Source organism: Rhopalosiphum padi, chromosome 1 (assembly GCF_020882245.1).
Source record: "Rhopalosiphum padi isolate XX-2018 chromosome 1, ASM2088224v1, whole genome shotgun sequence".
NCBI classification, from domain to species: Eukaryota; Metazoa; Arthropoda; class Insecta; order Hemiptera; family Aphididae; genus Rhopalosiphum; species Rhopalosiphum padi.
The window spans coordinates 17,067,037-17,643,752 of NC_083597.1; the positions used below are offsets into that span (position 1 = coordinate 17,067,037).

General features: G+C 28.2%; 43 protein-coding genes and 1 long non-coding RNA gene across 65 annotated transcripts in view; 18 read left to right on the forward strand and 26 right to left on the reverse strand.

Moving 5' to 3' along the window:
- Positions 1–3,453: 3,453 nt before the first annotated feature.
- Positions 3,454–7,803, reverse strand: LOC132918217 (major facilitator superfamily domain-containing protein 6-B-like). The gene is made up of 7 exons (XM_060979351.1): positions 7,601–7,803; positions 7,042–7,407; positions 6,623–6,810; positions 4,443–4,582; positions 4,260–4,381; positions 3,916–4,158; positions 3,454–3,833 (listed from the first exon to the last, which is right to left on the reverse strand). The coding sequence occupies exons 1-7, from the start codon at positions 7,665–7,667 to the stop codon at positions 3,655–3,657; spliced, it is 1,305 nt and encodes a 434-aa protein (XP_060835334.1). The 5' UTR covers positions 7,668–7,803; the 3' UTR covers positions 3,454–3,654.
- Positions 7,804–9,422: 1,619 nt separating this feature from the next.
- On the reverse strand, positions 9,423–17,401 carry LOC132931758 (major facilitator superfamily domain-containing protein 6-like). The gene is made up of 7 exons (XM_060997737.1): positions 17,083–17,401; positions 15,001–15,363; positions 14,683–14,870; positions 13,936–14,072; positions 13,742–13,863; positions 11,785–12,027; positions 9,423–9,860 (listed from the first exon to the last, which is right to left on the reverse strand). Exons 1-7 carry the CDS (start codon positions 17,150–17,152, stop codon positions 9,595–9,597), a joined length of 1,389 nt encoding a protein of 462 aa, XP_060853720.1. The 5' UTR covers positions 17,153–17,401; the 3' UTR covers positions 9,423–9,594.
- Positions 17,402–19,670: 2,269 nt separating this feature from the next.
- On the reverse strand, positions 19,671–26,720 carry LOC132917766 (putative nucleoside transporter YegT). Its single transcript, XM_060978655.1, has 7 exons — positions 26,579–26,720; positions 24,162–24,527; positions 23,420–23,607; positions 22,584–22,723; positions 21,736–21,857; positions 20,501–20,743; positions 19,671–20,217 (listed from the first exon to the last, which is right to left on the reverse strand). Exons 1-7 carry the CDS (start codon positions 26,643–26,645, stop codon positions 20,060–20,062), a joined length of 1,284 nt encoding a protein of 427 aa, XP_060834638.1. The 5' UTR covers positions 26,646–26,720; the 3' UTR covers positions 19,671–20,059.
- Positions 26,721–26,747: 27 nt separating this feature from the next.
- LOC132917765 (major facilitator superfamily domain-containing protein 6-A-like) lies at positions 26,748–30,464 on the reverse strand. Its single transcript, XM_060978653.1, has 7 exons — positions 30,248–30,464; positions 29,223–29,585; positions 28,827–29,014; positions 27,753–27,889; positions 27,517–27,638; positions 27,191–27,433; positions 26,748–27,119 (listed from the first exon to the last, which is right to left on the reverse strand). Exons 1-7 carry the CDS (start codon positions 30,312–30,314, stop codon positions 26,944–26,946), a joined length of 1,296 nt encoding a protein of 431 aa, XP_060834636.1. The 5' UTR covers positions 30,315–30,464; the 3' UTR covers positions 26,748–26,943.
- Positions 30,465–30,777: 313 nt separating this feature from the next.
- Positions 30,778–32,629, forward strand: LOC132917836 (uncharacterized). Its single transcript, XR_009660343.1, has 2 exons — positions 30,778–31,371; positions 32,058–32,629. It is a non-coding gene; the product is annotated as an uncharacterized LOC132917836 (long non-coding RNA).
- On the reverse strand, positions 31,629–35,412 carry LOC132917835 (major facilitator superfamily domain-containing protein 6-A-like). The gene is made up of 7 exons (XM_060978776.1): positions 35,174–35,412; positions 34,134–34,496; positions 33,372–33,559; positions 32,922–33,058; positions 32,507–32,628; positions 32,199–32,441; positions 31,629–31,941 (listed from the first exon to the last, which is right to left on the reverse strand). Exons 1-7 carry the CDS (start codon positions 35,250–35,252, stop codon positions 31,718–31,720), a joined length of 1,356 nt encoding a protein of 451 aa, XP_060834759.1. The 5' UTR covers positions 35,253–35,412; the 3' UTR covers positions 31,629–31,717.
- A 7,595-nt stretch (positions 35,413–43,007) lies between these two features.
- LOC132918520 (actin-42A-like) lies at positions 43,008–45,463 on the forward strand. The gene is made up of 5 exons (XM_060979781.1): positions 43,008–43,164; positions 43,302–43,444; positions 43,548–43,787; positions 44,410–44,784; positions 44,893–45,463. Exons 2-5 carry the CDS (start codon positions 43,319–43,321, stop codon positions 45,280–45,282), a joined length of 1,131 nt encoding a protein of 376 aa, XP_060835764.1. The 5' UTR covers positions 43,008–43,164; positions 43,302–43,318; the 3' UTR covers positions 45,283–45,463.
- On the reverse strand, positions 43,633–49,728 carry LOC132918519 (male-specific lethal 1-like 1). 2 transcript variants are annotated; one of them, XM_060979779.1, is made up of 7 exons: positions 49,033–49,728; positions 48,640–48,916; positions 48,448–48,572; positions 48,242–48,366; positions 47,950–48,162; positions 47,627–47,734; positions 43,633–43,903 (listed from the first exon to the last, which is right to left on the reverse strand). In XM_060979779.1, the coding sequence occupies exons 1-7, from the start codon at positions 49,390–49,392 to the stop codon at positions 43,876–43,878; spliced, it is 1,236 nt and encodes a 411-aa protein (XP_060835762.1). In that variant the 5' UTR covers positions 49,393–49,728; the 3' UTR covers positions 43,633–43,875. The 2 variants fall into 2 exon arrangements, with proteins under 2 accessions (XP_060835762.1, XP_060835763.1); XM_060979780.1 differs by lacking the exon at positions 43,633–43,903 and adding an exon at positions 45,900–46,259.
- Positions 49,729–49,864: 136 nt separating this feature from the next.
- Positions 49,865–53,196, forward strand: LOC132918521 (uncharacterized). Its single transcript, XM_060979782.1, has 7 exons — positions 49,865–50,266; positions 50,876–50,958; positions 51,021–51,387; positions 51,454–51,578; positions 51,640–51,814; positions 51,882–52,111; positions 52,219–53,196. The coding sequence occupies exons 2-7, from the start codon at positions 50,896–50,898 to the stop codon at positions 52,363–52,365; spliced, it is 1,107 nt and encodes a 368-aa protein (XP_060835765.1). The 5' UTR covers positions 49,865–50,266; positions 50,876–50,895; the 3' UTR covers positions 52,366–53,196.
- A 1,413-nt stretch (positions 53,197–54,609) lies between these two features.
- On the reverse strand, positions 54,610–75,767 carry LOC132918834 (protein cueball). The gene is made up of 7 exons (XM_060980187.1): positions 75,142–75,767; positions 64,407–64,622; positions 64,123–64,315; positions 62,118–62,571; positions 59,917–60,353; positions 56,473–56,785; positions 54,610–55,788 (listed from the first exon to the last, which is right to left on the reverse strand). The coding sequence occupies exons 1-7, from the start codon at positions 75,209–75,211 to the stop codon at positions 55,654–55,656; spliced, it is 1,818 nt and encodes a 605-aa protein (XP_060836170.1). The 5' UTR covers positions 75,212–75,767; the 3' UTR covers positions 54,610–55,653.
- Positions 75,768–75,995: 228 nt separating this feature from the next.
- LOC132918850 (uncharacterized) lies at positions 75,996–84,050 on the forward strand. Of its 4 annotated transcripts, none has more exons than XM_060980201.1 (10): positions 75,996–76,426; positions 79,792–79,883; positions 81,080–81,252; positions 81,315–81,391; positions 81,446–81,623; positions 81,940–82,152; positions 82,246–82,393; positions 82,469–82,713; positions 82,784–82,912; positions 83,745–84,050. In XM_060980201.1, exons 3-10 carry the CDS (start codon positions 81,088–81,090, stop codon positions 84,000–84,002), a joined length of 1,413 nt encoding a protein of 470 aa, XP_060836184.1. In that variant the 5' UTR covers positions 75,996–76,426; positions 79,792–79,883; positions 81,080–81,087; the 3' UTR covers positions 84,003–84,050. The 4 variants fall into 4 exon arrangements, with proteins under 4 accessions (XP_060836184.1, XP_060836176.1, XP_060836192.1 ...); XM_060980209.1 differs by lacking the exon at positions 75,996–76,426 and adding an exon at positions 78,805–79,060; XM_060980193.1 differs by lacking the exon at positions 79,792–79,883.
- A 32,316-nt stretch (positions 84,051–116,366) lies between these two features.
- LOC132918105 (probable Golgi SNAP receptor complex member 2) lies at positions 116,367–117,714 on the reverse strand. The gene is made up of 4 exons (XM_060979198.1): positions 117,337–117,714; positions 117,155–117,260; positions 116,931–117,086; positions 116,367–116,872 (listed from the first exon to the last, which is right to left on the reverse strand). Exons 1-4 carry the CDS (start codon positions 117,462–117,464, stop codon positions 116,627–116,629), a joined length of 636 nt encoding a protein of 211 aa, XP_060835181.1. The 5' UTR covers positions 117,465–117,714; the 3' UTR covers positions 116,367–116,626.
- A 1,361-nt stretch (positions 117,715–119,075) lies between these two features.
- On the reverse strand, positions 119,076–124,146 carry LOC132917895 (transcription initiation factor TFIID subunit 13). Its single transcript, XM_060978881.1, has 4 exons — positions 123,891–124,146; positions 121,777–121,950; positions 120,773–120,938; positions 119,076–119,306 (listed from the first exon to the last, which is right to left on the reverse strand). The coding sequence occupies exons 1-4, from the start codon at positions 123,915–123,917 to the stop codon at positions 119,263–119,265; spliced, it is 411 nt and encodes a 136-aa protein (XP_060834864.1). The 5' UTR covers positions 123,918–124,146; the 3' UTR covers positions 119,076–119,262.
- LOC132917894 (33 kDa inner dynein arm light chain, axonemal) lies at positions 122,638–123,900 on the forward strand. Its single transcript, XM_060978880.1, has 3 exons — positions 122,638–122,845; positions 122,906–123,175; positions 123,250–123,900. The coding sequence occupies exons 1-3, from the start codon at positions 122,753–122,755 to the stop codon at positions 123,610–123,612; spliced, it is 726 nt and encodes a 241-aa protein (XP_060834863.1). The 5' UTR covers positions 122,638–122,752; the 3' UTR covers positions 123,613–123,900.
- A 1,225-nt stretch (positions 124,147–125,371) lies between the features above and the next one.
- LOC132918222 (dynein axonemal heavy chain 2-like) lies at positions 125,372–143,604 on the reverse strand. The gene is made up of 50 exons (XM_060979357.1): positions 143,498–143,604; positions 143,226–143,426; positions 143,030–143,157; positions 142,593–142,826; positions 142,165–142,298; positions 141,705–142,003; positions 141,506–141,629; positions 141,277–141,428; positions 141,099–141,210; positions 140,874–141,012; positions 140,568–140,782; positions 140,378–140,495; positions 140,160–140,287; positions 139,878–140,097; positions 139,455–139,796; positions 138,895–139,367; positions 138,472–138,816; positions 137,849–137,966; positions 137,502–137,638; positions 136,754–136,909; positions 136,484–136,695; positions 136,147–136,338; positions 135,792–136,069; positions 135,377–135,706; positions 135,180–135,289; positions 135,001–135,116; positions 134,614–134,924; positions 134,281–134,549; positions 134,075–134,214; positions 133,714–133,858; positions 132,755–132,787; positions 132,535–132,680; positions 132,145–132,472; positions 131,907–132,071; positions 131,657–131,826; positions 131,415–131,586; positions 130,474–131,053; positions 129,984–130,411; positions 129,384–129,759; positions 129,170–129,316; positions 128,792–129,098; positions 128,503–128,719; positions 128,157–128,348; positions 127,758–127,942; positions 127,319–127,661; positions 126,597–126,747; positions 126,236–126,390; positions 126,060–126,155; positions 125,835–125,982; positions 125,372–125,758 (listed from the first exon to the last, which is right to left on the reverse strand). Exons 1-50 carry the CDS (start codon positions 143,572–143,574, stop codon positions 125,604–125,606), a joined length of 10,449 nt encoding a protein of 3,482 aa, XP_060835340.1. The 5' UTR covers positions 143,575–143,604; the 3' UTR covers positions 125,372–125,603.
- A 3,075-nt stretch (positions 143,605–146,679) lies between these two features.
- LOC132916899 (uncharacterized) lies at positions 146,680–152,363 on the reverse strand. The gene is made up of 11 exons (XM_060977335.1): positions 152,194–152,363; positions 151,195–151,534; positions 150,870–151,034; positions 149,986–150,108; positions 149,268–149,392; positions 148,490–148,656; positions 148,259–148,424; positions 148,066–148,190; positions 147,681–147,857; positions 147,277–147,589; positions 146,680–146,901 (listed from the first exon to the last, which is right to left on the reverse strand). The coding sequence occupies exons 1-11, from the start codon at positions 152,242–152,244 to the stop codon at positions 146,680–146,682; spliced, it is 1,974 nt and encodes a 657-aa protein (XP_060833318.1). The 5' UTR covers positions 152,245–152,363.
- A 3,527-nt stretch (positions 152,364–155,890) lies between these two features.
- Positions 155,891–358,760, reverse strand: LOC132920369 (uncharacterized). The gene is given in 10 exon segments (XM_060982710.1): positions 155,891–158,291; positions 159,600–159,765; positions 159,890–160,072; positions 176,268–176,473; positions 230,413–231,038; positions 231,040–231,165; positions 231,167–231,452; positions 249,980–250,593; positions 303,482–303,557; positions 358,236–358,760. Coding segments are annotated over 8 exon segments (2,688 nt in total). The 5' UTR covers positions 250,498–250,593; positions 303,482–303,557; positions 358,236–358,760; the 3' UTR covers positions 155,891–157,714.
- Positions 278,888–282,293, forward strand: LOC132932375 (uncharacterized). 2 transcript variants are annotated; one of them, XM_060998730.1, is made up of 11 exons: positions 278,888–279,376; positions 279,519–279,635; positions 279,777–279,842; positions 279,917–279,979; positions 280,088–280,150; positions 280,271–280,459; positions 280,555–280,623; positions 280,694–280,834; positions 280,907–281,163; positions 281,250–281,409; positions 282,112–282,293. In XM_060998730.1, exons 1-11 carry the CDS (start codon positions 279,184–279,186, stop codon positions 282,219–282,221), a joined length of 1,428 nt encoding a protein of 475 aa, XP_060854713.1. In that variant the 5' UTR covers positions 278,888–279,183; the 3' UTR covers positions 282,222–282,293. The 2 variants fall into 2 exon arrangements, with proteins under 2 accessions (XP_060854713.1, XP_060854712.1); XM_060998729.1 differs by having other exon boundaries at positions 278,889–279,376; positions 280,265–280,459.
- On the forward strand, positions 292,972–308,702 carry LOC132920374 (facilitated trehalose transporter Tret1-like). Its single transcript, XM_060982723.1, has 2 exons — positions 292,972–293,518; positions 306,191–308,702. Exons 1-2 carry the CDS (start codon positions 293,461–293,463, stop codon positions 307,573–307,575), a joined length of 1,443 nt encoding a protein of 480 aa, XP_060838706.1. The 5' UTR covers positions 292,972–293,460; the 3' UTR covers positions 307,576–308,702.
- On the forward strand, positions 309,773–325,076 carry LOC132920398 (uncharacterized). The gene is made up of 4 exons (XM_060982767.1): positions 309,773–310,188; positions 315,391–315,647; positions 319,256–319,644; positions 322,483–325,076. Exons 1-4 carry the CDS (start codon positions 310,131–310,133, stop codon positions 323,177–323,179), a joined length of 1,401 nt encoding a protein of 466 aa, XP_060838750.1. The 5' UTR covers positions 309,773–310,130; the 3' UTR covers positions 323,180–325,076.
- Positions 332,365–337,975, forward strand: LOC132920382 (solute carrier family 2, facilitated glucose transporter member 8-like). Of its 3 annotated transcripts, XM_060982745.1 has the most exons (5): positions 332,498–332,516; positions 332,597–332,805; positions 332,949–333,205; positions 333,554–333,939; positions 336,014–337,975. In XM_060982745.1, exons 2-5 carry the CDS (start codon positions 332,754–332,756, stop codon positions 336,717–336,719), a joined length of 1,401 nt encoding a protein of 466 aa, XP_060838728.1. In that variant the 5' UTR covers positions 332,498–332,516; positions 332,597–332,753; the 3' UTR covers positions 336,720–337,975. The 3 variants fall into 3 exon arrangements, with proteins under 3 accessions (XP_060838737.1, XP_060838720.1, XP_060838728.1); XM_060982754.1 differs by having other exon boundaries at positions 332,365–332,816; XM_060982737.1 differs by having other exon boundaries at positions 332,372–332,805.
- Positions 358,761–366,430: 7,670 nt separating the features above from the next.
- On the forward strand, positions 366,431–368,949 carry LOC132929440 (exosome complex component CSL4). The gene is made up of 6 exons (XM_060994789.1): positions 366,431–366,615; positions 367,925–368,043; positions 368,104–368,175; positions 368,244–368,417; positions 368,486–368,567; positions 368,630–368,949. The coding sequence occupies exons 1-6, from the start codon at positions 366,588–366,590 to the stop codon at positions 368,740–368,742; spliced, it is 588 nt and encodes a 195-aa protein (XP_060850772.1). The 5' UTR covers positions 366,431–366,587; the 3' UTR covers positions 368,743–368,949.
- LOC132929427 (uncharacterized) lies at positions 368,847–375,721 on the reverse strand. Of its 2 annotated transcripts, XM_060994768.1 has the most exons (13): positions 374,942–375,721; positions 374,599–374,797; positions 374,480–374,540; positions 374,348–374,406; positions 373,187–373,281; positions 371,313–373,127; positions 371,017–371,250; positions 370,017–370,073; positions 369,820–369,952; positions 369,598–369,726; positions 369,389–369,514; positions 369,159–369,307; positions 368,847–369,090 (listed from the first exon to the last, which is right to left on the reverse strand). In XM_060994768.1, the coding sequence occupies exons 2-13, from the start codon at positions 374,616–374,618 to the stop codon at positions 368,927–368,929; spliced, it is 3,042 nt and encodes a 1,013-aa protein (XP_060850751.1). In that variant the 5' UTR covers positions 374,619–374,797; positions 374,942–375,721; the 3' UTR covers positions 368,847–368,926. The 2 variants fall into 2 exon arrangements, with proteins under 2 accessions (XP_060850751.1, XP_060850759.1); XM_060994776.1 differs by lacking the exon at positions 374,599–374,797 and having other exon boundaries at positions 374,942–375,720.
- A 2,546-nt stretch (positions 375,722–378,267) lies between these two features.
- Positions 378,268–384,467, reverse strand: LOC132932062 (uncharacterized). Of its 4 annotated transcripts, none has more exons than XM_060998257.1 (18): positions 384,306–384,463; positions 384,084–384,201; positions 383,680–383,911; positions 383,432–383,600; positions 382,844–383,051; positions 382,480–382,729; positions 382,038–382,406; positions 381,666–381,978; positions 381,343–381,590; positions 380,437–380,608; positions 380,123–380,364; positions 379,921–380,032; positions 379,767–379,853; positions 379,561–379,695; positions 379,303–379,435; positions 378,928–379,191; positions 378,607–378,765; positions 378,268–378,541 (listed from the first exon to the last, which is right to left on the reverse strand). In XM_060998257.1, the coding sequence occupies exons 2-18, from the start codon at positions 384,151–384,153 to the stop codon at positions 378,462–378,464; spliced, it is 3,243 nt and encodes a 1,080-aa protein (XP_060854240.1). In that variant the 5' UTR covers positions 384,154–384,201; positions 384,306–384,463; the 3' UTR covers positions 378,268–378,461. The 4 variants fall into 4 exon arrangements, with proteins under 4 accessions (XP_060854240.1, XP_060854238.1, XP_060854239.1 ...); XM_060998255.1 differs by having other exon boundaries at positions 384,084–384,246; XM_060998256.1 differs by having other exon boundaries at positions 384,084–384,463.
- Positions 384,468–384,708: 241 nt separating this feature from the next.
- Positions 384,709–393,182, forward strand: LOC132932064 (ciliary microtubule inner protein 2B-like). Its single transcript, XM_060998259.1, has 7 exons — positions 384,709–384,858; positions 384,924–385,011; positions 390,389–390,464; positions 390,586–390,757; positions 390,840–391,055; positions 392,057–392,190; positions 392,869–393,182. Exons 2-7 carry the CDS (start codon positions 384,941–384,943, stop codon positions 392,902–392,904), a joined length of 705 nt encoding a protein of 234 aa, XP_060854242.1. The 5' UTR covers positions 384,709–384,858; positions 384,924–384,940; the 3' UTR covers positions 392,905–393,182.
- Positions 393,183–395,199: 2,017 nt separating this feature from the next.
- On the reverse strand, positions 395,200–398,166 carry LOC132920919 (myosin regulatory light chain 2). The gene is made up of 5 exons (XM_060983658.1): positions 398,009–398,166; positions 395,993–396,220; positions 395,716–395,899; positions 395,552–395,627; positions 395,200–395,489 (listed from the first exon to the last, which is right to left on the reverse strand). The coding sequence occupies exons 1-5, from the start codon at positions 398,009–398,011 to the stop codon at positions 395,342–395,344; spliced, it is 639 nt and encodes a 212-aa protein (XP_060839641.1). The 5' UTR covers positions 398,012–398,166; the 3' UTR covers positions 395,200–395,341.
- Positions 398,167–400,840: 2,674 nt separating this feature from the next.
- Positions 400,841–405,860, forward strand: LOC132920911 (mini-chromosome maintenance complex-binding protein). The gene is made up of 13 exons (XM_060983646.1): positions 400,841–400,901; positions 401,635–401,722; positions 402,410–402,586; positions 402,656–402,783; positions 402,856–402,928; positions 402,997–403,195; positions 403,276–403,396; positions 403,496–403,675; positions 403,924–404,033; positions 404,622–404,755; positions 404,823–404,993; positions 405,062–405,150; positions 405,220–405,860. Exons 2-13 carry the CDS (start codon positions 401,639–401,641, stop codon positions 405,314–405,316), a joined length of 1,563 nt encoding a protein of 520 aa, XP_060839629.1. The 5' UTR covers positions 400,841–400,901; positions 401,635–401,638; the 3' UTR covers positions 405,317–405,860.
- A 541-nt stretch (positions 405,861–406,401) lies between these two features.
- LOC132920901 (uncharacterized protein C2orf42) lies at positions 406,402–412,793 on the reverse strand. The gene is made up of 10 exons (XM_060983632.1): positions 412,352–412,793; positions 412,124–412,285; positions 410,910–411,050; positions 408,922–409,101; positions 408,676–408,841; positions 407,965–408,104; positions 407,725–407,773; positions 407,510–407,652; positions 407,055–407,373; positions 406,402–406,959 (listed from the first exon to the last, which is right to left on the reverse strand). The coding sequence occupies exons 1-10, from the start codon at positions 412,553–412,555 to the stop codon at positions 406,820–406,822; spliced, it is 1,644 nt and encodes a 547-aa protein (XP_060839615.1). The 5' UTR covers positions 412,556–412,793; the 3' UTR covers positions 406,402–406,819.
- A 96-nt stretch (positions 412,794–412,889) lies between these two features.
- LOC132931783 (DNA oxidative demethylase ALKBH2-like) lies at positions 412,890–413,993 on the forward strand. Its single transcript, XM_060997785.1, has 2 exons — positions 412,890–413,392; positions 413,459–413,993. The coding sequence occupies exons 1-2, from the start codon at positions 413,019–413,021 to the stop codon at positions 413,745–413,747; spliced, it is 663 nt and encodes a 220-aa protein (XP_060853768.1). The 5' UTR covers positions 412,890–413,018; the 3' UTR covers positions 413,748–413,993.
- A 664-nt stretch (positions 413,994–414,657) lies between these two features.
- On the reverse strand, positions 414,658–419,547 carry LOC132918066 (rac GTPase-activating protein 1-like). 3 transcript variants are annotated; one of them, XM_060979136.1, is made up of 12 exons: positions 419,375–419,547; positions 418,280–418,384; positions 417,377–417,579; positions 417,138–417,264; positions 416,710–416,855; positions 416,421–416,562; positions 416,215–416,356; positions 416,003–416,123; positions 415,580–415,941; positions 415,381–415,507; positions 415,120–415,268; positions 414,658–415,052 (listed from the first exon to the last, which is right to left on the reverse strand). In XM_060979136.1, exons 2-12 carry the CDS (start codon positions 418,365–418,367, stop codon positions 414,989–414,991), a joined length of 1,671 nt encoding a protein of 556 aa, XP_060835119.1. In that variant the 5' UTR covers positions 418,368–418,384; positions 419,375–419,547; the 3' UTR covers positions 414,658–414,988. The 3 variants fall into 3 exon arrangements, with proteins under 3 accessions (XP_060835119.1, XP_060835118.1, XP_060835117.1); XM_060979135.1 differs by having other exon boundaries at positions 418,280–418,464; positions 419,375–419,546; XM_060979134.1 differs by lacking the exon at positions 419,375–419,547 and having other exon boundaries at positions 418,280–418,639.
- A 2,405-nt stretch (positions 419,548–421,952) lies between these two features.
- Positions 421,953–435,559, reverse strand: LOC132932383 (cholesterol transporter ABCA5-like). Of its 2 annotated transcripts, XM_060998740.1 has the most exons (20): positions 434,670–435,559; positions 432,892–433,033; positions 432,648–432,809; positions 432,332–432,501; positions 431,676–431,980; positions 431,256–431,596; positions 430,404–430,914; positions 429,937–430,193; positions 429,552–429,791; positions 429,345–429,484; positions 428,719–429,042; positions 428,086–428,318; positions 427,396–427,648; positions 426,876–427,026; positions 425,841–426,527; positions 425,550–425,771; positions 425,294–425,454; positions 424,866–425,165; positions 424,579–424,799; positions 421,953–422,238 (listed from the first exon to the last, which is right to left on the reverse strand). In XM_060998740.1, exons 2-20 carry the CDS (start codon positions 432,988–432,990, stop codon positions 422,123–422,125), a joined length of 4,893 nt encoding a protein of 1,630 aa, XP_060854723.1. In that variant the 5' UTR covers positions 432,991–433,033; positions 434,670–435,559; the 3' UTR covers positions 421,953–422,122. The 2 variants fall into 2 exon arrangements, with proteins under 2 accessions (XP_060854723.1, XP_060854724.1); XM_060998741.1 differs by lacking the exons at positions 421,953–422,238; positions 424,579–424,799; positions 424,866–425,165; positions 425,294–425,454 and having other exon boundaries at positions 425,560–425,771; positions 425,834–426,527.
- A 933-nt stretch (positions 435,560–436,492) lies between these two features.
- On the reverse strand, positions 436,493–442,768 carry LOC132932384 (nucleoredoxin-like). The gene is made up of 7 exons (XM_060998743.1): positions 442,629–442,768; positions 441,330–441,677; positions 438,530–438,763; positions 438,372–438,469; positions 437,213–437,408; positions 436,936–437,145; positions 436,493–436,744 (listed from the first exon to the last, which is right to left on the reverse strand). The coding sequence occupies exons 2-7, from the start codon at positions 441,651–441,653 to the stop codon at positions 436,553–436,555; spliced, it is 1,254 nt and encodes a 417-aa protein (XP_060854726.1). The 5' UTR covers positions 441,654–441,677; positions 442,629–442,768; the 3' UTR covers positions 436,493–436,552.
- Positions 442,769–446,768: 4,000 nt separating this feature from the next.
- On the forward strand, positions 446,769–449,456 carry LOC132917833 (small ribosomal subunit protein uS3-like). 2 transcript variants are annotated; one of them, XM_060978777.1, is made up of 4 exons: positions 446,769–446,922; positions 446,998–447,035; positions 448,643–449,150; positions 449,219–449,456. In XM_060978777.1, the coding sequence occupies exons 2-4, from the start codon at positions 447,003–447,005 to the stop codon at positions 449,413–449,415; spliced, it is 738 nt and encodes a 245-aa protein (XP_060834760.1). In that variant the 5' UTR covers positions 446,769–446,922; positions 446,998–447,002; the 3' UTR covers positions 449,416–449,456. The 2 variants fall into 2 exon arrangements, with proteins under 2 accessions (XP_060834760.1, XP_060834769.1); XM_060978786.1 differs by having other exon boundaries at positions 446,806–446,922; positions 447,003–447,035.
- A 2,521-nt stretch (positions 449,457–451,977) lies between these two features.
- On the reverse strand, positions 451,978–454,892 carry LOC132917825 (RNA-binding protein 25-like). The gene is made up of 2 exons (XM_060978765.1): positions 454,696–454,892; positions 451,978–454,612 (listed from the first exon to the last, which is right to left on the reverse strand). The coding sequence occupies exon 2, from the start codon at positions 454,590–454,592 to the stop codon at positions 452,370–452,372; it is 2,223 nt and encodes a 740-aa protein (XP_060834748.1). The 5' UTR covers positions 454,593–454,612; positions 454,696–454,892; the 3' UTR covers positions 451,978–452,369.
- A 717-nt stretch (positions 454,893–455,609) lies between these two features.
- On the reverse strand, positions 455,610–456,012 carry LOC132931675 (chorion class high-cysteine HCB protein 13-like). Its single transcript, XM_060997588.1, has 2 exons — positions 455,950–456,012; positions 455,610–455,852 (listed from the first exon to the last, which is right to left on the reverse strand). The coding sequence occupies exons 1-2, from the start codon at positions 456,010–456,012 to the stop codon at positions 455,610–455,612; spliced, it is 306 nt and encodes a 101-aa protein (XP_060853571.1).
- A 7,115-nt stretch (positions 456,013–463,127) lies between these two features.
- On the reverse strand, positions 463,128–465,086 carry LOC132917781 (uncharacterized). Its single transcript, XM_060978676.1, has 6 exons — positions 464,816–465,086; positions 464,647–464,673; positions 463,939–464,037; positions 463,688–463,863; positions 463,403–463,577; positions 463,128–463,287 (listed from the first exon to the last, which is right to left on the reverse strand). The coding sequence occupies exons 1-6, from the start codon at positions 464,870–464,872 to the stop codon at positions 463,279–463,281; spliced, it is 543 nt and encodes a 180-aa protein (XP_060834659.1). The 5' UTR covers positions 464,873–465,086; the 3' UTR covers positions 463,128–463,278.
- A 170-nt stretch (positions 465,087–465,256) lies between these two features.
- Positions 465,257–467,075, forward strand: LOC132917738 (uncharacterized). The gene is made up of 3 exons (XM_060978619.1): positions 465,257–465,411; positions 465,543–465,659; positions 466,123–467,075. The coding sequence occupies exons 1-3, from the start codon at positions 465,286–465,288 to the stop codon at positions 466,933–466,935; spliced, it is 1,056 nt and encodes a 351-aa protein (XP_060834602.1). The 5' UTR covers positions 465,257–465,285; the 3' UTR covers positions 466,936–467,075.
- Positions 467,076–470,781: 3,706 nt separating this feature from the next.
- LOC132917680 (uncharacterized) lies at positions 470,782–476,396 on the forward strand. The gene is made up of 5 exons (XM_060978532.1): positions 470,782–471,911; positions 475,125–475,247; positions 475,359–475,563; positions 475,706–475,946; positions 476,046–476,396. Exons 1-5 carry the CDS (start codon positions 470,795–470,797, stop codon positions 476,211–476,213), a joined length of 1,854 nt encoding a protein of 617 aa, XP_060834515.1. The 5' UTR covers positions 470,782–470,794; the 3' UTR covers positions 476,214–476,396.
- A 3,457-nt stretch (positions 476,397–479,853) lies between these two features.
- Positions 479,854–481,773, forward strand: LOC132917080 (uncharacterized). Its single transcript, XM_060977624.1, has one exon. The coding sequence runs from the start codon at positions 480,120–480,122 to the stop codon at positions 481,323–481,325; it is 1,206 nt and encodes a 401-aa protein (XP_060833607.1). The 5' UTR covers positions 479,854–480,119; the 3' UTR covers positions 481,326–481,773.
- Positions 481,774–486,022: 4,249 nt separating this feature from the next.
- LOC132917284 (GATOR complex protein WDR59) lies at positions 486,023–490,634 on the reverse strand. The gene is made up of 3 exons (XM_060977956.1): positions 490,385–490,634; positions 489,106–489,229; positions 486,023–489,016 (listed from the first exon to the last, which is right to left on the reverse strand). The coding sequence occupies exon 3, from the start codon at positions 489,006–489,008 to the stop codon at positions 486,249–486,251; it is 2,760 nt and encodes a 919-aa protein (XP_060833939.1). The 5' UTR covers positions 489,009–489,016; positions 489,106–489,229; positions 490,385–490,634; the 3' UTR covers positions 486,023–486,248.
- A 2,593-nt stretch (positions 490,635–493,227) lies between these two features.
- On the reverse strand, positions 493,228–499,378 carry LOC132932014 (serine/threonine-protein kinase polo-like). The gene is made up of 9 exons (XM_060998177.1): positions 498,676–499,378; positions 497,063–497,307; positions 495,004–495,201; positions 494,846–494,941; positions 494,475–494,776; positions 494,191–494,400; positions 493,972–494,125; positions 493,662–493,908; positions 493,228–493,576 (listed from the first exon to the last, which is right to left on the reverse strand). The coding sequence occupies exons 1-9, from the start codon at positions 498,772–498,774 to the stop codon at positions 493,385–493,387; spliced, it is 1,743 nt and encodes a 580-aa protein (XP_060854160.1). The 5' UTR covers positions 498,775–499,378; the 3' UTR covers positions 493,228–493,384.
- Positions 499,379–505,098: 5,720 nt separating this feature from the next.
- Positions 505,099–510,362, reverse strand: LOC132930262 (eukaryotic translation initiation factor 3 subunit C). Of its 2 annotated transcripts, XM_060996032.1 has the most exons (15): positions 510,236–510,362; positions 510,050–510,163; positions 508,872–509,004; positions 508,438–508,814; positions 508,235–508,359; positions 508,016–508,154; positions 507,677–507,939; positions 507,390–507,602; positions 507,172–507,325; positions 506,683–506,898; positions 506,449–506,589; positions 506,235–506,373; positions 505,954–506,147; positions 505,554–505,896; positions 505,099–505,474 (listed from the first exon to the last, which is right to left on the reverse strand). In XM_060996032.1, exons 2-15 carry the CDS (start codon positions 510,140–510,142, stop codon positions 505,290–505,292), a joined length of 2,715 nt encoding a protein of 904 aa, XP_060852015.1. In that variant the 5' UTR covers positions 510,143–510,163; positions 510,236–510,362; the 3' UTR covers positions 505,099–505,289. The 2 variants fall into 2 exon arrangements, with proteins under 2 accessions (XP_060852015.1, XP_060852024.1); XM_060996041.1 differs by lacking the exon at positions 510,236–510,362 and having other exon boundaries at positions 510,050–510,229.
- A 4,354-nt stretch (positions 510,363–514,716) lies between these two features.
- LOC132924990 (exosome complex component RRP41) lies at positions 514,717–517,100 on the forward strand. The gene is made up of 4 exons (XM_060989429.1): positions 514,717–515,050; positions 515,234–515,437; positions 516,484–516,693; positions 516,760–517,100. Exons 1-4 carry the CDS (start codon positions 514,889–514,891, stop codon positions 516,931–516,933), a joined length of 750 nt encoding a protein of 249 aa, XP_060845412.1. The 5' UTR covers positions 514,717–514,888; the 3' UTR covers positions 516,934–517,100.
- Positions 517,101–521,577: 4,477 nt separating this feature from the next.
- Positions 521,578–576,716, reverse strand: part of LOC132924951 (insulin gene enhancer protein ISL-2B-like) — a 110,327-nt gene continuing 55,188 nt past the window's right edge. For 4 of the 6 annotated variants that reach the window (XM_060989408.1, XM_060989395.1, XM_060989402.1 and 1 more), the window contains 5 exons: positions 543,658–543,759; positions 530,284–530,554; positions 527,441–527,566; positions 527,008–527,152; positions 521,578–523,874 (listed from right to left, as the gene is read on the reverse strand). In XM_060989408.1, coding sequence (XP_060845391.1) covers positions 523,359–523,874; positions 527,008–527,152; positions 527,441–527,566; positions 530,284–530,554; positions 543,658–543,730 — 1,131 coding nt within the window. In that variant the 5' untranslated portion in view covers positions 543,731–543,759 and the 3' untranslated portion in view covers positions 521,578–523,358. The remainder of the gene's footprint in view (positions 523,875–527,007; positions 527,153–527,440; positions 527,567–530,283; positions 530,555–543,657; positions 543,760–576,716) is intronic. The other 2 variants (XM_060989420.1, XM_060989415.1) reach the window with 2 other exon arrangements.

Sequence of the window (576,716 nt, forward strand, 5' to 3'; positions counted from 1 at the left end):
TATCATTGATTAAGGATACTTGATAAATTACTATAATATACCATATACCTAACTATTCGTTCGGTATACTTCCGTCAGATATTTTGCAAAGACGCATAAACCTTAGATTAGATGAACACAATTAATTACACGTAAGCATTTTTTTATATTATTTACGTTCATTAATAGTACCACTGTTAATGTAATGAAATATATGTTATTTCAAATGCATAAAACCTCACCTTGTGTTACACTTGTATTTGTTTTTCAAACATCAACTACGTCCATAGTAGATATATTTGCTAAAACCAAATCGTCCAAGGTCCAAATCCACACTGTTTATACCTTATAATCATTTGTCGTGTCGTTTCCAAAAGTTAAGCTCAACATAATTGGAATTTTCTGTACTTAGATCATGGTTAGTGATATAGTAAATGATACCATGATTACTATGGTCAATTAAAATACTGCAAGAAAAGACACATGGCACGAAAGACAGACTGTGAACACGAATTTAGTCTACATTGCAATGAGTTAAAAATAAGGTATAAGGTTCTGATTTAATATTAGTATACAAATTAATATAAAGTATTGATATTCTTAGCTCATTACTTTATAAATATGTAATCTTAATTTGGATTTCGGGGTGTAAGAGAGTTTCCATTAATGTAAAAAATGTGTATATATGACTGTGCGTGATGTATATGTTGAATATATATATATATATATATATATATAAATATAAATATTATCTTAACGCTTACGAAACTTGTTGTTTGAAATGATCTTGAGCTTTGAATGGATTAGGAATTAATGAAATACAAAAGTAATTTACGAACAGTGGCGGGGCGAGGTAACATTTATATGTGGGCGAAGTACACTTAAAGAAGACCTTTTTAAATTTTTTTAGTAAACATTTTTTTAAGTAACAACAGTTGTTTGATAAATATTAAGATTTAGAATTTTTTTAAACAATAAACTTTTGTATAGACACTTCTCCCATATTTCTCTATGGTTAATTATAAAGCCCTTTAGAACGCGAGGCCCTTTGAGGTGCGAGGCCGTGGGCAATGGCCCACATCGCCCGCGCCTAGCGCCACCACTGTTTATGAACAATATTTTAATTTAACAAACTAATAACAATAATAACATGATATTATTATTGAATATTGATATTACATGAACAGTGACAAGATATTGACCGGGTGTGCGACTGGGCGCCTTACTGAGTATTTCTTGTGCTTTTATAGAAAATGTTGTGGGATGCTATTTATGCTATTAATCAGGTCATAGATTGCAGCATCTCGCAAAGCACCTATATACCTATTGTGTACCTGACATTTTGATAATAAGTTATTTTTTTAATTTATCTACTTAATTCTAAATGTTAAAATTAACTAAGTCTAATTAATAAATTAATAATGATATATTATATATATATATATATCATTACAATACTGATCATATCTTATAACCAAAATAATAAATTAATAAAAACAAATGACCAACGATTATAGACAAGATTATTTCGAATAAACTGAAAAATAAAATAAAAACTTGTAACAGAGTTTTGAAAAAGATTGTTCTGTGTATTTTAACTTGACTAATCAAATCCGTATTAGTTATAGCAACTTATATAATTTATATTATAATTTCTATAAGTTTCTTTAAAATTCAAAACTTTTTAGAAGAACCCTGACAGTTTTGGTTTAGATTTTAAAATTTGTCCCAAGTTTACATACATGTTTATTTTTAGATACAATTAACGATTATAAATTATTTTTAATGAATTATGTTTCAGGTAAAAATTTGTGATACACATAATTTATGATTGGCAAATATTATAGGTACTGTACTAATGTACTATATCAATTATAAACATTTATCATTTTTATGGTTTTTAAATTAATTTACGATTGAATATATCATTACATTTTAATGATTTAAATTTGTATTAAACATATTATACTATTGATTCATAACATTACACACGTTGACATACGTGATACGTATGGACGTATTTTTTCAAAATACTATCGAATTACATATTATAATTTATAATCTATAAAGTAAATATATATATATTAAATAGATAAATAATAATACGTGTAACAAAACAAACGTAAGTTGCCTACACAAAGCGCCGTCTAAAACACAGTGTTAGTCGAAAAATAATATATAAAGTAATTTATTATATTATAATATTATATGGAAATATCATCATAATATACACACAATATATGATACAAGGGCTTAACTTAGCGAATCTTTTCATTACAGATTAGTACACATAATGTTATATCGTCATATCTAATGCAAAATTACGTGATAAATGACAACTGATCACGTCAACAACTACACCTACGTATTATAGTTTATAAAACATAAATACATTTTTAATTGGAATAGAGATTTAAATACAATTTTTACAAAGTATCTATAATACCTACCTATATGTTTTTAGTATGAGTAATTATTTTAATAATAAATACTAATAAAATAGTATTTATTAATCGTACTTTAAAATTTTAATATTATTTTTTTTTTTTAAACATTTTCGAGTAAAAATAGTATAGGAAATAGTATATCGCTCTGCTGTACATAGGTATTGAGTGGTATTTCACTGTTATGAGTGTGTTAAATTTTAATTCAATGTGATATATCATTATATACGAAAAACAATTTTAAGCGGAAAAGGTTTGTCAGCTTATATAGTTATATCACCAAGGGATATATTTTTTTGATAAAGCTAATAAAATAATTTATTTTACTTTTATAGTATTACAGTAGGTTCCCATAATTTTTGTAATTTTTTAAATATTATATTATTGTCATCGAGTTAAAAATTAATAACATTATTTGTAATTACCACAAAACGGTGAAAATAAGTTCATATAGTATAAAAAAATATAATATCTTAAAATAAATCAACATATTTCGAAACTGTTATTATGTATAGTAAAATTTATAATTATAATATATTTTATATTATGTAAATGTTTTAAATCTCCGTGAATAATGTTTTTGATTCATAACAAAATAATTAACTTTGCTTATATTATTAAAAAACATAATTTCGTCGAAATTTGAGTTACAAATTTATAAAATAAATAATTGTGTTTGTGTATTTGTAAGAATTTTTAGTCTGCTAGTTATAAACGTATCTTTTATAATAATATATTTAATAATATTTTAATAACATTTGATAGATTTATTTAATATATATACACAGTTTAATAATTGTATGCACAATTATAATCAATATTTTTTTTTTACAGTTTCTTAAATTTGTTAAGAGGTTTTTATTATCTCTAACTAATGTATAACAGCCAACAGGCATCAACAGCAAATTTTACGTTCAGAATAATCCATTTTACTCGGTTATTTTTAATATTGTGAAATTATTTGAGAATGATCAAGTGCATTGACGTATTATCAAACTAAAAGGTAGGTAAGAATAATATTATTTAGAACTTGATGTAAGTAAAATTATAATTTTTTATACATTTTGCACATTATTTGCTTCAAAATTTAAATTTAAAAAAATTTACTTCAAATGTTTTAAGTAATTAAAAACAATAGAGTAAAATATATAATTCAAATTCACTGTTCTGCGTTTGTATGACAACCTTAAAGATAACACATATGTGTATGACAACCTCTTAAAGTTTCACTTTAGGCTTCGGTATTGATATTACTATTTTCTTGTGATTTCGTTGTTTTAACCATAATCCGGATCGTGATAGTCTGTATACAACAAATGACTAATGCTAATATGCTCAAAACGAGATATGTATTACTGCTCCCTATTTCGTTGAAGAGGTACCCTGTTATAAAACTTCCAAGACCCACACCTAAACAGAATATAAATTAAGCTATAATTTATTTGTATTATGTAATGCACGTGCAATTAAAAAATATATTTTAAATACTCGCCTACTCCTTGAAATATTGTGCTAAATAACCCTTGAACGGTACTTTTAAGTCCTTCTGGTGCTAAAATCGATCCATAAGATGTCATTGCCGAATATGGTAACGCAAAACCTAGACCACTAAGCAACTCCACGGGCACTATCCACATTGGATCTTTGATAATAAAGTAAAGAAAAAATCTCAAAGATATTGTAGCAAGACCAATTGCTATCGAATTCAGATGACCAACTTTTTTAATTATTTTACCTGTTATTTAGTAAATATTTAATCAAATGTAAACGTTAAATAGTTTAATAAAATAATATAGTATTGTAAATAAGTACCTAAGTTAGTTATACATAACATACCAGATAAAAAGAAAAATGGCATTTCACCTCCAAAACATTTCACAGCAAACAGTATTCCTTCAATTGTTTTTATTGAAGAATATTTTTCCGGGTGATACTTTGTAACTAGTTCTTCCATATGCCTTTATAAAGTGTTTTTAATATTTTTACACATGAAATATAAATAAATAAAGTTATACGTACCACAACAAATAAAGTGAAATACTTCCATAAAAAATTCCAAAAAAAACTACCCAAATGAGAAAACTTACAACTTTAATATTATTGAACACTTTTCTGAGATCTTTGAAAATATGTTTTGATACAACATCACTTTGACAATCCTTTAAAAAATAAATCTTTATCAATTTAATAGATTAGATTGAATATTTACTTTTATAATTTTTAATACTTTTAAACGTGGGTACTTAACATGTAGGTACTGTTATAATAAAGCAATTTTTTTTTAAGTTAAGTATTTTTAATTGAAGTTAATTTAATTATTTGTAAACTTACATGTTTACAACTAAGTATAGATGTTATAAATTGTAGGGTATATACTATATATTTCTAATATGTATATATTGATTTTTTTTAAATTGTATTTAATGTTGTTGTTAGTGTTATTATTATATTTATTGATAATTTTATTATTATTATTATTTTCTCTTTTCGGTTTTCCTTAATATTATTAAACAATTATAATTCATATGTATTAAGTATTACTATATTCTATCGTATTATTGTAAGTTGGAAAGTGTTTAAAAGTTATATAAAGATTATAGGTTATAATGTTTAAATTGATGTATTGATTAAGACTAACTTCAATATAAATTATACATACGAAAATACTACATTTCCTATATGTATTAGTGTATAACTATCTTGACCCCCGGTGTTGGAGAGTGGGTATAAGTCAAAAAGTAGAAAAATTCTAATATTCTATAAATTTTCTGTGAAAAACAGAGGGGGAAAACAGATATAATTAAACTGAAAATTGAAGTGTGTACAAAATAATTAATATACTTGAAAAGTTACAAATTTCCACGAAACAAATTTTTAAATAATCAATATATAATTTCGTCCAAATTTAAACTTTAAGTTTATATAAAAAAAATTATATTTAAAAATATTTTAGATTTTTTAATATAAAATACTTATGAGGAACCTTGTTTTACATTTTTAATTCGTATATTTTAATATTGAACATTTTATACATTTTTAAGTACCTACAACATTAGATATTTTATATTTTCATATCAGAGATAAGATATCAAATTAAAAATCAAATAATTTATTCTCTTATAAATCGTGTAAGCACTCGGAGAGATGGTAAACTATGACAAAATTACAGCTTTCTTAAAAGTCGACATGTAAACGGCAAAAAAAAAATTAACATTATACAAACTGCGACAATTTATTTTATATATATGTAGATAGATACTATGTACATAACCGATACGATAACAATATACATTCATCATTTAATTAGATATATATGTTATGGTATAGCTATAGATTATGTACCAAAAATGATTTTTCTTGTAGAGTAATATTTTCGTTGTTTAAGACCAATTTGGCTTTGCATGTTTTCTTTGAGGATTGAGCAAATCCATGTTGAATAACCACTTATTTTGGGATTATATTTAAATTTAAAATTATTTAGCACCAATAATTGTTTGCCGATTTTGCTAAACATTTTTGAACGTTCCATTTTAAATACAATATTACATGACACGCAGCACGCACTAACCTAATTTGTGATAATCTTGTACTTGTGAAGGAGCTAATATTTAGAATATTGTGTTAAAACTTAAAAATAAATTTTGATTTTCCTTACACATTTGTCTCCAACATAACATATTAATTAAATTATATATGTACATTGTACATAATAACACATAGGTATATATGATGCATGTACCTATATATGTTATTATTGTATCGGTATGTACATAGTATCTATTTATTAAAGTATATTTATAAAGTAAATTGTCGCAGTTTGTATAATGTATCTTATCGGTTTTGTCGTAGATTGTATAATGTTAATTTATCACAGTTTACATACAGCCAGCACACGCACTCACACATTCACAAAATAACACAATACTGTACATTTAATATATTTACCGGTCCGCTTAGAATCTAAAATTTTATTATTTGGACTGTAAATCTAAAATCTTAAAAATTCATTAAAATTCCAAAAAATTCAAATTTTAAGTTAAAAAAATATATTCTTTAACAGAAAAAACTATATTTAAAATTATTTTAATAAATGTACAACATTTTTCAAAGACATATCTTATTGATGAATATGATTTAGAATATGATACATATATATATGAGTATAGACTATAGAGTCATAAAAAAGTATGTATATTTACGTTAATTTTAGAAGCAACTAGTAGGTCTGCCAACAAGAAAACGGTTGATACGATAATTCCAGGTGTGTAGTCTTTGATCGAACTTCCACTACTGTACCAGTCGATCAACCAACCCACTATAATAGACACCAAACCCCAACCAACACAGCCCCACAATCTTTGTTGTCCAAATTTGTGCGTGTCTTTACCTGAAGTACATAATGAATAATATATAGGTATTATAATATTTTTTAAATTTTAATTGAAATTCAAACTAGTATTTATAGATTTAAGGACTCAACCTATATTGTTTGTAAAAATACGATTGTCATAATATTCTCTTAACTTATGAGTTATGACCACCAATTTGTCATCCACGTCCTTTTAGATCAAGATGAACAATACTACAAGAAATTTATTATATTATTTCTCAAACCTACCCAAGTTTTGCAAGCACATGGTTTCCGATAAAGTTGTGACGATGCTGATTGTTACATATCTGGCCATCAAGAAAGCGCAAAATAACCAGAACTGGTGAGTGGTCAACGCTGTTTCATCCCGCCCGTTGTCAACGTCCGCCGGTGAGTCGGGTAGGAGTTCGTAGGAAGTGGTTATCAAAGTGACTACGACTATGAAGCACAGGAACATGGCCTTTTGGCATCGGAAGTGATCGGCCACAGCACCAAAAAGAGGACGAGCAAACACTGCGGCGAGGGGTAGCACTGAGAAAACAGCGCCCACTAGCCGGGCAGAGTAGCCGCGTTGTTTTGCTATGGTGGTCAGGTATGGTGTTAGCGGCGTGGTGCCTACGACGATTCACACAAGTATACGACATAAGGAAAAATATAGTTATGCTTATGAAGAAGTAATTATCGACAAAAATCGATGATGTAACCTAACAATGTGATTAATAATATGATACACTATGAAATCTTGTACTCGGTCACGAGTTCAACATGATCTGCCGATTGGAGCAAGTGCAATCACGATGGGTCTTACCGCCATTCATGAGGAAAAAATGCGCTTTGAAAGGCAACAGTTTTAGGTTCACGTTGGGTAAACGCATTTTGGAGTTTGCAGTTGGACCTTGTAGTTTGATACACTCGCGGGTAGAATTCGTGGGATTATCTTATAAAATAAATATAATCCGTGTCAATGGAAATCGTGTTGACAGATCATTTGCTTAGAGCATACTACTGATGTACATTTTCGCTGACGCTCGAGAAATAATTTTTATCGTTCTTGCGATAATATAATCATATGAAATGTTTTCATATTTTTAGTGTTTTTAAATCTATGACGAACATGTGGGTTAAGTACATTGAAACATTTGAAACACTTTTCGAATAATTATTATATATTATCATATTATATTTATATAGATATTAATGTATTATATTGTTTATAATGATTTAATGTATTGTTCAATAATGCATATTTGTTAACAAACACTTGAGAAAATAATTGTGGCTTCTATAGATACACCGTTAATAGAAATTGTATTCAGCTTTATTTTTTTTTTATCAGTAATGATCAAAGTATTAGACATCTATGAACAAGTATGAGCTTATTGTCACGATATAAGCATAAGTTATATTATTTTATGAGTGATTCATTCAGTATTTTAAAAATCAATATCTCGCTTAGTGGTTACTATGAACTTAACTCTAGGGCTCAGATTCCATACTTAAAATATATTACAGAATCCGATATATTTTTATACTTCTATTTTGACATTATGTAATAAAAAAAAATGTTCGTTCATAATATTGTAGTTCGCTTTGTATTTTTTACTCTTTTTGTGCTATATATTGTATAGACATATACAATAGGTATACAATGGGTTAATCTAATCATATATAATTATACACAATCAAAAAATAAACTTAAAAACAGCTTACAAGAGTAGAAACATGAGATTTTTTTATATAGTTTAAATAAATTATTATTTTTTTTTATTTAAAATGTTATTTTTAACTTATAAATTATAATGGTCAAAATATTCCTGACTTATATAGTTTTTGTCAAATTTTTACCTACACGAAAGTCGAAAATTTGAAATCATATTGTTTTCAAGTACTACCTAGTACATATATGTTTTTTAGCATCAAGTGTAGTACAAGTACAATACTATAAAACCATTTGCATGCATAACCATATTCCAATATTATATTATACGTCAGTGACAGTCTTGTTTAGATCTTTGTGCAACAGAAGATGATGAATTAATATTAATTTTTATTATTTTGGCCGTAAACATGATTTCTCTATTATAAAAACCATATAGCTGCCAATCGTTTCAACAATATAAATATATAATATACGTGTTAATGTGTTATATATTATGAATATAATATAATGTCAATCACGTGTAATAATTATCAATGTTTACAAAGTATTAAGTTTCTGAGGACATTTAAGCGGTGTCTGTCTGTACAGTAGGGAATGTAAAAAAATCAAATTGTTATTCAAAGTTTTTATGATATAAACATAATGCTCAGCTCAATGATAACACTGCGCTGTCTGCACTGTACGTCTATACCTAATCAGTATGATTTGCGTAGAAATCACTTACAAATTCGAATTATTAAATTCGAAAAAAATTATAGTTTCACGTGACTCAACTTTTACATCTTGCACGACCAGTTCTTAATTTATAATAAATATACTTAATATCTAGAATAATGAATTTCTGATAAAATAGTCATTAATATTATCCGTACATATTGACATATTGATATTATATTTAAGTGTTTAAGTAACACAATAAAATTGGATTTTTATCGTCTGCAAGTGTTATTAATATTTTTTGTTAACGATGAATAACAACTATCATCTTTTGTTATTATTAAAAATTAATGTTTTATTTAGGTACAATTTGTTTTCAACATATTATAGTCAATTAATGATCAAATTAAATTATTACAAAATAATAAATTACATTTTTGTCATTTAATTATAAAAACTACCAGAGAGATTCAAAGTTGTTTCCGTTAACTAAAGGAATCGGTAGATGTAACTGGTATTGGGTTCGTGAAACCCAAGCCAAGTGAGTTTTCCGGACAAGTGGCGATTTCTTTTGTTGTACGCTCGTCCGAGGTACCGTTTTCTGTGGGTCTACTCATTCGCATTATTAGTTGGCTGACGAATAGTTGGACTAGAAACGTAATAAACGCCACGTAACTTAATAGTCTGAAAGAAGCCGAGCTACCTATATGCTCGAACGTGTAACCTGCAGTGAACGAACCAAATGATATACCTGGAACGAAAATTTTTTCAGACAAGTATTATTATCAAATCAAGTTATTGATTAATAGTTTATTATAAAGTTATTATTATACTACACTAATTAGTCGCCACTCTCATACACCACCACTATACCGATGAATCGTACTTAGGACTACTTAATAAAATAATTATACAAATGGATATTTTTTTAAATTTTAGCGAATTTTTTTTAATAAAGCTCGTATTTTAATAGCTAAACTAATTCACATTACCTTGTTAATGTTTTAAATATTTTTTTCTTTTACTTAGATTATATTTAACACAAATATTTTTGAGATAATAACAAATAGAGATTTTTTTTTAGTTTTCATAAATGTTTTTATTTCCGTTTAAACTACAAACTTTTGTGGGATCTTATATTAAATTTTCAAGAATTTTAATGCAGCAAATAATTTTTGATCGACATTTAAAAAAAAATAGAATGAGTTGAACATTTCTCATTTCTATGTACAACTTAAAAATAGTTTTAAAAAAAAGTATTGTAAATGGAAAAAAATAATATAAACATTCGGTGAAGATTTCAAGTTTCTATGATTATTCATTTTTGAGTTACATTAAAAAAACATAATCGATTTTGTCAAAAATTGAATTTGGATAAAAATTCTTGTTTTTCCTTAATATTTTGTGTATTTTTCCCAATATATAAAAATAAGTATGGGGAATTTCTAAGTTTTGACCTTTCCAAAATAAAAACTAGATCCAGTTTGATATCAAACAAATCCCAATTTTTGAAATTCAAAGTGTATTATCGGCAACTTATCGTGCACTCGTACACACTAACACACTAAAATAAAACACATCATGATAAAATCAATATATTCATTGTTCCGCACAGAATCTAAAAGATTTGGAGGCTTTTTTTTTTTTTTTATTAACTTTTAGTCAAATACTATTACAGCTCAACAATTATATGTAATATATAAAATTATAGATTAAATATTGTACATTATATATTGTACATTATATATATAGAAACACCGATTAAGAGTCTTGTAAGGTTTCGGCACAGCATACGCCGTGGCCAATACAATAGAGATAAAATAGCAATTAAGTTTGTTAGACATATACAATTTAGGCATAGAACAAAATACATTACTGTTATGTTAGATACAGAAAAATTTTTACAGAAATAGCTATGGAGATAAGGAAGTTTTGGAAATTAATGAGTGTAGGACTGAAGAGAGGAGAGTAATTAGAGGACTGATTAGAGAGTTGAGGTTAGTTATAAAGTTAGATAGTAGGACGGGGAAATTATCTGTGGAAAAATCTTTGGTCCGGGTAGCTTCAGCGTATGATTTTGGTCTGGAATGAGGATTTAGCGCCGATTTGGAGGCTTAAGAATCATTTTAGTGGGTTTTCATCACGGCCAATGAATATTAGGTATAGTGTTACGATTCGAATTATGAAAACCTAGAAGGAATAAAACTCACAATATCATAATAATATATTTATTGACGATTACACAATTTTTCTAATTTTATACTTTACATTATTAAGTGAAACCTTCAAAATACGCCATTGGAATACATGCAATGACGTAATAATAATATAAAAGTATACTTATATATTTTTACACAATTTCTTATCTAAACATTGAAGATTTTAAATTTATATTGTCGTATAATATAGTGTATCTATGTATCATAAATATAGTGTATCTATGTATTACTACGAATTTTTTTTCCTATAGATTCTGTGAACACAGCAGCATACATTTTAATTGGTTAATAATATATAATATTCCGTATACTGAATATGCCAATTCTAACTTCTTTGAGACATTTCTCATTTTCATCTGGTTTTCAAGGTTTTACCCACCCCGATGATCAATTATTATAACAATCATCATTTATTTTTGTACCATAAAATTAATAATTTATTTTTATAGTGCTCACCTATTCCATGAAAAGCCATGCCGAATAGGCCTTGTAGAGTACCTGCGCTGCCACTAGGCGCTACTTCGGCCGCGTACGAAATACCAGCCACAAAAGCCAAGGCAAACGTTATACCATTGATCAGCTCTACTGGCAATACCCAAAGTGGATCTTTAATAATTGAATACAGGAAAAATTTTATCGAAAACATTGCAAATGCTACTGAAAAAGCTGTCATATGTCCAATGCGTTTCAGTATGTATCCTGCAATATAATAATATAATATTAATATGACAATTACACATAATTAAAACATGATGGAATGATTGTATATCATTTTTCGCTAAATTTATACATTTTTCTACTGTTACAGATCAATAAAAACACCGTATTCACATAACCCTATGACCCTATAGGGTATAGTGTAAAAATAATTATGTATATTATGGTGTTAAAATACATTATTAAATTAGAAATTGCCTATTTAAAACCCCTTTAGAAATTAAGTACATGCGATGATTTCGTTTTGCTACAATACATAAACAAAACGTATTCACGCAACATCGAATTTTTTTAGAGAAATCATAGAGTAAAATAATATATTACAAAAATTATGGTGATCGAGGGGGAATAATATTTTGAAGGTATACGTCTTATCGTTTTAAAATTTTATTTATTATTAGACTTATTTTTTTTTAAATTTAAATTGATATTACATTTTTTTTAAATTCTAATGATATGTCAAACCCTTAAAAATATTAGTCTTTATAATACTTTAAGATTATTCAAAAACCATAAAGTATGATTTTACGTGAATACGCTATCTACATTGTGCGTAGCCGCAGGTTAGGTATAAAATACATATTATAATGTAACAGATGTAACAAATTTAACATCCTAATAATATTCGGGTTTTAATCACTAAATAGACAACTGACAAGTATCATCAATTATAAATATGTATTAAATGTATATTATATATATGCATAAGATAAACAAATATAATGATTATATAATTGTAATAGTTTTTATTTATTGTATGATAATTTATAAACGATATTAAGATTAATTGTAATGTTTTATCGTTGAATAATAATGATAATAATAAAGGGCTTTTCTAACGAAAAACATTCAAATAATTTTAATATACACTTATGCACTATAATATAATTAAATTCCATTTAATACTCGTTTATATATATATATATACATGTATACATTGATAAATTATGGATAGTTTTCTTTTAATAGTATGCACGTTTCAAGAATACACTGTTTATGAGTAATATTATTCATTTAAATAAAATATTTTTCTTAATACTAATTATTAGTTGTTGGGTCTTATAAAATCATTAGCTGTTGAATAATAAAATTAAGTTACACAATATAGGAAATTAGGAACTGATAGCATGTGTTAATAGTGTTATAACATAATTTAATAAATATCTAATTAAAATATAAATTAAATGATTTTTTAAAAGTTTTTAGATTCATCATAAATGGACTAGAAACTAGAACAAAATTACTTGGTTATTCATTTAAGAGGGCGTCACACCCGTATGTTTTGTCTCTATCTTACAAGCACGTAACATATCAAATTTACGCTCAGTAGATCACGTTTAGCTCCGTCAGTTTAAAAATTAGAGTACCTATTATGAAACTTAATGTTAAGAAAATTATCTATGTTTGTATGTTGTTTTTTTACGATAGTTAAATTTTTTAACAAGTTATGCGTATAAACATAGCGTAAATTAAAAATGCTCATAACTCACTTGAAAACTTAATAATCGTAAAAAACCAACATACACACAGAGATAATGTTCTTACCATCAAGTTTCATAATAGGTCGATTCACTCCAATTTTTAAACTAACGAAGCTAAACGTGATCTGCTGAACATAAATTTGCTATGTTACGTACTTGTAAGACGGAGACAACACAGCGGGTGTTACGGCCTCTTAAAATTATATTTTACTTACCTGACATGATATAAATTGGAATTTCCCCTATACAACATTGTACTGTTACTGAGAAACCTTGTATAGTCTTGATCCACGGTAATCGTTCTTGATGATAAATGTTTGCTAAGTCTTCAATGTACCTATTGAAAAAAATAGAGGTAAATATTTTATAATTTATAGTTAACACTTTATGATAATAGAAAAATATTTACAGAAATAAATAAAACCAAATGTATGCTGTGAAAATGCCAGCAAACACAGCCCACACAAGGTATGAATAGACTTTAACATCACATAATATTTTTAAGACATCATTATTCATGCTTTTAGATGTACAAGTTTGATTTTTCTGAAAAATGAATAAATACAGTGATATCTCTCATTAGTGGAAACTTTTCAATAACCAATGGGTTTTGGGAATGGTGAAATATTAATACTATTATTCATAAAAAAACATCTAAATAGTAGAAATTTATACAACTCTTAATTGTAAAATAATGGCAAATTGGCATCAGCAAAACGAACTCGCATTAAATAAATTATGATAATAAACTGGTCAGGTGCGTGACAACCATATAATAAAACCCAAATAATCCATTCCAATATGCATTAACACGTTGAGGTTTTGCCACAGTATTTATGACGAGTACATAATCATTCTTGAAACTACACGAACTTGAGGAAGTAAAATCAAAATTAAAATCAGAAAAGAAGACATTTCAAGTATTACTTTTCAATACAGCCAACACTGGCCAAATAGCATCACAATTATTTACAAGTGACATTAAAAAACTTGTTTTTACAAACTTATATGTGGTACAAACACTAACCACAATGATGTTGAATGTTGATATATAACTTTTGTTTTATCTATACATATAATGATTGAAGTATATTGATTACAGTATTGACGTATCTTTAAATGTTCGTATGATTCATAGACATTTTGTTTAACTTACGTCAAGCTGAGATGCAACAATAAAATGACAGATAAGGAATATCATAGCGATCAAATACGCTGGCAAGTAGTTTTTGTGTTCTGCGTCAACGCTGTACCAATCCACACACGCGCCGACCAATAGTGTAGAAATTCCCCAGCCAATCGCTCCCCAGACCCGTTGTCTTCCATAACTCTTTTTGTTGTCACCTGGAATGTGTTGATATTTTTAGTTTTAAGCCAATTACCATAATATCTTGGAGTTTAGCTTTATAATATAGAAATATAGAAATAAGTATATGGTAAGCGGTAACTATATTATAATATCTACAGTGTATACCCAACATTTCCAAACAGATCGTATCTTGAAGAACATCTCCCACCATCCAAAGCAACATCCTCGCTATAATGGTGGTAAAAAAAATCCAAAATTTCCAATGCGTCATGATGTCCAAGTTTTCGGCATATCTATAATCGGTAAAGTCGGGCGTGAAGTGTATCAGAGGAGTGATAAAAGCATTCAACAGTGAAGCGCCCAAAAATACTTGTTTACGACAGTGCCAACGATCGGTAATATATCCAGCTATTGGTCTTGTAACTATATTGAAAATAGGCATAATCGTAAAGATTATTCCAATGACGAATACAGGGATTCCTCGTTGTCTAGCTAAAGTCGGTAAAAATGGATTTATCGGAGCAATTCCTGAAATAATAGTTTATATTTTACTGTTGAAAAAGAATATTAAAATATTTAAAAAACAATACAAATTATACTCATAAGAAATTTTCCCGAAGATACGAAGAGTGTTATTTAATGTTTTACAATATTATTTTACATAATATTAATGAATAAAATAAATATAAAAATAATAATATTTATAATTATGTAATATAATACGTTGTTATACAATTTTACCTATAAAAGTGATGGTATAACTTTATTAATTTATAATTATCCTCAAAAATGTGTTATAATTATTTTATTTTATTACAATAGCAAATGTCGGAGAGGGATTATCAGTTTTCAGAAAATATTGTTCTAAATAAATTAACAAAAAATTGTATATGACTAGCGTTATTGTCTATCTATCTATTTACTGTATCGAGTTGTGTAATCTATTTACATCAATTACTCATATGATATTATAATTATTCAAGTTTATAGTTAAGTTACGTTATACTTTTTAAATCAGAACAGATAACTTAAGCACCAAATTTCCTTGCCAATGTCCATGGTGAATAATGTACGGCACCATAGCACAATAAAACATTATTATACATGAGTAATACGTCATGAAACTGTTTTACATTTTTATTATTAAACATAATTTGACTCAAAATATACAAAAAATATTATATATAATATTTATATAGGTAAATGAACGTTTATCAGAACTAATTAATAAATTATTTTAAATAATTAAGATTAAAATGTTGTAAGCATATTCTTTTTTTATATATACAGCCATAATATATACCTAATTTAAATTTGGTTTAAATGTGTAGCAAAAAATAACATATTTTACCTTTCCCTTTGACCCTTTCTATAATACCCGTTTCCTCCAAACGATATTTTGACCGACTCCACATTTTTATTAAAACAATCTTGATAGTATTAATGAATTTATTATATTGAATACTTTTTTATTTTAAAATAATGATGTTTATTTTAGATTTTGAGAAAACTTTATGGGGAAAAAAAAAGTAAAAGCTGTTATACAGTAAGTTTATTTTTACACATTTTACACAAATACAAAATAAAATTTAAATAATTTTTATATTATAAGAATAATTCAGCAATAATAATAACTCCCATAAATTGGCTGGATAAATAGTATAATATTTAAAAAATATATATTTACGCTCAAAATCAAAGATCAGCGTATCATTTTTTTATTATTATACAACTACAACGTTAAAAATTTCTCTTATTCCTCGGGAAAATGTTCTCTAAAATGAATATAAGCGCATAATTAAAAAAAAAAAAATCATAATAAATGTATAGTACTTATAATTTATGTAGTTGCCCAACGTATAATATATTTTGACGAAAATGTCGTAATTGTTGAGCTGTAAAAGTTTTTTTACTAGAATTTAATAAAAAAAAAAAGTATTTTTAGTAATAATTTTAGTGAAAAATGGAAAGGTATGTATACAATTTTGGTGGAAAAATGCAGTGTCGTAAAATAAACATTTTAGGAATAACAAAAATATAACATTGCAGATAACATAGTTTACGCGTTTGGTATATTAAAAATACTACATCATTTACTATCTCCGATTTTTATAGACCACATAATTATACTAAAACATTTGTGTTATTGCTGAGTACAAAAATATAGTTTTTAATAATTAATAATAAATATTAAAAACATTAGTTCATGTATACGTCATTATCTTGTATTATATTATATATACTTACCACAATCGTAGAAAAAAAAACTCAGTTTTATGAGTAAAAGTTTTTTATTTATATTGAATTTGTAAAACATTTCGAACGAGACTAACTTTAACTTTTCTAAATTTTATTATAGAATATAGATTATATTATATTTTAAGAGAAAATTTTATGGCCGGTTTTCTAATAAAACCACAGTATAAATTTGCACTATAATAATTATCAATTATAATATAAAGTGACAAAAAAAACACCCTGGCTTGAGCAATTGATATGTTGCGCTGGCGTAGCAATCAGAGAATATATTATTGTCTTGCCGAAAAACGTTACGACGGAAGAGATAATCGTCAAGCGGCAGGCGATTTTTAAAAACGTGTTATGGTTGGTTCATTTAAATAGTTGCCACTCCACTACCACAATAGATGCATTCTTATACCGTATTATTATCACGGTATAATCATTATATGGTCAATTTCTTTACATTTTGGTGGCTCAGCATGATGTTATAACCGTAAAAATAAAAATACATTATAACTGTTATGACTTCTTTCTGTGATATTCGTAATATAGATAATTATTAATTTTAATTTTTAAAAATGCTAACTTACTAATTACTACTTAATAACGTATACGTATTGCATACTTAAAATCTGTTTATAAATAATATTTTAAGATTTCTTTATTGAAATAACATAGGTATATAATTCACTTTGAAATAGCTAAAAGAATTATTTTAACTATGTGCAAAATCTATGCAGACACCACAGTATGGACTTAAAATCATGTGCTCAATAAATATCCACAAATATACGTGAAGCAATTTAATTCAAATAACTCAAGAGATTGATAATATTTGGAATCTATTGGTAATGAACACATATTTTTAATTACTAACTATATATTACATACATATATACTGCACATCATGTTTATTGTTATTTGTTAAAGATGATTAGATATTAAATTTGATGTATTTAATGTAAAAGTAAATAAAAGTTTAAACGTACATATAATTTTATTAAAAACATTCATATAACAATTGTACACGTTTTAAAATTTTGTTTTTAGTGTTATACCTATAAAGATAAATATTGAATGATTATGATTGCTCATTATAAATATTATAATATAATATAGTGTTTCATTTTAATATTGCTATTATTGTTTTCATGATATATTGCACTTAAAAATAAAAAGGCGCAATAGCGATTCGAAATACGAGTATATAAACTATTATAAAGCCACAATACATTGAAATATTTATTGGAGACAACTATTACAGTTATATGTTATAGATCTGCAAACCATTTTAAAATGAAATAAAAAAAAACTTGTTTTGAAAAAGTCAAAGTACTTATCATATTTACATATTAATATATTAAATCAAATTAAATTAAATATAACCACTCTTGCCAATATTAATATTTGTTTTCAAATCATAATCACGACTGGATCGAAAAAAAATAGAATAAAAAGAAATAGAATTTAGAACTTTTCTATGTATACAAGTACACTATAACTATATTAAAATACAACTCGGAATTTTAAGAAATTCAAAATTCAGTTAATTTTTTACATTGAACTATGAACATAATATTATAGTCTATAGCAGAGACCTTCAACTGTTTTGTTTGAGTGCTATAAAAAAAAAATTAAAATCTCTTAGTTGGCTATGATGATTTAAACACATACATCATCCGATTTTTTTTAAAGTAGAGATATTTTAGCAGTGAATATTTATTATTGATTAATATAATTTAAATGTCTAACAAGAGTTATAAAAAAAAATTGTTTGTCTTTCTTCCTCCCTACTCATAATTTATTTTTATTTACGGAATTGGTTTGGAAACCCCAGTTTAATAGATAAACGCCATGTTCAAATCCTTTATGCGATTCAGTAAATTAACAACTAGACGTAAAAAGTCGTTAAAGTTATTGATTATTAAAAACAATAATTTTACAAACATTTAATTTAATTTAGTTATTATCGGTGATGACCATTGTTATATGTGATTTATTGATGTACCTATAAAAAGTAATCACTATACTTTAAAAACATTGAACAAATCTGTTTTGTAATATCTATATTTAATTCTATACCAATTATTATTTTAGAAATAAATTAAATATATCTCTGTAACCTCAAGAGATTATTTTTGTATCAGAACATTATGAATGAACCGAAGCTTTGTTAGGATATTAACACAAATAACGATGTATTAAATATTGAACATTTTGATGTAAAGACTAGTGTAATTATTTTCTACAGGTATATAGGTATATGAATAATAATTTATGATGTTATTTTCCGTTATCGAAATCATATTTCCCGTCGACCGTCTGTGGTGATAATACTATTAGTAGGTAATTGATATACTTAAAGTATATCATGGATAAACATGTCCACATTTGACGAACAAGAAATGATGATATTCGACAATTTGGGTTTATTTATTGTTATTTATTTGACATTATTTTAGTAAGGCACTGCTTTAAACAACTGTTTTCAACAGTTTTACGTTTAATCTATGTTGAATCTTGATCTTGATGAATTATACCGATATTAGGTATATATTTATGTTTTATGTAATATGAAATGCAAATTCACAATGTAATTTTTGGTTTAAATATAATAATACGTATACATTTTTTACCCAGTTATTATTATTTATTATTTTAATTGTACAATTATAATTTTAAATTTTATAAATATAACCCACTAATCATGCAATAATCAAATCGGCGGACAACTATTAGTTAGAATAGTTAGATCGTCAGAAAAAACTCCGACCTCTGACATCAATAACATAATTATATTATTGTTGTTATACACAAAATGTATATACAAAATAACGATTACATCAAATATATTATAATATAAATTATATTAATAATATATATTTAAAAATGTATAATTACATAATATATTTTATAAGTGTCTGACAGTGTAGGTACAAAATAATGAATATATAATTCTAATCCTCTTTCATTTGAAGTCTATTTACTTATCGATTAATTTGCTATTTTTATTCATAAAGTGATTAACGACTATTTGAATGACACACAAAATAAGGGCAGACAAACCGATAAGTCGAAAACCCATTACACTGCCTAAATGTGTGAATGTGTAACCAGCTAATGTTGCTCCCAACGAAGCTCCTGTGAAAGCAATACATACGATATCAATACATTATATTGTATATATAATATAAAAAGATGATACATTTATACGTTTTCACTCACTATTTCAAAAAGTTTTTTGAAAATATTATTTTTACATGGTTTGAATTTTGAAGTCATTCCAAAAAAATGCATTTATATTAATTTCAATCGTTTTAACTCAATAAATTTAAAACTTTTCGAAATAATGAAAGGTAAACACTGGATAACCTTGCTTGAGTAATTGTAATTAGAAACTAAAATTAGTATGAAAGTGACAAACCGAATCCTTGGAACGCCATCGAAAACAACCCTTGAACTGTACCTTCGCTACCAACAGGGGCAATTTTTGCTGAATATGATATTCCGGCAATGTAGCTCAATCCAAACGTTATACCATTTAACAATTCTACAGGCAGTACCCACAGTGGATCTCGGATGACCGAATACAAAAGAAATCTTAGTGCAAACATGGCGAATGATATGGAAAAAGCCGTCATATGCCCGGTACGCTTGATCAGGTGGCCTAGAATTTAAATACATAGAAAAAAATTCTTAATGTTATGTAATTCATCGATATAAATATATAATTGATATAGATTACAGAGCCGTATTTATGAGCCTTTGATGAAAAAATATATTGGCGCCCTTTTTCCCCCCTAAAAATACTTAAACCCTAAAAAGTAAAAATTTAACTTCTAGCGTGGCGTCCCTTTAAGAGATTTAAAATTTGGCGCCTGAGGCGATTGCCCATTTTCGCTCCCCCCCCCCCCTTAAATACGCCTCAGATAGATTACAATACATTTTATATTCTGAGCAGAACAATTATTATGTGTTATTTGTGTTTGTGTACACGAAAATAAGAAGTCGGAAAAATGCATTGATGTTAAACTTTGAGGTTAATTTCTGATAGAACATTAGATCTAGTTTGTACTTTAGTCAAAATTAGAAATTTTCAGTATTTTTCAAAATAATCAGATATAACAAATAAAAAAAATAAGAAAAATGAGAATTTTTATGCAAAACTAATTTTTAATAAAACCGATTTTATTTTTAGATTTAACTTAAAAACAAATAACCTTAGATACTAGAAATTTTCACAGAATTTTCACAAAACAACGGTACTAACTTCCCTATCATTTTTATGAAATATATTATTATTTTTTTTTAAAAATAAGAACGACTGAAATATTGTAATCATAATTTCAAATTGAAAATAAGCAATAGCTAGGTACCTTTTTTTTAAACATATTTTTATAGTTTATTAAAAATGTTTGTATTCTATAAATATTTTTTCTACGAATACGATTAAATTTATAACCAAAATGCCATTAAAATAAGAAATGCTTAAAAAATGTAAATGCAAAATACAAAATAAAAGTTTTGTTTTGTAATTGTTCAATAAAAAGAAAATACGTTTATTATTACCACACCTAAAGCAATATGTTTTGTGTTCAAGTCCGTTACCTGTTTGTAAGGCATAACTACTACGACTAGTAAGACTACACTTAGACTTACCTGATAAGTAGAAAAAGGGAACTTCCCCACCTAAACATTCGATTGTAAGAGAAAATCCTTCGATTGAGCTTAACATCGATTTTCGTTCAGGGTGATAAATGGTTGCCAAATCATCGAGATACCTATAAAAAAGAATACAAACAAAACGAACAATATTGTCTTAAAATACATATAATTTTTAAAAACAATTGGTTGAGCAAAACGCCAATTTTGTTCTTAATTTCTAAATATTTTTTTAACCTAAAAAAATTTGTATGGTGTCATGTTTGAAATTGTTAGTATTAAAAGGCATTATTATTTTTACTCGGAAATTGAACAGTATTGTTTTATAACTTTTTAAGATAATAATAACACTAACAATATTTTATTCTATATTACTTATTAAATTTATCTAGAATTTTTCATTTCTTCTATTCGCCTCTAACCACATCATTTTTATATTGCAGGTTTAACATTTTAAATGTATTACACACCAATGTATAATTTATACTATATTAATTAATATTGTATAATGTATATACTTACCTAGTTTAGGATACCTACTAATTTGTATAAACTTTGTAGTAGGTAATTTAATAATTTTTATATTATACATTATTGTAAATGAATATGATAGTGTGTATTGCCAATATTTGGGATAGTAGATACGGAACGATTAACTTTTAACATCTAAGTAGTTATAAGAATAATATAATACAAAACTTCGACATGATCGTCATATAACAGTTATTCATGACGTGCTTTAGATTAAAGGAAATGGTTCCGGATGCAGCGTTTAAGTTTGATTAAAGTATATCGGTGAGTTTACGATACTACGACATAATATTACAGTGTATGGTAATATTTACCAGATAAAATAAAACCAAATGTACGCCGTAAAAATTCCTCCAATAATTGCCCAAATAAGGAAAACGCATACCTTAGCGTTTTTCATCACTTTTTTCACATCCTTGAGTATATTTGTTGTCGGCCCGTCAGTCTCAGGTACCTATATATTATCGAAAACAATGAAAATGATGTATACGTCGCATAAACGGAAATCTTGGGCATCATGGATATTGTCGAATTGAATGCGAATCATAGAAAGTCAATTATAATAGATTATTGAAGTAAAACCTACTTACTACAGTCTTTATTTTTGTTGATATAACATATTTTAGAGAAAAGGTTATTTATAAATAAAATTTTAAAAAAAAACGTGAACTACTCTGAATGATAGTATATACTATATATGAATATGATAACATAATACGTAAATAGTTTATTATAAGAGTTACTATCGTTAAAATTGTACAGAATTTATTATCAAATACCGTATTATGTATTTTTAATAGTTTAATATTATAGTACACCAAGGCCGGGCTAGCGATATTTCAAATTTTACCTATATCAACAATTCAACAGAATACGTTTATAAGGGTAAACCTAGAAAATAAAAATGTTTTCCTATCGAATTAAACCAGGTTATTCGATTATAAAATATTAGATACACGTCTTATTATATATGTAGTACGAGTATGTACTAGCTTAAGACCAACTCGTGGGCTATATAATGTGGATTAATAATCTATAATGATTTGACTATAAGCCTGTAAAACTTGACTTTAGAATCTTTAGATTATCTGAAATTCAGTGTAAATTTAACTATTACTCTTATGTTATGAGATTGTATATTTCATCTCACCTTTAAGTTGAATGCTACTACAAAATCTACGAAAAACGAAATTGCCGAAAGCAAATATCCGGGTAAATGATCCTTCTGTGCTAGGCCACTGCTGTACCAGTCAATGGCACCCCCCACCACTATGGACATTATACCCCATCCAGCCGCACCCCATAGTCGTTGCATTCCGAACTTGACGGTGTCTCCGCCTAAAATAAAATATCAATAAATATCAATACTGCATTCTACATTGTTCCGTATGTCCGAACTATGGAATTAGTTTATTTAAAATATCAACAATGATATACCACATAATATAAAATTATTGTCAAAGAAATCTAAATCATAGTGTGTTCATATAGTAAAACACATGATCACATTCATAACGCTGGATATGGACAGTAAGCACATACAATTGTTATCCATATATATGGTATAAGTTGTTTAGGTAAAATAAAGCTGAAGATTTTAATCGGAGTGAATAAAAAATATTATAGGACTACAGGTAAAGTGATTGACGTGTATTAAAAATATATTTTAAGTACAAAATCGCGTAAATATTATGAGTAAATATTTTAAATACCGGTTTATAAAAATATAACATGCAATTTTTATAAATAAATTACACCTAAAATCTATGATAGATAAAAATAATACGTCATAATCTTTTAATTTCGCAACTCCGTAACATATCCCACCTAAATCCTTCTTGATACCACACATTTGTAATTATAAATTATTATATTATTAATAGTGGACCTACCAAGGATTCCCATGCAGATAGTCTCCTGCAGGACTTCACCGACCATAAACAATACCATCCTCAGCGTGATAACGGCCGCGAACCACCAGAATTGCAACGAAGCAAAGGTTTCGGCGTCGGACATCTCACCAGTCGACGAAGTGGCACCCGGCACGAAGTACAGCGTGGGCGTTATCAGACCGTTGAGAAGGATCGCTCCTAAAAACACGGTCCGTCGGCACTTCCATCTGTCAGTGATATAGCCAGTCAGTGGTTTGACTACGATGTTGAGCAGCAATATGAACGTGAAAATGTTGCCAAACGCCGACGACGAATAGCCCCGCTGTTTGGCAAACGTCGACAGAAATGGGTTTATGGGCGAATTTCCTGGAAAATCCAACGTATTCGTGAATACAATACAATATTCATTTTAAATAAATATTTCGTCGCTTTTTAGCTCAATAGAACATTCATATTCTTCAATGATAAAATATTATTTAGTTTTAGACGAATATCAAACCATATACTGATTGTAACTGATTATATAATAAGTATACATATATAAATATATCATTGATTTCCGGTGAAATAAACAGGTTTCATTTTTTTTTTTAAATAATGGGATATTATAATATACCTAGTATTGATTTATAATATTATTTATTTTAAAGCTTAATTTATTTATTTTTATTCATACAATTTATTTTCAATTTATTTCTAATCAAATTATATTTATATTTTAACTAAGACTGTAATGTGCCAACAAAATTGTTCATTTCAATATGTGTATTTGTATAATTATTATGACTACAATTCAATTTATTTTAATTATTTGGATTTATTTATTACATATGATTTATGAAAATCATTACATTTTCAATTATAAAATATTTTTTATACAATTCTATTGTTCAGCATGTTGATGCGCATTTTATGTATGATAATTTGGTGCAGGTAAAACGGGCAATGCGCAAATGATATACGGCCAAAATAATACAATAAACATTTTATATCGTTCAAACCTTAATATATATCATACATTAACATTATGTTAATTAAATAGAAAGTCACTATAGGTACTGCCTTTTAAAAAAAAATTCAAGAGTTTTTTTTTATTTACCTATATCATGGTAATCATGGTATCATAGTATGTAATGGTATAAGTGGGAGGGTAAATTATAGTATTATACATAAGTTATACTCTTAGAAATTTTGAAAAACTGAAATAAAATATTTACACCACATCATAGATTACCGACTTTTCAATTAATTTATAAGATGCTACATACCCTGCACGTGTTGTCACCGTTGTACAACATAGACAATTTGTGCTCAATAGAACCCATAATGTATTGTTAGCTTTAATATTAGAGTGAATTAACTTATTAAATGTTTTACAATTGTCAGTAATAAAGTGTTGGATTTTTTGAATATTTTAATTTTTAAGTTAGATGTGAGCTTTTTAATTTGTAATTTTTTACATACTCATATCGTATTTAAAAATTAAAATATTGGAAAAACTCAAATGTATATTATTGATAATTTTCTAACTTTTAACTTTGATTGTAAGTAAAATTATTCTAGTATTAAAGCTAACAATACATTATGGGTTCTACTAAACGCAAATTTGCTGTGTTATATGTATGTAAGACGGAGACAACACGTGGGCGCATGGCGTCCTATCAACATAGGCACTGTATAAAGTATTTGTGTTAAGTACTGTATTAAGTGTTATTCATATATTATTTTGAATTTTAGGTTATACATTTAATACTTAAGTACTGAATTCATATTCTATAGTATGGTCTATATTATTTGAATAATATCAAAATCGGCTCTATAACAGTATTTATAACTTTACAAGCAATAAACCATAATATTCAACGCATTTTATTGATTCAAAAACTGGCGAGTAAACAAAGCTCCGGAGACGCGTTAAAATTGTAACTTAAAATAATTTAACATTGAAATACGTAGAGCTACTGATATAGTGTTGGTCAAAGTATTATTAGTGAGGTGTAAAGAGAACATAATATTAGTGTATGTAGAGTATGAACTGAAATAAGAACAAATACTACAGCTACTTTATTATACTGTAAAAATATATCAATATATAAATATATACTATATGAATATTATGAGGTATAAAGGTAAAATACTTTTTTTTAAGTAAACAGCATAATAAACCAACATAAATTTACTATAATATAAAAACAGCATATTACGAGCACACACCTATTTTGTGGAAGTTAGAAACGCGAGAATTATACCAAATATGGAATCCAGTTGCGCGTGTCACCTGCACCAGAGTTAAAAAAAATCTCTTTCTATAATAATAATGTATTTATGAATTCGCAGTTATGGCTATAGTTTTAATCTTTGTATCGTGATTTCAAATCGAAATTAATTTGTCTGCGTAATTTATAAATATTACCTACCTGCATCGAAAAGAAAATAATGCACCTTTATGGGCAACAGATCGGTGTTTATGTTTAAAAAACTCATTGCAACCGATCTTTTCTATCTGTATAGACGATCACAGTACGTCGAACCAACAGTGATTTCGCGACGTTCTGACACATTAAATTTAAGTAATCAAAATACGTATGCGTTGTACGTTATTAGTATATATTATTTACAAACAAGATAGTACACACACTTCAATTCAATCGATAATCCATAAAAAAAAAATATCAGTAAAATCCTATAAAATGATAGTGTATAGGATTAATCCACTACTATTTATTGGTATAGTAATATTAGAAACATATAATTAATCGTTAATTAATACTAATTACTAATACTAATTAGACTCTACTCTTTTAACACTGTCATTTTTTAAAATTCGATTTATCAATTGATTTGCAATTGTTTGAATTATACATATTGCTAACGCAACACCACTTAACAATTTGAACGAAGTAATACTTCCGAAACGATTAAAGAGATAACCACCACTCAAAGAACCGATGGGTGCTCCTGAAACCAAATATATTATTTATTGTTTAAAAATATAAATTGTTTATTGTATACAATTAAATATCGCATACCTATACCCATCGCTGCCATTCCGGCCATCCCTTGAAGTGTTCCTTTGGCGTTGTCTGGAGCCAAGTCCCCTGCATAAGTTATAGCTGCCGAGTACGTCAATGCAAACGTTATACCATTCAACAATTCGACTGGTAAAACCCAAACGGGATTTGTGATTATAGAATATAAGTAGAATCTGAAAGCGAACGTTAAGAACATCAAAGAGAACACGTTCATATGACCCATGCGTTTAATGATAAATTCTGTAACAGTGATTAATAGTAAGTTAGTATACTAACAGTCCAGTGTATGTTGTGAGAGATAACATAATGTATAATATATTTACTTGACAGAAAGAAAAATGGAACTTCTCCACCGAAACATTGGATTGTCAACGATAATCCTTGAAGAGTCTTTATATAAGGTTTCGTTTCAGGATGGTAAATGTTCGACAAGTCTTCCAGATACCTACAACATTAGCATAAAGAACAACCGATTCACGTTTTGTTATAACTATTTGGCCTTTTAGTTTTATCTGCGCAAATTGTCTCGATGGATACATTATATATTTATATTACTCACAAAAATACAAAATACCATATAAATGAAAGTAGCATTCCATGTGCTACAACCCATAAAAGAAATGATATTACTTTAATATTAGTCAATAGTTTTTTAATATCAGATCCAATTTGACTTTCGCTGTTTTGAACGTTCGTCTGTAAAAAATATTACAGACTGCAGTTTATTTGTGAGGTGAATTTCTTCAACATGTCTTATAAAAATATATTATGATGAAAATAATATGAAGATACTAATACGTGTAATACGTAATATACTAAAAAATATATAAAACTTAAAAATAAAAGATTATTAAACCTAACAGTATACATTTTATATAATATAAAATAATAATTTTCTACATTAAATAATAGTTTGGAATGCATAGTCTGTCAAAAAATGTATAAAACTTAAAAATAAGAATAATAATTGTCTGAACAAATAATGACACACATTTTATTGTAATATGTGTTACACAATCACGTCTAATAATCATATTAAATAATCGTAATAGGTAATCATAAAATATGTACGTATATTATGTTAAACTAATATAAATTTTAACAATTTTGATGTATATCATTACAACAGATGTCAACGTATTTAATGTAGGAAGGTCTTAACATTGGCGGAGTTTCCTTGTAGGTACCCATTACAAATAATATAATAAAGCTAGCGGAGTTTATATTATACCTTTTCATTACATTTTTATCTAATCGGTATTCTGGTTGAGTATTGATACTCGAAACCTATCGTACAACAGAGTGTTTACCTATTTCCCACCTTATTTATAGTTAAAAATGAATTGTTAGTTATAAAAAAATTCTGTGCCACGAGACAACGACCGTAAAAACTAGTCGGACGCTGTGCATCGGTATTCGGTACCCTTTCCATGTACCAAATCATATAGATCGACCATCGTCGCGATCATCGAGGAGCATCGTTGACATTTGTCTATATAGTCTATACACAGCGGCAACAGTAATAGACTAATAGCTATTGTAAAATATGTTTCTCGTGGAACCGAATTTTTTTATAGAATTATAAAACATTCTATATTTACCTCATAGAGTAATAAGCCTATGATTTACCTACCGTAATTCTTGACACCACATATATATCTAAAAGATAACATATCAACGAAATAATGAAACCCGGTGTATGGTTTTTGTATTCTAGTCCTTTACTGAACCAGTCTACACACACACCAGACACAATAGACATGGTACCCCAACCAATTGCGCCCCACATCCTCTGAAGGCCGTATTTAGTTTTGTCCTCATCTAAATAGAATAAAATAATAAAAACAATGAAAAGAACATCAGGCTTTCTCTATAATGTTGTATTAAGAGAAGCTCGTAAATTATTATGTCAATTTTATGATTTATCCATCAGGTGATTTATAAATTAAATGGTTTAAACATCATAATTCCCCCCCAACAAAAAATGTTTTTATATTCGGTATTAGCCGAGCGTACAAAATATTTTTACCTAATAAATTAATGCATATCGTGTCTTCCAAATTAGTTCTTGCACTGACACCTGCATTGAGTAAGATTATTGTGCTGAAAAATAACCAAAACAGCGGTGATTTGATCACATTCTCGTCGTCGATTTCTGTTTTGACGACCGAGCCAGGTATGAACATCAACATACTTATAAATATACTCATGACTACAATATTCAAAATAATCGCTGACTTGTAGCATTTGTATTTATCAGTAATTACACCGATAACCGGTCGTACCAATAAGGCTGGTAGAGGAAGAATTGTGAAGATTAAACCGACAATGACTGTAGAATAGCCTCTTTGCCTTGACATTGTTGACAAGAATGGTATTATTGGAGCTAATCCTGTGAATTATGTGTACAATTTTACATATTATAGTAAATTATAAACGTAAAACTATAAAGTAAGTATAACATTTGTACATTATATTATATCGTGTGTCCGCGTAAACAGGGTACACTTTATCACTCATTATAGTCATTATCCTGTAAATATTTTTCAATTTTGTTTTGGGGGACGTCAAATTAGACTATTGGATCATAAATTCCTATGACTTACAATTTTTTTAACTCGTGTATTTTGCGATACTCAACATAATTTCATTTTTTTTTAATGGCAACCCCTATTTTGAATATTAGTTTTGAATTAAGCAACTTTTTAAGTAATTTTATATATCAACAGTATCAATTTGTATTCTACACCAAAATTGACGAAATTAGAACTGGGTATAATTAAAAAAAAAAAATTTACTCAATTCGATTTTTTTTTAGTTATACGTATTTATTTTATATAAATGTATTATGTATAACGTATCATAATATGGTGTTTAGAATAAAAATGAAACATTTGGTATTATTTAAAAAAATTAACTATATTTTCTATTTATTATATTTATTGCTATTTTACATATAAAAAAAAAACTATGTATTAATTATTAATATGTAGAACACATAGGTATATGAAATATGTTTATTACTTCATTATTAAATATTAAGTTTATTCTTACCAGCCATGGCTAAAAAATAATGCATTTTCATTGGCAATAATTTCTTGTTGATCTGGAAATGATACATTTTTTATGTATAAATATTTTTGTTTCATTCAACAATTTTATATTCACAAATCACAATATGTTATTATATAATCGTTTGCTAGAAATAACTGAAACATATTGACGCTTTAATATAAATTAATAACTATTAAATACTAATCATATTATCAATCCATCAACACTAAACATTAGTCTACCGTTATAATACCATCGTATAAATTTATTTTCTATTAATTCCAAAACCTATTGAGTACCAATGTGATGTTCAACATACACTAGGTATTATAGGATTCGTAAATAATTGAGTATTTTGTTAATAGGCCTTTGACAAAAAACATAAAAATCGTGAAACATAATACACTGAAATAAATCTTATAAATTCAGAAAAAAATGTATAGGAATCTATCATAAGAATCAATGCTTATCGGAAAATAAAAATTAAAAAATATACTGCAGGTATTTTATATCACACAAAGCAAACACAGGAAAATATCACAGTTCACTCTGTATATAGTGTATACATTCTACTGGTACTTTTAAATATCGATAAAAGCGTGTAGAATATATTATGGTTATAAAGATTATCGTTGATTTTTTTTTTATATCGTTCAATATCAGGATTTAATTAAAGTGGCATTCATTGCAGGTACGATATTTTCATTCTATATTGTTCATCGGAATGTCTGCCATCGCCTATTAGAACTAAATCACGTTGCGTACACGTTTCTATTAATTTGTTTATTAACAATATTAACCTAATAACTGATCAGTGCTCGCCCAGTCATACTAAAAGGGTATAACACCTCGTTTTACATGATCGAAAACCAATAGCTGCAGTCTGTAAGACAATTAATTGTAATCGAACCGTCGGAACTATATGCATGTTAAATCAAGTATCGACTGCCATATAGACAACTTTGATTTCACGGCTATACTGAGTATCCTAATAAAACCTGTGCCGTTTGTAGAATGGCGTGCACTGTGAATCGTCACCGAAGAAACATTATATTGTGTTATTTCATCGCCACTATGTATTAAGATACGTATTTTGTGAAAATAAACCAAATGGAACGAAATATGTGAGTGCTTACTTATTTATGTTTTTACTTCGTTGACATTATTAAAGCCGTCCGTCGTATTTATTAATCCGTAAACAAAATATAAAAAAATAATATGCATATTACATTTTTTCTTATAACGTCTATAAATAACCAGATTACCTTATAAGTTTATTTGCGTTTATAATATATATGTATTGCTTATCCAATAATAATATTTTTTTATTGTATTTTTTTTACAACTTAAATATTTACATTAATATGTACAAATTACAATATTATTCTCATTTTAGTAATTTTATATTCATTAAAATTTATATTTATTGTATATTTATATAATACAAAATATTTGCTAAAATAATAAAAACTAAGTAGCTAAATTGTCATTAACAACGCCTACAACAGTAAGATCAACGGTACGAGACGTATTTTCTTTAAAATTCTTGTCTTTGTAATGTCGATTCATTAATTGATTTACGATAAATTGAGTAATGCATATTGCTAATGCAATAACACTTAAAATTTCAAACGATTTAATACTTCCGATACGATCAAAAATATAACCACCAACAAAACTTCCGATGGGTACTCCTAAAACAGAAAATATATAATATATAAATTATAATATATGTATGTATGTTATTTCTAAAAACTAAATGAACATGTGAATAATTATTAATTTGAGTAAATTAATATATTTTTTGCAGTTAAGTGCGACCTACCAATGTTTTTTTAGGTAAAGTGCGTAAATATGACCTACAAAGAGATTTAAGACCATTGACTACATGATTACATGACTACAGCAGCCTAAATATCTTTTTGTCGGAAATGAATTATAAATGACATACCTATTCCATGCAAAGCTGTTCCGACAATGCCTTGAAGCGTTCCTTCAGCACCAGCAGGAGCTAACTTCGCTGCGTATGAAGTCGCTGCCGAGTAAGCCAACGCGAACGTTAAACCATTGAGCAATTCGACTGGTAATACCCAAACCGGATTTTTAATTAATGAATACAGGAAGAATCTAATTGCAAACCCAAAATACATCAAAGAAAACACTTTCATGTTATCCACTCGTTTGAGAATATAGCCTAAAAACGGTGGTAATATTATAACATGTAATTATGTAAATGTAAGTGAATTATGCTGTATTTACTGGACAAGAAGAAAAACGGAACTTCTCCACCGAAACATTGAATTGTCTGAGTCAACCCTTCGAGCGTCTTTATGTACGATATCGTTTCGGGATGGTACGTTTTTGATAGATCTTCTAGATACCTATTGGGTTATTACATAAGAAATATATTATTAATTATCGTTCACATCATTAGATAAACTACCGGTTTTTTATGTTTTTAATCTGTGTAGAAAATAATAATTTTTATCTTAAGGCATTGATTAAATATACTATGTTGTATATTTAATTAATGCTCAACATTTAGTTTTTTTGTCAATTAATAAGCTTGTTAATGTAATTATTCAGTTTTTGTTTAGATTTAATGATTTTTTTTATAAATATTTATTAATTTACAATCAAAAAGAGTATCAAGTATATAAGACGTATTGCTCACCAAAATAAATAATACCATATAAAGGCATTGAAAAATCCAAGAGCGACAACCCAAAAAAGAAATGATAGTACTCTTATTTTAGTCAATAATTGTTTAATATCAGCTGCTTCAATTTTAGTATCACTATTCTCAACAACCTTAAACAATAACATGTATATTTATATTTGTATTTTATAACTTACTTTTGTATTTTCATTAAAGACACGAACATTTTTGTTCAAAATAACTATATGATTTAATAATACATTTTATAAAAGTTTCAGATTATATTGCGTAACAAGTAAAGGAAAACGCACTGTTTGTTTTTATGTTTTGAATAAATAATCACTATTCAGTAATTTTTCGTATTTTAATTATTATAAGTACGAGTACATTAACATTTAATTATTTATAATATAAATTCTGAAGTGTTAAAATATCATAAAACATGTACAGTTAATTTATATTTACCTCAATTTTTGATGCAACAAATATATCTAAAATGCAAACCACCAATGCAATTATTATACCAGGAGTATAGTTTTTGTAATCTTCATCTCTACTGAACCAGTCTATAACCATGCCAGATAATAAAGATGCGGTGCCCCAACCAACTGCTCCCCAAACTCTCTGTTCACCATATTTATACTTATTTTCACCTTAATGGAAAGAATAAAATTAATTAGAATTAAAGAAAATTTAAAAACGAACGTAAGGTATAGTAGGTATACTGTTATTAGGACTGAACCCATTATAATGAATTTAACATATTCACAACACAATTCAATACAATTGTACACATTCAACTACTAATAAATTAAATAAGTAATAAAAAAATCCATTCAAACACTTTCTTAATAGTTATTAGTTTTCAATGATTTTCATAACTCACCAGCGAGCAGAATAAGTCAATATTAATCACTGTAGTACAGTATTACTCTGAATTAGTACTTTTAAATTTAAATGTATATCCTAATGTACTTATAATATATGACTAATCTTCTTTTAAATATCGTCATGTGTGTGCCAAATTCAAATTGAACAAATGTTTATAAAATTATGAATAAAACAAAATTTATACACGACATTTATTTCTTCAACTGTAAAATTTGTAAAAACTACTTAGATTAACTTAGTGTATATTATTTTTTATATTCAATAAATACACAAGTCATTATTTAAATACTAACTAATAAATAATAATAATGATGTTTTAAAAAACTATACGTTTACCTAATAGACCTATGCATATTGTGTTCTCCATAACGGATCTCGCCGTGACACCCGAATTCAATATGGCTAATGTGCTGAAAAAAAACCAAAACAACGGTGATTTGATCACATCGACGTCATCTATTTCTGTTTTAACATTCGTGCCTGGTATAAACATCAGTACACATAGAAATAGGCTGTTGATTACTATGAGTGAAATTAATGCGGTCTTGCGGCATTTGTATTTGTCGGTTATAGCACCAATGGCAGGTCTTATTAATAAGGCTGGAAACGGAAGTAATGTGAAGATTAAACCAACGATGACAGACGAATAGCCCCGTTGCATCGACATCGTCGACAAAAATGGAATTATTGGAGCAGAACCTGAATTATAAACATAAATAAAACGTTATTATCTATTATGAATATAATAATATAATTATACAAACGATTTGAAAGGACTACGCCGATACATATTAATTTGTTTTTCACACAAAAAGTTGTATACATACTTGATGTACGTTTCACATAATTACCAATATAGTTTTAGTATATTATTGATATGAAAGTACTTTTGCTTTTTATCAAACTTAAATACTAAGCTGATATAGTAAAACAATTTCAAAATTCTTACATATTTCCATTTAAAATTAAAATTTCAAAATAACAAATAACAAAAAAAGCTTATTGTCAAATTTGTTTATAGCTAAATTATTCTGATATACAAAACTATAAAAATACCTGTGTGAAACATTTATATGTTATCTTAGAAAATAAATACGTATGTTTTATAGAATGCTATAATTCCTCAATGTTTTTATTCAAAAATTGTAATAAACGCCACAAACATAATTATTTATCATAAAGGTACTTGGCAATAAAATATTATGTCGTTAAAATTGCATATTATAAATAATAAAGCACGTTTATAATAATTATACCAAAATAGAACAAGTAAAAAAAAAGATACTTATATAATATCCTCTAATGTTAATTTATAGTAAATACGTAAAGTCGTAAAGTGTATAAAAATGAATGTAATAATTAAAATGTTTTCTTACTGGCGATTGCCAAAAAAAAATGAATTTTCATCGCCAAAAGTTTCTTGTCAATCTGGAATGTATACATGTTTATTTTCATTTTATTAAAAGTGAATAGTTATTTCCCTATTAATTAAATAAATATTTGATTGAATTTAAAATATTTCATAGTAAAACATAGAATATCAACGTGTTGATGTAACACAAGTACAAAAATTAAAATACAATTTACAACTTTTATGATCGAAACGTCATACTTATATACCTAAATGATTCCTCCTTATTTTAAAATATAAATATCACTTAGATACATGACAGATAATAATTTTACCATTTCCTATTCACCCAAAAAGATTATGTCAATTCATTATTCAACGATAAAAAAAATAATAAATAAATATTACGTATTAGCAATAAATAAATGTTATCTATTAGGAAAAAAATTTCAAATATTATGAAAGTTTTTTTATATTAATATTTAAACAGTTTTTTTTTTATATATGTATCCTATTAAACAGATAGATACATAAACAGGAAACATGACATAATTAATCAATAATTAGAAGCGTGTTTAATGTAAATTAAATGAATATGATGAATAGTTGAGTCTTAAGTAGTACATTAACCGCTAATAATAATATTAAATCAATCAGATATCTTAAGTGATTTCACTATTAAAATAATAAAGTACAAAATAGAAACCAACAGACAGTTGGTGTAACAAAAGTTTAACGAACTACATGTATTTTTACTTTATTCTAAGTAGGTACTTATTATTTATATTTTTTATGCATTTTAATGATAAAATTATGACCAAACGGCGTGTTGAATATGCAATTTAGGTACACCATTGTAGCACTGTCAAGTGTATTCACTATCATGTAATACTAAGGCTGTATCAGCGGAAATACCAAGTAAATTAGAAACAACTTACAAGACATATTTTAAAATAAAATAATGTATAAATAAGCAACAAGTGTAAATTAATATAATAATAACAACTATCAATATGGGCGGCATTAATTATTGAATATTAATCGAAAATAATATTAAACAAACAACCATAGATTGACAGTATAATATTATAATATGTTGATAATTATTATAAACATATACAACTTTTGTTAACATCATACAATATATTAATCGATTATCGAATGTAGTATAAAGTGTATTAAAATACAATTTTAACATAATTATAATTGGTCATAAATCAAATTTAACGCAAAGATTAAAGACAGTTACTCTCAATTTACAAAAATAAATATCAATTCAGTTAAGGCTTGGTTTAACAAAAATATATGCTACATTACTGAGCATTAAATTAATGTTTTCGACATTTTATGCTTAAATTTATTTAGAATTAAAACTTTATATGGATTTTGAGTATACCTACTCTCCCTTTGAATTTTCACCTAAATAAACACTTATTATAATAGTACACACAGTACAAGAAGTTCAAGTATCATATTTACATATTTACCCATTATCATTCTTAATATCTAATATTTATAATTTATAATATGTTAAAAAAAAAATATAATAATAAATGTGAGTACTTCTAACACGATACAGAATGATTACTTTAATAGTAAACACCTAAATAATATATAATCTCAAAACTAGTATGATTTGGTTAAGTTAGAAAATATTTTTTGTACAGTTTGAAATCGAGAAATTAATCAGTAATCTAACTGATTAAATTAGTAGGTCTCTAGGCCAGGTCCATTTTAGATGTCTGAGGGTTATAAGATTTTTAATGAAATTAAATGTATAGAAGGATTTTATTAATTGAGTTAGCATTGGAATTTTTTAGCAGTTGTTTAAATTATTATTTTTGTATACATATTGGCTATGCTAATATTTAGCTAATCGAGTAACAGCGGAAAAAATATCATACATTTTTTAATTTTGTATTTACTATAGCTATTAACACGATAACCCAGTTCTAAAGAAACTATCTTATTGTATACTTATTTACTATTAATTTTATTCTACTTTGATCGATAGTGACGAGTATTTTATTTAGTGTGCTCATAATATTTTATCGGTAATTATAAATAATAGGTAAAATTGTCTAATTAGGCTTAAATAGTAAATAAGATAAAAATAATAGTAGTACTGTGAAAAATAATGTTATACGTTTGTTTATTTGAACGTGCTCGTGAAGGAAGCAGATCCCTTAATATCAATAAGACTCAAGAAGTTGCCTCTCCCCCTCCTCATTGGCCGATCTTAAATTACACGTCTGATACGATCGCGATAAAAAAAACAATATAATGTATACCCAATGATCCCAATGTTCCGGTTAATTTCGCTAATGTAGTTTTGCGATGTATATTATTATATATACGATTATCATACCTTTGTTATCTAATGCAATATCACAGGGACGTGAAAAAAATATACATAAACATACTAATACATAACTATATAGGTAATGAATAATAATACTATACCCACAATAATATGTTATACCTACATGTGTATTATTTAATACACCACAAATATACCACTTGTACAGCACATTTATGACCTAAAAATACTATTGTCCCGTTGAACTCCTTAAAAAAGGTCTAATCACCTCAAATCCTTTATTTGAGCATCTATATAATAATACATTCCGTGTAATTAAAAAATAAAATTATCACCTACATGTAAAATATATTATAACGTATACGATATATGTATACATAATAAAATATAATTGTTTTAATATGTATATCTATTTAAACAGGAAATGAAGTGAGTAAATGTATTTCTATTCATTATTATTATATCCGTAAAAGGATTTAACGGACACATTCGACACTATCGAGAAGATCTTGTCATTGAACGTTTACGCGCTAGCTGGTACTACAGACCTATTCATCCTTGAGTTAATATATTTTTACGATTTAAAAAAAAAATTCATTCGGTGCAATGTTTATAAACAATTCATTAAATTAATTACACTTGATTTATTTATATATATGTTTATAATTTTATAATTATAAAGGTTAATTTTTAAATATAACTCAGTACGATCTTTTTTATTATTAACATAATTTCATAAAAATATGTATCGATATCGATATCATATCGAATAGGTACCAATATCCTAATATCGAGAATCAATTTATTGTCAATTTTTTTATCTATTATACTCATATAATAAAACGTATTTACGAGTAAATACTTATTATATTTTATATTACCTGTACCTATACAGTATGTGACACGATAAAATATATATTTAATAAATTAAATAATTTAAATAATATTATTGACTATATAAGTACTTATGTTTCCTATTTATAGTATAGATGATGATATCTAATTAATGATCTGAATTCTTTTTTCCGAGTGCGTGTTAACTATTACAATTAATAAAGACTAACCACTAACTATAACCATAGGATTATATTATACAGGTATAATTGAGTGTCTGTGTGAGTGTATGCCTATATAAAAAAATGATTTTGTTCGAGAATTAAAAAACCAAACCCTACGTTGATCGTATTTATTCGAAAATCGATGATTGACAATAGTTTAGCAAATATGATGAATATTAGAATACACCTAATGGTCCTAATGGATTTCAGAATTCAATACTATTAATATTACGATACTGTATACATTTAAAATACCTACACAGTTTACCTAAGTGTATAACATATTCTCAGTGAAATGACGAATATTCCTAAAAACATCGACCTACTCACGGTAAGATAATCGCTGCATGCATATTTACCCAATACAAGACTGAAGACACAAGTTAGAGGTAGGTACTTAAGACCTAATAGTATGATAATAACCTATGTATACGATACCTATATGATTATGCGTATATTATATTGGTAATAGGTGTAAAGTTAGTGGGTGGAACCCATTACAAATAAAGATGATATACACGCAACGGACAAGCAACGAGTAGGTATTGAAATTTTATTTGTAGCGACAGTGCGATTACACAGTATTTTACCATGTGTCCGTGTTATATGTATATATATATATATATCGTTATTCGTTACATTGATAGTACCCATTATGATATTATGTTAATATAACATTATATTATACTTCATTTTATACATAGCAACGAAATAACGTCATGATATCAACACGCGCGTTAACTTATAATAAACTATAAAGCACAATACTGTGTGCGTTGCACTTATTTATAATTTATGATTACCTCTGCGGTCCGCGAACAGGTTTCGCGCGAGCGACGACAGGCCCATTTATGGACGTACCGATACACTTCCATATTTGTCGAGATTCGCCGTCGATGTCATTAATAAATTTCGTATGTACATAGCATATAGGATGATTATTTTAAATGTTAACTCTTATTTAAGAAATTTTTTTTAGAAAAAAAAAACAGTTACAAACTTACAAATAACACATTAAAAAAAAATGTTTATTATTTTTAAATTTTTTGAATGAGTTTACGGTTAACAGCGATAATGATAAAAAATAATATTTTCGATTAACTTCAAACTATCTAACAAATATTTATAAAATCGTTAAAACATTTCGAGAAAACAAGTTATTTCCTTTAAAAGAATCACTCTGTATATAAATCCAATAAATCCAATAAATAAATATATGTATATATATTTATATACCTATATTTGTATATATGTACACTATGGCGGCGCACATGCGTAATAATATTATTATTCGGACGCGCAGAAAGGGAAACCATATATAGTGACTATATATTATGTATTATAGGTACGCGTTATTTCCTCCATCGCAAAATAACGCGGTCGCCGTTAAAATATTTCTGTTTACCTTAGGATAATGGCCTATTGGTTATTATACACCATTATAATTTAAAATAAAAAGATTAAAATATATACTTGTATCTGACCATGGACGTAAAATTGGGATGGGGTAGACTTAGTCATAGAGCCTACTTTCTTAAGGGTGGGGGCTTAGCCTGTCCTTAGGCCTTAGCTGAGTTAAGCACACGAAGAATTTTATTCAATAAAGTAAATATTAATTTAATTAATATTTGATAATAACAACTTAATTTTTTTTATTATCAGTTTTCAAAATGTTAATATTAATCATAGTATAAAGTACTCTATGTAATTTGCTATTTTTGATATATTATAATATTATCATTGATTTTGTATGTTGTGTATAATGTGAATTATAAACACGTGGGTGATAACTACGTGAATCTTTAATACACCCCTCCCCCCATAATTTGTTTTCTTGAAATAAAAAAGTTCTATAATAGAACGAAATTTAATACTTGTAGTCAATAATTAAATTTTAGAAACATTTTAGATTTTCAACATTTTATATGCATTAAAAAATAAACAAATATAGTTTATCTAAATATCTAATGAACAATTTTAAATTTTAATAATAATGCAATACATAAATATTATTTATAACTATAGGTATATTAACTTATAATATTATACATTTATTATTTTATTAATAATTATAAATTATACAAATAAAGATTCGTTTATAAAAATTTTGTTTTTTTTTGTTATAATATTATATTTGTTTATAATCAATATATAATTATAGCTATATAACAGAAAATTTCAAATGACATTTATTAAAAAATATAGATATATTAACTATTATATTATATACTTTTATAAACTCTCGCTATGCAATGTACCTACAAGCTCAATTTCCCAATATTATAGGTAAATATTATAACATTTTTAGAAAATTCAAAATATAATTATAACACTTTAAATTAGATTAACGTGCGTGATGCGAAGAAATCCAAATTTAATACTAGAATCTTGTTAAAAGTTGATACTTTTTATTTCTAATTTAATTAACAACTATTACTCCATTTCTAGTACAGCTTGTTTAATTTAATTTTTATACGTCCAAGGCACAGCTATATATGCGATCTGTTCATTATTGCGTACGACATACACGATATGCCTATTAAAGTAAATAAATACTAGTAACTGGAAATTACATTTTAAAACATTATTGGTCGATTCACAATACCATTTTAAGTTCTACCAATCGAATTTATGTTTAAGTTTGTTGATACATGTCAAAACAGCTTATGTCATCCACTCGTGAATCACGTGATTCCATATTTTAAAATTATTTTTATTGTTAAATATTATAACATGTTAAACTAAGAGCTTGATACGTTAAAAAACTGAGTAATATATAAATAGACTAATAGAAAATAATAATTATAATTATTAAAATAAGCTTAAAAATCCCAAATGTTTAAAAACGCAATTTAAAATTTGAAACATGTAAACAAATTTACAAAAAATACTTATCACTTTTTTATGTTCACTCGTTAATGGTATTAGGTATTTGTTAATATTTTTATCATTCATGTTTAAAAGATTGTAATATATTTTTATACAAATAAAATTATAAATACCCTACTAATCAAGTATGATTTATTTATTTGTATATAAAATAAAATTGTAACAATTACAATAGGTATAACCTATATAAAAATTGAATTTTGATTGAGCCCCTTGTTAATTAATTATAACTTTATAAGTAATTTAAATAATATCTTGTTTAAGGAACAGAAGTAAAAGGTTTTATCTATTATACTTAACTTATAATTAACTTACAATATTATTTTTAATTGCATAATAAATAAAAATAACATAGCTAGTCGTTAAAAAAATATTTTAAATTTATAACATGTAATTTAATATAATATAGTAATATTATGAATTACACGCATCGTCAATTACTCATGTATGATCGAATATAGATCATGTACGTGAACTTACCTTATGTGTACATGTGGGTAGGTATATAAAAGGCGCGGTTATATGCGCGTCTTATATGTCAATTGAAGATTTGTATAATATAATACATACCTATATGATATATTATTTTTCACAAAACATGTTCACCCTCTTTTATCACTTAATAATGCATTTATTCGAAAAATATTATTCATGAATCATGATGATCAAAGCATCAAAACTTTTAAGCCTGATATTGTGGATTATTGTCATGATCCCTTCATACTTAAGTTTAAATAGCTCAGAAACTATGACCTAACTCGTCTGAATTTTGAATTAGAATATATGCATCAACAGTACAATAAAATAGGTTGAATTTCATTTGAAAATAAAAGTTTGTATCGCCACGTATCGCGGAGCACACCTTCAATAGTATTAAAAAACCCCCAAATTTCAACGTATTTAAAAAAAGGTACTGAATTATAGGTATATACTCAAAAATTTCAAAAATTAGAATTGGAATAAACTCGTTATTAAAGAAAAATGGGGGTGAGCATGCTTGGTAATTCACTCTGTATACATTTCATGTGTATGAATAGATACGTTTAGATAATTATAAAATCGGATTTTCGCAATTAACCATTGAAAGTGATGCCTGCGGTTTTGTAGAACGCAAGTCCCGATTAAAACCCACCTAAAAAAAATCCATTTTTACGCGGAAACACCTCCATTTTCGAAGAGTATCATATATGATATATAGTTAGGTATATATCACGCTTGCAAGTTGCAACTATCAAACGACCAAACCTTATATGATCCCGCGAGAACCGAACAAATTATTAACGTATAGGTACTTCGAGAGGGGGCTAATAGAGACGAACGCACTTATTTATAATAAATATATTATTGGCGCGTTAATACATGGCTATATAGGAACCTACATATATGAGTAGTAAATATAGGTATACGCGTTATCGTACGCTCGTCCGACCGACAGCCTCTGAAAAAGGAATTATATTAACTGCAGCGTGATTGACCGCGTCACATATGGTCATAAACTCGCGCGTATTGTGTTCGCGTCGCCGACGATGACGGACAGACGACCTTTACCGTCGTCGGGCCCGTTGCTGCACAACGCGAACCCTACCACCGCGGATTTTCACTTTCGACCGCCGAACGGTGTCGTACCTATATAAATTGACGCGAGCCCGCCATCGCAGTGTACACACATTCGCCGCTCTCCGATCGCATCGCGCAAACGTCGTTCCGTTTGCACATTTATTTATTTATTTATTTACCGCTGTTCGGAAGGTAAAAATTTGTTCAAAAAAATCGTTTTTTATCGGCAAGACGGCGGATTTATTTCTTTTTATAGATTTTTGGTCGTTTGTCTCGCCGATGTCGTCGTAGTCGACAATAAGTCTTATTTTTAATTTTTTTATTTCTAGAAAATTAAACCGAAATCATGTGCGACGAAGATGTGGCAGCTCTGGTGGTGGACAACGGTTCCGGTATGTGCAAGGCCGGATTCGCTGGTGACGATGCACCCAGAGCCGTATTCCCGTCGATTGTCGGACGTCCGCGGTACCAAGTAAATAACAGCAAATATTTATATTAACGATTATGATTTCTGATTATTAATTACCCGCGACATATTTCGATATATTATACTATCACTGGTCGCATGTCTGTAGGGCATCATGGTGGGCATGGGACAAAAGGACAGCTACGTCGGTGACGAAGCGCAGTCCAAGAGGGGCGTACTGACAGTCAAGTATCCCATCGAACACGGTATCGTCACTAACTGGGACGACATGGAAAAGGTATGGCACCATACGTTCTACAACGAGCTCCGTGTAGCCCCCGAAGAACACCCTGTGTTGCTGACCGAAGCACCGCTCAATCCGAAGGCCAACCGTGAGAAAATGACACAGGTAAGCAACGATGCTGTGAAACTTCTAGACTTCGTCCGCCAGAAAAATTGTTCAATACGTTCTTGTCCTATATACTTATATTCGCGTTTTACTGGTTGATCGATTGGTCAAAAAATCTGCAATTGAAGTTAATTATTAATTATTGTATACCTACCTAATTCAGGGCAGGCGTGGGTCTATAAAATATACTTAGAACGCATTTTGATGCCGTTATATTTTAACAAAATACAAATATACCAATTATTATAATCGACCTATACAATGGTATTACAAGCCCCAATAATGTCAGTCTTATGATAATTAAGTTTTTTACACGTTACACATAATATAGACAAGTATAAATATAAAACATAACAAATCGATATTTCGAAAGTCCAGACTTCCGTGATTAAACCAACAAACACTTGGGTAAACGGTAGGAAAGGGGGGCGTTAATAATTCTGATACAGGATTAGACACCATACGCGAAAACATAGTCACCATTTACGATCAAAACCAAAAATCACGAATTTAACGTTTCTATAGAGAAGCTGCAATGAAGATCAATGCAGCAGTTATCAATCGTACCATTTATCTACCATGCGTTTTATACGACGAATATAATACATCTATTTATTTTCAGATCATGTTCGAAACGTTCAACACCCCGGCAATGTACGTGGCCATCCAAGCCGTACTCTCCTTGTACGCTTCCGGTCGGACGACTGGTATAGTTTTGGACTCGGGTGACGGCGTGTCCCACACAGTGCCCATCTACGAAGGTTACGCCCTACCGCACGCTATACTCCGTCTGGACTTGGCCGGCCGTGATCTCACAGACTACCTAATGAAGATCCTCACCGAAAGGGGTTACAGCTTCACAACTACCGCCGAACGAGAAATTGTTCGCGACATCAAGGAAAAGCTGTGTTACGTGGCGCTCGACTTCGAGCAGGAGATGCAGACAGCTGCGTCGTCCAGCGCTCTGGAGAAGTCGTACGAACTCCCAGACGGACAGGTGAGTGTAATGACCGACGAGTGATGCTTCAACCCCACGACTCGGAAGTCGTTAATACATAAGTACTTGATATAAAATATTATTTTATAATCGTTCCTCGCTCTTCAGGTAATCACTATCGGAAACGAACGTTTCCGGTGCCCGGAATCGTTGTTCCAACCGTCATTCTTGGGAATGGAATCGGCCGGTATTCACGAGACCACGTACAACTCTATCATGAAATGTGACGTGGACATCAGGAAGGACCTGTACGCCAATACGGTACTGTCCGGCGGCACTACCATGTACCCGGGCATCGCAGACCGGATGCAAAAGGAAATCACATCACTCGCCCCTTCCACAATGAAAATCAAAACGATCGCACCACCCGAACGCAAGTACTCCGTATGGATCGGTGGCTCCATCTTGGCGTCCCTGTCTACTTTCCAACAAATGTGGATTTCGAAGACCGAATACGACGAGAGCGGTCCGTCCATTGTTCACAGAAAATGCTTCTAATGTGCAGGACTACGGTTATAGCAGTTATACACACTCACACTCACATAATATACAATATATAATATATATATACATTTTACATATATTATATTGATGTACACATATAACTATTTATATATTTAATTTATTAAGTTATTTGGAAGTATAAACAGATTGAAATATATATAAATACCTGATTGTATTATAGAACTATATAATTATACCTAACATAATATATAGTATATTGGTACCTACATAAATACTAGTACAGTAGTACCTAATTATCACAACATTAATTAATTTATGAGTGTGTTACCTTACAGACTGTATACAAATTATCTATTTTAAATATTTGACAAGCTATAGAAATGATCATAATAGTGTTGAACTATTGAAGTAAAATACTCGATTTTTCTCATTAAATAAAAAAAACATGTCAAAACTCAGACAAAACTATCAAAACAAATACAAATTTTTATAACTTCACTCAGAAACTATCATTTTAACACATATTTTTGTATTGATCAGTGCAAAATCGCATACATTTTTAACACTGGATAGATGTTACCACTAAAAATGTGTAAAACATTTTAAAATTTTAATATGTTTTAATATTTTAAATCAAAGGTAACAAAAAAAAAACTTGAAATTTAATTTATTAATCATATAAAAATCAAAATATCAAAAATGTTTACAAATATTATAAATTTAAGGTTCAATAATACATCATTTTACCATATAAACATTATAACAATTTTAAGTAATAATAGGTAGTAGAACTTTATAAAGACAGTAGATTCATATTAAAATAGGTTACATATTTTGGTTGATGTGATTTTTGCAACCTTACTAGTTACTTCAACATTTAACAAAATCCTATAATTATGGATAACTACTTTACCTTGTTACCTACTAGCTTCAAGTAATATTATTTCATTAGTCATTGTATGCCAGAATACAATTTAAACTGTATTTATATCATTGTTAATCATTGTTCACTGAAAAAAATAAGATAGAAATACATACAGAAAAAAATATTTCCTTGATTATACTTAAGCAACATATGTCAATTTATTTTTCAACTTTTATAATTCTATTAAATTTATAATTATGGTTATTGTTTTTTAATCGCCTAAGAGGATTTGTTTAAACAATTATAAATATACAATATTCTATAGCAAGCTTATTTGTACATAAAATTTAACAGTTATTAAAAATATTGACTTGCAAAAAACTTGTTTAATATCTACATTTGGCACTAAGTCTTAATTAAAATGTCTTGATATTAAACTATACACTCTACGTCATGACACCACTTTACTCAGTTGTTTCTACAACCAATAAAATTCATAAAAACTTATATCAAATTAATAGTTCTATTTTCAAGACAAGTATTATATGGGAAAACAAATTAAAATAAATTACATTAAGAGTAAGCATTTCATATTAATATTTATATCGATATCCCAGGATATTAATAGATATTGTACCCATAGTATTTAAGACTTCAAAGTCAAATGCCTACAAACTAAAAATGTAAATTGACACTGTGTTTACATGAATTAGGATTTAATTATTAGTTTGATCAACTTACAAGTGTACTAAGTGTTTAAAAAATAGCTATTTGATTATGGTATTTTTTTTAAGTAATAGTATAATAGTAATTAATATTTAATCCTACCAGAAATCATATTAGCAATAGTGGGTCACAGATTTGAAACATATTTTATGAATCAGTGAATTAGATTTTGCTTAACATTTGACAAATTTGGTTATTTCAAAGTATGCTACACCACTCGCATAATAGCATAGTATCTGTAGATGTTTCATATATTATATCCAAAAAAGTTCTTACTAAAAAATTGTCAACTCCAACCACTGTGAAATAAAATACAACGGGTTATGTCGAGGGATTTCTTAATACATAAACAACTTGTTCATTGTACACAGGAAAATGCTTTAAAAAACATGGATATTAAAGTGATATGGTGACATAGTCATGTTAAAATCATAGATACAGTATATAGTATATACAATATATTAATAACTAATTAAATTATTTTAACAGATTGAAAATACTATTTTATAGGACTTTAGCAGGGTACTATATTTATTATTTGCAACACTTGAATATAAATAAAATTTCAAAGAAAAATAAAATTGATAATAGAATAATAGTACAAAAAAATAAAGTAAAATGTCCTAAATACTAGATAAATATCACAACAATTGTTAATCTTTGTGGTTGTAAATTATACATACAAGATTTTTTTATACATTATATAACAAATAATTAAATGGTTTAAGCGGAAGAGTCCAGATCTGTTATTTTTGTCACAAAAATTACATGAAAGTAATAACTTACATGGTATCATAAAACTGGCTACAACCAGAAGAACGAAGTTCACGCATGTTACATTCTTTTGGTGCTTGAGACCCGTCATTACACCATTGACTATGACAAAATTTATATCTGTAAAACAATTAAGATAGTGTTTTGTTAAATGTTCATAATTTAAATACATTAGTAACTGATGCTCAGTAAAATTCAAACTAACAAAATAGACAGAATATAATTTAAAAATAAATTAAAAATTAATAAAACAGTATAACAAAATATATAACTAACATAATGTTATGAATTAAATTACATAAGATTTTTGATAAATAATATAAGTAGATACTAACATTTCAAGTTTCTTTTTAATATGTAAGTTGCTACCAAATGCAGACACAGGTAATTTATCTGTGATTTCGATTGCTTTGATATTTGATGGACTGGGCAATAAAGTTGTCAATTCTTCCTTATTATTGTCATTAGATTTTTGTAAATTGTGTTTATTACGACCTTCCTTCAAATATTCTACGCGTTTTAACTCTCTAATTCGTTGCAAATCCCATCTGAAAAGACAATATAAAAATGTTAACAATACATAATATATGTATACCAAAAAACAAAAAAAATCTTTAATAGCAATACCTTTTTCGTTTTTGTTCACATTGTTCAAGTCTATAGTGTCTGCTTTCAAAGATATCATCAGACATATTTTCAGTGCCTTCCATTGAATACCAACTAGAATATGTTTTAACCCTCCAACTTGGTATCTACAAAATAATAAATTTTAATGTAATAAAAAGATTACTAAATACTTAAAAATAAAAACATCTATTAAATAAAATACTTACTTCTAAATTACTACTACTATTTTCAGAAACTGGTTCATCTTTTATAGGATCATAATTTCCCAGACAAGTGTAATATGCACTATCTGCTGTGATCAAAGACAATTCTTGCATTTTACCTATTTTAGCTTCACAGAAAATACAGTAAATAAAAATTATATACTGTCAAGAAAATTTTATTTTTAAAATGCCAACCTGATTTAGCTCGTGTAATCCTAGTTCTGGGGCGTTTTGTTGGGTTGGATTCTAATGGATCTGGGTTTGGCTGTTTTGTAGCAGCTTGACGAATTCTACGCTTCTTAGGTTTATTGTCTTGTTGTTCCTGCTGATCATGTAGTTCAGCCGAACTCAAATCTCCCATACCAGATGAGCATGTTGAAGAAACTGGTGTGAATGGCAAAACATCCAAGTTTTCTTCTATAGCACTTAAATCAGCTATTTTTTGATTAGCTTCCGCTAACTTTTGTTGGAGCTGTACAACAAATAATCAAAATTTTAATGAAAACTATGTACTTTAAATTACATTTTGAAATTATAATATAAACTTTTACATCCCTAAATTACTATAATTGTTAAATGGTCACTCACATATTCCACTTTTTTTGTCAACTCTGAAATTTCTTCGTTTTTTTGGGAAAGATTACTTGAGCACTCTCCTAACATCATGAGATTTCCAAGCGCCAAGTCCTTGAGTCTATTCAGCTCATTGGACGACGGCGGGTATACGCGGTGGTTGATAGAGGCCACTGCCTGATCACTGCCAGCGGCCACGGTTATCTTAGACGCGGCCATCACCATTTCATTTTGGTCATCGAGCACCTGCTCACAATGGTTCACGTATCCACCAGCCACGACGCCGCCACCGCCGTTCACAATCCGACACTCTTTGGACATCGCCGAGACACGACCGCTACCACCGCTGTTACATCTCCCCGCCGCGCTTATCATCTAACAGAATTGATTTACGTATCTAACAATGACCGTCAACGCACCAGAGCGATTTGGGGAGAATCGCGCGCACATACACTTTCGGTGGTGAACTGGTGAAAAAATTTAGACAAGAACTGATTTGTGAAGCATAAATGTCGAGAAATGTCGACGAAGAACGAATTGAACGTCAAAACGCTGAAACCGGTAGTACGTCGTATAACGTGCGCAATGCGGTTTAGTTTGTCCGTTTGTCTGCCGTCAGCCGTCGCGTTTCGGTGGGTAATAATAACAATAAATGATTGATCAACGAACGCGGTTCGCAATTACGGTAACACAATAATATTCAAAACACAAACAAACGCGTTATCAGCGCGCAAGGACGACAGTGTGAGAGTGAGCGACACATCAAACGAGCGAGACAGACATCTAGTGGACAGGTTAGCCAACGTTACATCAGTCCTTTTTCCCTCGTCACGCGTACTCCCGGAGGATACCGCAAGTCTGTCAGGTTAAAACCATACAGTCGGTGGTGCTTATTATTACGAACGAAATTTCACGTCTTCTCAATCTTCTCATACTATATTAGACGATAATATGTAGCCAAATATACCAGTTATTACCTCTGAATTTGTGTTATTTTAAGTTTACGCCAATATCTCTTGTTGCGAATTCCGATCGAGTTTTTCTTCATTTTTTAATTCAAACACTTTTCTAATATTTTTTTTCTCGTATTACTGTTGTATAATACAACTGTCGTTTGCATCATAATATTAAATGTAATAGAACAACTACATATCTATATATATATATATATATTATATTAATAAAAAACATTTCTCAACACCGTCACTTCTTTTTTTGAAACAATACGACGATTTTATTGACGTTTAAAGTAAGTGAACCGTAAATAATTTGTATTTTATAAATTATTATGTGCTGATTAATGTAGAAACTAATTATTAGGTACTATACATAAAACAATATTTTTAATTAGTTATTAAATACAAATGTATTACCTGAAATATATGAAACAACTTGACTAAAATATTTATTGATAAATACTAAAATTACCAATTGATATACTTATATACAATATCATAAGAAATTATTATACTATTATGATTGGTAAAACTTAGTTGATATAACAAGTCTTAAGTTTTTTAATCAAATAATTATTGTATTCATGAAAAAAAAAAATTATAAATTACATGTATTCTTATTTTTAAATACATTTAATCTAATTTACGGCCTTTCAAATTTTATATTATTGTATGTTTTATAAAAAAAATAATATGTTATAATGTTATACATTACTTAACACATAAAAAGTAATGTATATTATAATGATCTTATAAAACAATGGAATACAATTATATTTTAAATAGTAAAATAATATTTTAGTAGGTACTTATAGTTATTTAAAACTTTATATATAAATGTTTACCTACTTTGTATCTGTCCTATAAGTAATATATTTATTTTAATCATTTTTTTTTTTAAGGTGTCTTTCCATTTATAACAATGCCTAAGAAGAAGATAATTGTACACGATGAACCTGTACCAGCAAGACCTCATAGAAACATGGTAAGTATTGATTTACTAAATTATGTGACATTACTTTCAATTGGTTTCTTTTTTAAATATAGAAAGCCAAAGTTGTATTTGATCCATCTGATAATCATATACCGAAGAAGAGAGCTAAATATTCTTATAAGAATGAAAAACCTACAGAAGCCACTACTGTAAAAAAAACTACAAATGATAGAAGAAAAAAACGAGATACTACTTCTAAGTCAAAAAGTCTTCCAGTAAATCCGGTTACTGAATTAGCAGATTGTTCGTTAACTGAAGTCAATTCTATATCTCCAGTACATTCACCAATAAATTCTTCAGTAAAGACAGTAAAGAGTGCTACTGCTGAAGTAACTCAGAATTTATCAAAAATGTGTTATGTGTGTTCAAAAATTTCAGAAGATAAAGAATTAATTGATTGTCCAATTTGTTTGATTAAAGGTAAAAATAATTATAGTACACTTTTTTCTTTTTTTTTTTCTTTAAATTGTTAATTCATTTTTTTAGCTCACAAAGACTGTATAATAGTGGATGAGCCTGTGTGGAAGTTCAAATTAAATTTTAGTCCTTGGCTCTGTAAACAATGCAGAAGACTAAATTGCAGTAATTGTCTCGAAGATAAAAAGCAGAAGGTAAGTTCATTAAAAATATTAATATTTATTAACTAAATACTTAATTACTTAATTTTTTTAGAAAGAAATGCATCACTGTGTCTCTTGTGATGTTGGTTTACATAGCATTTGTTTTGAATCATATGACATTAAACCTTTGCATAAAGTAGAACCTGATATGTATGTATGTATCCCTTGCATGACTTTGGCTACTCAAATAAACACAGAAGAAGTAGAAGAAGTATTTGAAATTAAAGGTAATATTAGACAATTTTAATTTATTATAATTATTAACTTTATAAATTAAAATAAATTTGTGTTTAGATGATATTGAATCAAACATATCCAGACCATCCAGTGTTATGTCTATATCATCTAACGAAAATGACACCGGTTCTAAAAGTAGTTCATCAGATAGTTCAACAGACTATGATCAATATGAGGATTACCATAATACTGAAATACCAAATGTATCGAAATGGAGTAAAGAAGAACTAATTGAATATTTATCAAAACGTTTACCTCAAGAAATTGTTGATCATCTATCTCATTTTGTAAGATAACATTAATTAATAAAAATAATATTTTATATAGTTATGCTGTGCATAATTTATAATGATAAATTGTTAAATTTGTACTCAGAAGTATTTTATAATTTTAGGATATTGATGGTCGCTCTATACAATTACTTCAACGGAGTGATATTGTAACAAACATGGGTTTGAAACTTGGACTTGCATTGAAATTTTATAAACAAGTGCGGATGTTACAGTCACAAAGTACATATGATCGCTTATTCTGGGAATAATAATTATTATACCTAACATCTATTTATCATCGAATGATATTAAATTGTGTTCATGTTTTTTTTTTTTATATATATATATAAATTATTATTTTTGTAGTAAGTTTAAAAACCGTCCTTTCAAAACTTGAAATCAAATGCAATTATCTGTTTTTTAATTTCTCCATGTTTACAAATAGTGAAATAAATTTTTGAGCTATTTTTCTATAGAAATACATTATTGTTTTAGCTTAATTGTATATAAAGACTAATCAAATTTATATTCTGTATTATTTAATGATGGCAGTTACTAGTAATAAAAACCCCTTAGAACACGCTGCTACTTTGGCAATAATAGATAGGGCCATGACCTTGGCTATAAGCATAATAATTTGATCATGTTTCTTAAGCTAATAAAAAACTTATAATTTTTAATAATTCACCATAGGTACACGAAAATATGTAATGAACAATAATATTCTACTATATTCTAAATAATAATACTACCTCTAACCTACTTGTATTTACATCCAATAATGGCTTTTTGTATTATATATGTATAGAATATTGTCATATTGATTTTTATTTTATATATGTAAAATATATACACTATTTTTTAAATTCATTTCATTTTTATTAATATTATATATTAATATATTATTTACTTGTGCAGTTGTGCGTTGAAGAAATGTCAATGAGTTTTATTGCCAGTAATCTGTATTATATTTTTCATACCTTGTGCTATTCAATCTCTACTTAATACTGTTTATCATAGAATACATGTATTTTTATTTTACCTTAAATAGTATAACCAATTTCTTGATTGAATCAAAAAAAGTAATCATCTCATATTAATTATTTTTGTTTTTTTTCTTCAGGGCTGTAATCTCATTTTTCCATGACCAGGTTACATGACCTTATAATTGGCCTCCTATTGTCCTATTGCCTTACTTAGAGATAAATTCTAGCGCCATCACTGACACACTAACTCTGACAATTGTGGTTAGACGTTTCTTCAAATATTTTATTATTTTATTACTTCAGTGCCACTGGATATTTAAAATTATTGATAAATATTTCTTTACTATTTTATTCACGAGCCTTTCAAAACCAACTTCCAAAGCTGCGTGAGAGGTATATTTTTTATTAATTAGTAGCTTCTTCGTTTTATTACATTCATGAAAGAAACTCATAAACATAATGTCTAAATATTTGAGCATTAAAAAAATAGAAATCAAAAACACTTGTTTACGTTGATTGCGGAATGATATCCGGGAAGTAATTTTATTATAAATTTATAAATATGCCACATTTGAGAAGGCTGAGAAATGACATGCTCTAAAAAATCAACTGGCTTGAAGGCTATATATATCCTTGTTCACTGGAGAATGATACATCAACAACAGAAAATATATAAGCCCTCAAATATACTAATGAATATTTCTTAAATTAGTTAGATTTAAACATCTATTTTAAAGAATGTTCCTGTTAGTTGTAAATAAACAATTACATAAAATACAATTTATTAAATAGAAATATTATTTCGTAAGCATTGTGAATTTTTAAAAAAATATTAATTTATAAGCTAGTGTACAACTGATCTTACTACCCAATTATACTTATCTTTTTTTGTCTTGCTTCTACAACATCTCTGCCCCTATATTTTTGGGTTTAAAATACCACGAATGAAAAACAAGTTATAATTGCTTTAATTTTTTTTTTCAATCGACATTTGTACATTAACATCAGTGGATGTTAGAAACATTAATTTCATTCAAATCATAAAAATTATAATTCATTAAAAAAAAAAAAATCTATTAAAATAATTATTTTCAATTTTAAGTAAAACATTGAAAATATGAATTGAGTAATAAATTATTTTTTGTTCTACCTGGACACCGTAGGCTTTGTGTACACCCTCCAAAAACACGTCACTGGTCGTGATCTATTCGATCACGAATGGTCTTCATACGGCTCTTCATTAGTTATGTGCGTACAGTCATATTGAAAATGGAAATGTGTATAATTTTGTAAAAACAATATTATGCATTTTTGCCTCGGCGTTCCTTAGGTACCCCTTCACCCCTTCAGGAACGTATTAAATTCACTATACAAAAGCCGACGACCAACCGACCTCCTCCTAATCACTATTAATTATACCCATATAAATCTAAGTAATTTTCAATGAAATAATCGACCGGAAATTGCCAATTATAAATCTTGTACAGCTATTAATCTGTATCTGACATAAATCATAATAATAAATTGAAAAAAAAATTCAATTTAATATAATTCTGAAAAATCAATACTCTACAATAATGTAAGAACAAATATAATGTTGTGGGAGGACTTTACCCCCAAAAAAAAACTTACCTTGGGTGTAACTTTTTTTAGTATAAATTTAGGGGTTGTCACAGCGGATTAAACTTAAGTCTTTACTAAAGCGAGAATTGAACATAATATGGCTTGCTGTTAAAAATAAAATAAATAGAGGTAGGTAGGTTATAATATAATTCGAACGTATATAAAAAAAAAGTTTTTTAAGATTTAAATAATAATACGTATATTATATTACTATGCGACGTTTTACAAAAAAATTCGCAAATACTTATCAGTATGTAGGTATAATATAATACATAACAATATTATATAGCATACATATCTTAAATGTATGATTTTATTTTTAAAGATAAATATTTAATTTACAAAATATAGTAAATACAAATACTTATTGTAACGACAATACACTAATTTCACTAGTTTTAACAATAAAACGAAAAAAAAAATACTTAAGATACAAATTTCCAGTCTTGTATTAAAAACAGCTCATTAAAAAAAAAAAAAAATAATAATAATAATAAAATAATATAATAATATCAATAGAATTATATGGATTTGTGGGAGGGGGGGCTGCACGATTGGAAAGAATAAAAGCGGCACATGCATTCAGAGTCAAACATATCGTACGTGTGGAACCACATAAACCGTATTTGCGGTAGGTACATAGTTTTAGCAAACACACGATACGTTTCAATAAAACATATTAGGCATATATAAATCGAGCTTTTCGTGTAAGTGTTTTTCTACAAATAAATAATAGTAATGCTCTAATCGATACTCTCTTCGGCAGTTTAAATCGTAAAAAAATTGGAAACCGAATGGCTTGGAACGATATAGAATATCACAAATTCGTCCAGCTACAACAACAACGACAACAACAATGCACAACGTGTTACACCCATACAGCCCCTTAAGTAAAAACATTGGTAAAAACGAATAAGTTACATTTCAGTTTTACACCAGACTATTACATCAATACAACGGTTTTTCGTCTTCGCTCGACATGTCCGTATTGCTCAACAAGTTCGCTTTGTCTTCTTTTTTCGACTTGCTCAACGACAACAGACCTCCCATCTTGGACGACCGAAAATCTGGTTCGAAACATGGCTAAAAACAAAAATATAATTTTAGCATAATGATTTTTAATTATTAATAACAATAAGCAATATATTCTAACTGTAAAGCCCATTTTTTAACATGTTAAATATATTATATGCACACGAAATATTAAAAATATGCAAAGAGTATACACCAACAATGAATGAATATGCGTATAAGCACTTTATCCATAAAAATACTCGGACAATTATATGGCATTTAAATAATATGTACAAATTAATTGTACGGTGCTATTTTAAATCATCTATTTCAATTTAGTATTATATAAAATATTTAATAAACGATAAATTTATCCAGCCAGTCGTTCAAGATAATCTTATGCTCGAAATAGCTTTATAACCCGTTGGTCGTTACAATAAAACATTTTAATGAAAATAAAAAATAAAAAAATTAAATTATTTTATTTAATATTAATAAAATATTCAAATTTTATATAATTTCTTAACAATGTGTAACTTATACTAATCTTTACTTGAATTCACAAAAAACCGTTAAAAAGCTAAAATCAACCACAGAATCTATACATTACAGAACTTCGACATTTATATTTAATCAGTTATTGTAAATTAAGTGTATACGAGTAATATGAATTTGCATACAAATCGGGGACCCATAATAAATTATAACAAATCATTTTTAAGTCTTATGACACCAACTGCGCGATTAACTTACCGTTTCGCAAATGTTCATGTTGCAACAGTTCTCGATAGTTATCTCGCACTGTTGATTTTCCTGTTGCGGAGGGCGGCACGTCAACGGCGTGATGCTTTTGTTCACAACAATGCGCTTCTTGATCCTGGGTCGGCGGCCCAGCAACCGCACTTTCCTGGCCAGCACTATGGTAACGGTGCAAAGGCAGACGACGAACACCGTGAGTATGGCGATTACGGCCGCCATGCTCTTGCTGAGTCTGCACGGTGAAAGGTCCGAATGATTGAGCATAGCCATTTCCGAGTAATCGAATTGCTGTCTGTATTCTTCGCACCTGAAAAAAAAAATTGTTATCATTATCATCGGATGACAAAACCCGTTACGGTCTAATATTGACAAGTTGGATATGTTATGCGCCTAATGGGGTATGGAGCGATATTATTATAATATATCTAAGGCCTATTTTTTGTAATTCGTATTATCAACACGTATGTTAGTATAGCAAACAAACACGTATGTGGGGGAGAGTTCGTCTTTCTTATTTAAATAAAAATTATCATACATATGTTTTTTAACGTAGACTTGTTTAAATGCTTAAATATATAATACCATATATTATATAATAGTTAAAAAAATTATCGTATAACTGACGGTCTAAATCAAATCCATAACTGATAAATTATTGCCAACGATAAAACATCAAATAGTGTGATGTGATCAGATTAAATACTGTCGCAAATTACATAGTCGTTACAGGCGCCTAATAATTTCGCGCTATACCTATATACACTACTACACCTAACGAATTTCGTATTACACACAAAAATAAGCCACGGATAAATCCTGGTTTTGGCATATCCCCCTATAAATATATGAAATGTTTAAATACAATAAATAAATTTAATAAAACAGATATAAATAAATACATAAATACTAAGCCATTAACAGTAGGTAGTGCAATCGTACAATAGTGCATAATGTTTAACAAATGTTTGACTGCTTATTATTACCAATTATCACTATAAAATCGTTTAAGCAAGAATTCAGAATCAATTATGATGATGCTATCTGCACACACACACACACACACACACACACACACAAACAGGATTTAATGTTCATTAAAATAAATTATATAAAGTTTGAAACTATATTATAGTATTCAATAGTTCAATGCATGTGTCTACAGAGGAATTAAATATTATATAAAAATCGACTAAATTGCATCGTCGGGTCAAGAAAAACAGCGCAATCGTAACGCACATACAATATTATAGGTTCAACAGGTTACAAATTTAGAATACATAATACATAATATGTACACACATTGCGCAAGTGCTGTTTAAACCACTGGTTTAATATGTTATTCAAATGTACATTGAACATACATCACATATACACGATACGTGCAAGGGTCCGGGGCAAACGACCATACTACACTGTGTATATACTTCAGTACTTGGCCTTATATATATATATACTTAGAGATACATTCAGTATAGTTCCATTCACTTGTGAGAGCGGTGTTGGCGTTGTTTTTTAAAATAATTGAAAACATACACCAAATGGATTTATAATATAGAAGGTAAAGGTAGTAGGCATATCTACATCGTTTGAATATTTCCGAATGATCCGTAACAAAAATACTCGCGGTGGCGAAGGTATTGCAAGACCAATTATATATTTAAATCATGAACAAATACATTTGTAAGGTGACTAATACATATTATATACATACATTTATTTAGTTATTATAATTATTACATTTAGCGTAATTATATAGTCATTATATTCCTTGTTTATTGCTTCGGAATTTAAACACCACAGGTACAACTATGTGAAATAATGTATGGGAATGGGAAAACCCTGCAACGCAATAGAATATATAATGTTCCGCATATTACCTAGTTCTAGTATTTACGAATAAGAGAAATTATATGATTCCTAAATGTTTATATTAATCGTATAATGCATTATAACATTAAACATATATGTATACGTTTTCAGTGTGTTCCTCGTGATGTTTAATATCTTATTAATCTTAAGGGCCTTAAGTTAAGGCTAATGTATCGTTTTATAAAAACGGTATAACCGTTACCAAATAATTCACGAATAGCCAAGACCGTTGAAAAACTTAGATGACGGATGTATCATAATATATTTAATATATAAATAAAGGTGAATGGATACTATAGACGATCGTATATATTTCTTATTATACGAAACTACGATTTTGCGGATTTCAAGGCGGTCGCTGTCACAACAATATCGTGAAAGTGTAGCATGTTATAAATCTATATACTATACTCTATAATATTATAATATATAATGTATGCGGTACTAGACGCACTGAAATAACGAATCGAGGCCCCTCGGCGACGTCAATTCAGGTGGCGTTCTAAAGCAGAATAAGTATATTTAGTTAATGTACTTTCCGGGTATACGTATACAGCATATTTTGCATTGATAATCAATTAATGTTCTTCAAAATCTCGCATGGAAACGATACAGAATTATCACTACTGCGCCACTTGTACGTCGATTCGTCGTGTATAACAAACACATGTATACTGCATAATATGTGTATCGTAAATTCGTATAATAGTTATTAAACATAGGTAAACCATGGTTATCAACAGTTCCGCTAGACACTATATACCACCCTATAGATGACCTCATATACGAATCTAACTCGCAAACATTATACGACAAAGACATTAATGCGTATGTATGTTTATGTTTTCGGACAAAGTGGAGCGAAATAAATTAATAAATACACGTTAACAGTGATTTTGCATGTAATATTTTTAAAGCTACTACAAACTATACTATATATGTATCGTGCATGTGTTAATCAAATATTTTAACGTGAACCATAATCGTGATTTCGATAAAATGTTTGTAGACTGTAAAAACTTTTCTCCTCGTACTTTGAGGTAATAGGCGTAATACACAATTCTTAAGTCCAAAAATATATTTTGAAGAACTTTTGTTTTAAGTCCCGTATAACCGGAAACAGAATTATTTTCTGAAAATGCTGAATTAATAGTTTTTACACTACTTCGTCGTAGTGTTACATAATTAACGAGATTAAAAGTATAAATTGTCATTGAAAAAATATCGAAAAAAACCTAAAACTAAAATCAAAATCATGAAATTAGACTTTTATTCAAAATCGCAGTAAAACCATTGCTCATGTCAATGATATGTAAATATGATTATAATTTTCCTCGAAAATCAAAAACCGACCGAAACACGATGATGAACAACCGCCGATTGGCGTTAAAAGCACAAAAATGTATGTAAACAATATACACGCCTAAGCATCGCATCATATACCAATAATAATTTTTCGCAAATCCGTCAACATGCGGTGCGGTCGCGAGAGTGTTCGAATGCCTAGTTTTTGTCCAATCGTCAATGTATCAATTTACTATAATAATATAATTGTAATATTTATCTCACCTGCAGACGGACGACTGTTGTTGTTTGGACATGACGTGCTGGCAGTACACCGTGCACACCTCGTTCAGCCAGGACGCTTTGTACTCGCACGCTTCGCCCGCGTACCCGACCGGACACTCGCAATGCGGATTGCCCGCTCCGTCCATCGTGCAATCGCCACCGTTCTGGCACCTGCCCGCGCACAGCTGCTTATCGCACCGTTCGCCGTAGCTGGTGTCCGAGCACTGGCAAGTCGGCTGTCCCGCGTCCGACAACGTGCACGTCCCGTACACGCAGTAACCGTCGCACACGCCCGTCTGGCAGTATTCGCCCTCGAAACCCGGGGCGCACGTGCACGTCCCGTTGGCGTGCAACACGCCCTTGTTCTTGCAAATGTTCTTCAGCACCTCGTACGGGATCAGTTCCGGTGTCAGTTCTGTTGTCGTCACCGCGATGTCCTGCGCAAACCAAAGACAATATTATTATTATTGCGTGACTGGGGGGCTGGCGAAATGTACAATTGAATTGTGTTGTTATCGCAGTATAATAATAATGCCATATCCACAATATTAAATGAGTGCATTAGCAAATGAGAATATTAATACTGAGCCACCCGAGCGTAGAATATTTTTTCATGTATTTTTATTTTAAACGAGTACCTAATTTAAATTTGAAAAAAAAATTATTTGAATATAGAACTATTCGCGAGCCATTAAAAAAAAAAAAACATGAAATAAACTCTATGCTTGGGCTCAATTATTATATAATATTATATCTTCTACAAATTCAGTAATATTTAAATTTCCTCAATAATTTGACTATAAATAAACTTTAGTAAGAATCCTATACGTAAATTGTCCATGCTACTTGCGAGCTGCGTGTAAGATAAAGACAACACGTGCTAGTGCAGCGTCCTTTTTAAAAGTATAATAATATAGTACACTTGGCGTCTTTGCGCGGTGACATAGAGCCGACACAACTGGTTACACGCAAAATATATACGCTACTGGCGAGCCCCGATTACCAATTCGTTTAATGTCTTATTAAATGCTATTATGAGGTAATCCAAAACAGACACTTTAAAATAAATACATGTAATCTGTCAACGGTAGGTACCTACAAAACCACGAACATAATTTCGCTTGACAAACTACGCTATGAAACAGAACATTTATAAAATAACAATAATAAAAACTGTACTTTTTATTATATAAATTAAAATAATTTATGAAATTTAAAATACTTAAAACATTCAAATTTATTTAATTGCACACGTTTATAAAATTAATTTACATTTATAGTGCGGTTATAGTCCATATTGTTTATCAAAACTCAAAATGGTGGCAATTTTAACATCACTAAAAAAACATGGAAATTGGTCTCAATGACCATGCATAGTTTGGTCCTACTAATTTTATAAAACTGTTATATTTAATGTGTACAAATAACTGCAAAACATATTTAAAGTCTTTAATGTCATTAAAGTAAATATAGGCACCTATTTTTAATTATTTTTTTAAAGTGTCATGTTTGTGATAATAAACCTTGAAAACTTATATAAACATAAAAATACCGAGTTAAAAAATAAAATTCCCGGAAAATTGATATACCGTATTCACAGTTGTAAACGACCAAAGTCCAGAAGACTGAAAAAGAAGTACCTATACATTAAAATAATTTGTTTCACTGTTTTCAACTCTAATTATTAAAAGATATAAACTATAAATATTATAGGTAAAGAAAACATGTCGAACTAAATACATTTAAAAAGATAAATAATATTTGACAACTAACGATAATAATTGCATATATTACCTATACCTATATAAAACATTAATGTTCAATTGGGAATATATACATTCAAACGCGTACAGAAAGGTCACTTTGTATATATATTAAATTATACGCGATCGTGCATATATTATAAGTTATATAAGTTATTATACCTAGTACTACCTACTCACTCACTAATGTCACCAAACTAATACTTATCATGGCCGATTGATCTAAAGTATTGAACAATCTAATCTCATCTTTCAGAATATATCTCTCAGTTTATTTTCACCTTACAAAGTTTTGGTGATCGTTTATTATCAATTTATTTTACACATAGTCTGTTTGAAGACATCATCAAAGGGCACATTTCTGCTGAGGGAACGAGTTCGACTAGCGAGTGGGAAAACTGAGGGCGAGAATGGATAGAAAATTGGTGTGAAACGTACTTTTGACCTGTGCATCGCGCAATACGTGCTGTTGATCATGGTAGTGTTGCCGGTGGGCGTTATCAATCCCATGGGCGTGCTGATCATCTCGTATTTGGCGACCAACGACGGTTGCACGCCGCCCTGGAACGAGTCCTTGGGCATTGTCCACACGGCGTTGTTGATCCAATCGCTCCAGTAGATGTCCTGGTCGTCTACCGCAATGGAGAACGGCTGGTGGTGCGTACCGTGGATGAGCGTCCTCCTGGAACCGCCATCCGGGTTGCTGCTCTCGATGCTGTAGTATAGACCCTCGTGTTCGTCGCTCCAGTAGATCAAGTTGCGTTCTACGTCTACGGCGATGCCCAACGGCTGGAATAGGTTTTCGTGCACTATGATTTGACGATCAGAACCGTTCAGGCGCGACCGTTCGATGGTCGCGTTTAAATGGTTACAGTTTGTCCAGTACAAATACCTGAAACACGAAAACGCATAAGTATTGCTTATTATAATATTTTTAAAACGGTCTTGTGAGATTTCACTTTTTGTGGAGGGGGTGATGATTATTCGAGCAGACTAAACTTGCACCGCCAAAGAGTGTGGATTCGAGTTTAGCTTCTTAATTTGGTTGCTAATGAGATAAACCGCGAATCATTATCGTATATAAGTCATTTGCTAAGTAAAACGCTGATTATGCGATTCGTGTCAATAAAAATGAGCATTAATCTGTTAACAAGTTCAGATAACGTATGCCGCAGTGACGTAGGGTCAAATTCAACAATCTGGTATATGTCCAAACATACATAATTTACTATATAACTATATTGTTTTTATTTAAAATTATGTTAATTATTGATTGTCAAAAAACTTTAAGGTAGTTTCATTAATTTAAAAGAAGAAGAACGTTTGTGCTAAAAACATAAGGATAGTTCATATTTTATTCTATTGAATATATTGACTTTAAGAAGTTTTTAAGTAATTTGAATACATATTATCAATATATCAGATGAATGCTACATCTATTTGATGTAATTTATCACAAATATCAATCATTTAAAATATTTTATGAAATTTGGACTATTGCGTCAAAAATATATTAATAAATAATCGAGATTCGAGATCAAAAATTCACTTAAATCATCGTAGGTTTTTTTTTATATATACTAAAATGATTTAACTTTGTAAAACAATAAGTTACTTCCTTAAAAACAAAATAGAACACTTCAATAAAATTAAAAATATTGAACATTTCAGTATCGTATATTTGTAATCTTATAAAGTCCATAATATATTTATGTATAATCCGCTCGCTAAAGTAATAATACGTCGTCACTGGCTAGCGTGAAGGTTATCAAAGTAATGTGATCAATACTGCTCATTAACATTATAGTGACCTATCTGTATTTTCATTCAATCTCTTATTATTAAATTATATACCATTCATTTAAATTATATTTCAGTAATTCAGTTAAAGCTATACTATTCAATATTCATGTTTTAAATCAAAGTTGATAATTATTTAGTTCAAATTAATAAAATGTCATCAGTGTAAGAAGAAAATAATAATATTTATGGTACCTACATTGTACAATATAAATTAGGCTATAAAAAACAAAGGTACTAAAAACTGTAGGGAATCATTTACACAATAAATGTATATTAAATTAGAATAAAAATGAATATATAATATTATAATGACATTTTCATTTTTGGATAATTTATATTGACAACAAAAAATAACCTTCGATATAAAAACGCTTTAGTGTAGAATTAATTTCTTATATGAAACCGTAGTAACTTTTCTTAAACGATAGTTAAATTAATCTAAATCATATGTATAAATATAATATATTTATATTATGTTTACAAAACACTCTTTTTTTTATTTATTTATTTATTTTAAGATTTAAAATGTTTTGACACACTTGGTGCTATTACATGTATTTCCAAAACAGACTAAAATCAATCAAATATACCAATTTGTATATTATTATAACTCTGAAGCAACCGATAAAAATCAACTCACCCTCGACACGTGTCGATCGCTATTCCCTGGGGTATTGCATCCTTGAACCTGAACAGGACGTGTCCTATGAGCGGAACCTTGGTCGAATTTTCTGGTACGTGAACGTAGTTGATGGTCAGTCCGTTGCCGGTAGTCCAGTACAACGTGGACGTACGCTCGTCGAACACCATACCAAGTACGGTAACATTTTGTTCTTTGAAAAAAAAAATCAGAACATTAATGCATTACTTGGCGAAAGTAAACATTTTGGTAGCTGCGACAGACGAAGTCCAAAATATACTTACTGGCTACGATAGGTTCGATGGTGGTGTACGCTGTATCACCGGTAGTCTTTAACCGGAATATACTTCCGACTTTTTGATTGGCGTCACTGACGTATACGTCTTTTTTAATAGGATCATACGCAATGGCACCCATGTTTTTCAACTTATCGGCCGCTGTATTCTCCACGACATTTTTTGTAAGGAACTGAATCTGAGCTGGAGTTACCACGCTTAAATCTATAAACCAATACACAAAAATAATTACACAACTAAAATAACAATACACTTAAAACAATATTATTTAATTAAGATTTCATATTATAAGAATTAAGTAAATATTTTTGATTTACTATAATCATACTACGCAGTATAAATTATAAGAGTAAAATCTATATAAAACACGTGAGTATGTATATATGTAATAAATTCCGGTATATTAAGATACACGCTATAGCTTCATTCCATATAGCTTTCACTATAGAAAGAAAAATATATTCTTCTTTTACGATTACATAATTATGTTTTACTTTTTTTTTCCTCCGATAAAGTATAATACACGCACATCTTTAGTTGAATCTTTAGTAGATTCTATTCTTATTTTGCATTACTTAATTAAATATGGTCAAATATAAAAATTAATATAAATAATTATAGAACACATATTAATAGTATATAACGTATACATATTAACGTTGAACAACAACGTCATAAACTGAACGATGTATCACGTAATGAAATAATTAAAAGAAACAAATACGTTCGACTTCCGCTTAATTTTAAATAAAAACCTTTTTGAATTTAAATTAGCTAAAAATTATATCTTCAAGGATTATAGAAATGCAATGTAATTTTATACGAGTTTGAACTAATTTTTATTCAAATTTTACTTTGAATAATAGTTTATATAAGGTAGTTATTCAATTAGTCAATGAATTAGAACCTAATTATCTGCATACATTTATCGATGTCATATCTAATGTGTAAATAGATACTTATTTATACCTGTTTTAAAAGAAACAAACTCTTATATCAGTTATATCATCCCTTTTGTGCTTGCGAAGATAAGAAACATATATTTAGCCATTTAGGTAGATAATGTATCTACATTTTTCATACAGATTCTATGTCAACATTGACCTCAATTTTAATTACAAGGTTATCTACATGAAACAAGGTGAAAAAAAACCGATATACAATAATTAAAATGACAAGTTCGAAGATACAACTCCGGTTTTTAAACTGTTTGGTTCGGGAATTAATTATATTTTATACATCATCTATATATCTATAATCAGATGTGGAGGAGATACAATTGACCCAAGGGCAGACTATCCATATCATTAGTCTTAAAGCTTATTTCCTGGAATGTGAACTGAAAGTACCAGAAATTACTATTTTCAATTGTTGCGAATTGAAGATAATATCATTTCCCATCATATATATCAATTTATTTGAATACCTGCAGATATTTCACCTTGAACTTGTCCATTGATTTCCTCTATTACTCAAATAACAGTCTAAACATTCGATGTGAAAACAATAAACGAAAAGACAAATTGTATAGCACAAAAAAAAGTTTTAAACGTAATTGACTGAAATCGATTTATTATAATATGGTTATAACTTGAATATTGTCATACTTAATATTGTACATCATATTAAATAAAAGTTTATACGACTTATAAATATAACACGTGTTAACAGTTATTTAAAATGTTATTTGAAATTTAAAAAATATTAATACAATCTCTGAGTAGTTTATTATGGTGTGAATGAAGATTGCTATCTCAATATATCAATGTATCATCGTTTTTTTTAATTATTAATTATTATATAAATTGTCAATAGAATTTTCATAACATGGGCGAGTATGAAAAATGAACAATTTCCGATTATAAAGTTTAATGTGTATTTATCACCAATTTTTGGTTAATAAACAAAATTACTTTTAAAGTATTTTATAATTGTTTAATAATTGTATACACACGTGGATACCATTCATTATTATATGATTTTATACGAAGCAAATATACTGATTTCCATATTAAAATTGATGTGTACGAGTCCTACACATTACCACTTACCAGTATCTAAGTTTTATTTAACTCGTATAACTTTGTTTTTATAATTGCATTATAATTTGCAACAAACTGATATACGTATGTAATTGAAATAAATTATAATAAAAAGGTAAATATCTAACTACTGTATATTGCAGGAACAGTGGAAGGTTACACTTGCTACTTTACATACGCTTTTATTTATAAAATAATAACAGAATTATATTGTAGTTGAATATTCAATAGTAATAGTATAGAGTAAAGTAGTACAGAATAAAAACTAAAAGTTCACATTCCCCTCCAATAAAAATACTATAATATAGATACGTATTAAAAATTACGATAAGGTAACTCAACGAAAATGTAAGACGATAAATTGCATTTCGACGTTCGGTACTTTTAACGTATTAAGTAACTGACACAATAAATAATTTCATCATATTAATGTGCATAAAGAATTCAAATCAATTTGATATTATAAATAATTGTTATTTGATCAATAAAATTTATTTATACCTATCTTCTATCAATGTCAACATTTATGATATACCTACTTATTTCCTATAGAAAAAAAGTTAAATAAATGCATTGCTCGAGTAAACAATTATTTTCGAAACAATAAGAACGAATAAATTCCAGATTAGAAGAAAAACCCTTGCGATAAAAAAAAAGCTTACTGCAGAGATAATATTGTTAATATATCTATGACAAAATATATATCAATTATTAATTCAGTAGGTAAACACTTACTAAACGCCTACAAAGATAACATTTTAGTTATTTATATTTACATATATTACTAAATAGAATTAATTATGATAGACAACCGAGTGTTGTCATAAAATTTCTAAAGTTTGTTTATAGTTCTATAAAAAAATTAAAGAATTGTATTATATTAATACAAATCGAATAATTCATATTTAATATAATCATATTTTAATTGGACGTTACATATAAACACAAATATAGAAATCAACTTAAATATATTTAGAAAAAATATGTTGTACTTGTACATATTATATTATTTATTATTTAATATATTTTTTTTATTATTATTATATAAAATGTAAAGTGTCTTATTATTAATAATAATATAAAGTAGGTATATTAACATATATTATCATCTAAATTAATAACGTCTAATTTTATAATTGGCGATCACCTAGCTATATAATTAAGAATATCGGATTGATTGTATTTATTTAAGCGCCATAAAAAATAACGTCAAAACAAAATTAATTGAAATATTTAAAAGTTAGATACGTGGAAAGTCTATATCAACCATCATTTGATTCAATTCGACAGTTAAATTATATCATTTTATATTTGTTAACATTATTAATATAATAATTAAGACCATCATACTATTATTAATATACATATTATTTTACGCAATATTAATATAAAATAAAAGTTTTTAAATACTATTTTTATTTATTTTTAGGTATTTGACCTTCTCGTGATATATGACTTATGAGTTTATGACTATTAGTAGTCAAATTATGTATTATAGTTATCGAATCCCAAAAATCATAATGAAAAACATTTGAATATTTTATAACACTTAATCATATAAAATGATGAACTATTTAATATTTGAAAAATGGTTATTTAATTTTCATTAGGTCTTCTGAATTCAAATTTACATAATTTTTTTTAGACTATGAATGTGTTATACCTGTGTCAGCCAAAAATGTACAGCTCAAAACAATCCCACCTATCAAGCGACAGTAAATACAAGGCAGTACACTACAGTAGCCAACCATTATCTATTTTTAACGTCAATACCGAATACTCTAAATAGTGTAGCTAGAGCTAAGCTCTTCGATTAACACCTGAATATTCAATCACGACAATCACGTGTCATAGTGACAAATTATATTATATTATGGTACTAAGGTATCGATAACAAAATAAAAGCAATACAATTATCATTAACCAACAAATCTAACGATGTTCAGATCTGAAAATAAAGTATATTCTCAACACAGTACACCGTATAATCATGTCATTATGCAAACAGTAATAAAAAACAATACAAAAAAAAACACTATGAAGTAAACATGCACACGTCACTCTAATAACCTAATTTACCAATGTTAATATAAATCTCAATTACTATTTTAATAATAATAACAATAATAATAATAAAGAAGCTATTGATTATTATTTATTGTTATAATATTTGTTTAACTGATTATTAAAAAAGGCCATACTGTATAGCCTATACAGATAATTCAAAAATTAAGAAATTTAAAAGAATACTATATTTTCTCTTATATAATGTACATGTATATGTACCTATTACCATTGATTATAAATATTTATTTTATAAGATATTAAAAATGTTTAACGCTTGTTAACTACTTCGAAAACATTATAAATGAAATTGATTAAATATATTACATTCATAAATTTAATTAATCAATTCTGTTTATACAACATCGTGTATTGTGTATAATATATTTGATTTAAATTGTGATTATTCAAATATTTAAAAACTGTTGTACTACGTAACCTAAAGTTCATAATCTACTATTAATATTACACACATTACAATAGATTGATAGATACGTGCTGTATTATTATAGTAATAATATTCATTAATGCATTTATGAATTGTTTTTTTATTAAATCATAATGTATCAATAAAAATATGTACTAGCTATATATCAACAACAAAAGTTTCAAAATTATTCCTATTTAGTATTAAATGGAAAAAATTAGACCGTTTACAATATGAAGAAATAATATATCTGTACAACTTGCCTGGGTGTCAGACTCAGTATGTGTGTAAGGATAATTATATCTCCCTATTAAAAAAATTATACAATCTATAAATTTAAAGTATTTTTAATTATCTCTGTGACTAAAATATCATATGCAATCCAGCAATACGAAATTAAATTAGATAGCAACGACACGTAGACACAAGAAACATTGCAACGTTAAACGTCTTGTATAGTAGTTTGCAAATGGATGACCCCCTCCCCCTCCTTTGGATTAAATAACAATTATCTCGGTAACGATTAACAACTCAGTTAAAATAAAATATGTCCATAAAAATGTCAATATTTTAATTTTTTGCCAAGTATTAACATAAACCTCATTTACGGTTTTCTTTACAATTAACATTATTTCAAAGAATTTAAATAGATAATACGGTACTTAGTAAAAATGTCTGGGATATAAATAAGTATAAAAAACCAATTATTAAGTATAATGATTGCCATTGCATAAAACACTAACTGATTAATTTAATATTATGCAAATTTTGAATTGAATCATTATTTATAATATAATATTTAGATTATTATTATATCCGTTCAATACTTTTACATTGTTCTAGTTCAATACCTGACTGCCAATGCCAATTGCCAATACTGGGTACCTAACTGTAAAGTACTTCAAAATTCTATGAATTACTCGTATTTCCTTAAATATAATACTAATACTACTGAAACTAAAATAATCAACAGTTTGAATAATGATAAATATACGAAAACCCATATAATTTAGGTACCTTGAAATTTAATTATTGATTGAAAAATATTTTGATACGCATAATGTGTACAAAACCGGTATTAATATTCATGGCGAATTGCTTTATAATATGATAGTTTGGTATTTATCAAGTTTTACTAAATAAGCACATAAGAAGACCGTAAAAATACTAAAAATATGAATTGGAAAAATCAAACTATTATATAATCTATATAATAACATTCGAACGATTTGTAATAAATAATAATATAAGGAAATACATGGATATTGTACGTTGTTTCAGCGTAATGGAATAATTTTTATTTTTTTAAATATTATTTAACGTAACCTAATCTATAACTATAAAAAATAATAATATACTTTCTACAATATTTTTAAGATCTTACAATGGACAAAATTAAATGCTTGTTAAAATATAGTAAATTAAAGCTAATTAAACCACCAATTAGAATCCTAACGTTCAAACTATTTATGTAACCGTGTCTATTAAAAATATTTCGTAGTTAGTTAAAAATAAAATCATTTTATACTGCAAATAAATGATACGGATTAAATTTAAATAATTAACAGCTTAACTTAACATTTTCAAAATATTATTTAATTATTAAAAAAAAATGAACAAATAACATTGGTGGCCTTGATTGAAATAAGTATCCATTACTTATTAGTGGCATATTATTAAGCTTGTTAAATCTCAATCCTGTACTTCATTAGAAACTGAATAAATAAGACAGTTTGTTTTCAAGTAACCATTTGTCTATTGGTTTTGAATTGAATAAATGTCAATCCTTTTTCGATTTCCCGAGGAATTCCTATAAATATCCTATTATTAATTACACGTTTCTTAAATCACGGCAGTTACTTGTAATATCACAAGAGGTTAGAATAATTTATTATACACTCAATTGTTTATTGTAACAATTAAAAAAAAAACTGTTAGATATGATAATGAATTATAATAATATATATTATATTATTATTAACTTGTCTTAAAGTGTTTTGTTTATACTACAATTTTCTAGTGAGTAGGTATATATTATGATAAGCGAGCGTTCAGTTTAACAAATTATAGTAAAATATACTAAATAGGTAATTCATTACCACCTCCGCGGACAAGATAAGTTATTCATTTAATATTATTATTTCTTTAGTTATTAAAAAACATAAATTTATTATCAATGATTATTTGTATTTAATTGTATCAGTAGACTTAAAAAAAAGTGAAAATATTAAAAATATAAGGGTATAATAATAATTTTTCTATGAACAATGTATTATATATGTAGGTAATCTGTTATCATTAAAACAAAATGCTTTTAATTACTTACTATAATATTAAACAACAATTAAATTTACATTTCAAATTTCTATAAATAAATTATACAATGATGGCATTTAAAAGTTCATTGATCTTTTTACTAGTAACTGAATAATTTTATTTTCTGGTACCTGTCTATGATTTTTTCGAAATTTCATGAACTATGTAGATATTGGATTAATTGCTACACTAGGTACATTATGCAATATTTTATTACCTTGGCAAATAGTATATCTAATCATAACTGTTCTATATCAAGATACAAGAATTTAATATATTATCTATATTAATACACAATATATAAAAGCCATTAAAGGATAATTAAAAATATTTTATTTTGACCTGCCCAAAGTAGGTCACCATTAAATAAAAAACAAATGGTTTTTTATAACACAGTTTTATTAATACTGAAAACACCTTTAGTATTCATAGAATAATAATTCAATTAGACAAAAAGATATTTTTAACTAGTTTTACATTACAAATAAATTGTTGTTTGAATTAAGATCACTCCAGTTACACGACAAATTAAATGAGGAACATCCCCTCGTTCAAAAGTAATCAACTAGTTCTAAGTAATAACTAGTATGCCAAAAACCAATTACAACAATATCAAAATGTAATTCGTGAATAGTTGATTCTAAAGTTTCAAAAAAAAAAATATTTTGATAATCCTGAATTTCTACTCAACCACGTAAATTACGCTAGGAATACTGGGCTCTTGCGCACAAGGCACTACATTCCGCACGTTAATGTAATACGTGTAATTCTAGCTTTCTAGAATAATAGAAATTATGTGGAACCATATTCGTAAATTATGTTTAAGTAATAGCAGATGAAATCAGACTATCAGAGACCGACACTATTTCACGATAACATAGTAATATAGCACCAGTTACGATGATTAATGAACGATCAACCAATGTCTGCGCCACCGTTATATAAAATATGTCCACGGAATAAATATTACATAATACATCATGTACATAATATTCAGTGTTTTAACTTTGTGTAGCAAAAAGAATAGCGTAGGTACTCGAGATCCGAATTTACGCGATTAATTTTTACATCAGCTCAAAGCTGGACTAGAAAAAAGTCAAACGGCTCAAATGCCGGCCATGTATATTCAATGTGATACAAAATATTTCTAGATTGTTGATATAACGTTTGTTTTACATATGATATTTCAAAAATTCGTAAAATATAATAATTAAAGTTTGATAAAAGCGTATTCAAAACTAATTACAAGATTTTTGACTCGATTTTTAATAAGATGAATATTGAAATATTTTATGAATACAAAATATGTGCGGAAATACTTGTGAATTATGGGAAATTTTATTTTCATTATAGTGAAGTAACAACATTACAACAATAATATAAATTAATTTGTCAGCAGTAAGAAAAATTAAAATTTAATCGAACTGTTTATTGCTTTACAACGTATTTACATAATGATATTTAAACTAACGATTTAGCTTTAGACAGTTACTGTAATAACTTAAATAGGTTTCACGTGTTGACAAATGACAATATATAGAAAGTAGACGTACTACGTAATTTACGCTTTTGTTAAAACACTTTAAAACTGATACTAACAATGTGAGCAAATATGGTAAATAATATTATAAATTTATAAACATATGACTAAACGCATATACTTTAGACTTTTGTAGTTAGTATTTTATAACATTATATTATATAATATAAATTAAATAAATGATAATTAATACATTAATTTATTATTATTTATAATTATAATAAAATAACTTGAAAAGAAAAAATATTAAATTGTTAAGTCATACACAGACTTGTTTTCTTATATTTTTTTTTTTTTGACAGCAACTAGTTTTTGTATTAGTATGCTAGTATTAATAAAATATAATACCTATAGATTTGATTCAACAAATTTGTTCTACATAACGACCTTCAAAATATCCTAGTAATTAAGCATTTAATTAATAATGCAATAACTATTAATAGTAGTAATAGTACTTATTTATTATACATCAACGAACAATTTAAAAAAATACCAATAAGTATAAAACAAGAAATATATCTTATATCAATCATTAAGCTAACATTAAGCTTTCGTTTTTTTTTTTAGTAGTTGTATTGCAATTGGAAAATCGTAATATTTATCAACCACAAGTCCACAAACGATTATTTTAATTAATTTTATGACATTTGGCTGAAGGGTATAAGCTACCTAATATACTAACACTTTATTTTTGTCAGATGGACAATACTGTCTTTGCTATACAAACACTTTTCTATAACAGTCTTATTATACTCCTATAACTACTTATCCAACGAATACCTCAAAAACGAGTATATTGGACAGAACGCAAAAAACCACAAATTTTCCACAAATAACTGCGAATTATCGAAGACACCTAACATAAAAAAAAATACGTCACTGACGATTTACACAAAGTCGTCATATATTTCGGCCACCGAAATATAAGTATACTGTATAGTGCTAAACTTAGGTTATTATAGTAGCGCGATTGCCAAACGCTAAAATCAAGCAGAAAACAAGCGCCGTGAATATGATGTTATCGTCCAACCTAATCTTACCACCGAACGGCATATTAAAACATTATTTACTGCAGGGAATCGATATGGTAAATAAATAAACGAGTTTCGACAGAAACCGATTGAAAACGGGAGTAGGGGTAAAACGTCATTCGTAAAACTTTTGGTGCGTTGTTGCGAAATGTAAAAATAATGTCAGGCATAATATAAACAAATTAACTCGTTTTTTAACATAACAAACGCGTCCGTTATTCTCTGTGAAATTAAAACAACGCGACGACGGAAAAAAACCAATAATAATAATACAAGTATAGGTTACCATCATCGATTATCGTTATTAAATAATATAATATTGTAAAAAACCACATATCTTAATGATCCGGATGTTATGTTTTCAGCTCGATATATAACAAATATATTATGCAGAGTAAAATTTTCAAAACATTTTTTTTTTTTTTTTATTAATAATATGCGTCACGATCAGCGGGTAGTTATTGCGCAATAATATATTATTATTCATGTCGATAAATACTAATCTGAAGAGTGCGCGGGGTCGACGGCGGCGATCGTACGCGACGTTTATTGTTCCAGAGGGTGGGAGCAGCAGTCTGGTAGGGGGTGGAGGGTGCGGGGTGAGTGAAAAACCGTGTGGTGTACGTGCAGTTCGTCACGTACGCCACTCGGCGGCGAACGGTACGGGCGTACGCGCGCGGGGCGGAGGGAGGAAGCAGAAGAAGTAACCGAAGAAGAAGAAGAAGCGAAGTGAAAAAGAATCCGGCAGCCGCCGCGGTCGGGAAATAGGGAAAGGTCATGTGCGCCGGCAGTGTGGCGTACGTGACGACCGGCGTTCGGTCTATGGCCGATCACGTGCGAAAAAAAACAATTCTGTAGGCAAAAATAATTTACGCATACATTATCCACACGCGCGTACGGCCTAGACGGTCGTGTATGCGTGTGCGTCACTGCTATACGACTACAGTACGAATGTATATAGTACGCACATGTTAATTGTAATCGTTATGCTTGTTAATGATTTAATGATCGTTATATATATAGGATACTACACCGTGCAACGTATACGCGATACTACAACAAGTCAATAACGATAATAATATCGTAGTATATTGTTATTATGCAATAATACGATGACATGCCACCGACCAAGCACGAGATGCACGACGTTATCATCATTGATTATAAAGTTATACAAATACTACTACTACTATTACTACTACAATATTACTACTATATAGTAGTAGTAGTAGTAGTACTATTTATTATCAATGATAGCTGATATTTAAGTAATAATTGTAATAATATTATTGTAACGACTTACCCCACGCTCGAACCGTGCCTGTGGCCAAAACGACCGAAACCAATGCGAATGTAAACTTTAGGAAACTCATCGCGTATACGTATGACAAATTATACAATATTTGGTTATACAATAATGTATTATCGGCGAAATGCTTTTCGGAGTATTAAATTAATGACGATATTACGTGTATAATTAGTCTCGGTGGTAAAAAGTTGATTATTACAATTTGATACAATAGTAACAATAAAAATATCAATAGTGCATCCGAAATACAAAAAATATGGACTATAAATAACCGTCGTGGACGCGGTGTCGCGTTAAACTTGACGGGGAAGAGCTTGGAAAAAATTACGGAACATTTGAAATTGCCGCGTGCGGTCGACACGCGCTCCTCCGGGATGCGGCGGACGACGGCGGCGGTATAACTGAGCGAGGAGCGACTGAGCACGGTGCCACGGTCTGATCGGCGGCGGTCGGTAGTGCCGTCGAGTTATTAATATTTTCGGCTCTCCGTCGGCGTGCGTGTAGCGAGCGAGTGTGGAGCGATTACGTCTGCGCGCGCGCGCGTACAGTAGTGCGATTCTCGGCGACTGGTGTGAGCGTGAGTGCGTACGACCGGGCGAGACGGATAGACGGTGCCGAGTGACCGAACCTCGCGACGCGACTCTGGTCAGGCGGCGCCACGGCGACTTGACGTGCGCGCGCCGAACGAGTTTCTTATCAACCGTCGGCTGCCGATTGTTTTTCGAATAATTTTATCAATATTGGTGTAATTAAGCGTGCGCTCTATAATCGTCTGTCCCGTAACGCACGACCAACCCTTCGTCACAACTTTACCGGCCGCCCACCGGAGCTTTTTCAAAAATCCTACGACAACACGTCCGCAACCTCTGCAGTGCTCCCCCCGCCGCTTGTTTCGCAAACTCGCGATATCTTACCGCACCGCCGCCACCGCCGCCGCCTTCACGGGTCCCCCTCCTCCGCCAGACGGTCAACCCGTTCGCGGGTTTTTTACAGCGACGGTCAACGACACGCGCGTTGCCGCCGGTGACTGGCGCACGTGTGCTTTCCGTGTACGCGCCGTTTCGAAACACATTATAATATACGTACACGAACATTATAGAATATTGTGTGTGCGAGCGCTGAAATTTTTGGGATATTTGAATAAAATTATTAAAACTATTATTACTGCTATCGCTTAGATTGCGGTGCCGAGCTACTAAATTATGTTAATATTCGATCAAAAATGCGACGATAACGTTACAGGTTTTTGTATTCGGTAATGGTAAATCCCGATTATATGGTAGGTATTTAATATTATCATCAAACCTACGTGTTTAGTATTATCTCGCACAGTCGTACTTATTTGTTGGGTAAATTTTGCATTTTTTCGTTTAGTATTTCCTTTTTTTGTTTTTGTCATGTTTTTAAAAGATAGTCATTACTCACTAATTAAAAATATTGGTATTCCTCGACCGTATTTTTCTGCTATAAATCAGCATTCGGTTTTATCTCTGTCGATACTCGGTAATTGTTAAATATAAATTTACAACAAGTTCATACTTGTATAGAAAACATTTTTAACGGATGCAGGCAAGTGAACGATTTACTTTTTAATTACAAAAAATTCTTATAAAATCACAGCGATTTACTAAAGCGTTAACATGAAATGTGCCTGAACCGATAGGATGTTTTCACTATATGGCTCGATATCCCGACATCGATTAAATATACAATCATATTTAATCAATAATTCCGTTGTGATACATAATTTAACACCGGTTTGGACTTTAAATCTAGATTTTGTTACAAATTGTTACGTGTTTATATTAGTTTTTTAAAAAAATTGAAAATATTCTTGATGATGAGAAGATTAATGGCTACTTCTATTATTTTTATGAATTGAGTATTTTGGGTTATAGTAAATTATTTAATGATGAGTTAAATTATAACTTGTAAAGGGTTGCACTTGCACGTATCACATGGTAGTTTGAATTTCTTGCTAATCAAATATAAGTAAGACTCGCACTCAAGTGTCTTATTCTGGATCTACTTATGATTATTATTCTCTGCTAGTCGAATAGACTATATAGATTACCATTAGGTAATTGTTTTTTTTATACAGTTTTTATTACATTTTTATTTCTGATAGGTATTAATTCAGCTATTAACTTCAATGGTTTTGCCATAATTTTGTTTTTTATTTTTGTGCTTCGTTTATTATGTATTTACTTGGAATTCTATTTATGGTGGTGCAACTACGTTAGTCGTTGCCCGTTAGGGATGAGATCATTGAGACCGCTTCGCTAGCCATTGTGTCTCCCTTTTCGTTTTCTAGGTGCCTACGTGATATGGAATTATGGAAGCCACATGAAAATGATTTTTATTTTTATAAAAAAAATTGTGTTTTAAGATGAGCTGTAGTAGTTCGCTTTTAAAGTATTGATTTTGAAGTGAAATTAAAATTAAAACACTGAATATGTCGCTCATTATTAAAATAGATTTGTTGTCTGTATAGGATCGTGTGTCCGTGTGTGGTACTATAGCTGTGATATTAGGGGTCTATTCATTTATGAAAACGAGAGCAAATAATTAAGTTTTCCGTGTTTTTACTTTTTACTGTACCTTTTTTTATTATATACAGTGTATTCTCGATTATCCGTTATCTTCTGCGGAATCATCTACATACCTATATGACATATGTAAACAAAAAAAAATATATATATTTACATTATACATCATTATTGATTTAATTTGGTTGTGATAGCCGATTACTCGATAACGACTAAACGACGTAAAATACAATACGCTTGTTAAATATATATATATACTAATACTTTTTGGTAATTGTTGATACCTAAGTTTAAATCGTTTAATGAAAAAATAAGTCCATCCAGTATCATTGGAGATACGTCGTTCTATTACCTAATAATCAAAATATCGCAACTTTGGTTGTTAAATTTCAATTTCCAATTTATTTTTTATTATAAAATTTAAAATATTTTTGTAATTTTAATTTTTTGGATTATCCGTGGATGCCTTACCACCCTATTCCGCAGATAATCGAGAATACATATAAGCTTAAGAATTTTTGTGCTTCCTAGGTTAGGTAAGTTAGTATCTATATCCGTGGCCTAAACCGGTTTACTCCTATTTTTGTTAATTATATTTTTAAACAGAGTAAAAAGTAAATAAATATTACCTATAGTTAATAAAATATTAAAATTTGGTTAAAACAGTGACGACTTGTGACGTAGCTAGTTAGCATAATCGTAATCCGCATCATAATAGGTATACACAATTTCATTTATATATAAGATAATGATATAGGTACCAGAAATCACGATCTGACGATCTTAGAAGATCCTTATAAATAAATATACTATTATTCATTAGTCATTTTATTATTGTAATTATATTATGTATATTACCTATTTATTATTTAATATAACTTTAGTGGCTTAGATTTTTGAAAAAAAAATCTTGTAAAAAATGGATAGGACATGGCTCACGCGGCACTCGATTTGGTAATTTGACAGTTGCGCGCTTTTTTATCTTGTGTCAGCCGTTTGCCTGTTTAGTTTTAAAAAGATAAGATATGTGTTATCATTTCTACTATTCTACATTCTGTTACTATTTAAATTTTTAAAGATTGATAAAGTATGTTTTTAATGTTTTTATTTACTTTTTTTTGTATATAACGAAAGGAAAACGTTGACATTTATTTTATTTTAATTTTATTAGTAATTAGTAAATAATTTTAATATTGCATCATGATTGTTTTTAACTTTTACCACATGATAAATGTCAATTATTCTTTCAATAATTTTATAAAAATACTTCATAGTGGTTAACTTTATCTTAATTATTAGAATTTCCAATTTAATAAAAAAATACTGACAGATTTTTTCGAAATTTCTTGGCGAAGTTATCAAAGGTATTTTATTATTTTGATTTTTGAGCATATAAAGACCTGTGATTTAGCAAAATAATAATCAAATTTTAAAGTTTAAATGGTAAGGAGATATGTATTAAGAAGACATCTTGTGTTGTCTTATTCTACAAATAAACAGCATAGCATATTTGGGTTTACCAGTATCAATTTTATATTATTAGTTTTAATATGTATTAACGTGAATTGACCTATTAAAAAAATGTGATTTCAGTGTTTGCCCAACATTTACTTGCACTCAATAAGACCAGACATTCAGTCGACAAATAAAATTTAGCCAATATTGTTATAAACTTATAAATAATATAAATATTATAAATTTATATCATATTGAGGTAAACATTAACTAGACTACTAGAGTAAAAAATTAATAAGTTAGGTTAGTTTGTCATGGTTGTTCAATATTCATATTAAAATCAAATGCTAACTTTTTTTGATGTTTTTGCTGTTTCTTGTTAAAATTTCATAAAAACAATTATTTAGATAATAGCTAGTATAGATTTAAAGAATTACTAATTACTCAATATTTACAAAATTATAATTTAATCACACAATTAAAAATAATTTACCTACAAAATAAGATAGGTACTTAAATTGCTCTTTATCTGAAACTAGAAATATTAACTTATAATAGCACTAGTTATTATTAAGATATATTAATATATATAAAAAAAAAATTGCACTTATCTCATAATTAATTTAAACAATAATTTTAGTAAATAAAATTACACCTACAAAATACTATCATAAGTGAAAGTAAAATCAGAAACAGAAAAGTATATCTAGTAAAGCTCACAAAAGACACTAGGTAATATATATTTATAATACAATGTAAATAAAATTAAAATTTATACACATTACATAGATGACCTAGAAAGTTTATATGTATTCATTTCTAAACTAAATAAAAATTAACTTAGTGTTGATTTATAATTATTAAAACTTGTAGCTAATATTTTTTATAATATTTGTATTTATAATATTGATTAAGTGTTCAATAATATTATTTTCAGTATGGTTCTAAATTAATAATTCAAACACTGTAGTAGATGTCTTTATGCATTACTAATATTAGATAATACACATGTATTTCATCATTAGTATTTAATACTACTCAATAATTAAAATAGTTTTAAATGAACAATACTGATGTTATAATATTAATTTTTATAGACTTCTAATGTGCATTTATATATTATATTTAACTTCAATTCATCTTATTTGTTGATATGGCACACAGAGTTGATAGTTCAAACATGCATCTTATTATTATTTCATCAAACATTATTAAAAATTTTCTTAGAATAATGCAATGTGTCTTAATTGTCTAAATGTATCTAATTTACTTATGATGTCGTCATATTTATTGATATTATAAGTACATATAGATGTATTAATAACTAAATAAAAATATAGGTATCATAATTTTTTTACTTAACTAACATACAAGATACAACCACCAAATAGATTAAATTTAATCTATTCTGTGATACAACTAGCGAGTATAATAAACTTGATTAAATATCATTCTTGACTATTTATTTTTAATCAGCTATTAACATGTTTTTCAAGGGTTTCAGTATTAAGCATTAGAACTTAGATGCCTAGAAATTACTCTTGACTGTTGTTAATTTAAAATGCATTTATCATTTGTATTATTCAATAATTCTGTTTTAGTAATAATAATCAATACATTTCACTCAATTAAATGTGTATCAAATAATTAAAGAAAATTGTATTTAATTTAACCTTTAAATCCTATAATTATTATTTTTAATTAAAACTAGATTTATTTAAATTTGTAAACATGATTTTTGAAATTAAAGACACTAGCTTATAATTTATACTAATTAGTATATGTATGGAAAAAAAATATCTTTTTGATTGGTTTTAATAAATTAAATTAACAAAAATATTTTTCATACTTTAATACTGATCTATGTTTTAATGTATCAATTAGAATTATATTATATTATTAATATTATCGATCAACACTTATTTTAGGTGCCAATATGTTTTTATTTAAGAATGTAGAAGAATTAAATGAACTATTTATAAGAAACAAAGATATGAGTATGTTGTTGGATGAAAAAGATAGAGGTACTTTAGATAATTTGATCATTGAATTTTCTAAAGATACTAATTCAAATTTACTAAAGACTATTTTGGGGCTTCAGGTACACAATATTCTATTTTAAAATTTTAAATTATTATAAAATCTTTAATATTATTATTTCAGGAGAATAAATATTCCATTGAAATAATTTGGCAACTACATACAAAACAAATTGTTGACTTTACAGAATTTATCACATGGTCAGTAGAATATTTAATAAATATTTTTACTTGTATTATATAAACTTGTTTCAGTTATAAGTGGGATCTTGATCATATTGTTAAAACACTTCTTTGTATGTCTGAATCAAAGGAAAAGCTATGTCAAGAAATTTTGACAGACTTATTGGGCAGTCTATTAATTTTATTGTCTGGGGAACCTAACCATAAATTTGATCGACACATACAAATTATTCAACAGTTTTTAACTCAAGTACTGATTTAGTGTACAATGTACATTAATACAAGGCCATATCTAAACTTTTTTTGGAGAGAGGGAGTCTAAACAGTATATTTCATACAATACCATACATTGCATATCATATATTATATTTGTATAATTGTATGTGATTAGTGATTACTTTTTATTATTAATTTATACGCGTTTTAACATTTTTCTCATAACGAATAAAAATGATTCTGTATTTAAAAATTTTTGGGGGAGGCAAAGTTTCTAGATGCAGCCTTGTATCGATGTGTAATAATATTGTTAATTCGAATTTATAGATTTATTTCTACATTTTTAACAGTCAAGCTTAATACTCGTAAGAAATCATGATGGATGGGTCTATTTGAAAAATCTCAAATGTTCATCTTATTTAACAAAATTGTCAACTCAAAAAATATTCAAAATTATATTAAAAAACATGCTTATAGCTGATGTTAATTTCCATTTGAATATTGCATATGAACAGTATAGATTATATAAAACTCCAGATTCTGTTCATAACATGCTCAAAATGGTACTTTTTCATTGTTTTACAACTTACATTAAAACGAATAACTTAAGTAATATATTAAATATTAATTAATGTTTGTAATTTAAATTATTTCAGTTTTTAGATGAAATTGATGAAGATGTTATATATACATTAATTCAAAATGTCCTAACTCAGCATTCAGAAAAAGCCAATTGGAAATTGTTGCTGTCTTTAATTTCTACTTTTGTAAAAACTAAATCTCATCTATGTCATATGTTAAAATGTATTTATTTATCTGTTATATATTTTTAGTGTAATATGAATATTATTATTAATAAATATTTTACTTATTTAACAGTAAAACTAGAAGAATTTTTTAATCAAACATTGTCCAAATCGACTACAGAAAAAAGTTTCTTAGTGCAAAAAGCTGCTTTATTAATTTTTCGTCATTGTTGTTTGGAAATTGGTCTTTGGTCAGAATACAACAGATGGTACAGTTCATATAAACCAAATGTAGATACTGCTAAAGTATTCTACTCTTTGCTCACTGAACTATTGACAATTGATTTACCTGCCGCTTTAGCAGCCCATATTAATACTGTAATTACACAAATATTTCACAAGTTTGGTTATTTGAGTGTATTTATATTAATTTGTTATAATTTTCCAGCAACCTAAACTTACAGAATCTTGTGGAGATGTACAGTCAGATTATGTCAAAAAAGCCCAAGCCCAACTAATAAAAATAAACCATGGAGAAGATTACATGGGTTTGTTTAAAAATTACGACGATTGTCAGGTAAAAAAAAATCAAGCTTATTATTTATTTAATACTATATAAAGAACAATATAACTTAATTTTAATTCAATATCAATAATAACTTTAAAGCAATATTAATTATCTAAATATTTATATTTGTACCAATAACTTACTGATTCTGTAAGTTGAGTTTAGGTTTAAAAAAATTCTATGTAATAAAATTGCAAACTCTTTTGCTAAATGATTAAACTAATTTGTCTAATAAAAGCTATAGTTCTATACTTCTATATTGATAAATTATTTAATTTACATTGAAATAAATAATATTTAGTTAACTATATTGCTTTTACCTTTTAACTAATTTAATTTATTATTGAACTAGGTAGGTAATACATTATTAAAAATATCTTAGCTTTACTTATTATCTTAATTCTATAATAGAATTACATGGTAAAATATATTTCCATATTTTATTACAAATATATAATTTCAGTAAATGGTTACTGTTTCTTTGTAATAGTTGACAAATGTATTAATTATGGGTTCAAGTTCAATACCAGAGCCATTTCTACTATCAAATTTAAGATTAAGTAGAACATTATCTGTATTCTTTCATTAATTTGTTGTCATCATATTAAAAATATTTGAATGAGTAGTATTTTTTAAACTATGTTCAAAATATTTTACACTATGACTACATGTCAATTATATTAATGTACAAGAATTCTCTAATCTATATGATATTGAAATTAAAGTTTTGATTATATGTTTCAATGATTTTCAATGTATATTATAGTTGTACATATTAACAGATTTTTTTTTGTGTTAATGTACTAAATAATAATATTGAATTTATTTTATTATATTTCAGAACCGTCATGAATCAGACATTGTCAAGGTGCTCGAATCTTTCAAATCAACTGGTCAAGTAATGCGAGTTGTCTTAGAAGCATGTGTTTTTAGAAATAAATATTTTACTGGTACCTTCCTTAAGACTTTAATGAATACACAATTGGTAGATAATGAATTACGAAACAGTTTTATTGAAAAATTAAATAGTATGAATAAAATTCCTAAAAATATGTACACCAAATGGAAACAAGAACAACATAGCATCTATTTTTCATAAATCAAATATTTCTTGTAATTGCTCAATAAAAATTAAATTGTTTCATAATATTATTCCATTTTATTAATTTTAACTTATTTTTATTATTAACTAACTATAGGGATTTCTTTCCCTTTGTTTTGCAAGCTTATGCAAATAAGCTATATATTATAGATTGTTCTTTTCCTATAATATTCATTCTCCGTCTGTTATTTGAAACCTTTCTGTATCCATCTTAAAAATACAATTTGGGTAAAGGTTGTACAACTAAATGTATTGAATAATACAACCTTTAACTAATCCATCTATTCAGATCTACAGTATCTACACATAAAAATAATCACCAGCTAAACCCACCCATATTCTCAACAAAAAATTGTATTTATTCCTTTCAAACTACCCCAATCCCACTAATCAATAGACTTATATAAGTATGTAATTAAACATTACAAAAACAATTAAGTTAGTTTTTTTTTTTTTAGTCATTATTCAGCTAAATACGTTTAGGACTCTAGGTAGTATTTAAATCTTATTAATATAAAACTTTTAAACCAATTAATAAAATATCAATTGTAAAATTAAAAATGAATATTACTCCTGACTATTGGTAACACAAACTATTACATTTTTTAGACACATTTTTTTTATACCAACCTTATGATGAGACTAAAATAATTATATGTAAAAAACTTAATAAACATTTTATTACCGCTTTTGTGGGCACCTACATATCTAATCAGTAATCACCTAATACCCATCCTACTGGCTACTATAAGTCCTGAGGGGCATGGACCAATCGCGCCTAAAACAAAATTTTTATACTAGGGTCAATATACCAATTGCGCTGCATATATTTTAGGGTCAGTGTACCAATTGCGCCAATTATATTTTTCAGTTAGTGTACCAATTGCGTTTGTATTCAAATATTATTATTCTAATTGCCATGCTCAAATTATTATTTAAAAAAATATTATTATTCTTAAAACGTACAAAATACAAACATCATGATTACCTTAAACTCAAAATCGTATTATTATAATTATATCTTTATGATTTAACCACCTAGTCTCTTATTATTATTAATATTATTTTATTTTAATTTTCATTAACTAAACTGTATAAAGCCTATACGTTTCACCGACTTGGAAGACTTTTACTTTTAACTCGCAAAAAAATCGGTTATTAAGTTTTCCGTAGGTAATGTAAAATGTATTGAGCGCAATTGGTCTATCGACCCTAAAATGTTTCGAGCGCAATAATTGGTATATTAAAAGGTAATTTTAAGCGCAATTGATAAACTCCCGTCCTGAGTTCCGTTATTTCTCTTTACCATAAAGTGTTGCTATTGAGTGCCTTATTTAATTTAAGTAACTCTAGGCAGGTTCGATCACCTTAACATACATTATTTATTGTAAGTTTATTTATATAGATAACGTCATATTTTCAAATAAATGTTACAAAATACAAAAAGGTTATTCACCATGGAAAATAAACCAAATGCTCCATGAGGAATGTTCTATTCATATCAATGACTATAAAATTCTTTGCATTTCAGAATGCCAATGGATATACTTATCATGAATAGTATTTTAATGGTTAGGTACTTTAGATTAAAAATACCTAAAACAAATGAAAAATAAAAAGTTGGGAAAGTAGATACCTCTCTGCTTTGTAGTAAGTGTTGAGTGGGATTACTGTTATGTACCATATACATACATGATAAATTTGAATTAAATGATATATTTTTGTGTATTATGAAAAACGATTCTGAGCGGAAACATTCTCTATCAACCTTTATCATTCAGTAAATTTTTTGGTATTGCTTATAAAGTAAATTATTTAACTATTATTAAAACAGTAAATTGAATTAATTTTTGCTAAAAGAATTACACAAGTATGTATAAAATATCAAAATATGTGTTAAAGACTAAAGTTGTATATATCCCACCCACGGATATTTTTAAATTGTAACACAATAATGAATAATATCGTTATTTTTAGTTGAAATACCTACGTAATTTCATCATTCGCTCAATATCTAAAATTATATAAAATTTGATTTTTGGTGTAGGTGTGTTTTCGTACCTATTCATCTTATTTTATAGATTAAATACTTACATGTTACATATAAACAGTGGCGTAATTGTGGGGGGCAAGAGGGGGCACTTGCCGCCCCTGACAATTTTTTGAAAGCTAAAGGTATATATTTTAACCAGGGGGGAGGGGTGTCAGGGTTTTGATAAAAATAAATATATTACATTCATTATACATTGCTCCCGCTAGATTTTTTCCCAGTCACGCCACTGCATATAAATATATAATAAATCATAAAATATCTGTAATAGGTACTTATTTTATCATTCTCAAACAAAATTGGTAATTTATAGTAATAGATATTATTATAATCAGACAACGCAAGCTGCGGCGCGCAGCACAGTAACCTGTGACTAGTTGAAAAAAAAATTATTGAGCATTTATTGTTGGCTATTGTTTGAACTTTTAAGTTGATCAATTATTAGTTAATACTAATTAAGAATTATGATAAAATATAAGTTGTGTTGTATGATATAGTTTGGTTATCTAGGTAGTAGGTACAAGGTACCTAATAATTGACTAGATCAAATTGTTTACCTAGTTATTCACAATCCACTATTCATATTCAATGATGGACATAGAATCACACTATCGTCTGCCACTGAGACTCCAAAGTATCGCCTAAACACGTCACTGAATAGATCCTATAAAAACATTTAGCACGCATAACCCCTGATATTCACTAAGCCAGTTTTAGTTATAATTTAGTTGGTTGTAGTGCACCCTAGGATTATTGATTTTAAAAACTACTCTTAAAATCCTAAATTAGGTAACATTGTTTTTAAACATAACCCATAATACTAGAAGATTTCTATATATTTTAAACACATAGACTTTAATATATCTAATGCAGTTATGCGCAAAATTATTATTATTCTCAATTTAAGTTAATCACTTGTAATTGGTTAAATAAATAATAGCCAAACCTTTTCACTATATCCCTATTCCCTACTGTTGGGATGGAATAACATTATTTTTTAATTTTATTACGATAATGTAAATCATAAACGTCGAACATTAATCAATAAAATATTATTAACAAACAATCTCAAGAATATTCGGAATAATGACTATAAAATATAGAATAATTTCTGATGGATGTTAATATGTTATAAGTATAACTACCAATTCTAATCATTACGCCCGAAAACGACGCAATCCAATGTACACGTATGTTGTGTAGTCTACATCGTAGCAATTCGGGAACAGATTACACGATGTCACGAGACCTATTATAATGATTTTTATTAAACGGAGATTTTTTGTTGTTCTAAAAATGTGTCATTAAATTACGTTCGTATGCATATATATAAGTATACATAAACAATATTGACTGGAAAAAATGCGAATTTTACGAAAGGTTGCGATATTTGGTCGGTAACGTTTACAAGTTCACTCGATCGTCGAATTGTGTGACCCCACGAAGACATTAAAATGGAATTTATTTTTGTGGCACACCGACCAGTGCTGCATCGGACTATTTAACAAATAAAAATAATAACAATGTATGATACTATGATAAATAATGTACACAATCATTGGTTATTGCAACACGTAAATATTACGGATCGATCGTTGTTTGAAAATCAAAAAAAGAAACAACACATTCACCGACTCATCGCTTACAAGCCACGGAGACAATTTATTATAATAATATATGCCTATAGTGCCTACAAAATAACGATGACTTGACGTCACTGTTTATAGAAATCCAAACGGAACTGGTAAGTCGTGTTCGCCGTTCGGTTCACGTATTCGTGTCGTGCGCCAATCGCGTTGCTCATTATATAACAAACTATTAGTCTAGTCACCAAAGCCGTTCATGTTGACCACGTGAAGTTAGTATAGGGTCGTCCTTTGGATAGGGCCTTTGCCCAGGACCTCGCGCTTTTTGACATACATTATTATACATAATATGCTATGTACAAACTACAAAAACTAATTTACAACTGTGTATTCTTTAAATAATTATTGCAAATTATATAAATACTAACTTGTGATAGTTCAACATTTACAAAATCACAACCGTTAAATTATTTGATATTCAAATGTTATTTTGGTTATCCTACGGTCAATAAATAAACCGCCATGAATCCTCGTGTGTTATCCGTTTAATTATTACATAATACGGTAAATTTTAGGTTCAGAATAATCTATTTTATTCTGTTAATTTTTTATACACTAAAATGAATTGACCTAATGACCTATTATCAAATTTTAAGGTAATAATATCATAACTTATAAGAAGCCCACGTAAGATTTTTAGGGTTCCAGGAAGGCAGGAAACCCCTCTTCTCCTCGAAAAAACCTCATTACCCGTTTTTTGCTAACGATAATAGGCAGCCGATTATCCTTGGACCTTATATAATATTATATATCAACTTGAAAATCGCTAGAGGATGAAGACGAAGAAGTTTCTCATCGTTTGCATGCGCACAGACACAATGACGTATAATAAGTATAAATGTATAATGTAATTATACCGAACTTATACACCGGATATATCCGTAGGTTGGTATAATATAGGTGTACACATAACGCGGCTCTAGCCGTGCGATTATAGTTTTCTCCACGGGTGGGAATGCGAAAATAAAATAAAAATTCTCTATTTACCTCACTCTCTCTCTTTCTCTCTTTGTATCATGTTTATTTATTATATTAGGTACCTATATATAATATATACATGTGCGGCTATATGGAATTCCGCAAACCGGGTCAGTGGTCATCGTTCAAGATGCAATTCCTCGAGCTCAACGTGGTCTTACGTAATAGAATAACACTATAATAATAAAATATAGGTAGGTATATTAATACCAAAAAACAATATATTATATAGACAGCCATCCTGCGTGTATACCTATGTATGGGTGACGGACATATTATGATGGTTACCCGTGTGGCGGTGTTACCGCGTTGTTGGCTGAGAATCTCGCGTGAACAGAAAACACGAGTCGAGGGTTGGATAATATATTGGTTGGTTCATAATAATATAGCATAATACAATTTTATATGTCATACCTAACCGGGGGAGGGCGAAAAAAATAACCACCGCGGACAATAGAAAATTGAAAAACCGTAATAATACGAATAAAACTTGCATCATAAACACCGTATGAATACAATATATTAAATTTATAAATTTGCACATAACATTATTATTAAGTTTAAGTATCTACAGTTGTTTTGACGGAGTCGTATGGTGCGATTGGTGGGGCACCTCGCCGCCCTCTTCTTGTGTGCCTATTGCCTATATGTACCTATTATGCACTTACTCGTGCGACGTGCGAGGAGAAACAAACCATTGCAAAATAACGAACTTTATTGTTATTATATTGTGTAAAATGTGAATATGTTGAACGAGGATTTTTTATACACGGAATCGCTTGGTGGACAGACGATATTTCAAAATGAGTTCACGTTACAAGACCCGAATTTCGTGAAAACGTTTGTCGGGAATACCGCAAATACATTTACTGGTATACGATGTAAGTCGTGTCAAGTTACGACCCACGAGCTCTGTGTCTCAATATATTCACCGAGTCAGGGCTTCAAAGTACAAACCCTACGATCGTCGTGCGAACCAAATATTATTATTGTTATTTATAGATCAATATATTTTGATCCGTATACGGAGGTTATGCGTATTCGATTTTGGCACGATCCCTACAAGCGGGCGTTGTTTTCACTGTAAGTGCACACTGCACCCGGACAATGAGGGACCCACATCGTGATCGCATAGTAATAATTGTTAATTATGTATACTAAACGTATTTTAAAGCACGCGAGTATAATATGATGTACACGCGTGCAATACTTCTTTCTGAGGGACTGTTCATTCACACGCCCGCTCCGTCCCTTTGGGAAAATTTCCGACTGGCGATATAAGCTTAGATTTTTCCACTTTTAAGTCGGTATATTCATGAAAGTTTTCGTAGATAAATACAAATGCGTACATAATATAATATTTTATAGACTGTACTACTGAGGTCGTTTTTGTAACATTAATTATGTAACGATACATTATCACTGTTTTTTTTGTATTAATTAACGAGATTAAACGCTAGAGAAATGTACGATTTCAAAATAATTACCCACAATACTTCTAACGGTATCGATTATTTAAATGATTTAATAGCAATATAGCTGTATAGTTAGTATACGCGCATTCATAAGTAGGCATACTATAAAATATGTCTATTATACTCTTACTACTCTATAAGTGGTTAATATACGTTGTAGGTATGAAGTACCTATCTATAGCTATGGTTTTATATTTAATATGTTGATAAATCTTTTAGTTTAATATTTAAAAAAAATTACTTAATTTGCACCAATTGAGCATCTTAACTTAGAATATATAATAATTATATGTATATCTATGCATTTTATATATTAACACTATATATTAATATTATCCAATAAACTTCTTAAAATAAAAATTTAAAAATCTAATTCTCTGTGACAACGGGTAAATGGATAATATATCATACATTATACAATATATAATACAGTAAATAATTTGATATAATATGGTATGTATTGTATGTTTTTATCAGGATAAAATAATGAATCGTTTTAAGCGTCAAACTATTATTTTTTTAAATATATAAATGTGTTAATCGCCGCTATTAACACATTATAAATTATGTTATATTATTAACCAGCGCAAAAAGATTTAATTTAATTATATATGGAACCGGAATTTTTATGAATTTGTTTATGTATTTTGATATAAATTCTAAAACCATTTAAATAAAATAAATCTGTAATCAAAAGTATTGGTAGCATACATGTGGTTATAAGAACGGTTAAATACAATTTTAAGCATTAAATAGTAAATCAATCATTATTGTAATAGTGTAATACTTTGTAAATATCGTTAACTATTTATAGACATATAGTATACATTTTATGTTTATACATTTTCTAACAAAAGTAAAATTATAGGTATAAATTAAATAATTTTAAATAAATAATCTAAGTTCTAAAAATGTTAACAAAGTTAACGAGAAATTAATACTTTAATGATGTGTTTTTAAAACATTTTTAATTTTAAGTACCTATTTAAATTTAAATTAACCGTGTATCCGTGTATCATTTTTATATATAAACATTCTTACTGTTAATCGAGTGGAAATTATAAATAATATAAATGAAAATGTGAAATTGTTAATAGATTTTAGGTAAATACGTACTTCAATTAACCATGGCTAATGCCAAAATATTTATCCATGGATAAAACTTCAGGCGTCTGCACTCTGCAACATTATTAGTTTTCTGAAAAAAAAATCTATTTAATAAAAATTATAAATAAAAAATATCAGAATAAGTATTTAGTATGCGCTATATATCACATTAATATCCATACCTACTTTTTTCTTCGCAGTTTTGTAATTGTTTTAGACAGTGGCGCCGAAGCTTTTTTTAAATGTGATCGGGCAATTTCAAAACTTAGCGGTCCAATATCCATTGGCGTAAAAAAAATATTCAATTGGGGAACGGAATGTAAAAACATACATTTACTCATAATAATGTGGCCTACCGGCTAAAGCAGTGTTCAGAATGTTTTAGTTTTTGATTTTGTTTGTACGGCTGTACATTTTATTATAGTACCAATATGATGTACAAAATACAAATCTTTATTAAAATACATAACAAACAGAAAATAATATTTTGTATTTATATCTATTATATTATCACTAAAGGTCAGAGGCAAACTATTTACAAAACCGGAATAAGATTCCACATATCTCGTTAAACAATGTGGATGTTCTATAAAAACATAATTTAAATTATTCACATCAGGTAATTTAAATTAAAAATACTAAGTTATTCATATTCAAACGAGAAAACTTTGGAAGGCTTGAAAATTTGATCCTATAAACCATATAAACCATTTTTAAATATCCGCGGTAGTATAATTATATTTTAATGTATTAGTTTAACAGATAGATATTAAATTTTTAGAGTGTGTTGGTTCTGCTAGGCGTAGTTTTTATGATATAATTAGTTCAAAAAATGTCAAGATAGAATTTTACCTACATCACGTAATTAGTAATAAGTACTAATAACTAATAAGTTTTCAAAAAATATATTTGTATGCAAAACCACAAAACGATAACCACTATTATCCTTGAACAAAAATATAATTGCTAGTAATTTTGTATGATTATATATATTCATTCTGAATCTAAAATAACAACACAGTAAGTAGTCAATGGTTTTAAAAATAATTGAATAAAATACATGGAAATTATAAACAATATTATATAAGACGAAAAACAATTGAAACTATTGCATTTATTCAGTTATTCTTCTCTAATCCCTAGTATCAATTTAGTTCAATTTTTATAAATAAACTCGATGGTTTTAAATTGAAAAAATCAATAGTTCAAGTAACTAATACATCTTGTATCGCTGTATCTATTTATATTTAGGTGCTTTAATATGTACTTCGATGTTAAACATTTTAATCAACACGATGATCGACTATAGTGTCACACTCTTCATATTACCAATAGTAAAAAAGTTAACAATGTATATAATATAAACTAAAAAGTATTTTCATATAGGTACCACGGACGCACAACGCAGTCAATAAATTCCTTAAATTTTCAATTAGTGTGACTTTTGCAGTAAAATTTTTTGTCAACATATCAAACACAGTGTAGTGTAGCGTTTTACTGTGTAAGTATTTTAAACAATATTATAGTTTATAACAATCTTAAAGGAATAATTATAATTTATAAGAGACAATTATCACCGATCGAATGACACCATAAATTCTCCGAGCAAAACGACTCATTTCGGTCAAAAGTGTGTAGTTCAATAATACTAATTCTATTTACATAATATTACATACGATTTAATAATGTCGTAACAATGACGCTGACACATATTGGCATAATGACACCAATGAAAACTATATATAATGTTATAAGTAAGTACCTATGTTATTGTATTTATTAGCATTCGCGAAGGCATGGCCGGTGGACTCGTTATTTGCCGGTAAATCATAATAAATGAATACTCGTAAATAATAAATTAATAACTATGCCGACGTGGCGACGTATATAAAACAAAATAATGGCAATATAATATAGGCATTAGGTACGGTGTATAATATAAGTATATCCATGTATAGGAAATATTATTTTTGTTTTTAGCAGTATATATGTCTTGGCTGTTAGTCGAAATGTCATTAAATTTACATTATTTGTAGACTGGGACACTAGATTTATATTTTATTCGTCCATTTCCTATTAATCGTCATTCGTCCACTACCGTTTCAATGTCATAATAAAAATTTATTTATTGAATCGATTGTATGTCAGTAAAAGCACACGATAGACGATAGTCAATAGTTATAACTATAACTTATAAGTTATAATTTATTAATATGGTATTATAGTATATTGAGTGGTAGATATAAGTATCTACATCACCAGCTGGCAGTTGACAGTAGCAGTACACTCGCTCACAAAATCTGGATATTATATTATAGCAGTTTAGTGACCAGAAAATGTATTCAGAGTACGGCCTTATCGGGTCTTGTGTTACTTTTTAGTATTTTATATACATTTGGTGTGATAGACATGGGATCATTCGCGTAGGTATAGTTAAATTATTATTAATTAACGTAGTTGTATATTTTATTTTATACTATTAAAAAATAATATTAATCAAGTCTATACTGCGAAATTTTCTACCGAGTGAATGTTTAGAATTTCTTTTTTCATATGTGCTGTAATAACGCCGATAGCATTACGAAATTATTTCGTTGTATTATATTATAAATTTATAATAAAATATTATTATAAATAAATCGCGTGCGTCGTCGCGATTCAACTATATACAAACATTATCGCGCGTGTTAGTCACATTTTTTTTTTCGCTTATACGCCAAATTATATACTGCAATGCAAATGTACATAACATATTTCACGCGCGTGATTTGAAGATCCGTTTTGATTTTTTTCTGTTTGGATCAATGCCGCGACGCAGCACAGACCGAGAAACCGTGCCGTAGGCGTTGTGCTGTATGTTCGCGCTAGTTGCTTGTGTATACATAATAATATAATACAATATATATGTAATATATATAATGTCATATAGATAATAATAAAATTCAAATAATAATAAATAATCATAATACAATGCTTACAATGGCGTTCGTTTATTTCCGAGTGTCTGGATTGTTAATTGTTTTTTTTGTACACACAACACATACAATATAATACAAAAATATATATACTCGTAAGTATTATGTATAATGTATATGGTACGTTATTATATATATTATTATATTATATGTTAACAACGACACGAGTCACAGACCACTGTCACAATATATATATAATATGTTAGTATACCAAGGGGTCAATAATTTAAATTTGTTTTCATACATTGTCCATGAGTTTGAGAGTTATTTGTTGTTGTATAAATTAGATGATGTATCTCCAATTTTGTCCTTACAGTGAAATTTATTGATCAAGTCAAAACTTAAAATGGTAGTTTGTAGTTCTTGTTTAATCGTAAGCAATCAATTATTTACAATATACACGGGTTTAATATTAAAACACCCGATTTCATTTGAAATACATTTATTTTGTGTTATTTACTCATACTACTTATGCTATATATGTATATAAAATGTAGAGTTTATATTATATCTCGCTACTCGCAGAATAATTAGTAGACAAAACAAAAATATTTGAATATTTAATTAATTGAATTATCATAGTTTCGTACATAATTCGTGTTGGTTCGAATTGATAAGAAATTAGTTTAACATAAACTATTCTATAATTTTCCATTATTTAACTTATAAGTTATAAGTTATAATATCATATTATGATATATCATCAAAAGATCAGGGTATCAAGATTCTGAAATACATTTAAAAAATAACATGAATCACGAATCGAACTATAGAGAAATATATTAAATTACTGTTTTCATAAAGTTTATGAATAATAAATATAATATGAACAAAGTGTGATGTACGATGTGTCGATGTACTGTAAATCAGTACAACTTCAAGTAAAGTACTTCTGTTATCATTCTATTTATTAATAAACTATAAAATATAACATTTTATACATTTTAAATTTTAATACAATAATATTATATTATCTCAAACTAAAGTTAAAATTAATCAAGAATTCGTTTAGAAATGATCAGTAAAAGTAAAGAATACAGTTTATATACATTTTTATTTTTCATAAATTATTTGACAATAAAAAATTTAATAAATCCTTATAGTTAATTATGGACCACACTACCACAGTACCATACGCAGTTCACTAACAACTAAATTCCATAATAATAATAAATTATTATTTATTATTTATTTGTACCTGGTTTACCTACTACTATGTATAAATACAAATAAACAATGTACTATACTATAGTATACTAGTTACTATACTATATTATGTCTGTCGTATGACTATATGCCAAAAAATATACAACTATACATGCCTAATATTTGCGATACAAAATGATCAATTTTACTATTTAGGTAAAAGGTAAGTATTATATTTTATGATATACATTTTAAATGAATACCTACCTAATGATAATTGTTACTGAAATTGCAGCATTAACACGTTTATTATGTCAGGAATTGGCTCAAAATAGTTAAGTTGTACAATATTCTTTGTAAGTGTAATGTATACGTATACCTATATATTTAGAAAACTATTCACAGCAAGAATTTTCAACAAAATAACGTTTTTCCATTTTTAAATTCATGCAATAGAAATTACTAATGAGTATACTCGTATATAGGTAATTTCTACATAATATAATACGACAATTAGGTATATTATTATCGTATAATACTATTGATATTATTATAGTTAACTTGTTACATATTATATGCGATATGTATAACAAGTTTACAATGTATAATGATATTGTTAAATGTTATAAAATATTTAATATATAATGTATGTAGATAATACAGGGGCGGCTTGATATAAGAATACTAGAGTAACTGCTCCTGCTCTGAAAATGGGGGAAAAAATTGTTTTAAGTATTAAGTTAAACAGGTTTAATCATAATCCATAACAGAAGATTGATAATTTAAGTAAAATATAAAAAATAAGCGTACCTATATCATAAATTGTAAAAGTACATAAAAAATTTAACTTAAGAAGAACCTAACAATATTACATTGGTCCTAGTAAATTTAGTTTGTGAGTGGGTGGGACGGGTGAGTGGATTGTTTTGAAACTTGATCCTTAAGTTTTGAAGACTCAAGTCACCACTGATGTAATACCTTTAACATTGTTGCGTGCAAATAACCACCGTTACTCATATTACCTTAATTAAGTAACTTAACATTAAGATGAATACGATTTTTTCGGTTTTTTTAAATTTAAGACATTTGTGTGTAATTTTTTTAATAATATTCAACAAAAGGACATAATTTTTTATGAAAAGTATTAAGTATTAACCATAAATCTATACGTATTACTTAAGGAATCTTTGGTAGTTTGGTGACTTGTGGTTCGTGATTTTCAACAGTGTAATGGTTCTATAGTCACGTTTAGTGACTAGATTATAACTAGTATAGTTGCTAAGTATGTCATATAATAGGAATAGGAGTATGTATTTAAAAAATATAGTTACATTAAATGTCGAGATCTAAAATGCATCGTTAGGAAACAATGGACAAAATCTTGAGTCACGAATATATTTTATGCTGTGGTCAAATTGTGAAATATGATATTGTTATTTAAAACCCTGGTAGTATACATTTATATTGACTAACAATTTATAACGTATTCAGCATACACTATATACAGTAGCTAATTATACATGGTATATTATACAATATGCATGGTACATAATCTTACTTACATAAACAATATATTTAATATCATTATTTTTAAATATAAATTAATGGACTAAAAAAAATTTAGTTTTTACCTATACTTAAACTTATTATACATATGTATATAGTTACTGCACTACTGCGTGAACAATTCATAGGAAGTCACTTTTTTTTAGACGGATATTCGCTCTAAAACCGAATATATATTATATGATGGGTAATATTAAACAGATAAAACTAACTCTGTTATTTTTTTACAAATTAGTTATATAAATGACATAATAGCGCTAAGACTTTAAGGTAGTTTTATATAAAATTTGAATATTCAAGTAAAACGAATTTTATATTTTTAATAATCTATAAGAAATTATAGTATTTTATAGAATACAATACTAATATATTGATTTTAGTATTTTTTTTAATTATTAGTAAGAAATGTTGTAATTACTTATATAATTTTATAAGTTATAATAATTTATTTTATTTGTACACTAGTGTCATTCCTATTTATTTATATGAAAATTATGTAAAAAATGTTTTACTTATGCATTAATATGATTATAAAAAACTCTTAATAACATAATATTTATTTTGAAACATATACGCAACGACATAATATTATCAGTTTAATAATGTACACTAACTACTATAAGTAAAATAAATTTATTTTCAATTTATTGCAAGTCTATAAAAATAATATATATTTAAGGGTGTGGAATGTGGATGTCATATAATTATTTTAGGCGGTAACTATAAAACCCGAAAATAAATTCTATGTTCATCCTACAGTATTATAAAACTCTAAAAATAGATTTTCGTATGGTTTCAATTGATCTATATATAATCTATTTTCTTTGTGAATTTTTTTTAAAATATTCGTTGAAAACATTATTATGAAATTACGACAGTATACATGTACTGTACATAGAACCTATTTCACAAATATCTACCATATATCGAACTAAAATTTATTTAAAATACTATTATGAATTTAACTTATCTAACAAATTGTCTCGCAAGACCGTTTATAAAGACTTTTATACTCATAATTATTATTAACTACAAATCCAAAATTTGATTTCTATAATTGACTGAAACCAAAAATGTGTTCATGCGTTCATGCTATGAATTAATTCATTTTTATCTTTGTTCTATTTAATTATAACATGCAAAATTATATCAATTCGTTTTGTATATTATATTCTGATTATTATTTATTATATTAAATAATACCTGTCGGCTATTGTATAGTAGCGAGTAGGTATCGTAAATATAGCATAAAAAAATAAAATAACTTTTTTAAATTTACTGTTTTTTTAACACTATAAAAATATTCACTCAAGTATGAATTCTGTCGGATAAACATTTAAGGATGATATTTTCAAAATTGTGTGTACTGTGTTCAGAACACTGACTCATTTGGGTTAATACAAATCGTTCAAAATTAAACAAAGCAGGCGTAATTGTTTTTAGTTTAAAGTTGTCCAAAAAATCAAGTATGTAGATATAATTGTAATAATAAATATTATCATAAATATATATTATGTTGAGTACCTACTTAAAAATAATATTATATTGAAAATGGGAAAATTATGTTTATTCATAGAAACATCAAGCACCAGAGTTCATTTCTTGAAGTATATTATTATGTTATAATATCTTTTAAATTTCGACGGCCAAAGTATTAAAACCTAAAGACAAACATATAATATTTATTAGGTTGGCAGAATTGTAGGTATTTTTCAGTAGGTTCTTAGGTCCAGGTAGACAATGTGCTCGTACGTATATAGTAAAAGGAAACCGATATATAAGAACCCTCGTCAAATCAGCCGGTTCTGGGTTACAACCCCTCCCCCAACTGTGAAACACGGGTTTGAGAAGAAAGAAATGAAGAGAAAAAAAATAGTTTCTTTATTATTATTATTATACAACCACCAAAAGGGAAACTCGACAACCCTCCGTCGAATAAAAGACAGCTGCAAATAACATTCTTTCGTCCTACAGCCAAGACCGTTGCCATATAAATGGTATACAATATTATATTATATAAATATACTACACACACAGACATACATACGCATGCACACCTTCGGGGCCACACATACACATATACACACACATTATATATATATACACGCTTCGTCTCCGTACCAGTATAATGAAATATTTAGATATGTGTAGGTACATATATAATATTATATACCTACTTCACTTGTATATAGTACGTATATATCATTATAGACTATGGAGTAAAGCATCGAAGACAATAATAGTATTACAAGAGATGGGCGATCAGTCAAAAACAATCTTGAACCAATATCGATGGACGACGAGCGATATTATTATTATGTTCTTTTAGACACAGCACACAGAACCCTATCACCTTTATGATTTAATTGGTTTTTGTATTTTGTAAATTATAAACAGTATATACGCGATGACAATTATATTATTATAATAATATGTATGTACGAGCTGAAAAAAATTATATGAAAGTATACAATTTGTGCTTAGGGCATAGAACATTATTAAATTTTCCTTCATTGATAACCAATCAATTAAATAAATATTACGTATAATATATAAACAATTTAGTATTCACCTGTAAGTTAAATGACAAATGTATCTATTATACATTTATACATATTCAAATAACACAATGATTACTAGACAATTATAAAATTAATAAAATATATATTAAAATATTATAAAAATATAAATGGCCGTAGGTCGGTAGGTACTCGATAAAATAAGCCCCAAGAAAAAAAAACCCATTACAAAAATAACATTTGTATAACATTAATTTTTTAATATTGATATTTGATATTATCAATTTCAAAGGAAAAACTAAACTTTTTTGGAAGGATATTCGTATAATGTATACATGCATATTAAAACAAGAAGGATAGTAAGGGTACATTAAACTTATTTAGTGATGATCATTAAAATAATTTAATTTTAAGAATTATGTTAAAATAAAATCATTATTAATTATGTACCTAATATTAATTATTATTATTTATTATTAACTTTTTTTTGACAAATATTAATTTTTTTAGTCAAAAATATGAAATTTTTGTTTACTTTATTTGTATAATTAAATGTTATGTCTGTCAATACTTAAATAGTTACTTACAAAAATACAAACTATCGACATTTTATGTTTTAGATGTACATACATTGACCAAAAAAATAACTTGAATATTTATTTGAAGGGGCTTAGCCTCCCCTTATTTACGTCATGTCACTTTGGATTAAAATGTAATATGTATTAATGAGTCTACGAACAAATCGTTTTATAATTGGTTGAATAATAATGGTAATGTACAAGCGAGTGTATGACTAATTATTTCATCAACCGCTATATTTAAATGATTATCTATTAATTTTTAATAATTTTATCATAATTCATGCTACGAAAATTATAACAAAGTAATATACATCTACATCAACTGCATAGACCCAACAAATTTAAAACAAAATTTGCTTACACCTGTATAATTTATGTTCTTAAAATCTCAAACAAATTATAAATGTATTTGAAAGTTTACAAAACAATAATAGAATGATAAGTAATAATTGTTATTTGTTAATAAAAGTGTGGTATAAGTTATAAGTTGAGTTACTGACAACTGACAAGCGGCAACTGACTATGCGGTAGGTGATAACGTGGTGACGTGTTATGATTATTTTGAAGAATTAAAGAATTAAAATTTATTTTTATTTTTATTATGCAAAATGATACATCAAAAAAATATTGACCTTTTTTAAACACTAGTTACAGTGTTGCTTTTGATTTAAGCATAAATGAACATATTTTTAATATTCTCGATAAGAACAGACATTATGATTTACAATAATAAACATACCTTAGCCTTGCTACAATGCTACAAGAAACTTATAAATTATGGATTTTAATCAATTGTTTATCTAAATAAATAGTATATTTTAAAATATTATGATATAAAAAAAAGTTTTGGTTGTGGTTGTTAATCGTTAATGCGTTAAGACGATAAGTGAAAAAAAATCACTGCTTAAACAAAAGTTTGTATACCAAAAAGAATTACGAAATTATATTATCTAAGAGCTTAGATTAATTGACATTCAATTAATTTTTTGTAATCAATCAATTATTTTATATAATATTTGTGTAATTGTGTATTAGTACAGTAATGTTTAATAGGATTCTAGTGTTTAAAAATAAAGTGTATATATATAAAAATTATATTTTTAAACATATATGAAATATAAAAATATACGAACATGTTCAGGCGCATTATTTTCTTGAAGAATAAAATAATATACATTTATATTTACTGAAATACTTTTTAACTTCATTTATGTACCAACCAAGTATCTACTCGTACATAGTATGTGATCTAAACATTTTAAGATTTTTTGAATAACCACCAAATATCAATAGACTGTATTATAGTTAAATATAATTAATAGGACCTATGGGCTATGGGCTATGAGCTATTGTAGTATTGTCCATAATAAATAAACTGTTAACCAAATAGATAACATATTAACATAATGATTATATTTTATAGAGATACATATTTCATAGAATGTATATGCAAAATAAAAAAATGATAATTATTTAATTATAAATAACATTTGTTATACTGTACGTTTTAAGTTTATTACTTTTCTAATAATTTACAGGACGTACCTATACGTATACATATTACATATATAATTATGTAAATAAAATATAAATACACTTTGGTAGCTTATCTGCTTATATTATGTATTAGTATATGTATATTTGTATATTAATATAAACTATAATTAATAAGTAATACATGTAACATGTTATTAGTTTATTACTTTTAAAGCTCATTTAGCTTAGTATATTTAGGTACTTGCAGCGTGGACACAATATGATGAGTATCTCCGCGATGTACGCAATATTCTCGCGCCCGTAGATACTTAATGATCGACAAATTTAGGGAATATACCTAACACAACCTATCTATAACACAATTTCATTGTAAAATATTATTAAATTGTATATAAGTTTAATTAATAACTTTTGATTCATATAATTATTAAAGCGAAGAATAAAATGTCAATCCTAAAATTGACCATCGAAGGTAAAGTCGTAAGGTTGAATTTCTAAGATTGCTCTTAAATGTTAATAATATTTAAATTTACCAATAAATAGTTAATTATAATAACAACATCACTTGCGGGGACCTATACTAACAATACTGTCATTACTATAAGCGCAGTATAAGGTAATGTGGAATACTTAGTAATGGTTTTTTATGCTGATATCTATATAATAATAAATAATAATAATAAACAATCGTTTATTTTCCTTGTTATACATTTGATAAATTTAAAACATTGCCTTCGCAAAACCATCAAAATAATTAAATATCATTTACATACGCTAATTTTTAAAAACTAATTATAACTACCACGAAGTAATTAAAAATATATTGCATTTGATATATTTATACATATGCCATGTTAGTTATTTTAATACAAATAGGTTATTAGAACAAATACTAAAAAGACAAATAATAGAAATATCTGTTGTCTATAATAGTAATATATAGCGTTACTTCCCTTGTGTTTACGTGATTATCAAAATTAAATTTACGATAAACATAATATCTACAAGATTGTTCAAACATTTACTTAACAGTTTTTATCTATGTGTAAACCAAATGTTTATAAAATACATATATGAATTATGATTGAAATAACTAATGCAATTTATTTTAATGAATAGAAAAATAGTATTTAGCAACGGGTCAAAAATATTTATTCGATAATTTTATCCTAGTAATATTATCTACTAAATTTTAAATTATATTAAAAAACGAGTAGATATGGCTATTTTCAGTATGGCAATGAAATAGTTCATTTATTGTGAAAAATAAGTACCTATTTACTTGTTAGGTATTTCTATGTTGTTTGAAAAATTATTTTAGATCAAATTTTGAATATGAAGTAGGGATTATCATTTAATTGAAGATAAAATGTTTATTATTAGTTAAACAGAGTTCGGACTTTCTGAGAATGCATAAATAATCTGTAAATAGTTTATTGTCATATTAATTATATCAATCATAATTCATAGGAAGTTAAAAAAAATTAAATACATAATACACACGAATATACCCTTTATTCAGCTTCGGATTAAGGGCAATAGGGAAGGCATGTTATGTAAAAATCTCATAGTATTATCAGCTTTAAGTTGTATAATGTGATAATTTATACACTTTATAGTGTTCATCAATATAAAAATGTTACAAGACAAACTAAAGAAAAAAAATATACTAATATAATTATTAATTGGTAACATAATATTACCGTTTTCTGAATCTTTTCTTATATTTTATAACGATGTTAGCTATTAATACCTTTATGTCAATAGTTGTAATTATCTATGTATATATTATAATATATGTACTAAGTACAATAAAAGGGTTTAATCCGTTTATATTATAAAATAAAACAGAATCAACTAGTGTTATAACTTTATAAGTAGTCTCACAAAACTTAATACACTTAAAAAGTACTAAATATGCTTTTAAAATATGCTCCAACTTTTTACACAAATATTTTATAATACAATAAACTGTTAATATTCTTGAATATGTTAAATAAATAGTTATACTTAGTACTTAAAATTACACAAATGATAAAATAAATTCCTATACTTCAATATTTGTAAATTTTTAAGTCCTAATATCTTAAGTAACTATAATAATAAATAAATATAGCTTTAACATTTTTCTCGAATAACATTCTTCTTATTACTATAATATTAGACAAATTGGAGATGGAAAAAATAGCATAAACAAAAAGGGTAGTATATAAATGTTGTTTTTTTATACCAATTAGATGTTTAAAAAACATAATACAATATAAGCTGAAAACTGTAATCTCTCAAAATTATTGTATATTGCATAATAAGGAAATCTGTTTTTTAAAACCAAAGAATCATAAAATATGCAAAAATATTCACTCTATATATATTTTAAATATGTTTTTCGTCGTTTTGAAACGAATTTCTAGCATACTTAGCAATCAATCTAATAATATTAGCTCTCAATAAATATGTAAATGCAACAACTTCAGAGCCTTAATTATAAATTATAAGTTATAATAATAAATAATAGTAAATCAAGTTACCACTTGACACAGCATCGGTAGAAACGTTTGAAGAGCAAGCGATAAAGTTTCGTGGAAGGAGACGACGCGGCAGCAGACACCCACCGTTATGTTTAAAAAATAGGTTTAATAATAATAGTAAAATAATGATTGTAAGGGAAAAACGTCCGGGAAGAAAAACGCCACTAAAAAAGTAAAAACACGTAAAACCCGTATTTTACTATTTTCTATACTACACACGAGCAAGAGTAAACAGTATTATACTTATATAAGTATAATAGACTTCAAGACTTGGAAAAATAATTATACATAATATTCTATAATGTCATCGCATTTCATTCGTCGTCTCATCGTTTCACCACATTACCACAGGTATGATATTATTACGATTTTTACCGGGCCCGTGTAATAATAATGAAACAGACAGGTAGGACCGTACAAGAAAATATACTCGTAACATTATATTATCGGTGCTTGCGAGCATAATAATATAATATTTTAACGTACGAGGGAGTCGCGCGGCTCCCGTAATAATTATTATTGTTACGCTATACCATCGACGTGATATTCTCTTCTTGGTCTCGGACAATGTATGATTTTGTATTTTATTATTACATATTTTTTTTTTATATATTCTGATGCGACGCTAGCTGGGCCAACGGAGGCGAATAAGTTGTCTGGGTCAGCTCCCCCCTTCTCCGCCGCCCAGAAACAAGAAGGCGCACACACACGTCCAGGTGGCGGCCGAGTAAATTGTGTGCGCGCGCGTATGTACCTACGGAAAACCGGTTTTCGCCCTACCGCTCTCTGCGGCCCGAACGACGATTTCGGTTGTCTAAAATCGCAGCCGCCGCCGCCGTCTTTTTCCCCCCTTTCGACATCGCTGCGCGCGGGGTCGTCTCCATCATACCCAAGTCCACCGCCTCTTTTCTCTTTCGCTCGTGTTTACCATGTTTACGTGCGTCTTTTCTACGTCGCCGATGGTCGTCTCACAACCGAAAACAAACACGCACGCTGAAAAAAGTAGAGAGAGAGTGAAAGAGCGAGAAAACAAAAACGCCCTTTGTAACCGTCGCTACTAATGATATTATGTGTGTACCACGACTACCACCGCTCCATCGACGCCATGGGTAACCTAACCAAGCCAACGGTCGACGAAAAACTTCTCATCTCGCTTGGAGGATTTCCTAGTCTCCGTGCCACGGCACCATTCAAAATGGCTCCCCCGCGTCGACGATAAAATATTTTATCGTACACAAAACACCGTCGTACCTAAATTTTTTTGTCTTCTGACAGGAGACGAATGCGATAATGGTATATAAGACAACACAAGCAAAACGCGAATCATAATTTAATTTAGAACAAAATAATACATATTATTTAAATTTGAGAACCTATTTATAAAGGGAGTGATCAATAATCAAATAATCAATAATTACGAAATTGTTTACTTAAACCATATTATATAGGTATTAAGCATTATGTTTAAGTACATGCTGTTAATAAATGTTACCACCTATCTTTTTTTTTAATACATAAAAAATATACTTGATGCTTTCGAAAACATTTCTATTCGTATAAGTAGTCCTCCAAAATTATTTTTTATATTATACATATTTACAAATTGTTATTTATATCAACCTCCTTAAGAGTTAAGAGCACAATACTTGGTAACCCATCTGGGCGTCATTGGTATCAAGAAATTAAAATATTAACATTTAAAATAAAATTGTCATCCATTCCATAGCACCGTAGATGTCGATAAATTTATCTAATAAATAATAAAAATGCATAGACAAAATTAAACGAGAAACAGTTTTAAAAAAAGACAGGCGTTAAAAAATAGATTACATCAATAACAATAAAACAGATATTACTAATTACTTTTTAAATGCCAACTTGATCATCAAACACAATATCGTATAATAGAGTTATCACATTAATGCCTAATGGTAAAAAAAAATATTCTTGGCATACGTGCAAAAAAACTGCTAGTATCTCGTATGATTATTAAATACTAAATAGTACTTGGAATACCTACTATATTATATTTTTTTAACCCACGTCAAATAAAATACCTACATATTATTAACATTATCCGAATTTTAATCAATTCTTCGACCATACTGAGTAATGACGATTAATGGGATATAAAAGCAAATCGAATGTGTGACGAGCACTATTTTTTATTTTTTTAGAGGATTTTTATTCTCATGCGGGTGACGATAATTATTTATTGTTTAGCAAGGGGAAAACGTAGCTATGCATTTTTCCGATGCGGGTGTACGACACCAGATTACGTGAATCGAGTACCAACCAGTTAGTCAAGCCGCTAGTAAACACCTCCCTTACTGTCATTGCATCAACATTGGGAACCGTTGGTGTGTATCGCCCGCATATTGATGAAAAATAATCAACCATCCCTATTATGAGACAAACATTAACCCCAATTGACCCTAGAGACGAGTACACGACCAATGGTTTTTAGACGTAAAAATTGGACGCAGTCGTTTAGACATAAGTACATACGTATAATAATTTCATGGGAATAACAAATTGTAATTATAGTACTTATTATAAATTAAAAGAATATTTGGTTATGTATGTTATTGGTGATGTGATTTGCTCATTGATAAATATAAATATCCGAAATATGAATAATATATTATTATGTTTTTGTAATAATGAAACACGACATCCATGATAAGAAATTTGTATCGTTTTTACGTTAGAAAAACTGTTTAATATTGTCTGATATAAAAATCACAAGGAGTAGAAACAAATAAGTTATAGGATCATCAGACAGACTGATCCATTAATAGGAAACCTTGAAAAATAAACAAAAATAGGTTGATGCTCAAGACTCAAGAGTATAATATATTTATTGATATTTGTATTATTCACTAACAATAAAATTAGTTTCTAATTCAACTGTGAAATAATGACATAACAACTAGTATTTAAGGATTTTGTATACATTTAAAAAATAAAGATTTACAATCATTGAATCATATAGATATTTTTAAATATATTCAGATATTTATATAGTATTTTTTTTAACTACTTCTCTAGATACTTAAATTGATATGTATAATTTTAGGGTAAATATTTTCATATTTCATTCTTCCACATTACTTGAGTATATGTTAGTTAGTGATTACAATTATTTATGTTGAATTAAAATGTTGTTGATCTACTTAAAATAAAGTGTTGAAAGAATGAACTATTATTTAAAGGTAAAAACATAAAAGAAACACCTTGAAAATGTATCAAAAAATGTTAATAACATGTTTAATTTGTTACAAGTTTACTACACCAAGCTTAATATTTAAAAGCTGATAATCAAATATATATATATAGGTTAGAGGCCCATTTTTAGGATTCCAATACCAACATTATTCTAATGGCAATGCAGTATTATTATTGAATTATATACTTAAGATTTGAATGAATATAATATAACATAATATTTAAAGAGATCTAAACTCTAAATTATGATAATTGAACTATTGTTTTAAATTCCAACAACTAATTTATTTTAATAATTTAAGCAATCAACAAAATTTTTAGTTAATGGTAATTTGTGTAACAGAAACAGTAATTATTTTAAATAATATATTATATGTATAAAAAAAGTTTACATCAATAAAAACTTCTTTTATACAATTTTATTATTCATTCAATAAAAATAATAAAAAAATTTTATCAGTAAATATTAAATGATAATAATATCATTATCACTATATTATAGAGAAAATTAAAAAAATTGTCATGCATAGAAAATAAACATGTATAAAATGTTCCTAATTTAGTTGTCAACAACTCACATAGCATTAGTTGATATCTACCTCTTAACTGTTTTTTGGAAAAACTACATTACTAATAAACATTATATTTTATAATTAGGGGGCCTTGATTTAAATGCCCTAAATCTATCAAAATAATATGCACTAAAAATATCCTTAAAATTGTTAATAGGCACATAACTATGCAATCAATAGGAAAATTACAGTTTAACTTTTGAAATTTTCAATATTCTATATTAACTAAATAATAATATAACAAAAAAATAAAAATAAAATTAGGCATGCACAATAATAACAGTTTACCTACAACAAATAAATGTGACAGTGATACTGATGTAATTTCCAACTGACCAATTAATATTTGTTATTTAATTTTACGATGCTAAATATATAAAAACTATTAAATACAATTTTATGAAAATAATATTCCTTAATATATTTTCAATTTACACTAAATGCATGTAAAATGTATTTAAATAAATTCATTAAAAACAAATAATATGACCTGAAAATGCTAAAAGTTATTTAAAAAATGGAAAATAAGTTCTATATTCAGTAGTAAGTATCAGTCACATGAAATAATTAATTATATTTTTGAAATGTAGTTCTAGAACACAGCATAATAATGCACAAAATGCAGGCTCTATTTACACAGATAAGTCAATTTGTTCATAGAAATTATACAAATACAAGATATCATTTAAATTAATGATACATATCAACATATCATTAACTCATTTTTTTGGAATCCACTATGCATAAATAACCTTTTAGGAATAATAGGACTACTACCTAATGAATTTATTTCCAACTCTGGATGCATGAAAACAGTCCTCAATTAAATTAAAGACCAATAGATATAGTTATTCAGATACTGTTTGTCGAATAATATCAGTTCTTGATAATATTATTACACTAGAGTATTTTTAAGTCATTAAAGTAATGATAACACTGATCAATTTAACCACCACCAATTGTAATTTTTTCGATAACTCATAATAATGATTTGGGACGAGGATCGTATAAAAATAATTACAATCATAATATAATCAGATAATCCCTAAAACGGATAAAACAATGAGTTAAATGAAAATTAGCTGATAGGTAAATAAATATATTTATTTGCACCGAGGGTAACAACATCAAGAGAGTTGGTTAAAAACCGATCCAAACCGATTGCCGACTTATTAGGGTTGTCCACGCTAATCTAGACTTACCCCTCGAGCAGCCGATGTAACAGCGACAGCGACGGCTGCGGGCTGGTGTAAAAACATGCCACCTTGAGTGCGCGCGCACGTCCCTTTGTCACGTTGCACACTTGTTGCGCGCCAAAAAAACCGATTTTGGATTGCGGCTCTTATCGTTGTCTACCGTTTTGTCCGTTTATAACCGTCGAACAGGCCCGGGAACATGGATGAGTGTGGATCTAGTCATGTCTGTCAAATATAAAACGCATGTCACTAGACACACACCCATCAACAATCCCGTCCGTGACGGAGCGGAGGCGGTGGTGGCATAGTCGTCATCGTTGCCGAATCGCTATCCCAGCGTGCGTGACCTCTGATCGATTGCACGGGAAACGGTGGAGACGAATAATAATAAAATCATTTATAAGACGATAAAATACGTACCAACCCAACCGCCGTCATGTAGGTAAAATGGTACTGACGGTACCGCATACAGCCGTCGTCGGAATGAGCGCAAACATTAATTAATTAACAAAAATAAAATTTCGCAAAAAAAAAAAATAATAATAATAATAACTAATAAGTAATAACAATAACGATAAAAAAAAAAAAAAAATAAGGAACGTGCGCGCGAAAGAAAAAAAAGGTTGACGTTTTCTCCGCCGGTACCAATTTCGTGTAACAGGCCGTGGTGGGGGTAAAGATCGTTGTGTTTTTCGACAACAGACGTACCCACACCGCGGTCATGGTAGTGGTGGTAACGACAACAGCGCACGCAAACGAGTAACCGCGACGAGACGACGACTAAGACACGGACGTGATAAACGAGCGAATGACGGCGGCCGAGTGACGACGTAACGCAGCGCGCCGGTAGTCGGATACTCGATGACTGCGAAACGGTTCGCCCTGGCGGGCATTTCAGGAAACGTGAATTTTAACCGCGAGACCTACACCGGTTTCTAAAGCGCGAGTTGTGTTGCGTTTTTGTTGATTTTCGGGCTCCTCTTCATTAGAGTTTTGATGATCCACATTATACCAAGTTAATTAAAAAGTAAAAACGTGTTCAATGAGTCGTTCATAATTTATTAATTTTACATTATTGTCCGCAACAATACTAACACGCACGTAATAAGTTCAACGGATGACTGAAGGTTGTATACTTGTATAACTTCTGTTGTGAAGTCGTAACTTCATTTGTTCTCAAATTATAAATGAAAAAAATGAATGTGTTTATAATATATATACTACACATACATTATCAGACAAAAATTTAATTACGCATAGGGCATAAAAAATTGAAATTTAATGTTTTATGTTTAAAAAAATAAATTAATAAAATATTATATTAGATATAATTTTTTCTCCTTTCCTACTGTGGCTCCCTTTATTAAAATTTGCTTGGCTCTTTAATTATTATTCTGCATCGCCGCGAAGCACAGTTCCTATAAATCGGTTATTTAGAATCTAAATGATCCTAATCTGTAAAATACGAAGTAGTTTAGTGATATACCTAGGATTTTCGTATAGCGAATTAATTATCAAACTTTAAATTATGACTTTACTCGAGTATAGCATCATTCAATGATAATCATTGCATTAGTAATTATCTATAACAGAGGTTCTCAACATTTTTTGACTCACGAAACCTTATTATAGTAGTAAATCGAGTAGGTATTTATATTTATGTGTTATAACTTGTATAATTTGTGTTATTACATAAAACACATATTCTATATTATCATTTATAAAATTACTTTTTTTGTAAATTATGAAAAAAATGAATTTTTAAATCAAAAATGATAAAATTATTATGAAAATTGTCAGATATTGTATTTAAATTAAAATATTTGAATTTGTTTCACAATTATTTCAGCATTGTTACTATTAATAAATTATTGTATTATAAAAGTTATAACTTATAACGTAACTATTTCACCCATACGTATATTATATAGAATATTAACATATAATCAATTAATTAATATCATACGCTGGTCTACTGACAAGATTTTTCCTATTTATTAAATATTTGAAGTAAATTCGACGTGGCAAGTGAGTCAAGTAATGGTTTCACAGATCCGATGATGAGATCAAGAAACCATGTCTTTCTCTCGATGGTTCATAACGAAGGCAAAATACTTGACTGTTTATACAAGACATAAAAAGTTATGGTTTCGAATGTTTCGATGATCCGCTAACGAGACTTTACACTTCGATGTCGGATATAAAAAAATGTGTCGACATCTTAAGTTAAAATCAGAAAGCCTTGCGTGTCTATGGTTTTAAACTTTAAACAGAGATAAATATACCTCGATCAATCTTGACGTCGTCCCAAAAGAAGAAATTTGACGTAAGTTTTGCTGCGCATGGTTAATCTGAACGATTGCTGTTGTCATCGTGTATTATTAAATAAATATTGTGTACATCACTGCATAGTATCAGTGCCGTAGCTAGGGGGAGATTCCGGGCTCAACCCCCCCCCCCCCACAAATATCAGATGAAAATAATTTTATTAATTTTATTACTGTTTGTGGCGATAAAGCAACGCTCTTATCATACTTACTTGATCTTGATTTGATAATATGTATAATTATATGAATTATATATTGTCAGAAATACGGTGAAAACTCAATTTATCGTCATAATCATCAAAAATTAACCCCCCTCCCGAAAAAAATCCTGGCTACGGCACTGTTTTTTAGTATTATTACCTATAGTCTATACTGTATCGCGTGTTAAATTTGATGCACTCAAAGCTGCTAACATGGAAAATAATCAAAATCATCATAGTTATTATTGAATCTAAATCACTGTCCACTTATTATACTAATCAGCAAAAAAAAAAAAAAAATAAACAGCCTTGCTTTTAACTTTTATTTTGATAACGAATTTAAACTTCGTTGTTTGTGTGTATGTTTTGAATAAATAATAACCACAATGGTAAGACTTAATTTTAAAATTCTATAATAAGTAATAACTGTTCTTTTCTATATTATATTTTTTTTCTTTGTATTTTGTATTATTTTATGTACTCTCTGCCCGAATGGCCGATAATCAATCAACTAATTAAATAATTAAAAATATGTTGTTATTGGCTTATTGCTATATTGTCAAAATGTCAACCATATAGTGTTGAAATATAAAATATCCGTCGTGTACCTAATAGATATCTAATTGCAGTTGATTTTCGGTATTGTTTCAAAGAGCACACTTCGAATAATTCTTTAGAGAGTAAATTCGCTTCTCTTGACGTTATAATCTTTCATTAATATTATACGCGTATTCGAAATAAATCATGCAAGATAATAATGATATTACGATCGATTGCAAAAATCACACCGGCTTCGATGGGAACCATTGTGAAAAAATCGCAAAACGCTCATACCACGAAGATTTCTGAAAGCACGGAATTCTCGGGTTTAATCGCTAAACCATACTTTAGATCGATGCCGAACATACAAATAATATTAATAATAACGTCTAGCGGCTTTAGCGATTCCGATGAACCGCGACAGAATCCTGACGGGCCACTCGAATATCGTCCATCGCCAATCCTGCTGGCCAATTACGCAGGACCGCAGATGCGGCGAATGATCGTGATCGTAAACGCTGCTGTGATGGCGCCAACCGTAGAAACTAAATCGCAATCGTTACGCCATCATTCCGATGATGGTACCTCATAACGAAAGCCCGTCGGATGTGGTGAGCCCTGTTGAAGTCACTGGTCCGCCAGCGAGGTGATCTGTTTCATTGCCGAATATTTCAATAAGCGTGACGCTTATCGAAATAGAAAAGCAAATCTCGGCCGACAATTCGTATAACGCGGTATCAATAATCGTTAAAAATAAACGCGGATCTTTTTGGAAACGGACAAAAAGGTTTTTCCGACGTTTGATTTGTTGCTGCGCTTAATAAATATACGGCGTAGCATAGAATGTTATATTTGTACTTATTTTCATTATATAGCTTATACAGCTATAACCAGTGTACTAAAAACTATGTTTGACGTGAATAAAGTTTTTTGTTAAGTTATTTAATTAATAATTATTTATTATTTTATTGTAAAATTAGTTTATGTACGGTTTGTGAAAATTGTGAATAATATATAGTAGATAAATACTTATGTATTTTTTTTTTGTATCTAACTGGTGTAAAACTTAAACTAAAACTAACCTGCAGATGGTTTATGACGACAGACATGGTAACGCTCTTGGGCTCTCCGTATAGGGTGTAGCATACATTTATAGAATGACCCCAGCCATAAGACATATACATTATACATATCAAGGCACGAGTGATAGAGTAATGACTAATGACATTTAAATTACAATTAAAAACCAAGTTTGTGGGTTTCTTAGAAAAAGCAATAGTATTAATAAATGTATTAATATTTAAGGAAACGCCGTTTTGTAAGCACCAGTAAGTTGTTAAAGCTTATTAGAGCTTAATAAATTGTATACTAAGATCCAGGAATGAGTAAATATAACTAATTTAATTTTAGAATATATTTAGTTGTTAATTGTTATAGAAATATAGACATACAAAGTAACTTCTTGTGATAGTATTATATTAATATATTATGTATTTATGTGTATTATAAAATATAAATGCTATACTTATTATTATAATACATTTATTGTAATTTGAAAATACCACTTAATGCACATTGGAATATTTGGTGCAAATTACTAGTCTCTATTATCTATACTTATTTAATTTTGAAGTACAAAAAAAAAATTGATTTTGTCAAAAACGGGTATAATAGAACAGAGTGAACAGACTGTATTTTTTTAAATTTTAATACAATATTACAATGTACATAGACTATAGAGTCGTAGGTAGTAGCGGTACAAAATAAAAATGACGAATCAACACTAAATCTATTGTACCTGTACCACTTTATACCGGCATACCGTATAGTAATATAATAGTAATCTGATTATTAATTATCGCATGTCACAGTCACGTATTGGTAAACTAGTCTAGTTGACCCCCGCAACTTATATCTCTCGTTGATGTTCTAATAATTTTTTATTAAATGTAAAAAATAAAAAAAGGTACGAAACTATATGCGTTAGGTATAGGTGTGAAATTCATGTATTGGATATTTTCAGAATAATATATTGTAAAATACGTATAATAAAATTAATGATATAACGATATCAGATAGGGATAACAAAGAGTACCGACGGAATCGTTTATAATATTATGGAGTACCTATATCTTAGTTATCCAGTCGTCATCAGTCATCACTGAAATACTCAAATGCATATTATATAAGTTACTTAAGATACCGTAGTAGGTACAAATGGTACAATCTATTTTTATTTTAAATGTATAATTTATAAATACAGTATACAAATTACAAATTTTATAATAGATGATTAGAACGTGAACTTTTTTAAAACCATTATCATTTATCATACGTCAGACTATATGAAAATAGTATTCCTCCCATTACGATTTACGGGCATCGGCAGGCCCTAGGCAAAGCCGTAACCGGAGTAAGGTCCAGGGGTCCGGACCCCCCAAGATTTTTTTAAAAATAGAAATATTTTATAGTTATGAATAAAGTTAATTGACCATAAATTTTCAGTATTCATGTTTAAAAAAAATGTTGAACTCCCCCTCCAAAATTTTTTTCAGTTACAGTCTTGGCCCTAGGCACAGTGCTTTTAATTCCTATGCGCTTATAAAGCACTGCGGTGTTCAGTATTTAAATGGGTATAAAACCTTCTGTTTAGGTGAGGAAGTGTTGAATTTTGATGTTAATCCTTTAAAAACAAAAAAAATCAAATCTTAACTTTTATATGATAATAATTTTAATATATCTTAAAAAAAATTAATTTTACTCAGTCTACAAATATATAGAAAATTAAATTGTTAAAACCATAAAAAAAAAAAATATTTTACACCAATTTGAATATTTCTTTATCCCTCGTATTTAAGTATTAAACAAGATAATTTTAACAAAAAAAATAGTAGCCATACATTTTATTTTTGTAGGCCCCAAACATTTTCGTAGGCTCTAGGCATAGTGCCTATGCGCTAATACGGCCCTGGGCATCGGGCAGTTGGATATATTCATAGCACGGACAACAGACCACGATTAAAGATCTTTAATCGTGCAACAGACTAAGATAGTAAGATATCTTAGTCCGTGATTCATAATCAGTATTATTATCTTTGATTATACAATATACATAATATGTATAAATATCAAGTCCATTATGTAACTTCAGTAAAAAATAATATATGATACTGAACGGAGATAAATGTAATGACTTTACAATGTGTGTTTTTTTTTTGTCTGTCATCACGTTTTGGAGTAGTAATAGACAGTAATAGTGCTTTGATTTTTGACTTTAGCCACTCTTTGAAAAGGAAATTGAATCTAGTTGGTACTTTGGGGGGTCAAAAGTAAAAAATTGCCAGTAGAAAAAGCGCCACGAAAAACGAATCATTGTAAATACTTGAAATTTTCACCAAATGTTTATATTAGCGTTATCTATTGACGATTAAATTTTCAAAATATTTAGAATTTTTTTAAACTATTTATAGACCATTGAAATTTTCGATTTTTCTAAATTTTTTTTCTTGAAATGCCGATAAAAAAATTTGTCTTTCCAAAAAATCTTTAAAATTGAATAGGTACAAGGTTTATTATAAGTTGTACTTATCGTAGTAAAAAAAAAAAAATCAAAAATCGTTAGTTATAATTTTTGTTTATAAGCATTTAAAGTTCAAATGTTTACGAAATATATCAAAATCGCGAAAATTTGCAAGGAATTTTGAAGTTGAAAATTCATAAAATTTTTGAGATTTATACCTAAGGTTAAAAATCCCAGTACAAGGTTATTCATAAATTTTCCATCAAATATGTGTAAAAAAAAATTCAAGCGTCAATATAGAACTTACGAAATGAAAATTTTTTCGAAATCAAGTAAAATAACGATATATTACAATTTAAATATAGGTAATAATATAATACATCCTACTAATTATCATTGATTGACAAATCATCTCCGTTCAGAATCGTTTTTCATATAAAATGATACCTGTCATATTCCTGTCAATTCTACAAATGTTTGTTATGAATTATAGAAAAAAGACCAAAATGGATATTGTTAAAGCTGGTTTTGCATAAAAGTATTTGTTTTTCTCTGATCATTGAGAATGCTATAAAAATGTCCATTTTTGACCTCCAATTAGATTCAACTTTCAACTAAAAACTACCCACACACACATACAAAGTAACATCATTGTAAAATTAATTCAATTATTTGATTTGTTCAGAATTTAAAAATAATATGTTTGACAATAATTGTATGGAATTATTTAATAAATATATTAACAATAAAAATTAATAAACAAACATTAAATTTTTCTTACTAATAAATATAAATAAACTAACTGTTTAAAAACATTTTAGTCATGTACAAAAATAATTTTGTAAATAGTAACAATTAACATTAAAATATATATTACATATAACATAATATACACTGTAAAGGTTACAGTATTATAATTTATGGTATAAATCACCAAAGTATTAACTTAACTTGATCAATGATCAGCTGATCAACTGAAATATATCATTACTATAATTATAATGAGAATTGTGATGGCCATGCCTCCATATAGTATATATCTATCTTCTTTTAATCTTTTTTCAATGTATTTCATAGTTGTATTTGAAAGTCTAAGCGAACCAAAAATTCCAGTTAAACGATTTCGGGTGCTAGTAAGTCGATCACGTTGTTCACGCAAACTTTGTAGTATACTGACACCAGATCCCAATAAATCATCAACCCCTCGATTTGCTCCCTAAAATAAATAATTTGGTTAATTAAAATGTTTAAGTTGAATTATAATATAAAAGTACCTGTAGTGAATTTTGATGTTGTATGGAACTATCGATTAATATTGTTGTATCATTCATGTCTGAATTTCTAGTAAACCGGCGATTTAACAGTTCTTCACGTTCCTGCTCAGCTCTTAATCTCCTTAGCTGATTTTGTTGATGCGTTCTTAACGCTGACTAATAAATATTTATACATTTTAAATTTGATAGAAATTAATATTTGTTTTATACAAAAAAGCGCTTACCTGCAAGTGCTGGTAATCATATTTGAGTTGATCTACACGTAACTTGGCATTGTTACGCCTGGAAACTGGTTCTTTATGTACAAGTATATCTAGGTGTTCACAGTTTCTAAACAAAATGTTCAATTAACAAACATTTTTTATAGAACAAAAACAATTATATTAGACAAAAATGTATTCATTACTGTGAAATGGTTAATATTCTTGATTGTACATCTGCTTCGACCAGTTCAGATTTCGAACTCTCCAATCTGTGGAATAATTCTTGGGTTTCTAATATCAATCTATTTGTCTGGTGGTATAAATTTTCCATTGTGTACCGTATGTTTATATTAGGTTTACACTATTTTTGAAATTAAGACCAACATGTATTATATTCACAATATCTTTAGAAGATATTATGAAATCAATCAGTTTACGTGTTTCAAACTACTGGAAAGAAGAGTAGATATTGCTGAAAGTACGCTGACTAGCGTAGTACCGTAGTGCCGTCTGCTCATTGCCACTGCCCACTGGATGAATTTTTTTTAAATTTTGATAACAGACACGTATACGACGGACCACATTATAAAACAGTTTTGGAATGACTAAAATATAGATAAGCCAGTGCTGACAAGTGAGTAAATTTAAGAATACGTACAATAATAAAATTATTGTATAAGTAAAATTAACACAATATTATATTATTGCAACACGATGTAGAGAAGAGAAATTCTCTTCATCGTGGTCTTGGTGTGTATCATACTATCATGCTATCTTTAATCATGGTCTGTATATAAAGTCAATATCATCTATTTTATTTAAAACTTAAAAGGCACTTTTACTTAATACTTTTACCAATTTAATGGGCACCTATCATTTTGTTTTGAATCTTATTTTATGTATTTTCTTAGAACGTATCATAATTATTGATTTTATGAATATACACTCATTTTATCAAATCAAGTTATAAGAATTTTAAAATAATCACGTTACAAAATAAATCAATAATATCCTCAAAAATACCCTAGATAATAACTTTAATTTTAATTTGTATAACAAGGTTAATTCACTCTATAGTTTTGAAAATAACAGAGCATATTGGATTATTGTAAATGTAAAATTTGTTGTGTTGTACATTTGTAAGAGTGTAAGACAATACACAAAGGCGCGATGTCTTAAAAAAACCCAAAAGAAATCATAGATATACGGTATAATTGGTATAAAGAAGTAAAGCTAATAAGATATTATAATAAATTTATTATACCCAATTCATATAAAATAAAAAAAAAATGATCCTTATGATCCATTTTTTTTCAAAAACTAAAATAAAAAACATATCATTATGTTTAGCTTAAATAAAATGTATTATAATTTATAATACAGTCTATCATAAATACTTACATTAGTACATAACCAAATTATATTATAAGTAATTCTATTCTATTTAGAGATATAGAGTAAAGTGAATAACAATAGATGACTGAAACCAAAAGAATTAATTTCTAATTTAACCTGTAATGGTTGTAATCGTACATAATAAGAGTTTCAGAGTTTATTTCTCAGTTATCTTATTATCTAATTGATGATGCGAGTCATGAGACTCCTTAAATCTTATCAGTTGCTACCCCAGAAAAGAAAATTATAAGTTTTTTTTATATTAATAAATATATTCATGTGTATTGTGTGTGAGTGCTTATTATTTTCAAAGTTCAAAGAATTAACAATATTAAATTATTGATAATAATAACTAGTTTTATACTATAAAACCATTACATTATATTAATATGCAACAATTTAAAAATCAAGTCTTTAATGTGCTTAGTGTTGACTAATTTATTTTTATACAAGTTATTATATTATTGATGAATTTCAATAAGTAAAGAACTGTTATAAATTAAACAAGTTGTATTAAAATGGTGATGTCTTATATAAAAACTCAATGTTTTGTAGTATTTAAGTATATTATCTCGAATAAGTCATTATTATACCCAAAGAATATATAATTAAAAAAAAGACATAAATGTTATAATGCTTAAAAGTTATTTATAAAAGTAAAGCGTTTAATGTTACTTAATACAAAAGTACATATTAAATTAAATAAACATAAATTGAACAAAAAGCCTTGTTCATTATTTAGTGATACTAGTATTACCGTTGTTTGGTACTTCATTACCTGTAACAATAAAATAATAATTATTTAGCATAATTAACAATGTACAATTTATGAACACTAGATCAAGTTATTAAAAATATCTAATTATAAATTTATTTTAAAAAAAATGTAAAATTAAATAATTTTGTAATGTAGAAATCAGGCACGTAACCAGGAATAGGGTGTTATTTAAAATTAATTGACAAAATTTTACACATAAAATTAATAACTTTATGTATACTTTATTGTACAAACACATAACAAGTATCTCCAGTGGTCGGCAACCGGCGGCCCGCGGGCCGCATCCGGCCCGCGAGTCTATTAAATACGGCCCGCTTTAAATTCTATAACAACGAAATTTAATTGAATATCATATAAAAAAAAATCACGTTGTATAAATATAGTTGAACGTTTCTATCAGTCATATTTTATAATAGTGGATATACCTTGACACTTTGACAGTTACCGATAAGATAGAGTAGATACGACGAGTGTATTTGGGTTATAATATTAATTTTCGATTGTGCTCAGTAACATTGCGTTTTTCATTTTCCGAATTGTAAAAAACTTTTTGAATCGTCAGAATTTTCATTATCAAGAGTTAAATTTGTTGAAGCTATTTCGATACTTCAACAAGAATTTAATAATCGATTTCAAGATTTCAAACGACATTCTCAATATTTTCAACTACTCGCCAATCCGTTTAATATTGATGTTGAAGATATACCTGTTGAGCTTCAAATGGAAATAATAGATTTGCAGCCACAAGATATCTTAAAAGACTCATTCAAAGCATCGCCTTTACTTTTTTTCGCTGAACTTCCTGCATCATTTTCAAAAATTAAAAATATAGCTGCGAAATACTTCAGTATGTTTGGATCCAATTACGTATGTGAACAGGCATTTTCTCATATGAAAAAAATTAAAAACCCATACCGTTCACGCTTAACTGATGATCATCTCCACCATGTACTTAGAGCCAGCACAAGTAATTTTAATGTGGAAATTGAAAACATAATAAACAATATCCAACAACAAAAATCACATTAAGCCTATTAAGTAGTTGTAATTTCCATACTTTTATATTATAATAATATTATTAAAAACTGTAATTTTTATGTTCTATTAATCTAATATTTTAAAGTTTTAAACAGTTATTTTTTTTCTTAGTAAATAATTTGGAATATAAAATTTTAATTTTTGTCTGGCCCGCGAACTCTTTTTAATTTATGAATGTGGCCCGGGAGTCTAAAAAGGTTGCCGACCACTGGAATAGATAATGGCTTATGAGAAAAAATTTAATTATTATTATTATTAATAAAAAAATGTAAATCTATGAGTATACCATGCACCTGGTAGAAATATATGTTATTTATTTAGCAAATTGATATGAGTAAATACAATTTTAATAAAAATATTTTTGAGGCTTATACTAAAAAAAATATAACAGGAACCAATATTTTCGAATGAAATAAGTGTATTTTTACCAGCAAATTTTCCTTCATCGAATGCTTTCCGTGCTTTTTTCAATTCTTCATTCATCATTAATAATTCTTTGACTCTAGCATACTTTTTTGCATCTTTTCTTACTAAAAATACAATATCTTCTACTTGAACTCGCCCAGACCGTCCAATTTCCATAGCATTATGAGTCTAAAATGAAAATATAATTTGTTAATTTATGACAGTAAAATATACACATAGTTATTAATAGTAATTAATTTTATCATAAAACACTCATTATTTTAAAAAATGTTGACTTTTTTTAATTTTTTTTTCTTCAAAATTTTTAGTTTCATGCTTTTATAAAACTATATAACATTTTTATTTTTTTCATCCTTGTATTTATTAGTGAAATCACTTTTGATATTCAAATGGCAACCTATATATAAAATGTCATATAACAATAGGGGGTTTTTTTTTTATGAATTTTAATGTTAAATATATTATTTTTCATTTAACCATTAATGAGTTATAGCTGCTCAAAGTTGGGTGGTTTGAGGTATTTTGGTGTTCGTCCTACAGGTTATTACGACTGTGAGGCGTTAGTAACTACAAGTATAAAGTTTATCATTGCGTCAATAGTTGATAACGAGTTTATTACATATGAAAATAATAAGTACCTCTCATTATTATCTGTTACCCATGTGACTATTGGTCTTCAGAAACAAGAAGTTTTATAAAAACTGAAAACGGCAAAACTTTGAAAAGCTATAACCTGCTAAAAAATTAATGAAAAATAATAATTTGAACGTTAAAATTCACAAAAAAAATAGCCCTATTAATTCAGTACATTTTAAATATAGGTTGCTATTTGAAAATCAAAAGTTTATAGAGGTTTCACTATTAAATAAAAGAGTGAAAAAAATTACAATTTCATACAGTTTGAGAAAAGTATGAAAAAAAAAATGAAAAAAGTCAATACTTGACGAAATAATGAATGTTTAATGATAAAATAATCACCCTGTATAATAATAACATTTTATATTACCATTTCTGTGATAAACTCAATTACTAGATCTTCAAGTATGTCAACACTTTCAGTATATGGATTTTCATCATCACCAAAACCATACATCATACAACGCAATTCCTTTGAGAAAAGTCGCTTTCGACCAGCTTTTGTAAATGACTGACTTTCTACTTGTTGTTCTTCTTCATCAAACTAAAAAATCAAAGTATTTTAAATCATGAGTTATAGATAAAAATGATAAATATAGGGTGATCAATAAAGCACTAGGTTTACCGTCATTTTTTTCTTCAATTATTTATTAAAATTTTGATTTTTAGAATTTTTAAGTATAAATAAAGACCAAATTATCAATAACTTAGATTTGTTGTTGTTATTATTATTATTTTTTTTAAAACATTTAAAGTATCTAAATTTGAATAAGCAGTTTTGCAGTTTTTAAACTGATTACTAAGGATAATAACTCATGATAATAGGATTGAAAAAATATATGCGCTATGATGATTTTAAGTTTTTTTAATTAATAGGTATAATTAGTAATATACTAAAAATATTACATGTATTATTTATAATCATTATTAAGGAATGTATTTTGTAGATACATTTAAATAACTAGGAAACTGTTTATTCTGATATTGATTTAGATACATTCATATTTTCAAAAAAATCATCACCTTAACAATTTACAGTAAAATACTAAAATGAGTGGAAAAAATTTTTTATTGCCATTTGCCATAGGATACAACTTAAATGGTTGTCTAACTATTTAAAAATATGATCCTTAAGTATATTTGTTAAATTTAATAGTTCATAGTCTCATAGATAAACATTTTAACTTTTATTATAATAATTATTGATGCTTATAAAATGTTAATCAATAACTTTACCATGACAACTGATATAACATATATAAAGGTTTTTTTAACAAGTTTTCTTTTTATAACTTTTTTAAAGTTATATTAATTTTTATGGTTTTTTTGTAAATTAATCTACGACAATGGGAGAAAAAATAGTACCTCTGGAGATGAATTTAGTACGCTACAGTAATCCAGTAGCAGTCACAGAACGCGAAGAAAAATCGAAAAACAAGGTTTATTATTATTTAAATTTAATGGGCCGTAAATAAAATTAGTTATTTTATAATTAACAGAAACTTGATGAAAATGATGGTCTAATATCAAATGAAAAAATTAAAGAATGCGATGAAATTCTAAATTGTATTTTGCCACCAAGAGAATGGGAAGAAAATGGAAAACAGTGGAGACAAAAAGTTTCAAATCAACCTGCTACTAGAATGGATGTAATCAAGTTGACAGAAATGTTAGATATGAGTTTGCAGCATTTACAGGCACGAGAAACTGGTATATGTCCAATTCGGAGAGCTCTTTATTCTCAGTGTTTTGATGAAATAATTCGACAGGTAGAAATAATATTAATTAATAACTAATATGAAACAACCTTTGCTATAATCTCCATGTATTAATTAATTTTAAGGTCACTATTAACTGTGCAGAACGAGGACTTTTGTTACTAAAAGTTCGTGATGAACTTAAAATGACAATGGATGCTTACCGGTCATTATATGAAAGTAGTATTGCTTTTGGTATAAGGAAGTCATTGTCTGCAGAACATAATAAGCTTGACATGCAAGATCGATTAACTGAATTGGAAGTTGAAAAACAGAAAATCAAGGATGACTTAGCAACAGCAATTGCAAAATATGAAATGGCTCAAAGACAAGGAACTGAACAACGTATTGCTGAACAACAAAGACACAATGAAGAAATTAATTTTTTGAAAAGATCCAATCAACAGTTAAAAGCTCAACTCGAAGGAATTATAGCACCAAAGAAATAATTTTTAAATAATTGAGCCACTTAGCTACCATACTTAAATAAAATATGTGTAGTTTTTATGATTTTTTTATTTTTGTGCTTAAAAAGTGAGATTATGTTGAAATTATTAATACCTAAACTATGATTTTTAAATTTTTTGGTATTAGGTATATATTTTACAAAACATTAGACCTTATTGTTGAAATTAAAATTTAAATAAGATCTACTCATGTAATTAAAATTTTTGAAGATATGTAATTTTCATTGTTTACATGTTTACTGATAAATGTTGACTATTACCTGATCAAATGCATCTTCTGTAGCCATTTCAAGAACAACACACAAAATTTCTAAAAATTTAACAACATTCAAATCAAAATATTTAATAGTGTTGTTTTAATATTAACTTCGTTTGATATGTAATCGTTTACTTTTAGACAAGAATGAATGAGATAATTATTCACTAAAATACTAAATAATTAATTAAATATTGAAAAATTTAAGATTATCATGGTAAATTTGTGAAATTTTATTACAAAATGACATATTAAACATTGATAGTTATTACGATTCATGATAAACCTAATATTTGTATCCGTGATAATAATATGATAAGGTGTGTTTACATCACGGATTAAGATATAATAAAATTATATCTTTAATCGTGGTTTACATTGAGTTATATCGTGGAAGGGATGTGGAAATATAATATTACTACATTAATACCAACATAATTCAATAATTCATTAAAAAATAATATGAATGTACTTTTATTAATTTGTTCTTGTAGGTCTAACCATGAACCACGATTAAAGATATAATCGTGCCATGAACTAAGATAATATACCTAGGTATGTGTCAGCCATATATATTCTATTATGTCTATGGTGTCAGCCTATAAATCACTAAGTATATTGAATATATTTTCATGTAGCTATTAGTCATAAATTAAAATAATTAATACATTTCTACAAATAATAAAATGTGGATAACTGATAGAATAAAAAAATTAAAAACAATTATTAGAAAGTTGGCGCCCTCATATTTTTTAAATATTAAAATAAATTATATACATGAAAGTACAGCAAGTCGGAATTGTGTAAAACGGTATAATATGTATGTATAAATATGATTTTTATTTTTTATATACAGTTGATTTTATTGCTTTTTTGATTCGACAACTTTGGCTATTTTGACTAGGAAAAGATTAAATTTGATAAGGTTTAAAGTAACTATAGTTAAAAAACAATTACCTATTATAATAATATTGGATTTGCGTAAAAATTCTTGATTTCCTTAATCTTTTGTTTTTGTTTTCCCTACTATACTGTTTATACTTAAAATGATTATGATAACTTATGAAAAATTTTGTACTCAATTTTCAAGCTAGTTGACCAAGAAACAATTTGTTATCTTTATTTAAATAAATACATTTAAAAAGAGTCAAAATATTTAGATAATTTATTTGATGATCAAAGCATTTTTTTCACAAGGAAAAGTGTTTTGAGACATAAAAAATACATTTCGTTGTAAACTCAATACATTCATCACTTTGAGAATCTAAAAAATCATACATATAATACCTATATTGGTGTATTGTATATTCAAATTAGTTCTTTCGCTGAATTTACTAAAATAAATTGTTTACTTACAATATTACTACTAAGTCCTAAAATAATTTCGTAATAAAAATTAAGCTACATAATATTTTCAAAGTACCTATGGGCAATGAAAATATAAATTATATTATTAATTATTTTAACATTAAATAAACACGAGAATCGAGGGTGATATACATTTATGTGATATTAAATATCTTTAATGGTTTTAACATTAACTATAATATTTATTTTTACTTATTTTAATTAAAAATGAAGTACAAATTTGTAGTTTAGTCAGTTTAGGTATGTATATATATTATATACCTAGACTTAATGTGACTACATAGTTTTAATGAATGTGTATAAACTATTACTAGTTATGCAGTTTAGAGCTTTAATATTATTTAGTAATTTAATTTCCCAAATTTAATAATACTGCTGTAGATCGTTTAATCCAATGATCTGGATGCTGTGACCCACTTTTTAAGTTTAATATAACTGCACACGAATAGGTTTCATGAGTTCCACTTCGTTTCGGACAATAATATACTGGACTTTGGTAAAAATCTAAAATTAAAAAGTTATATAGGTACCATACAAACTCTTAATATTAGTTTAAAAAATAAATTTAAGATTTTAAAACCTAGAAGACTCCTTTTGCCTTCAACGGGTAAAAAATGTATGATGGGTAGTTTAGTTATTAATTCTAATGGCAAGGGTTCACGTAAGCACAAATGTTCGTTATCCCAACCAGCACCTTCCAAATATAGGTTATGTATATATACTCCTTTCTAAATAAAAATAATAAAATATTAATACACATAAATTGCAAATTGCAATCAAAATCAAAAATTGATTATAAATATACGTCTGGTGGTTTTATTAAGTCATTCACTGATGTTTGCATAGGTATAAATTCCCAACTAAGTAAATCTATTTGCACTGAAGATTCTTTTGATTCATTCTGTAAGGTTAAAAAGGTTAAATAAATTAAAATAAATTACTTGAGATAATATAATAATAAATGCATTAATATTGTTGTACCAAGAGTATACAAGTTAAGAAACTAGCAGGAGATGTAAAAGCTCCTAACCAAATTGATACAGGTTGTTGACTTGTGTTTATCAAAGTTGTAAAATATTTTACTCGTTCAATTAAATTTTGCATCCACGCACCCAAATTCATTAAAGACGGATAAGCTAAAATTAATATACTAATTATTGATATGCTATAAGATAAGCTAAAATATGTAATTCAAAAATATATATCTAGTATTCTAGCAATAGAATAGACAATTTTGAGCACCTGCTATAGTCTATAAATTTAATAAAACTAATGACTTATCTAATCTGCACTAATATTATATATGTGTATTGTGTAATAATATAGATATTTATAATATTACTTTTTAGCCATTGATCTGGTACTTTGCCTTCGTATAATTTTTCAAACATATTTTCAATATCTGGAGGTATAATCATTAGGCTTGTGATTCCTTTTTCTAATGTCATCAATGTTATTTCCATATTCTTAAGTAAATTATTATAACACTTTGCCTAAAATTCGTATAGTATATTTTAAAATTCGATTAATACCATTAAATTTAAAACTATTTTGATATATTAACATTTCAATCGTTTATTAAACGAAAATTCTGTGATGTTTAAAAAATAAGTTGGTCTCATTATCATCTAAAATGATCATAACTTGCATTAGTATTAAAAAAAGGGACAACGAAAATATATTGTTGTATTATACTAATGGTAATAAATGATACCTAAATAAATAAGAATGATCAAAGATTTAGAAAAATTTTTTATGCAGTCTAAATTTGATATAGTTTTTCACAAAATTTAAATTTATGAGTAGATACCTGCCTGTTAACTATTTATCATAAATTCATATTTAACTATAACAGATTTTGTATGTTTTCTTTAAAATATAATATTTTTTTACTATAATTTAAGTCAACAACTATTAAGTATGTAATATAATTATTATTTCATTAAAAATAGTCTCATTTAGTACTTTTAGAACTGACAGTAATAATGTTTCTACATTTTCTACTTATAGATTTACTTAATGATATATTTAATTGGGGTATAATTTAAATTAAGTAAAAAATACCTCTTGAAAAATTACAGCATTCAATATACTTCTTTTTATGTTAATGTTTTCAGCAATAATTTCGTAATTAATTAATGAAGGAATATTTTGAAATATTTGAGATATTTGAAATAGCACTTTTTTTTCTTTATCGTTATCGACTGATGAACCATTAAATTGTTCTTGTAAAGATGTTAGTGTTTCACATAATAAATAGTTATCTCTTGTTAAATAAATCATATCGCCGTTCGAATGCTGCCCAAATGTCTCAGCTACATCTTCACAAGGTAATGTTTTTATGAAGTCTTTGAAGAATTGTAAAGTACCATTTTCTGGGACAATACAATTGATCAGTGACGATGACCTTTAAAAAGTAAAATATGAATTGGTTATTAATTGGTGCATATACTATTTAATGTGTTAAAAACGCAATTATAATGACATAACATTATAGGTATACTTGTAAAAATGAGTTGTAATAGAATTTTCATTGAAAAATTGGTTTATATATGTGTCCAAAAGTCTTTTATCCCAAATATCAGTTATGTTTCCACCATAAATAACATTTCCTAATAAATATTTTAATGCAGTCCAGGGCGTTTCTTCGTACTCGTTGAGACAATTGAATAAAATGTTTTCTGATACCTGAGATAATAAATCGTAATGATGTATTGATTATTTTTGAATGCAATACAATAATGTTTTTATGGATAATTTATTCACTTTGTAGTTTGTATCCTTTAGAGAAATGTATGAATAAATTGTATGCAAATTATAAATATTTTAATTTGTTTATAATATATTATACTTATATATGTATAACATAAATATTCAATGAATTGTTATTAAAATATTTTACCTCGAAATCGAAATCACTAAAGTCATATATTTTACTCCATCCCAGGCTTAAAAATTTTTTTCTAACGGTTAGTATAGAATGAAAAAAACACAAGTTGAATAGTATTTTTTTGTATTTGATTGATGCGGGATTTTGAGAATATTGCTCTTCGTTTATATTTTGATATAAATGCAATAAACTGGACTTTATGTTCTATAAGAATAATAAAAATATCAATAAATATATAATACAATTTTAGGTAAATTCGTAGTTTTGCATGTTACTCATATAGGTATATACTATATATATAGATATTAGATATTTAATAAATCATTATAATTTATTATGATTTAAAATTAAAATTGACCTTGGGTTGTTCAGTCGATATTTTTATAGCGGTTTGTAGTAAATTTATTGGAAATTTCGAATGTGGTTTAGAGCTTAACCATAACTTGAAGTCCGGATGGGCTTTACCGTCTTGCATATTTTCAATTACTTTTTCTAACTGTGGCATCCATGATAATAGGAGGTGACAATTCGCAAGAAATATCCAATGACCTTCTTTTTGTCCGATTTTTATTAAGCTATTTATATAGTATAAAATATATAATTAAATATAATAATAATAATTATTAATTAAAAATAATGAAAATTACTCGGTGGCGATTGATTCTTGACCATTGCCTAAGGATAGAGATTGAAATTGTCCTTTTTTATTGTAATTTCTATTCATGTATGTTAATATATTTGTTGGATCAGAACCAGAGGACAAAATAAAAATCAAACAATTTGTGTTATTAAGATTATTTAAAGTATGTTTTAAATCTAAGACCGGAGTCTCGGAAAATTGACGTCCAAGATTTCGTGATACAAAATGTTTGATAGAAAATGATAATCGATCTAATCGCAAACTTCTTATAATTAGCATGCGCTGAAATAAATTACATTTATTTTCCCATGGACCTAATAACACAAAGTAATTATGAGCAAATTTGTTTATAAATGTCAAATTTTTTTAAAGCTTTAAAACTTGCCAACTAGTTTTAGATTTTCTGGCTCCGGGGATAAGTACCACTTATACCATTCAGTTGAGCATTTTTCAAATGATTTTTCTACATCATAAAAACTAGGCAAGTTACATAACGCTAAAATGTTATCCCAACATGTTGCAGGTAACCAGTCTAAAAAAAAAGTTAATATTATTTCTGCACAGTGGTCATTTATATTATTATATTATAAAAGATATACCCGGACACTTTGTGGTAATAAGTTGTTTTATTTCTTTTTCATTTGTTTTAATTCCACCGTTAAATAAAAATTCTAACTCATCTTTATTTATTTTATTTTCTATGATCAATATTTTAGTACATATTTGAAACAAGAAAAGTAATTTATGGCGTTCGAACAATCCTCGACAGACGTTTTCATAAACTGCATATGTGTGATATTCATTTAAATTGTCAATTCTTTCGTTGAGCTGTTCTGCTGCATTGCTCTTTTTAATTGAATTTTTAAACAACTCAGTATAAAAATCCAACGAAAACTGATACATTGGATTCACTCTATCCAGGTCATTGATAATAAAATACAAAATGGCAGCACGTTTGGCACACGGTCTATAGCCCTAAAATATATATTTATTATGGATAATGACTATATATTTATTTATGTAAATACAATTGAAGTTAATATTTTAAGGGTTTAAATTTCCATTTATTCGCGACAACTTGCGTTTTAATATAAATACACTATTGCTTGGGTCACAGTAGTAAAGATTATTTTTGTTTAATTTTATTATTGAAGTATTTTAGAATATTGAAGTGTTCAAATAAATAGAATAATACTTACTTCTCGAGCTATGAAGATTTCCGCTTGACTAGTTAAAGAGCTTTGAAGACGTTCTTTAATTATGTTAAATGTTGCTTTCGAAGATTTTAATGTTAAGAGAAGTTGTTCGTTTTCTAATAACGAGCATTCGTTGTTATCCAATAACTTAAGCAATTCATCTTGTACGTCAACTAGAGATTTTTTATCTTTTTCAATATTGATGATCGTATTATCTCTAAACTCTTCTAAACCAGGGTTTTCTACATTAACTAACGTTTTTAGTAATTGTTCTTCAAGACCTTCTTCTGTAGTAGCAAAATCAATTACTGTTGTACGTGTTATTATTTCAGATAAATGATAATAATTTTTTATTTTTGTTGTAATGTAAAGTCTAAAACGTTCATTGTAGGCTAATAGCTTATTACCTATTCGTATAAAAAGTTTATTTCCTATAACAAAATAAACGTATTTATTGTAAATGTCTTAATTTAAATGGTTTTTTTTAACTCACTTTGTTTTATAATAGATCTAGATAATATAGAGATTATAAGTGGATCAATATTTTCAAAATCAATTTGTACCAAAGTTGGGTACCCATTTTGTAATGCAATTTCTAAATTTTGCATATTATTTGTTGATCTATAATCAATAATTTTCAATCCATTATTCAATTCAATATTTTTGATCCATCTCCATGCTTGACTTTGTGGATCTATTATGAATGGATATCGATAACTTTGGCTAACGATAATACCATTTTCCAAACTGAATCTATCATTGGATAATCCATGGTTGTTCCAGTTTCTGATTGTTGTCGGATTTGTTAGAAATAAAGTAACTTCAAAGTTAGGGTTGTTAAGAGTTCCATGTTCTTTTATAAGATTTAACCATAAAGTCATAATTATTTCTCGAGACTTAAACCTAAACGGTCCCATGTATGATATAAATGCAGTACTTAGAATACAATCTCCTGGTAAATAATCAAATTCCTTGTCGATTTGATTTAATGTTTTATTCCACTTCATTCTTTCTTTGGACAATCCATCAATTAGTTTTGTAGCTTTTTCCAAATTGTTTTTTAATTCTTCAGCCTATTTTAATTAAATGTAATCAAAATAAATTGCAAAGTTATTTAATTAAATGCATTTTATCATTGCGAATTTAATTGAGGTTTTTTCCTACTTTGTTTTCATGTAACATATTCTATAGATAAGAATTTTTTTAACAACATAGACGAAATAATATTATATAATTTATCTATATAATATGATGGATAAGATAATATTAATGTATATAGTTCATATATTTATATTATTTTAGTTAATAGTAATAATATATATTATGGTATCTATAAGTAGTATGTAGTAGTAGTTATGTATAAAAATAACTTATAAATAATATTAATAGTAATAATAATGAGAAATAGTTATTTATAATAATAATAGAACTTACTTTAGTAATAAGTTGTTCTTTTTTAATAATATTTTCATCGTAATCCAGTTTTTGTTGTTCAAGTAGACTTTGTTTTTTTGTCAGATTTTCTTCTAAATCTTTAAGGGAAGTTTGTTCTTCTTTAACTTTTGCCATTGCTAAATCTGCAGCCACTCTTTTAGGTGTTATAGTTCTATTTTAAAATATTCTCGCTGATAAAAGTTTTCATAAAATAATTTATTGTTCATAATTCATATCCTTACTTGTTGTACATTTTAACATATTTTTCAATAGCAACAACCCACATGCCTAAAGACTTAGCAGCTGTTGACTGAAGACCGATTTTTTCTAATTCAAATTCTGGATTTTTTATAAATACATCGATTTTTTTAATGACATTGTCGGTTACGTGATTTTTGTCAAAATCTTTTAACTATGACATTAATTATATTTATTAATTTAGTTTAATTTATTGTTAGTAGGTATTAAAATTAATCATATAATGATTTTTACCTGCTGTAAAAAATTAGGATCATTTAGTTGTCTTTTAGCTTCTGCCCAACTAGGATCAGCTTGTTTTAATGTCATAATGGCTCCTAAAACTAATTTCACACCTTCTGGTGGTACGGAGAAGCATTTCATTTCCGAGAGATCCTTTTTACTAAGAGCATATACTTTCTGTGAATCAAATAACAGGTAAGTAAATTAATAAATTACAATTTTTTATAAAAGTTAATTTATTTCATAATACATTTGTAGCTTCTTCTAGCTCCGGAATCATAAGTTTTAATTCCGCTAAAGCTATATTGTACATTTCTTGGCATTTTAATTCATCTTCTTTTATATTTTTAGAAATTATGTAGATTTCTTTTTTTTCATTATCAATTTCTTTAATATATTTAGAAATAATTGTAAACATTTCTTCACATATTTTAGTGTGCTTCGTTATTAGCTCTGTGACTTTTCCTAATTCCATTGTCATATCATTTATTTTATGATTAATGCCATTAATCGTTTGTAAACCATTTCTCAATTTAATTGACATATTTTGTTTTTCAATACGTTTTTCGTGAAGAATTCTGTGAAATTTAATTTTGTCATGATTGCATTTGAAAATAGTTTTATTAAATCATAAACTTACTTTTTGTATCTAAATATCATTTCTAAATAAACAGCCGGTGTTACATTATTTGTACAATTCAATTCAACTTTATTATGGTTGGAATATTCTATTACAGAATTGTGGATAGAAGAAAAAATAGAGGATAACGAACTTTTTAATTTATCCTTTAAAATTGAATTAAATCCGTTAATATTAATCAATAATAATATATTTTTTTAAATATTAATAAGCAATTTACCCGAGCTATTGTTTCATTTTCTTCTTCATGTACCTGCAAAAATATTATTAAAATAATATATGAAAATAATAATTGTTGTTTACAATAAAAGAATAATATATTAAATACTTATAAGCATTAGATTTTAATCACCGATTCGCATGGTATATGCTGTTGATAAAATGTGTTCCTCAAAAATATAAATGTCCCCCAAAAAATGCTCATATTTATATTGTCTTAATAATTAATATAGTTTATTGAATATGATATAGTTTTATAATTATACAATTAATACAGTAAACATAGATCAATGAACATACACATTTTGTTATTTTTTCTATCTAAATAGTTTTATATTGGTATTTAATTAATATTATATCTTCTAAATAGTGTCTGCCCTAACTCACAGATTATGCAAACCGCATCGCATACTCTGTACGCCTATGCTTAATGCTTATAAGTAGTTACCCGTATAAATAATATATTTACATTAATATTAATAAATATGTAGGAACTATAGTTAATATTATGTACACACTCCACAGTTTTTGAAATGCATGGTATAGTACATTAATACCATGGAATCTAATGCATTTTTTAACTTCTAATGTTTTATAATTTAAATATATGTATCTCTATTTAAAATAATGTTATTTTTATTATTTAAAACGTGAATTGTAATCGGATAATCAGTCGATAGCTAGTGATTACTAAGTTCAGGACTGTTGATTCAGATTTATAAATTTAAAAAAAATGTGTTGATTTGAAGAAATTTTAATTTGTTAAAATAGAATATTTCTTTGTTGTGCAATTTTTAAATAAATTAAAAGAACACCAATAAGATCTAACATAATTATTCAAAGATAAATAAAAAAATATATTAACTGTCGTAAATTTGTATCATTATTAATATAAATATTATAATATATGGTTAGTGAAAATTTTTAATTTATTTATATAGTTGGTATTGAAACATTTACTCTTTTTTCTCCAGTAATTGTTGCTAAAATATCAAGACCATCGAGAGAAGTTGATGCCACTTCCAATAAAGCTTCTTTTGGCCAATCCAAAAACCAATCAATTGTAGTACAATTTAATAACGCGGGATATTGCTTCAATCGTATTCTGTTATATAGGATAATAAATAAAAAAAGTATCAAATATTTAAAATACTTGATATATATTATTATATAATATTATAGGTATAGTATACAATATACAAAATATTGAATATATTATAATAAATGGTAGTTACTAATTATTTAATGATGTGTATAATAAATTAAAATTTTGTTGATACATATAATTTTAAAAATATGAAACAACCTAGTGTTTACTTACCTAAATGATTTTTCTATAGGACTAAAAGATAAAATAAAGTGTAGGTTTTTTTTAACTCGGTCTATAAAAATTGAATAAACAGTTCCGGCTGATTCTATTTCGTCTGCATTTTTAATATTATTTGATAATGCATTTTTGATCTAAAATAGGTACATAAGTGAAATTCATGATATTATTAATAATATTCTGTTAAATGACTATTTTACTTCTTCTAATTCATTTTCATTGAATAACCGTGTTACTTCTCCAGTACTTAAAATACTGTTAATAATTTTCAAAAAAGAATCATCAACTATTTGTGTATCATTAAACACGAATGATGTTGGTTGATTTTTTATTCCCGTTTCGGAATAAATTAATTTTAAGTCTTCTTTAAATTCCGATGTTCCGTATGATTTGGACAATTCAATCGTAAAAATACTGTATTTGCACAACCACGAGGCTATTTTTGCTAGAGTTGATCTACCTGACCCACCTAAGAATACATTTATATTTTATTTATTCGTAAGTTATATGTTAAAAAATCTGTTCAAATATACCAATGCCTATGAGAAGTATGTGACCCATGGGTTGTGATATAACTCTAACAATACGACAAATATGTTCTATATAATCCCTGAATAACAAAATGTCTACTGGCATAAATTCTGAGTTAGAATTATATTCTTTTATGCTACATTTGATAAACTGTTTCAAGTCCTCTTCATCTACGATTTCCTCGTACAGCATTTCTTCATTTAGAAAACTAAAAAATATTGGATTTTTTTTTGATGCAAACAAATCTTGGTATGTCAAATGGTAAGTATTTTCAAGAAGGTGATTTATTTGATTTAAGAACCATTTTTGATCGCTGAAATAGTTAGTAGGTAAAAAAGTTATATTTATAAATTATATTAGATAGCTAAAAATGAAGATAAATGGTTTACCTTGTATCAACTAAACGGTCATAGAAAACACGAAATACTTCATGACACCAAAGCCGCAACATAGGCACTTTAAAATTTTGATACTTGACATTACTAAGTAGTAAACCTTGAAATACCTTAAAAGTAAAAAATATTCATAGTATTACTCAGCCATGAAAATAATTTAGGGATATTGTTACTTTTGAAACATCTTTCAAGTTAAATAAATAATGCATTTTTGATGGAGTTGGAGTCATGCTAATCACTAAATGTTTATAAAGGCTTATCGTCATCGAAGTCAATCCATTACCTACGATGATTAAATAAATTATATGATATGGTATTGAGAAAACTCTAAACTAGAAGTATTCTATATTGATGTAGAGTTCGACTGTACCTATTTCTGACACAGTTTCATCAAAATCGTTTAAATGATGATTGAGTATTGAATTGTATATTTTATATATATCGTTTTCTTCGAGTGATGGTATATTGACCACACTAAAACGATTTAATATTCGATTGCTAATAAAGTGCTTTATTTTATCAAATTGAGTCATAGCACAAATGAGTAGCATATTTTTAACATATTTTGGACATTGTTTTTTTGTATCATACCAAAATCCATAATCGATCCAATGTCTAATCAATTCCAAGGAAGGCTGTACTCCACAAGGTTCTTTTATAGGCATATGCATATCATCCAAAAATACAACCATTGTTTTTCCTAAAACAGTATTAGGTAAATGTTTAGAAATTATGAAATCAAAAAACATTATATATATATCAAATAATAATAATAATAATAATACCAGTTAGTGGAATATACAGTTCTTTGGTGCGTTTTTCTAATTTATCTTCAATCGTTTCTTTAACGTCATTAGATGAAGTCGTAGATGTCATATTAATCTTTAAAAAAGAATATTCAGTTTTATTCATAGTTTCAAATGAATTTTTAACGTTCAATGTTTTGCCACATCCACTTGGTCCAACTAATAAAACTGGTTGTTTTTTACTTAAATATGACTGTATTAAATAATCATGACGAATGGTATCTACCGTTGGAATAATTATTTTTGAAAATTGTACTCTGTAAATAAAATACTTATTATACTTATTAATAAGATATTTTTAATACATTTTGCGTGTTCAAAGTTATAGTTATACTCTCTATCATATTTCCATGGTGTGTTAATTGAGAGTTTTTGTTCCCAATGTTGAAATTTACAGTAATTTGTATCGACGAAATAATGATAAACTGTATCTCTTATAGGAAACACACCTTCTAGTTTTCTTATATATATATCAATTTTCTTTTTTCCGTCCTCATTCACACAACCACATATTGACCAAATCATACTGTTTAAGAAATAATAAATTTTATTTGTAATTTATAAAATTATATAAATATAAATTGTTTTATTTTATTCATGGTAAAATTATTAAATAATTGTTCATTGTTATATCTTGACAATAAATTACTAGCATAATTAATAATACGTACCAAAAAATAAACCAAATCTTAATTAAAAATTTGTACTGGTCATCATTTAATTCATTAGGAATTTTATCAGCTAAATCGTGAAAGGTGCAACTTTCTAATAACTTACACATAGATATTATACAATTTTGGTCCGTTAAAGTAATTATTTCAATACAGTTTAACTTTTTGAACATAAGTAAATCATCGATGTAGTGTTCAAAATTAAATTTTATCTAAAAGTAAAATTTTTTTAGAAAAAAAACTTACAACTATCAATATATATGAATCAACCTCATCTTTAAACAGCTTAAATTTGCAATTATTTAACCACGAGTCGACGTATAATCGCCATCCATAATCGTTATGGTTGTTATGAATTATACCACATCTCGAAATAATTGCAGGGGATGCAACTTTTAAATCCTCTACTTCAAATATAAAAGATACCTAGGATAATTTAAACATATTTTATAAGTAAAGAAAATCGGTATAACGTGTAAAATGTTTATAGGTAAATCTTCCTTTTTATACATGATTCTTCTATCTACGCGTTAGTAATCTACAATTTTCGTAGATTGTAATATTATAATTGCATTGGTATGTATTGAAAACCTCAATATATATAAAAAGGAATATTATTTGTAAATTATTTATGTGTACCTAATAAAAATTAAAAAAAGATGTAGATATATTCAAAAATACTGAATTTAAAAAATAAAATAAAAATGTGAAATGTTTAAATAGTACCAAGTATTATAGATGTTATAATTATTAAAAAATACAAAATGTATTAAAAGGTATAGGCTATAAATTAGAGACAAGATAAACGCGTTTACAAGTTACACATTAATCAATTTATTATCGGTACTTATCCAGTAAAAATATAAAAATAATATTAAACCATAATTATATAAACGTAGTATTTAATATTTAATTTTAGTGGACTTTGTGGTAAATTTTTATCAATGATAAAATGTATTTAAATATTGATAATTCTAATTTCTAAGTGGTATAATATATCATTACGTGATGTGATTACTTGTTTTGGTATTAAAATGCGTTCTCCGTTTTCTAAAATTAAAATTTTAGTATCATCCATTATAGAACTCATATTTTCAATCCAATAGCTGTCGATTGGTCCATCTAGTATCACCCACTTTTGTTCTAATCCATTATCTATTTGAAATATTTACAACTATAATTTAATATCTTATCAGCATTTATGTACATATTATAATGTTATATACTTATATATGATTATACTAAGAACAAACTGTAAAAAATCTTATTTTTAGAATTTTTTCTATCAAATAGGTCTTTAATTGTATTCATTACATTTATAAATATCACTATATTTAACAATATATTATAGCTTATAATATTTACCAGAACAAATTTTTCGTGTAATCGATGAAAAAATTCCATCCACCCATTCATGTGAAGTATGATCATATGTGCCATATAGTTCTTTTATAGTTAATGTTATTGGATTTAAAACATAATCCTAAATGATTGTTACATGGTGTTATTATTCAAATTTTAAACTTTAAATTATATTTAAATACAATTAGGAATTAGGATATTATCAGTCTTATAAAGAATATATTATACATATATAATAACTATAAGTATATGTATATTGTTATGAATATTTTAATCAAAATATTCATTCAAACAATCATCAGCATAAAATAAAGTACTCAAAATAAATAAACAAATTCTTTATAAAAAAAATATTTGAAGAATAGATATTATAGCAATGACTAATAATTATACCTCGGGTATCTATTGTAAAATAAATTTAATGAGTAAGCATATAGATTATAGATTGATTGATAATTTTAAATATTAAAATTACTTTTTAATTTATTTGATTTGTATTACATATTAGTTTGATGTAGATATTGATTTTATGATAATCTGCAATTATATATTTATTGGTATTTGGTTTCATAAAAAGATTTATATTTATTAATACTTATAATATATAATATTACTATATTACTTACAATAACTGTTTCGAATGAATTGATTTGTTCACTTTTCAGTAAAATGAATGTATCTCTTAGTATTTTCCAAGTGGTGCTTTTAGCTGCTCCAGAATTTCCTATTATTATAACAGAAGATCTATAAGATTTAATTTCGTATAATTGAACTATTTTTAAAACAGCAGAATCGGTTGGTTGGAGATTGTTTTTTAACATGCTACGTTTTATTGCATCTATTAAAACTTCATATTTTATTTCAGGCGGAGTTATGTCAGGAAATAAATTATTTATCATATCCGTAAATATTGGTAAATATTCTTCATTTATACTTGTCAAAATCGTTTTATGGATTGCTAGTAAGATAATCTAAAAGTAATATGTTATTAAAATATACCTAATTTATATTAATATTATATTGTTGTATACACAGCGTGTAATATAAACCTCATTATCTGGTACTTCCGCGTTTGTCCGCTTATAATTTCCAGCATACTTTATTAATACAATTAAACTCCGAAGTCCGTATTCATAATAGTTTTGTTTGTTTAGCATTTGTTTGCAGAGTGAATATAGAACAAATATTTTGTTACCTAGTGTCTTAGCGTCTTTAAATCCTCCACTAAAAAGAATTGTTTCGACGATTAGCTTACTGTCTGGGACTATCATAGACACAGAGCGAAACATCGATTTAAAGTTGTCTGGTAAGTACGAATAGTTTTCATGATTTGGGAACGTTGTGGTAAATATACCACAAGTTGGCACTAAAGTAACAATTTTGTTTTCAATAACCAATGTTTTTAAATCTGCCGCCAAAGCTGAAAATATAGTCGATATTTGCTGTGTTATAGAAGACAACACTTCGATTTGTATTCGTTGAATTTCATCAAAACAACCCCAAGCTCCCTGTTGCACAAGTCCTTTAATGGGGAAAAAATAGAATATAAATTATGTTGAGAATGGTTTAAATGAACAGAATAATATGCATTTATAAAATTAATATTCACCTAAGAAAATGCGACACAGACTCTTGTAGTCTAGACTTTTAGAACAGTTTACTACTATAACAAATTGGGCTAAATGTTTCCCTAAATCTTTTATAGTTTCGGTTTTACCCGTATATGTTGAACCATTAAGGTTTCCACCAAGATGCATATGCACAGCTGTAGTCAAAGTTAAGTAACATCTATCAGTTAAAGGGGTGATAACTAATCTTCCGGAGTTTCCTAAGTATTCGTATCCATATAGTTGTTTGGTGTTAGTTTGTCTTATAACAATATCGTTTGATTTTTTATCGCAGTAAAATCGTAATTGACACATCCATTCAAATGCAGACATATCCATACAATCTAGAAAATGTTTTATTTGCATATCGAATGACAATTATTATTGTTAACTAATAATTTTAATAATATTTCAATATGGCATACTTGATCTGTACATATATTCAATTACATCTCTACCGTGTATCTCTATAATGATTAAAGCCACGACTTTTAATCTTTCAGTACTGGTTAAATCACTTCGGATCACTTTGGAGAGCTTTGTCAATATATTTTTTTGTTTTTTATACATTTTTTTTAAAGGATATTTGTGTTTTAAATGTCTGGATTGCACTAATGCTCGGGTACAATCGGCGGTCCACTGAATCTAAATTATATTTTACATTTGAATAATGATTTTTTTGTGCTTACTTTATTCATTTAATTTACTTGAGATGCTACAATACATAATTGTCCTGGCCATTCCAATATCCACTTGTCACGAGTTTTTAGATTTTTTGTTAATGCCAATTTTACTTGCTTTAATATTTGTTTTAGGCAATTGCGCATTGCATCTTCTATAATGTTGTAAGACATATTATGTTTTTGTACCTACCCATGTATATCATAAAATTTTTTTTCGAATATATTATATTTTATTTATTTACCTATTGAATTTAGCCAAATTTCTGCTGGTCCATCACATATCACTGATTGGTTCCAGTCTACATACTCTTTATCTTTAGAAAACATACCTTGTGCCTCTTTTTTTTGGTTGTTATTTGTCTAAAAATATAAAGTAATGTTAAAAAAATTATTTATAATATTAAATTGCAGTGATTTGCAGTGGTAACTTACGAGGAATTTAATGTTACGGACATTGGTAAAAAGTTTTTTTAAATGAGGTTGTATAGATTCAGGATTTTTAGAGTTTCCCAGTATCTCTAATAATTCGCAATTTGATATAAAATAAAATCTAGGGAATACGTGACGTTTTGATTCCATATACACTTCTAAAGCTCTCTGTATGACTTCCAAGCGGTAATTCATCGTGTTTAAATGTTTGAATAAAGCTTTAAAAAATATAAGCATTGTAGGTTTATTTGTATTAATTTCGAAATTTTGAATTCATCATCATAAATAAATAAAAATAAAAAAACATACATTTAGAATAACATGCTCTGAATAAATTATTTTCTTTATATATTTGTATGGTTATTTCTTTCCATTCTTCTGTTAAAATATCATAGTCAATGCTTTCTATTGTCATTTTTTGTCGTATATCATCTCCCATAAATATATTCTAATTGATCGAAGATAGAAAAAAAAATTAATAAAATGTATAGTAATACAAATATTGTCGAAAAAAACAAAACAAAACATATTTACTTCTAAATAAATATGCTGTCGTTGAACTGATAGAATAATTTCTAAAACTTCCGTGATTAGACCTAAAGATTTTTCTAAAAAGTCTGCCTCGTTTAGAAAAACAGAAATATATCTACAAGCATAATGTATTAGAAAATTTTTTAGAAACACGTAGGGGTTTATATTTTTTATTATTTACTTTGATGCCTTGATTGTAGTTAGCTGCACAAGATGATCTTCTAATAATTGAAAAATGTCACCATTCAATTTTATGTAATAAATACCTTTATCTTTGTAAGGTTCTAAGTGTAGATTTTTAGTGGCCCATATTTCTTTTATATTTTGTATAGCCTATGAACACAAAAAATAGTATTTAGAGCTTGCTTTAATTATTAATTTATTATTATTATTTTATGAAAATGTATTACATTGTCTAAATCTAGTTCTATTGTTGATTTTTTTGATATATCACTAATTTGTTCACTGTAATCTTGAATTTTAACTTCAACTAACTTTTTTAACGTAAAATCAGAACTTTTTTCGATTAATTTTCTAATAAAATACACAATTTAAAAACATTTCTTTTTTATGTGTGATTTAATATACTTTTGAAAATTGATCACTCACTCATTTATGACGTTTCGGACTTCGTCCCAATGTCTATCTTTCATTGCTGGATTTTTTAAATCTTCAATCACCGGTAATAGTTTACGGAATTCATCAATATTATTACGAGTGGTTTCTATTACTTCCCATTTTTTATTTTTTAATTCATTAACCAAAGTATTAAATTTATCGAAAAATGCGTTCACAGTTACTTTTAAATCGGAAACGTGTACATGCCAAAATAGTTCCTGTTTATAGTTTTTCCAAACTTCATCCCACGTATTGACTAGTTTCCAAACTGAGTGTAAAACCAATATTTCCTTTAAATATATTGAAAATTTTTTAATATATTAAATAAGAAGGAATCAGGTGTTTATAAATAATTAAAATATACGTGAAACATTATAAATTAATAAAAATAAACATTTGAGGTTGGTAAGTGATCAATTAAATAAATAAATATATTAATATTATTTCTTACTTCCTGGAGTTTTTTAATTTCAATTGAATGAATAAATTGTATTTCAAATACAGCAAGATCATCGTTTAATTGTTTTTCTTCGGTTTTTAATATTTCCAATTTATTTTGTATTTGTTCAGTATACATTAAAGCATCTTAAAAATAATTTAATACAGAATTATTAATGCGCATATTTATTATAAATACTCAGCAAATATACAGTATTAAATTTTTCCTTTTTTTTTTTTACAAACGACTCGGTAACGCGATTGTCCGGTTATTGAGTTTTAAACGATTATTTAAAGAAATAGAGTAGTAATTGAAATATTAACATAAAGATTTAATTTTGTAATGAATAGTGAATTTAAAATAAATCTATATGAATGTTTAAAATTCGATAGCTTTGATTTTTATTTATTTTTAAAGTATTATATTTTTTTTCAATTTACCATTTGATTTCCATTTTGTAGAAATCGGCGTGGTTTCTAAAAATGTCTGTAATAGGTCTTTAGCTTTTAATTTTAAATTAGTTTGTGTTTCCTTTAGCAATTTCAAAAATTCATTTTTTTTTCTTTTCAACATTATTTCGGCGTCTTCAAGAGTGTTCTTGTACACTCTCCAAGCATGAAACAGTTTTTCATATTTAATTTGTACTACTTCTGGCATTCGTATATTATTTATTTCTAGAATAAAATTTTATTAATTTTTAAAATTTGATTATTTAAATAGTATATAGTTATAATAGTTACTCTTTATTACTAAAATCAAATAATATTTAAATAATTATTTATTATTTAAAATAATAATAATTATTTGAATCATATTATTTTATCAATATGATTTATTATGATTTACTATTTTTATATATTTACATAAACATACGTACCTAATACTTGAACATTATCAGAAATTAGTGTAAACTCTTTAGCTTTATTATCGTATTCTAAAACTATTCTTTTTCGAAACTCAACGAATGAAATCATTTCAGTTAAATTTTTAGGCGGCGTCATCGCTCTAAAAAAAAAATAGTGGAAACTTATCAGATTTTATTAAAACAGAACTATTATTTAATTTAAATATACTGAAGGCTGTTAATTTGTATGTATTGATAAAACCCTTCTATGAGATTTGTCGTAACTTCAAGAAGAAGATCGGAAAAATTATTCTTCCACTCATCACAATGTTTAATAATGTCATCTTTTAATATGTTTGTTTGTACTAAAAAATGAGAGACTTGGGCAACTGGTTTAATGCGAGATATTTTACGTTTATAAATCAAATATCTGTAAATTTAAGTAAATTCAATAACATAATAATTTAATAAAGCCTTTAAGAAATAATAACTATAATTTACTGATTCATATCTTGATTGAAGTGTGTCGCTGAAGAATTGAAGGTTTTATATTTTTCAAAAAACAGTTTTTTATCCATTGACCATATGTTTTTAAATACTAAGAATTCATGCATATAACGCTTTAATCGTCTTAAAGCAATTATAGTAGCTATTAATATGTAAAATAAATTGAAACAATTTTTAAAAAAATAATTACACTAAAATATTGTTTTATTTACCTATATTATATTTTTCTTGCAATTTTATACATAGCCAATCTTTGGAAATTTCATCTTCATACGGAATCCAATTATTTCTCGATAATTGGAATATTTGATTTAATCTTGGTAATAACTTAATAGCCATTAATAAATCTGTTAAAAAGTTCGCTGAAAACGATAGAATCTCTAATAGACTAGCCAAATATTTAATCTATTCATAAAAATTGATTAGTGTTATTGGTTATAAATTGTATAGTTTTAAATTAAGTTTTTTTTATTTAATTCAGATTACCTTATTATCTTTTAAGCTCACGTGAATAAGTATTACTGGCGTTGGTCCTGAACCATCACCGACACTTAGTTCTAAAATATTTTCTAATGAACATTGGCAGTTGAGAATCAATGCTTTGCATATAAGACTGTCTATTTTTTCCACATAATGTGTCCAATAAACCATGAGCTAAAAATTATAAGAATTAATTATATTTCGTATATAATAAATGGTAATGTATAAGTATATTATTGTATACGTTATTGATATGTTCTTTAAAGCCTTCGTAGATGACCATTATGTATTTTATAATGAGATTGTAATTATCAGAAATTTTGACTATCGTTTTACTTCTGTAACATTTTAAAACACCACAGTAAAATTATAATGTATTTGAACAATTTCATGCATTTTTTTTTATAAGTCAACTTATTTTACATTGTAATTTTTCAACGATAAGCACTCTATTTCAAAAAGTATTAACTATATTTTATGATAATTATGTTAGAGTTTTTACTATTTTTTAATGATAACATATGTTTTTAATTTCATATTCTGAAACGAAATATATTTCTAAATATTTTTATGTAGGAAAATCAGAATTTGAATGAGTTGTTAATTAGTTAAAAGTACTTAAAGTTTAGATAAGTGAAGAACTGGACCACCATTTTGTGGTTACCTGATGTATGTCATTTCAGACCGACTATCTAAATGTTAAAAAATGATGATTTATAATAAATTAACTACTCGTTTGGATCTCGATTTTTATATAAAAAAAATTATACAAAAAATTTCTTGCTTCAGAATATAGAATTAAAATACAAGTTGAAATTAAAAAAAAATAAAACGACGAATTATAAATTTATGAAAATTATAAAATGTTTTTTTATTATAATGGCTTAAATTATTAAAAAAAATATTATTAAAAATGTTAATAGTTTTTGAAATAGTTAATGTTTACTGTTAAATGAATCAATTAGTACCTATTTATAAATATATTTTTGATTTTATGTATTACATATATATAAGGAATAAGGATTTTTTGTAAAAAATAATATACGCATACTTGATTATTTCAATATTTTTTTTTAATTCTCTCAATTCCAAAACTTGCACTCGGTTTAATTTAAAAAGTGTCAAATTGGCTATCTCTTCAGAAACTTTTAAAATTTCTATGTTACAATATTTATATTTATCTACACAATATTGAACCTGAAATATTTACATGATAGTTTAATTTATTAATATCTTTCTGAAAATTTACTTTACCAATTCTAATTCATCAAAACAGTGAAGTAAATAATCATCAATATCTATTTGTTTCCATGTATAACCTTGAGTCATTGGTGATGTAATTTTATTGCACATCTCTATTGATTCGCTGAATAATAGCATTTCTTGTTCGGATAAACCTACATTGTGCATGAATTTATATTTAATAATGAATTCAAAATATAATTTAAACTTTTTTACTAGAGCATTTGTTGTCAGGTTTGTATACATTTTTATGAAAAAAAAAAGCCCAACTGTAAGAATCATAAACAATATAGCTGATATACCTTTATATTTTCTACGAGTTATTAATTTAAAATTAAATTATTCAAAATATTATTCTAGATTTTTTTTTTATAATTTTTGTCTTAATATTTTGGAAGTATTCATAAAATATACCAATTTATTAATCATACATTTTATGATTTTGATTTTTGATAACGACTTAATGTATCAAAAATGTTATTAATAGTTATAGTGCGTCACTGGTATTCAAAGACAAAACAAAGTATTATTGTGGTCAAAAAGAATTTTTGGAAATTTTGAAGATCATTTGTTGAGAGAGTTTAGGATTTCGATATTTTATATTTCTATATCTAATTCATTTTGATTTGGTATTGCAGACACAAAAACACTATATTTCCTCAAATTTATTATATTATTATGTGTTCATTGACTTTCTTCAAATAAAATAAATCATGTTGAATGGCGTGGCGTATTGTATAGGCAATATAGGTACATTACTGTGTAGAATACTAGTTGAGTAGTTTAATCGGAACTACTCAACTATCTTGCTTATTTATACTAAGTTTAATATTGCGTATAGATTTAAGTGTTTATGAAATCTTTAATTATTAAAATGGGGCTTAGAATAACTATAGTTAAGTGTTATTAGCATTTAAAAAAAAATTCCCAATGAGATATGGACACAATCGTTTGACACACATGGCACATTATTTTTTGTTTTAGAGGTGGCAACTGATATGAAAAATTGAATGCTAGTAAAGCAAATATTTAAATAAAATTATTTTTCAATAAAATTAATAAATATATATAATATATTTTGTAAAATAATATGAAAATATAAGAAACAAACTCATACTAGCATATTTATATAATGATGTATAGTTTTCGTAAAAAAATAATTTATCTCATTTATATATTAAATAACAAAATGTTATGTTTAATACCTAAGCATAAAATTAATTAAAAATAAATATACCAGCTATTAGAGTATTGTAGTCGTTAACTATTTTCGATGCATTTCGATGGAGTCGCATTATTTTTGTTGCATTTGTGACGATGTTATTTGGTGTTAATATATGTCTGAAGCCAATCAACGACCAATATTCTATTTCAGTTAACAGTTCAAATACATCACTAATAGAAAATAAGTATGTGTTTACATAGTTGAATTTTTTTTTAAATATTTGCAGAAATTACCAGTCCATGTTAATCGTTAAATGCCAAAATTGCTCATTTTGATTTCCTACTAAAATATATTTATCTAGTTTTTTCTCATAGTTAATATTTGATTGATTATTCCACGATTCAATCGTATTATTTAATAGTTCTTGATAGGCGATTGTATAATTTTTGTATAACTCATGGAGTTTTTTATTATTTGAACACGGTAATAACCAAGGACGTTCTGATATCATCTGAAACGTTTGCGATTAAACATTTTTTAAATTTAAAACCAAATTTAAATATTGAAATAAATAAATATAGTAAATAATTGAAAAATGTAATTCCATCCACCTGAATTTTTTAAGACTATTCACAGTATACACTGATCACAAACCACGGTATATAGATAGATGTATCTACTAATTACTATTCTACTGTAAATATTAAATACCGATTAAAAATGTTAAAATATTTTAAAGACGGTCATTATTAAATAACAAGAGATAAATTTTTAATGTTTTGTTTGTATAAATCAGATGCAGCGTTATTAATTCCATACACAATTTTTACTGTAATAATTTGTTTTTAATAATTTTATTGGCTATAATACAGACACCGATACTCACATTTTTCAGCGTTTCAATTCTTTTGTATTCGGTCATGGCAGTTATGCAAACGCCCGAATATTTGATCATAAAGGACGGTATTTGATAACTGTTGTCAGTGTAAAATTGCATAGCTAATGATATATCTTCAATTAACATGGCGTAGACATCGTTTGTTTTTTTTTGAAAATAGGACTTCAGCTGTGGCCAGTTAGAAAAATAATGTAAGCTCTGTAAGACATTCAGAGCATCCTCGATATTACATGTAATACTCATCGCATCATTTAACAGCTGTTCGACTATATTGCATAATTCTTTCACTTCGTTTTTGAATCTAACATAATCCAATAAAACGTTTTAACGTGGATTAGACGGGATGTAAAACGTTGATTGGAAATAAATTTGTATGCTTTCTGAAATCTTACTCGAGTTCATGTTGATACCAGTCAGTGGTATTTACGTTGAATATTAGGTTTTGGACATTCTCCAAATTGCTTATCAATTTATTGAATTTTAACTCTATGGATTCCATGACTTTTTCGAACTCTAATCCTTTGGTAAATGAAAATTTTGGTTTTGGTAATGGGTGTTTTCCGTTCATCCTACAAGTAGAGGCATTTAGACACAGGTAGTGTTTCATTGTGATAGATTAAATATATTTAACAATTGGTAGGTTAAGTATTGGAAATAGAGTATATGTTAAAACATTAATTCAAAAGTTAAGTTAAATAATAAAATAAATATATGTATGTGTATAGTGTTTATTCACTTGTGTTATATACTTATATGTAAATATATGTATTGAGGTACCTTTTAAATAAAATTATTGATTTGCATATATAATTAACATCTTTGCAGCGATCCAAAAACATATGCATATCTTTAGTTTCCACTGACCAGTGTCCGTCATTTTTAGAGTTATAAATTTCAATTACCTTTAAAATATTTTGTTGCACTATCAAACAATGGTTAAATTATAGGAAATCAATCGTTGTTTTTTTACTTTAGTGTATATTGAAATAAAATTTTCACAACAATTCATCGAAATTTGCAGTTTATTCAAAACACTTTCCGTATTGCCAGAGAATAGTTCCGAAATTTTTATGGTTTTTCGGCAAATGTACACAATTTGATTTCCGAGGTATTCGTACAAACGAGTTATATCGGACCTGATGTTCATTTTAAATTAAATCATTACATTTAATTATTTCATTGTAACAATGCGATGCTTTACCATTTGTTGTAGTACTGTGATTCTTCAAAAATAAAAATAAATTTAACAAATATGTCTGGTAATCTTGTTAATATATCATTCGGTGATTTTACATCATATAAGCTCATGACTGGATCCCATAAAATTTGTAAGTAATTCAGATTGGATTTGGCTTCTATTTTGGCTGCCTATATTTTATAAAATGTATAGATACATAAGTGGATTTATCAGGTATAATTAACTGAATTGACCATCGATGGTTGATACGAACGGTAATAATACTAAAATATCTATGTATGCGTTTAATACAAGTAATGAAGTTTATTAAGTTCTTGAACTTTTAATAACAAAAGTCTAGTTAAATGTTATCTTATTGTTTTAATTTTAATATACTTTGTATTTTTGTATATTTGTAAGTAAAATAACTATAACTTATGGCCATAGAAGTGAAAAATTTAGAATTCAACTGAAAAAAAAGTGAAGTTATAAATTTATTTTTAAATTGAATCTTTAGTTTTTATAAAGAAGTTTAAGCAATAAACTGGAGTTTTTGTTTTTTAACTGTTATTAACGGTATTTTATCAAATAATAAATTATAGAATTATGAATGTTTTCTGAAAATAAAATACCTATGGATTTAACCTTGCACTATATAGTCTAGTTCTTTATCGTTACTTTTTTATTATTATAAATGTATTGTTAATATATTAGGCATTAGATAAATTTTATATTTATCGAATTAACGATTTTTAAAATTTTTTTAAAAATTTCACTTTAATCAATAAAAGTATCTACTTACCTTAATTTCATTTATAGCATTGTTGAATGAATGAACAAGAATTGATTGATGTTGATTTAATATTGTAAGAATTTCTTCAACACTCTTATAACTTAATAAAGTAGTTATAAACCGTAAATTTCTGACTATAATAAAAACATATCATTATTAAAATGTGTTGTTATTTTATGTTATACTTAGATTCGAGTAAAAAATTATCAACAATTACATATATTTAATATGATAACATTTTTATCAGCTTTGAATATTTATAATAATTAGAGTTAAGTTTAGACAGGTAATTAAAAATCATGTATATGATTTCTTTATTATGAAGATCATTTAGATGAATGTTATTATTAAATTGCTATAAAAAGTTTTTATTTACATCTATGTGTGTGTGTATTTGACTTGCTTGGTGTAATGGGTATAATTACCAAAAAGGCCATAATACTATAATAATAATTAAATAAATTTAACTGAAACGTGTAAGAATAAAATAAAAATTATATTTTATCTAATTTGTCATATATTATATATACAAAAAATTTCTCGTATAAGATTATTATGAATTGTTTTATTATTATTTAGCTTTTATGATTTGTTATAGATTTGTAGATTTTAGAGTGTATCTATTGTGTAGGTAATATATGTTTATTTCATATGTTATATAAAATAAATAAATAAATTCACATTTATCAAACTATGATATAAAATATAGAAAATCTACTTTACTCACGTCTAGTTTTCCAATAATCTATTTCATCAATTATATGTTCCATCATATATTCACATTTGGTAGGTACTCTTTCAGTGTCCATCAAGCATGTCTGAATTTCTAAAGTATATACGTTTAAAATATCTAAACAAAAAAAAAAATAATAATAATAATGTCGGTAGTTTTATGATATTATAACCATAATAAATGTAATTTATTAAGAAAAAGGCATAATTAATATTGATTTTAATAGTTATATATATATATATATATATATATATATTATAACCTTTACCTAATCATCAAAATTTAAATAATAATTATTTATTAATAATTAAAAAGTATAGATAATTAAAATTAAATAACTATTCCATGTTGTTGATAAGTGAATATATTAAAGTTATAGTTTAAATTATAAGACAATTATTAAAATTAATAAATATTATTGTGTAAAATAATTGATTAATTTTTAATTTTTCATATACCTACTTTTAATATTTTGAGGAATAGAGGAATTAACATTATTAAAAAGATTATTAATTAATAAACTTGGAGTATATTTTAAACATTTTGAAAATTGTATTACTACCCAGACAGTAATTAAATGTTCTTAGAATTTTTGGATAATATTTCTTACATAATATATATTTTAACGAATTTTAGTAATAAATTATTTTATGCTAATACTTATAATATTACGACTGATGTATCTATATTTATTAATAAATTACTAAGACTATGCGCTGAATTTTTGATACAATTATAAAAACAGTATATATTTAAAAATAACTATAAAACTATTTATTTATTTTTTAATTAAAGTAATCTATACCTATACTTAGTACCTAATTCTATAAATTTATATTTTGTTAATTTTTGTGTTTATATAATGTACAGAAACTAACTTTCTAGTACTTTGAGGGTTTCTTCACTGACACTTTTTGAAGTTTCGTTAAAATTTCCAACTATTGTTGGAATGTAAATACTAGGCATTCCTAAAAATTTATATCTTAATGAACATAATTCTTGGATAACTGCTCTGTATTGCTCGAAAAATTGATCTTTTTCACCTGATAAATGTGAATTAAAGAAAGAATATTTTTAACAATTTTAACTTTTAATAATAACAATGGGGGAATAGTAAAAGAGTTCATAAAAAATTATATATATATATAATATAAATAAAACACGTTATTTGATACATCTATTTTGTTCAAAAACAAAGGATACTGGCTGACCAAGAAAATATAAAGGGAGAATACAATGAGTCTAATAATAAGAACATTGTTTTCTCCACTTGCGTGTCCATTTTTCCGAATGAAATCAATTTTAAGAAATTAGTGTTGTTCAGTTGTGTGTTTTCGTTGTTGGTCGTTTTTAGAAACCACATAATAGAATCCGTGCGAGCATCGGGTATGCAAAAAGTGGCTTTAAGTATGTCGTTTTCATAAAACAAACAAATCATTTGTCGATCTGTGCTAACAAACTCCTCTATACTGGATATTACGTCAACGGACCAATCACATTTATTTAGGTACGGGAGAAATGTACAAGCCTTGATACGGTTTACCTGAAATTAATTTTATAAAATACATTATGTTGACTTTTTTTCTTTTAATTATTCTGAAAAATAATTATACATGTGTATTATAGTAAAAATATATTTCTATAGTAGGTAAAAAAAATATTTAATAGCCAATAATTACATTAATTGTACGGGTTTTACTGTATATATACTACATAAATTACATATAGTATTGGACTTATTGTACTAAAAATGTTCGAAGTATTCATATGATATTCGAAATTAGAACTACCAAAATATTTTTTTAAACAACCAGCTAAACTTGTTAGGATTGTAAGCATCAATAAAGTAGCATTTATAATGTAAGCATTATAAATATGAAAATATATCTTAATATGATAACAATAATAATTTTTAAAAATTCTAAAATGTATGTAATAATATGCCATTTAATAAATTATTATGAAAATGCTAAAAATATAAAGTTAAACTTTGTATGATTGATTTCACCATTTTATAAAACAAGTTTATATATTATTTAAAATGTTCTGCGTTTGGCACAAACAAAAATATGCACATGAAAAGTCCTGAATTCAGTTTGAATTTCAGTTGTTAATATCGAGTTTTGTATTTTGAATGATTCCAATAAATTGAATAGAGCTTGTAGGTAAAATTCGTGCAATATTAAATAAATCTATAGTTACGAGTTTTTTAACCGTAGATGAATCCATCTTATCCTCCTGTTGTTCAGTCATATTGTTGAAATGTACACAATGATGACTAAATACAAAAATAGAAGAATAACTACTTATGCTGCACTAGTGAACACTAAAGTTTGTATTTTACTATAGTTGGCTATACATAAAGTGAATTCGGTAGCTGCATTATTGTTTGTTACCATAGACACCTATTGAGTTTATGTTATACTTGGGTACATTATTATCCATAGCAATGATCAATGAGTCACGCCGTTAAATTTATGGTTGATTATTTTAGAAAGATGCACAAACAATTTTTTAGACTTTCATTTTCATTATCAAATAACACATAAATTACATTATACTGAACAATACAAATAACATAATGTTTTCGTAGTATACGTTTAAAACTATTAAAGCGTGCATATAATATGTGCTTATGTGTGTAGTTTTAATGTTTCATATACAGCGAGTTCCACGTAATCTGATCATATTGGTGTAGGTTATTTTGATTATATTTATAAATTTCATAATTTTTTTTTTTTAATTTTCTACTATAGTTATTATACCTACATATTTATAATTTTAATAAGAATAAGACTCATATCATTAAATATAAACATAAGACGAAGAAAAGCACAATCAATATTTGATTGCATTTGAATGTTGAGTAATTTTTTTTGATTAAAATTGTATAATTATTATATTGTGTAGGCGATGAATGATTATTACAATCAGCTAGAATCTAGATTTTTTAAAACTATAATATTATATTGAAAAGTGGTTTAATTATTCGGTGTACCATGATTCGTATTCAGTCATCTCAGTATTACATAAACATATAGATTTAGATTTTTATTTGTTGATAGTAATATAAACGAATGATTTTAAAATCAGTTATCACATGAAGTGAGACGCACTGTAATTTAATACATTTAGACGATTACGTATAAATGCGGACATGCTGTAACAATAGTTAATAGTATTTAAAAAAAATGATGAGAAAGAATGTTTATCCTACCAGTCTAAATAATAATTAATAAACTTATTTTAAACTTCAAAGGGATTATTGTTCACATTTTATAATACAGCTGTCATATGAGAGTATTTCAGTAAAATTATATTTGTGCTTTTAATACCACTGTCGTGCCGTCGTGGGGCAAGTCAAATAATGAAGTGGTGTGTGGATATTATAAGTATAACGGCTTAGATCTGACGATTAAGAAAATCAATTCGTTTAATTAAACGCGTAAACATAAAGCGGACAACTAACATTACAGTACATTTAAATTTTATGAATAAAAATATATAGGTGGTTTAAATGTTAAGAAATACAAATTTTAATACATGGCGGATATGTTATATAATAATTATAAAGTAAACAAATATATCGAAAACCAACAAAAATTTGAAATTTCAATTTTTACTCACATATATCTAACCTGTATTTATTATAATGGGTATGCGTTTTTAGCTAATCGTTGAGATATGTTTAATGAAACGAAAATTTGTGGTAAATATATAATAATAAGCATTTAGTGTTTAACTTAATACACATTTTACAGGAAACATAAAATAGTTCAAATATTAAACCATTTGATTACATACGACATACGAGAAAAAAAGTTGTCGACTTATGTTGAAGCGATAGTATCGAACTTTGGGACTTAGTTTTTAGTATTTGTATAGGCTTATCTGGAAAAAATTGAATCAGAGATCGGGTTTAACGTCGAGATTGATGCGTAGCTATATATTAAATAAACGTTCAACATCAAATGCTACCGAATGTAATCGCATATTTCCGTAATTGGATATTGTGTACGGAAATAGAAAGATGCGTGGAAGTTTGACGATAAATTATTTAAGAAACATAAACCCATTTGCTGTCGAAATGATAACTTATTTGAAAATTTTTAAATTTGCATGTTTCTATACGGATTACACTTTGATTCTTCTAACAGCAAATACTCAAAAAGTATTAATGCTTTTGAAAATATTTTTCTACATAATTTGAACTCATTACAAAACAACATTTCTAAAATAAATTAGAATTTTTTTGTCATTTAACAAGTACGAGTATATTGAAAACCAAAAAAAATATAAATACTATTTTTACTCACATTATATCTAATCCGTATTTATTAATATGAGTAAATGTTTTCAGTCAATCGTTGAGATGTTATGATATTGTTTAATCAAATGAATGTTTTAAGAATCTAGGTAAGTATATGATAATAAGCATATTTTAGAATTAAACTTTGAACAAATTCCACAGATAAAAAGTAATAAGCGATTCGTAAAAAAAATATTTTTGATTTTTTTCTTGAAACTTTTATTTTGTATTTAATCACGTTCGGCTGTATGGCTACAGGTAATTACATCGATATCAATCAATATCTGAAAAAGTCGACAGTATTATTATTAATTATTTCAAACATTTTAATAAATGATTTTGAAGTTTTTCATTGTTTGGCCGCAATTATATGGTATCACACAAATACTTGTTACTTTTGTTTTTAAAGAAGAACATCAAGTTTTATAATAGTTAGTTATATAATTTTTAGTACCCAATAATTTATTAATTTTTATTATTTTTTGACAGACGGAAGAGGCAGAAGTTGTGTATTCAACATCTATCGATTAGGTACCTATAAACAATATTGAAGCCTTAGTTGATATAATTTATACACTCAATGGAAATGTTTTTTTTTGTTTTTATTAATTCTCAGAATAAGTCAGAATAAATACAACAATTGATTTTTTTTCTTCTTTTTATGTTAATTGTCGTACACTGTTCAAACTTTATGAGTTATGTATATTTTTAATTCTTTCGTTTTATATTCGTACTTAAAACCGAAATACATTTACAGAGTTCCTTTTAGTTGTCACTGCTGTCTAGTAAACATATAATATTGAAATATGAAAATGTATAGTAGGAATACAAAAACTGTAAATATGCACATTTTTAATTTTTTTTTCTTTTTTATCATAATATAGATATTACAGATTTAAATATTTAATATTTTATCGAGTTAACCAAAGAAACATTTTACATTTTTACAATTGTATTTTTGATATATTTAAAAAATATAATATAATATCAATGGATCGAAATAATGATACTTTTGTCTTTGTAAGATATTACGTTTTAAAATGTTAACTAATTATTTTATTTTTCACATTTTCGATTGATGAATATCCATCACGTCGTGTTGATAACGTTGTTTCAATGTGTTAAATGATTTTAAATAATTTCAACATAATATTATGTACATATAATAAGTAGTGCGGTATAGAAATATAAGGAATAATTATTATAATTATTGGTGTTACAGTTGTTACATAATTTTAAACCAATAATCAGAAATAGAGCGTCAGTTTGACATGTTTGTGAAATGTGATTTTCCTTACAAAATATTTACAATATATTAAATATATTAATACATAGTAGTTGCCATTTATTTTACAGATGTTTATCTGATTTTTATATTTATCATTATTTATAGTGCATAATAATTAAAATATTTAGTATAAGTAAGAATAAATTATTGAGCAAAAATGTTTAGTGTTTCGTATGTACTGCAGGCAGGTAGGTATATTAAGTCGTATAATTCATATAAAGTTATTTCCAACGTGCGTGTATGCAAATTGAAATGTACTTAATATAATATTATTGTCTGAAATAAATGTAAATAACCGGTAATGATTGTATATTGTCGTTTTATTAAACTTTTTATACATACATTTTAATCACAATAATTTTGTACAATTTCATACCATATACACATAAATCATTACATATTATGTATACTCTTTTAAAAATAACTTAGAGTGCCTACATCACATCCAATATCTTCACAAGTCCTTAATACTATGAATATGGTTAACAAAAACATGACATATTACTTAACAATACTTATAATGCAATAATTTAACAACAGTTCATAAAAGTCTATTCAAGTATCTAAGGTTGCAGCAAAATACACATTAATCAGTTATTTCTGAACTCTTTATTTATTTTTTATTATTATAAACTAAAGTCCACTTGTACGGCTTGCATATTATTATACTTTGGAGCATAGCTGATTTGTTTTTTGATATGATGAACACCAATAAATAATAACTATTTACAATATTACAGCTACAAACAATAATAGTATTTATAAAATATAGTTTTAATTATTTATGAGGTAACTGTATACAAAAAAAAAATTAAAATAAAATAATAATAGTCATAAAACACAATATTCTTGTTGACAATAATGTGGTTTTGTAAATAATTTAGTCACACTCGTTATTGAGTAGTAACTAAAAAATACATAAAATGTGTAAATATCATGTCGGTTACAATAAAAATTCCTATTAACTATTATATTAAAAACGGACCAAAACGATTTGAGCTAAACGATTAAAAGAAAATATAATATAATTGTTTAGTTTGTAAGTCCATTTCATTGAAAAAACTCATTAACGTCGATGATGCCGTGATATCAATATTTATGATAAAATAATATTTTATAAGGTTGTGACTGTTTGGGACCGAAAAACGAAACACTTCGCAACTGCAGTATTAACAATCACAATCGAACAAAATCATGGTGTAATAGACGATAGCCCTTGATACCCTTAAGAGCTACTATTATAATGACATCGATATTTGATAAAACGCTTAAAACGAATGATAATAATATTACGGAACACACTCACAAGATGAGACATTATTACAATATTTACTAATATATACGAAAGTGGAATGTCCGATAACTTATCAGTCATCGTCGATAAGAAAATAAAATATTAAATGCATAATAATAAATAAGTGTATTATTATTTATTACCATACACGAACAGATGGTATCTATGAAAAAAAAACGGTGGTCGAGTGTTTTAATAAATTCTTTAAATGTGTTTTATTTATACTATTATCGTTATAACGAAAATACGGCTAACGGTTAGGAGTAATGAATTTTCTGTACAAATTTTCTACACTAATTTGTGTTGATTACTTTGAAGTAATTAAAAATAATATACATATATATGTTATATAATGTATAAACGCTGAGTTTTATTGGTAATTTTCGAAAACGCTAATGTGAAAACTAGACGGGTTTGTGCACCCGAACGTACATAATAAATTACTATTAGAATTGTTTGGGCGTTCAAGTTTTGGGGGTAGTCACGAAGCGAATCGTTTTTTTTTCTATACCAATGTTATTATATTTCTTTGCGAGGACAGCGGCAAAAAAGAGTCACGATAATTTTTTATTAATATACATGGCTCGAATATATATAATTCGATAAAATACAATAATAATAAAAACAAAATAATATGTAATTTATAAAAATATCGGATAAGACGCGTGCAAACGGTTCGACTTAAATAGTGATAGTAATATAGCTATTACTATACGAACTATAAAATAAATATTATCCGTGTTGTACCAATTGCGAAAAATGCGCGTAGTGTTGAGAAGAAAAACCGAAAACGTTATGCCGTTTCCGTTCGATCGCCATCCGGACGTCCGTTTCACAGATGCGCCAGGATTTCCATTTCGGTGTCCCGGCACCGGACGTTAGTGGTGTCGTTGTTGGCGCTGGATACGGTCACGATAACCGTGCCCGGCGGGTTGGCGGCCGGCGTCGTCTGCACGATGGTGACTGGACCACAACCGATGTGATGGCGGTCCGCGGTCTTTTCGTCCACGACGACCGCGATGTTGCGCACGTTGTCGTCGACCGTACTGCCGACCACGATTCCGACGTGGCCACTGCCGCCGTCGTCGTCGTCGGTGTTCGGCGGCGGCGGCACCTTGTTGTCCACCGCGGTGTTGGTCAACACGCCGCCGCCCACTGCCTCAGACATGGCCCCGCTCAGTTGCGACGAGTTGCGGCTGTGGTGGCTGCCAACCGTCGTCGAGCCGATGACTACCGCTCCGGCCGTCGGGTCCATCATCAGGTGGCAGCCGGGCCGCAGCGTGCTGGATCGCGACCGGTAACTGGGCGGCCCGCTGTAGTCTGCGGCCTGATGGTGGTTGATCTGCAGTGTCGATGGCTGGTACAGGTACAGTTCGCCGGAATCGCCGCGACAACAGACGTTTTGCCCTCTGCGGAAACGTTTCGATCAATATAATATAATATGACATTGTTATTAATAATAGTTATATTATATTATTATAATGTGATATATAAAGAGTGCCGTTTACAATAGTTATTGCATCGTCAGGGTCATAGAGGCGTATATTTAATGATTATGGGTCACTATGTGCCAGAACTAAACTATTATTTCAAGCAAGTGATACTTCTAATTGAAAGTGTTCAATTAAACGTCAGTGTCTGAAGAATTGTGCAGTGTTACTGTTTAGTGGACAATTTTATTTTTAAAGCGTATTGAGTGTATTTTTTAAAATATCACTTTTTTATTGAGTTAGTAAAACGAAGTAGGATATATTTTTTTTTTGTTAAACTGTAGGTTTGGCACTATGTGAACTCCATTATTACTCGTGTCCTGTACGATAATACGACTCACCTAACCCAAAAACCGTACGATATTAGTTGTTAATCTATAGCCTGCGTGTAAATACTAATATCTAAAAAGGAGAAAAGATGATGTAAACCTAATTAATAGTAGGGGTTTAGGACCGTGTACAGTTATCAACCCCAACGAGAATATATTATAGTACCTATCTCGAGCTCTGTTACAAAGAATTTTAATTTAATTAGTTTTGGTGAAATCTAAAATATGCAATAACATTATATATGCTAAGTATATTAAATTATATTTGAAAATTAAAATGTTTTTTTTGAAATCATGAGTTATTTATCATTAAACAATAAATATTGGGAGACTATTACAGACATATCAGATATTGTGAACAATATAACATGGTATATGAAAATTATGAAGACAAACACGACTGCAGTGATGAATGTAGTCGTGGATCATAGCTGCAAGGAGGACCACGCGCAATAGATAATAGTTTAGAATGATATTTCACAAGGACGCTGCGAGTCTACTGCAGTACAGATCATAATAATAATAATTTATAATCGTGCATAAGGTATGCGTAATGCGTAAAATATTTATGAAAATCCACTCGAAAATACGACGGTTATAATACTCGTACATCGAACGATTAAATCTGGACAAACGGTGGACGTTTCGCGTCCTTCGACAATAATATTATGTACAACGTTTATTTTTAATACAAGCAATCATCGAATAATCGAAAACGTGAGATGTCCGCATTATTAATGTATTGTCCGTCGCGTTTAACATTACTTCGCGTACATTACACAGGTAATAACATTATCTCCGGTCGTTGGAATAGCACGATGATATGCAATTCACGGCGTTTCGTCGGTAATATTTTGACTGTACGTCATTTTTAATTTACTAGCCGATTGTGGCTCACCTTATCAGCGTGCCGGGTTGCGACCTATACGTCGGTGGCGGCGATGCCGTGACGGGCGGCATGTTCGTCTGTCGGTCCAACAACAACAACCTCAGTCGGTACTCTTGCATGGACGCCTGGTAGGATGGCGGCGGAGCTCTGTACTCGAACTCGGGATACATCATAGCTGTGGGACGATGAAAAAAAAAATTAAAATATAATTCGAGAATATGAAAACAGCTCGTTTTGCGGTCGCTGTATTGGAATTGTAATTAATATAAGCGCGTTTGGCGAGTTTTCGAGACTCTTACCGGCGTAAGGATGATGTGGACGGCCGTAGGACGGTGGCAGTCGGGGCACGAACCGCCGGTTGGCTTCGGCTGCGTCGTCCAACGATCGGCCCAGCCCGAACACCGCTCCGCACGATGACGCTTCTTGGCCAGCCGTCAAGCGCCACGCTATACCACTGATGGCCACTAGAATGACACCGACACCTGCGAAACAGAAGGCAAAAATATAATACAATATTATAATATATATTTATATTACACACTATTATTAAGTCAGTCGCTTAAAACAGGCTACGCAAGGATTGTAAGGCGTACAACTAACTATATAGTTCCACTTTTATCGTACATAAAAAACAAAACCGAAAAGTGATGAGTTTAAAGTTTTGTACCGCTGTGTTGTTAATAGGTAACGGTGTATGCCTGTAATATGCACGACAACTAGATACATGCATTTAAGTCATTAGATTATATATTATGTTTTTATATTAGTATATATGGAGTGTTTATATACGATTAGAAATTATTATTTCCGATAAGCGACTTTTCAGCATTTTCCACGGAACAAATACTTACCTAGCCCTTTAGAGCTTATAAATTACGATTACACAATCGTAGGTTGACATTTCGTGATATCTATCGATAAAGGGCTACGTCATCGTTATGATATTATATACTGTACGCCATTTGATTTCCCGTCCAATAATGCGCTGCACAATTCAATATATAATCTAATAGTCGTATATACGCCCAATAAACAAAAAAGTTTTATTTTTTGTTAAAGTGATTCCATTTCATTACGAGGTTAGACGTTATTATGTTGTGCATTAACGACGATGGGGAATGTTCGAAATTAATGATTTGGAACATGCGAAAAGGGACCTTAATATATTATATATACGCTTATTTCTACCTATACACGTATAATATACTCGATAACGACTCTATATGTGCACTCACGACGTAGTAACGTAGTCGAAACTTAGAATTGTATAATTTATATTTATTGTTAACGAATAGTAAGCCCGAGTATGTGTGCGAGGGTGGTGGAGGGTTGCGTATTTAAACATTTAACCCATCCGTATTACGGTGACGAAGGAGCGACTAAAATTTTTTTTTAATTAGCGATAAGAATCGTTCTAACAGTACTTCAATAAAATACTATCAAATTGCTAATATGTATGTTTATGTGAAAAACATTTTTTTACGATTATCAACTTTTATTTATTGATCAAATCATGCTAAAATACATTTTCAGTGTTTGAAGAAGGTTTAAATCTTCTTACACCAAAAAAAAATAATAATAAATAAAAAAAATTGTCGGTGAACTATATTCTCGTTAATATTGCGTTTAATTATATTTATTGCAAATCATATACATTTCTATTGAAGCGTTGGTACCGTTGGTGTTTACCGTTTATATTATAATGAAACGCGCGTTAATAGACCTCTGACAAACCACTGGCTTCACTTGTTCGCGGAAGTTTAATTAAAACTTTTGAGTTTTCGAAAATTAAACAACACGTTTACTCTACTTGACATGCTGCGGCGACTCAAGGAAGTGTAAATTAATTATCGCCCCATCGATTGTTGACAATGCTCTCCGCCTATTTTATATACGACGGAAATATATATATTATATATTATATATATAACGCCAAACGGTTTTCGAGGGACTCGAAAAAAAAACATAATTGAGATAGAGACTGGTGATTTTTTTCGATTCGAGTGTGTGTATACAGCACGTCGGTGCGATAATATAAAAACAACCCTCGCAGTAAGGATGGATGTTAAAGTATAACATTTAAAAGGGAAGTGCAGCTAGAGGACTCATTACGAGTCCTTTGTTCAGAATAATGCCGACACACGATGGGAGGGATAATATCCCATTTTTAAAAGCCACTAGAATTAAAAATACTAATAATTTAGACTGTATAATTAAATTCGGTTTATACTTTATACAAACATTTTCAACGCGCCTCAATTGTGAGCAATGTTTTTATTTTTTTTTGTTTATAAGTATAATAACATAATATAAAATACCATAACGTTAATCTGTCATCTATTATAGTGTTTATTCAAATATGTATTATATAAATTATATGAGCTTTTAAATGAAATAACAAATATTATTGTGTGAAATAAGTATTTTTTATAGCAACCATATTATTGATAATATATGATTAATTTAGTCCATAAAGAAATACGAACTATTATTAAATAAATTAAATTAGTATTATTAAATATAATATGAAAAGCACTTGGGAAATGTTGTAATATTAATTAACATATCATTAATAAGTATGAGCCAGCCATACTAATAGGTATTTATAAAATATTGATGTTAATGTTATGAAATACCAACTTTTAATATTATGAATAATATTTTCAATATAATAATAATAATAACAAATATATTTATATACCTACCCTATTTATTAAAATATTAAATAATTTTATTTATGGATAATCATTGTGTCAGTAGCACGATTAAGCAATCAGGTTCTATAATGTACTTTTATGTAAATTTTAATAGGTTTTTTACATGTATGCTACTGGAATAATTGTTTAACAAATATGTTTCCCCAAAAAATAATAGCTCCTTAATAATAATTTAAAGCAGCGTTTAGTTTTTTTCAAAAGTAGAACTATGAAAGTCTATAATTGTAACGCTGAAAGCAAAACAATTTTAGAATTAGCTATATTGATATAAAATATTATTATTACATTTATAGGAAATTATTTTTTCGTTCAATAAAATTAATATTTACCTTAAAAATGCTTATGAACGTTTTTTTTAAATAAATAAAAAATACTCAGATAAAAATAATAAAAACCTTAAATAAAATATTTTGACGTATTCAATAAATGAATTCAGTTTATGGAATTATCGAGTTATCTTTAAAGAAATTTAATTTATGTATAAAAAATGATTCGAATGCGATGTATAAGAATATATTGATTTATATTTTATATAATAAGGTGTCATGATAAAATATTATAATTAAGGGTGCGCATTTATTATCCATTTGGCATACGAGTAAAAATAATAAATAGCTGAGAAAAAATACGGAACTGTTGGATTATAACAAAATAACTATTTCCCGTATGGTGGTTTGAATATTCACATACGGGAATGATGTTTCAGCGAACAGTATTGAATTTTTAACGAATAATAATAATAATAATAATATAATAATGATATACGATCGTAATACACACGTGGAGTGTATAATAATACGGACTAGTTAAAGGGTAAATATTGTATTATATTTATTTGCATACAGTTTCAATTTACTCTTCGAAAAAAAAAATTGGAGTTTAAATCTTATCGCTCGACGAAAACCATTTACATATAAATACGATACCTGCAGCTCTCTCTCTCTCTCGCGCAACCGAGTCAATTATGTTTCATTGGTATTCATTAGGCGTCTCTTATAGAGAATCGGAAACGCGCGTATCTCTTCGTTTACGGTAAAAAAATCTATTTCTCAAGACGATGATGGTCGTATACAGTCGTACATTATACTCATCGGATTTACCTCTGCACGTTGTAAAAGCTCCGTTGGTTGTGAATTTTCTGTTGTTCACGATTCGCACTCCCTATATAGCTGCAGTGCATTGCAATGCACAATACGCTGCAGATGAGTAGTAGTTTATTGTAAGTATATTAGTAACCCATAGGTGGTATACCCAAACACGCTGACGCACGTACCGCGAACCACGGCATCGTGTGAAATTGGATAATTGCGGAAATATTATCCGCGGAATCTTTTATTATATATTTTTTTCCATCTGAAAACAACGAATGATTTTTCCCTCACTAGCCCGTTCAAAGAAAACAGAAAAAAAAAACAAAAACCTACGACCGAAAAGAATAAAAAAACATCTCCGCATAACGACAACATCGCATTATATATTATTATCATTGTACACTGTCACAGACGTTTTCGTTCTCTACACACACGCACTGAGCGTATATAGTACCTATATACCTAAGTATAATAACATATCGCATGTGCACAAAACGCGTATAGTATTATTATTATTATTATTATTATTATGGTTGCAGATGAACAAAAACCAAACCAAAAAAAAGAAAGAATATCGCACGGACACGCGTTCAATGACTGTGTACGATTTTTTGTGTTTCTAATTTCTTGTTTCGTATATTATTTATATAAGCGTCCACACACGTCATGTGCAGTGTCATTATGACGTTTTGGTGTAGCCCGCGTGCTTTGTTGCTTAGTACATATTATATTTATCAAAAGTTGTTTTTCGTCTTTGAAACGACCAGGTAATGATAGGTCCTACGCGCGAGTTGATGCATTCATAATAATAATCATATGATATCATTTTGCTGTGGCTGCCTGGCGGCGCGGTGTTCGTGCAAGGTCGACCGCGAGAACGTGCAGCCGACTTGTATTCGTTAAGACGAGGAGTTCCCTCCTAACCACAGGCTTCGAACACTAACCGTTCAATGATGGCATGGGGTACGTGGTTATATTATACACAAGTGGGGTGCAGATCAAGGAACGAACATTGGAGAGGGTGTGAGTGGAAACAAAATATATAATAATACGATACGTTGTATTGTTGTATAAATAATTAATGATAACGAAATGCTTGTAGTTTTCAAAAGCGATAAACCGTCTTAAACATGTCGTAAATAAAATTGTAGGTAAATTGCGTCCCAGAATATTCAGTTCATTTCCATTCAGCAAATTAATTTGAAAAAAAGTAATAATTTACGATCAAGTACGATGTAGATATACATTCACTAATATAATGTAACGACTGATCAGTGTGAATTTGTTCGTAACTCGTGTGTAGTGTATAATTTACTAATGCTAATATTAAAACTTAAACTTTTCAAAAAGTAAAATTAATTAAAATTAATTAAAACAAATTGTCTGAGTTTCTATTTTACCAAGATTATAAGCCAATTTTAAGGAATTGCACTACCTACTTATATTTAATGAAATCGAATTTAAAACTAATAAAAATGAAAATTGTTTGTTAATTAATAGTAAAGAAATCAATATAGTAGTAGATTTCTTTAGATATAAGAAAATATATACCTAGAGAAAATAAACGTTCCTGAACCCATTTTCAGAGAGAAGAGTGAAAACTCAAAGTATAAACTCATCTGTCTTTAGATGATAATACGTCGTACTTGTACGTGATATCTCTATTTTACTAATAACGTTTATCGTGGAAAATGTAAGCATAAAATAAACATGTTTTTAAATTAAAACATAAAAAGCATACATAATGGGACTCGAATAATATGTTTACCATTAAATTTAAAGAAAAGACCAAATTATTGTAATATTAAAAGCGACAGAATAAAGTTGAGCATTCTGAACGTAAATTGCTTTTTTGTGCATTTGTCAGACTGAGAAATACATACGGTTACAACGTCATTTTATATGTAGTTGCCTTTGGATAGACAATTTTAATCACATGTTAAGATAATAAAATATAATATAAATTTATCAAAATGTAACCATTATTATTATCAGCAATAAATAATAAGTCTGTTTAATATGCATTAATAATAATTTGTATATCAATATTAATTTAATTAGAAAATATTTCTGTAACAGAAAAATTAACCACGAAAAACGAATTCATTTTTTAAAAAGTTAAAACGTATCGAGGAGGAGGTGGAGAGGTGATTGCCCATATACCATAGGGCTAATGACAATCGCAGAAATTACAAAATTAAATACAATTGTATGACGTTTCATTGCGCTCGACGCTTAAGTTCGGAGAGCACACATGTGCGTGTGCGACCTCAACTATTATCCGCGTGCGATTTTACGACCTGACCCGGTTTTGTTTTGTCAACAATATCCACGCCATATCTGGAAGATCGCTTTGAATGGCGTCGTCGTTTTGAAATCTTACACGTACAATAATAATATCATACACGGACCGGGCGAGTGGACGAGTGGTACAGCATTCGGCTGACACTGTATTATAATTCTGTATAACTAATTGTCGCCTGACAGTGACATTTATTTAGCGGCTTTACGAAACTATCCTAATCGTGATACAAAGTAATTTATTTTGAAACTCTGCACACATGACCTTTTCTGATTCTAATCTGGTACATATAGCTTCTCTGACCTAGTTGGCATTTGATTCCTAAATGTTTATAATATAATAGAGCGTTAATATATTGTTAAATACAAATTAATTTACTGTTATCATCTGTAAAATCGTTGTCATCCAGACAACGTCATTAACGATTACGAACGCAGAGATCAACTGGTTTTTGTTTCTATACAGATTAAATTCTAATTGAAAATGAAATTGCACATATAATATTACAATAAATTTACATATTTTCTTATGCTTATTTCAATATATTATTGTAGTAGAATTGTACGGTTGGAGATGAAATGAATGAGTATTTCCACTTAATTAGATTTTGAGTGGAACGATGAATGAAATATTGTTTTTACGTTGTATGTATTTTGTTTGTATGTGTACACGATTTGTTGTAGAAAAAGTCTTGATTTTCAACTTTGGGGAAGGTTATTGATAGAAAACTGATTATAATAGTTGGTATTACTTTAGGAAAGTCCAAAATTAAAAATTCCTTGTATTTTTCAAAATAATAGGGAAAAAACCAAAAAAAAAAACCAAATAAATGTTGATATTTAATATAAATAAAAAACAAAAATTGTGATTTATCTTAATATTAATTTAATGAATTGTTATAAAACAGTGGATCATAAAAAAAACTGAAAAAAGATATTTATTAAGTACGTTATAAATGTATTAAACGTGTTATTTTACTTTATTTTTACTTTTTTTTTTTTTACTTTATTAGATTTATGTCTACATTTCTACAGCGATAGATAACAATATTTTTCCAACTAAAAATAATGGTTTTATGTGGTAAAAATACATTCATTCTGTAATACATATTATTAATGGAATATATAAATTAATAATTTTAGGAAAAGTGAAGTCTAACACAATAACGAGAGAAAATTGTAAAAAAAAATATTTAATTGGCGTTAATTTTCTCGAACGCATTATTGTTAAATATTGAAAAAATTGATTATTGCTTCGATGAAAACCGTATGTTTTTTAATTATTTAAAATTCGTATATAATATTATTTGCACAAGAACCAAAAGTTTTATAATCGAATTATAGGATTTAACCATAGTTAATAACCAAACTGAATGTTCATATATTTAATTGATATGTTACATGAGGTAGGTATACTCCAGATGATGATACAAACTATTCTACATACGTGGTTACAATAATTGGCACCAAGATGGGAAAAAAAGTAAATTAATTACATAATTATTATTTACTGCAATAAATTAAGATAATAATAATACCTAACGTTTTATAACTTTAATTTATACTTGGAACATTGGACTAGATATTATACAACACTAACGATTTCCAAGAGTAATGAGCGTATAAATTTAAGTTGTTTCAGAAATTCGGAGAGAAAATACGAAATTGGAATTTATATTTTATATTGTTCGAGGGTGTAACAATTTAATGACCGAATTTAAATTGCTGTAATAAAGAATTTTACTCATCTGCATAAGCCTATAAATAATTAAAACATATTTCAAGATTCATTTTTTTTTGTTTGAAAACTTACAACTTAATTTAAGAAAAGTTCAATATTTTTCCCCTATGTCAACGGTACCTATATATATGGTGAGTCTATTCAGTTTAATATATTGTAATATCCTGCGGTTAAGGTTTTAATTAGTTTCTCATTGTCGTTTAATGCGAGTGTCAAAGGCATGCGTACCTACTTAGATATCGAACATGAGCATGTATAGGCATTGAATTATTGAAAGGACATTTAATCCTGGTCTCATATTAATAAATGAAGTGTATTATCGTATGTGTGGCAAGCCAATAAGAAAATTACTGATGTTGTGATAAAATATAATATGATTTGTACAAACTAACGAAATAATTAATAATAATAAAAAATAATAAAGATAGCAATTACAAAAAAAAATATCTTATCTAATTATAAACGCGACGTGCAGAATAATAAAATAAATAATATTCGCGAATAAGAAAAAAAGAAATATGCAAATAGGTTAATTGATTAGGTACTATCGCATTTTGATGTATCGTAAATATATTATACATTTTCTATTGTGAAAAAACGCAAATCTGTTTGGGATATTTATTTTTAATAATAATACGACGATATTTATTTAAGCCGTGAATGATTTATCGTTTATATATTTCCGGTTCAGTCAATGGTTTACTCATTTCATTAGCTGTTTAAATTCAAATACGGTAGGTATTATAGACGGATAGAACATCGGCTGTGCTACGAATAATTCTGAGGCTATTTTCTTTGATAATAATAATTATTATTATTGTTATTACCGGTTGTACGCGTGCGTTGTTTTACACGGTCTAAACAACAATAGTTACGCGTATAACATTTTATGTTAATCTTCTTAGTCATTAAAATATTCGAAACAGTGTCAGCATTTGTGTTATTTATTTAGAGTCCCGTGTCTTTGCCTCTTTGGCTCGAACGTAGTTAATGAGATGAAAAATCCTTTTGGTCTATCGTTATGGTAAGAATATTCTATAAACAATAAAGAGATGAGAAACATTTTCAAACTAACAAAAATATATGTAGATAATGAAGTTTTCATCGAAATGAATAAAAGTATCGATTCAATAATCTACTGCAGATTTTATAGGTATTATTATTTAGTGATTGTGATGATGAACATAAAATAGTGTGAAGTTTATTAAATTAAAAGAACGTTAAAGATTTTGAAATTATATAGCTTGCGAATTTAAACGTCTGTGTACTATTTAAATAAAAAAAAATATCGTCACAAAAATAATTTAGTGGCACCGTAAAATATAGTCATAAATCCTATGAAAAAATAAGTCTTCTAATAGCATCGCCATAATATTATACGTAGTACTATTACAAAGAAATAGTAACCATAATTTGTTGTCATTTTTTCATTTTTATATTCGATAATGACAAACGGTTTTTTTAAGCGTTTCAAAACGTTACAATTATAATAATATATATATAACCAGATAGCCTAACCTACTATTTACGAGTATAAATGGTTACTTGATTGCTGCACGTTCCATAAGTTTTTTTGTAATTTTACAAGTTTAAAATGTGTTTAAAATGGCGAATATCTGAACACTGCGAAAGTAATGATTTGAAATCATAGTCTTATAATATACCGTAAAACAGTTCTATTCTTTAAAAAGATACCGCAATAAAAATTACCCGAAGGCTGAAGCAAAGACTACTAACAAATTATCTTACTTGTAAACATATGAAAATGTAAACAATATTATATAAACGAGATCATTATCGAATTTCACAACCAGTTCTCTTTTTTCAACTTTCTTCCCAAATATCATCACTATCAAATTTTATAAAATTATTAACTTATATAAATTTAATAAATGGTTCACAAATGTAATTAATATAAAAAATAAACACTTAAAAATATATAACTATATTGCATTTGATATCTAATAAGTTAGGAAGGACGAATGCAATAGTAATAGCAACTACAATAATCACTAACATATTTTAGTACACCTACGCATCACTAATTAGTAATTACAAATTACGATTATAATCGTGTAACTATAAGTTTAGTGGATAGGTATTGGAGAACGATAGTATTATATTATTGGAGGAATTATACAAGGACAGCTATAATTTACGTAAATTTGTATTTCATATATTTATATTATATGTATTTACTACATTTTGTTATTTATGTCTTTATTCAAGTCGTAAATTTTCGCAAATTATTATTCAGTACCATTAAATAATTATTCATTTACATAATATATTATATTTTCATAGACCATTAATTAATAATTTTAGTAATTATTATTATTATACGTCATATCGGTATTTGCATTTCAACACTAATAAAAATCAGTTCCTATTTATTCTATCAAATTATATCAAACAAAGGTAAACAAGATATTTTATTATTTATAATGATTAACGATACATTGATCAATGATTATATTGTAATTTTTTATCTAATAGGTATACTAAACAGAAATGCATTTAATAATTATTAGCATAGGTACCGCAACACTTTGTATTTTATTTCAACAATTACCGACTAGAATCTAATAACTAATAAAAAAACGATTGCTATAATATGAAGAATTTATTTGAGGAAAAAATGTTTAGTTAATAGTAAAAAATTGGCGTCTACGTACGTGTTGCATGTTGTGGTTTTTTTTTTTTATATACAAGCTCATATTACATTTACAATAATAAAACATAATACTTAAAACAGTTCATGCGTAAGGCGTATGATTTTAAAATACAAAACATATAATAATAACAATGTTATACTTTTACTTAAGCTGATTACAAATTCGTCGAAGCACCCAAACAATAAACACGATAAAATAAATAATTCAACTGTTTTTATTTCAATTTATATTTGGGAGTCTAAGATAGCAACAGTAGCGTATTATATACAATGCATCAAATATAACGGTAATGTTTATTTATTAAATAACGTTTGTTTTTTTTTATTATTAAAGAAATAACAAAATTAAACTCGTATTGTGAGTACTATTTGCAATGAATTATTTATTAAACTATTATATGGTAGTAGTAAGTATAATTTTAAATGCATAATAATAATAATGCATTATGTATTTTTTGTATTTATAAATATATTAAAAAATATCATTAATATTTTTTATAGTTTGTTAAATTCTCATTAGTCCGTTAAAATATTTAATCATTTGATTTCTCAATCTATTATCGCGAGTCTATAAACCGCAATAATACACAATTTACGCGCAATATATTCATGGTAAAACACATTGGGAAAATAAAATAATAATAACAATCATAATATACGGGAACATTATCTTCGCGTACCCATTTTTCGTTAAAGCTGTCAATTACTATACGTCATATAAAGTCGAACGCAAAAAAAAATTCGAAACGTTCTGTGCAGGCGGATACCTACCTAATTTATCGACGTCAATGGGCGTAATACGTATTCCTCGTAAATAATACTGCAACGATATCATAATATACGGGAGAATGATTTCTAAACGGTCATTATATACGATTCATAAAATCAGAACTCGTGTGTTTAATGTTTTATTTCACAGGTAAAACAGTTAGGTACGGTGCCTAAAATGTCCGAAAATTGACTTCTATATCGTTTACGGCAGACAAAACGTACCTATATGGCTATGTATAATATTTTATATGCACCGACGTCCGCGACGGGTCTATATAATAATAATATATACACTAGACCACGAGTCTTGTTGACTATATACATATGTAGATATACGTGCCAGAACGATCGTTATTCGTAAGTCACCGAAACGTTTGCAGTATATACAGAGGGGTCTCCGCCACTATGTTTTCCCATGTCGGAAGTACGCTGGAAAACACTGTTGGTCTCCCTCTACATAATGTGTATAACATCACGCAAGTGCAATTTGTATACGCGCGTCTGCCCGATTCACGATGGTATTATACGCGATGAATAGGTACAATCTAATATTTAATAACAATAAACGTTATTGTTGTCAAAACTAGACGTGCGCCTTAACCCAGTTTTTCAAAATAATATATTATGGCGGACATCGTTAAATAAATGCGCGACGAATACGGCAGCAGCGACAGTGACGGAATTGGACGAGACATTACGAGAGAATGACCAAAAATGAAATGTGTAAGAAAATCCTATGCACAAAAATTGAATAGTAGAAAACGCCATCACGTGTGAACCATCATATCTAAGTACAAGGTTATTAATCAAGCATATTTACCCCTTTTTTCTTCAATATTGAAATTTTTAAAATCAAAATCTTTGGAATTTTTAAACATATTAAAAACAATATTTTAAAATTTTAGAGATTTTTCGTATTACAACAGACAAAAGTGGATTTATAAACTTTTGTTTTTTAAACAAGAATTCTCCTTTTCTACTGTAAATTATGTAGTAGATAACTATATGGTGATTTAAAAATTGTAGTCATTAATATATTAATCTTTGTAAAATGGTCCAAAGTAAATAAATGCTAAATCCAATAACTAATAACTATTTTAATTTTTTTGAAAACCATTTTTAAAGACTATATTATTCTTAAAACAAACATTTAAATGACTAAGAAAATCATACGAATTTTTGGACTTAATGTAGATTGAAATATTTTTTCGAAATTATCCAATAAATAATTTAAAGAAATAAAAATTTACTATTACATTTATATTTAAAAATGTATTAAAATATTACTATAAAAATATTTTTTCATTAGAAAACAGAAGTCTGTATTACTATTTGACACTGCTTAAATAGTACAAAACATTTTAAGAGTTTTAAAAATATTCTCTTAGAATAATTTACAAATTCCAAATTCCAAAAATCAAAATATGAATAAATACATTTTTTAAGGAAAGATAGGGGCGAGCATACTTTGTGAATCATCCTATATAAAATAACATCGCTGCTGTCGTGTATAACGACTACTAATATTTGGATGGGAGATGTTAGGAAGGGAACAAGCCATGTGTGTCCCGAGAAAGTAAATCTTCCGTAATTCCTGTCTGTGCGGTCACGTGCTCGATTCTCTTCATGCGTGGGGCACACATACACCTTATACTAATAATATACAAATACAACGAGCCCAATAATAATAATGATAACGTAATTTGTGTAACAAAAGTGTGGGACATGTATGTAAGACACGATATGTACCAGTCAAAGTCCTAGTCGATAACGACAGTAAATCCGCAGATAGGTAACCACTAAACACTAACTAGGTAGCGTGTCCATGGACAGCTGACAAGTCGTATAGCTAGTGTCGTTTCTCGGTCTATCGTGAGCTATGATTACATTTTAGACCAAACCTTTACAGATATGTCTCTGAAGTCACAATACAGTGCGTCGTTTTTAATATCATACATTTTTATGTAATTTTTTTCAGCCAAGTATAACATCTACAAGAAATGGTTATAATACGGTGTATTATTAAATTATTTTACGCATATACGTTATAAATAACTTATAATAGACGCAAACATACGTGCGAATTACGCAATTGTTAATATCATAATATGATCGTCTATTGATGTATTCGTTTTGGAAATTATAAATAATATAGCCGTGAACTGGATTTATAACGAGCGAAGATGATAAATATTATAATAATAAAATATGCTTTCGCACTTCACGCGAATCCGACGACGGTGGGTCGTCCGAAATATGGTACAAGGCAATGATGTGACGATCGACCGATTTTATTCGCTCTCCCCGGCTATAATATTTTTACGTACCTATCATATGTATACAATCATAGCAAGTAATATGATTTTTTTTATATTTCAATCTTTACTACGCACAAGAAATCGTCAAGCGAATAATTTATGCATCGAAAAACCAATCCTGCGCAAGTCGATACCGCACAGATATTGCGCTATACAAATATATAGGTAGGAGGTATGCTTACATATTATTATAATAGTGTCGGATTGCAGACACTGTTGACCGCGATCACCGATCGAGTTTATGTTTTCATTCCGTCGAACTGTGCATAAATATTATAATACATACTATTCTACCGACGACCACCGAACAAGCATATTATACCGTTCAGCACGTTATTATTGTTACCTACGCCACGTGCCGGAAACAAAGTCTTAATTTATATTCTAAAAATGTTTGAGCCTTTTATTCCACCCGTTTATTCATCGCGTATAAATAAACGATTTCTGTTGTTAAAAAACTCGCGCTCTATAATATCAAAATTTCACATTGGATATGCTTTTGTTCGATCCTAATGCATCTACGATAAAGATAATTTGTATAAATAAATAATTTAAATGACAAACAAATACTTGTTATGATTCGATAAAATACGTAAGTTACGAAACACAATATTTCGATAAAAAAGAAAAAAAGAGATAACATAAAATGTATATTATATTTTTTGCCGTTTCAATGACTATCATTACAATTATTATGCTTAACTATAATGAAATACCTCGATATTTTTAACATTTTATTTATGTTTAATGTATACAGTATACACTGGAGAACCGAATGAGTTTAAATAATAAATTTATCGTGACATTCTAGCTTCAAAACAACTGTGTTAGTAGGACACATTATTTTGTAAGTATAAAATATTTATATTAATAACAAGTTAAATAAATAAGAAAAATTACTGATTTAACACTTGTTAAATGACACATTACAACAGAAGTCAAAATGTAAAAATGTGTTTTTATGTAATAATATAATATCTATGTAATGTATTATACCTATAGACATTTTTCATCATAATACTGCGTTTGTTTGTAAAAATGTATGAACATCGAGAATTGTAATGATTTTCTTTAAATAAATCGTCAAGTGTATAATAATATATACTATAAAAAAAGTTAATAAATGAAAATGTGCATAGGTTTTTAATGATGTGCTTACAAAACTAGTGATTCATTATACAGGACACAGGCTATTAAACCTTATTTTATTCGTATTTAAAAAACTAATAAAATGACTACCTCCATAATATACTGTTGTTTATTTCCAAAAAAATAACATAACCTAAAGCATTTTTAACTGACAAATTATTTAGCATAATACAATTTTATTGTAAAATCGACCTTCACTGATGCGTTTGAACGAACAAACCCTTTTGATCTTTCTAAGTGATTCGGAAATCTGTGGTTTAATATGTAATCCGTCGAATGGTTATCGGATCCTCCTGCCGATTGTGAGTAATCCGATTAATAGCGGAAGCATTTTGCTCACATAGGCAACCTCGCATGTATACACTGACTGTGATATATCATTAATAGGACAGTCAAATGCACGACCGAAGACCGAGGATAAATCGTATACTGAACCAAAAGGAGATCGTCGCGAGAAACATATTGCATACTGATTAATACAAAATGTCCTCAGCACACTGTATACACAAACCGTAATGCTGCTTGAACAAAGTATTTAATATGATAAATAATAACACTAATAGGTTACGTTCAATAGTTTGTACAATGTACATGTATAAAATGACGAGGAAACTGGCAGGAGAGTACGAACATTAGTTTTACTTAGTATACAAACTTGTGGCAATCGAACAGAGTTATTAATGTTGCAACATACAAATATATGTATAAACAATAAAATCGATCTGGGTATTTTTTGTAGTTTTAATATACCCCGATTAACTATTAAATATGCAGAGAAAATTTAATTATGCATTCGCGACCGTCATATATTGGTTACAAATGTTACGACGGAGTGATGAAATCTTATCTAAGTGTAAAATTAATAGAATTATTGAGTTAAATGTGCGAATAGTTATCCAAAACAATAGGAAAAAGTTAAAAACCACACATGCAAGGACTTATAAAAATGTAGAGCAGTATATATACGGCAGTCATTTTGTATCGTCATCTAGCATAGAAAAACTGTAAGATCGAATAAAAAGCATATTTAAATAAAAGAACGAAAAAAAAATTATTGGAAATAAACGTATTTCGAATAATATGAATAGATTTGTATAATTCTAAGGTAATATATAGTATTATATACTATCGTGTTTCAGTTTGAATAATATCCTTTGACGTAGGTATTGTATTTTTATTAAATGCTGAAATCATTGATATTGTAAAAAATATTTATTTGCTATAGGAGAACAAATAATGATTTAAGTCCATTTTTAAATAAATATGGACATACGTTTTGTCATAGCACGCGTGATTGACTTATAGATATAGACACAATTATGCAATATTATACCATTGTAAATGTGCTGATATGTATCTAATATTATTATACGTGTCACAAAAATTGAAAACATGAATGCTTTGTTGCTTAAATGATCATACTATACAATAGTTATCCGAGATATGGAAGATAAAATACATTTATATTTACATAAAATACATACTTAATAACGTGTATGCCCACCCGATGTTTGTCAAAAAATAAAACAATAGTTTAATGCACATACATCACACACATATTTTATGTAGCTACATCTAATCACGTTGTATTTTATATTAAATTTATATTTTATTCATTGAGTTACAAAATCTCAACAAGACAAAATCGGTGAATTCGATAGAATTGTCAATGGTTGTTTTTTCAATATTTTAATTTTGAAAATGTTAATATATTCGTATTTAAAATATGAATACGTATATTTAAATTTAAAGCAGAGGTATTGGTAAAATGTTAGTTGTGGTAAGTGTTAGTAAAAAGTAAGCTCGCCGTTTAACAAAACGATACAAGACCTTAAATGATCGTTTAAAATAATAACATGCTCATGCTTAATAGAGGTCTCATTCTATTAAGTGATACGATAAATATTAAACATACCTATCATAAGTAAGGCGACCGTGAGATGTTCTCTGCCGGAAGCTCTGGTAGCACCCAAGACTGTACCCACGAGCGCCGAACAAATTCCAGCTATGAACACGATACCAATGAACCACCTGATGGATACCGTACTGGTGGCGTCTGGTAACGTCAATAGACCACAGCACGATTTGGGTGTGTCTTCTTCGCTGCAATAGTGTAACGACCTGTTGGAAAATATAAAACTATTAGTAAATATAATATTAGTGCGCAGACAAAAAGTTATGATGATGATAATAATGGGTTAAATTTTCGACGCGATATAAAGCAAATTGACAATTGAATGACTGATCAATGGTCACGAACCATGATATTCTTAAGCATATACAATTCAAAGAAGTACCTTTACTCAATGACAGATAAAGTCAAGAGGTTAACAAATAATATAATAGTCCACATTCATCACTTAAACAATATTTAATTGTGTGTGTTACAACTTCACTCTTGAGAGTAGGTCTATACGAACAATAAATATTAATTATTTATTATCCGTTTTTAACGGTGAGAAAAACGATAGCGCAAGATGTATTTTATAGTTTATCTATATATCGTCATCGGTACAATGCGTGCAATACATTATTATACAATATATATATTATTATAAGATTAGCTAATGTTTTTATTTAAGTTAAACGTCGATATTAATGTCCGGATGATCCAGTCGGGGGAAGAATATATTATTATATTATACATCGACCTACCGTTTAATTAAATAATCACTTCGTTATAACGATGATTATTTTTGTGGTTTATATTACAATATCATATAATACATTATTAGTATACGTTTATAAATTATTCAATGCGCTTGTAAGTATAATTTTTTTTTATACGTCGTATATATATATATATTCAACGATTGTAGTCTGAGGCATTAACCCAAACTACATTAACCGAAAACAATATCACCGAGAGCCGCGCCGCGTATAGTAGTTGTTGAAAAACAACAGGTACACCGATATACTATACACGTAAGTATATTTACACCGGAAGACCCGTATTCAGTATTCACGTACTATATTGTACACCTATACATGTATAACAAGTGCGTACTGTAACAACAAAATGTAAATGAGTATTTTCTTTTTTTTACATATATATTTTACACCCTACGATTATGTTATGGTTATTGGGATCATTTAGTTCACGAATGGAAACCGTATCAAACGCACGACGAACGTTTATTAGCATAAAATGTTACATCCAATCGCATTATCATATTACCCGAGTGCAGATAGGTACATTCGGTGCAGCTTATGTGAGTCGCGCAAAGGGCAGGCGTATAGGGTGCAATTAAAATACACGACTGAATGGTTTATTTTATTTTATTTTTTTTTTTTTTGTCGTCGACGTTTTGTTTTGGTTTTAAACATAAAAGTGGCGAGGTAAACATTGCTCGGCTTTGTATATTTTTAAACCGTCGCGTCACTGCAAATAAGACACACACACGGTTTTTGCGTTTGAATTATAATTTGTACAAGTGCAGCACGTGATGTAGGTAGTAATCATACATACCTTACCTGCCTATTACAATATTATTATTATTACCATTATTATTTCCTTCAAAGGACACGGATTGCATCCTGCTGGAAAATAATATACGAATGCCTCGTGGCTCGTATATCATATAATACATTATATACTTCGAAGTATAATACACCTATCTCGCGTAGTCGCATATATATATACATATTACATACACATTATGCAGTGTACGAGATGATCAGATATTATGTGAGGTGGAGGTCCGGCACGTACGCGCATGGTCGAGTGCTGTTGAGTATCTGACCTACGTTCAAGGTGACCAGCCCGAGATTCACGAACACGGCAAGCGGCGGCGTCCGGTTTTAAAATTGCCTTTCGGTGGTTCCGTAACGTATCATCGACGGGTTCGATAACGCGGCACCGCCAATAATGAGTGGATGAATCGCGCAGTTTTGTTCTCGTATAATTATTACTCTCGTTTTTTGCCATAAATTAAACATAATGATAATATTATTAATATGCATACACACATATATATATATATATATATATAGAAATCATCGTTTGATTAAGAAGAAAATTGACCTACCTATAAAGTATAAGTAATATTAAAGATATATATTTTGTGTAAGCCGGTTGAACTTGTGGAGCAGAACAGATCGTTAACACTTTCTCTTAATGATTTTTTACCCAGAGGTGTTTTATAAAATTAATTTCCATTACCACGTGCAGTCGAACGTCGAATGAAATATACTTTCGTTCAAAAATGAAATCACATTAAAATAATATCGTGTTTACAATCTCCACCCTCTATATAATATTATACCTGTGATGTAGAATCTGACTAATGAAGTCGTCGAGAAACAAAGTGCGATCAACCGAGATGAACGGATAAGAGATCGCGGATTATGGTTGTGCCTGTTATTTATAATAATATTATTGTCAAACCGGAGTGATAATATTAAAAACCGCATGAACGCGCAGTTGTGTTCGACGCTGGATTAAAAATAAGTTTGCGAGTGTGTTTGAACGAGAAGATGTGTCCTCCTCCGGTTTGATAAAGTCGTAAAATAAACCCATCTCTTAAAAGCCGGTCATGCATTTCGTATGGGATTTGGGGGTGCGCAGTGTATGGGCTAGGCTCAGACTGGAAAAGGGTGTTTGGATGAGTTTTATTCCTTGGGGGTTTCACGAGGAACTCATTTGACACACCCTTTGTCGGTAGAAAAAAACCGTCGGATTTGTTGCCGCTCCCTCCGTTCCTCATTGTAATTCAGTTAAACTTTTCATAGCGCAATGACTGGCTGAACAAAAATGTTATAGCCTGAACAAACCACATTATTGTATTAGAAAATATTATTTAAATACTTAGACAATTTAATCGAGTATATGATAATTATTGTAAGTATCTGCACAGCAGCAACTTTTTAATTATTTTATTTATTTAAACATACTATCGTCAGAATTAGATTATTTCGTGCCCGTCGTTATTCATTAACAGCTTAGTATTACTTACAATTATATATCTAAAGACTAATTCTAAATACTATAGCTAAGTAAAAAAAGAAAAAGAAATAATTTTGTAATTAGTCTTTTAGAAGAAGAAATTTATGTTAATTAATGTCAAGGTTTGTGTTTTTTTAATTGTTTAAATGTTCGAATTCGTTGATAGATATTAGTGTGCTAAATCGAAGGATATACGAGGGAACGCTCGTTGTTGTTATCACATTTAATTTACTAGCTCGTTTCAATGTTAACGCGTGCATTTCGTTAATTTTTGTTTTGTCTTTTAACGAACAAGACAATAATAATTAGTCTCGTCCATTTTGATTAGTTCCGATTGAGGAGATGATTATACATAATAATAATTGATTGCCAACAGTTTTCAGCTAGAAGTATTATATAGCAGAGTATTTCTTTTGTCAAGTATCAATATATCATGTTTCTATCACCGAACAATCAATTGTGTTTTCCCAATGGGATATTATTATGTACAATGCGAATATTACGTTTGTGTTGTTGGTTTATTATTATTATTATTAGTATTAATACTATTGTTATTATTATTTTTTATATCATAACTATTCGAATTATTACGACTTATTATTGAATAATATGTATACCATGTCGATCTTTACAATTTGAGTGCAAAAATAAGATATTATAGTATATCATGAACATTTGTATATAAACTACAATTTTATAAATTGTGAAATATAACCTTAAAAAAAAAGTAAAATTTAATATCGATCACTTATGCACAATGTGTAAGTACCAGGTATTATATTTGACTTGACAATGAGTTTTGAGATAAAAAAAATTATATCACAAATGTGCGGGTAACAGACAAAGTAGGTACTTATCATTTATTCCCACGTATTTTTTCACGACTTTATACATTCTTATATATTTTCATCATCATTATTATTATTAATATTTATATATATATATTTTTTTTTTTTGGTAGTTTGATTATTTTGTCATAAATATCATACTTGTTCAACGGACCATACACCAGGTATGTGAATTATAATAACGACGATATTTTTAAAATAATTGTTGAAGGTGGACAATGTGACGACATATTCGACATTTCAGGTTCAGAACAGATCTTTTTTAAGTCTGATGTTTGATATATGTTTTGTGTATTTTGCAGTACTAGAATACAAATTACTATTTATCATAATATCGTACCCTATTATATATTTTTGTAGAATATCGTACATGTTACATGTAGCTGGTGTATTCCGGTTATTTTTCTAATATCCTGGCCGAGTGAATAAGAATTTAAAAAAAAAATTATCAAAATTCTGTAGGACTGCGGAGCTGATAATAATGATAATAATATTATAATATAATAATATACAAAATACCTAAGTATTTTTTCAGAGTTCCAGACGTATCAATGCATTTTTTTTGCGATTTAAATCAGTTTTCAAATTAAAAAACTTTAATGTAGTTTCCTTTGTAAAGGTGTTTCCTAAATCCAATTTCATTATATATACATAACAAAAGTTTTGTATAAAATATGAGTTTGACAGTATTACTATTATTACAATAATAATATTGTTTTTAGTTTAATATAAATATACTAAAATGATTGTGTAAACTATTATGTCTATACATCTGATTATCTGAATCATTGACTATTCATGAATAATGAAGTACAAAATAAATTTTACTCAGAGCTTATAGTTATGGAATATTAGATACATTAGCCTACCATTTTATTATGAATATAACAACAATTACGTGGTATTAAATGGTGGTTTAAAGTCAATTTAAGTACGCATTATTTATCAAATTATCAAATGAATAAAAAGAAACTAAAAAGAAAGCAAATAAAATATGCTGTTAAATTTAAAATTGTAAATTAATATACAAAAAAAAAACTAAAATGTTACACTACCAAGTTTATTATCTATGTATTAAAATACATATATTATATAATAATATAAATATAAATTTAGTCTATAATATACATCATATATAACAGTGTAATCTACTTTTTTAAATTGTTCAATGGTCTTTATATATGTTCTATAAGATCATGAGCTTTATTTTAAGTCGTTCCAGAGATTCTCAATTATATTTCTCAGTTGTTACTATACATATAACGTCGAAAAGAAATAATGAAATTAATTTTATTGAGAACAGATTATTTCAAAACCGCTGACGATATTCCTATACATTCATGACGTTAAATCAAACGGTTTAATGTTTACAATAATTTCTTTCCTCAGCCAACCATAGTCAAATCATTGATCTAGATTTTAGATCGAGGCGGTTTGTATGGAAATTCGTTCATAATGGTTCAGCAGCAGTAGGCAGCAGAGCCGCCTTCAGAATGGATTAGGTTTTGTTTAAAAATAATAAGTAACGGAGTTACACCTCCACGCAGTAAACCATCTTGCACGCCGCTCCGCATCGATTGTGTCGTATAGCTGCGTTTTTATCATTAAATATATATATATATATGATTATTAATGACATTGTCATTATTCATGATACAATTGAAACGTATACACCGTTACTACATTATACGGAGTACCTAGTGTTAGGTACGGGAGGTCTCAGACATGGATTGAGAAAGAGAGAGACTAAGACGGCAAAAAGAAAAAAAAGCATCATTTCGTAACTCAAAATTATTGGTGTATACGATACTCTATTTGGGGGTGCTAGAAGACGAGCAGGGCGAAAGAGCGAGGGTCGACGGCTTTGGGGCCACGTATCACACCGCACACGTACACTCGTGCGTTATATATAGGTACGTGTGACCGTGGAAACAGTAATAATACGACCGAAAAAACATTATCACTGCATAGTCTCCTTGTGCTTCTCTGTTTAAATATATATATATTGAAATTGAATATGGCTGTGCGGCGAATTGCGATCGTTCTGATGCGATAAACGACAAAAGTCGTTGTCGGAAATGGCGGTCTGGCACAAATAGTTCCACAAAAAGGATTTCAAACGAATCTATACTCTACAACGCTATGATTACTATATATAATATATATATATATATATATATATATATATACACACACATATAAACGCATAAACGCAGTAAATATTAAGTGTGCTGTGTACATGATAACGCACGTGAGTGCCGTCGCTAGTGAAATGTTTTGAACTTTTTGTCCACCAAAAAACACCTAAAAAACATTTCGTTCTAAAACCTAAAACACTAAAAGCTCGGACTCTAAAAAAGGTTTCGTAAACAGTTACGCTCGCAATCACTTTACCTGCTGTTACAGAATAATGAGCAAATTGAAAGAGCGAAGAATTGTACTGGAGTTGTAAAAATGTGAGACAATTCAATCAATGACGGTGTAAATAAAAAGTGAAACGGCCCAAGGGCGTTGGATACTGCTATATAATATGTCATCGTGTTGTTTCAGCAACCAACTTTAATAATAATGATAATAATACAATAAGAGCACAAAAATATCATTAGGCGTACAACTGCAGACATACTATATATACCGTCTGCTCGCCTATGAACAGGAAGCATTGCAACCGAGTTCAATAATAACGCTACAATATATAATATGGCGTACCTGTGCTTGGTCGTGTTCTTAGATACCTTGAAATATTATATATACTCGCGAAGGTTGTACGTTGACACGAGAGAATTAGCATTATTATTGTTAAAATGTTGGCGTATTATATATGATACCTATCTCACGGTACATTTAGAATGTATATTGTATACATTACTATATAATACACAGCTATAGAGCTTTTGATTATGCCAATGATGATGGTGTAATTACAAACACCAAGATGTAATACACCAAACCCATTTACGAATTCCTGTCAAATTCTACCGTGTTATCTAAGCAATATGACACATATCTAAAATAGACGTCTTTTTTATGCGCCTCACCAGAGTCGGATTGATATTCACGAACATCGACGTTTTTTAGGTATTATAATAATCTCCGACAGGTTAGCTACAAAATATCAGCGGATATGATGTATACGTCTTAAAATATCGACTTATAATATTACGTACAGTATGTAAAGTACGAGTATATCGTAAACAAAGTTGTTTTCAAACTTGCAAAAGGTCAATTTAACATTAATTAATACTAGTGAGTAGTGAATATCCTTGGGGTACAGTAGAAGTCACGAAGAACATATACTCATAAAGCATTGAGATCCGTCGGCCATGTACCAGTATGCATCATAGGTACATAATCATATAAGTATATTATATGTACTTTGTATAGCTCTTGGAATGACGACTACAACTAACATTTTGCTATAGTGAGAATACAATTTTTATATTACGAGTATATTGTACTATAATAACATTGTAGAACAGAATCCAAATAATTACATAATCATATGATATTAATGTGAACTTTTAAATTCAAAGGTTAGGTTAGGTTGAAAATATTTGACTCAATTTTGGTTTCAATACATTTATAATGGTTAGAAAATCAATTTGGGCTTTTGTAATAATGATGTGTATTATAGGCGATCGAGGAAAAAATATATTTTTATAACACGTGTAGGTATATCTCCTGATTTTTTTATTTTATTTATTCCTTTAAAAATACTTGTCAGCGACTCAGCGTAAGACACGATTACATATATGGTTGTGTCATTTTACGTCAATCGATACTGAAGAATTACATTTTACGAAACTACAAAAGGGTCATTTCTTTTATTCCAGTATACTCGGTATACATTTCTATATAGACCCTTTTACATTTCTATTGTCCCCCTTCTTATGAAACACGAGTACAGATGAACCTAGAGAGTGCTCGAAAATGGGCACCACTATAATACAGATATGCAAACATCTGCCCAGTAATGTACTTAGACGTAGCTGATGACAAAGGTTTTCTTAAAAGATTTAATCGTATACGCGTGTTACAAAGCCAACCGATAACATAATAATATTTTGTTCATGTAATTTGTTTAGTGATTTTCAAGGAACGTCTTTAGCGAAATATTAACTAATATAATATAATGTGCATTGCGTATACCAAAATACATGTCTTTGTCTTATCAAAGTTAGTGGACGTATATTATGTCATAAATTCCATGACTGTGAGTACTGGAGTCTCAATAGTCTCGTATTCGTCGTAAGAATATATTAATCATATTTATCATTACCTAATATAATATTATACACGAACTTCAATTGTACTAAAAAATAATTATTGTCTTTTGTAATTGTTTATAACAATAAATTGAATTTGACATGCGAAGGCTGAAAGGTTTCAAATGGCGTGTACGCTGCATAGGTATAATACGTATTATAAATTATAATATATCGATCGGAAAAGTTTCCATAAAAAAGTCATCGAACAATAATAATAATAATAATATAGCATGCCCTGAGCAAAATAATTGTAGTTGACAATTTATTATTATGTTTCGCACGGGTAAAATACTAAAATATAACGAAGTGCTTTGACGAAAAGAATAAGAGAAATGTATCCATTATTAAATTTAATAATATTCTTCTTTATACAACGTAGACTACGACGACGACATCGATTGGACAAATTCGGCTTTATTGAATTTTTTCACGACCCCTCCGGGTCGTCGAAAGCTTGGATAGTACTCGCGCCCATAAAATCCATCCGCGAATTTTCGATTTAGCGCTAATACATAATGTGCTTTTCTCCCCGGTATATTTTTATAATCCTCTTCTTGCCTCGCTGTCTCCACCCCCATGCCCGCCGTATATATAGAGATCCAATTTTGCAAAAGGCCGTGACACCGGTGACGCCGCACTGCGATAAAACAAGTCACGTTTTTCAATCGAAAGGGATGGATGCAAAAAAAAGCACACGACCGAACGGCGAAAAAAAAATAAACCTATAATATCACCTCGGCGTGTTTGCTTTTACTACCTATACATGTTTTGTCGCACACGTGATGACGGAAACTCCACCCTCAGAATAGAACGATACCGCATCGGCGAAATTTGTACGCGCCGGCTGACGAGACGAAATATACTTTTTATGCTTCGATTCGACGAATGACTTGTCGAAATTAATGACCATACTGTTTTATATTTTTTTCACCCACGTCGATAATAGCGGATATTATAATATTTCCACGATGTATTTATGGTATTTATGCATAGTAAGCAATAAACTCGTAATAACACATCAGTTAGAACTTTGCAGGGCTTCGACAACTGCCGACCGAATGATAACAATAATTATTGTTATTAAAAAGAATGCGAATTTGCAGAAAAGTCATATTTGTTATTGTTGTAGATTGTAGTTTTCTTTATATAGATGGATTTGAATTATAAATAATGAATTCAATTTTGAAACTTTTATGTACATTTTTCATATTTTTTTCTTTGTATTATTGCATTCCAAACTGTATTTTTACGTATTTTAAATGAATTTTCTCAGGGTCTATAGTGCATTAAAATTATAATAATTATTATCGTTTAATTCTATTATCGTTTCGTACTATTAGGTTCCGGTATAAATAAACCCATTTGTAACTTTGTAAGCACCCAAAACCCTTATATAGTATTATGTCCATGATACGCGGTACCTACTATAGAGCAGACTATAGCTGTGATAACGGGACAGTTTCAGTCGCATCACGGTTGCCACAAGAATAAATTACTACACGCTGTCGGGAAAAAATTATGAAAAAAAAAATAATATTGACGAAATCGTATACATGTGAGACAGCATACAATGTAAACTCTGACGATGACTTTCGACTTTGGCGGTGACGGCGGCGGTGTAACAACAATGTCCGATATGGAATTCAATTATTGAATACTGCACACACGGCCGTACGGTGACAGGTACATGTTTCCAGCATATCTATATACATAGTTATAATGACTGCACGTTGTACGCTGTGACATATCTATCGCGGGATTAGTACCTATACATTATATTATATGCGTTCCGGTACGACGTCAAGGATTACGACGCTATACGCTGATGAATAGAGTAGTCTCGATGTCTTGTACTTGAAATTGCTTTTTCGATATTATAAACCTATTCTGAAATCGGGTCGACGCTAAATTTTTATATTGTATAATACATAGTAAATAAAATATGGTTGCGATGAGCTTCTATGGATCTTGTGAGATTGTATATTTATTCGGAAAAAATATTTAAAATAATCGGTAAAATGTCATCGGCAAATGAATTGAAATGCATATGTTAGGCATGTCATGGTTTTTATTAATACAGAAATATATATATATATACATAAATATTATGTAAATTAAAAAATACAATTCATTGATCGTTATTTTGATCAGTATTCCAGTGTTATATTGTCATTAACTAATTGATAGAATAATGTCAAGAAACCTATAATTTTAAGTGGAACAATTACATACTTCAAATTACATATAATTTAGTTTAAATTCTTGGAATACAACTTGCATAGCGTATTTTATCTTATATATATAAATATATATTTTTAATGACTAATAAAATAATATTTTTCATTTAAATTTCGTTTATCAATAACTTGATAGTGGTTTGATATAAGCACATATTAAAGTAAAATTTGACGCTTGAGTTCAGGTTATTTGAAATAGGTACCTACCTATAACACTTTCCAAGTATATAATCATTATAAAGATCAAATATGTTTTTGATGGTTCGAAAATCTTTTTCAACTACATAATCTACAAATATTATTTTTAATTTTAAAGCCGACTTCGCTGGACTATATTTGAATTATAACTAAAGTAAATTAATATTTTGAGCGTACAGGAAAATATGTTTTTACTAAACAAACATATTTTATTTGTTTTTAAATAACATACATTCAAATGAAGAGCAAAAATTATTAATTAATAATTTGTTAAGAAATATCTTAAAAAATAAATCATTTATTATTTAAATTTTTTTATTCAGTAAATTATTTAAATAATTTATTGGTAGGTAAGCATTTAAAGTAATTAAAAACATGTTATGATAATGCGTTTGTATTCTAACGTTTTAGCGTCCGTAAGCTTTAAGTAGTAAAAGAAAACTGGAAGCATAAAAAATCCATACATGGTTCCGACAACAATGATAATTTAATATCTGTATACAAACACACGTGTACATAAATATATATAAGAATCGATCAATCAGGAATAATGCTACTTTCACCGGAGTTTTAGCGAAAGGGTCCAATTTAAAGTAATGCCATTCGGTTTCCGCAACGCACGTTCCATTACGCCCGATGGGTCGATAACCAAATCCAGAGGCGACGGTTCCCTCTTTCCTATACAACTATACCACCACTACCACCGCTACTTCTACTTCCTCCACAATCATCACCACAGCCATATAATAGGGTTCTCTTTATTTCTGTTTTTTTTTCTTTTCATTCGTTGACAAATTGAAAAAAAAAATACTCTTCAATAATATAAGAACGGTTTTTTTATTTGTTTGCTTGTTTGATATATATACAATTAAGATGAATTTATGCATTATCCCTGCAGATTCCGTTATGCTTAAGAAATAATAGAACTCTATTGAAATTTTGTCAGTGAAGTTTGAACTCCCAGTACATACTTATTGAAAAAAAAAGGACGATTAATTAAAACGTGTCACATGGACATTATACAATCGTTTATTTGCAGTATTAATACCAATGGTTTACATATTATATAAAGTATAAACGCTTTAACACATAAAATATGCAGATTTTCTTTTTATAGATTATCTATAATAAAGAAAATCATATTGAATGCGATTTATCTATAGCGTATAGTATACAACAAATACTTATAAAACATGATTAGAAACTCGAGGTTGTTGAAAATTTTCTTTGAAAGTAAAACCATTTTGAGCTCAGGTTTTGGCTAACAATGTGGTTTTATTTGTTACATACAAGTGTCATGCATATGAGGGTTAAATGTTGTAATTAATTCATTGTTGGTGAATAAATTGGTGAATAAATTACTTTATAAACTATCGTACAACCAGTACCCTTTTGTGTTGAAATTTCACTAAACGTACAAAACATTGAATGCGTAAGCAGACAGTTTTTAATTAATATTTCAGATGATATGAGTATTTTCACTCTTAAAAAACCATCTGGAATGTGTAACAAAAACAAAGAAGACATCAGTCTCAACAGATTAAAATATTGTTTAGTGAGTTTGATCTGACAGTTTGCAGGGCATACCGCATACATCATGGTTTCACGTATTTCGTTGCTTTTTGATAGTAATAACATGTGATCGCACTGAACTAGTCAGTGTTCTAAATATTATACTAATAATAACCTTGAGAAGTTTTCATTTGAACTGTATATCTCATGAGAATATTCAAGAACATGCGAGTGTGATTTCCTACAATATATGATCGTAACAACTAACAATCTAAGTGCCGAGGGATTGTAGAATTTTGATTAGTCGCCGGGCAGGTGGTGTATAAGTTGAGTTCAGTAACCTCACGGGGTGATATAATAACAATAGGGGAGCACTGGAGTTCACAAATCGAGTTGTTGGAGTCGTCATATATATGTACATATATACATTATAATAAAGGTGTTAGAATGTATGCCCTATGAGTAAGAAATTATGTAACTTTTTGTAATCACTTGGTTTGTCAAAATATGGTAAAATCAATGACGTTAAGACGTGAAAAGTTTTCACCATCCCTAGAGAAAAAACTAACAAATAAATAAATTACTTAGAACATGCAGATATTTCAGAATGGAACAGAAGGTATCTAAATGTAAAACAAGTTCATGTACAGAAAAATAAAATAATATTAATATAATATATATAAATATATACTGGACTATTTTATGCGCTTATATACATCGAAATAAATTGACAAAAATTAATGTTGCTTTGTTTTAAAACTCGAATAAAATTAAGTGGATTAAGTTGTGGCCGTGGTTTATATGTTATTATTTATACGGATGACTCATTTACTTACGTATACTTACACTAAGATTCTCGAAGTTTTCTATCTCCACGTACCCTATTTTTCAGAAAATCGAGGGTGAATCCTATTGTACAAGGATATTGTCTATATGAGGGTTATTATCTTGATGTATTATCAAATTATTCATTGTGCGATTCATAATAAAAGTATTTGGTACAAATATTTCATTTTTGGATGAATCTATTTTATAATTATGTACCAAAAAAATAATTTAAATTACGTACTTTTAAAGATAAAGCAATATTAATTATTTATAAACTGTGTATTTAATTTAATCTTTAAGAAGATAATGGGTTCCATTGAATAAATTCGTGTGGGAGTTATATGAGTTAACTTTAATTGATAAATTATAATTTATATATAATGCAGTTTAATAAGACTAAAAATATTAGCTTTATTAAGAATTTAATAATTACCTACTAGTATTAAAATTTCAAAAAACTAAACGTATTAATAATTTTTAAAAACGCCTATAAAATAGTTTATGCAGGTATACGTATTTTATATTATGTTAAAGATAAAAACAAAAACCATACACTTATGTAATATTATTGTTTTAATTGTATTCATTGAACTAAATCGTATTTATACAGATTTTTGTATAGTTCCCACCATTTAATTCACATATTTATGAAAAATAATTTTTGAATTACATTACTTTAATTATGTAATATATTGTATAAATATAATAATGCACTATAGGCTAAAGTGTCTTTATTTGTCGAATTAAGGACGTGTCTAATGAGGAACCACGGGTGTAATATTAGACCACGATCACATCCGGTAGTGGGTAACCGCTTTAACCATAAGAAGGTTATTTAGATTTTTTACTTTATATCTGCTCCCTTTATTACGACGGTTCCCGCCTCAGTCACCTGGCATTACGATGACAAAAGAGAGGCGGCAGTATAGGTGATAGACTGTAATTGTGCCATCATTCATGATATTTTTCCACGAGTTTGTTTGAATGAATATACGCGTAGTATCCGGTCAATAATTAATTTGATCCGCATATAGAAACAGGGCTGTGCTGTGTACGTACGTATATAACAATGTTGAAAGCGAGAATGGATTACTGTATACATTTATGCTGCCGGAGAAGTTCCTTTGCAACGACAATAATGTTGTGAGTATTATTACTATTATTATTGTGTATGTATTTCCGAGCGGAGCCGTGTACAAGGGAGAAAACGGAAGTAGGAAACTCGGAAATGTATGTGGCTTACGGAAGTCAGAAGTGTACTATCGCTGACCTCAGTTAAAAGAACATTAAAAAAAAAAATAATAATAACAAAATATTGATAATAGTACGTGATTGGTCTTTTTTATAAAGAAGTTAAAACAATTTTAAGACGTAGATTTAAAATAAATCTTATGATTTTGGACTTTAACTATAATTAATTTCGACATAACTTCAAGTATTTCTACCTCCTATACAAAATTACATTTCATAACAAACATAGGTATACCGAAACATTTTGTGGAAAAATGTGTACTACTAAACATAACTTTTCGAAAAAAAATACTGTTGTTGTATTTCTTGTGGAAATGTATGATATATAAGATGTCACCAACCTTATGCACTACAACTTACAAGTATTGAAGAATATAATGTATAAACTATCGTAGAATTTCCACCAATCCCGAAGTAATCCTCTGTATATACTCTGGAAACCGTTTTCACTTGTTACGTGACTTTACTGGATTTCAACACGGTGGTTCACAACTTCAATTGAATCGAACAAATTTAGCTTAGGACACACGTACGCGGTTTTCGTTTTAATATAATAAATCATTCGCTGGGGAAATCGATTTTTATGGAACCTTGCATTCGGGTTTGACGAACTGTACTATTATTGACATCAATCAACATCAGTGTCCGTCAAATCAATATATGTATAATTGGTGGTCTAGCATTTTTGTTTTCGTACGGCCTTGTTGCTCGTACGTTACTCAGTATATCACACATAAATATAATATACATATATATATTATATATGTAATCAGTTAAATAAAAATACCACACACTAAATGCATGCGCGACCAGAAATCATTCCGGTTAATTGGTCTTTGTGTCGGTTTTGGTCAGATGCTTAACGAACAATGCGGTCTTTCTCGCCCTCGTAGAAGGTAGGTCGCTATGAGGAAACTACGGACAAAAAACAAAAGGAGACATCTCACCGAATGGTGCAGTAGAACTGTTGAAGCATTTTAGAATGGTAGAGAACAAAACCATATAGAAAATCCCTGCGGCTAACTGCACATAGGTATTATTTATTTAAAAAATCACGGATCGTTGAAGACTGTAAAGAATTTTAGAGAAATATAAACAATATAAAACTGTCATACAAGAACGCGAACCATAAGTTAGCACAACGACGATGATAATAATAATTTTCACAACGCATCCAGAAATTCTTCTGCAGTGAAAAAATTATCTATAAAATATGTCTATCTCTCCTTCGCTACCAAAGACCTATTTAAAAAATAAAACAATATATAGGTTAGGTACTACCAACACCATTTTAATATATTATCATTTATCACGTTTGTTATCTAGATATTAATGTTTGGAAATGCATATCTACGTTTAATATACATATTACGTGTGTATATAGGTAACTAATTTAATTACGACATTGGTTGAATTGTATACACCTCAAGTCTCGATAGATATATTATCTAATAATAATAATATATTCTAAGGATAGTGGTTAAAATTCAATTAAAAAATCTCCACGTTTCCTTAAAACTGTTTAACCCCTTTAAAATAACTTTTGATGAAAAAAAAAATTCATGAGCAAAAACGTAACCAGTTATCTTACGATGTAGACATACCGAAGAAAATTATTTTACACCATAACTACACCTATAGTATATAGTATAATGCCATATTATATGGTTTAATGGTCCACGTTTAAATAAGATCTATAAAACTTGACTAGATTTGTACGCCAAAAATAATCTCACATCTCTCTTTTACTTTATTTTATTGCGCCGCCTGTTAACAACATGCCACAGTAGTCGGGAGCCCCACCCCATCCGTTGTTATATAATGTATCTCAAATATAATATATAATAATTGCATTATATATATTGTAGTCCGATGTTAACATAATATTAAAAAAAATCAAATTTATAACCAGGTTATCAATTAGTATAAACATTGACCATTGAAAAATCGGTCATAAAAGTACATTTCGCTTAATTTATTTTCATCGTCAATAATGTTTAGTTTTTTATTTTTCTAAGCCACGAAAATTTAAGAACAGTCTGTTTGCCTGCGAGCGGCATTACACGTAGTAATGACCGTAGGTTAGGTTGATGTATAGTAGAAGTATGTGTATGTAACACGCTGTATGATAATAATAATAATAATAATGACAACAAAGATAATGATAGTGCATCATTAACTATAGAGAAGGCAATACTCGTTTCAATGGGTGTTTATATTTTAACTGGTTTTTCAGTATAAGATCCACCTCTACAACAATAATTATGGTTCTTTAAATCTCCTAAATATGGTTTTGTGTAAATGAAATACGACAAGCGTAGGTATTATACGAAATGTATTTTAAAATAATGTTTAACTAGAAAATAGATTATGATTAAATACAACAAATAAAGGAAAATAAAAATTCGCAATAGGTACATTAAATTAAAAATTGATGCTTAAAACTGTGTGGAGGTGTGAACCCGTTTTCGATTAGATTATAATAGATATAAATTCTAAAATACTGAAACAGTTTGAGTTTTGCTGCGTCAGTTTGGAGTATTTTCAAAAACCCTAAAAACTATAATATAATCCCATTGCCTAGAACAAAAAATATACACAATAGATGTAATATTTTTCGCGGGACAATTAAAAAAAAAGAAATACAACAACAAAAATGTAATTATATAATGTGTATATAATAACACATATATTATATACCTACAGTGGTGTAACGAATTTTCGAGGAAACCGTGACCCGAATTGTTGTGTTATATTTTATTTTTTCGTCTCGCTCATTGCGAGGGAGCTAGACATCTGCAATGCAGAGTACCAGGTGGTCATTTTTAAGTTCTAAAAATACAATTAATCGTATACATATGATTACGACTGTGAACGTCCATACTATACAATATACGATATTATTTGCGATAGGTTTCAACTAAGGATTAGGCAGTGTTTTTTTTATTAATTTGGTTCGTGCAGCCCGAGAAAGTCATCGTTTGATAGACGACATCCGCGATATTCTCGCTATGACATGACAATATGATATATAATAACGTGGCTTATAGATGCACTCATATATGGTTTGCGCAGACGACGTGCACATAATATTATATTATGATGCAGCGTCCGCAATCAGCTGCCATCGACAGCGATCAGTGCCAGACGGACACGTCGAGTTGGTAATATTGCCTACCTAGCTATACCTATAATAATATAATATACGATTGACCGATTTTTCTGCAGCGGTTGTTCGATTTCAACCGAAACTATAGCTGCGGTCACCGTCGAGTCGTTCTATATAATACTGCGTGCGTGAGTATCTGCACGAAGATTTACCACAACCAAAATGACGGGCGAGTAATAATAACATTTTTTTAAAAAACGAGCCAACGTGCATAGTAATATTATAATGGATTGTCCGACTGTGTACCGCGCAAGTGAGCGCGACTGTTTCGATAACACAATTAGATACAATCACTGTTTACTGTTACATAATATATTTGAGTTCACGAAAAAATGATATTTTAGAGAGATAAAAGTTTAAATAGTAATAATAATGAATATTAATTTATAGTCTTTTACGGAACGTTTGATTGAAGCACGATTATTGCATTAGAATGACGGATGATATTTTTTCTAAAAGGCCATAAACTGACCTATTAATAAGAATATTTATAATATCTGTGCGCATATAACAAATTAGAAATATTAAATCTCAAAACGGGACCACGCGTTATTTACCTATTCTATGCAATTTACTTGTGTTTTATATAGGTTTTTTAATTGTAGCCATTTTTTCTTTTTTTGTTGTATACGAACGCGATTACTTGCGAGTCTTATAAACATCGAAATTCAGGACTTTTAGAACATTTTACGACTAAAACTAGCAGATAAACATGTTTGGATGTTCAAGATAGCGTAAGGTTTATTGACGACATATATTATGTACCGAAATGTTAGTTTAACCGTTGAAAAACCATTAAAACTCCTAAATAAAATGCAATACCTTTTCAAACTTTATCTAGAGTTTAATTTTGTTTTGATAACGTATAATTTATAGGTCGGAATTGGATGATCGTAAAAACGTATTCAACTACGCTGATAAAATACGCTACATGATATACAATATTTAATTTCTTGTTTTATTTGTTAGTTGATACATGTAATAATGTACTATAGTTAAATTATTTTATGATAATTGTATTATAGAAAAATATTTTTTTACGTTTTTTTTTTCTACATAGGCTATTATTACTGCAGTAGTATTTATGCACGTATATAAATAAGTAAAAAATAATTTAAAAATTAACAATATATTATTTATTTAAAATCGTTTAATCACGATTAAAATGTATAGATATTTTAGTAAAACTTGTAAAATATTTAAGTGATAAAAATTGTCTATCGTTTTATCACAGAGTGCTAATTTCAATTTTAGGTAGGTGCATATATTATAATATAACACATTATGTTATTATAATAACACAATACAATGCTCATAGGCAAGTGAGGGTAATATGTTTTGATTATTCGTCTTTGTTTATAATATACATTCATTAGAAAAAAAATGCAAGTTTTTTTAAATATTTTGTCATCTATACGTATATTACGTATGTTAGAATGACAAAACGCACCCAGTTACTATACAAAATTAATGGGCGTCAGGTGCATATGAGTTGTAAATTCAAAAAGACGTTATTGCATGTGTTTTGTGTACATTGTGAACATCGTTTTATCTTTTATTTGGCGTCACAATCGGCAGGCTCAGTAGGTAATATAAAAGAACCATTTCCAAGAAATGTCCTTCTTTATTTTTTTCCCCCAACAAACTCTACAGGGGGTTAACAGAATGTTCCAATGATTTGTTTTTGTGACCCGCTGGCCAAAAATTGTATCTTGTACGTTGGTTCTAGAAGTAAAATGTACGAACACCAAAAAGACGACCGCATTTAGACTTTTTGGTCTTACACATAGATAACGTCGTGATGAATTATTTTGAGAATAAATATTCGTACAAACGTTTATTTATTTAATCTAAATTTTCTATTGACAAATATATTTGAAAATTTATTATTTATACACAACGGCCATTATTCATCATCTACTATCTCCGATAAGCGTGTTTAAAATATGGATTAGTACAAACCGTTATACCGATATTTTATGTTGATTTAAATTATCATTCATTTCAATACGTCGTGTACTTGTGTACCAATTGATTCGGTTTTTTTTTTTATATATATTTGTCATATAGATTTTTATACAAAAATATAAGTCACCTAATCAATTATATCTATGTGTAAAATAAAAACATCAAGTCATATCCTTCGATGAATTGGATTTGGATTAAAAATATAAAATAGATTATTCACGTTGCATAGCGTTCATTATGTTTAGTCTACAATTTAACCATATTTTCACATTATATATTATAATTTAGCAGTATAAACGTAAATACGCGTACTCACAATTAATTATACTATAAATACTACCTTTATATGTAATTTTAGAGATCATAAGTCGTGTTACACTTTGATTTTATTTTATAGGAAGTATGACTAGTATGAGAAAATAATTGTATAAGACATCACCCATCATAATATTATATTAAATAGGAAATTTACTTATTTAGCCACATAATATATTGGTTCTTCTTATTATTTATGACATATATATTTCAATAAATCAATTTAGTGAGCAATAATCAAAGAACAACTTTTACTGAAATTTTGAATATTATATTGACGATTTAAAAAGTTTAAAAAACGAAGTGTCAAAGTTTGTATATTGTTTAGTCAGACCTATTATTATAATTTTTTTTTTTTTGAATCCATTCTATTATTTATGCGTATTGTTGATTTAAAAAAAAAAAATCTTTATATATTCTAAGATCTTATGTATTTATATAATATAGGTAACTTACGTCCATAAGTTATATAATAACATTTTCACAAAATTGACGTAATAATAGTATCAAAAGCTATTATTTCAATAATAGTATACGTTTTATGGGTATATATTTAACATTTTTATACATTATCAATATGTGCACATATTATCTGTTCACCGGTCCATTCGTAGCCGTTAGATACAATCGAACGATTTTGTATAAGAGTTTTATGTTTTGAAATTGAACAAAAAAAAACCCCCGTCTAAAAATCTTCAGATCGATGCAGCTGCGTGCACGAAATAACACATTTTGGTCATTGAGAATAGGATAAAAAGAAGCCGAATACAACAGAGGATGAAAAAGGTCAGGATTGTGTATATGTGTATATATATTGTGTATACATATAATAGCCAGAGTAGCAGCTGCCGCAACACCCCTCGAGGAGATGAATTCCTAAGCCACCCCCGAGACACGAACCGGTTTGGGTGCCATTTATGAGGGTATTCGACGAAGTCTTTGAGACTTTGTTCGGGGGCGTGTACACACATCAATATATACAGGATCTGCCAGACGATTTATTTGTGAAGATTTTTTGAATCATTATAGTATTTTAGATTTTATGTGGCTGGTGAACCAAAGTGAAATGTCATTGGCCATGACCCTCGCCATATAAACGAAATAGCGATTCAGCTGTACAAACAACGAGAAGAATTACGTTTAATTTTACAAAATCATAAATAAAAACGATTTTGACAATGACCACCAGTGGGTTAGCAACAATAGTGTCACACTGAGAATATGGATTAAGGAAATATATTTTGTTCCACTGTGGAATTGAATATGACTAATGTATAGGTATAAACTATATTAGGGGTTTTTAGTACAAACTATTGTGTTATATTAAATTTATAGACATTGGGCGCCAAAAGTCTAGAATTATTATAAATTATCAATCAAATAAGAGTTTCTTTTATCATAATATATACACAAAACGGTTATTGAATAGTGTTTAGAAAGTCAATTTAGTAATTATAGTAACTTGAATTTAATAATTAGTTTAAAATGTATATACATGGTCAACTAATATAAATTATAATATAATATAATACGTTTCTAACGACGAACTAATTTTTAACAATTTTCGTCAAACGCATGAATTATTATAATAACCCGAACGAATATTATATATACATGTATATTGTATACTAATTTCCATGATACCTACTCGAATGTTCGATTGTTAATTTTGCTGACCAGCGTTTTTATTCCGCCTCCTCTTTTTTCTCAACACATGCGCGCGGATCGTAGTTCTGCAGCGCGCACACATACATACGTTTCTTCCTTCTTTCGTACGACCGGGTCGCTTTTAATCGAAAACATCAACGCTGTAATCATAGTGGACATTAAGGAATTTTTTTTCCCATTCTCGTAGCGGTTAACAAAAACTTCAAAAACCACGCCCCACCGTACACGTTATAATATTATTATACTGCTATGAAGCTGTTCGGTCGGTCGCCGCGCCGTTTCGATGGTTATTTCTCTATAGTATACCGCATTGTAGGAGTGTTCTAGCCCTGCAGGGGCCCCGCAGAGATACGTCGAGTTATCAAGATCCAGTAATTCTGCGTAAAATCGTCCGCGATGACGAAGACAATGACGACGGACCACGAGAGTATATACATATACAGCAGGAAGCCAACCGGTTCCAGAGCAGTCCCGCTGTTCTAGTGGAAAATATTATGTTTAAACTATAGCACATAATATTATTATATCCAGTCTAAATTTTTTTCCCTAATTAATTCACATCCCAAGAATAGTGGATCTGCGAAAACTGATTTTATTTATAAAAATACATGCATTTATGTTGAATCACGCGTGACCTACCTGGACTGAGGTGAATCTTTCAAAATTTATATTATAAAAAATAAAAAGGAGTCTACTAAATTTACATCGAGATTATTATACTAAAGTATAGTATATATATAGAAGTAAAAAATCATTAAACACCCAACTAGATAATTGTCTGATGACTGACGTCCCGTGATTACTGTGTCATTAATTCTATGCTATACAATAATACTGCAGAGAATGCTCTCAGATTATATTATATGGTTCCTTTCATTTTTAAGAGAATAACTTTCAATAAATCAAAGACGATTATTTGTAAAATGTACTTCTTTTGAAAATACAAAGAATGTAATTTATTTTAATGTAATAACAAAAAAAAAGATTTTCACATTGACAAGATTTAATCCGATTAAAATCAACTTAATTTGTTAAAGGGCGCGTCAAGGGATTGTATATGTTTTATGAGTTAAACATTGTACTCAGCAATTGAATTTGACAAGTATAATGATCCAAAAAATCTTTATAACATTTTAAACACCCTAAAGGTTTTTATCTAACAATACATTTTAATATTCTCGTGACTTAAATGTGGGAGCAATTTAACTTTATGAAATAGGTACTATAAAGTTTAATCAGAGATCCTAGTTTCAATCTCGAGTGAATACAACTAAACTTAATACTTAATATACAAATACAATGTGCCAATACGTATAGTATTATTAACTAATTAATTGCAAGCAATGATTAATTGAAGTTGCTTTCGCGGTTTGAAAATGAATAGTTTTTTATTTTTATTGACAGGACGAATTGCGTGTGTACGGCACAAACTGCATGCACACACATTAATTATTTACAGACGTTACACTGTAATAGTCATTTTGGCACCCGGCCGAGTTTGACGGGCCACCTATTGTTCAATCAAAAAATTCATTAGCGACAGATAGTGAGCTATTCGGAGGAATACAGAAGACAGAATCGGTTAGACCAAAAAAAAACAAATTGCTGGAAAAAATACCGCGAAAAACGCGACACGCATTTTAATAATGTTTCATTGCGCGCAGTGATGCACTATCATTTCTTCGGACGGGTCTTCTCGGATCCAGCCTTGTCCATTCAAGACCCCGCGTGAATATAATATATGATTTCACTTGACGTAGTGTGCTATCCAATTTATTCCAGTTTCTGTTTCGTGTTTTGGTCTGACACAAACCCCCGACCCTCCACACTACAAACGACGCGTGTATAATAGACAGATATTTAATATGTGTATATATATATAAATACATCCACAATACACATATAGGTATTATATTTATTTACTTCTACTATATGTGTATATAATATTTTATACCGGTTTCGCTTTTCATTTCGGTAAGCCGACGACGCTGCAGGATTCCACGTTGTATATACCGATGGGTACGGCGGTAATGATGTGTTGTGTCTTGTATTTTGAATTTATGTACATTTACATATTATTAGATATCGTATTCGTCTATACGTACATGTACACAATATAAGCATTTTACGTTTAAATTAAATTTGTTTTCCCCCAACGGACACGCGGACATAACTCATAACGACGTACATAATCAGACGGGATAAAAGTGCGAGCTTACCTCCGTCCGTCGGTAATAACACACGTGCGATGAAAACTGTATAACCACGCAACACAAGGGGGTGTATAGTGATAACGATAGTAATAATAGTAAAAAATATTACGACGATGATGATAATAATAATAATAATAATAAAAATAAAAATATAACGACGTGTTGCGGCAGAGACATTGCAGGCCCCGAGGCGACAGCACTGCAACAACCGCGCGGGAGATCCTCCACGTTGACGCGCGCCTGTGTAAGTGAGTACGCGTATATGGTTAGTATTTGCGTGCGCGTGTGTGTGTGCACGCGGCAGAAAGTAAAGCAGGTTCCCTTTGTCACGAAGCGACGTTGCCGCGCCGCCACGACCAACAGTGAACCGCTTTCACGATGAACCTGCAGCCTCCCAACTGACGCCACCACGTCGTCGTCGTTGTCGGTTTTGTAAGAATTATTTTGTAAATATATATTATATATATATAAAGGGTATAGAGTATGTAGGCTGTATGGTAGACTCAACATACAGAGTTACTACATGATTCTGTTCTAACGCCGAGGGTTAAAAAAGGGTACTTAGATCAAAGGTAAAAACATTATTACATTATTTTCACATTGTTATTTATTTATTTATTTTTTTTTTTTGAGACGGTGAGAGGGATAAACGCGATCAAATCCTTTTTGTTTCTGAATATACCTTAAAAATGATAAAAAAAAAAACAAAAAAATAGCTGTTTTAAATCAAAGTAGTATCGGTTTCGTAGATTATTATTAACATTTTTTGCCAGAAAAAATTACCGATTATGTACAATTTAAATAGTAGTACCTACCTACTTTTAAACAAAAATCAGTAAAAATAAAAAAAACGAAATACATTTCACATAATAGACGAAACGATAATTTCTGTATACAATTATTCTACAACGAAAATAGAGAACGAACAGTTAACAATATGACGATCCGTGGTATCCGGTGAACGTTCATATTAAAATATAATACCAGAAAATGTAACTTAACAATCGAAATTTTCTCATCATATTTATATTCACTGATATCGAAATTTATTTTTTCAGACACGGTTCCGCCGTTTTTCGGTTATTTTTTTAGCTTCTCAGTGTGGGCCGTACTTAAACAATATAACTAAAACTTTATCAATCTATCCTCTAAAAATTGACACAATAAAAAATATTTCTTCGCTGAAAATTATCCAATACATTTTTTTTTAATTTGTCGATTGACAATAAATAACACCAACAATAACAATAATAATACATCCACTTGTTCGTAAAACCCCAAATGTATCACCTGCATGTATACTTAGCCAGTAGCCCACCTAGGTGATAATATAGGTATACTGCACAATACCATACATTACTAAATTATTATCGTATTTGATCCACAACAAATATAATATTATAATGTTGTATAGGCGTAGATTATTACGGTATTAAGGTACCTAGAATAAAAATAAATAAACTGCCGAAAACAACTCTGCGTAGTATGAGTGTTGGAAACTCGCATCGTATGAGCATATTATTTATATGTATCATGTGTATGCAGGTATGTACTACAGGTATTCGATATATACCTGATGACTGACACCGTGTGTTCAGTCATTTGGACGTCGATCGCAGCGCATCCGTTTGACAGCGGAATGCCGATATTCGTTCGCTATAAAGATTACAGGCAACCCCGAAACGACGTCAATTTTTACGGACGAGTTGTTTCACCGGTAAAATGTATTGCAATTTGAACAGCATCCAATACATTCGATTGCATAGGTGTAGAAAAAATATATATTAAATTGACTGTTGTTTGATATTTTTGTATTGCCTATTGGATTTGTTCGGCGTGTATGTAATATATTATTATACAATGGGGTGTGATTAACCCGATTTTTCGACTCGAACGCGCAAAAATTATTATTATTATTATTATTAATAATAATAATCCGTCGTTTCAAAGGAACGAAATTCCGCCTCCGTCTTTCCGCCACATTAGCGATTCTCGCGTGAATAGAGAAGACGACGACGCGACCCCGGCCAAATGCGGAATAATAAGCGCGGTATAATGTATATTAGCATGCGACTCGTATATACGCATTTGACATTTCGAGATTTCAAACGAATAACCAGAATTAGAGTTTCGAGTGCCGGAGCACAAAAACCAAGCCGGTTAATGAATTCGGTGCATGCCCCATCAACAGTACGAGGATTACGTGACCTTTGATATAGAACTTTGGTCGTAAACGCCTGTAAAGGCCTACAATGTTATACACTGAGTTGTTTTATTTCGGCCGAGTTTAAAGCTACACACTTTCGGTGGCACTGTACCTATATGTTATATTATTGTCGCTTCGAAATAAATGATATTGATTCGTTTCAAGTTAATACACTCAACCGTCATATAGATATAAATATAATATAATATATAAAACGCATTAAAAGCTCTGATAAATATAAGTAGGATTTAACTTGTCAACTATTTTTCTGCCTTCTAATGGTTATTTTAAAGTTCATATACATAGTAATAGCTGTAACATCAAGTAAACCATTTTTCAGACGTAAACTCGAAAGCCTAGTGTGTATAAAATATATAATACTGAATACACATATATAAACCATGAAATATATTTAATCCAGTGTATAGATATGTACACTTGGAAAATAATAAACCGTCCTTCTGCAGAATGAAAAAAATATAAAATATAAACACTGGGATTGTAATTTGTAGAATAAAGCTCTTTTCTTCTCGGGTCTTGCGTCATTTTATTTTATTAAGCGCGATAAAACTAGATGTCCAATTTTTTTAAGCGAATTCAAATGACGGCAAACGGAACGAGGGGGTTTTATGACCGGAAAATATGCAAATCCGATTTGTAAAATTCCGTCACTGTTAGCCGCCCAGCGTGGCAGTTTATATGGTATATATTATATTGTCTGTACCTATAGGATAATAATGATACAAACTGCACACTGCAGCAAGAGTAATACACTCAATTTCGCTAATCGAAATCTGTTGATCACGTAGTAGGTATATATATATAATATTGTGCAACCGTGTTAATATGCGTACAATCGTGCGCCGGCGTACCTGCTGTATTATGTATGTGTATACATATTATATTTATACAGGAGTGGCAAATATCGTATTTTGCATTTTATAAACAAATGTGTGAATGTGAATTATATATTTTTTATTTGTTTAATTTTTTTATTCAAAGTACGTGTGTTTTGACAATCGTTGTTGAACGAAAGCCAGCTTTCACGATCGAGAGTCCATCTATTGTCTTGTGTATAGATAAAAAAATTGTAATTTTGTCGATGACCGACCAGAGATTTTCACTTTTATTCACAGCAGATAACTAACCGTTGATAATTGTAGCCGCTATATGAAATAAGAATCATTGCAGTTCGATCATTTGTCGAAGACGAAAAAGAAAATATCCATTTCGTTATGCGGCGTAGCTGTTATTCTGTGATCATACAAATCGATGCGAAACAATAGAAAAAAAGAAGCTACCTATAAAATATATATGTATGCACGTACAATGATTATGTCGACGTGATTGATGAGAGGGGATAGATGAAAGAATAAATACTATTCGGGCACGGTGCCCGTTTCTATCGCTGCAGATTGGATCGGACGATATACGTGAAACTACTCTACTAATGCGTATATAGCGGGACATGGAACAAATACGAGTAGTTAATCGCAGTTTACCTACGCTGTCACATTTTTAAGTTCGCAGATTGCCGATTATGCCAAGACCTTGCTGATGGTTTGTGACTTACTAGATAATTGGCTGTAGTATATACGTCGTCTAAAAGAAAAAAATTCGTTTGTCTAAAAGTTAATCAACTATAATATATAATGTCACATGTCCATCTAAAGTACCTGTTGGTATTATCGTATTCTGTAGATTTAATTAAAATAATAGCAAATACATCCGGGTTTTATATCAGAAAGTAAACCGTGGATTTTGGATACCTTGTAATATATACATTCTCCTACACTTTTCTTGGTCCTACACAATATGTGAGTACGTTTGCGAAGGGGTCAGACCGATCTGACAACTTTCGTTTTTGCGTTCAGTTTGTCTATTATAACGTGTATCCGCTTTACGCTAAAATTAGAGTTGTTTTATTTTCACTTTAATTCAAACACATCTATATCCCCACCCTCACTTAGTATATTTTACTTGCATGGATGTATTATGTGATTATCATTGTTTAACGTATTCTAGAGCATCGCCGTATTCTAATGGACAGTATAAAATATAAAATGAAAATAAGGGATAAAACGGATAGCTGAAACATGATATCAAAATTAAATTATGTCATATTGTCGATAAAACAAATCAATAGTGGTATACCAATTATTATGTTTAGAGCTATTTTTAGTTTTTATTTTAGGTCAATAAGAACACGTAACATCATAAATCATCAGGAAATAAACTAATTCGGTTTGAAAAACAGAACTTTAGTCAGGCCTTGCAATCATGTAATAAACAAAGCCTGAAGCGATTGGTTACGTCGGCGTTAAGGGTTAAAATCATATTTTGCCGCCCATCACGAACTCGTGAGACTTCTGTTTCACAATCGAAAAGTCGATAGTTATAAAACAAAAAACAACTATGTGTTTATATTCAGGTTTTATTTCTTAATATATAGGGGCATAAACAATACAAAATATATAACAACAAAAATTAAATTAAAAACTAAAAAAAAAAATCGTTTTTCGGTCGTAGGGAATACACGACGACAATATTATTATTGTTTACTGTTATGAGTTACAAGATTATAGATCGGTGTTTAAAAACTAAAATAATAATATGGTAATTAAACAAAAATGATATTCTTTCCCCATTAAAAAATACTTTCACTGCAGCCTACGGTGGTTACAGTCATACGTATAGTACAATTCAGTGACCGAAATCGTATGGTAATTTATTCATGATATACCTAGACGACGGCAATAATAATACTACTGCAGAAAGGTAGCGGTGATAGTGTTGGCGGTGATACGGCGAAGGAATGAAGTTTAATTTTTAATAACACTGCAACGATGTACGGTGATATTACGTTAGATGGTAGGGTGAGAAAACTCGTCAGGAAATGACTGCCGACAAATTATAATATATTTATAAAATTTGAAAAACATATACAATGAGAATAGAGGTATACACCAATAATAACATATAATATTGTAATGTGTACGAGTATACATGCGTATTGAGAAATCAACGACCTTGTACCAGTTTCCCACACGCGCTGTCGTCTAAGGTACCTGTTGTATTTTATTTTGTTATATTATATTATTGTTAATTAATAATTGCAAATCGTATACATTTTGCTCTTAAAATATGAAACGAACATGGTTATCGTATATACTACGTGGAGTTACATAACGATATATTATCATTATTTGCAGTCTGAGGAGGACCTTGGCCGATTGGCAATAATTCAATTGTCATTATAATATATATAATATTCACTCGAGGAAACTGTATAGGTAGGGCAGCGATCTGTGCCGAAACGATCAGCGGGATGTCGTCTATGCGTGTGCGTGATGGCGCGTATGGTTACAATAGTGTTGCGTACTGTTTTTTACCATTCCGATAGAAACACTGTCGAACCGACAAATTACTTTAGTTGCGAAATTACCGTAGCCAAAAATTGCGATGCGACGTGGGAAACAATAATTAATATGCAGTAGACGATTATATTATGACAATACATTATACAACACGTAACTGTTGACACGACGTTTATCGTAAACTTTTATTGATTATACCGTTTATTATCTCTACGGTTTACTCGTCTAGAAAAACTGTTCTGTTCTACGTTTTACTATATATTTTATACACAATGGAGTTGTAACGTACACCGAACTGCCGCAGAGCTTTAATCATATTATTTTATTGGTAATTTCCGTATTCTGCGTACTCGCAAATTGTAAGACCATTTCTATTGGAAATGCTGTTTAAATATTTTATGTATACACTTCAAAGGTAGCTCTATATAAATATACTTAAACGCATAGTATATACAATATACATATTGTAATTGTATATACATATATTCGAACAGTTTGATTAAACGTTAGCAGAAACTTAATTACGGCTAACTTAAGCTTGCACCTGCGTTTAATTTGCCATTTCCCTGCACAACGGGTTAAAACCTGTATCTATAGGTATATATGTAAAATGTATATACAAGATATAAACAAATTTTAAATAAATAAACACTGCTCATTTACCGGTTCTCTATCTTTCTCTCTCTCTCACGATATATATATATATATAACTTATATATAGGTAATGTCGATCAACGTTTAACCCGCTCGGGATCATCCTCTCGACTGGCTGACTGTTGTTGTCATAGGTACCTCCGAGACGCATCCTTATTACATATTATGTTTTCGGGGCAATAACAATATACGCAGTCTTGAATTTCCAAGTGCTATAATAATTATTATGCTAACAACCATTCTCGGTTTATCGTGTATATAATATAGTTCTTAATAGTATACGAAATGCGAATTATGTACGTGGCGTATAATAGTAATATCCCATCACGTCTCAAATAAATCGTCGCTCTTTGTATTGTAAGAAATTTAATATTGTAGAAATGCTCATCGGCATAGCAGTCGCGTTTGTGTGTGTTTTTACGTGGCGCGTATGTGTGCGCACAAGTCATATTTAATTTACTGTATAAAAGTCCACGTTTAAACTGTCAGTGATGGTCGTTATCACTGAAAGTTAAGAGAATAAGAATAATACATTACGATTATTCATATTATTAAATAATTACATTGTGCAGTATATAAACTATAATTATTGTTTATCTCAAACCGTGTTTTTTTAAATTTATTATACTCTTACAATATATACGTCTACACTTTACATACCACGGTATGTCTTACAAGAAATATAATAGAATTATTTCAAGTTGAACTTTGTATGATTTCAAAAAATACTGTTTACTTAGAGACGTACTGCGTTAATACTTAATGTAAACGACACAGGTTTATCTATATGTATAAACATAGTATACTGAAGATTCTTCTTATGTCAAATGTCGCTATCTCGAACTGCATTGAAGTCCCCTTTGAACTATTTTTAAACTTAATAGTATTTTACTCTCGATAACTAGATATAAAATTAATCATTTTTCGTTATCTTTGAATACACAAAGAAAATATCTATTATAAAAGATATCGCTTTATCAGCATTATTGAACTTAGGAAAACATTAAGATAAAAGTAATAGTAAACAAACTTTAAATTAATTTGAAAAAAGGATTAAAAAAAATTAATTAATGTATTATTATTGTATTTTAAGTTTTCAAATTGTGTGTTTTAAATTATTTAATTTTTTAAAATTGTAATACAACTAAATATCTTGAACTTCTCGTTATCTCGAATTTTTTCCTGTTCCACTTGAGATTCGAATTAACAGAAGAGATTATTGTATTTATCCATCATACGTATAAAATAAACAATACTGCAAGCAGGTTACGAGTGGGTATAATAACATCGATTGGATACAAATGATCTTCGAGTGTCCGACAAATACGTATTGTGATTTCTGTGCGATGTAAGATGACATTACAACGCAAATGCTATAATTATACCGCTGTACATACATTGATACGCGGTCATAATATTATAGCAATATTATATTCCATAGTCTACGTATAACAGTGTTATTATACATTTTTGGACGATGCGCAATATACTTATTTGATATTGCCTTTTTTTTTTAAATAGTTCTCAAGCGATTTTGCGTTTCAATACATTGTGCGTGTCGACGTCGTCGTCTCGATAATATCGAATGTTTATAATAATATACTGTTGCAGTCAATGCACGTCGCGTGCAATACATAATATGCGTATTATTATATTCTACGCCGTCAATACTCACAACGGACCGGCGGCGGATAGTTATATGCCGTACAGACGCAAACAGCACCACGAACCATTATAAGCAGGCGTATACTATTTATTAATATAGGTACATATATTATAATAGTATATTATAATACGTCGTTTTTCGAGAAATTATGCACAAAGATCACGATAATGACCAAACCTCGCGGCCGAGAGTTCGATGAAACGGACGGTTTTTTTCTTCATATTTTCTTAATATTTTTACCATCGTCTAATTTTAATTACTAAATACTTAGCCCGTTATTGTTAGCACGGGATATCTGACGAACGAACGCGACTCTTTAATAGCAGATAAATAGGCGTATAAATTATGTACGGTGTTGTTATAATATGACATACGTTATAAGTGCGTATTATTATTTTATCGAAATCAAGCATGTATATAGGATAATAGACGTGTGAAACCGATTCGTTAAGTTATATTTATAAATGGTTCTGCACTACTACAAAGTCGAAAGTTGCCAAATAGCTCGATCCGATAATTCGGTGTACGCGGATTGGTATAGGTGTGATAAAATAAATATAAAACGGTCCATCATTGATAAAGACGCTATGTACATAATACATATGAGTAAAACGTTTTTGATTGCATCTCCGATAATTACGTTCGAGCCTATTATATGATACAAAGGTCTCATTGCAATAGTAGGATTTTCTTCAAAAGTAGTTGGTCGGGTAGATAGAGGTCGGCTTCCACGTTCGCTGCAGTTCACCCGAGTCATCACACGACAGTAATAATTTACAAAGCCAAATGGCGTCGGTGTATTACGCAGTACTGTTCGAAATAAACGGTATTTTTACGAATAAAAAAAAATAAATGTATATAACGAAATGGAGTTGCGCGTGATTATAGCGTTTTTCGGTTGAAATAAGTGCGTGAGAAGAAGTATCTATCCAGGTTTTTTTTTATTATTTATTATTATTATATTATTTTTTACTCGCAGGGGGTGCCGTGGCATTAATTCGAAATAAGTCGTTATATTGTTACGCCGTTAATACGTTTTTAATGAAAAAGAGACATTTGCTGCATTAATATTTTAACGCTCGATGTGGAACGGGTTACAATGGTTAGATAGTTAATTGTAATTTTATTAGTGATTTTATTTTTCCATCTCAATTTAAATCAATCTTTAGATTGGTTTCTATTTGAATTCATAATAAGTGGTAATTTTAGCAGTATTCGACATATTATACTCCTTAATAAATTATCACAGACTCTACTAAACATTTACGATTGTTCGTATTTTGATGATTGTTCTTCATTCGTTCATATTTAGTTTTTTAACCTTTACGATTATTTCAGTTGAATCAATTTGTACGAAAAAAAAATGAAATTCAAAAATAAACTATTTTTAATAAAACGGTAAAATATAAGTGTATTATATTATTTTAATGTATCGCAGTATGAAATGCGTATTGTACATAGATATTAAAAAAAAATGAGTTTAACTGCTAAAATCTTAAATTTAAATTTCCCATAATTCACATGAATAAAATAAGTATTTTTTTTTTTTTAAAACAGTGTGAAGTACTTTCTTTTAACTAAACCTAATATCTATACATAAATAATTTGTATTATTATTATTATTCGTATTTTTTTCCTTGATAAAAATAACTGTAAAAATATCCATTAAATGAAACATTAATGCTAATAAAATTAAAGAAGAAAATCGTTCACAATACTAGTGAAAGTTAGCGAGTATAACGAAAAGTGAAAAAAATCTTGTTAACACTGTATATATAATAATTTACACTAATATTATATATAACAATATAACGCATAATATGTTATCAATGTTATTATCATATCCGTTACGTAAATAATTACAATTGCAATTTACACATGAAGTAAACATAAATAATATTTTAGGAATTTTCGTATTGGAAGTGTTGAAAGTTTCTTTTTTTTAAATTTATTTTATTTATTTAATAATTTGTATCCAAAAGAGAAGCTTGTGTCGACTATACTCGTTAACCAGTGAGCAAATTTTGTCGCCTAGCAATATTACGGTTGGCTGGTTTGACAAGCGACCTTTCTGAAATTGACGAAAATTCGCAGGGACGTCCACTATATTATATTATTATTTAATATATACCTGTATTGCGAAAAAAAGTGTAGTCACCTAACCTAATAGGTACCTACATATTTTACAGCAGAAAATCGTTACTGAGATGTATCCGTACTAAAACTGAACAAATATAACGAGTTAATAATAAATATAATATAAACCTTGTTAATATAATAATGATAACTCAAAAAGTATAATATTCAAACAACAATATAGTAATAACTAATAATAATAACATTGTATGACTTGTTTATACGATTTCATTTAATTTATCATTTTATTTTGTCAGTCCACTGGAAAGCGAAAAACAATATGTGTAATTTGTATTATTCACGATTAAAATATTATAACTTAACTGTTATATTTTTTTTTATATAAAACAGTATTACTCGTAGACGAAAAAGAGTTATAGTTTTTATTTTATGAGTAATAAAAGAATATAAAAATGATAAACTAAAAGTCTTAACGACTTTTTTTTTACCGTAACTGAGAGTTTGAAGATTTTGAAACAAATATATATGCTATCCAATTTTAGACGATCGAAGCGGTGAACGAAATACAATTCGTTCTCGTGCACATATTATAATATACTTTCATTCGCTTTAAAAAAATCGATTTCTACCAATCGATTTCTGTGTTTTTAGAAAACACGACGTGTCTTTGAACAACTAAAGGGAATTTATTTTATGCTCTTCTTGCGGAACGTCTTATAGCAAATATATATATATATATATATATATTATAGTATATACAAACATACATTGAATACGAGTGCAGCATGGATGAGTGGCGGGGTAGAAAGGTCTGCCGTAGACAAAGGCCGCGTCATTAAAATGTCACATCCGTACACTTGATCTAATGTAAGAATTGCAAGAGAATAGGTATAAAGGAATAATAAGGTGGCCAGCGCCCAAAACGTCTTTCGTAAGTATTTATCAATTCGATTTGAATGTATCTTTTTCTCTCCCAAAAATATAAATAAATAAAGCCACGTCGACGTCAGTCGTTTCTTTTTTTACATTTAATTTTTTTTTTCTCATTTTCACCAACCGTCGCGGTGAATATTATACATATTATTCAACAAAAACGTATATATGAAATCATAAAGCTATGCTAAGAAGATGAACGCTGTGGTTTGTTTCGGTTGACTACCTGCTGCCGTCACACCACGGCGGCGGGTCTCTCCAGTCGGCCGCCCGGCAGTGGTGGTGGTGGTAGTGTCATATACGTATATTTTTTCCAATGAAATTCGTTCCAGGACCTGTCCTAGGCACGTTGAAAAACATCATGGCCTCCGGCGTGCCGTCTGTATATATCGTTTAATGCTGCGGCAGTCGTACGCGTATAATATAATGTACGACGATGATGTTATTGTTACTATGTGTATTGTGTATACTGTACACACGTAATAATATTATTATAATGTGAGTACCACTCTAGTAAGTTACAATTCGTAGGTATCCGGCCACAGTATAACTAAGTATAATGTACATAAGGGTTAAAAATATAATATTATACAATATCTATATCAGTATATTATTATACCGATCGTGTTTTAAAAATCGGCGTCAGAGCATTTGATTTTTAATCTAATATAGTTGATGTAATTTGTGTAATAGGTGAGTTTCACGATGATTTGTGTATTATGTTATTTTTTATTGTTGCTGCTCTCTATGCTTCTTTCTAACGATCGAAATCGCGTTCTATCAGTCGATAAAATAAAATTATCATAAACAACAAACAAACCGATTTTATAATACGTCTCAATCGATTTCTTCTCGTTGTTTAAATTATTTTCAGGAATCCAACACAACATTAATTGTACTCAACGCATTCGACTGCTCTTGTAGTCTTGTATAACGCACACGCACTACTGCGGTAATAAATATCTCGTAGAGCTTCCATTACTACTATATATAGGTATGTCTACTACTACCGCGGTACCCATACTTAAACTATCTACTAGTTACAACTACTACAAAGTATTATACCACGTTATTCTCTACGACGAGGTACTACCTATATGTCTTTGAAAAATTATGGCAAACGATAATCACGAATATTATTTCCTACAGATAGACGGGTACAGAGAATAAAAAATAAAAATATAGTATATAATATAATATATAATATAATATATCGTATCGCATTTGTGCCAGTCACGATCCGCATGGCGAAGAAAAAATCATTACCTAGTATATCATCTGAAGTTCGTAATTACCTACATATAATATATTATTATTATTACTGTTATCATTTATATATATATATATATTATATACAATATACATACATATACACCTATAGACGTTCGCGTAGATAAAAATCATAACGTAGCTTTTTATATGGAACGAACACCGGCCGGCGTATGGTGATAATATTATATTTTCATCGATATGAGCACATCATTATAGCAATATTGTTGTTCCATCTTTGAGTTTTGACCCGCATCCGTAAAGCCGATTTTCATCTCTACGTGTAACGCCATCACGTCGTCTAGTACCCACCGCGATCATGTGAGTATGGTTTCAATGTTGTAGTAGAATAATCCTCAAAGTGTGTATACTATTTAATATTACAATAATAATAATCATTTGATTTGTTTTGGAATGAAGAATCTGTATGTATTGTAAATTTAAGGTTAGGTTTTAAGACTGATAGCTGAATATATCAATACTATATAATATTTATTTAAAATGTCAGTCATTTAAAGTTGTTCAGTTTTTTTTTTACATCAATATATTACATGGTTGAATCATAACAAAAAATTCTGATTAATTAATTTATTATTCATTTTTTTTATTTGTACCTGACGTGCCTCAAACTTTTATAAGTAAATTCATTACTTTCTTTTCAATTATATTAATATCCCATTTAAATAAATGCTTATTATTATATATTGAAATAACGCATATTTAATACAAATTTAAAAATGTAGCTACTTATTTCTTTGTTAACTCAGCATATGAGCAAACTCATATTATAGTCATATTATAAGATACACAGGCATGTGACGTCTATGTACAAGAATCCAGAAGACCAGAAGTAAAGAGGATGAATTTCGCACTCTTTTCAGACACGTTTAGAATTTTATCTATTATATCCGCTAAATGTCTGTAAATATGTACCACATTTTTCTTAAATTTTTAAATAAAAATAAAGCTGTGGGTCAGGTTAGTCCAGCAACCGCAAAATCCATTTAAACTGCAGTATCTATATAAATATTATTTGTTTCGTATATTTTTTTCCCGTGTAGATTTATTATAATATCGCATAATACAATATTATGTATGTACATCGTTGCCAGTTATACAGTGAGCTGGCGATAGTTTACCGGGACCATCCCGTTTGCGCAGTTCGTTGTGTAGTTTTTATATATATATATATATATATATCCGATAGACGATTAATGAACTGGGAATCAATCGATTCGGTTTGGCGAACACGATGATTTACGACCGTGAAGACCACGGCGACGGTAATGGACGGTAACAACAACAGCGATGACGACGTTGCAGCGGCACGCGGGGAAGCCGAAAACGACGATCGGCGAATGAGTATACGAGTAGGTGAGGTGAGGTAGAGGGGTTCGTTAACTTTAATTATTTGGGCGCCCGAAAATCCTTCATCGTCGCTCGTAATTAATGATCGCCGACGGATCTTTCCAGTACGTGCGTTATTATAATAAAATATTATAATAATAATTTATAAGTGCGGGCAAGAAGCGCAGCCGTCGGCGTTTCGATATGTTTTGTGCGTTACAATATTATCGTATAACAATACGGCGATGTCAGCAATGCAAACATAATATTATACTATTATCACAACTTTAAACACTAAGCGTATTGATGTAGCGTCAATAAGGGTGAGAGGACAAAGGGGTCAATTGCTAAGTAAAAGACTATTAGATAAATACTTATATTATATATTTTTATAATATAAAGATATTTAATATTATTATGTTATATTACATTATATTGTTTATAAATATTTATTATGCTTTTCAATAGTAGCAAGAATCCAAGAGGCTCAATAATAATTCCGTAAATAAATAAATACGTTCATATGCATCAATGACGCACTTGAACTAACACTTATTTAAAATAAGTATAATCAACTATTAAGTGAGCATTTGTTTTAGTAATCAATTAGGTACTCAACTTTGTAAATAATTTTTTTATTATAATGATTATCGTCTTTCACAATCGATTTAATAATTTTGTTACGTACAATATAAAAACTAAATCGAGGTACACTGTATAATGCATTATTAAATAATTTATAAAGACAAATATTTATATTTTTAATATTCTACTAGAAGTTTAATGTAAAAAAACTCTCATAGACCGACAGTTAAAGAACTAATAAAGGTAACCGTCTGTCGAGTTAAATAAGAAATACATGGGTTCATTTACACGGTACATACAGGAAGTATTATATAGGTGACCATAATTACAGACCTACGGGAGAGAGGGATAAGAATCTTTAACCTCCTCCCTCTTGAAAATTGTATATAATATATATGTAGTAATATAATAAATAGTTCATACATCTTAAAATCAATAAATTTAAAAAATAAATAAAATTCGTTTACCGTGTTTTCTCTATAGTATGCCGTAGATTTTATTATTTTATCCCATTCTTTTGGTTTAATTTTACTACATAATTGAATCATATCCACTACGACTGTTGTCTCTTCCGCACGTAATTTCCACATATAAGTTCTGATTTTTTAATTTTTCAATATGAACCTAATATTTTTTATAATGTTATTATAATATATTATGTGCTAAATTTATAATTGTTTTTTTTTTTTTTTTTAAATGTCTCCTAATTTTATATTTCTAGATTTGAACTATATAGTCTGTATAACGAGGCTCTTATGTCTTTCGCAGTTGTATGCCCTATAATATGTTCAATAATTCCATTGTCGGTTATAATACAATGTTTTTACGGATATTATAATAAGCGGTCTTATTGAGATTTTAAAATCTGTATAATATGTGTAAATACAATAAATGGAGCGGCAATACTATACAAGAATACACAGATGCGGCTTAACAAAAATGGTTTGATCAAGTATTTGACAACGTGGAGAAAACAGTGAGTGACGACGAGACAATTTTGCTTAGATTGATAAACGGAAAATATCACTTTTATCCGCTTGCGAATTATGAATACTATATAGAATATGTGTAGACAGCGGTCTTTCGTCCTTAGAGCTTAAGCAAAACTTACCGTATTCTGATGCATTTGAGAATTTACTATACTGAAACCATTATCAGTCGGTAGCTAGAGACGCACTGACGTGTTGTGTATACATTATACATGTAGAATGTATGATGTGATGTTATTTTAATATTTAATAGCACTTATATCAAAAACCACAAAATATGCCGGTCAAATAATATCAGAGTTTTCAATATACATAAATTTATTATTTACCGTAAAATCGATATTTTCTCCCATAACGATAATCAAAATAACCGAAAATATTTACATAAATATTTAGGTAATATTATGTACAAACTACAAATACTAGTGTGTATAAATAATTCAATCGATATTTGTTCTGTTTTCTAAAGTAAGTAGAAATATTAATAAAAATAAAAACGTGTTTAACTAAAATATTTGAAACGTAAGATGGTCACATCAACTAAAAATGAACAATTTGAACAGATAACAAAATATTTTAATAGAAAAATCTCCGGATTAAAGGTACGACTATTTGTATTGTTTGTTTTTTTTTTTTAATCTCGTTTTGAATTTATTGTAAATGCGTATTTTCGTACTGAGCACATCGTGTGGTAAATGCACGGCGAAATAAAAACCGAAGCTGTGAATTGGCTTTTGGAAATGATCTAGAGATGAAAACGCCCCAAATAAGAAACAAAGAAAAACACGGTTTTGCGAATTATTATTGCTCGCGATAACAGTTTAAGTCCACGCGTCCATAAGCCGGAGGAATCTATTATATACATGGTAAACATCGGATTTTCAACGTCGTTATACCCCACGTATCCGGTACAATTTTATTGCTTCAGAGGCCCCACGATAAGATCAATAATATTCGATCGTGGAACATCGATATTGAAATGGATTCTAAACAGTCTAAACCGCATAATACGTATTTGTACACGACCGTCCACTATAACGTCGTCCTCTTTTATTTTCTACAGTTAATATTGCAGTTTATTTATACGAGTGTACACTGTACATTATATTCGTTTCCCTTTTTGGGGAGAGGAAAGGCCAAGATCGATACGGTTTTTGAACACGATGTTTTGTCCATTATTTTACAACCCCTTGTAGATAAATGATGGCTGTCCAAGGGCTTACATTTAATACTAGAAGACGATTAAAAATTACGATATAAAAAGTATTTTTAACCTTAAAAATAAAATTTTATGAAATAATAACGAACTGTCAGCTATTATATAGAACCTAGTAAAGAGTACCGTCAAAACCATGGACTGCTGCAGTATTTGAGATATTAGAAATAATTTTAATTACAAAAATGTTTATATCGATATTTATTAAGGTATAAAATATAAGATATACAAATATTATGTGCATTACACAATACATTATATTATATTTATTTGAGAATTTGAGATATTATTCTGTATAGGAGAATAGTCTATGTATTCATTTTTGGTACACGCTAATGGACAAGAAAAATTCGACCTATATAAAAAGTGAAAATATAACATATTTGCACTTGCACCTATATCCAATACAGACATACATGTCTCAGGGATCCATAATTTTGAGGCGCACTTGTTTTAGAAAAAAATCGAATCTTCGGAATATAATGAAATCCAACAAGCGCCCTACACTCAAGTCGTGTTACGATAAAACCTCGTAACATGCACGTATATATGTATTTCCCTTTTTATAATGTAAACGACAATTGTAAGTGATGCGGTTTAAATACGTCGTCTCATAAAATCTTGTTAAATATGAGAAATTACACTAAGAAAGCTATATACACATCATCCGGACTGCAACGAATATTGCGAGGAAAAAAGCGCACTCTAAGATATTATAATGTGACGTTCTACTGCGAATACGACTGCCGCGGACTCGCGCAAGGAATAACATGATATATAGAAATGAAAGTTCCCAACACTTATACAATTGATATATTACTTATGCATATAATTTATATGATATAGGTATAATAAGATATCGTTTTACAATAAATGTATTATTATTTATGGCATACGGACGAACTTCAGGATAACAATTCAAATTATAAGTATTGATATTATATAATTTACTCGTAGATAGTTGTGTGTGTGTGTTAAATATTGTTGCATTATGTGTATATATTTAGTGTTATCTGTATGGTGATTATTTTAACATTAAAAGTTATAGGTCGAATCTGAAGTTACCATATAGTTGAACAGCATATCATATAATTATTAGCCCTTCAAAAAATTAACATTGAGTTAAAAAAAAAGAACATATTCAAAAGTTCATATATTTTGTGTAATAGATATACAAATCTAAAATTCCCAATAATACCAAACATTTACAATTACACACATTTAATGACAAATGTTTGTGATAAATAATTATACAATAATTACATTATGTCTAAATTAATATTCTTATTCAAATCAATGAACATTCGTTTTTCGTTTCTCTGGACCATTATCTTTGATCAGAGTATTTAAAGCTTATCTACATAACCATATATTAATAACATGAAGTGTAATAATAAGTCCATTGGATACTTTTGACCGAAAGATAAAATGTTTTGTCTGCTGACGCAGCATGTATATAACGTATATACCACATTAAACAGGAAAAAAATCACCATATATCTATGTATACATTATATAGGTACTCACATATGCGGTAGGATCTCTTTTATATGAAAATCTCATGCAAAAAGTTTATTAAAAAACATTATTTTTATGAATATAATATGTATATACATATTAGTATCGTTATGGTATATACAGTGCTCGAATCCCGAAAGAAAAAAATCTACCAACTTTCCGCATCCACGATATTGCTGACGGTCCTTAATTTGCTGGCTCGTGTGGTAAAAGCTACGTTTCGCCTCAGTAGCTATCCTCTCCTTTATATTTGACGATACAAATAACGTATTCAAAAAGTAATTCATAACACACCCGAATTGTTTCGTATACATCATGTCGCAGGAAAAATACAATATACATAAATACACTCTATAAATGTATATTTAATTTCGAACATATTACATACGCATATACGCTGTGTAGTGTACATATGACATATATGATTGGATCGAATATCAATACTGCAGCTACGTACATTCACGCATATATGAATAAATAATTTTTTATAAGAATATAATCCGTTGAAAAATAAAAATAAATACATAAATTAGTTCAGGTTTTAGTTTCGTAAATATAATAATATACAATATCGTTATTATTATTATATGCTGTGTATAATAATACTGTGTTAAAAATGAAATGGTGTACATACACGAAAATGAACATAAAATATACGAGAAAAAAATTACAAATAAATGCCACAAAGCATGAAACTAATTTCCAGGTAGGTAACCACCGTGTCTGACGACTAGAACGTACGTAATGTTTGCAAAAACACACACATCACACACACGCGCGTATAATATGTAATATGAATATCTAAATACTGCAACAGACTTCCATAGTCCAGCGAGTAACATGTGATGTGTAATTCATTACATACCTGTATATCACTCGGTCAACAGTAGATAAGAATAAATGTTAAGTCTCCCGTGTTACATTTCTTATCACAAATATTTAAATTTTTTGTATACACACTGTAATTAATTATAGCGGTTTTTATACCGTTGCTAATTGTTCGTCTGCTTGTTAGTTAGTACGTTTTTACCTTATTTTTAAATAAATTTGCAACATTTTCTGTAAATATATTAATTACGACGACTACTATAACGACTATGTTCAGTGTTTTATTCGGTCTTCATATATATGATCCAAAGTAACGTCCAAACGTCTATATGACTATTTATATATATATATTATATATACGATAATACGATATAATAATGTGTGTAAATACATCGGTGCAGTGCAGCGCTTGTCGGTGGAAACGATGTTGACATACACGCAATACGTCAAATGTCATGTTGCGTGTAAAAAATATCACAATCATTTCCACTTTGTCGAACTTGACACGACATGGCACTTCTTTAATATGTATAATAAATACTTCCTCAGAAATGTTATGCATCGTTTCAAAATATATTATAATAAAAGCTGGATATCGATAGGTATGCGTCTGCAATAACCGACTATAGAACCACTGCGAATGTTGTAAAATCAACATCAGATGACGCCGTTTGACCCAAGGCGGCTATTTGATGTAAGCATGGTTGCGCGATTTTTTTTTCATTGTCTCGCGTTTAACTATTTAAAAAAATGAAATTGTCGATAAAAACTCTAAGCAGCTGTTACTGACTCGACGCGGTCGATTTAATGCATTTCGTAATGACGGATTTAATTATTATGATGATGTACGATATAACTACGTGCGCGCGACTATAGTAGTAGGGTTTGTCTTATAATAGTATGTGCTCTTATGAAATATGACATATGTTGAAAGAAAAAAACTCATATAATATTTTATATTTAATTTTAGTAAATTATATATTAGTTGTAAAGGTATACGATTAATTCATAGGAAATAAAATTAAAATATCTTAATTATTATATTATAATATACATAATTGTCGGGCAGAAAGAATAATCAATTTTAGCTTACTAAATGAACCCTTTAAATGGTCTTAGTGTTATTAATATAAGATTTAATGCGGTTAACTTGTTGTAATTAAAAAATAACTTGTTTGTTTCTCTTAGTATGTAGGTAGGTAGGTATATAGAAATAAAATACAAATAAAAAATGTGCGGGATTTTAAATCTTCTTAATTATTTTATTTATCCACGTTATAATTCATGTTCGTAAAACTCTTACAAGCCTATTTATTTCCAAATTTTTTTCAGGTTTCTTTGTTTATTTTTAACTGTTATCCTTGACCTTAAATTCATCCTTGTATTCAATAGTGTTAAAGTTTGACATATGTAGTCTCATTGGTCTATTAACCGAGTATAACTTGTTACGTTAATTTACCTTGATACGTTATTGTTCTTAAGTATGTTTAACGCAGTTAAACTATAAGCATTTGAACGACGAAATTACAAAATTACGAACGATTGTTATTAATTAACAAATTGTGCGTATAGTTTAAGTTGAAAAACAGTATTTGAGTTGTTTATATTTAATTACTTTATAATATATCAATTGATAGGGGCAAAAAGCTAGGTTACTCAATGAAAGTTTAGAAAGTAACGTTGAAAAGATGAATTTAAAATTTAAATAATTGATGGTCGATTTAAGTTATGAATTTTAATAAATTATTAATTCAAATACTCCTATTATATTTCAGGCGTATCAACAAAAAATAATAAAAAATGATCATGTAAATGGCATTAGAACACCGACAAAAGAAAATCATACTGCTCTAGTGGGATAGATGAACAATAAATGTCGCATAAATGCTAAATGTATAATTTTGGAAATAAATTTTAACTTTGTAAATTTAAGGTTATTATTTGAAGAATATAAATGCTACTTAATAATTGAAAAAAATGCGACTAATAAATATTTAACTATTTTATTTTTATGAATTAATATTTACATTGGAAAAGTTATTTTTGTATTATAATAATATAATAGTTTATAATAGATACGAGTTATTTATGTTTCTCAATATTGTTGACCAGTCCTGAAAGTACGTTTTTTTCAAATCATTGCGTGTAGAAGAAACTCATATATATAAATAATATATAATGACATATTAAATTGGATATGAAGATATTCATATTACTAGATACCAGATAGATACTATAATATATTATATTATAACAGTGTATATATTACAGTGTCAAACATTAATCCAATATTGTTATGTATACCTACATAATAACTGAAGAAAATCAAACTATTTTAAGCCGTTGTTTTATTTATTACAAATATAATATTATATTATATATTGAAAAAAAAGAAAGAAAATACAATATTATTGTTATATTTATGTTTATATAGGTACCACGATTGCGTAACAATCTTACCCAAATATCCTTTAATTTTCGCCAGAATATTGAAAAATGACAATGATTGTGTCAGCTGCATTTCAGCAAAGCAAAGGAATAGTACATTGAGCACATCAAGCGTATTACTGCAATTAGATTACTCACACCTATATCTAAAATCTGCATACATATAATGTGTCGTCGGTCTATAGGTTACCAACCACGATTCACGATTAATACGTCTTGATATATTATTTTTGTTACGATGTTATAACTTATATGAATTAAAAATAGCCATATATAGCGTCTGCATTACGTGATTATATTACCAAGGTTTTCCTAGGATTTTCCAAACCTATTCACCCGTATTATATTTACACGGTAAATAAATAGAATAAATTCTATAATTTTTAAATAACGGTTAGGTTAGACTGTATTCGTACAAGTTTCTGTGAATAATATATCATATATGTATATATATAACGCATATAATATATCCTACCTCGACGCATAATGCCGTAATCCTCGGCAAACGGGTGGTTGTATTTGTCGTTGGGTTGGACTATCGTATCACCATTGCACAGGCGAACAGCTATTCGAATGTTATAAATCAAGATCCGCAATCAAAATTCTTTCGCACTCTTGGACAATAGACGTATAGAATGAAAAAAAAATTGTGGCGATCGATAAACGGACGGTTTGACGACTGTTTTAGAAAATTAGCCGACGGAAAATAATATAGTGGTTACCCGATCACCGGAACGACAAATATCCCGAATGCGGCCTTTTCGTGAATTCCATATAGTGAGGTTATAAAGCCTATCAGTACTCTCCGTAGTACGTCAGCAACCACGATATTGTATTTTGGTTTTTAAGTTTTACAACAAAGATTGTCGTCATAATATACGATTCAAGACAATTTTCGATCGACTGCGCCACAAAGCTGCAATAATGCAATAACATTTTACAACTAAGTTTTTAACGAGCATTCGTGCTTCACTCGTTTCCCGTAGATTGGATATTAGGTGGCTCGAATAGTGTATAATTAATTTAATATGTACACCAGTTACCTATATTATTCACAGGTTCTTTGTAGGAATAGTGACAACGCCATATTAATATGCTCTATGAAGCTTATTTAAAATTTATTGTAGATATTTACGTATAACGCCTCATGCGTGTATATTGTTATATTAGTATAACCCAAGTTAAACCTTAGCAAAATTAACGTTTTATGAATTTTAATTATTGTTGTGCATTATCTCAGTTCTTATAATTTGTAATTTATACACAGTTAAGTATATGTCGAGTATATTTTGCGCTAATTTTTTTCTACAAGCTTGATATTTTTATGATAATAGTATATCGATAAAACTTACTGTATTTATCGCAGTCTATTATAATTAAAACTATTAGGTAATTTACATATATTATAATATTGTAATGAACATTTTGGTGTTTACTTTTGAAGTTAAATACAAATATCAAACATAAAACAAAATCAATAAAATATTATAAACCAAATAAATAATTTATTTCTTAATGCTAATAAAATTTCAACGAAACCAAAAGTCTTTGAGGTGCTCCCTTCTACACAATCACGTCATTCGTGTGAGTGTGCGACGCCGATGCGATATACGTATATAGTATACAACACGACTACTGTACTCCCATAGTAGTATAGTCCTATTACAAGTTTTCACTCGGACATTGGCCTTGATCGCCTCACGCGGGGAGATCACTACACATACACATACACATACATATATATATATATATATAACGTATAATGCTATAGTGGGCACGATACTATATTATTATTATTACGCGTACGAATATAATAACACACTCTTGTATACAATGCGACGGAGTAGGTTTTTACTTTCTGATAAGTTCGTATACGCACACACACACTTATGCACGTGTTTGTGCGAGTATATAATATTATATACGTACGCGGGAGACAATGTTTGCGGAATGCGTTTTCGTTTTTCACGCTTTTCCTCGGTATATCATTTCGATTATTACTTCACGATAGTATACATAACGCATATCTATCTATATATTATATGACATTACGTGTATGTCTGTTAGTATAAACGTATTTTTCACACTCACGCGCACATCTACAATAAAATATAATACTCGCGACATATTATTAGACAATATATATACTATATTATAGAACCACCGGGCGTCGGGCGACAGTATTGAATTTATATAATATATAATACCGTGTAATTACGCGGGTTTATCGAAAAAATTCCGCCCGCCGTTTGTAAGGTATACGTACGTACGCCGAACGAGCAAACGGTGGCGGTGATGGTTAATGCCTCTGGTGGGATATGGGGCGGGGAAACAGGTGGAAGTTATTACAATAGGCTAACGAAAAATAATAATAATAAAAAACCTTCTTTACAATATTATAATAATAAAAATATATAGGTACCGTAGGTTATATTATTTCATATTTTTTTACGTGTGTACACGTGTATAGTATATAGTAGTTGTCGCAACACTGCACCGACGGCGGCCGCGTTGTTGTTTTCCATTAACCGGGCGCCATTGTGCCGTATTTGCGACTGAGGTTAATATGTTGTTTAACGCGCGCGCGCGACCGTTTCGGTTTTACCCCAAGGTCGCGACGCCGACCGAAAAGGATCGGTCGCGGCGAAACGCGTCGCAAAATATAAGTCATGTACATATTATATATATACCATATACGTACAAGTCGAGTCGTTGCAATGTCATAAGCTGACTGCGTTGTGTTGTCCATATTACGAGTTAAATAATATTATAATATACAAAGTGTACCATAAAGAATGTTCCCGTTTCAAAACGATATATTATTTAATAAAGTATTACAATTTACAAACTCGAAACAGGTACCAATCGAAATTCATCAACATCCCTCCCCCCCCCATGCGCACCACAACATTATCATGACGGGGATATTATAGTCGCAACGTTAACCAAACTCTGGCTATTATGTCAGATGTAACTACGCCGACAGCCTTTTCAATTATTTCTCACAATTATCCAAGGGTTGGTGGAAGAGGTGGAAAACTACTCGTCTGGTTAATAATTTGACAACTCACAGACTTACGCTATGACTAAAATTCATAAAATCATGATATTTTGAAAACGGGACAGTCTTTATAGAACACACTACAATATATTATAATATTATGTGTATTATAAATGTATGACGTGGGTACGTATAATACGATACCGGCTATATTATAGTAAACCATTATTATTATTATTATTATTATATTTCACCGAATTGTATACTCGCGATAACGATATTAATAATATTGTAGGTACCGCAATATAATGGCGTTAGCGACTGGAGGCGGCATATCCGATGACGCGAATGCACGTGGCGCGGTTTGTCGACGTTTATACATTTACGGGCGGAGGGATAAAGGCCGCCACGATAAAACGCCACTGACCACTCGACGGGGTAGCGGCGACGGCCTTGGCGGATTTTATTTTACGCCGACGACGCTCTTACGTGTAACATTATATCCGTCTGCCATTATAAGTACACACAACTATTATTAGTATAACATTATTATTTATTATAAACGTCCGGTCGAGAATATAATAACGATCGCGTCTACGGGAGGTATAGGGTCACGTTTATAATAGTGGCGGTAAGTCGGACTTTGCCGTAAACTCGTATCATAATAATTGGTCTGTGGTCGACGGTCCGAAAATAACGACGCTTTTAACCTGCCGACTCGTGCGTTGTTACGTGTTTTTTTTTTTAACTCACCTTTTACTCATTAACCCGGATCGATCCTCGCGCCTGTGTTGACTTTTTCAATTTTATTTTGTATTTTTTAATAAGGGCGACGATCGTGTGTTTAATTTGTTTCTTTTTTTAATTAACAATAAATCGGCCTTGCTCACGGGATAAAAAATAAGCCTCTGTAAACACAATAATATATTGTATACATACATGATGCACGTGACAGATTTTAAACAAAGACAAAAAATAAACTCCCCGAAACAGACATGGCATAAGAGCTTATAAAATACTGTTGTGGAACGTAATTTTGATGATAAATTGATGCATATACAATATTATATAGGTATTAAACAAATAATGCACAATATCACCAATCCACAGTTTAATACAACACAAATTTCGAATGATGTTTACATTAATATATTATACAAACATTTAATATTTATGAACGAAAAATTATATAATATTATGTAATTTATTTTAATAGTAATACTTACATGTTTTCACAAATTCTATTAAGAAATACCACGATACATTTTTTTATATACTTCTGGGAATTTAGACAACAAGGAAATTTATAATTTTTACATCTACGATTAATTGAATATTTGTATATGTTATACATGCTTTTAAAATAAACTGAAAATTATTACAACATTTTTAATGAAACCAAATTTGTTCAATATGACTATATGACCACGTATTTACTATTTATACGTGGTAAATTATACTGCCAATTAAATGAAAAATATAAACCAATTAAACCTATAGCTATGTTATTTGTCGAATTTAATTATTTTGATTTTTATATTTGACATTCATCTCATAACAATCATGCACTGAATAACTTTTTAATATTCAAATAATTATTTAATTGTTTTTTTTTTTCATTCTGCACGATTTAGTTATATTTATAAATACATATGCAAACATTTTTTACATCTTAATAAAACGTTTTCCGCAGTACATTTGTTTCAAATGCGATCTACTCGGTACTACATATTATACTGTTTACAGTTTATTAGTTTATTTTTTATTTTTGCGAAAGAAACTATTTATGTATTCAAAATAAACGAGGACTAGATATTTTTATGAGTTTATCATGACGTACCTATAATCTATATATTATTATCTTTTAATTTTCGCAATGCGTAATATTAGATTTATGTCATTACTCATTACCCAATCTAAATCTGTAAATCCATAGTGTTAACGCTTTACTATATTATTACAATATACATACAACTATACAAGACTTAATCTGATCCATTTACACTTTACCAGACAGTTTAGTATATAGTGCAAACGTGACACCCACAATATACGTGAGTGCCAGAGGCAAAATACATAATTATTATACATATGGTCCATGTAATATAGATTGAGTGAAGAATATGCAAATTCATTGACAGGCGAAGATGGAAAGGAGAAATTATTATAGGTAAATCATTGATTAACTATAATAGTTGATGGGTAATGGATATATCATAATATATAGATATCTGATATATATATATATATATATATAACGTTTAATTATTGGATATTTTTTTAATTTATTTTTTAACCAACAGATTATGAACACGAGTACACCACAAATTAGATGACAACGGAGTTAATTTTTTAACTACTAAAATTTTTACATGCAGGTGTACAACACAAGCTGTTTTTATTATTAGTATTTCGTACCTACGTACTGTTTATATGTAGGTACAGTACTACAGTGTGTGTAGTGTGCACTGTAGTTGTAGTGTTGTACCTCTAATATATAATATATAATGTCTTATCATGGTTTCTAACAACAATAACCTTTTTTCTAAATAATTTTAGAAAATCACTGTATTTTATTTTACGAATAATCAGAGAATGTAACTAATTTACTGTGATAAGAAACATGATAAGTATTGTCTTAAAATTATTTATTGAATCATTTTTTTATTTTACAATTTAGCGTGTATAGTTATTATACATATATTATGTAGAAGATGAGTCTATATAAGCAGATATGCATAATGGTACAACTGTACATGGACAATAATGAGGCGCCCTATTAACCCCATCTTAACTCTTATATACTGTTTCATAATATAATGTACATTATAATATTATGTATTAATATTAATATAATTGTATCATACGACGAAAAATATATATATTTATAATTTATCTTATAACATACGGTTGTACATTAGTTTTTAATTTACGATTGTCAGTGGTTTATGCAGGCTAAACAATTTTATAAAATACCCCTAGTTTTTACAACAAAGATTTTTGATCAACACTAATTTATTATAAACATTTTATTTTGCGATATTTTTTTACACTTTTCTAATAAATGGTAAGTAAAGTATGGCCTATAAGATAAATAGTCGAAACTATTTACTATATGGTCCGCCGCCGAGTGTTTTAAAGAGTTTAAGCAGAGATTACAAGTGAAAACATGGTCGCCGACGGATCTCAGCTTCACGCACGACCGTCTCTGTCGGCCCGCCGCTTATAATAATAATAATAATAATAATGATAATAATGATGATATATTATATATATATTATATACTATAGATAGGTACCGTTTCTCGCGATGATTATGACACGTCTTCCTCTCCACCGCACCCTTTACTGTCCGTTGAAGATTATCGTGATTATATTGTGATGCCGCGGTTACATATCTCGTCTTATCGAGCGCGGATCGCGGGCGTACAGGTACTATACGCTTTCTTCAAAAGAGGAGAAAAACAGTAAACGAAGACGAAAATAATATGATAAATTTGTTTCATTCCTATGCGAAAATAAGAAAAGCGTGTAGGTAAGGTTAATTGTTATTAAACGACTTCCGCACATGTAATTATGTTTTCGCGTGCGATATGGTCTCTATATACAAGGCTACAACTAACTACGGACGTGTGGTTAAACATATTCATTTGCTTATATTTTTTGTGTTTTTCGTTCACGTTTATGATATTGTTTTTGGTTGATATTTTATTTCGCGAACTATGTACCGGATGTGAAATTTCAAAAACCGAATCATCGCCGGCTGATATGACGATCGTCATTCGTATACTATTATTATGATGATGTATATCGTTACACATCGTATATGTTTTATAAATGTGTATACAGTTACAAGCGTTACGTCAATTACTTCACGAGCTCATATATCCATACAGACTATACACACTACACACATGTATATGTATTTATAATATTATATATAGTTCAGTCGTGCAATTGAACGAGAAATAATGAATAATTATTGTGTATGTGGTGGCTCGCGATATTATTATTACGTTCAATATTATTAACTTTTGAGTGGGCTAGCCTTGTTTTTCTACTGCTAATATTTGACTAAACATGATATTATCTAAACGATTATAATTGTTTATCGGACCTTCTCAGTTCACAATAATTGATTATTAAAAGGTAAATTATATAATATATATTATATTTATAGGGAGAGAGAGACATTTTTCAATCACATTCTAAATTATAATAATGACACAATATATCACATGAATGACCATAATTTTATACTTTTAAAGTAGAATTTGACTGGCAAAAAACTAAATTATAATTATATGAATGTCGAAAGGTAATAATATCAGTATTTATAATTTGGCTAACTAGTTAGGTATAATCATAAATTATTATATCGAAATAGTGTCTATATATATAATTTTGTCAGCTAAAGACATTGCTATTGCCCATATATTTTGGTTTGAAAGTTACAAAATATTAAACATATATTAGACGTCAATGTGCATTATTTCATGAATAATTAAATTAAATCATTATAGGAACATACTAGGTATCTTGTACATACATAGTAGATACATATTGTAAATGACAAATAAAATTACAATAAAATTCGTACCGTGTCAAACCTTTGCACTAACCGTAATCAAATAATATTGAATAAATATTTATTTTATACCACACACATAAATTGATCTTTACAATATTGATAAAATATATATCATACTAAAATGGCAATATTGTACTATCGTAGCACGTACCTACTTTTGTTTCAATCACAATATCGATACATAGTGATTTTTTTTTCATCGTGAACCAGACATTTTATTAAATTTTTATCAAGACAATAGACAATATACAATTTTTTTAAATGTATTTTAAATTATTTGAATCATAAAAAAAAGTTAAATATCAAAGTATAATATCGTCAAAAGTTTAAAAAATGTAATATTGTATAATACGCTCAATATAATGCCAAGTTGACGTCGAAAAAAATAATTTTATGTGTAATAATAATACGATAAAGAATAGCGCGCGATCTAATTAAATTTATTAAATTAAATTTTTTTCACTTTTCAATAAATATTTGTTTTTATACTGTATACCATCGATATTATTTTATTGCCTTTAATAACAGTAATGCATAAATAGCGTTTTTCAATACATTTCAACAACACAACATTATATATATATAATATGGTCTATTTGCAATGCGAATAATGGTTCAAATACTGGGAGGACTGTGTAGATATATGAAATACATTGTCTCTGGTGAATATTTTATCGATCGTCACTGCGATCTGTACAGGCAAATATAGGTACAATGCGATGGCTAATGAACGAAAAGTTTCTCAAAAACAAAATATAATAATATGTACCACGACACGCGCATATTATTACTATTAAACTATTATAATAAACACTCTTGCATGTGTGTTGTTGTAATGACCGTGACACTATACCTAAAATACGCGTTATATATTGTTGTAAGCCGCACAAACAATAGGGTGTCGCGTAAAAAACACACATGCAGAGTATCATCTGTACAAAACGCAAACATCCTGGATTTCACTTCTATGATATTTCCTCTTTTAATGGGTCGTAAAACCGCCAAATATGATGCGTTGTTCGAGTTCATTGCGTTCTATAGTCTATACTATAACTATTATTATTATTGTATAAATACAACCAACCGCGAGAACCTGTCCTTATGGGACGTTTTTGAACGGATCGTATACATATTAGTACCTATGTAATATTATTATATGCTGCTGATACCTATCGCCTAGGAGTGTTTGCGGCGTGCAACTATATCGTACAGGACAAGTATATAGCGTGCGCTGCTACAACACTTTTGTCCTATCTTTGCAGTGCGGTCTTTGTTCGAATTCTTCATTTTATTTATTGTGTAGGTACTCGTCATTATACAATTTACGTTTACATGACACGAACTTATAATATTATGCACTGCATTAGAGAAGACCTCGATTTAGAGGTACACTTATAATATTATGTTCCTGTACGAATAATGCTTCCTTACTAGAGCCTATAATATATATTATTATATTATAAATATAACAAAAATTGAGATAATATTGAGAAGGTTCGTGCGTTATGGGTTATGACGTTTGATGGGAATCTCGAACTAAGAGAGATGGTATTTAATATTATAATATGATATAAAAATGTATGGTACAAGAACGTTGCGATTGGTCACGTGTTTATTGTTTGCGCAACTTACTTATATAGAACCTGTATGTATTTATTTTTAACCGTGTAATACAACCGAAACCGCTACTAAACACGTGCGAATATTACATGATATGGACAAATATCTACCCTACCTATCGAATGTAGCGATTTCGATACGTAACACTACGACTACACCGTAATTTTATATTCGAAACATTAACCAAAGCAATCGCGGGCTACCTATCACTATAATATGCTCCATTATAGGTACCTAACGAAATCGTTTACTTAACGCGGTAATGCACTACATAAAACGGTATATTGAACACTGACCTTCGTCTCCTGGCCGGTATGATGCCGAACGGCAGGCGAAATCCGCCGGGCGAGTTGACGGCCGAGTTTGCGGAGCCGACGGGCGCCCCGGGCGGCTGATGGGGGTGTTGGAACGGGGCGGGCAACAGGGACGCCTGCAAGTTGGCCGCCCGGGTGGCCATGGCGACGTCGCACACGCCGCCGCCGACGGTGGTGTACAGCGGCGGCGGTAGGTGCGAGTTGAGCAACAGGTCGGGCAGCCTGTCCTGGTCGACAGGTACGGCGATCGCGGGCTGCTGCTGCTGCTGCAACAGAAGCGTCGGCGGCGGCGGCGGCAGCAGCGACGACGACGAAAGCGCGGGCGGAGGCGGCGGCGGCGGATGGACTCGTCGTTGCTGTTGGAGCCGGCGTTCCCGGCGTTCCCGCCGCCGCTGTTCCCTGTACGCGGACGAGCACGCCGTCTCGTCCGTTTGCGCTTCCGTGGACGCGTAAGTCCTCTCGGCGGCCGCCGCCTGAGGCTTACCACCGTCCGCCGTCGCTCCGACGACCCCGCCGCCGGTTATCAAACCGCTCCCGTTGTCCATCGGCACTACGGCGCGCACTCGGTTATCATCGTTAACGTCGACGTCGTTATTCACTCCGCGGGGGGTTTTCGTGCTCGTAAACGCAATAGTAATCCTCCTCGTCGTCGTCGTCGTCGTCGTCGACGTCGACGTCTCCGTTATCACAACACCAATCACCCGCACTGACACAACGCGACGGCACGATACGCGAGGGTCGGACGCTGTACGCTTAACTGAACGTCTGCGTCGGGACGCGAACGCAACACCGGCCGCCCCCCTTCGACGGCTGCGGCGGCGGCAGCGGTGCCTCGGCGCTGAGACAGCGATCCACGCGGCGGACAGCGGTAACCGGTTGTCGTCCGCGCCATAACGTCGTTGTTATGTGGGTCACCGAGGACGGCCTCGGTTTCCGCGCTACACCAGCACGGCGGTGGAGGCGTTTTGTCACCGCCGTCGTCCAGCAGACGGCACACCGACGATGAACACGAGCCGGCCGACCTGGAAATAACAGAAAAAAAAAATAAACAAGCCGTATGATGAGAAGGAAAAAAAACTGGAAAATTATACACACACCGCACAATGCGATTGACACAATAATAATAATTAAAATCATTACCCTACTTGCCGTGGCTCTCGTGTATTATTATACATCATGACGTTACATTATACCTACGCGGTGCGTTTTAAATCTCATCGCGCATTTCAGATCGGCTCTCCGGCGAAATCGTCTTAGAACGATGTGTCGTGTTAATGGCTTAAGTATGTATACTGTTCAGTTATTAATCACTATACGCTATTGTCCTAGAATCGACAGAAATATTTCCAATCGGTGATGGGTCGGGAATGAAAAACTTGCCCCGCATCAGGTTTCCCGCGAACCTGTCATATTTTTTTAACTACTACCACTCGCCGCTCACAAGACGTGTAGTGCGAAACCACTAACCAGCTCATATAAATCAATTTAGTAAATACTATTTTTTTTTGTAGTAGTAGTAGTAGTATTAAGCACACACCCTCATATATAGGTATACACACAGTTTCTATCCGGCATTCCCGAACACTGTTGTTTGAACTATTACATCACGACTTACCCAGATATTACATCATAATTATTTTGAATTCCAGGTGTTAGTGGTGCATATTAATTAATTAGTGTCCGAGCGCGTGTATTATTGCCTTACGCTCTGGGCCCCGTATTATGTTCATTGTCTATAAACAAAAGATTGGTTTCAATAAAAAACCGTCTTGGGTTTTTGATAACTTCGTCAATTTACATAATTTAACAAATAACCATATATAGTTTTAAATTTCTCTTTATTTCTCACTCATATTTAATTAAATTGTTTTAATGTAAGCTTGTTAATGGAAAACATTTTCCAAAAATTGCTAAAGTTTTTGTTTTCAAATATTTTAATGATTACAAAGGATTTTAATAATATTACATGCATTTAGAGATGGGATTAAAAATATTAATCCATGTTTTCAATTTTATTAGTTAATCAATTATATTATGATTGAGTGTACTTAAATCATTTTCAAATTTAAACTATTAAATTGTATTAGGTATTACAATTTATAATTACTCACGTAGGAGTATCTAATAATATTTTTAGTGATACACTCTCAGTGGTGCAACAAGAACATTTAAAACTCGCATACTTCAAACGTCATTCCTTGAGCCAAAATTTGTTAAATCTTTAATCGCCAATTTTATACAAATTTAGGTACCCGAAAAAGATAAGGATATTTTCTTTGTACCTAACCAGAAAATTCTTCGTTAAAAGATGCAATTAGGTAACGTCTTTTGACTGTGAATAATAATATTATATAAATTCTACTACCGGAGTATAAAATTATATATACATAACATATAACTATATAAGTGTGTACATAATAGTATAATATTATTCAAAGTAACTTTTATACACACAGAATTATTGTATCGAATATGATAAGTAAACAGACATTGTATATTTACAATTCAAATTAAAATATTTTTACTTCATAAAAAGGTTTTAATTTTCAAGTAAACATATCATGGATTTTTTTTTTTACAGAAATAAAACATGTTGGGGAATGTTTAATGGAGTTTATAGTTAGTGACTCACAAACAGTTGTTTACATTATAACGACAATTTACTGACCAAAAGGGAACTATCTCTTTTTTATATTTTTTTTTTTTTACTGAAAAAGGTCTGTAACCGAAAAAACAAAGATTTTTTTGGACAAAAGGGGTAACTACCTTACAGCACTGGGTATATAGTTTTAACTTAGTATAAGTATCAGTTTTTTAGAATTTTTTGAGAAAATATTTTTAACAAACAACGATTTAGGTGTAACGACACAAAAAATATGTGGGAATTCATATTATACAAAGGTTCTTGCAACTTTATGACGTGGAACAGATTCCTAAAATTGTGTTCATAAAATGTAATATTTGAACTTATAAAACATTTTTATTTCAAATATTATAATAATCTATATGCCCTAAAGGCCAACCGTGTGCAGGACGTATTTTTTTATTTGTTGGAAGTCTTAAATCTTATTTTTAGAATTTAAATAAATTCTAAATAATAAAAACTCTGAAATTCAAACCAATAAGCAGGTACAAAATATAATTTTATTTTTAATTCATTATTATTAATAGGTAAATAAATATACATTACTAGGTTTAAATTTTGCTTATAAATTTAGGGCTGAGTAAAAATGTTAAACACTTGGGGATAATAATAAAATACATACATTTCATTGAAATAACTGTGATGTATCTTAAAATGTCATCATTATATAATAATAAATATATAAAAAGGAGATTAAACTAATGCTTACTGTTAAATTTTATATTTTCATACCGAGTATGTACTAAAAGGTACATATACAAAAAATATTTTTACAAAAATGTTAATTATTAATCTATAATAAACGTTTTCATGTAGAAATTTATATCATGTTCATCGGTAATATTTATAAATATTATATTAATTTGGATTTATAATATATATTATAGCTAAATTTATTGATATTTAATAATCGTTAAAAGAATTACTATTTAGTAATATAAAAAAAATTCAAAATATAGAATAAAAATAAAAAAATATTTAGAACTCATTTTTGCATAGGTATTAAGAAATGATTACGCTCAGTGCCGAGTCATTGGTTTCCCTCCCTATATTCTGTGGATATTATAGTTTATTGCGTAATAATAAATAACTTTTAAAAATAACATTATAGGTATTAAAATAATAAAAACTTAACTAACAATAGATTTTGTATCAATAATATTAGTTAATATAAACACAAATTGTCTTTATCAATACTAATAGATTAATCAAAAATAAAAATGAACTACAATTTTTACAAAACAACAAAAAATATTAACATTGAAAATTATAGAACCATACTAATAATAAACACTTTTATAAACCGGAATATATATTTTAACATACTGAATGATTTCCTAAATCAAACCCATCAAGACATCTATATCATTATCTGTACTATCTATTTATCTATTTTTATAAAATTTACGCATACTTTGCTTCTTCAATATGTATAATATTGTAAAGTTACATTTAATAAAAAAAGTTACTCTCCTTATTATAAATTATCTAGTATTTTTGTTTTAATATTTTATTCAATACTCAATAGTATTATTTTTTACAAATAGGTTTTTTTGTGACACGGATTTTGACAAACTATTATACAATAATACTCCCATCTCCTATATGAAATAATTACGTCAAGACTTCAAGAGCTTTTGAATTAATAAGTTTGAATAAATAAACTTTTTTTTAAATTATACTTAAAATTAAATAGGTAAATTAAGACAAAACCATGATCTTGTTATTATTTTATTTTCATCATCATTAAGATAGTATGCTTTAAACTAAGTCATAACAGATACAAGAGTAAATAAGGTACTCAGAAAAAAAATATTCAAAAAGTTTCATTTTTAATGAACGTAGAAAATACTAAATAGTATTTAGAACTGTTCACACTTATAATATGAACTATAATATGCTGTAGTTAGTGTATTAAATTATTTAATTTTTGATGTATAATTTTTGTGTATACTTAACTACTAATTAGTAAAAATGAACTTTTATGCATTTTTTTTTTAATAGAAGAACACTATTCCCGTGAATACATAAAACTAGTTTTAAAATTCACACACGTCTCTCCTTCCTCCATAAAATCAAAATGACACAGAAAAATACTTTCAATACGTATTTTCTGTCCTAATCTATAGCAAAAATTATGATTTTCAAAACTTTCCGTTTACCAATGGATTATACGATTTAAACATAAATGAGCGTTTTGAAAATGTCTTCCTAAATCACTCTTTCTTCCGTAAAATTAAGTAAAATGAAAAATACACGGAAACGGCCAGAAAAAGATGGCTATAAAGTCTCTTTCATTAATAAAAATTAAGATTTACAATTTTTTTTTTTTACAAATAGATTACACATCATCCTTTTAAACATGCATACATATTTTTAAAATAATTTAATAAGTTTACACGGATGTCACATGTGTTAGCTACTGTTTTAATGTATCTATAATTTACAAATTATTTTAAATGTTGGCATTACATTTTAAATTGACTTTAGTCTAAAATTAAACAATTTTTAAATTTTAAATTTATTTTTAGTTACATACACATTAAACATTTTTAAATACAATATTAGATTACTGTTATGATACAATGTAAATCACGTTTTTATAACATTAGAATATATTTGTTAAAATATAAATGTTTGGTTACCGTGCACATTTTACATTTATACCAGTATAGGTGTCATTTATAGGTCGGTATGTGATATTATTTTAATTTGATTTATTGCACAAATAAATTAATTTAAAAAAAATACTAAGAATGTATGAGATATTATCTTGTATTTATATTATATAATATATAAAACATACGTATTAATCACAATAGTATTGAATTAATTATATAGAAATTATTATTGGTTAAATATGTCTAATAAAATATTTATAGTGTATTTTTTAAAAACGTATTTGTGTAAGTATGTTAATTTTTCACTTAAACGTAGGTATCACAATTAACCATATTTAGATATTTTGTAAAAGTAAATTAATTACACAATGTTAAAATGTGAATACCTAATATACATTTTATATATTTGTTCTAGAATTATTATTGAAAATGTCTGGAAATAAAAATTTAGAATAGATTCAACTATTAAAGTAAATAATACTAGTCATTAGTAAAAAGTAGAATAGAAATAGAAACATTAACCGTTGAATATGTGAATACTTCATAGGATATAAATTATTGATAAATTTAGATATTTAGGTAAAAGGAGACATATGTTTTGGTTTCATTTTTACAAGGACATATGCGATGCACCTTTAATATTATTATAAATATTACTTAACCAAAGAGTAGGATTATAATAATTTACACTAAATGTTAATTTGAATGATGTATATTGTATATATTATTAATTATGATACATACGTTGTGTATATACAATATTAGGATCAATATTTTTTAATTAGGTCAAGGTCTATAATATGTACAATACACGAATCAATTTGAAAATGTTAGTTTTGACAGCTCTTATTTTTATGAAACTTCTCATCGATACTGGTACAATAAAGTTAGAGGTATTATTGTACTGTAAAATAAATAATAATTAGAGGATAATATTAAAGTTTAGAGTTTAGTTATATTAACTCGCACTTTCTGATTTAATTTGAAAAACATTGAAACTACGTTTAGCCAATTACTGATCATTATAATATTGTACCTATTGTGTTGCAGTCAAAGCTTTTAAAATGATTATTTTATTGTCCCAATAATTATTATATTTATCTCTTTAACCCTCTTCTAACTAATAGTAACTGACGTCAAATCAATTAGTCACCATAAATTATACTGTTCATTTAAACCCAAATAAAAGTATTTTATACATTTTCATCTCCTTTTGTGTTGCATTTTGATTAATTTTAATATAATTTAATTTTGTTACTTTCCACAAATATTTTATAAATAATAATATAACATAGAAAGCAATGAAGGCTAAAGAGAAACATCATGTAATTAAATTTGTATATTGTACACAAGAAAAAATAAAAACATTGACAATGCATGTCTTAAATTAGACGTAAAGGAAATCCACTGACATTTTGTTATAAAATATTATTTGTTACAATACAAAAATAACGTATCATTTAAAATATTCTCGTGTTTTTGTGCTATATTATACTATAGGTATATACTACCTAGATACCAATGTATAGTATGTAGGTACTATGGTTTTTACACCTAAAATAAATTGCATTTTAATATAAGCTATTTCTTTATAGATAAAATATATCATGTTTACAAATAAAATTGATTCAAAGAAATTATAGTTATCAGATCTTTATCAACTATTAAGTAATAAAAATGTTGATAAAAATGATTAATTACAATTTTAATGAATGAAAATTGTTTCTATGAAGTATAATTATCTTAAGACAAGTCTATAGTACAATTATAATCTAAAGATTTATAGTTGATAGTTTTAACTAATAAGTGTATATTTTTCTAAATTCTGTTTATTTTAAGCTTAGGTAAACTAGTTTTATATAGCTTAAAGACTATTTTGTAGATTTTCACTAAACGAGGTTCTCAAACTTTTTTTGTTCACGCATCCCCAAAAATAAAAAAAACTAATCGCGCTTCTCTTTAATAAACGAAACAATATTTTTTATTAGTGTATAGGTACAATATAAATATTTATATTGCGTCTCCTTTGTTAAGTGCTTACGCCTCCGAAGGGAGGCGTGCCTTGTAGTTTTGGTACCAATGCAATAAACATTTTAACCTCTCATTTTGGATATTCGAAATGTTTTCATAATTTATGAGCTTACGACTTCTATTTATAAATTTTAAATTTTAAACAAAATATCACATTATTATTCATTATAAAGTATTGTTAGTTTATACATTTTAGTTTTTACTTTAAGTATATCTCATACACATATTACAACTATTTGAAATTTTTTGTACAGTACAGCATATATAGTAATATAGTATAGGTATATAAATATTAAATATATAAATGTACCCTTTCTTCAACATAATTCAATGCATATATCATAGTGTTTATTTCATAGTATCGATTTAAGTACACATACATTAAACATTAATATATATTATATTTTGTAAGTTTATTCATGAATGATACAGCAGATTGAAACAAGCTAGACCATAATATGGTCATATGATATTATTAACAGAAATAATAAGTACTTGAAATACCTATGTATAATGCATATTAATCAAGGTACATGTCAACTTTAAATGTCAATTTATATACTGTTTTTTTTGTTTTACACATAAATAATAAAGGCATAGATATGACAAGTCTATCATGGCCTAAAAAGTACTCTATGGTTACCAATATGTTACCATACTGGCATAGTGGCATACTACCATACTGTAATAAATATTAGATTTCAGACATACAACATAACATTAATATTGACTAATATATAGCTAACTTTAAATATACGCTGCCGAAATATATGCTTGCAATCCATCATTTGTGTTACGTATAATTTGTATATATTATACTATATTATTGAATGCGATAATATAATCAATAATCATACTCATACCATTTATATATTTCCTCTTATTTTATTCCATTTCACTAATAAAATAAATAATTATATCAACAATCAATAAATAAATTTATTGTGATGTATAAGAAAAAAAACACGTTAACTAAATTGTACCTAAATTCGTTGTTATAATATTATTTTGATTTGATGTTCTTTTTATCAATTTTTTAAAATAATGATTATAACTTGACTGAAGTCGTTGTTCATAGATATTAACAAAGTAAGTCAACGAGAAATTTATCCAACTTATTACTTTATTTTAATTTTTAACCAGGGCTTAAATTAAAAAAAATATCTATGTATATCGTTTTTCCGTTTTCGGTTATTTTAACGTTATAACATTTTAATGTTTAACGTTATTGTACGTTCAAATGTTATTTGATTTTTCCGTTTAATGTTATTATGTTTTTAAACGTTATTTTAATTTCAATTTTATTTAAAAAAAAATAACGTTTTGAAGCCCTGTTTTTAACACATCCGTAAGAATTAAAAAATATAAGTAAATAAATAGAGTTTATATATTTTACATTACAACTTAATACAATATAATATGAAGTTATCTTACAAATTAATATGTCTGGAGTATTACTTTTTTTTTACTACTTATTATAATCTATTTTGCTACAAAATATAAAATACAATAAGTTAATTAGCAAATAGTTATCATTTTTTTTAGTTTTTAGTTTTTTTTTTTTTTAAAAGATCTTTAACCTATGATACGTAGATAATTACAATTAAATCACAATGATATAATTCAATAATATAGCCAATAACAATGAATTTAATTATAATTAGTGTAAAAGAATGTTGATTTCTATAGTTTAACAACAATTATCTGTCAATTCTTTAAAATTTCTCTATGTTCTTTTGTCGATTTTCCACCATTTTAATGAACGTTTTTCTATGTTTAATTACTCTCTATAAACGGCTCTGAATTATGGATTCAACAAAAATATTGAACGGAATGATTTATTTTTTCAATATATTTGATAATATATTTCAACACACACAATATTTTATTTACATACAACATGCAGCGTATAAACACAAACTTTGCTTGATTTTAAATTATATAACAATATTAAGAACGTATAAACTTTTGCAAAACAGATGGTTTATTTATCTTTTTAATTCGTTCCAAAATCGCAATCATTTGTTTTAACTATAACTCCGCTACGCACACATACAATATATACTATATTGTTATACTAATACAATATGATATATTTTATTACTGTAAACCTAAAATTAAATTAAATTTAAAATTTTTAAAACATTTATGTTTTTTCTTGTAAAAAGTAAATAGGTACTAAAATAAAAAAATAAGGCAAGTTAAAATGTATACGTTATATACATGAATTGGTTATATAAAATATGCTTGATTACGTTGGCTGTAATAGAAATGATTTTAAATACTATGTTAAACGAAAAATACGTCATATGCACGCTCTGTATATTTTTCATTAATATTCAATCGAGGCATGTCGATTAGGCGTTATTTCAATGGTGAAAAAGAATGAATATTGTGTAATATCATCGTGCACAACATAATTATGTTTTCAGAGAACATTCAACGATTATTGGCCAATGTAAACTTCGAATTTTAATCAGATGTAATGTACTAAATATTACACCGAATAATACTAAGTAGTAGGTATAATATACCTGGTAAATATATAAATTTAAATTTGAAAATCGTTAAAAAATAAATTTTAAATCATTGACGTGATTTTGTATAGGTGGTTGGTACTATAACATTTCTGATTTTTACTAAGCTTATATTATATTATATATTATATACTGCAGTATATAATATATTATTTAGTTTATTTTACAATATGATGCAAATTAATGTATATACTATATAATATATAGGTACCTAAAAAATACAAATACTAAACATTAACAAGCAAGTTGAAATTCGTATACTTACATAGTAAATAAAATACGTTTTTATTTAAACAATAAAGTTTACTGTATACTACGAAAAACTTTCGAGACCACTTCAATTTTTAACAATTGTATATATCATCTTTATTTTTAATTATTTCATGATTGAAAAATTTAGAATTAAAATAACTTATTAGTTATTTTTTTACCTAACTAAAAATATTATAAAATAAGAGGCAAGGTCAAGAATGGAGTTATGAACTCATAAAAACGTTTTAAATTAACAATAGAATTCATAAATTAATTAATGTTATTTTTAAAATATATTCCTAGCTTACAACTAGTATTATACGTGTATTAAATTTACATAAAAACTATAAAACATATTAATCTGAATGATTTGTCATTATAATGATAGGTGTCTATAATAGCAAACATTTTATAAAATGAAAAATAAATTTAGGCAATTTATATAATAGTAATCGCATCTACTAGGTATCTATTATAAATTAATTTAAATCATATAAGTCCGTAATAAAAAAATTACAAAGATTATGCATGATATAGTTATGAGGTACCTACATCTATTAAAAAAAAAATATATATATACCTAACGTGATCTAGGCACATTGGGAAATAAATTTATATTTGAAATAAATAGCTCTTGGTCATTCATTATTTGTGATTTCCTATAAGTACACTTATTTAAAAATGACGAGATTGTTTTACTGCTTATATCATATTTTTGAGATACGATTCAATACAATATTTATTATAATATATTTCATAATAATTATAGTACATGAAAGATATAAATAATATTGTGATTTTTCTTTAAATTGTATTTAATTATTAAACTGGCTAATATTTATTTAATGTTTTTAACTTATAAATTAACCAGTAATTAAGAACAATCCTAATTAAGTTTGATTTTATTTACCCTTAGTCTATTATTATTTTATTAATTATTTCATAATATATTTGTTACAACATTTATTATTAAAAAAATAATAGTTTTTCTATTAAAAATAGTAGTTTTTCAGGTTTTTCTTTTTACATTAAATATAAACTAATAATATTGTTAAAATATGTTGTATGTTTGTTGTAGGTATCTATTAGTTAATACAAATTATACAATACATAATCAATAATATAATCTTTAATGTCATTGATTATTTGTTATAATTGATATATATAGATATTACTTTATTTCTATATAATATGAATCAGTTAAGTATAAAAGTTGTATTGAAAAAGCATTCTTGTTAAAACAAAATTATACTATTGTATTTCGATTCTCAATTTAAGTGTATTTTTAAATATAATTGTCTAAATTAGAACTTTTAACCCATTTTGAAGTAATGGTTTGTGGCTTTGTGTCAATGCACGTATACGTATTTTACCAAGGATTTTTGATTAGCTGCATTGCGTGTAGTCATGTTCAGTATCCCAGCACGTGACTTAAAGTTAAACGATTTGAACATGATTCCAATATATTTACCAACCACAGTTTTAATAATGAATTGAAAGTACCTGGGTTAAATTAAAGTTTTCTTTTATACATTTTAAATAACATTTGATACTCCAAGACGAATTCAAGTAGTTTGTAGGTAAATTATAAACCAAACCATGTTTTTCGAATAAAAAATTTAAAACCAATTATTATTATTTATTTTTCAGAGATTTTAAAATTTAATATTTATTGTTATGATACTAAAAAAAATAATTTTACACATATTTTAAAATGGGCACAAATATTGTTATAATTAAAGGCATCAAATATTTGTACAAATATATAAACGCAATGTTAACAAGTTAAAAAAAGCATGTAAATATTTTGACACCTCAAAAATAAATCTTACTCATTAAAATTTAATTCGGCAGTAGGGCCGTTAAAACGCAAGTAAATATTTGTGTTTAGTTTATACATTAAGACGTTAACGGGCACAAAAAATATGTTAAAAGATAAAGAGAGATGATGAAGACAGAGATGGATAGGTGAGCGGTACATTCTATTCAGGGATTAAACAATAAGTCTATTTAGGGATTTCGTCCTTGAAATAAGAACGAGAGAGTCTAAGATTCTTAAGTAGTTTTTATATGCCGTATATTATATATAAAGTTATACAATGTATATATATGTACATTTTAAAGTCATTGTCGAGTTTTAAATTTGTTTATTTATTAGGATTACCATGTAAGACGTTTCTCAAAAAGTTTTTTGCCCATATCAAACAACCGTGCGCGCCACAAGGGTCTTAGACTTATCCGGTGGTTGATAGAATCCGTATTAACGATAAAAATCTGACTAACAAAAAACAATTATGAAACTAAAAATACAAAAATTAACACTGTTCCGTAGTCGGCAATAAAACCACCGTATTAAATGATGAATTTATCATGTCATTTGTGAGACAGTCTTTGTTATTATAGTATAAGCATTTATAAAAGAATAAAAAAATAAAAATGATATAATATGAGATAATGTTATTTATTTAGTTTTTCTACTGCAAACACGACTACACGAGACAGATGGATTAAACTCAAGTGAAAATTGTCGTAATATTTTTTTTCACACAAATCCACATCAACAGTATAGTATTTATGTGGAAGAAATGTATACTTATGCTAAAAAATCCATTCAAGTAGCGGAAGCTTGACTTTTTATAATATTATTTAAGCATCCTTAAGCTTAACACATAATACCAGTATATTGAAATGTATATATTTCTTTATTTATTATGCACATTTCTATTTATTTTTTAATAAAATGCGTATAATACGCATTTATCTCGTGTTTAATTACTCAAGTGTCAAATGCCCATTTGATTAAATATATTAATTTCAAAAGGCAATAACAAGAAAATAAATCAAAACTTTCAACAGCCATTTTAAATATTATATAGGTACTGCAGGGAAATCCATTTAGTAAAATTATAATGTCGCGTTTAAATTGATTTTCTGGAATTTTTCATTTACATAAAAGTGATTTTTTTTATTTATAACTGTAAATAATTTAAAAAATGTGTTTAAGTTTATTATTGATCTATTTTCATTAAAAAAAATGTATATATACATATTGATTGTTTGAAGAATTCTGACTGAAAAAGTATTTTAAAAGAAATAATAAAGTCACATTGTAAATATACTTTTGAAAGTTTGTTAATATAAAACAGTTGCATAAAAAAAATCAATATTCTAAGTATATCATTTGTTATATAATATATATATAAGCTATACGTATATTGTTTATCGTAAATTATGATATACACTGTATATTTTTAATGTGTATACAATTACTCTTTTAAAATGATCACTCAGTCTAATTATCTTAAAAGTTAAAAAAATTAACATACATTATATCTTAAATTATATAATAAATATAATTATGCTTATTGGTCTTAATATTAGCGAATAGTAAAATTTAACAACAATTTATTAAAACCATTAATATTATAATATAATAATTTCATATTAAATGAACATATCTATAGGTATAAAAATTTTATATAATATAAGATGGACAGAGCACACTTACTGAAAAAATAAGGAAATTCTCTTAGGTATACGCTTTTAAACAACTTAAGTCCCTTTTAAACCAAAATCAAATTAAAACTGTTTACAAAGCAGTAGTAGAATCAACACTATCCTACTGAATAATTGTACGGGGAGCAACAAATAAGAAAAATCTAAATATACTACATATGAATTTCGTGATTATTCTAACTATGTTACATTAAAATTAAAATTTACAGAGTGGTTATTAGGTACAACAAGCTGCTGATTGTTAATAATTATTATTTACTTGTAATTTTTTTATTATAGTTAAGACTCGCGAGCCTCCACACGAACTTGTTCAGTGGAGCCTACTACACATGATTATTATAATATATTTATTGTAATTTTTTGTATTAAATTAATAATAATAATACTAGGTAAACGGATAAACGATCTTAAACTTGGTGAATATTATAGTCATACTATGATATTAGAAATCTGTTAATATACTGTGACCCTATTCTATTATAATGTAGTATAAACAATCATGAACGATTGAATAATAACTGAAGTTAAATACCTATACCCACAGGCTATCATTTTTTAAAACGTTATCGTGTTAAGTGTTATGTTAGGTCTTTAAAAATGTATATCATAATAATATTATATTAATCTTTGTTTCGAATGCATATTTTTGAATTGATCGTGACATCGTGTGCATAAATACTACAATAAGGACTCTAGACCAATTTCTAAGACGAGCGAACTCAATGAAATATAATAGGTATGTATAATAGGAAAATATCAAATCATTATTTAGGTAGGTATTAATATTGTGTACAAAAAAATAGTTCTACTGAACCTAGATAAATTTTAATACCATTGTTGGCAGCAACTTTCCGAACACGTATGATGCGTCCATTGACGAAATCTACTGAAGGGGTAAATCTAAAATTTCGATCCATAAACGATTACTGCATAAGATCTACACGTAAATACAGTACACTCGATTGATCGCCGTCGTTACCGTATAGTGTATACCAGCGGTTCTCAACCTTTTTATATTCGCGTACCACCTACACAGTTTGAAAATTTTTAAGTACCATCTACCATTTTTTTTACTTATTAATAATGTATATATGTTAATGTTATATGTATAGAATTTTATTTTATTAGGAATTACAAAATTATGGGAATTAAGTATTTAATGTACAAAATGAAATGAAATGAAATGAAATATGTACAATTATTATTATTATTTATTATTACGATTACAAACCTTCACACCATCAAATAAACCAAATAATATTTAATGTTAATAATGATTAATTCCAATTTTTTTTTATAAAGGGAGATTTTCTTCGCGTACCACCTATGAGCTTTCCACGTACCACTAATGGTACGCGTACCACAGGTTGAGAAGCGCTGGTGTATACCATAGGCTCAGACTATTAGAGTGTAGCAAACGGGTAACCGTGAAATTTTCCGTTGGTCAATCTTTATAAAATGGCCAACGTTATTTACTTATATACAGATATATAGGACCATATTGATATAACTTAATCCTTATTCCATGTCTTTAGAGCAGAGTTTCTCAAAGTGTGTTCTGCGAAACCTTGGATTCCGCGGGACAATCTCAAAAAATCTCTAAAAGTTTGGGAATCGCTACTTTAGAGCACCGACATTTAAAACAGTATAATATTCCAAAAGCTTAATAGAAAGTATTAGGTATCGAAAATAAATTATATAAATATTAATAGATTAATATAATGATTTATTTCACCACAAATTGCAGTAGTATGGCTTTATATACATTTTACTTTTTATCACTTCTTTTATACCTTTGCTAATCTTATTTACACATAAAACCACTATTTACTAAAACTAGAATTGGACCATTATTTCTTTAAATGTAAAAAGCCGAAAAATTTAATTTTAAAACCTAAGCTGAGATTGTAAAAACCTTACAGATTTTATGTTCGTTCGTAATAATAGTGTGGTGTGCAGTGCTGCGAAATTCCGGCAAAATGAGTCTGTTGACATGCTTATATCTACGTACATATATTCAAGCCTTATCTGCACCGGTACGACAAACCGAATGGCCCATTTCCCGAAGATTACGTTTTGGCCGCCACGTCAAGGTAAAATGCACAATGTCATCTATATTGTTCACCAGATTTTTGTGGGGATAGCCAGTTTATTATGCCTCTAATATACGACTGTTATTTAGAGTTAATTGTATTTTGTATTTGCTTATTAAAACGTGATGTACTTAAATTGGTAAAAATTAAGTGGAGGAGCTCAATTAATAATTTAAATACTGCGTACTACGCCCTCCTTTAAATCAGAAATCTTCAGTAAAATAATAAAATTATTCAATCAAAAATTGTAGAAAAAAGTTAATGAAATAAATTTATATTGAAAAATAATTTTTATTAAAAATAACACTTTCCTGTCTTAATGAAAATACTTAGTAAGGGTGCTTTCGAAATATAAAAATGGCGGATCAACTTCATCCGATTGCGCATTTCCTATCCCAATTCAAGCACTAAAAATGTGTGTATATTATAAAGGTTTGTAAATCTTATGAAAAAAACGCTTTTGTAAAATAGTCACGTAACTGAAGCAGTGAAGTATATGAAGATTTTAAGTTTAACATAATTTATAATATTATGATTTATTATTGTACATAATCGTTGCTTCGTTTATTGTATTTGTACCTATACAAATTTGTAAGATCCAAGTTAAATGCTTGTACAAAATATTTTTGATGGTGAATTAGGAAAGTGAAAAATGTTTGATACCAAATGTATGTCTCTGGTTAAGTAATACACAACATTCATAAATATCATAATACAATTCTGAAGTGGTAATAAACCTGAGTTCTGAGTAGGTAGGTTTACTCCAGTAAAAGCAATATATTCAAGTGTGTTTATACCTGTAGGTAGTAATGAAATGGACTGTAAGGACTTATCCGTTGCAGCAGTAGGTGTAATTCCACTGCAGTGTATTACGCATGTTCAGTGTTGTGACTTATGAGAAATATCGTTTTCGTCCCTATGTAACCTGCATCACGAATTCAGGGGTGTTTATTAGGCCCGGGAGATTATTCCGAAAGACACTTTTTCTGATAGTAAAAAATAGTAGCCTTAATGCGATACGCTAAAATGCAGCACTATACTACTGCACTTCAAACATATCACATTATATTACATAAGCACAGTAGTTTTTGAGGGAATCGCAAAGAAGTGTAAATAAACAAATACCCAAGCTGTAGTTTGAACAGAAAATCGGTTTTTGGTGTTCAATGATTTATCGTTGCTTTTAAATTTTAAGATATCCGCCCAAATGGCACACCCATGTGTCCAACTCCTTTATTATATATTATTGTTTTGTGTAAGTACTATATATATATATATATATATATAATATATCAGTGCAATTTTACACTAGTATTACATTTAACGGCTTTAATCATAAAGGCCTACCTATAAATAATTTAAGGTACCTATAACTATAACTACCTAATGGCCGTGATAATCGCGTGTTAGTGTTATCGGGCGTGTAATATGGGGAACGATCATCTGTTATCATGATTCATTACACGTATAAGTTATTGTACATTTTATATATAAATATTATATCTTTGATCTATCGTGCGCTGTTCATGTGTTAATTTAAAAACTTCTATTCGTTATAGTTCTTCATACTCGATTTCCGATGAACGGGTTGCAACAGGCCAACCCATTTCAATGATATATAATTTTCGAGTTGAAAATTAATTTAGGTGAGATCAATTTTCTCCAAAAATAAGAAAAAATTTTCTTCTATCGTTTATTTTTATTAAAATAAAAATTACTTTCCATTTTATTTTTTTAGATGAGAAACATATTTATATTCAACAAGATATTAAAATCATATATGATATACCTATTCACTTTTTAAATAATAGAATTATTATATTATATACAAGCGTATAGTAAAACACTTGGAATTTTAATAATTTATAAGGAGTTAAAAAAAAATTATGTTTATTTTGTATATTATATTTATTCTGTTATACAATTGTTATTAAATTTTTTAATTAGAATTGATTACAATTCCAAATCATTATAAAAATTAATATTTTGCTAAATTATATTATAATGATTTTAAATTTGAATTTGTTTCATATATATTGTATTATATTTCATATAATGTATATATAATAATCATATTGACCGGAAAATTATAGGTATCGTCTATTCAAATGAATAAGAAGATAGCAAATTATTATTTTGATAATGGAGTTAAATGGTTAACGGACGAAAATAGTCTAGATTTGTTTTGTTTTAGCTTAGTTTTTTTATTGAAAGAAAAAAATGGTGGAATATTGTGGTGTCATATTTTTGGAGGTTACGGCCATTTATTTGTGTATGACCCAAATTAACCGTGCATTATCATATTTGAAAATATTGATTTACAATAATCGTAGATAATATATTATGGTAAGCGAACAAAATGGTCGCCGGATATTAATTGTCCAAATTATTGGTCCGCACGTAAAATCATTGTATAGGTATGTTTACAATTATTAGCCACTGTCATAATTTTATACAAGCGGATAATTATATATTTCGTGGACAATTTTTTTTGTATTTGATATAGTTTATTAGAAATAGTTTTTTTAGTTTTAAGTTGTTGAAAATTTCCAAGTAAGTCTAAACATTTTTTTTTAATAAAAATACAGTGTATTGTATTAGTATTTGAGGCAAATTTTTAAACAGGATAAAGATAAGATACAGTCAATTATAAGGAAAAAAAAACTTAACTATATTTCCGTTTATTATAACAATAATTAGTAATAGCAATAAGCAAATAATAACAATAATAATGATAATAATTATATTTATTTTTTTTATTGTTATACGACATTTCGGCAACGAACGAATATTTGTATAAAGAAAATAGACAGCAGATGAATGTAATATATTATTTTAATTTTTGTTATTTCATAGAAATTTCACCGCTTAATCGATGATTCGTGACCAGAATGAAGTCAGCAACCGATATAATGTATTGTGAATGATTGTATTGTGATTCTAGCCTCTTAATTACTATCGTTTTATAATTCGGTACACAGCACTATATATAGCATTATCATAGGCTAAATATTTTAATATTTAGTGGAAAATGGACATTGTTTTAGTCCGAACATTTTTTTGGAGCCTCCCGAAACTAATATTAATTTTATGATGGAAATGGACGGTTTGAGAAAAGTTAACTCGGCCGTCAATTATCCACACACAGCGTTTTTAAACCGATATTATTATAATTCTAAATCCGTATATATTATAAACAGTAATAATAATATAATATCTACTGCAGGACCGGGAACTGCGATGAGACTGTGTGATATCTACTACATGCGGGAACGGGGCGATTGTCGTGCCCAAAGTCGTATCAAAAATGCTTTTCGCGGGGCCGGAAATCCGATATCGTAGTGACGAGAAATTATTCGCGGGAGAGTGTGATGTACAATAATTATTAATAATCGCTGGTTCGGCGAAAGCGTTTAATTGATTGTACAATATTCTAATAATTGTGCGGCGTTAAGTGACGATTTCTGCGAGGAAACCGAAACCATATCAATTCTGCAGCGGAATTCGCGGGCGATTTGTAACGTACATAATATACGAGTAGGTATGCTGCGGCGGCGTACGCAAATGTATCATTTACGCGCGGATTGATCGTTGGCGGAGACACGCGTTGGCGGACGGTGTAAACGATAGTATTATTATTATACTTGGTCGACCGTTCGCTATTTATCGCAATCGCGGTTCCCGCCCGACCACCGATTCGCGGTTGGTAATATAATACCTGTAAAGCGTTGAATTATTATACGCTGGTTACGCAAGCGCTTCGCGGTGTCAAGCCGCGGATACCGAAGATACCGCGCGTTCCGGCAGTACGCGATAACTGTATTATAAAGACGACGTTATGCGCGAAATGCTCACCTGGGTATGGTGGACAGGCTGAGCGACGACCGGCTAGACAGCGGTTCGTACCGGCCGGTGGCGCTGAGCCAGACGGCCACGTCGCCGTCGTCGTTCAGCGAGTTGCTTGACGATCGGCACTCGTACGGCTGCCACAACAGCGACGATATGGCCCGTTCGTAGTTGCTCGTGAACGTCCTGCTCCTGGTTAGACTCGACACGACGCCCGTGCCGCCGCCGACCGCCGCACCGCCGCACGTCCACGTCCGCGGCCTGCGCCTCTGCGGCCCGCTTCCTTGCAGCACGACCGTGCAATCCACGGACGGCGGACAGCACGCGCACTGTGACGACCACGGCGGCGGCACGTCTTGGAGCTGGTTCCCGTCGCTGCCGGTTATCGTGTACACCGCCGTGGCCACGGCGTCCGCCGGCCGCTTTCTTGTCTTGTAATTGACGGCTGCGTCACGTCCACCGACGCCGGCGCCGCCGTCGCCGCCCCCGTTGTCCGTCTGTTCTTCTCCTCCGCCGCCGTCGATCATCGTCCGTTCCGCGGCGACACGACGACACTTTCACTATTTTTGTTGTTGGTGTTGATGTTGCTGTTGTGTTTACTGTTCACCGTTGGACGTTCTCGCCTGTACAAGCAAAAATACGTAAGACAATCAGTGGCAGTCAAATGATTTTTTCATTGGGAGGGATAAAGCTGTTTTTTTTCAAAACGAGCACTTTGATAATTAAAACATAACTTCAAGATAATAGATTAATTTATAAACTAATTAATAGGTGACAATTTACTTAAACTAATCATCATATTTTTGTTCTACCAGTTTATCCGACTAATGCAGAGTAACGTTTGTCTTTACTACATTAACTCCGCAATAAACAGCCATTAAACAGCCAAGTCATATAGACGACTTTAGGATGACATGATTATTAAACAATTTATAAAAATTGATATTTTTAACATATTTTTTATTTAACTATAGCAGAAAAGAGAAAAAACCTAAAAAGTTACATGGTTATTCTTAATATAAATGTTTTGTTTTAATACTAATTTTATTCATAGAAATATATTTTTTCATCTAAAGCACAATAGCATAGTTGAGGGAGGATTTTGAGTGTTGAAACATTTTCCAACTATATAAGGTTATATCTATACAAATTATATCTATATTTATTATATAATTCACATTTCTACGAAATATGTTGTCATAATATGGTTCTATCTCATATTTTATATTAATAATATGAATATTGAAACTTCAATGGAAAGCGTGTAAAACCTGGATCAACTAGATCTCACAGTATTTTTAATTAGAATAAAAATATTTATGTTATTAAAATTATTGATCTCTTTTAGGAAAATAACATCAGCTGTACCAAGGTACGTTTTAAATCGCTCACTATACAAAGACTTAATAATTGAAATAGTTTCTACCACAGCTAAAAACTACTACTAAAAATTCCACACCAAATTAATTAACTATATGAATCCACTAGTCTATATACATTACCCTTTAAATAACTTTCTGGAAATGTTTCACATCGATTAAAAAGACACTGGTATAGAACTTTTAAACCCTAATATCTTTCAAATGAATCGAAAATTCCTCCTGAATTATTAATTATTAAGCGCGAAAAGATTTATGACCAAATATAATACGATGAAGGTAACAAATATTATCATGAGGACTACTACGAGCGGCACGAAGTGAGATTAGGTTTAATTAAATAGACACAGAGAATTAGCCATTCTGGTCAACTGGTTTATTCTTCAATAACGAATATATTATTAATTAGGTACACTATGTAAGAGACGGTTAGTCGTGCGTATCTCAATACACAATATACATCATAATATAATAACGACTACGCCAATATAATTATGGCCAGCTAATATTATTATATAATATACACATGTATAGTCAAACGGATACCGCAAACACTATATAGTATAAACTAAAATATGGTTGTTCAACTATTAAAATACTTGTTTGTTTCCAGAATATTATGGATTCGTAACTCCACCGCATCGTGTTATATTATGCATATCAATCTATGTAGTCATGTAGGTATTTATGTAATATGGATGTATAAAGTCAACGGTATAGAATTGAGACTGTTATTATTATCCGTGATTATTTATTGATCTCGATTTACTGTATCACAAAATATCACATTTTTTACATTTTTTTCGTTCTATTTCAGCATAAGTACCTACTAAAAAATATAGGAAATGTGATCAATAAACCCTTTTCCATTTTTTTCGTATAAGGGGAGAGATGATTGCACAATCGTTCATATTTTATGTACATAAGCAACCACTGGCTAAAAGTTTGTTGAAAGTCCAAATAAATCTGCGCAATGAATACGATTTGTAAATTTGTTAACAAAAATATATTATCTTAAACAACAAGCTAATTATGTGAAAGTATGTATAGTATTACTATAATACCTACTTTATATAATTCATCTTAATGTATTAATTGGTATTATTATTATAATACATATTTATTTTTAAGTTGGTATTTTTTAAATACCTTTGAAGAAATTCCAGGCATATGTAATATTTATGTTAAATGTTTCATTTATAAAACTTTTAATGGCCTTTATACAAACAAAAAACATGGAAAAAAATACATTATTATAAAACCTTCAGAACATATATATTATTATCCTTTTACGCTTGCCTCGTTTAGTAACTAATCTAAAATTATCAATAATATTGAACTGTTGACGAATTAATTATGTATATTTTATAATGTATTGTAAATAAACAGTATCTATAAAGTTCCATTTGAATGTTGAAACGTTTAAGGTGAACATATAAATATAATTCACCTATTGATTTTTATAAAATCCTGAGAAAATTGAATAATATACATAACGAATATTGAAAAAAAACTGTTATATTATATTGCATTTTTAGAATATAAAATAATTTACCAATGGACGTTCATTATACATTTTATATACGAATATTAAATATTACGTCTTTAGGTACGCTACACGCTACTAACTATTTGCTCTACTTTTAAACTAATTACAATATGTATAATATGATATTATTCTATAAAAATTAAATATTAGTAATATTACAGTTATTTAATTTTTAAAAGTTTTGTTATGTTTTGTTTCTGGTGCATTTGAAATATGTTTTATAATTACTTTTTAAAATCATCCATAAGTTTTATAATAAACTTATGAATATTTAAGTACGAATTCCTCTCTATTTAAACTCATAATTATTGATAAACACGAAAGGATTATTTCTTAAGTTTTTTTTTTCACAACTTAAAAAGTTCAACGCATATTTTGATAGTTTTGCGTGATAATGACTAAAGTTTATAACGATGATCTCAGAGTAAGATCAAATCGTTATTTTTTTTTTAAATTATATGATGAATAAAATATGATAACGAAACAACACATTTACACATCAAGTCGGTTGGAGAAATCGTATAGTGTTCGTCGATTGACTTTAGATGAACATAAAAACACCTATATCATTATGAAGGTCAGCTAAAGTATATTTTAGTGCATCACAATTATTATGTTATGATATTGATATATATTATAAATAACGAATACTACGGAGAAGACGGGAATGGTGTAAATAAGGAGCATGTGACTATGTGAGTGGGTGCAGCTGAATAATATGATGCGTATTTTAATATATTTTATATATATATATGTGTGTGTGTATAAAGAGACTGGTATAATATTATAATATCGTACACGTGTTACGATGGATGACTAAAATGACAAAGATATATATTAATATATAGGTTGAGACGAACGCGGAAGCGTGCATGTGTATTATATGTAGGAGTGATTTCATATTAGACATGTTATAGAGAATATATGTATATTATAAATTGTTCAACAATTGAAATCAAAAGTTAAAAAGTTCTAAACATATCACTAGTATATTATTTTATTAAACCACAAGAAGTACCTATAACAATAATATGAATAGATATGTAGTTGTTGTAACTTGGTGGTATAATTTCTGCAGATGTGCATAGTTTTTTAAAGAAAATGTAAAATATGAACCAAATAAATTAAAAAATATTCATGTATTAATAGTTATTAGTTATTACTTATTTGTATAACAAGAGAGCTGTATATATTAATTTATATAAAATTAAAAAAAAAAGTAAGTTGGTACTTTTTAAATCTTAAATCCTTTAGTCTTATTTCTTTTGGGACAATGTAGTAACATAATATATAAATATAATCATATTAATTTAAATATAAATTCTAAGTTTGTTCGTTGTTCATTATGCATGTATGGTGCCTGAAAATAATTGGGTTTAACCAAAAGCCGTATATGCTATTTAAGTTGATTCATTCGTATTTCATTAAAAAGTAGTTGCACTTGAAGCATCAGTAATTTCAGTTAAATTAAATGATAAGTATCTCACGTTGTTATTGCCTGTCGCAATAATTATTATGAAAGTATAACCGGACTAAATCTGAAATATCTACCAAATTGTGCCAATCAAAATTTTGAAAGGGTGTACAAATACAGTAAATTAACTTACCGGATGAGGTATAGTCAAATTTAAAATTTATTTTAATTACACAAACGATATTTGTTTAACTTTATACACTTCTTAACTTAATTTAATTGACATTTTTAAATTTTAAGTGAAATTAACAGGTTATTTAAATCATTAAATAATACCTTTATTGTAGATGTTCAACAATCAAACAAATTTGATTTATATTTCCTAGTTTAAAATATTTTATTGTGTATGGTACATGATATAAAATAGTAATCTGGGTTTATCGTAATTCTTAACTGTTTTTAATTTCCTGAAAATTATTTGTAATTAGTAGTTTATAATAAATCATTTCAGCGGAACTATCCCAACATGACACTGTTCATACGTTACCCACTTAGTAGAGTATTTAAAGTATTAAATCGTTAACGATATTAAAATGATATCATATTAGAAAATACATTTTTATACTAATAAAAAGTTATAATAATTAACAAGGTTTATCAGTTTATTATCTGTTTTCTCGGAAATCATAATTTAAGTAGGAACATTAATGTTTAATGTTTATTATGCGTTAAATATAGTTTTAAAGTCAAACAACTTTAATATTAACATCATATTCTTTAATAACTTATTAGTTTATGACTTCAAAAACTCTATTGGTAAAAACCGGGGTAATAATTAATGGATATAACATTAAAAAAAAAAAAAAAAAAAAAAAATACGACGAGACAATAATTATAGCATATTGCTTAAATTATTATCTCAAACGACATTTTAAAACATAAGCCTTCAGGCAACAGATACAATTTTATCATTCACAAAAAATACTGTTAATATATAATTCATTATTAGTTATTACCGACTTTAATTTAGATTATTTTTAAAATACGGTTAGCTGATAATTTTTACCTACACTATGTTCGGGTAGAATTAAATAAGTACAACCATTATAAATACAGCGCGATGTGAACAAAATATGATTTTATAAATGAAAAATAAATCATAGAAAGATGTGAATTAAGATGTTTATTCCATGTAATAATTTATAATTAAATAAAAAAAAAACTAGTTAACTTTAAAATGATTAGTATATTATACAGCTATTTGTTGCTGGGTTTTTTATTAGTGCCTAATATCAACTTTATGGTTGTTGCCATGGTTATACACATGAATATTAATTGCATAAAAATTAATTACATATACAATTCCACATTAACTTGCTGGCAACGAAAGGGTCAAAATAGTATATTCACTAACATGGTATTGAAAAAGGGCTTATTTGCATGATATGTAAAATAATTTCCTCTTTGATAATACATTACTTTTGGAAGAATTTATATTACGTCAGTTTGTTCAAATCGGTCACAAAATGACAAAATGTAGGAGTGCATCAATAAATACTCTGTATACTTAAATATACATGGTAATATTGTATATCGTGTATGGTATAATAAACTATCGATTCGTTGATACCTATACATGTTTTGAAATTTTAATTTGAAGTATTTTAGCTAAATATGATAGTATAAATATGATAGCATATTTAATAACAAATACTATGATTTTATAAATCGATTTTAGTGTTTATATATGTTATTTTTACAATGAATCATTTTGATTTTTATTGCATAATACTACAATAATTATTAATTGGTGTACAATATCAATGCTGTTTGTTAATGATGCATAATGTTATAACGACTTTTTTTTATTTTATTTCCATTTAAGTATAATTCACTTTGATAGTAACATTTTTCTACATAAAATCATTCGTATTTTTAACTATTCAATTTTTCATTTACAATATGTAATGTAGATGTACACTTTTGAAATAGTGCAGTAATGCAATAAAAATAAAACTTTTCTATGGACTCGTAAAAGTCCATTGACCATAATTGACAAAGTTTTTATTACCAAGACATCTTTTTCTCTGATTATATTTATTACAATGATGTAACACAAAATTGTTTTTATTATGAAATGTATTTTTGTTGAATTAACAGTTTAAAAGATTTGAATATAAACAGTCAATTAGATGACCATATTATTATTATAAAATATATACACACAATTATAAGCTATTTATATTATTATTATAACTTGACTGTAGTTGTTAGTAATATTGCAGAATTAGGCAAGGGCTTATAATTCATATGTATGTACGCTGTAGAATTTAAACAATAAATTGTTGTTTTATTGTACTAATAATTAACGACTAATTGCAATAGTGTGCATGCCAATATGATAATAGTATGCAGGTAGTTTGATAGTTTATATCGTATTATAAATAATAAAGTTACATACATATTATGCTGAACACTAAGTGCACAATAAATATATTTGTCTATTTGAAACTGTACTGTGCGGTGGAATGTTAAGGGTCGTTTAAAATATTTAGTCTACGAACGAAAGTGGTAAATAACTATATTAGTTAAACGTTGTATCTCATTAGGTATACGGAATTTGCAATTTAACAGGATTATTATATATACGATTAGACACCGGAAGCTTTTTATACAGTTTAAACGCGCGTTATTGATTTTTCTTAGACCTCTAACAAACCCTTTTCGTTTAGACATGGGTAGTACAGTGTCAACATTGGTCGTTGCTGTTGCTTTCACGGGACGTTCGGAATAATAACACAATCGATTAAACGTGGTAGAAAAACAAATCGCACAGATTGAATTTTTAATTTTTAAGACTCCGCGCTGACGTGTGTACAATGTACATAATGTATGCATCCTGCATCGTAGTCGACAATGTATAAAATCTTGTAAACTGATAAACGTTGTAGGTATGGTATTATATTTGTTGAATGTACCTATTTATCGGGTGAGGTTAATACATACTCGTAGAAAATCGTGCTAAATGTTATAACACTAACACTATAATACAGTAACTATTACAATATTATGATATAATATATAAATAATTATTTAATTGTGAACTGTAGGTTATATATCTAGATATCTTGTTCGAATGTCTTAAAAATTATACTGTACTATATTTGTATTTTAAATACTTAATAACATCATGATATAATATTTGTATACAATATGTTATTCCGCTTAAAGCGATAAAAAAATTACCCTGTAAAGTGTAAATTATTATACTTTGGCGTATATCCATAATATGATAATATTTACAGATAAATAACATGTACAGCTATATTATTATTATTATTATTATTATTATTATTATATGACTATCGATATTTTATTTTATACGGATGTGTTGTTGGCGGCCGAGTCCGGATTCGGAGCTTGCGACGTTTCACAATATTTTTATTTCATGCTCGTAAGTTATGTGTTCGTCTGTATACAAAGCTAAACCAATAGATACTATCGTTTTACGATTTCGGTCTTCGGACGGTTATAATAATTATCATTATACAAATATATTATTTTCTACATTTAACGTTACATATACACATAGTAGTATCTTTAGTATCTCATCGATTCTAATGCAGATGCATAACATATAATAATAAATATTCTAATTAAAATATAATTTATTGTTTTTTATGGTTTTAAACAGTATACTTATGCTTTTATAGTATTAGGAATTTAGCAAAAAACTTTAATATTTAAATGCGACACAGTATTATATTTTAGCTTTATGATGGGTAACCTATAATTTGCACAATTTCTATATGATTTCCGTGAATTCTCACATACTCCCGGGAATTTCCGTCACTTCATATTCCCGGGAATTGTCCATCCTTAGTTATTACTCGGGTGCACTCGTCGGTCATCCAATTAAAATTTAATAATTTGATCATACATATATGTGTGCAGTGTAAACCTACCTCGTTGTACATAGACACGTATATTTATATTATATAAAAACACCAAATTATAATGAAGTTATACTATCCACCTGCATCAAAGTGGTTCAAAAGAGGGTACATATAATATATTTAACAAATTGATCGTAAATAAGTTCATACCTGTTTTAAAATTTTCAAATCAATAACTCCATGAAATAAATGTTATTACACCTTTGGAATTAGCCATATTATTTGCTAATTTCATTCAATCAGTTTTTAAAAAACGACAATATTAAATTTAACATATTAACTAAGTTGTTTAACCAAATTTAGATTGCAGAGTATGCTGAGCAGCTTCTATTGCCAGGAATAATATATGGAAGAATGTTGTTTTCACCTAATGGTATTTTTATTTAACTTAACTTTTTGTCCCACAATATAAATAAAATAATATTATATTTAATATGTAATTAAATTTAGTGTTCTCTTCCTAGAAAGTAGAAATTGGTATGATTGCACTACTATACCTTAGATATCATTCACGTATTATACCTATGTATTCAACATTGTAATTATTATGGTTATCTATTAATACAGTGATTCCGAAACTCACGACACATATGTATAGAATTATGACATTTCGGTTTTATTGTATTTTCCATACTTATTATATACATAATACATGTTATAATTTATATCATAATATCATGTATCACCAATATTCAAGTGTATTATATTATGTATAACAAAAAAAATATATGTTGTAATGAATGGCAATAGTCTTCAACAATAACAAATATATTATTGTCAGTTCTTCCTACATAATAATAATAAAATATGTAATATATCATGTTACGGATAAATGGATCATATCTGATTTTCCGATAATGTCGACATTACTTGGGTAAGATCAAGTTAACCAAAGTAACTTGAGTAATATCAGAAACAAAATTAGTTGATTATTTTTCTTTACATTAACCACCGCACTGATTGGATAATAATTGCATTTGTAATTGATGTTTTTATAAATATAATAGTTTATTAATATAAATATAAATAATTAATAAAAAAAAAAAAAAATATGTAATGCATATTATAATGTAGAATAGTATTCTAATAGGATATATTAGAATTAGTCTGAAAAATGTAAGTACACGCTTATTATCGCTTTATTTTCAATTTATTTTTTTTATTCGATGTATATATAAATGATATAATGTAATTTAGTAAGATCGATATCAACGAGGGTAATGTTGATCTATTATTCGAGACTTAAAGCTGCACGACTATAGATTATCTATACCTATATAATAATGTAATTGTGATTGGGATACACATATAATAAACATTATAATGATATTAACGAGTAACTATACAAAATATATAATGTACAATATATACATGTTATTGTGACCAGACGTTTCGCATTCGTGTCGGCGCGATGACATCGGTTGTGCGACGTTCGCTTAAAAACAACCGCGCGCCACATCATTAATAATGTAATATTATTGTATTGTACGTCATGCGATATTATTATTACGGGTATTATTAACGCAACGAGCAGGTGATGTGCGCACGATTTTAGACTTTCCATTTTTGCATTTTCCACATAGGCAGGTAGTAAGAGTGAGCGTGTTTGTTCAAAACCCGATACGTATAATTATATTGCACCACGTGCATTATTTTGATCATATTTGTCTTTGTATTTCTATGTCGTGTCGTTTGTTCTACATGGTTTGATGTATGTAACATAATATTGTTATTACGAGCAAAATATGTGAAAAAAAAATAACAATTCGACACACGCGCGGCCGGACTTGCATGATGTATTGATGTGGGTCGGACGGACGCTTACACTCCCGCACTGAAGTTCATAATACTTTTTAGCGCAATAATTATGCATAATTATATAAATATTATTATAGCTCTTGTGGGACGTTACCGCTGTACAAACATAATACCTATGTTATATAATATTATTATAAAAAAAAAATTGCACTAAAACCGATAAAAACGATGTACTCATCAACCGATATAGGTACCCGTAAACACATTTAGATTTTTACAATCGAGCTAAGACTTCCACCAGTCCATCAGAATCGGATCAAATACCGTCATAGTATACAATTTAACAATGAAATATATAATGGCTATATCTTGGTTGAGGGGTCATAAGTGTGTAATATTGCGAGAGCCTATATAAGCTCGTAATTACAAATAATACAGGTACTATTATTGCTTTTCAAAATGTCGGTGAGAGCTTATTTTTTGGTCGTAACTGTCTATGCTACCTTTAACTTTAATAAGTATACATAAACTCCTATCGCATGTTTTCAATAAAAATACACGCGCTCAATTGAAACTCCGGTATCGTTCCGATCAAGATCTTAACAAACTTAGTTTTTCTCCCGCACCATCCGTTCTGTATAATACGCCTCTGAAACTTCACCGTTCACACTGAGATATTTATTTAATATTATTATACAAAAAATGTAATCCACGTGATTTATAACGATATTTCGAATATTCAATACGTTTATTATAATTATAGTTCCATCGACGCCGTCATCCAATTTCGACGAGCATTTTATTTGAATAGATGGAAAAGTGGAAAACACAGTGTATGTTGTGGTCACGCGGTAAATCACAAGTATTTGAACCGGCCGATGGATGGTGGCGGTGCGTGTCAGTGACTTGGGCAGAACAGGACAGTATAATATAGTCATTGTATATATATATATATATATATATATAATAATTTATATATATATAGAAGTGGTTAACGGCTCTTCTAATCACTCGTTGTTCGCCATACCATTCGCGACATAATAATAATAAAATAATAATGTGACGTGTACTATTCCGCAATAATTTTTGAAATTGATGATACGCGTTTCTGATTGTTTTAAATCCCCAACGGAAATTAAAATAATGACGTATAAAACGTTCCGGTACACACCCCTTGTATTTATTAATCACAACAGCGGTCAACAATATTATTTGTTATTATAGAGGTACATAAAATATCACAGAAATAATATAATTTAGAGTTAGACGGTTGATCGAAAATCACGGTATGCCTGATATATTCATTATAGTTTTCTAAACGCCATTCGACCATAAAATTTTTGTTCTAGACCACGATCATTGTGTATAACAACTTTACACTAACGAGAAGGGTGTTGTACACTTTCTTGGATTTGTTAGTTTTGCTGTTTATCATGCAGGACAATTTTTAGACCATCCTTCGCAACACTAACGATGCATTTATTATCATGATATGATAGTTTTCGAATTCGCCATCATATTATCCGATTGAAGTAGGAATATTTTCAATGTTCGAGGCTCCAAATATTTAAAAAAAAAACCTTTAGTTTTTGGTTTCTACTTCATTGTCAATTGTTATTTTATACATGATATTATTATGGTCAAATGGAAACGTGTAGATTTAAAGTTACGATCCTAAACCGTAGCACAGTAGGTACACCATAACACGTGTATAATTATATATCTGTCGTGATTTATGTTATATATTATTATATTCTGTTAATATTACGATTTAGTTATTTTCGAAAAGTATACAGTGACTTCGTGTCTTCATGGTAAATTTTTTTAACATCGGCGTTGTTATATCATTATCTATTATTATTGTCATTAGTAGAAAGCTTCGCTAATTTTGTTTTAGTATTACGGACACGCCGTAGAAGTGCAGCGGTTGATGACGCGTTAGATGCGGATTTGTATGAACAAAATATTAGCAAAACGATCGATAATGTCATCAGCTACCACAGCAAACGTGTTTGTTTTTTCAATATTATTTTGTTCGTTTTACGTACACGCGCTTGCAGTCCAGTCGGGAAATTACTGCAATACAGGTAACTAACTCGACGTTTTATTGGCTACGGTTTATCGAAGCCTCACGTAAAACAACATGTTGTATTATAAAGGTTTAAAAATCGACATGAACAATAATCATTATAAAAACAACATAAAATTTTATTTACTAAAATTACTCGATGAATATTGTTGTATTATGTTAAGTTATAACAACTCATCCAAATACAATGATGATTTTTTTGTGAAATCGTCGCCTTTCCTACGTTTGAGTAAATAATACATAATAATAATAATACAATTTCACATATTATACTGTGTAACCCAACGGTATAGTATATATAATATGCATCTACTGACTATTGCGAGATATAAATACTGATATAGATTAAATTGTACATATATATTAAGTACCTACTAAACTGTACCATATAATAGTGATAATTTCCTGTAGAAAAAGGATTTTGAAATGTTACGTGGCATTTAAATATCAAAAATATTAAAATGTCAAAAATAAAAAAAAAATACTGTAATAAATATGTTAAACAATAAACGAACTTCTCGCTTGGCGGACACAACTCGTAAAAGATATTACTTTCATAATATTTTAAGCATAAATTATTTTCACTTGAATGGAGTAATTATTTATTTATGTTATTTATTTTTTTATGTTATGTTTATGTTTGCGTAGAATAATTTTTAAATATCTTTTTAAGAAAATTAAAAACTTCTAAGTTATAGCTAATTATGTATATTAATATAATTTTGTATTTTAAAATTTCTAGAATAAAATAAATTGATTCATTATAGATAACCAATATCTAATATTGTATTATAATAAGTCTATTAATAGAAGTAACCGTAATACAAAAAGAAATAACAACACACAATTTACAATTACAAATTGTATGAGTATTAAATTTAATATTGTACAAGTATAAATTTGTTCCAATTTAGTGTTAGAAATAGGCACTACCTTATTAAAAATATGTGAGTTGAAATGAATAGCTATTTTTTAATTGATTAAACATAGATAATAGGAATAATATATAATATTCGTTTTATTTAAATGCTATGACTGATATTAATTAAGGATTTAGTACTTACTGTTAAATTTAATAATTTCCAAATATTTTTAACTTTTAAAATTCCATAATTCATCTTATATTATAGTTATTCAAAATAAAACGTATTCTTTAATTTTAAATAACTGGTCTTATAGAAAATTACACATATTTTATATTTAAAAAAATATATATTCATTATTTATTCATTATTGCAGCATATGTTGTTGAGGTACACTTTTAATATACAAGGATGCGTTGTAAATTCTTCGTATTTTTTTCTTATATAATGTAATATTAAAACGCATTTGTATTCCCATTAAATAAAATCCATTGTAAAATAAAACATTTGTCAAACATAGAATAAAATATAAACAATGATTAAAATCGTTTGTATAAATAAGTTTTCATATTCATCATTAGGTTTTCATCGAATAATTTTTATTAGGCGCCAATAATTAATGTGTAGTATAAACATAATAAGGGATTACACCTAAGTAAAAAATTATTAGAACATGAAAAAAGCGTAAAAAGATTATAGTTAAATTCGTCTGTGTTTGATTAGAAAGGTTGACCTATATGTAGCGTAGTACCTACAAAAAATGACAGCATTAAAAAAGAGTTATAAAACCCAAAGGAATTTATGACCATACCAGTTTTATAACAAAACCCTGATCATTTTTGATGAACCGAGCACTTCACTTAAAATTATTGTGAAGTTTCTATGAATGAGATGATTTATTATTGTTTTCAAATTTAAAATAATAACACAATACTAGATTTCGTCGGGGTACGCGAAGCAAGACAAGTAGCCCAGCACTCTATACAATATTTGTATTTCTATCAGTAACTACTTATATTATATATATTGCCTTACTTTCAATGAAAATACACTTTTCAGACATTGCTCATGAATCCGCGCTCATTTACATAAAAAGGCACTTTGCAATCTATAGGTTAAAAACATAATAATACTAAATATTTTAGTTAGTAAAATATTCGAATAAAAATGTATAAAGCTTGCTTTGAGACAAAAATATAGATGATAATATTAGGATATTATAATGCCATAACATTTCAGAAGTGTCATGTGAACAGATTTTGTCGAGGCATTTTCTAAAAACGACAGTGCTCTTTTAACCACAAGAAATTAATTACTTTTATTATTGCGGTACATATATAATGTAATATTATATTATTTATATTATTTAGGTTATATTGTTTGTTATACTGCGCATCTTTAAAATATTCTTGGCGCAGTTTAGTGTTATGCAATTTGAAAAATTGTCATGTATTTTAGCAAATACGTTGTATAATAAAAACGATTGGAAAATAAAAACTGGCCGTTTGTCAGATGAACTCGTACTGTGATTTAGTATTTATTTTTTATTTATGACAGCTGTCACAGCTGTCATTTATAGTTTAAGTAATATGTTCGTATTTATTGGTTGTATAACATAATATATACCTACATATTATGCGTATATCTATATCCTATACGTATATCTAGCATAGGTACCCAACATCTATTTCCTATAGTTTGAAAACATTATAGGATTCTAATAGTTGCAATTAACTTTAAAAAAGAATCTGAACGTTAAAAATAATATATAAAACTACATATTTCTTATATAATAGGTATCTAAAATTAATATACTTGGCTTTTACAATTTTTAATCAGAAAAACACTCGTGTAATGTATATTTATTTTTTATACATATTTGTATATTTTATATAAACTCTATAAATTACATAATTGTTAAAAATTATTTCCACAAATTTTAGTTTAGTCATAGAAGATATTATTGTTAATCTTGATGTCGTTCAATATTTGATATCTGTTTTTAGAGATTTAAAATTACGCGATATACATCATAATATTCTGAAAAATTGCTTTAAATACTTTATAATTATATTATGTTATTTGAACCATCAAAAAACTAGTTACATTAATAAATAAAATATATTTTAGAACGTCTAATAAAACTATTTTATATTAAAAGTGAAAATGTTGTTACTGTTGTTCAAAATATTGTTGTGAGTTAATTATAATATAGTATTTTAATTTTACAACTAGTTGAATTGATATGGATTAGTGATTAAAATACGTTAAAGGTAACTTTCAAAACAAATCAGATATAATATGTAGGATTGTAGGTATGAGTTTTTCTCGCTAAGCACAAGCCTACAAAATAATATATCGTTTAAACTCAACTATACACGAATTGCACAGTATATTCCAATCGAATTTTATGGGTTTCCCCGTTATATCTAATGTTGTCGAATCTCAAATCATTTATAGTAAATAATAACTTGTGTATTTCGAAGACCCCTGCTTTGAGGGGCAGCAGAAATTGTTTCGTCCACGGTCCACTCGAGTTATATACAGTCGTTTAATAAGTACTTAACCACGTTAAAGCTCTCCGGGGGAATGCCCGATGGTGGCCATATCTTTTGAGTTGCCGTGAAATTCGAAACCCCTCAGCATTATTTTTCCATTTAGATGACCTAAAATATAGTATCTGACACCCCTGGGAAAAAAACTAGCCGTTTATAATTGCGTTTCTGTACACGTAAATAATGTATATATATGATAACGATACTGGATAAATACATATTTACGCATTATATTATATATTTTAAAAATGTATTAAATTCAAAGGATATCTTTCATTATGTTACTATGAAAGTAAAATCCCTATGTATATATAATCACAGCTGATAGCGTTTTTAATTGCTTTTGATTGCGTTAACAGATACGATTTCGTTTTAAATTCTTAATTGATGTGTCTTTATTTTATGGCCATTGTGAAAATAAATGTGAATAATTTTAGGTTTTAAGTCGAGGGTAGTGTATATAGTGATTAAAAAAAGAAAATTTTTGTTAGTGTACAAACAGCAGCAGCAGTGAGTATAATTTTGTAAGAAATTGCGGATTCTATAAAATGTATCTACAGACTACAAGTGAAATAAAAAATATATATGTACCTACGTATACTTTAAGTTCTTTATTTATTTTGCAGTTGGCTGATGTATAGTTAACGTTTTACTTTCATAAAACGTTTTTATATTTTATTTTAAAAATTCTATAAATAATTCACTGTTTGCTCATAAAACCGAAGAGCCTAAATTTGTTTAACTTAACAAAATAGTCACCCTGTACTAAGTATATGTATTACGTACAATATTTGTAATATGTATTCACCCTTCGCTCTATACGGTGTATTATCACACTGTGCGTTTTTCCGGCTGACGTTTAATGTTATGTAGTTCAGTTGGAAACTTAAACGATTATTTTAATATGCGTTTCGCATAGTTCCGAACAAATTTGTTCATGAAACTCTATATCGAGATCTCATAATACAGAGAGAATTATCGTATACATAGCGTGTTATTTCTTTACCAACTTTACTCAGCTGACTGTCGCGTTTAATTGTTCACTCATTTAGTTATTTATATTTATAACAGTGAAATGTTGAAGGTTATTCTTTTAATTTAAATTATATGTTTTATCGCAAAACGTGTTACTGAACAATTGTGTAAAATGTGTCTTGGTTATCATATTGATAATATTATATTATATAATAAATATAATACCGAAATAACTATATTTTTCACGATCATCGAAAACAAATGTATCATTTAATTTTTGCTAGTTTGGCAAAATATACTACAGCAACATATTTAATTTATTTATTCAACATAAATAGTGTTTAGTATTTAATTTACATATTATTACTGGTTTGCAGTAGTTATTTTGTAATTTATATTTTATATTATATTTTTATCCATTTATCCAAATTAATTACATTCTTACATTGTATATTTTGGTCGATATTATTTAATTATTTTTGTATTTGTGTTTATACGCTTTTAAATTACACGAAATGCTGTAATATTCGTTTTTATTACATTAAAAATGTAGTTATAATACTGAAATTAAAGTAAAAAAAATAAAATAGGTAAATTTTTCCATTGTTATAGAGTTTTTTGTATTAAACGTCAATATAATTAGATTCTATTAAAATGAAAGTATAAATACAGTAAAGTATAAATCATTTATCTTTATCATGTTGTAAGTTATAACATTAGTTTTATAGCATTAAAATATATTTTAGAAACTATTAACCTAGATTAAAAATTAAAAAACAAAAACTATAGACACTTTGAACTTAACATAAGTAATTATTTTTATAATATAATGTAATATGTAGAATGTAGATATTCTAAAACTACGAATACGTTTACGTATTTTGTATGTATATACATTATATATACACTACAAATGTATATTTTATCATTTTTTTTATTTATAGAAATACTTTATTTTTATTCTGATAAGTAAATTATCCATGAAGTGTAATTTAATATTATGGAAATAGAATAAATTCGCCGTTTACATTTTTGAAATACCACTATAAATACACAAGCGAATAAAAGTGTATCACTCAACTGCATTAGTTGGTTTATTATTTTTACTTTAACTATTAAGATATTTAACGGAAAAAAACATTTTTGTGATTTAAAATTAATCAATTGAACACTTCAATATTATAAAATTAAAAAAGTAGTTTTTGGTACGTATATCATTTAAAAAATAATTGATTGGTGTAATTAATTTAATTCCTAGTTAATTTTATTTATATGGTTTCATAAAATAATTTACACAATTTTATTTTCCTATGAACTAAAACCTATCAAACAAATAAATAGTTTTGTGGAAGTCCATTTTGTACACAGGATAAATAAAACTTGCGTCTTTTTATTACAGACTTATAGTAAACAATTGATTTAACGCAAACATTTATTCTTCCTATTTTCAAAAAGAGATCTAGGTAATGAAAATATTTTATAATTTTTATTAATTGAAAATACGCCCAAGAAATAAGTAGGTCAGTTTTGAAGTGTTTCATTGCAGTAGTCTTTTATTATTCTAAAGGAATTATAGAAGGAGGAAACCTTATTGAGAATTTAAATTATACCAGCTAAACGTCTAAGGTCTAATAACGCTATAGCATTAAATAAGAAGTATTAAATTTCTCAATTTCTGCAGCAAATAAAAACATTTATCGAATAAACCGACCATCTGTATGGTTTATTATGGAATAACGTAGACCGTATTACCATTACCGATAAATATATAAATTTATCTTCATACGCGTGTACGTAATGGGGTATTATACCGGTGAATTAATTCATCTTGTTTGTAAGCGGATCAACGTTCATTAGACGATAATATAAATTATATTTAAGATTAATATATTTACCTAATTTAATATCGAATTGAAATACTTAAATACAAACTTATTAAAGAAAATAACGCTTTTCCAAATGGTTTCTATAAGTGAATAAAACGACCATTAAGGATTTACTCGGACATTATTGCAGTTTAACTGTTTGGGTAAAGCTGGTAGTACCTATATATATAAATAGTTTTAAATAAATCAAAGGTGATAGAGGCGTATACGAATGAGGTAAATATGCTGGAAAATCAATTTTACAGGATAAATAAATCACGTTTGTTTAAAACAACAAAAATCAACATGGAATGTCCCAGAAGGGTTGAATACTAGAGGTAGTCGTTGAATCGATATTTTCGCATGCGGTTGCACGCAAGTCGAAAATGTAGGTACCTATAATTTGGTTTACAAAAGTTTATGTACGTGCTTTGCAATACGTTAGGTTACTGAAATTCCAAGGGCTCTCGGTTATGTTTTATGGTCTTGTATACAACGATTTCTATCGATTTTTTTTTCGATTAAAGATAATATATATAAAACCGCACAACATAACCAGTTTTAATTCATATATTATACAAGAGATCAAGTGACATTCAAGTGTTTAATTTTTTATCTTATGACAACACACTATTATACATGTATATAATCATTGTGATGTGATTGGTAAATATGTTTTGATGTAACACTAATCCCAAATCCGAAAAGCGTAAAAAAATTAACATCTACTTTATCAATAAATCCGTAATGAAGTAATAATACACTATTTGCTTATAGCTTTGTTCTATACATATAACATATTATTAATACACATAATGTGTTATATGTGTAACTATGGTTCCTTTAAATCTAATAACTAATAAGTATTTGAGTTGTAGTAGTGATTTGTGAGTAGGTGGTGACCTCATATTTGTAACAGAACAAAACTTAATTGAATAAATAGGTGCAACTATAGGTAGGTAGCACAAAGTCCTCGTATTATTACATTGTATTTTGAGTTTTTCTATCTTCTAAATTATGTAAAATGATTTGGATATTATTTAACCTAACCTCAATTAGGTTTTGATTAATATTATATTTTTTAATAGATACTTATAAAATATAAATATATACATTTTTCATAAATGCATTTTTTTAGTTTTAAAAATTTCCAAAAATACGTGCAAAATTGTCAGTAAATATTTGATATTATTAATAATATGTTATTTAAATGAATTATTAAAAAAAAAACGTTTATTTGAAATCATATTTGTATTGTATTATCATAAACATATTAAGTTTATAAAACTATTACGTTTACATAGGTACGCTGTATGAAATAAACAAGACAAAAGTAAATTACATGACAGTATTGAAGTTAATAAAAAAAAATAAAAAAAATACGTACTTATATCTTATAGTATTTTTGCAAAATAATTATATGGTATTAAATTTGTAGGTCGATATGATGCAGAATAGTTTTTTACTTAATAATATTAAAATTCGATTAAATTTTAGTCAGGATTTTTTAAGTAAGAATAGTTGTATCGTTGAAAATATCTTGTACAGGAACTTAGCTTTTATCGAACCCTAAAACCCGTCTCATAAAAGAATTGCACCGTCACTACATATCTGGAATTTTTTTTCGTTCTTCTCTCAGGAAACCGTATGAGGGAGAACAGTTTTTGTTCCCATCGGAGATGAATCGATGTGCTACAACGGCCATACTTGACCCACAAATCTTTCAACAACTCCTTTCTTTCTCGCTGTGCCTATTTCCCGCGCCACACGATATGTCCGAAATGTGTTTCCGATAAACGTATCACCTCCTTCTCTATCTAACCATTACCCACTGTCGACACAACATCCCTTTCAAATGTACCATAGGGTCATTTTTATTACTCCAAAAACTATTCACACCACAAAGGCTATATATACTATATTGTGCCTGAAAGATTTTACTATCTATAAGAACTTTTTAACGTTATGGCTTCAAACTTTTTTTCAGACAAACGTAAATCACATTTTACAATTTTTTTTATACATTTGATACATATTGTATAAGGTAGCAAAAAAATCTAACCTACAAAATATTACCATAATATTACTCTTTGTTTATACTCATTCAACTTTTAACTTTTTACAAAGTATAACATTGTTTTAAAAATTTCTATTTATCTATAAATACATAAATATTTCATAAAAAAAAAAAAAATAAGTTGATATAAGTACAAAGTTTAAACCACTTACATTCTAAGCAGGTATGTTATTTCAAAAAAACACTTTCAATTATTATAAATGTTTAAGAAGTTTTATACAAATAGTTTATTAAACTGAAAATGAATAAATTAAAATGGTAGCTGAAAATAGATTAGTTTATTTTTATTTATGATATATTTTTTAAGGATGTAAGTACTTAGAGATTTTGTGGTTCCTATATTTTAAGAATTATTATTTTTACAAACATTTATAAGAAGTAAAGTTTGATTTATTTTTTAAGAAACAAATAGTCAAATTTATATTAATTAACATAATTTTACTCTTAATTAAGTGTAAGCCTCTAGCTATTAGGTACTATAAATGTATTTAAATTTAATTGACAGCTGGTCATCCAAGTTCCGAATCAAAATAAATCCAAAGAAATTTGTAGAATATATAGTACCTATAGGTATAATATAGTTTACGTTAAATATATTACAACCCCGTCTGAAATTATAGAAATTCCAATAACAAGATTTTTGGAAGTTAAATATAACTCGGTATCAAAAAAAGCGGCTTTAGGTTTTAGGTTGATGATCGTAATAAATAAAAAAGACAAATCCTCAACAACTGATCACATTCGTCAAATAATAAAATCAAAACTTTCAATTCATACAAAACTCGTTATGCACAAATCTCTTCCAAATCATGTATCCTGTATAGGTACATTATTTGATTTTAATTTATTGTTGAGCAAAGCCATCTCCAAATTGTACTATTCAAGCGTTCCAATCTATAACTACTATAAACGAAAATTGACGGTTATCCACTATCCAAGATAAGTTATTTTGTGTAAACACTAACATAGTTTATGAATAGATTTAACATAAATTAGAAATAGTAAGTATAATAGTATAGTATCTTTAGAAAAAATTAACTTATTCTTCTTACGAGAAATTTGTAAAAGATATTTCGCTTTTTTAAGTTATAGTTTAAACTTAGTATTTCAATATTCATGTACAAAATATATAGTAAGATAAATCAAAATTATTTTCAGTGTTTGAAATATATAAATGCAATTAAATTTAATATTCTTTATTAATTTTAGAAGATATTTCAAAATTGAAAATTATAAAAATTGATTGCTTAAAAATTACTTTCTTTAAAATTTCGTTGTTATTTTAAACATTTCGTGACTTATCGGGACCATACAATTATAATTATAATATAGATTATAGGTAATCTTAATATTTTATTCTTTAATATAAAAAAAATTGAATTTGAAATATACATAAGTGCTAATTTTTAATAACAATGAAGTAGATACTTTGTTATACATCATTTCAACTTGATACAGTAGATTTCCACATCCTAATGTTTAAATAAGGGCAAAAATGTTAAAAACCGTGGAATAAAGCTAAGATATTTTGTAATACTATAACTGCAATGGGTTAAATATTAAAATCTGTATTGATTATTTCAATACTGCTATACTAGTTCTATACATAAATAGAATCTATTTATAATTTACGATACATAAAATCAACACATTAAAAAAAAAATAATTGTTAAACTAAATATGCGTGTATACATATTTTGTTTGCAGTAACTTTTTAATGCGATCCTTCATATAGTTCATAATATTCAGTTACTATTGACTTAATGAAGGATTTATATGTATAGTAAAATAAGACATTTAATCGAAGTTGAATTTGTTTTATCAGACGAGATAATAGAGCTTCCATATATTTACCATAATCGTTTGGAAAAGTTCAATGACTGCAAAACACACATAATTATGTACATAATCTTTGCTGTAAAATCACTAAACGAAAATTAAACATAACGTGTTTTTCTTTGGACAAATTGCGATAAAATATATTTATTTCGATTAAAAAATCAGTATGATGATAAAATATTTATAATACTTATATATTTAAAGCTGTTTCGCCGCTACCGAATATCTCGTTACTGTTAAGAATGTCTTCTATTTTTCAATATAAATTATGGTCCGCGGGCTAACGAGATATTACAAGTAGAAGATACAAATTGATTTTGGAAATAGGGCTTTTTTTTAACAATATTAAACATCTAAGATAGACGTGCCACCCCATAAAATATACAGTGTTTCATTTTTTTGATTATAGCGTATACTAGTATCTCGTTTTGAGATAATAGTAAATATTTTTTTCTCTCGTTCGATTTACATTTTCCTAAACCATTCTGCGCGTACAATTATGATGATAACACACAATGCATTTAAATTGCAAACTACATCACAATAATAATACTGTTATAAAATATTGTTCTTATAAAATGATTTGCATGCGCGATGTGAACGATGCGAAAACTTTTCTATGCCGAGTTCTGTGAGTGATGCTCAGCAAAGAATTTGGAACCGGAAGCCGTTTTGACAACGCGTATATTATATTTATTTCGAATGAAATACTCGAATTCACAACGGTAGTATTATGTGTGATATATGTATATAGTTTGTATCAAAATATATAGCCTATATAATATATATACACGAGCGAGTGTAGGATTCGCCAGATAATATTATTTCTTCATAACGCTACAGTGTACAATTATTGTGGGAATAATACATTATTGTAGAAATAATAATATAGGCACTACACCTTTACATAGCTATTATGATTATGGGTGGTATTTTCGGCCATGTCATTCTTACATTAGGGGAGTATAATATGTTGAACAACCCCCAGGGTGTTTTAATGTCATAGGAGAAGGTCAAAATGACCTCTGGACCACGCACGCGACTAAAGTTTACTGAAAACTTTGTGTATTCGCCCGTATAAATTATTAAATTACACAATGATGTATACAAAGCAAACATTACCCAAATAGTCCAGCCAAAACGTATCTAAGTATATTATAATATATTGTTATATTGCTATTCAATTAAATGATATATATATATTATAATAATCAAAGCATGTTCACGCAATATTTCATAATAAACAACCGTAGACGCTTCCCTTTGATTTAATCATACAACAGAATAATAACCTATTCTCTTATATCATGTGGATAAAGAAAATATTTATTGAAATTTATCGCTTTTTTCAAGAAATTCCCACAGTCATTTTTGAAAGGGAAAATTGTTTGTGTGTTTATAACTATTCCTTTTAATTATTATGATTACTCTTCTTTTATATATTAGTATATTACTATTATTAACGAAGGAATGATTTCTATGTTCATGCCTTTGTATATAAACGTAATACAATTTGCGCACCACACCCACGCACTCTTGTTGTTTGCCTCAATACATTGCATGTGAATACGCTGTCCAAAGCTTAGAGTTGAAAATTGAAGCTTTTTTTGACTACTTATACACGGAAAGAAAAAACACACATTTTTTGTGAAATCAATACATTTATATAAGCTTAAATAATTAAATAATTCGAAAATTTAAAATATCTTTAGTTAGCACAAAAATAGCCAAAATATTATAAAATTATAAATAGTATATGTTTAGAAAATTCTTACATAAATATTCAGTGAAAATTTCAGTCACTTTGGTTAATCATTTTTTAATAATAATAAAATAAACAATTTTGGTTTTGTAGAATACGGGTTTTACATTTTTTTCCTGGTATTTTAAGAAGTACTAGCAATCTTTTACTTTTAACACCATAAAATACCAACCTGGTACAATTTTCTACCAGAAACCTCAATAAAAGTTGAAGTAGCATATTGGCTGCTATTCTGCTAAAGGCTATATTATGATAGACAATAACCCAAGTAACAATTTTCAATGATAAAGGTTGATTAATATTTAGTTTAGATTTAAAAATAAATATTATGTTTATAATGTTATAATAAAATATATTATTATTTAAAAAATAATATTTTAGATATAATATTTATTTTTATTTAATTAACATTGAAAATTAAATATTAATATCCAATTTTTAAAAAATATTAAATCAATATTTAATATAAAGTATTTATAAATAATATTAATTATTCGTTTAATATATATTTAAAATAAATCTTTAATAAATAATTAATGTTTATTATTATATTAATAATTTAATATAATTATGTATTAATATATTTATAGATATATAAGGGGTATGGTCAAATGATCGAATATTAAAATAAGTGCTTGCAGTGGCTCGCACACTTTATTATTATGTTGGTGTAAAAATACTAATATAATGGGTGCAATAGTTATATAATATGGAATTATTGATGTGTACTAACTGACTATACTGAGTAGTAGTATTAGTTAATATAAATTAATAATGTGAGTATGTGACAAACATATTATTATTGGTACTGCAGCGGACTGAATTTATCGATATGAAAAATTGATACGAATTTATAATCAGGAATTTTTCCGTTTTATTTAATAATACTACGGAAAACTGCTTAAAGTGGAATTTTTGGTTAGTCCCATGTTATTCCGCAGTTTTCACTGTACAAGTATTCGAGTACCTTAAAAATACTTATTTGGTAGTAGTTATTATAAATGCACATATTATATACGATGATATACCTATGGACTCTATAATTTATAATTCCTACTAGCTGTAAAGTAGCTGGCTGCTACTATATATATATATACAATATACTCATTACTCAATGCTAATAGCTAATAAATAACAAATAGTTTTTAGCTATTATAGCTATTAATAGCCATGAATTAATATGAATTTTCTAGGTTTGCTCTCTGTAAAAAAAGTGATTTGCATGATTAGCTAATAATAAGTTATGTTTTGCGACGTACGTGGTATATACTGTATACATCGTACGTCTGAAATATTACAGACATTATAGTATTATTCGTAATAATATATTGTTTTACGTATATTAATTTTAATTTAAAAATACCACAATGTCCACAACTGCAATCAGGGCCGTCGTTAAGGGTAGGCAGCGCTGGCATGTGCCTAGGGCCTCGCGCTTGTAGGGGCCTCGCAATTCGCACTTCATAACAAAATATTATTCATAATAATACATTTTTTAGCTTTGAATTTTATTATTTTTTTAATGCAATGATTATAATATGTATAATGTATATTTGTAATTTGTATGATGAAAAATATTATGCTGTCGGGTTTTAATTTATATTGGGTATTGTAGTGTATTTAATTTTAATGCAGTACCCATCTAAATCATTATATTTTTTAGTTTATTATTATCGTTGTAGACGTCTTGTGGCCTACCGCTCACCCTCCTTCCAGTGCCACTTCAAGATAACATAATAATATTATCGCTAACCAGTACGGCAATACGCCGTGCTGTATGCACATAGATATTAATTGCTATTAGCTATAGAATAGCTTTATATATATTTTTTATATTTGTTTATTATGGTATAATATAAATTATTTTTTTTATACATACATGAAAGAAGATGTCCTAAATGACTTACCATAATCAACTTTGAGTAATCATTTGTTGGATTTAATTCTACAGAGATATTATAATATTATAATAGGTATAATTACACATTTTTGGTCATATAGACGTAGGTAAATAGTCAGAGGGCTATGCTCCTTAAATGTTAAACGCTATTCACGCTTTTGATTTCCATAGTATTATTACTATTATTGATAGGAAATTTTATTGGTTTTATCCTACAATAAATTAAAGGGCCGCACATTTCGTAATTTAGATATTGCCTAAGGCCTTGCAAATCGTAACGACGGCCCTGACTGCAATCGCAAAAGTATACGACTAAGTACAATGCGGAGTGCAGACGCCTGACGGATAATATAATATATTATTATTATTATTATTATTATTTACGAATTACGAGGCATTCTGATTCTGATAATCATCAAAATCATTTCGCTCGCTATAAATAAATTGTGTACATGTTAAAACTAATGTGAAATCCCGACACCATCGATATCATATTTATTATTAATAGCATAATATTACAAGAGCCAGATATTCTCGCAATACGGGTTTGAGACTGTCACACTGATGTCTGATAGTCCGACGTCTACGGTCTAGTATAAGCCACTATAGAGCTGTTAAGGTAAGTACTATATTCTTTAATAATAGGCAGTATTAATTAAGTGTTCCATACTTTCCACTGGATATTTTATTTGTACAATTTATAAAATTCCCATTTTACCTACGTCGCGTAAACTTTTACAAATTTAAATGCCTAATATTTTAGTGTTGCAATAAATAATCACTACAATCTTTATTTATGTATTTTGAAGTTTTAAAGTCAGTTAAGTTAGGTTAACACAAAAAAAATTGAAATAATTTGTAGGTGCATTTTTTTTACCTGAACAACTAAGTATTGGGAAATTGTTAGTTTAGTCTTAATGATTTATTTAAGTACCCAAGTATTGATTGTATATACCTAGAATATTTTACATTTTATTAGTATTTTAAATTTGTTAACTTATACTTTGGCTCAGTTTTTGTCATGTGTCTGTAAATAAAATGTCCCTAAGTAAATCTACCAAACGTAGAAAATGTTTAAAAGGATCTGAAGAGCTAAATTTGGCAATAGAAAGTAATGATTTTAATACTAACTATTGTTCTGTGGTTTGTCAGTCAGCTAGTACATCCTTAGAACATGAATTAATTCATGATGTTGGGAATATAAGTAATGCTATTACTGAAGGTAACCATAGCAATGATTATGATTCTAATTTAATGGTTGATAATAATATTCTGATTCCAAATTTTTCATCAGACTCAGATAATTACTCTAGTGATCATGATAATAGTGAAAGTATTTTAACTAATATTAAAAATTGGGCTGTTCAACACAACATTTCACATTTAGCATTATCTAATTTGTTAAAAGTATTAAAAACTAACCATAACTGTTTTCACTATTTTCCAAACGATTCTAGAACATTATTAAAAACAAATGTAAGTAAACAACCCTTACAAATTCAAGCCATAAACCCTGGTACTTTTTATTATTTTGGAGTAGTCAATGGTATTAAATCTTGTATTGGTAAAAATAATTTTCCTGATGATACTATTAAGTTACACTTAGGAATTGATGGCTTGCCTTTGACAAAGTCTACTAATAGTCAATTTTGGCCTATACTTTGTTGTATAAGAAATTTTAATTCTACTCAACCCTGTGTCTTTTTGGTAGGTCTTTATTGGGGCCACGAAAAGCCTCTAGAAAGCAATATTTATTTATCAGAATTGGTTACAGAATTAATTAATTTATGTACTCATGGTATTGATCTTTCATTAGGTAAAAAAAAAGTTGTTGTTGAAGCCATTTGCTGTGATGCTCCAGCAAAAAGTTACATTTTAAACATTAAAGGGCACACAGGTTTTTCTTCGTGCACTAGATGTAAAATTGTCGGAGTGTTTTTAGAGAGAAGGGTTTGTTTCCCAGATGTATTAAATGTTAAACGCACTCACAATGAATTTCTTGATAGATATGATGAAGATTATCAAACATCTGATTCTATTTCTATTCTATCAAAAGTTCCTGGTATAAACATGGTGCATAGTTTTCCACTCGATTACATGCATTTGGTTTGTTTGGGAGTTGTCAAAAAAAGTATTTTGTTATGGTTAGGTTGTATAAAAAACTCACCATTATCAATTCGTTTACCCAGTAAAAGTGCTAAGCTAATTTCAACCAGACTATTGCATCTCAAAATATGTGTTACGTGTGATTTTGCTAGAATACCAAGGGGTCTTAATGAAGTTTTGAGGTGGAAGGCCACAGAGTTCAGGACATTTATTTTATATACTGGGCCTGTTGTGCTTCAATCTATAATAGGTGAACAGTGTTATGAACATTTTATTTCCTTACATGTTTCTATGACTGTTCTTTTAAGTCGTACACATGAACGTCTATTAAATTTTATTGAAAAACTTCTAAATTATTATGTTATAAAATTTGGTGAAATGTATGGAAAAGAATTTATGTCACACAACATTCATGCTCTTCTCCATCTTATTGATGATTACAAACAATTTGGCCCATTAGACAACTGTTCTTGTTTTCCATATGAAAATTTTATGCAATTATTAAAAAAAATGGTTAGGAGCAATGCAAAACCTTTGCAGCAAGTTGTTAAACGGTATGAAGAACTGAATATGTTTGGTAGACTTACAATTGATAAGAGTAAAAATTCAGATTTTTTTAAAAATATTCATTCTGATGGCCCTCTAGGTGAAGGCTGTTCATCCCCACAGTATAGAATTTTTACTAAAAACAATTTTACTATTAAAATAAAGTCATTATCTGATTGTTATGTGGGTTATTATGATGCTACAAAAGTTCACATTATGAAAGTTGTAAATATTTCTTACCATCCTGAGAGTAATAATAATGTGTTTGTGGTACAAATATTCAATACTGTAAAACCCTTTTATGTTACACCAATTAATAGCTTAAAGTTAGGTATTGCTTCTGTTTCAAATTTGTCAAATAACTTTTTAATATGCGATGTAAATAAGTTTGGTTTAAAAAAATACATGTTACTTAATACCAATGATAGTAAAACTAATAATAATACAATTGCTTTTCCTATATTACATTTTTAATAAAAATAATTTTAATTATTTTATGTATGTAAAAATTTTTTTATTGTAATATTTGTTTATTGTTATTATTATATTGTATAATTAAATTGAACAGTTGCTGTATATAATGGAATATTCTGTTGTTCATTTTATTGATGAGAATACTGTAGAAGGTGTTCCTAAGAGCTGGGTTACGGAAAATGGGACATGTGCTTGGCCATGTAATCAAAACAATGCCCGTAAAATGATCGAGCATAAATATAAACCGAATAAACAAGAATTTAAATTTTATAAAATAAGAGAATTATGTTCAAACATAAGTAAGTTTTAATTTTGAAAAATTATGAAATTTAAAATGCATGAATTAATATACTACATTAAACATTTATTTGTATTTTGGATCTTAAACAATAACCTTATAAGAATTACATATTAATTTTAAAATATTCAATATATTAATAGAAACTTTAGCAGAAGCTCGGTTCAAAGCTAAACGTGCTGAGCTAACTTCTGACCTGTCAGATGACGATATCAAGATTAAAAAACGGCCTGTATCTGCAAAATGTCCTGTATTTTCAGGTATTTGTAACAAATTATATAGTTTATTTAATTATTTTTATTTTGTTTAATATTACTACAATTATTTAAAACAAATAATGTTTTAAAATTATTTTAATGGTAGGTATTAAAAATAGGATCTAATGTTTCTTTTTATTCTAGATTCTGATGAACAAGAAATTATGGCTATACCAGTAGTACATGAAAGTAAAAACGGAAAAAAACAAGGTTAGTATCATAATAATAATAATAATGAAAAAAATTATTCAAATGCCTATAACCAATGTTTCTTTTTATTCTAGATTCTGATGACAATGAAATCATGGCTATATCAGTACATAAAAGAAAAAACAAAAATATTCTAGGTTAATATCATCATAGTAATATAAAAAAAAACATCATTTTAATAATTTTTGCCTTAAAATAATGTATTATAGTGAATTATTTTAATAAAGTATATTTATCCTTAATAGAAACAAAGATGACAAAAATTGTCAAACATCATTTAGAAGAATTTGAAAAACCCATTAATGATGGTGAGTATTTTTTTTTTAGCCAAAAAAATCTTATGTATATAATATCAAATATTTTTAGATACAATTTATTATTATTCAACAAATTTATTTAATTCAAATAATCAACTTTTTAAGTTCCAGATTTTAAGTCAAGCAGTAATATAGCATCTGAACATAAATTGAAAAATCTGAAATATAATCAAGAGGTATTTCAGGGTTTCAAGGTAGATAAGTTTAAAAAGCCTGGATGGTCACCTTCGCCAAATAAAATACAATGTATACTTTCTCCAAAAGATAGTGAACAATGGTCACCTTTTAAAAATAATTCAGGTACAATTTATATAGTTATTATATATTTTAATATATAGTTAATTTGTTGTATAAATTATTTTGCGATTTTGTGATGAATAATTAATAATTTTTAGATCAACTTGTACTGAAGAATACAACTACTCAAAGCAGTTTTAAAAAAATTAATCCTGACTACAATGATGGTAAAATATATAATAATAATTTTTAAATCTATATTGTGGATAATTTAAAAATATATTTAAATATTTACAGCTACTGAGAATTTAACTTTTAAAAGAAAGCTTTCTTACGAAAGTAGTTCAAAGTCAAATAGCTTATTGTTTCTGGACAATATTTCTGATAATTCTGAGAGTAAAAAACCAAAATCTCCTTCAGTTGGTGCTGAATGTACTGGTAAGAATAACTAAAATAATCTGTTTGATGATGTTGATAATTTTATTACCTACAATGTTTCTAAATTTTTAGATAGTGAATTCAAAAAACAGATCTTACGTCATATAATGTATTTTAAAGTTGAGCTGCAACATATACTATCCAATCAAAATGAAAATTCTGAAAGATTGCTGTCAATTGAAAATCTATTGGAAGGAAAATCTAAAAATTATATGACTAACTTAGAGACTATTTGCATGTTAGATTGTCCTTTGCCAATAGACAGTGAAATAGACTTAAACACATTAGAAGACAAAGCCTTAGGAGATTTGGAGTTTAAAAATAATTTGGTAAATACAAACACTCGACTATTATTATTATTACTAAAATGTTGTATTTTTTATATTATAATTATTAATTGTCAATGAAATTTCAGATACACGAGTTATCCTGTGTGGGTGGGAAAAATTTGAAATCAGCTGTTAAAAGAATTATGTCTAAACTATTTACTAATAGTTTTCTCTCACAATATTCATTTTCCGGGAAGAAGGGGAAAAAGAAATTTTGTGATTTATTTATTCTTCCTATAATTTTAAGTAAGTGTTCAACTTGAAATTGTATATTACTTTAAATACTTAGTTTTAATTTTTGGAACTAATTATTAAGATAACAAGCTGTTTGTATTTACTTGCTATAAAGACTGTGCATAATATATTATACAGCTAGGTTGGTTAATTCTTTAAATGCTAAAAATCTTTTGGCAAATAAATAAACAATAATCATTTAAAAATGTCCTATTAGAGATTTTTAAATGTACTATAATACAGCTAGTGTACTAAAACTAATTGAGAACACTTGATATTTCTGTGTAGAGCCCTGCAATTTTAATTCTATTTTTAATTGTTATGACATAAAAATATACATTCTTATGGTCCATGAATTTTTTTTAACTTAATTAGGCATGCTTAGTACAACTTTTTTTAAATGACAATCACTTATTATTTTTTAATGAATTTTAAGTTTAACTAACTTTCCAAGTCCAAAATTGATTAAGTTACAGCAATTCAACCAATAAACCTAAAAAAATGTGTGTGATTTTTAATCTTTTGATTGTAACTGAAAATAATTAGTTTAGAATTTGTTTAGGATTATTCTAGAGTGACATTTTTACCCCTATTTATTAAGGTGATATATATTATAATTTACACTTTAATTTGTGTATAAATTATAACTTATAGCAGAAAAAACTTAGTAATTTAACACGTTTTGTAAAATTGTAAATGTATTTTTTGTTTTAGAATCTATAAAGAAACAACTGAAATTTAAGAACACTAGTGATCACGAAATTGAAGAACCAATCAAATTATATTTAGCTCAAGCACCATTTGCTAATGCAAATAAAAAATAATTATTATTTTATTATATGTTGTATTATTTGTTAAAATAAATGATATAACAATAAATTGTTTTCATTTTTCAATGATAAACCTATACAGATATATATATATATATGTGTGTGTTTTTATATTATGTATTATGTACATACCAATACCTGCAAATTACATATATGACTTAAAATATAATATTAATATTAAGTATAAGATACAATTTATAATATATTATATTAAATATAATTTTGATAAAATAAATGATACATATTTAATTATCATGAGTCAATGTTAATTAAATCATAAAAACAGTAACAAGAGAAATATTTAAGAATATGAAATAATTAATATTACTTATGATTGAAGCACAATATTTAATAAATATTTTTTAAATAATGTGAAATAAATATATAATTTTGGGGAAATATTTAAAAATGTATCCCCAATCAATGACCAATGTTCTACAAATATTATTTTTAAATAATATTTAAAAAATAATCATTGTTCAATATTAGGTAAACATTTATATGTTACTTGGGAAATATCATATATAATTATAAAACAAATAAATGTATTTCTGATTCACTTAGAATAAATAAATTAAAATTAAAATATGTATTAGTGCATTTTTTTTCTAAAGATCCTTCAAAGGATATACCTATTTAAGGTAGGTATTTTGATAATAACGGTTTATTTTTGTGATAGATATTTATAGGAAATTTAACTTCTTTAAATGCGTATGAAATATAAATATTAAATATAATTCATATAAATTATAAATATAGTTAAATAATTTCTAGGCACTGATTTGGCAATACACATGATATGTTTCTGCCAAACTATTGTGTATAATGTGCATATTTTATTCTTCTATTTTGTGCTTGCATTCGCAATGTTTAGCCAATGCATATTATATTAGTATATTTCTACCATGTATTGCCATCGAAGCATTGAATAATTTTGATGCATTAGGTTTACACGACATAATGGTACTCAAGATCCAGACATGGGTAATAAAAATACGTATATAATATGTATATGGATACTATTGTCGTTTACCTACTATATTATATGCTGATATGTATAAACGTCTGCTGGAATCGTCGAAAACGTTTAAAGTTATATTCTTATGTTTTCATTTATGAAAAGACTTATATTATACGATTTATACGCTATATAAAAATATTTTATTATTTGGAAATCGAGAATGATTTTCTTAAATTGTAACTTTAACGTTTATTATTAATTTATGCAATAGAAAAGTTTTATTTTATTTCGTCTCCACATCGGTATGTATTTAAGTATCGTTAACGTTAGCAAGAATGAAATATTTACCCATACTGCATAAAGTTTACAAAAAGATCATTAATCTTCAGTCGAGTAATCTAATAGGTTTTCCTTGTATCGAAGTTATCTCGGTTAGAGTGAAATGGTCTGAAATTGTGTAAACTGTTATTGTGGACTTTTTCAGGAATAGTGTCTTCATAAAAACAATTTACTTAAAAACAAAAAGGTGGACACAATAAAGATAGTACAAAGTTTTAAGCACAAATTGAATAAATAAGATATAAAGTGTAGAACATTTTTTGATTCGTAAAACCTAATAGTCTTATTTAATTCATTATGAAAGCTTGACAAATACTGTATAGAATTTTCAGTAAAAAATCAATTTATTATTTTATATATTAAAAGAGAAGAGGCCATGAGAGCCCTGTGATTTATACTTTCGAAAATTACAATTATGTTTTCCTAGAACGAATTTTTTTTTATCCTTTAATTATAGCAAAATATATTATCTTTTAATTTAGATACATTTAAAAAAGAATAAAAGCATAGTTAAGATCGATAAAATAATATTTTATCTCTGATAAAATTGTATAACGGGTACCTCCTATATATATTATTATTATTATTATTATTATTATTTATTATTTATTAATAATGTATTACGCCATTGTTAACAGTGGCCATTGGGATGTATTATTTTATATTTATACATAATTTTTAAGTTATCATTAAAAATAAAACAAATAGTTTTATTACATAAATTATAAACTATTTTTGTAATAGGTATAGTTAAAACAGGTTAATTATAATATGATAGTCAAAATAAAATATTTATTAAACAGAAAATATTGTTTTTGTTGGCACTTAACATTATATTTTGTTAATTAGAAAATAATAAAATGGTTTAAATAGATTTATTGAAAGTAAATCGTCAGTTTACCTGAGTTGAGTGTAAACAAACAATACATTTTAACACTATAGAGTTAATACAATCAATAAGTATAAAACATGGATAAATTAATATAATTTATTAAAAAAAATATGTAATTTGTATTATAAATATAAAATTATGATACTTTGATGTATGAAGATTATTAGTAAAGATAAAGAATAATAAAAATATTGATGAACTGTAAACAATTTTCTATATTTACTTATAAACTATAATATTTTAGTTTCAAAGGGTACCTAGTTGATTTGATATTAACGTATAATATTTTAATATCAAAATTGTGCCAGTCAATTGTAAATTTCTTATAGAATTTGATGTAAGTTAATATATTTTTAGTTTTTTGAATTTTTTAATATTTGGTATTGCCAAAATAAACAACCTTTTGTTAAATATGAAACAGTTATTAATCTAGTGTATTTAATTATTTTTATTAGAACAAAAGTGTAGTTATAAAATATGTACGATTTTAGTTAGTATTCTACCAAAATAGCATTTTTATCAGCTCCTGATAGGTATTATAATAATTCTCTTTATTCCTAGTAATATAAATATAAACCAAATGCTATATAATGATAGGAAACAAACTCAATTATCCTCATCATCTTATAAGTTCTATTAATAGGCACAAAAAACACTATTCAACTCATAAAATATCTCCATTTATTGGAATTTTATTATAATATTAAAACCAATAAGAATACAAAACTTTCGTAATTTTTTTTTTTTTTATTGTTTCTTATATGATTTACATTATTAAAAATAGGCAAGTAAATGATTTTAAGTATTTAAAGCTTAAGGTATTATTTGTTATAGTTTACTTTAGCACTGCATTATAAAAAACATACAAATTAAAGCACTATTTGTTTTTTAGAATGGACTCAATAATGTTTTTAACAATATACGAAATAAAAATGTAAACATACTAAGACTATGCAATTCGTTATACTATTATAGTTATAAATTATGTATGACCATTCAAAAGTTGTAATCCATTATTGGAGTATTACTGTTTATATAGATCTATAAATATTTCGCTCTTTCACTACGAACGGATAATTTGCTATGTACATTATTTAGATTCATGTTTTTTTGTTTTACACATTTGAACGTGTATATTAAATCTGTTTACTGAAGATTTTTATTGAATATAGTGATAGAGTGAAACAAATATATTAGTAGTATTTCCATAATTATTTTAAACCACCAATGGTACTATAGGTGCATATACTTTTAACAATGCAACAATTGTCTGAGGTACTATTTATTCTCGTCTTACTAATGCATATATAATATCTTTCTTATATAAAACGAATGTAAAAAAACAAGTAAATAAAGAATAAAATTCAAATCTCGGTTCAAAAAAAAATATTTTATTACAAATGAGTAAAACTTCAAACAAATTCATATTTAAACTATAAGCTATATGTGCTATAAATTATAAACACTATAAGCTCAAGACACCAATGACCTTGTACCCGAGTATATAAACTAGATTACAATGAGGATTAAAGAGGAAATGACACTTAATCTAGTGTACGTAATAATAGCATAACTAGGTACTTACACTTGTGCTTAAAAAAAAAAAAAATATCCTACTCTTATCGGTACAGATTTAGCTACGTATGGTGAAAATTATGACTATTTATATTACAAACATAATATGATACTATAATATTATACTATATAGTTTATAGGTATGTACTTATCAAATCAGTTTAGAATTAATTAACTAGGTAATTACTTAATACATACAATAAAAATTGATCGACCATTAGAACACGTGGAAAATGTACATATTATATAATATGATTAATGATAAATAAAAATATATTTATAATATTGTATAAAAATGTTTAAATTTACTCTGAACTATCATTTTTATAATATCTATACATGACGAATTGCATTTATAATAGTTTTGTGTTAATATCACATTTAATTGTAAATAGATTTTACATGATACGGAAAATATATAAAGCTTATACAATAGCGCTGATACATTTGAAATAATTTTCTATTTATTCAATTTTATTTTATTAAAATGTATAATGTGTATATAATTATATAAATATTTAAGAACACAAAGTTTAAAATATTAAATTAAGTGTTGTGTTAAATGTTATTGGAATTAGAAGACTTATATTACTATATAGTATATGTATATAATATATTTTATATTGTAAAATAATGTGTATATTATGATTTTAAATTTTAAGGTGAGCGATGGATGTATTGATTTTACAATTATGTGTGTTTTTGTTGTCTGCCAATACCTTTTGGAGTAGTACTTTGAGAATGGTTTTTACAATAAAATTAGATCTAATTAACAATTTGGATGATCAAAAATTAATTATTTTCAGTAATTTACAAAATAACAGGGAGAGACAAAAATTAAGAAAATTAAGAAATGTTTATACAAAATCAGTTTTCAATAAAATTGATATTGATTTTTGTTTTAATCCCCAATTTAATAACTATAGATACAAATGATACAATTAGAGACTTAAAATGTACAAGATATTCATTATAAGCAGGTATTAGCATTTACAAGAGACACCATAATTTTCAAAATATGCTGGCTTATTTGTACTATATGTGTATGTATTATATTTGATATACCTACACAATAATATTTTCAAAATATTTAGATTAATTTTAAGCTATTTTCAACGTTCTTCTATAAATAGGCATTGATTTAAAAGTGAATAACGAATAATGATGATGTATGTATAGATATAATATAATAATAAAATAATTTATACTATAACAAATGCGATGTGCTCGGCAAATATTATTTCAACCTACCATATCACTGATTGTAAAATAAATTACTATAATAGCAATATAAATATAATAAAATAAACTTATATATATATATATATATATATGCATTGATAATCTCTGTTTATAATCGTTTTTCGTATGCAATTATTTATCATTGAATTCAAATTTATCACATCCATTACAATAGTGACTACTCAATTCAATTCATATTTGACACTTACTATACATCAGAGCAGTACCTATTTACCCGCTTTTTATTATGTGTTTGTACAATTATAGTATTATATAATATTTTTAAATCAAGATACTTAAAAAATTCAAAAATTTAAAAATGGATAATTTAATTGTTCTAATTGCTTGCTCTATAAATATAATAAAAATATGCCTATGCTATTTGTTCTTTATAAAGCATCAGATTATAATACAAAAGTTCTATTAAACATACATAATACAATCTTTGAACATTTAATCTTGTTTATTTAATATGAATAATTCAAAAATACATAAATCGCTTTATCCTTACAACAAACTATGAATCACAGTAGTTAAGCCAACGAATTATCTTATATCAGTAAGATATTATAATATTTAAGTATCGTGTTTAAGGGGCCATCAAAAATTGAGACTGCTATTAAAATATATGCACTTAACGACTCAACATATCAAAAACTTTATATTCCCTGTCATTGAAAAAAGTACTGAAATTATCAATATTCAATTCAACAAATTGTTTTATTTAAATTTATATGAGACGAATCAAAATCAACTTTCGGTATTTTATTACTTGCTACTTGCAACATTGGGGTACCTCGTCAAAACGTTGCTCCTTATCATACCAAGTATATATTATATATATCATATTTAAATATTTTAAAGTGACTTTGAAAATAAAAAATTTGAAATGCAAAAATATAAACTTAAAAAGTTTTTCTTAATATATTTTTAATTTATAGTGATAGGTACAAAAAATATTTTGTTTTTTATTTTATTTTATTTTTTTATTTTTATTTTTAACAATTAAAAATGTATTATTTATAGCTTGTAAGTACATATTATAGTATTTAATCATGATGATGATGACATGACTTGTGATAATAAAATGTTATTAAAATGTTCAATGAAGATGATGTTAGTAAACTATATTAGGTACTGCAATCTCATCATAAAGAAATAGTTCTATTAAGTGAGAATACATTATTTTCTTTTGCTAGTTTATCTATATTGTGGGATTATTTAAATTATATTAGAACATTTTTATCAGTTAAAAACATTCATACTGTATTATTACTATTATTGCAATTTACAACGTAATTCTATTTAAATAAACTAAAACTTTGGTAAATTAAGATGTAAATTACGTAAACATGACTAGTTTGGCCTCGAGTTTACTTGAAACCGTTATCGTAATAGAAAACTTGACATTCATTGCTTCATTGGACTAATAGTATTTTTATAAATATAAGCGGTTTAACACTGTAAACACAGTACCTAACTAATATGTTGGTGATTTTATTTTGCTGTAATTTATAATTAATTTGAGTTTGTATAATAATTTATATTTTAAACCACTATAATGTTATAATTTTATAAACTGTTAAAATATTGTAAAATTGTCGAATCTAATAAAACATCTATTATTATTATTTTCTTTTTAATTAGCACATAATATCTAAAGGAAATTTGTTTTTTAGGTGTTGATTCATAACCTTGGATATTTTAAAATATGATGTTACATTTATAACAGTGATTTTGATTATAATAACTGAATAAAAAAATATATAAAATCAATTAATATTAGCTTTACAGAATTTATTTTACGAAAAATTATTTAAAATTATAATTACATAATACTATGATCAAACAATTAATATTTTAACATATTATTAGAACATTACGAATAACTAATATCTCTATTAATAAGTTATGATTTGTATTAATGGCTTAGCTCTTATAGCTTATGATTCGTGTATTATTCATTTTGTTAGTTGAAGTCATAGAATAATTAATATTTAATAATGTTAATAAAATTATAAATATCTATATGATATAAAATATCTCTATTAAACATTCATTGTTATTAACAGAAATAAAAAAAAACTCTGGAATTCTAGCTATACATATTATAAGTTTTGTCCCATCTATTAGTTAACTCAAATCTTTGTAAAAACAAAAGAGTTTTGACGTATAGCTGTTACAATTAAATACATAGTACAAGATCATACGTAAAACAACAAGAAAATTAAGTAATGTTTTTTAAAAAATTGGTAAAATCTTTAAATAATCAAGCAGATATTTAAAGGTCTAACTCTGCAGTATATTTTAAAATAAATAAATATTCAGATATTCTACATTTTTAGATCAGAAATCTTACGTATTTTAATGTTTAATTGTTAAATAAATGAATCATTATTAAATAAGTTAAATCGATTTTATCAAAAATTAAAATATGACATAATATAGTGTAATTAAATGATTACACATAGTTTAATGTTATCTAGTAAATTATTGGTCGCTTATATTAATGTTATCGCTGGGATGCTATTTGAACATGATATATGACTATAAAGTATACCTACCAATATTATTTATCCAGATATTATGTTTCATAATATTGTTCCATATTATTACATACATGTATTATTAATGAATTCATTTTTATGTGTACATGTACTCTGATACTCATACATCCATATTATATTTATTGGGCTGAACCCTATTAACCAGAATGGTATTATATACCATATATTATATATTATATAAATTAGATTAAAATAACAATAGCAATAATAGTAATAATAACAAACTTATACAAGAGTAGTAAAAGTACATACATTTCAAAACCATTTTAATAAAAAATAATAATTTTAAATTTTAAAGGTAGGGTATGAATTAGCAATAGATATTAATGGCCTCGTGGCTTATTTTTTATATAATTATATTCGAATTGGGGATTATGAAAGAAGATAAATTAATGGGGAAATAAAATAAATAATATCCACATAGACATAATATCAATAATTTGTATATATTAAGCATTTTTACTGCATGCATAAAATATTAGAACTGTACTAAATTAACATCATAATAAACACTTAACGACAAAACATAGCCATCTAACGATCTAACATATTTATATAGTAATCGCAATAATTGCACAGATTAATTTTTCTTTACACTATATCCATCTTATCAATGGCTATATGACTCTGATATGAGTGCAGAATGTTCATAAAATGCATACAAAGCATAAAATCTTGGTTAAGATAAGATAAATTTAAAAAAAAAATAGTAGACAATTATAAAACTGTTGACTTTACCGTGTTTGCGGATTTGCAACATGGAGGAACATAATATTGTAATTTTCATAAATCGCGGAACTCTAATTATAATTACTTTGTTCGTGTTTAAGTGATCTTACGTAAATGAGGAATCAAATCACATCACGCCTAAAGTGTATTCAAATAATCCATTCCCTTACGATCACAGAACAAATGAATACTACAATAGGTTTACAATTATATCAGTGTGTTAGTATACCTATTAAATTGTGGTCTCAAATTCTCAACATAATGGGGTGAAAGACGATTATGAACACTGATAAATGTGAATAAGTAGTTACTTATTTTATTTTTGTACAAAAAAAACTCTTATCTCATTTTTTTTTTGTCAAATTAATTCAACACTGGTGACTAACCAGTAATCAAATAATTACGGTTTTCTTTAGAATAAAAAGATATTAAACTCTTATCATATTTTATCCAGCGTTATTACCTATATATAACAACAAATATTATGTAAATATAATATATGTAATTAGTAATATTAGTAATCATCGTTTTATTTTGTACAGTGATATTTATAGTAACATTTTGAACGAAATTCTCAGAATTAAAAAACTGTATTTTTATGATTTTTGTAAAATTATATTTCAGCGACAATAATAAGTATTATTAATTTATTGCACCTTATACATAATGCTTCACAAAAAAATTAACTCAGAAAATCTTGTGGGGAGAAAATATTATTGCGTTATTTAATATATTATTCACAAACTGTTATTTAATTGTTATAACAATATGTATTAATAATATTATAAATATAATATATGTACATATTTATTCAATTTTTTTCATTTATAAGTTAGAAAAAAAATTCTTATTTAAATCTTGTACTGATGTAATAGGTATTAAAGTATACGTATCCTTTATATTTTTTAGGTATCCCTCATCCTCACTTTTCATATCACAAATAAAATAAATGTATTATTAATAGAATAATGTTAATTGAAAAGTTGTTTTATTTTTGTTATTTTCAATTATTTATAACCTAAACTGTTTCTCTTTGAAACCTATTTGAATCGGTTCTTTCAAAGTGACTCTTTTCTCAATGGTGATGCTGTTGTTACAGTCTTTTCTTCAGTCAATCGTAAATATAATTTTTATTTGTCACCGCTTTCACGAGAATACACTTTACAAGCGTTCACGTTAATTTAGGGATAGCTTGAAAGAGTAAAAGAAAATAATATGTAAAATTTTAATTAAACTATGATGCATTTTAAGAAAAATTGTTATTATATTTTCTCGCTATTCACCCAATAATATATTAACATAATACAAAATCCGTGAACTCCCGATGATGCTGCCTGGTGGATAATTACACGTGCACATGGTACACCTTTGCAACGTTATTATCGAGTTTATAGTGTATACGTATCGACGTATCGTGCTGTAGTATTTATGCGGATGAGCTCTGGTCGTTGGGTGGGACCTTTGAGATTATCATACAGGTGTGTCCGATGTTTCGGTTCCATGTTTGAGTTCCGGTGTTGCGTATTCTTCGAAGGCCCGATTAATAAAATTAAATAGATAGACAATTGTGCACAATTTATATTACACGCAGTACAAAGTAGCTCGTACATTAATTATACAGATGCCTACCGTTAAATATAAGAACAAACTAAATGACTACAGTTTTTGATCAAAACGTATATATACCTACTGGTGTTATATAGAGTTAGAAATTATGGTAAGATTATATCAAAATGTACGATCTTAGTCTGCAAATAGATACTTGTCACAGAATGTACAGTTCTCAATTCAAAGACTCATCACAAACGAATTTCAAAATTAAACAATAAAAGTGTTTATCCAATAGCCGTGCACGGGCAATAACGTATAAAAAACAAAACCCGAACCCGTCGTCGGTTTCGAAAATCAAGTCGATAAATCGGTATTATTGTCCAAAATGGTTTTCAACTTTTCGTCGGTCATGTACCTACACGATCTCTGTACCCTAAAAGTCCAAAGTCGCGAATGACATAATAATTTATGTGCTCGTACCGACTTCACAGCTCCGTCGACCGGTTCTGCCTGCTCTCGCGAGTATAAATCTCGTGTCATATATAAATGCGTATCGCACGAGTATCTATTATTTGGCCTAACGCGCGCTGTTCCGAGTGATAAACGTCACGAAAAATAAAAATCATTGCCGCCACCGCTGCCGTCTGACCGCGCCCATCATCGACTCCACCGCGGCCGACGACATAATAATAATAATATTATAATACGTATAACAATACGTGTAACCGTATAGCCGTCACCCCGCCGCGACCGATATCAATACGCGTAACGACGTGCCATTACAATAAAACATAATAATATACATATACGACGACGCGATATAATTACTATATAATATTATAATATACCACCCGTGTAGTGCACACACGCGCGCAATATCGTGACACTGTATTACATTATATAGGCATTGTCGTCGGCCGTGTGCACATCGGCACATCGCTCTGTAATACGCGTCTATACAGCGTCGTATCGCGGTCACGCGCACACACACGCACACGCCATACACACACCAACTCGCGATCGAGCGCGCTCGGTCGTCTATATACACGTGAGACAGGCGCGTCGGGCGACAATCGCTTTTCAGTCCGTCTTCGGGCAGTGTCGCGCGTCCGTCCGTCCCTATTCTTCTGTATAATATAATATATTATAATATCCATCCGCGCCGCCGCCGACTCCGACTGTCCGCGTCCGCAGCACAGCGAATCGCGTCGATCTCCCGTCGTTGGACTACCGTTGCGACCGAACCCGTAAGCATTGGCGTCGTCCCGAACATGTGACGCGGCCGCCGCCGACGCGGACGGTGCCGCACCATCGCCGCCGGCCCGGACGTGCCGCCGAGCACCGCAGCCGCAGCAGTCCTCGCCCCGGCTGGCCGCTATGATCGGCGGGTTCTTCAACAAGCCCGTCGGCCGGCAGTACGTGGCAGCGTTCGTCGGTAAGTATATATGCGCCGGACGTGTGGATGACCGGTTAACAGCGGCGTGGCGATGCGATTCTATAGAATATAACTGAACCCATCGCCCGTCTCGTAGATTATCGTCCGTTCCGGACGGCTGTTACGGTTATGTTATAACGACATTATTATCGGACGTGAATGAAAATCGCTGGGAAATTGCGAGTAGCGTTGAGTAAAGACTCGGTGGCGGCGGCAGAAGTGCGAGTCCGCCTTAACATTTAAATACATTTAGATGGAATTCATTCGACGTTGTGCGGTTTTACAGTAAATCACAATCGGTCGTTTAAAATTATCACACGATTCGCGAGAAAACAAAAATATTGTAACATTATATTATTGTTTTATTAAAAATGGTATGCTCACTGCGTATGTTTATTGTTTAAAAAAAAAAATACAATATTTATTGTAAAATCAAAATATTTTGATTATATTTTATTAGAGATATAACACAATTAACGGTGTGCTTAATATTGGTAGTTGTTATGTATATATATATCAAGTAAAAATCTAGTCCTCCGCAACCTGATCCACCTGGTGCAAAAGTCCTGGCGCCGTCACTGTGCGAAGTGCATTCGTTGTATTGCTATTTACTAAACGTAACACTATTGTGCGACGAGTACACATCAATTCATTCTCAATCATAACGTATGCGATAAAGGTATATTAATTTAATTCAATGTAAAAATCGCTCGCGTGTTATTATTTTAGTCCGTCCGATGCGTCGTCTAAGTGCGTATAATATTATGCACGACGCTACTGTGGAGGCGTACCTGCATTAATATTATATTGTGTTATGTCGGCGATAATATTGTACATTTCGCGCAGTCGCAGCCGCGTCTAACGTGGTTAGCGCGAGCCGAATATCTGTTTTCCGGTTTCCGGTTTCTCGCCTCTAAAGTCTCCACGAATAGACAATAGTCGCTGTCAATATTCGAAGTAGCCGTTTCGATTTCCGCTGCTAATTGAAGTACATCGGTCGCCGCGATATCACACGCGATCCCGTTTATTACAACGACCTATATATCGCGTTTATTTACATCGATTTGTTTTTTCTCTACCTATCTCTGCGGTTGTATCAAATTCATGAATTTCTTTTTCACTACACACAGGTCATGAAAAACCAACCACGTCCCCTCCACTTCTCCTTTTAACCAACCTCGCCTGTCAAGCACCCAATATTATCACTGTAACGTGAACAAGTAAAATTTGGTTGTATCAATTTCGTAAAAACGTAATGGGGTAAATCATAATATATTAGTCTTATATTATGCATTAGGTGGTATAGGTACCTACAGACATCGAGTAGGTACCTACATGATTCAGGCGTTACTCGACTGTACACGTACACTAATAACTAATGAAACTTTGCGCATAATTAAATAACCCATTTAGATTTAGCGCAAAGTTCGTATATGTGGATTTAATTCAAAAGTCGTCACTTAAATCACACGTGACACATATTATTATTATAATGCACGAACATCGCGTACAGCGGATACCTCCGACACGAGGGAGGAACTTTAATAAAATACGAACACTATGTCTACTGCTACGAATACAGTATTATAATATATAATACGAATATCTTAGGAGAGACTTACGATTTTCGGTGATGTCTTTCAAGTCACATGATTTCGTATCAGGATATTTTAACGTACCTATCTACACATAATACATATATACACGAGTTATATGGTTTTCATTTCGCGTTTTCGAATTAATTATTTGTAGCATCTATCATAATCATATTATTATTATTTTAATCTTTTTATCGTAATTATTTATAATCTTAATGATGGTAATTTTTAAAAATTTATTTTCGAGGAGCGTAATAATTGCAAGAAAATAATTAATATTTGTGTAACATGTTATATACGTCTTCATTTTACATAAAATACAATTTGAACTGTCGATTTAAAAGATAAACGATAAATATATATAAAGGATTAATAATTATACAACAACAACGAGATTAAAAGCTAATGTACGTTATGTTTTAATTTTAACCGTAGTAATTCTTATTTGATATAAAATATTTTTCATCTTGTTAAAATAATTCCTAAGGGTTAGTCGATTTTTCGAGTATGGATAACGCTCATTCACAATATTGTTGCAACTTCCTAGACTTATATTTTATTTATGAAACATATAATTGTTGACAACAACACTTCAAGCGTTCGCAATAATTTATCTTCAATTTATCATAATTGAAACTAGCACTTTTTAACTTCATGATTTCTTTTCTTCAATCGCTATTATTATTGTATTACGTTTATGCCGCATATTATATGTTATTATGCCGATTTATTCATTATATTTTATTATTTTAATTTGTTTGATGTTGTCTGTACATATAGACCATACTGATTGGTTAGTTACATTAGGAAATATGCATAAATAAATTCTTAATATTTAATACGGATTTACATATCTGTACTATGTATTATTGTAAAACTATGTCTACCTGACTAATTCTTCTAACGCCTAATTGAATTATTTATTTGAATGTATAATATAAATTTGTAATTTAGAGAATTTAAGTTTATTATATTTCTTGTTCTAAAGCTAAGATACAACGTGTTTGAAATAATAATCAGAAAGCATGAAAAAATAATACTATTTTCAAAGTTTTGGTCTAGTTATTGTTAAAAATAAAATTATTGGGCATATTACTATAGAATTATGATTGTATAATAGTTAAATATTATTTAACTTTCTTTTACTTTAGATAAAAGCATATAAGACTATTATAATTTGTGAAGATTATTTTTAAAACAAAATTACAAATGATAATACTAATACAATTAAAATACAAATATAACGTTATAACAACAACTGATTCGTAAATGAATCGATGATCAAGTTATTAAATTTAAATTCTAAGAATTAAAAAATTTAATTTAAGTAATAAAAATCAATTCCTATCTAACCTTGAACAATAGCTATTACAACGACCCAATCAGTAGAGTTAAATGTCCCGATATTTAAATAGTAGTAAAACATTTTTTATATTTTAATTACTTTATAATTTATAGAATTGTATATTTGTATAACGGACCAAGTGAAAAATTTAATAATACGATATTACATTGATCAAAGGTATACCTAACAAGAAATTACAGGTTTAATTGAAAATATATTTTCATAAATTCGATCACTGTGAATAACTTTATTGTAACAGTATTATCCCCCTTCCCCCTCAAAAAATACATTTAATCAAATTAACTTAAATTAACCTATATTTTTAATGATATTTTTGAAAGATTTTAAATTTTAATTAGTGACTTATATGTGATATAATATAATATTTTAAAATGTTTCAAAACTTAACGTATGTGGATATATAAACATAAAAATGTTATACGACACCCAAACCCCCTCATAATTATGCCACTGGTTGTTTTTGTTACTGTGAAAGGCTGCAGCATTTATTATTTAAACGTATCACCATAGAACACCTGTTAGGATAACTTTATAATTCTCAAGGTGATTGCTTGAAAGGCTACTAATAATTAATAGATGTTGGACAGTTTTGCCCGGTCTCAGTTTTTAATGTTGTAGTAATATTAGAACAGTGCTTATTATTAATTAAGATAATAATTGTATTCAATTAAATTCGATTTTAAACCATTGCGTGAGTATAAAATACTAAAAGAGATATAACACATGTTAACGTTTTTGTATTGTACGATTATGTGCCAAAAATGTATTTCGTGTATTGTGTCTAATATCTAAGTACATTATGTATATCGTTTGGACATTTTAATGATTTTTAATTAGAGTAAAAATCATTTAGCTAGCTAATGTTAATCTCCATGGTGGATTTTTTCTTGTTGATTTTAATTTTACAACATTTTGCCGACTAATGTTATCCAATTAAAATATGATAAATTTTGAATAGTAGGCAGTAGGTAATGTAACTGACTTGATATATTTAGATTCTGTTAATTTTCATGATTGACAAACGTTTATCAGAATATATTATAGTGCTATATTTTAGGAGTGCAAATTTATTTCTACGAGAATAATATTAATAAGCTGCAGACGGTGCATATACTACTTTCACCTCAATTTTTAATTAATAGATAAATTGTGCTTATTTTGAAAAAACACTTAATCTGTAAATTAGTCAATATGTTTTATTTAGTAATTTCTTTTTTATTAATGTTATTGTATAAACAAAACTCTAAATATTAAGAAATCAAATATATAATTTAAAATATACATAAAAAAATGGTATTGGTTATAAAAACTATCGAATTTTAGTAACAGCAAGATAACATCGATAATAATGATATGGCCGACTTACATCCTCAAAATGGGTCACAAGTTATTGGTTGAATTTACTACCTGTAAAATATACCTTTTTGGGGGACACAAGTAGTATGTAGGAAATGCTAATATTTTTCTCATACATACCTCTACTGAATTTTATAGCATATCTATTGCGTTTTTCAATGACAAAAACGAAGGTTTAAATTCGAATACGAAGCAAGTTTAGTGTTTGGGGTTGGGGATCTTAATGCGTCATATTAAAAGTTGACTACATCTCTGGCATGGTACATTGAACGTTATTCAAATAGCGTTTGATATAATATAATGATGTGAGTAATAATAGAATAGAGTACTTATAGTGAATAAAAATGAACTTATACCGTACTCAAATACTAAACTCTAGAAAATTTAATTTATAGTATATTATTATACATATTAATAGTATAGGTACATTTAAACTTAAATAGCGTAGGTAGTACTGTAGCCTGCAGGAGGTACTATCGAATGTATTTTATGCGTGGGGTGTTTCGTGTTTAAAAGTACTATTTATATGAAATACTATTAATACTTTTTAATAATTATTCGGTACACTCAGAGTATAATATATGGTGGACCTACTTGATACCAAGGATCTGGTTTGCGATTTACGGGACCATGTACATATATAATAATTTAGACACCTATTATAAATAAAAGCTACTCCCTTCAAAATATAACTAAAATTAAAAATACATCGATCCGTGATTACTAGCAGATACTGTGTCGGTACAGAACACAGAACCGGTTGATAAGAAAATGTCTATTTTATGATAATAATATAACGTTCAGAATATTTTAATATTATTGATGAATTAGGCCCCGATAGGTATACGCATATATAGTGTATACGCTGATCGTGTATAAAATAATATGCGTGTAATTTACAGTCGACGTCGAGAAAGACTATACCTTTTGTTAAAATATATAATAAATACGCAATAACTAGCAGGCACGCGTTTATACTCGGTGAAAAATAAACGCCAGTTTCGCTCGTATACACCTCGTCTACAGCCGTACGGATTCGCCAAATTCCGTAATATAATAATATTATATGCGACCCAGAAGTGAATATCAAAAGCTATAGCGCGTGTCGTAAATCAAATTTTTTTTCTAATCTCTCTCCCACTCCACGGGCGCTCATATTCTCCCTCACACACCCTCTCTCACTCACGCACACTTCCAAATCCCTTTTACGTCCCGGGTCGTGAAAAACATCGGCTGGCCCGGTCGTATAATATACATACCCTCGCGAGAGTGTAGTGTATGTGCGACAGTCGTGCGCGTATATATATATATATATATAGGGAAATTCCATTAACCCGTTACAAGTTAATGGCTAGTGCGGTCACAAAAGCATCCCTTCGTTTTCTAAACTGTTCGGAACACATGGCGCCTCCGTATATTTATATGTATGGCGGAAAAACGCTTATTTAAACACACGCGCTGTCAAATGATCATTTGCACTCTCTTTGCAGGACGGCATCGCGTCGTCGTCCGAAACTCTTATCACGTTTATTCTCACATGTCGGTTTCATGACGATTATTTTTTCGCCTTTGCACATCGAATGTATGTGTGTAGTATACACAGAGGGGTTAGGGGCCCGCAAAAGTTTATGCTGTTTTTCTGACCCTCACTCATTTTTTTTTCTAATAGCTTTATTCAGGTTTCGACTGCGCATACAAATTCAGTAAAAACGAACGGTCGGCTTTACAAAAGTGAAAAATGTGGGTCATGAATTTTTCCATTAGGAAATCGTTACATTCTATACGCTACTTATATATATATATATACACACGTTTATATATAGGTATATTAGGTATATTATAATATAATATATATATATATATATATAAATAAATATTTGTATACACCGAGTGAGTGGTTTTTCGTACCGGGGCACAGCGGTTTTCGTAACACCGGATGTGAAAAATGGGCTAAATAATCAAAAAGTTCCCGAAAAGTTAATATTGCTTGGTTTCAGTCTCACAGGTAAATCCGACAAACCCCCCGTCGACTCGTAAATCTTCTACTGCACGACTTCTGAAGCGAAAAAAGCGTTATGTTTTCTTTTTGCTATTCACGAGGCAATTGTTCTTTATGTAAAAACACCAAACGATAATAATTGTCAACAAGTTTTTGTACACGCTGACCTTTTTTTTATATTTAATCATCGAGTGTCATAATATCATTAATAATTTAATAGTTAATGCGATATCGTAATAATTTTAAATATCATGTAAACAATTAAAACGTATATTTAAAAATATTTAAATCCACGTAAAGACTAAATAATAACTAAATTATAAATATAACTGTACATTGTTCACACATATATTTGGTAATATGATTAAATTAATTAGTTCTAAAATACAAGTACCTAAAAAAGATCTTCTATGTAAGATTTTACTGAGTTATAAATTAATGAATTTTTTTTATTTTCACTTCAAAATTGCGAACAGTTTCATATTGTTAAATTTATTTAAGAATCTACCTATACATAATTTTTATTGATGATTAATTGATTTTTCTTATAGAAATTTCCGTAGGCACACATCACCACTTGAAAAGTTATCAAAATACGCCACAAATGTAATTTAATGTGTAAAAACGTTATATTATAGGTACTAGGAACCTACATTATATATCATTTACATTTTTATTAACTTTTTATATTTATTACTTTTTATACAAATGCCATTTAAGGTCATAAATATTAAACTATTGTTTTAGTTGTATAATTAATTTCAATGTTTTAATTATTACAAAAACATAAATCTTTTTTATTCTTCCTTTGATATTTGAAATTTAAAACATTCCTATTATGATGTAATACGTTCAAATCATCTATAAATACATAATAATATATTTTTTTTGGTTATGTTCAGTTATGGATAGGTGTTTTGAAAATGTTAAAAGACATAAACACAGTAACTTGCATAATATTAATAATAAAATTCATCATTATAACAATCTTACTAATCTTAGACATTATTTCATGATTACATTTTCATTACATATTTGTAATTGTAGTAAACCTTTAGACTTTAAGACCAATTGTTGTTATTGATGATATTATGTTCTCATAATGAAGTGACATTTATATAATCTTTAATCGAATAAACGAGTTTAATGTCAAACATTTTTAATTCCCTTTATTAATTTTTATATTACCATATACAAAGTATCTAGCTCACGAATTTTAGAGAAAGAACATTATTCGACTGACAACCATACAACAGCACTGCTATACGAATTGTTCAACAGGAAAACTTTTACTTAACTTTTAAACTTTTGTGCACAATTTCGTCCTTGTAATTATAAGTACATTAAATTTCTCGTGTATATGAATTCTGTCTCAATGATGTATATCATAAACGTAAAAAGGTTTGGGTTTTACATCTATTCCATCAGATTCACTTTCATAAAGATTCCACGAACTGTCGCACCCATCTAACTTTTTGGTTATTCAATATCACAGAGGGAACGTAAATTGTATTTATTATGTGAAATTAATCTATTATGTTCATGTTAAGTTTACAGAAATATGATAACGAATACGACTGCAGGTTACTTTCATGAATAAAACAAAAGCTAAATAACTGCAAAATATAGTTGTTCTAGATAACACTTTCCCTAACACTAAAAAGAAACCTGTAAGAAGGAAACTTTTAAAACTTTTCAATTTAACTAAAATCTTATACCTTATTTAAAAGAAATTTTATATTTTATTTTTATATCATTATCATCATCATTTATTGCATATATAAATCGTGAGTAAGACAAAATAAATATATATAACATTTAAAAATTTAAGTACTCTAACATTAAGAGGATTGTCGCCAATAGGAGATTGTACAACTTAAGTCTATAGAATGTATAATATACAAATAAAAAATAAAAATGCTAAACTTTAAAAAAAATAAAAGCACTCTTTTTGTCAAAAAAAATATCAAATCAAAACTATTTTATTAGTTTGTTTACACAATGTTTAAATTTTATATGAATAATAATGTTATTCAATTTTATTTATATTTTTATATTTATCTATTTTTTGACTGGTTTATAAAATAATAAAGTACGATTTATTGTAGGTACTTAACTACATTTAGCTAGGTTTTCTCTCTAAATAAAATTATTGTTTTTATGCTCGAAATACAAGTTTTGTAGTCCAATTGTCCAAGACAGTGAAAATATACTTTATTTTTAAAAAAGTACATAAATATTATGTTAACGTTACCTCTATCATTATCCTTGTATACAATTTTCATATTAATTTTAATTAACATAGTATTCGTATAAGTTTTATGTTTGAATAAAATATTTTATTTAAAACCCTACGAGAAATTTACCTATATTTTATACGGTTATACCTTAGAAAAAGTTAGGTTAGGTTATTAATTCAAATTACTCATTTATTCTATACTGCATACCTATCTACTTAGGTAGTAATATAGCATAATAATGAAATATAATTTCATATATTATTTAAACATTGTTTTACTTTCATTTTGCATAGATTTTAATCATTATAAAACCTACCTATCAATTGTTATTATAATAACTGCTGTATCGTTAAATGAAAATTGAAATGTTATTCTTTACTTCAGACTCTCAGAGTTCAGATCTCGTTAATGCATTTTCAATTTTATGATTTATTAATTTTGTATTCCCTTGTGATGCAAATTTGGGCTCATTATTTTAAACCACAAAACAGTTAAACAAATCCATTAGCGTGAAATTATAGGAATAATAATTTTATTTTTTATTGTGTAAGTGCAGTAACTGTTATAGAATACGGCTTGATTTATTCTTCTTTTAATTAATTAGATACATATTTAATTTATATTATACTACGGATGTAAAATATTCGATAATATAAAATATATATATATTAACAAAATATGTACATATTTTTTTATATATTTATATTAGTTATTCGTTGTTTTATTTATTATTAAAATTTAATTATAGTTACCAACTAATTAATCTATTTCTACTTAGGATAAAAAATTTAAATATTTGTTACAGGATGTTATATTTCAATAATTAATTAATATGTTTAAACGCTATCAATCATAAAATGTATTCAAAATAATTAAATTTTTTCATCGATTTAGTATAATATAATATATACATATTTGTTTATAATAACTATGTAGGTAAGTATAAATAATTAATGATATACTTTTTAGTTGAGTAACTCTAATGGCTGTCCACAAAAAAAATTTTAATCTGTAATTTTTTGTAACAGCATTTTTTGTTTAGTTCAAATTTTTAAAATATTTATGATTTCAAACTTTTATCATATAATATACACTTATTAGGTACTAGCGTTAATAAATATACAGCATAATTGTAGTTAACTAGTTTAATGTCAATTATATAGAGGACAGACACCTCGAAAAAATGTTTGTTTTTTTTTAATAATATTAGCTTCTTTATATTTTACTTTTTAGTTCTTTCTTGTCTTTTCTTTACAATTACTAAGAATTTAAAAAAAAAATGGCTTAAATTAGTTAAATTATTTAAAAACATTCAATTTTGTTACACATTATTCAATAATTGAGTCAAATAGTTTTATATAATTTTATAATTTATTATATCATTTAAAAACATATATATCTTACCAATAAATTATTCAATAACTGCTTTATGCTGAAGACTTGGTGTGCAAATTTTTGGATTTTAAGTCTTCTACGTCATCTGTAATTGAAAATATGGTATACAAATAAATAATATAATTAAATTTATTGAAATTATTATATTCATTATAATGTATAATATGATGATAGTAATAATAAATCAAACATAAATTATTCAATTATAAATGTATAAAAAACCATGCTACACCTCATTATTAATTTAAGAAAACTTAAAAATTTCAAAAATCAGAATTTGAGTTAATTATTCAGAACCATTTTTTTTTTATGCAATGTAAAAAAGTGTTCTATAGCGATACAGATTTTTTTTAATAAGAACCACTGTTTTTATTGTAATTTATGAGGGAGATAATTCTTTTTAAGAATATATTGTATTTATACATAAATCAGAACTTAAATAAATACTAAATAAACTAGTGTAAATAAACTTCAAGTTTAACTATTAAGGATAATAGGTTTAGAAAATATGAGGTTTTAATGATATAAAAATTATAATAATTATTAATTTGTTGAAAAATTTATTAAAGTTTGAAAATTAGTAATTATTAGACCTAATATTACAATTAGATCTACTTTATATTTGACGTAAGACCATTATTAACTATTAAAGACCATTATTATCTTCATTACTTGGTAGATACATTTTAATAATTAAGCATGAAATAAACTGATCGTTAAAATGTTGAAAAAAAAGAGTATCCTTAACAATATCAAATTCAAAATTTGAATAAATGCATTATTAAAGAATAAAATGGGTGAACATATTTAGTGAATCGCCAAATGTATAGTGTATAATAATATATAAGTATATTGGGTATATTTTTCAGTAAAAACTAATAAATGTTCGACAGTGCATTAATCTATTTGTGTTTTTATGTATTTGACATTTGTAGGAATTTAAAGCTTAAATTGTAAACATTAAAATTATATGTGGGATATAGTACATTTGTTTACGATATAAAAATAATATTTCAGTAGAACGTACATCTCACATTCGATTATGTTGGTTAACTTGGTGGTTATAATATATGGAGTTATTAGACCACTCATAAATGTTTGTGTATTATCTTTTATTGAAACGCACGCGGTTTTTTTCTTGTTGATACATCAGAGAAGATGCGGATCAGACATCAAAGGAAATGAGATCTATGTATAGCTCAAACAGGTAGAAATAGTGCTCTTTACTTCAGAATCCTCCAAAGCTTTACGAAAAGTTGGCTATTATATTATTTTCTTGCTGCTTTGTCGAACCGCGGCCTAAGCGAATAAAGTTGAAGTGCGGTCGTATAATAAAATATGTATAATATAAAATCACCAATCTCGCAGTTCTTTGATGTTGTTGTGTATATTACTGAATTGAGCTGACGACGTTGTACGAAAGCTGTTCGTCATATATTATATATCTCATATAATGTACTTACAGATGTATCTAATACTTATTATTGAATATCATTTATGTATTTAATATTTAAGCTTGTAAAAAATATCCTTAAAAATATATAGGTTACCATTGAAACAATCTTGGCGGAACACAATAATTTAATATAATTAAATATTAGAATAGAAAAAGTCAATTATTTTATTTTGATCTGTACTCTGTAGTAAAAATTATCTATGAGAAATCCATTTTATCTAGCTAGTTATTAGCATATTAGGACACCCGTACGATACGTCCGTATTGATATGATCAGATAATATTACCGGAGAATATTCTCATCCTCAATAGGTAAATCCAAGTAATTCTTGGTTTTTTTTTTAAATGTACCTGTAGCTGTAATAATAACAACATTTATATTTCTGAAAAATCTATATATTCGTACATAAAAAAAAATTGATATTATTTAGGCTAAATATTTAAATGTAAGAAATCTCGAAAATTCTCAGATATAATGTTTATTATAATTTATTTATTGCGATTTTACTTCACAAGACTATTTACTTTACTATTTATAGTGTTATATTCGAAAAGTCGTTATTAGTTATTATTACCTGAGTTGTGAAGTTATAATGATGTTGATTTTAATACATTTTATTCTGGATTTAAAATGAGTGATATACAAAATGTATTTAAGATATTAATACTTTAAATATTCAGTTAGTGTACCTAACTATATACATACAACATGCATAATATAACTGTTAACATATTTTTATTTTACTTGTGGTATAAATGATAGACTTGACCACATTTTCATTCCTATAAATATATACAATTAATATTTTAAATTAGAAAAGTTGCTTTGCAAAAATTATTTTAAAAATATTATTGTATTTTTTTAATAGTTAACTACTTGTTTTCGTCCTTGCACAGTTTTAATATTGTATGCATACGGTTTATTAACTATTTACACTAAAGTGTGATAGATTTACATTAGTGATAATTCCGTAACGCACGGTTGTGAAATTATTTTGAATGCGTCTTTCATACAATGTATTTATTGTATTACGTTCTAATATAAGAACACAAGTTTAAGTGTATCACATAATCTCCTACATTTTGAAAAATTTCTAGTGAATATTTCACTGTTTTCGAGTACTTAAGTAGGTACATGCGCATATCGTCGCAGTTTAGCGTGGGCAGAATTTACAAGTCCAATCTGATTTTCGTGCTCCTTTCAAAGTTAATATTTCATAATATGTTATTATATAATAATCGAAGTGGGTTTATTTTTCTAGCGTCGCTGTCGGTGATGATGGCGGGCACGTCGTTGGGTTGGCCGTCGCCGGTGCTGGCCAAGCTGTCTAACGGCGGGCTGACGATGGCCGCCACCAACGAACAACAGTCGTGGATGATCGCCATGCTGGAGCTGGGCAACCTTCTGTCGCCGATACCGTTCGGGCTGCTCGTGGACATTGTGGGCCGGAAACCGTGTCTGTTGCTCACCGGGCCCCTATACATCGTCAGCTGGTTGATGGTGCTGTGGAGCAACACGATCGGCGTGCTGTACTGGGTGCGGCTGTTGCAGGGCGCGTGCATCGGCATCATAACCACGGTGGCGCCAATCTACATCGGCGAGATAGCCGGCGACGGGATCCGCGGCGCGCTCAGCACGTTCTTCAACGGCATGCTCAACGCCGGCATACTGTACGTATACTGCGTCGGGCCACTCGTGTCGTACGACGCCCTCACATACTATTCGCTGCTGGTGCCGTGCGCGTTTCTGGGCACGTGCCTGTGGATACCCGAGTCGCCGTATTACTATGTGCTCCGGGACGACGACAAAAAGGCGCACGAGTCGGTGGCGTGGCTGCACGGCGACGCGGAATCGGACGTGGTGGTCCGCGAGCTGATGCGCATCAAGGCCGAGGCCCGAGACGACCTCCGGGACAAGGGGTCGGTGCGCGACCTGTTCGGGTCCCGGTGCAGCCGCAAGGCGTTCCTGATCGTTCAAATCGTGGCCGCGGCCGACGTGCTGTCCGGCATGACCACCGTGCTGGCGTACGCGTCTTCCACGTTCGCGCACGCTGACACAGACAAGACGCTGTCCCCGGACCAGTTCACCATGCTGCTTGGCGTGCTGATATTCTGCACCACGTTCGTCACCGGCTACCTGGTGGACAAGCTGGGCCGCCGGCCGCTGCTGCTGTTCTCGTGTTTCGGGTGCGGCGCGTTCGAGCTGGTCACCGGGCTGTACTACTACAAGCGGTGGGTCGGGTTCGAGTCGCTGGGCGCCTGGATACCGTTCACGGCCATCGGATCGTTCGCCGTCATCTACAGCATAGGGCTCGGGCCGCTGTTGCCCACGCTCCAGGGCGAAATGTTCCCGTCCAACGTCCGCGGCCTGGCCAGTGCCATCACGTCCGTCACGCTCACCGTCATATCGTTCGTCGGCCTCAAGATGTACCAGGTCATCACCGACCAGTGGGGCATACACGTCAACTACTTCATATACGGCACCGGGTGCCTGGTCTCGTTCCTGTTGATCTACCGATTCCTGCCCGAGACCAAGGGCAAGACGTTCGCGCAGATCCAGAACGAGATCATGAAGACCATCGACGACCGGCCGTCCCGCGGCAAGAACCGCCGCAAACCTGTCAACGCCAACACGACGGACGTCTAGATGCGCTTGGCGACGCGTATTATCGCGCGCGGTCGCAGCAGTATTGCCGATAAAATAATAATTAATATTATGAAGGGGTTGATGATATTATTGTATCATAATATTGTTTTCGTGTTTTTTTTTTCTATTCATCATTCTCTTTACACTTTATTTCTGTATAGTATTAAACTATTTATACGTTTATATATTATTTATATATATATATATATGGTTAGATACGACGGCGTAGGTATAGTATAAATATATTATTATAAAATATACATATAGTGATGACGACGACGACCGAGCCATTCCGCATGTAGGTAATTCGGTTGTACATAATATATATTATGTGTATGCGTACGTTACACATCAAACGACCCCAGACGATCGTCGGCCAGTGGTACGACTGGTGGGTATGTGTGGAGGGCGAAGAGGATTGAGATTTTACGGAGCTGACGTGATGTCGGTTTTCCTTTTTGACGTTTCGAACTCGTATCTTCCACCGTAGCGGTAGTGATCAATAAGACACGTCGCCGTCGCATTACAATGGGACCGAAAAGGGGCCGAAGGGCGCGTATACGGCACTGCCATACTTTTCGTTCGCGTTTGATTGACAGTTATCCTCTACTGTATACACGCGATCACACGCACATCCACGAGCACACACTCCCGCAACAATATTATACACGCATAATAATAATACATATATATGCGTATAAACGTACGTATATCTGAGTCCCGAAGAGGGATAAAGTTGCGGAAATTGCGTTAAGCTTCGTTTTGCTCCAAAAACAACGTGCACCGGAGACCCTAATCAATCATAAATGATTTTAGTGACATGTTCGGTGAAGGAGACTGAAGCTGTTCCGCCCGCCGCCCAAAAACCGATCGAAAACAATTTCCATACGTCAAAACCGCCCGAACAATGTTAATTTATGTATATTTTTATACACCGAATGTTAAAATAAAATATTACCAAACATCACTGTACCGTAACATAATATTATTATTATTATATTATATTATTATGTACATTTATGTATAACATATTGTAGTAGTTACTTTCTTATTGTATGTCTGTATATATATATATCCTATTATGTCACAAGATAAATAAATAAAAACATATATAAATAATAACTAACCGAAGTCACGTTTTATTTCGCATATTGTTATGATACTTATTGCACTACCTACTGTAAATTTATGTACCTACTACACTGCTATAGTAATGTACATGGAAATGAGAAGAGGGGAGGTACGTGAAAATTATTTCAACAAACAGGACTATAGGTACAGGAGAAATTAATGCAGTTATAATTATCACCAACAAAGTGTTTAATATAGTCATGTCTTGCAATACGACAGTCGCCTATACCGTTTACCTACTGCAGTTTTGATTAAATATTAAAACATTTTGGTATGCGTGGATTACAAACTTTCACAAGACTCGAAACAAAAGTTTCAAAAATAAGGTTTATGTATTTGTGATTATGAATTAATACTTATTTCATAAAATAAACACATGACAGTTAACTAAACATCATTGAATAATAATAGCAGGCATCATAATATATTAAAACGTTTTCGCGAGCAAATAAACGATAAACTAACTTTTAATTTATTTAATTTCAGTAGTTCCTATAGGTACATAATATTATACAGACGACGCGTTTTACGCAAACATATATTTCACCGGGTCCTGTTTAATACATTAATACCATAACGTTTATAATGATTACGAAAAAATGTTTTTATCAAGACGTCGGTCGGGAGGATAATTATACTGTGGCATTTATAACGAAATAAAAAAAACCACCGTCGGTCGCCACATTTAATATCGCGCAATTTTTCGTCACCCGTTCTCGATCTGGTCCCGCGTGGTATTACAATGGAATCATTAAAGCATTTATAAAACACTTCTTGACGGAAAACGTTTTCGGCCGTCGGGCGTGTCACGCCTCGCGCGCCATATCACTGCTCGTCATTAATTATTATAATATAAACGATAATGATAATTCGTCTATAAAAAAAGAATCATTATCATCATCGTCGTCATCATCATCAGTGAAAATAGAACGCATTTCGTCCGGCCAATGATATTATAATACACGTTTAATTTTATCGTGTATATGGTACCACTGCGCGTTAAAAGATCACCGGCGGAGGCGGTGTCAAATAATAATGATAATAATAATAACTGCTAACAATAACGTAACATGTGGGCATGTGGCCGGTATCCAAACGAGATTTCTCGTCGACGCATCGGTTAGTAATGGTCACGCGCATGATATAATACACGCAAACAGTCTATGTTTTCGTCTCAAATTCTCGATGGTCGGCGCAGCCTTGATCGTCTACGCGAAACCGGTGCGATAGGTCGTCATCGTCGTCGTATATTATTCAAAAATATATTACACGAGCCACCTGCAGCAGTAATCGTATCGCAGACGATCGGTGCGTGACGTCGGAACACAACACGGAAAAACGCGTATTTCAACGTGTTAATTGTATAAACACGGTATTTGTTATACCTACTGAACGCTGCACGGGCCGAACGCGGGTCTTCCGCGATGGAGCACAGTCAACTTTCGTCCGGTTCGTCCAGACAGATCGCCGCGTGCATTGTCGGTTCGTCGATTCAACTAAATTCATCATATTTGCCATACTCGTAGTACCTATAATATATTATCTACTATGGTTGATTCGAGGCCCGGATTTAAATGCCGGGTGCATTATATTTTGGGCGCTCTATATAGTCCCGAGCACACAATCGGTTTCGCGTACCTGTTGCAGATGATGCTTCAAAGGTGACACTTTGGTTGTGAATTTTTTATACGTTACGCGTGGTTGTTGTACGAGCTTATATTATTATAGTCTAGATCGGAAAATTGGAAACGTTATATCGGGAAATATGTTTTTCATTACATACTTGCATCAATAGACTTTAGATATCTTTCATCTGAACTAAATGTCAATATTTATATTTATAAATGTGATAACGTTTTTATCTATCTTCAACGATTATCGGACGCTGATGCCTTTGATGTCTTGCCGGTTCTCGCTGAAATAACAACTAATTGGTCAGATGGGCTACATCGCGATCGCGTTTATTTATTATAAGTGCGTAAGTACATCGCGATCGCGTTTATTTATTATAAGTGCGTAAGTTCGGTATTTTACTTTTGTATTGCCTGTTGTTAGTTGGGATAAAAAAAAATGCATAGATAAGTTAAACCGTTAAACCGTGTGAATCCTCTCGCGTGTGAATCAAAAATTTTGGATTCTTTTTAAGGGCATAATTGCCATTATTACATTTATTAAAATATACAATGTTTAGGGCAATTTGGGTTATTTTTTAAAGCATTTAAATCCGGGCCCTAATTAGTTATGATATTTTACATCCTGTAGCGTAATTAATTTTTTATTTTTTTATGTGTATAATATGCATATTTTTATGCACATCACAATCCTTTTGGAATTTACCAATTTTCAGGAAACCAATTTAAGAAGAAAAAATTACCATGATATTAGATTTTTAATTCGTAAATGCCATTTAATGGTTTCGTTTACATCGTCGTTGTACGTATATCCCGTAGGAAAATTGAAAATCGAAACGATTTTTCCTCAATCCAGAACTATCGTTATTAAATTATATGATATTTACTACCTTACTTATAACCATTGCCCGCGTGTACACATGCTATATATTATATTATGATACTTCGCCTATATATAATATACATATAATAAGTATAATAAGTATAATTTGTTGTTTTTATTATTTTATTTTCAATAATATTTTATTAAAACTTAGGTTATCAAAAAATGTTTAATTTACACGAATATTGTTATTATATTTTTACATAATTAAAACAGTTAAATAATAATCAATGATAATTTACGTGGCTCGTATTATTACAATTCACTATACACACTGTACATTGCAACATTAAAATTGGACGCGTAATAATATTGTAACGTATAAAAAACCGTATTTACAATTATTCAGCTGTTATAATAATTATTTATATTACAGATATAGATATAATTGTATTGTATTAAAATGAAGTTTAGTATCGTCTCAGACAATTTTCCTTTTAATTATCTTCCGTCCTAAAATCTTAAAAAAAAATTTAAAAGATTATATAAATACGACATTTTTGTTCAAAACATTATTAACGAAGTATTAAGCCGAAGTTAGGTTTATTCAAACTATTTATGTTAACGAGTTAATTTTGGGTTTTTACTAATTACCTTTATATACATATATTAGTTGTATAATCATATACAAAATCAAAATGTTTTAGTTTGAATTGAATTGCTATTTTATTAAATTTATAAATCAAAATTAAAGGGTCGTAGGTATACTTAGTTTGATTATAATATTATATGTTCATTGTTATTTCATTTATACAACCGTATTTTCGTATTTAAATTGTTTTCACCATCATAAGATTTAATAATTAGTATTTAAAATATTATCGCGATTTTTTATCAAAGTAACGACCAGATTATCTTAACGAGATAAAATACATTTTTGCACTATTTTTTATTTATACTATAGACCAAAATATAATATTTTAAAGTATTTTTTATGTATATATAAATAACAATTTATTATTATATTAAGTTTATTGTTACTTATTTCTTGTGAACTTATTTAGTTTCCCCCATTTTATTATAATATTGACAATTATACATTCACATTACCTTACTTAATCTTTTACAGTTAAACAAAACATACCACATACATGTATTATCTATTATACCTAACACTATATTATATCTACGTAAGAAATTAGATATGCTAAGTAAAATAAAGTAGACTGTTTCAATATAACGCGATATCATTATTTTTCTAATGTGGGTCCATATTTAATTATTATATTTGCTGTGTCAAACGTGAAGAAATATGCCTTTAAATTGTGTCATCATTTTTGTTATCATACTACAAATTCTTTACAAATTCGTTATTAGTCGATAACACTTACACATATCTTCATAATATTTTTAGATTAAGTCAAATATAACTAATTAATTATTTTATGGCCTACGGGAGGAGGGATACCCAACCCATCAACGAGCGTAGATCATTTGAGCGAATATGTATGACTATACACCGTTTGGGAGAATTCGCTTTATCCGCCAGAAATAATAAGGGTGAAAAGTATTATTATTATTATTTTTTTTTTTTGGTAGAAATGATACACTCACCCAACATTGTTTACTTTTGATGATAAAACTAAAGAGAGTATTGATATCGTTTTGCTTGTACAAGTATCACATTATTTAATTTATGTATTGGTTGATTAGTTGGTTTTTAATTAATGGCGTGTTTATCTTATTTCTGAGAGCTAGTATATAAAATTATAAGGTGTAAATGATGAAAAATATAATTATATTATCAATTACACTTTGCATAATTTTGGAATTATTTTTTAACACTGAAGTAGTGTGCAACAATAGGACTAATAAGAACAAAACGCATTTACAATTTTTAACAATAGATATTTAATATTACAAGTATGATGATTTGTGAGTAAAGTGAGATCCATGGATGTTTAGTAATTCATAAATCTGATTAGTTTATACATATAGTCTAGTTGAAAACTTTTGTATACAAAAAAAGATAAGAACGACACGAGTAATGAAAACAGACACTTGCAGCAACTAGGAGAAGAAAATCTACATTAACCTACTGGATTTAACTTAGCAAAAACGTAGATTAGCCCGAAAATTCAATGGTTGACCTATGTTTAATCGTTTAATGTGTGTACGTGGCAGTTAAACGAACTTGGCAAAAATATTCCAAAACTTTATTCCATGCGATTGAATCAATTTTTAACTTCAGCTAACCGGCTATTGCAGTTACTCACCAACCGATTAAATAGTTATAGGAACAGTAGAATATCGTTAAATAGAAATGTATATATTATATATTAGTACATATCTAAATATCTTTAGATATAAAATAAGAATTTTAGAACTAGATTAACCAAACCATTAAATAAAAGCAGGTTAAATGTTAATCATAACTATAAAAATAATAAGTTAAGTATTATTAATGCGTTTGTGCATAATGCACACGAGCACACATATTAATAGGATAATGAATTATTATATTTTTGTAAACCAGTCTTAACAATTAATGTTTCATTAATTATTTTCAAAAAATAATCATCCACTTAATATTGTAAAATGTATACTTAATTATTTAATAGCAAGTATTTCATAATAATTATGATTAGTGATTACCTATACGAGTATCGGAGTATAACAAAATAGACAATAGTTTTGTATTTATATATCCTGATTTACTTCCAATGTAAGTATACGTACAATGTCCTATAGATAGTATAAACTGGTATGTTATACGCAATATTATAGTAGGAGCGAGTTGTTTACTTGCATATGTTATGTATGAGCATAATATATTTAAAAAAAACTGACTGGGATATGTCAGTGTTAGGACAGTACCTTCACTAGAGTACCGAAGCGCAAATAAAATCATTGCTTGTCTTTAGGCGTATTTCTCCATAACATAAGGTTAGGTTTTATACAAAATTTTATTAATAATACGGCATATCTTATTAAATCTCGTTAAATATCATATACCAGTAAGCAAGTTATAAACATGACTTAACAACTATTGTTCGGTATCCCATTTGTGTTGGGTTTCTTCAGTTTTTTATGTGTTAAAAGTATTATATATTCTTACTTTTAAAATTAAAATTATTAAAATTAATTTTACATAATTATAATATTGTCACTAAATTAAAAAAAAAGTATATTTATTGAATATTTAAAATTTTGCTCGTATTAAACATGAAAAATCTTTTTAATATTTATTACTGCATAATACAATAATAGTAATTATTTTTCGTCGATCAATTATTATTCATAATTTATTGTATTATTTGTTTTACAGACAATTTAATCACTTGATTAATTAAATAAATAATTATTTATACATTAAATACTAGGTATACTACTATTGATTGTTGAAAAACGGATTTTTTTCGGTTTTAAAGGTTATCGTTAAACGAATCGGAAATATGCTTACATTTTTTTTATCATTCTCGTGCCATTTCGATTTAACGAGATTTTACTGTACACAATATTACATTAATTGCCGCGTATTTCATCTGATGACGCGATTTATTATATAATAGATGATGAATCACCGTTAATACATTTTCACCCTCATTTTTTCCTTTTATAATGAATGTATTCAAATTCTAATTTTTATAATTCATCTTAGGCGTACTTATTAGAACTATATTATTAAACATTTTGATTTTGTATACCATTTAAGGAGTGTCCTTTGGCAATACTTCTTTTTTTCAATTAATTATCAACTTGGTCTTTAGTTAACTGTTAAGTTGGACATTTTTTTGAACATCTCGATAGTTGATTTATTTATATAGTTGAATTAATAGTTTTAAATTATTTAACTTTGTGTACTTAATAATAATCTAATATTGTTAGGAAAATATAACATATACAGATTAGAACTTTCAATATCCATTAATAGTAAGAGAGAAAGAAAAACAATTTCAAGAACAAAGATAATAACATTAAAAAAAAATGTACCTATGTATGATGTCTTAATTTAGATTTTAGATCCTATCTCATGTATAATATAGGTATTGACCAGGCTTCTGTTTCTAATCGGTGGCATTTTGTGGCTTTTAGCAGGGTATGGGGAACGCACAGCCCATATATTATCGAAAAGTCTACAATAACAGTACACTATTAACGCCTTGGCCAGTCCACTCCCCTCTACACCCCGAGTGTGTGCTGTTTATATATTTTATTACATTTCCGTAGCGTCATTGCCCGTGTTCATGGCAGGCATCGTACTCGGATGGCCTTCGCCGGTCATGGAATACATGTCAGCTGGACGAGCACCCGTGTCACTGACGTCGGCACAGATGTCATGGATGGTAGCCTGCATCGACATCGGCAATTTCGCCATGGCTGTGCCTGCGGGATGGCTAATGGACCAGATCGGGCGTAAGTACGCTGTAACCGCATCCGCACCAATCATGTTCGTCGGATGGATGTTCATATTGTTTGGTCGACAAGTGAGTAAAATAAAATAATATTATAATTTCAAACCCATGCTTACACGTAGTTGCCAACACCACCGCCATACCCACATACTGCTGCGTCTGACATCATAGTCTCGAATTGAATTATTCCACCGATATATGTCGATAATTATTCATAATAATATTATTATTTAGTACAGCTGCAGTCACTCGCCATTTCCTGTTTGCGACTAGATCCGTTATTCATCGAGTATAATATTATAGTAAAATCAATAAAATATAAGCCGTGAAATTCACCTCAGCTACAGCAATAGACTATAGCTGTAGTAAAGCGTTATATGATAAATTATTCTTTATAATATCTATTTCAATACTTTCGAAATTTTTTTGGTATTTTCATTACATATGTCTGCAGTTCACGTAATATCTTACTGATTTTTACAGTACGATTTTTTTTTTTAAATAAATATCACATGAATATGCGTTATTGATTATATTTAATACGTAGTACGTATACAATGTTAAGGTAAGATTTACCCCCGACCACGTCGTTATAAGTATATTATCTTATAGTATTTCTGTTGTGCGACCTTTTTTACTGCTATATCACGTAAAAGATACTAACATTTTTTGTATAAAAATAGAGAGAGAGAGAAAAAACTCTATATTGTAATTGCTTTTAGTTAGGTAAACTTGTGTACGCACGAATGGTTGAGTGTGGAAAAGTTAAGCCACCCGAAGGCAACCCCGTGACCCGTGTGAATCGACCTCCGATATAAACGCATAAATCTACAGGAACCTCCTAAATATATTTACGAATGTGATGCATTTCCAGAATGCAAAACTCAGTCATCATTATCACATTTAGAATTATAAATAGTTACTAAGTTTTTTTTCTTTAAATTATTGATAGACAAACTACACATGAATTTACTAGAGATATTTACACCTAGGTACTGTATATAGGGTGTTCAATAAGTTTGGAAACGGTCAATTTGGCTCATAAAAGACTGATAAACGATAATATAATATATAATTAATGAGTTTATTAACTATTTTACATAAAAAAAAAATGTATATCAGTGTTATGTTTTATTGTTCCGTGTAGATTTTAAAATATACATATTACAGTAATTTAGTTTCCAAATATATTGAACACCTCGTATGTTATAAAGTATAACATACCTATACAATAATAAAATATCAAAAATGTATGTAATATATTATCTATATAGGTTATCATTATCACTTAAATTTTACAGAATTGATTGCTACATCACCTAGACATATGATTTTTTTAATCTTCAAGAATGACAAAGTAGAAAATTATTTAAAAAAAAATTTGCCAAGGAATAAAATATTTCTTATTTTTATTTAAAAATTATCTATTGTTTAAATTGTTCATGTATTATGGCAAACTTAGGTTTATAGATATGGAAGAATTTATAATAACGATTTATTTTTTAGTTATAACACTAGTTTATAACACAATTAACCAATTTTTAAATGTATTAAGAATGTTATAATATTTTTGTTATTATATAGATAATAGATATAATATGGTTAATACTTAATATAAAGATAATCAATATATTTTATACAATTATAAAAACACATTGAACATTAACTGAATCAATGTTTTTGAAGAAAATGAAATACTTATATGAATTTAAATTAACAGAAGTTATCAATGAGAAAATAACCGTAAAATTGTATTTACTATTTAACTTCAAAAACAAATATCTATTTATATAGTTTTATTCTCAGAAACATCCGTTTTTAAAAATCACGTTTGAGATGTGAAGATTTAGCTTCAGGCATTGTATTTGGACTGATTATATTTTTGTAGGCGTTATAAAATATGTTTCCGATAATCCGATGGCACAAAGAAAAAATTATTCATATTTTATTAAAAAAAAAAAAAGGAATTAAAATATGAAAAATGAATAATAAAAACACTGTAATGACATTGTCGTGAAACAAATATCGTGTGTACAGTGTAAAAATAACACAGTAGAGACGTAATCATAATAATCATAATAATAATTACGTTTTTAAATCAGTGACATTTCCAGCACAATAATCTAAACGGATCACTATACAATTTAAAGAGTCTGCTTTCATAACTTTCATTGTCACTGTAATTTACAGTAGTCTGTAAAGGTATTAAAAAAAAACAATTACAATAATAATAATAATGTATATAATATACATATATATATATATGTACAAACCGTGTCATAAACAAAAATCAACGTTACCTTAGCATTTTATATCTAGTATAGTAATATTATTATATATGAAATATAATATGGTTCAACACGGTGCGATAATGTTACAACGTTCGTTTGGAAATTCGTGAAAAAAAATCTGGCGAGTATATTATTAAGCGCGCATGCATTAATATATACACATTATACACGACGGTAGGGCCGGGTCGTTTGAAAACTGCGTTGTTTCGGGAAATAAAATAATTTCCATGTTTGTGGTGCAGTGAAAATATTATAATGTGTTATTTTCGCCATACACGCACATATATACACACATATACACATATATTTATACCAACCCAAACATATAATAATAATAATAACAAAGTAACATGCTTGGCAATTTATCATTACGGAGGGGTGAGAGATTGTATTCAAACAATGAATATTAACGTCATATTATACGGAAACCGTTGTTTCCAAAATGCGTTGTCGTCGTTGTCGTCGTTGCCGTTACCGTCGTTTTTAGATCCCTTGTGACCATGTGCAGGGTGAATAATATAATAATAATAAAAAAACATGTTCAAGTTTTGCATATAATGGGTTGTTTGTGAGAATCGGCAATCGAGATTCGAATTGAATGTCATAAAACTATTGCAATGTGTTTCAATGAGAGGAGTTAAGAAATTATTCATTTATTTCATTTTTCAGAGAAATATTATAGACCAATAAAATTATGTATAAATATGTATTTTCACGTTGTTTGATTTAAGCGGTTTGTAGACACTTGTTTCCAACATATAATGTTACCAAATACAAAAAATAATTATTTATGAATTTTTCACTACACTAATATTCAACATATAACATAATTAATAACAAAAAAACAAAAATAAATTAAAATAAAACTAATTATAATAATATGTATTTACATAATCAGTTCTAAAACTATTATTATTCATTTGCTTTCAAAAACCATTTTTATAATTCACCCCCCTCCCCAATTAACCTATAAAAGACATTTAATTAAAAATATTTTTCTATGGTAATATTTAGACCGTAATTAGCATATGTTTACATAAACATTTCCCAAATTTGAATGACAAATTCACCACCCACAAATATAAATTTTCGATCAAAAATATTGTACAACGATAAAAGTTTTGGAACGGTCAGACAAAAACATATGTTAATAAATTATTAATCTTATAATTTCAATGTAGGTAAAATTATATTATAAGTATATAAAATAAACAAGACCAAATCAACTATAAATTCTTTAATAATTTATATTTAATTGGCCTATGAATAGTACGAGTATAATGATAATAGATCATGGTGTTGTAAAGTTTCAAGTATCCATCAGCGTTGGTAAATAAACTGTGTGATTAAAGTTTTTAAGGATTAAATGTATTATATTCTGTGTTTCAGGTATGGTGCCTGTTCGTGGCTAGGCTTCTCCACGGCGCCGCCGTTGGGATCGCATGGGTGGTGGCACCGGCGTACGTCGGCGAGATGGCCAGCATTGGAATACGTGGCAAGCTCAGCTTGTTAGTTCAGCTCAGCTACGCATTGGGTTTGTTGTTCTCATACTTTGCAGGTTGGCTGCTTGGTGATTACATCACACTGACTATCGTATCTGCATGTGTGTCGGTCATGTCCGGCGTGCTGTTTCTGTTCTTGCCCGAGTCACCGTACTATTTGATGCTGGACGGTCGAGCGGACGACGCGGCCAAATGCCTCTGGTCTCTGCGGAGTTACACGGATGACGATTTACAGACCGAATTGTTGTCCGTCAAAGATTCCATTTCGAACGATAGGTATATAATATGTGTCATGGACGCGGGTATTAGTGACGTTGTTTGTAGGAAATTTAAATTTAGAAATGTTCATTCAATTGATTGGGGACATTTTCGACTGTCAGTAACTCTAGAAGAAAAATTTTGAAAAAGTTATTTATTGAATATCTTATATCTTGTCAAGTTTCTTATCGAGTTAATACAAAAATTATAACATCTAGGGAAATTGAATGAAACACTATCTACGAGTAAACGGTATTTTTCAAGTTATATCTAGTTTCGTATTATCACGATGACTGCTATTGCCTATTAGTAACGATCGTCCGTAAATTGCATTATAAGCATACAATATGTATAATATATATTATATATACATATGCAAGTCGCACGTGTCTACATGTCACTGGGTCCCTTTACAACTTTAGTGCTGCTGTCTTGTTTTTGAAGAGGCGTTTCTTTTTTGCCAATAGAAGCATCTATATATACAACCTACATCAAATTTAGTAAGCCCTGTGGGTATTACATATACCGTACGTACACGTGCGAGAATGGCGCGTGTTCAAACGTCACGAGATACATCAACATTAGGGATTTTTATCGAATCATTTATATTCACGGACATAAACGGCTATACGCAGTTCATGCGTCGTTCTTTAAATGTTTATAAATATATATATATATATATCAACTTTTTCGATTATATTTTATACTTAATATATACAGCCAATTTATATTTAAGTAGAAGTCCATATTTTTATTTTTTTCAATAATTATTACACTACTTATATTCGTTTAAAAATTGTACTGAGGTACACATTTTATAATAGGCGTCTCCATATACCGTGTACACACACCCTATTACGTACAGTTTAACCTTATATGATATATTTATTAATATATATACCTATAAGTACAAATAGTACAATATTATAATTTATAACAATATACATTGTATACGCTTACGCGTGCATACTTACATAATAGTATAATACAATTCAATATGTGTGTCGTTACAATCTGCAGGGTATATAGGCCACTGGGTTCTTTTTTTTTTATTAAATACATTAAACCGAAGTATCATTTTTACCAAAAGCATTCTTATTCTTTTTGAGCCCCGCAACACGGAGAAGTTTATAATTGCATTAAACGGAATGTTTATTACTGACCAATAAGATAAAAAAAAGTCAACAGTTATACGCTAATCATGTGTATAAATATAACTATATTTTTTTTTTTAAAAAAAAGCTCATACTTTTAATGAAAACACCAATAACAAAATATATCATAAAACACAACAATTTCAGTGATAAAATCTCGGCTTCTGGTTGAAATTATAAACTTAAACATTATTTTGAGCTATTAAACACGATACATTTTTATTCAAAAAAAATCTTATGATTTAAATATTTGTTTCCTTAGAAGTTAGCATATTATACAAAATAGGGTTATAACTCAACTGATAACAAAGACGACGAATAAAGGTTAATGTGTACAAATAATAATAAAGTAAGAAAAATAAATATACAATTGTACCTATTTAAAATAAACTTTAAGTTGTTAACTTCGTCTGAATATTAAAAGTAATAAATGTACACCATAAACTTTTCAAGTTAAATATTATACTTTGTATGATAAACCGCGTATACCTATTGATCTCAAAGTAAGCCATACCATATTCAAGTATTCAATAGATTTTGTTAGCTACTAGCTACCTCCTATACCTACTTGCCAGGTTTTCATCAACACTTATTATCATAATTCATAATTAATATTAATATAGTACACTTATAAAGAATGCCACACTATATATTTTTATAAAAATTATTGTATGAGTATACGTTTAAAATATATGTTTTGTTATTATTCGAGGTTGTTTTTCCTTATATTTTTTACACCACGGATTTTATTATATACCTATACTGCGACGTGGTTGTGAACAACTTTTTAAATTAATTTACCAGTATTCGGTTGAGATTGTCTCAACTGTCTCAAGGGAATTGTGTTTATCGTTTCGTTTTTTTTCTGATCTCGTCAAACGGTACACCAACAAAAAGGAAAGCCGGTGTAAATATTTATAGCAATTTCGAAAGACCTGCGAAAAAAAACAATGAAAAACAAAATTGGTTTTCCCTCTCCTGTACGTACCGCCATGACTCGTTCGGGCTTTGTTCTATGTATATATATATATAATATGTACCTACAATCTGCGCGTTCACGATATAATATATAATACACCTAAAGTATCGTCACCCCAAAATGATATAACGATATGATAATAATATACAAATCGCACGAGGCTTGCTTTCAATGCGTATATTTGTGTGTATTCATGTACATCTTTCGTATCGTGATAAATCATTTAAATGCGTGATCAATGCTAGCGCTACTGTAGTAATCTAAGGAAGACTGCTAGAGACGAAAGACTACTCAGTACTCTCCACCCTAAAAAGTCTAATCAAAAATCGATACCAATATAAAAATATCATATAAATGCAAATTACACGCGTGTGTGTTTACTGTTTAAATAATAGACTTTAGAAATTTAATTGGGTTTACGTTCAAAAAATAATTATCTCCCGATTGGTTGATATAACCACTGATTTCAATCTAGTTTCTTGTTGAATTACTTATATTTTAATTTAAACTCGCACTATTGTTCGAATGTCGCACTTTTCACTGTTCGAATTTCCTGAGATTCGATATGTTAATTCGCGAATATAGTTGAGTAGAAATAAACCCGTTTCGTATTAATTAATTAATTTATTTATTTTATTACCCATTTATAATATTATTATGTTAAATATTGTTAATGTGTATAACACGTTTTATAACGCCACATTATTAACATTATTTTTACAGGAATAAAGGAAGCGTCGGTGACCTGTTAAACAGAGACCGTCGGCCGCTGGTGATCGTCATAGTGTTGGCCGTACTGCAAATGGCCTGTGGGGCTGGCGTGTTGGAAGCGTACGCGGCGTCCATCATGTCGAACACCCGGATATCGACAAACGCGTTAGCTGTCTACCTGGGCCTAGTCGTGCTCGTGGCCGCTGTGCCTTTCGCGCTGGTTGTGGACCGGTGCGGTCGGCGGCCGCTGATGATCGTCTCGTGCTTCGGCACGGCTGCCTGTCACGCGAGTGTGGCTACCGTCCTCTGGTGTCGGGACGTCGTCGGCCACAGCTGGCTGCCGCTGTTCGGGTCAATAGCCGGCGCACAGTTCTTCATCAACGTCGGCCTCATGCCTCTGCTGTCCGTCGTCCAGTGCGAGTACTTCCCATCGGACACCCGGGCCCTAGCCGACACGGCCGTCGTGATGGCTGTCACGATCACGTCCACAGTCATGATTACGACCTACCAGCCGTTGGCCGATGCTCTCGGCGTATCCGCCAACTTCATCGTCTACTCAGTCGCTTCTCTGGCTGGCGGCCTGTTCTGCTGTCTATTCATGCCCGAGACCAAGCGCAAATCGTTCGCCGAAATACAAGTAGACTTTCACAAGACCGAACAGCTCGCCGACAGCGGAGTCCAGAAACTTTGCGATTACCAGGAGATCTGAGTCGCTCGCCTATCGTTTTGCGACTACTGCACAACAGGGTGTTCGGTGACATTAGCACGAGACACATTAATTAAACGTGTCAAATCTCTTGGTGGTACACTAGCTGGTACACTTGTTCAATAAATTATAAATGAACGAATTATGCGTCATTCGACGTAACCGAATCGTATGTTTCAACGGAAAAACATCGTAAGACATCGCCGTTGACCGTTAGATCTTGTAGAATTGTACATTGACATATTTAAGTTATATTTATTAAGACGCCGATGTGTATATATTTATCAACATAATTTTTAAGGTTTTGTGTTTGGATGACAAATGACAATGGTACTTTTGATTTCGTGGTAGGTATTATGCGTATTAGTACATATATAATATAGATTTATTATATACCTTATCCCAGGGGTCACCAATTAATATTTTTGAAATTCCACGTTAGGAATAAGTACATATTTACATTATTTAAAATCAATAATAATTTATAATCATAACATATAATTTCGTCGTAATATGTGTTATTTATTCTTTGTCTGCGGGCCGGATAAAATGTGTTCGCGGCCGCCGTTTGGTGACCCATGCCTTATCCTAATCTAACTTTATATCGCGTATTAGTACCGTAAATGAGTTTAATGTTACTCTTGATTTTAAATTTTTAAACATGATCATAAGTTGAATATTATTCACTATGACTTAATACTTTAGACTATCAATATTTAACAATAATAAACAACTGTCAATTTTAATAAAAAAAAATATATCCGCGTTCACAATTACAATAAAATATTAAAATCTGAATATCAACAATTACGACAATTTAGTATTAAAGATATTTTAAATAATAACAAATATTAAATAGGCGAGTATTTTAAGTTACAAATATAACTTACCTGTAGTTTACATCTATATGTTTGTATATAATTTATATTAAATTTTATATACATACGAAAATATTATTGATAAGACTATTTTAAAATAATTTAATTTATTATCCAAGAATATTGTAAAATATGCAAAATAGTATTAATTTTGTTAAATAACATTTTTTTTAAATTATTATCATGGAAAAAATGAAATTATTTTATACAAAGTAGGTACAAAGAGAATAAAATATGAATATTGCGAATAATATTATATAATAATATTGCACTTGTACATTATTATAATGATAGTTTATTCATTTTCCATCTAAACAAGTACAACATTGTTAAATAAAAAGTATTTTTGTACTTAGAAATCAATTCTAAATGTTTCTAAAGTCCAAAAGTGTAATATCCTAACGAATATCTTAAAATTCGTTTAGATATTAAAGTACCATAAAATATAATCGAAAATGTCTGTTATGCTAGTTTAAAAACAAATTATTGTTCATGATAGGTAATATTTAATTACATTATTTTAAGTAAAAAACAACAGTATCATATTTTAAATTCCATTGTGTGCGAAAGTAAAAGAGTTACTTCTTTTGTATAATTACGATAAAATTAAAATTTTATTTTTTTATTTTTAAATGTAGTTTTATGTGACTATTATGTATATTTGAATTTTTTTACGCTAATGTAACTAGGTAATATGTTTTTTTTTATATAAATATTTATATATTTACCTGTCATAAACATAGACGTGCGCACAGGGGCAATAGAGGCCGCATATGCTGTTTCTGAACTTTTTTTTTCTGGTTTACAGCGATCGTTAAAATATTTAATTATGGGCCTCGGTAAGTTTTATCTCCATAAAGTTATATTTACACAAATCATGTACAATATAGTAATTAACAATTATTGATTATAAAATCACAGCTGTAAAAATATTAATTCAATAATATATTTATCGGGAACTGTATTTTTAAATTGTAATTATTATCACAGAATATAAAAATGCATTATCATAATATTAATAATATTATCGTCAAGAATTACTTTATCCAATCAACATCTAACCTACACAATTTTAATTTTGATACCTAAAATAAAAAAATATGAAACTATGCGCCTTAATTTCATAACAAATCTGGAAAACGGGCCGGATTACATCACTTATACTGCCCCTGAAACCGGAGTCTACGCACACTTGTGTTCATAAATCATGTATCCTGTATGAGTTATAATAATTTCACGGAAATTAAATTATGTTTAATGAAACTTTATTTTTTATTTTTAACAACATACAAATTTTATCCACCGTGGCACCACCGGACGAATACTAGGTATGATGATTTTTTCTTATATTATTAAAAAGTATTGTTATAATAAAATGAATATATTTTTATATTTTTTAAACTTGAAATTCTGGAAAATTGAAATTACAATGTTTTACATAAATATATTAGGTAGGTACACATAATGCTTACTATATAAAATATAAGTAGGCGTAAGAAGTATATGGTATATTTACATAATATTATATACATATTAGTTATTATTTGTTATTAATGTCGATTTACAAATCACAAGATAACGTTGTGAAATCCATCTTTGAAACGACTGAAATACTTCGTATAGGTATTTACTATGCAATGGTCTACTTACATTTTTCTATTAGCATTTAACAGAACATTCGATACCGCGAAACAAAATAAAAATAAATACCAGTAATACCACACTGAGAATAATATTCATTACTATGAAAATCTATCATACACGTATCTTGCGTGATATAATAATAAGGCTCGCGTTACATGATTCGATTCATCTCAAATTTCCATTCATCTGATGAACATGCATATACCTCTCTGGTTGCTCGACCTTATCGTCCTTCTATAATAATATGCCTAATACTATTTAAGACGTTAATAAAGAAAAATTAAAAAACTAATGGTGTAATATAATAATATATGGGTAATAATTTATTTTTATTTTGGAATCCAATTACAGTTATAAATCAAATAAATCATTTTTTTTGTACCGGAGAAAACATAAATTAATTGCTTTTCAACAAAAACACAGTAGTTTTTATGTTATATATTTAGGGTGAAAATTTTTGTAAGTAACTAAACGTAATTAAAATGTTTGAGCAAGGTTACCCCACTCAGGAGTTGATAAAAGTTATTATAAACATTTTGTACATTTTAAATAAGATATTTTAACGAGAAAATGTTAATTTTATTATACCTACGTTATGACTATATACATTTTTATTTCATTTTTATCTTTTAATACAACGTCATTATTGTCGGTACGATTTTTACCCAAACATTTCTTTAAAATTAAGATTCGGTAACACTACATTATCCTGTCGGACTGACGAAGTACAGAAAATCACTTAACATTTGTATTTAACAACACCGGATCGATGTAGGTACATGAATTGAACTAGCAGTCGTTTATACACATTCAACAGAAAATAAGTAAACTAAACAATGCGGACTAATGTAGAATATAGACCTTCAATAATTAGTTCGATGATTTGTTAATTATTAACACCGTTGTTATGGTTTTTCATTGTAAAATAGATTTTATACAAACAACATAAAAAAAAAATTGATAAAAACACTAAATCACACAAATGACTACGCATCCGGATACAATGTTCACACGTATTATTATATTCGTCATTATATACTATTATTATTATGTAAATTAGTATACCTATATGCTATATTGACACGTTAATCAATATTTTAATGTGAATACAAATTACAATATTATAATTTATAATGTGTATTCATTGTAGCAGTTGATGACATTTCATTATATTCAAGTTATTGCATTATTTATAAAACAAATTCTGTTTTATCGGAAAACAATTTTATTACCTACATACCTATATGGTATATAATGGGAAGAAGTACCTACTATGTATAGTAGTATAATAATATAATTGCTTTGTTGTTGTTATTATTATTATTATTATTATAACTATTATTGGCATTTTTTTCATCAACTAAATCATTTAAAAATTGTTTATAAAAATGTAAAATCATAAATATGTAATTAGAATAAACTAGGTAGGTAAGTATTATTATATGATTTATGAATTAATAATATAATATTTAATGTATAGTATAATTGCATCATATTATGATATGTGTAATACTGTAATTACCTATGTGTACTTACACAATATTAATTTAGTATTTATAAAGTATTTATGAAATAGATCACAAAGATAAATCCTAATTGATGAGTAAAAAAACCTAATTATTTAAAAGAATAATTGGATAACAGACTTTCAGTGTTAAGGGGGCTTAACAGTTTAAAATTACCATTGTTACCATCAAGGTTTAATACAATATAATATTATGTATATTGTGTACGGTATACCTACCTAAATTTAGTAATTTTTAAATTTAATACGTGTGAATAGCAAATAAAAAATGTTTTTTTATAACAACAATTATTATTTTCACTTAAACTAAATAATTTTTTTAATCAATCGAGTGTATATCGTATATTTAAAATGATTTGGGAACCATATGCATAATTTGTAAATGTGAATAACATAAAATAATATTTGAAGTATGAACCTATAAACATATTATTAAAAATGTTCAATGGTCAACGACTAAAGGTTATTTAAATTTAACTTACATTTGCTTATCATCGGGCGTATAAGGTTAGGTAATTTAATTGAGTGTTACACTTTATCTATTTATGTTATTATCATCACTATTTTTGAAGATATATAATTTAAAGGTAAAGGCATAATTACACCACTAAAAAGATATACGGAAAAAGGTTTTATATATACAATCGCCATTTATTAAGGATTCCCGGACATTAAACTTATCCATAAAAAAGAATTTGGGCTCTCAACAATAATTAATTATTAATTAGGTAAAACAAAACAAAGCTGTTATATTATAACTTGCTAATCGAAATCAATCAGATTCAAATACTATATAAACGTGTTATAAAAGGCATACTAAAAAAATAAAAATATGTATATAATAATAGACATACTGCAATATACATTTTCATTGTACAATATTTAGGTACGTTTCATGCATTGAAACCGTATACAAAATAAATGAGTTATTTTTTTTTTTCTATGAGTTAATATTAATATTATATAAATGGTTTTTAATTGTCTATGTTATTATTGACTTTCGAGATAAATAGAAAACAACAGTTTAATATTTTCTTTTATAAATTTATTTAATATATACATTTACATATTTTTTTTTATTTAAAACGTCAAATAATAATGCAATTCATCGCCGAATTAGTAATTTTAGATAACGAAAACTTGTACATCTTTACAATAAAGTATACCATTAAAATTTGAAAATAAAATACTTAGGTATTCCTAATTTCTATAATATAATATTGTATAATTTTTAGATATATTTATTTTTAAACTATGCTTTTTAATTTTTTTATCAAATGATATTCGCATAAAAACATCTACGAACTGTCGTTAAAAATAACGAAATGTCTAAATATCTTTTATATTAAAAGATTAAAACGAACCACCTATTTGAAAAACGATGTAAGTCAACAAAAGGTAATTCAAAGAAAACAATAAAAACTGTTTTTACGTTACCAGTTATATATTATGATGGATAATCCGAGAGGTCTAATAAACAATTTTAATATTTTTTCAAATACTTATAAATTATAATAGTATCAATAGTGGTTATAACTTAACTATTGCATTTCATATTATAACGATTAAACTTTATGATCTATAATGATTAATCATGTTCCGTCAATGGGAACTTCTCCAGAGGATTCAATTGGAATTATAATGCCACTCCAATTATTATAATGACAACAACGTTATAAAATAATAATGTTTAACCAACATCGACATAATATGCACGATGGTATACTCTGTTGACTACTCTGTGAACTTTTTTTAGCAGTATTCGTTTAAATAGTTAATAAATTTGAAATACGTATAATACATACTACTTGTATGTTGTATAATAATTAATAATATCATATGTAAATAATCTATATTACATATCTATTACTTATCTATTATAAATTGACCATTAATGTTTGATTTCAAAAATATATATATATCAATTATAAACTATAATAATTTATCTAATAAATATCTTTGGTATACGAGTGTAGAAATAGCCATTACTATATAGCTATATAAATACTATACTTGTACTTGTACGACATCATAATTCATAATCTCTAATTATATACCAAAATATAATATTCGCAATTCGCATATGCATATATTATATATTTATAGATAATATTAAATATTATTTTTTATGCGATATATTTATTTATTAAAAATTAATTTAATTTATGTATTAATTAGTATCGTCATTTATTGCAATGATCGTATTGCATTTATATAAATAAAATAAATAAATGTGCGTTTAATGGTATTTTCTCAGCTCCTTCTAAATATAATTATTGAGAAAGATCTATAAGTTTAAACGTGAATACTTAGGCGTATATTATCAACATAAACTATACTAGCTGTAGATAATGTCTGTGCAGTGTGCACGCTTTATGTATCACTAATTATGTAAAGAATACAAGATTATTCGCATTTTTATTATTTTCTTCTAGATTATAAAGTCAGAAAGTCTATTAAATTAATTATATTCTACAACAATAAACAAAACGATTCTTTTAAGTTGAGATATAAAGTGTTAAACAACAGTTGTTATTTAATGACTCGGAAAATATTTACAATTTTTGTTTTTATATTTTTAAATATTTAAAATTATCTATTGCCAAATAAAACCAAAATTAAAAATTCACCATCGATTGAATATAAACAGTCAATATTTATATTTAAAAAAAAATTGTATTCGAAATCTTGTTTAAAAATATAATATAATATGCTGTTGTTCGATTTTCCAACTAGAAGTCTAGAAGCTAGAACCCACTTATCTTAAAGTGCATTCTGAATTCTGATGATCTCTTTTTAAAGAGAAGGTATAGTGTGTCTTGCATTTAGTAATATCAATGATTAAATTAACTATTATATTATATCAATGCTAATATATGTGCATAGATAAATGGATGACATGCATTTTCTACTATCCACTTTAAATAAGCGTGAACAAAAACATAAAGATCATCGCAATGAACGAACATTAGAGAAAAAAATTAAAATAAAGATGGTATAATATTTCTTAGTATAAAAAAATCTAATTAAATATTGTTATATCCTGAAACAATGCTAGCTAGTACATAGTTAATGAATAATTTGTATAACTCTACACTTCACCATTATTTACAGTTAATTAAAATGTATTAACTCTTCTTCGAATCTTTTCGTTCGTGTAAGCACTATATTACACCAATAATATTGCATTTAAAATAAGTGTTATTTAGGTATATGATACATAATTATTTATTATTATAACACTTTAGTAACTATATATTCGAACAAATTATTATTTAAAGTTGGTAAATTTGTTTTCAGCTGATACAAAATACTATACTATTCCAATATTACTGAATTGTGAATTAATTCATATATTTGTGATTTGAGATTTTGTAAAAAAAAAATATATATATATTGTGAATTTTTTTTTAAATTAATAAATCATTTGTCAAAAGTCATAAATATTGTTCGAAAGCTGTTATATTTTAGTTATAAAGCGGTAATATTAGAAACTAAGTGCTACCGGTGAAGCTTAGGTTTTATTGATAAATACGAATAAGTAGAAGTAGTAATAAGTATAGTTAACTGTATCATATATATATTTAAAATTAATTTAGTTTTACCTATTAAATGTAATACAGCTATACTATAATCCAAATTTTCAAAATATTAGTCATTTTTATTTTATAGTTTTTATAGTAAGAGTATAATAATTTTAAATTCAGTTCAAAATATCATCAGTGGTTTAATAATTTAATAATAATAGCCTGTAATATTAGTTTATCATCAAAATCAGTGGTCGGCAACCTTTTTGGACTCTCGGGCCACATTCACAAATTAAAAAGTTCATGGACCAGACAAAAATAAAATGTATATAAAAAAAAAAATCGTCGTTCTAGAATTTAAAGCGGGCAGACAGTTGTCGACCACTGATCTAAACCTATACAGAGTGGTCGCCTAATTTTTACATAAGGTTGACATGCGATGATAGGAAAACACAGTGGTATACTTTGGATATTAAAAGTACAATCTTCAACAAACACACGACTAATTATGATTATTATGACTCTAACAATATATCTAGCAGGGTGTTTTAGTGTTTTACCAAACTTGACCTATGGCAAATCGTATAGTAGTTAGTTGACTTATACTATATATTTAAACGAGTGTAGCGTTTCTATAAAATAAGTACTAGAATTATTTGGCATAATATAATACGTAATACACCACTTTCGATTAAATCCTTTGTAAGTTTTAGGTAGATTTTAGATGTCCTTTTGGAGATAAATACAAGGCTCAATACTATGTATTTATTTTGACAATGCATAAATAAAAAATATTGTAATATTATAATTATTATTACAGACAAACCATTTTTTTTACTCATAATGTGTAATGTAAAATGATAGTTACATAATATTATATCAGGGCATCGTGGTCTCGACGACATCAGTAATTCTAATATTAAAGATTACGCATAAACAGTTCGTCAAAAATCATGTAATATGAAAATATGATATCGCGTGAATTTCAATTCAGGTTTACACTAATACCGATGTCTATAACACCAACAACCACGTGTCCACGTCGAATGCATGTTAATTATTATTAATTTTATCCAAATTGTTGTAAATAAAATCAATTTCAAACGTTTTCGTGTAGTTAATTATATTAATAAATTATTATACAATTGATAATCGTGTTTCATATTTTTATTTTCATATGTCAGTGAATTTAGCGAATTCATATATTTTTATGTCATTATCGATTATCTTACCAAAAATACGAGAATCGAAAGTTTATGTTTATAATACGCTATTTTTTAATATTATCTTAACATATTACAACATTGAGCAAATTGTATGTTTTTTGAACTTTTCGTAAGCGAGTGTTCTCGTATAATAATGTATATGTATAATATGTACCGCCGTAGCATACTAATGTGTGTGTGTACGCTACTACGCTAATATTTTACTAACATCATTCCTATTTACGACGATGCTTGAACATTGAACAAGTTCGTTTTGTTTAACTTAAGTATACACGCATATAATATAACATATTATATTCGTCTATTATTTATTATTTTTTTTCTTCGAAATGCCGACAATGACGAGAGTGGATAAGAATCGCACTCAAACGAGTTGGATTCGTCGTGTCTAATATACCTATGTCTACGAATTCTATTCGTCCGGTCGTTACGATATGCCTATTATATTGTTATACACATAATATTATTACAGTGTTGTGTGATTGTGTGAACGGGAATTAACGTTACCCGCAGTTGTAACGATGTGTCGATAACGAAAAGGTCAGTTCATCTAATTTGTAGATTATACACCGACGGATATAGCCGTTTTTATTTTGAAACGTTATATTATTTCATTTTAGTATTAACAAACGTGCTCGCCGAACGGGTTGATCGTTTATCGGTCCGTAAAAACTAAAAAAAAAAAGTATATTAAAATATTTATGGTCTAAAAAGACCATAAAATATACTATAACTATCGTAATACCGAACGATACAACCCCGTTTGGAATTAACAAAATGTCTACCCTACCCGACGGCATCTGCAAACAACTATTCGCGTGCTTTATAGGTATGTCCCATGTGCGTTACGACCGAATTATTGTCTAATTTATTTTTATAAAATATTATTATTATTTATTTTTACCATGCTTCTCTGTACACCGACATCATAATTAATAAAATAATTGCACCACATCCGTGTTTGATTGTCAGTGTCCATGCCCCTGCTGATGGCCGGTACAACGCTGGGATGGTCATCGCCAATGATGGAATACACGTTGAAAGGCACTGCGCCGGTTCACCTGACCTCGGACCAAGAGTCTTGGATGGTAACTCTGATAGACGTCGGCAACGTACTGCTATCGTTACCGGCCGGTATCATGATGGACCGAATCGGCCGAAAACTGTCCGTGTACTTGACCGTGCCGATAACGCTGGCCGGCTGGATATTGATACTGACCGCTCGTCAGGTAAGGTTACGCGACGTATTATTTTTCCATCACGGCAGCGAAACCGACTGAGAATATGCTTTCGATTGGGAAACGCGTCGTCACTGCATACTGCGACGGGATCGATTTAATGTGCGACACGTTTTACTTACACTCGCGATGACACTCGAATATAGTAGGCATATTCAATAAAATAATATATCGATCGCGTTAAATCGATCACTGCCCAGTAAAGTGATAAGAATTTCGTGATATATTGCCACGATTATCGTAACATGAACATTTCACGGTTCTCCATAATATACCCATATTGAATATTTAAATTTCTCGGCGTCATAATAACAACCATGTGTGTGTGTGTGTGTACAGCCCTGGCACCTGTACGTCGCCCGATTCTTGCACGGCAGCGCGATGGCGATCTCGTTAATCGTGTCCCCGTCGTACGTGGGCGAAATGGCCAGCATATCCGTCCGCGGATCGTTGGCCCTGGTGGTAGAGCTGACTTACGCTTCCGGGCTGTTGCTGTCCTACGTGGTCGGGTGGCTCGCTGACTACGAGACGCTGGCCATCGTCGGCGCCGTCATACCGGTGATCACGGGCGTGCTGATGGTATGGATACCGGAATCGCCGTACTTCCTCATGATGATCGGCAAATCGGAAGAGGCGGCCCAATCGTTGAGAAAGTTGAGGAATTGCGGTAACGAAGAGTTTGAGGAAGAGCTCGAGATCGTCAGACTGTCTGTCACCGAAGACAAGTAATGTCTAACAGTAGTAATTATTATAATAACAATGATAATATTATATGCGTGCGAACGATGTCGCCGTAGGTTTAGTTTAAAAATTATTTAAATGAATGTGTAAGTGCCGCCGCGACTAAGAACAGTTATACTTAAACTAAAACTGACGTTGCTTACTGTGCCCTAATATCAATATCGTCTAGTAGGCATTAAAATACTGAGCACTGCGTGGATTGTAATTGTAGCAGTGATGGGCTCTACCACCTGCCTTAAAATAAATTATTTAGCCCCACCAATTTCCATTAAATTTTAGTTTAGCTGAAGGTATTGATTTGTCGTAAAACGGGTTTTAAATGATTTTCATTCCGTAAATACTAATAATTAAAGACAATCAGTAACTTCTAGGTGCAATCGATTATTACTCATATTATGATTGCTCATTTATCGTCTTATCGCATTAATACATTCAATTTAACAGATATAGGTTAGGTATATATATATATATATATATATTGTATATTATTATAAATTAAATAAAAATTAATATTCCATACTAATTATCGTAATCGATTCACGAAATGTAAAATCTTTTTTTTATTACTTAGAAAATTTTTAATTTTTAAACAACCTAATAATATTTTCATTAAATCGATGCCATACTTTAATTATATCTTATAATACATATTATGTAACATAATAATAATTTTAATTTGCCTAATTAAACACAGCTTTTGGTATAGAAAAATAATAACAAAATTTAAATGAAAATAACATTTATTTAAAAAACTATAATATAGAATAGGTACCTAATGTACGATGTGCCTTACTATTTTCTCTTACCAAACTTATAAAGTTTATACAATTATTATGACGTAAATAATTTGAATACCTAATACTATAGTGGCAAGTGACGGACCGAGCTTAATATTGTGTCTATAATAGCTAAAGCATTCAAGTTTTATTTTACTATATTATTATAATAGTTTTAACATTTCGTGATTTTATAATAGTGTATTATATTGTCGTCGCCGTTAGATATTTACTGTCGAGCGATTCGTTACGAATGCACGATAACGTCAAATGGACTAATATTTGTCAACCGATTATATTTAGTTCCATAGACTAGAGGTCAAAAACTTCCGATTTGTGAACCGCGTCCTGTCCTCGAACCTTTGCCCCGCGGCCCCTTTCAAACGTTAAATACATCTTAAAGTTTGATTCACCATCGACGTTTGAAAACTCAACTCTCGAAATCGTATTGCGCACATGTTATAGCATGATTTTATTTTTTAAGAATTATCTCAGGAGTTTGGAATATTTTTATTATTATTCAATATGTGATAAATTTCCTCGCATTATAATGCATACAAAATTATTGCAAAAGATATTATTATTACGTATACTAATAAAACCCGTATATATTACTCCAAATGTAACAATATTATTATATTAAATCTATACATTTATGTCGCTCAATAAATTTGTGTGAAAATCTAGTCGAATCATTCAGTAAATAAAGGTTTAAAATTATGAAATAAATAATGCAAAATTGAATACGTTTGAATAATAAGTCTTATTGCCTAGTTTTGGTATAATAATAATTAAAATATTAGGACCCATGTAAATTAGTATTTTGTATATAAAACCGTATATCATGACTTCTTTTATTGGCCACCTACGTCGGTGCTACATGTTGAATTAATTTGATTAGTGTAAATATAATTATTAGATATAAATGTATTATATTACATTATAACCTATTTAGTAGTCTAATAATTAGACTTAATCTCAAATGCTTGTAACCTCAATAAACCTTGACAACATAAGATCTATAGCAATAACCTTAGACAATATTATATTAAATTCAAACAATAAAAATAACTTGAACATAATAACACACATTAATACATTATCACTGCGCGTAAAATGATTTTTTTTTTTTTGCCACCCGTAATCAAATCTAATAGACATTTTTAGTTTGCGGCTTCTGCAGACCGCAGTTATTACCCAAACGGTATAATATATTAATATAATTACGACGTTATATTTTCGCATTCATTCACGCCACGTTGTCGTCGTTGTTATGCTGCAGATGCAAGGGGAAGCTGACGGACCTGCTACACAGAGACCGGGCGCCGCTGATCATCGTGCTCACGTTGGCTGCCCTGCAGATGGCGTGTGGGGCTAGCGTGATGGAAGCGTACGCGTCGTCCGTGCTGTACGGCACAGGGCTGTCGCCAAACGCCAGCGCCGTGATTTTCGGCCTGTTCATAGTGGTGGCGTGCGTGCCGTTCGCGCTCACCGTGGACAAGTACGGCCGCCGGCCGCTGTTCATGGCGTCGTGCGTGGGCACCACCCTGTGCCACGTGTGCATAGCCTTGCTGCTGTCGCAGAACGATGGCTATGACGAATCAATAAAAGCCGTGGACGGTTGGCTTCTGTTGGCCAGCGTGTGCGGCGCCGAGTTCTTCATCAACATCGGGCTCATGCCTGTGCTGTCCGTCATCCAGTGCGAGTATTTCCCGTCGGACACCCGAGGCCTGGCCAACTCGGCGGTGGTGTTCACCATCACGTTCACGTCCACCATCATGCTGAAGATCTACCAGCCGGTGACGGACGCGTACGGCAAGCGCGCCAACTTTATCGGGTACGCGGCGATCACCTTCTTGGGCGGCCTGTTTTGTTACTTCTGGGTGCCCGAGACCAAGGGCAAGTCGTTCCTGCAGATCCAGACGGACTTCGAGACGTACGCTTGGCGCAACAGCAAAACCCGCCGCCGGAACTATGAGCGGATCTGACCGGACGTTCGGCCACCCCTCTCATCCTACTCAGCCATTCCACGACCGTCAGATCCGAAGGTGCGTCTCGTACCCGCTCATAATAATGTTAATATATTGTGTGTGTGTGTACGTTAGTTAATAATAATATTATAATAACGATTGCCGGCGGTACGTTTAATGGTTTCGTCCGTGTGAGTTTTGGACTTGAGACGATCGAAACGACTTGAGACTTACGTTATATGGTTGTTTAATTGTTATATGTGTAGGTATATATACACCGAAATGCGCTACTGAAATGGGTTTTGTTTTTTGTTTTAACTTTTATAATTTTTTTTATTTTATACACGATTCGAAGTGTGTGTATACGTTGACGTGATTTATTATTTTTAACTTTCGTGAGGTACCTAAATTAATTTGCCTACACTTTTATTATACTCGTTTATTATATTTATATTATAATATAGTTCGCGGGAAGTATCGCGCGTGTTGGTACTTTTTCCGATGACGACCGAAGTGAAAACATTGGTCAAAATCCACATCGTGAGGTAAAAGTACAAACACCCCGAACACGCAACATTTAAATTATAATAGAGATGATAAACATTTTATACGATAAAAAAAATTATTCATACATACATCGAAACCATTCCATTGCACAATATTTCATTTTATCTATAAATGCAATCTCATTTTTTATAAAAAAAAATCGTTATTTACAGCAACAGTCAACATGATTTTTTTCTGTACAAAACATCTACACGCGTTTCATACCTACCCTACATAAATATATCCAAATTGTATATTGATAATATTCTTTTGGTATTGTTATAATGATCTCAATAAATCCGTAGACAACAAGGTATATCTACCTGATTTAACGGTAAAAAAAATGTACATAACAATATCAAATTTACCATTATTTTCTTTTATTTTACCCGCTTATTATCTATATATGTAAAATCCGTTCGCCAATGGAGAGATAATGTTCAAATGTTCAAAACACTCAAATCAGACCGCAGATCATCCTCATTATTATTATTTTTGTGTATAACGGGAACCAAAAAAAACTTGATGTATAGTACATACCTATTATTCTTGCTTAACTTGCTTTAATAAGAAAATGTTAATTTACCTAGCCTTAAGTTTTCAAAAAAGTATTAAGTTTATCAATAATAATATTTATATTAAATATATTTATGCTAATTGTTGTATGCTTTAAATATAATGATTAACTTTTGAAGTTAAAATAAACGAAAAAGTGTTTATTATCTTTATACAGTCATTCACGATGATTTAATTTATTTTTATACCCCATTGGCCATTGGTGTATATTATTATTATAAATTATAATATTTATATATCGTTATAAAATGAAGAAAATCTTATAAATATGAACTTGTATTTATTATACATTCTAATTTATCCAATTTACAACCCAAAACTTAAACTGTTGGTCATGTTTATACTTTTTATATTTTATTATACATACAATTTAATGCGCTATCAACAAATAGTTGTTCTTGCAATACTTATTTACATTAGATAAATGTTTTAAATTGCATGTTACTGCAGTATAAAACGTTTAGATGAAACAAAGTTTTTTTTCTACTGTTGCTATTGCTGTGAGGTTTAATGAATTAAAAATTTAACAAAATATGTCAACAATTCCTTATAAGTACTTGTATAAGTATCCTTGTACTTACTATTATTAATAATATTTTTAAATAATAGTGTAATTAATTCCAAAACAAATAACATCTATTTGACATTTATTACATCGCCACATCACCATCCGCTATTTTTTTTTGATAACGGAAAATCCAAAGTCTTGTAAAAAAGCATACAAGTTCCATACTAAATATTAGTAAAGAAAATATTCGAAAATTCTAAAAGGGTCAAGCTAGGGTAATAAACGTTTTAGATTATGTAAATTTGAAAACCTTGTTTTATTATTACATAATACATTACATTACCTATATTATATCAGTTTATAATACAGAATGTCAAAACCCTATTTTGACGATGAAACATGAGATCATTTCTTCACTTTACTTAGGTAGGAACTTGTTACTGTAATTTATAATGCAATACATTATTGTTAAATATGTCATAGTTATATGCACTTAACTGTATCTACTTAACGCTATAGTATACAATTTTTATTCATAGATTTATATACAAAACTAATACATATAATTTTATTTATAGTATACATTATACAATAACTAATATTCGTGTCAAATTAATCAAATTCCTTTTATAAATAACTATAAAATTCAATATTTATATTAATTCTTAATCTGATTAAGAAAATACAATTTTATTGGATTGGATTTCAATTTTCAACAGATTATTGTATTTTGCAATTTTAAAATCTCGTAATTTGTATTTATAATTTGTTTAATTGCCACGAATTCAGAAAAACGAAATCAAATTAATTTGATATCCATTTAATACTCGTTATACGTATTATCTACGTATGTAATATGTATATATATTTATTTATTAAATTTGATACCTAGTTCATAGTTGTAAAAATAAATACATAAATATTAATTTTTGTTACCTATTAAATATACTAAATTTTAACGATTAAATAATTATTATAATTAGAACAATGTCTTTTATAATATATTATTACATATTGTATATGATACATAATATAATATATTATCGTTTATTTACACATGTATAATGTACATAATATTTATCACTAAATTGTTTGGAATTAATACTAAACAATTTCAGAAATGTATGACGAAGTTTTAGATTAGATTTACAAATAGTTACGTGGAATTGGTAAAGATCAATAAATATTCAACTTTGAAATATCTGCTGTTAGTTCTACAGTGATCAGTTTAACGTAACACACTCATTTTAAAAACTATTAGCAATTTTGAAAATATTTATTTTTATATAATTTCAATTCATAAAAAACGATATAATTCCAAACAAATAAATATATTCTACTATTTTTTATCGTTATCATATTTTAAATGTTTTACTTTTTAATTACAACATGCATTTTTTATTTTTATTCTACAGCAAAATACTTTTTGGATAACTAATAAACTAAACATTTAAAATTTGATTTTTGTACCGAAAGTACTCCAAACATTCTGTTTTTGAATAAAGAATTAAAAATCCACAATTATTGTTAAAAAATTAAAACGTTCAAAATATTATATATATAAAAATAGAGTACAATATTTTTTCAAATTATTATTAATTTAAGGAAATTATAGAAATAAAATTAAATATTTAAATAGGTAACATGGTTTAATTAAAGTATATGTCCGATATTTGTATAGACCTATGAAATAGTTTTGTTTCATTTTGAACAAATATTACTAAATATTTCTTTTTGTGTACAAATATTATAGAAGAGATTTTTTACGATAATTAAATCAAATTCATTGGACTTATATAACTACTAGAAATATAAAATAAACGAATTATTTGGAACTTGCAATTATTTGTTATAGAGAAAAGATGAGGCATAAATGAACGATTTGTGATGACTTAATTGTAATAAAATTCTGCTATTTCGCTACCTAATCAATATTTCATTTGTTGACAACATAGTGAACACTAATAAGAACATAAATTACATGACATGAATTACATTTAAAATTTTTATCATACATCCAGGTGTAATCTTCATTATAGTTATAGAGTATAATATAATATCATAATACAATATGTTTGCCTATCGGAAATCTTTGGGAGTAGATGGTTGTGGATGACGATCGCTGGCCCAAGCCCAGTCCTCGGCTTATTGAGGTCGTCATTTACTTCTTTAACATCACGCGATTTATTGTCTTATTATAAAATTATATATAATATGCCATATATAACGCACAACAAACATAATATATCAAAAAGTAAATTATATTACTAAACAGCCTATAATCGTATAATTTTTTGAGGAGGCAATCTAATTTGTTTGTTTTTTATATTAAGATTGAATTTATAGAGCAGACAACGACAACACACAACATTATACTGTTTCAAACATTTGTGTTCCAGTTTTCGTGAACATCGACACGTACCTTCGTTATATTATAACATACAAGTATACTATATAGGAAATATTGTGTTTTATATTTATTTTTCATGATCGAGAGGCTATGTGAACATATTAGCTGGGCCCTCCGATCATGCGGGAACATAAATCAAAATTCATACGTATGCATGGTTTACGTAATATAGACATTCAGTGTTTGGTACTACGATAGACAATGCATATAATATGCAACTCTCGTAATTACGCCAATATGCGAGAGACTGTTAGCAAGCAAAAAAATATGTTATTCGCTTGAGCGCATCGCATAACAGTGTGTATAGTTTAATTACCTCTGTAGACTTTAGACAAAAGCCGAACCCGTTAGAGTCTACAAAGTTTTAATTCCAAGTCGTATTCAAAACCTTTGTACTGTATAAAAAAAACAAAAAAAACAGCAACGTGATTTATTAAATAAGTTCATCTTGTAACATAACCTGCCACCATTATAGTAACGTGAACATTTGAATCTTAAACAAAGTAACCTACGTGCACAGGTTTCCTGAAACCTTACAGAGTTCGAATCATCGAAAGGAATTCTTCAAATTATTACTAATTAGTAATATAAATTTCAGATGTATTTCGCAAAAAAAAATAGTAATAATAAAGAACAAATATTTTAAAAGAAGGGAAATATAAACAATGATAATATTATTATTATTTTCGACTACCAAAAGCTTATAATTATTTATTACTTATAAGTTTAACTTAAACATACTGCCATTTAAAAAGTATTCACTCATTTATTAAAACAATACATCATTAGTATGGTTTTTAATGTGTAAGCAAACAGTAAAACATAAATTTAATCACAAAAAACGGGGTTCATAAAATATATTCGATAATTATTGGAAAATTTTTTTCACGCGTGTATTCTATTATTAAGATTCCTAATTTAAAAGGTACATATGTAAAAAAAATGTTGATCTCTTTAAAGCATAAAAAATCTTATATAATATGAAGTATTAAATAAACAGATACTCGTTAAGTTATTCGATAATTATTAAATTTCTCTTTCTATATTTTTGAAATAATCGATGATTTATGATAAAAAAGTTTAACAGATTACAATATTATATAATACATTTTTTGATATTTAGGTGATTATGATATTACAACATATCTTTTCAAATGACAACCACACCGTAAAATATGTACTCTCAGTGTGTTTATCTACTTTAAAAAGCACCCGATTACCCCATATGTTGATACAATAATTATATTATCCATTTTCATAACATGGTTATTATAATATATAAGTTTTTTCAAGAAATTAAAAAATATGCATTTTCAAATAAAAACTATGACGGAACACGGAAGCCACATCGTCGTTCCCAACTTAATTGCATTATGAACTACCTCCGCTTTGACTTATGAAATAAATTAAGGGTAACTCACCATCCTCTGAATTTTTCCATTTCTCCACAAGTACTAATTATTACGTAATTACACTCGATATAGCTACTCTAATAAATTATTTAATTAGTCATGTAATATAAATTATCATTTTTGAAAGAAAAACAAACAATTTGTTATAAAAAACCTAATAATAAAATGTATAATCATCGAAAAGTATGTATACACAAGGTTCGTAGAGTATGTAGAAATATTAGTTGATAATTATAATTTATAAAAATTGTATATAAACATATAATATAATGCCAAATCTACAAAGGTATTTTAGTGTAAATTAATCGTTATACTTAGGAATATTCATAGTTTTAATTTTTTATGGAAGTTTCAATTGTATATTTTATACATTATTATTACAATTTCTGTAGATACCTCCTAACGAATGCACTATGAAAACATCTGGATTTCAGTTTAGCTAGTTTTTAGTATTTATTTATTAGTTATAATTAAACACATTATATTATAAAACGCAATATTTTATAATTAAATCTCCACAAAATGGTATAAAACTAAAAATCCAAAATACAATTACTATACGCAATACGCATCTACTTTAAAAGGATTAAACTTCCGTAAATGTCTTATGGACTATGTTATAGGTACATGCTTTCTTCATATTCTATCAGGTGACTTAGTTTATCAGTGATAAATGGTTTCTTTTGATAACGTATATATTAGTCACTGTACTTAATTAACTATTTTGATATCAGGATGCTAAGAATAATATGGGTTATAAAGATTAACTTCACTAAAAGCTTCACTTTAATCTCTTTATTTCGATATGATACGCTTTATATATTTTTATAAATTAAATTTATAAGATTAGTTATTTATTCGTTTTATATTTAATTACCAACGGACGACGAAAGGATATCATTTAGATAATTAGAAAACAGATCTATGAAAAATGTTTAAATAATATTAAGTATTTTTCATAAATTATAATTTTTATTTTATTTCATAATAAATAAACGAATACTAAAAGGTTATTTTCTGTTCATAGAATACACGCAAAATATAACATTATCATAATAGAAGTAATAACATTTAAATCTTATATATATTTAAAAAAGAATAAAGATGATATAATAAACACACAAATGGTCAAATCAAAATTATCACTCAATTAAATGCATATTTTTTGAGAATAAGTTAGGGACGATAATCATATAAATTAATTTACTCACAACATACAGTTTTAGAAAAATTCTATTTAAAACCATTCATATAGTAGCAGTATTAATTAATTTTTGTTGAATATTTAGTTAGACCGTAAATATAAATACATAATATTATTAAATGATTACTATTATTTCAATAATATTACATAATTTACCAAATATATGCCAAATAGATCAGTTTCAGATAAAAATGCATAGTTTAATTTAATATGGTAATAATTTATGACACCAGTAACAAAATGCTATTGAAAACAATTAATCATAATGTATAAGACAATATTTGGGTTGACAAAGATTTGTGTTATATTAGTACATTTTTTAGCGATTTTTTTTTTATCCAATTGTACTTTTATTTATTATTACATTATTACTATAACTAACACATCACTTTGTAATTGACGTTAAACATTGAGTTAAATTTACTATAAGTAAGCATTTCACACTTTGTTTAAGTATTTAGTTACCTATGTGTTAACATCAAGTAGATACTTTAGTTTATCCCTATCCATTAAGAATCATTGTTGAAGTAACCATTTTTATATTTTATGTTTAGAACGTGTACCAATATTTTATAAAAACCTCTTTACATAATACTTACATAACATTATGCAAAAGTTTTTGAACCAATAAGTCATATTTTTTTCACCATATTTTCTTTAATTCAATGATTTTATATATATTATAAGGTATTTGAAACTACTTGAGTAAAAAATACAAGAACTTTAAAAAAATTACGTACTTTAAACTCAAGTACGTGTGAATACATTCTTGTCAAATATTATCATTTTAAAATTATTTTGTACTTGTTATTATAACCATTATTACTGCACAATAATTGCGCATATAAAACCTTCGTAAAAATGAAACAATTTCAAGCTATTTATTTTATTTTTATGTTTTATTTGAAAAATACTTAGTAGTTATCACAACATGTTTCCCAATTAAATTGTTTTCTTTTTACGCTAAACTTTTGTAGTATCTTCTTTTTCCCTTATTACATTCTTTAGTTCACTCTGAATATTTTAGTCTTACAATGATATTTAAAAATAAAGAATTCCTCTTTTTCTGTGGTAAATTTCTTTTGTCTTAGATAGAGTTCCATGTACCTATAACAACGTTAAAGGTTATGAATCGAAACTAAATATTAATTTGAATTAGAAAATTTATTTTAAACTCATATCAGTAAACGTATTATTAACCCGAAATAATTTTTCAAATTCATTGACTATCGTTATATTTCATTATTTCACACTATATTATTCTCAGATTTAATATCACAATACACCTGTAGTATCACCTAAGCCAAGATGAATGCGAATCCGATAAATAGTCTAATGCCGTAAGCCCGTAACCTAGACACCCAGTATGGCAGTCATTTTTGGTATTTTATTTTTTCCGCTATAACCAGAAAAAATAGTTTTTTTTTTTACTTACATTCTTGTTTCCAATCAATATATAACAAAATAGAGTTTATTTCAAATCTCCGATACCCTCTGAGCAGTTGGTTTAGTTTTCCCAGTCCATTGGAATGTTGCCAAGTTAAGGATTTTACACTCCTAAGGGATAGCGTTTCACCTGGAAATCCAAACTGAGAAGCATAGTGCGGGCCAAATGACTTGGCAGGATATTTTGGTATGACTTAAACTTCGTATTTTTACACGCCTAAGCAAAATAAGCAAAACAAAAATAAATAAATAGTTGTTAATCAACCTCAGTACGATTAATCTGCCAAATATTATCGTTCAATTGAGACGATGTTGAACGTCAAATTAAATTAAAAATTTAATAATACAATTTAAATATTTAATATAATAATACATTAATACACGGAAAATTTATGAATTAAAAAGTGTAATTTTCTGCTTTTATAATTTATTTTATTTCTTTAATTATAACTTGTATGATGGTTTAGATTAATGATTATCATCTAATAATCATGACAAATAAATCATGAGATTATTGTAATTTTTGCATAAAATACTAATAATAATTTAGATGAATATATATTATTATCTTGTAATTAAAAATGCGAGTAATGATTATTTTAAACACTTCTCGATAAAATGATCTGTTTGAAACTAAATGTATTATATATTATTTTTATATTATCATGTATTAGTATAATTATATCATCGTGAATATTATTGCGTAATACTATGTTTATCGGTCTACACAGGAGAACGCGCGACCGCCAGTTCCCAATGGTACCTGTAGTCACTAGTTTGTATATTATATACAGTATACACGGTGATTCTATTAACATATTAAACAACTAACTATTAACCTGATTGAAAATCGTTTATAGTTTTAAAACGATGAGTGTTTTACGTTAATAAAACATCATGTATAAATACGACAGGAAGTGAACATCGTGAAAATCGAGCGACAGGTCTAAATGCAGCGACAACATAGCACTATAGTTTACACTTTTAACTCGTACCATTTTATACCTTTAAAAAAAAGAGCTGTTGCCTAATAATTAAGCTCGTCTGTTTTACAATTATTAACTTTGTTATAATTGAACAATAATATACAAGCTTGCATAATACAATCTAAATAATATGCAATCAAATAAGTCTTAACTAAAATTAAGACACGGATTAGTTCTTCTTTTTTAGGTACAACCATTGCTAAAATAAAAAATGTATTACAATAATATATTTTAATCAGTATAGCATAACATATTTTTAAAAATCCTCGGAAAATATTCTGCTTGGGAATATGAATTAAATTTTTAATGTGTTCAAACTATTTTTTCATCCAAAAAGTTAAAAATTGTAATTATAAAAATAAAAATGTTTTCAAAAACATACGTTTTATGATAAATTATTGCTAAATGATGATTGATAAAAAAATCACCATCCTGGATTTTATATTATATGGCGTGCATGAAAATGTATACAGTCTCAGCCACCCCAACAAATATCGACAATATAATATGATACACATTGCAGAAACAGATAATATTCGTTGACCGGATCTCTTTCTATGTTGTCCCTATTTTGGGCTTTGGCCTGTACAAACACCGGATTAAACCCGTCTGACGCGATCGCCCTTTCGAAAGCGTGTATATATTTGCACAACAGTCAAACGTGAATATGCGGGATATGAACTCAGAGACTATGTACAATATATAATATATATGTGTGTTTATACGTGTGCATGTGTTTGTAGTGGTGCAGTCATTGCAGCCCACAGGCATAGGAAGCTACTTACCAGTTAGCATGTAATACGAGTAGGTACCAATAGTTCTGTATACATTGAAACCTGTATATATTATATACAGGACAGTTGCAGGATCATAAAAAGTGTCCGTTATAGACAGATTTCAGTATTTCACTCTATAAATTTAAAACTCACAAGCGGAATTATATAAATATTTAATTAAATTATTTAATATTTAATATAAAGAATATACGAGTACATATACACATTATTGTATATCAAAAAAATGATAAAATTGATGTTTGTTTTTGTTTTAATGTTGATTTTGTTATTTCCAGCTCGTGACACATAATTAATTCACTCATGACTTTTTTGCACCTTTCTTTAAATAAAACTCTTTTAGAATTTTAGATGAATACATTGTCTAAGATTTTCTGAATAGTTTCCAAACGTCTCAATTTTAGTGTGTTCTAGTTGGTCATCGTCTAATTCATTATCTGCTTCCATTGAATTTAATTCAAAGCGATAATTAACTAAATTCATACCTACATTGCCTAAGCTGGATTCCGTTTGTAAATTATCGTCTATTTGAGTAAAATCATCATTTCGAGGTAAAGAGAGAAGTCCAATCAGTTCGATCAAATCATATCCATTTACTGCATTTTTCATTTCTGTAAGTTAACTGGATAGAAATTCTGCTTTTCTGAAGCAGTTTTTTATTGTTAATTTTTTTTTATCCATACAATCAAAACATAAATTTGCTTTGCTAAGTATCATGCAGTTTGAGCGTTATCCAGATTTGTAATAAGATGTTGCGCAGTACTTACTTAATTAAATTTTGGATTATTACTTGCTCCAAAGATTGAATAGTTAAAGTTATGTTTTAAAGGAAAAAATTAAGTTTTATGTTATCAAAATCCAGATGTACATGTGATGTGGCGTTATCGGTGAACAATAAAATATTTATTTTTTGAATTTTTTATTTGCTGGTCGAGTTGAGCCAATCTGTCATTACAGACGAAGTCATTCCTGCTTTACTGTTCGCTTACCATTCTACTCCCAATTTACTAACATCAATTCCTTTAAAACACCTTGACTTGAAAACATTTTCAATGACTAATGGTTTAAGTTTATCCCCATACATTCTCACACACAGAAAAACCGTTAGACGTTCTTGACCTATTTTTCCGCCACAGCATAGCTATCCTTTGTAAGACAAGATTTCCTCTAATAATCCTCTGTAAAATAGAATAGTTTCATCAGCATTAAATATGTTCTGTGAATTTTACCTTGTCATTATTTTTATAATAATTAGTTTCCACTAATTAACAACTATGACATTTCTAGAAGCCGATTCTCCGCAAATCGATTTAAAAAAAATGTTATGTCATTCTTTGAAGTACCAGCTATTGAAAGCTTTGAAACTGTCGTAATCGATTTCTCGAAGTATTCCTAATGCTTTTTCTTGAGCCATTGGTCCAGAGACAGGCACATTCTTATTTTTAACATGGTTGAACTATTGTAAAACTACTTTATCAATTAATTCATCAGAACCATTTCTCTGGAATGTGTGAAATTTTTCGTTGAGAGAGGCGTCTATTATATATAGGTGTCCGTTAAAATAGGTTTAACTGTACAATTTATTATTATTATACAATATAATTGCCTTAAAAAAAATCATGAAGTCGATCAGGTATTATAATTGATATAGTTGTTCTATTATGTTTTTATTACGACAATATAGCCGATCACTTTAGGTAGTGCGCGGTTTCATTGTATTATAGTTTTACATACATTTATAAATTTATTTACCGTAATTTTTTTTAATAATTTTGACACGTTAAAATAAAAAAACATTATATTACGCATTAAACGATTTTATGTCAGTCCTGATTTTTAAAGTCGTCCAACAGGCAATAATGTAGATACGGCGGCTCCGGTCGCTAAATGCATATAACAAACTTAATGCTAATTGTATTTTTAAAACTGATATTATCAACTATATTATTTGTAATAATATTTCATAAATTAAAGAGTTTTATTTTATGTATATAAATACAATAATATGGTTAATTACATGACTGTCAGTGACACGATACGAGCACTTCTCGAAGTATATTGTCTTATAGCAAATTGCATATAAATAAACAATCCAATTACTCGTTATTCATATACTTAATCGATAAAAAATCTAAAATTATTGTAATTAATGTATTATCACAATTACTCATATTTCTTACCAGCCAGTGGTATATTGACTATATTGTATATACTATAAGATAAAATAACATAACAATATGATTTCCTGTTATATTTTTTTAAATTATCATTCAGGAAAATATAATAGATTTTATTATATTCGTAACAATATAGTAAAATACCTACAAAAGACAATAATATATACACATTATACAAAGATCGTAAAATGAATATTTTTCGCTACGTAAATAATTGAGAGGGAAAGAGTAATCGTTTGTTTTTGTGTGTATACACTATACTGTTATAAACGAGGCCTTTTGTGTTTTCCATCCACATTCACTTTATAACATTGTATGCGCAGTCACGTCAAATAAAGACGTAAATCCCACTTGTAAAATCGTTCATCAAAATTAAATCCACCCCACGTTTAATATATAAAAAAATAAAACAATAGACCAACCGATAAAAAACCAACAGATACGTGACGGATTATATTTTTTTAAGCTTGGGTATAAATTTTAAAATACCTCAACTTTTTGTAAAAAAAATTTATACATATATATCAAACAGATATATTTGTTTTTATTAAATTTAGTATTTTTTAAAAAAAAAGCAATAAATATAAATTAAATATTTAATTATAAATATATTTTTAGTTTAAAAATTAGATTTTTCTTTACTGTGGTATAATGAGTTGTAAATTAAGTAAAATAATATTTAAAAAATGTTTAATCTGTATAATTTATAATTAAGTACGATAAAGCGAGGGAATTAAACTGAAAAAAATCGGAATCCTTTAAAAATTTCGATAACGAAATATCATCGAAAGTCTATTAACATAAAAATTAAAAACCCGAAGTATGAAACTCAAATTATACTTACATGCTCATAGATAGTTAAATGTTTTAAAATGTTAAAGGTTTAGATTTTAATATGGCATTAGATAATTGTGTACCAATTAACCAATAGTCAATAAATATCAGTTTAATAGTTTTGAATAATAAAGTATTTTTTATTTTATTAAGTATTATATATTATATGTATTTCCTAGGCATACAAATTAGGCATTTTACCAAATGCTTAGACAAATATTCAAAGAATTTAATTTTTATGTAATTTTACTATCTACCTAGAAATTTAGTTAAATTTATAGTAATTAACTAAATGCCTATTTTACATCAGGCAAATAATAAAAATAAAACATTTTGTATTATTTAAAAAATTAAACTAAATTTTTTTATTAATTATTTATTACTATTATACATAAAAAAATTGTGTATTACTTAAATATATAAATAAATATAGGTAAACTAGACGGTGTTTTTTAAAAAAAAAATTTAATGTTCCAGCTAATGCCACCAAACAATAACACGTAATAACAAACAATAACTAAAAATTTTTAAAAATTTGTAATAATTGTAATATAACCTTTTTATTCATTTTTTATACTCATAATGTTACACCTAAATAGTGATTACCAATATTTATTTATAATTTAAGTTTTAAATAATAGTACCAAGTACACTAAATTAAAAATATTTCATGTACCTATTTATTTTGTATATTAATAAATAATACATAATTATATATGCAACAATAATATTATGATATATAATAAATAATAATATACGTACAAAATTACTAAAATAAACAATACACATTACACTTATACATTTACCCTAGGTATGTAATATATCCATAAAGTCTAAAGTACTATTTCTGAATTTAAGCCTAAATTGTTAGCATATATTCCTAAAAGAAGTTAATTATACAACTTAATTTAAACTAAACGTATATTATATTGTAAATATAATTTTAGCTTAGGCGCCGATGTTATTTAGATCTAGATCAATAAAAATACAAATAAATTTCAAATATTTGAATATCTATATTTATATAATAAATTATATTATACATATTATACTATGCTTAATCATTATCAATACTTATTAAAACATTAAAATGAACCCACTACCGCGGTGCCCCTATTATGCCTATTCATAACGCCGCGTAATCATAATTGTATTCATCATAAAGCAAAAAAATCATATGGATTTATCAGCAGTTGAAAATTAGAGAAATTTTCTAAGTATTCTTAAATAACACCACATAATACTAGTTTAAATTAGTATTAAATATCATCGTCTGTTCACACTTTACTGAAAATAAATATTCATTTCTAAATAAATATTATTTATGAGAGTCCATATAAAAAGTAGAAAAATGTACAGTCATAATCATATTTTTAGGTACTTTTTAAGAAAGACGATAAAAATGTATCTCTTTTAATAATAATACCTAATTTAAAATTGACACTTTTTTATTGCCGTTATTATTAAGACAGTTTATGAAAATCAAACAATTACAGAACTATTAACTTTTTATTATTAACATATAGATATTAGATACATTATTTGTATGATATATTGGCGAATAAACTTGTGAATAATTTTAAGTAGAAAAATGTTTGTTCGTAAAAATTATTAATATAATATATATTATCTGTATAAAATCTAAATTCTAAATGTTGTGACAAATAATTGTAATTCTTTAAGACGTAATTTTAATCAATAAAAGCCAATTAAATTAAATTAATTTAATAACAAATAATATTCTACAAGATTCATTATCTATTATTCAACTTAACTTTGTGTCTTTGTATCTATTTATTTTATTCACCCAAGACGAATATATACTTTATAAATGTTATAAAATAGTATTACACCATGCTATAGCCCAGCAGAGTGTATTTAGAGGATGTGTACCTTTCTTGTAATTATAATAACTAGCGTCAAGAAAAAATATACACATTAATAATTGTTTAAATTCATATAAGTACAACTCAAATTTATTAACTCAATTTCTTCTTGAAAATATTTTTCTCCGTATGATGTGTTGAGTAAAATATTGACATCTTTATATATTTTATTTTAAATAGATTGCGTTTTAATAAAAATAAAACTTGTCAATGACAAATATATTTAATACATTTAACTTAATAACTAATTATTATATAACTTTTTTTTCGTATTGTTATATTTGTTACGGGTATAGTACAAAAATCAGGTAATTTGAACGCCATCCATAACAAAAATATTATTTGTAAAACTTCTATTTTGTACATACCTAATCTAACCAGGTAATTTGTATATCATATCTACCTTTGAGTGAATAAAGTGTTTTGATAAAACAAAATATCAATTGTACGTAATATTTCTTTAATAAAATTATTAAATACTATAAAATTAACAACGTAACAAGTTTACAGTTTATTACAGTTAGAGTCATATCATTAGAAGTATACAGAAACAGAGCCGGATTAATGAAATTAGTGGCCCTAGGCCTATTTATTTTAATTAAATGTTAAAATATAAAATACATGGTGATAAATAATAATACAAAAATACAGACAAATGATTATTTAAAATATTTTTTTTGAGATTTACTTGACGCAAAAATATCTAAACACAGTCATTTAATCAATCAATGCCTGGTCATTGTCAGTTTTAAAGTTAACTAAAAATTTGAATTGAGAAAGAAAAAGATTATTAAAGAATCTAGTCTATTGTTAAGTTCATAAATCAAATTTATCTATAATAACAAAGATAGTATCGACTTCAAACTTTATTTTCCCACTTAAAATAGTTTGATTTTTGTATCGTCTTTATTTTCTTTTACCGGTGTCTGTATAGTTGTCTATAATTTTTTAGCTGCAGGCCTATATTTTTTAGGGGGGCCTGAACTATAGTCCACTTAGTCCGCTCCGCCTTAATCCGACTTTAGACAGAAGAAAAGGTGATCCACAGAATATGCTTTTTACGATTGTGTCTATATTAGTGATAATCAATACTATAAACTCGGAAATAAAAATGGCACTCTTTTTAACCTTTATTTAAAAAATCAATTTTCTGTAAGTTCTAAACCATTAATAGATAATATATTTTAAAAGTATCACACAAAAAAAATCTTTGCGTGAAATAGCTAATCACTAATGCAGTAATGCACAATCCTTTTCTAGTAGTTAAGGTTTAAAAAATGTCTGAGTAAAAGTAAATGTTTATCAAATAAATATAAATATAAATTTGGGAGCATACTTTGCGATTCCAAATGCCACTCGAATTTGAACTATTCCAATAAATAACTGTACCTATTTATTTTTTCATGTACTAAATGATAACTTAATAATACCTAATTTACTTAATAAATGATTTTTTTTTTATATATTAATAAGATTTGATTTTTTTCTACTTCATACTTTATCCACAGCACACTGAATAATGTGTACATTGTACACATTTAAAGTGGATAATGTATACTTTGTACATATTTAAGGTGAATAATGTATACATTATACTGTTTATATGGATAAGGTGAACATACTCGGGTAATGTGTACACTACCCATTTTCGTACTCTACCCGTAATATATATATATTTGTTTTGATAAGTTATCAAAATTCAATGATACTGATTTTTTTTTTTAAATCAATAGTTAAAACTTGAATTTTAAAAACAATCACTACCTATTTTTTTTTAAATTTCTTTATATTATTGTTTGAACGAACCCTTTTACATTTTACTACCATTCTATGAAGGATAAAATAATAAAACATACACATGCAAAACTTCATATTATAATATCATAATTATTGTATGTATAATCATTGATTATAGTATTTATAATCAATGGTATAATGTATAAAATATATTCTTAATGTTAATACACCCCACATGTGTACCTACATCTTTATGAACACGAAAAATATAGTGATTTAAATATAATCTGATATGATAATTAGTATAGAAGTTTTAAAATAGAGAAATTTAATTACAATTGTTTATATTTTTTTAAATAAAAAAAACCGTATTATTATTTATTGCCTTATCCTGGAAATATTATATAATATTATAATAATATTAATATATAATATTACTAAGAATTATTAAAATACTAAATATATAATGCATTGCATTATCATTTCTTTCATGAAAGAGTACAATGACTTAATATTATAATATTTACACATCATCGAGCAAAATCAAAATTTAAATTTAATTTAGAAATCAGGATTCGCAAAAAACTGTCCACTGAACAAAAATAATTTTTTATTTCGGTCTTTTTTGTTTAATGTTTTCGTAAATTATTTATAGGTTTGAGATTGTTGCACATTTTTTTTTAAATGGAGTTTCTACAAGAAATATTTAGAATCAGTTATTCATTCATTAATCATTCATTCTGCAACGTTATAATTGTTATTATTCTTCAATATAGTATTTTATAAAAATAAAAATTTGTTTTTCATTTTTATAAGTAAAAATGTTTAACATAAAAAAAATTACTTAAAATCAATAAAATCTAAAGTTATCTGCAATGTTTTTATTCAATATATATTTTAATTTAACTAATATAAATACATACAAATTTAAAAATATACTTATTTTTTATTAATATCAACAAATACGTATAAGTAGTTACTGCGTAAAATCTAAATATTAAATTATTATCAAATATTCTACAATATGCTAAATTATAGATGGCTGTCAAGCTGACTGCTGAATGTCATTTAATATAAATAATAAATTAATAAATAATGATTTGAACAGAATAAAAAAATGTCAAGTGTGTATATTTTGTTTTTTACAATTTTTAATGCAAATTTAGTATATATTTTATAAACAGAATGTCACAAATTATATAAAATTTTGCTACTACAATTAAATACAATTGGTAAATTAATCGCTTTGAAAAATCACAACATATTAATAGTAGAATACAAAAAGTTATTAACAAAATATAAAAATAAATATGTATATGATGGTTATTCACTAATAATTGAAGTGTTCACAAAAATATCATATTATGATATATAAAATAGTAAGTACCTATATTAATGTAACATTTAAAAATGCATTTTGTATTTTCAATCAAATAAAATATAATTTAAAAATTAATATTATACAATAATTTATTTTTTAACCTCGATTATGGTTACATATGAAATAAAATTAAAATTATTGATTAGTAAAAGTTATTAGCCCTGAACATTTTTTAGAGGATAATGCTATTATTTTTACGCTGAACAATAAATGAAAAACCGTGTAAGCTTAATAATTAATAAAAGGGGTCACTGTATAGTAATTTATTGAACAGGCCATATACAATAGTAATTTTATCCAGTAGATGTATAACATATATTAATATGTATAGCTAAAAGCTATAGTCAAAAAAATAATTATAAACCTTGGTCTTAAAAAACTATATTTTATATAAAAATGTCAGATATTAATAGAACTTAGATCTAATTAATCAAAAATTATTATATTACATTAAGTATTTACCTAGGTATAAAGAAAAAATATTATTAAACCTATAAAATTGTATTTTTAAACTGCAGATAGTAAAAATGTAAAATAATATGTTTACGTCCTAGACCCATTAACAGAAACATATATACAACTTTTATATAATATTATCTTATTGTCGATTGAATAATTCAGGGATATTTCTATACTAAAAATATTTTTATTTCCCACGAGTATGAAATACCATTCTTCAATACCAAACAAAATTGCCTTTCACGTAGATATTGAACAAGCAAATACATATACGTATGTACCAAAGATCAAAAATATTTTGTATATACTAATTTGTAATACATATATCCAAAATACGCACATATTTTAATACATTATATTTAATTATACAATTTGTGTTTCAATTCTCACTTGCAGTTTACATAATATGCATATTATTTTATGGTCAACTCTGCGGTAATATAAAATCATTCACAAATCTATTAGAAGTAGTATTCAATTAAATAAATTACAAACGTGTAACAACTGTTGGACGATTCATACGGTATAGTAAGCAAGTAAGCTAAGAAAATGTTTTTAGTCAGTTTTAGATTTCACTTCTCTCGAGGGAACAACTTACAACTGGACTGAGGCCGAATAGAACAGATACTATACTTGGGTAAAAGTTTTCATCAGTTTTTCTACACTTTTTAAAGCTCTCTTTCTCTCTCTCTTTTTAAATCTTAATTTACGTTGTGATTCTTTTATGTGGCCACCAATCTCATGGGAATGACCCGCAGAGACGTGACAAACGAGATTCAGAGTTTTCTTCCTAGCTAGTCTTGTCGCAGTAAATTCTTTGAATAACTTATAGTACTAAATAATATCAAATTAAAAAAATCAGATTTTTCGTTTAAGTTCCATGAATTAACAACATAATTCACGGAAAATTTTTCAAAAACAGACGAAATACTTAAAAGTTTTTTTTTAACTTTTCAACTTTTAAGAGTAAATTAAAAAAAAATTCAAAAGTAATAACATATATGCATATATTATAATATATTATATTATTTTAAATTTAACATAATATATTAAACTTATAACACATAATAATTATATAGGTATGTAAAAATAACCAAGCTTAAAGCTTAGAATTATATTGAAATTAATAAATTATAACCGCTTTCCATTTTAATATGAACAACCCACTCAATTAACCTGATTAACATTTAAAATTTAAAAATATGTTCATTTATGAAGTTGATTTGAATGTTTTTATTTATTCGATATAAATTTAATTCAACTTATGCTATAATCAGTATGAAATTTTTAATTTGTGTATTTCTTATTGATTATGACACAATTTTTTTTTGCAGCAATAGCAAATAATTAATGTGTCTCTGCGAATTATTATATTATAATATGTAAGGATTATGGCTACGCGCATAGAAAACACAGACGTCCAAATATAAATTAAATTAAATTACATTTTAATGGAGTCAGCTACTTATGTTTATGGGGTTTCAAATCAATCCAGTAACAAATTAAAGCTTAGAAATTTAATCAGTATAATTATATGTTAAATTTGTTTGCAAAATAGTGTTATCTACCTGTAATGGATAATATGGACAATATAAAAAATGTAAATTGGATATCATATAAAATTAATTGGTCTAGGAAAAACATCCGCGTCGACACGGCAATGCTTGATAATCGCATTATGTACCGGAGGATTTTGATTTTCAAAATAATTAACAGCTCTTCTAGATTTACTCGGTTGCTCCTTAATTGAATCATACCCGAACGGTTCTGGTTGGCCCGCAGTTATTATACATACACACAGGGGGTATTCTTAATGACGCCGAACAGGCGCAAAATGTTGGGATCCATGAATCATGTTGACGTTTCAATGCAAAATGGAAGCAAAAAGCAATAAAAACGTTACCCATCTTTAACATAAATTTTCAAAAATTATTATACGAAATACAAAAACGAAAATTGAGAAATCACAAGAGCGTGTAATAGATAAATCTATGAGGTGTGTAAAGAATGTAAGAAGTCAGGCATAGGTATAGAACTATAGACTATATACTAAGGGTTTTTATTGGCAGCCTCCAAGAAATATGGTATTATTCGTAAGACGGTAGCAGGTAGACGTATAATTCCAGCGGGATTTTAAGGGAGATGGCGTAGAGGAAGTTTTTCGTGCCCAAGGCCATTAGTGAATCACACTGGGGACTTCTAAAAACGAAACTTTTCGCCCTTGGAATTATTACTACTGCAGTGAATTCTGAATGGTCGTTCGTTTATTGTTACTTTTTAAAAAAAAAAGTTAAAGCTTACCATTTATTTACATTTTAGTTTTAATTTAGTACACAAAAATTATACTTTCAGCTTTTCTTTACATTCAGTATATTATTGGCAAATTATTATACATAGTAGTAATTAACCATTTCATTTATAATATAAACTATATAGCAATATAATATATATTTCTATAGTTATATTTATAAAAGTTATAAACTTTTCGAAAAATTTTGACCATTTTTTAAACTCTATAGATAAAGATAAACAATTAAAGGTTTTAGAATTTCAACTTTGTAAGCCTGGCAATTTAATTCAAACTTGTTAGTTACGCTATCATTCAAAATGTCAACATTTGTTAGTTAAAATTAATTAATTTCACAAATTATAATATTATTATTAAATTATTAAAAAAATTCACAGTACTTTTTCTAATACAATATATTTTAAAAGTCTTAATTAACCATTCCCTTTTATGAACGCTTAAAGCAATTTTAAAAACGATAAAATTCAGAAATAAGAAGATATTATATTTTTAACAATGATAAGTATTACTTTTAGATTAATTTAATACTTAAAATAAAGTTACGATTTAAATTATTAAAACTTAAAAGTTTAAACTGTTATAAAAGGTAATTCATAACTCAATATGTATTATTTCCATTTTCCATACATTTTAAAATTACTTTTTACGCGTTCTATTTGATAATTTTTTTCTTAAGTTAATAAAATAATATATAATAGAACAGAATAACACGTTCGTTATGCTAAGATAATAATAAATTGAGGATAACGACAAGTGGCCCATGGGCCGTCAACACTAATATAATTATAATTATATACAATAGTGTGTGTGTGCGTGTATTTCATAATATAATTTTTATACATGCATAGTAAATTAAAATAATATACTTACGAGACTCTGCAATGAATATAAAATTGTTCTATCGAATACGACTCTGTGCCTAGGTGAAATTGACTTCGAGCAACGACATTTTTTAGTTGGAAATCGGTATTCGTAAAACATACAATGTTACTTGGTGGTTGGCGACGGACTCGTCGAACGACATCGACAACACGATGCACCCACAGATAATTTATTATTAAACGTTATCGGTCATCGTTCTAATGAAAACCGTTGCAGCTTTCTCGTGTCCCTACATATTTTTTTTTTTTAATTAAATTATATTTAATTATCTACGCACACGGCGGAATAATAATATTATTACCCACGACATCGGTTTGGATTCCGATCAATATCACATAATAATCATAATAATAATAATACAATACAATACAATACAATACGTATCGCTGAGAAATCGCGCGAAAAACGATTTCGGTCACTTCGGTGTGAAGACGAACTACGTGCGAACGTGACGAAAAATGGCAAACGCGGCGTACACGATCAGACGGCCGAATGGGTTTCCCGGGCGGTGGCACGACACTGACTGCGTGCGCGCTCGCGGTTTTCGCCCGCTGGGAAAAACCCTCGATAGGGGCTGTCGTGTTCCGGCGCGGCGCGCCGTAAGTTATTTCCGACGCACCCGCATGCATACATGTATGACGTATGCGTACAAGTCGCGCAGCAGTGCGTGTACCGTGTATGTGTTATTATTAAAATACGGGATGGCCACCAACCAATTATTTTAATTTTATTATTAATGATTTCATATTATAATATATGTTTCAAACGTTTTAGTTCAGTGTCTTACGATAGTCATTGCCACACGATCCGTAAACCGTTTTATTTACAATACTATCATTTTTTAAGCGCAATAAACATAATTTGAGTAACGGTCGTCGTCGCGGCGGCCAATAATGACCGTATTACGCTTAGTGCTGAATTGCAATATTTTTAACGTATTGCAAAATTACTATGCGTATCCCTATATAAGTGTGTATTTAATAATCATATTTGATTTAGGGTAGGCGGGTAGAGTATTATTAATCCAGGATAATAATATAAACCCATAATAAACTCCGGAGAAAATGCGCTAAAACTACTGTAAGTGAAATGCATATTTTTAATTTTCTCATCGAAAAGCAGAATATTTTTCTATCAAGTGTCCGTGTATAATATTATTTTATTTAGACATTTATATAGAATATTAGCTATTGAGACGCTTGCTAGCTAATTATCATTATTTTATAATTGTCTTAAGTTTGAAAAGGCTGAGTTTATAATGTAGTAAACTTTTGACTTTAAATTCCACTAAAATTAATTTAAAGTATCCTCATAGACATAAATAACTGGCTGTTATTCAGTATTCCGTGTATATATTGATGGTTTCGGAAAAGTATTCTAATTAATGCAAAAACTAAAAATATATAGGTAATATATTGTATCATTTAAAAAGAAGATAACCTAAATATAATCATGTAAAATTGTCGATTCACTATACAACAATCACTCTGTAGCCTGTATAAATCCCTAGCACTATAAATAATAATAATAATAAATCGTCGAAATACCGCGAAAAAGTAAAATGCGAAAACCCCGTCATATATATACCTACAGATAGTTTGTACTCCCCCTAGGATCTTGCCGACGACAAATAACCCTGTACTCCGATAACGGCGATAACAGCTATTTTATTTATACGCGTAACCTACGTGGTGACTTATTCGAGCAACGCTCTGTACTGGCTATTATAAGCAGTTATCTGACGGAGATAAGTATATATTTGACTTCCAAGTTCTACGACCTTTGTTGTGTTTCCCTCTTTTGGCTCTTTTGCGGATACTCGTGTGTCTTGGTGATGACGCGGATTTTTCAGTAGCTATATATCGCTACGTGGCTGAATCATATACACCTACGACAATCGATCGAGCAATATCATTTTTTAGATCAAACTGCCTCTCATAATTCAAACTACAATTTCAAATTTATTTCACTGGTGTCAATTTAAGCGAGAATTGTATTCATGTGCGTGTTGTCTCCGTCTTTTAAAAGTATATAACATAGAAAATTAGCTTTCGACAGAAACTATTTTGTATTGTTAACTTTAATAATTAGAATGAAATGATCTATCATAAAACCTATATCTAAATTATCTTTGTTTTTACATTGATTAACTATTTATATGATATATCATTTTTTTTAGCAAGTTACCTAAGTACCTTTTTAAGATATTACAGTTTAAAAATATACTAATAATTTATTTAATATTTAAACAAATTTCTAATAACATTTCTTATTGTCTTAATATTTTTACTTTGTAAAACATAAATTACCTATATTTTATACAAATAAAATGTAAATATTCAATAATTTACGTGTAAAAACTAAAAGTATTGTAATTGAAACTTTTCACCCGACTTTCTTAACAATGTAAAGTATAAATTTGCACCCGATCTGAACTCCAAATCGTATGTAGTTACCTGAGTAATTTGTATGTTTTAAAAAAAGTTTAGCTTTATACACTTTATTCCAACTCACACTTATATAATTGGCGATTACCTACTATTGTATGCATATATTCAACTGCAGTTAGAATAGCTACCAGCCTACCGCGGATAATTGAAAAACTTCACGCAACCAGCCCTTGAAAACTTTCACGTGACGTTAAGAGGATATTAAACTTATTAAAGTCATACTATAAGGCTACACTTAACTATATTAATATGGGTCAATGCAGTGTTATTTACAAACAAATAATGAATATAATCTTTAATCTTGTTGAAGTTCAAATGAAAATTAATAAATTATATTTATTTAATTATTATACTATGTGTTTACAATATTATGTACATCGTATAAGCAAATAATAATACAAATAATAATAATATACATAGTTTCACGTTATTGTGTTCAGTGTTGTTATAATATATTTACAATTTCAAAACAAAACAAAATTTAAACAATTAGAAAAATTAGAATAAGTAGACAATAATATAATATGATGTAATAATTAAACTATATTTTAACCCAGTGGCCTATGTCGCCGAGGGTCCAAACAAAAAAAATAATATATTTACAATTAAAATATGTTTTCTTGTCAGGGGATTAGGTACATACAATGTCATGTGTAGACTACAATTTATTTGTTTCCTATTCATTCAATTTTTAGATTATGAACGGATAGCGATGAATGTATTAATTTATTTTATATTGATATATGTGTTTTATTTTATCTGTCATCCTCATCACCTTTCAGGGCAGTAAATATGTTTCGATTTTTAACTCTGTGGATGGTTTATGGTAGAAAATTGAATATTTTTGGTACTTTGGAAGACATAAGTAAAAAATTCTAAATATTTTTTTTTTTCAATAAGGGAAAAAATTAAGAAAACACGGGAATTTTCACGTTAAACCAATTTTTGACAAAAAGTATTTATTTATTTTGTTATAATTCAAAATAGAATGACCATAGAAATCTAGTAGTACCTATAGTAAATATGGTAACATTTTCAAGATACTTAATTTTTTTTTAGTTATTTAGACAATTGAAATTTTCTAATTTTTTTTATAAATTACGATAAAAAATTTATGTATGGGTAAAAGTCCTTGGAAATTTAATGCAATGCTCCTAGTAAGTGGTTTATACCCCAATTAAAAAATATCGACAATTTATTGTCAAAATATATTTTTATTAATGTTTAATAATTTTTTTTTTCATATGGCGCATGTAGTCCGGGAGTAGGCCCGAAGTCCTAGTTCGGACGCCTGATTGGTAGAATTATTTATTTGGGCACCCGTAGGTTTCTGCCATGCCCGAGGTGGGGGATGGCGGTCTCTCTCTCCAGACACCGTGACTTGCCCGAAGAAAGGTGCCCGCCCGTGACCGAAGTTCGAACCGGTGACGGTGCGCATCGCAACCGACGCGTTAGAACGTTCGGCCACTTCGTTTAATAATAAAATGTTGACAAATCAAAATCTCGAAAAATTATACTTAATTCTGTAGTTAGAAATTCGTATAAAATACCTATTTAATATTTATACCTAGTATTTGAAATTTTAGTACAAGACTTTATACATATGTATTTCAATCTATATTTAAAAATTGTCTACTGGAAATTCAAATTAACTTTTTATAATCGTTTAAAATCGAAATCTTTTCGACAATGGAATTTTCGACAAATGTATTAACTATTTCTCCTTAAACGATCTTTGTTAATTTTTTTTTATAACGAATAACCGTAGAAACTTGAAATTTTAACCAAATGTTTATATTTACTGTAGAAAGTATAATTTTCAAAATATTTTGACTCTTTTTAAGCTATTTATAAGCATGAGAAATTTTATTTTATTTTTATAAATTTTGGATCAAAATTCTTGAATGTTTAATACGCGATTCCATATAAGTTGTTCTTATACTATATAAAGATTGTTGTGTACATGTACTATACCCTGTGGTCTATATAATAAATAGCTGCAGTGTTATAAGTTATTAGAATTTAGAATCAATTAAAATATAAAAATATTATATTATTTTAGAGCTGTTTATACCACATTTAGTATCAATCTCGTTATGTAATTTATAATAACAATTATAGTCGCGTGCCCCATGCTGTACTATTTACTAATTAAATATTATCAAGGGTCCTAATGTATATAAAGAGTGAGGGTGCAAATCATTTTAAGCTATCGCACTATAGAATCCATTTAGGTGCCTATAAATATTAATAGTGTATAATTTAAAAAATCAAGATACACCAAAATACAATATAATAGTCAATAAAAAAAATTAAATTATGTTACTACAATTATCCTAACTTCTGCAAAATTGTAATATTTAAAAATGGAATGTAGAATTTGTTTAAAATTTTAAATATAATAAGATTTAAATATTTTATTATGTAATGTAGATTACAGATAATTAGTTAATTAATTATATAAATCGGATTTTTATGGTTTTACATATTTATGGTTCATGAAATACAGAATTCTTAAAAACAATTTTACTTTTCATAAAATAGCATATTTTTGGGGTTATAGAATATTCAATACGTTAGAGAATATTTAAGAATAAAAAATAATATTTTTATTTTTGTAGATATTTTTCCGAAGAAAATAATTAATAATTATATAATTTGTATTTTGTATGTACCAATTAATTTTTACATAAACAAAATAAATCTACATTGAATAATTTTGATACATTTTTTTTTGCATACCTAGTATTAATATAATATTTTACATTTTTAAGGATATAAAACATCATAATATACCTGATATTTTACTAAGAGAATATATTGCCTATATTTTTAATGACATAATAACATCGTATTTGAAATGCGCTTATGAGAATATAAATTTGACTTCTACAGATAATCAAAGCTTAGTACTAACTAGTTAAAAAGTTTAAATAAGTTTAAAAAATACTTCTCTTTATTTAATTTTCTTATTTATTTATTACTCACTGAGAAGAAATAAAATATGCCTAACCTAATAAATGTGTCATATACCTAAAATTCTTTATAATTAATAAATAATGCAAAATAGACATGTCATATAATGTCATATGTGTAGGCATAATAGGTATGACATATTGACATATAATATAGCAAACTATCTACTGACCTGACTACTACAAAATACAAATAATAGAACTGCTTAGCCTAACTTTACCAACTATATGTTCAAGTATATTATGTGTAGTGTATCTATTGTTTTGTCATTGTACACGTAGTTGTTTAATAATCATATAGACCGATTATATGAAATTTTGAAAAAACAAAAAAAAATGCGTGTTTCATTATTTTAAGCTACCAAATTTTTATCTATTACAATTTCAAAATTTTTGTAAAAGTACGCAGTTGTACCAACAAAAAATCAATTTTTTTGATTGGTAACAATTATATTTTTAATGGAGTCTAGTAATTTTTTCTAATAATTTAAATGGAAAATTATTAATTTTTGTTCAGTCATTTTTTAAGGTATAGTTCTCTAAAATATAATAAAAATATTGGAATAAATTATAACTAAATAATCTTTTTTTTAAACTATTTTAATGCAATTTTATATTTTTTTAAACGCTAAATCAATAATCTAATAACATGGACAAAATTTATCCAATTTTATGATAAATGCCTAAAAAATTGTCAGGAAACAAAGTTCATAATTTGGTATCTTATTCAATATTTTTTTAATTTAGGTTTTCAGTGTTTATTTTCAAAGCAAATTGAAAACGAATCATTTGAAAAACTTATTAAATTTTACCTTGATACAGATTTTCATACAGTTATTGCTGAATTGAAAATATGGCAGTCAAAATTAAAGATAATTGATAAATTTCCTAAAACGGCCATAGATGCACTATGTTTATGTAATTTTGAAATTTTTCCAAATATCTACTAACTTTTAAAAATACTATACACCTTGCCGGTCTCCACGTCAACTCAAGAAAGAGTAAATAGTAAATTTATTATAACCACAATTAATTATTTTTCTTATATTATGATTATATTTTCTAGGACTGTCTTAATGGACTAACATTGTTGGCCATTTATTAAGAGGTGCCTATTGATTCGGAAAAAGTTCTTGATATTTTAGCTCAAAAATCGATATATTAATTTGAATTTTACATAAAATGAATTATTAAAATAATTGTTTAGAAATTAAAATACACTGTTTGACTGTTTTATAGTTTTAAATAAAAAGTAAGTACAATAAAAATGACTTGAATTGATTATTTGATATTATCAACTATCGTTATTTTAATATTCATTATTATAATGTGGGAGTTGTGTGGTAAAACACTTACCTAACCTAACCTAACCTTACGGCTTATTATGTAACCATTTTTTTCATCCACCTCCATTGAAATATCCTTAGAACGCCTCTGCATGTATCTAAAAAATAATAACTGTTAGTTATGAAATATAGACTACTTATATTTGTAAGTAGAAATAGCCGACGGGCGACAGGAAGCCAAAAAAAAGTTGGTACCTACACCGCTGTTTAACGACCATATATTATTGTTCTATAAAATAAACTTGTGCGAATGAATTACATTTATTCACTGGGTACGAGTGAAGTTGTTAGTGGACCGAAAACATTCAAGATACCTATATATCATAAATGGTCCACACTACAATTCAAATGTTACGAATAATTCAATTATAAGTTATCCGGTAAAGTATTTCATCCTGTCCTACTGTAACCACAGTAATAAATGTGCAAAACTTTTAGTTATAACTTTTATATATCCAAAAAACTTAGGAAAATACACCAAAAATAAAATAGAAAACAAGCGGTCGTAAAATCAATATATAGTATAGCTTTTTCGGTAAACGATTTTGGTGTAGGGTCAAATCAGCCCTCCATGCTCATTTCCAGAATCCAAAACCCAGCTTTGGAAATACACGCAATATATTATATTATATCCCAATCATAGTGCGTGTATTGATGGTTATGTAGCATTGCATTAACGCACGAGTGGAATGACCGAAGGGGTGTTAAAACATGGTGTCTTCACCCAGATTTGTCGGAATGTAGGGTATTTCTACGTGGCTAACTGTCCATTAAAAAATGGTTGTGTTTGAAAAAATCGAAGTAAAAAAAAAGGAGAAGTTTTTATTTATCGATACCGAATAATACATTAGATTATATATTTATATTTGATTTTCTTATTTTCTATTTTTTCTTGTACCTACCTATTAAAATGTATTTTAATTAATTTTAAAATATACCAATACAAATATTATTAATTATATAAATAATAGCAAATAAGCAAATAATTATAGTATATATTTTATATTTATATTATGTTGAGATAACAAATAACAATACACTTTTGTTTAGTTTAAGTTTGAGATCTTTTTTATTTTGCCCCCCTTAAAATTTTACCTGTAGTACGCCTACCTATATATCATAAGGCTATAAAGCTATTTAATTAAAACAGTTTGCATAGGTATAGGGTAACTATAAAATGTGCACACTTCCAAACCTTAAATTACACTTTGTTTTAATAATCTAAAAAATGTATAATAAATCAATCAAATCTAAAAATATTGCATAATTATTTCAAAAAACCAATAAAACATCATAAATTCTTATGTTTGACAGGTTTAATGGCATGGTGTGCGACTGCAGCGCAATCTGTCATTGTACGTATTCTTTTCAGTTTTCACCTCGTTTTTATCAGTAGTTACCGGCAGAGTTTGGTCTCTTTATCTTTGGTAAATACAAAATAGTCCCCTAAAAATTATAATACATTACAGTAAAAATTATCTAAAATACTATATTTCCATTACTAATAATTTACTATTCTAATATTCTACTATAATTTTATAACTTTAATAATAATATAGCCAATTCTCAATGGAGAACAAAATAGTTTGTGTACCGGGTAAGTTAATATATATGTACCTATAAATTTATAACTATTATGCTTGCGTTTGTTGTCAAATTAAAATTTTTATACTAGTTTTTATTTTAACTTAATAAAAACTTATTTTCATCCAATGACTAATTTTATGAGATGTCAATTCTCTTAAATATTCAGCTGTATTATCGCCCAATATTTTATGGATTTTTTTTATAAGTAGTAGGTAATTTGTTCATTATAATTTTCAAAAATATTATTGAATAGAATTAAATAGTAAATAATAATATTCTGGGTATACTCATCATATTTCAAAATTTCTAATATATATTATATATAAGTTATATTGGCTTTCACTTATTCCGGTTTTATATTTTCTTTTGACAGTATATACATGTATCAACATAAATTTAGTTAGTATATCTATTCAAAAAAAATATACTAGAGAATTGAGTTTTGTGTGTACCTCTCAATACAATCACTTTAAATTACTCTTATTTCTATTATAGCCTATAGATTAGGGTTGCCATACGTCCCAGTTTTAGGAAAAAATTAAAATTGTTTAATTTCGACAACTTTTTCAAATAATAATTATAATCGAGAGTCAAAATGTTGTTGTTAACAAATAATTTATAAATCGATGATGCCAAATCCATAGACTAAATATAAAATAATAATATAGTGTATAACATTATAACCTATTGTGTCGTTTTTGTAATACATACCCTATACCCAATGGCTAATATGATTCAATAATATTTATTTATTAATTAAATTGCTTTTTTTCTGTCTGTCCCGGATTGCTCGATGAAATTAAGGCAACTCTACTATAGGTACCTACTTGTAATTTTCTAATCAGCTTTATTTAAATTACTTCCCTGCATTGGTTGACATCATATTTGGTCTATTTGAGTGATACACAAAATACAAATTTATTCATATACATTGCTGTGTTAAAATGTATGTTTGATAAAATTATGCTGAGATTTTAATTTATAATTTAAAATATATATATTTAAATGACCAATTTTAAATTTGCAAAAGTATGTTTCAAAACAAATTTTATTTTAAAATATTTTAATATTCATGTTTTTAAATATAATAAAAAAATAGCATAATATATAAATAAATTATAGTATACATTTTTCTTAAAAATATCTTTCATTTTTGTTATTAAAACACAAATTAATAATTGAATATACTTGTCTTGTACATTTGTACCCACTAATATTTTGATTAAATTAGTTAAATTATGTATTGAAATGTTAAAGAAATGTAACTGTTGTATAAAAACAAAATAAACTTTTTACTTACATAGTTTGTTTATATTTAGGACAACGGCTCTGTCGACTAGATTCGACACACACTTTAGGTAAAGGGACGTATAAAAGACAAGATTACATTTATTCAAGTTTGGCTGGAATTGTGAATGTAGATAACACAAATAATAAAGTAAATAAAAGGTCATTGAATTAAATTATTAAAACTATTAAAATTAATCATTTTTTTTAGGTATCAGTTGTTGAAGTTCGAAGTAAAGATCAAACTATTGTTCCAGCTCCTGGAGATATTGTAACAGCAATGGTAATATAACTTAAATTCATGTTTTTATCAATAAATTATGTATAATATTTATAAATTGTTCTTTTCAGGTGACTACATTAAATCAAGATATGTGCAAGTGTCTTATCACCAGTGTTTGTGGACACGAGCTGAATGAAACATACAGGAGTAGTCTTAGAAGACAAGATGTACGCATGAAAGAAGTTGATAAAATTGATATGCTACAGTGTTTTAGACCAGGAGATATAATATTGGCTAGAATCGTAAGTGACACATTGGTCGTCTGATTTTCTTAAATATGATACATCAAATTGCCATTAATATTTTTTAGTTGCCAATGACTGAAGCTCATACCTTTAAACTAACCACTGCTGAAAATGAACTTGGTGTAGTTATTGCATGCAGTGAATTTGGTAAGTGTTACTAACTGATGGTTATAAATGACTTGATAAAATATATCTTGTATAATTTTTAGGCCATCCAATGACTCCTATTAGTTGGACTGAAATGAAATGTACAAAAACAAGTGTAGTAGAATACCGAAAAGTAGCTAAAATTGTTCAAGACAATGCAGGAGAAGATATTTAAAGATAATAAGGATTTTTTTTCTTTTTAATTATGTACATTTTTTTTGTGTATGACTGAATTGTTTTTTAAAGGTTCATATTTGTTGTAAAATAAAACAAGACAACTTAAAAAGAGAAAAATTATAACAATATTTATTACATTTTTATTCCAACACTATAAGATGAAATAAAATAAAAAACTTATGTCAAGAGGCTTGAGAAGACTTAATTTGATTTAACTTTTTAATTTGAGAAAGCTTATAAAATTCTTGCAATTCTTCTTCAAAAGACACTTTTTCAATATCTTCTGTTTTTACTACTGGTGCTAAAGGTTGTTTGTACCCATACCAGTCGGTTAACCATTCATCATCTAAACAATTTTTAATTACATTAAATAATTGTTTTTTTTTTTTTTTTTAGTACTAATATATTATTTACCTAAATCATAGTAAGGAGTTTGAGTTTGTTTCCGTTCACCGAATCTAATATCCAATTGGACTTGGCTTTCATCATCATTTCCATGATTAATAGCACGGTCAGCCTCTAAATTCTCAGAATATGTCACAAATGCATAATAAACACGAAAACTATAAAATATAAAAAAAAATATTCCTCTATATAAATGGAAAAAAAAATTTATTATATTTGATTTTTTTTTCTATGCATACTCTGGTTTTTTATGAAGTGTTAAAGATTGTATTGTACCAAATTCCTTGAACCGATTATATAAGTAACGTTTTCCAAGTTTGATTGGTATCTGTCCAACATATACCACCCTTTTCTGTTCTTTAGGTCTAGATAATTTAATTTGTACAATAACAAAAAGTTTGGAATACACTTTCTAGTATAATTATACAATAATGCATATCCTCATTACCTTTGAAGAGTGGTTCGTGTATTTTGACTATGTTGTACTCCTTGTGAAGGAGTATCAGTTCTATTACGATTATAATAATCATCTGAACTGGATGATGATGAGCGGCTACTTTTATTATTATAATCAGACCTTTTAAATTAAATAAGATAAAATATTAGTTATTAACATAATATATCATTAATAAATTGTTTAATATAACTTAAAATAATTTATAAATCTAACCTTGATAAAACACGGTGAGATGAATGTACTCTAGATTGGTAGCCTTTTTTTTGGGACTTATCATATGTGTTTAAATATTTTCCTTGTGTTTTGTCACTGGACAACGTCGAATCATCAGAAGTATTTTCATTATCTAAGAATAAAAATGATTTGATAAAAATAAATATCAAGGGTATAATTTATAATATGAAATTTACCATTATCTTCTACTAAGCTGCCCTTCATTAAACTTGAGGTCTTTGCTATTTCTGATGCTAAAAGAATAAAACAATATTAGTTAATTTCAGGATTGTTATTCTTTAATAACAAAACAAAATTTATAATTTTAGCTTTAATTGTTTATTTTTGATTGTAAATGGCATTGAAGATATTATATAATTAACCGGTAGTGTATTTAAATTTATGCGACAACACAGATTTGATTTTGCCTAGTAAAATAAATCAGTATTTTCAAAAAATATATGTACTAATTTGTGACTGTAAAACATATTTTTTTCCAATTTGCTTGGCATTTGTCAATGACTATAAATAAATCACAAGGCCAAACACTGTCAATTTGTAGGTTGGATCTATAAAAATAGTGATATTTTGGATGGACAAATGTTTGCTTGTAAGGGTTGGAAAACCTTTGAGTTTATTAGGATATGCATTAACCGGATAGATTTTTAATATTTACAATTTTAAATAAATTATTAATGGTTAAAAATAATCGAAATTATTTTAATTAAAACATGCTAATATTTATAAAAAATGTAAATATTAAAAATCTATCCAGTCAATACACAGGAAATTCTTCTTTATAAAATATATAATGCTTTTTCCCTAAACTGAACCAGAGAGTTGTAATGTATCTTTGTTCCTATAATATTTGGGAGATGGACTAAGAAAACAAATGCTGGTGTAGCGGGCCCTAAATATTAAGATTAACAAATCTATTTAAATATTTAAAAAAATATACCTATCATAGAAATGGTTTGTATTTTTACTCAAGTTTTTTTACTGAAGTTAATACTCAACACATTTAAATTTATAGTATATAAATACACTTACATGAAACAGATTAATAGGTTAACTGTATGTTGAATATTTATATTTAAATTAAATATTAACACATAGCCTTTAAAAATGCCAAAAGCCAAACTAATACACACGTAACGCCAGGTCGGGACAGCTAATAGATTTATAAAACAATATTACCAAAAGATGATGGTAGAAGTTTCTTAATGTATTCAATTTTCATCCGCTTTTTTTGCAGTTCTTCTTCTTCGTTGTTTATTTCTTTAGCAGTAATAGTTTCTTCTTCTTTATCATCAATCTTTCTTTTTTGACCAGTGAAATGTTCAGCTGTGGTCCTATCAAACTCTTCTTGCATTGCTTTCATTTTATTATCATCTGTTGTAACAATATCTGTTGCAGGTTCTTCTTTAATTTCTAAAATTGAATTATACATATTATTAAATTATGAAATAAAGTTTAGTATAAACAAATATTACTTGAATTATTTATCAAACCCATTTTTTCTCTTTTAGCTCTAAATTCTTCCCAAGAAATTTTTTTTTTGTCGGTTTGAGTATCTATATCCTCTGTTTTAATGGGAGATACAATAGTTTCTGTGTTTTTTATGATCACTTCTTGATTTTTTGCATTTACATCAATTAGATCAACAGAATGAATTTCATTTGGATTGGCCGATTTTGTTACTTTTTCAGATTTTAAATAATTTGGTTGAATGGTGCTATTATTTTCATGTTTACGTTCTATAATGGGCATTTTACCTTTCACTGAAGTTATATTATCTAAATCTTTTGGTTTATAATTAAGGTTGTATATTACAGGGTTTTTTATATCAGAATTGGTATTAGTTTTTATAGAACTGTTAGCACCTCGATGATGTCGGGAAACAAAACCTTTGGGTGATGAGGGTAAAATAATTTCATCAATATTTTTGGCCCAGCTATGACTTTCAACCATTCCTTGTAATTGAGCAGAAGAGTATTTAATATTTTCTTTACTAAGGTCATAGAAATCTTCAGATTCACATTTCATAATAGGCGTTGTAAGTTTCACTGAAATTTGATCATTATCAATTTTTTTTGGTTCGCAATGAAGGTTATGGGCATTATGTTTAACTCCACAATTTTCAGTAGCTTTTACAGACTTTTTATTATTAACTTGACGCTTAGAAGTAGAATTTTTTAATAATAAAGGTGATACTTTATCTTCACCTTTAACAAAATTGCGACTATCAGCAGAATAACATGATTTAACTTCTTTTTTAACGATGGGTTTTTCTAAAGAGTTATTGACATTTTCAGATTCAATTTTCACAGTTGGAGTTTGATTAATACCTAAATGTTTTGATGTTTTGTGTTTTAAAGTTGGTGTTTGAACTTTAACTGAAATTTGATCATCGTCTAAACGTTTTGGTTCACAAATAGAATTGTAAAGATGTTTAACATCACAATTTTCAAGAGTTTTAATAGAAATTTTGTTAATCTGTCGATGCTTTGGAGAAGAATTTTTTAATGAATAAGAAGTAACACTATCTGAAACTTTTACTATATTATGATTATTAGTTGCACTTGGTGAACCATATTTGCTGACACTATTTTTTACTTTCACCATATTGTGACCATTAAATGTATTTTGTGAACCATCAACAGAATAATGAAGGTTAATTTCTTCAATAATATCAATTTCATCTTTAGGTTCACATTTAACAAATGGTGTATTAACTTGAACTGGTATTTGATTATCACCTAAATCTTTCGGTTCACAAGAAGAATTGTAAAGATGTTTAACACTATTATCTGGAGTTTTAATAGAAATTCTATTATTGCCTTGACGTTTTGTAGTAGAACTTTTTAATGACAAAGTTGAAACAATATTTTCTTTACTTTTTTTCAAATCTGTGTTATTTTGTAAGACATCAGCAGAATAATATGGATTTACTTTAATTTCAACTATATCTTCTTCAACATTGTCATTGACATCTTCAGCTTCACATTTTATAATAGATGAGTTAATTGTCTCTGAAATTTGATTATTAACCTCTTCTGTTTCACAAAAAGGATTATGAATGAGATGCTCAACATCAGAAGTTCCCGTTGTTTTAATAGAAGTTCTATTAATGCCTCTCTTTGGAACAAAACTTTTTGATAATAACGATGAGGAAGGAATATTTTCTTCTACATTTATAAAGCTCGAACTACCAGTAGTATCTATAGAATTATCAGTAGAATAGCATTCATTTAACGGTTCTTCTTTTTCAATTTTGATTGTGATTTGACAGTCTTTATTTTCTGAAACTACATTTTATGTATTAAAATATATTTTTAAAAATCACAATAGTGATGAACATATTTACCATGAGTACTAAACAATTCTTGATCAAATAGTTCTGAAAAACTCATATTTTTACAGTCTTCTGGAAGTTCAAAACCTGTATTATATCTTGATACACTATAACATAAAAATTATAATTATAGATAACCACATTAAAATAATTTCAATACTAATAAGACTGAATTAAATATAAGCTTTAAAAATTATCTATACATCACTGTTTAAAAAAGGGGGAGTAGGATAACCACTCAACTTATCAATAGGTATTCATTGAGTTATGTATGTGTAAAATATGAATTAAATAGTTTCTTAATAAATTTATATTCTTAATAATTTCCTTTATTCATTACATATTTTAAAACTGTAGCATAATCAAAAATAACAAATAAATGAATAAATTTTATCAAATTAAAATAGGATATTATGGTGTTTAAAATCTAAATTATACTACATATTATGTAGTATACAATTAAAATAATTTTATTCGTCTACCTTTTAATATTTATATTTAACATATTATTATAACATTAATGATTTAGCCTATGATAAATTACATTCTACGACTACTTATAGCAGAGCTGTTACTTATTTTTATGTTTAAAATGATTTTGTTTTTCATTGTTTATTTGATATTAAATATTAATGGAATTTATTTTGCCTTATCAATATGATTGAAATTAAAAATAAAATCCTTTATTTTAGTAAATAAAACCCTAAACTGTTAGTTTATCTTAAAAAACTAAACAAATAATTATTTTTTAAGGATTTTTATTGTATCTAATTGTGGTGTTCATGAAAAATAGACTACACTTTTAAGTTATTAAAATATATAGTATAACCTTGAAAAAATATTTCTAGATAACTTAAAATAATTTTAAAAAGGTCAATATAAATTATAATAATTACATATTTATAATAAAAATTAAATAAATTTGCCACAAACTCTACTTAGAATATTTGATCTAACAATCTAACAAAATAAAAAAGTTAGTGACTTGTAAATTAAAATTTCAACTCATACTAGTCTCATATACCATCTTATATTTTCTTACATGAGGCGTAATTATTCTTATATAAAAGAATAAATACTGTTACCTAATCATTAACATATAAGTCTTCTACATAAGTAGGTACAATGTACATGAATAAATATAATATATTTAATAATCATGAAATAACTTACGACGAATAATATGAATCAAAAATATAATCCAAATTGGCTTGATTATTAATTTCATTTACCTAAAACAAGTAAAAAGTACAATGTTAAACAATACATTCAAACAATATGAAAACTAAAAAAAATATTCTATACCTCAGCCATGTCATAAGACAAAGACTGATCATTGAAGGAGAAACAGTCCTTTGATGGCGATCTAAAACATAAAATAAATATAAATCTATGCTAAAGATCGATGGAAATCTGAAACTCACTCTATCATATCTGAATACATAACTGCCAATTTAAAACAACTAAGCGGTATGATAAGACTTGCCAAGTGTTGTCTTTATTAGTATCTATGCGTAAGTGTTTACGTATAAAATATTAGATAGGTATATAAATTTATTACGACAGAACAAAAACAACTACAGGTACAAGAAATACTCAAACATCTGAGCAAGGATAATTTACCTAAAAACAAAAACAAAAAAAAAACAATAAAAAAAAATGGTTTAAAAAAGGTGTGGATCAAAAATGATGCAAGGTGATGAAAAACAAGTATTGACTTTAAGTCTTGCGGTAGTTATAGCTACTATTTTAAAACTACTGACTTACCTAACCTAAAAGACTTGAAAATTTACTGTGCTCCTCAGAAGTAAGAGTAATAGTACTCTATACTATAATAGTAGTAAAAGTAGTAGTAGTAGTAGTAGTAATCGTAGAGGTATTAGTAACTGGTAGCAACTAGTAGTAGTAAACGGTTATATTACTAGATAACTTGTACCAAGTAATTAATTAATAGAAGGTAGTAATAGCAGCAGCAGCAACGACGATAATTAATGCAGTAGCAGCTAGAACAACAACGATCGACGACGCATTTGACGACTAACGAGGTCCGGGATCAATGGAAAACTGATCGCGCACTTATCCGAGAAAAAATTATCCTCCGCCGCAGTCGAGGAGACGTCGTTATTTGTTTAGGAACTATTATTATTAATACACCGATCGGATCAGCATTCAAGTTATTCTATAGTAATTTTATATTATTTAAAACTTCAATACAAAATAAAAAAACATAAATAAAAGCGTGCCTGAGCGCGCGCGTATGTGGCGTGTGCGCGTACGATGTACGTATGTGTGTGCGTACTGCGTTTGCCGTTTACGCTAAGCCGACGACGATATCAGCTATGTCAACGTTTTTACCGTTTATCTGCGATGACTTGCCTCACACAATCACACCGCTCCCGAATTTAATATTAATAACTAAAAATATATTTTAACAATATGAACCGTGTCTTCCTCGTTTAAAATCTACTCGGTACTCGGTAGTCACTATATAGTCGGTGACTCGTCTTTATAGCTTTTACAATCGGGCTTCGACATTGGACAACCTCACGTGGTCACATGCTCTGTTATCACATGACGACCGTGATTAGAAACAAGATAACGTTACAGTCGTGGAAGAAGACTTCGAAGTAATAGGTAGTAGGTACTAAAATAAGACATTTCAATAAATACCAGAAAAAGACCCAAAATATTTTTAAAATTATAACAAGTTTACAAAATGCTATTCTTAAATGTATTTGGTGAAAATGTTAATGGTCTTCAGTTTTTTAATTTCATTTTTAAAGAACAACAAAAACTCAAAATCGACTTAGTGGAAAATTAATTTTTCTAAATAATGAATGTATTAGCAGGGCCGGATTTAGATTTCCAGATGCCCGCGGCAAATCTTTTTTTTTAAGTCCCTACTCCCTAGCAGTAAAAAGTTTAAAATACCCAATATCTAAGTAGTTCCAAAAAATTAATAAAATTAATATTTGATAAAATAATTTGTATTTTAATAATAATTAATAATTTCACAAAAAGTAGTTAATACTATGTTTACTAAACATTGCTCGTTTTAGCAGTAAATATGGTGTAAAATTGTTTCGTCTTCATTGACATAGTTGTAATAGTATTACGCACCGTGATTTGTCTCAAATTTGTTGAAACCTTAAAACCCAAAAATTAAATTACATTATTTAATATATTGTTTACTATTACAATTTAAAATTATAAACAAATAAGTAGGTGCACTATAAAAATATTGTTTCTCAAGCTTTTTTGTCTACGTGCAATGGCATATTTAGGATTTTATATCCACTGGTACGTGTGTGTATTGCTTTTTCTATCAGTTAAATCATTGGTTTTTATGATTTTATAGTATAAATCAATTAATCAATTCTTAAATCAAATTTAAGAATAATTCTGTGCTATCTTTAGTGATATCTAGATAAAGTATCTAATTTAAAATTAAGTACCTATTGTACATCTTATTTAAACAAATAAATAAATTAGTATCTAATTGGTAACCAAGATTTAAATTATGGAAATCTACATTAATCTTGTTGTTATGTACTTGTATTTTTTCAATAATCGTTTACCCATTTAATCATTTTAATATTTTATATCAAATATAATATTACCACAATACTATCTATGTATATTACAAAATAATTATAATATAATTTGCTAGGCTGTGTCCTTGTAATATTTTTTATGCTACAATATTTTAATATTCAGTAAATCATTTAACTATTTAAACATTTTTATTTATATACTAAAATATTTAAAGTTTGCTAGATTCCCCAATGTTGTTTTGTTGTCAAGTACCTACCTACTCAAGTGACATCTTGACGTGTTAATTTTGAACCCCAAATTATATAAATACAAATCAATTTATACTTTTGTAAGTGATATATTTTTAAATAGATTTCCTAAAGTGAGGGCCAATATGTTTTAAGGTATTCTAACATCAGGATGCCTACAAACATCTGCTGCTCGGGGCAAGTGCCCTTAAAACCCTCCGTTAAATTCGACCCTGTCTATTAGTATACATTATATTACAATTGTAATTTTTTTTTTTTTTATCTGCTATTATTTTTATGGTAGTACTTTAATACTTTGGTTAATTTGTCAACATTAAAATTTTATTGTTTATTACTATTCTAAATAATCAGGAAAAACAAAATTTATATGACAATTTTTATACTAAACCTGTTTTTAGCTTGATTAGTTTTTTGTTGTAATTCAAAATTAAATAACTGTAGAGAAATTTTATCAAATATTCAAATTAGCAATTGCTAAACATAATACAAATTTTCAAAATATGTTGACTTTTTTTACCACTTAAATGGTTATTGGAAATGTTCTACTTTTTATTATTTTTAAATTATGTACTATAAAATATAATGTTTTTGATTAAAAAAGCTTTAACACAATAAGGGCCTTCATAAATTGTTCATAACCCAATTAAAAAATATCAAGAAATCATAGTCATAATATTTTAGCTTTATAAATATATTTTATAAAATTTATCAAAGTTAGGAGTTTATAAATTTGTTTGTAGTTTAAATTCGTACTATTTTTAATGTTACTATATAAGACTTATGAATATAATACAAGATTCTTCTAAGTTTTTTTATTGGAATAATTAAAGTTCATTGTGAAAGAAATTATTTAGGGTGATTGGTGATCAAATTTTGATCTTATATTTTCACATGTAACATAATTTTTCCTCAATTAATTTGTACTATTTTATAGCAATCAAAAAAATAATAATCATAAAAACTATTGAAACATTATTTTTACTGTTATCATTGCGAAAATAATTCAATCATTTTCTGTAGGTAGATAATAGATATAATAATTAAACATGTTTTGCAAATTATATTGTAGTTAATAATGTATAAAAATATCCCAATTTAATACAAGGTTCCTCATAATTAGCTTTTTCAAAAGCTAAAAAATCTTTAAAATATATATTATTATGAATTATTTTTTTTAGACATTAAAAGTTCATGTTTTTAGTAACAAATTTACATTAAATACCTACTGATTACGTGATATCATTGATTATAAATAATCAATGGTGATATGCATGATAAAATTAATTCAAGTCAAAGCTTAAAATAAAATTTATATATCATATAATAATGTACATGTTATAAATAATAAGTATAAAAAAATGTATCCTAATATATTATTATAATATCATACCATTATATAAACAAATTATACATAAATAATATTCAATAATGATAAATAAAAATATAATTGTAAAAAATAGTTAACTTGAGTTTAGGAATCAACTCTATAACAAGATGTTAAATGTAATTAATACAGTTATTAGTAAAAAATTGTTTGTGATCCACTTTCCTGCAGATGATATATCTAAAATAAATAATTAATTATTCAACATAAACCAAAATTAAATTATTGAACACTATCATATTTACTTGAAGCTAATTTTTTGTTATATACAGGACATCCTTGATATGGAATTTTTAATTTAACATTAGTAGGATAATAACCACTTATTTTTAGTGTTTGAGCAGGTAATTGACCAATTGCTAATAATTTACTAAAATCAGATTCCAATTCATTAGCAAGGGCACCTAATTTAAAAAAATTAATTAATAACCTTGTTCAAATAGATATTTTTAAAAATTATAATGATATTAAGAAAAGCTGTAGATTACATGACTTGTTGTGAATTTTGTTGTATGTAGAATTAAACTAATTAACAAGAATAATCTTATACTACTTTTTAACTATACCTTTAAAATGGACCAAATATTGAATACAAGCTCCATTATGTAATATTTTTGTTTTTCTACTGTCTACAGTTATCATCCAATCAGGAACCCCCATTGCATTTCTCACAGCTTCAAAAAAATGTGTTGTTTCATACTTTGTAGTTTTTCTTACATTCACATATTTTATGATATCTTTATCGTACTCAATATTAGCACAACCTAATTTTTCATAGCCATTTTTTGAAAATACAATAATTGATCTACCGATTGCAGAAATGTCTCCTTCTAAAATTATATATTCATTTAAAAAACATATTAATTGAGTACACAACAAAAATATTAAATAATAAATACAATTAACCATGACAAAATAGATCTATTTTATCATGAAATTACCTAAAGGTAAATTTGGATCAGAAAATACCATTGAATGTGAACCAATGTCAATATTACCCAAACGACCAGATATATCTCCAACATAACATCGTAAAGGTTGATCAGGCCCACATTCATCTTCATACAGTTTTACCTATTACATATGAATGAAATTTTCTATTTATTTATACTTTAATAATACAATAAGTTTAAATTATAGAATAAAAATGAAACATATTACATTCACAACAGTTTTTAAATGAACTATATAAACTTTACATTCAAGGGATCAGCAAGTTGTGTGTAGTATGGGTTCCAAATGTACCCAGCTGCAGTACACCGTGTCCCGTGATCTTTAACAGTAGCGTCAATACCCACTGGATTAACATAAATTGCCCATTTGTGATTTTTAGTCTACAGTTAAATTGTATTAATTAATCAAACATGAAAATGTATATGCATGCACTATGCATCTTAAAACATACCATATTTTTATTATATAAACCTGGATAATGTAAATTAACTTCAATTACAGTATCACTTTTACTTCCGTCATTATAAACTAGTTGAGTCTATAATGTATATTAAAAAAAAAATGTTTACAACTGCATAATGAAATATTATCAATTAAATACAAACCATTCGTATATAACCATAAAGAAAACCATTAGGGTTATGAAATGAAGCCATTGCTCTGATTTCTCGAGCTTCTGATGGTGCGTATCCTCTTTCTATTGTAGAACACACTAATCTAATAACACCACACATATAAGATATGTAATTAATACATAATCAATAGTATTATTAAATATAGATGTATTTAACTATGATATTTATCCACCTTTTTTTAGAAGGCATACCATGTATCATTACTGATCGACCTAAAAATACTAATTGACCAAATAATTGAGCATGGGTGTCATTTCCAACAGTAGACACGGTTCTAGCACCATGTATTGAGCCAAATTTCAAACTCCAATCACCATATCGTAAACCTCCAGTCTCTTTATTATTCCATGGATCCCAAATTTCATATAAATTTGAACTCTCACATGGTAAGTCTAAACCACCGTCAACTGGATTCTATTATAGCATAAATATTAAATAACAAATTAGAAACGTAATACTCTAAAAACTAATTTATCACAAACTTACTGAATAAACATAATAATCATATCCCCCTTGTATACCTTGGAGGTTGATCTCAAAATCAACTGGATCATACTCAGAAAGTTGGAATAATTCAATTTTACCAGAAACAGAATTTGTGTCAGTATCGCTGTACCAGTCCTTTACTACAGCTTTTCGATGCCATACCTTTTCTATTCTAAAATTAATATTTTACAATTTTAATTAAGCTTATAGTACATTTCAATTAATATCTTAAATGTTTTATTTTTTAATATTTATACATAGTTCTGACAATCAACCATACTTCAAAAATAATGTAGTCAAAGTTGTTAACAATGAAACCTAACCACATCAGTTATATCAAATATTTAGTTATATCAAGTCACACAAGTTGATCATCATGTGTAAACGCAATGAAGCATTAAAAAAAATATATTTATAAATTAGTTAACAAAACAAAATGAAAATAAATGTTGTTTTGGATTATAATTAATGATAATACAATTTATATAAAGTATTAAATAAGAATAAATTACATATAATGTAATCAAAACCATTTATTAATGTACCTATCTCCATTGAGAAATATAAATTCATTTTAAATAATAATGAAAACATTATTTTTTATTACAATTTTTTTCATTTGAATAAATTTTATAACTATCTATATGTAACATTATAGCTGTAGAACTGCACTAAAAATATTTTTTTAAGCTAAATTATTTGCAATGTGTTTATATTTTATAATATATATATAGATTACATACTAACATGCAAATTGTAAAAATTGTCTACTCAATTAGTATCAAGTACCATTTGCCTAACTAATAATAAATTATGGTTTCAACTTTTAAGTGAATAAAATATCGTGCAAGATTTGTTAAATATTAAATACATCCACCACATTATCATCAATTATTGTTAAATTACTTTGAACAAGCTAAACGATCTCCACGAGCTTGTGGACCATGGTCACCATAAATCACCAATGATTTACCAATAATTGAATTAACTCCAAATAATGACATATATTCATCCACAAACATATGTCTACTCACGCCTATTGCGTTTAATTTATTACCAGCTATCGACAAACTATTCAAACGAGAAGATAAATCACCTACACTGCAGTATTTAAGGGACTTACTGCATAAAGATGTCATATTATTTTTCACAACCTATTTTTGAAGATAATTAATAATTATACAAACAACACAATATTAGCTTTTTATAATCATATAAACTAATAATACCTTGTGAGGATCATATATAGGACCTGCACTTTTACACCGATCCATCCAATTATAAAAGTCTTTTCCAGGCGGTTGTACATTTATAGACCACCTATGTTCATCTGAATCTTTAAGTGTAGTACCATCTGCATGAACTAAACTTTCAATTATTATTACAGTTTCAGTTGCTCCAATGTCAATAGGTTGTCGAAATACAATTCTGCCAACTAGAGGATAGCGAAAAATAGCTTCTGATGTTAAGTAAGCTACTTTAGTTTGAGAATTTGGCCCAGTAAATGGCAACAATGTAGTGCAAGTCAATATTTCTCCATTTCTAAAATAAAAAAGGTAACATTAATTTCTATATAAAATAAAATTTGTTTTATTATTTACATGTATAAAACTAATGATCGATGAATAACACTGTTGCTTCCAAATAGAGGTAAATATGCATCCCAACTAGAACTATCATAATTATATTTTCCACTTAAGTCACCAATAGCATATTTATCTTGAGTTTGTCTTTCAACTTCAGCAGGAAATAATTTACCAGTTGGATTAAAAATTTTACCAACACCCAAACAATTATTATTTATATTCAATGATGTCTTATAAGTCTTAGGAATCAAGGGCATTTCATGTAATCTTAAAGTTATATCATTTTGAATTGAATCAGCTTTGCTATAAACATTAGTAATTTCAAATTTTGACTTTTGCCATAATGTCAACTCAAGTTTTATTTTTGTTTCATTAACAAATCCCCTATACAAAAAATATAGTTATACATTAATAAGAATTATATATTAATTTAACTATTTGAAATAAAAATAACTACTTAAGTGTAATGCTTTTTTTTAGATTGATTTGTGCACAATCTAAAATATTATCAGCACGTTCACTATCAAACAGAACCATATATAAAACTCTACTCTCATATTCAATATCAAATGTTGCAAGATTAGTATCTCGTATTAATGATTTTTTCCCAATTTGAACTGGCCCAAGTCGAGCACCTAAATCACCTAATCCGTTAGATTCAGGATCATATAAAATCTGAAGAGCATCACAATTGAGTTTTGACTTATCTGAAAAATTAATAAAATTTATTATTATTTTAATACAAGTAGCATCATGATGTTAAAATTATATATTATAGAATAGAATACAATTATGTTATAAGTAAGAACATGCTAGCATACCTAGAATAGATTCAAGAACATCAGTTGAAAATATTTTCCAATTATTGGTAGTGAGTTCAGTTTTTAAACTTTTCCTATCTTCAAGATTAGTAAATATAATTGCGTCCATTAAGCTGCTTGATATACCAACCCAAACTATATAAATATTGCCAAAAAATCGAGTTTGAAACTTAGCTTCAGCCACTCGCAATTCTGAATCATCTTTTGCCTATAAAATATTATTTATTTTAGTTAAAAACATTACTTATAAAATATAAATAGATTTATTTAAAAATAAATAAATAAATATAAACTGTAATTTCACAAAAAAAATTAATTTTAAACACCATTGGAAGCTAAAAATTTCTGTTAGCTTGTAGAGAAAATTGATAATAAATATACATTGTATATATTTTTCACATCTATGCAAAGTAGGATTCTACAATATTAATTATAATAAAAAAATGAAAAAACCAGAAACAAAATATAAATAAATATAATATTTAACATTTAAATTATTGTACCTACTACTAATCATATATAAAATAAAATAATTTATTCAATAATATATAAACTTGCTATTTGAATAATAACTAATATTATACATACCATGATTGTTGAGCAAATAGTATTCCCAGCATTATCTTTAAGTAACAAGGATCTATACCAAATTCCCAAAGGACCGGTTAATTCTAAAATAGATTTTGAAATTGAAAACTGAAGTTTTGTATGATTTTCTAATGTTAATTCTCCAAATGTATTATCAAAACTTAATAATCTATAAATAAATTTACATTATTTATTATTTATGATACATATTAAAACAACTAATAATTAAAAGAAATTATTTAAATTACTTATTTCCAAGATTTTTGTCGCTACATCGATCATCTAAATTAGTATAATCAACAGGAAATTCTTTTATTTGCCAAGACCATTGTAATGAATTGCCAAAATTTTTTAATGAAACAGAAATTAGAATAATATCATCAATCAATGAATGTTGGGAAAACAATACTGAGCCATGAATTAAATCTTGAGAAAATCTTGAAATCAACTGTATACTAGAATTAACATTGTTAAATTCATCTAAAAAAACAAAATGGAATTATTGGTCAATAAATTAATTGTGATTTAAAAAAAAATACAGTAGAAATTAATTTTCACATATTGATACATAAAATAAGATAATTTTACACTAATGAATTAATTGTTTATTTTTAGTTCTTACTGCACAAGAACTAAAAATTAACACACTTACCTTCATCCAGACTTTCACAGCACAAATACGGAAGGATGACTAACACCAACAATAACTTTGGAAAACCCATTCCAATAATTGAAAATTATATAAATTCAGCTCATTGAACCAGAATAAACTATAAATTAATGTTTTGAATAATTAAGTTAACATATTGCGATACCTATAATAGTACACAATATAAATAAACCAGTAAAATATTGTTTAATTTCATATTCTTACGATAAATTGTCATAATTCAATATTTGTCAATATTATTAGTGACACACCGATTACAAACTAATAACATCACTCATCAGTATTACCTATAGTGAGTAGTGACTACTGACTAGTGACTAGTGAGTACTGAGTACTGACTACTGAGTACTAGGTATAACACACATAATATTACATACGTGATGATACTTATCAAGTAATCGCACGTGAATTAATATAATATCACTTGTTGCGTGTCAATACAGCATAACCACGCAAGGAATAAAATAGTTATTTGATATTTTGATTTGCGTATGCAATTTTTATATATTATTATAATTATTAAGTTAACAGATAGCGCTGCTAGTGAATACATAAACTCGATCTGTGAATGGATTTCACGGAAGGGTAGAACCGTGGAAAATATCCGAAAGGCGAAAATCTGTATTCAGAACTCAGAAGTAAGTCAAGGAGGAAGCAAGTTTGTTGTTAAACACTGATATTAGCTACAAAAGATATATGAAAATTGAAAATTAATAATAAACTCCTTTTCTACTAAATCATATAGAATTTAATTTTGGTAATCTTTTAAAAAGAAAAAATCATTATTTAATATGTCTAAACTATGTTATGTTATTTTTTTAGCTAAAACCAAATTTGAAATGGTAATAGAATGTAACAAAAAAGAACGAGAAAAACTTTTTAGTCAGTCCAATGGTGCACTTTTACCGGGGTAAGTTGTTTTTAGTTACCCATTATACTTGTGGGTGTACCTATCGCTGTATAATATAGAAAGGCCTATTTATTTATGATGTGAAAAATCAATAAAAATGTCAGTTCCGTGTAAGTTCTTAGTTATACTTTTTCTGGCACTAATTATTATTTACTTATGTGTTAAATTGAAATTTTCTAATTTAAAACTAAAGTAATATTTAAAAAAGACATTTATTAGTTATTAACGCGAATTTATTCTTGTTGAAACTACCTTATTAACAATTTACAAATATTACAACAATTTATATTTTTTATGTAGTTATTTTTTTTTTTTTTTTGCTGCTATAACCAATAAACCCATTAATTATTCTAATAATAATAACGCACGTATTTTTAAAATTATGTTATTATGAATTTAATTGAACAGTTATATTGTACAATTAAATAGAATCTATTGCGTGATTTGAATAAATTATTATTTAAATTCTTTGTCTTTTTTAAATTTAAATTTACCAAACTTATTAATTCATTTTTTTAAATGATTAATTGTAAATAACGATATTTTTATGATATTCATTATATATTATACACTTTGAACCAATTATATTGGGTGTTTTATAAAAAAATATACAAATAACTTTATACAAGAGAAAAATATTGTCTATTAAAATAAAAAGTTTATTAATGGAATTTTTTAACATAACATTTTTTATGCCCGATAATTATTAACACCAGTAGTATTTTAGTCATCAACTATTCAATTAGTTAATCTATATTACAACAAGCCACAAGGTGAACAAAACAATATTTATTGATAGATCGGGAACAGGAAATACGATAGTTATATTTTTATTATTCAGACAGTTCAAATCATAAATACCCATTGTAGATAGCTTGTAAAAAAATTGTTAATTGTTATGGAACGTGTTTATATTTTATATATATAGGTAGTAGGTACTAATATACTATTATGTATATAAATATTATTCTTTAATGTAAAAATATCGGAACTTCATAATGTTGAAAGTGATTGGAAAAAACTTATTTTTTTGATAATTTACTTCGTGACTATGTGATCTATTATCCATCATGACATGGTTTATTTAAAATAATTAAAAATGATCTATGATTTTGAAAAAATATCTCAAACTCTCAATTAACCACATGTCCTAGAATTTTCTTTTAACTATAGAAATGTTTATCCTATAATTTCATATTTTATAAAAAAAAAAGGACAATTCTTTGCATTTAAATCAATAATAATCAACAAAAAATGATTTCAACCCCTGTGAGTGCTGCCGCTGAACACGAGTTTCGCACAATGCTTTTACGTGTTGCGTAATAAAAATTAAATTATGTTATAACATTGAGGTTTTAAAAAATTAAAATACTTTGATATAATAATAATTGTTCTATTGTTATAACTTATGAAACTACTATACATATATAAACCTTAATAGTTAATAATAAAACTTATAAAAATCAATAAAATGATTATGTACATTTATGTGGTTTGTATGCGTGTATGATGTAGGTAGGTTCTAAAATAGTAGAGGTATACTACAACTTTTTTTTTTGTAGGTAATTAATAACTGCTTTGTTGAATGTTTTATATAGGTACCTACCAAATTATTTTTATTTCGTGATATTTAGTACATAAACTACTACAACTTATATAGGTAAAATACAATAACAAAATAAACAATGATTAATTTATGGCTAATAATTTAAAATTATAATTTTGAATTTAAAGTTTTTAAAATAAATAAATATATTTTTTTTATTTCTATAGATATATTTTATAATGTGAATCTGCAGCGTTTTATTTCTATATTGTCTATAGCACTTAATGCTTATATATTATAATACAGTAAAATCCCGTTTCAACGAACTCCAGGGGACCGAATTTTTTGTTCGTTATAATGGAAATTTCGTTGTAACGAAAATTCGAATAAGCTCTTTATAAGCCCTGCTTTTTGGCAGGGAACTTCTATGAATTTCGTTATAACTGAATTTTTCGTTGTATTGGTATTTGTTGTAACGGGAATTTACTGTACCAGGATACGAATATTGCCTATTCTATATCCTATATGTTATTATATTTTTACACTTTAATTTATTAAAATATGCTAACGTATAGGTACGTTAGTATTTGTTACGTATATGTTATGATTTTTGTAATTTACTTTTAAATTATAATATATTCAAAAAAAAAATGTAAAACCGTTATTTAACGTATAAATTAAGAATATGAAATAATAACTAATTAAATAATTGTATAATAATTTGTTTTACCAATTAGAAAATAATACATACGAGTAAATTGTACTCAAACTTAAATTTAATGCAGCTTTTTACTAATACCTATATTTTATAAGTATATTTAATTTCTGTATACACTATATATACAACAGTTTATGTAATGAACAATTTTGAAATGTGTTCATTTTAATTACACAAAACTGTGTATCATATGACCCTGGCCTTGACAATCATAATACCATATTCTATACTTATTAGGAGTTAACTATGTATTCAAAACTTCCATATTCGAAGTCGTTATTTACTCCAAGGTGCATCGTTACGCTCGGATTCTAATAATATATATCCGAACATACACAATGATTCGAGAACATACTCGCCCTCTTTAATAATACATTTACTTAAATTCTTATTTTTTAAATTATACTTTAATGTCAAATTTTCAAATACTTAGATTTTGTTATCATTAAGGAGTATCCTGTGGCAATACAAATGCCACGGCTGAAGATAACAATGTTCAATAATAATTTTACACACAATTTCAAGTATAGTACCTATATTCAAATACTTGTAATGAGTTAAAAAAAAACAGAATATAAGATATAAGAATTAATGTATGAAATTGTATTTTAAATATTGTTAATTCTTATTGTATATCTTTAACTTATCACTTTGCAAGACATGTCACGGGGATGGGTACGAGAGTTTTTTCTTCTAAATGAATTTATGTGCGGAAAATATTTATCATGTAAATTTTTACTTACCATTCGGAAGAACTTGCGGTAGAAGAACAGTATTTAGTATGACTTGGTGTTGAGTGACCAGAATAGAAAGATGTATATAAAAAATATTATATTCAACAAGTCGATAGATATAATTATAATAGGGTATAGATATATTTAAACTTATAAATTGGTTTTTATCGTGGTCATTGGCCCATATTATCGGCATTATTCTTATTAGTAGGTACTTAAAGTTTAACCACTCTGAAACGATTGAAACTACAGTTACTAAGTACAAATTTTGATTAAGGTACATCAAATTTTCAAAATTTCAACTTTAATAATTTACAATAAAAAGAGGGAAAAAATATTAATTTGAAATACTTTTTCTACATTTGAAAATTTCAAAAATCAAAATTTAAATAAATAATGGGTTAGGTACTAAAAAACAAAAATGAGATGAGAGATGAGTATACACTATACTCGGTGAATAATCACGTGTGTGTATATATGTATATAAATACATTTATAAATATTATACATGGTTGAAACTATTATAATACTTACCTATTATTTTAACATATAATACATAGATAACGTAAGATTAATTTTATTGTATATTTTTACAAAAATTCTGTAAGAACTTAAACACACGCGACACGCCTGTGATTATTTACGCTAGTATATCATTATGAATGACTTTTAAAATGAATAGCAATTAAAAAAAAGTACAAAATATTTAGTATTAAGTAGCTACCTATAGAAGTAATAGCCATATAATCAAAATGAATCTTATTATATAACAATAAAGTAGTTACTAAAATATTTAGTATTGCACAGTCCGGTTATTTTAATTACTTATTTTCTTGTTTTAATGTTTTATGCATGAGATTTAAGTATTTAACGAATATAATAAAATATTACCTGCAGACTGCAAGTAAATTAAAAGAACATTTTTTTCTTCATACTTTATAGCAAACGATTTTCTTAGATCTCACTTTCCTAATTATGTCAGCAACTATAGCGAATGTAATTAGTAATGGTTCATAGGAATTTTCTCACAAATTATATACGTATATTCGTTACGCGTGTTATTGATTTATATTTTAACAATGTGAAAATTTCTATAAAAACATTTTAATAGTATTCTTACTTATTTTTATTTATACATTTCAATTTGTACTATAAAATGTGGATTTAATAAAGATAATAAAATAGGTAGTTATATGTCTTCGTTAAACGAATTCTGAATTATTATTTAATAAAAAATGTGACAATTCTATTTGGCCTTGGTGGAAATCTCAGTCAAAAGTATACCTGCCTTTCTACCATTCCGTGTCAACTGCTTGTTAATTTGTTATTGTTGTTTGGCCCTGGTACTGGTACTACCAGCTACTCTTACTTATTCTGCCATTATATTATAACAAATACATATACGATTATACGTTATATTCCTATGAAGATACTAGTTTATGTAAAAGTATATATTTCCTATTTTCAGGTCTTTTAGATGCTTATAAAAATATTATATTAACATAAAGGTAACTTCTTATTATTTTAAATATAGGTACTTAAAATTATTGTATTACGTTTTTTAAAGTATATTTTACTTCATTGTTTATGGATCTGTTAATCATTTGTAAATAAGAATAATATAACACATCTGTAAACTATCAAATTCTCAAAATAAGATGATGCCAAATTATTAACGATTATGTTTTAATTATAGGTACCCATATTCTTTCAAATTTAATGGTCACACTTCATAAATTAAGGCATTATGTATACTTTATAATTAGCTTAATTATTTAATTATTATTAATCTATATATTAAATCGTCCAAATTAAATTTATATTAGGTATCTAATTAAATTTCTTAAATAGAGATATTATACATAATATTACCTATACATATTACATGTATAAGTTTATTAAATAATATAATTTTACATAAAATATATATATTATATTTTGGTTATAAAATATATTCAAATACGTTGTGGTTTATTATTATTATATTATAATACTATTACTTATGGTATATAAAAATACGAATAAAGATGTTCATTTAATCTATATTTTAATCATGAATATGCTGAATTAATAAGAATTGTTTTCATTTTTATTCATTCTAACATAATTATAGTCCATGCCGCAGGTAAAAATTTAAATTATTCCATATTAAAGGTAGGTAACTCAACAGTGGATCGATAAGCTTAGCATAGTTTTATTATTTTCAATGAACTACCTACCTATCTCATATATATAAATAATGTTTTACATAATTTTAAACTATAAATATGCATGAAATATATTATATTTAATTTACCACAATAATATAGATAAATATAACATAATAAAATTCATATAAAATAGTACTAAATAAAACATAATTAATTTTGTATTTTTTAGGTACACTGGTCATTGTCCAACATTGAAATTCCGTTTTGGGAAACGATATGGAGCTAATACTTTAGACATAATTCAGGTTTGAATATATTGATGTATTTATACATATGTTATATTATTAAAATATAAAATTATAATAGTTTTTAAAAATGTATTGTTGTATTGATATACATAATTATAATTAATCTTATACATTTAAGGAACTTCGTGAGAAAGGAGTGTTAAAACAATGTGATTTAAAAAATATGTATCTGAGAGATAGCCCATTAGATGAATTGCCTCCAAAACCAAATATAAATGATTTAAAAATGAATATTGACAAAGAACAAGAAACGGTCAATAATTATCAAAGATATATTTTAGGCTATACCGGTAAATTTGTTAACTTTTTATTCTCTGTAAAACGTAAAACTTCACAAAGTAATTAATTATTGCTTATGTATGTTATTTATAGGATATATACCAGGGATGCATTTTCGGTATGGCAAAACTTTTTGTAGACTTGCTCAAGAATGTGAAGACAATATGCTTGTCAAATTATCGTCAGAACAAAGTCGAAAAGCTATTGATAGACCTGTTCGTTTTTTGCCTCCAAAAATGGTTCCAGATAAAGCCAACATGCGTCTACAACATACTTTGAATAAATATAAAAGAAGTAAAGATTTTAAAGGTAAAAATTATGTAATATATGTATAATAATATGTACCAAAATATCAAAAATCGAAATGCTAAAAATTCTGAATCGTTTAAAACTTTAAAATAAATTACTGAATTAAAAACCGAAAAACCGAAAAACTTATAATATGAGTAGTATATATTATAGTTACCTATAAAAGTATAAACATATATTATAATGAGTTTTTAGATTTTTAGTGGAATGATGAATGTATTCATTTTATAACGATGTGCATGTGTGTGTGTTTTTTGTCATGTGTACACAATAAATAGTTGATAAAATACTTCGATTATTTGTAATAATAATATAATATTTGTTATTTGTAATTCAAAAATGAATATTCGTAAATACTTGCAATCTTCACCAAATGTTTACATTATCATTTTATATTTGCGATCAAATTTAAAAAATATTTTGACTCTTTTTGAACTATTTATAAAAATTAGAATTTAATCTTATAATTAAATACCTCAAAAAAATTACATCAACCTATATACTAGCTGTAATAGTGTAATACTAAAAGTAAAACAAATCATTTTTATTAATTTTATCAAAAATACAAAATATCATGAAATATGCTTTTCATATATAATGATATAATATTAAAGTAACCTATATTTTTTGTTTGATTGTCAAGAAATGTTTCTTATTGTCTTTTATTTCAAAATGTAAGTGTTTTATTTATTGTTTATATTGTTTTATATTAATTGAACTCTATTTATAAGTAATTAGTTCTACTATATTTAAATGATAGGTATGTAAATATAGATTCAAAATAATTAATAAAATATGCGTAGGTACACATTTATTTAGTTGATTAAAAATAGTCTAAATTATATATCTGATAACTTATAATCTATTTAAGTATTTAGCTTAAATTATATATGTATATTCCCCTTTTATTAGAAATATTAATTGTTTTTTTTAATTTACTTTGACGTAATTTATGTTGTATAAGATTAAATAAATAATATTATTTTGAATTTGTTTACTAGATCATAAAGTATCTTCTGAATTACCACCTATAGCTGGTTATACAGGTCATATTCCAAGACTCAAAGTATCTAATATTTCAGTGAGTTTACCTTTTCATCACTCAGCCAAACTTGGATTGTCGGTTTTAAAACAAGTGAGATTATACCTATAAAGTAACCTTAAGTTAGAAATAAACAAATATTCACATTATCGCCTCAAACAGCTAGATTATTGAATAATTCATAAAATCATTAAGTTAACTAGGTACCTATAAATTTAATACGATAAGAATCCTAATAACTTATTTTTTGTTTTTATGTTTTTGGTTAATTATTAAAATAAAGAAGTATTAAAAATTCCGTAGGTTAAACTGTTGTTTTATATGATTAGCGTAGTTGTATGCTGATTATTTTTTATAAGAGCATATTTCTACTGTAAAAAGTGTAACAGGTCAGAATACTAACACAATATATTTTAATCTATCATACCACTCTGCTAAAAATGTACCTAATGTTATTTTGATAGCGTTAAGCCCTCGTAAGCCTCATGCCAATCCCCGTCTATAAGTTTGAACAATACTTACCTGTATTATACTAAAAAAATTTAGAAAATAATTATTGTGTATGATATATTGATATCCTGACCTAAAATCAATTGTTTCTATATTAATATAACAATATAGTTACTAATTTAATTGAACTAATTGTTGTTTGCATTATATTCATGTATTATACAAAGTCTATTCAACAATATTAACAATACATTTTAGCATAAATATGTAAACATTTTAAATAAAAAAATCACTTAACATCATTTATTAACTATTTTTCAGGACAACGGAAATGCTGTCAAACAATATACTAGATAATTTGTAAAGAATTTTTTTTGTTATTATTATTTATCTACTACGTAGATATTATATAAAAATAGTTTTTCTTAAATTATATTATATTATTATTATAAATTTATATTTATAATATATAAAACGTTTACACAGTTGTTTTTTCTTTATTTTTTATGCAACCAGTTACCGAAATAATTCATTTTTAAAATGTTAATATCAATTCAGACAAAGTGTTATGAAGGTTTAACTAAAAACTTAATGATGTCAATTTATTTATAATGAATAAAATGTATTTAATCTGATGCTTTTTCTATATTTTGTAAAGAGTAAAAATATTTTATTTATTAATGCTTTAATTAAAGGTACAGTTTTCCTGTAACGTTTGGAGTATTTGGACGCGGCGTCGTTACACTATTTGACGAAAAGTGAAAACTGTACTTTTGATTTTATGGATGTAAATTTACGGTATGCATGATTTGTTGTATACTTTTATCCAGATGAATTTGATTTTTGTCTTAAACGTACCAAATAAAAAAAAGTTGTGTGGTGCTAAATCAGGGTTTTAAAGCGGATGTTGTATTGTTGTTATACGTCCCACTTGTATTTTTTAACCAAGCTTTGGTTCTTCCCGCTGCGACTGTGGAGTTGCATAGTTACGTAGCAGTTTTATACATTTTACTGAGCGTAATCGCCTTCTTCTCTTGAAGTTATTTTTTTTCAATTTTTCTAACATTTTAACTAACGATCAGCATTTATTGTTTCATTTTTTGATAGAAATTAAATCAATAAAATTCTCAAAACATAGTATAACTTTATGGCGGTCTTTTTCCCTGTATTTTCTCAGTTTGCCGACACCTAATATATGAGCATATAAGATTTATCAAAAAAAAAAAAAATACCATTTTATATACTTTTTACTGATTTTCAGTAATGATATAAAAATTATCGATGGATATGGTATTAGATATATTGGAAGTTTTATAGAAATTTAACATTATATTATAATATATGGCCCCTTGTACTATTATCAATAGTTGCAAAACAGAACTTACTGTCTACCAGCTATATGTCATTTGTGACAACTAACAAGTATTAATTATTAATATAATTCATGTTATATGATTTTTATTAAATTAAATATACATCTGTTATAAGAACTTTAGATAGGTAGAATACTGGTAAGGCAGAGAAACGTGTATCGTTGTTTTCTCGTATTTGTCATACGAGTATGGCACATTATGGATTCCGACGGGGCTACTAGAACCAAGTAATAGACGAAGAACATCGCTTTGTATAATGTATATGTATAGTTATTGGACCGCATCCAGAATAGATGATATTTGCGGTCATATCCAATAACGTTATTTTGGGATGTCAGGTAGTATATCGGGACGTGAAGTCTTCGGTCGAGTGAGTAGACAGGATAAGACGGAACAATCGTCCGAACACCAAATGTAGATTCTAACGACCATACAGTTTAATGCATTTAGGCCTTAGGGTGCAATATACGTGGTAAACGACCAGACATTGGCGGTTACCAACCGTCTGACGAGTTAAAATACAATCTATAATCTTATAAGAGTACTGCATGCTACTATTCAGATCGTCAATAACGTGCATACCAAAAGCATCCTGCAAACAGCGTGTTTCTGAGACGTTTGGGTCGCACCGTCGTCAGTTCATGTTGAAAAAAAAATTTTAATTTAAAAAAATACCTAACCAATAAACAAACATTATTGCCAATGATTATCAATTGTGACAGTCAACAGACTTCATGGCACTGTAGCAGACGATAAAAAGGTATTTTATACATGGCTATATTGAGTTCTTAATTTTTAGACACTATATCATCATATTATCTACAAATTTAATATTTATAACATTAACAATCGTTACATAATAAATAATAAGGTAATCCGTTCACATTTTATTATAACAGAAGTTATATATACATAAGTACGAAAAAAGTTAAACGTCATAATAATATAAAGCTTCTATATTATAAAATACCTATGTACGTACCTCATGCCATTAATATTAAGTAGGTAATTTTTAGGTATATATATATATATATATATATATAATAGTTTATATTTTAGTATATTATTTTTATGTATAGCACTCAAAGACAATAAATGTCGATGACATAATAATAGCTAGATGTTTTATTATGTTTTGCACTGCATCTTTATAGAATTAAAATTATATTCTATATGTATGTACATAATTTTACGTAAATATGTCAGTCATATTTTCCGAATAGTCATAATACATGACATAACTACATTAGTACAATAATGAATAAAATACAAAGTTAAGTATAGAGAGGATTTCCTTTTTATTTCGATATTAACTTTCGTCAAATTATTCATTTGTTACCTACCAATTGATACACAAGTTGGGCAAAATTAGGGATATTAAATAAATTAAAAACTGGTTATTGATTTAAAATAAATACAAATTATTCGTCGTCACCAGATCCCAAAACCATAGAGATAAGGTCTTCGGTGTCGATCATTCCCTTTTTGTCAATTTCCATGTTGTCAAATGCATCTTTGACTTCTTGGGCGGAGAATTTGTCTCCCCAGTTTAATAGACCGTACCTCAGCCTAAAAATACAATTGTTAATTAAAAATCTTAAAATGTAAGAATTTTAAATGTATATATTTACTTTTCGCTGTCGATTTTACCCTCGATGTCGAACGACTTGATGGCAGCAATAACAGTCTCATCGTCGTCAGTTTGACCTAATTAATACATAAAATTATGATATTAATTTGTGGTTATTATTATAGTATAACATCGTCTCATTGAAAACATTAACAGTTTACTGACCTCCATCAGACATCCTAGCTGCAAACAAGGTCAACAATTGGGTGAAGTTAACTGGGCCAGAAGCTTCGCCTAACATAGTTTCGAGTTCAGGGTCTGTGACTAGTTTTCCAACTTTGTCCCAAGTGGCTCTCAAGTCCTCTTTGCCTAAAATGCCATCTTTATCCCAGTCCATCATCGAGAAACCCTAATGAATAAAATATTTATAAATCATAAATAACTTATACGATTTTAATATATACAGTATATACATTAAATATATAATGAATTAGTATATTACCTCTTTGAATTCGGCCACTTGTTGGGTTGTGAACATAGAGAACACATTACTGCCAGACCTGCGGACTTTCTTGGATGAACTTTTACGGCTACTGTGTTTTGTGCTGGAATGAGAAGGAGGTGCTTCGGGTTCAGCGGCTGGTGCTGGTGCTGGTGCTTCTTCCGCTGGTGCGGCTTCTTTTGGTTCTTCCTTCTTTACCTTCTTCTTCTTTACCTTCTCTTTGTCAGCCTAAATAAAGAATGTAAGATTATAATATGTTTATATTACATCTATCAATGCAAATATTAAGAAAATCGATCGATTTGAAATAATTAAATATTTGTATATAAATATACATAAAATTATAATTTAGGATGATTATTAAATGTTATATTTACTATATATAATTTAATTTGTCCCCGGAATTCGTGGTATAATATATTTTACAACTTAATAATATTCCAACAAATTCGACAATATACAAAAAAATTGAGTATTATTATTTGGTACAAAATAATAGATATGCATATACATATAATTTATCAAAAATAATTTCCAGAATATTTATAAAAAGGGCAAAATATTAAAAATGATTACTATGTTATCAATTTATCATTTAAAAATTACTTAATATAATTTATTACTATTTGAAAATTATTTTTACTAACGCCCCCCCCCTCCCATTGAGAGATACTATGCATAAATTCCAATAAATTAAACATGAATACATTAATATTGTATATCTTTTGTACCGGCCAACGATATATTATTAAATATTATCCTTAAAGTTTTATAATGTTTGTTTCTATATAGTCTCATCCGTTATTATTTTAGGCAGACGAGTTCAATGAAATTCCTAACTTTAGAAATATCTACAACGTAATTTGGGAACTTTGCCAATGTGATTTCATATACGTGCCATATTCTAAATATAAATCTAGCTAAGTCCAGATAATGAGCAAAACTTATTGCCAACTTTATGTTTGACCGAATATGTTTAAAATTCAATTTAAAACAAGAATTAAATATGTCTGAATTAATTATATAACTAAACATATTTGTATTAAAAACAAAACTTATTAGGTACACAAGAGTATGAAAAGTTTTCATAATCAAAATTAATAATTATCATAAATAATCTTGTTAGGATGATTTTAAAATTCGGTTAGACAGGTATAATAGATAACTAATGGATAGAAATTATCATTTATATTTAGTTATACAGTTATAACTGATATTATACAGTGCATTGTGCATTGTATAATTTACCTACATAATAAATCTTACATAATAAAAATAAATATTGTTTTTTAAACAATATAATAATATAATGGCCTTAAACTATTTACGTTAAACTTAAACAAAATTTTTATTAATGTAAATTCGTGTAGCTTTAATGGCCAAGACATCCTAGCAAAATATACATTGATAAATATATATATATATTAAAGATTCTATTTGGTAAAGATATTTAACGAATAAAAAATAACCAAATTGAATACATTTTTTTTTAAATAATTTTTCTACTTCTACACTTATTAATATAAATATGATATATTTAATATTCTTATTAAAAATATAATTTATAATGTATAAATATTAATTTATGGATAGTTTGATAGAAATTCTTCATTTCTTGTTATTATTTTTCATGAACAATTCGAACAAATGTTTTCTGTTTTTTTGTAAAATGAAATTTAAAATACAATATTTAATTATTGTTTAACGCCGTTTTATATATTGTTTTCTTATTATAACCGTACGGCTTACATGATATTATTTAATAAAACTAAAATAATAATTAGGTAGTTATTATTAATTATCTTCAATGTATTTAATATTATGCATTCACATCATTCAATAAAATATTATACTTGATATAATATTATTTAATTTATTATAATAGTATAACATGAAGGTTATTCGCGAGTAAGTTATACCTACACATCATAAATTATTTTTTCATTTATTAAAATTAAGTTTATATTATTTAAGAACAAATTTAAAATATTAGGTAACATAGAGACGTGTACTAACCATTTTGTTTGTTTTCTGTTGTCGTTATTAATGCCAAGAGAAGGTGAACACTACTGAGCTACTGAGACCAAGTTGCTTGTGGTTCTCGGATCTTGAAGGTTTAAAAATACAATATGTATCGGCTAGCGAAACACTAAACTTAGCCATACTCAGTCATATGGTGCTCGTGTTTTATTTAAACTCACATTCGCTCCCCACTTGTCCCTTTCTATTAATTACACATATTGCCCTATAACAATTTTTTTGGCATCTCTATCACAATATTCTCATATGTCCTTTTAGAAAACGAATAACTTTCTCTAACACCCTTAACTTATAGGTTAATGTTTTCATTTGACCTATAATTCGAATTCACTATCTATATATGTACGTTATATTACAAATAAAGGTAAATCAAATTATCTATTAGGTATTTAGTTATACGTTATTTTATTATATTTTTAATAAGAATTAGTTTATTTATATAATAAATTGAAACCAAAAAGTAAATAATTTCAATAATGTTTATAGTTATAAATCTTTTACAATAATGCTGCAACGTCTGTGTGTATTTCAATAAATACTTTGAAATGCTTTATTATAATATTAAATAATATTATTACCTATTTATATTTTTTGCATGCCATGATATCTCGTCATAAAATAAATGCCTAATATATGTATATGTATATGTATATGACATAAAGTGTGCACTCGCTTATTATTTTAAGAAACATAGTTTGTTATTATAAACCTACGAATACCTTTCAAGTTCGTAAAAAATGTTTAACTATCAAACAATTGGTAACATTACTATCCATATTATTTGTAAACGATAATAAAATTGAATTATATAAATGGATTTATAGGTATGTAGATTAATATTTATTTTGTCATTGAATTGTGCTTAAACCCTATCCTTATTTATAATTTATTATTATTATTTTATCATTTTATTTATTCATATATTTATTTATTTATAAATTAATAGAAAATAAACACGATTTACGTGTGATTTCACGATTTCGATTTACAATTTATAACTAGGTAAAGTGATACAATGATAAACCACCTTCTTAAAACAACCAACTCAATTCACGTATAGCACGTGTAAATAGAATAATTAAATTTATAATATAACTAAATTTGTTAAATATACTAATGCGTATTATCACGCTTAAGTCATCCATAAAATATATAAATCCACAATTTAGAAAGAATAGGGTCTAAACTAGTTTGAATCAAAAAAAGTTCATATCTACTATATAAATTAAATATAGTTAATTCTAAATTAGCTAAATTCCTTGAACAATTTTAAAAAGCTATTTATTGAAGATAATGTAATATTTATTATAGGTTTTTTTTTTTTTTAAAAAAAAAGATCTACCTAGTTTCAATTTAAATTTATATTATACGCATTTATACTGTGTTATACCTTATGTTGAAATAAGCAAAATAGATACAAATGGTTTTAATATGTATTTTTTTAAATAATTTACTGATAAGTAAACTGATAGAAGCACGATAAATTTTAAAAATACCAATGCCTTAAAAACTTTATATTTTTCCCTGGTTAGGTCTCATCTTGAGTTTGGATCAATTGTCTGGTCACCACATTATTTTTCATATACCAGTCTAATTGAAAATGTTCAGTATAAGTTTCTATAACTATTATGCTTTAAATTAATTATACCCATCACAAGAGAATCATATAAATTGCAAATTTCCCAATTGGGGATCGCGTCTTGTGATTTGAGGAGAAATGTTGCGGATATTATGTTCTTATATGACTTATTAAATGGTCTTATCTATTCTCCGGAATTATTATCTCACATTGGTCTTAATGTACAAACGCACGTATTAAGAAAATCTAACTTTTTTCATATTTCTCTTTCCAAAAATAATTATACTTCCACCTCGTTTTTCTCAGAGCTCTGTCTTTGGCTAACAGTATAATGGATCATGTTGATTTTTTTGCTATGTCGCGTTTTGTATTCAGACAAAATGTTTATCTGGCTTTAAATTTAAATTCTCTTGTTTAAATATTTTTATTATTAAGTTATTCTTATTAATTTTTTTTTTTTGCGTAACCATTTATTGTTAATTAATGATTTTTACTATACTTTATATTTATTCTTTTTTGGCTGTTAACTATTTCCATTGTTACAAATAATTTTACATCATTATTGTGTCTAATTATGTTATAATGTATTATACTGTACTTATATTATTTTCTAATTGCCAAAGGGTTTATTACCCGCTTATTATACATAAATAAATAAATAAGTAATACGCTTAGGCGTATGAAAATCAAGAAATATGTACTTTTTTCTTATAAATCCACAAATTATACAAACGTGTTTTATTTAATTTTCAATTTTTTAACTCAATATTTTATAGCTTGAATTTCTTGCTTGTCTGGTATAAATCGAACAATATGCAATTCCTATAACTTCCGAAGTCCGAACCCTAAATATAACTAACGAATTAGTTTGTAAATAATCGTTGGCCTTATTATTTTACATAGACGGTTGTATACACATAATGCAGTGGTATGGAACATTTGATTTTTTTTTTCTGCCAAAAAGTGTAACTATTCAACTATTCGAGTGTACAAGTGCAAAATTATAAAAATAGATAGGTCATAAATACGAAGACCCAAAATGATGGGATTTTTTATTTAATACTCCTTACGCTATCTATCAACAGGTCTTTCTAGTCTCAACTGACAATGACGTCAGGATAGACATAATAATATATGGACTGCGCACCCCCCAAATTCTGTCAATGTTTCATCAGAATAAGATTGATAAAAAGAGACAGAACCATAAATTAAGATAATATCTTAATTCATCAATGTACAGAATTCACTTTCTTTGCAGTGGCGTCACTAAGGTGGGAGGGGTGCAAAGAGGTATTTAGCACCTCCTATTTTTTATACCAAACTATTATTATTTTAGTGAAATATCATCAATTGGAAAACTGGAACAGTTCTAGCACCCCTCGTTTTAGAGGTCTAGTTGCGCTTATGTTTCTTTGGTAGATCCACAATGTAGACTATAGCCTGGGGAACTACTAAAGATCTTGTATTCTTGTATTATCTATCTGTTACCTGTGGTCGCGGGTAGATCTTAGAAAATGAATTAGAAGTCATGGAATAATAGGTGAAAGAACTTCATGGTCTTATCACGATATAGAAAATAATTATCTTCTATACCGTGGTCTTATACGATATCGTATTTATAATGGCGATTAACATTATACCATGGCGATAAACAAAGAAAAAGCGAGGGAAAACTTTAAATTGATAGCACATTTCCTTATTCTGATTTCTGATGATAAATTGTTTTTAAACAATAATGAATATTGAATAAGACGCCTATTGAGATCTGAATTTAAAATTTTAATTACCTACTTACGGTCTACGGATTACTCAATTACTGTGTTCTAACTCTAGATACTAGATAGTAACCTGTGCTTAGTGTACTTTATATTTCTTCCATCCTACTGTTGTGCTGTGCATCGGTATTTTTCCTTGTTATAATCTTCACAGTTGTTTATAACTTAATTGATCATTAATTTATTGTTTCTTGTTCTTTTTATTTATTATAATTATTACATCTCACACCAACTTATTACACATTCAGTAGTATGGATACGTGGACTGCAGATATTTGGAACGACAATGAAGAAGAATGCAAGAAAACTCTGAATGAACTAGGAAATTGGGAGAAGGTAATTGAAATTAACTGTTTGTCTATCCACTCTATCCTACGAATAAAACAAAATGTATATTAATTTTTTTTTCATTTATATATGTTGTGAAAGTTTCTACCTATGAATAAAACCTAGCTAGACTTAGACTGTTTGTTATAATTAATTATACTCATGACTTGTAATATGAAGTTATAATGGACTAGGACTAAAATTTTTATAAAATATGTTATTTTACTTTAATTATAATGTTTGTTGCATTTGGGTCAAATAATAATTGATAATATAACAGCAATTATAACTTATTATTTAGTGCCTAAAATAAAAAAAAAATTTTAATTAATAAGCACAAGTTGTAAGCATCAAAAATTAGTTTTTAAAAATAGAGAGAATAATAATTTAATTATTGTCTGATAATACCCCTCATTATATCTATCGACTACTAATTTTTAAATTATGATTTTACCAACATGGCTAAATAAAAAATGTTTTAAGGTACCTTTCCTAATTGATATTTTGCCTACTAAGTAGGTAATTGCCAATTGGTACTCATACAAAGTACCTAATATTTTTTAATTAAAGATATCTCATTTAAAAATTGAATGTTTTGTGGGGTTTGTTTTTAGTTACTATACTACTCTTATTTCAGGTGAATTCAACACATGTATTTTATTGTGAACATTTTTTGAAAATAATTTTAATTTTTAGGTACCTTTATTATTTGATGATAATATAACTCTTGGAAGCTTTGTACGGTTTAAAGGAATGATACAAGATATGTTAAATCCAGAATATTATAGTAGCAGTTTTACAATTATTAATTCTGAGAATGAAGAACTTGCTTCACGTCAAGCAAAATATCATAGCAGCACTAAAAATGTTCAAGTAATAATAATAATTTGCCAAAAAAAAAGGAGGGGTTATATTTATTTATATATTTTATTATTTTTATAGCCCGGAGAAGAAATTGTATTTGGTAAAACATTGATGGAACGACAAATTATTGCCTGTATTCCAATTCCAGGATTGAATGAATGGGCCAAAGATGAAGCTAATATAAACCAGAATGTTGAGGCTCAATTGTATGTAAATAATTAAATATTTATAAAATTATTAACATAAAATTATTATTGAAACAAAATATATTAATTTAGAGAAGATAATATGAATAAACGAATTCGTCTTGATCCAGCATGTCAAAAGTACTCAAAAGAAATATTTATATTCGTAAGAATAATTTTGTCATTTTCTCATAATATTATATTTTTTATACATTTAAATATTTAAACATTTAGGTATATCCTGAAGATGTTGATACCAATGAACTAAAGGTCAACCAAATTGTAGAAGTTGTAGGATTTCTTGATCGACGTACAATTCAAGAGGACAATGAAAATGTACAAGAACAATCTTCAATAGCTAAAGAAACACATTGTATACATGCCGTTCAATTGAAATTACTAAAAACTTTAATTTCAGATATTGAAGAAACGAGTGAGTTAATTTTTTTTTTTTTGTTTAATTTATTAATTTGTATATGTAATTATTATAATACTAGTACATTTATAAAACAGATAATTCTATATGGAATGAAGCTTCAAATATTCATGCAGAGTTAAAATTAGTATTAACTCAAGCATTATTAGGAGATTCTTTAGTGGCTGATTATTTACTATTTTACCTTGTATCTACCACGTATGTATAATTAATTTTAAATATTAACCTTTTTTTCTATTTGATTTTCAGGCTAATAATATTATTATTTTTCTGTATATATTTAATCTTTTTATATAGTTATAATAGACAACATAATTTGGTTCCTGGAAAACTCTCATTAAATATTCGTGGGATACCTGAAAGTATTGGAAAAAACTACACAAAACTTTTATATTCACTGATATCTTATTTGGTTGTTAAAAGTGAGTATTTACCAATTCAAATACACACTTTGAACAACATGAATATGACTCCAAGGTAATATATTTTATTTTATTATCAACTTGTCCAGAATATTAAAAAACTTTTAAAATACTTTCAACTATATTTATGCATATAATGTGCTTCAAAACTTACTAGACACTTTATATTATTGATGTTAATGATAACCTCTATCGTAGTTCATAAAAATATCTGAGGTATTACAAATTATCTTTACCCTATATTAATTAATTAGACATTAGTTATAGAATGTTATAAATTAATAAAATTGTATTTTATTTTAGAAAATGTTATAATTCCAATAGACTGTTGAATGGATTCTTACAGTTATCAGATAGGACACATTTGGTCTTAGATGAAACAGATTTACAGCCAGGAAACTTGGATAATAAAGGTAATTTACTTTGCTTAATATATATATATTATTTTACTATAATTTCAGAATATAATTTTACATTTAAAATGTATCTTTCTAATCAATGATTAACTCAATTAAGAAACGTAGATTACAATACATATTATCCATTTTAGTCTAATATAATTTTAATTTTATTATGTTGACAAAAAATCCAATATAAATTTGAAATTTACAAAAGTATTATAGCAACTACTTTATTACTAAAAATATGACTTGAATATTTAGTCACGTGTATTTTAATTTAGGAGGTATTTTTGATAGTTTTGAACATCCCCTATTACCTTTGCACTAATAAAAAATTTGGCATAAACAATTTTCTCTGCTATTTACATTACACACATTTTTTTAACTGCCCATTTATTTGCTTCTAGTGCAATAGTTTTCTTAGTTTTATTGATTCTCTAAATATTCAATCTATTCTTTCTTGCAATTTTAATTTTGTTATCTTATCCACTTTTAAATTGTTTCATCAGGCCACTTTCTTAATTTAAAAAAAAAGTATTAGAATACAAAAATATTAATGTTGTTGGTATATTTTTTTTTATGTATTATAATTTTTTTTAGGAATGCTGAATTTGGAAGCTCTAAAAAATATAATTTCTAACCAACAAATGAAATATGATTTCACTTATTATGGGATGGACTATGAAACCCAAATACCAGTATTAACATTATCAATTGGAAAATCTATTCTACCTGTAATATAATAACTAATAAGTTACTAATAGATTTAAAATGTATATTTAATAACATGTTTAATTTCAGTATGATATTGATATTGTATTGAAACCAGATCCATCTTGTTCTGACATTGAAGAGACGATGAAGTCAGTAAATGACTACTTAAAAAGTCAGTTACCTCTTTTGGATAAATTAAGAAAATATATAGCAATTATTTCAACATTTCCTTTTAACTATGATGAAGATATTTTAAAAGTATATTACTAAATATATAGTTATTGTGAAATAATATAATTTATTAATTCAATTTTATTTTTATTTAGGTTATTGAAAATGATTATGTAGAGATGCGAAAAGCTGATCCCAAAAATGTTTCTGGCGATGACTTGCATCGTTTTATGATGATTTCGAGGTAAATTTTGAAACTTCCAACTTTATTTAGATAGTTTTTGTTTATTTAATCAATTATTTTGTTTTATAGATTAATTGCTTTATGTTCTGGAAAAAATGAATTTAATAAAGAAATTTGGGAAAGTGGAAAATCATTAGAAAATCAGCGTAATCTAAGAAATAAGTAAATTAAATATTGGATGTACTGAATAATAGTAATTTTTATGATTAATATTACTCAGGTCGCCAAAAACAACTAATAAACATTTTTAAATATTTAATAAAATTGTCTTATTATATAAATAGCTGCACATTTATTATAATATGTTAATAAATAAAAAATGTACATATTTTCGATAACTCATTTAATGTTATATTTAATAATAAAAATAATACTGCATTATTTTTAATAAATACTATAATTCATACATTATTCAAATATAGAATAGAATGATTAAAAATGTATTTTCATTATTTTAAGGTTTTAAATGGTTATATATTATAACAGCTTAATCACTTTTCAATTTATTTTAATTCTCTAAATTTTAATACCAGCATCTTTCAATTTGCCTTAAGTAAGAAGTATAGGATTGGTCTATTGTTTTTTTCTTTCAACCATATGTCCATGCTTAGAGTATATAATGCGAGTCTTGGATATGTAACATGAATAAAAAATTGTATTTTCCTTTTTTATTTTTATAAATAAATAATGATTTTGTGCGTGAGCTTTTATTTTCGTTGGATAAACAAGTAAATTTAATTGTATTAACTGCCACCAAAAACTCAGGTCTGAATAACTGAGCAAACATTAGAAAAACACTAGAATCATATGTATATATTAGAATATTAATTATATTATGTTAATGTATCTGATAAAATGTAAGTCAATCAAATTGATTATTGGTAAAGTAAAATATGTTTGGCATAATATTGTTATGTAGTATATACGAAAAAAATCTGTAATATGCCAGAATAAAATTATGTTCGTTCTAAGATAAACTGTAGTTCTTAGATATTGATTGTAAAATGAAACAATGGATGGTCAGTATAAAGTGTTATAAAATAAAGATCAATAAATAAATATTAAAATAAATCGCAGTTCAAGAAAGACACAATATTCATGTGCCTAAAAAGCCTATACAAAATGCTGTGATAATATTTTATTATCATTTATTAAATATTATATAAAAAAAAAAAATATTCATAATATTAATGGATTATGATTTACATCTGATACTGAAAAAATAACATTATGACCTGAACACAATAAAAAATTTTAAACTTTAATATGGACAAAAATATAATTTATATTGCCCATATATTAAATATAAATATAATTTCAAACATATATAAATTATATATATATACCATAAACATTGCTATAAAGATAAAAACAAAAACAAAAAATGGATACATAATACAAACACTTTGTTTGACAAGGATGGGAAATACATTTTTCAGTTTTATAAAAGTGTAGAACTAATGCATCAGTATTAAAATAATCTTTTATAACATCTGCAATTACATGCTTATATTTTAAATATTAAGGTTATTTACTTATAGATACCGGAAAAGTATAAAAATTATAAATTTGATTTAAATTCTAAATATCATTTGCTTAATGATTTGATATATTATGAATACAGCAGTTAAGTTTATGATTTATTTGAAATTCAAAATAATATATAATATTAAGAGGTGTTTTCTTTTGGAGGCATATGTCCATATTTGAATGTCAGTCTTAATTCACCAATCTCAGTTATAGGAAGAACATCAGGAATCCATTCAATAATAAATGGTATTGGTTCTTTTTGATGTTCATTGACAATACCTAAAAAACAAAAAGCTCTTTAAACATTATTTCTATAAATAATAACTGTCGTGCATTTACAAAAATTCATACAATTGTAATTTTTATGAACTAACCAACTTTCAAAAATGTCTTCAAATCATTTGGTTGTATTGGCTGATGAGATTTATCTGTTGGTATGTTGTCATACTTTTCACGCTCAAAAGCATCATATGTACCATCAATGTTTTTGATGAAACTGCGACTAATCTTAAGAGGTACTAAAGGTGTTTCAAAAATTTTCTTCACTAACATTATATTAGTAATATGCCAAGTATACTTTGTGAATGTGCCTAAAGGTAATGAATCACGCTTCATAAAGACCAAAGTATAATTAGGTAAACGTTTTTTTTCAGAAGCCACACACATACGTTCTCGCAAACATTCAAAAAACATCTGTAAAAATAAACTTCTTTACATATCTTTTGTTTGGTATAACAAGAAAGCTTTAGAAATATATTTCATCATTTAAATTAATATACAATTTTATTCTTGATTTTTTCTAGAATATATCAAAAAATGTATTACTAACCTTATGAATATGAAACACCATGGTTGGTGGATTACCATCAAATTGATAATGCATTTCTTGATTAATGCGTTCTGTAACGGAAGAAATCCATTTTTCAAAACTTAATACAGGATTAGGATTTATAAATTGTGGTTCTTCATGACCTAAATAAATTTTTCTTTATAAATTCAATTACAAAATATTTATTAACTAGAATAAAATAATCAATATCATACAGCTTTTCTTCTTTACTCTTGAGTTGTTTTGAGATTTTTTAGATCGTTTCTAAAAAATAAATTATATATTTTTAATATTAGTTTAATATAGAACATCAGAATAAAATATATTTTAAGTTTTCATGTTCAAAACAAATAATTAATGTGATATAAGATATACCATTATTTATTTATTATTTTACTAATCATGAATCAGGATAGAATATTTGATATGTTTAATATTAAAATTAAAATTAATACTTTTGATAATATATTTGGGACTATTCTTTGATATTTAGGAGTAATGCTTTCTAAGACACAAGTTTCACTAGTGATAATCATCTGATCATCAAAAAATGTGACTGGCCCATTACTTTCTTCTGCCATTGCAACCTGGACATCTAAAACAAACATATCTTTAATTTTAAAAACATTTAAATATTTATAAGACGTTATGATAGTAAAAAAAATAATAATAATACAAGTGATTACATTTTATAAAGAATGTAACACACAAATCATGAAAAGAGCAAATGTATACTTTCATAATTTATCAGTTATTATTTTTACTAATGTCAAGTAAGAAATATGGTCAGAGAGTCAGAGATATATAAATAATTTAGACACCCTGGTGATTTTGCAAATAACCCCTATTCCATTACACACTATTGTCAATTTTTGGCAATAAATCATTTTTTTCTTATTTGTATTTATTCTATTAAATATTATAAACATTACAAATAATAAAGATGGATTCAAGACAGAAAATTAAACATCCTTAATACTATAAATTATGTATTTAATCATTATATTATACTTCTATTCTTTTTACAAATTAGAAGTACTTGTATTAAAGTTAAAATAATATATAAAATCAGAATTTCCAGATATCTTATAGTAGTAAATTAAACTAAATTTATATTTATAGTTTCTTTAAGACTAGATACTTTATCTTTAAGATAATACACTTACTTGGCAAATTGTCAAGCTGAACAATAGTTGCAGACAATGTAGAAACAGATACAAATGGATTAAGATTTTTTTCAAACTCTTGCACCATATATCGTGAAGTTGCTATAGCACTTAAACATGCAATGTAATGACAACAAAAGTATGTATTTAAATCTGGAATTTGATCCTAACAAAAATAATGTTTTGTATAAATAATATAATAATGTATAGATTATAAATATAAATTATAATTTATCAAGGTATTACCATTTGATCAACTGTAACCAATGTAGTAGTACAACAAAAGCATCTATTATATTTTCCAATGATACAATGCAAATAGCCCAAAGGGTTTTGAGTAGAAATTTTGCATCGGACAACAAATATATTTTCTGATACACGTTGTAAATATGGTTTTTTTTTATCAATAAAATTTGTCCATACTTCCTGGATTAAAAAATGAATACATTAAAAACTACCACTTTATAGTTTAATAGTCTTAGGCATTCAAAAAGTTTTGGAGTTAAAAGAATTATGGTAGTTTGAAGAAAATACGTCTAATTTCTTAAATATGGGTTTTCATTTGTTTACTGTCAAAAAAGTTCTATCCAATACGGTTGTTGATATTAGTCTACAGAAAATTTGAATTAATTTATAGATATTATAACAATATTTATATTACATAATAAAAGTGCATCAATTAGAGTTTTGAGAAATAAATTAAGTGTTTACTTAGGGCTTAAAATATTTTCACTGAAAATGATTAAAATATAAATATATGTATACAATTAAAATAAGCATATAAAATAATTTTATTTAATTCATAATAATTATGAAAAAATTGTATGATTAAATTTAAAAAATTAAATAAATAAATATATTTTTATTAATTATTAGATTTTGGAAATGACTAAATTAAAATTATTAGAAATATGTAGCTAAAATTATAGGAAAAAACAGAATAAAATAGTATGTGAATAAAACTATGATTTAATAATAATAATTAAAAAAAATACTTTAATTTATCAAATATGTCTCTTTTTGTAAAATATAACTGAATATGCAAAAGCATACGCAAAGTCAAATTTTGAACTTAATTTTACAAAACAAATCTATACCTTAATACCTTACCTAGAATATACAACTATCACAAAAAAATAAACATGCAAGTCTAAAAAGTCTGTAGGGAACGAACTTTAATTTAAATAAACATATTTATGTAGTTTTAACATCGGAATATTTTCAACATATGTATATGTTTCATTTCATTTCGAATAAGCTGATGCTAATTTTATTTTAAATATTTTACAAATAAATAAACGTATTTTTGTATTATTGTACAATTTCCGTTTTTATTTTAATATTTATTTAGCAACTTAACATTTATTTCCACTAATTTTGGATTTGTATTTGATACTATTGATACTTTAAAAATTAGAAACTTCTAAAATGTCATTAAACTGGAGTCTAGAAATAAATGATAATGCCATGAGACAATTGGAGCGCGTTCCTTGAGAAATTGGAGTTTTAACTAATTCAAAATTATAAAACATATTGGAAAAAACCCAGGATTTAATGCTGTAATGTCGATAAGAGATATACTATTAAATAAAACTCCCAAAAAACAATTCAGAAATAAAAAACAATCCAAAAGAATTATGTATATGAAATATGCAGATATCACTTCTGTTGATGTGAAAAGATTATTCAACTATTATAAAACAATGCTAAGATCCAATTGTCATTATTTTAAATTTGAAAATTTCAAATTATATGTTGTTTCTAACTGTTTCCCTCATAAAGATTATTTGAATTCAGAATAAATTTTTTTTTTTTATTATGTATTATGTATTATTTATAATAAATTCTATCTTATTTTTAATTTAAATATTTCAATATCATAAATAAATATTTATTGAATAATAAACAAATATATATTTAAATATTTTAAATTTTATACTAAATTAAAATCCGTTCCATGCTTATAAGTTTATTTTTCATAAAATTAGTTCCACAGTAGATATTTATGTATTGTGGTCTATAAGAGGTGTATAAACTTCAATATAATTAATTTTGAAGAGAATCTCATTTTTCATATAATTAAAATAATTATAATCCGTGTAACTACCCCTCTGATATCACAAAAACATTTGTGACCAGTATTTATACCCATCTTTCCACACACACAAATATCCACCAGTCACCACTACAAAATGTGGATATCGAGAGTTGACTATATAAATAAAGCAACATACTTGTTTCACATTTTGAGGAACTCTAAAAGATTCTAAAACCTGTTGATCGATGTTCAATGATACACCAATTGTATTACAATCAAAACAAGTATCTATATGTTTGCAGGGTTCACTTTGAATATTTGTGTTTAAGACGCTTTCCTATAACAAATAATATTTGAAAGTTAAATTATTTAATAATTTATAATTTTTGACTTTTATGTAAGTTATTTGTAATATATTTAAATAACTACTTAATATAAAGTATAAGAGAACCACGTCCATAAAAATAGATATTGTTAATTAACTAATAAATAGTGCAGTCTTGAAAGTTATAGACAACATTACAATAATTTAAAGACTATTAACTTAAAAAATTTAAATACTGTATTTTTAATATTTTTTATTAAATATGAAGACATGAAAAATTATTTTCTATACTTTAGAATTAAGACCTAAGCAACAAACACCATTAGTACAGTTATACTTCATTATATAATTATATAAAAAATATTTTCTAAGTAAGGTTAGGATTTTTGTGACTTTTCTATAATATTTTATTTCATTATTTGTCTGTTTGGTGTGACAAAAGTTATATTGAATTCATATTGCATATAATCATACTTTTAAATGTATTTTTAAACATTTTAGAATTTAAAGAATACTTTTTATTATTATTAAATTTAATATGTATAGGTGCTTGTTCACACTACACAAGTGTTGTCATACATTATTTTACAGACATTCACTTGTTTGCAATGCCTTATAGGTAATAACTAATAACTAGGTACTGTTGATATCACAACTTACACGAATATGAAATTTGTTTTATTAATTATCTTCTAAAAATGTATAGTACTTTGAATAAATAATAAATTATGTTTTATAATATAAATAAATATTTAATTTATAATTTGACATGTTTTTGCCACATTTGCAAGCATTATTTAATTTTTAACTCATAAACATCCAAACCCTATATATAAGAAATGATAAAATTTAACTAATATTAAAATACATCTTATAAATGTTTTAACAAATCCTTAAATTGAGAATGTTTATTTAATGTCTAGCAAATATTTACATAGGAAGTTGATGTTTAAAAATATGTGTTAAAACGTGTATTAAAAAGTATTAAACAAAAAAAATCAAATTTAGATTTGTCAATAATTTGTCTAATATCAAACAAAATATATATGAATTAACAACTATTATAATACAATAATTAAACTTGCATGACATTTCAGGATATTATTATCAAATAAACGACCACCACAAGAACGGACTAAACACAGTCCAGTATCCAGTTTGTTAATTTCTTTGTTTTTAGTATCAGGAAAATGGATGAATCCTCTTTCTTCGAAATCAATGTTTTCAGAAGATATATAAGAAAAAATCTGAAACATTTAAACATTTAAATACTAAAATATTGTAAATTTAACAAGTTTAAGTGGTGAATATACCCGAGATGAACAAGGTGTAAGTAAACGACACACTTCAGATGGCGAGACTCTTTTATTATTTGGTTTTAACAACAGATAACACGTTTTGCAAACTACAGTTCTTGTTCCATTGTATGTTCCACATGATGGACATTTTTTTACACCTCTTTTGGTCGATCTGCCCAAATCAGAGAGCAGAGCTTTAATTTTATTTGAATGTGCCATTGAATACTATTCATGAAAATACAAAATTCACAGTATTTGCCATTTGGTGTACGGTGATGTTTAATGTCATCACAATATTATCGCCACAAATTAAACTATTTTCACAAGTGCTAATTAATTCATGTGTTAATGTACCTACTACCTTATATGTAAATAAAATAAATAATAATAATACATCATATTACTATTTGTAACATTTATTATTTATTTAATTTGAAAAAAAATAACTTTACTAGACTTGTACTATCAGTTTATAGAACTTTATCACAAAAAAAAAAACACATGATATTTTGCCGGGTTTTTTGACATTGCTCTCACTGATAAAAAGGTTTTTGAAATTGAAATTCTAATTAATATTTTATAGTTGCAGGTCAAAATTCAAAATGTTTTTCTAGTATTTTATTTCAACATACTCTCTCCGAATGTAATCTGACAATTAATCAGCATTCAGTAATTATTGATCATGGCAGTTTCGCAAGTTTCTCTTTACGAAAAACTTATGAAAAACACTCAGATGTCACGGTGGCGAAAAATTGTCGCTGAAAATTTAGACTTGGATTATTGCGAGAGATTTCTGACAGCTGCCGAGAGTGCTGCTCTGCTGAATTACATGGAAGACAACGTGAGTTACTTCGACGGTCGTCTGTCGCAAGTGAAAGTATTTGGACAATATTATTCCATACCCAGACAGCAGGTTGCATTTGGCGACACGGGCATATCTTATAAGTTTTCTGGTACTGTCGTGCCAGCACAACCATGGCCGCAACCGTTATACGATCTGAAGAAAAAAATATTCACTGCCCGTGGAGTTGATTACAATTTTGTTCTAGTCAACAGGTAAAAAACATAGGTAGATATTACGGGACATAAAATTGATTCTTATTTTATGATAAACATTTTAAGATATAAAAATGGAGAGGATCATATGGGTGAACACAGAGACGACGAAGTAGAATTGGACAAAACAGTACCCATTGCGTCTATATCTTTGGGGCAGACAAGGAAATTTGTGTTTAAACATACAGATGTAAGGAAGAAAATAAGACAAGTAGAACTTATAAAATTAGATTTACATAATGGCAGTCTTTTAATGATGAATCAGCCTACAAATGAATATTGGTATCACTCGATTCCCAAAGAAAAAAAAGCAAAAAACATTAGACTGAATTTTACATTCCGTAAAATCAAATAGATAAATAAAAAAAATATATTTGTACATTATAGGTACTGTACAATTTTAATTTATACTTGCATAATACAAATATATTACGTATAACATAAATATTTTTAAGATATTCAACTCAAATATTATTTTATTTTAACTACTTATATCAATTAAAATTATTTTATTTTATTTACATTATGTACCATGTTACTTTTATTATGACCTACCTATATAATTCATTTTTAGATAATTAAAACAAGTTGACTCTTAAAAGCGTCTTATAATTTATTTTAAGCATTATCATTAAATTAAATCTAAAATATATAAAATCAACTTACAATTTTGTAATATATTAAAAAGTGTATAAATTAAAAATGTAAAAATTGTACACTTATTTTTAGTAAAATATAAATTTAAAAATATATTTATTGATACCATGAAAAGAATAATTATTAAATTGTACATTATGTTTGAATGGATAATGCTCAAATAAACTATATAGAGGTCAATTCAATATACATGCTCACTCACCTTTTTTTTAATAATAGATTTATTCTAAATCTGTTTTTTGTTATTTTGAAATGTACTTGAAGCCAATGTTTTGATTTTTAATACTTAATTCATAAAACATTCATATAACAGGAAGTAGTAAAAATACGTTTTATAGTACTCTGTTTCAGACAAAATCTCTATTTTAACAGTTATATAAGCCAAAACTTTGACAAATTTACCTGATAAATGTAGTTTAGTTATAGTTGCTACTTGAAATTAATAGTCACTCAATATAGTTAATTAATAAAAGTAATATTAAAATTTTAAGATTTTTCTATTTACCAATTAACTGTAATACGCATTTTGAAAAATATTAATTAAAGTATATTTCAAATTAACAAAAATATTACAAATTTTTGTAAAAATAAAAATAAAAACACCAATGTAAAACCAATTTAAACTATATTTTTTTGACAATTCAACAAATAGCATTAACTCTGGTATCATATAAATGTTAAAAACAAAATGAATCACAATATATATACTTGCATAGAAACTAAATAGTATTTTTATAAATACTTCAGTTTGGGATTATAAAATTAAAAAAAAATCATCACTTAGGTAATGTAATACAAAAAACAATTTGTAATAATAACATCATATAAAAATTAACTGTTTAGTGTTTAAGTCAAATTCTTAAAATACATTTTTTTTTTTTAATGAATATAAATCTCATATTAATATGATAAAAAATTTTTCTTAATTCAATCCTTGATTTAAAATTCAACTTGTTTAGCAATTTTATTCTTTTTCGGAGAGTCTAATATTCGTCTTTTTATTCTGCCCAAAAATAAAATGAAATAATAAAATAATGAAATCATTAAAAACTTTTTTTTCATTTTCTTACCCAGAAGAAAAAATACGATTAGACAATCCTGGTGTTCGTGGTTGACTTTGAGTTGGAGTACTATGTAATAGTTCATCAGAAGAAATACTATTAGTTTTCAAAAAACTAAGCCAAAAATCATTAGGCAACTTTAGTAATTCTATTATAACCTAAATGAAATAATATCCAACACATATAGTATTTAATTTTCAAATAATTATTTGCTTCAGTTTTGGCAATAATTTCAATTTAAAAACAATAATGACAAACTTGGTTACTTACTTTAAAAATGAGTTCAGATTTAATATGTAAATCATCTAAGGAAGTACTTTTAACACCAACAATTGTAGGGCCAAAAACTATTGCTAGACAATTATAATCCATATTACATTTTGAAGAACTAGCAACCCTAAAAAAATAAAAATTAAACAATAAAATAAAATTATTTTTTGGAAAATAAGCATTAATAATAAGAATTTACTTTTTCAAATGAACAATGAGGAATGCAAGTATGTTACGATTGGAATGTGGCAATTCTGATACACTTTGACAAAGTGACTTTGAAACATTATTTTTATTTTTTAATGCATCAGTCATCTTTGATAAATCACTTTGAGATATAAGATTATATTTTTGCATGCCAATATTTCCAATTAAATCTTTCAGATAACAACACAATACATGTATGTCTATATCATTTAAATTCGGTAAACCTTTACGAAATTTGTCTCTTAAACTTTTCACTTCTTTATTAGAACCAGATACCCGATAAAGTCCAACTGTCTCCAATCCTCTTCTTTCGATTTCGCTAATGCAGTGAACAATCGAAGGTGGGACACCACACTGCCGATAATAATAATTTATTAAAATTAAGTTAACAATACAAGAATAATACATTACTGACATTTAAAGCATTAATTTTTAGTTGATCAGTTGTACAAATAACAGGTATAAAATCTTTACATTCCAGATGAGTTATAATTTTACAATCCAGACATTTAACCATGTAATTGTTAAATTTGATTCTGAAAATTTTTTTTACTTATTGTATTTAATAATGAAAATAAAAATAAAATATGATTAGTTATGAAAGCGGTAGATATTTTTTTAACAAACTTTTTATTACAGTGACCACAAAATTCCGGAATTACAATAATTTTTTGAATAAAATTATGTTCTTTTTCAGTTATATTATTTTCTTTTTCAGATATGTTAGTTTCTTTTTCAGACTCGCTGGTAGACATTGGCTCAATAGAATCTATTTATAGATAAAAATAATTTATCTTTATTATATACAATTTAAAAATAAATTAAATTATTACCACTCGACGATGATATTAATGCAATTTGTGAAGTCGGTGATGGATAAGTTTTTATAACTGATTTAGCATTAACAGAACCCAAATCCATAGTTAAAGTAGTTATAGCGACAATTTGTTTGTTATTAGTATTCACATTCATAATCTAAAATAATTAAAACTATATTGGTAACTAAATAAAAATTTTTCAAAATTCACATAAAATTAAGTTGCAGCTAGGTATAAAAATACTATTAAGAAGTAGGCATGTTAAAAAATTTAACTATATAAATAATCATATATTTTTAATTACCTCACATTTTTTTGTGTTCAAGTTATTTAAAATGTTACCAGTAGAACAGTTTTTTATAGGCGCAGAATTATGTTTGGGATTTTTCATAACATTTTCATACGAACTATCTTCAGAATGACTGTAACTAAGATCTGATAATAACGCATCTAAAAAATATAAATTTGCTGTGATTAATTTAAAAAAATGAAATCACATGCTATTGTATATTTATTTGTATTTTAGCTATAGCTATACACGAGGCTATACCAATATTTTATGTTAACAATTACCTAATTTAACTAAATAATTTTAAAAACTAGAGATATCAATTATTAATGAAGTATTTTTACTTTCAAATATTACCATAAAGGTAATTACTTGGTTTTTAGTTTTATTTCAATTAAAATATTAAAGTTAATAAACTAGGTACTAAATAAATAATAATTTACCTGTGTTATTAAAAGTCTTTTTTTCATTTAATTGTATACAATCAGATTGATTTAAGAGTGAATGGTGTGATTTTTCTATAATATCTTGTTTCTTAAAAACACTGTGTAATTGTTTTAATTGAGATTTCTAAAACAAAAAAAAAATATAACACTATATGTTCCTGTACTAACTGTATGGAATAACTATATAACTAACAATAAAAAATTAAAACATTATAAAAAGCTAATATAATATTTACCATGGTTTCTTTTTCAAATAAAAGTTTATCTTTTTCTACTTGAGCTTCATCTAATAAACGCGCGGAAGCTTTAAGTTTATAAGTCAATTTAGAACATTCATCCTGGACAGCTTCTAGGTTTCTTTTGATAATATCTTTATCAGCTTCACTTTGATTGATTCTGTATGTTAATTGATCAATGACTTTTAATTTTAGCATGTAATCTGTAAAAATAATTCATTTATAATTTTAAATTAAACTGTTACATTGCAGTTTACTTGTAACTAGACTTGTAACTCTACATTCACTTTGTAAAATTGCCTCTTGAACTTAAATCCCAAAAATTAATATAAATATTATCTAATCAAATTTTTTATGATCTAAGTAAAGTATTTTTTTTAAATAATATGTAGTACCTATATAGGTTGGTATTTATAATTGTATTAATTAATGATTTAATAAAGGTTAATTGTAGTTGACAAAAGTTACTATTTAAAAATAAACGTAAAAAGTTTCAAGTAGACCATTAAATATTAAGACAGAATCTGAATGACACTTTTCAAGTAAAATTACTCTCTAGTTTTTCATTAAGATTCAACAAACATCTGTTCATAAGGTACTTAAAGTATACAATTCAATTTGCCTACAATATGTTAAATATAATATAACTATTATGTTATAAGCCAAAAATAAAAATATAAGCCATATAGAACTTTCTTACCTAAAATTACATAAAATAGGTGTAATATAAATATAAAAATGGCACTGATTAACAGGTGAAGTAGTAAGAATGCTGAATAGTAAAATAGTAATGGCTATATGTCCGTTGTCACGAAGAATCGAAAATATGCTTAATGACTTCAAATTCCTAATTTCTAATTATTGATTAGAATTAATTCCTGATTGATGTAGTACATAACTCACCTCTCTCGGTCGCCGTGTCCAAATACCTGAGGGTGCTGTTGACAAACAAATCGTATTGCAAAGCTAGGGATTTGCAATGCTCCTCCATATTGTACGGTAACGGCACTGTGATTAAAAGATCTATCAAAATCGAACACAGAAGAGTTGGAATTTCTTAGTCTACCACAGTTACCAATTGCTATTTTCTACCAATAAAATATAAAATATTCACTATTCACTGAGTATTTGATAAATAATATTATACAATAAATATTTAATATTTAGCATAAATCTTAACGATTACTGATTAGTTATTAGTCAATTAGTATGTAATGATTTATTATGGTATTAACGGCCAACGAGCAGCGACTGCCACGCTGACTAGCGGTCGTTTTACAATACCCACATTAGGAATATTAGGAATACGACTTAAGGTCCAACAAATAACAATATGCGATTTGTAATTACGATTTACGAAGAAAAAACGCTATAATATTTGATCATATTGTTTATTATATATTATTTTTTTATACTTATACAATTAAAAGACTCCAATTCAATAATCAATAATATCAGTTATAAAGTTTAATTTTAAGTTTGAATATATAACAGCTTTCGTTTGTGTTATTGTTAAAATAAAAATATGATATTACCTAATACCTATATGGCTATATCTGATAAAAATCGGGTCACGAACTCTATCGTACATACGTTATACGCAACTGTAATCCTAGATTATAATAAGTAATTTATTAATATCATGATTAATATACTACATATAACAATATTATTACAATTTGAAATATCTATTGTACATTCAAAAATAATGCTTTATTTTGATATTATATATTTTTTTCTCAAGTTTAAAACAATTAAGTCATTTAATAAATTTATTTTTATAGGTAGGTACCTATTATGATAACCATAATAAATAATAATATCGATTAATGAATAATGGTTATTAAAATATGTATCTATTTATTAATTATTAGTTATTAATGCGTGTATTTATTGCTCTACTAGTCTACTGACTTTCGCTGACTTCCGATTCGAGTAAATGTAAAATGTTATCTATTAATTATTATATTTCAGCGGTATTTTAGTAATTACCCTTACCTATTGGCTATTATACGAACTCACGAGTCTGGAGTCATATGTAAAATTCATTTTTGTTTTTGACATGTATATGTAAAACAAATAACAGTCGCAATCTGTATTCTATGGTATATGTGATATGTCTTATGATTGAGGTAATTCTATAACTTAGTGCGACACGGAAAGCGTTATCATGAACCACATGCGGTTTTACTTAATAAATATTAAATCATAGAGTATGTAGGTAAATAAAACCAATATTGATAAAATAGTTAGTAACGAATCAAAAGTTGTCGTTAAGCTACCTTATCAGGTTACAGTCGTAACAGTAAAAAAGCGCTGCAGTAGCCATAAGAGTATAAGACACTCGTTCATCATGTCAGCTACCGGTACCGATGCAACAGACATAGAAAAATATATGCTCAGTAAAAAATTTGAAAATGTAATGAAAGGTACGTCGTAAGTTGTTAGTAACAAATTTAAAAAAAAGAAGTCGAGCAAAAACCTATAGTAATTTGTACCCCACCCCCCTGAAATTTTTTCCTAGTATGTCCTTGATAGTAGTATAGTACTTTGATACTTCATCGTCTTCATCCTTCATCTCTAGTTCTTCATTCAGAATTGTTAATCTTAAATCGTGTGAATCTATGGAATGATTGAATAATTTAAATTTAACACATTAATTGCAGTGATTTAATCAATGATGAAGTATGATATTCGACACTCACCGTACAACAGAACGGTTGTCTATTTATCAGATTGTTAAATTTATATTTTGTTTAGATATGTACATAATAATATATAAACTTATAAATAGCTAATTCAATAATATGCTGTCATTGGTTTTATACTACTATAATAATACTCCTACAGTGAGTCCTACGACGTATTTTATAAACACTGTTATTTATTAAGTATATAGGTTTTTGTATTTTTTAAATTTGTTATTGTTATTATATATACCTAACACCATATGATGAATATATTATCATTTTTATTTTTAAGTTTTATTTTTTTTTTTATATTCTGAAGCAGAAAATTGTTCGGAGTATTTCAATAGATAAGAAATCACAATTCAAAAGTAGTTTTGAGCTATAATATTAAAAAATATAATATGTTAAAGGAAAAAATATGCACTATGTTAAATTTAATTATACGTATACTATTTTACAATTGACAAATGGTTCAAATAAAATATAAATGAATATAACTTTAAAATATCCTCCAATGGGTGACTTCTTATCTCTTGCCCCTCAAGCCATGTCACTTCCATCACATACGCTTATTGTAAAATAATAATTACAAATTGTGTATTAAATAATAATTGTTAAAAAAAAAAACATTTAAAATATAATATAATATCAATACAATACCCATCAATCATCATTTATATCTGCTTAAATATTCAAGTATAATATAGTATTAAGATGTTCGTGCTATTCAAATTGTAAAACAATTAAACAAAACAAAAATATTTATGGATATAGAAACTAAATTTTAAGTTTCAAACAATGTGAAAAAATATATCGAAATAAATTTAGATTAACCTCTATTATCTATTATTATAATATTGTGGTTCAAATCTACAACTATAATACTATAAAGTACTTTCTTAATTTTTACAGTTATGATCGTGAAACACTGGAAACGGCGAGTTATGAATAAGAATCACAAAATACTTTTGGGATGTAAGCCAATTCACCTCCTTGTGGTCCAACCTCAAAAATATGACCTTCTTTTGTGACGTACTCGGAAAGTCGGAACATTAAAAAAAGGTAATGTAATTTAGGACGTACTCGGCCTCGGGAAACTTCCAAACAGGCCAATACTATCTGTATATTATGTACATTTAGTCAAAAAGTCTTAGTGGATTTCAAACATTTTTGCGGGATTTCACCACACAACAATTAGTAAAGTTACGCCGTGTACCAAGCCTGTGTTTATAGCCGTAGGTACCAAATAAATAATAATTAACATTGTATGAATTTAAAATTAAACGTAATACAATAGTGTAGAAACTATCAAATACAATATATTTATATTGACACGAATAAAATGGTTAACACATTAAAATGTAACTTTAAGCTGTTTGATAATTAAATGTTAAGTATAATATCACGGCTATAGACAATTATATTAGCTAAGATGTGAGTAATAGGTATAGATAATATTTTAATTATAAATAGAAAATAAAATATAATTAATATATAGATTATAGACAATTAGTAAAATATTTAATTAAATAAATATCAATTACTATTATTCAATATCAAAGAAAACAATATAATTCTATTGACTTCTATAGGTAAAGACCATTAAGACCAATGTATTTAAATATACTTACTTAATTCTTATATGTGTGTATGCATATATAAATATAGGTATTATATAAGAAAAGGAAATAATATATTGATTATTGTTAAAAAGAATAATAATTATAACATAAAATATTAATTATGTAGAATTATCAGAGAAAGTAGGTAAATTATTTTTAATTTTTACGAATATAATTTTACTGTTAATTTAAATATATATTTATACATTCTTCATATATTACTACCTAATAATAATTTATATTTTAAAATGAGTGATTAAAAGCACTTAAGCTAAAATATTCAGAATTCATAAATTATTTATCTTTAATGTTTTTAATTTATAAATTATATTACTAAGACTTATTCAATCTAAAATTCTAAGTTTTCATTTAAGAGTTAAATGTAAGTATCTATACGTGGTTTGATAAAAATATACCTAATTAAATGATTTAATTTACATTGTAATGTTTTCAATTACTTCTCTATCTTCATAATGTGCGAATTTCAAATATACTTGTTCTAAAGTTGTTTGGCTAAAGCTATACTCTTGAATGTCGTACATACTTTTTGCTGAAAAATCAATAGAACTGTTAATATTTCAAATAAGTAACAATTATTGCAGTAACTATATGTGTACCTAGTACTATAAATAAATTACTAAATAAAATTAGCAGACAAATTTATATTATAAATCAATGTATTATAAGCAAAAATAGGACTGATTAGGTTTACTGCAGATATTTTTTTTACTAATAGCTAATATTTTTTTATGTTATAATATATATGTTACGGTAAAAGTACGAATACCGGTTAAACCTAGAATTTACCGGTAAATCCTAGGTTTCGCCGACTACTGATGGTAAATGTCCGAATTTCGGACATTTAATAATTGATTTCGGTAAAACCTAGGATATACAACATCGTTTGGTCTACCCCGAATGATTTTTGTAGTTCGGACTTTTACAAACGAGATTTGGTAAATCTTAGGATAAACAATCAGTGTTAGTAAAAGTCCAAACATTTTTACCAAAGTTATTAATTATTATTATTATTTAAGTATATTATAGGTAGGTACTATATCAATGACTAATATATTAGTTAGTATATTATTTTATTATTATTATTATTATTAAGTACTAATGCAAAAATTGACAAATTAAATGTACTAAGTACATTTATTACTAGTATATTATTTTTATTATAATTAAATTAATTGTATTATTAAATTATTTATTTGTGCAGGCTTGGCTACTGTGACATCTCGAGTTGCATAATACATTTTTGGATCGGCATTTACATCTGTTTGTTAGACATTTTTTCAAACAGTCACACCTTTTTTTTTTTATTATTGCTTCAACAACACCATTTAAAAGTTCATAAAACCGTATTTTAAGTGACATATTGAAAATCGTTTACTTTTCGCGACAATTGTAAAACGAATACTGCACACAATATTATTTTTAATATGCCTATTCAATCTATAAATCAATCTATTATCAAACCTGTTCCGTATCATAAACTAAATTTTATTGTATGTGTAACACAGTATAAAGTAGGAACAACTTTTATCATATATAGGTACCTTTTGGCTAATTTATTGATTGTATTGTGAATTTGTGATTCTATTGATAGTGATTTGATTGTATAAGTACACGTGTCAAGGTCTTCCATTATCATGATGTATATGAAAGTCGAAATGAAAATTCCCAAAGTCCATACTTAAATAATAATAATTATGATAATCAAGATAAAAGCCGATCGCAGTTTAGTTGTCATAATATAAAACAATAATATAAATGTGTGTATCTAATATATTAGTCATTGATATAGTACCTCCTACCTATAATATACTTAAATAATAATAATAATTAATAACTTTGGTAAAAATGTTTGGACTTTTACTAACACTGATTGTTTATCCTAAGATTTACCAAATCTCGTTTTTAAAAGTCCGAACTACAAAAATCATTCTGGGTTTGACCAAACGATGTTGTATATCCTAGGTTTTACCGAAATCAATTGGTAAATGTCTGAAATTCGGACATTTACCATCAGTAGTCGGCGAAACCTAGGATTTACCGGTAAATTCTAGGTTTAACCGGTATTCGTACTCTTACCGTAACATATACATATTAATATATGTATATATATATATATATATATGTGTGTGTGTGTGTGTGTGCAAAATATAAAGATTAATTTTAAGGCTTTTCCTAATTATACCACGAATTATGTTCATACCGTTCTATGGTAAATCGGTATTGACTCAAAAGTTCACTACAATAATATATTATGTTATAATTGACAATATAATAAATGCCATGTTTACGGAAAAAATTAATTTAATTTATGATATTACTAATATGTAATCTTAATATAATAAAATGGACATTGTGGTACACTATTTTTGGAAAAGGGGTTAAAACGTATAGTCCTGTATGTGACATAGTATAATAAATTACTTTAATACCAAAATAAATACATAATAAACTAATATACTTGGTAACATAAATATAAGCTGACAAATTGGCAATCGTCTCCGCTCGGAATCATTTTTAATTTATAGTGTTTGATCATTGAATTCAAATTTAATACATTCATTATAACAGTGACCTATTCAATAACGACCTACTCGGCACTTATACTTACAACAGATTAGTTGTCTATTTGTTCGCTTTTTTTAAAATTTAAAATCACCGATTTATGGGGAAATCCCTTTCTACTATAAATTATAATTATTCCTAATCTAATATAAGTAATATAAGTATAATATACAGATACAGATGTGGGTAAATAATAAATATAAATATTTAATTTAGTAGTATTATATTATGGTATTTTTTTTTAGTACCGGGTACAGTGATTTATGAAATTCTATTATATTAAAATAACAACTAATAAATTAAATACCATTTTCAAGATTCAAAAAACAATCGGATAATGATTCAACTGTAGATTGAGGAACTCCAAATACTAATCGATCAGCAAATTCTTCTTCCGGAATTGCATTTGGAAATGATGTTATGACAAAATTTTTAACATCATCCATGTCTCCGCGAGGCTTTAATTTTATTTCCAATGTATATCCAGCGCCATAAAGGTTTTTTAGATATTGAGTAGAACCCAAACATCTATTAAATGTTTTTTTTTTAAGTTATTAAATGTAAAGACTAAAGAGTCTTTGAAAATAATTTTACCTGAGTTGGCCTTTAACCATTATCCCAACTCTAGAACATAACGCGTCTGCCTCTTCCATAGAATGTGTGGTTAAAATTGCACCTTTAGATCCTTGGAAACTGCTAATTATAGCGTCCCATAAATATCTTTTTGATCTTGGATCCATGCCGGTACTAGGCTCATCCAACAATACCAACTTTGGATTTCCAATCATTGCTAAAGCAAAACTTAATTTTCGTTTTGTCCCACCTGAACAACAACTGACCTGTTTATCTGCATGTTCAGTTATTTGAAGGCCTTCAATATATTTTTCGACAATACTAAAAAAAATTAAACACGCTACTAAACAGTTACATTAAGTATTTTTTTTTTTGATAGGTATAACCGTTTTAAAGTTACATGTAAATTTCAATTTTTATTTTTTACCAACATTTTAATAATAATTTACTTTTTAATTTGATCTTTTGAGATTCCTCGAATAGCACCATAAACATGCAAGTGTTCTCTGATTGTTAATGAACTCCATAAAGCATCATGTTGAGGGCAATATCCAATCATTCTATATGCAATATCTACAGATTCTTGAATATCATGTCCTTTAATAAATATCTTAAATATAAGACGGTTAAAAAAATATATTATCAAAAATGTATAACATAAATTTAAATTAAATAGACTTTAAAAGTGTTTAATGCTTTACAAACTTTTCCTGATGACTCTTTTTCTTCCATGGTGATAATGCGCATAGTTGTTGTTTTTCCAGCACCATTATGACCTAACAATCCAAGAACTTCTCCTGAATTTACAGCTAATGATAGATTTCGAATTGCAAGTTTTCTCTCATTATTTGTATTCGTGCATTTTTTTTTTATTAGACAATTTATGTTTGAGTTCAAATTTTGAGTTGAGAATTCTTTTTTTAAATTCTATATAAAATTAAAAAACTCAAAAATTGAGTTTGAAATAATATGTATGGTTATTTACGCACTGAATACCTGAACAACAATTACTGGCCAATCCACCTGATCGTTGATAATATTATTTACTTTGATCCGTTCAGTTTTTACATCATCGTCACCCTCATCTTGAGTATCAATAGTAATTGTTGAAGTTTTTTTATTTTTTGATTTAGAATCTAATATCTTCAAAATAACCCATAATGCTGGAATTTGGCCTATGCATCCCATTAAAATTGCAACTATTTCTTTGTTAACATATTTTATAAAAGGAACATGATCATCGTTTTCCCGATATACACTATTTATGAAATAAATTATGGCGAAAGGCACATAGACGAAATTAGTAGAAGAAAATAGAACATGAAGTGCAAATCCTAAATCACTAAGTATACCCAGCATATCTAGTGAAGCTACTATTATAAATGGTACACCACCAATTAGTGAGGTCACATTTGGTAGTATAGACTGTACTGAATCAGTTTTTTCAAAAAAATATGATACACACGCAGTAGATAATATTGCCGCAGGGCAATATGCTGTAAGTAATATTACCATGGTTGTTATTGCAAAAGGAGAATCTAAACCTTCAACATGGAATAAAGCTATAAGAATTATAAGTATACAGAATATGCCAAGTAACATTGAAATTAAAAGAATAAAATAAGAACTGAAATATTGCATAAAAGTTACACCGTTGATACGAAGCTGGTTTTTGGCTTTAATCTATAAAATATAAAAATAATAAAATCTTACAGCTTTATATATTGATACATATTGTTTAGTATTAAAATAATAAATAAAATATTAAATTTAATTGGTACTCAGAGATTTTTTAGTTATCAAGCATTGATATTTATAGTTTTATAATTTTATACATACATTTCACTTATAGACATTGTATGTATTAAACTATTATTGTAAAACTATTAAAAATAAAATAAATATGAAATGTAAACACAGCATGTATTTAAATAAATCATACATATAATAATTTGTTTAAGAGAATTTAACACTAATCTCTAACAGTACGAATAAAATATATATTTATGCATTAACTTAATTGACTGTTACCTCTCTATCATAGACTAGATCAGCAGATAAACTCACTGGAACTAAAACAAACACTATTCCTAAGAAAAATGCAGATGAACAACGACTAAAACTGTACTCATTTTGCTTGTATTCCATTTTAAACGGTTCTGTTTTAATATCAATTTGATCTCTATAAAATAAATTTAAATATTAAAAAAGAAGACATTTCATACTTGATTAATAAGATACTGTTTTGTATTGGTAATTTATATAGGTCATATGAGTGGCTATAAATTATAGTCAATACATTTTAGAGTATTTTTTATCTAAGATAGGAGAGATACAGCATTCCATTCTTTTAAATACAAAATTAAATTTGTAATATAATATTAAATCAAGTTAGTTATTTAAACTAGATTTAAAATTATAATATAGGTATGTACTATAATATTACGATATATTTATGACCTGTATTGAAAAATAATTAGTATAAATCTTGCAAATGATATAGGTATTAATATTTTATATAATTAATTTTTTTTATTTTTTATCAAGTTACCCAAGTAAGGTGCTAGTGATAGAATTCAATATTATCGGCAACGAATGTATAAATGAGTCATTATAATAAACTGTAAGTGCTAATATTGATGAATAAGTTGTATTATGTGAGTGCCGTTCTCGCAAAGCTCCTAGGTGGGAAGGCAAATCTAATAATCCGGAAAACGTGCCAATGTAAAAATCTGAATCCAGTGTTGAATAATTTGAAAATTCTTCAGAAGTTACAACTAGCCGGCTGTCTTCTTTATATACATCTAGAAATTATTTAAAAACTTAATATTCAGTTAAATAAATGTAACTGATAAGTAAATTAAATATGTAATAAAAAATAAATATAATTAGGTATATAATATATTTATACATAGGTACTATTATAACCTCGCGTTACACGCGTTCAATTTTATTACATGAAACATGATTACACTTACACATGTCCATTTAGACCAGAAATAACATTATAATATTTACACAATATAAATAATTAAAATATTTTATCTTAGCTTTTGTTTTGTTATATTTTTTGTTAAATTAATTTAGATTATTTAATATTCAATCTAACTATTATACGAGTAAATATTAACTTAAATTTTATGGCAGTAACTAAACAAAAAAATAAGAATTCTATTATAAATTTAAAAAAAAATTAACAACTTTATAAATGAGTAATATATTAACATAAATATATACATACTATTATTTAAAGTAATATTTCGTATTGGTTGAATTTCATGACTTAATTTGTTTAAGATAATTCCAGTAGCTAAGAATACGACAGGTAATAATATCATAACATAAAGCTTATGAACATCTCGTAATACTCGTTTGGTTCGCATTTTTAACAGGGCAATAATTGTACTCCAATTAGTTGGATCATATATAATGCTTGATCTCACAGTAACATTATGTATTGTATCAATTGATCCCCTGAAGTTAAAAATTTTTTTTATAAATAAATAAATTATGCTCTGTATAATATTTTATGAACTATAACATTTATATATGAAAACAATAAAACAACTAACTTATAAGCAGGGCAAGAAGTCTATAGCATTTCTTAATTGTTATAGGATACAAAAAAAAATAGCAGTGTTTTTTTTTAGTATTTAGCTTATAGGCCATTATAGGTACATTTTTACGGAGCATATTTCAAGATTTGTTAGGTTATAAGCTATAACGTTTTTTACAGTGCTTTTCAATGTTGTAAAATGTAAGGTTACCAACAGCTCGGGTTATAACTATTATAATTATTAATTCATAACTTATTAGCTAATGGCAGTTAATACTATATAGTATATACCAATAATAATATATCAATATCAGTCACCTATTAAAATTTGTCACCGATTGTCCTTTTAATAATTCAATTGCTAATTTTCCAGCATTGTCATGTTGGCCTTGTTCAAGATACAAAAATACTTCTTCTAATGTAGTCATTGATACGCCATAGTTTTCAATACCCAAGTCATTAGTTGTAGATTTAATTTCTGTTTCAATTTGTCTAAACAAAAGCGGGAATTTACTCACACTGTCATATGGAAGTACAAAAGATAACTCGTATCCATGGCGTCTTGCTCGTTCTGCATTTGGTACGTGTTCTTTAATCATTTTTATTATCGAATTTTCCTTTGCATTGTTATTTAGAATCAATCTAGAAATATCAAATTATTCGTTAATTAATGTACATTTTAGTGAATGTAGTAGTATAAAAGATATATTTGTATGAATAGATTTTAATTATACGTGATTCGCTAACCCGATAATATATATCATATTATATTTTTTTTGTATAAATTAAATTTGTTTAATATATTTTATTAGGTATAATCATATACTTATTTCAAAATTATACAGAAAATACTATTTTTTGTAGTTAGTTTTTAAAAATATTATGCAACAATATTATGCACCTACTCCAAATTGGTATGTAATGATTTAAATTTTTCAACTTACGTTAAATGATATCCAATACCAAATTTATTCTTAAGGAATATAGAAGAACCACAACATCTTACACATCCTTTTGATATTACAGCTATACGATCAGCTAAGATGTCAGCTTCATCCATAAAATGAGTTGTTAATAGTATCACCTATTTATATATATATATGCATCATATAAATAGCTATTCGCAGAGATCTATTTGTTATAAAAAATACCTTTCCTTTTTTTCTCTTTTGAAGAAGTGACCATAAATGTCTTCTTGCTGGTGGATCAACACCTGCGGTAGGTTCATCGAGTATTATGATCTTTGGATTTCCAATTACTGCGATACCAACCGATAACTTTCGTTTCTGTCCTCCACTTAAAGTTTTTGCTATATTATCTGCTTTATCAGTTAAATAAAGTTCTAAAAGCATTTTTTGAACTTCGTCATCAATTTTTTCTGAAGTTAGTCCCTTAATAAAATTAAAACATTATGTCAACGCAGAGTTTACATAATAATACATATCTGTATTGCGTATAGAGTATGTATACTAATTTGCTATTTGAACATGATTATATAATTTAAATATTCTTTGTTAACTACGAATGTATACTTACTCTAAGAGTAGCAAAGAATTTTAGATGTTCTCTAGGAGTAAGTCGTTCGAACAATATATCATATTGAGGGCAAACCCCAATCATTCTTCTTATTTTAATCACATCAGATGAATTTCTAACATCATAACCAAATACTTTTATTGTGCCAGATGTTGGTTCAGTAAGTCCCGTTAGTATATTAAATAATGTTGTTTTGCCAGCACCATTGTGCCCTAAGATAGCAGTTATCTCTCCTTCGTATATTGTCATATTTATACCTAACATTATAATAGTATAATGTAATATAAGCAATGTATGTACGTTATGTAAATAATTGTTTGATATTTTAACTCGACTTCCATCATAAAACATGGTTAAATAAATACAATTTTATTTTTATGTAAAATTAAATGTTTTGTTATTTCTCATGAATTAAAATTAACTAATATACTCGTATATATAAATAATAATATAGGTAATTAATTTACCGTTTATAACATTTTTTGTTGATCCTTTGAAAGACTTGCAGAGATTTGTTATTTGAATTGCTTTAAGTTCTTTCATGGATTCTGGTACAGGTTCTAAGTCAGGATTTGAGACGGTATATCTATCAATTTCATCAAATTCTATTGATTCTGGAACCTTAGTACACCAATATGAAGTCTTAAAACAAATCCAAGGAGATCGATTTCGTTCATATTGATTTGACAAAATCATGTCAAAATAATAAGCTAGAATCACGTAGATAAGTGCATCAAATGCCATGATTACTAAACTTTCGCCAAACGACATTCCTGGACCATTCCAAATATTACTAAAATGAAGGCCTTCGCCCGCCAAGTCCATTTCCATAGCTTTATCAATAGCTAATGCAAAACCAGATGGACTTAATAAGGATATTAACCACAAAAGTTTTTTACTTGACGGGTCAATAAAAGTGTGCAAAAAATACAAAAGGCTTATTAAATTCAGTACAAAATTTCCTAGAATTCCAGCTGTCTAAAAAAAAAAACAAAAAAAAAATATGTCTTTTAAAAGTTTGTAGATTTTTTTAATAGTGTTTATATGGTTATAGTATTTTTTGATACAAGAATTATTGTAAGTAAATAATAATATGAAACTGAGTGATTGAAATCTGAAGTATCTAGTAATTTTAATGAATATAAAAATATAAAATATCTTCTGAAGACATAATCGATTTTTTTTTAATACATAATAAACATTTTGAGATAAGGAGGTTTTAGTAATTTTCATTTTAAAATATGTTTCTATCTTACTGATATTATAATTACATCCTATGTCACTAATATTTAATATCATAAAATATAGTTGGTACTTACTCGTGATTTGTCGAAGAATGGAGAAATCATAAAACTGAAGAAAATAACTGTAATCGAGTACAAAAATACTAATAAAAATATTAAAATCCAGTTAGTGTTATTGAAAACTCCTAGTAAGTATAATATTATAGTACTGGCTAATGAAAGTACTACTACATAAGCTGCGTAGATGTTGAACCATGAACACCAAAATACCAATTCTCTAAGACCCATTATTTTCATTCCTTCTTTTATCTTCCTTTCTTTTTCGCCAATTAACTGTACTAAAAGATATGTAATAAATTGCGATAAAGCAATCACTACATAAAGAGGTATAACCATATGAAATACCATTAACCAATCTGTAAATAATTTTGATTTTACAAATATTATTTTAATAAAATTATCTATCTAAGTATAACCAATACAATTCACACCCACTTGCTGTATAAGCTGGTTTAGGAAAAAGAACAAAACTATAATCTGGTAATGTTATAGACGAATTAGTAACCAGAGAAATCTTGGTGATATCAACTAGAGTCTGAAGGGCTATAAATCCAGAGTATATGTAATGAATTGCTGGACATGATATTTCTTCATTATGTAGATTGTTATTATGATGATGTCGATGGAGAAACTTTTTCGTTAATTTATTAGCAGATACTTTTCGACATTGATGGCTTGATCCATAAAGTTTAGATGGTAATGGTGATGAATCGTAAAACGGATTAGTACGAATTTTATAACTAAAAACCCAAGTATAAAATAAGGATTAGTTAATACAAATAAATTGTCTAATTTGAATAATAAAATAAAATATTTCATTAAAACTATGTGCTGCACCTATCGTTATTAAGTTGAAGTTTATCCTTTGTTTACAAAATATAACAACATTATATTTTGACAAATAATTAATCGTATACACAATAATGCTCTATTGCTTCTATTCTATACCTTACGAGATGTATGAATAACTAACTTAACAATGTTATTTTATCAAGCCACATAGTTATATAGGTATGTTACATTGTTAGTTGTTACCATTACTATTATGATTAAAATAATTATTATTAACAAATTGTATAAAATTATAAAACCTTATCGAATGATTTTGAATAGGATCATCATCGAATAATAAGGCTATGTAAACCATTTCCGGATTATTTCTTTGTATTTCAGATATATCGTCTTTGTTTTTATAAACACTAAAATTAATTTTTTCTCCGTCTCGCTGCATCCAAATTTCATTCATTTTTTCTAAAAAAATCTATAATTTGGTTACACATTAAATTACAACGTTATCATTCTACAAGTATATTATAATATGTATGCATTATTATTTATTACTATAAATATCTGTATTTTTACATAAGTTAATATCCATAATGGCATAATCTATATAATTCAATTTACCTGTACATGTTTTGTCGACGGGGCTACAGTTATATTGCCGTATAAATAATTGTACATATCAGGAGATTCTTGAGGTACCGTTACTGGTGGAAAATGAGGATTAGGTATCAATAATTTTATCGCAACTAAAAGTCCTAATGTGTACACTGGAATAGCGATTTCCTAAATAATATTAATTTATTTTAATAAATTATACACGTTATTATTATTTATTTTTTTTTTTAATAAAGCTAAATGTACTTACAGATAATGTTTTTTTGATTTCCCTCCGTTTAATGAGCATATTTCTAATTGTCATTGCTTTTATTTGGTACCAAAATTCGAAATTCGTTGAGAACTTCATTTTAAGAACTCAATTCAAACAACACGGACAACTGAAGACAACCCTATTCATATACGTAAATATTTTAACAATGATTATATTGATTTTTATGATAAAGGTTCCCAAGGTTCTACTAAGTAATGAATATCTAATAAGTCAAGCGGGGACACTGATGACTTTTTTTTTCGTTTCCCAAGCTAAAACCTATAATTTAAACTTGCCTCTTTACTTGAATTATATATAATGTATAACTATATATATATAAGTATTAAATGCGTTAGTATACGTATGGGTTATATATTAAACTCGTTTGTAGTATATATAATTTGCATACGTATACAAAAGTCAGGTATACAATTCTTATTTGTTCATAAAATATGTTAATAATACATTCAATTTAATACGCATACCCTATCATTAATAGTTTTTTCATATACCTACGCCTAATAAATTGTTTATAATACATACTCAGAAAAATGTTATAATTTTACGGATAAAAAGTATTATTGGTTGATATTATTTAGAATTTTTTTTATATATAAATTCGGTTATAATTTAAATTTCAATAGTCTTTTTTTAAATTATATATTTACTATTCAAATTATAAATTATTATTTTTGTGTTCATAAATATGAGAATATTAAACAATATTTTTTGCATTAAATCCGGGGCCTTAATTATATTTTATTAGCAGAGTCGTGATTTAATAAAACTTTTTTTTATTTGGTCCACATTTTGTTTTACGTAGTTGCATGCATTTATATTTTAAATGTTAGAGATTTAGAATATATAAGTGAGTATTTTCTATAATATTCTTACATCTGCATATTTGTTTTACTTTTAATTTTTTGGCCTAAATTTTCGAAACAAATGTAACTTGACGTATGTTTTAACAATGTTTTCATGTATTAACTATAGGTATACAACTAATTTTTAAATATAATAATTATATAAGCTATGTAGATGTTTTTAAATATTTAACTTTTAAACAAATTACAAGCATTTTAAAATATTTATTATAGTATGTATAATTTTAATGTTATATTGTTATGAAAACAATTTTTAGCGTTTTTGTATGGGTTATTTCTATATAAACAAAATTAATAGAAATAATCGAAATATACAGATAATTGTAATTAAATATAGGTAGCTAAATTATTCGGGAACAATCTGAATGCATTTAATATTCGAAAAATCTTCTAATTGTAACAAACTGACGACAGTGACATGATCAATTATAGTTGATATAAGTAGGTCATAATAAATTAACGAATATCATTGATAAATTAAGTTATGTAAACAATAAATACAAAATTAAGCTGCTTGTAAAATGTATAAATCAAATACATTTTTTAAATATTATTAAATATCAAATTAAACAAAATTTAAATTGTATTTCCAATAGTGATCTGAATTCTGAATTATAATTTAAAAGTATATTAGAAATTCATTGTATATATATAGTATTGTTATGAGTTATGACCTTGAAACTATACAGTTCTTAAGATAATTTATGCACATTACAATATAGTGTATGCAACTAATTAATTACTAGTTATTAGTAAATTATAAAAAAACTACTGTTGAATTTATAATAATGCAGCTAATGTATTTATTTTTGTATTTTGTAGGTAGGTATATAAACTAATTTATTAAAAACAAAAATATAATTAGGTAGTAGTAATAATGCTTGTTATTACCTGAACTCGTTTTATTTGGTCACTAAACGTCGAGATAAGATAAGTGAGCAATAAACACGTTAAATGTACGTCTACTCTTGTGAAGTGTATGCATAAAAATGTCGTACTCGTACTTATTTATTAGAATATTTGAATTAAAAAAATTATGTGTGATATTGGAATAAATACCATTAAATACATTTTCAATCGTAATGAAAAGTGTTGCTTGTGTCTTTTTGATAATGTTAGTTGAAAATTTAAATGTTCATATTATTATGTAATTTTAAAATATGTTCGTCTTTGTTTTTACTATAATTAATAAAATTCTTAAAATAGGTACCTATAATAAAAATAATATTGAAACATAATTTATTATCGTTGTCCACTCATTTAATATAAATAGTAGTTTATACTTCATAACATTTATGGACGATGGACATTGGACACGTTATGATCGATGATTTAGTTAAAAAAAAAATGAGTGATAAAACTTTCATTTTTCCCTCTTCCAGTCATCTATAGAGATAGCGCCATAATTTACATAATCTATATAAGCCATTGTGTGGCGTCTATTACAGTTCATTGTTAATTTTTAGATAATTTGAAGGCGTGATGAAAATTATGGTAAGATGGTAAAAAAAACAAATTCACAAGACTTTTTTTAATAATTATAGGTATAAATAATATAAGTATTAATCAACATTTTATTGTTTTAACGTAATAAATAAATGTTAAATAAATTTTAAATACTAAATTCCATGAAAATTTAATATAAATTTTCAAATGTATAATGTTATTTTATCATACCTATTACCTATCATATTTTATTATCAAAGCGTCAACATCTTTGATTATGCTTTATCACATTAGCATTATTACCAGTGTATACTTTATGTATCTTTATAAAATTAAAATTGTTTATTGAAATGTTATACTCATTAATATAATAATACTTATCTATAATATTATGTTTTCTTGTTCTAATTTCAGTTTTCATGTATCTTTTATACTAATCATTTAAAAATAATAATAGGTAATTATTATTAGGTATTGTCACTTTTGTATTTGAATACAATTTATAAGTACTATATAAAAAAAAATATAATTAGATACAATTAATATAACAAAATTGGATGACTGATTAGTATAATAATTACACATTTAATAATTAATTAATATATTTATCTAAACATCTTAATATTTTCTAAATAAATATATTATAATAATAATCGTCTTTATAGACTCATATCTATGTATTTAAAATTCACGTGATTCTGTGAATTTAACTATTCGTGAATCCGTAAATTTATTTAACGTTAATTTTTTTATATAGGTATAAACGAGTTTATTATCACACAAGAAATTTTTTTCTTTGCAATTAGTTTACCTATATTAATGGTTTCTAGTTTCTACACAGCATTTATCGGTGATCAGTTATTAATTTTGAACTAGAAGCATTTGGTTCACCCGTCTTGCTTTTTAATGATAATAGTATAATACTACTTATGGAGTATTTATTTCTAGAATAGTTGGTACCTACAAATATTTTTGATTTTTAATTTTTTACAACAATTATCAACATTTATAATTTATATTTTTGAATTAATATAATATTATAATTTAATAAATATTCGTGATTTACCAATTAATTATACGTAAATGAAAGTCTCGGCTTTTTAAATTTAAAAATATACATGTGATCATAATATGAATCTTAATTCACGTTCAAATCTGAGAGCTCTATATAATATATCTACGTGATATAATACAAATTTCTGATTTCAAATAGTTGAATTGAATGTACTAGTCGTGGAGTATAGTCTTTACTCTTTTGAACTTAACTCTTTATAAAGTTTCTATAAAATTGTATAATATAATAAACAGGTTTATATTTATATAAATGTTTAAAGTATTGGTGTAAATTTCATTGTTCCATCAAAAAATCCCAGAACGAAATTCATTATAGATTTTTCTGTAATATGAATCCCATATTCCATTACTGAAATTCTCGCCATTGGTATATCTATTAGGGTTAACAACGGAGCTGTGTCATCAGTCAATCTTGTGAACTGTCTTAAAGTATCTGATGTGCAATCCTATGAAATTAAATATAAATATTAAATTTGAGCTTTATTAATCATAAAAATAATTCATAATCATTCTATAGGAATATATATTAGTATTTATAATTTATATTACTAATTATTATATTATATAAATGTCTAATTGATGTATTACAAGTATTATAACATTGATTGTATATCAATGATTATAAAATTATACGTACGTCAGGCGCTATAAAGAATAAAAGATCATATAATGCGTTTGACCGGGTCTTTGCAATTTGTTGTGCTACAGGTAACAAAACACCTTCGGCCAATTCTAATTCTTCTTCTTGGTCTCCTTCAATAAATAACACGACAGCTGGGAACCTCTGAAGTTTTGGCAATAATCTTGAGGAAAGTGAATAAACAAATCGTCTTCTCCATGGGAAATACTGTAATTAATAAAAATTTAAAATGTATTGTTAATAAGTAATAAATAATAATACAAAACTATTATACCAATCCATCAGGGTCTTCCGTAATTTCCGCGCGACCATTTTCTGTGATGATATTTCCATTGTAATCAATTAATACTAGGTAAGGAATACCACGAACGTTAAAACATTCAGTTAAATTTTGTCGTAAAATAGTATTTGAGTATGGAACAGAAGGCCAAGGCATTGATGATGCATGAGAATTATAAGACTGTTCACTTCTAAAAAAAAATATATATATTTCTGTTTTTAGTTAACTGATTTAATTATACAAAATAAATTTTTAGAAAATCTTATCTTATTTATAATTATCAAGTAATTGATTAAATAATTTAATACATGCTGTTATAAATTATTTTTAATTAAAAATCAACTTTAAAAAACAGACAAATAGGTAATCACTCTGTTGTACAGTATGTGTGAGGTACGCTGTCATTGACTAGGCCACTGTAATGGATATGTAAAATTTTAATTTTAAGTTATACCATAAACCACTAACCAGTGGCACCGAACTTGAGGTTGAAGTCTGACCAAAAAAATTTTTAGAGGTGGTAGGTGTGGTATACGAATAACGAATGAATTTATCTTATAAATCACTATAATATCACTAATATTGGGGTGGGATGGGTTAAATTTAAATAGGGTGAATAGATATTAACACCATTCAAAATTTTGTTTGGCGCTACTGCCATAAACCATTGTGTACGAAAAACAATTCGAGCACCAGCGGAGACTGTCAAACTTTTTGGTTATCGTGGTTATCAAACAATTATTTTAATAATGATATTAAAATTTAAACATATGTTCGTATTTTTTTTTTCTAAGAAATTACTAAAGTACAAACTAGATCTAATATATATTTATAAGTCTACAAATTTTGCTTCAAGTGGATGATTGGAACATTTTTTTTATTTCAGAATAGTTCAGACACAAAAAAAAAATTAAAAACACTTATATCGTAATAAAATCAATACATTCTGCTTCGTTTCGCTCAGAATCTAAAATAACAATTAGTATTTAAAAAAAAATAAAACCATAATTATTTAATAACTCTAATTCAATTATTTTATAATGTACTTATTAATTATTATTGATAACTTTTAAGTATATAAATATAATAATAAAAGATTATAATATTAACTTAAATTTATTAATAGTATAGTAACAATTTATATTTACAATACCTGTCAGAACTGACAAAAATGATCTCGAACTGGAATCTTTTTCTTATACTATCGTAAGCATGAATGAGTTGTGGAATAAACGCTTTGCATGGTGGACACTAAAATTACATTTTATACACTTTATACATTACTCTTTTACACTAAATTGTAATTAATACCCAATGCGCAGAAAAATATAGACCATAAATAGTCTTATTGGATTCATTCGAAGAGGAGAGTTTCAAAGCTTCTTGACAAATTGTTTCATTCCATAAATTCGTCCACGGAAAACTTTTTCCACTACAAGACAAAAGTTTAAGACCATTTCGAGTATGAATTTTTTCTAAAAAGCTATCATTCAAAATTAACAAAGTTTCTGCATTCCCAACATGATATTTGTGTCTCAGACGAATCTAAAAATCACAATATAGATTTAAAAACAAAAATAATATAAATACATTATTATTTTAGAATTAAACACAACAGCATTATAGATTGTATGACTTTAAACAAAACTTAGCTTAGCTTACCTAAAATCTAAAACTCGATAAATACCGATAAATATGTTGTATAAAAGAGAACTGCTGCCTTAAATAAATGTGTTTTCACAATTTTTTTAAATGTTAAGTCAGATCCGTGTGGAGAAATTCAAAAACCCCCTCTCATTACCAGAAAAATATTAATTGTGTTTTTTATTTTTAATCGATTCTATTAAATATTTTATAATCTTATTTTTAATAATTAATTTTTAGTTACGGCCTTGAACACCTTTTTAAGTAGACGGTATGTACTATGTAATAATATTATAGTAGATCTATTTTCCTAATATTATACTAAGATCAGTAAGATCATAATATATTCTATTATATTATAGTGTGTAAACGCTAATTGAGAACACTTAATATCTCTGCATAGAGTACTGAAATTTGAATTCTGTTTTTAGTTGATTTTTATCTATGACATAAAAATACATATTTTTATGGTCTACTATGAATAATAATTTTCAGAGTTATAGTCAAAAACTGAAAATCACGCGCATTTTGTAGTTTTTTGTTAAATTACTGTAACTAGTTCAATTTTAGACTTAGAAAGTTAATTAATAGCTATAAAAAGCTACCAAAATTTAATTTTAAAAAAAATAGGCAAAAAATATAAGTGATTTAAATAGGTGGTTTCCATATGAGAAAAAAAAGTTGTACGTGCATTCGGGTGTGTAATTAAGGTTAAAAAAATCATAGGCCATAAAAATGTGTATTTTTATCTCATAAGAACCAACTAAAAAAGAGAATTCAAATTGCAAGGCTCTGTGCAGAGATATTAAATGTTATCAGCTAGCATTTACACACTGTGTATTATATTTTATTGGGATTTTCTCTGTGATAATTAATAAATATTTCATTGAAGTATTCGTGTTGACTGTTGAAAAAAATTAATTATTCATAAAGCTAACGAATAATTATAATTTAGCAAGTAATGAAATAGGTGTATGATAAAAAAAATAATAATAAATTAAATCAATTTAAAATAACATTTTATTTTACTGAACTTCAAAAAAATCAAAGTAAGTGTGGAGTATTAAATAAAAATAAAAAAATTTCATTATGTATTAAAACAATTAATTGAATATATTTTTGAAATACTAACTGCATATTAATTAATTATTTTTATCAGAATACATCTGAAACTGTTTTTAAAAGAGCGTAAAATCAATAGTACTCATATATACTGCAGTATTGTTAACCACTTAAAAAAAAGCACGCATACAAGTTTGTTGTAAAAAGTGTTTTATTTAATGGCTTCCTTTAAACAGTAAAATTAAAAGTATAGTGTATCATATATGTGGTAATGTTTATGGCAGTATTGATTCAACAATAGTAGAGGTGTAAGTGTTACAATGCATTGAGAGAGGGTTATTGAATGCGTAAAATTGCAATAAATCAGAAATGTTTTCCCGTTATATTTAATGTAAATGGATGCAGGTGCATGCTGGACTGCTGGAGAGTCACTATAGTAAAACTGACAACCCCAGAGTAATAAAATGTAAAAAAAAAATTACTGAGGGTGCCAAATCTTGGGGAGAAGTGGTGTGCATGAAAGCTTAAATGAGAATGATATAGGATAGTGGAGGGACTAGTTGTTATTAAAATGTGAGAATCCCGAGGGAGTTACAATAAATCGTACTTTGGGGAATGCGACCATAGGAGGTCTCTGTTGTATAATACTACTTTATCCCCAAAAGTAAAGTGAACACCCTACTAATTTTTTACTACGGTCTGTTACATTATAGTATTATATTATTTATAGATACATTATATTATGTAGTATGTATAAATATTGCTTTAAGTATGTGATGCCATTTTCATTAACCAAATTAATATATAAAGTACTTAATATTTATTTATTTTTAATTACTTATTGCAAGAAAATATCGATTATTTAAAAAGTATACCTACAATAATGGAGTCTTAATTTAGTTTATTGTTTCAGACCATTATTTTTTTGCAGTTTTTTTAAACGCATTTAAATTTTTTTCATTTGTTTAATTTATTTAACATTTAAACGATATAAATATATAATTGACTTATAGTTTTAACTTTAAAGTACTTTTAAATCCTAAGTAAGTTATATCGTCAAACAACCGATTGAATATACTTTATTTTTAATATTTTAAATAATATAAGTACTTTTATTTTTATTTATACCCAATATTTACGTAGAAATGTATAATCTCGACAAATTTTAGAATAAAACTTGTCTGTTTAAGAACAAAATATTTTTACTAGATGAGCATTAAAAGTATTATTTTTTTTAAACCAACTATATACATCATAATTATAATTAATCAAATTAAATATATTTCTGTTAAATTTAGAAAATATGCTTAATAATTTTATTATTTATTTATATTTTATATTTCTGTGAATAGAATAATAATAATAGAATATTTTTGTGTAGGGTAAATTTGCATTTTTTACTTACTCTCTTTTCCGCGTGTTCATAAAGAACTGAATACCATGGTACATCATTGGTTAATTCATCAAAATATTTGCGGTCATCAGATAAGTCTGGATAACAAATCTGTATAATATTCAGTGTCTTCTCATTCTCGTTTACAGTTTTATATAGATCACGTAGAGCCCGGTCGTCGGTTGTGACAGTTTCACTGCCTAATGGGACGAAATACAATGCGATTAAAGACTCATTAAATGTCAACTCATTTAGCTCCACTGTCTCTGAACCGTATAGCAAACGATCACCGAGAAGTTCTGTTAAACGTGTTGATAAACATAATTCAACAGCCATTTCTTCACATATTTACCTAAATACCTAATATAAATAATAACAAAATTGTGTATATATTATATTAATTCAGGAACAGTTTGAATTATGTATTGTATATTGTATATATTAATAAATATCAACGGGCCCGAGGGTTATATTAGTTTTGTATACAAAGATCACAGTTAAAATGTAAAAGAGTATAAACAATATAATACGTACATACAATATATATTTAGTGTGGTCAGAATCCCGTATTATCAAAATAGTAAATGGGGAATTTGGGATTTAAGTTATCCCAAGAACATTTTTAGTCCCCTTATATATCGAATAGTAGATATATAAAATTATATTAATTTAAAAATAAAAACCAGTTGATCATTAAATAATGTAATATAATTGAGAATAATAAATAAATACTTTATAGGTTTTCGATTGGTACAAATCAATATTAAAATAAAATTATATTAAATATCTATTGTAATTAATTATTATTCAAATAATATTTTTTGTAGGTACAGACTTCATCTGTTTCATTAAATTTAATGCTGTTGATTTAATAGTAGTACATTTAATAGTATGTAATACTTTAGTACGTATGATGTTACTTCATAAATATGTTTTAATAAATCAAAAGTTGTCACATTTAAAAGAAAACAGAATATATTTATACGTTAAACATTGATATCCAAAATATATTCTATATAGTATTGAGTCCACTATAAAATTAAATAATAACAACTAATAAATAATAATCAATACATTTTAAGTCTATACATGAACACATTAAAAATTAGATTATCAATTTGAAATATTAGTTATTAAATTTAATTTTTATAAATCAAAAGAGAATATATTTCATTTAATTAGTTGAATATTATATAAAATACAAAACTTGTTTAAGTCAAAAGTGTATTTTGGAAATCATATACCTTAATCCTATATATTTGACTCTATCTACAATGCTTGACTAAATATAGTGTTAACATAAATACCAACCTTAATTTATGTACAAATTTGAAATTCGTAATTAATTTTAAACATTAAAGAACATTATTTTGTCTGTGAACAATAGAACGTGTCTTTTATAAAGTATCGACAGACTACACCGACTGACATCATGAAGCATACTGAATTGTCGAGGTGAAAGGGAATAGGGATAAGGGATCGTAAAACTCAGCGTTGTTTATACTACATATATCTTATACGAATATATATGTATGCACATATCAGATACAAGCAGTATGCCACCCCTGAGGGAGAAATCCCTTTTTCCTGAAAAGTAAAAAGCTTTTAAATTTCTATTTTTCAATTTAAAATAAATATAATATAATAAAGGTATCTCATAACCAATCAAGATTGTAAGATGCTCGTATTTTAATTTACTCGCCGGCGCAGGATAGTAATGTACATTGGTAAGTACACTAAAAATAAAAATTGTAATCAATAATAAATCATGAAATGATTTTGAATAACTAAGTGTAACTCGTTATTTCTAAAGTTTTGATACGATGCCTATTTTGAAATTATATCTTTATATGTTTAAACTTTTAAATCCTTATCAATCATTTTTTTAATTTTTTGTTATAATCCTTATTAACCTTACTCCTTGCCACCCATAGACATAATATAAACGTAGGTATGTATTTTTTGTCATATATCTAAATAACTAATAAAGTATGAATTTCAAATATAATTATAATATTAAAATTTATTTTCATTTAATTTGTTCATTTTGAAATTCGTGATGAAAATGTATAAAATATTCACCTAATAAATTATATTGTGAAGAAATATTTTTTTAGAATATTTTTTTCTTGTTGAGGAAAATTCATGATTCGTGAAGTAAGTATCACATTGTAGAAATATGCAACGTTTTACACAAATAAATACCTAAAATAAGATAAATAATAATTAATAGATATTAGACTAAGCATAGCTCAAGTTTTAAGCTGAATCTACCTTTTATATAAGTGTGTATAATTTCACGAATTTATATATTTTATCCATTTTTTTAGACCACTAACTATTATTTAATAATTGTATTTACCAATGACGCCAATGACGGTTTTATAATAATATTATTATTATTGAAGTGCTGTAAAAATAATTTAATTATTATTTATAATTTTCCTTTTTAAATTTCTTTATATATATTACAATTATTATACTAACAACTTATATAACTATAATAATTGTTTATAGTATCGTTCATACTGAAAATTTAAAATTTATTTTTAAATAGGTATGTCTATACTCTATAACCAACTTTTACTATTTCTAGCACTCGAAATATAAATAATAATTACTTTAATTATAAATTTTAATAATATAAATTTTTATTTTTAGTATTTAATTGATAATTATCAAGCAAAATTGCAAAATACTAAATTATAAACATTCTTGACTTCACCAAGGGACAAGGGTATAAAATTGTTTTATTGTTTATATTATTTGAGAGTTATTATTAAGAAGTACATTGTTTATTAAAATCCATAAAATATTAAAATATCAACTGACAGTTTACAATACGTAAAACAAAGGGGTAGACTAAATGTAATTTGCTGACATGCTGACACACCCATTAATCATTAAAATACCTTTAGAAAATGTAAGTGTCAAGGACGTATTATACATACAACATACCATTCATCTCGTATTTCAAGTACCTACTTGACACTTTACACTTTGGTTTACCTGCTTCTTCCCGCTCTTAAGTCTCAATTAGAAAATTAGATACTCACCTGCAATAGTAATAATGATTTTGTATATTAAAAATATAAATTACAAGTTTTATAATAAGTTTTTTCTTTGAATGTAAAAGTACTAGAAGTAGAATATTTCATATTTACATCACATTGTATTTTCAATATCGGTTAAACAGATCTAAAAATTCAACTAAGACGTAAGACTGTAAGAGACTGTTTACATAAAAACCCTCCATAATTTGATAAATATTACTTTAATCGTTCAATCATTTTTATTTTTATAATTAGAATTGATTAAATACATATGTACATTTAATTATGGAAGTATGTTATTGTAATTACTGAATAGGTTCAAATAATTATAAATTATACATTTATACCATTTAAGAATGCATATTTATTATTTAATAATTTTAATCAATGCACAACGCGTGTCAACGTATAGGTATAATATGTTAATATGTACCAAATACCAATACAAATTAATATACCTTAATTAATTAACTAAATTAATTAATTGAATAAACTCGAGTTAATTTCTGATTTTTTTTAACTACTAATTTATGGAAATATTTCAGAATTATTTTGTTTTACCTACCTATAAATACATAATACAAAAACGTTTTGTAATTAATACTTAGTATACATAATTAGTAGTATCACTTTTCGGTTATTTTACTTACATATTATCCAACCAATTGTTGTGTATGAAACTATGAACAATAAAAGTACTTAAGTACCTATCTATCAAAACATTTTAAACAATAATGCTCGTAATATATTTATGACAAGATCTCTACTTTAGAATATCAATTTAAATATTTAATAATGTATGCAGGTAAAATACAATTTCAATGTTTAGGTAAACATAAATATAATGTTTTTCTAATAATTATATTTTTTTGTATAAAGCCATATAACTATATAAGTAAGTATAATAATTATTGAAGTACTATAAAAACGAATTGAAATATCGAATGTCCTTTCCTCTTCTTTCTACCTATAAATTATTTAATATTTATTCACCACACTACTCTATTAAAAATTAATGTTTTGTTTTCTTAATTATAATTTATTACTAATAAAACAAAACAAATAATATTTATTAGTTTATTAAGTACCTAATGAGTTATACCAATAAAAACAAAAAATGTAGAATTAAAGATTTAAAATATAAAGAATACTTCCTTTATAATTGTATTCATAGGTAATAATATTTCTCAATTTGAATATTACATAGTAAAATACTCTTGAGAATTTTAGGTACCTAGTGAGATATGAAATATTCTATTTGATTCAAACCTCAATATTTCAGTCCCCGCATTATGAAAATTTTTATTTTTTATTATTATTTTTATATTAACTTTTTTCAACGTACTAAAATCCAAAATATATACATTATACTTTATAATTTATATTATATATATATACGTTATCAATGTTATCATATTATTTGGTAATTATTTATAGGTAATAACAAATTAATAACTAATTATTAAATAAATAATACCCAATAAAAGAGTTTACCGATTTACATAAAAAGTTGATTCATTTAATAATTCACTAAAATTTAATGAACCAATCACGGACCACCAAATAATATTTTAAATAACCATTAGCTCACTATTGATTTATTATTATGGCTATTGTTTATGCGAACCGTCATGATTCATGAGTCATTACCCCATTGGGCATTGGTATACTTTTAATTATATTAAATACTATAATAGGTATGGATATTTCATAGACCTATAAATAGGTATCAGTATAATAGTTTATACGTCTACGCACGATACCAAATTTACAACAACGCGGAAACATATTGTACATATTTTGTACCTATTAATTATTATGTCTATGGTATGTCCACAAACCGGTATGTCGTATCGTGTGCCTTCTATAGAATAGAGGCTGTTGCAAACATATTATCAGTCACTAATCATGATTTACTGAGACATTTCTTCTATTTCCAGGGTTTAGCAGATCTCAATTTTAGGGCACGATATGGCAGACTACGTAGCTGTAAAATCGACTCAAAGATGAAGTAAGATTAGTATAGGAACATCATTAATTTATTCTGTGGTTACAGTTTAATAAACAAACAGCCCGAATTTCTTTGGTATTACGTTTCCCAAGCTCATCGATATTGAATTTCGTCATAGTCATCATAAATTCGTGAATTTGTGAGTCTCATGATGCCCACAATAATATTGATTACAGAAATACAGAATAATGCTCACGACACGATTTAAGATACACCGGTCAAACATTGGTATGCCTTAAGGCTTAAATCATAGATCGCGCCGATCGCGGTTTTAATGTTTAATTTAATAATCGTTATAAAATAACTTATATAACAAGATTACGGAAATAATTTTTAAGAATATGCCACGTTATCTATATGTGTTTTATTGAACTATACTTTCTGTAATAGACTAAAATTGTGTTGGTTACACTGTAACGTTGGCATTTCGTCAAGGAAATTGTTTGGTTAACATTTTTAATGCCATTTGGACTACGTCTAGAAAATTGTAGCGTGCCGTCAAATTTTATTTTACCCTCGCCCCTCGGAAATAAGTAACAAGGTAAGATTTTAGAAATTTTATATTGTATTAAAAACTCCATTTCAAGTACTTTATGTGAAATACATTTTTTTTTAGAAAAGATGCCAGCTAAGACGACTTCTGTTAAGAAAAGGGTGAGTATATTATGCACCTAGCATGTTTTCCATTTCACTATTTAAGACTTGAATAACTTAGTTATTACAATAATATCTTATAACACATGGTTTTTTATTAAAATTTAAAAAAAAAGTGATATCGATACTTGAAATATTTTTGATACAATAATCATTAATCACTGCATGTGTCTGTCATCGTATGCCATTTACAAAGTGCATCTTTCTTTCATAATGAATGTATTATATATATTTGTAAATGTTTATTATAAAAATGTATTTGCTATTCACGATTAATTTTTGCTTATTGATTTGAAAAAACTATCAAATGATATGATAATATTGTTAGATTAATATTAACCTAATCTAGTATAATTTCGCCAATCTTAGGGTTAATTTTAACAAAATATATAGCTATAATAATTTAAAAAGAAATAAAGTAATTTGAATTTACAAAGGGTATACTAATTATTTTTCACTTATCTATATTTACGGTTAAAATATTATTGCTTATCAGAGACCAATATTCTACTGGTATGAGTAGTTTTAAAACACCATTAATTCTGTCATTTTTTCTCCTGTGAACATCCTGGTAATTTCTTAACTTTATTTATTAATTATATACATTTGCATTTGGCAGGATATTTTTCTATATATAAACCTACTATTGGAATAGATTAAATATTCATTTTTATACACGTTGCAGACAACTAATGATGTTAAGTACATTAACCCGTCAGTAGGCGTGTTAGTATTTATAACACGATTAGGCGCATATGAGCGCTGTGCTCACTTCTCCTATTTTTACTAATAAAAGTGGTTATTCGAAGTGTAAGTGAAAATTCTGTTATGAATAATTTATTAGGATCACTATGATTATTTGTTATTAAAAAATTCCAATACATAAGCACAGATCAGTTACAATTATTCATTCTGAATCTGATTTTGCTACTGAACCCGATTAACTGGATTTATATTATAGTACCTATAGCGTGGCATACACTTTTGTTAGGACTGGCCATTTTAATCCATTGTCATTTCAACACAAGACTTTAGATTGGGTTATATTATTTATAGAAAAATTCCCAGGTATGATAACTTAAGGTATAAATAAATATCAACAATATTATTAAATTAAAGCCAGTAGTGGCGAAAATAGAAATCAAGTTAGCGCCACGCTCATATGCAACTACTGATGGGTTAAAATAAGACATAATATAACATTTATATATTATTGTATTATAGTTAAAAAAGAATCATTCATTTATAATCTATACAATTATAAATCAGGCACCAATTGTTTATTAATTATTTTTCAAAATAAGTATTTATATTTTAACCTATTAAACTGTTAAGATAAATTAAAAGACAGTTGATGAAAAAAAATTTGTTAATTTTTACTCTGAAAGTTAATATATTCTCCATATTTTTCTGATCAGTAAATTTCAAATTGTTGAGTTCAATAGGTTGTTTAAAAACCATTTGTATGGTGAAATCAATTATTCCTACTAAAAAATAAAATAGAATTAGTCTGACAGAATAGACTAAATGCTAATCACTAGACACTGGTACTATATGTGATGTAAAATTTATCAGTTATTATAATATTAGTTTTCTTTTTTTTTTAGTTTGTGTCGGATGGTATGTTACGTGCAGAACTCAACGAGTTCTTGACACGAGAACTTGCTGAAGATGGTTATTCTGGCGTTGATGTCCGTGCTGCTCCATCGCGCACAGAAATTGTTATTTCTGCAACACGTACCCAAAACGTATTGGGTGATAAGGGACGCCGTATTCGTGAACTTACATCTCTCATCCAAAAACGTTTTGACTTCAAAGACAAGGCAGTTGAACTTTTTGCTGAGAAAGTAGCACAACGTGGATTGTGTGCTGTTGCCCAAGCTGAGTCATTACGTTACAAGTTGATTGGCGGTTTAGCTGTCAGGAGAGCATGTTATGGTGTTTTGAGATTCATCATGGAAAGTGGAGCTAAGGGATGTGAAGTTGTAGTGTCTGGTAAATTAAGAGGTCAACGTGCCAAGTCAATGAAATTCGTTGATGGACTTATGATTCACAGTGGTGACCCATGCAATGATTATGTTAATGTGGCTACTAGACACGTTTTGTTAAGACAAGGTAATTGTTGTAAACGTTAATATTCTTTTTGTGAAAATTATTAATAATTAAATATATGTATTTTTTAGGAGTTTTGGGTATCAAGGTAAAAATTATGTTGCCATGGGACCAAACAGGTAAACTTGGCCCAAAGAAGCCTTTGCCAGATAATGTCAGCGTTGCAGAACCCAAGGAAGAAATTCTACCCATAGCACCAACCAGTGATATTAAATCTAAACCTGAAGTAGCAGTACCTGCTGTTCCAGTTGTACCTGTTGTTGGTTGAAATGATTGTATAAAATAAACTAAAGTTTTTTTTAAACACAAGTCTTGATTCTATTTTATTTTTAGTTATTAACTTTTTGTATGTTAGTATCAACAGTTGAAGGGTGGGCGGTAATAATGTATTATGTAGCAATTTGTAATTTTTACAGGAACAACTAAAAACAAAAAATGGTTTGCCGTATTGTATACCGGTTTCTAAGTTTGTACATAATGATAGTGTACGATAAAAACATGAAATCCGAAAAAATGTTATTTACGCCCACCCTTCAGTTATTTTTTTTAAGTAGGAAGTTGTGCAGTAGTTAACTATTATCTTTTGCACAAAGTATAGCAATTGCCTAGAACAGGATTTCTTAATTTTTTTTTAATTATAGAATCTTTTATGTTCACTTAATAGAACCCCTATTTTATTTCAATAGTTTTAATGCAACAAATTATCTAAGGATTATTTATAACAAAAATAGTATTTATTTAATTCGTACAACTCCGAATTAATCAATAGTCTTAAAATAAGAATATATATAAACAGGACTTAAAATTTATTTTTATTATTGCAACTATACCTACTATTAGTCTTTGTTGATATTAGTTGAATTTTCATATCGGGTTTGGCATGAGTTAAGGACCTTGTTTTAAAAATTGAATGTTTATATATATGTATTATAATACAGAGGCGTGGTGAACGACATTTATTTTATCTTATGCAATTGCTTAGCCCTAGAAATGTATGTTGAACTTTAAAATTAAAATGTGTGTGGATGAAAGATAGTTATTGAACATAGAATTTTTTTATATTAAATTGTTGATGGCCTATGTTCTTTAATGAAAATTCTAAACTACCATACAGTTTTAGATTATATAATATTATATTGTGGAGGGTATAGTGGAATAGTGGATTTGGTCATTGTTTAAATACTTAATGTAGGGCTCGAAATATGCTTGCCACACCACTGATATCATTGATGAATCACTAATTGCAGAAAGGGGACATGTCCAATTTTTGACGAAATTGAATTATCACTGAATTTGTAATTCTCTACCTTAGATACATATTTTGTGTTAAAAAGGGACTAGTCAATAAAACTGTAATGGACATATTTTCCTCTGATGTTTACTTTTAGTGCAAATTTACCAATGGCCAATCTGCTAGCAGCAATTTAATTAAAGAAATTATGTAACAAGTGTAAGGCATTAGGTACTTGTAATGTAATAATTAAAAATAAAAATATATCATTTTTAAATTACCTCTGCTTATAATACAAAAAAAAATGGTTAAGTGCAAAAACAGGACATCTTTACTTTTTTAAAATTGCCACTAGCATCATGTTCTTAATTTTTTTGTTGAAAATTTCAGGTGAATTTTGTTTTTAAAAGGCTTATAGTCAGGCATCTCTTTCCCATTAGGCATGTGCCAAGGGCTTCGCGATCGATGGTGTCCCTTAGCTCTTACTAGATCATCAACCAATAATTGATATTTATTACCAATAAATAAACTTATTTCTAGAAAAATCAAAGAATAATCGCTAATAGTTATAATAATAAAAAAAATAAAAATAATTTATAGTTAAATTATTCAATATTTTTTTTTCCTACCAACACCTTATTTACCTGTTTTAATAAAATAGTATTGTCCAATTCGTAGGGGTCACATTAAGCCACTGCCCAGGGCATCAAAATGGTTAAAGACGTCCTTGCTTATAGTAACATGACTCTTTCATTTTGACAATTATCTGCTTCCAAGTCTTGTGTAAACAGTTGTCCCAAATAAAATTTAGTTTAATGAACATGTATACTTTCTACAATTAATGATTCATATATTATAATCTGCAGATCGGTTTGTTAGGATGTTTAACATTTTGTTTATTTTAAGCCCTAAAATATAAATTACTTAACAAATTGTAAACTACTAAAATTGAAAGCTATAAGGTATAGCCTATATCAGCCAACTATAGAATTTATAAAGTTCTTTGGTCTCAAATTCTTGTATTATATCAATAATAGAAGTGGTGGTAGATTGAATATTTAAACTTCAAGTAATTCATTTTAATAAAATTTTACCTACTTTTAATTTAATTAACTAAATCAAATATTTTTTTTACATTTTTTTAGTGATAAATACTTTATTTAGTAACCAATATAATGTATAAGATAGTATTGAGAAATCAATAAGACAACTGTAATTTTTAATTAATGCTATGACAAATATTGAGATATGCTTAAACTTGTGTCTTAACTTTCAATTAGTAATTAAGAAAATGTATGATTACTTATAGCAATACATGACCAAAGATCTAGATACAAAATAATATATTTTAACTTTGTCAGTAATTAATAAAACTGTGTATTAATTATATAGTTATTATTAAAGAATAACTCTAGTCTATAATAACTAATGTTAAAAGACAGAAATAATTTAAATCTTATAATAGTTAGTAGTATTGTTAAAGTTATATTTTTCCAGTAAGTAGTAAATTAGTTGCAAAATAGTTTAACATAAATAATAACATATTTATGAAAATATTAGAACTCAGTCTGATTTATTAAATTACAAAACTGTGATGCATAGTGTATACTCATTGTATTTAATCGAGGACAACATTCAATTATTTTAACACAAATTTTTTAAATATTTGATAATAAATATAGAATAATTAAATACATACATATTTATAGTACATAAAGGTGAAATAATGTTTGTTTAAGAATATTGTAATGTTAAATACAATATTATAAATGCGGAGCGTATTTTAGTTAAACAAAATAAAAATAGTATGGATTTTAAGTTACATAGATATTTTAACTTTTAATCAATTAGATATTGTTGAAAAAAATGATTCAATAAAAAACTATAGTGTGTAATGTATTGGAAAAAAAATGTAAATAGATTTTCAATTTTCACAATATTAATGTATTATATTATATTTACAGAAATTAATACATAACTTACTATACACACTACGGGTCTTTATGACCATTTTCTTCTAGTTTAACTAATCCTAATTTTTTAGCTTCAACTTCGTATACTAGAAGTCTCCACATTTTTACAACAAACACTTCAGCTTCTTCGTCAAGTACCATCTGAACATCATCGAGTATAGCTTGAGGACTACTACCAGCTAACACTTTTGAACATATAAAATCTACCAGTGTTGGCTCTGGCTCACCAATATATTCAATAATTTTTTTATTTATCCACGGCCTAATACGTTTTTCCATCAATTGGTTGTCAACTACAGTCCAATCAAGATGAAACGAGAACAAGTCATCTTTATCAGTGGGAATGCGCTCAATTAACTGACGAATACTTTTTTTCTTTTCTTCGACAGCTTTACTTTCTTCTTCTTTTTTATCAGTATAATCAAGAGGAACCAATTTTCTTTTTTTTGGCCTAGGCAATTCTTCATCATCGTTGTTAAACACGTCTTTAACATCCATTCTTTTCTTAATCATCATAGTGGTAGGTTGGGTCATAGGTGCGAATTCAGGTGGAGGTGTTTGAGACTCAACACTGGGTGGTGTAGCTGGTTGCTGTGGACTGGGTGTTAATGCCTTATCCATAATATGTCTCTGGCGTTCCTGTTCAACTTCTATGTTTTTTTGATTTTCAATTTCTTTTTCAATTTCCATTTCATAACGTTTTAATTTATCTTTTTGTTTTTCTGCAACATCTATTAATAATTTTGGCTTATACATTTCCTCTCTGGCTTTTAATATTTTGGCAAATTCGTATTCTGGATCTTTATGATCACCGTTATATATTTTGTCCCGAATGGCTTCCAGTTCATCTTTCTCTTTTTGTCGATCTCTTCCATCTTCTTCTATTTCTTTTTCACGCAGTTCAATTCGTTTTTGCAAATCTCTGCCTTTATAATACTTCTGATCGTCTTTTTCATCATCATAATCTTCTAAAAACTCTTTTAGTTTTTTGGCATTTCTTTCTCTTTCTTCTTCTATCATTTGTTTTTTAGCACGTTCTTTAGATAGTTCCTTTTTTTTTTGATTTTCTCTGATTTCCCATTGTTTACGTTTCTCTTGATATGCTATTTCTCTTTCTCTTCGTCTATCATCTTCTTTCTTTAACTCTAGCTCTTCTTCTTCCATTTCTTTTTCTCGTAATCTATTTTTATCGTAGTGCCCTCTGCTTTTTTCTGGTTCTTTTTCTTTACGATTTTCTTTGTCAATACTTTTTTCTCTATCTTTTTTTTCTCGTTCCCTTTCTTTATCTCTTCTTTCTTTCTTTTCCCTGTCACGTTTATCTCTTTCATCTCTTTCCCTTTCTCTTTTGTCTCTTTCTTCTTTTTCTTTATCTCTTTTATCTCGTTCTTCTCTGCGACGTATCCTTCTATTTTCTTCAGAATCTGGACTTTCTGGAGTAGCATGTCTTCCATTTAGTTTTTCTTTTTCTTGTTTCTTTTTTCTTTCAACTTCCTTTTCTTCTTCTCGTTTTTTCATGACTTCTCGAAACTTGCCTATTTCTCGAAAAATTAAATTTTTCTTTTCATCTTCATTTGGTACCATATCAAATCCAACACCATCAACTATGCTTGGTTTGTCTTCTTCTTCATTTTGTTTACCTTCTTTAGTCATTTCATCATTGTGCTCTGTAATTATACTATTAATTCTTTGTCTACAATATACTTCAAATTGTTGATTTTCTTCAGAATCATCAGCACCTTTTTTTTCTGCCTTAAACTGATCTAATGTTTCTTGCGCCTTTGCATCTACTTTCACTACAAGCTTTTTACCGCCTACTTCCATATCATGTAAAACTTTGATGGCACGCAAGGCAGCTTCAGCTCCATAATATTCACAAAAACCAAATCCTTGTACTCTTTTCCAAGAAGCGATATTTCCACAAGTTGCTAAAATGTGTCTAATCATAGTGTCCGGAGCTTTCTCAGAAATGTTTCCAACGAATACAGTAATGGGTGGTTCTGAAGGCGTTGGCTGACGGAAATTTTTACGAGTAGCGCGTGGATTGAAACGTGGAGGGGCAGAGACCACATGAGGCGTTACAGGTACAACTAATGGAGCTTGTTGCATTGGAGACCAAACCATAGATTGAGGCATTGGAACACTAGGCACAGTAGGAGTGAACGGCATAACTAAATAATTTGGCGAAGTGGTTGGTAAAAATCCGGCAGAAGATGCTGGAGTATTTAAATTTGGATCATCCATAATATTTGAAATAATTAATGCTATAAGTTAAACAAACAATAATATTAATATTGATATAATTATTTTAAAGAATACTATAAAATACTATCATAACATATCTTACCAGTACTTCCATACGTCTAATCACCACGTAATATAACACAGTGAATTGTTTTTACATAAATTTAAAGTTAAAACGTGCAAGAATAAGACAAGCTGAACTAATTCGAATGTCTTACAGTAGTCATTAAACACTATACAAGTATATAAATTACCCCTATGCAAATAAAACACACTTTATAGAAGACAGCAATTTTATGATAAAAGTATAAAACAAATTAAATTGTAAATTGATAAAAATGATAATGTTTGTTGTATTTATCAAGGTCTTTATTCCATGGAAGAGTAACTAAAGTCCACTCAATTTCAAAATGTTTATTACTACTATTATAATATATTAACATGTAATAATAACAATAAACTTATTTAATGTTGATGAATTTGAGTAAGTAATTTCAAATAATTTAGTATAATATATGTATATCTGAATATCTCGAAGTGATTTTTTATCACCTTTTAACTTGGAGTTATCACAACTAGACTGTATTATATTGGTATTATGATTGACTTATATTTAAAAAAACCATTTGGTATATAAATAATAATAATAATAATAATAATAATAATAAATGTATTATATTATTATGTGTACACTCAACAATTTTTTTACGAGATTACATACTTCTTATTAAATAAATTATTATTTATAATAGACATATTTTACATCACAAAAAAATATATCAACAAGATAACAACATACCAGTATTATACAGAATGTTTACAAATAATAAAAACAAAACTATAGAAAGAGAATATTATGTAAATATTAAAATATAAGCAACATGAAATGTAGGGGTAAAACAACATTTTTAATATAAAAAAAATTGGAAAACTTTTTAATATGATAATTTTTTATCAACAATTTCGTAATCGATATAGAAATTTCACAGTATTAATATTATTGTTTACTTATTTTACTTAACAAATGCAACCTTTAATGCTACCGCATAACATATGCCCTCCGCAACCACCGCATCCACCGCATCCACCGCATCCACCGCATCCACCACATCCACCGCATCCACCGCATCCACCGCATCCACCACATCCACAACCTCCACCGCCACAACCTCCACAACAGCAGCAATAACCACCATTACCGCAACCACAACCCCCGCCGCCACCACCACCACACTTTACATTAACAGGTACAACGCAAGTCTAAAGAAAAAAATTATAGACAGACATGGAAAATTATTGCAAAACGTCCATTTTATTGGAACCAAATATTAATAATATAAATACAACATAAACTCACCTGAACTACGATTACGAAAATTACGAGTAAAAGACTAATCGGAAAAACTTTGGACTTGGACATATTTTGAACAGCGGAAATTGTATACAAGAATATTGAATTATTATAGTATCAGTATAATGAACGTAAAATGAAAATTTATTATGGCTCGTATTCAATTTAATATACCAGTCTAAAACAACAATTAGACACATATTTAAATAAAATGTTTGTTTTAATTTTCCACGAAATAAATATTATTATACAGTTATTATCGTTTCTGCACGATTCGGTAGTATGTTTTTCAATAAACATAAAATATATACTATTCTTATTTGATTTTGAATTCGTGCTTTACATGCGCTAAACATATTATACATATTATTTTGTTTGAATTCGATATCAATAAAGTATTTTAAGACATTTTTTTTTTAAAAGAGTGACATACAATTTGTATCAGTTGACACAATATCGGCATATAGGCTATGAATTAAAAATACCACGATTATAATTTAATGAAAGAAAAGACATCCAGTGTCGTCATTTTTAACTTAATGGTCTAAATAAGCACGGTAATCATGTACATTTTTAAAATATCTCGAGACCAGTTACTGTTTAATTGTCTTGGAGGATTGCCGGGTATCGGGATTATGGTGGCAGATCGCTTAGTTTTAATTGGAGGATTTTGTATGAGAAGATAGCATATCGTCACACATTTTATAATAATGCTTGGTTTCTTCATTTTACATTTTTAGATTTAGAATTTTAGATCTGTGTGAAATCTCCAATTTGATACATAAGGAGAGCCGTGGGGCATTTGTTAGTTTCCTTTTAGCAATATTTTGAAAAGTTTGAATTTTGTTTAAGTTTGACTGTCTTGCATTGAAATATTAAATCATTAAGAAAATATTATTCAAGATTTGATTAAAATTATATATAATTTATAAGTACCTATAAATTATTAGGTTTGAATAAAAATAAATAAATTTGAATAAGCCTTTCAATTGTTTTATTTGTTATTGGTACTTTTTATATGTATTTAACAATTTTACTTATTGTAAAATACATACTTATATATACAACTTTTTTAAAGTACCTACATAATATATATTATATCAAATTTTCACAAAATTGAATATCTTAACAAAAATAACGATCATAGTTGTTATGTTATAATTTAAAAAATATTATTAGTAAGAACTTACTTTTAATTATTATGTTTATTATTATTTATTAAAGGTAGGCATATAAGGACAATTTAAAAATATTTAGATTAACTTTAAGCTATTTATTTCACAAACAAACGAATCTACCTACAACGATCCCGATGGATAGATAATAGATAGTAAAAATAATGTATTGACATAGGTATAGGCACAGTCTTATATAAGACCGTGGGTATAGGTTAATAATAAATTAGTTTATAGGTTAGTAATCTTATAACGAACGTATTTGAATATATTTTTTTGTAAAAATCAGTTCAACTGACCGTAATAAGAAGTAAATTACTTATAGTACAAAATTTTGTTTATTATATTTTTTTAATATTTTTCTGTTAACAATATTTCAGAATTTTTTCCCTAGAATTTCGTTAGAAATTTTCTTTCCTTTTTTAATAATATTGTACTAATTTAGATGATTTTATACTTTTATAATATATATTTTTAATTTCAAAATATTTTTTGCATGTAAGCGTTTTTATTATAGCTCATTCTCGTGGCCCAATTTATCTTGGTACCATTGACACAACAAGGGGGGTGCAAGGGGAACTTAAGGACCCCAAAATTCTAAACCCCAATCCTTGATTTGTATCCATACAACCGTAATATGTAATACATTATTAATATTTTGTGGTAACAACTATATTCAAATTTTTATTTTATTATTTATTATATTATTTCTTTTTATTGTATGTTAGCTTTAGACATAAATACATAATATAAGCCGTAAACTATTTATTCACATTTAATATTATAATTTATAATAAATGCTAATAGAATAATATGCTAGCTAAATAATGTTTTTTTATTAATTTTCTTTCAATAAATATATAAAGAACTAATAAACTATAATATAGGTACCTATTAAACTGTTTATTTCTTACTATTGTTTTATTTTTTAATTTCATAGTTTTTATTTTCATAAATAATATTTATGTTTCTTCAATTATAGTTGTTTACTTCTTATTTTGTAATTTCTAAAAGTTTTCCGCATCTCTTTTTAACTTTTCTTGTTTCTTTTTGTTAGAATTCGTTTTTTTTTTTGTTCTAAATATAAATCATTACATTGCTTTGTTTTACTTTCATAGATGCACACATCAACAATGAATGCAATTTTAAATTAACAACAGTTCATATTCTTAAATGTTATACATAACAGTTAAACGCACACTATAGAAAAATTATTGCGAGTCCACGAGATGGTAAGAAATTACTTTTATATAAGTTTTGGTAGGGTCGGATTGACTCCATGAGTTAGGTACCGAGTTAAACTCGGTGGGCCATGAAAATTTCAAGTCATGAGGAGTCAGTTACCGAAAAAATGTTAATAAGTAAAAGTTAAAGAAAAGGAGACTGAATGTTGGACTTTCACAGACCATAGTATAAGGTACTATAGATTGTAGGTTGTTGATATCGAAGCTTGGCGAGCCGAATTTATCCAATTCGACCCTGAGTCTTGGTCAGTACAGCTAAGTTATACTAGGTACCTAATTCAAGTAAGACAATTTTATGTGTTTTGTAAATATATGTATTATTATAGGTGTAGGTGCATTGATTTGTTGAATTATTTTTAGTATTTACTATTTATTGTAGTTATAATGTAGTATATAATATATAAGTATTTTAATTGCTTATTAAACATTTAAACACTTATTTAATACATTTACGGATAGAGGGTTACGGGTTACTTGATGTGATTGGGGTATAGATGATAATTCAGTGATTAAAGGATTTTGGCGATTTAGTAAATCGGAATAAAAATTGTTTGTGTCACATCATCCCCGTATTATTCGTAACACGTATAAGTACCTATATAACAGTAATAATAATATCATTACTATTTTATTATCTTATTTAGTTGTCATTCCTTTACGCGGCACCACTCACTAGTCATTACTTAATCATCCAACACATCGACTATCGCTGGCCGGCAATACACACACTTATATACACATTATCCGTTTTTTTCAACATCTTAAACGCAGTGTAATGTTTGAAGTTCGTAAAACAGCGCAAATCGTATTTTTATTTTTAGGTTTGTTTATTAAGCTAAATTATAATATATTAATGATACATAGTTTAAGTTGTATATTGTTTCAATTATATTTTTAATATATTGATATTATAATGGGTGCAAATACCATAGGATTTATTATATTTTTTATAAGGTGTATCCAATTATTACCTACATATTTGTAAAATTACTATTAAAATATGTCATCATTATATTATCTTGTGCATGATTTAAAAAAAATATTACATGCGATATGCGATATGTCTATATAGAATCAAGCGCGCGGATCAGCTAATTAGTCTGCGATCCGTAAAACATTTATTCATTATTTTGTGAGTAATATTTATTTTTAGGTATAAACTAAAAACCCTAGAGTATTGTAATTTCAATAGCCCAGCTCCAATTGCTATCTGTCTAATTTAAATATTTACAATACAACATTATTACATCATAGACTTATATTTATTATTGATTTATATATTTAGTATAGAGTATACCTATTATTATATAATAATATTTATATATTAAATATAATTTTAGAATTGGAAAAGTGTTGAATTTAAATAATAGTATACTATAACCGGAGTAAGGGTATTATCTTTTATGTAACGTAATTACTTTTTTTTTCAAACAACGATTTTCTATAAATTATATTTCATGGACATAAAAACTTGCAATGTATTCATTTAAATATGCTAACTATGCTAATTTATAATTGAAAATGTTTGGTTATTAATGATTTAAAATGGTATTTAATTATTACATCAAAACGTATTCATAATTTCTTTATTCTAGTTCCGTCTCATTATTAATTCAGGGAGTAAAAACTGGTAACCCGCAAAATATGTAACCCTATTTCATACCTGAAAATCACTTACACAGCACCTTACTTACATTACTCACAAATTTTACCCAGTTTCAGATATGAATTTCATAAACAATTTTACCCGGTTTTTGAACGCAAAACCCATAACTTGAAAACAATTTGATCCATTTTTGGTATATCATACTTGTAACCCGCAAACAATTGTATCCCGTTTCGGAAATAAAACCCACAAACAATTGAACCCGCGGTTTTGAATGGAAAACTAATCTAATTAACTACCACACTTTTTACCCGATTTTGAACGCAAAATCCATATCTCGTAAATGATTTGTCCCACTTTTGTACCTCATATTTCCATAGCCCATAAACAATTATACACGGTTTTGAACGCAAAATCCACAACCTGTAAATGATTTGTCCCACTTTTGTACCTCACACCCCTAGCCCACAAATCATTGTACCCATAACAGAGTACAGACACAACACTCACTAACAATGCCATCTGATTTTAAACGAAAAATCTGTAACTCATAAGGCCATAACATTTTTATCCGGATTTTAATACAAAATCCGATAAGTAGGTTCTTAAATAAATTTTAACCCATTTTAACCATCTGAACTTACAATACGATGTGACTAATAATTTCCCAGCGCCTGCAGCCTCAATTATTTCTTTAGAAGCTAAGACACGCATTTAAATTCAACACTAGTAAGCTGGAAATGAGCGAATGGCGAATGCCTTGCTACGACAAACTAAAATTATAAATTTAAATTAATTAATTAATACCTTGTTATTTAATGTATAATTCGATATTTATTTGTTTATATTACTTATATACCTATTATATTGGCGTATACGATACATTTTATACGCCAGAAAGCGCAGTTACTAATCTGGCTATCTATACAATTATTATAGTCGATCGACGTTCGCACGTTCTCGCTTACGATGTGGATTAGGCCTATTGGGGACACCACAATAAAAAAAACGCGCCTCGTGTAATACCTCATAAACAACACGGACGATATTATTGTATGTCGTTGACAATAAAGGTGGTGTGGAAAATTACACAACACTGTTATCAGTGTTATCTTAGTATCTTACATAAAGTATTTATTTAATAATAAATGACAATTAAACAATTCAATAAAAATTTAAATAAAATAATAATAAACTGGTTTAAAATATTTGATTAAAATTTATTATCACGTGCATTTCCAAGTTTTTTATCTGTTAAATTATATCTTCTGTACCTACCTATAATATGTGTTTTAATTGTGAAAACATGAGTTAACTACGGCTGCTGTGGATAGACTGTAGTACTGTGTTTGTATACTGTATATGTAACCGACAAAATTGTAGTAGTATCATCATTATCTTAATTACGTCGTATTATATCGATTATCGATATATATATATACATAATAATATTATTAGATATAAAATTCCAATACTTTTATTTAAATAATATAACAACATAATATAGCAATGATAATGTAGATAGATTATGGAGCAAAAATATTTGTACAAAAGTACTAATTACTAATTACTTATTAGTTCATTTTTATAAAAAAAAACATGAAACGTGCAATTTTGTGTAAAATAAAAACAAACTTAACTTTTTTTAAATTAATCTTCATCTCTTGATTTGAATTTGTTGCTTGTTAGTTGTTTCTATAGAATTTAGCACACGCCATAAAAAGATACAATTGCACGATAATCCTGTCTTGTCATAATAGTCATAACCCTACGGTTTTTTTTTTACCTTTTTTTTTTTGAAAACAATATATTTATAAACATTGATGAACTTAATATGATTAATAATTTATTGCGTTTAAAAATTAGAATAAATTGAAATTTCTGGCTTATACTATAACATAATTTTGTATTTAATCATATTGTGAACCTATTATGCTGTATTTATACGTAGGCTCCCTGCTCTTCTTATTATCTTTTGTTTAATTGTTTTGTATTAAAAATAAATTCATCTATTTTGTAAACATTTTTAATACTTTTTCCTAATATCTCTAATTTATCTATGATCATTATTTTAATGTGAATTTAATCATTTTGTTTGTTACTCGAAATAGACTGCAGTTATATCATAATTGTATATATTTTGTATAATCAATTACATGTTATTTGCTTTTTAAAACGCATTTTATTGTGGACACATTGTACTTTTCGTCACTTTTTTTTATGTATGTTAAATTCATTACTTAAATAAATTTATTTTTATTCTTTTGCCAACTATTCTCATGTGACCTCTGGATAATCATTGATTATTCAATTACTAATAATCACCACTGGTAATATCTCATAATTTTAAATAATATAGAACATAGGAATACTACCAATTAATATAAATGGTAAAAGGCGATGGGTCAAAAGTATATTATTAAATATGATAAATATTTTTTTTTAAATAAATATACAATAAAAGTATACACTAAATCTACAAAGATTCAAGACTAGATCTGAAAAATAATTTTAATGTAAGTAGTTATCCATTTACGAATTGCCACATTTTTTTTTTGAAATGGTATTATATTACCGATATAAAAAATATATGTTAAAAATAATTAAATTCTTTTATTCTAGTTAAATACTCAACTGAAACAATTTCTTCGGTATAAATGTTTACTTCAAATTGTCATAGCTATAATTTATAAATCATATTTATCATTGGTTATTTATATATTATTAATAATTATCACAAAATATATTATTATTCACAATATAAAAATTAAATTTATATTTTCTTAGATCTACAACAAAACCATATATTATATTAGAAGTAATTTATAAGTTCAGTTTAAATATCATATAATAAATACAGCAAAAATTTAGAAAAATAAATTACTGATTTTTATATTATTTGACTATTATTAGGTACTTATTAAATTATAATATTCAGACATAAATTATTCGAAAATAGTTATTATTTGTTGAACAATTTGTTATTAATTATTATATTAATAAATATAAGCATTATTCTGATGGATATATTATCTTCAATTTATTAGGAAACTATAGAATGGTAAAAGGGTAATTAAGTACTAACTTAACTAAATAAAACAAAAGTACTTAACTTTATAAATAAATACTTTTAACCACAAAAATAAAATATTATTATAATTTACAAATTTTTTTTATTTTAAAATTGGTCTCTTTTAAGATCTATACTAACTGATAATGGCTGAAGCTTAATTGCATGATGGATTCCCTATTCCCTCTCATACCTAGGTATTGCAGTTAATATTTTTCTTATTAATCATCTTATATCGTTTCAATATATCTGAAACAAAATTATTTGATACATGTTAATACTTTTATAAAAGTATTTAAAATTTAAATACCTAAATCATATATCATGCGATTATAAGTTATAATTATTGTTTATCCAGTCTCACCAATTTGCAAGGACACGGAGTGCACTTTTTATATGTTTTGTCAATAATTCCATTAATAGAACCATAGTTGGGGACACGTCCGGGGGGTACGGGTACTTGTAACTGATATCCAAAGTTTTTTAATGTTTGTTGACATGGTCCGGATGGATCGTCAGAAACATACGGATAAGACAATCTATATTGTAGGAGCAATAATTGACCATTACTCATCATTAGATATCAGATAATAGTATATACTTTTTTCGGTGGCAATGTGTAATTTATTATTAAAATAATTCAGTATACTTTGCCGGTAGTGGTTGAACATTAGGTGGAACTTGAATGACATACGGAAATCTACCGCAATCACAAGAAGAACCAACGATGTTGCCAGTCGGTTGCCCCGATGTCGACGGACAGGTTGTATCAGTATTTTGAGTACTACAATAAGGATATGGGATATTTGTAGGACAAACCGAATTCTGGAGAATGATAAATATTATTGTAGGCATGGTAAATAATAATTAAAAATATTATTAAATTAAGATTATTGATACCTGATAATTTTGATAGTTCATAGTGTTCATACAGGAACACGTTGGACCTGGGGAATTGTAAGAGTTATATTTTGAAAAGCCACACATCGGACAAAAGTACTAAAAAAAAAATCACCAGATACAGGTTGGAATTAATTTTTATTTTTTATTGAAGAAAATACATTATAGGATAATTTAATAATTATTATCATGTAAATATGAACAAACATATGCACGTTTAAGTTATCTATAGAATTTTGCTTTGCAGTAATATAATACAATATAGGCATATTAATATATTATATATACTTATATAGTCCTTGAGATCATTTTTAGTAAAAAAATAATATGCACCGTGAAACACGTATTTTTATATTCAAACGAGATACAATTATGAGGAGTTTACGGATGAATAAACTTATATATATTAAATTTATGCTTAAATTTTTTTTTATACATTTTTTTCACACTTTAAAATATTGATCTATGAAGTAATTATATTTCATATAAATATAACATATTCAATATATTTTAATCTATCTTTTTTTTATAACATTTTGTTTGGATACGTCAGAAGTCAAACTTAATAATAGTATTATAAAATAGTATTTTGTATTTATTATTCTAAATTTCCCCATACCAGAGTAGTAAGTAAACAAGTTTAAAGTTAAAAAAAGTCTGTAACTGTAATATTTTTATGTAAGTATATATAATAATATATAAACTTACCGATCCCGAAGATGATGCATCCATAATCTATAATAACAGTAATATATTTATTTTAAATTTAAATTATACATTTATACTAATGACCAAAATTTATCTTACAAGTATAGAATTTACAAGTATAAACTTTGATGTTTAATAATTATGAATTTTAATAAATATCAATTATTACCTGTAAAGTAAAAAATGCAATAACAGACATTTCTATAAAGCTGTAAACACGAACCATTTTCACGCAATTTGGTTGTCAAAAAATTATTAAAGAGTATAGTCGACTATTGTAGCATACTAATAACATATAAATCATATAATACACCCGTATATACATTTCTATATATATTATAAGGTTATAGTGCGACCAAGGATTTCCGAAAGATCGTTTGTTATTGTTTGGACTAATATTATTATTGTTTAGTAGTTTTGTGTTTTGGATATAAATCCCAATAAACTTCAATTTTGTTTTGATTCAAAAATAATTTATTGATTTTTTTAAAAAATATATCACGTATTTAAACATTTTTTCTTGATTACTATTTTTTTTTTATTCACCAACTTGTTATAATTGGCATTTAACGAGAAATATAAAACACAATTTACTTACGTATGTTTTCAAATATATTTTCAAACGTTTCCTTATCATAAATGACGTACAAAAATAGAAACATGAAATTCTGGTGGTTTTTAATCCTGGTGATATGCTCTACGTGGTTGAGTACCGGCCATGGTGCTGTAATTGGTCAAGAACTTTGTAACTGTCAACCTACATTGGTAAATATTATTATTTTTAAGTTCAAAATAAGTAAGTCTAATTGAAACTAATTGTAAATAACAAAGTTAAAAAAAAAAAAAATTAAGTCTAAATACTTATAATATAATATAAACATATATTTGATCTTTAGATTAGAACACCAAAAATATTAATTCCTAAACCTGGTCAACGTGTCATCTGTACTAAAATACCGGGTGCTCAAGAATACACACCAATAAAAAATGCATGCACTTGTGTAAACACACGGGTAAGTGTGCAGTACTACAGTATATGATGTATATGGATGAAGTTAACTGTCAATAGTATATACAATATATACATACATAGTACATACACACACACATATATATATATATATATATAAACATTCATTAAATAATACCTTTCAAGACTTAATCCAAAGCTTATTTATTTTTCTATATTCAAAGAAATTAAAATATCAATAAATGTTAATACACAACTCTCATTGTTTAGAATTAAATTACTCTTAAAAACATGAATACGTTTTTTAGAATAATATGTAGAGAATTATTATTATAATTATTATTACTTATGAAAAAGAAACTAATTACTTACTTTATCACATATTTTAGAGCTAAATTTCACGCAATATATCATATGTATATATATATATATATATATATTATTATTTGCTGTTATTATCGTTATAACATCTTCAGTGTCTCTAAAATAGTATTCTGTGTCCACAGGTGATGCCGGCCTCAATGGCCGCTAATCCGGCTCAGGTAGAGAGCTGCAATAGTGGTGGCGTGGACGCGGCACTGCCACTGTTCGGTGAACGAGGTGGCGCGTTTTTCCCGGAAACAACGTGTGGGGCAGCTTCGCCGCTCGCTGGAACTCCGGTGTTCCAAGACCCGCCCGGCCCGAACGGCATAGACGAACCAGCGGCCGGAAACGGGTGTTGCGGCAGTGGCCCACCCGCGGCCATCGCGGTGGATCCCGTGTCGCTGATGTTGGCGCAGGCCGAGGCCAACCGGTGCCGGGGCGACGTGCGCGAAGGACGTTTGGCGTTCGGGCAGGTCGCCATGCCGAGAGACGCGCTGCCACCACCGCGGGCCGTTTCGAACGTCAACGAGGAGGGCCTCTATGCCCTGGACAAGGCCATCGTCGAGCTGAAGACATGCAAGTCGCGGTTCGCGGACGACGTGACCGCGCTGGCGACGGAAGCCGACGCACTGCTAGCACTCGAGGACGACGCCCTGCAACCCGTGGACGATGCCGGACCGGTAGTAACGCTGCCCAGTTACGCAGACGTTGGCTACCAGACCGAAACGCCATCCTGTTCGCCACTGGTGGTCGGTCCGCTCGCAAAGCCCAGCGATAGCACCACTTGCACCGTGTACGACGACACCGGTGCGACGCCACCGCTAACTACGGATTCTACTGTAGGATACTCGTCGTCGGGATGCCGTTGCAGTAACAATAAGTCGTCATCGCAGCAACGGTGCTCGTGTGGAAAGTGTTCGTGTGGCAAGTGCTCATCCAGCAAGTGTTGGCATTAACTGGATATGCAACCGAATCGGCAAAATATTTCAGTAAAAGTACAACAATTATTTTATTCACGCTTTTATATAATATGAACAGTACACCCAGACACAATATATTATAATATGAACTGTGCAGATATACTACATGCATAATATATAATACACACACGCATATACAATGTATAGAGATAAATGACCAATCAAGTTTTTAATCAAAAACATAATACACAGCTGAATAATTATTATTAACTATATACATGTAAAATAAAGTATACCTAAGGTGTTGTTTGTTATTATAAAATATGTTTATGCTGAAATATATTATTATTTATTATGTATATGTGATATATTGATATCACTGCAGTTTACAGCAATATATTATTAACATTTAGATTACTGTTTTAAATAAAAAAATCACAGAAGAAAATAGGTACATAAATAATAATATCCGGGTAAATGGAGTCATTATTTTATTCATACATTCCTTGAGAGTTTAGAACGAATGTTCAAGGAACTTGGACCAGTTGGACCTAAATTTTAAGACAGTTATACATTTCAGTCATTTCACTATTTTTACTATGATTTGGTTCTGAAAAAATTCGGCCTACTTGAAAATTTGGCAGCCTTATTTATTATCTGAATTGGCGTCCCTGATTTGTCCTGCTGCTGTCGCTTACCCGAATATACGCCACTACAACCACTACCATCCGTATAATTACCTGGATGCCATTTCTATGCTTTACGCCCGGTTACGATGAAGTTCGTTGTCCAATCTGTACGTCCGTTGTTCTTGGCGATCATCGCAGTCATGCGTCACCACCAGTTGGTCATAGTCTTCGCGGGACGACAAACCTATACGTCCAACACACTCGTTCGTCCGCGACCAACCGCGGAAATGTGAGTAGGTGAGTAGCGCCGGTCAGAATTGTTAGATGTACTCGAACGCCATTGGTTCTCGAAATCGGTAACTTATACCCTGCCATACGCAAAATATAGTACACGTTTTATAGTACAGCCCTCTTCTTATACCTTTTGCCTATCTTTCCGAAAGTCGGTCAAGCTTAGCATATGTTCGACTCCTAGTTTTACGGTGATCACACACAACCGCAATAAAGGGCTTTAATCTGTCACGGTTGATGCTCTATAGACATCGATACCATAGTCGCGTCTATGGCCTACGGAAAAATTGTCGAATTCTCTTTTTTGACCAAATTGCGCTTGGGCGCCTCATTTTTGTCATCTCCAACTGAAAACTGCCAAACCGTTGGACGACGCCGTATGCTGATTCTATTATTATTTTTTAACAAAAACAGTAAAGAATGTATTCAACACTCGAACTGTTAGCGCTCAAATAAGGGAAGAAAGTGTACACGCGCTCACTCCTAACGAATTCGACAAAACATTTGGATCGATTTCGTTTTTCTGCGTGTTAAACATTCGAGTATGAAATTTTAATACACGGTTACGGTTAATGTATACGGTATTACATTGAAGTCACATCGTATTAATTATGATTTTTCGTATTATTATCATTCATTTGTTCACTACGTACTTATCAGGGCGTTACACGTCAACCACTACTAAAACTGATCAAGAGCTATATGCAATATGTATGCCATGGTGGTGTGCCTGCCTGTCTATGTACGAGATACCCTCGGACTCGTGTAATCGCGCCGCGCACATAATAACGTTTGCGAGCGTTTTAGATATAATTGTGTAAATAATAATAAATATGTTTCGATCTACGTTACGATGAGTTAAGTGTAAATAAAAATGTGCAATGAAACGACCTGTTGGGTTCATAATAATAAAAATACTAAACAAAATACGGTGATTTCGAAGCTATTGTCTTAACGATAATATGGATACACGCCCACACGATCTGAAGATTTCGTGATTCGTGAGGTTTAGAGAATAGGTTTAATAACTCAAATAAGATGTGTTTATAATGTTTATATGTACTTATCCAAGTATCTCGGTTATGTATAAACTTTAAACCGTATGCCGTATATCTTTGACACAGATAATGTATAGTATACAGGTATATTTATATAGGTCATGTATAATTATAAATTATAAATAATAATATAAAGTTTAACGAGGGGTTTTTATTACATTTTTTAAATACGAAAACTGTGATCTATATGTCTTTTGTTCACGCGTTTTTCAAATGCATTTTTAAAAATCATACGATATTCAACGTAAAAATAAAGAATATTGATTTTATTAATTATTTAAGTTAAATCTTGATTACTAGCATTAAAATTACTTACACAAAAATTACGTATAAGTAGAAAAAAATTAATTGTTGAGTCAACATTTTAGGTAATCAACTTAGTAACGTGGATTAGTATATATTTTTTTAATTAGTACAAAGAGTGGTATAAGATATTTTATTTATTTTTCGTTTTTAAAAATGGCACCTAATCTAATTCGGGCAATAAAAAAGACCACGAAAATCATACATAACTGGTAAAAAAAAACCTCTAAAACATTTCATAAATAGATAGTTGTTCTAATTGCTGCACATTTCACAACAGCGTACAGTTAGCCAGGGGTTATTATAAAAACATTAAGATTATGCATTTTTGGCCAAATGAATAAATTAGATCTCACAGTTTCACTACTTTCAGTTATTTCGTTTAGTATCATTTAAAATTAGTTTAATAAACTTTAAATTAAAACACGACGGAGACAATCAAATAAAAATTAATACACCCCCTCCCCCACCACCATCAATTATAAATGCTTTCCTACACGGCAATGTACCTATATTGCCTATACTTAACGCCATTTAATACGTTACGAATTTACGATCTATAACTCTTTGCACATTAATCAAGAGCAAAACGCACATTTCAGAATTTTTACCTATACTCCGAGAAAGACTATATTGTCGCATATTAACTATATAATACAAATTATATCATTACAATTTATCATTCGTATGACAAAATTTGTTTTCACTCGTTTTTCACTATACATCATATCTTATTATTTTTACATCGACTATCGAGCACCTTTCAATTTTCATACAATTGTAGACAAAATAATTTCGATACGAACTATAATCATTCTACTGCAGGTATCTGCTACCTGTTACCGGCCATATGGCTATACTACCTAAAACAGTGGCATATTTCAGTAGTAAATATATTATTTTATAAAAAATATAATACGTAAACACGCATTATCGAGTGTAACGTCTTTCGAGCACTTAAACTACGAAGTATAATAAACCGAACGCGAGGCATCATTGTGCATCGTCTCGTTATTGTTTGAAGTATATATATATACAATATTATAATATAATGTATGTAGAATGTATTACGATATTATTTGGTACGGTTTATCATGCACGCGTCGAATCATATAATAATATAATATAAACAGCGCGTGATTGTATAACGTTTTTTTACGATCGTGTTTTTGCGGACGATTTGCCGAAAAAAAATATTATTCCCGGTAAACACGACGTGTGTCCGTATCATAAAGTATTCGTAAAAAAATAAAAAAATGAAATCCAACGAAAAAAAAAAGTATAATAATAATACGTCATGTGTGCGGTGTCGGCGACGCACCGGGAGAATGACGATATGTCGGGGGAGGGGGGGGGGAGGGTACACGCGGAACCTCGCGGGCGGTCGTGATGCGCGTACATAATATACGATGACGGGTCGAAAGATTCGAACGCGCGAGACACACAACGCCGTTTGACGGTTTTGACTGCGCGCGAGACGAAAGATTTCGACTGATGAGGATTGCGCGCCGCACGACGACGTCGACCTTGATCGATCGATGACAATGGACGACGCTATTATAATATTATTGCCGACGACGATCCTCATCACACATTATGCGCACAGATTGCGTTATGCGGCGCACACGTCAAGCGCCCGACGTATATATAATACGCCGCCAATGTTCGCGAGGCGCACTTTGTTGTATAATGTTTATCGGGAGAGCACCGACGACAAACGCGATGGTTGTGCGCGCCCGTTCCGCCGCAGCGGTCGCGATGAATGCGATGACGGTGATGACGGTGATGACGGCGGCCGTGGCGGTGATGACGACACCGGTGACCTCCGGCGCGGTTACCCTGGACAGCGTGGCCGTCCGACTGGGCCTGCCCGAGGGCCGAGGGCTGTCCGGAGTTTGCCTGTTCAGAAACGGCCCGGACAAGCGGCGTCGCGTCATGTTCAAATCGGTGGCGTCGGCCCGTAAGAAATACGGCGGCGGTGGTGGCGATTACATGGTGGCCGGCGACCTGGCCGCGGACCGGGTGTACGAGGGCACGTTCGCCAGGCTCGTCGACGGCGACCAGGTGGCGCGGTTCGGGTGCGACGGCGGTCGTCGGTTCGAGGTGGCCACGCCATTCGTGGTCCCGGAATCGGATCTGGACACCATTCTGGCGGTCAAGGAGTCCATGGAACGTCGGTTCGGCGCACAGCCGTCCCGCCGGGACCCGCACCGATCGGTCACCGCGGAGCACGTGTCTGTAACGCTGCGCGGTTTGCGGCCGTCGTTAGCTGAAACCGGGATGGACGCTGCGGCCGCAATCACCGTGGACGTGTTTCAGCTGTACAAGAAACCGCGGCCGCCGGGTGCGGGCGACGCGTGGGACACGGCTGCGAAACAAGTCGCCGGCGTTCGGTACTCGGCGTACCCGTACGCTAGGTACGCGCTCCGGTACCCCGTCAGCGACCTCGTGCTGGCCGACCTGCCGCCCGATCAGATGATGGCCGTCAAGATCCGCCGTTCGCCCGCCGTTCCCGTCATGCAGCAACATCATCCCGACCTGCAGGGAAACCGAACAGAAAACGCTATTTTCATATACACCGGTGGCCTCTATCCCCGCGGTACTGCTAACCTGACGGACATGTTGGACGAACGCAGCGGCGGGGGCGGAACGTACGCCGACGAGACTGATGTGGACACTGCGGCCACCTCGTTCCAAGTCGATGCCAAGCACGCCCACAGCGACTCGTACGGTAAGACGCCCGTCGGCAAACGCGTGGTTTTCGGCTGGTGAGAGGGATGTATGCACCCTGCATACACCTTGTCCGCGAGCAAATTACGAACCCGGCTAGCAAAAATTCAGTCTTGAAGCACTGTTCAGTAGTTACTTGTAGTTCAAATTTAAAATTGTAGTTTTCATAGTATAGGGCTCGAGTGTATCTCGTCGTTGAGTAGCTGGTCACTGCAATGGACGTATATTGACATTTGAATTCAATAATAAACCATTATATAATAGGCAAAAAACAATCTAAGTGGAAACGTCTACTTAATATATTTCTAACGATATTGTAATTTATATTTTATCATATTTACATTGCTGTAAAGAATTAATTAATTTTTCCACGAGTAATTTACGAGTAATTTGAACTGATGTGTTCAAAAACATCGTATAAATAATAATATTATAAAATGATAAAAACTGTGTAAATAAGTTTATATAGACTTGTAATGTATAGATAACTTAAAATTAATCAAAACATTTTGAAAATTTAATTCAGTATAGGAAATGATAATTTAACAAATACTTAGTGAAATGTTTCAAGTTCCGATGATTTTGAATCGCAACAAAATAACGACTATTGCTTGTAAAGTAATTGTTATTATACGGCGTTTGAATAATCTAATCAATTGTGTTAAGATATTGCAATCTTCAAACGCTTATAAAAAATAATGTGACTTAATGCTACACTTTTTGGTTTTTTGATATCCCCTTTTCCACTTAATTTTAAAAATAATATTAATTCGATTTATAGTTTATACCTCCCAATTCGCAAAAAATAATAATAATAAGTAAAGACTTGTTTTGATTTTTAACAAAAAACAGTATCCACCATTAATATTGAATATATTGAAGCATTATTTTTTGCATCTTAAACAAAATAATTTTGAAATAGTACAATTAAGATATTCTACTAAATTTTAGTCCACTACGTAATGCTCGGGTTATCTAAAATTTAAATATTGTCTAATAATAACTACTTGCTAAAAATGTAATATTGATAGATCTATAAAATACATTAAACTCTGAAAAAAAAATTATAACAATTGAAAATAAGAGTAGTAACAATAATTAACAATTATAATTTTTTTCCAAAAATATTATATTATAGGTAATAGCTTTAAATTATTTATATAATGTTTTTTATTTAAAAAATGTTATTGTTTTCTAAAATATCTTATGAGTATTTTATACTTTTATGTTAAATATAAATAAATAAATATAAATATTTTGGCCTACTAGCTTTTAATAAGATTTAAGACTCTCGAATAAAAAGGTTTGAAGACTCTGTAGGCATAAAACTATATATGAGATGTAACAACAGTACCATTTACAAAATAGTTACATAGGTGTACCATAGAAGTCATTATAATAAAAAAAATTAAAATTATAGTATACCTATATGTACTGTTTTAAAATATAATTGGTTATTTTGCGCATGTACAATGATTGATGATTATTTTTGTTTTAATTGGACAAAATAATATGTACTAAGGTACTTAGATAATAGGTAAAGTATGAGAAAACAGATTATAGCCTAGAAGTAATTAATTTTATGGTATACTTTTATAATAACGCAGCGATTAATTATTTCTATCGCAGATTCACTGCATAATAGCATAATAAGTGCATAATACTCATAACATTATTATTGTATCAATTTATCAACAGTAATCAGCGATGTTAATGAACTTTATAAATAATAATAATAATAATTAATATATATATATATCAAGATTCAACACCAATTCTGAAAAACATGACTAAACTATCTATAATAATAGGTAGGTACTTACAATAGCTATACCATAGCTAGCAAACAATATAGTATTATAGTAATCGTTATTAATTGGTAATTTAATCAAGTACCTATATATCTAGTTATTCAAGTAGTGGATATTATGAAAAAAAAAGATGTTATAGTTCGACGATCTCTCAAGGGATCGATGAACCGGAAATCGTTTGTACTTATATCCTTTGATAAAATAAATTAACTTTTAGAAATATATAGGTATCAATCTAAATATATTTTCAAGGAAAATTAAAATTCAGTCCGGTAAAATAAAAATATGTCTATTGTAAATATTATCGATAATTGTTTCCTATAAAATTATATAAATGTTGTTAACTCGTAAAAATGGCCAAATTTTATTTACAGGTAACTAATATTAAATTGTATTATGTATAAAAATGTAATAAATTGCAATAAATAACACCTAATATATACCTATACGAAAATATCAAAATATCAATTAATTTCTTACCAAACCAAATACCAATGTAGTATGTAGTTTATTATTTATTAGTTATTAGTTTATTACGACCTATTTAAATATAAATAATTTTATAGTCATTCATATAATTAATTTTTAAATAATAAAAAACAACGAATTTAAAATAAGTCAGCTTTTTTGAGCTACTCATTTACATATATATATTTGTATACTTTCCAGATCACGTAAACTTTAACTATGTAAAAGTATTTGTATATTATACAGTAATTAAGTTATAAATTGAAACATGCCTATAAACCTAATAATTAATAAATATCTTATTCTTATACCTTATACTATACTTTTTTTTAATACGTTTTAAGGCTTCGAAGGTTAATATTAAGTTATAAGCCTACAGCTTCAAAAAATACAATTAAACATAAAACATTAATAGTATACTTACAATTTATAAGTAATTGTTAGATTACTAAGTCTATGATAAGTTTAAAATTTATTACATATATACCTACAAATAAATTACATTACGAGATTTAATCAATTATTTTTGGTAGCTTGATCTTAATTTAGTGCTTCTGTAATAATTATAATGAGGGTTATTGGTTAAGACTGTTAAGAGTAATAATGAGATTTAATGTATTGGATATATTTTTCATAATATGTTGTACCTATAGTGAGAGAAGATAATATTGTAGATTTTTGGAATTAAGTGATGAAACTAATCAGAAAATAATGAGTTAGGAAATTGTATTATATAATCCTTGGTGTCTTACTGCCTTGATGTTGCCTGACATCTAGGGGGAGGGAGATATACTGCAGGTACCATTGCTTGACTAAATTTTAAAAAAATATTTAAATTTTATAGTTTGTTGATTAGTGCGATGGAAATACTTATTTTATAAACAAATCTATTATCAATATTTGTATACATTCAAATTTAATAAATTTGTTCACAGATATACTCAAAAACACAGTGAAATGTTTCACAGATGGAATGGTTTACAACGGGTATCCATGTCGAAATTCTGATGTCTGTATACCTCTGGGTTGGTTATGCGATAGCCAAAAAGACTGTCTTGGTAAGTTATAAGAAGTATATGTATTTATTATATCGTATCATATAATATTTAACTACTCAAATAAATTGAATATTTATATATTATGTGTTTTTTTTGTTTCAACCATTGTAGAAGGTGATGACGAATACAACTGTTACAATACAGTAGATAATACGAATGAAGGAGACAGTGCTAATGGTTTGTACAACAATAACGACAATTGGTATTATAACCGTGGCACTTGTAAGAAGTTTGAGTTTCGATGTCGTTCTCGAAGAATGTCCGTCTGTTTACCCAATTCTTGGTTATGTGACGGACGAGTAGATTGTGATGACGGGCAAGTAAAAACATTATTTTTATAGTTTTGAAATAAATGTATACAATTTTATTTTCATTATTCGTGAAATAAATAAATTATGTGTAAATATATTTAAAACTTACATAATTTATATAAATAAAAATATAATAACAAACAACAGATGGGATGAAAATGAATTCAATTGTGGTCGAACATATGGTGGACTAAGACCAGGATTTGGTGACTTCAACGCTCGAGAAGACCAAACGTGTATAACGAAAAATAATTTTAAATGTTGGCAAGGAACAGGATGCATAGGTCTCCGTGCAGTCTGCGATGGGATCAAGGACTGTGCCGATGGATCTGACGAACGTGTGTGCGACAATTGGAGTTCACACTGTGATAGATATACAGAATTTAGAGTAAAAACAAAAATATATTATTTACACATAATCATAATATACATTTTTATATCAACAAATTATTCTTAATTATATTTTATAATTTATTTATTTTTTTAGTGCTTGAATAACTTTAATACATATAATGCACGTAGTTGTATACCACGACAATGGGTATGCGATTTACAAGACGATTGTCCGCACGGGGAAGATGAAACAGTCACCAGCTGCTTAGGAATGGATCACCCAACATTTAATGGTTTGGAAACTGATATTGAAGATTTTTAAACGAAACTAATTTCAATAAGATTCAATATAATATACATAATTTATAAAAACTGTTCTTGTATTTTATATACACTGTGTTAATTTTAAATTTAACGTTGTTATCACCTATAATATACGCTTTAGAGAAAATGGTTAGAAAATTAGTGATAATTATATATTTATATAAATGCTTATCTCCACATACCAATTGCATTTATGATTTATCCAATGACCATTGAAAATGTTTCCCTATAAGTAATAAAATTTATAAAGGTACCAGCTAATGTTTTGTTTAAATAAATAGTACCTTTTACCTGTATAATTGAATTTAAGATACAGTAACAATAATTGGTTATTCAGTTCATAAAACGTAAGTTCTTACTATTTAAATATGTATATCTAATATGTTTTAATATACATATATATTATATATATATTAAATAGATTAGATCGCAGTAATACAATTCTCAACCTTTTTAGTTTTAAGTTTTTACATCACGTTATCGGTATATTACCTACATATTTTGAAAATGTTTACACACTCCTATCTACTTGAAAATATAAAATATTAATATATCCTCAGTCACATAGGTACCTGCGAGTTTTTCACTAACCACTAATGGAACTATAGTAGTTACATAAGTTGCTACCGTATTAAATTGAATTGTTCTTACTTGTATTAACGGGTTGTTAGGTTGTACCGTGTTAATTAGTTATTTTTTTCATTTATATGAATTAATTATACATCAATTTGTGAATAATGAACTTAAACAACATGCTGTTTATGCTAAATATGCTCTCAATAAATCAAAAGTGGGGAAGTTTGAAATTAAAGAATCATTAAGAATCAAAATCAAAGTCATAGTTATCTAATTAAGATTATTCAACGTTAAGAAAATAAAGTTATAATTATAACATTTATAACTTATAACAATATATATTGAACTCAAGAAGTTAATTGAACAAATATACAATAATATAAGTATATCTTTTTTCAATAATACATCTCTTGCGTGGTATATGTTTCTTCGAGTTCTACCATCTCTTCAACATCTATTGATATATAATTTAATTTCAAATAAGTCATTGCAATTTGTTGAACATCCTTGTCTACGGTGATCGAAAACAAAACTGTTGTTCTCTTGTACTAAAAAATTTTATATATTTACTAAAATGTATAGCTAGTTGGTGATTTAGGAACAAATTCATTTTGGTTGCCAGGCTTCAATAGACCCTGGAATCATTAATTTTTAAGTTTTAACCAAACTTCAACTTTCTAAAACTTACGATTTTCCTGTTTTTTGTGTATGAGCTACTACTATAGCGCTTTAAATGAATTTATATTTTTACTATTATTATATATGTTTATTCAATTATTTCTATACTACAAAAAAATGTTTACATATTGAAGAATTTTGAAAATCGTGAACTCGGAAAGGTTCTGAAGGACGAATTTTGTCAACATAGTAATTGTAAACGCGTATAAAAAAATATTGTGATTAAAAATGTTCGATATTTTTTATTGGTATAAAATATAAATACATAACTAGTGAAGAACCTTGAATATATATCAAACATATTTTCTTAGTTATACATTTCTCATTAACATTTATAAAAACTAAATAAATAAACTAAAATTGTTAGTTTTTGTTAAACATCTATTTTTGTCTATTTTTGAATTTACAATATCCGCAAAATAAAAATTATGATATATTTTCTTAGATATTTTGATTTCAGTATTAACGTACTTATAAGAAGCATAAATTTATAAGCAATTTTAACTCTAAAAACACTAAAAAGATTTTTATTGGCAATTAAGAAAAAAAATTAAATATCATAAAAAGGTCTGTACATTTTGAAAATTATATTATCATCTAGGTATAGAAATGATAACATTAAAACTTTGTGAACATTTCAAGATTCTACGGTTATTCATTTTTGAATTATATCAAAATAAAGAAATACATTTTATCAAATAATTCCCGTATTTCCTCAATGTTTTTGTTTTTTCTCAATTATTAAAAAAAGTACTGAAAAATATATACTTTTGAAGTTTTTAACTGTAGAAAGTACCAATTAGATCCAATTTCCTTCCAGAAACTACCCTCAAAAGTTGAAAATCAAAACATTGTTATTACTTAAAAAGGTGATGGAAGACATAAAAAAAACATTAATCATTGTAAAATCAATAAATTCATCATCGCTCGGATCAGAATGTAAAATTAAGTTATCATTAATAAGTTAAATTTTTTGATTAAACTATGCCATAATAATATTTTTCAATTTTTGTAAATTCGAAATATAAAATATGTCATACATTACCAAATTTAATAGTTGGCAAGCCTAAATAGTATTTTAGTAACTACTTACCTATTGTATTCAATAAAATGGATGTATTAAATAATTAAGTTAAACCGTATCTCGTTAGCCCTGTATGGCCGTATATACCTAATTCGTGTTCAGAAATTTTTTGTTATTTAATAAATTATATAATATTATTTAGTTACATAAAACAGTTTTATTTTTTATTAACAATAACCTGGACCATAAGGTAGTATTTGAATATCTTTAACTATTTGATAGGGCGGCCCCCTATTCGGCCAAAATTTACCCTCCCTTTTCGGCCAACACTTACAGTTCCCTTTTCGGCCAAAACTTACTGTTTAATTTTCGGCCAGCACAGTTTTAACAACTTATGAGTTATGATTGTATCCAAAACTATGATTTTTTTAAAAAAAAATTATTACCTACCTAATACTTTATGAAAAAATAATAAAATAAAATAATATAAAATAACAAAATGTTACAATAAAATGTTATAATATAATACATTATTCGAATAAAAATTAATATAGTATTATAATACCTATACAAAAATAATTATAATAATAAAATAAAATAATCGGCAATACAATAAAATGTTATAATATAATATATTAGTCGAATACAAATATAATAATAATAAAATATGCATTCAGAAGTTTTATTTTTTATAATTATATGATATTTGTTTGACAAATTTGTAACGACATATTTTATTATTTGTATAGTTTTCAATGTAAGCTTCATTTCGTTGATTTTAGGTTAACACCTATATAGTTAATAGTTATATCAATTAATAAAGAATTATAATTAATACCTTATTAATTTTTATTCGAATAATGTATTATATTATAACATTTTGTTATTTTATATTATTTTATTTTATCATGTTTTTATAAAGTATTAGGTAGATAATAATTTTAAAAAAAATCACATTTTTGGATATAATCATAACTCATAAGTTGTTAAAAGAAAACTGTGCTGGCTGAAAAGTAAACAGTAAGTTTTGGCCGAAAAGTGACAGTGGCCATTTACATATATGTATTTATAATTTATATATAATATATAACTTTATACGTTATATCTAAATTAATAATGCAATAAATATAAATTAGAACTATGTTGTAAAAGAGGTATTTTAGTTAATTTATTTCTATAAATAAGATATAGGGAACAGGAGCTTCGATTAATAATTAGTTTGTGAACGCGCGCGCGTTTCATATTCAAATTACGTAAGTGACAGCATTGATACGAAACGTTCTAAACGTCGGTCAGTGAAATAATAATGTGTGACAAAATATTTTGTCATGTACGTAGTATTGTACCGCTCCCAAGCCTGTTGCGCGCAGTTTATATTGGGCGTGGTTACGAGTATACATATAATCATAATGTCTGAGTTACCGTCATCGCTTTTGTTTCACTGTAGTGTCATTAATCGTCCCATATGTTCGAATTTACAATTGTGTTAGACGAACGGGTCGTGTACGAAAAGGAATCGATAAACATTTCGCCAATCATTGCTGGTAGTACCGAGGACACTATCACGACATTAGGCATTGAATTTGTCAATGACACGCAGATATCGACGGTGAAGAACCCGACACCATGGCAGAGGTACCATTTGTAAACGTTGTGGAGTCACCGGCCAACGAACAAGAGTCATCGTCCAATGTTGTAGAGTCACCATGTACTGTGTCAATGCGACCTGAAATTTTATGGAATTTCGACGACTCCACATGTTCGTCGGTTGTATCAAACAATTCACCGTACCCTGAAGATATGTCATATCAACGTGAATTATCGGAAGTAAGTTTCGTTCACGCGGAAAAAAAATACCAGTTGCAACTAAAAAAAGCACAGTACGCGTTGAAGGAGCTTGTGAAGGAGAAGGAACGACAGGAACGCAACAACCAGGCGTTACGTGAACAATTGTCGAAAACTAATCAAGATAAGGATATAAATAAACGTGAACTTGAATTGCGTCAACAATTGAAACACTGCGAGAGACAAACATTACAATTACTCAAACAACTCGATCAAAAAAACCGTGAAATCGAGAAGCATCGAATCGAAAACGCGGAATTGGATGAAGAAAAACACACATATTTTTTACGAAGCACCGAACACGAAAATCGTGTGATCGAGCTGACTGAAGAACTGGAACATTTGAGGTTGACCAATGAGAATTTACGTAGAACCAAGTTAAAACGGAACGCTGTAGATGAAAAATATAATAGCATACAAGATATATATAAATCGAAGTTGGGTTTAGACAGATTGGAAATGTTGGTTGTGACGTGGACCGGTGATGCTACCTGCAATTACCAATATCATGGCTTTCGGCGCAAACTGAAAGGCATGTTGCACGCCATCAACCTCAAGACAAACGTAGTGCGCGGCGATAGTGTTAAATTGTGGTTTGTTACGAATAACGCCAAACAGGACTTTATAGACTGTAAGGGATATCTGAAAACCGAGGCAGAGAAAACAGAGGGCGTAACGTTGAAAATGAGCGCCAATAATATCAATTTGGTTGACGCTCCGAACGTGGACAAATTCAACACTGTGGAAGTTTTTCGAGAGTTTGGTAAAATGGTCGGCATGATCGAACTGGATGCCAATTTTCTACAAACAATTTTGGAATTATCACAGAACCAGGTGCAATCAACCGTACGCAATCAATTGAAGTCCACCGATGTCATCGAAAAGCTTACCAAATTTATCACGCAGCACCCCGATAAAATGCTTCAAGATATATACAAGTACGTGTTGGATGATTTTAACCATAAACATGTTAGTCAAACTCAATGATTATAAATGTATTACAATTACAAAGATATACAAGACAAGCATAACAATGACAAACTACATATATTGTATTAATATAACTGCATAAGGATCCGGACTTCGGACCGAAAATTATAACACAACCGATACCATAATTACCAGTGGTACCAATGTGAAAAAAGTTATTAAGTGATGCCGACGTCGCCACTTGCTCGCTGCGCTCACTCCATAGTGCTCACTCCGTAGCGCTATGACTAATACAAGCGAGTAAAATAGTAATATTTTTGAACTTATTGGACCCAGATATGCACTAATTTAGGCAATGTCATTATGTTATTTTATAATTTATTTTATACTTTTACTACTATCATTCAAGTGTAATGGGAAGAATTTAATTTGTATGATTTTTTTTTTATACCTACATATTTTTATTAAGCTTTTAAGAATAAAACAAAACTGCAAAATATTTAAATTCTTGTGTGTTAATCCCTTGTGACAAATTTAGGTTATTAAATATTAATTACATTGGTCCCATCATTGATTTTTATGTGGTGTGTACATATTGGAATTTACAAACATCTAAGATATACGGTAGATAGTTGGCAGACTAAACTGACCTATTAGACAAGTACATACAATATGGTACTCAATGTAGTATTAGATGATGAAGTAGTGAACCTACATTTTTCAAGGTATACCTAAACCCCACTAAACACCCCACTTACCTAAACTTAAGTTATAACCTAAAAACTACTCGTATAAAGTATTTACATTTTTATGTATTCTTCAAAAAATGAAATGAAAAATATATGTTATATGTACTAATTAAAGTAAAAAAAAAATGTTTAATAGTCTAAAATAATGAATGGCTCATGATAAAAGAATCACCTGGCATTCTTCATGTATTATGTTAAGTAGTATATAACAGTATAGGTACAACGTTGTTGTATTTTGTATACGAGTTTGTGTTGAGTGTACCTCGTACATACATCCTACAGTACATTTTTACATTGGCCAAAATAATGTCGGGCAAATACAATGTATTAATGTACATAATAAAAAGTATTGAGTTCGAGTTCGAATGCAACTTAAGATTCTAGGTTTAGTTCGATTCTGTTCAGTAGCAAATATGAAGGTTGGAGTTCGAAAAAATAATTTCAAGTTCGGTTCGATTTAAAAAAATCAGGGTTCGACCCATCACTATTTTATACTTAAATTATGTTAATCTTGTGTATAACATGTATAAAAAAAATATTAAAAAAGTAACAAAAAATAAATAATTATAAATGTTTTTATATTCATTTTAGTGAATTGTAAATACCTATGTATTATATTTATTAAAATGTAGATGGCCTTATTTAGTCAATTTTGGTTTTAGAGTCATGGTTAATAGATCAAAATGACTTAAATCAGTCTATCCGAATTTGTTATCAAAAACACCGGTTGCCATTAAATAAAATGCAATTTATATTGTGCATGCGCGTACCGAGAGAGTTAAAAATATGAAATTTATCAGAAAATGTGTATTTATGTAGACATATACCACTAGTTCGTAAAAAAAATTTCGATCCATTCCAATATAATCCGGCCGAGAAATTCAATGTTCCCTAAATGAGTGAATACACTATATATATTAGATGTTTAGATACGTATTTATGGAGCTAAGAGAGGGGGTCCATGACCCCCCCCGTAAATACGCTACTGTAAATAGATATACACCCTACGTATAAGGTATAACACATATATATGAATGCATAATTGATGATAGTACTTAGTACTTACTACCTATCATTTATTCTGATTGAACAAGCTATACTAATTTCGACAACATTTTATTATTATTTTGTAGTCTTCAAAAGTCAATAAGACAATAACTATGGATAATTGAAAATTTTACAAAATGTTTATATTGACTTTTTCTATACATATTATATTATAGTTCATAGGCGCTACAGAAACTTTTTTTACCTAACCTATGGCTAGGGGGGGAGGGAAATTTTAAGGAGAAATGTTATAATTTTACCATTTTAATTTTAAAACAACCTTTTATTATAGGTTCCTATACATATTGACATATTTTTATTAAGTTTCAAATATAGGTAAAGTAGAAAAGTTAACTTCATTGATAGCTGGTATCTATTAAACATTCTGGATCAGAAATAAGAATATGAACACCGTTCTGTAAGAGAGACGAAATCAAATTATAATTATATCATAAATTTTTTAAAAAATTAATAAGATTATAATTATTTTTACCTAAATTTTACGTTTTTGGTTGGATACTGAATTTATTTTAAACAATGGTTCACATTTTATTGCAGTGTTTATAATTAAACGACTTACAGCATTACTAACATTTTTGACACGTTGTATCGTGGGTACAACGATTATGGCAAGCGAGTTTTAACACTCGGAACGATGACCCGTCGCCACTTATTTCAGATACATTTTTAAGTATATAGTTCAGTATTGGTACAACAAAAGTTGTCTGATAAATAACATAAATATATATTTTACTAATTAATATAATAAACACAACTACACAAGTATACAATTTAACTGAGTAGCAGAAGTTTGTATATATGGTCACCACAGAAATACGGCGGGATACTTCTTTAATAGTAATTTAATGGTTTGTAAATTTATACAATTTTCATAAATAAAAATTTGAATAAATTCATTATTAATTGAAAAAAATGGTTGGGGCATGCTTGCAGGTGAATCACCCGATAGATACGTAATTTAGGGGGGCGCTGGAGCAATCTCCATTGTATATTAACAACTAAGCTGGTGTTTTGTACTTGGTTCATCAGAGTTTGATCTCTGATATCCAAACCGTCTCCTTTGTCTTCCAGTGGCGGACTGAACGACCGGGATACCGGGAAATTTCCCGGTGGGCCCTTGCTCGTAAAAAAAATATATTTATTAATATCATTATTCTGAAATTAAAAATTAAAATATTACCTAATAAGTAATAGAAATGTAATATTATTAAACAAAAAGCCAGATTTCTGATTATTTTAAAATTCGGGAGTCTTAATGGCTTGAGTTTGGCCAGTCCGTGCTTGTGGCAACTTATTATAATAAGTTTAAAAATATAATCTGAAATATTTATTTATTTTGTTTTGTTTTATAACAGTTAATTAATTAAAATATTTAAAAATTCAAAAATTCAAAAGCTAAATTGTGTTTATAAAAGTGTACAGTATGTTCCAAAAGTCCCGTGTCACCCTTAATATCTTTTTAAATGCATTTGAAATCAACACGTGTCTACGCTAATTTTCATAATACAACTTACTTTTTTTTTAAATAACAATGCTAAATTTTTCTATGGAATTCGAATTGAGAATAGATTTTTTTTCAAACAATTTCTTATTTAATAATATGTTTTAAGCACTTCTTTGCTTTCGTAATCTTCTATAATTTTACAGTAACATTTTTACTTATTTATACCTTGTACGTTGCGCGTAGTAGTAGTTCTGGGAGAGATAGCACTATAGCAGAGGTATTTCTAAATAATTAAACAAACTACACATCTACACCAACTATCACGTAAATCCCTAAAAATCACTTAAAAAATATAATACAGTTATTACTTACGAGTATTATCATTTCTCTCCCCGTCACTCCTAAAAAAAAAAAACTAAAATTTAAGAGCCACGACTGCTGCTTTGAACATTTATTTAGGTATTTAGATTTTGTTATTTAATAAATATTAGTGTTTACTATTTATTACTATATTTACGTATAAATTCATTCGTAGTAGGTATTGATACTTCATGTAGTAATTTAACAAAGAGATTTTTAGCTTGGGTTTAAATATAATGTCGTCTCAATCATCCGATTAATAGTAAATTAACTTAGTCAATTTCTTAATATTAAAAAAAAACTTTCTATAAAAAAACCGTAATTAATATTTAATAAAGTAAGTTATATTGCTTATGTATGTACCGAAAGAATAAAAAATTAAAATGTTCTTAAAATCAACATATTTTAAAATATGTTTGTTGTATTTACAGGGATCTCCTTAAAACCACATTTCAGTCTTTATAGTTTTCCAGCTGAAATATTTATATTCTATGTACTAATTCCTAATAAAATACCTATCTACAATAGATTTATTTTATAATTCTTTTTATTTAGATTATAATTTAATTATTTAGAATTAGGAATTAAAACTATGATTAATAAACTATTTAACAGAGGTATTCAGGTACATTATGATGTAGTAAACATAAAAAAATATGTACCTATTTACATTATTTTTCATAGTTAATAATAAACGACCTAAAAGCAAAACAGTCCATGTCATATAAAAAATGTCCTGGTGAAATAAATAACATACAATTAAGTATCTGACCAATTTTCAAACAATTATTGTAAAATTTGCAATCAATTAAATGTAAATATGATTATTTTAAATACAAAAATATCACTTAACCATCCTAATTAATATAAAATAACCTAAATTGCTTTGCTTTTCAATAATATTGATAAATGCCATTCACTGTAAGCCCAATTATAAATTTCATAAAACTAGTAAAATTAGGGTGTTTAGAAGTATGAAAAAGTAATCTGCTATTTTTTTTTTAATACAGTTATTAAATGCATTTTTGTACTGAGTTTTCAACTGTGATGACATTATTATTATTATTATAAAATATAAATATTTAGTAGTTTAAAAATAGATTAATAGCCAAAAAATATAAAGTCTAAATTGCTTATTTACAAAAAATAAACATAAGTATATTTGATTTCAACAATTCAATAATTAACAGATTTTTACTTATATATAAAATACGAAGATATTTACCCATTATAAACATAAATATATATTTAAATAACATAATAAATTGAAATGTGATTTATCTTTGGTTCTTCAGCAGAACAAAGAGGAACTATAAAAATTAGTTAAATGAAAACTATTGCAAAGATTAAACAATATCCTCAATCTTCTTTGGAGTCATATCGTTTAATATGAAGTATAGACATAGTTTCAAATAAACAATAACACCCACAATTTACAGCACATAAAGATTCTTTACTAAACCATTGGATCAAATGATTAGCATGACCGCCATGTCCACATTTTAAACAAACGTGAGCTGCACCTCTTACAGTAGAATTACATAATGTACACTTTAGACTAAACTGTTGACACTGGAGACAATATCCATCTTTTACAGAGTCATTACATTTTAAACATTCAATAATGAATTTGTAAAAAAATGCACTACTCTTTTGAGTTTGTTGTTTTAAAAATTTTTTAACACTGGTTTGCTGATCTAATAAGCCCAAATTATCTAATACATCCATGTATATTTTTTTGTATACATCATATAATATATTTTTCTGGGAATCAGAATCTTCTAATAGTAATCCTTTATCAGAAATTTCAAAACATTCAGTTGATTCTTCTTGTCCCCTAGAAAAGGTAAAACCTTCTGATAAACTATTTGAACGCGTATACACGGGTGTTGGTGTCCTATCTTGTTCAATATTTTTTAAAGCTGGATTTGGATTAAACACACAACATAATAAAGCAGCAGTTTGATAATCAGAATGATTGGCATAATGTGAGATCAATGAATCGATTAAATGAATGGTGAATGGATGATTTCTCCAACTATTAATTTGGTCAATGGATGATGAGACTTTTTTTTTTAAGTTACATTTTGTATTACAGGCATATGCAGCCAGTGTCCAAGTTTGAACTAAATCTTTTCTTTTAAAACCATTAGTAATCCAAGCATTTTTTAAACAAGTACTGAAAACATTAGATATATCAAGTTCATATTTTGATGCTAAGTCTTTATTAATTGGAAATAAACTTGACACATCATAAATTGAAACTATTGGTTTATCTAGTTTGTCTTTTCTATAACTTTTTGAGCTTCGACTACTTCCGTCAGTTGGAGAATTTCTATTACTAAACCAGTAAGGTTGAAGTTTTTGTAGTGGAGTGTGGTTTGCACTATCTATTTTTTGTAGAGAAATAGATGGAAAAAAGTCTGTTTTTCTTTTTGGCGGACTATTAAACCACAACAATGCACCGTTGTTACAAAATTTTAAACCCATTGTTTTATGCTGTAGAATATTATAACTGTCTTGGCTAGATATGTAAGTACTTGTACGATCATAATGAGATGGTGATTGTGAATACATCGAGTATGTTTTTTTATCATCTTCAGAAAATTGTGACTCTGAAAATGATATCCGGGACTTCCTTAGAGATACAACAAGTTCACGAAGACAAAACTGCACACAAGTCAAGTTTTTAGAGACTTGTTTTATAGCTGAATCATATAATACTTTATGAATTTTATTTTTCATACTCGCATCATATGTACTTTTGGTAATTTGGAACTGAGGTTCAACATTTACAGGGTAATCCAATGGAAACGTCATATGTATAGTTATTGAATTATTATTGACTTTTACTAAAGCTATTAATATACGTCGATCTGGATCCTTTTGTTCAATGAAGATTTCTGAACCAACATTTAATGAAAGAAACTCTTGGTGTAAATTTACAATAGGTTCTTCACAATCTTCGGTATTATAAGAATCATCACTAGCAGACATACAAAAACTTCCATCTTGGCCTTCATTTTCAAAGTTTACATTATCAATATCGTTAAGTGCATCATTAGATACATTACTTGTATCAGAGGTTCGTGCATTTTGATCATTTTCCAAATTATCATCACTCTGTTTTTCAATATAGTCCAAAGGCATTTCCTGAAGAAATGACACAACGTGCCATAATCTCATGGTCTGATCTTTAGACCATGTAATAAATTCATATTCAGATGTTTTATCCTCGTTATTTTTCATCCATTGAAATTCTAATATAGTATCTGAATGACCAACAAATGTATGAACGGGTGAATTAATGGAACTCAAATTCCACAGTATTAAATTATTATCCACTCTTTTCTCAGGAGGAACCAAAACAATTAATATGCCATCACCAAATGGTGTATATTTAGCTCTCCAAACAGGTGTGATGGTATTCAAAACATTTTCCGTCTTCTTAAGATCGTTTATTTCAAAAAACTTTACAGTGCAATCTTGGCTACAAGTGACTAATTGATTTTCATTTGTATAACTCCAATCTAAACAATGTATATTACTGAGATGGGCTGTAATATAATGAATTGGATTTTTAGCTTTTCTCTGATCCCATATTTTCACTTCTCCGCCATGAGCAGTAGCTATCAAGTGTTTAGTTAAATGATTCCATCGCACTCTTGATGCAGGAATTATAGCTGAAAGCGATAAAGCTGGCCTAGTGTTGTCTCTAATGTCCCAAATATTTACAAATGAATCCATGGACGATGAAGCCAGGGTATTTGGATCAGAGCCATGCCAATTTATATCTAGTATAGCACGTGTATGGGTATTTAATCTTGTTGAAGAGGCAAGATTAACATTGTTTTTTAAACTTAGTAATTGCAATTGAGTACTTTGAGCCAGTGCACATAAATGCTGGTTGTGATATGTCGGGTTCCATTCAAGAGCTTTAATTTCATATTTACAAGTTTTGGGATATAGAATATTTGATGATTTATAAATTTCAACAATACCAAATTTTTTACGACCAGCTAACAAAACTATGGATCCAGTATAATCTATAGCCATTTTATGAGCATCAAAATCTCTAATTTCAATAGCATTATAGTCACTACTCCACCTTGTAGCCATTTTGGTATCTAGAAATAAATAAAATAAACATATTACATACATTCATTAAAATAAATATATAATATTTAAGTTGTTTAATTTAATTTATTTTTCTTACTTTAATTTCAAAACTTTTTATTTAGAATTCACAAACAAAAATCATTGTTAACAACCTTTGATGGAAATAGATAATTCACATATTTACTTCACGAAAATATTCTTATTTTTCAAATGAGTGTAATCTGAAAAAAAATATTTTAAAAGATATTATTTATTCAACATAGATGATTTCAATATACGTTTATATTTATTGTAAACAGCAATATTACCTCCAAAAAAATTCATATTTTCAAAATTGAAATGTTTAATTCTCAACTAGTAATAATCACTAATCAAATAGCCTTGATTTTACAGTGGAAAATTATATTATATATTATTAAACCAATGATTTTACCTAAATTTGATATAATTATGTAGCACACAAATATTAATATAAACATAAAACTGTACCTAAGATTCATAAAATTAAAATACTATTTATTATAAAAAATTAGTGTAAAGTTAACCATTGTTGTTACTACTAAAATAACAATTAGAAACTATTAGTTAGTATTAATAGTTACACAACAACTAAAAATAATGTTAGAAAGTATTAAATTTACTCATATAATATCAATATAAAAAAAAAAAACAGAAAATATTTTAAAATGAAAATTAAATATATGTAGCAAATTAATTATTATTTAACGCTTAAATTTTATACACTTTCCATCTCATTTAATTATCTATAATAAATAGTAACACAGTATGAGTATTTGTTTTGAGAAAACGGGGGATTCTGTAGCCATAATAAAATGTTTAATTGTTTGTAATGCATTATGTAACATAATTAAAGTTGTTTTTTAGTCATAGAAGTAAAATTCATTTTTTACCATGGTAAATAATTAAAAAAAATTACTTTGAGTGTTATTTGTTATTAAATATAGTAAGTGTAGAAGTGGCTATTCCATCGAAATTCATTTTACTCTAACGTAAAAACAAAATTAGGTAGTTATTAGATCTTTAGATAAACAACACTGATGAAAATTCGAAATTATGATATAAAACATTTATATTATAAATGATTGTAGAATACTCTGAATAATTAAAATTTTTTAAAGAACCAAGCATAAGTAAAATTTGGTTATGGAAAAATATAGGTTAGTCATTTGAATCATTGTTATTATACCAATAATGAAGGTACGACTGATGCAAATCAAATAAAATTATTTCTTAGTAATAAACTTACAATAATATTTTAATCGAATATTTAGGAAATTGACTAATAGTAACTGTAAGTATAAATATATAAGAACCTAGTTTATTAACTATTAGATAAATAAAACTTTTATTTTTACCTTTAAATCCAAAGATAATTATTAATTGAACGACGTACACAAATTAAGAAACATATAAGTAAAAAATTCGTAATAATAGTGTATGAACATGATTCATAATAAACCTTGCATAAGAATATTACATTTTCAATAAAAAAATCTAAAAATCTACCATGCAGTCATAGAAAAGACTCAAAAAAGCAGTTTATATTCCAAAACATTACGAGTTATGACATGACTGTTCCTAGTGTTCTTACTATCATCAACCTGTAATCATATTATGTTGATAGAAGCACAGAAGTGTCATGTGCGACATGTGGCCGATTATAATTGATAACAAAAAGTCGGTTATAATTATTAATTACATAATTTCATTAAAACATTAAATTTAAAAAAAAAAACACATTTTTTAAAATTATCTCCGTTATTCTATGATCCAGACGGCAACTAGAATTCAAGTTAACGTAAAGGATACTGAAAGGATTAAGTTAATATTTGCGGTTGCATATTATCCAGTATCCTCCGTGAAAAATGTTAACTTTTGAACAATACGAGTTATACGACCACAGAGTAAATTGGAAAACTAACCATTCTACATTCTGTAATCATCCGATCTAAGATTAACAATATCCACATTCGAATTTCTTATGACGAAATAGTTAACTGTCAAATTGGTGGAATATTTAAATTATATTAATATACCTAATATAAATAATATAATTATTAATAAGTAGGGAACAGATTTAAATGTTCTAAAAACAATAAAAATGCTTTAAAAAAATACTATTTAATTCACTCGACAAAATTTTTTTAAAAAAAATGCTTTTAACATTACTTTTGACAATGAAAAAATAACAGTGCAATAGTGCAATACAAAATCATGATTTAGATGAAGAGCTTATCGTTATCTTTATGACTTTATCTAATTGTATGCATCACAAATTAAAATATATTTTAATTCTTGTCGTATATGTATATCCCAATTACCAAGTATCTAGATGTGAAAACAATAATTTGAAATTAATTTAGTTAGGTAAACCGTATTATAGCTGACGACGTCGTCATATTCATCTGATTGGTAAAAACATAACTAAATACTAATAATAAAAATGGAAGTACGACAAGACAAAATAAATAATATTTAATTTTATTGTTAAGAATGAACTTTAACTAAATTTATGTACAATTTTATATCCATTCTTATATAAATATCATTTAAAACATAAAAATGCATTTAAAAGTTACATTTATTAATTCCTTGATATCTGAAATTAACTTTATGCTTGAAAAGAAATATTTTCAGACATTCAGAAAAAAAATGCAATTTTCAATTAAATCTGTTCATTATCATTTTTTAATAAGTATGATTGATATCGAGGGAAACTATTGAGTTGCTTCTTATTTCTGAAAACAACTTTTTTGCAGTAAAATTTTCAAATTTTTAACCTGATAAACATGTAATTAATCCACAAAAATAATTTATTAAGATTGGTAGTAAGTAGATAATTCTAAATTTGTGGCTTACAATTTAAATGGGTTTCCATGTAATGAATTAATTAAAAAAATTATTACTTTATAATTTCTTCTATTGAACTAATTACAAAAATAAAAATAATTAATTTTAGCAAAACTGTTTTATCCCCCCAAGTGATAATTGAAATAAATTATTTGATTACAATAAATACAGCAGTTTCATTTATCCGGATTGGCATAAAGCACAACAAAAAAAATCATTAATAATTTTCAAATCCATTGTAATTTTGATCAGGTCCCATCAAGCCTAATGAGACTACTGTATTACATTATAATCTTTGAAATTGCAGTAAAAATGGTATATAGTAAAAAATAGATTATTAAGATATATGATTGTTAGTTGTAAAACTGTATTTTAACTAAGATAACTTAGGAGTCACAATTAAAATGCAACTGTTTAAACCTTTAAACCCTTTGCCACATTAAAAAGATAAAATGTAATTAATTAGATTATCTAAATAAAATGTGTCACATATTACCCCTACAATAATGGTCAAAACCACAATTTAAAATTAGTATTTCTCATTGTCAAATAGTTCTATTGTAAAATATTAGTTGCACATCTGCGTATATTTGATTCTTTAAAATATTAAATATAAAATAAGTTGATTTTTAAAAATTCTAGTTATTAAAGAAAAAAAAGAAGAAAATGAACCAAATTATAATATATATTATTTATTATTTTATGTTTTTAAAATCATATAATTAATATAGAAAAACATCTTTACAAATATTTTATTTAATATTAATTGACTTGACCTGGTCTCATGATAAAATAAATTGTATTTGTCAATTCATAGAATTAAGTTAAATGTAGTCAAGTTATATAAACTTGTAACAACAATTTTCATATATAAATTGAAAGATTAAATTAAATTGATTTTACGTCACATAACTAAAATATAATATTGTTTAAAAACATATATTATCATGAACCAAAATCAAAACTAATAATAATACTTATTTATGAAAGTATAACAAAAAAATTATTATGTATAAATTATTGAATTAGTTATGAAATATAATAAAATTAATCTTTAACAATTTTTATTAGAAAATAACCACAAGATTTAAAATAACTCTTAGTATAATTTGCTAAGGATTATTATTAAATATAGCTCATTTCATTCACAAAATAAGTAAAAATTAAATAAATTATACTAAAATCTTATTTAACATTGTTGTTTTAATGCAACCAAGGAAAAACAAAATTGGATATTGTGCTTTAAATGTAACTAAATGTTTAGATCTTAAGTTCCTATATTTTGATGAAATAATAGTTTTTTAAATAACAAAAATCACAAAATAGAAATAATAAAAATAATAATAAATGAAACTATTTAAATTTAAAGTTTAATATTAATATTGAAAAATAAAAAAAAAATAATAGTAACTATTTACAATCTTAAATATAGCTCTTTTAACATACTGGTTTTTCATTAATTATCATAACTATAAATCAAATATACTCGTCAATTATCAAGTACATTAAACTGGGTTATCTTTTAATATTGATCCAATTTTTTTGTGAGCATATTCCAAGCATTTTCCTAATTCAGGGCTACAACCATGTTCAGCAATTGTATTAAAACGGTATGTGCGGAAAACATTATTTTCAATAAAGGTTACAGCATTCATTAACGGACACAATATTACTTTTGTATGATCTGTGAAGTTGATCTAAAAAATTTAAATAAAAACAAATATATAGAATTACATAATATAGATCAGTATAAAACTACAATATAATAAGTATGTTACATACTTGTAAAGTGCCGTTAGTAAGTTGCATAATAACTGATGAAGTAGATCTATACCACTGGTACATATATGGGGTACGACTCAATTGGTCAGCGTCTTTTGCTAATATATCAGCGCCCGCTTTAATAAGATGATCATTCATATAACGCCTGAAGTACATTAATAACTTCATTTTTTTTTCTAATGCTGGTGGGGTATGTTCAGTTGTATGGTATTGTTCTGATCCATTTCTTTCTATGTAATGGACATCTCTAAAAAAACAAATGGCAATAATTATTAAAATCCTAAATTTAAACATAATTACTAAACCTTACTTTAGATTGGCTAAAAGTACTATTCTGGTAAAATCATTGAACATAACACCAACACAATCATCAGACAATTCATATCCAAATCCATATTTATCGGAATAGTCCACCCATTTACTAACCCAAATAAGAGGCTGAGCGGCTGGATCAGTGTTTTCCTCTAGAATTTACAAAATATGTTAAGTACACTGACAATACAGTATAATATTATTGTCAAATTCATACCCATATTCTTCAATCCTTTCATGGTAGGTTTACATTTTAATAAATTTCCCAATTCTCTTTCGAGGGACATCATATATTCTTTACAATCATTGGATGAAACACCATTTCCAGTAGTTGGTTTATTTGGAATATTAAACATTGGCAATTTATTAACTGGATCTTGAGGTTTAGAAGCAACTTTAATGATAGCAGCTTTGGGGCTGTTGAGTTCTAAAATAAATTGTTTTGAAAAAAATCACGTCAGAAAACTTTATAATATTAAGTTTTACCAATTAAATAATTACCATTGAGTGGTCTGCGATTCGAAATTGATTCTCTGTAATTGATAGAATCAAAACGAGGAGCCATTGTAAGACATGATGCAGGTAATTTTTTAGGCATATAACCAGTAGTAAAGAAATCAGCTTTCATTATATCAGAAACACAAGGACGTTTTTTAGGATCATATTGAAGCATTTTATTTATCAATGAACTGGCATTCTTATTTAAATGGGGTGGTAAGCTATAATCACATCGGGCAATTCTGGCATATGTTTCTTTCAGAGAGTTTGTTTCAAATGGTGGTTTGCCAACTAATAGTGTGTACCTTAAATATAATTCAATATTAATAAAAGATAATTAAAAACATTTTAATAATTATTCTTAGAAAACTTACATTATACAACCTATGGACCAAACATCAACTTCAAAACTATGACCAGTCTTGCTAAGAATCTCTGGAGCAATATAATTTGGAGTACCACATAATGTTCTAAATATAGTCAAATTTTATTTAATTTAATCAGCTTAATACAATATAAAAACAACTATTACTTTTTACGCTGTCCGTCATATTCAATTCTAGCAGCTAAACCCAAATCTCCTATTTTCACTTCCATTTCATCATTTAAAAATAAATTTCCTAATTTCAGATCACGGTGAATAATGCCCTGATTATGTAAATATAATGTCCCTTCAAGAATTTGAAATACATAGTAACGTGTTTCCGGTTCTGTAAGAGTTTTTCTTCTCCTAAAGCAAAACAAAAATTAATAGTAAGTATAATAATTAATTCAATAATCTACCTTACAGTGTTTACCAAATTCAGTCATTATTATTTTTATTATTAAATTTTTTTTAAATGTATTTATTTAAATATCCAATTAATAATATAGCTTTGGTTGGTTAAGGTACGGAAAAATGTGGTTTTTAATATCCAAAATACTTATAAAAAATAGAATGTTATTGAACAATATATCTGCAATTTCAGCAATAACTACATTCAGTCAGAATGTTTACATTATTATTATGTTTTGTTTATTAACCAACTAACAGATTTTTATTGAATTAAAATAAGTTATTAATTAGACATGTTATAAACAAACTAAACTAAATGAATAATTCTATTAAAATTTTTAAAAAACATTTAACGCAAGTGTCAATAAAAGTTATAAAAAAAAGGCGATTAAATTAAAATATTACAGCAAAGGAGGTATTATAAATAATTATTTAAGGTAAAATATACCGGGGTTCTATATTTTAATATAATTATTTATAAAGTTCCAATTCAAAATAACTTTGTCAACAAAATTCTAGTAAAAATCAATATTATGTTAAACTCAGAAACCTGATACTGAATGACACACTAGGCTTTACAGATTGCATGACAATAACTCCTTAGCATATTTGACCTAAATCAGAAAATTACATGGATAAATTAACTTTACTTAATAATCATTATCATGAAATATTGTATTAGAAGGGTTATTAAATGTTGAAATAAACCGGATCATTATTTTTTAATTTATAATAAGGATATTATTAGACATAAAAATTTAAAGTTTTTTTAAATATAATTGTTATTTGTTGAAATACAAATTATATATTCGATGAAAATATGAATTTTATTTTAATATTATAGTAACTTTAATGTTAAAGCAAAATGCTAGTTTTAAAAATAAAATACTAAAGATAAATTTATAATTGAACATCTGCATGATGTTATATTGTTACATGTATAAATTGCTCATTACTATAACTTGAATCAACTGTATTTATATTAATTATTAATACTAAATTTATCTAGGAATCAACACTAAATAATACATTTCTACAATAAAATAGTATGTTTTTGAATAAACTAATTCTTATTGTTTAATATTAAAATTTTAAATCCTTAAAAAATGTGAAAACTAAAAAAAAAAACTTGAAAAAACAAGAAAAAAGACTGGACAAATTTGTTATATTGTAAGTTTGTGAGACAAAAATGAGATGAAACACAGAAGGAAGTCGGTAGAAACAATGGACAAGATAGAATTATCTCTAAAAAAAATAAGTTATTCCATTCTAGCAATAATAACTTTCAATGTATATTTATAATTTATTTATTACTTTAAAAATCTGAAACTATATAGAACCTCATTAATTTGGATTTCGTTTTATCTGGATAGCTGATAGGCTGTTTTCATGTTTATATTATTTAAAGTACAAGTTAAAATAAATTCCACAAATTTTTTGTAAGTTATCACAATTAAATAATGGCATTCACAATTTCTTTTATTCACCTAATACTGTGTATGTATTTTGTACATTATAATACATATTCTTAAATCTTTAATACACATTATTTGGTTATTTTGTTTAATCCACACTTTCATTAAAATAAACAACCTAGTAACCTAATTAGTCTGAATTAATAAGGTTCTACTGTAAATGATACAAGATAATTGGTAATCTAACCTAATAAAATATTATTTGAATAATAATATCGTAGTATTAATTTAGTCATTTAAATAAAAATAAATGTCTATTGACATTATTTATTTAAAATTAAAGTATGTAGGTGTATATTTATAATATTTATAAAAATTCAGTTTATTATTAAAATACTAACTTATGCAGCTCCATCATAGATCTTTTTCGGCAAAGTTCCAAAACAATATAAACAAAGTCATTATCCTCAAAGAAACTATGAAAAGTAACGATATTTATATGTTTCAACATCTTGTGAATATGTATTTCTTGTGTCATTTTATCTTTTTGATTGTGTTTCAATAAATATTTTTTAGAAACAATTTTCCCAGCAAAGATTTCCTTGGTTTTCAAATCAACAATTTCATAACATTTTGCAAAACCTCCCTGTAAAAATATATGTACAGTTATAAATGATAATATTTACCGCACATAGATGTACCAACTGCTCCGAACCAGTAAATTGGTAAAGAATATTAGGGTTGCCTGCACTATAGATTTTCAAGTTCACAATCGTTATTAAAAATATATAGCAACATTAAACTTCAACAATTAAATTATAAACAAAGAACAACAATTTATTTAAAATTTCAATAACCTATAATCCAAAAATTAAGCGCAAAATAATTTTAAAAATATGTTGTGCATAAGTGATACTAATTGAAGTTAATAGAGGTAGATGATTGAAGTCCTAATTTTAAATCACATTTGAATGATGATTTAGTAAATCAAGGCCTTGACCAATATCTACTGTACATCAAATAGCTCCAGTATTAAGCCAGTGAAATATAAATACTTAAGATTAAAAAAAATAACTAGTCTTGTGAACTGTTCTTATGAATAATATTTTGTTGCACTTAATTTGAAACCTTGTAAATTTGTATGATTTAACAATTTATAAGTATCAAAATTATTTTTATTATAATAATTTTAAATATATGGATGGCTGATCATTTATTTTAAATTCGATGTAAATAGTATGTCAAAATAAAAATATCCAAAAAATTATAAGATAAAAATTTAAATAGTTAGATTCATACACTTAAGCTATAATTTATAATATAAGAGTATCTAAAGTATAATAAAAATATATACTTAATTACTAATTTTTGGATGGTATAGGTAATATAAATTGTTTATTTGAACCCATATTATATCTATTTCAAATATTTATCTGGGTTTTTTTATACATATAGATAGTCAAAAACAATGCATACATTCACATAAATTAGTGAATTAACTTGTCATTTAGATTAAATTAAATTTTAATATTTGTAATTTTTTTAGATACCTGCTTAAAAAATTAAAAACTTATTTCATCCATATAGCTATCATTTTAAAAATTTCAAAATATAGCATAACCTACAGAGAATTGTTTTCATTCATTTTTTAGATTGTACTAAAACTTAATGAGAGAATCATATAACAAGTACATCAGAGTTTAAATTGTTTTCTTTCAGAAGGACGCGGTGACTAATAAATACGAAATGCAAGATAAAGGGTGACTATCTAAAAAATCAACAGGTACGCGCGTTTGTAGTACATATCTAAGCGTTATAACAGAAAATTTTTCGTTATAAATTGCAATAAGTAGGTATATAGAAAAATATATTTTTTTCTAAATGACAAAAAAATTTTAGAATGCTCGTAAATAAAACAAAAACGTCAACCCTCTCCCAAACAAAATTCTTTAAAAAACATCGTGTGCACATGCAGACTTAAACGCTAAATCCCATAGTTTAAAATTCAAGTTACCTTTCCGAGAAAATTGCCTTTTTGATATTTCTTGTTGGTCTTGTTGTCGTAAATCACGTCCGGGATTCGGACTTCTTCTTCTTTTGGTCTAGACGACATTTTGGCTATTGACAATGGAATATCAACTTGTAATCGTTTCTCGTTCGGTATCGGAACGACTGACGAGTGGCAACCACGGACTTAACGAGTACCGCCAACAAATAACAATATTGTATTGACTACCGACTACCGTGTTGAACGACAGAAAAATACGTTAATAAAGATACTTGGAAACGCAAAACGTAATTGTAATAAGATTTAGCCGTTGCGACGTTGTTGATGATGATAGTAATGATGGTAAATATTAAATAATAATAATAATAATAACAATACAGTTTTGTTTGATTAGGCTAACCAGTAAAACGACAGCCTCGGGGGTGGTGGCGAATAGGTTATGTGCGTGTTTGCGCGCACGTCGAATGACAAAGGTCAGCGCGCGTTCGGTCTGGTGATCGTCGGCTCCCAAAGTCCCAATTACTGCAGTAGTACGACAAATAATGATCGTACTCGTGGATGGGTTTATCGGCGACGGCAGACAACGAGCACCACTCGCGGAACAAGACGTTATGAAAATAACCGTTAAATTGAAAAATACGTTTGCAAACACACCGCCCACCGACTGTACCCACCGAGCGCTGTGCGACAACGATCACTGCGCAGTGTGCGACGCAAACACCATCACCGTATGGCGAATGGTGGCGGCGGCGGCGGAGTGTAGACGAACGGCCGTTGGTCATGGAAGAATAAATCGCGCGGCAACGGCATAGACAAAATAAAAAAGAATTCCTCTATCATATGAATCGCGCGGGCATTCCCCCCTCGAGAACCAGTTTATTTTTGACTCCCATTGTTATTTTAATATTGTTTGATATGGAAATATGGAATTATTTTTTTTGCCTGTCGTCTAATATTTTCAAAGATTTTCATAAATATAATAAATTATAGATGTATATTTTTGACCAAGTGAATTACTTGAAACAATAAAATATTAGTAATATTTAAAAGATTTACTTAATAAAATATAATTGTAGGTACTACTGTACTAGTTGTACCTGTTGTATTACCTAGTAACATTAAAATCTAAAATTGTTACCAAAACCCAATCAATTTCTGGGTTGTAAAAATTATGTATTTGATTATATTATTAAGACATCATCATTATTCATTCTTATAATCTTATAAAATCTTACATCGTTACGAAAAGGTATTATTTTTATGTCGTAATTTTTAGCCATTTTTTATTAATTATATTTTATGTAGAAAATCTTTTAGGTACTTATTATATTTATGAAAAAAAAATATATAAACCTATTTTTTTATTTTTTTTAAAAAAAATGGGGGAAAATATCCATTTATCGTCTATGTTTTACCGTATCGGGTAATAGCGCCTACACCCGGTTCTCGAATTCAAGTCCTTTATTGCAAGTCTGCATATTACCATTCTGGGCATTCTGCACATGAAATAAAACCTATGAATGAATTCGATCCAAGATAGTACTATCTTTAATCGTGATTCGGCCCTATGATTTGTCTATACATCTGGAGCGGAATTTTAAATTTAAATAGCGACTTATTTTAACATAATATGATTTAGGTCATAAAGTAATTACTCAGTTATTCTATGGACTATGGTTTAGAATGTTTAGATACCTACTCGTAATATGATAACACACAGTTTGATATTTAATTACATTTCATAGCAAGAGCATTTAAGGCCCTAAGGGGTAATGAGGGGATAGATCCCTCCAAAGCCTTGTTTTACTAATATTTTGCAATATTATTAATCCAACTAACTTTATAAATAATAGAGTTTAAGATGTTTTTAGCCATAAAAAATGTACAGTTTTTTATTTCAAGAAAATTTAACAAATAAATCGATATAAGTATAGTTTTTAATTCTTTTTTACCAAGATTTATGTAAATATCAAATTTATATTATGAAAAGCATTTGCTAGATAAGTCTTCGTGGACCTCTGCACAAGTATGCTAAGTGCGGTCCATTATAGTGCGGTCGAGATTATAATCTACCGTGGTGCGGTCTATTATTCTGTTCAAATAAACTAATAATTATTAAGGGTACTATATTGGCATTTGTCATGGTTATTAGTAGATGATTCACTGTAAACTGTAAAAATTTATAAAATTTAAATTCAATGCTTATATATTATTCATTGTTATGAAAAACAATTCTGAGCGGAGAATTGTTACGGAAAAAAATTTTTGTAGAACGAAGTTTTTCACGTTACAAAAATTTACTTTCCGGTAATAGACCAATAGACGCAGCTGCAAGTTTTATCAAATTAAAAAAAACTATTGTATCACAGTGTAACGCTAATAATTTAATTATGTATTCAAATGAATTATTTTGTAATTATCGTGTAATTTATGAAAATAATTAATAATAAAAATTAAATATTTATAGAATTATAGTAAATTTTGTTGTGCATATTTTGGTGTTTATCTAGCTAAAAATGCATATTTGGCACAATAATTTTTAGTGCATATATTAATTGCATATTTGGTAATTTTTTGGTGCATAAAATAAATGCATACATATCATAGTAATTTTAAATGCATAAATATCCGAGCACTACAACTATGATCATGGCCCCCCCACAAGAACATGTTCAGTTATGGCCCATTAAAGAATAAAAAAAAAAAGTGGACAAGTGGATATCGCTCTGCCGTATAGTAGAGATAGTGAGTAGCTCACTGATCACCATAATGGATGTGTTAAATTTGAATGCAATGACGGGTATCATTGTATACGAAAAACGATTCTGAACGTAGATGATTTGTCAGTCAATGATAATTAGTTGGATATATTATATTATTACCTATATTTAAATTGTAATATATCGTTATTTTAAGCGATTTCGTAAAAAATTAAATTTCATACGCTCATAAAATATTTTCTATATTGACAATGGAATTTTTGAACCTTAAGTATAAATTACAAAAATTTTATGAATTTTCAACTTCAAAATTCTTTGCAAATTTTCGTGATTTTGATATATTTTATAAACATTTGAACTTTAAATGCTTATAGACAAAAATTGTGACTAACGATTTTTGATTTTTTTTTACTACGATAAGTACAACTTATCATCCTATATATATCCTATATATAAACCTTGTATTAAATTTTAAAGATTTTTTGAATAGCCAAATTTTTTTTATGGGAATTTAAAAAAAAAAAACTTAGAAAAGTCGAAAATTTCAATTGTCTGTAAGTAGTTTAAAAAAGGTCAAAATATTTTGAAAATTTAATCGCAAATAGATAACCATAATATAGACATTTGGAAAAAATTTCAAGTATTTACAACGATTCGTTTTTGAATTACAACAAAATAAAGAAATCGATTTTGTCAAAAAATGGTTATGCGTAAAAATTCCCGTTTTTTCCGTTATTTTTCAGGGTTTTTCTCGACGCTTTTGAAAACTATTGGACATTTTTTACTTTCGACCCCCCCCCCCCCCCAAAGTACCAACTAGATGAATTTTCCTGTTCAAAGAGGGGCTGAAGTCAAAAATCGAAGCATTATTACTACTTCAAAACGTGATGAAAGACACAAAAATAAAAAAAAAACAAACATCATTGTAAAATCAGTACATTCATCACTCCGTTCAGAATCTAAAAAATATTAAATATTTGGAAATGCTCATAAATCATGATTCACTTAAAAATTAAAATATTTTATAAAATATTCACATACATGTATACCTATTAATTAGAAATTAGAATATACATTTTAGTTGTAAATATTATACAATTATTATCATTTAAAATCTTACAAAATTTCATATGGAGTTATTTTTTCGGGGACTAAATTTCCGGGGTTATTTATTAGGCAAATTCCTCACATTTAAACTTCATAATTGTCTACCCGTAATCCGTATAAATTAACAAAGTCATCATTCCTCATTCAACGGAAGTTAAGTACGTGGACTATACACTAGATATACGTTTAACTTGGTCTCCTCATTTTTCGTTCTAACTTAACCTTACAAACAAAATTATTTTATACAAAATACTTCTACAATCACTGTGAAGGGCGTATGGTATCGTAAACCTAGGCTCTGCTAAGAATTCAATTAAAAGAACAATACAAGCTTTCTAAAATATCTGCCAGCGTATAATTAGTGGCGTACCATGGGTTGTTTCAAATGAGTTCTTAAATTACTTTAAATCAACGAAAATGCTGCTCTCCTCTACAATCACTTAGTACTTGCACGTCAAACTTTAAGATAATAAAAACCAACTGATCAACGAGCTAGCATCATTCAAACTAAAGTGACACGTATTACAGTATAAAAAAAGTTAGAAATTCGCAAATGTGAACCATATTTTTAAGATTCAAATAATATATATAATATAAATATAACTTATATAATACATGTTAATATTTAAAAGTTATCAATTATCTGAATTTATTTGTTGATAATGAATAATAGTAAATACTTAAATAGCAGACAGCAGTAGCTTACATTATTATGAAAAATTATTTTTATTGAAGTAATAATTATTATTTGCAGTCAGAACTGCAGTAGAATAAATTTTGCATGAAATGATGTAATGCTCTTGTGGAGAGGGAATCATGGTACTGAGTGATTAAAGTATGTGGATGATACAATTAAAATATTGTTGTGTCACTCGATAAAAGTTTGCATTACGGTTAAGGTATTGGACAAATTAATTAAATATCATAATATTCAAAATTATAATTCCCACTATACGAATTGTTAAATGGTAATGCAAATAGAGTTGTTAGTTGATTATATAAATACATTTTTTAAATGAAACATTATAGATTTAACAAACTTAAATTCTGCATTGACGAATTCAAACATAATTTAGCAATATACATGTATAGGTTTATTCAACATCTGAAATATTACCTAATAAAGTACAATACGCTACTACCTGCAGAATAACACTGTTTTAAATTGTAATATTGAAGACCACATGAGTCGCAAACTCGCAAAGCACAAGTTGAACAATTAATTTATCAATACATGATTGTGAAATTTATTATTATTTTTATTTATAAAGTAGATTATTACATATACGGTAAATTTAATTAAAATGACTGAATTTTTGGACTTCAATATTTATTGAGGTAACAGTTAAATTTTTAAGTATTTATATTATGATTTCAATACTTTGGATTGTTTATGAAGTTAAAAATGTTCGAACTGTTTAGTTAAAGAATGTCTCGTGGCAATAAAAACTTTTTATTCCAATTATGAATATTCCTTTTTTTACAGGGATTGATTTTTTTTAAATTGTTAAAAAGATATAAATTATTGAAATTAAAATTAAAAATTCGTTGTTTCTGATTACTTGTGATAAACTAGCAAAGATAATAATATAGACTTATTTAAATATGACCAAATGAAATTAATTTTTAAATTTTTAATATTATTTTAAGGGCTAAAAAAGTCCAAAAGGATTTATATGAATTATTTGTTCATCTAAATGTATGAATAAAATTTGTTGCATTATGATGAATGCAACTTTTTTAGATAATTGTTTCTTTTTTTTGTTTTGAAAAATCCTTAACACAACACTTGATATTGGTGTAAGACCATAAACTAACAGAGCTATAGGCCCGTTTCACATGGACGCGTATCATACTAAGATAATAACTAATAAGAAACACAGTAGGCGACCAACTACTGCGCATGAGCATGTGGCTTAACAACACAGTAGGCATACAAAGACAAACAGGTGTTGTCTGACTGCCGCCGACATAAACTGGTCGCCGCCAACTGTGTTTCTTATTTTGAATAGACTATAGTGTAGTAACTAAGTCATATTATGTATAATTTTGAAATGTAAATATTATAGTAATATGTAGTATAATTTAGAAGGTTCACTAAATACATATTTTCCTTTTACAACAGTGATTTCATACTATTTATTATTTATAAAAATGCTACGTAAATCGCACTACCTATATATTTTATATTAAAAATATAAAAGGATACAACTCATATTACAATTTAAATAATTAAATAAAAATTGAAAAACGTCAAGATAAGCCACCTGAATTCATAAATGGTTTATGAATATATTTTAAAGGTTGAATATTATTCTTAAATTTTAAATAATATTATAAAATTTGTAAAATTTCAGTTTAAGGCACAGGTGGTTAATTAAGTATTTTAGTAAGTGGATGACGATCAGATAATGAGAAGAAATACTTCATGTCTTCATGTTGTATACTCTACAGGACAATAATAGAATAGATATTCTATTATTAATTGTTCTTAATCATAAATAATTAAGTTAATATAATAATTATTATATTTGACATGCAATATCTAAAACGTTTTAGATTGTTTAAATTATAACAAATATGGTTGAAAAAAAAACACAGATTTGAAATATTAATAAATAATATTTAATTGTAAATTTCAAATATTTCATTTTTTATAGAATAAAAATTTATTCTACACAAATTTCAATCAATATAAAAGTTGAACAGAAATATTTTCCTATAAGGTTTGAGTTTATACTTATAACTGTAATATTCATGAAAAAGAAAATAATAACTATTTGATTAAAACTGTTAATAATTATTACGGTTATCTCGTCGTTGTCTATTCCAATCCTGTCCCCCGTGTCCACCATGTCCCCCATGGCCACCGTGACCACCATGCCCGCCGTGTCCACCATGTCCTCCACCACCTTGTCGGCCAAAGTTTTGTCTGTATTGTCCTTGGTTTTGATTACCTCCTCTTGGGAAAAAGTTTCCTAAAGGAAAAATTAATTATGGATGTAATTATTTTATATTTACATCAAATAAATAGTTTTTTTTATAATTTTTATTTACCTTGTTTCATTTCAAAAATTCTTTCATTGGAGTCCACAAAGTTATTAACTTTATCAGCTAATTGCAGAGCAAGTGATTGTAACCTACTAGGTTCACTACGATGCATTACGACTGTTTGAGTGGGATCATCAAGAGAAGCCATTAATTCTTCATTAATAATCATTTTCGAAATGATAGAGTGAGTGGTGCTTTTTGGGAGTTCAAACATCTCTGATAATGTCTTCATTGAAATAGAGTTATAAACATGAGAATATGTAAACAGGTATGTACGCAAAGATTCTTCTTTTATCAAACGTTCTAACATATCTCTCACTCTATCACTTTCATAGAACAATTCCCATACCTGTTAACAAAATACTTAATTTAATAAATAATACAAATAAAACTTATCAAATTATACCTTGGCATTCATTTTTTCATTGATAATAAAATTGCGTGATGCAGACCAATTTCCATTTCTCATTGCTTTACTAGCAGCAACAACATGTTCCCTCATCGATTCTGGAGGGCCAACTAAAGACTGACGTTCACTGGAACGCAATTGTTGGTAAAATGTTTTGGAAATCATACGTCGACGAGCATCAAATTCATGAGCTAGATTAAAATTTTAAAATGTTATTAATAAATGCTTTTACATAGTATAAAGTTTATTTAATAATATTTATTTATAATTCAATTTACCAGCCATGTATGGAATTTCAATAAGCATAGCTGATACCAGGTAAACGCATTCCAAGAGTTCTAAATTAATATGCATATGGAAAGGCATTTGTCTTTGTTTTTCTACTTTTTCTTGTTCTTTGCTACGTTCATGTTGTCTCTTCACAAAAATAATATTTAAATATTAGAAAATAATAATCAACTGTTATAATTAAGGAAACTAGTAAGTATTTACTTGTGGTAATAATCCCTGGGCTAATAACTCTTTCACTTTACCGGTCATCATTAGATCAACCAAACAGTTGTGAGCATCTTTAATGTTGCCTTGACGAAATGCACACAAGCCAATATGTGCCATGGTACGATTATAAAGAATCTATAATTTAATTAAAAAACATCATATATATAAGTTAGATGATACCAGTCTTCTTCAAAAACATGCCAACTCTAATTATTATATAATACATACCTGAGTGGCAGGATCAGAGTGCTGAATTGTTTCTTGTAAATGAGACATAAGCACTAAATCTCTTGCTTGAAACCAATTATCGTGTAAAGCATGATGATAAACATGGCACAAAATTGCCCTCGTTCTTAAACGATCTGTAGAATCTTTGTCATAAATATATTTACATAAGTTCTCCATTATTTGAACATTTGTTTTATGTGATGCAAGAATTTCTCCCTAAAATTATATTACAGTGAATTAAAATTAAACTAACATAATTCAAATTAAATATTTACTAAAAATATGCTAAAAAATATTCCACTTGTTAATATTGATTTATATAATTAAATAAATTAATAAATATTCATAAATAACACAAGTTTTATCTAAAAAGATAATTAATCTATTTATATTTTAAAGAAAAATCAAAGAAATAAAAAAGTGACAATATAACAGTGAAAATATTTTTAATTAAATACACACTAATATATTAAATTTATAAATTTTTACCTTCTTTTGCTTTAATACGAGTGGATCAAACTTATAGTAGAGATGGTCAATTTTACGCATATAAATACGACAGACTTCCGCCTCAATATTTTGGTGTTCCAAGAACAGTTGAACTTTGTCAATGATTTCACACACGCGTTTTTCATCCTTCAATCTATATATTTATAATTAAATGCATTAAATTATAGAAGCTAAACATAAAAAAACAAAATACTGACCTTTGTACATAATCATTACTGTGAGGATCACATTCTTTCAAAAGTTTTGTGAATTCTTCATCTAACCGTTCAACAATTGTAAGCACACATCCTCGTACTCTAAAAGTAGGCTTGTCCAATGTCTCAGCATCTTCTGCTACCGATTCTCCAATGAATATTGTATCTTTAACGGGGAGAATTAAGTCCAGAAGTTCAACGATACAATCCAATAATCTAAAATAAATTTATGTTTTGTTAATATTCAATAATAAGAATATCAATTAATAATTATAAAATGATTAACATACTTGGTCCAAATTTCTGGTTTCATAGCATCAGATACTTTAGGATTGTAATCAAAAATAGAAGAAATAATTGACATTTTAATTTTTACTCTTAATCCAAGTCCTAAACTATGAGCTTCTGAAATCAATAACAATTCGTGCAACAGTTCAATTTGTTCCCTTCGATCAGTACGCTTCTTTCCACGGGCAGCAATAACTTCAGTTAATTTACGTAAAACAGCTTCTGGAGTAATTTCTGCATCTTTAGCAAACATTTTGGGTTTTTCCTAGGAAAAAAAAATGAAAATTGAACAATAAACAATCATTATAAGTAATAATTTATACTAAATAATATTGACTTACCGACGGGATAGCAACTCCTCTTCGCACCTTTTGCCATTCTGAATCACTTTCTTCCTCTTCTTCGCGTTTAAGTTTTTTAGGTTTTTCTTTGCGTTCCTTTTTCTTCTCTTTCTTTTCCTCATCGTCTTTGTCAGTTGATCTAGTATTATAATATTTTTTTATGATATGAAAATGGGTATAATAAATACTTGCATTATTTGTTAATCAAAATTAACTTACTTTTTCAAAAATCTTTCTCTGATACTCTGATATTGGCCCTCATCTTCACTGCTTGAAGAAGAGCTTTCTGAATCACTGCCCCAATCAAATGAATCGTCACTGTCAGAATCACCGCCTTTTGGTACCTAAATTAAAATATCGATATAAAAATCATTTTTAATTGAAAAATAAGTAAATTTAAACTAAAATAAAAAAATTTCAACCTTAGGTATTTTTTCTTCAGTTTTCTTGAAAGAAGCAGCCGGAGCTTCATCTTCACTTTCACTTTCATCTGAATCTACATCTTCATCTTCTTTTTGGTCTTCTTCTTGATCTGGGAGATCAGGATTTTCTCTGAATTTAGCCAAATCACTCTCAAAATCTTTTACATACTTCCTAAATTTTTGTCTAAGGGAAGCCAAACTTTTAGAGTTATTTTTTGATAAATTTTTACGTCCAACTCGATCATCCCAGACATCATTAATAAAATCTTCCATTTCAACTAAGCAGCGGACAAAAAACCGTGGTGCTATTCCATTTTCTTCTTTTAATATGACTGCATTGAATGCTTTAGTGTATGCACGGGTTAGTTCCTCAAAGCCTATAAACAGTTTATTTTATATAAAGGTTCTTGATTTAAAAGTTTATATCAACTTACTAGTCAGTAAGCTACTCATATCTTTGATTTTTTTATGATTTCTGATCTGCTTAATTGTCATTGTCAACTCTTCATATCGCTTTTCTTTAAGTGACCGTACAATACGTTTTGTATCTTCTTCATCATCACTGAACTACAATCAACATAATAATATTTGATAAATTACTAAAGCATTGTACACACAATTTTTGTTAGTTTAGTTATATGGTTTAGTTGTAGAAATTGAATAAATTTAAGTTAAAAACCTGATCAAATATATTATCTAATATAATTTTATAAAGTAATTATTTTTATTTAATAAAATAAAATATATCAGACATTAAAATATTAAGAAAATGTTATATCCAAATAAAATGTTTAAATGATAAAATTTTTTTTTATTAATTTATTGAAAATAAAATAATCATATGATAATAACTTTCTGGAAATATATATTTTCTTAGTTAAGACGACGATATTGAAAAATAATTTATAAATGTGATTGTTTATTTTGATATCTTAGTATTGAAACAAGGAATTCAAATTAGAACTTAAGATATGATAAATAAAAACTGTTATTAATTAGTTTATATTTATCATATTGTATCCTTGATGCTTAAAATTTAAATTTATCTACAAAAAAAAAAAAATATAATATGTAGGTAAACATTTATTTTAAGGATGATAAAATGTATTATATTTAGATAAAATGTATAATTATATTAAAAACAACTTGCTACTAATATTGAAATCAAATAAAATTAAGATATTAAAATCACTTTTATCTTCTTAACAATAAATTTAACTATCAAATATTTGTATTTTAAAAGTGGTAAATATTTTAATCCTCCAATTATAAATATTTATTTCATTGTTAATATTTCATTTTTATTCAATGACTAATAGTTAACATAAGGAAATAATCCCAATTCCAAGTTATGATCCTTTGTAAAAAAATATAATAGAAAGATTTTAATGAATGTGATAGGTAAGCTAAATTATTATTATGTATTATTTACTATCAACTAATATACATGCCATTCAAAAAGAAATATATTTTACAGTATAGTGCCAGTAACCACCACAGTAGCAAATTTTGATCAATGTATTCAAAATATTATTGTAACAAATAAATATTTATCGGTGTTATATTGAATAAGTGTTCAACAAAGTATTTAACGTTTCTGAATGTTACTTACAGTGAAATTCGCAGTTGGTTGGCGGATAACCTGTTCTTCTTCGGATGATGTATCGGACTCGGAATCCGAGCCGGTTGCAAAGAATCTACTCATATTTGATAACTGTTAGTAAATCTGTAAAACAAATCACAACTATGAAGATATAAAACAACGGTTTTAATTATGCACAAATAAAATGTATTATACTTAGACACACGAAAAACGTGGAGTCGAAGTCGAAAAGACAGACAGACAAAATTGCAACTTGCAACTAGAGTGATTAAATGTAATGGTGGGGAAATGGGGAATAGTCCCTGGTGAGCGTGGATGCGATGCGGCGATGTTGATAAACAATATCACACCACGCCACACCACAGTGTAGCCAAAATAAAAGCCTGTCAAGGTGTCCAAATGTATATTAATTTTCTACCGCCATCACATTTTTTCATAATAAAAGATTATAAAAACAGTAATGGTATGATGTCCATTAATTATTATTATTATTAAATAAACATTAGATAAACATAATTCATAAACCATTATATTTTATACTAATTACTATAGTCTATAATATTATGGGTATAAATGCTTTATATTTATTAGTAATTAAGTAATTATTACTACAATAGAACAATATTTTCTAGACAATGGTCAATGATTTTGTAAGAATATATTGTATATTATAAATTATAATGTACTGATTTACATTTTATTATTTAAAAATGCATATTAATTGAAACAGTTAAATAAATTCAATAGGTACTAACATTACTTAACCCATTGATTAAATAAATATTATTTAGATTATATTTAATCAATGCTTAACCATAATAATCATAATATTATCGCCAATATCGTCCGACTTCCAAAATAATTGATATTATACATTGATACCTATATTACCTTATTGTCATTCCTGACTCCTGTATAATAATCATCAAAAATTATTCTATATATTATAGTAATAATTTGATAATAATTTTTTTCTGACAGATGGAGAATTTGTATGCTATAATAATAAGTAATTTGCAACAACAATGATTTTAATTAAGTTAATTATTGATACAATTCGTGGAACACATTGAGGACACCAGGGTCCAGGACACGCATACATGAAATGTGTGGTTTTTGCTAAATAGGTTAATAAATATTAAATACCATAGAGCCCATAGAGGAATAAATTTGATAATCTGAATATTGTTTACAACTTAGATCATTATATGATCTAAGGTTTACAATCTTGAATTTGTGAAATTTATGTTTTGACCGTGGCAAATTACTAATTAGATAGGTATGATCACATGTTTACTGATACACACTAAGCACACCCCTCACCAGACCCCATCAAGTAAACAGTTCTCGGTTTCTTATTTTATTGGACATTCACATTGTCAACATTCCATCTGTGATTCGTGATTTTATACATAATTCATATTAAATATTATCATATTCTATAATTAATCCAATTCATCATGGTTTTGACCATCACTCCAATCTTATTATCAATGCATTTGATCCATTTGATATCAGCAAAAGACAGCTGCATTTTGCCTCAGTATTTTATTAACTTGATTTACATACAATTTATAATTATTATTTTATTGTTAACCTAAATACAATTTTTAAGTATATTATCATTATTATTGTTGTTACACCCTTAGACAGTTAAACCATAATATACAGATAACAGATTACATAGTAAATATTTTAAATACCTACCTGACAGTTTAAGAAAACACTTGTTTGACAACTAGTAACTACAGAATAGATAAACTATTTTTTTATATTTTTTTTTACATTTCTATATTAGAAATTTAAAATATATAAGCACATATACATACCCGATCTCAAATAAATTTAAAGTCAATATCACAAATATTTCCACGATTTCAATTATATTATTAATACAATTCGTATATACCTGTATTTATAATAATATGTATACTGTATAGTGTATACTTAGTACAAGCGTATATAAAATGGGTGGTTTAAGAAGTTCACCTCCTTCCCCACGAAGAGTCAGGAAAATTAATTATTAAGTACCTATGTTTTTATAGAATAAAAGTGGTGACAGTCAGGCAGTCAATAAACTTCTTGTTATATTATGATTTATAAGTATGAAAATGTACAACTTAAACTCCACTCATAGTTTTTTATACTTTCAAAATGTATTATTTTTCTGTTTTTCAAACTTTTTTGGTAGTACTGATATCGAAAGAATAAAAACGATATTTCACAGTTCAAGTTATCCTTTTTATGTGGTGCAAATTCCGTTTGTTAGTTGTGACTTTGTGAGTGTTATGTCTTATGTCTAGGGTTCGGATTTGAAGGCAACATAATCAATAAAAAAAAAACATTTAAAATGTGAAAATAGACAAAAAAAGCATTTAATTTCTATAAAAAAACATTAAAGCTTAAAGCAATTATAAAATTTACTAAAAACTTATATAGACAAATTAAAATTCACTAGGTAAGTAGGTACCATGTACTTAGGTAGATAATAGTCTTCAGTAAAACGTTGACGGTTTGGGTTCAAAATATTTTTGTACATAGAAAAAGATTTTTCTGCATCTACCGAAGTAATTGAGGCGTATTTAATTCATAAATAATTATCTAAATTAAGATTACTTAATCTCAATAAAGCATTTAGAGATATCGATAAATATTGCCGATAATAAAATCTATTTAAAATAGTTTTAAATATAACATCGACCAAAACGGTCACTGGGGAAAGGGTCCAAGGGTTACTCCCACAGGTGACAGGCCCAACGAAGTTTTTTTAAAGTACATACAAATATTTTAGTGGTGAATATGGTTTATTGACTATAAAATGTCAGTAACTATATTAAAAAAAAATGTTGTACTCACCCCACGAATTTTTTTCAGTTGCGGCCTTGACATCGACGATGCATCGTCTTCACAAACTTATCAATTTGTACCGATAATACTTACCTATACCGTGTATAAAAGTATAAAACTATTAGTAGATCAATTGAAAATTAAACACAAAAATGGAATTTATAAGTAAAAAAGGTAAAAAAATACATTCATCGACTTGGATATTAAATGAAACACATTTTTATATAAAAATTATTATTATTAAAAGGCTTTTGCCTTCAAATCCGAATCTTATAGTTATGACTAGCCTTCTTGGTTGTTTCCCGCATAAATTAGTTTTTGCTTTATATATTGCATTTGTTAAACGGAGACAACACATTTCGGTGTTTGTGTAGCATTCAATTTTTAACAAAATCGATTTTTTTTTTTTTTTTATGTAATTCGAAAACGAATAGAATAATTGTAGATGCTTGAAATTTACACCAAATATTTATATTATTGTTTTTTATTTACGATTCAATTTTCGAGCAATTTATTGGCATAACTGCATAAGAAATTAAAATCTTTTTTATTAATATATTTAACATTCTCTGGGTAGAAATGCTTGAAAATGTAATACAAGGCGCCTCATAAGTTGTTAATTTTCCAATTAAAAAATATCGAAATTCTATAGTCACTATATTTTGACAAAATTCATACAAATTATTATATTTATAAAAATTAGTCAATTATTTTGTTTTTAAAAATTGATAGTAACTAATTTTTGTATCATGTTTTAAAAATGTAATACAAGATTGTTTGTGTATTTCTTAATGTAACCATAAAATCTAAAAAAAAAAAAGTATATAAACTATAAAGACAATTATTTTTATAGACATTATTAGTTCCAATTTGGACATTTAAACAATATGTTAATTATTTTATTATAATTTAAAAACAGTTTTCACTAGAACTTGAACTTCTATGTTCTTTATATTATTATAAATTATTATAAAATTAGGTACTATACCTATACGTAATACCATTGATTATAACTTATAAGTACTAGTATTTATAACCAATGGTAATACGTAATAAAACATCATACATCATATTACCATATTTACAAATATTGAAATATCTAGATTCTAGTCTAGGTACCTACATAGACAATAAACATACTATGAATTTAGTAGGTACTCCAATATTACGTTACTAATACAGTTGTCAGATACACAAGAGAGAGTAACTGAGTAAAAACTATATCATAACATTCATAACATAGGTTCTCACTTATTTCATCCACCACCCACTTTGAGAAAAAAAAATTTCCAGTCCCTAAAATTTTTTAAGTTTACCATCTGTAGTGAAAAACAGTAGTCTTTGGGTCTTATACCGCCCTCCTGAAGACTATCAACGCCCACAGCCCAAAGGGGGGGGGGGCGCTATTGTCAACTTTGAGAATGACTGCTATTATATAATATAGATTAGGAACCTAGGGTATCTAACTTATTGTGTCATTATTCATTGACTACTTAGCCATCATAGCCACCTAGGTACTAAATACATTGATTTTAATGTTATGTTTGTAGGTATTAAATATTATAATTTATAATAGTAACGGTAATAACAGTACTTAAAATTAATACAAGTAAAATAAATCACAGATATAGATAATAAGTTAATTATTTATAACTGTGAATTATTATAATATTTATTATAGTATAGTATGAATATTGAATAATAAATAGTGCTCATATTAAGACAAATAGATTTTGTGCTAGCACTGCTCGCAGTATTGTTAAAATGTTAACGAACCACGTGCTACCGGTATCGGTTGGCGTCGGCGTGACGATCTGAATCAAGTTCTATCCGAACGTATTGATAAGTGATATCGTGATAACGTCGATTAACTAAGAGTAAGGACCGTATGCAAATGTTACATGTCAAATTGTCAAATCTAATCGATTTCCATAGAAAACGAAATTTACGAAACCAATAATTATATCGTCAATCATTAGTTAATCACATTAGTATACGACGATGGATCTTTTGAGTAGACAAGGACTGAGGACGGATGGTAGGAGATCCGGTGAGTTGCGCAGGATTCGTTGCAAGATGGGTGTTTTCAATCAACCGGACGGAAGTGCGTACTTAGAACAGGGAAATACGAAGGTTGTCGCGGCTGTCTACGGACCGCACGAGGTATGTATTTTGATTGATTACTGACTTTCATCCGCCATCAGACAGGGTTCATAATTCTGTGCTAGTTGATTATCGTTTGAATTATAATTGTAGTCAATGCAGATATGTCCAAATGATTTGAAAGACTGATTCCATTGTTCTAATAAGATTTTTGTTGAGAATGACTCAGTAATATGTATTTAGATTCGAACCAATAGGTCTAAAGCACCCACTGATAGTGCAGTGATCAACTGTCAATATAGTATGGCCACGTTCAGTAGGAGTGAACGGAAACGGCGACCTAGAGACAACAAATCGGCTGAGCTCACTTTGCATCTCAAACAAGCTATGGCTACAGCAATCAAAACCGACCTTTATCCTAAATCTCAGATTGATATCTTTGTCCAGGTAATTGTTAGACACTTGTTAAGAATTACAATTATGTATAAATTAAGTTAAATTAATATTTGCACTATGCTTCCAATATGATATATTAAAAATTTAAATCTATACCTAATAATGATTTCTTAAAAAACTATTAGTGCTTGAATTTGTGTTTTAAGCATAATATTGATATATATTGACAAGTAGAAAACGGATTTAAATGCTCTAAAAAAACAAGAAAAAGGCCAATTTAATGCACTCTCAACAGCAATTTTTTTTAAAAATGCTCTAAATTTTTTAATTATATACATTTTTATTCTTATGTATTAATTAGTTGTGTCATTTTCATCATCTTATATTTCTCCTATCTTCTTTTTATTCTGGAAATTATTTCCAAAAAATGAATATACAATTTAGATAGATATATATGTTATATATTCACCATGTGTTTCATAATAGCACTGTATAATCAGGCGCTGCTTAATTTTTATTGAATATTATCAATATTCTTGTACCTATAAAAATGACTTAAAAATATAACAAATGCACTAAAAATGTCAAAAAATGTCAAATAAAAGTTACATTTTTTTAATTCCTTGATGTATGAAATAAATTTTGTGCTTGGGTAGCAACGTTTTCGGACATTCAGAAAAAAATTCAATTTGCATTTAAATCTGTTCCCTATTGATAAATAATAAATAATATGTTACTAGATGCTCACTGATATTAAGTTCTAATCATTATTTTACTTATTTTCTCTATTTATGCCATATATATTATAATATTAAAAAATTATTTTTAATTCAAATAATATTAATGTTTGTGTCTTATTAAATTGATTACATTTTTTGATTTACTGTTTTATTTGTTGTGTGTCTTTTCCTCTCTTTGTTAATTAATAACTTAATTATTGAATAGACAAAATTTTCGAGGTAGAATTAATTTTATCTTTACAATTGTAGCATATTAAATTTCAGTGGGCATATAGGTTGCATGTCAATTATTAATTCTATTACAGACTATGAATGGTGTTTGTGTTATGTACATTATAAATGTTTTATTAACTTTAGGTTTTACAATCAGATGGCGGAAATTATAGTGTATGCGTTAATGCAGCTACATTAGCCCTGATAGATGCTGGGATTGCCATGGAAGAATTTGTGATCTCATGTACATCAAGTTTGGCTAATGGAGAAACACCACTTGTGGATATAAGTCATCTAGAAGAGACAATGGGTGGACCCAGTCTGACAGTAGCAATATTGCCAATTTCTGGAAAGGTATACACATTTGCTTTATCATCAATTGGTTTGTTATTAAACATATTTTATTAATTAAAACCCTAGATTGCCATGTTAGAAACGTCACAAAGAATTCACATTAATCATTTAGAACCTGTACTATCAGAAGCTGTTCGAGGATGTCGCTATATATATGAGAATTTAAATAAAATCATAAAAAAACATTATGAAGAGATAGGCGGTGCTTTGAATTGGGGAACTGAGGAGTACAATATTTAACTTACAAATGCTTAACTTTGATATTGCATGTTCATACTTGATGTATTGTTATGTATTTTTGTATAATTTATATTGCATGTAAAAATGTGTGTATAATAAATTGTTTTTTTATGACAACAATTAATTTTAATTTAATAAAAAAATAAAAAAACAGTTTTATTCAGAAATGTGTTACCATTTTTTTATACTAATTAGCTTTTAAGATATTTTTGAATAAGTCAATGTTAAATTATAACTAATTAAAAATGGATATTGTTAAATTAAATTTCTATTAAAAAGACATATTAAGTTTTTAATTTGTAGAAATTAAAATATTATTGATAATTTCTGTCTTAAGATTTGAATTAAGCGTACACTTAATTAAAAATTTTAAAAATAGGGTTGCTGGTGAAGCAGTTTTGTACTATTTTTTAAACTATTCAAACTTAAATGCATTATACTTTATATATGCAAATATTCACCAAATTTGTACCAAAAGTTCTCTTTTTGTTTTTAACTAAATTAGAAAAGATTACATTCCTTTTTCTATTACTTATAAATTTTAGGTTTTTCTTATTTTGGAACTACATTTAGGTTAATATTTAATATTACAGTTTAATAACTAACAATACAGTAAATAATAAGTTAGTAACTTAAAATAGTACCAACAATATTTATAAATTTTCAGGAATTAAATTGAGAAATAATCTTCATTGTTGTTGTTGTTGTTAAGATTGAAAAAAAAAAAATTTTTTAGTAGATACAGTGGAGTAATTAAGAGGGATCAGAAGATGTGAATACACCCAGATTCCTTTGCTTAGGGCGCTCAAAGTATTATAATGTTTTTCTTTTAATAATTTATGATTATGACATACTATTAGACTATTATTATTTTTTATTTATATAATTAAAAATAATTATAAAATTTATTATTATAATTATTATTATACCATAATGCAGTAGTCTGTATGCATGACCATATTATATGCTTTTATGTTTTATATACTTATAACTTATGTTGTACCTATTGGTGAAACAATATGAGTTTTATACTTTTATCATTACTATTAATGTTGATCATTAAACTAGTATAGTATGTATTTACTAATAATTAGGGCTCGGATTTATATGTAATTACATATTTTTACTGTGATTTGATAAATTAATTTAAGTGAGTGATAAATTCATTTCAAGGGATTTCAAATGAAATTAACTATACTTTATTTTACATATTTTTACATATTTTACTATAAGTACATGTTTTTACATATTTCTCAATAATTCCATTTTTTCCTATATATTTTGACAATTTGATCATTTACGATTTTTTAATTAAAAATTAAATAAAAATTTTTTTTAATTATGTACGATTGTATTCAATACAAACAATTTCCCATATTTCTAAAAGTACAAAATAGTAACAAAATAATACCAATTATTGAACTTAATCTACGGTAGATATAACTTACTTACTTACTCCTTCAGACATAGTCAAAATGCAATACTGTCCAATAACATCAGTGGAAGCCGAAAGATCATTTAGTCGGTATAAGGCAATTTTACGACCAAATCAAAGATCTTTTGAATTTCAAAATTCAAAAATGGCTGTTATCATAAATTGTAATCAAGATAATTAAAATTTTTATTTTTTTTAGCTTTTTTATTTATATTTTATAATTTGTAACACCTTTTTAAAAAATAATTTTACTATTTAAAATATAATTTGTTTTATTAGAAACTCATATGGATAAAATTAATTATTAATAAATAAATCATATTAGTAAAATACATATTTTGATTTTTTTAGCACATATTTATGTATATATTTTGCTAACATAAATACATATTTTGGTTTCATAAATACATATAAATCCGAGCTCTACTAATAATCAATGGTCTATTGACCGGTTGTTAACCAATCATTTATTGTTCATCGTTATATTAACCCTAACGTTATGTTTTGATATTATTTTAAATTTTTATTCTTTACTCCCTTAGTATGTTCGTAAAGTTCGTAGCAGTGATGAACTTTTCGAAGCTTTAAATAAAATAGAATAATTCAATGCAAATGCTGCGATCAACAGTAAGACTCAAACAAAAATAAATACCTTATTTAAATTTTTTTCTAACCTAATTTTTGTTTATACATACCATTTTTAAATTATACATAATATATAAATATGTAGTAAATATTTTTTATAACATATAATAAATACATGGGAATTAATATATTGCACTGTTTAAAAAAAAATACATATGTATTTTGAAATTTAATTTGAATAACTTAAACTTTTTTCTGGTCCCTTCAACTTTGAGTTAACCAATTTATAGTTGGTAATTTATAGTAGGCCTTTTATAGTTAATAAAATTCACAAAAACAAATAAGGCATGAAGTAAATTATTGGAAACTGGTATAAGATAAAATTATAATTACACCTTCGTAACTGGGGATTTATTTTCATTTCGTGGCCACAAAGACAATAACAAGACAGAAAGCAAAAGTAAATTTTTAGCGATAATCCAATTGTTAGGTAAATACGACCCAGTACTCTCAAGATTACTCCAATCAAACACCTAAAAGAGGCATAAAATATTAAAACCTGGTAATTCAAAGTTAAATAATTACAGCGATAGGAGAAAAAGTTAAGGTTTAATATTTTACTATAAATGAGAAAAGCTCCGTTTTTCAATTATATTACTGACTCAACACAAGATATATACAAAATTGAACAACAAAGTGATGTTTTTTATTATGTAAATGTGATAAAAAAAAAATTATTTTTTTGTACGAAGTACACAGTATTAAGTATTAAATTACTGTAAATGATAATATTGGTATTTAGTAAAACAATCAATAATACTTTAAAAAATGTATAAAATAATTTTAATAAGATGAATCTCTCTCTGAGATCTCCCTATATAAGGCTGGGTGAGGAGTGTTGTTGAAAATGTCATTATCATGCCAACATTTTGTAGTCATATCACTAGTTTTACTTAATACTTATTTATTATAGACTAGATGACGGTTTATTTATATATTATTATGTAAATAGAACTTAAAAAACATAATATGTTATACTCACAATTTAAATTCTATAATTTGTTTCAAAAAATAAATCTGAGAAATTCAGATATGAGATATCTAGGAGATAGAATTATTTTAAGTGCAACAGCCGTTCTTTACAATAAAGCTTAGTGATTTCTATATCTAGAACTCTAGAAGACATCTAGTAATCATACTTTTACTATAAAGCATAATATTATACCTATACATTTTATACGGCGCTTTGGGTATGCAATTTATGGTCATATTTTGCATTATAGACAGGTAGTTACTAGTTAGGTATAGGTACAATATTAATACTCACTAGTACGTAATGTAAAATGTTATGTATTAATACAGTGTACTCTCGATTATCCGCGGAATAGGGTAGCAGGACATTCACGGATAAGAGAATTCCGCGGATAATCCACAAAATTAAAATTACAAATTAAACGTATCAACAATTACCAAAAAGTATTAATATGTATTAAACAAGCGTATTGTATTTTATGTCGTTATCGAGTAATCGGTTATCATAACCCAATTAAACCGCGATAATGATGTACAATGTACAGATATATATATTTTTTTGTATACATTTATGTATGTAGATGATTCCACGGAAGACAACGGATAGTCCGCTCGTGGATAATCGAGAGTACACTGTATATTATAATATTTATATTACCATAATAATATTTTTAGCTCATTTTTTCATAATAAAATTATATATATACGCGTACGTATTATAATTAATATTTATTCTCAGTCGTTTAGGTATTAAGTTCAATAATTTTATGACTTACCTTGTGCGTTGTGTACACGATATAGTAAGATAGATTTTTAAGAGGCATTTTTATCATGTTTGGATTAATTGTAAAGATATAAAAAATGTTGTTTCATATAAATTGGTTATGATAAGTGAATTTGGATTTGAACAATATGAACCAGGTCATTGACGTACTAGGAGTTATGGGGGAATAACTCCCCCCTCGAAATGTTAGTAAGAATTAGTTTTTTATGAGATGTATATTTTTTCCTGCAAATTGCTTATTTAAAAATTAAAAAACCTCCATAATTCAGGTCTAAGTACGTCACCGAACCAGGTTATCGGGAAACTACCATTTTTAATATAATAATTTTTTCATATTTGAGTAATCGTATTTTTACAATTAGTTGAAAAATAATTTTAATCAAAATACCTTGTTTCAAATGTTGTTGAGTAGTAACACTGCACGCAAATAATTCTTATGATAATTATGATAAACAATGAAATTTTCATAATCATTTATGAAAATATCATGATTTATTCTGTTTGATTCATGGTCAAAACGATGAAGTGGTTTAAATCCAAGCTATATTTTCTTTATTCAATAAAAAAATAAATAACTATAGATTTTTTTATTTACAACAGACGATATTCAGTTAAACGCCATAAGACTGAAACAATAATAATGTTGTATTACAATATAATCAATACCTATCCAAATAATTAGTCAATGATAACGTATTATTTTGTAGTTAGATACTTCAGCATGATTGGCAGAAAGTTCGTAAATATACTTATCGTATATCATATTATGCATATATTATATTTATAATATGTAAAATAAAAACAAATATTTCTGAGATCAGATTTTATTTTATCCCAACAATCGTATACAACTTCTGAACGGATATGTTACATTTAAAATATTAATAAGCTGTAAACTGCAGCAAAAGAGAATTGATTAAGTATGATATCAACAAATCAAAACATCTCATTGTATATATTTTTGTTTTTTATAACGTTTAGTAGGTAAATGGACGCTTTTTAGTAATGAAATTTAAATTTTTTTTCGTCAGGAAACCGTAATATTTTGTATACTAAACAACAAGTACCAATTAAAAATTAGGTGTAATAACTTAATACATTAAAAAATTAAAAAAAAAACAACTAAAACATACTAGTCCAATAAAACGTTTATACACAAAATAGTAATCATATTTATTAATATATGTATATATATTATATATACATATAATATATATACTACCTAAATCGGTACTGTACACGATTCGTAGAGGGCAGGGATAGAGGAGGTCTGCCACAAAAATCTCATTAGGAAATGGTATAAACGCTTATTTAATCATTTCAAAAAAAAAAAAACATCAACGGGTCACGATATTTATCCATTTATAATAAATAAATAATAATAATTTACATTAACAATAATCCCTCAAATACAGCTCGAATACTCGTATTATGTATTATAAATTAGTATATTTAATAACAATGAAAAATAATAAAACCGTCTCTGCCCGTGGGCGTATTGTTATAATTTGAGCATTTGAAAATGTACATGGTTATTATTTTGTTTCGTATTTTTAAGATATTATAATATTAAACTTTAATGTCGGTCGACGTTATATACCTATTTAATTAAATGTATTATGTTATGTACAAAACGCGTGATTTGTTAAATATTGTATTCGAGGGAAAGTATTCGTAGGTATATAATAATTATTATAATATAGACAACCGAAAAAGAGAGAACGATATTTTAGTTCGAAAAATCAACCACGACAAATGTTATTTTAAAACGATTTGAATTGTTTTTAAAATGATTTACAGGATTTAACGGATTATATATAACACGGAAATGAACAGCGTTATGCCACTCGGATGTGTGACCGTGATATTATAGAATATAATATATATTGTATTGGTGACAATTGAACTTTTATAATATTTCATACCGAACTCCTATTATTTTCACGTGTGCGCGGTGTGCCTGATTCGTTGTAACTACATTTGCTTTTTTTCATTAAGTATACCTATATAATATAATCAATAATTAATAATAATAATAGTAATAATAATAATAATAATAACAAAACAAAAAACAAAATTAAATGAAAAAAAAAAAATCAACATCCATAATATTATAATATACTCAATAGGTATATAGTATATTTATATATATATGTGTGTGTGTATGTGTGTGTGTGTAAATTTGGCATCGTTTAAGACTAGAACGATACGACGTACGAATCATCGACAATAATCATACAATAACATTATGTATTATTAAACATTATAGGTATAGGTAATAGGTACCAAGTACCAACAATAATTATTGTAATATTATCGTATGTGGGGGCATAACGCGATGACGAAACAATGTTAGCAACTGATTTCGGTCATCGTCGGGCGCGAAAAGATGGACAACACACAATTTTAGACAGACTTTTTCCGCGGTCCTCGTAAGAGGCGTCTGTTACTCTGCAAATGACGCACGAGACGACGTGTAGGTGTAAGAACGATAATGTCGCGTTTTGCAGCGGTGGAGGGTATCGAGGTTACCGAGGCCCGTATGTGTATACCGCGGTTGGAATCAGTGGCGTAACAGTGGCATGACGATTATTGTACCGGCGGTGCCGCGGCGGCCGAGGACGCGATGATAGCACCACCGATGTTTGCGGCAGCAGCGGCAGCGGCGGCTGCAGTGGACGGTTCGATGCCGGTCTCAGAGTCCGGACTGCCGTAACCGCTCGATCCGTCGTCGACTCGTCCACTTCCGCCTCCAGCTCCTCCTCCACCGACTCCTCCGCCACCCATGACGACCGTTGATTGATGTGCAGACAGCACTGTAGCACCGGCTGTTGCAGACAGGAACTGGTGGTGCTGTTGCATTTGTTGGTGTTGCTGTACATGATGTTGCTGCTGCTGCTGTTGTTGTTGTTGCTGCTGCTGACCTGATGCTGGTGGTGCTGTTGCGCCGCCGTAACCGATGACGGCTGTGTCGTATGATGGTAGTGGTCGCCGTTGCTGTTGCTCGACCGAGGTGGCTCTGCACCGGTCCACCTCGTCGGTCGGTCCTACAACGTCTCCTGCTGTTGCTGCTGTTGCGTGGGCGTGTTCGTTTGCCGCTGGCTGCTTAAATGACAAAACAGAAAATCGGAGTTGAAAACATATGACAATGATGGTTTGTGGTCGTATTATTATGTTATATATCGATCGATTTATGACAATTTGTTGGTCGCAACCTGTCGAAACCTTGTCCCGTCGAGTATAATATATCATCGGATATAATGGTCAATAGGTATATATACCACGGTTGTGTGCTACCAAGATGGTGAGGAATTCCCTTTTTTTACTGTTCGGCTTTCTTTAAATATTCTCAGTGATTTTTTTCTCGATTAGGTGTGCTGTGTGTGTGTGTGTGTGTGTGTTATACGTGCGTGAGAATACTATGAATTGATGAGTATATCGGGAGGTCGTATGTAGATAGTATACTCTGCGAATTTGTGATGATATCAATATAGCAAACTCATAAATAAGTAATATAATTCACGTGTTAGCTTACACTTAAGTAAACTTTTTGACGACGTCTTCAAACCGACTTTGGACCGGAATTGAGTCATTTCCTCCTATAGAGGCCACTATTTCAATATAGTTCACTAACAAAACAATACCTAGCGTCAATCGAAAATATTTTATTATTATGCGATATTAATATATATATATGTCTGACCTAACGGAATTTTGACAAGAAGAAAAATATATTATAAATTTGAATATCTTTATCACGAGCCTAAGACAGTACAAGGGATATTGAATATTAAAATAATTTTACTTTAGGACAACACACGCAGTGTGATCAATAATATAATTATTTATATATTATATAAAACCAATAATCCTCGCATTAATAAAAAATAATTAATCCTCAATTTGTGTATTAATTTATATAATGAATCAATTCGCCAGTAGGTAGTTAGTAGGAATATTTTAATTATTAATTTTTTAATAACTGAAATTTAAAGTTTAATTAATTTAATTACTAAATATTTTTTATGCCATCATTCTCTTGTTTTTTTTAAGTGGCTTAAAGTGGCTTTTTAAGTGGCAGAAATTGCAATTATTATAAAATAAAACATAATTTTTCATGATTTAATATTAATAATATATACAATCGAGAATATAGTAAGTAAGCTAAGAGTACAATTTCTTACAGCTCCTCTATGATGCATGCAGTTTTTGAATTTATTTACCCTACGGAATACTTTAAAAACCTTTACATTTAAACGTTTTTATGTTGATAAGTAATGTGCACATTCGGGTGCATATACGTACGCCGTACATACTATAATGGTAAAAAAGTTGTTGTTTTATATGTTATACGATGCATTTTTTATGATATTTCCAGAGTCAGAAAGTTCCATTTATATTGCACGCGCATAAATGTGCCTGTCAGTTTTGTGAGTACTCTAGCTATCGCAATTATTAATGTAGGATCGTAAAATTTTAAATTGAAACACAGTCGTCGTCTAAATACACCGTGTAGTTTTATTGTGACGGTGGTGTACGATTATCATTTATATCCTCCGATATATACAGGCATTGAACGCGTTTACATAAATTATAACGCATGTCAATACTAAACAGTGATTTACCATTTCACCAAGCATGGTCACCGACATTTTTTTGTTGCTTTTAAGTTATACATCACAGACATTTGAAAATTTTGATTTCTCTTTTAGTTTTCTTTTTTATAAATATCGATAAACATATTTTCGCTCAATTAAAAATTTTTAGGTTATATATTTTTTATATACCAATTATAAAATATTTGTATGATGTACATAGTTTTAATATTTTTTTGTAAGCATTTAAATATCAAATTTTCAAGAATTATTATTTTAGATTCTGAGGGGGGTTTGAATGTATTTTTCACATGAGAACCATCTTTTTTCTAGTAAACTGTTAAGCAAGATGACTGATTTGAAAACGATGGGTATCTAAATTGATATTCGAATGAGCAATAAGTTTTGAGTTATTCAACTTTTTTCATTAAGGGTATTATAGGTCCACGATAATAATATGTATGAAAGTATGAGAACTATGATTAATTGAAAATAATTTAAGTAGTTGATATTATAGTCTATTAAAATTTTAAAATTTGTAAAAATTATCCAAGTACATAAGTAAATACTATATTAAATAATATTATATTAATTTTTTTATAAAAATATTTTTAAAGACTGTTAATAGTCTGTTATAATTATTAATTATTATTTAATAAATACACATTTATTTAATTGTATTTTATTTTATTTATTAACTACTTTTCTGAATTTTGAATTAGTTGAATTAACATAAAAAAAATTAACAATTTACATTTAAAATGTTGTATTTTGTTTGCAAAAAAAGAAGTTTTGTATTATCATTGGGCATACCTATTTAAAATGGCATTAAAAATATTCGTATTTGAAAATACTTAGTTCTTATAGTTTTTAAGTATACTTAAAAATTCTAAAAATCAAAATTTGAAGAGATTATTTAGGAAAAAATACAGCTGTTTGGTGATTCTGTATAGAATCTGTAGATAGTATAGAAGATAATGTCGTAGCCTGTAGGAATGTATACTCGAGATTTGTCAGCGAAAACTGTTGCGGGATAAATGTCTCTACTGGGAAATATTCTCTCGCCGATTTTATACAAAACCACGTAGTCGAACTCAATACATAAATCTAGGTCTCTTTACATAACATCAGTACCTATTAATCTAACCTATAACCTGCAGAGACACTACTTGGTAAATTTAATTATTATGATGTGTACAGAATTATATTGACAAATTATCCTTCAAGCCGGCAAATACTTATGTGAGTGTAAAAGCAAAGTTGAAAATTAACGGATTTGAATGATCTAGCGTAAAGCACTACGAAGCTTTTACACATTTATGTATAATTTAAAATATTGCCTATAATTTAATTTTAATTAAACATCTATTAATTTTCAGTAAAAAATGAAAAAGTTAAATTTGAAAATATGAATTATTTTTATAAACTATAGGAAAGTACTCGGAGTACTCCTAAAAAACACGAAGTTGTCTTGTTTTTACTACCACCTTAAACACAGCACTAGATTTATCTGTATAATATGACGTGTTCGGTACGCGGGTAAGCGTTAAAGTACTGGGTCGTGTGTGGTGTGTGTGTATTTGTTGTGTTACGTTGTGTTGCGTTGTGGTGCGAGTATAGTGCTGCCCCATCGAATGTCCTACCTGTAATCTACTGACTTGCCTTCTTATGTGCGCCAGACTGGACGAGTTGTACGTGGCCATGTTCGCGAACACCAATCGTTCCTCGTAGTCGTATTCGCACAGGATCTTGTTCTCGCACAGATAAAAACGATCGCCCACGCAAAACCTGTAAACATACGACCACGTGAATGTTATTAATATATTATATTATTATATTAGGCGTGTGCGTAATTAAAGTGCAAAACGTTTCGTATCGTCTCGACACGCCCGACACGAGCGGGCAGACGCATTACGACCGCGAGTGTCATAATGTAATAACGTCGTACACATGTATATACATGGGTTATATTTTAAATCGCGTATGATAATATACGCGATAATATTATATTATATATTATACACGATGCGTATAATATATATTTATAATTTATTATTGTTACGTATTTTTTTTTACCTATGATTACACTGTTGACACGCGAAACACTCTAAGTGGTAGACGTTGTTTTTGGCCCTCATCACCATCTCGAACGCCGGTATTACCTTGTTGCACGCCGCGCAATTGCCGGTCGCTCCGAATAACCTGAAAATTACATTAGCCTTACATGAATATTATAATATCGTGTCGGCGATTAAGTGACTGAGGCGGGTTTTGTCTGTGTAAAATAAAACGCACACACTCTTGTACTCTTTATACCTACGCGCGCGTGTGCGTCCGTTATTCAAAACCCCCGGTGTGGTGCATGGCTGGTCGGGGGTGAGTGCGAGAAAACGGGATATATAAATTTAGGATAAAAATTTGTTCGAATAATATACGATAATAATTATAATATCGGCTACATATATTTATATATTATAGGTATATACGTATGTAATATAACCGTTCATTTTCTCGGCGTCTATATTATATATGTAATATGCATACCGTGTATAGGTACATACTACATTGTAAGTTATAACGCTGATAAACCGATTTAATGGATTTTTGACGTTTAATTATTAGACGCGAGCGTAATGTGTATGCGTATGTGTGTGTGTATGTGTGTGTGTGTATGTGTGTACAGGTACACCTTCTTTTTCTGGCCCGGCGCAGGATATTATAGAATATTATAATAACAGTATATATTAATAAACTATAATATAATTTGTGTTATACATTTAAACCATACGTAAACCGTAATGTTACTTCGCACAACAGATGTTCGCGTTGTAATAATAATATACAGAACGCCGAAACGAAATGCATTTTTGATACACATATTATAGCGGTCCGACCTCGTACGTCGACGCCTCTAGCCAGTATTATCTCGTTACAATCTATACACAGAATATAGATACTAAGATATATGTACAAATATAATATAATGTACATAAAATATGTATACGTATATATGATGAGTGTCCAGTTATTGCGTCGTTGTCGTTCTTATTGTATGCCGCATGGGCACTACTTTAAAATACATTTTTTCAACATAGTTGATTTATATGTTTTTCCATTTTGATGATAAAAATGCTCGGATATTAGGTTTTTAATTTTTACCGATATTTATTTACATTGCGTAAAACGTACCGGGTCGTTTCAGCGTTTTAATAAATAATGAAAAATTTGAAAAATAAGCCTATATTTCCGAATCGGTCCGAGCAAAAAATAAATCAACAGTTTTTATACCTATCTGTATAAATTATAATATAGTGCATATAAATTATATGGATACGAAGAAAATGTAAAAAAAAAAAAAAAATTAAAGAATCTAATTCATACGACCGCGTCATTATTTCCTAATCCATTATTACATATAACACGTTTTTGCTTATTATTATGCACGTTCGACTATAATAGAAAATTCTAATTTGTAATTATATGCATATGTATACGGGCGCATAAATAAATAATTTCAACGATTGTTCGCATTTCCTGTTGGCCGTTGTATGTTTATATGTTTTGATAAAAATGATAAAATTTGAATTTCGTCATATTAACATTTGATTATCAAACAATAAAAAAAATAATATGACGAATAACATATTATACTATTCGAATATTCAAAAAATGAATCAATCTGGCGGAAAGGTCTTATTACTTATACTCGTTTTGCGAGGGACGGTAACATGATATTCGTTCGTCAAATTAATTCGGTCGTCCAAACGCGACAACGACGACACATTGTCCGTGTCCATTCATTAGAGAGAAGTTTGCGAATGACGAAGTCTCGTCCACACGCCGAGGGGTATGTATCTGGCATCTTTGTGTGTGAGTGTGTGTGTGTACATATAGTTAAAGGGGTGGTATGTATATGTATAATAATAGTAAAACAGTCGGCTTGCCCCATTTCTATATACACACATATAATATATTTGTGTATTAACTTGGCTGGATGATATGTGTGTGTGTGTGTGTGCTTATATATACGTGCAGATTGTGTTTTCCGTCAGCGGCAGAGAGTTGACTTTTGTGCCGGGCCAAGCAGCGGCGTTTTGGCCGACATACGGTTTTAATTAAATTCAACAGCCGCCGACGGGCAATGGAGAGAGAGAGAGAAAGAGAGACAGTGAGTGAGCGAGCGTATGAGAGAGAACAGTCCCCCTCTTCTCCTGCCATCGTAATTTCCACTTTCCGCGATCACTTTCATAAACGGATTTAATTGAATCCGGAATAGGTGTCTCTCCTCCCACGCACTCGGCGCCCATTCGACGCTATCCTCTAGACTTATTTTTATTTTATTTCCATTGCTGATAATTCGGCATTCGCGCTAATTAAACCCTTTCCCTTCACCAGCGTCATCGTCTCCTCGTCCTTCTATTGCGCCATTTATCCTCCCGCCGTATGTATATAGAAGAAAAACGACACAACAATACGATTGCGCTGTACCGTAAAGCTTTTATAGCATACGTATACATATAGTAAGTATATGTGTAATAATATACTTCTGTCCGTTTGTATAATAATGTAAACATCGTGGACAGGAAACAGAATTTACATTTTTCATTTATAGTCGTTTACGGAAATTCCTGATTGATCAGCTATGGGAAAAATTCACAACAATAAATTCGAAATAATGTTTTTATCGGACGACCAAATATCGAAAGGAAATATCAGTAAGGAGACAATTTTCTATTGCACAATCAGAGGGGATTACGCATTAAGATCGAACGAGTGATACTTTTCGATTTTATAACGCGAAATGTGGACGACTATATTTTGAACATGGTATAACTGTATGTCGGGTTGAGTTTGAGTCACGTATATTTAAATTTTACAACCAATAAGATTAATAAATAACTGCGGCACAATATCTTTACCTAAGGTAGTCCCTTTTGCAGAGTATCAGGTTGGCTTTGGTGTACAACGTGGATCCAACTTCGCCTAAGCGACAGTCGCAGCAGCCACATTTGAGACAGTCCTCGTGCCAGAATAAGTCCAAAGCCTTGAGCAAGAACCGTTCGGTGATGCGTTTGCCGCAGTTGGCGCACTCCCTGGCTATCATTGCCGTGCTGCCGTTTAAACCTGTTAACGTGGTCGCGGTCACTGTGCCGCCGTTGGTCACCACGCCGCCGTTTGTTTGTTGATGTTCTATAAAAGACAAAAAATAAAATATTATTACAATATTTTCTTTGAATTTTTTTCTACAACTACGGGGGCGTAAGAGTTATTAAATACAAATAATAATACTGACCAAGCAAATATCATTATTATATCATTTATATCATATAACATATGTAGTAAATACGTTTGTATAAAACCTAAATGACTCGCGGAGTATCTATGACAAAATACATGGAATTGTACTTTTAGATAGTAAAATAATTTTAAATCAGGCAGTTGTTTTAATTAATAAATTATTGAAAGATCATTATCAGAGAATTATTACGGTAGACTAAATCCGCTTGGTAAAACTTATAAAAACTAATTATGTAAGCAGTGGAAAGTGTACATCGCATTATTACTGTTCGTGATGGTCTTCATTGATTAAACTTATTCAATTTACTCATTCAATAATAATATAATGTATAATTATATTATGGTCATAATAATTGATTATAATAAATACATTGATTGATTTAATCGCTAAATATAGGCAGTTTGTATTTTCAAAAATTTGATAACTAATTAAGAAGAGTTGTGTTTATTTTTAATTCTATAACAAATAATAATATTTGTCAATATGTTTTTATTCTTTTTTAATATCATTTAATAATCGTATTTTAAAATAAATAAATTATAAGTAAATATATAAATTATGTAATGGTAACGTAAAGCTTTAAAAAAATTGCATTTATTCCAAACGATTAGCTTACAAAAAAAAAAAAAAGGAAAAATAAGCAATTACAATTGAAAATTTGTTTTGCAGTGATGTTGTTGTAACTAATGAAGAGGAAAAAACGACGGTATTCACTATATATGCAGAAGCAACGCTGTCAATATCAAAGTAACGTAGTAACATTGTTCGAAATTTGCCGAACAAAATATTGCAAATTAAAGTACACAATGTAGAGGTTTCGTCTGGGCTCTTTAATTACGTGCCGGCTAATTTTTATTTTTTAATAAAAATTAATACCATGAACTGCGCTTGTAAAACAGCGGCTCACCCACCACCACCTTCTCTTACACGCTGCACGCCATTACATTATGCATCATCCGTCTTTTCAAACTTAATTTTAAACTTCTCATAAACGATGCTCTAAACTTATTTCATTTAAATTTCATTTAATTTGTATAGATATATACATCCGATTCCCGCGCCCGACGAACATCATCCTCCAGACTTTAATGAATTTTACTCGCCACTTCCCTCCACCCATTCGACCGTCCATCAATTTAATCCCAAAATCGACTTAATGAAAGTTCCGCTTTCTTCACTACTACTACATCTTGCGAGACACGACAATACTTAAAGCTGTTTTACAACGGACTTTCCCCCACATTTTCTCTCCACCCCCAATACTCACCGTCTATAAATATATATATATATATATAGGACGGTTTCATCGATTATAAAAAAAATTCAAATTACCGGTAAATTATTTTACAATAGTGCATTTACTTATAACCGCAGTCGTTTTGTGTGTGGGTAATTCTAGATCCGATCAACGTGGTAATATTATTCAAGTATAATCAGTGTCGAGTCGAGTAGTGTATAATATACATATATATATATATATATATATTTACTATATTTAATATACATTATTATAATATTAATAAAAGGTAAGTGTAATAAAGTTTGGCGTGTATTGACTATTTATAATTAATGATTATATATTATAATCATATTTTATATAATATGTAAACGATTATCTAATATAGTGCCAGTAGGTAGTAATTAAGTACATAACAAGTGAAATAAACATGATAATTATTTTTGTTAAAATGTTTGATAATTTATAAACATATTATTATTGTTATATCTATAGGTACGTGAATGTTTAAGTATATGTAGCGGATAAACAGTAAAGTATATAAAATGATTTATAATACACTTGAATAATACAATAACAATAAAAGAAAAAAATGCTACGCGCTTTTGAATAATGTGACGCGTTTCATCCGTGTATTAGGTTATTCGACAATTGTCATAAAGCATAATAAAAAGCATACAAAATGCATTCAAACGGCGAGAAGAATGTACGACTACTTAAGTGAGCGGGTCTTTTTTCGCAGGAAAGCAAAGAGTGTAAGCTGAATCGGTAAAAAAAAATTGAATTAAATAAAACGAAAAACTTTGATCAGTCGATAAGACGTCTCTAAAAGCATTTTAAAACGTGAAAAAAAAAATAATTTAATTTAATTTATTTATTCTAAAATATTACAAGGTCTTTTCGTATATGAGCGTGTGGCATTTTGATGTCGGCAACATAATAATCCACTTACCGCGGCGGATTCCGGTAATAATAAAATCTCGCTGGCCACGGAACGCGTACCTATATACCTATATATAGTTAATGGAATCGCTTTTTATTGCGCTTTGATCGAGATATTTCCTTCAAAATAAGTCTCGCGCGATATTTCCTCCCCTTTCTTTGTTAAAAATAAATAAATAAAAATAATATAATTATGTTAAAAAAGAAAAAGGATTTCTGTCCTGTACGAATAGTGGCTTCCATTAAGCTTCCGAGGGGTTTTATACTGCCCTTAGGAGCCGGACAATCCGGGTACGAAATGGATTTCGTAGTCACGTTGCTTCTGTAGCAGCAAACGAATGTCACGACGTGGACGTAATTAATCTTAGTTTTTAACTAATTACCTTTCTTTATTTCTTTTTTTTCATCCCCCTCACTTGTCTCACGGGGTTGGGATTCGAAGGGGTAAAACGTGGAAAAACATTTTCTAAACCGTATTATTCTTTGTCGGTTTTTTTTTTTTTTTAATAATCCGAGAGCCCGCGGAGAGAAGGAAATTATATACTTTAATTATTTCTCTTTTTTTCTTTCCCACCGTCACTGCTACCGCCGATTTAATTAGTACGGTTAAAAAGAAAGGTTAACAGAAAAATAAAATGAAGCCCCTGCACACCACTTCTCGCTGCAACCACCACTACCACCACTACCACCACCACCACCATCACCATCACCAAGCCGGCAAACATGCGAGGTATAAAGAGTAACAGGGGAAGTGATGATGTGGGGAAGAAGAGACTAAAGCGGTTTTAATGATTTTTTTTCGCTCGGAAATTGTTAAAATTAAAATTAATTTTGTACAAAAAGAGAACGTATACAATAATAAAACGCGCTTAGAACTTTTTTCATTTCACCATCACCGGGCGCGTCGAGACACCTCTCTCCGACGGTTTGATGTGGCATCTGTGATATGGTAAAGTTTTAAAATTAAACAAACATTTTACGAACACGTCGTATATCATTTTTTTGTTACTTGTCCCTTTCTATCTTTCCTTATACATATATATTTAATGTGGTTATTTGTGTTTTTTTGATTCTGGTACGTTAAAAAAATATGCGGACGTCAAATTTTTTTCTCTCCGGTGGTTATTATTGTTATTAATAAGAAATTACGACAAAAATGATTTAATTCACCATACTATAATTGCATCTAATATATTTTATAACAATATTAATTGTCAGTAATACTATAATACTATGAACAGAGTTCGATAAAAATAACAGAATAACTACCCATATAAAGCTTATATTCGCTTTATGCGTATTGCGTATACAATAACTTTACACTTACACGGTATATTGAAAAATAAATAATTTATGTTTAGGTAACGGAATAAACTTCACTTTAAGACACTTAATTTATGTCCTAATTTATGTGTACAAACAAAAACAATTTAATCGATCCGTTATATTAACGAGAACGATGCGAAGAAGAAAAATAATATTACATTTATTTTTTATACTCTAATAAGCTTAAAAAGTTTTAATTAAGCACACCGGTTTTAAATAAACCATATATACCTACATTTTAATGAGCATTTAAATTATGCAAATACAACAATATTATATCCCATGCGCAGACATTTTAAATGTAACGACATTTTAGGAAAAATAAATACAATATTAAACGATCATAAAAATTAAAAAGCGTAAGAAAACTTTCAAATATATACTTATAAGTACACGGGATGCACTAAATATTATATAAAGTATACTTTATTATGATATTTTTATGATAATGAGGATATCAATTTTGATGATTGCTTTTATTGATTCGGATTTCAAAAATATATAATAAATAAATTTAATATTTATAAAAACTAATACTAATGGACCATTGTATAGAATTGCTGCATATAATATGACCCACAATTCTCTTTACAAGACTGTGATAATAATAATAAAAAATGTATTAATATAATATTCTGATTTTAATCCGTTAATGCACAAATCAAATAATCGACTCTATGAGATTTTTTTTCTGTTCACACTGTGACGATTCCAATAATTTTAATGCGTTTTTTATGCTAATCGAAAAGTTTTGGACGTAAAAAAAAAATAAATTCACCGGAAAAAGGTTTCAACTCTGTTATTTATATTTTATTTACCACTATTTTTTGGTTCAGTAGGATAATGGAGAGTGTTTTATATTTGTTTTTCCTGCGTAAACGAAGACGGACAAGTCCCAATAGACAGGATAGCCAAAATATACATATATACAATATAAATATAATACATATATATATATATATATATATATTATGTACATCAGAAGTAAAAACAAAACAAAATAAAAAAATAAAAGCTCGCAGCTAAATTATAATAGTAATGCTAAAAAGGTTTTACATTCGGATTCCATTTAGGTTTTGGGCCGGTCGAGAATAAATCCATCTTTTTTCCCTGCCCAATAGACAGGTTACACGTATTCGCTATTACTGCCGGACAACTGGAAAATAGACTTAACGCTGCAGCCGCAGTCACAGCCACTTTCTTTCCCTCGTCGGGCGTCTCTTGACGTTTTCAGACCGACTTACAAAACTTTGTTACTCTATATTTTATATATACGCGTAAGGCGGCACCATACCACAGTCACAACGAAGGTCAAAAATCTTCCACCGCAAAAATCGGGAGTTGATAATTGACATTTATTTTGAGAATTATATTATATTATATGATAGCGCCATTAGTGTTATATATCTGTATACATTATATACATTATAATAATAATAATCTGACCACGACGGCGTAAGGGTGGCGGCGGTTTGTCGGAGGAAGAAGCCGACCGCGTTAATATTAAACTATTTTAATCTGAAGTCAGTGAACAACGAATAAAAAAAAAACACTATAATATTATTATTATTATTATTATTATTAAAGCTTGGTGTAATCACAGTGGACGGAGCAGGGTGAACCAGGATTAAAAGCAATTTTTCCATCGTTGTCCTCAAAAGGAATAACAAAAGAGGGGTGCAGGGGTGTCGACGACGGTGATGGTAGGCTCGGGGGTGAAGTGTGCATGTGGTGGCAGTGGCGGAGGGTGAAGTGGAAATAAATTACTTTCTCGGCTTATTATTATACCATGCGTATATATATATTATATATAGACGGGCGGGACGGGACCGGTGAGGGTCACATGGAAAATTGGAAAAGGCGCGAGAAAACTTTAACTGCCATCCCTTTCCCCCTCCCACAATATATATTGGAGGGCCACCTTAATTAAATGGGTGAAGGGAGGGGAAGACGGGACGTTCGGGTCAACTGGCCAGGCTTATATTAAAACGACGGCAAAGGGCCACGGAGAGTCCGTTAATTATAAGCCTTTTATTATAACAAATCCCATCCCCGCGCGCCACTTCAACACCTCACGGAGGGGTTTTGACGTTTAACATGGTTGGGATTAAAATCGGAGCTTTTGTTTTCGGTACAAAATAATTTTACAATTAGCCGCACGTCATAATGATTTTTATTACTTTGTGTATACTAATATATACTCTTTGTTCTGTCTTTTTTTTGAATTTTATTATTTTTTCAGATTACGAAATCTCCGAGATTTGAGAGCACGAGCTTTTAGTATCTCAAACACGATTACGGGCTGTATAGAAAAAGTATAACGAATCTGCTTTCGTCAAACGAAACATGGTTTGAACACGTTTCTCAGAAATTAAGTGCACTCAAACGAACTACCACCGACAGCCGTCACTTACCCGAATTCGATTTAAAAGCGCTACTTTATTAATACACACTAATTAATTAAAATATTTCATTCATTCCTCGGTTTTTAAAATATACTGAGTCACGATATTTTGCAGCTCGTCTTAGAATTTATTTGATATACGATAAACCATGACCGTCGACCGAGGTGCAGTACGAAATTATTAATTTACACGCGTATACACTATACACACCCTTTTCAACTATTAACTTCTAGGTTTCCTTACCATGTATATAAACATTTTATACATGACTATAACACCAATTAACCTAATTAGTATCATGGACGTACACGCTACGCTAGTGTAAATAGTTTGCAATTTACCAATAAACATGGTTTTAATTTATTTATTTAATTCCTATCTTTGACACAATACAAACGTGATTATGTTATGCTTTAACCTTTATACATACGATTTACAAAACAACCGAAATTCTATATTTTCAAGCAATTTGTTTGACACTTTGGCGTGATGTTCTTAACCGTTGTCAGTAATTATAAAGTGTGCATCGAATAACAATGCAATTAGAGTTCGATACCTGTATGCAACGATCTTCTATCGACACACGACCGTCGAGTATTGTCTACGTAATCGCGATCTATCGCGATGTTTGGCCGGTAAACCACACTACAAAGTATGTTTGATAACATTAAGCAATAGGTAGGTATACTAATATTTCTATTACAGCAGTTGATATAATAATATTATGTTGACAGGGCGGCGGTTAATCGCAAGACGTTTTCCGACAACTCGCGGAATGCGCGTGGCTCCGCGAAGCGCGCGTGCGGCGTGCCCACCACGCTGTTTTAATTAAACCAGTGTCGTCCTATTACCGCGGTGCATTGTGCCCCTCTTTACTATGTACGCGCATATATTCACCCACACACACATACACATATTTATCAATACCACTGTTGCCGCTCGAAAACATCAAAACACAGGGTACAGGGTGTCCTGTGTAATTGTGGCGAATGATTAAACAGAGAAAAGTAACCTCCAGTTTCCCGTTTCAACGTCGAAAACCCTCGCGGAAAGCGCTCGGGCGTTCCGCTAACGATGCAACTCATTAAGAAAGACTCGAGTCCTACTCCTGCCCACACACCTCCACCCCCCACCAACGACGACGTATTCCCTGAATTTCTCTTTTTCGACTAGAGGGGCGGTCGTGGGCGCGCTGCTATGTATAATTTAAATAAACCCCCCGCCGACCCTATTCGCAGTATAGTTGTCTGCAATAGCCTATCCCTTCGTTCGACCTCCCCCTCCTCCTACACTACGCCGTCAAAGCCACCACCGCTATACACTCGTTTTAAAACAAACACATATATCTCCTAATTGGTTGCCAACTTTAATTGCTCACGGCCACTGCTGTACAGATAAGTAAACATTATGTACGGGTGGTGTACACACTACACACAACATAAAACGCTCCCTAAGTCCCCCGCATCATTAAAATTTTCCTTTATAATTGTGTTTCGTTATTTTTTTAGCCCGCCATTCGCCCTTACTACCGTATAGTCGCACTAACAATGTTTGCATTAAACTCGTACACGTATCCACGCACGCGCGGCCGTGTATACATTTGCACGTATAATTACGAGCGCGCGCGCACGAGCCTTTTGAAAGGGAATGGGAGACGAAATGGCGTTTTGACTTCATATATATATATATAGGCACAGGGTACTATACCCCGGCCTATCCTTCCTTCGGCCGGTAAACAAGCAATATTCGCCGGACTCGGGCGATATTATAATCAACGAGGTTTGCGTCATCCACCCTCCTACGCCACACTACTGCAGCTACCTTTTCTTTCGCGTGTATAAATACCTGCGTGCGATTGTGGGTTGCCCATCGTAAAACAACGGAGCCACGAACAAACGGAACACGTAATTAAACTATTAATCGAAACTCGGTTCTGACGCAGATGAGAAAATAAGGAGAGATGGTGAGTGGGGGAGAGATGGCGTGCGTTGTATAAGGGAGTCGAATGACAGGGAAAGGGACGAGGAGGAGATAGAGTGAGAGAGAGAGAGAGACACACACACACACACACGCGGACTAACAATCAAACAAACTCAGAGAACTCCGTTGCTTAATATGCAAGTAATTAATTCCACAATAAACAGGCCTGAGCCGTTTTTGTCCGTTAATGAATTTTCTTGGACGAGTTAATTAGCGTCTTCAAAACACATGGCACAGCACAATGCTAAATAATAATAATAATAATAATAATAAAAGGTAATAATAATATGATATCCTATAGCATTTACTAAATTAGTCGCAGTTATATTAATTATGAATACTACGAGGTACAACAGATATACGTATATTCTATAATCTGTAGATTAATATATGATTTGAGCTTTGATTTTGATGCGTATAATATAGTTTGATGTGGCCGAGTACAGGGCACTATTTTTCGTGTTTTATACATAGTATGTATGCTGATAGAAATAGTTTGAAGTGTTCAAATTCAAACTTTAAAGTGAATATGTGGCTGAATTAAAATTTTAATGTTTCATTGATTATATGAATAATAATAATTTTTTTATATCTTTTGAAATGTCTCGTCGTTCGCTATACCATAAAGGGGAAAACAATAGTCAGTGTTTATACATTTCTCAGATATATACATATGTTATTCAGTTTTAAATGTTTTAATTATTCCAGTGTTTAATATAATACGTAAGTTTAAACAATATAATATATAATTAAATTATTACAATTAACATTATAGTACGGTTTTACTGCAAAGGTCATTGAAAAAATAATTTCAATTCAACCGTTGTATATATGCGCGAGTAAAAATGAAAGATTATTAATTTTACAGCGTACTAAGTTTGTTTTGTTCACGTTGCGTATACAATTGGATACATTTAATTAACGTTAATCTGAATTTATTAAAGGTTGATTTTATCAAGGAGCGTTACTAAGCCAATGCATTGCACGCGTAGTATTAATTTAAATAAAGTTTTTGTATACATATCAGCTACATTCTAATGTAATATATTGATAAAAACTTTAACTTTCTGATTATTTGATAATACCAATTATTATTTTTATAAATTATAATACCTATTACATATAAGTATTTTTTTTGACGATTTCGATTTCGATCGAAATCTAAATACGTTATACGTCTTAATAATCAACTGCAATGAGATGAAGTACATTGCACATCGCTGTTAGATTCAAATTATATCGAACTATATTTTGTATTTACTTTGCGGTTTAATCGAGTTTGTGTCTTAGACAATAAAATGTTATGAGTATAGGTTGACAATGATTGGTCGTTATTACACAATGTTTGGCAAAGTTGAGTTGGCTATTTGTCAAAAAACAGCAATGGTTTATAAATTCCTCGGGGTCTAACGTTTTTCTGGACGCCGTCTCTTGTTTAGGTCCTATTCTTTGCCCTCTAGAGTCACTATGTGCTGTAACAGGCGTATACCAAACATATATATATATATATAGATATATATATATCAATGTGATCGGAACTCCACCACAACACGGGATGAAACAAAAACATTATGACTTACGAGCGTAATAGCCGAAGTCAGCTTTTACACGGAAAAACGTTTTGTGGGCCGACAGTTATAAGGTTATTTGTCATTCGGAAGGTGTGTCTGGGCACGCTGTCCGTTTAGAGCAGAGAGGAACGCCCGACCTTCTTCGTCCTGCCTATAATCCATTCAACGGGGGATTCCCCGGGGTGTCATCCGCTTTCTAAAAACTCGATTTTTCAAAAAAAAAAAAAAAAAACTCCCAAAGAAAACAGTAGAAGTTTGCAGAAAACGGACATATCCCTAAGGATAATTCGATACATATATCTATATAATATAAGGGTCCGAGTGAGTGGCACACTGTGTTCAATTCCGCTTATTGCCTTCTAATGCTCGCGCATCGATTTAAACGTCGCTCGTAGGCCATAATAACGTAATAGCATTACGGCCGTATATAAAAATGGACGCGTGTTGTTGCCGGATTATTATTAACTTAGCGAGATCGATTTATTTCCACCAGACTGCGTATCGCGCCGTGAATAGAAAATTGAATTGGTCGCGCGTCCTCGAAAATTCTCCCGGAATTGACGCAGTATTGTTGGCTACGTGTCGAAACGCAAATATTCCAGCAATGTTTTCGTTTTTTTTTTTTTTTTTTACTATTATTTTAAATACACGATTAATATTTGGATCGCGGTGAGATGTATTAAATTACACGTGTATGTGTACTAAAAACAAATAATATACAATATACGTACACAACTTATGTACTCGAACGTTTGCAAACGAATCCGTTTGATAATTTTGCAAAACGATATTATGGTTATTCAGTTTTATGTAGAAATTTCGAATTTTCATAGAACCACCGAATAAAAGACGCCGCCGGCGATCGAGGTCATCGGGTGTATAGATCTATTAAAAAAGTTGTTACCACATCCCCACAGGCCAACATATTATATAATATATATATATATACCATTTCATCAATCCAAATAATCCTGAACAAATATCTTTTCATCTTTATCAACGTTTACTTGCGAAAATGTACAAACGGGCGCACATGATTAACGGGGTGGCATGTAAGAAAGACGAGTAAATATTGTTCGACGCACGCAGACCCCGAAGGAGTATATAATATACACACGCACACATACATATATACATATATATATATATCAGGATAAATTGGTTTGGCTGTCGTATGTTTGGTTAACTCGAGAAAACTATTCGATTCCCGGTGTAGCTATATTAATAAACGGAATAAAATATACTGTGTGCCTTCGAAAACACATCAGAACCTATAATACATTAATCGTTTTCGGTCGTATTTTACTCTGACGCATTCATTTCTGTTTAAACAATCAAATATTACCAATGGAAATATATACTTTCGTGAACTCTGATACAAACAACCGTTTTTATATTTAAGCGTATTATACGATTGAGTGATGGTACAAAAATTTCACCACGAGGGCTTTTAATTACTATGAAACTTAAATTTGATTAACATCACAAATTATTTTCAAAGACACGATTTCTTAGCGAGTCGAAATCTAATGATAGTCTAGATATACGTAAGATGCATATTGAAAATAAAAATTCTACACGTTACGTCAACAAGATAAAATAGTAAATACAAATAAAAAGCGTAACAGAAAAAAAGGGACTTAAAAGATCAAACTTACAGCTATATAATACACTTAAATCTCCTTATGCGTTGAGAAAAAAACAATTAATTGTTAATAAATATAGTGTTTAACATTTCAAAATTTATCGTTCGTTTCAAAATGTGATATTTGTATGCTAATGTGGTATTATCCTGAAAAATTAAAACAAACAGAAGATATGATTTTCGTTGTAAGGAATTTTCCATAGTTATAATAATATAATATAGCCACGTTCTATACACCAAATATATGCTGAAGTAATGATATTCTATTTTGTTTTTGTTTTTTTTTTGTCAAAAAGAAAAGTAGGTACTACAAAATGTATGTTTCTTTTTCTTTTATACGTCCCCAAAACACCATACAGCATTAGTCATAATGTAATTTTTAAATGCACACATCCTACATACAATCGGTAGCTAAGCACTGTTCTTCATTCATACGCTACTACAGTGTATACCGTACACATGTCCTCTTTACTAGGTATATTTAATAAGTATGTATACATTTATAATCTGAAGGAATGAAGCGCATTTTCCGACCGACGTATACATTTATTATTGAAGAAACATTCTTCGGTTTAAGGATTTATAAATAAATGTATATATTTTTTCAATAAAACATAAACAAAAGATAGCTATTTTTCTCTCAATATTTATTATTATTATATATAAAAATATATATACATATATATTAATAATAATATCCAGAAATGACTTTTGGATGGATTGTGGGGACCTCATCCCCGCTGCTTATGCACACGCTCCTATAATATATTATTATACTACACTACTCCTCTCATACTACGTATTACATAATTTATTATATTTATATATAAGGAGACCTTTAAAACCAGAAGGAATGCGCGTATATCGTCGTCGCCGTCGTCCGGGAGATCGGAGAATATTAAATGTGTACGGAACGCGGCGGATATAACCGTTTCTCACACAGAGCCAATTTAATATCGAGGGATTTTCAATATTCGTTTATACCGGGGCCGGACGTTGTCGGTTTACAGACGCGTTTGGAGCGGAGACGAGTTTTGGTTTTGACAGATGAGAGACATTTTTCTAATACACTCCACACGCGCAGCGTTTTTATAAATATATAATATAATAATATATATAGGTAGCAGTATAATATAGTATAGTAGTAATACTAACAGTGCAGTATTGGTTATAACCTGAATTATTATATAAATTGCATGTGTATGTGTGTATAATTGCGGATTCTAAATATGTGCTGCCTACTCTCCCCTAAGACCGTCGACACGAAGTGTAACTAATAATTTCGTAGCCGGAACGCTAAATAGGTGTACCCGAAATCCCGTAGGTTGTAAATCCAAGAGTGGGGGAGAAAAATAAGAGGAGAACTACAAAAAAAACTTTGGAGAGAGCATATTATATAGCACATATATATATATATACGTATTTATTTGGACGACTCCGAGGGTTTGGTGTGGTGGTGTGAGAGGGGTCGGGTTCCGATCGGGAATTCGCGTATACATGTACGGACGCAAAACAAAGGGTTATGTATTGTTACACACATATTCAATTTGGAAAATGGTCGCCTAAGGAATAACCCGTCGTTTTTTCTTCATCTCCCTCTCCAGGGCCAAAACGGTCGGTTTTCATTTCCGCGCATTTTCTACTCTTCGTCGCGCACGATTTATTTAACACCCGTATTCCTAACGTCGGATGCATTATGGAACAGAAATGTTCCATTTTCTTTCTTTACGAGTGACACGCGACTATAATACTACACTGCAGCAACACTATATTGTTACCTTATATATATATATATAATATGTACATTGTGCACACAATAAATATACGTATATTATATATCTGCTCGACTGGGGCGGGGTTTGATTTTTAATATTCACGTGTGACTTACCGTTTTCTACAATGTTCAACATCGTCGTATCAGTCGGACAGTTTACAATGGTGTTTCTTTTACGGACATCCATCTCGGGCGTCCATTTCTATAGCAGTCCATCTGAAACGGTTAAAAATATACCAACTGTTAGCCACAACGTGCAGATAATGATGAAAAAAATCAAAAATTATTGTATATTTTGTACATTGTTTCATTGATTCCTTACAATTGTAAAGCAGTTCTACAGCGTTTATAAGACGTTAGATAGAAACTCGTATAGTAGGTTAGGAAGTATACCTATATATATATATACTATAGATCCATACGTGAACCAATTCTCTATCGTGAGAATATATTATTATTATTATTAAAACGTCGTGTTAAATCTTGGGATTTATTTTTTTAACATTTTGTCGAGAACGTGCCGATAATCACGAAGTTCTTTTTCCCGACTTCTAAATAATCAAAGAAATCCCGGGGCTAAAAAAAGTTTTTACAGTAATTCCCTATGCAGAACTCGTATTAAGGTTAAATTGTCCACCTGTTTCGCTGACGAAAAAAAATAAAATAAAAAAGACCAATATTATTTCTCCTTCCCGGCAGCAATTTTTCCCCCATACGTTCGTGTGCCTGTCTGCGCAAGCGCGCGCGTGTGTGTGTGTTGCATGTATGTGTGTGTGTAAGCAATATAATGAACGCATTTTATTTCAACAAAAAGGCACGTCTCGATGGTACACTCAATCAACTCCAATTCACCACCACCGACGGGCGTCGGTATTTCCTCGACCGTCTCCCGCACCACCGCTGATTGCGAACTGAACACTCGTTTGCTTCATTTGCCTTTACATAAAACCTAACCGCATTATAATCACGTATGCGCGTGCTCTTCACTACCACCACCGCTACACTAGTTGTATGCAGCGGGGAAAAATTCAAATATATTTTTTTCTTTAAAACTTATCTACACATATTATATATATATATATAACGCATACACTGGTTTGTACATATCTGGTATGTAGATAACACGTTATATAGGTATGGGTGCGTGTGTGTGTAAATACGTTTATAGAAAACCGATTTTTAAGAACAACTAATGAAAGAAAACCTTTTCATGGTCTGTTCGGTGTACACTCCCTTTGCGGTATATTCGACCCCCATCCCTCGTCGGTTATAATATTACAAAAATATTCACCGTACGCATACACTATGAGCGTGATATTTGTACCAGTGTTCGAAACACATTCGATAGTTGTATTTGTATATCATATAATAATATGTAATGATGACGACAACAACAACAACGACAATAATAAAAATAAAAATCTAGATGGGTGACCATTGTGAGGGGACGAGTGGAAGGATAGAGTGCTGCAGCTGATGGTTTATCCACGGTCTCCTGAACCCAATCAACAGTCCCTTTTCGGCGGAAGCGAAGGGCAATCGTTTCATTACGGTTCATTGTCGACAGTGGCGGCGGCCGATAGGCAATCGTCACAATTAGGTCGTCCTTTGAGAAACGTGTTTTTACCCGCTCCGTCTCAATCAGTAGAGAATTTATATAAAACGTGGTACCCCTCATCCCTCTTCTACCTCCAACAATATGTGAATCCTATGTGAATTTTCAATTTTCGACCTTTTTTCTTCCTTCTCTACGTTATCAAACACATCATTCTAGTAGACTACAACGGCATATATATTATAGTCTACATACCAGCTATATATATACTCGTCACAAATTTAACATAGATGTAAGCACGTGGACATAATGACTTGTATTCAATTTCAATCGATTGTATTCAAATTAAACGATTTTTTTAATGTAATTTTTTGAAATTAAAGCTGACAGTGAATTAACACCGGAAAAAATATTATATTGTTCATTTGTTTATATTACACCGTATCGTTTTGTTTATTTAGATTACAGTGTTTTAATACTTTTGAATGTTTATTATAAAATCGCTATGACAAGAATTTAATGTTTTATTTAAATTTGTCGGAATAGATATTTTCACCTTTACTTTATAAAAAAAAGTATTCAGTAATATTGATCGTGATAAACTATTAAAAAATATAGTACTTAGTTTTAACTTTAAATGAAATGAAAACGTTTTATATACATCGTATAATATGGGGTATTTCATTTTTTAAATTTAATCTACGGGTTTTATTTAATGGATCTTGCCAGTTACCAAAAAACCAAAAAAAAAACTCTTAATGTAATGAGAACTAAGTTTTGATTGTTATGCGGTAGGATTTATAAAATGTAATTACTTAGATCCTATAAAAGTAAAATTGTTGAAAAGGTAAAATTACTTCGAACTTATTTATAAAAAAACCACTTTAGTGTTTTGTGGGTAGTTTAATTGAATTGAATTTAGAATAAAGTTAAATTTGAAAAATAAATATTTGTAAATGGTATTTATTATTATTATTATTTTTTTTTGTTAGCGATCGTGTTTGCATTATGTTTCAGTTTTCGTGGTTTAATTAATTATCTAAATTCGAAATAAGCATTGAACTATAGAATACACTTTAATGTTTTAAATTTTTAATAGGCACCAAAGACCTTAGCAGAATGGAGTAGCGTTCATTTTTATTGTGTGGAAACATTAGAATAGTTTCAATGTAAATGTTATACTACTTATATGATAAATGAGTTCGTTTCCGATTTAGCCGTATTTTTAAGTACAAAAAAATAAATATGCATCGTCATTAACATCCGGGCTCCCTAAATTAGTCTAATGGGTTTTTATTTATTAATTTTTTTTTTTTTAGGAACACAATAGCCAAGCGTCCACTGCTTAAAACGGTAAACAGATGGTATATAGAATAAAGTTAAAATCCGTCTGCGCGTTTTATGCGTAACGCAAAAGGAAATTGCGGGAAATAATTAAACGGAACGTGAGATTGCGAATAAGTTAGAAAATGACGGAACAAATATTTCAATTAACAAGCACCGTCGTACATGGACGTGTATAGGCATTTGAATTGAATTAAATCCGTTTGAAAACGCAGACTTCCATAAATGACTCCTAATTATCGTGTTAAAATCACGTATATACGGGGTAGGTTTGAATAAATCACCAGCAGTCCACTGTATAACAATCGGGCCTAACCAACAGCAATCAAGAAATGAAATGAAATTAGTTTAGCGTTTAAGAAACCAATTTCCCCGTTTCTGGCCCGAGAATATTCGGTGCAAGCGTGCTTATATATTTATATATATATATATATATATATAGGTTGTCGGTTGTTTAATTTTGGAAATTACTGAACAAACAAACGGCACAATGGATAAAATTGATGTATCATTCGTTTAATGAATAACAGAAAAAAAAAACGGACTCCCTAAAGCACAGTAATAATTTTGATGAAAGCACCGCCACTGCCGACACACCGCGGCAACGCTCCCTCCACAACCACCAACCCGTCGATTTCGAACAATCCGAAAAAAAGCCATTAGGTTTTTAAAAGTTAATGAAATGTTTATAATTAAACATTACATAGTTGTGTTAGGTGTTCAACAGCAATGGCGCCGGGTTTCCTCGATTAATTTAAAAAAATAATAATAATGGAATTGGATTTCCCTCACTGCTTCGCTATCCACTAACTCATTTTTTTAATGAATTTTATAGTGACGTACACATCGGCCGTTGTGATGTTTAAATTTCGCTGACTGTTATTAATTCTGTTCAAGGCTCATCGATCTGATGGAACCTTTATATTAATATGGGATTTAAAAAAAGAGGAAATGGAATAGGAGCTCGTCGGAACTAACTGGGGAAAACCGGAAATTAGCGACGGAAACGCCGTTGGGTACCGACTATGCAAAAAAGGGCGGAATTCGTTATGTATACATGAACGTATGTTCATATGTATGTACGTATAAGTGTGCTAATGTGTACAGTGTACGCATATAGGTATTATTGGTACGTATATAATACCAATCAAATATTACATAAACGCGTGTGTTTATTTTTATTGACGTTTAGTGTCTATTAATATAATATTATTTATTATTTTTTTTTATAGTATTTAATATTTTTGAACAAATATACCTGAGGTTTTTGAAGATATAATTAATACATTCACCGTGTCTATGACTAAGGCAGTGCACGGTAAATTTTTCAGCGAGTCTAGACAGTTTAATGAGTTGAAATATAAGATTGACATTTCAAATATATATTTAAACTAATCAAAATAGTTTGTTTAAAAGGGAAAATGAACACGGTTTGTACTCAGCTACATATAGATGTTGATAATAAACTACGTGTAAAGATAATAACACAACTCTGGTATGGATAAAATAATAATAATTAGATCAAAATAGTACCAAATTTTCTACGATAAATCATCCATCACCTCTAACTTTTAATATAACCTATGATTGATGGTGACAAAATAAAAACTCATTTTTCGAAAAACATTATATTAATGTTTTACGTAATAAAAGTAATTGAGGCCAAACAAAATACTCGGGAAACTTGGCCAATTTGTTTAAGTGTTTTCTCGCAGCACTATAATATATAAACATAATACATATACATATACCTATATGTTTCTATATACACAGTATTACATAGAAGTAGCATAGATGGTTTAATACTATTTTAAAGATGATTTTGGATATACACTGAAAGGAAATTTATCAATGCTATGGAAATGATTTCGTTCGTGTCGTCGGTGGCAGAGCAGCGGACTTGCAGCGACCGAATGCAGAGGGCCAGAGGATATTAATGTTTTTATTTATTTAATTTATTTTTATACCTCTATAGCACGAGCGTATATTTAGGTACATGGTTAATTGAATTCAAAATTAGTCGACACACTATCGGTAATTTGAAAAAAAAATTTAATTACCCTACACTCACTTAAAGCGTTTATGTGTGAGTGTGTGTGTGTGTGTGCATGTATATTGTATATATATTAATGAGTTTAGCACGAGCAGGATACGCGAACGGCTCTACGTGTCGGTTGATGATGGTGCGGTGCAGGGAGGGGAGGAACAATGAATATTGCACAGGATTATTGGTAATCCCACTAAAAGCGTCAGTTTGATCAAATTTATGCTGTCCCGCTCGCGCGTCCAATTCACAATTAGCCGGCACACGTTTCGCGCACGCCACCCGCCAACCGCCCCCGCTTCGCCTCGCACGTATACGCGCGCAGTTCTCCCGTGGTCCGGGTGGCGGAAGATCTCATTCGTCGTAAAAGCTTTTGCCGGGCGGAAAACCCATTCGTATTGTTCATTAGCGTTGATGAAAATAGCTTTTCCACCGAGGCAATCAATCCAAAAGAGAGCGAAAGACATAGCGAGCGAACGCGTGTGTGCGTGTGTATGTGTGAACGGATAGAAAGAGACTGTTGAGGGGGGGCGTATTGATTCTCCTAGCCCCCAGAATTAATTTGTAGAGTGGTTTGCGGTTTTTTCCCTCCCCTAACCCGCCTCTTCACAGAAGTTGTACGCTACGACCGCTCGTATATGTGTGTGTGTGTGTGCACACGAACGTCGTTCCCCTTAAACGATATTGCCGCCGGTTCCATTTATTTATGAGCCCGATCTCTAAAGTCTAAAACAGTGTATATAATATATAAATATATGTGTGTGTGTGTGCATTGGGGGGAGGCGGCGACGGCGGGAGATAAGTCTGTAGGATACTGTGCGCGGAGACGCTTCTAAAAAGAATAACACGGGTTTTCCACTTTGGCATTGTGTTAATGCGCCGTCCGCTGCACACACAAAATGCGAAATGCATTAGAAAAACTCTCTTCCGTTCCGTCCTCTGATCGTCCGTCTGTCTGTCTGTATTTCTCTCTCTCTATCTCTTATGCGGCATTCCACACCGCCGTTGTCGCCTCGTCGTCTATCTCGCTCTCCTCTATACCACCGCTCACCCCGGTTTACTCTGTGCGCGCGCGACGTCGTCCCTGTCACATTCAATACTCTCGAATTCCGTTAAAAGATTCCATTTACTTTTATAGTTAATGCCTCTCTCTTGTTCTGTGTTTATCTTTCACCCTGCCGCCACTGCCGCCGTTATTCGGTCTCCCCTTCGTTTTATTACCTCCGATACATTAGTTTAGCGTCATTACGCAAATTCCGATGCCCGAAAGCTTTTTAAAAGCTTCGTGTTTTCGTTCGGGTTTCCTAAGAAGACAACTATATACACTTCTGCAGCTACGGAAACAGTGGCGCGGACATTTTGCGCAAAGTGTGGGGGACGACTCCGGTGAAAAAAGAACCTTTTCGAGTTTAGCCAATCCAATCGGATTCGATTTTGATTTCCCTTGTCTTTAGTGCCCGAGACCGAAAGCTTTTGGGAAGCTGTAAAAGTATTCTTACTACGCACGTTCCTGTATACATATATATAGTATATATTATAAAAGAACTCTTGAAATGAAAAATTACAATACTTATACGGTGTATTTATATTTTTGCACTGCTTTTTTTGAACGACTGAATGTAGATAGATGGTATAATACTATAATAATATTATGTTGTGCCCGTGTGTTTTCTATTATAAGTACTTGCACATTATTCACATTATTTATATGTTCAGTTCATTCATGTGAAGTAGATGGATTTTGAAATTATAATATTGTATCAATGTTATATGACGGTAATAATATTATAGAAGATATATTTTCATCGACACGTAGTCTTATCGATAGATAATATTATGTTATGTATTCCCAAATATACAACAAAGGAACAAGACCTAGATAAAATTGATATAGTTTATTAATTATTATGATTTTATACAGCATGCTAAAGAGTCAATATTGTATACATGATGTATTCGATTTATAAAAATTAAATCGTTCGCTTGGCAATCCAGCGTCCAGAAGTTTATAAGACTGTATATAAATGAAATATGAACATTGTAGGACATCATATTATACGCGCGTTGCACATGAGTAAAAGCGATGAAAAAAAAATGAACATTATATTAACGTCCTAATGCGTTATAAATTATCTGCAATGCCGATTTATTTTATACGCCTAGCTAAAAGAAAACAATAGACGATGACACCACAGTGAGTTATTACGAAGTTATGGAACAACGCGCGGAATAAAATGTTGTACTTATTTAATCGATTGTAAAAAGCACGATTTTTAATGACTGTTGAAAACGTTTTATTTCCTTGCAAGCGAGTTAACAATATATAATAATACATATTAATTAAATTCATTGGCTAAACATAAAGAATAATATAAATATTTTGATAGCCAATACTTATTGTCATTCGTTAATTAAACGCGAGAGACTGCAAGATAATTTTAAAAACTTACGAAAATTAGAATTTTACTATAATCGTTATAAAAAATGAACAGGCTTCTATTATGCTCCTATTTTGTGTGGACACTAATTAATTTTTTTCTAATTTTTTTTTTTTCACTAAGTTGTTTCAAATATTCTCCCGAGTGTCACCAAATTGCCTGTTTTTTAATTTTTTTTTTATCTGAGGAGGGATTGTATTTAAAGGTTACGGGTTTTTAGAGTGTTATTTAAATAATGTAACGATTTTTTTTTTACAGAATTGTTCCAAATACTCCTATGAGTGATCTATTATTTTTAATTTCATTGCATTCATTATTTCATCTAGGCTAGTTAATTCTATAATAAAAAAACCAATATATATATATTATATATATAAATCGAGTATGGCACGAGCGAAGCCGGGTTATTAAGCTAGTAATATTATATAATACATTATTGCGTACGGTGTGTATAATACGGTAATTGCGGTCGAGGGACTTTCGTAGGATGGTCCAGAAGCAATTGTGGTGATGATTGTACACATTTCTGCAATGATGTGTATACACTGTAACGTATTTAGGTATACAACAATTTTGAGCAGTTTTTGAAAAACAAGCTCTAGAGATAAAAAATTACCCGCCAACAGCGTTAGGTAACGATGGCATCATAATGAGTATAATAACAATAAAATCAGCGTGTTATTTGCGGTGGCTTTATTAAAACGATCGCGTTCGTGCGAAGGCACGCCTCCACGTGCGCGTTTTAAACTACCACTTTCGACTGGTGTAAATATTTTAATGAAGTCCGTTAATTAGTCACTGAAGGTACCCATCATAGATGCACATTTTAATATAAAACAGAGTAAATCACTCTGCATGCTCACTCCCTTTTCTTTAAAATTGCAATTATTGAAAATCTGATTTTTGGAATTTTTAAATATATTTTAAAACCAAATTTAAATATTTTCAAAAGTGTAATATTTTTTTGATCAAGGAGTGCATTTTGATAAAAGGAACATTTGTTTTTCAAATGGGAAGTCATATTTTCATATTATTCATATTTATCTATCAATATTTATAATTTGGAAAAATGGTCCAAATATAATATAGGTACATTAAATTAAAAACCATTTTTAAGAACTTTTATCCTTAAATTGAAAAATTGCAAAAACAACTCGTTTAATTGTTGAATTAGTTAAATTTACATCGAAATTAAAAAATAATTATCCACTATAGATAATTTGATAAAAAAAATAACAGAAGTTTGTATTGCTATAGACACAAAGGACTCTTCTTAAAGTAGTACACAAGTATGTTTAAAAATACCAAAAATCAGAGTACGACTTATATATTTTATTGGAAAAAAGAGGGTGAGCAATGAGCATGCTTGGTGTTAATATCTTAAATAAAATATACCATAGGTCAAGCGTACATCACCAGTAGACGGTTTCTGATTTGTTTTTGATTTTTACAACCACAGATTTTACGTGTTTAGGAAATTATTCTAATAATTAAATAGCTTATACATAACTCATACAATAATAATAAAAATTCGTACACCATAGTTGAAAGACATAGGTAGGTACTGCACAGTATATTATGTGTGGTACGGTTTGTCCGCACGAATTTCCGGCCGGAACATAATGTTTTCTACGGGCGAGCGGGCGATCGTGTATCGACTTTGGGGTTAACGGCTGGATGGTCAGATGGGCAGAGGTGGAGGAGAGTGCGATTTGATTGAGAAAGAACACGGGTTGTATACGTACACGATATTGTCCGGCGGCGATGCGGGCGGAAGGCCGTGCGTGGGTGCGCGTGTAGTGTGTATACATATATATTGTATATTATATGTGTAACGGCCAATTTTCCGTCTGGACCGGCCCGCTATCATCCCCTGGATAAACCGCGCGGAAAATTGGGAATTCGATTGGAGTGCGTTGCTCTGTTGCTGTTTGTATGTGTGCGTGCGCGCGAGGTATATTATACGGCACGGCAATTTCGAAACTGTCCCGAGACCGATAACGCGATATTGTCTGTCAAAAACGGAAACAATTTCACAGAAAAAAAAAAATAATAATAAATAAAATACGCATATACGTTTGGGTCGGTTTTTCGACCGCCGCTTATACCTACACACACAAAGATATACATACACACATATATATATAAGGCTATACCTATATAAATTATATATAGGTACAGCCTTATAGGTAAATACTATATCTTTATATAATATATATATATATATATATATATATATGCACCGATATGACAACGTCTTTATCTGTCTCCATTTCGTTTTTCGTACATCATATTATTCGTATTCCTGAGGATTAGTGTATGTTTATGTTACCAATTATAGTATGTTCGTGTATTTAAGTACATATCGTTTACAATTAAGTATAAACAAGTAGTGTAGTTAGAATACTATATAGTCTGAAATTTAAACATATGTATATTCACTATATACTTTTAAAATTTACGTTTAACGAGATGCTTGGTTTATATATATTAAACATATCAAATATATTATAAATATGAAAAAAAACCCAAGATTTTACACGTGATATAATGTTATGCTATTTAGAATTTCATTATTATATGTTAATATAATAATGCATAATTATACAATATATAGTTTATATCATACTATTCATACTAGGTACGATAATGGCGATATCAACTATTTGAAATTAATTTGAAAAGTGGGCACCCAAAAAATCTACTATAACCACGACGCTGCCATTGATTGTTACTCTGTCATTATATCGGTAATATTTTACACTTTATAGTCTTTTAGACTTTTTGAGTATGCGTCGATCTTTTAGTGAGGCATACCGAAAGTTAGCATTAACGATAAACGAAATTGTGACGACAAAAATTGTCATAAACGTTTAACATTTATAATATAATTATAGTTCGTTGTTAAAGCATGTTTTCTACGTCTATATTGGCAATAAATTTAAAAGACAGACTTATTAAAATCTACTCTTGGTAACGAAAAATTACGTTGTATCTATTAATACGATGAAAACAAAACTATTTTTCACTCTCTTGTAACTCGACCCGTTCTCTGGTAGTTCATATTTTTAGAACTATACGTCGAGTATATCCCTAAACTTTACGCTACAAAGATATCGAGCATTAGAAAGTATAACAGCTAAATACGTTCTAATAATATTGAAATAATAAAATAAGAATAAATAAATGTGATTCTGTTTAAATTATCTAATACGTATAGCGAATCCATTAGACGCAGGACAAATAATGTGCAAATAAAAAAGTTTGGTAATTTTTCCAGGATGAAAATCGACATCGTTATCGGTTTGAAAGTTACAAGTCGATAATTTATTAAATTCATCATATAAATTTTGTCCTTAGGTATGGAAATTACCGGTAAACCGCAAATAAAAAGTTATACAGAATCGACTAACCTTCTATAGTCTATACTGTGCAGCGCGAACCGATAAACTAAATTATGTTAAGTAATACCTCCATTATGTCAATACAGTTAACATGATTTCGTTTTGAACGTTATACTCCGCCAACTATAATACAGCGTACAACAAAGTGAATTTAACTAACACGTTTATGTGCAAATTTCTGTTATACTTGATAAAATAAGCAAAGCCGAAAATGTATTTAATAGTAAATCAAATCGTTGTAACTAAAATATAAGTTTCCGTAACACGATTAAAGGATTTCCTGACGAGATTGTTTCGGAGTTTAAAAAGGTTAATTCAAAAAACTGAATGGATTAATCAACTTGGCGAAGTTCTTTTAAGAGGTATAATTTATTTTCTTTAGGGTCTGATGGGTTAATTGGGAAGGGATTACTTATTAATGAGAATTGGGCTGTAACAAAGTTTATTACACAAAGTGCGATGAATTAGATTTTCATATATTTTCAGACATTCTAAAATATAACTTAATTTTAATGAAAAATAAACACGACGAGATAATGACGGGCTCGTATTAATCGCGTATAATGTATATAATACAGGTATAATGTTATGAACTCACGACTTCGAATATTCGGAATCAGGATACACACACATTTACAGAGTGGATCACTCACCCGTTATCCTGCTGTGTTAGTTTTATGAGGAAAATTAAAAACAGCCACGGCCCTTAGGGATATTTATATACACATTACAATACACCTACGCCTTGTTAAATGTTACGGAGTTAAGCGATTGATGAGAATGCAGACATTGGAGTACACATCTTTTAAGGCGTAAAATGTGACAAGACATTACGTCTATATATATATATATAAAGTGGACAAAAGAATGTCATTTTATTTTTAAACCATTCAACGGTCGATCTCGTAAAATAAAAATAAATATTTAGGCGCTAATACACATACCAGGTGGGCCGGGATAGGGACCATGCGTCGCGTACTTTAAACTCAGCGACGTCTGCTCAACAACATATAACTAATGGTTTGTTTTCGATAAAAATGTAGTGAGTGATCGAGCTCCAGTATACAATTGTAAGTTAGCGCGTTTGATGAAATCTTCAACAAAGTACGAACTTGATTTGACCAAAAATGCGATTATTTGTCGATACATTTTTTAAAAGTTTACCACCCGAAGTAGCGTTTTTGAAACGATAACAGAAAGTCACCACAGTGAGGTTATTATAACGCTCACAAATCACGATCAAAGTGAATATGGTACAACTATAATTATATAAAATTCACCAAAACGCAATCGTCAGGCTAATTTAAAATGATTTATTTGTAACGTGTGGTGGTAAAAATGATTTCTGTTGTTACTCCATTACTCCGGATGGACTGCCCGGTATATAAGAGTATACCTATAATCTAACTGTATTATATTACATTTTGTAATTACCAAAAGTTAATGGTGACGACTGTCTAAGTAATGGACGACGCGGTAATGTGATATAATGATAAAATTATGGTAAAAACAAACGTTGGCGTCGGAGGTGAATAATAATAATAATAACTGAAGGGGTTTGAGGTTTTACGCGAAATGAATTAAAAAGGGCGGTTAATGAAAAACGACCGCAATATTATTATTGTTATTATTATATTGTTGCGTGTATACAATGGCGGTTAACGACAACCGTAAAATACAATAATAATAATGTATATTATACTATTATAAGAACACTCTGCTGCCGCCGTGCTTTGTGGCTGCCTACGTAGGTATATAATAGCATTATATCCGCGTGTATTTACTTAATTACGATAATTGAGAATTTTTATTTAATTTTAATTATTGCCGTTTAAAAACAAAATCGGCTCGAGTGGAGCGCGTATAAACCATTTCGCTTTAAAATATATCCATCCTGAGTCAATGGCAGCGGCGGTGGCTATCGAGAACAATTAAACTTATCGTCGTTATTAAAGAGCTAACTTTTAGTCCGCTCAGCACGTTAATTGGTACTCCACCGCCATCGCCGTCGCCACTCGTTTTTCTCCGTTCCTCTTCTTCCTGGCACCGGTCTTTGGGGTCTATGAGTGCGACCGACGACGTTGCGGAGAAGGGGCTGCTGTAGAAACGCGGCGCGGCAAAAGAGAAATAAAAATAAATATTGTGTTTAACAAAAGCGAGACAGATAACAAAGCGAACCATCCCCGCGCACGCGCGCCCAAACGAACCAATTAGTTGAATTGAAAACTTAAGGTTCAAAAATGAATAATATATAAAAGAGGAAACGGACATAAAATATAATCATAATATAAAGTGAACTTTACATTTTTTTCCTCTTCCAAGTAATTGGATTACTGGCGGGCGCGCTTATAATAATTAATGTAATTGATACAATTGAGATTTGAGAGACTTATGCAGGATACGCCGCCTCTCTATAGCCAATGCTGCAGTGGTTTTTCTTACGTCCACTACAGCAGACACTTAATCACCGTCATATTAATTGTTGAAAATAAAAGGAATAAAAGGATACTGTGGTCTCAGAGGAGATTGTAAAATTACTTTTTCAAAGTACTCACCAAAACAACACGTACGATCTATAGAATTAACTATCATCAAAAATGAAAAAAAAATTATAACATTTTAAGACTAATGCATTTTTCGCTTCGTCAACCGCTAAGTATCTAAAAAATATATACTAAATTTGTTCGAAAACAAGCTCGCTGAAAACCACTAAGAGTATGTGCACACTTGCATTTTAAAAGTTATCTGGTAAAAAGTAAATGTAAAATTTAAAATGTAAATGTAAATTTATAAGCTATACTTTTTTAAACGTTATTTTATCTGATTTATAATCTATATTATACTAAAATTATGTACTCACGTTAATTACAATATTATATTACCTATGTAATAATATATGGTTTATAATACTATATAATCATATACCATATTTATTGTACCGATCTACTCACATACATCTCATTATTATATTTGTTATATGTACAATTTTCGCTTGACGTTTAACAAACAATAATCGTGATATTATTAAAGTATAAAATACGAATATTATACTATACACGTGCGAGAAGTCTTGATTTTTAACACTGATAAAATTCGTATACTGCAAAAAAACATTTGTCGCAGTCGCTACGCTTAATATTTGAAGTGAAATGTTTTCTTAAATACGCATTACACATTATAATAGATATTATGCAAACTGGACATCAATCATATTAAAATCAACTCATGCGCAGCTGCAGTGTACAATGTATTAAAAATGCATTTATTAATTCTGGCGGGTTTAGTGGTGGGTGAGAGGTGAGTTGTAGTACGCTCGTCATTATGATGAGGTGAAAGGGGGGGGGAACGCCCGTGGGAAAAGAGATTCCCGGACTCATTTTCCCCCGTCCACTGGGACACGACCACCATGTGAAGTGTATATATACTAACCCTATGAATTAATTTCGAGTTTTAGTTCGATTATAAAATATATGAATCCGAAAACAATTTACGGGACCGCCGCCGTGCACACTGGCTGTGTGTGCGCGAGTGTTTTTTTTTTGCTTCGGCGCGGACACTGCACACAATATAATAATCATTTTCCCTCGCCGTTGCCACCGCCACTTTTTCCCCTATTACACACGAAGATCGTGTCCAAACAATGGGCCTCATTGTGTGTGCAACCTTAAAGCATTTAAATTGTTTTTTTCCCCGAACGGAATTCGGAACAAGCCAATCATGTGAGACGGTCACGTTTTAATCTGGTTTTTGTGTTCGTATATGTATGTAAACTGTAAAGTGTATGTACACATATTATATACATATTATTATAATATATTTTAATTTCCTTGAAATACATTTCTAACCCTACCGCTAGTGCGTTTCCCGTCCACCGATCGATGAAACGGAAAACCTCATTCCCAAAACCTATTAACCACATACAATGTACCTATGCTTTATGTACATAGTTATTATAAAATATGATATCGAAATCAAGAACAATTCTGGCCCGTCGTAGCGTATAATATTCATTTACCGATAGCGCTGGAACTCGTGTAATAATAATATTAATATTATTATTATAATACGTTTCGTATAATTATCACGACCACGAAGTAGGTACACACAAGCGTGTGCGAAGGACCAGCGATATTTTGTCGTCATTAATCACGTGGGCATTCAGCTATCCGAACAGACGAACAGTCCAATTAACTCGGTCGCCGGTTGAGAGACTTGGGTGCCGCCACCGTCGCCGCCGACGATGTATATCCGTATGTGTTCTTTCGTCTCGACCTCCTCTTCGATATTTCCAATTTATAACTACGTCATGCCACTATAGTACCTAATTACTTTTTAACTCTTTTTTTTTTCATTTACTAATCAGACGTTTGCGATATAACTCGTACGAGGATATGTATGAGTTATATATACATACGTTTGTTGAATACACGGTGAGTATCAGGTTTTGTTGTAACGTGTAATTGTCAAAAGCGTATACACAACGCAATGGTACGTTGCAGATACGCCATATATTAACCGTATTTAATTTACTATTTACGGTTTTTATTTGTTTAAAAACCTATATTCGGTCCGTTTTCAACACTAGTAGTCATGTAGGTCATTTATGACACGCGTAAATACAAACATCGTGCAGTATATGCTACGCGTCCGTCTTTTTATATCCGTTACCAATTTATTTATCCGCATACTGTAAACGAACCAGCTATTGTGGTAACCAGCTAATCGTTCACACTCGATGCGGTATAGGTATGATGAAAATTACCAAATGAAAGATGAGTGCACAGATAAATTGGTGTTCGTGAAATGTTTATAAAAAAAAACTAACCTTTTAAAGAATACGGGTTTCCGTTCAGTTAACAAATGTATTTAAAAGCATTAAGGTATAGTAATGACATTACCTGTAACATATGGCAATTTATGGAGAATTAATTAAAAAAAAAAAAAACATAATGTATAATACTTATCGTAGGAAAATATTATACACTTTAATATGAACCTCATTTCGAATTAATTATAAACGACCATGCTATAAATTGCGCGATACCTATCATATTCCGGTTAGATAAATTACACATATTGCATCGAATGGATATTAATATAAAAATATAAAATTATAAAATTAATTACTGTTGATATAAGCGACATTCAATGACTTATTTATGTAAACATTAAGTAGAAAAATAAACTTAACCATTTTGTTATGCCGATCGTTCTAAACGATATTGTCGAGAGCCGTGGGAATTTGCAAATCTGAAGTCGTGATGATATGGTAGTGATATCGAAGTTAGGTAAACCGTTGCGATCGTCGTGTTATAAGCCATTTTTAGAGCACACTTAAAATCGAGTTTTAGTCGCTGCTGTCGATTGTACGATCGACCGGTCATCAACAATTGACATTGCTGCAGTAAGCAATAATATCATATACTTATTGTCACCGCGGGGCAGATACACCGCAGTGTAGAGAATGCAACTGCACCAGTCGTTGTCACCGGTATGGTTTATAAACTGCCCAGATGTAGGTAGTACATGTTCTCCCGCGTCAGAACCAGTGAGACAGTTAGCTATATCCGCCTGACGAGCAGTAATAGTCGTCATCCCACGGACCTAGAAAACGACGTAAGTTTTTTTTCCAATTTTTTCTCTTTTTTTCTTTTGGTTTCTCACAATTTACACTGCTCCTCCCATTTTTATTATTGGTTGTTACTTATTTTTATTTTTTTTTATTCGTATAAGGCGTGTGCGGGGTTTAATTGTTGTTTTGTTCGCGTAAACCCGGTCATATCGTGTTCTCCACCGCTGTCTTATAGGGCGAGAAATACTATATTTTTTTTTCCAATTTTGCATCTATGATATATTTTTTCATTTTATATGGCACGCAACGAATTCTAATTCTTCGTATACGCATATATAGGTACGACATATTGTCGTAGGAAGTAGAGGCAACTCGTGTATATATAATATAATATGTGATGTGTGTACTTCTGTGTAATGCGTATGACCATGTGTATGTGTATAAGTGTGAGAGTGTGTGTGTGTGACTTGCGGGTTGCGTTTATACTTCCTTACGCGCACATGACGCGTTACATAAATCCCCAAGTACGGATTGTGCGCGTGACTTGAAATCTTGAACGTTAATGCAACTATATGCGGCTATGCGTAGTGTTATTGGCTTCGATCCAAAGGAAAAGAAGAAGAAAACCGAATACAATACCTATAATAACATTGATAAACCGACCGTGCGCGGATTTCTCGGTGAAAAAAAAAATTAATAATCACATTTTATATTCAACACATTGCATTGCAGTGTATTCGATTGTACGATCTATATGTACCAAATACTCTTGCAATCGTATATACACACCGTTTATATACACGCGTGTTGTGTATACATAATAATATAATATAATATTAATTATATTATATGTTTTTAAACACTAGACACTGTGTCACGTATATCGGCCTCCAAAGACCACTAAATGCACGGGTATAATTTTCAAAGAAATCGATCACAGCCACCTGTTGCGTTAATAATAATCCTACGCATTCATCTGACTAGCACAGCGTATACCTACTCGTATTTAACGCGTGCAAACCACACAAATACGTATTTCGTATTATAAATAAATCGAATAGTAGGTACCTGTATACTATAATATATCGTATACGAAATGATTACATGAATAATACGTGAATGCAACTACACACTGACACTGTGGCTAAGTTGACGACACACGTTTTGTTTACGACGTGATTGTGAAATACATTCAAATCCTAATAGAAATACTATACGTCATAATACTTGTGGATAATATATAGTCATATAGGTATACATAATTTCTAAGTATATTGTTTATACATGGGTAAGTATTTTAATTAATTCGGCCGTCACTAATCGAAAACATATAAAAACATAATATCAGATTCTTTAAATGGTCCATAAGTGTGTATATAATATACTCGTATATGTCTAATATGTTTTTATTTAATATGGCAAAATAGAGTTTCTTTAAAATTATAATTTATACAGTTTATGATCGGACGCGATTCAATATCGATATGTAGGTTAATAGATAATTACAATTTAAAATAGATTAATATATCTTTCACTTTAATTATTATTGTAACGAAAACTATACATAATATAATCTCTATATATAAATATATAATAGGTATGCACATATAATGGAGTATAGTAATAATAATGTAATAATAAGGAACACAAAATGGTTGTACTATCAACAAACTAATTTTGTTAATGATCTACAAACATAATAATTGTTTGAATAAGCAAAATTAATTGCTACCTAACCGAGGGGTTTAAAAAATTTTAAAAAAAACGTTTGTTCAAATCAACAAAGATTATATTGCTGATTCTGTACACAAAACGTAAAATGAGATTGCAATATTATTAACAAACTAATTTTGTTAATGAGGTGGTTTCGCCCATTTGCGAAAAAGTTTATATAAAGATTAGGTACAACTGGGTTTTCCTTTCAATCTGTTGTTATGATGATTAAATATATGCAGGTAAGAAATAACTACAGGGTTTCGATATTTCTGAATCAAGGTAAGGTATTAGTATTAAAAATTTATAATTTTTTATAAATCGTGTTTAAAGGTTTTAATATTACCTACATGGCTACATGTTTGTGAAAATAACTATTGGCATACGTACAAAAAATGATAAATTTTCACAAAATGACAAAACATAATATTATTTCATTAATTATGAAATGTATGAAATCCTAATTATTAATAAATTATATAATTATGTAATTATTAATACTTCATGAATTAGGCGCTATAACAACAATAACTGTTTAATACAATTAAAGTTGTAATATTAGATAAATGTTAAGCAGTTATTTATAATTGTAGTTGCAAAATGGTATAGTAGATGACAGCAATAATGTAATCTACTGAAAATAATTAGGTTTACTGATTAACATTCGGTATAAATAAGATGAAATGATTGCATTACTACGCGCGAAAGATACCCCCCAAAAAATTAAGCGTGCGTATCCACGAGTAGTAGCTGTAGTAGTAGTGTAATTTTGAATACATATTTTTATGGTCTTGGCATAGAAAAATATAGAATAAGTTTTATTTTATGGTTTTGGCAGGAATGTCCCGGAAAAAATACCATTGGTAAGGGAGCGGATAGTAGATTCACTAATATGCCAATCCATACTGTTAACAAATATTAAAACAATTCTCAGGGGAAGAAGTTGAGAGGTTAACACAGTAACACTACACATTCGTATAGACTGATTTTAATTTTAATGAATTTCCAATAATCTATAACACAGTTGACCTTTATATTTGTAGTTAATTTCTAACAACTTTGCAGTTATACGTCATTAAGTAATTCATAATCAACATCTTATAATCAAAATCATAAAATTAATTCCAAACTCTATTTAATTAAAACTGTACTGCGCGTCAAATTTTAATAAAGTTGTCTGAAAAAAAATTCTATAGTTTGGATTGTATTAGTTTTCTAGTTTCGAAGAAGAAAAATAGAGATGGAATAAAAAAAGGAATTCATTATTGATCAACAATAAAATAATATACGTAAGCTATAATTTATGGAAAAAAAGAATATTTTTACAGTCAAATTTTCACAGTACCTGTTATATTATGTATACAAACATATATTAAATTGTCAATTACGACGTTATTGAAAACAACCTAACAAACTTTTACTGAAAATAAACAAATTTTCACTACACACAGTTGGTTAAAACATCGCGATGAATTCAAATATTTGTTTTAATATAATATGTTTAAACTTATACACTTATAATTTGCAATTTGCAGTTTACTATAATACACAGATATAATATCAATATATTATATATGTAGGTAGAATATATGCATATTATACAAATAGTGCGAGTACTTAAATAAAAACTTAATTTTGCGTATCGGTCACATGCAAAACCGAAAAAAGGATAAGATAACTAAAGCTATTGAAATATTAATTTAATATTATATTACAATACAATTGTAGATGGTTGTAGAAAAGACTAAACACACTGCACCCATATACATTATACAGTATACTTGTTACAATAAGTGTATGTACACAACATTTTAGGTATAATTTATTATACATAGTCAGCTTTAAATAACCGTTTTAGATGAGAATCAATATTTATCTTTTTAAATCAACTATGGAATTTTTAATATCTATGAATATAACTGTATACTCATATAATCTACTAAGGACTATTTTCTAATACCAGTATTTATATAAAAGTTGAAAATATGTCTCTGATATATTGCGTAGAATTAATGATTAGTTTGTATAGTATTACGTGTGGAAAAAAAAAATTAAACGTTTCATCATCTATCTAATATATTATAATATTATATCAGGTATAATAGGTATATATATTGTATATTTTTTAGATATATTATGTTATATATTTATATATAAGGCTACAGATGATACTCGACGATGATTATGGAAATAATAAACACCGAATACTGCAATCTGGACAAGGGTATATAATAAATAATTAATATTAATATTAAATAGTTGTTATTTTATCGATTTATATTCGAATGATGGTTAGATACCTGCTACCATACAGTATAATATTATTATATTATACGCGAATTCCGAACCAAAAAATTATTGTAGGAGTTTCCGTGTACGTCACTACAATGCGACATTCGCACGTCGAATAGATTTGGTGCGTGAGAATGAATTTTTTTTAACGTCTGTTTTTTTATGCGTTATTATTATTTTATATTTTTATCGTCATCGTCGTTGCCCGCCCGTCGTTTATCGAATAAAAAATTGTCCAACCACCGCTGTGAGTCATCTCCGCCACCGAACGGGCAGTCCGCGCGGCGGCGATAAGAGCGCATCGGCGGAGAGTCACGTGCTCGACACACACACATATACACACACCCACGTATACGTGTATACGTACATATTATATACACACGCATGTACATACGGAGGCTAATTCGATTATGTGTACACAATGCGGTCCCCAAATTGCCGTACTCGAACGGCCGCCGCTCGCGAGCACAATGGGTCCGGAATTAAAAGCCCGACACGCACACCGCACTACTGCTGCTATTATACCGCGGTACCGGTACATAAAGTATTATAATATAATATAATAATATAACGGCCCGAACGAAATTTTATGTTTTCATTATTATCGTTATCATTTTATTAATCGCGTTTACACACTGCTGTTGGCTGCCCCGGTTGTTATAATATATATTATATTCGCCGGCGGAGACAAGTGACGTGAACTCGATTCAATCAGTCGTATGCAGCTCCTCTCGAAACTATAGCGCGCTCGAGGGTGGCTGGACAGGGGTGACGGCGAGTGTGGCAGGGTGGTTCCACCGCTGGAGAGCCTTTTAAAAACGTTATCTGATCAATGGGGTGCCGGGTGGCGGGGCGTTGGGTTCCGTGCCAAATTACCCTCATATTTATATAATAACGTGCATGTGTGTGTGTACGTGTTGTCGTCGTTTTGAAAACTTTTTTATTTTAAACCCGCTGCCCCGTTTTTGTGTTTGCCTGTATGAAATCGATTGAAATAACGCGGATTACGTGCCTATATAATTCGTGCGTGTGTCTGTATGCGCTTTTCGTATTATAATTAATAGTAACGATAATCTATTGGTATATATATAAATATATCATATAATTTATATTAACAACAGACACAAACCGATGGGGTATACACGCTCGAACGACGACCGGTGACTGACACCACCACTGATGCCGCCACAGCACCCTGACAACGACGTTCCGCGACCCTTCTGCAGTATACCAGCCGGATCGACCGACCAAATACCTCCACGCCGTTTGTTTACAACGATAATTACTACGACGCACGTGTGCGCGCGCGTCCATCCGGATGAATTAAAAAATATAATATTTATATCACGAAGTACGTGCGTATGACGTTTATTAAAATAATTTATTTAAACAATTGTGCACGTCACCACATTATATTAGCCGTACCTACTCAGAACAAATTTTCAGGAAGAGGGAGAGGAGTTATGAAATGTTATTAAAAAAAAAACTGTGTTAAATCTATGTTGGGTTACATAATATGAAAAAAAATTTGGGAATATTGAACCCTTACACCGCTCCCACTTTCCACACACAAACACACACACACACTCACATATGTTTGGCCAATAATAAGCGGATACTTGTATTATAATAATTGTACCATAAGGCTTTCTTTTAATTTCCAATGAATTAATGTGTGTATATATGCTAAATAATATATTAAGTAATCGTTAACGTTATACTGTACATATTATTCAAATTTAATACACAATGATAAACAACAACTACACAGATGTCATTTAGAATATTATTTAGTGTTTATATTTTGTCAACGATATTTAAATATTTGTTTGATAAATTATACGATATTATTATATATTATACAATAAACTATTTATACATGTTATCGAAATCTGTTTATTATCATTATTGATTTATGAATACAGCAATATTTCGTAACAAATATTTTCATTAAATTATACTGCTGAATGACTGAGTTGTTTTACATGGTAAAAAATCTCAAAAACCATAATATTATAAATTATGAAGAAGCATTTTTAATTAAATCCAATAAATAATGTAATTTTTTTCATAATCACTTAAGTCGACCAAGAAAACGAGATAGTATGTTTAAAAAAAATTACCCAAACGACTATTATAAAATAGTATTTATAAAATAAGTGTGTTCCGTTTGAATTTCTATTGTGGATTTGTATTATAAGTATATACATATATATATAATATATCTATACATATAAAGCCAATCCACAAAGATCCGCGAAAGTGCTTAGAGCTAAGTCTTGTAGTGGCTGCGTCGATGTTTTTTTCGGCACATTACCGCGATATTAGCTTTCAGACAAATTGAAATCTATCTAAAAAAAAAAAAACGTGCCATGCCGTCTCTGAATATTTCATGGATATCAATATACTTTATTGCGGCGACCGGCAGTAACTTAGGACGTCACTCTCGAAATAAGTTTCCATTGGACTACGTTTCTCTTCAGGTTCCACTCCCTCCCCGACCTCGTCCGACCATATAGCCCAATTCCACAACGAATGTCTTTAACGGCATTATTTAATAGCTTTTAGGTTTTTCGTATCGTGCGACGGAATGAGAGGAAAAAAGCCCCGACATTTTCTCATCCTCTCCGGTATATTAAAATTTTATAAATATCGGCGGATGTCTTTGAGGGAGAATAAAAATAAGTAAAATATGCAAACGGCCGACCGGCAATCTAATAATAATTATTCAAAAACAGGTTTTTATTAAAATTAATTTCGTTTAAATGAATGTCAATTTTAAATTTTAATCGACATATTCGTGGTAAGTCTATCAACTATTTGACTTTATATATTATAATGATTAACTGTTGTTTTATATAAAGAGACAACCAAGCAAGTATTTTATTAGATACTTTTATATTTCATTGTTTGCTTGTAAGAATTTCGTTAGCTCAGGTGTTCTGCAGTGGGGTGCAGTTGTTAAAATACATTTGATTTTACCACAAAGCATTCAAATATGACATTCCAATAGATCGACTTTTTAATACTAAATTAAGAAGTGTTTATTGGCTATTTAAAAAAAGTAATATGTTGGAGTATTAATATACACAATCTCATAATCAATTATTTACCAACCAAAACTCTATATACGAGTATAAGTATATTCTATTATGGTAAATATATTATATGTATGCTTTATATATACACTATATTATAAGTATGTATATTTAAATACGTTTAAAATGACGTTTTTTATTTTATTTATATACATAATCGTTTAGCTCACAGAAAAAAACTGTTTGTTTATACCACTTCAGTGTGATGCTATATTATACTTATATATTCTACATTATCTCGGCATGTGTTTTAAAGTAGATATTGATGAGAACAATGGCAACGTGACAAAATATTCATATAATAAAAAAAAATCTTTAACTTTTTATACAAAAAATAATTAATAAGCCATTAAAATAAAAAAGTATATAATATATTATTCTGTGAATATGAATTTATAGCCGTGGGATTAATAAAACAGTTATATATAATTCATTATACGTTAATAAGTACAATTAATTAGATGAACATTTTGAAGTTACAATATTTTAGGCTGAACCAGAATTTTAAACAATCTTCAGCACCGAGTTTTTATTCGAATTTAACTTAGACATCTATTTATCGACTGAATCGTAATTTTCGTTATTCAATTCCATCTAGACACGCTTGTCATATATTGTTTATTATACATATATCTATGAAATATAATCTAAAAATCAAAGAAAAATGCGGTGTAAAATCTTGTTACGGTTTATAATAACATTCGACAAGATATTTTTTATTCTTGCTACAAAGTGAAGTCGGCAATTTCAATAAACGTTTATAAATAAGAGAGTCCATTTATTTTTCTAGCACGCTAGTTATAAGAGATATATCACCTGACATAAAAAAGCATTGTTCATTTTTTTTAGATTACATTCATATAATATATAAAAATACAAATTTAAAACTAAATTAGAATAATACGTTCTTATTATACATTAAACATCAAATGCCAAAATGGAGTCGAAAATATTTCTTGGGGTATTTAACTCCTTCGCGAATACACAAAGAGCTACCTATATTATATTATAGTTTTGGAATATTAATTTGATTAGAGGGATTTTAGCTAGGTACTTATGCGAATATTGTATATATAAGACGTATTAATAACGCATGATATAACATATATAACTGGAAATCGTTTTTCCTGGCCGTATTATAAATTATAATACTGTTGAACTTATTTATTGTCTATACTTATAACAAAATAATTCTACAACAAGTAGGTCAAATATAATATGTATGAAGGTATGTTTAACACTAAAACGATTTTCTAAACCATAAATCATGTGTTTTCAAATTATATCGAAACCTATTGTTAGCTCATTAATGTACGTATTTTAATTTAATTTTTAACTTGCTATTAGTAAAAAAAAAATGTTAACTAGTTACGTACAGTCATACATTTTCAAGGGATGAAATGATCAGTAAAAAAGTAGCTGTTGTGAAGAAGGATGGGGGGTATGGTTAGCAACATACACATACTAATAGTACATACTACTCTGTATAATATACAAGGTGATTTTATTAAATAGAGGAAACTGGGTGTCTTAAGTGTTCCCGGTATTGTGGTAGGATGGATGGGTAGACGTACAGGAATATAGCAGTAGTGAGTTCTGACTGGTCTGAGGGTAGATTTAATTAACGTGGGAAGAGTGCTGAATCGGGAACGTAATGAATTTCCACGCAGTTTTCCGGAACCGGCTTCATTAGCGGAAAAGGCAGTCCGCGGATAATTCGAATGGCTTTAAACCCTCGACTCCGCCCGACTGCCCACCCGCATGCCACGAATCGTTACTATTAATTAAAAAAATCCGCTACAACAGTTCGGCATTTCAACACAAACTAATATATACGCACACACATAAAATACACATACACACATATATGTATATGTATATATATATATTATATATATATGTATTCCTAACTGCCACTATCCCCGTCTACGGTATATAGATGCGTTTATGTGTAATATATGATGTATATATTATGTACTATATAGGTGGTATGTAACATTCGAATATATTCATTTTCTTTCCGGTTATTGTTTGTTGTTCTCTCTACGTCACCCGTATTATATTAAAGCAATTTGCGTTGATGAAAATCGAAAACTGATTGGACCGTAATGACATCACGGTATACCTATTTAGAATTTATAAATGTATTTTAAAAGCAAAACCCTAGCCGGAAAAAATAATATCGTTTCAAAATAATTAAATAATAAAATGGACAATTTCGCTTTGACAAATTATAAAATTGGAAAGTACCTTTATTGGTCGTGGCGATTTCGGTTTTATTTTAACGGTTTACAACGTTTACGCGATTCAATTGATTTTTTTTAAAAGAAATAATTGATTTGTTTTGCAATATACGGTTTTTACAAAATTTACAATAATATCTTATCTATTTTTATATATTATAGTATTATATATATAAAATTAAAAATATTATAATATATAATATTACGGTTTTATTTTTTTAAATAAGCATTTAACATTTAAATATTATAAATATAAATATGATAATTAAATAATGATCAATAGTACAGCAGTATAAATTGAAAAATGTAATAATCTAGAATTACTATAATAAAATAAGTTTCATATATCCAATATTTTTCAATATTGTACACTGGTCTGACATACCTGTATTTCACTAAAATAAATTGATATCGTATTATAATATTACCCTAAACTTTTGTGTACATTATAAATGTACAACATTTATAGCAATATTCATGTAAGTTATTAACAATAGAATTTCGGAATTATTTATTTTTTCTGATCTATAAAACAAACTATAATATATTATATCGTTCGGATAACTAGACAATTTTCCTAAATAGTTATTCGATTTTGCATTTATAATAAAAACACAGTAGCTTCTATAACAAGGTATATCGATGATTTATGTCGGTGATACATATGTGTATAAATTGTATGATGCGTATAAATGTAATAATATATGCCATTGTCAGCCAATAAGTATTATTTTTCCTATCCAATATTATGTTCTGGAATAATAATAATAATAATATAATGTCGTTATTGTTATACCCATTGCGGCCGCCAATTTCAATAATTTCCACGAGGGTTGAAACATTGAGCAATAACCGGAACCTGGCAAAAGCTCTCTCCGTCCTATCACTCTTTCTCACTCACTCTTACTCCCACTCATACCGGTAGTAGCGGAAACAGCGGTGGTGGACCACGCGGGTCCGCAGGGGGTTCCGTTGACTTTATTATTAGAATTTCCGATGGGCTAGCCAGCCTGCCTGCTGCCTGCCAGAGAGGTCAGAGAGAGAGAGTTATATTACATATGCGGCGAAAAGGTCCAAATCGATATAACACCGGTGCAGCGGGTGCGGGCGGACGTCGAAACGACAACGACGGGCAGCGGGGTGAAAAAACCTCTTAGCAATATTGCGAAGAGATGTAGGAGTGTTTGATCGAAAACACCTTAAATAAGGGGGTTCACGGCGAGGAGTAGGTCATGAATGAGACGCGCGCGCGGAGGGGATGAGATGGTGTGACGGAGGGATAAAAAGGGGACGGAGTAGGATAGGGGGAGGAAAATCGTTTTCCGAATCTAATATATGAATGAAATGGGGAAGAAAAACCAATTTCGAGTATCGCCGCCGAAACCAATACCCGTCGGTCGGGTGTTATTTAATCGATAACTATCACACATGATACATGGGCTGCTTGCTCTGCTGCTGCTGCTCCTACTTTTTCCTTACACACATACACACGCATGCACACGCATATATATATATATAGCTGGCCCTCTGCGTACTCTGCCGTTAAATTGCCTTTGCGACAACGACGACGACGACGACTACTTCTACCGCCTTTCCTATATATGCGCCATTACTATTATTGTTATTATTATTACGACGCTCCTATCCCGATGGACACACACGGGCGAAATTTCGTTTTGCATAATATCCACCTCGAACGGTAGCAATCGATGTCAGTATTATAAATCATAATTCCGTTTTATTCTTGTACATATATAAATTCCCTTTGGAATTTCATCTTACGTTTTTCTTTTGTGCTCGTTTCCTCGAACACTTATACCGCCTTCTTATACCCACCCCATTTAAGTTCAAAAACGTCGACAAACCACATCGGTAACAATATATTACATTATAGTAACACGTATATTATGACTTACACATATTTATATACGATTGATTCGTGCGTTAGTTTCCATCGTTTACGGACACCCGTGTGACATCCGGCATCAAACCAAAATCCAATCGCCAATAGATTCGATTTACAAATAACAGCGATCCCGCCAAATTACACCTCGTGGTTTACTATCGAATATCAACCGCCATCGAGCGTATATATGAGTACCTACACTTGCACAATGGCGTGCAAATACCTACGTATAATATTATTACTCCACGAAGGTCGTTCGTCAAAACGATACAAAATAACACCAAAAGTATATTATAAGTACAAGTGGTACCTATGTACGGTTTAGGACTTCGTCTCCTACAAAATTTTTAGTTTTCTCCGCCTACAGAACTTTTAAACGATAGGTAGGTACCTATTATTATAACAAGCGGTACCATGTCATTGTTACATCGTATTCATCGGGTAACTTAAAAGACAATGGAAATACGTCTATACACGGGTAATGTTTACTCTCGCCGATAAGTAGTATACCTACTCATAACATTAATATAATATAATAAGACATACATAGTATCATTAATACGTTCCGGGCATTAATAATAACTCCGATTTCTTTAACACGCGTGTTTATTCAGACCCCGCGACCGTTGTTTGATTACACGTGGTTTATTTAACCGGTGGTTTGTACTATATAATTTATGTAATATTACTCGTATATTCCCGAGTCAGTGTTATTGGTCTTTACACTAAATACAATTGAACTTTGTTGTTTATTTAACTCGCGCCAGACAAATTGTATTATATTTTTTAACTTGTCTGGAGTGCTATTGTTGTATAATACGGTTGTTTTTGTTTGTTTTTTTTTTTGGCTCTCGCTACAGTGCGTAATTTATTTCGTAATTAAGTATAACATCCAAGATGTATGGGACCATTATAGTCACAAATATGGCACATTTCATTTTTTTTTTTATGTAATACCACTACGGCTTTTAAGTGAATAACAAAATAGTATTTTTTGATGAATTATTGACATAAATTACACTGTATACATATACTCTTATTTGTTGTATCTCGATTGTAAAATAAACACTATTACCAAAATACGATTCAATATTTGTCGAAATACTTTATCACTCGATTTATATTTAAATGTAAATTAGGTTAATTAAGGAAAGTTGTCAAGGTAATGATCTAAATAACTCTACCAAATCATTATTACACCGTGTTCTTTATCGTACCTCATTAGTCATTACTTAGTTATAAAACATGTGATATGACAACGCCATTTCCTGTCATTATTTGTATTTCTTTTAAAAACATCATATTTTTTTTAAATTGTAATTAATCATAGCAAATAAAAATAAAAATACTTATTTTTAACGGTTTTAAAAAATTTAAAACAGCTATATTTTTTCTAAGCACTACGCAGCTTACCAATTATGTGTTAAAAATACGTCTAAACAAAGAAACGCTCTAAAAGTTATGCAATCGACAACTGTACATAAAAAAAAATGGAACTCAGATTATATATGTTGTCGCTAAGCTTTATCATAGTATATAAAAATTCAACCTATAATTTACTTGTTTATGTAGTTAATATCTGTTTGAATTCGAAATATATAATAGTATATATGTGTGATCGAATAATATTTGAATCGTATAAGTTGTTACAAATAGTTGTTGACTTATAGTGTATGTAGATACCTAAGCTGTCTTGTATACTCGTGTGTTGTACATAACAATATTTTTGTGACTTTTCTTACCTATATTATATAATATATATATATACATCGTATTGTCGTGTTGTTTGTGTATATATATTTATGTTATACATGTGTAGTGCCACTTCGGGAATAGTAGTGAAATTAAATTTGATGATATTGATAATGGTAAAAACGAATTCGAGCGTAGACGTATATTTTATTTTATTTAAAATCATCGATGCCGGGATAGGCGATTTTTCAGTTCCTGTAACGCGTAAGGAGACTGGTGGAATAATCGTTTACGTCGAATGATCTGAAATATTTACATGTATCTTTCGCATGGGAAAGAAAGGATAATAAAAAAAACAAATAGATTTCCCTAGTGTGCTGTGTTTCCGTAGACAGTACAAAGAGCAATGGATTAAATCACAAAATGAGTGCAAATAAATATCACGGGTTTTTTCTTTCTATCCTGAATGCATTATATCGTTATTGTCCTATGTATTGTAGCGAATGTTTGTTCTCACGCATCGGTAAAATAATAATAATAAAACGTTTTAATGATTTATTTTTATATACATATGCACATACTGCAGAGCACTTAAATCGTATGCAAATCATGAATAGTAAAGGCCATAGTACGTCAGTACCCTTTAAATTACAACCCCTTCGAGGTATTATTATCATAACAAAATCCTTTTTGATTGAGGGTTTGTTATGACACGGGTCGTTGGCGTCATTAAAAACTCGAAATGGTAATGACGACGCTTTTGATACACCGCTCTTCCCCCAGCATGACACAAATATCGTTTTCTAATTCCATAATATAATATACCACCTGATGACTGTAGCAGGGAAACACAAAGATCAGAATCTTAATCGTATCAAATATGTACATTTAGAATTCGATTCGAAATATCGAACAGCAATAATTTAATTTTATATACCTATATTAAAGTCAAATTTATTACAATAATATAATATTTATCGAAAAAACGCTTTATATCACTGCATTCTTTTTACCAGACATATTAAAATCAAACATTTATCATGTTTGTGAAATATTTTAATTACTTCATTAGAATTAAAGACTAGTCAATATACCTAGTTATGAACAGAGTGAAGATTTTAGACGATCGTAGTATCTACTCACATATTAAATTATTATACATATACACGCAATTTAAACGAATTATAATATTACAAAACATAACATATACATTAGAGCAGTAAAGTCGAGGGATTTCTACATGTATCTAATTTCTGTGTTTTCGTCATAAGCGACCGTCATTGTAAGTGTGCGAGTGTGCGTGTGTGCGTACTCACGTACGATGTTGGCAAAGAGGAAACGTGACCGGACGGGTTGTAGAGGGGATGGCGCGCATTAACTTTTCACGAATGTAGCAGCCGAGCGTACTATACTCTCTTTGCAACCGAGGAAGGTTGGTGGTGGGAGCGGTACCCGAATCCCTTATTGTAGTCAATTAAGGGAACGGTTTTTATTATTAATCGAACGGTTTGTCACTTAGTCCTCCCCGCGTATGCCAGTGAGTGAGTTTGCCACCGCGGAGCAACATCCACTCTCCTTCTAACCATATATATTATACGTATATATATATATATATATATGGGTGTGCGAGTGTGTACTCTTTCTTCGGGTCTCGTCTCTCCTCTAAAACGTGTAAGCGGATAGGATTTAGACAGAAGTATACGAGCTCGGCGTTATAATGGACCCGAGGATCGGGTGGGACAAGCGGCGTGCGGGAGATGAGTGAAAAACCAGAGAGCTCCATTAGAGCCCATTAATGGGTTTTGAGTGGTGACTACGGCGGCGGCAGACCCGGAGAGTGGTTCTTCTATACCGCGACCCGCCCGATCACGGTTACCGCGGGGTTATATCGATAAGGGACGCGCGCGCGGCATCCACTACTGCCACCGTTGCCCCCACCGACCGTTGCCACAATATATATATACAGTATATACACCGTCAACACGAGACGGGAGTGCGCGTGGATGGCTTTAAAGTTGTGCGACGAGTGCACCCTCCCCCTCTCTTTTTCGCTGCCGATCCCGACTGGCAACACCCACGCGTAATGGATGAGAAAACTTATAAAGGAAAGTGCGTATATATGGTATACACCCTAAGTGTGTACATATACCTGGACGACTTCGGACGGTGCAGGTGGGGTAGGCAGTGGGTAGAGTGGTGCTGGTATAGGTCGCGCGACGAGAGGAGTTGCGATTGCAACTTATAGACGGAGGCACGCGCTCGCCTTCGGGATTTTAAAGTTCGACGCCGCGGGCTCCTTTTATACATACATAGGTATCCCCGTCACAGCACTCTAATAATATTTTGGCCCCACAATATCGGTCACCAGTCTGACATCGCGAGGCTTGCTTTAAAAAAAATGTATATCGACCATTATTATTACCTCTTTCTAAACGGTCTACATGTAGATTACATAGCTACAGCAGCGGACTGAAGTGGCTATTATACATACTATATGGATTATAATCACCTCACTGTTATAGGATTTCTGTTTTCTTTTTCTCAAAAAACACACATTTACATTATTATATAGGTGCGATTGAGTTTTATTAACCGTTCATTGTAAGAACAAAGAGACGAATTTTTTAATTATATCAATTTATAATTTCTAGGTATATAATTTATACATAAGATAATCAATTATATTATTGAGAATGGTAAATTTTGGCAAACGAGTTATTATTTTCCAAATACCAAGTAAAAATATTTTAATGCAAATTTTTTTCTTTAAGAAATATAATTAAAACCGATGCGTACAAATAATAAATATTATTTATTCAACGAAGTCATAATTTAATAAAATTTTAAAAAATCTAGTTAATAATTTATAATACAAGTAATTTATTTATAATATTTGTAATATTTCTACAAATATCGTGAAAGATTTTATTATATATTTATATTCACCCCCATCTGAAAAGATTATTTATAATCCCTATATCACATAAATATGGAGGGTCGACTGGGCCGACTTATAATCGTGTTATCAAAAACGTCCAACATCATAAACTGGTATCCGTTAAAGTCAATTACGGAATAAATTTCATTTGTTTCACTTTTAAAAGAGTGAGATTTCAGCCACCTGGTGCTACAGCGTAGTACAATATATTATATGAAATATACATATATAATGGTACATTAAAATTATATTCAGCGAGAAATATTGAAAAAATGCAATATCCACGTCAGTCGTCTAAAAGTAAGTACAGTATTTATCGATCAATATTCTAACACTGCTGCTGAATTTCCTTTTGCCGATGATGAAAAGTAGAAAATAAAAGTTTGTGTGTCGTAGTCGAGAAATGTAAAAAACTTATAGGCACATTAAAACGGTCGGGTGTCATAATTCTCACGATAAACAGAAATTGAATAGAAAAGGATTTTTATCGGGAGGCTTTGTTTCTTATAATATAATATTATGTGTATATAAATATATAAATTATAATTGAAGATCATAGCTATCTAGCTATCTCTGGGCGGTTTACTGACGATACTAAACGAAAACAATATCAAAAGCTCTTTTACTACGGCCAGATTTTTAGTAGCGCAAAGCTGCAAGACCTAACTAATTACGACAGCACTCAGGCGGCGGCGAGTAGATCCGGATTTACGATCCGGCGTAAATTCCCTGGCTCCTCGTAATTGCGGTTGCTTCGGTAACGAGCGGGTAAATGGACGTCGTTTTAATTGCTAGACTTTTGCGTGCTCGTGGTGATATACACGATGGCTGCTGGGTCGGGTTGGACGGTCATCATTGTCAGCACAGGCGGCGGCGGCAATCGAGGCGAATTAACCGAAACTAAAACGAATTCCGATTAAAACAGCACACAGCG

Excerpts from the sequence above, each read along its gene's own strand:
- LOC132918217 (XM_060979351.1), bottom strand. The coding sequence starts at position 7,667 with ATGCGTTTACCCAACGTGAACCTAAAACTGTTGCCTTTCAAAGCGCAT. Across the intron at positions 4,159-4,259 it reads GCCATTTTTCTTTTTATCTG|GTAAAATAATTAAAAAAGTT; the intron begins GTATGTTATGTA and ends ACTAAATAACAG. Across the intron at positions 3,834-3,915 it reads CACAATATTTCAAGGAGTAG|GTGTGGGTCTTGGAAGTTTT; the intron begins GCGAGTATTTAA and ends TATTCTGTTTAG.
- LOC132931758 (XM_060997737.1), bottom strand. The coding sequence starts at position 17,152 with ATGTTTTACAAATTCAATATAAATAAAAAACTTTTACTCATAAAACTG. Across the intron at positions 13,864-13,935 it reads ATTTGGTTTTATTTATTTCT|GTACATTGAAGACTTAGCAA; the intron begins GTAAATATTTTT and ends TTTTTTCAATAG. Across the intron at positions 9,861-11,784 it reads CATGGCTTTTCATGGAATAG|GTATATCATTTGGTTCGTTC; the intron begins GTGAGCACTATA and ends TTTTCGTTCCAG.
- LOC132917766 (XM_060978655.1), bottom strand. The coding sequence starts at position 26,645 with ATGAGTTTTTTAAACATAAACACCGATCTGTTGCCCATAAAGGTGCAT. Across the intron at positions 22,724-23,419 it reads TAGTAGCATTCAACTTAAAG|GTACCTGAGACTGACGGGCC; the intron begins GTGAGATGAAAT and ends GATAATATATAG. Across the intron at positions 20,744-21,735 it reads TCCCTTTTTCTACTTATCAG|GCCACCTGATCAAGCGTACC; the intron begins GTAAGTCTAAGT and ends TTTAAATTCTAG.
- LOC132917765 (XM_060978653.1), bottom strand. The coding sequence starts at position 30,314 with ATGTATCATTTCCAGATCAACAAGAAATTATTGCCAATGAAAATGCAT. Across the intron at positions 29,015-29,222 it reads GATATGCATTAATTTATTAG|ATGAGGACAAAACTAAATAC; the intron begins GTAAAAATATTT and ends TATTCTATTTAG. Across the intron at positions 27,434-27,516 it reads TCCATTTTTCTTTCTGTCAA|AATTTATCATTAAACGCATG; the intron begins GTAAATATATTA and ends TCACTGTTACAG.
- LOC132917835 (XM_060978776.1), bottom strand. The coding sequence starts at position 35,252 with ATGAAAATAAACATGTATACATTCCAGATTGACAAGAAACTTTTGGCG. Across the intron at positions 34,497-35,173 it reads TTTTTTTTTGGCAATCGCCA|GTTCTGCTCCAATAATTCCA; the intron begins GTAAGAAAACAT and ends TTTATAATTCAG. Across the intron at positions 33,560-34,133 it reads AATATGCATAGGTCTATTAG|GTGAAAATAAGTATAAATAT; the intron begins GTAAACGTATAG and ends CTTTCCATTAAG.
- LOC132918520 (XM_060979781.1), top strand. The coding sequence starts at position 43,319 with ATGTGCGACGAAGATGTGGCAGCTCTGGTGGTGGACAACGGTTCCGGT. Across the intron at positions 43,445-43,547 it reads TCGGACGTCCGCGGTACCAA|GGCATCATGGTGGGCATGGG; the intron begins GTAAATAACAGC and ends GCATGTCTGTAG. Across the intron at positions 43,788-44,409 it reads ACCGTGAGAAAATGACACAG|ATCATGTTCGAAACGTTCAA; the intron begins GTAAGCAACGAT and ends ATTTATTTTCAG.
- LOC132918519 (XM_060979779.1), bottom strand. The coding sequence starts at position 49,392 with ATGATAAGCGCGGCGGGGAGATGTAACAGCGGTGGTAGCGGTCGTGTC. Across the intron at positions 47,735-47,949 it reads ATTAAAAAGAAACTTGAAAT|ATATAAATTTTGTCATAGTC; the intron begins GTTAGTATCTAC and ends ATTGTTTTACAG. Across the intron at positions 43,904-47,626 it reads AGCCAGTTTTATGATACCAT|ATTTTTTGACCAATCGATCA; the intron begins GTAAGTTATTAC and ends CTTCAATTGCAG.
- LOC132918521 (XM_060979782.1), top strand. The coding sequence starts at position 50,896 with ATGCCTAAGAAGAAGATAATTGTACACGATGAACCTGTACCAGCAAGA. Across the intron at positions 51,579-51,639 it reads TCGAAGATAAAAAGCAGAAG|AAAGAAATGCATCACTGTGT; the intron begins GTAAGTTCATTA and ends TAATTTTTTTAG. Across the intron at positions 51,815-51,881 it reads AGAAGTATTTGAAATTAAAG|ATGATATTGAATCAAACATA; the intron begins GTAATATTAGAC and ends ATTTGTGTTTAG.
- LOC132918834 (XM_060980187.1), bottom strand. The coding sequence starts at position 75,211 with ATGAGTTTCCTAAAGTTTACATTCGCATTGGTTTCGGTCGTTTTGGCC. Across the intron at positions 64,623-75,141 it reads AGGCACGGTTCGAGCGTGGG|ATTTAAGCGTGGTAACTCCA; the intron begins GTAAGTCGTTAC and ends ATTGGTTTATAG. Across the intron at positions 55,789-56,472 it reads ACATGAACATTTGCGAAACG|CCATGTTTCGAACCAGATTT; the intron begins GTAAGTTAATCG and ends TTTTGTTTTTAG.
- LOC132918850 (XM_060980201.1), top strand. The coding sequence starts at position 81,088 with ATGTTTTTATTTAAGAATGTAGAAGAATTAAATGAACTATTTATAAGA. Across the intron at positions 81,253-81,314 it reads AGACTATTTTGGGGCTTCAG|GAGAATAAATATTCCATTGA; the intron begins GTACACAATATT and ends TTATTATTTCAG. Across the intron at positions 82,394-82,468 it reads TCTATGTCATATGTTAAAAT|TAAAACTAGAAGAATTTTTT; the intron begins GTATTTATTTAT and ends CTTATTTAACAG.
- LOC132918105 (XM_060979198.1), bottom strand. The coding sequence starts at position 117,464 with ATGGAAAATTTATACCACCAGACAAATAGATTGATATTAGAAACCCAA. Across the intron at positions 117,087-117,154 it reads ATGATTACCAGCACTTGCAG|TCAGCGTTAAGAACGCATCA; the intron begins GTAAGCGCTTTT and ends AATATTTATTAG. Across the intron at positions 116,873-116,930 it reads AACATCAAAATTCACTACAG|GGAGCAAATCGAGGGGTTGA; the intron begins GTACTTTTATAT and ends TATTTATTTTAG.
- LOC132917894 (XM_060978880.1), top strand. The coding sequence starts at position 122,753 with ATGGGAGAAAAAATAGTACCTCTGGAGATGAATTTAGTACGCTACAGT. Across the intron at positions 122,846-122,905 it reads AAGAAAAATCGAAAAACAAG|AAACTTGATGAAAATGATGG; the intron begins GTTTATTATTAT and ends TATAATTAACAG. Across the intron at positions 123,176-123,249 it reads TTGATGAAATAATTCGACAG|GTCACTATTAACTGTGCAGA; the intron begins GTAGAAATAATA and ends ATTAATTTTAAG.
- LOC132917895 (XM_060978881.1), bottom strand. The coding sequence starts at position 123,917 with ATGGCTACAGAAGATGCATTTGATCAG. Across the intron at positions 120,939-121,776 it reads TTGAGTTTATCACAGAAATG|ACTCATAATGCTATGGAAAT; the intron begins GTAATATAAAAT and ends TTTTCATTTTAG. Across the intron at positions 119,307-120,772 it reads CGATGAAGGAAAATTTGCTG|GTAATGAAGTACCAAACAAC; the intron begins GTAAAAATACAC and ends TTATTGTTACAG.
- LOC132918222 (XM_060979357.1), bottom strand. The coding sequence starts at position 143,574 with ATGGATAAAAAACTGTTTTTTGAAAAATATAAAACCTTCAATTCTTCA. Across the intron at positions 134,550-134,613 it reads CATACTTCTCATAGGCATTG|GTGGGTCAGGTAGATCAACT; the intron begins GTATATTTGAAC and ends ATGTATTCTTAG. Across the intron at positions 131,827-131,906 it reads ATCCTAATTTTTTACAGCAG|TTAAAAGATTTTGACAAAAA; the intron begins GTAAAAATCATT and ends TTAATGTCATAG.
- LOC132916899 (XM_060977335.1), bottom strand. The coding sequence starts at position 152,244 with ATGACTGAACAACAGGAGGATAAGATGGATTCATCTACGGTTAAAAAA. Across the intron at positions 150,109-150,869 it reads AACCCTCAAAGTACTAGAAA|ATATTTTAAACGTATATACT; the intron begins GTTAGTTTCTGT and ends TTTTTTGTTTAG. Across the intron at positions 147,590-147,680 it reads TGGTATCAACATGAACTCGA|ATTCAAAAACGAAGTGAAAG; the intron begins GTAAGATTTCAG and ends GGATTATGTTAG.
- LOC132932375 (XM_060998729.1), top strand. The coding sequence starts at position 279,184 with ATGGAATATTCTGTTGTTCATTTTATTGATGAGAATACTGTAGAAGGT. Across the intron at positions 279,843-279,916 it reads TAAAAACGGAAAAAAACAAG|ATTCTGATGACAATGAAATC; the intron begins GTTAGTATCATA and ends TTTTTATTCTAG. Across the intron at positions 280,460-280,554 it reads ACCTTTTAAAAATAATTCAG|ATCAACTTGTACTGAAGAAT; the intron begins GTACAATTTATA and ends AATAATTTTTAG.
- LOC132920374 (XM_060982723.1), top strand. The coding sequence starts at position 293,461 with ATGATCGGCGGGTTCTTCAACAAGCCCGTCGGCCGGCAGTACGTGGCA. Across the intron at positions 293,519-306,190 it reads GTACGTGGCAGCGTTCGTCG|CGTCGCTGTCGGTGATGATG; the intron begins GTAAGTATATAT and ends TTATTTTTCTAG.
- LOC132920398 (XM_060982767.1), top strand. The coding sequence starts at position 310,131 with ATGGAGCACAGTCAACTTTCGTCCGGTTCGTCCAGACAGATCGCCGCG. Across the intron at positions 310,189-315,390 it reads GATCGCCGCGTGCATTGTCG|CGTCATTGCCCGTGTTCATG; the intron begins GTTCGTCGATTC and ends ACATTTCCGTAG. Across the intron at positions 315,648-319,255 it reads TCATATTGTTTGGTCGACAA|GTATGGTGCCTGTTCGTGGC; the intron begins GTGAGTAAAATA and ends TCTGTGTTTCAG.
- LOC132920382 (XM_060982737.1), top strand. The coding sequence starts at position 332,754 with ATGTCTACCCTACCCGACGGCATCTGCAAACAACTATTCGCGTGCTTT. Across the intron at positions 332,806-332,948 it reads ACTATTCGCGTGCTTTATAG|TGTCCATGCCCCTGCTGATG; the intron begins GTATGTCCCATG and ends TTTGATTGTCAG. Across the intron at positions 333,940-336,013 it reads CTGTCTGTCACCGAAGACAA|ATGCAAGGGGAAGCTGACGG; the intron begins GTAATGTCTAAC and ends GTTATGCTGCAG.
- LOC132929440 (XM_060994789.1), top strand. The coding sequence starts at position 366,588 with ATGGAGAACAAAATAGTTTGTGTACCGG. Across the intron at positions 368,044-368,103 it reads TAGATAACACAAATAATAAA|GTATCAGTTGTTGAAGTTCG; the intron begins GTAAATAAAAGG and ends CATTTTTTTTAG. Across the intron at positions 368,568-368,629 it reads TATTGCATGCAGTGAATTTG|GCCATCCAATGACTCCTATT; the intron begins GTAAGTGTTACT and ends TATAATTTTTAG.
- LOC132929427 (XM_060994768.1), bottom strand. The coding sequence starts at position 374,618 with ATGTATTCAGATATGATAGA. Across the intron at positions 374,541-374,598 it reads ATGTATTCAGATATGATAGA|ATCGCCATCAAAGGACTGTT; the intron begins GTGAGTTTCAGA and ends TTTATGTTTTAG. Across the intron at positions 371,251-371,312 it reads GGGTTTGATAAATAATTCAA|AAATTAAAGAAGAACCTGCA; the intron begins GTAATATTTGTT and ends ATTCAATTTTAG.
- LOC132932062 (XM_060998257.1), bottom strand. The coding sequence starts at position 384,153 with ATGGGTTTTCCAAAGTTATTGTTGGTGTTAGTCATCCTTCCGTATTTG. Across the intron at positions 380,609-381,342 it reads GATCGTTTAGCTTGTTCAAA|AATAGAAAAGGTATGGCATC; the intron begins GTAATTTAACAA and ends TATTAATTTTAG. Across the intron at positions 379,696-379,766 it reads GTTTATATAATAAAAATATG|ACTAAAAATCACAAATGGGC; the intron begins GTATGTTTTAAG and ends ATTTAACTGTAG.
- LOC132932064 (XM_060998259.1), top strand. The coding sequence starts at position 384,941 with ATGGTAATAGAATGTAACAAAAAAGAACGAGAAAAACTTTTTAGTCAG. Across the intron at positions 385,012-390,388 it reads AATGGTGCACTTTTACCGGG|GTACACTGGTCATTGTCCAA; the intron begins GTAAGTTGTTTT and ends TGTATTTTTTAG. Across the intron at positions 391,056-392,056 it reads AAGAAGTAAAGATTTTAAAG|ATCATAAAGTATCTTCTGAA; the intron begins GTAAAAATTATG and ends TTTGTTTACTAG.
- LOC132920919 (XM_060983658.1), bottom strand. Across the intron at positions 395,900-395,992 it reads AAGTGGCCGAATTCAAAGAG|GGTTTCTCGATGATGGACTG; the intron begins GTAATATACTAA and ends TTTATTCATTAG. Across the intron at positions 395,628-395,715 it reads AGCTAGGATGTCTGATGGAG|GTCAAACTGACGACGATGAG; the intron begins GTCAGTAAACTG and ends TGTATTAATTAG.
- LOC132920911 (XM_060983646.1), top strand. The coding sequence starts at position 401,639 with ATGGATACGTGGACTGCAGATATTTGGAACGACAATGAAGAAGAATGC. Across the intron at positions 402,929-402,996 it reads CAAAAGAAATATTTATATTC|GTATATCCTGAAGATGTTGA; the intron begins GTAAGAATAATT and ends TTAAACATTTAG. Across the intron at positions 404,994-405,061 it reads ATGATGAAGATATTTTAAAA|GTTATTGAAAATGATTATGT; the intron begins GTATATTACTAA and ends ATTTTTATTTAG.
- LOC132920901 (XM_060983632.1), bottom strand. The coding sequence starts at position 412,555 with ATGGCACATTCAAATAAAATTAAAGCTCTGCTCTCTGATTTGGGCAGA. Across the intron at positions 408,842-408,921 it reads TGGTTACAGTTGATCAAATG|GATCAAATTCCAGATTTAAA; the intron begins GTAATACCTTGA and ends TATTTTTGTTAG. Across the intron at positions 408,105-408,675 it reads TCAGCTTGACAATTTGCCAA|ATGTCCAGGTTGCAATGGCA; the intron begins GTAAGTGTATTA and ends TGTTTGTTTTAG.
- LOC132931783 (XM_060997785.1), top strand. The coding sequence starts at position 413,019 with ATGGCAGTTTCGCAAGTTTCTCTTTACGAAAAACTTATGAAAAACACT. Across the intron at positions 413,393-413,458 it reads AATTTTGTTCTAGTCAACAG|ATATAAAAATGGAGAGGATC; the intron begins GTAAAAAACATA and ends AAACATTTTAAG.
- LOC132918066 (XM_060979136.1), bottom strand. The coding sequence starts at position 418,367 with ATGGAGGAGCATTGCAAATCCCTAGCTTTGCAATACGATTTGTTTGTC. Across the intron at positions 416,124-416,214 it reads TGTGGTCACTGTAATAAAAA|AATCAAATTTAACAATTACA; the intron begins GTTTGTTAAAAA and ends AAAAATTTTCAG. Across the intron at positions 415,053-415,119 it reads AATCGTATTTTTTCTTCTGG|AATAAAAAGACGAATATTAG; the intron begins GTAAGAAAATGA and ends ATTTTTGGGCAG.
- LOC132932383 (XM_060998740.1), bottom strand. The coding sequence starts at position 432,990 with ATGAAGTTCTCAACGAATTTCGAATTTTGGTACCAAATAAAAGCAATG. Across the intron at positions 432,502-432,647 it reads CGTCGACAAAACATGTACAG|ATTTTTTTAGAAAAAATGAA; the intron begins GTAAATTGAATT and ends ACCAAATTATAG. Across the intron at positions 422,239-424,578 it reads TTTTTTGAATCTTGAAAATG|CAAAAAGTATGTACGACATT; the intron begins GTATTTAATTTA and ends TTGATTTTTCAG.
- LOC132932384 (XM_060998743.1), bottom strand. The coding sequence starts at position 441,653 with ATGGCTGTTGAATTATGTTTATCAACACGTTTAACAGAACTTCTCGGT. Across the intron at positions 437,409-438,371 it reads ATTTTTGTCAGTTCTGACAG|AAGTGAACAGTCTTATAATT; the intron begins GTATTGTAAATA and ends ATTTTTTTTTAG. Across the intron at positions 436,745-436,935 it reads TATTCTTTATAGCGCCTGAC|GATTGCACATCAGATACTTT; the intron begins GTACGTATAATT and ends TTAATTTCATAG.
- LOC132917833 (XM_060978777.1), top strand. The coding sequence starts at position 447,003 with ATGCCAGCTAAGACGACTTCTGTTAAGAAAAGG. Across the intron at positions 447,036-448,642 it reads CGACTTCTGTTAAGAAAAGG|TTTGTGTCGGATGGTATGTT; the intron begins GTGAGTATATTA and ends TTTTTTTTTTAG. Across the intron at positions 449,151-449,218 it reads ACACGTTTTGTTAAGACAAG|GAGTTTTGGGTATCAAGGTA; the intron begins GTAATTGTTGTA and ends TGTATTTTTTAG.
- LOC132917825 (XM_060978765.1), bottom strand. The coding sequence starts at position 454,592 with ATGGATGATCCAAATTTAAATACTCCAGCATCTTCTGCCGGATTTTTA.
- LOC132931675 (XM_060997588.1), bottom strand. The coding sequence starts at position 456,012 with ATGTCCAAGTCCAAAGTTTTTCCGATTAGTCTTTTACTCGTAATTTTC. Across the intron at positions 455,853-455,949 it reads TTTTCGTAATCGTAGTTCAG|ACTTGCGTTGTACCTGTTAA; the intron begins GTGAGTTTATGT and ends TTTTTTCTTTAG.
- LOC132917781 (XM_060978676.1), bottom strand. The coding sequence starts at position 464,872 with ATGGTTCGTGTTTACAGCTTTATAGAAATGTCTGTTATTGCATTTTTT. Across the intron at positions 464,038-464,646 it reads ATGCATCATCTTCGGGATCG|TACTTTTGTCCGATGTGTGG; the intron begins GTAAGTTTATAT and ends TTTTTTTTTTAG. Across the intron at positions 463,578-463,687 it reads GTTCAACCACTACCGGCAAA|ATTGTCTTATCCGTATGTTT; the intron begins GTATACTGAATT and ends CCTACAATATAG.
- LOC132917738 (XM_060978619.1), top strand. The coding sequence starts at position 465,286 with ATGACGTACAAAAATAGAAACATGAAATTCTGGTGGTTTTTAATCCTG. Across the intron at positions 465,412-465,542 it reads GTAACTGTCAACCTACATTG|ATTAGAACACCAAAAATATT; the intron begins GTAAATATTATT and ends TTTGATCTTTAG. Across the intron at positions 465,660-466,122 it reads GCACTTGTGTAAACACACGG|GTGATGCCGGCCTCAATGGC; the intron begins GTAAGTGTGCAG and ends CTGTGTCCACAG.
- LOC132917680 (XM_060978532.1), top strand. The coding sequence starts at position 470,795 with ATGCGGCGCACACGTCAAGCGCCCGACGTATATATAATACGCCGCCAA. Across the intron at positions 471,912-475,124 it reads CGCCCACAGCGACTCGTACG|ATATACTCAAAAACACAGTG; the intron begins GTAAGACGCCCG and ends ATTTGTTCACAG. Across the intron at positions 475,947-476,045 it reads ATAGATATACAGAATTTAGA|TGCTTGAATAACTTTAATAC; the intron begins GTAAAAACAAAA and ends TTATTTTTTTAG.
- LOC132917080 (XM_060977624.1), top strand. The coding sequence starts at position 480,120 with ATGGCAGAGGTACCATTTGTAAACGTTGTGGAGTCACCGGCCAACGAA.
- LOC132917284 (XM_060977956.1), bottom strand. The coding sequence starts at position 489,008 with ATGGCTACAAGGTGGAGTAGTGACTATAATGCTATTGAAATTAGAGAT.
- LOC132932014 (XM_060998177.1), bottom strand. The coding sequence starts at position 498,774 with ATGTCGTCTAGACCAAAAGAAGAAGAAGTCCGAATCCCGGACGTGATT. Across the intron at positions 497,308-498,675 it reads AAGGCAATTTTCTCGGAAAG|GGAGGTTTTGCAAAATGTTA; the intron begins GTAACTTGAATT and ends ATATTTTTACAG. Across the intron at positions 494,777-494,845 it reads TGGTCCATAGGTTGTATAAT|GTACACACTATTAGTTGGCA; the intron begins GTAAGTTTTCTA and ends ATTATATTTAAG.
- LOC132930262 (XM_060996032.1), bottom strand. The coding sequence starts at position 510,142 with ATGAGTAGATTCTTTGCAACCGGCTCGGATTCCGAGTCCGATACATCA. Across the intron at positions 507,603-507,676 it reads AAACCAGAAATTTGGACCAA|ATTATTGGATTGTATCGTTG; the intron begins GTATGTTAATCA and ends AATTTATTTTAG. Across the intron at positions 506,148-506,234 it reads TGAAATTCCATACATGGCTG|CTCATGAATTTGATGCTCGT; the intron begins GTAAATTGAATT and ends ATTTTAATCTAG.
- LOC132924990 (XM_060989429.1), top strand. The coding sequence starts at position 514,889 with ATGGATCTTTTGAGTAGACAAGGACTGAGGACGGATGGTAGGAGATCC. Across the intron at positions 515,051-515,233 it reads CTGTCTACGGACCGCACGAG|ATTCGAACCAATAGGTCTAA; the intron begins GTATGTATTTTG and ends ATATGTATTTAG. Across the intron at positions 516,694-516,759 it reads TATTGCCAATTTCTGGAAAG|ATTGCCATGTTAGAAACGTC; the intron begins GTATACACATTT and ends TTAAAACCCTAG.